Source organism: Oncorhynchus keta, chromosome 3 (assembly GCF_023373465.1).
Source record: "Oncorhynchus keta strain PuntledgeMale-10-30-2019 chromosome 3, Oket_V2, whole genome shotgun sequence".
NCBI lineage: Eukaryota > Metazoa > Chordata > Actinopteri > Salmoniformes > Salmonidae > Oncorhynchus > Oncorhynchus keta.
The window spans coordinates 12,702,639-13,272,757 of NC_068423.1; the positions used below are offsets into that span (position 1 = coordinate 12,702,639).

Here is a 570,119-nt window from a genome sequence, read left to right on the forward strand (position 1 = left end):
TCTTAAAAACTATCTACTTTGGTTTAGATACAAACATCATGAAACCTATACCACAAATGTATTTAACTTTGTGAAAATACATTTTTTGGACCTAACTTCCTTACCAATTTTCCCAAGTGGTTTCTTCTTCACAGACCCTAAATATTTGGTCACATTATACATTTTGTGTATGGTTTCCTAGAAACAAGGGGTGGCTCAACTAGCCCTTTGGCACCCATTCACCCCTACTGTTTACTGTCTAAGGTGTTTTTAAAATTCTGTAAGCAAAGATGACAAAGATAATGCTTGGGGACATTTAATATTTGTTATTGTACACAGGAAACACACACAAAAAAACATGAGGTAAAAAACAAGTTACCCCTATAGAGCTCCAGGTTCTTTTATTTCTTCTGAAAGAAATGCATACAGTCCCTGGTTATTTAATCCTATGCCCCTCTTAAAAAGGGGGAAACACCATAGAGCCGGTTTCAAAACACATCAATATCTATGTTGATAGTTTCTTGAATCAAACACTAAACCGTTTTATGTTTGATACGGGGAGAAATGTCTGGGGGAGAAATGTCGTCTTTGAAGGTGGTTTTTATATGGGTAGGAGAAATAAATACATATTGCTTGGGTTACCATCAAGCACACTTTGACAATGCTATGCAGCAGCCTTCTGACTTCTCTCTATAGCCATCCTCTCAAGGCGCTCTGTGTAGAACCCGTTGAAATCCAACCTATGGAATCAAATTCAAAGCCGTTTTTACTAGGATTGTAACTATCTTAGAATATCCATTCAAGCAACTATCTATAGACCAGGAGTTTCCCCACTCCGGTCCTGGAGAGCTGCGGGGTACGCAAGTTTTTGTTCCAGCCCGGCACTAACACACCCATTTCCAATAACCAACTTCTCACAGTGTTCAGTCTGGACCTTGATCAGTTGAATCAGGTGTGTAGGTGCTGGGCAGCAACAAAAGTGTGCGTAGCCAGTATCTCCCCAGTACCAGAGATAGACCTGTGCAGTAGTATACCCACCGGTAGATGATGTTAATCATGCTGTGCTCACAGTCGTTGGTGCTGTAGACGCTGAGCTTGTCCAGCAGGTCCAGGAGCAGTGTGCTGAAGTTGCTGTCAAACTTGCTGATGGTGGCTTCGAAGCACGAGTCTGACTGCAGGGCGTCCATGTGCTCCGCTAGGAACTGATGACGGGGAACAACGACATACAGTTGAAGTCGGAAGTTTACATACACCTTTGCCAAATACATTTAAACTCAGTTTTTCACAATTCCTGACATTTAATCCTAGTAAAAATGCCCTGTCTTAGGTCAGTTAGGATCACCACTTTATTTTATGGATGTGAAATGTCAATAATAGTAGAGAATTATTTATTTCAGCTTTTATTTCTTTCATCACATTCCCAGTGGGTCAGAAGTTTAAATACACTCAATTAGTATTTGGTAGCATTGCCATTAAATTGTTTAATTTTGGTCAAACGGTTTAGGTAGCCTTCCACAAGCTTCCCACAACAAGTTGGGTGAATTTTGGCCGATTCCTCCTGACAGAGCTGGTGTAACTGAGTCAGGTTTGTAGGCCTCCTTGCTCACACACGCATTTTCAGTTCTGCCCACAAATGTATAGGATTGAGGTCAGGGCTTTGTGATGTCCACTCAAATACCTTGACTTTGTTGTCCTTAATCCATTTTGCCACAACTTTGGAAGTATGCTTGGGGTCATTGTCCATTTGGAAAACCCATTTGTGACCAAGCTTTAACTTTCTGACCAAGGTCTTGAGATGTTGCTTCAATATATCCACATAATTTTCCTTCCCCATGATGCCATTTATTTTGTGAAATGCACCAGTCCCTCCTGCAGCAAAGCACCCCCACAACATGATGCTGCCTCCCCCATGCTTCACGGTTGGACACCTACACCACCCGATGTCACAGGAAGGCCAAAAAGATCAAGGACAACAACCACAGAGCCACTGCCTGTTCACCCCGCTATCATCCAGAAGGCGAGGTCAGTACAGGTGCATCAAAGCTGGGACCAAGGGACTGAAAAACAGCTTCTATCTCAAGACCATCAAACTGTTAAACAGCCATCACTAACATTGAGTAGCTGCTGCCAACATACTGACTCAAAATCTCTAGCCACTTTAATAATTAAAAATTGATGTAATAAATGTATCACTAGTCACTTTAAACAATGCCACTTTATATAATGTTTACATACCCTACACAACTCATCTCATATGTATAAACTGTACTCTATACCATCTACTGCACCTTGCCTACGCCGTTCGGCCACCGCTCATCCACAGATTTATATTTACCTATTCTTATTCATTCCTTTACACTTGTGTGTATATGGTAGTTGTTGTGAAATTGTTACTTGTTAGATATTACTGCACGATCGGAACTAGAAGCACAAGCATTTCGCTACACTTACATTAACATCTGCTAACCATGTGTATGTGACCAATAAAATTTGAAAGCCTCCCCCTTTTTCCTCCAAATATAACGATGGTCACTATGGCCAAACAGTTCTATTATTGTTTCATCAGACCAGAGGACATTTCTCCAAAAAGTACCATCTTTGTCCCCATGTGCAGTTACAAACCGTAGTCTGGCTTTTTTTATGGCGGTTTTTGAGCAGTGGCTTCTTCCTTGCTAAGCGGCCTTTCAGGTTATGTCGATATAGGACTCGTTTTACGGTGGATATAGATACTTTTGTACCCGTTTCCTCCAGCATCTTCACAAGGTCCTTTGCTATTGTTCTGGGATTGATTTGCTCGAGGAGACAGAACGCGTCACCTTCCTGAGCTTTATAACGTTTGCGTGGTCCCATGATGTTTATACTTGGTTACTATTGTTTGTACAGATGAACGTGGTACCTTCAGGCATTTGGAAATTGCTCCCAATGATGAACCAAACTTGTGGAGGTCTACAAGTTTTTTTCTGAGGTCTTGGCTGATTTTTATTTTCCCATGATGTCAAGCAAAGAGGCACTGAGTTTGAAGGTAGGCCTTGAAATGCATCCAAGGGTACACCTCCAATTGACTCAAATGATGTCAATTAGCCTATCAGAAGCTTCTAAGCCATGACATTTTCCGGAATTGTCCAAGCTGTTTAAAGACACAGTCGACTTTGTGTATGTAAACTTCTAACCCACTGGAATTGTGTTACAGTGAATTGTAAGTGAAATAATCTGTCTGTAAACAATTGTTGCAAAAATGACTTGTGTCATGCACAAAGTAGATGTCCTAACCGACTTGCCTAAACTATGGTTTGTTAACAAGAAATGTGTGGAGTGTATGTAAACTTCCGACTTCATCTGTAGGTAAAGACATTTTCTGATTGGGATACAGAAATGTTATATCTGATAGATTGCACTTGAGACAGAATACAAAACATTCTTTGGCATCTTTACGATACTATTGTATTTGGTTGTTGTTCTATGTAACATAACCCAGCTAAAACCCATGTCATACTTTGACGTTTTACCTTTGAAAGCCATGCTTCAAGTTGTCTATAGCAGTGAGTATCTGCTGCAGATGAGTGAGTATGTGTGTAGTTACCTTGGAGGTGAGCCTCTTCTTCTCTTGCTCCACGGTGCGTTCGCTCTGGGTGGGAGGACCCTCCATGGTGCCGTGCTCCAGAGACAGGCGGTTCATCTCCCGGTCCAGCTTCATGCTCTGGGTGAAACGCTACACCAGGAAATAGACACACATTTAATAAGGATCAGCAATGAGAGACACTGTATAGTCACACTGGGGGGGGGGTATTAGGCTACATATCACCATACTTCTAATGTGCATGAGTTGCATGTATTTGTATTTAATTTAAATGTAATACCATTACGTGTAAGCTACAACAAGATGCCTTGACATTCCCAGTTTTTGTAGTTTGCGTTCCACATCCACTAACCTGCATGCAGTTGGTGAACATGACACACACGGACATGAGCTTGGAGAAGATCTTGAGCAGCTCTGGGTTGGTCAGCATGCAGTCCTTCAGGCAGTTGTCCAGGAAGCTGGTGTGATGACAGAGCACGTCATCTATGTTGGAGGCCTGAGAGAGACAAGATGGACTATATTAGGGCATTCCTGGTCAATGCAGGGCGGGGCATGGTTATGACAGTGTGCACTAAACTGCATCATGCAGTTATTAGGAGCATATTAAATTAATGTAATATTGAAAATGAGGACTGGGAAAAAAACGCAACAATCTTAGGTCAAAGCAAAGAAAATGCTTGTGGCTGACATTGGTAATGGATGCCAATCTACTACACTAGGCACAGAACAATTACGCCACAAGTAGCTATAGGCTGATACACGATAGCACTGAATGCTATCAAGGTGAGCCTTGGTTACTTTCCACGCACAGATTTCAGGTTGTTCTCCATGATATGCCAGGTGGGCTCCATGACTTCAAACATCATGTAGTACTGGATGTTCTGGACAAAGTTCAGCATGCGCTGTCTCAGGGCAAACGCTGCTGCAAACCTTCAGGGAGGAGGAAACCAGATAGCTCATATTAGAACTTGCTATTAGGAAGTTGGCACTAAGAGGAACAAACAAGGAAGTTAAGTCAACTGACCACTTAGCTCTGTGCAAGGCGTACTGCTTGGCTGTTTTGTTGCTGATCCACACGTTGCACAACAGCCTCTCGACATGTTTGCAGTAAAAAATGTGACGGAATAGCATCTGGTATCTCGTAAGCGCTTTCCTAGAAAAATACAAACTCTGAATCAGACAGAACACATGGTTATAGTATTGGCATTTAGCATGCCCTGGGGGGGGGTCAATAGATTGAGAAAAGCTACATTAGGGTAGAAAAGTATATATATTTTTTATTTTAATCCCATCTTCCAAGTGAGCTTTTTTTTAGCCTTCATTTAATCAGGAAGTCATACCGAGGTCAGGAGACCTGGCCTTGGATATAGCCCCAGTGTACCGACCTGTTGATGATAAGTGACAGCGGCCACTTGACGATGTAGTCGAAGGAGAAGGCCTCCAGGCCGCTGAGGGCCACCTCGGTGGGGTCGGCATTGATGATGGCCTTCTCCTGCTTGGTCTCGATGGCCAGCACCCGCAGCAGTTGGGTGATCACGTCATGTGGCATCAGGTCAATCTGGGAAACCGGACCAGAGGGTGAGTGGAAGTGTGACGCCCCTCCCAAAACAGCCACATTACATACCAGTTGTTTAACTTAAGTCTTTTATATGTATATCCTATAGATCGCAATTTCCCCTCTCCCAAAAAAAACACTTTTGTGTCGTCAGCGAACTTGATGGTTGAGTTGGAGATGTGCATGGCCGGGCAGTCATGGGTGAACAGGGAGTACAGGAGGGGGCTGAACACGCACCCCTGTGGGGCCCCTGTTGAAGATCAACGTGGCGGAGGTGTTGTTGTCTCCCACTTTGCTCAGATATCATATTAAAAACATTTCTCTCCACTATGGCAAAATGTGTAGAATTGCAGAAAATGTACTCTAAAGATGCTTCTGGCATCCACATGACTGCATGTGTGGTTATGGATGTGGGTACGCAGACCCATGAGCCACTGCGGCCCCTCATGATGAGTTCAGATTTTTGGTGGCCCCCACCTCCATCAAAGTTGCCCATCCCTGCTATACAATTGTGATTCTGACCCTCAGCAATTGTCTATTACTGTGCTAGAGTGCAGCTATAAGAAATAGTTGAATGCAGTGAACAGCAATGGACACACCATTTGAATAACAAGATAATAAATGACTTTAGATTCACCTCAAAGTAGTCAATAGTGCCCCCAGCTGCTGTAAGCAAATGTTAATATGCTCAGACATATTTTGGGAAGGTTACACGAGCCTATTCATCATAATGCATGCATGCATTAAAATCATACCGTGTAGTATGCATTTAGGTCATGATGCTTGAACTAAACCCATTTACAAAACTGAAACTGAATGAATAAGGTAACCACTAGATGGTGCTGCTGTTATCAAGATAGTATCAATTCCAGACTGGTACTCGTCTAGGATATTTAATCAATAAGGTCAGAGGGGTTTGATATATGGCCAACATACCACGGCTAAGAGCTGTTCTTGGTCACGACGCAATGCAGAGTGCCTGGAGACAGCGGTCTAAGGCACTGTATCTCAGTGAGGCGCCACTACAGACACCCTGGTTTGAATCCAGGCCTTTTCACAACCGGCCGTGATTGGGAGTCCCATAGGACGGCACACAATTGGCCCAGCGTCATCCGGGTTTGGCCGGTGAGGCCGTCATTGTAAATAAGAATGTCTTCTTAACTGACTTGCCTAGTTAAATAAAGATTACATTTAAAATAAATAAAAACCCGGTTTATAATTACCTTCAGGTCATCTTTGAATGGGTCTGTGTTAGCAGTACTCATCCTCAGAGCCAGCTCTAGCAAGGCCTCCAGTCTGGGAGGGACAATGTCATCCACTGGCTTTTTCAGCTCCTCTTCTGTCAGATCCATGAAATGGACAAAGAAATCTCCCTTGTCCATTAAGAAGTAGTGCTTGATTGACCTAGGAAGAATACATATTTTAGCATACAACTGAACAACAACCTCTCCCTCAATGTGAGCAAGACAAAGGAGATGATCGTGGACTATAGGAAAAGGAGGGCCGAACAGGCCTCCATTAACATCGAAGGGGCTGAAGTGGAGCGGGTCGAGAGTTTCAAGTTCCTTGGTGACCACATCACCAACGAACATTCATGGTCCAAACACACCAAGACAGTTGTGACGAGGGTATGACAACACCCTTTCCCCTTCGGGAGACTGAAAAGATTTGGCATGGGTCCCCAGATCCTCAAAAAGATCTACAGATGCACCATCGAAGAGCATCCTGACCAGTTGCATCACCGCCTGGTATGGCAACTGCTCGGGATCTGACCGTAAGGCGCTACAGAGGGTCGTGTGTACGGCCCAGAACATCACTGGGGCCAAGCTTCCTGCCATCCAGGACCTATATACTAGGCGGTGTCAGAGGAAGGACAAAAAAAATTTGTCAAAGACTCCAGTCACCCAAGTCATAGACTGTTCTCTCTGCTACCGCACGGGAAGCTGTACCGGAACGCCAAGTCTAGGTCCAAAAGGCTCTCTAACAGCGTCTACCTCCAAGCCATAAGATTGCTGAACAATTAATCAAATAGCCACTCAGACTATTTACATTGACGCTCCCCTTTGCTTTTATATTGCTGCTACTCGTTGTCTATTAGCTATGCATAGTCACTTTACAAATGACCTTGACTAACCTGTACCCCCGCACATTGACTCTGTACCGGTAACCCCTGTATATAGCCTTGTTATTGTTATGTATTTTACTTGTTACTTTCATTTTTTTTTTTTTTTAATTACTTTAGTTTATTTCGTAAATATGTTCTTAACTCTATTTCTTGAACTGCATTGTTGCATGTGACAAAAACAATTTTAATTTGAGCATACCAAATCAGAAATACCCTATCAAACTTGAATGATCTATATATGGTTGTGCTGTTGTTGTTTACCTAAGGCGTGCGACCAGCTCCTTCTCCTCCATCAGGAAGTCTAGAAGGACCTTGCTGGCGTAGTAGTATGATTTTTCTATCTGCTCCACGTAGGCTCTCTCCTTGAGAGTGTAGAGGATCTCCTTAGCATCGGGACAAGTCACGTCCCGGCCACACTCTCTCACCACGTTGAGGTACTTCCCTATAGAATAGGATGAGAAGAAGAAAAAGACAGACACAAAAACTCCACTACAAATGATCAGGACCTTGATACTCCTTGTTTTCTACACTATAAGAAAACACAGTGAATTGCACTGGCCATGGTCAGGATGCACTAAAAGGGTGACCTGAGCAAATCTGATGCGAACAGTATGATGCGTCTTACCTGTACTTAAAATTTTGTCTGCCATTTTCTGAAGAAAGGATGGAATTCTGTGCTGTACGATGGTGTACCGCTGATCCCAATACTTGTCGTTGTAGTCCTCCTGGATCTTCTCTTTCTGTAGCTCGTGCTCTTCAACCATGAACTCACTATGAAGACAAAATAAATCACAAAAAACATGAACAAAACAAACTAATTATGTAAAAATCTAAAATTGCCTTAACTCATGTCCAAGTCTGTGACATAATAGAAAAGTACCTATTTGATTAAATGGTAGAAATTAAGAAATGTGGGAAATTAGTTGCGCAAAAAAATAAAAATAAACGATACCTGTAAGGGTCCTTGATGATGCCTCTATAGATCCATTTCTCCAGTATCTCAAAGTAAGGGACACTAGCTGCTTTCGTGAGGTATAGGCACAGTTCCTGGGCTTGACTGTCTCCAGTGTAGTTGAAGGTACGATCGTGAAGGAGGCTCAACGTCGACCCACCCATGCAGTCTCCTTTGTCCACTGAGGAGGCTTTCAGAAGCAGAACATGCAACCCACTGATTATCTTTTTCTTTTTTACTAGGGGAACTTTTTACTTTGGGCAGTCTGCAACAACATACCACACACGACCATCTCATCCTTAGACCACTGGACAAGACAATATCGACATAACACCTCTGACAGATCTATCTAAAAAGCAATAACACAATTGAACGTCCAAAAGTGCAATGCAGATATAGCTACCAACGAACCAGAATATATATGACTGTGTGTATATATGATTGTGTGTATATATGTATGAAATGGAATCAAGAAATTCTACAAATGAACTTTTAACAAGGCACACCTGTTAATTGAAATGCATTCCAGGTGACTACCTCATGAAGCTGGTTGAGAGAATGCCAAGCGTGTGCAAAGCTGTCATCAAGGCAAAGGGTGGCTACTTTGAAGAAACTAAAATCTAAAATATATTTTGATTTGTTTAACACTTTTTAGTTACTACATGATTCCATGCGTTATTTCAAGAACTGCAATGCTGCTGGGTTTTTCATGCTCAACAGTTTCCCCTGTGTATAAAGAATGGTCCATCACCCAAAGGACATTCTGCCAACTTGACAAAACTGTAGGAAGCATTGGAGTCAACACAGGCCAGCATCCCTGTGGAACGCTTTCGACACCTAGAGTCCATGCCCAGACAAATTGAGTCTGTTCTGAGGGCAAACGGGACAGGTGCAACTCAATATTAGGATGGTGTTCCCTAATGTTTGGTATACTCCGTTTATATATACAATGTATTGTATTGTATGATCATAACAGCTTTACCAATGGAGGCTAGGATCTCCATGGTCCTCATTGTAGGCTGGATATAGAACCAGAGCTTCTGCAGGGAGAGCATGCCCTGCCTGTGGAGGTGCTCCAGCTGGGTCACCAGGATCAGGTACTCCTTCATCAGGGTCCTCATGGCCGCCGTCAGGGCGTGGTTCACCTGGCCGTACTCAAAGGACGACTTCTCCTCAGTGAAGCTGCCAGACATAAACACAGCAAAAATGTTATACCAGACAAAACACAAACAAATTGTTTGACAATGCAAGCCACGTGATACATCCCCAGATGGTGTAAGGATCACAACTTGAGTCCCGCAGAAACAAGACAACGTTAAGTATCTAGACTGAGTGTACAAATCATTAGGAACACCGGCTCTTTCCATGACAGACTGACCAGGTGAATCCAGGTGAAAGCTATGATCCCTTACCGATGCCACTTGTTAAATCCACTTCAAAATCACTGTAGATGAAGGGGAGGAGACAGGTTAAAGAAGGCTTTTTAATCCTTGAGAGGGTGGTAGTAGGTGCCAGTCGCACCAGTTTGTGTCAAGAACTGCAACACTGCTGGGTTTTTCACACTCAACAGTTTCCTGTGTGTATCAAGAATGCTTCACCACCCAAAGGACATCCAGCCAACTTGACACAACTGTGGGAAGCATTAGTCAACATGGGCCAGCATCCCTGTGGAATGCTTTTGACACCTTATAGAGTCCGTGCCCTGATGAATTGAGGCTGTTCCGAGTGCAAAGGGGGGGTGTAATTCAATATTAGGAAAGGCCTTAATGTTTTGTACACTCAGTGTATATTTCCTTGTTAAAGTTCACTCACCGTGTTATAGTGGAGTAGTATGAGGCGACTGGTAGTATCCTGTTGACCAGCTCCTTGATGGACATGTCAAGGCTGGGGTCAATGATGAAGGAGCGGTTCTGCCTCCCGAGGACAGGCTGGGCTGTGATGTCTCTGCCATCCACACCGATCAGCACAAACAACAGATCATCAACCAAAGCCTGCTCCTGGGCTGGCAGGGGCATTGTACCTGATCATAAAACACCAAAGAGATTTTAGGTACATTTTCACACATTTCCTTATTGCATTCACTACATAAAAATGAGCAGTCGCTGCCTTCAGAAAGTATTCACACCCCTTGACTTTTTTCCACATTTTGTTATCTTGCAGCCTGAATTTAAAAAGGATTAAATAGAGATTTTGTGTCACTGGCCTACACACAATACCCCATAATGTCAAAGTGGAATGTTGTTTTTAGAAATTGTTACAAATGTATTAAAAACAAATAGCTGAAATGTGTTAAGGCAAACCTATATAAGTTTAGGAGTAAAAATGGATTAAAACAAGTCATATAAAAAGTTGCATTGGATCACTCTTTGTGCAATAGTGTTTAACATGATTTTTGAATGACTACCTCATCTCCGTACCATACACACAGAGATGAAAAAAAAACTGACATTGAATATCTCTATGAGCATGGTGAAGTTATTAATTACACTTTGGATGGTGTCTCAATACACCCAGTCACTACAAAGATATAGGCATCCTTCCTAACTCAGTTGCCGTTGAGGAAGGAAACCGCTCAGGGATTTCACCATGAGACCAATGGTGACTTTAAAACTGTTACAGAGTTTATGGCTCTGATAGGAGATTACTGAGGATGGATCCACAACATTGTAGTTACTCCGCAATACTAACCTAATTGACAGCGTGAAAATAAGGAAGCCTGTACAGAATACAAATATTCCAAAACTTGAATCCTGTTTGCAACAAGGCACTAAAGTAATACTCCCAAAAAATGTAGCAAAGCAATTCACTTTATGTCCTGAATATAAGTGTTATGTTTGGGGAAAATCCTATACAACACATTACTGAGTACCACCCCATATTTTCAAGCAGAGTAGTTGCTGCATTATGTTATGGGTAAGCTTCTAATTGTTAAGGACGGGGGAGTTTGAGGATAAAAAAGAAATGGAATGGAGCTAAGCACAGGCAATATCTTAGAAGAAAACCTGATTCCGTCTGCTTTCCACCAGACACTGGGAGATGAATTCACCTTTCAGCAGGAAAATGACCTAAAACACAAGGCCAATTATACACTGGAGTTGCTTACCAAGAAGACAGTGGCCAAGTTACAGCTTTGACTGAAATCTGCTATAAAAACCTATGGCAAGACATGAAAATGGTTGTCAAGCAATGATCAATTTGACAGAGCTTGAATTTGTAAAATAATAAATGTGCAAATATTGTACAATCCAGGTGTGCAAAGCTCTTAGAGACTTACCCAGAAAGACTCACAGCTGTAATCGCTGCCACAGGTGATTCTAACATGTATTGACTCAGGGGTGTGAATACTTATGTAAATTTGATATTTCTGTATTTAATTTTCAATAAATTAGCAAACATTTCTAAAAACCATTTTCCCTTTGTCATTTTGGGGTATTGTGTGTAGATAGGTGAGAAACATAATACATTTTATCAATTTAGAATTCCAGCTGTAAAAACAAAATGTGGAATAAGTCAGGGGTAATGAATACTTTCTGAAGGCACTGCATGCACAAACATCATGAAATCTATCAAAATGTGTCAAAGTCAGACATATGAAGAACATTCATACCAACAGCCACTGCTGGGTCTCCTCCTGCTGGTGTGGCACCGGTGATGAAGTCCCCAATCAGAGCAGGCCGGTCATACACCCAGTTTGGAAACACTGGGTTGGGCTGAGTGGGGTTCTTTTTGTTGTGTCTGTCCCTCAGCATCTTTCGTGTGACTTCAGCCGACTGTACAGATTGAGGACAAGTAGTAGAACTTACAGATGTATTCAACTTTAGCCTTTTTCAAAACTATTTGGTCCGGCCCACTTGAAGTAGTCATACGCGGTGGGCCAGGAGTTTTTTCTGACTACATGACTTCACCAGGAAAAACTCCAGACCCTACTTTACAACTATGTAACAGACTATAAAAAGGGCCAGAAAATATCCTGTCCCTAATTATAAGTAACCTTTAAAATGATATGAGTACACACCTGGGGCACGTTGGAGCTGGCAGTGACATTTCCCAGCTTCTTGCGCAGCTCTTCCAGTTCCTGCATTGACATCTTGGTGCTGGTTGGAGGGATAGCAAAGGTTGTGCTTGTACTTGATGTCACATTACCAGTTGCTTCAGACCTTTCTTTGGCATTCTGTTGCAGACATTGGAGCGTCTGGAATATATTAAAACATAACACATTGTTATTGGGACATAATACTGTACTTTAAATTAAACAGTGTAGGAATTGTCAGCATCTGAGTAACATATGCAAAATGATTACCTCTTTGTCCTCGCTAAGCTTTGATAGGAGGTAGACCAGTGGGTCCAGGTTGCGGACATTTTTTGACTTGAGCTCATCATATTTCCTTAGGAAGTCCTCTGGCGTCTTTGAATACTCTACTATTTTGACCTGAGAATGAAAGTTGAATTAGTCAAGGCTATTGGTAGAAAGAGCATAAACCTTTACAAAATTGGCCAATAATTTCCCCATCAATCACCTTTGCACTGTGTGCAGACACTGTTGTGGTGACATATGGTGTCCTGTTCTTCTGCAGTAAATCAATATACACTTCTGCTCCATCACCTCCTCGCACATGAAGCAGACTGAGCAGCTCATTGACGTCATGATGTATCCGAAACTCACTCATGGCTAAGGCTGTTGAAATGAGAAAGGTCAATAACTAAGTAATCCATCCTCTGTCAAATTCAACTAACAGTTTATCAGATTAATAATGACATGATGGCAGTTAAAAGTTAAAGCATGCAAATGTATAAATGAATGTGGCTGATTGCTATCTATCAATATGTCCCTCCCCTCCACCCTCGTATTGATGTTGCAGCTTCTCTGGCTACATAGGGACACAACTGATGATGCTTTAGATTCTAGTGGCTGCCCTTTCTGGCTTTAGTATAACTAATTGAGCTGGCTAGACCACATAGCTTGCTAGCTAGTTAACCTTTCCCCGAGAACATTATTCAACTATTTCCTTAATTAGCTAGTTATGAAGCTAGCTTTGAAGGTCTTCAAATTAACCCAATTTGGTCGAGCTAGATAGCTTACTAACTAGCCAACCACTTTTAGCAAGCACGTTAGCTAAACTACTACAGTAGGGTCTGAAAATAGAGCTTGCTAGCGAACATTTTAGCTACCTGGTTAGCTATATAAACTGAATCTTGAAATGTATTATCTGGAAACACTTAGCGAGTAAAGGATGATTAAAAACATGAACAATTGATAGCACATTACCTGAAGCCTCTGTTGACTAACAAGCAGTTACCGCCAACTGTCTGGCAACACAACATGTACTGTTTCAGATCTTTCATAATAAATGTTTTTAGATTAAAATAATTTAATAAAGTGCTTAATATAAGGAGACTTACAACATCAACAGAGAACACATTTTTCATTTAAATACTAACTACAGTATGACTGAAAATAACATTTATATTTAAACAATGAACTCTTATTTTGGAGGGGGAAAACGACATAGCGGAAGTATACAGTAATGACGTTCCAACCCGGAAGAATTGTCCTCTGATTAACGTTTGAATAAACAAGAATGGCCAATTTGTTGTAGGAAAACATTGCAAGCGATGTTGCTAAAAAATATCGTATATTTCAACTAAGAAATATAGATGTCTTGTAAGGCATGGACATTAACGAATGTGTGTAACAACGCCCTAATGTCAGCCACCTTGTTGGATAAAAAGAACCCCGTTGTGTTCACGAATCGGTAAGAATTATTGTTACCCTGCAGTGTGGTTGTTTTTGACGAAGGAAATATGGCTGAATTGCACGTTGTGGAGCAGAGTGGTACTAGCACTATAGAACAAACCGAGCACCGTGATGTCCGAGGCTCTGTTCGGCTGGCTTCGTCCAGTCTCATGGTTCCGCCGCGGAGTAGCTTGCCCACCAGTCCCGGAGTATCGAGTACTAGCAGAGTAGTGTTTGGGTTTCCAATGAGAAGCAACCCCAGTTCCCCGTCAGAGCCAGCAGAGAAACCCGGATCCCGCTGGGTTCGCCTCAATGTTGGTGGAACCTGCTTTGTCACAACCAAACAGACATTGTGCAGGGACCCCAAATCGTTCCTGTACCGATTGTGTCAAGAAGATCCGGATTTGGACTCTGATAAGGTAACATAATCTATCATAACCGTTATATCATAAATCAAGGTGCATCAATGTAGCATTCATAATGCATTGCCACTGTGAAGATCATGCATGAGATTACACCCATCACCTTAAGCTAAAATATTTGAACATTGTAACAGTCAAAGTATACTGCTCAGCCATTTGATAGTAATGTATGATTTGATCTGCATGTGAAGAAGCACCAGAAAAACATTTCTGACACTAATGGCAGGCATACAATGGGCTTTTTTTTCAAACTTGTATAAATATCTTAGGATGAGACCGGTGCATACCTGATTGACAGAGATCCCACATACTTTGGCCCCATTCTGAATTACCTGCGGCATGGGAAACTGATCATGGACAAGAACCTAGCAGAAGAAGGTAAGACTGTCCAAATAATAGTTTAAAACAATTGTCAAATACAATCCCGATCACACACCGTGCTTTTATTTAGAAGCAATGGGATTCTGCAGATGTGTGATACAGGCCCTTTCCTTATGAGTATCATGCGACTAAACTATTGGTTGCCTGTCTCAGGTGTCCTTGAGGAGGCGGAGTTCTACAATATTGCGTCATTGGTGAGGCTGGTAAAGGAGAGGATACGGGACAACGAGAACAGGACATCTCAGGTATGCCAGGGAAAGGCAGACGGGATGAATGGAAAAGGCCTTAGTCTGGGATGGATGATGGCATTGATGCTGTGAAACAACACATGCTAAACCAAACCCTAACATTTCAGAGTATGAATGTGTTTACAAGTCTGTGTTTGTGTGTATACTGGCACACACACACCACTCACTGTTCCAAAGCAAAACACCTACCTGCCAATGAACCCTAATGTGCTCTGGTAGACACATGTCACTGTGTGGAAACAGGGGCTTTTATTGTAGTATCTGTTTTTCTCTCAGGGCCCAGTGAAACATGTGTACCGGGTGCTGCAGTGCCAAGAGGAGGAGCTCACCCAGATGGTGTCCACCATGTCAGACGGCTGGAAGTTTGAGCAGGTGGGCCTAGTAGTCGTCATGTAACACTTGTCTTTAAATCCATAGGTCGTGGGTGTTAAATCTGGTAATGTCCATACCTTTTTCCAGTGCCTTAAAATGTTCTTGTGAAGTTGACTTTTTAAGCTAATTTACGATCTCGCTCACCCTTTCCCCATCTCCCCTCACAGCTCATAAGCATCGGCTCGTCCTACAACTATGGCAACGAGGACCAGGCTGAATTCCTGTGTGTGGTTTCCCGGGAGCTCAACAACTCCACTAACGGCATTGTCATCGAGCCCACTGAGAAGGCTAAGGTGAGATCAGCTGCTGAGAGTGTCTGTGAGTCATGTGTTAGGCATGAAGTCAGAAGATTCTCACGTGTAGGGATAGTTCACTGCGACATCAAAGTTTGTCAGGCATTTTCAGACTTCAAAAATGGTGTAATGTATAGATGAGGCCTCGTCCCACGTCATCGGTTGTGTAGATTGAGCATCGCTGTTTTTTTTAACCCTAAGTTAATGGAAATGATAGGCACTGAATATTTTGAAATCAGCCGGTGCCTAATCTCGGAAACCCAGAGCTAAAATATTGCGTAATTACGTCAGATGCTCGATCGAGTTCGAAAAAGATACTAGAAAGAGGAGCGGAAGCAGAACAGTAGCTCCATCACCCTCTGCCTGCTATTTATGGGCAAGTTTATGTGCCAATTGTCCCCTCCCCTTCTTAAAAAGAAAACAAATGCAAACCTCTGTGAGATTGTGATTTTTTTTTTTCCCCCGAATGATCAGTGACAGAAAAATCTGTGCAGGGTCGTTCGATGTCCTTTCAGCAAGCCACGACACCCGTCATCTCAGAGATTGTTCTGAAACAGATAAGATGAGCATTGCAGAAACATTATTTTGTTGCAATATAATTTGATATCGGAGGAATTGCACCCAAATTGGCAAATTTTTATTTATTTATATAATATTAAATTAATGATAGTATCTAATTTGGACCAAACTTTTTCTTTCTAACAATGAGTAAGACACGAGGAATCCAACAAGTTGTCAAAAGCCATCCACAGACCACCCACATCCCACGCCAATCCCACCCCAACAAGTATATACTATAGTATCAGTTCTCTGTTTGACAAGTAGTATGATGCTACGGCTCAGAGTATTCTTTCTTCATCCTATATAATGTATTCTCCGTGAATTTGTTGATGTTTCTTTCCCCTGTTCAGAGCGATGTGTGATTTAAGTTGTTTATGTCCCATCCTACATCATGATATTAGGTGTTCTGAACACTAGATGGTGCTGTTCCTGCTATTAGGTTATTGTTAAAGGGATAGTTCACCCAAATTACAAATTGGTTTTCTTACCCTGTACGCAGTCTATGGATCAGGTATGACAGCAACCTATGCTTTGGTTTGCAGGTGACGCACACTCACTCACACAATAGACACACATAAGCTGACACACACACACACACACACACACACACACACACACACACACACACACACACACACACACACACAGAGTCAATGCTGCTGTCACATGTTATAGAGACATTGAACCACTGGACTCTTCCTGTTACACACTCAGGTTCTAATTCTCAGAGTAAAACACAGCGGACACTATGACAGCTCAAACCAAGTTTATTCTTCCCAGAGGATCAATACAGCTGCATTCGAAGATGACATATTCACACAAGCACTGATATTTAAGACTTCCTCCTGAGTCTCCTACACATCTGAACCGCCAATGCATCTCTGTTGCGAGACAGAACCTTAGTGATATCTGTTCTTCCTCACTTCATCTGACCTGACCTCTGCCCCAAAGTGCTCACTCCTCCCCAAATCACGGCTGTCATGGTGCCTGGTACCAGACTGTATCTCTTGTCCTCCCAGAGGATCCTTCCCATAGGATCCCTGATGGCTAACAATAACATATCCTGACATAATGTAAACGTTATACATTACCCTCTCTCCTTCAGTGACACAAGTATATTTCATATTCTCAGAACCCAACAACACTGTGTATTAAAATACTGTATCCCCAACATGGCTCATTCTAATATTTCTACTACTGTAAATTGTATTTTATTTACAGTGTTTATACACCCCACATGTTTATATACTGAATTCTTGCGATAGCTCACTCTCATATATCTACGGCAATGCATATCATTCTTAGTATATCTTGTGTAAATTCTCCCGGTATACATATGTATAGATTGCATCTTGATTTTACTACTACAATGCTATTTGGGTGATTAATTGGATTTGTCCCGCCGTTCTCGATTTGTTATTTATTTTATATATACACTACATGACCAAAAGTATGTGGACACCTGCTTGTCCACATACTTTTCATTCCAATTTCATTCTCATTCCAAAATCATGTGCATTAATATGGAGTTGGTCCCCCTTTTGCTGCTGTAACAGCTTCCACTCTTCTGGGAGGGTTTTCCACTATGTTAGAACATTGCTGCAGGGACTAATGTCGGGCACTGATGTTGTCAGATTAGGCCTGGCACTCAGTTGGTGTTCCAAATTCATCCCAAAGTTGTTCGATTGGGTTGACGTCAGGGCTCTGTGCAGGCCAGTCAAGTTCTTCCATACCGATCTCAACAATCCCTTTTTGTATGGATCTCGCTTTTTGCACGGGGGCATTCTCATGCTGAAACAGGAAAGGGCTTCCCCAAACTATTGCCACAAAGTTGGAAGCACAGACTTGTCTAGGATGGGCCTCCTGAGTGACTCAGTGGTCACTCGGTGCAAGCTGTGTCACTAGAGATCCTGGTTCAAGTCCAGGCTCTGTCGCAGCTGGCCGCGACCGAGAGACCCATGGGGGGTGCACAATTGGCCCAGCGTCGTCCGGATTAGGGGAGAGTTTGGCCAGCAGGGATATTCTTGTCCCATTGCGCTCCAGCGACTCCTGTGGTGGGCCGGGCGCAGTGCCTGCTGACACGGTCGCTAGGTGTACGGCGTTTCCTCCGATACATTGGTGCGGATGGGTTAAGCGGGTGTTGTTGAAGAAGCAGTGCGGTTTGGCTGGGTTGTGTTTCAGAGGACACACGGCTCTCGACCTTTGCATCTCCCGAGTCCGTACGGGAGTTGCAGCGACGGGAGAGTCCGTACGGGAGTTGCAGCGACGGGAGAGTCCGTACGGGAGTTGCAGCGACGGGAGAGTCCGTACGGGAGTTGCAGCGACGGGAGAGTCCGTACGGGAGTTGCAGCGACAAGACTGTAACTACCACTTGGATCCCACGAAATTGGGGAGAAAAAAATAACAAACAATCGTCTAGAATGGCATTGTATGCTGTAGCATTAAGATTTCCCTTCACTGGAACTAAGAAGCCTAGCCCAAACTAGAGGTCGACCGATTATGATTTTAACGCCGATGCCGATATCGATTATTGGAGGACCAAAAAAACAGATACCGATTAATCGGACAATATTTTTATTCATTTGTAATAATGACAATTGCAACAATACTGAATGAACACTTATTTTAACTTAATATAATTAATCAATAAAATGAATTTAGCCTCAAATAAATAATGAAACATATTCAATTTAGTTTAAATAATGCAAAAACAAAGTGTTGGAGAGGAAAGTAAAAGTGCAATATGTGCCATGTAAGAAAGATAACGTTTAAGTTCCTTGCTCAGAACATGAGAACATATGAAAGCTGGTGGTTACTTTTAACATGAGTCTTCAATATTCCCAGGTAGGAAGTTTTAGGTTGTAGTTATTATAGGAATCATAGGACTATTTCTCTCTATACCATTTGTATTTCATTAACCTTTGACTATTGGATGTTCTTCTAGGCACTTTTTTAATTTTTTTAAATTTTATTTCACCTTTATTTAACCAGGTAGGCTAGTTGAGAACAAGTTCTCATTTGCAACTGCGACCTGGCCAAGATAAAGCATAGCAGTGTGAACAGACAACACAGAGTTACACATGGAGTAAGCAATTAGCAAGTCAATAACACAGTAAAAAAAAAAAAAAAATGGGCAGTCTATATACAATGTGTGCAAAAGGCATGAGGAGGTAGGCGAATAATACAATTTTGCAGATTAACACTGGAGTGATAAATGATCAGATGGGCATGTACAGGTAGAGATATTGGTGTGCAAAAGAGCAGAAAAGTAAATAAATAAAAACAGTATAAAAACAGTATGGGAATGAGGTAGGTGAAAAAGGGTGAGCTATTTACCTATAGACTATGTACAGCTGCAGCGATCGGTTAGCTGCTCGGATAGCTGATGTTTGAAGTTGGTGAGGGAGATAAAAGTCTCCAACTTCAGCGATTTTTGCAATTGGTTCCAGTCACAGGCAGCAGAGTACTGGAACGAAAGGCGGCCAAATGAGGTGTTGGCTTTAGGGATGATCAGTGAGATACATCTGCTGGAGCGCGTGCTACGGATGGGTGTTGCCATCGTGACCAGTGAACTGAGATAAGGCGGAGCTTTACCTAGCATGGACTTGTAGATGACCTGGAGCCAGTGGGTCTGGCGACGAATATGTAGTGAGGGCCAGCCGACTAGAGCATACAAGTCGCAGTGGTGGGTGGTATAAGGTGCTTTAGTGACAAAACGGATGGCACTGTGATAGACTGCATCCAGTTTGCTGAGTAGAGTGTTGGAAGCCATTTTGTAGATGACATCGCCGAAGTCGAGGATCGGTAGGATAGTCAGTTTTACTAGGGTAAGCTTGGCAGCGTGAGTGAAGGAGGCTTTGTTGCGGAATAGAAAGCCGACTCTGGATTTGATTTTTGATTGGAGATGTTTGATGTGAGTCTGGAAGGAGAGTTTGCAGTCTAGCCAGACACCTAGGTACTTATAGATGTCCACATATTCAAGGTTGGAACCATCCAGGGTGGTGATGCTAGTCGGGCATGCGGGTGCAGGCAGCGATCGGTTGAAAAGCATGCATTTGGTTTTACTCGCGTTTAAGAGCAGTTGGAGGCCACGGAAGGAGTGCTGTATGGCATTGAAGCTCGTTTGGAGGTTTGATAGCACAGTGTCCAATGACGGGCCGAAAGTATATAGAATGGTGTCGTCTGCGTAGAGGTGGATCAGGGAATCGCCCGCAGCAAGAGCAACATCATTGATATATACAGAGAAAAGAGTCGGCCCGAGAATTGAACCCTGTGGCACCCCCATAGAGACTGCCAGAGGACCGGACAGCATGCCCTCAGATTTGACACACTGAACTCTGTCTGCAAAGTAATTGGTGAACCAGGCAAGGCAGTCATCCGAAAAACCGAGGCTGTTGAGTCTGCCGATAAGAATTTGGTGATTGACAGAGTCGAAAGCCTTGGCGAGGTCGATGAAGACGGCTGCACAGTACTGTCTTTTATCGATGGCGGTTATGATATCATTTAGTACCTTGAGTGTGGCTGAGGTGCACCCATGACCGGCTCGGAAACCAGATTGCACAGCGGAGAAGGTACGGTGGGATTCGAGATGGTCAGTGACCTGTTTGTTGACTTGGCTTTCGAAGACCTTAGATAGGCAGGGCAGGATGGATATAGGTCTATAGCAATTTGGGTCCAGGGTGTCTCCCCCTTTGAAGAGGGGGATGACTGCGGCAGCTTTCCAATCCTTGGGGATCTCAGACGATATGAAAGAGAGGTTGAACAGGCTGGTAATAGGGGTTGCGACAATGGCGGCAGATAGTTTCAGAAATAGCGGGTCCAGATTGTCAAGCCCAGCTGATTTGTACGGGTCCAGGTTTTGCAGCTCTTTCAGAACATCTGCTATCTGGATTTGGGTAAAGGAGAACCTGGAGAGGCTTGGGTGAGGAACTACGGGGGGCGGAGCTGTTGGCCGAGGTTGGAGTAGCCAGGCGGAAGGCATGGCCAGCCGTTGAGAAGTGCTTATTGAAGTTTTCGATAATCATGGCTTTATCGGTGGAGACCGTGTTTCCTAGCCTCAGTGCAGTGGGCAGCTGGGAGGAGGTGCTCTTGTTCTCCATGGACTTCACAGTGTCCCAGAACTTTTGGAGTTGGAGCTACAGGATGCAAACTTCTGCCTGAAGAAGCTGGCCTTAGCTTTCCTGACTGACTGCGTGTATTGGTTCCTGACTTCCCTGAACAGTTGCATATCACGGGGGCTATTCGATGCTATTGCAGTCCGCCACAGGATGTTTTTGTGCTGGTCGAGGGCAGTCAGGTCTGGAATGAACCAAGGGCTGTATCTGTTTTTGGTTCTGCATTTTTTGAACGGAGCATGCTTATCTAAAATGGTGAGGAAGTTACTTTTAAAGAATGACCAGGCATCCTCAATCCTCTTTAGTATTGCCAGTGTAACAGTATAGCTTCCGTCCCTCTCCTCGCTCCTACCTGGGCTCGAACCAGGAACACATCGACAGCCAGCCTCGACGCAGCATTACCCATCGCTCCACAAAAGCCGCAGCCCTTGCATGGGAAAGGGGAACAACCACTCCAAGTCTCAGTAAGTGACGTTTGAAACGCTATTAGCGTGCACCCCGCTAACTAGCTAGCCATTTCACATCGGTTACACCAGCCTAATCTCGGGAGTTGATAGGCTTGAAGTCATAAACAGCTCAATGCTTGAAGCATTGCGAAGTGCTGCTGGCAAAACGCACAAAAGTGCTGTTAGAATGAATGCTTACAAGCCTGCTCTGCCTATCACCGCTCAGACTGCTCTATCATATCATAGTCTTAATTATAATATACAGAAATACGAGCCTTAAATCATTAATATGGTCGAATCCGGAAACTAACATCTCGAAAACAAAATGTTTATTCTTTCAGTGAAATACGGAACCGTTCTGTATTTTATCTAATGGGTGGCATCCATAAGTCTAAATATTCCTGTTACATTGCACAACCTTCAATGTTATGTCATAATTACGTACAATTCTGGCAAATTAGGCGGCCCAAACTGTTGCATATACACTGACTCTGCGTGCAATGAACGTAAGAGAAGTGACACAATTTCACCTGGTTAATATTGCCTGCTAACCTGGATTTCTTTTAGCTAAATATGCAGGTTTAAAAATATATACTTCTGTGTATTGATTTTAAGAAAGGCATTGATGATTATGGTTAGGTACATATTGGAGCAACTAGATAAACTAGTAATGGACACGCTAGATAAACTAGTAATATCATCAACCATGTGTAGTTAACTAGTGATTATGATTGTTTTTTGTGAGATAAGTTTAATGCTAGCTAGCAACTTACCTTGGCTTACTGCAAGGCAGGCTCCTCGTGGAGTGCAATGTAATCAGGTGGTTAGAGTGTTGGACTAATTAACTGTAAGGTTGCAGGTTGAATCCTCCGAGCTGACAAGGTAAAAATCTGTCGTTCTGCCCCTGAACAAGGCAGTTGTTCAGTTCACTGTTCCTCGGCCGTCATTGAAAATAAGAATGTGTTCTTAAATGACTTGCCTAGTTAAATAAAGGTGTAAAAAAAAAAATACGATTTCCATTTGTTATGAAAACTTGAAATCGGCCATTCCGATTAATCGGTCGACCTCTAGCCCAAACCATGAAAAACAACCCCAGACCATTATTCCTCCTCCACCAAACTTTACAGTTGGCACTATGCATTCAGGCAGGTAGTGTTCTCCTGGCATCTGCCAAACCCAGATTCATCTGTCAGACTGCCAGCTGGTGATGATTTCCACTGCTCCAGAGTCTAATGGCAGCGAGCTTTACCCCAGTCCAGCTGTCGCATGGCATTGCGCATCGTGAATTTAGGATTGAGTGTGGCTGCTCGGCCATGGAAACCCACTTCATGAAGCTCCAGATGAACAGTTACTGATGTTGCAGTTTGGAACTCAGTAGTGAGTGTTGCAACCGAGGACAGATGAATTTATACGTGCTACTTGCTTCGGCAGTCCCAGTCTGTGAGCTTGTTGGCCTACCACTTCACAGCTGAGCCGTTGTTGCTCCTAGACATTTCCATTTCATAATAACAGAACATACAATTGACTGGGACAACTCTAGAAGGGCAGAAATGTCATGAACTGATGTGTTGGAAAGGTGGCATCCTATGATGGTGCCACATTGAAAGTCACTGAGCTCTTCAGTAAGGCCATTTTACTTACACTGTTTGTCTATGGAGATTGCATGGTTGTGCGCTCGATTTTATACACCTGTCAGCAACGGGTGTAGATGAAATAGCCGAATCCACTAATTTGAAGGAATGTCCACATACTTTTGTGTATATATACAGTACCAGTCAAACGTTTCAACACACCTACTCATTCAAGACTTTTTCTTCATTTGTACTATTTTCTACAGTGTAGAATAATAATGAAGACATCAAAACTATGTCTTCACTAGTGGAGCACCTGATAACATATTTTTATTAGGATCTGTTTCACTGTTTGAAGGATCTGCATTTGTAAGTGCCATTGCATTGAGCACAGCCATTACACTTGTAGTTTGCATTCGGTAACACGAGCATTCGTGAGGTATTTGAAAAAACAGATTCTGCTTCGGCCCATTCAGTGCTTTCAGGGTGTGTTCACGTCATAGTGACACAACTGCAGATAATACTTCAATGTACAGTACCAGTCAAACATTTGGACACACCTACTCAATCAAGGGTTTTTCTTTATTTGTACTATTTTCTACATTGTAGAATACTAGTGAAGACATCACAACTATGAAATAACACATTTGGAATCCTGTAGCAATCAAAAAAAGTGTTAAACAAATCTAAATCATATTTGAGATTCTTCAAAGTAGCCACCCTTTGCCTTGATGACAGCTTTGCACACTCTTGGCATTCTGTCAACCAGCTTCATGAGGAATGCTTTTCCAACAGTCTTGAAGGAGTTCCTATATATGTTGGCTGCTTTTCCTTCACTCTGCAGTCCAACTCATCCCAAACCATCTCAATTGGGTTAAGGTCGGGTGGTTGTGGAGGCCAGGTCATCTGATGCAGCACTCCATCACCCTCCTTCCTGGTCAAATAGCCCTTGCACAGCCTGGAGGTGTGTTGGGTCATTGTCCTGTTGAAAAACAAATGATAGTCCCACTAAGCGCAAACCAGATGGGATGGCGTATTGCTGCAGAATGCTGTGGTAGCCATGCTGGTTAAGTGTGCCTTGAATTCAAAATAAATCACTGACAGTGTCACCAGCAAAGCACCATCACACCTCCTTATCCATGCTTCACGGTTGGAACCACACATGCAGAGATCATTCGTTCACCTACTCTGCATCTCCCAAAGAGATGTGGTTGTTGGAACCAAAAATCTCAAATTTGGACTGATCAGACCAAAGGACAAATTTCCACCAGTCTAATGTCCATTGCTTGTGTTTCTTGGCCCAAGCAAGTCTCTTCTTATTGGTGTCCTTTAGTAATGGTTTCTTTGCAGCGATTCGACCATGAAGGACTGATTCACATAGTTTCCACTGAACAGTTGATGCTGAGATGTGTCTGTTACTTGTACTCTGAAGCATTTATTTTGGCTGCAATTTCTATGGCTGGTAACTCTAAAAATCGAATCTAATTTTATTTGTCACATACCCATGGTTAGCAGATGTTAATGCGAGTGTAACGAAATGCGTGTGCTTCTAGCTCCGACAGTGCAATAATATCTAACAATAATATCTAACAGTAATATCTAACAAGTAATCTAACAATTCCCCAACAACTACCTAATACACACAAATCTAAAGGGGTGAATGAGACTATGTACATATAAGTGTATGGTGTAATAGATTATATAAAATACAGTATATACATGTGATATGAGTAATATAAGATATGTAAACATTATTAAAGTGGCATTATTTAGAGTGGCATTGTACAAAGTGACTAGTGATCCATTTATTAAAGTGGCCAGAGATTGGGTCTCAATGTAGGCAGCAGCCTCCCTGAGTTTGTGATTGCTGTTTAGCAGTCTGATGGCCTTGAAGATAGAAGCTTTTTTTCATTCTCGGCCCCAGCTTTGATATACCTGTACTGACCTTGCCTTCTGGACGGTAGTGATGTGAACAGGCAGTGGCTCAGGTGGTTGATGTCCTTGATGATCTTCCTGTGACATTGGGTGCTGTAGGTGTCATGGAGGGCAGGTAGTTTTCCCCTGTTGATGCGTTGTGCAGACCGCACCACCCTCTGGAGAGCCTTGCAGTTGTAGGCTGTGCAGTTGCCGTACCAGGCTGGGATACAACCTGACAGGATGGTCTCGATTGTGCATCTGTAAAAGTTTGTCAGGGTTTTGTGTGACAAGCCTCCTGAGGTTAAAGAGACGCTGTTGCGCCTTCTTCACCACACTGTCTGTGTAAGTGGACCATTTCAGTTTGTCCGTGATGTGTACGTCGAGGAACTTAAAGCTGTCCACCTTCTCCACTGCTGTCCCTTCGAAGTGGCTAGGGGGCTGCTCCCTCTGCTGTTTCCTGAAGTCCATGATCATCTCCTTTGTTTTGTTGACGTTGAGTGAGAGGTTGTTTTCCTGACACTACACCTGCGCTCACCTTCTCCCTGTAGGCTGTCTCGTTGTTGATAATCAAGCCCACTACTGGTGTGTTGTCTGCAAACTTGATGATTGAGTTGGAGGCGTGCATGGCCACTCAGTCATGGGTGAACAGGGAGTACAGGATGAATGAACTTATCCTCTGCAGCAGAGGAAACACTAGGTCTTCCTTTACTATGGTGGTCCTCATGAGAGCCAGTTTCACTTCATTTCACTTCACCAATTTGGCCTATTTTGTGTGTGTCCATTACATGAAATCCAAATAAAAATCCATTTAAATTACAGGTTGTAATGCAACAAAATATGAAAAACGCCAAGGGGGATACTTTTGCAATCTTCTGTATACCAACCCTGCCTTGTCACAACACAACCGATTGTCTCAAACGCATTAAGAAAGATAAATTCCACAAATTAAGTTTTAACAAGGCACTCCTGTTAATTGAAATGCATTCCAGGTGACTACCTCATGAAGCTGGTTGAGAAAATTACAAGTGTGCAAAGCTGTCGTCAAGGCCAAGGGTGGCTACTTTGAAGAATCTAAAATATTTTTGGGTTCGTTTAATACTTTTTATGGTTACTACATGATTCCATATGTGTTATTTCATATTTTTGATGTCTTCACTATTATTCTACAATGTAGAAAATAGTAAAAAAAAATAAAGAATAACCCTTGAATGAGTAGGTGTGTCCAAACTTATATATATATTTGTAGTTGTTTGAGATTTTATTGCATTGTTAGTAGCTAGTAATATAAGCATTTCGCTTCACCCACTACAACACATGCTAAACTGTGTACGCAACCAATACATTTTGGTTTGATTTAGATTTTTGTTTCCCTTTACACTGTTTGAAATACTAACCTTTTTTTCCTAGGTAAACAAAACCAAAACATATGTAATTTGGGTGAACTATCTCTTTAACAATGGGGAGGGAGGGATTCTTTTAAAAAATTATCACCTAATAGGAGGAACAACACCATCTAGTGGTCAGAACCTGGTCATATCAGGATGTAGGATGGGGCATAAACCCAACAACTTCAATGACTAATTTCTCAGAACATGGTACAAAAATATCACCATATTCACTAAGAATACATTACACAAGATTAACAAACAATACTCAGAGCCGCAGCTCCATACTACTTGTCAAACTGATACTGTATACTCATTGTCGGGGTCAGATTGGCGTGAGGTGTATGGGGGTCTGCGGGTTGCTTTACACCATTTTCTTGGATTCCTCATGTCTACCCCAATGTAGGAAAAACGTTCGGTTTAAATCTGATGTTAGGTACTATATTTAATTTGATATGATTCCTATAAATTTAAAATGGCCAATTTTGGGTGCAAACAATTGGCTTAATTTCTCAGAGATCAAACACGTTTTTGTCTTTGAACAGACTATAAGACTGTAAAAACACCAGCAACTCAGCTCCAAGTGATTATAATTTGGGAAGGCTGTTCCAAAGTATTCCCAAGCATAAGAGAGAGAGATGCGATCGTATACAAATGTAAGCAAGGTTTGAAATAGTTTTATTTAAATATTATATATGTTTGGACTTCTTGTGATCAATTTGCTGTCAACAACATATTTGTCCTCATGATCCGGCCCCCTGACCATCCTCTCAAGAAAGAATCAGCCAGCGGATGAATCTAGTTGATGATCCCTGATCTAGATGGATGCCTTTTCTCTCCTTACAGATCCTCCAGGAGAGAGGTTCACGGATGTAATGAGACTCCCAGGCCTGAGCTCACCCTGCTCAGCTCATGTGACATTTCCTGATGTCCCCTGCACCACCTCAGTCACGGTCCAAACCTTCACCTGTTTCACCTCCCCCTCCTCTGGGTGTGCCTTTCCACAGTGGGCGGTTCCCATCCCCCTCCCCTACAGTGCTGCAACATAACCCCATCGTCATTTCTTATTCTCAGTTATATTCATGAACATTTTGAGGGATTCTGAAGAGATGGCAATAGAGTATTATTAAATGCAATACCTGTTGTCATAAATTGGCTTTTGAAGAATCAGGTTTTGCCCCTGATCATAATCCTCGTCTTGTCTATAGTACCTCCACACAGAGCTAAATCATTGTCACCTTCCACATTCAGGTGATCACACAGTTAGTGGGGAGCCCTTTCCTTATCTGTCCGGCTATGTCGATTTGGCGGAAATCTGTGATAATCTCCTCAGGACTTTCAAAGGACGAAAAAAAAAAAAGGAAAAAAAGGAAAACAAAAAATCTACTGACTGTGACCCGCCCCACCTACAACCTTGAATATCCACCATCTCCACAGCTGGAGCTCCAAGACAGTTCATAGTCGATTTAGAGGCTGAAGGCGGAGAGGTGGGGCTAAGGACAGTGAAGCCACCAGAATCTTCTACAGCCCTCAAATTCAAATTTGGACCTCAATCTGGACCCCCCCATTCTTCCCCCTCTAATCAGGGACAGATTTCAACTTGGGACACGAGGTGGGTGCGATTTTAATTATCAGGTAGAACAGAAAACCAGCAGTAGTATGGACCTTGTAGGGTAAGATTTGAATACCCCTGTTCTACAGCATCTCTTTTGGTCATCTTGTGCAGTCAGTCCTCACACAAACTCTTTCATAATAAAACTAGAGGATAGTGGGGAGGAACAGACCTTTGTCTAACAGAGGCTCCACCCCACACCGTGGTTCATCAGTGACTTTCACTGCTGAGTGCTGAGCATCCATCACACTGAGCATCCATTTTTCTTTTTGGCTCGGGTCAAAGTCCTTTGTCACCGGGAGGGCACATCTTTTTTTTTTTTGCAGCCGTGCTAGTGATGTTTCAGTGCAAAAGAAAACACACAACTTAAAAGACTAAACCACACACATGTACACAATTGTCAGGCATGTGAGGAATATAAATCTATATATAATGAAATTATATGGAGAAAATGAATGCAAATGATTAATATTTGTCGTATTTTTGTGCAGTATGGTGAGTTTATTCCATTGGGGGAGGACATATCACTCCTCTCTGTGTTTCCCCCATTGACAAAGGTGTACGTCTGTGTATGCAGTGCCTCTCTGCTATACGTCAATGATTGGAAATATGATCAACGACCCAGAGTTTTTCAATGACACAACTTCTAAGTACATTTTTCTGTTCCTTTATAACCCTTTCAAACGATCCTTATTTCTCGCAGCTCTGTGTTCTCTTTGCATATCTTACAATTGTAATCGGAGATAAGAGACGGGTTACTGAAAAGCTGTGATGGCATGTGTCCAGTACAGTGTGCCTGTTGGACCTGTGATCATCTGTAATCTGCCTAGCCTTGTTTCATTTTCATGCCAATTATCACTCACTGTGCATTTGCCTGCTACACACCTTGGCGTATGTTCAGTTAACAGCTTTGCTTTACATTTTGCAGTATGCACTGTTTTGTAACTATAGAGTATGTGGAAATTAATATTTGAAATGCATACTCTGGAATTGTTTATAGAGTAGGTATACCCATAGGAACATTGGGTATTGAAATTGCCGCATGGATGGGACATTTCAGCTTTTTGAGTTGTAACGTTGGTGGAAAATAAGGAGATTATACTTTGTTTCTCAACCAGTGTTACATCTCTCTGTGCCAACCAGCAGTGATGGGTACAAGCTTGTCTGGAGTATACTTCTCTTATACGCATATCATTGTCCCAGGAGTAAATCCTGGTATTACCCCTATTTGTACTACATTCTGTCAATTTGACTGTGTACTTAAAATAAGTACCCCGTAGGTGATCAATGTCACATAATCTGTACACCTTTTTCCTGTGTATAGTGAATATTTGGTGCAATTATGTTATAGCGGCATGTGTAAGAATGTGTTCAACTTAAAAACCACACCCCAAAATAATTACCTGTGCTGTCGTTATGCTCCTTGACTTTTTTTTTTTGTGTGACTTTTTTTTCCCCCTTGGAGTGTATGTTGTGCAATTCTACTACTAAACTGGGACAAAACTGCAGTCACGCACAGACTGTGCTGCTGGAAGAATGACTGACTCTCTGATAGAGGCTATTTTTCTGCTCTTTTGGCCTTTTTCAAAGCCCCTGGGGGTTGTTCTCTTTGTCTGTCTGTGTCCAGTGTTGTGCCTTTTGACCTGTGTTGTGCACAGTTGTTGCCCCCCCCCCCCCCCTCTGGCTTTTGAGGCTCCTCTCGCATTGGAAATGAAACGCTACGAGGCACCGAGGGACCCGTGTGGCGTGGTTCCTCTGTTGGTTCGATCTCCTGTTATTAATCGGTGAGAGAAGCTCCTGGAATAGACCTTGACCGAGTCTATTCTTCCGTCATGACTAGGTCCTGTTTGTTTACGTACAGTGCAGATTATCAGGCTTAACTCCTTTTTCTTTTGTGCCAATACTTTTTAACCAAGCCCCCCTCTGTTGACCCCTGTTGACCCCTGTACATTAGCTCCTGAACCATTTCTGTTAGTTTGTCGCTGTATTCCTTTGTTTTCTTTCCTGTCATAAATGTGCGTAGACTGTAGGTGCAGTTGGCCTTGTAAGTTTACCCCACAACCAGCTGAGAGGCAGAGAACAGGAGACAGTGGTTGTAGTTGTGATTTTATCTCAGTAAAAGGGTCCTTCCACCAAGTCGGTGCCTTTTGAGATGTGTAACTTGGTGAAACAATAACATTTGATTTCACCTCATTTTTACATTCTGTCATAAAGAGCCCGTTTTCTCATCTTTAATTGTTTTTTAATGCCTATATTAAGTGCCAAATAAAGTAACAGGGTTGACGATTTCATCTTAAATCAGCCATAACTCCACTTGTGACAGGGGAAATTGAAAGTTGTGTGCAACAGGGAGGGGCAATTGGAACGCAAGCTTCACAAAAAACATAATTGTTAAAACACTTCTAACCTGTGTATCTATGGTAACTCAGTTTTCCACAACAAAACACCAGGAAATGCAGAGTAGAAACATCTGACCTGATTTTTACACAATGATTTGACTATTTGATGTTCAATGTTTCTTTTGAAAAAAACATATTTAGAAAAGGAATAGTTCCACCATATCAAAATGAGATCAGTTTACATAACAGGCTTGAATTTAAAATTTATTTTTCTTAAAATGAATCACTAATCATATGAAATAATAAACTTCAGAAATTGATTTGTCAAAGCAACAAAATAACTAGGGCTTTACAATGATGGTGAAAACTTGGATCTTCCTGGAAGTCAGAAGGTGCATGGTTGGACATGTCCATTGCTGAATTCTGCCTGAAGTCTTTATTCATATTTTCTAAAATATTGAATTCTCCATGTGGTCTATATTAAAGGGCACATCAGGCATTTAAAATTCAATATTGGTTGGTGCACAATTTCACTTAAAATATCAAAAGGCACTCATTTTGTGGAACGAACCAAAAGCCAACGGTGCACTTTTCTTTCGGGAAAATGGCAAGACATGTTTATTTGGCTTTCTCTCTTGAATTGCATGTTTAAGGCAACTTATGCTGTCTGTTTTGATCCCATGACAATTACACTGACAGAACTTTTTGTTGATGTATGCATTCACTTTGAAGCACTTATTTTTCACTCCAGTGAACCCACATTTCTCCTTTGACATTTACTTGTTTCCTTTTATACAGACTGGTTCATCCAATTTAGAAATTGAACTTTGTGCTTGGATACAAACGATCATTGCAAAAAAAAAAAAAGTATTTTCCCCTATCACTGCACTATTCCGATATTTGTGCTATTTGAACAAATCTGCAAAAACACATTCGGTGTACTAGAGAATACGATGTTGTGTACTGGAGTTTGTCGGACATCTGTGTTAGTGCAAACTGTATATGGCGCATGGTTGGAAAGCAGAGGGAGGCATGGCTGTAGTAGGTGTACATTTCTTGTGTGGAACAGTGAGTCGGCAACTAGAAGTATTCTCTAATCATGTTTTGTTTCTGTTGTTTTTGTGTCATGTCAATTTAACAGTTGCTAAAAAAAACTAATAACTAGTTTAAAGTTAACCTCACTAAATTAACAGACTCTTTTGTCTATTGAAAACTGAACACGTCTGCAGACCACAACCTTGGATTTAGTATTGACTCAAACTACAAGTCCACACGCAAAATGAAGAGGCTCATTTTAATCCGGGCTCCTTCTACCATAGTTAATCTGTAACATCTGCATGTGTTTATACGCATACATACTTGTACACACATTTCAGATGTACTGAAAACTTAAAATATTTTGAGTGTATTAATTTATCAACAATATTCATGTCATGTGACTATTGTCAATGGAGACTGTGGAGAACTATTTTGAAGCTGAAACAACATTTTGTCTGATTTTCCTTTCCCTTTTATTTATTTTATATTTTGGAATTTTGTCTACCAATGCCGTTTCTTTTCAATTGAATAATTTTAACAAAATCCAGTCTGGTTTTTAATTATAAAATGTGACTCTGTGTTTCAAAATGTGTGTGCAACTTGTTTTTGTACAGCTGTTTAAGGTGTGTGTGTGTGTGTGTGTGAAAGTGGATTTAAAGGTCTTATACCACCTCAAATATTATATTTCATAATTTTAGAAAAGTGAACAAATCCACAAATGTATATACTTTCTGATTTAGCCTATTATTGGGTCTCCATCCCAAATAGCTGCATGTTTCAGTATCAAACTTCACACGTAAACCAAGAGATTAGCCTTTACAGTAGCCTGAGGCTGCTGCAACCTGGTGTCAGAGCATTTCCTATTATTATGTACGTAAATCAGAGACACTCCATTTAGTATGTTACATTTCGTATGGTATGTATTCATTTGTGGTTGTCCGTCGCCCATTTTGTAAGATATGTTACGAATGTAAAATGTACTATCCACCTCATTTTCGAACACTTTTAAAACATGGAAGCCAAACGCATAAACTATGGATACAACTTACTCCATGCTCACGCATTATCATATGCAGGTCACTAGAAATCCCTACATTAGCATGATTCTGTTTGCCGATACATACTGACTAAATACACCATTTCACTGTCCTGTTATTGTCCCTGGACCATGTAGGCTAAACTACAGAGAAAATCCCCCATAACTGATCCAAATGGTTGCCCAATCAGGCAGGCTAGATGCAGTTATTTCTAAATGAATATGCATTCAAAATGCCAGGCTTTTGATCAATTATTCAAATGACATAGGCTATTAACTGCAGTTTACAGCCTAGACTAGAGTTGTGCACTCACTTGAAAACAAAATGTTTCATTACATTGTGTTGTTGTAGGATACCTTTCTTGTCCCTAAAAAAACTGAAACAATAGGGTAGCTTTTCGAGCTGCATACCTGGGTACTGGGAGGAAGCGCGCTCAGCTTCGGGACTGTACATATTGTAGGCTACGATTTCATTATTTGATCTTTTTTTTCTTTTTTTTTCGCTGTGTAAATTGAATGGATATCGTCACTAGATTATTAAGCCTAACATTGAGTTTATGAATTATGGGCTAATATGCATACGTTTCTAATTTAGGTTATAGTCTACATCTCAAGCCTGTCTGACTTTGTTCTGTTGCACAATTGTGCACCTGGCCTCCGCAACCTGGGCTTTTCCTCTTAAATCTCAAGAGTCTCAAAGCCAAACTACAAAAACTGGTTGTAAACTTATTTCAATTCATTTTCTTTAGCCTACTAATAGCCTATTGGAGGATGGATGCACGCTTGCTTGTGCATGCTAAATGTAAGATGGGCAGGGAGTTGGAAAGGAGAAGCCCATATTTTCCTATAGCAGTCTTATCTTAATACCGGGCTACATCCTGATAAAGTGGCCTGCTAATGTACCTTTCTGGACATTCTAAACAGTCGAGAATAGACCCAAACTGATCCAAATGGTTGCATAATCAGACCTAGGTTGTAGGCCTCAGCAGTTACTTCAGCATGAAACAAAACAGGACTTTTGGGCAGATATTAAAATTAGGCTGTAAACTGCAGTGATGTATGCTATGGTCAAATAATTGTGTACTCACAATTGCACTATGTTAGCCCTGTTATAATAATTGTCAAAAACGTAGGCCTCGAGGCCAAAGCAATAGTGGGGCTTTGTGAGCCCGGGGACCACAGAGCGCAGCAGAATGCACTACAGATCTACCATTACAACATGTGTTAATTATTATTTTTTGCACTTTTGACAGGTAAATATTTATCCTAAAACTCATTCTGAAACGAATATTTAGCTAAGGAATGGCCTAATATGTAGCTAATATTTAGCTTCGTACTTTTAGCTACACATCACTTGTATTCTAGCTGTTCCCGTGCACGGCAGGCTATAGGCTACACAAGGCTCTCTGCAATAGACCATTCCTATAGGCTAGAAAAGCTATAGAACAGTAATTTTTCTCATTTTTTATACTAGGCCTAATAGCCTATTCAGGGAAAGAAGCACAGGACATACAAAGAGATGAGCAAAGTGAAAAAGGAGACCCAAAGGAATTGGGAAAATGGAAGCCACTTGCAAACCACTTGAGCAGCGAGGCAATGACATGCTGTAAAATAATTTCTACATTTAAATAAGAGTTACTATATCATTTTTTATTGGGCCTACATGTACAGTACCGTACCAGTCAAAAGTTTGGACACACCTACACATTCTAGGGTTTTTCTATATTTTTACTATTTTCTACATTGTAGAATAATAGTGAAGACATCAAAACTATGAAATAACACATGAAATCATGTAGTAACCAAAAATGTGTTAAACAAATAAAATAAATTATATTTGAGATTATTCAAAGTAGCCACCCCTTGCCTTGATGACAGCTTTGCACACTCTTGGCATTCTCTTTTTTTGATACCCTTCCCCAGATCTGTTCCTTCAACACAATCCTGTCTCTGAGCTCTATGGACAATTCCTTCGACCTCATGGCTTGGTTTTTGCTCTGACATGAACTGTCAACTGTGGGACATTGTATAGACCGGTGTGTGCCTTTCCATATTATGTCCAATCAATTGGATTTACCACAGGTGGACTCCAATCAAGTTGTAGAAACAGGATGCAACTGAGTTCAATTTCGAGTCTCATCGCAAAGGGTCTGAATACTTATGTAAATAAGGTATCTGTTTTTTTTATAAATGTGCAAACTTTTCTAAAAACCTGTTTTCGATTTGTCATTATGGGTTATTGTATGTAGATTGATGAGGGGAAAAATGTATTTAATCCATTTTAGAATAAGGCTGTATTGGGGCCTCCCGAGTGGCGCAGCAGTCTAAGGCATCACCACAGACCCAGGGTCGATCCCAGGCTGTGTCACATCCGGCCGTGGTCAGGAGTCCCATAGGGTGGCGCACAATTGGCCCAGCGTTGTCCGGGTTAGGGGAGGGTTTGTATACTTTTCATCCAAGTTCTACTTTTGACTCATCTGTCCATAGAACATTCTTCCAAGCTAGTATCCAGGCGCTTCCAGGTGCTTTTTGGAAAACTTGAGTCAACTTTTTTGATGAGATGGGTCCCATTATGTCTGGCAAAAACCAAACACTGCATTCCACAGTAAGAACCTCATAGTAATGAGGAACCATGAATTCTGCTCTGTATCAGAGAATTCTACAGGAGAATGTCAAATCAAATTTTATTAGTCCCATGCACCGAATACAACCGGTGTAGACCTTACAGTGAAATGCTTACTTACGAGCCCCTAACCAACCATGCAGTTTTTAAAAAATTAACAAATATGAGTAAGAATAACAAATAAAAGTAACTAGTAATTAACAATAGCGAGACTATACACAGAGTCAATGTGCGGGGGCACCAGTTAGTTGAGGTAATATGTACACGTAGGTAGAGTTATTAAAGTGACTATTGTTAGATTAATTTAGTTCTTGTGTTCATTAACCAATTCAATTAAAACACTCTGTCCGTTTCTAAGAATTTGTAAGATTCATATTTGCATAAAATGGACAGAGACCAGTCTCAAAATGAATCAAAAGCGTTTATTCCCGAGAGCTCTGGTCATAATACCATGTACATTGGTTTATATACCTCACATTTTGTTATAAATGTCTCTCTTCCTCTCAGATACAATGGCAATATAATTCACAAGCCTTCTCACATTGTCTGCCACCTGTTAAACAATCTACTACAAGCCCAAGGTCTCTCCCCTCCCTGGGTGAGGACAGAATGTCCAGTAAGGAACACAGTATTCCAGCCGGTCTGACGGTTGCTCCATCAGTTTCTAACAAGGAACAGAAAGTTACAAATTTTTTAAAATTGGTGCTATGGAAGTCAAATGCAAAATGTTCTAACAGTATTTCCGATTGCATTCTTAACTCACCATCAGATACTTTCAATGTGGGGCTATAAGTCAATTGCAAATTAGTCAACTTAATTTCTCTCATCTTACCACCACTAATGAGGTGGGTGTGCTTGATGCAAGTCACATCAGCGCTTCTCAAAGTCGGGAGGAAATTTAAAAAATATATATATTTGCTAGCTAACTAGAGACGTTAGCTAACTAGCTAAGTTAGTTAGCTAAACAACTATCCGTAGCCATACCTATGACAAAAAAATAGAATAGCTTTTACAATAGATCTTTTGTATCTCGATTGAAAAAACCTCTTCTCTTTTTAGACATAGATATTTCTAGCTATTAAACAGTAAATTACAATGTGCCACCACTTGGTTTACCAGCAAACGTTAGCACATGACTGGAGTTGGCTAGTTAGTTAGCCTGGCGCCAGCTAACATTATGTGCCACGCCTCAGATTTGTAACTTGTTAGCTAGTAACATCAGCAACTGTAAATCACTTCACTAACTAGCTATGTAACATAATTGACAATGGTTGACAATGGTTGACATTGGTTATGATTGACTGTGGATGCATTTCAATCTCACAAAATTATACGCATGACGCAAAATAGGTTTTGAATCCTATGTAAATAACAATTATAAACTGGGTGGTTCGAGCCCTGAATGCTGATTGGCTGACAAAAGTTATTTTTACTGCTCTAATTATGTTGGTAACCAGTTTATAATAGCAATAAGGCACCTCGGGGGGTTGTGGTATTTGGCCAATATACCACGGCTAAGGTTTGTATCCAGGCACTCCACGTTGCATAGCGCATAAGAACAACCTTTTGACGTGGTATATTGGCCATATACCACAAACCTTATTGCTAGATGTTCTTTACCATTCGGCTATCAGATTTGGCCGAAATCTCCTTATAGGACACATCACTGCACTCTGTACTCCTCTGTAAACTGGTCATCTCTGTATACCTGTCGCAAGACCCACTGGTTGATGCTTATTTATAAAACCCTCTTAGGCCTCACTCCCCCCTACCTGAGATATCTACTGCAGCCCTCATCCTCCACATACAACACCCGTTCTGCCAGTCACTTTCTGTTAAAGGTCCCCAAAGCACAGACATCCCTATTTTCATTTCGCTGCAGCTAGCAACTGGAACGAGCTGCAACAAACACTCAAACTGGTCAGTTTTATCTCAATCTCTTCATTCAAAGACTCAATCATGGACACTTACTGACAGTTGCGGCTGCTTTGCATAATGTATTGTTGTCTCTACCTTCTTGCCCTTTGTGCTGTTGTCTGTGCCCAATAATGTTTTTACTATGCTTTGTGTTGCTACCATCTTGTCATGTTGTGTTGCTACCTTGCTATGTTGTTGTCTTTACGTAGTATTGTGTTGTCTCGTCGTGATGTGTGTTTTGTCCTATATTTTTATTTGATTTATTTTGAATCCCAGCCCCTGTCCATGCAGGAGGCCTTTTGGTAGGCCGCCATTGGAAATAAGAATTTGTTCTTAACTGACTTGACTAGTTAAATAAAAAGTAAATATATATATATTTTTTTAAATAACTAAGTTTACAAGCAAGCAGTGAAGAGAAACAAAAATAGATGGTTTTAATATAAAAATATTTGCCTGAGCATGCCTGATAGTATCTACCTACAGTCATGTCTGTCTGCCTACCTACCTAGACTAATTTGTACAGTACTTGCACTGTGCAAAGGTTGAGCGTTATGCCATATTTCTTTCTATTAGGCTAGATATTGTTGTAAATGTCATCTCTGTGCCTGTGCACATGCATGCATGTTCAACTAGTCTACCCTCATGTTAATGTTATGCTAGGTTCAACTGTTGTTCAAACTGTACAAGTTTGACCAATCAAACTTGCCTGGCGGCAATTTCATCATGACCACCAGTTCTCTTAGCTACAGATTGTTACACCATATGATGTGATTTAACCAAAGATTTTTGGTATCCATTACTGGGAGTTACAGGATAGGTATTGTTTGGTGTAGCACATAGAATTTTCGACCAACATTAGTGATGCCATCTCGGTTCCCAATGCAAAAACCCTGTGCTACACAGGAGCACGAGTACAGGACATCACAAGGCTGCTTCCGCCTGTTATACCGCAGGTGCCGGGAGCTGGCGCCGTCATAGTCTATGTGGGGTCAAACGACATCAGGAGGGCTAGCTTGGAACATCTGAAAATGGATTTTAAATAACAGATTTTTGCATTAAAAGACTCCAAAAAACAGCTAATCATTTCAGGTCCAGTACCATATTTGGGCTGCGGGTGTGAAAGATTCAGCAGTCTACTGGCATTACACATCTGGCTAAAATATTACTGTAGTTCTGCTGGAATCACTTTTATAGATAACTTTGACACCTTCTGGAAACAGAAGATACTCTACAGGAATGACGGAGTCTATCCAAATCATCTTGGCTCCTTGACACGCATTTCAAGGCTGCTTTAAAACAATGACTTATCAATGACCCAAGACCAGCTCAGTTAATCCCTACCATTGTGACAATGAGTCGTCATAATGCTGTATCAAATATACATTATCCTAGGGGCGTTGGCAGACACAATGTATGTCCCTCTAACTGCCCTGAATACCTCTGTTGATCCTACAGCTATTGTATGCGGTAATCTTGTGCCTATGAACCAGTTATACTGTTAGCACTGAGGCGGTGTGCTAAAAATATCCCACATTAACATATGCAGCTTGAGAAACAAGGTCGATGAAGTCAATAACTTGCTTCTAACAGATGACATTCATATTATCTCTGAAACTCACTTAGATAATACATTTGATGATACAGTGGTAGCAATACATGGTTATTACATCTACCAAAAAGACAGAAATGCTAACGGTGTTGCGGCATATATTTAGAACCACATTCCTGTAAAGCTTCGAGAAAATCTCATGTTAAATACTGTTGAAGTAATATGGCTACAGGTTCATCTGCCTCACCTTAAGCCCATGCTTGTGGTAAGCTGCTATAAAACATCAAGTGCTAACAGTCAGTGTCTGGATAATATGTGTGAAATGCTTGATAATGTACACTACCGTTCAAAACTTTGGGCTCACTTAGAAATGTCCTTGTTTTATAAAAGAAAAGCATTTTTCAGAAATACAGTGTAGACATTGTTAATGTTGTAAATGACTATTGTAGCTGGAAACTGCAGACTTTTTTAATGGAATATCTACATAGGTGTACAGAGGTCCATTATCAGCAACCATCACTCCTGTATTCCAGTGTCACGTCGTGTTAGCTAATCCAGGTTTATCATTTAAAAAAGGCTAATTGATCATTAGAAACCCCTTCTGCAATTATGTTAATGTAGTGGGTCTTATATGTACCACAGGAGAACCAAGAAATGAAGAGCGACACCACGGCTGTCTTTTAGGCTTTTATGTTGATCTGCAATAGTATTGTTAAAAGACAGGACAGGAACACATCAATCTCCAATGCACCATCTGACAAGTTGTTCTTTATCTCTGTGTTTTCTCGGACTCACACAATCACACTCATACATAAAGCCATAATGTATACTATAAAATAATAACCAGTCCTTAATACAAATAATGTAGAATCTTAATTCTTAGACAATAGAACCATACCTGCAATAGTATTGTGAAAAGACAGGACAGGAACACAAGTCCCCCTTCTATCTGAACTTGGAATATTCCTGTTCGCGGGCTTTGGCCACTGACCCTCAACCTGGTTGTTCTGCGTTGTGTACTATTCTAATAATTTGAAGTTTGATGGAATAATCATTTTAACTCTACTACATTCACCCCTTATTCATTTCAGCAAACTTTAAGACATAAGGTAAGAGTTCTTCATCTACAGGGGTAACCTTGGCCAAGAGTCGTCCAGAAGGACAGGTAGAAATATGCCCATATACATACAACCTATGACCCCCTAATAAAGTATTTCTCATTTCCTTAATCTATCCTCTGGCCTCCGTTTCACTAGGGTACTGTCACTTCAACAAAAGTTGATAGGGCTTGAATCAGGGCAGCTAGATGCTCTCTTTTGTCCGGCTCAGCAATCACTTGACTCGTTGACTCTAAAAGTCTTCTGACAGGCTTCACAACTCTTCCAGTTGGAGTTCTCAAAGTGCCTTCACTGGATCTCAGGACTGTATCAGTGAACTCAGACGTTTGGCTGTTTCTGTGCTCTACCTCTCTCTGGTTACTCATTCTCTTCTTAGTAGATATTATGCATCCAGAGCCACTGACTGATGAACTTCAACTGCGAATGCCATCTCGACTGCTCACTGACGTTGCTTTTCTACTTGTGTCATCTTCAGAAGGATCACTTGAATCATCACCAGGCATCCTTGAGGAGCTTCCTGTGCTTGAGTTAGCTGCTTGTCCGGAGATCATGTCCTTCCCTGGGCCATGAGGATCAGCTTGTCTCATGTTTACTAACATCTTCCAGTCCCAAATATGTTTGAGTTTCAGGTTCCGTGGGCCCCTCAGGGTTCTGGCGCTCAAGAATCCAGACAGCAGTCCTTCTATCCTCTGAATCCTCATCCACATCGAATACCCGTCTTTCGTCGTCTGTGTTTATGTCCTCCTCTGAAGCAGTACAGGCAACTCTCGAAATCTCGCCTGTCTGTCCCACCGGCAGGAAGTTCACTGGCAGTATGAAGTTTCGATGAACTACCTTACTCTTCTTTGTAGTAGTATCTTCGACTCTGTAGATGTGCACAGACGGGTCTTTCCATGTGATCACATAGACTGTTGAATCCCACAAGTCGGCAAGTTTACCTTTTCCTCTTTCCTTTCGGTTTGCCAAGAGAACTCGGTCTCCAATCTCCAGGGCAGTACCTTTCACTCTCTTGTTATACTGCCTTGCTTGCTTTTTCTGAGCTTCAGTGGTGTTGGCCTGAGCGATCCTGGCAGCCTCTTGCAGGTCCTTTTGGAACGAGTAAACATACTCGTCATGAGTCAACACGTTTTCATTTTTCAAGGTACTTCTAAACATGATGTCCACTGGCAGCCGTGGAATTCGGCCCGAACATCAGGAAGAACGGTGCGAATCCTGTCATTTTGTGTGTGGTACAGTTGTACGAGAAGGTGAGTGTCTGTATCATCTGGGGCCGTCTTTCTATTGCTATCGCTGGCAACGATCGGACCATGTTACCGAGCGTGCAGTTGAATCTTTCCATCTGACCGTTGCCCATAGGATGATATGGAGTGGTATGGGACTTTTTGACTTCTGACACTTGTAGCAATTCTGCGATTAAGTGACTCTCAAAGTTTGGTCCTTTGTCAGAGTGTATCCGCTAGGGAAACCCATAGACACAGAAGAACTGGTTCCATAACTTCTGGGCAACCACCTTTGCTGTCTGGTTCGGGCAAGGAAACGCATGTCCCAGCTTCGTAAAATGATCTGTGATGACGAGTACAGTCTATGCACACCAGTTCCAACGCTGTGCTGGTCTGTATAGATTCCAATGGTGCCCTAGCCTCTGGCTCCATTGTCTTGCCAACCACACAGCTCTTACAGTAGGAAATATACTTCCTCACTTCCCCTTCCATTCCAGTCCAGAAGAACCTTTGACGTACCAAATGGAGTGTTCTAGTCATGGGTTCCCCTCAGAATGATGGCTTTAAGGGAATCTGGCACCACCAGCTGGTACCTCTTCTTGACAACTCTGTCCTTAGATCTTCGGTAGAGGATCTCATCCTTGATTTTGAGTTTATCCCAATGCTTCAGCATTCTCAACACTTGGGCAGTCTCGTGAGCCCTCTCTCTCCGGAGGTCTCCTCCTCCTCTCAACAAAGTACGCCACTCGGGCCAGCACCTGATCCGCCTTCTGTTTTCTCAAATCAAATCAAATTTTATTTGTCACATACACAGGGTTAGCAGATGTTAATGCGAGTGTAGCCAAATGCTTGTGCTTCTAGTTCCGACAATGCAGTAATAACCAACAAGTAATCTAACTAACAATTCCAAAACTACTGTCTTATACACAGTGTAACGGGATAAAGAATATGTACATAAAGATATATGAATGAGTGATGGTACAGAGCAGCATAGGCAAGATACAGTAGATGGTATCGAGTACAGTATATACATATGAGATGAGTATGTAAACAAAGTGGCATAGTTAAAGTGGCTAGTGATACATGAATTACATAAGGATGCAGTAGATGATATAGAGTACAGTATATACGTATGCATATGAGATTAATAATGTAGGGTATGTAACATTATATTAGGTAGCATTGTTTAAAGTGGCTAGTGATATATTTTACATAATTTCCCATCAATTCCCATTATTAAAGTGGCTGGAGTTGAGTCAGTGTCAGTGTGTTGGCAGCAGCCACTCAATGTTAGTGGTGGCTGTTTAACAGTCTGATGGCCTTGAGATAGAAGCTGTTTTTCAGTCTCTCGGTCCCAGCTTTGATGCACCTGTACTGACCTCGCCTTCTGGATGATAGCGGGGTGAACAGGCAGTGGCTCGGGTGGTTGTTGTTCTTGATGATCTTTATGGCCTTCTTGTAACATCGGGTGGTGTAGGTGTCCTGGAGGGTAGGTAGTTTGCCTCCGGTGATGCGTTGTGCAGACCTCACTACCCTCTGGAGAGCCTTACGGTTGTGGGCGGAGCAGTTGCCGTACCAGGCGGTGATACAGCCCGCCAGGATGCTCTCGATTGTGCATCTGTAGAAGTTTGTGAGTGCTTTTGGTGACAAGCCGAATTTCTTCAGCCTCCTGAGGTTGAAGAGGCGCTGCTGCGCCTTCTTCACGATGCTGTCTGTGTGAGTGGACCAATTCAGTTTGTCTGTGATGTGTATGCCGAGGAACTTAAAACTTACTACCCTCTCCACTACTGTTCCATCGATGTGGATAGGGGGGTGTTCCCTCTGCTGTTTCCTGAAGTCCACAATCATCTCCTTAGTTTTGTTGACGTTGAGTGTGAGGTTATTTTCCTGACACCACACTCCGAGGGCCCTCACCTCCTCCCTGTAGGCCGTCTCGTCGTTGTTGGTAATCAAGCCTACCACTGTTGTGTCGTCCGCAAACTTGATGATTGAGTTGGAGGCGTGCGTGGCCACGCAGTCGTGGGTGAACAGGGAGTACATGAGAGGGCTCAGAACGCACCCTTGTGGGGCCCCAGTGTTGAGGATCAGCGGGGTGGAGATGTTGTTGCCTACCCTCACCACCTGGGGGGCGGCCCGTCAGGAGGTCCAGTACCCAGTTGCACAGGGCGGGGTCGAGACCCAGGATCTCGAGCTTGATGACGAGCTTGGAGGGTACTATGGTGTTGAATGCCGAGCATTCGGTGTTGAATTGAGATTCTACTTTGTCTCTATACTGACGCTTAGCTTGTTTGATAGCCTTGCGGAGGGAATAGCTGCACTGTTTGTATTCGGTCATGTTACCAGTCACCTTGCCCTGATTAAAAGCAGTGGTTCGCGCTTTCAGTTTCACGCGAATGCTGCCATCAATCCACGGTTTCTGGTTAGGGAATGTTTTAACCGTTGCTATGGGAACGACATCTTCAACGCACGTTCTAATGAACTCGCACACCGAATCAGCGTATTCGTCAATGTTGTTATCTGACGCAATACGAAACATATCCCAGTCCACGTGATGGAAGCAGTCTTGGAGTGTGGAATCAGCTTGGTCGGACCAGCGTTGGACAGACCTCAGCGTGGGAGCTTCTTGTTTTAGTTTCTGTCTGTAGGCAGGGATCAACAAAATGGAGTCGTGGTCAGCTTTTCCGAAAGGAGGGCGGGGCAGGGCCTTATATGCGTCGCGGAAGTTAGAGTAACAATGATCCAAGGTTTTTCCACCCCTGGTTGCGCAATCGATATGCTGATAAAATTTAGGGAGTCTTGTTTTCAGATTAGCCTTGTTAAAATCCCCAGCTACAATGAATGCAGCCTCCGGATAAATGGATTCCAGTTTGCAAAGAGTCAAATAAAGTTCGTTCAGAGCCATCGATGTGTCTGCTTGGGGGGGAATATATACGGCTGTGATTATAATCGAAGAGAATTCTCTTGGTAGATAATGCGGTCGACATTTGATTGTGAGGAATTCTGAACAGAAGGATTTGAGTTCCTGTATGTTTCTTTGATCACACCATGTCTCGTTAGCCATAAGGCATACGCCCCCACCCCTCTTCTTACCAGAAAGATGTTTGTTTCTGTCGGCGCGATGCGTGGAGAAACCCGCTGGCTGCACCGCCTCCGATAGCGTCTCTCCAGTGAGCCATGTTTCTGTGAAGCAAAGAACGTTACAGTCTCTGATGTCCCTCTGGAATGCTACCCTTGCTCGGATTTCATCAACCTTGTTGTCAAGAGACTGGACATTGGCGAGAAGAATGCTAGGGAGTGGTGCACGATGTGCCCGTCTCCGGAGTCTGACCAGAAGACCGCCTCTATTCCCTCTTTTACAGAGTCGTTTTTGGGGTCGCCGCATGGGATCCATTCCCTTGTCCTGGTTGAAAGGCAGAACACAAGATCCGCTTTGCGAAAATCATATTCTTGGTCGTACTGATGGTGAGTTGACGCTGATCTTATATTCAGTAGTTCTTCTCGACTGTATGTAATGAAACCTAAGATGACCTGGGGTACTAATGTAAGAAATAACACGTAAAAAAAAAAAAAACCTGCATAGTTTCCTAGGAACGCGAGGCGGCAGAAGAGGTTTGCGCACTGGCACACTCGCATCCCACTCCAGACAGGATTCCAAAACTCCTTTCACTCATTCAGAAGAGACTTGAGCCAGGATCTCACCACCTTGGAAATTGACTGACAGTTTGAATGCATCCTGGATGGACTCTGAATTCACAAACTCTGGGAACTCACTTGCCTTCCTAGCTCCAACGAACGGCTGTCGACTAAGCAGGTCTGCTGGGACATTCTGGGGCCCGGGGGATGTAATTCAAGTCAAAGGGGGACAGTTTAGAGACCCACCGTTGCTCACAGGCGTCTAGCTTTGGTTTTGTCATTTATATATGTCAGGGGGTTGTTATCTGTCAGGACTGTGAATCTATTCCCCTTCAGCCAATGGGTGAACTTATCACACACAGCCCACTTAAGAGCGAAGAATTCTAATCTGTGTGCTGGGTAACGGGACTGGGACCTCAGCAGAGTCTTGCTTGCAAAGGCTACTGGTCTGGGCCTACTCTCACCCTGAAATGTCTGGCTAAGTACTGCACCTAAGCCATCCATTGATGTATCTGTTGATAGGAGAAACGGTCTGCTAAAGTCTGGGTGAGCCAGCACGGCTGTTTGGGAGACTGCAACTTTTAGCTTCTACAGCGCCTCCCCACATTCAGTAGTCCAGTCTTCAGGTTTGACATTTTAGCTCCCAGCCATGAGGTTTTCTTTTTTCTCCTTTCCGCTTACTTTTCTGTCCTGCAATCAGACGAAACAGTGGTTTGGCTAAACCTGAGAAACTCACAATGAAGTGGGAATAATAGTTTGCCATACCAAGAAATGATCTGACCTTGGTGGGGGAAGGTGTTTTCCCATCATTTCCCGTCGGGTCAGCTGTTGTGATGTCGTTGATTGCAGACACTTTTCCTGGGTCGGTTGCAATGCCCTCTGCCGTGACGATATGGCCTAAAAACTTGACAGATTTTCTGAGGAGGTAACATTTTTTTTGAGCTAGCTTCAGGTTGTGTTCCTTAAGGTGGGAGAACACAATTTCAAGACGGTCCAGGGCTTCCTGCTCACTCTTCCTGAAAACCAGGAGATCATCCAAGTAGCACAGGAGGGACAATTAGTTCTGGTCGCCAAAGATCGGGGTCATCATTCTGGCAAATGTTGCTGGGCTGTTCCATAACCCCTGAGCCATTCTGTTGTACTCAAATAAACCTGTGGGTATTGTGCACGCTGTGTTCTTGCGGTCATCTTCATGTATGGAGATGTTGTAGAATCCCAAAGTCAAATCCATAGCACTGAAGAAGCAGTTCCCTCCCAAAGCAGCGAGAGCATCGGCTTGATGGGGCAATGGGTATGCATCTTTCTCTGTCCTCTGGTTCAACCATCTGAAATCTGTGCAAATTCTCAACTCTCCTGACGGCTTCCAAACCAGGACAAGGAGGGAGGCCCTCTCATTACTGGACTTTCGGATGATGCCCTGCTCCTCCATTTCCTCCGTCTGCCTCAGTTTCTGGTAGTCGGATGGAGAGACCCTCCTGTACGGCAGCCTGAAAGGCTTTGAGTCAGATAAGGTGGATGACATTCTTCGCTTCTACACAGTCAAGTCGGTCCCTGGAGAAGATGCCTTCATACTGAGCAATAAGGTCCACTAGTTTTCCTTTCCACATATCAGACACTTCACAGGACTTCTGTTAAGCCCAACTGTTCCAACTTTTGTAGATACCCCTTTGACCTTTTTCCACTAACTGAACAATCTTCCCCAGCTTGGGTGACATTCTGAAGAGCTGACTGGACCTTACTGGGGATCTCAGCATGGCTGGAAGAGAGCTCTCTTCTAGGGCTAGACATGGGTGCACATCAGCCAACTTGGTGTTATGGCGGAGAACAATAGGGTGGTCCAACATGTTGATCACTTTCATGGGGACCCACTTGTTACCCCTCAAAGGAGGGGTTGCGTCCTACTAGGACATTTCTTGGTGCAGATCGTGCTGTAGTGGCCTCCTACAGGCCTGACTACATTACTACCAACTGATAGCGGCACCTTTTCTTTCAGTTTTCCCCAGACCAAATGTTCATGTTGAGGCATGAGAGTCACATTCTACTTGAGCATTACAGTTCCCACTTTGTCTGGTATTTTGTCACCGTGCCAGCGGTTCACGTTGGCTAGCATGCTGAGTAAAAGTCTGTGTGAATCTCCTTTGGCAGGTTTGGAGAGGCTGTCCCAATTCCACTTTGTTTTCTTAACAAATCTGTCGTTCTGCCCCTGAACAGGCAGTTAACCCACTGTTCCTAGGCCGTCATTGAAAATAAGAATTTGTTCATAACTGACTTGCCTAGTGTGACTGAGTTAACTGACTTGCCTAGTTAAATAAAGGTAAAATAAATCAAATAAAAAATTAAGCTACTGTAGCTGCCTATCTAACATCAACAGGCAGCACCAGTAGCACAACAATTAAAAATAGACACCAAAAGTAAAGTTCCTGGTGATCATAGCGATCATAGCCTTCTGTCTGAACTTGGAATATTCCTGTTCGCGGGCTTTGGCCACTGACCCTCAACCTGGTTGTTCTGTTCTACATTGTGGACTATTCCAATTAGTTTAATGGAATAACCATTTTAACTCCACTACATTAACACAACTGAAAACTGTTGTCCTGATTAAAGAAGCAATATCTGTAGCATCAGTACTTGTGGGTTTGATTACAGGCTCAAAATGGCCAGAAACAAAGAACTTTCTTCTCAAACTCATCAGTCTATGTACTACTCCCTTCACAGAACAGCACCAAGAGTCCCCGACTGTATTTACAATGAAGGCCAAACCCAGATGTTGGGCCAACTGTGCACCACCTTATGCGACTCCCAATCACAGCCGGTTGTGATACAGCCTGGATTTGAACCAAGTTGTCTATAGTTACATAGACCGCCGTGCCACTCGGGAGCCCATTAAGAAAATGACTGTAAAAATGGTTAAATCCCCTTGGTGCAAGCAGTAGACTCCGTTTTTTTTTTTAAACAGGCAAAAATACACCTTATGGAACAACAGGGACTGTGAAGAGACACACAAAGGTACACATGCACACATTGTGATATTGTTGTATGGTGGTATTAAACATTTTGTATTGTAGATATGTAATGGTGTAAATTATATGATGTACTGTTTTATTTGTAATGTAAGCGCTTTAATATGTTTGGACCCCAGGAAGAGTAGCTGCTGCCTTGGCAACAGCTAATGGGGATCCCTAATAAATACAAATACACTCCCTAATAAATACAAATACACTCCAACCCAAATCCATCACACCTGATTCTAATAATTAGCTAAATCAAATCAAATTGTATTTATATAGCCCTTCGTACATCAGCTGATATCTCAAAGTGCTGTACAGAAACCCAGCCTAAAACCCCAAACAGCAAGCAATGCAGGTGTAGAAGCACGGTGGCTAGGAAAAACTCCCTAGAAAGGCCAAAACCTAGGAAGAAACCTAGAGAGGAACCAGGCTATGTGGGGTGGCCAGTCCTCTTCTGGCTGTGCCGGGTGGAGATGTTCAAATGTTCATAAATGACCAGCATGGTCGAATAATAATAAGGCAGAACAGTCAGGTGGACAGCAAGGAGTCATCATGTCAGGTAGTCCTGGGACACGGTCCTAGGGCTCAGGTCCTCCGAGAGAGAGAATGAAAGAGAGAGTTAGAGAGAGCATATGTGGGGTGGCCAGTCCTCTTCTGGCTGTGCCGGGTGGAGATTATAACAGAACATGGCCAAGATGTTCAAATGTTCATAAATGACCAGCATGGTCGAATAATAGTAAGGCAGAACAGTTTAAACTGGAGCAGCAGCATGGCCAGGTGGACTGGGGACAGCAAGGAGTCATCATGTCAGGTAGTCCTGGGGCATGGTCCTAGGGCTCAGGTCCTCCGAGAGATTCACACAGGACACCGAATAGGACAGGGGAAATACTCCAGATATAACAAACTGACCCTAGCCCCCCGACACAAACTACTGCAGCATAAATACTGGAGGCTGAGACAGGAGGGGTTAGGAGACACTGTGGCCCCATCCGAGGACACCCCCGGACAGGGCCAAACAGGAAGGATATAACCCCACCCACTTTGCCAAAGCACAGCCCCCACACCACTAGAGGGATATCTTCAACCACCAACTTACCATCCTGGTTAGCTGGTTGATAAACTAAACCAGGTTAGTTACAACTGGGGTTGGAGAGAACCTACAGGAGGGAGGCGCTCCAGGTACATGGTCTTAAACTGAGCTACATGGGCACCATTTTCACAGGCAGCCCAATTCTGATATTTGTTCCACTATTTGGTATTTCTTTCAGAACTGATCTAGACCAATTAGTGAAAATATATCAGAATTAGCCTGCCTGTGTACACTCAGCCATAGTCCTGGTACACTGATGCTTTTGAGACCACATTAGGCTACACGACAGATTGGTCTGGATTAACAGTAGCCTACCAATGGCCAAAAATGTGAGTGTCCGTAATGTAATTTGTGATAAACATCCATCAACGCTCCTACGTCATGTCTCTTCCCACCCATAACACGATATGTTTGCTCCATGGCAGGGGCTAGGATTTACAGCTGGCTTGTTTATGATGTGGTAGAGAGGGTAAAAAATATTCGAAACGGAGTAGGCTAATGGTCGTCAGATATAATGAGTAGCTGCAAAAGGTAAGAAAATTGTGCTAACGTGTTAGTGTAAACAAGCTTTTCTAGCAATGTGATGGTCTACTGAAAACAAGTGATCTTGCCTGTTATGTCAGTGTTTTTATTTTGAGACTGGATTTAAATTAAATGTAACCTATGTATTTTGACGTCAAGTATTTGAGCCATGACGATGATCTTCAACAATAATAAGAGAGTAAACTATAGGGCAGGCAAACTGTTTTCTCACCGTCGTAGCCTATTATTGTCGACGAGTTATCTCGAGCGTTGTCGTGCTGTTGCTGTACATAGATTCAAAGGAGCCGCTCTAGTAATTAGGAGTTCGGATGGATCGACGTCTGTCTTTCTTGGCCCGGATATCTCCCACAGTTCCTAATATCAAATACATTGACATTCCGCGTGAGTAGGCTACTAGAGTGCCAAAGCGATTACAACGTATGACAACCAAATGTTACTGAACATGGAATTGGATTTTGCCGCCCAAATTGCATACACTGTACTTGTCTGCCGTCTTTGAAGAGTGGCTCACACACTGAGGCGTTCACATGGGATAAACTACAGCTAAATTACGTGCATCTCATTATGTCATTAATGTGCGCTTAAATGCGAATTAGAGGCTATGTTTGGACATCTTAAAGCCTAATTGCACTCATAATTCGAACGTGTCCCCTACGAAAAAAGATAGCAGTCAGAGTGCAGTATACCAGCAGTCAGAGTGCAGTATACCAGCAGTCAGAGTGCAGTATACCAGCAGTCAGAGTGCAGTATACCAGCAGTCAGAGTGCAGTATACCAGCAGTCAGAGTGCAGTATACCAGCAGTCAGAGTGCAGTATACCAGCAGTCAGAGTGCAGTATACCAGCAGTCAGAGTGCAGTATACCAGCAGTCAGAGTGCAGTATACCAGCAGTCAGAGTGCAGTATACCAGCAGTCAGAGTGCAGTATACCAGCAGTCACTGCATCCAAAATACCACTGTTGACTGCAGTTAAATGCATTTTTACTGCAGTTTCACAACTGCAATCTTCTTTTTTTGTAAGGAATACCACTAAACTAACAGATTACAGCCAGAAATCTAAACTGGAAAAGGTCTTGCACAGTAGGCCATTCATTTGATTTTTTTTTTACTTCATCAAGCACATGCAGATATGTGCCATATGCTATTCCCTTCCCCCTTCATTAACAGACACCAATAGTGGAAATCGGCCCTTACCTTCATGCATACAGAATCACACTAAACCTAGGAAAAGTTAGAATTGTCCTATAGATGAAGTGACAGCTGGATAGTTTTTGTCACAAGCTATGCAAATTGTGTGTCTAAAGCTTTGATACAAACAAGACTACACAACATAGCCAGAGGACAAATCGGGTTGCTCATGTTTTTTTCCCCATCTATTAACAGGCATGTTCATTGCTGAGGAGACTGTGAGATGGAATATATTAGTGAGTGTCATTCACCATGGCAAACTACTGTACTACTAGGGCATTTCCATAGCATCTGAGCAGAGGATGAACCTGAGGAAAGGCAGCAAGGTGGCAGGGGACTGTGACAGCCTCCAGATGGAGAGCAAGACACCTGAGCAGACGCATAACATCGGGCAGAAGAATGGAGAGATCATGGACTCTGAAGAGGTGGAGAATGGCAAGTCTGAACCCATAGTTCCTGTGGCCATGGATGGGTCCGTCACTGCACCTGATGGGGGTTGGTGTTGGGTGGTGTTGGTGTCCACCATCCTGGTGCAAGCCCTGACTTTGGGCTTCTCCTCCTGCATAGGCATTTTCTACACGGACATACAGACAGAGTTCCAGGCCAGCAACCAAGAGACTTCCTGGGTGCCTTCAATAATGACATCAGTGCATCATGCTGGAGGTATGGTAGTAGAGTCACATCCTAGTTTCCATAGATTTCCATAGATTCACATTTTGATTTTAAGTAGGACTTTTTCAGGGTTCTTTTTGCAGTTACACATTCAACTCTTGAAGCAGATTGTCTAACCCACTCAGCCTGTCATGATCATTCACTGTGTACACATTTGATTTACAGTGCCGAGGTTTGCAGTCCAATAATGACTGGTCAGATCAGACAGACACAAAAAGCATAGAAAAGGTGTACATTATGAGAGTCAACACATCCCCTGTTTGTTTATTTGATAAGTGGGATTTCAGGGGATGGTCTCTCACCCTTACACACACACACTAACGCTGTGTAGCGCCACATGAGCTGCCTTCCTTTGGTCAGCCACTCACAGGGGGTCTATTTCTGTTTGGGTTTCAAGCCCTAAACATCTGGGAAAGTTGTGTATGTCCACTGCCTTTGCGCAACAACAAAGAAATCACCAGAACTGAATTAAGATGAGCCAAAAGATAAACTGAGCAATGTGTGGCGTGAATCAATGCAATGAAAAACTGAATATAGACAAGGAGCCAATGAGACATGGTTGTCTTTAATGTTGAGTCTGGTGCACCCACTGCAATGACTGCTTCCACAGATTTCCTTCTAGTAAGCATAACAATGGGATAGGCTAAAATAAGAAGTGGGTGTGTGTGGGGCGGGATCTCGCAGAGCATTGACCCTTCTGTTTTCACTCAACAGCAGATCCTAGCAGTGAAACACAACCCAAACGTTGTTTGACTTACTCGAAGTCATTGTATCTCTTTAGAGTTGTGCTTGGGGTCCCATCTGGTGCAAAAGGCCCTGCACAAACCACCAGTTTGTTGAAGATAAAGATAGCCATAGAGGGCAGTTATGGTAAGATTGTTGGATTAGGGAAATTCCCTTGTACCTAAGGCTCTAAGTTTTACTGTACTTTCTTTGAGGTCTTTGTGTGTTTAACCAATAGCACGTCTCCTCCTTTAGGTCCATTCTGCAGTGTAATGGTGGAGAGGTTTGGTTGCCGGACGACGGTGATGGTGGGTGGGGTCCTGAGTGGTCTTGGAATGGCGGCCAGTTCATATTTACCCACACCATCACTGAGCTCTACGTCACAGCTGGGGTTATTACAGGTCACTAACCTCCTAAAAAAAATTGAATCACTCCACAAAGCAGTTAACCCCTAACAACAGATCTAGAATTAGATAACCCTACATCCCAATCTTTACCATCTTTATTTTTAGGGAAGGTAAAAGAAAATCACACCCTGTATTAGTGGTTAGGGGCAACCTCTACCTTCTCCCATGCATTCAGCCATGTGCCTTATTCATTGTCTTCTCCTTTGACAGGACTTGGATTCTGCTTCAGCTTCCAGCCCGCAGTGACTATTCTTGGGCAGTATTTTGTGCGGCGGTGGGCTTTCGCCAACGCAATGTCGTCCACGGGCACTGCCCTGGGCCTGTGCACCCTGCCCCTCCTGGGAAACTACCTCCACACTGAGCTGGGCTGGCGGGGGAGCTTTCTGGTTCTGGGGGCCGTCCTGCTCAACTGCTGTGTGTGTGGAGCTGTGATGAGGCCTCTGTGGAGCCACAGACTGATGAACCACGGGCCTCTTCAGCCGGAGGAGGAGAAGCCAAAGGGGAGTATGAGGGCATTGTGGGGTGGCCTGAATGCCGCCTTGCACCATCACATGGCCTTTGACCTCTTATGTAACAACCTGCGTTACCGCGTTTTCTCTGTGGGCATCACTTGGATGATGCTTGGCTTCTTGGTGCCGCTGATCTACCTTGTGCCCTACGCCATGGCTCTCGACATGGAGCAGAGCCGGGCCGCCCTTCTCCTCTCCATTCTGGGTATCGTCAACATCATGGTGCGGCCGTCCATTGGCCTGCTCTTCAGTCTGCCCTGGTTCAATGGGCGCTACATCTACGTGTTCTCTGCTGCTGTGCTGATGAACGGACTGAGTAATTGTATCTGCTGTATTGATGCCAGCTTCCATGTGCTGCTGGTGTACGTGCTGACCTATGGCCTGTCCATGAGCGTGGTGGGCTCACTGATATTCACTGTCCTCATGGATATGTTGGATATGAGTCGCTTCCCCGCTGCCCTGGGCCTGCTCGCCATCATGGAGAGTGTCACGCTACTGATCGGGCCCCCGCTTGCAGGTACCGAACTCCCTGAGGTGTGTGTGTGTGTGTGTGTGTGTGTGTGTGTGTGTGTGTGTGTGTGTGTGTGTGTGTGTGTGTGTGTGTGTGTGTGTGTGTGTGTGTGTGTGTGTGTGTGTGTGTGTGTGTGTGTGTGTGTGTGTGTGTGTGTGTGTGTGTGTGTGTGTGCGTGTGCGCCTCCCCTACATGAGAACCAGGCGAGGAGATGTCCTATTCAATGATGAACACATTCATCAAGTAAGTGTTGTAGTGTAACTTGAAGTAGTGCTAGGCTTAACACAGGCTGTGGTCAGAGGCAAGGAGCATATCCTGTTGCTTGGATTCCACGGACATCCAACCAATCATGTGTGTGTGCTCATGCCTGTTTGTGCATGTTTCAGGGGGTCTTAAAGACAAACTTGAATAAGAATGGAATTTTCAGCTCCCTCTTTCCTGGGGAGGGGGCATTCCAGCTCAAATGTCAGGTATGCAACCTACTTCTGTCTGACTGCTTATGTAGTTGGTTGTGTTTCACTGTGCAATGGTAGAATCAAAGACGGCATAGTATGGAACTGCTTTTCCAATAGAAATCCCAGATCACACTTGCAGGCAATGTCATGGCGACTTTGGCCAGCTAAGCTCGTGCATAAACACATCATTGGATCTAACGATCATCTTGCGCCGAACTGTGCATGTGCAGGCTGTCAAAATCAAAGGCACACCTTCGATATAGTTGTTTATGACAAAAATGGAAACGTGTCACTTTCACCAGGTTGGAGTAATAACATGTTCAACTGCTTAAGGCATTGGCTCTAGTCTAGGTTGTGCCTTTTACAAAATGAACAACTAAGGAAGAATGTTTCACTTCTCTCATTGAGTTCTCAAACCCCAGTCTGGTCTGCTTTACAAGCGTTTCCGGAAGTCATACGATGTTGCGCCTCTGGGTTTAAGAAGTTCAGGGGAAATACTCTGTTATTGTTGCAGTTATTCCCTTATGTCATCATGAACTGTCTGTCATGCACTGCTGGGGCTTTACTCATGCTGATTGGCTCCTGATATTGTTGTTTATGTTGTTGTTACAGGAATCCTGGTGGACAGAACTGGGGAGTATTTTTATGTCTTCCTCGCCTGCAGTGCGACTGTTGCCTCATCGGCTGTATTCCTCATGGTGTCTTTCTACTGCCTGGCCAGAAAGGTGCTAAAGGGGCAGCAGGTGCCACCGCAGGTCTCCCCACCAAAGCCTGCCAGTGTTCACAATGTGGTCCCCCAGTGCCAGTACAGCAGTGTGCCCACCAAGGGGGACAAAGACAAGGCCTCAGACTCTGAGACTGGGGATGTCAGCTGCCTGTGAACAGCGTCATTGTCCAAACACATACCCCAAACTCACAGATGTATATTTCCTATGATTTTGTGATTGTATACCCTGTGCTGCTGATCTTACAGTACAAGTGTATGATAATTGATATGATATCCCAATCTGTTAGGATCTGACACTCCAATTATAGTATACACACTCTTGCCTCTTGACTGTTATACTCAACTCTTCGGTTGAGTATTTCATCCAATGGGTTCATGCTAGGAGTGGATTATTCATTGCTATTACAGTCTGCACTGTTTATGCGGACTAATACTGTTATTGGTGATCGAATACAGTACTTTTTCACACATTCCACAAACCTGTGCCTTTCCCCCTCACACCCTGTTACACATTCATCAATATCAAGTTGTTCAAGAAGACATACCTTGGGAATCCTTCGCCACCCTTCAACAACCAAGATTGTGAAAAAAAACAGATGTGCCTTGTACATGCAATCAATCAAAATAAACATTGAATATCTGTAGGCCTATTAAATGTCATATATATATATATATATACTACACCAGAAGAAACCTCAACTGAATGATGAGTACTGTAGGCCTACAAGTTTATTAAGATGGATATCATTGACTGACTCAAGTTCTTTATCCCAAGAAGTCTTGGATTTTTTGGGGGGCCTAAACATTTCTTTATGATACTGTTCATGTCTTGTTCTTATGTTCATTGTGTAACAGAGTTACAGAACGATCAGTAGCTTACTGGTATGACTGAGAATGTCTTGTGTAAAAGTGCAGGAGTTACGAGGACATGGGTGCTATTCCTTGTCAAAGACTGAAGCAAGTACTGTAGGTGTTAGAGATTTGTTACTTCTCAACCTGCTCGTTTTTCAGGTATCATCAAGAAAAGATTACTCTAAGGAACATAGTCACATACAGTAGCAGTCAAAAGTTTGGCCACACCTTTCTCATTCCAGGGTATTTATTTGAACAATTTTATACATTGTAGAATAATAGTGAAGACATCAAATCTATGAAATAACACACGTGCCATTTTGGGGGGGATGGCAGGTAGCCTAGTGTTTAGAGCGTTGGGCTAGTAACTGAAAGGTTGCTGGATCGAATCCCTGAGCTGACAAGGTAAAAATCTGTTGTTCTACCCCTGAATAAGGCAGTTAACCCACTGTTCCCCGGTAGGCCGTCATTGTAAATAAGAATTTGTAATTAACTGCCTAGTTAAAAATGTTTAAAGTAACCAAAAAAGTGTTAAACAAATCAAAATATATTTGAGATTTGACAATGACAGCTTGGCATTCTCTCAACCAGCTTCATGAGGTAGTTACCTGGAATGCATTTCAATTAACAGGTGTGCCTTGTTAAAAGGTAATTTGTGGAATGTCTTACCTTCTTAATGCGTTTGAGCCAATCAGTTGTGCTGTGACAAGGTAGGGGTGGTATACAGAACATAGCCCTATTTGGTAAAAGACCAAGTCCATATTATGACAAGAACAGCTCAAATAAGCTAAATCAAATGACAGTCCATCATTACTTTAAGACATGAAGGTTAGTCAATACGAAACATTTCAAGAACTTTGAAAGTTTCATCAGGTGCAGTCGCAAAAACCATCAAGCGCTATGATGAAACTGGCTCTCATGAGGACCGTCACAGGAAAGGAAGACCAAGAATTACCTCTGCTGCAGAGGATAAATTGATTAGTTACCAGCCTCAGAAATTGAAAGCCTCAGTAAATTCTTCACTGAGTTCAATTTTAAATGTTTTATTTAACCTTTATTTAACTACAGTAGGCAAGTCAGTTAAGAACAAATTGTTAATTACAATGATGGCCTATTAACAGACACATCTCAACTAGAGGTCGAACGATTATGATTTTTCAGCGCCGATACTGATACCAATTATTGGAGGACCAAAAAAAAACGATACTGATTAATCGGCCAATTTTTTTATTAATTTGTAATAATGACAATTACAACAATACTGAATGAACACTTATTTTAAATAAAAAACAATTTAGCCTCAAATAAATAATTTAACATGTTAAATTTGGTTTAAAACAAAGTTTTGGAGAAGAAAGTAAAAGTGCAATATGTGCCGTGTAAGAAAGCTAACGTTTAAGTTCCTTGCTCAGAACATAAGAACATATGAAAGCTGGTGGTTCCTTTTAACATAAGTCTTCAATATTCCCAGGTAAGAAGTTTTAGGTTGTAGTTATTATAGGAATCATAGGACTATTTCTCTCTATACCATTTGTATTTCATTAACCTTTGACTATTGGACGTTCTTATAGGCACTTTAGTATTGCCAGTGGAACAGTATAGCTTCCGTCCCTCTCCTCGCTCCTACCTGGGCTCGAACCAGGAACACAACAACAACAGCCAGCCTCGAAGCAGCGTTACCCATTGCTCCACAAAAGCCGTTGCAAAGCAAGGGGAACAACCACTCCAAGTCTCAGAGCGAGTGATGTTTGAAACGCTATTAGCGCGCACCCCGCTAACTAGCTAGCCATTTGACATCGGTTACACAAGCCTATTCTTGGGAGTTGATAGGCTTGAAGTCATAAACAGCTGCTGGCAAATGCACAAAAGTGCTGTTTGAATTAATGCTTACGAGCCTGCTGGTGCCTACCATCCCTCAGTCAGACTGCTCTATCAAATCATAGACTTAGTTATAACATGATAACACACAGAAATAAGAGCCTTGGGTCATTAATATGGTCGAATCCGGGATACTATCATCTCGAAAACAAGATGTTTATTCTTTCAATGAAATACGGAACCATGACTTATTTTTTCTAACTGGTGGCATCCATTAGTCTAAATATTCCTGTTACATTTCACAACCTTTAATATTATGTCATAATTACATACAATTCTGGCAAATTAGGCAGCCCAAACTGTTGCATATACACTGACTCTGCGTGCAATGAACGCAAGAGAAGTGACACAATTTCACCTAGTGAATATTGCCTGCTAACCTGGATTTCTTTTAGCTAAATATGCAGGTTTAAAAATATATACTTCTGTGTATTGATTTTAAGAAAGGCATTGATGTTTATGGTTAGGTACACATTGGAGAAACGATATGCACCGCATCGATTATATGCAACGCAGGACACGCTAGATAAACTAGTAATATCATCAACCATGTGTAGTTAACTAGTGATTATGATTGATTGATTGTTTTTTATAAGATAAGTTTAATGCTAGCTAGCAACTTACCTTGGCTTACTGCATTCGCGTAACAAGCAGTCTACTCGTGGAGTGCAATGAGAGGCAGGTGGTTAGAGCGTTGGACTAGTTAATTGTAAGGTTGCAAGATTGAATCCCCCGAGCTGACAAGGTAAAAATCTATCGTTCTGCCCCTGAACGAGGCAGTTAACCCATCGTTCCTAGGCCGTCATTGAAAATAAGAATGTGTTCTTAACTGACTTTCCTAGTTAAATATAGATTAAATAAAGGTGTAATTTTTTTAAAATAATCGGACAAATCGGTGCCCAAAAATACCGATTGTCGACCTCTAATCTCAACATCCACTGTTCAGAGGAGACTGCGTGAATCAGGGCTTCATGGTCGAATTTCTGCAACGAAACTACTACTAAAGGACACCAATAAGAAGAGACTTGCTTGGGCCAAGAAACACAAGCAATGGGGGTTAGACCAGTGGAAATCTGTCCTTTGGTCTGATGAGTCCATATTTATGATTTTTGGTTCCAACCGCTGTGTTTCTACATCTACACTTGCTTGCTGTTTGGGGTTTTAGGCTGGGTTTCTGTACAGCACTTTGAGATATCAGCTGATGTACGAAGGGCTATATAAATACATTTGATTTGATTTGTGTCTTTGTGAGATGCAGAGTAGGGGAACAGATTATCTCTGCATGTGTGGTTCCCACCGTGAAGCACGGAGGAGGAGGTGTGTTGGTGTGGGGGTGTTTTGCTGATGATACTGCCAGTGATTTATTTAGAATTCAAGGCACACTTAACCACCATGGTTACCACAGCATTCTGCAGCGATACGCCATCCCATCTGGTTTGAGCTTAGTGGGACTATCATTTGTTTTTCAACAGGATAATGACCCAACACTCCAGGCTGTGTAAGGGCATTTTGGCCAAGAAGGAGTGTGATGGAGTGCTGTATCAGATGTCCTCACCTTCACAATCACCTGACCTCAACCCAATTGAGATGGTTTGGGAGAAGTTCAGTGCTCAGCATATGTTGAACTCCTTCAAGACTGTTGGAAAAGCATTCCAGGTGAAGCTGGTTGAGAGAATGCCAAGTTTGTGCAAAGCTGTCATCAAGGCAAAGGGTGACTACTTTGAAGAATATCAAATGTAACATAGATTTTGATTTGTTGAAGACTTTTTTGGTGTTATATCATAGTTTTAATTTTTTTTTTTTATCTTTGAATGAGTAGGTGTGTCCAAACTTTTGACTGGTACTGTATGTGGCAATATACTTTTTAGGTTATGGCATTTCTAACACACTGGCCCATTTATTAACTTGAGGCCCCCATTATTGGCCAAATAATTATAATTTTGCGCAAAAAAAATACAACTTAGAAAGCCCACTAGGCAAAAATTGGACCAACCAATCTGCTATTTTCCAGAAATGCCAGATGGCCAGTCTGCCCCTGGCTATAGCTCCCTTGTCATGGAACGATTCATAGGTATTTTTATAGAAAGGGCTATTGTGTCTTGCGCTGGGGCGAAATAGTTATTTATTTCATTTTATACCAATCATTATTTATATAAAATAATTGTGGAAATGATAAATGTCACTTTAAAAAAACACAAGTAAAAAAAAAGAGCAAATAAGCTGTCGTTCGAGGTCAGAAAGGTAGGCTATCCCTTAATGTTCTGAGAACGGAGTGTTCCAATTTGATACATGTTGTCAAAGTATGACATGATGTGGCGGCAGTGTAGTGTTGCCTGCCAGTTCAAACTGAAAATAAGGCGGAATAGTTTTTCAGCTGAACTCAACAGGAGAATCTCAATTGTATTTCCTTGATTCCTCGCGTCCTCTCCTCGCTTCTTCTCAAAACCTATTGGATGAAAATATCAGAGGTCCCGCCCCCCTGACATTGTCTTCCAAAGGATTTTGAGAAGGAGTCGATGAGAGAGGACGCGAGGTGTTCGAATTTGAGAATTGTACTAAGGAAAAGCGAATGATATTCTCCCAAAGCTAAATATTTGTATTTACATTATTTTAAATGTACTTTTCAAGTTGTCCGTTACAAAGCAATAGTAAAATGTTGTTGACAGAGAGGCTCGCTCACAGAGACCTTGTTGTTCCGGTGGTCAGTAGAAAGTGAAAGTAAAAGTATCCAAGTACCTTACCTTACTTGGTAACGTTAACCTGCTGCACGAAAACAATCAATCACATGTATTTATAAAGCCACTTTTACATCAGCCAGCAAAGACGATGGTAAGAATATTGTTAGCTTTTCTAAGAAAGTAGAGTTATGCAGGTCGATTGTCAATGTGGATGATAGACTACCAAATACGTTTTCTGACTTCATATGACTAAACTAGCTGTCTATTGCACTACAGTCTCCATAGATTTTATGATGGGCATGCCATGGGCCCTATCTTTTTCTGAAACTCCCGGTCTTCCATGTATGCATTATACTATATTATAAACTGGGTGGTTGGAGGTTTACTTTGCGTTGTGCTTAAGAACAGCCCTTAGCCGTGTTATATTGGCCATATACCACACCCCCTCGAGCCTTATTGCTTAATTGTATTACTATACACATTTTATACTATACATTCAGAAATATATACTGCCCATGTGTTTTGTGCGCTCATTATGGATATTCATATCATGCATGTAAAGGCTATAGTTACATTAATAATGAGCATCATATCGACATACCTGTTTATTTTATTTTCTTTCCAGGATAAGCACAATTGAGATACTGCTGTAACTCTATCTATTGGCCATGGCTCATTTAAAAACATATGGGCTGGTCCTTCTCTATGACCTAGTGCTGTGGGGGGCACTGTGGACAGGGTTAGTGCTACTTGAGTTCTCCAGTAGTGGAGGACTGGTGGGGTTATGGGCCTTTGGAGCCCTAAGGGGGGCATTGCACCACTCAATCACCCTGGTGCTTTCTGAAAGAAAGCCACAGCCAGTGCTGAGGAGATGGGTGGCAGTGCTCTGCCTCTTACCTCCTGTGTTTGAAAGTGGACGTATGGTCATGGTGCCGGCATCGACTGCCGACGACCTGGGTCTGGTGCCTGGCCCAAGCATGGTGGTCTTGGCCCTGGTATCCTCCACTGTGGCCTGCCTGGCATGGGAGCAGGGCTTCCCTGATGATGGAGGGAACCAAGGGAAGGAGAAGAAGAAGAAACAGGAGGCCAGGGCACAGTTGATGAGGGTGGTGCGATACTGCAAACCAGACACCCTCTACCTGGCTGCAGCCTTCCTCTTCCTCAGCATGGCTGTCATCTGTGAGTATAGCGTTGTGTAAAAGTCATTTCAAATGTGCATACCAAGCACATGCGTTTGTTTGTATTCTGTTATCAATTGTTTTCAAGGAATTTGTTGAGCTAGTTATTTTTGAGCTATAATTAATCTTACTTAGGCCAACCTTTCCAGTGAGCCGTTTTTGATCGAGCCAATCTTGTTGTTGCAGGTGAGACGTTTATCCCTTACTACCAGGGGAAGGTCATTGATACACTGAGTGGTCAGTACCAGCACAACAGCTTCATGTACGCCATTGGAGGCATGGGACTCGTCTCACTAGGAAGGTACACAGGTTTCGCTTCCTCTTTTAGTTTCTCCACTTTTTCCTTTGGTTGTTTCCTCTCCTCTGTGTTTTGATTTATCTGTGGATAGACAGAGAGAAGAATGATAGACCCTTCTGTGATTGTTGATTGACCTGTCTGTGACTGTTCTGTGGCCTCAGTGCTCTGTGCTCAGGCCTGCGAGGGGGCTTGTTCATGTGTAGCCTGTCCAGACTCAACAAGAGGATGAGACACATGCTGTTCCACAACCTGGTACAACAGGACATACCCTTCTTTGAGGAGAACAAACCAGGTGAGATGATGTACACAGGAACATCCCACTGGGTGAACCAACGTGGAATTGACGTCTGTGCCCAGTGGGATGGGTATTATATCATAGAGATAATAGAATGATAGCACATATTGTCATGCCATGTCCTATCGCTTGTTTTGGTGGCATGTGATGTGATCTCTATCCTTACTCACAGACGATTCTGGTATAAATTTGACAGCTCTACCACCATTATAGTCCAATTGATTTAGGAATGATGTCCTTTCTCCCACAGGAAGCCTTGTCTCACGCCTCGGCTATGATGTGGACAAGATGGGACGCTCTGTGGCTCTGAACAGTAATGTGCTGGTGCGCAGCCTGGTGAAGACGGCTGGTATGCTGTTCCTGATGCTGGGCCTGTCCTGGCAGCTCACCCTGCTCACCATGGTGGAGATGCCCCTCCTCACCCTGCTGCAGACCAAATATAACACATACAACCAGGTAACAACACCCAAACACCTACACCATTATACGTCCAGATAGACAAAAAAACGATTGTGTTTGGGGAAATAAAGATAGACATGGTTTTAAAAAGGTAGAGGTAATATTTCAATCAGTACAGAAATTTGTAGGTGGCTTAACTTACCCTGTCCCGTGACTCAACTTACCCCAAAGTTGTGCCAAGAGACCATTTTTTTCAGGACAAGCGATGTTTTCAAACCTATAATGTTTACATGAATTCTGATTATTTCCAGGGACACACAACATCCTAAAATATATGTAGATATATTTTTAGAAAGAATACTATATTTCCCTTGACGGAGTGATACTGGCTGAACTTACCCCATTCTACCCTACCTACAGCTAGAACAACACCCAAACACCCATGCAGCTATAACTCTGACAGCAATGTAGACTAAATAAAGACCAAGTGTAGAAAAGTAATGGGATTATTGACTAGTTAGTGATTGATGCTTGTAGAATTATGATTGATTGATTAATTGACTGACTGACTGCTACCACCCAACAGGAGTTCATTAAGCAGCTGCAGGACTGCCAGGCCCAGATCAAGGAGCTGGCATCCCAGGCCATTGGGGCGGTGAGAACGGTTCGCAGCTTCAGAGCTGAGGAGAAGGAGCTAGATAGGTACAACCAAGCACTGGAGAGGATGTACAAGGTCCAGGAGCACAAGGGCATCATCAGTGCCATCCATCTTTTACTGAGAAGGGTAAAAATTCAACTAATGATAACTCTAGGATGTTTGAGACACCTGGGTGCTGTAAATAACATGGAGATGTAGTCTATCCCACATGATGTGTCTGTTCCTCCCTACATCCCTACACACTGAAGACCTTTAACTCGTATACAGTACTCTATATACGTGACATGTTCCTGTATCCAATACCCTCTTTTCTCTGTCTGACCAGGTGGTGACAGTGGGCCTAAAGGTGGCCATGCTGTTCCTGTGTCGGAGGCTCATCTCGGCTGGCCAGCTGAGCATTGGCAGTGTGCTGGCTTTTGTCCTCTTCCAGAAAGACATGGTGACCAATATGAAGGTGAGTAAGCAAATAAACCACCAGCAGGCGGTTGAATTCTCAGGTCATTGTTCTGGAATACCTGATGTGAAACTGACTGAAATGTTTTCTTTGTTGTTGTCAGCAACTTGTGTATGTCTTTGGAGACATGCTGTGCACTGTCGGGGCGGCAGCCAAGGTGTTCACATTTCTGGACAAAAAGCCAGACCAGAAAGAAGCAGGAGAGCTGGCTCCTGCAAAGCTTCAGGGGAAACTTGCTTTCCACCATGTCAGCTTCTACTATCCCTCACGCCAAAATACACCCGCACTGAAGGTAAGCATCCATTCACAGGATATGAGCTGTTATGAAAGATTGTATCAATATTCAAAAAAAGCGTAATAGCCCTGCTATTTTCATGGATTTACCGATACCATTACATCTTTTAATAGGGAGACTTGTCTTTGAACCAGCACCTTTTTTTAAATGTAACTATTGAAATATACAGTGCATTCTGAAAATATTCAGACTTCTCCCACATTTTGTTATGTTACAGCCTTATTCTAAAATGGATTAAATTGTTTTTTTCCCCTCATCAATCTACACACAATACCCCATAATGACAAAGCAAAAACAGGTTTTTAGAAATGTTTGCAAATGTATATAAACCCCCTGTAATGCCCCGGGTGTCGTGGGTGTGGAGTCAAACGCAGGAGACAGAGAGTGCAATGCTGTGCGTCTTTAATAGCACCAACGCACCACAGGGTGCTCACAATAGTAACGTTCCCAAACACAGGGAATGAAAATGTACAACGGAAAAAATCACGACCAGGCACTAACACATACCTCTACAACAGAGCCGAAGGTTACACTGAAATAATCCCGCACAACAACCAGGCGGGCCGGCTGTCTAATAAAGACAAACTAATTATACATAAACAGGTGCTACCAATAAACATACAAGACAATCAGTGGCAGCTAATAGGCCGGTGACGACGACCGCCGAGCGCCACCCGCCCGGGAAGGGGAACCACCCTCGGTCGGACTCGTGACACCCCCCCTGCAAATATTACATTTACATAAGTATTCAGACCATTTACTCAGTACTTTGTTGAAGCACCTTTGGCAGCGATTACAGCCTCGAGTCCTCATGGGTTTGACGTTACAAGCTTGGTACGCCTGTATTTTGGGTGTTTCTCCCATTCTTCTCTGCAGATCCTCTCGAGCTCTGTCAGGTTGAATGGGGAGAGTCACTGCACAGCTATTTTCAGGTCTCTCCAGAGATGTTCGAATGGGTTCAAGTCCGGGCTCTGGCTGGGCCACTCAAGGACATTGAGACTTGTCCCGAAGCCACATCTGCCCTGTCCTGTTGGAAGGTGAACCTTCGCCCCAGTCTGAGGTCCTGAGCACTCTGGAGCAGGTTTTCATCAAGGATCTCTCTGTCCTTTGCTCTGTTCATCTTTCCCTCGATCCTGACTAGTCTCCCAGTCCCTGCCGCTGAAAAAACAGTATGATGCTGCCACAACCATGCTTCACCGTATGGATGGTGCCAGGTTTCCTCCAGATGCGATGCTTGGCATTCTGGCCAAATGGTTCAATCTTGATTTCACCAGACCAGAGAATCTTGTTTCTCATGGTCTGAGAGTCCTTTAGGTGTCTTTTGGCAAACTGCAAGCGGGCTGTCATGTGCCTTTTACTGGCCACTGTACCATAAAGGCCTGATTGGTGGAGTGCCAGCAGAGATGGTTGTCCTTCTGGAAGGTTTTCCCATCTCCACAGAGGAACTCTGGAGCTCTGTCAGAGTGACCATCGGATTCTTGGTCACCTCCGTGACCAAAGCCCTTCTCCCCCAAATGCTCAGTTTGGCTGGGTGTCCAGCTCTAGGAAGAGTATTGGTGGTTCCAAACTTCTTCCATTTAGGAATGATGGAGGCCACTGTGTTCCTTGGGGACCTTCAATGCTGCGGAAATGTTTTGGTACTCTTCCCCAGATCATTGCCTTGGCACAATCCTGTCTCTGAGCTCTACGGACAATTCCTTTGACCTCATGGCTTGGTTTTTGCTCTGACATGCACTGTCAACTGCTTATATAAACAGGTGTGTGCCTTTCCAAATCATGTCCAATCAATTGAATTTACCACTGGTGGACTCCAATGAAGTTGTAGAAACATCTCAAGGATGATCAATGGAAACAGGATGTACCTGAGCTCAATTTTGAGTCTCATAGCAAAGGGTCTGAATACTTATATGAATAAGGTATTTCTGTTTTTTACTTTTTATACATTTGCAAAAAGTTATTACCTGTTTTTTATTTCTCATTATGTGGTATTATTTGTAGCTTGATGAGGATTTTTAAAAAATGTAATCAATTTTAGAATACATCTGTAAAGTAACAAAATGTTGAAAAGGTTGTACATTGTACATTATGTCTGTTGGCCAAGCACTTACAGTGCTGTCAGAAAGTATTCAGACCCCTTGAACTTTTCCACATTTTGTTGTGTTACAGCCTGAATTTATAATGGCTTAAATTGAGATTGTATATCACTGGCCTACACACAATACCCCATAATGTGAAAATTTAATTATGTTTTTAGACATTTTTGAAAAGCTGAAATGTCTTGCTAAGTAATCAAACCCTTTGTTATGGCAAGCCTAAAACATGGGCTTAATAAAGACCATAACAAGTTGCATTGGACTTACTGTGTGTGCAATAATAGTGTTTTTATTTATTTTTGTTGTTACTCCAAAATACTAACCTAATTAACAGAGTGAAAAGAAGGAAGCCTGCACAGAATACAACTATTCCAAAACATGCATTCTGTAACAAAGAAATTAACTTTATGCCCAAAACAAAACATCACTGAGTACTACTCTTCATATTTTCTAGCATGGTGGTGGCTGCATCATGCTATGGGTATTCTTGTCATCGGCAAAGACTAGGAAGTTTTTTATAATAAAAATAAACGGAATAGAGCTGAGCACAGTCAAAATCCTAGAGGGAAAACTGGTTCAGTCTGCTTTCCAACAGACACTGGGAGACAAATTCACCTTTCAGCAGGACAATAACCTAGAACACAAGGCCAAATATACTGGAGTTGCTTCCCAAGACAACATTTAACGTTCCTGAGTGGTCTAGTTACACTTCTGACTTAAATCGGCTTGTAAATCTATGGCAAGACTTGAAAATGGCTGTCTATCAATGATCAACAACCAACTTGAGTTTGAAGAATTCAAAAAAGAATCATGTGCAAATATTGCACAATACAGGTGTGCAAAGCTCTTAGAGACTTACCCAGAAAGCTGTAATCGCTGCCAAAGGTGATTCTAACATGTATTGACTCAGGGGGTTGAATACTTATATAATCAAGATATATTCATGTTTTCTTTTCTTTTTTTACAAATGTTCAGATTTTTCTTCCACCTTTTAATATTTTGCGTAGAACGTTAGCAAAAAAATGACACAATTAAATCTATTTTAATCCCACTTTGTAACACAACAAAATGTGGAAAATGTCAAGGGGTGTCATTACTTTCTGAAGGCACTCTATTATCTTCCTGCCATGCTTGCCTGTACCTGCAATCATTTCCAGTATATCGTTGGTTAAATGTCTCTAACCATCTATCTGCCAGGCTGTGAGTCTGGAACTGCATCCGGGGAAGATGACAGCGCTCGTGGGGCCCTCTGGTGGCGGGAAGAGCTCCTGCGTCAGCCTGCTGGCGAGGTTGTATGAGCCCAAGGAGGGCCAGGTGCTGTTGGATGGACAGCCCCTGCACTGCTACCAGCACCAGTACCTGCATCAGAAGGTACAGACAGGAAACCCGCCATGACCAATAATGTGCTGTAGTACTTTAGCTCGTTGATAGGGCTCTGCTTTCCATAATCCTTTATACGTGTGTGAACAACCGTTATGCAAACTAGGACTGTTCAGCTCACTCCCTCTTTATTTGATTTAACCTTTATTTAACCAGGAAGGGCTCATTGAGATTAAAATCTCTTTTTCAAGAGCGCCCTGGCCAAGATAGGTAGCACCAAGTCATTACAAAAAAATTGACATGAAACATGAAAAACTACAAGTAATCTAGTAAAAACCATTGAATTCACAAGAGTATAAAACAGCAAATTAAAAAAATTGACAGGTAAGGGAATCAGCCTCAAAATCCTTCATCAGTGATTTAAAGACACAAATCGGGACATGTTCTTCCATTTTAAAAGTATTTTGTAAGGTGTTCCAAGACGATGGCGCAGAGTACATAAAAGCCCTTTTACCAAATTCAGTTTGGACATTTGGAACACTTAGCAGGATAAAGTCAAGTGAACGAAGAGAGTACCCACCACATTTCTGAACAATAAAAATGCACAAATAAAAAATTAATAAACCCAAAATGGCTTTGTAAATAAAAGTATACCAGTGACTGAGCCTACGAGTGACTAGAGAAGGCCAGCCAACCCTGGTATACAAAGTGCAGTAAGGTTTTGCAGTTTAAAATCAATTTCAAAGTGCCATGGTAAAGAGTGTCAATTGATCTCAAACACTGAGCGGAAGCATTCATATATAAAATATCCCCATAGTCTAGTAAAGGCATAAATGTAGCCTCCTTCTGGCTTCAAAAGAAAAACAGGCCTTATTCCTAAAATAAAATCCCAATTTCAGATTCATTTTTTTGTAAGCTGTTGAATATGCAATTTAAAAGAGAGGCCGTCATCAATTAAAATTCCAATATATTTATATGAGGTTACAACCTCAATCTCCTTGCCCTGACAGGTAGTAATAGGTGAAATGTTCAGAGGTCTATTTCTTGCATTAGAAAACACCATTAGTTTAGTTTTCTCAGTATTGAGGATAAGCTTCAATTGACACAAGGTATGTTGAACAGTATAAAAAGCAGTTTGCAAGTTTGAAAGCTTTTGTAAGAGACGAAGCACAACAGTAAATAACAGTATCATCAGCATAAAAATGAAGTTGTGGATTTTGGACATTTTTGTCTAAATAATTTATATAAATAGTGAATAAGAGAGGACCAAGTACAGAGCTTTGGGGCACACCATTCAAGACAGACAATTTAACGGACATAAGCCCGTCAAATTGAGTGCACTGAGTTCTATCAGACAGATAGTTATCAAACCATGCAACTGCATGCTCCGAAAGACCTACACTCGACAATCTCTGCCTTAGTATAGCATGATCAACTGCTGTTTTTTGTCAAGGGCTTCAGTGATATCATTTAAAACCTTCATGGCTGCTGTAATTGTGATATGCTTCTTCCTGAAGCCCGATTGGTACATTGATAAAATAGAGTTAGTAAATAAAAACTATTTTAGCTGTTCACTCACAAGGGTTTGAAATCAGCTGCCAGATTTAAAAAGCAGGGATCCAAAAGATCAGGACCTGCAGGCTTTCTCTGATCTAAGGATTTCAGGGCTTTATGTACCACCTGCACTGAGAATGGCAAAAAGCTAAAAGTTTGACCAGCTCTCACTGGTTCATCCACACAGGGTTGTACAGAGACAGAGGACACTGAATCAAACAGCCTACCAGATGATACAAAGTGCTATTGAAACAATTCAGCATTTCAAACACATGACGGTAATTCATTAACATTACTGTTACCAGACATAGACTTAATAGCCTTCCAAAACTTTCTAGGGTCATTCAGGTTATCAGTGGTAACAGACATAAAATATTCAGACTTGGCCTTCCTGAGAAGAAAATAACACTTGTTTCGTGTCATATAGACATACCATATGACTTGTTCAATTGTTTTTAAACCAAACATCCCCAATGATTATCTCTCTTTGAGGTAAGATGGCCCTGGTGTCCCAGGAACCAGTGCTCTTCTCTGGATCTATCAGACACAACATAGAGTATGGCCTTGTGGGATGCACCCTGGAGAAGGTGAAAGAGGCTGCGAAGAGCGCCAACATCCACGACTTTATTTGTACGCTGGAACAGGGCTACAACACAGGTAGATAGTCATGGGTCATCTTGTGGCCATTGTATTGACAATATTCATCAGATTTATTAATTGACAAGCATTGCATTTTCTGTAGAGGGGCTGTTCTGCCTTCATAAAAGCCTGCCAAAAAGACTAACAAAGTTAGCATGTAAGGTGTAAGTAAGACTGGAACAACCGGTTGTACAATGCTTGAGGGAGAAATCTGCTGTGTGTCGTATTGTGAGTTACAGGCCTATCTGTCTGTGTAGCTACCAGCTGGCCTAGCACTAATGTCCTGTGTATCTCTCAGATGTAGGTGAGTGTGGCGGGCAGCTGTCTTCTGGACAGAAGCAGTGCATCGCCATAGCCAGAGCTCTGGTTCGAGAGCCACAGGTCCTAATTCTGGACGAGGCAACCAGCGGCATGGACATCAACACACAGCATGCGGTACACATTCAAGACCTCTATAGCACAACAATATTACAAGATTTTCATGTCTAACGTAAAACATAGAACTAAACCAACTGCAAAATGAACCTGTCTAACTACAACAGACTACAGACTGAATCTTTTTTAGGAGTCAGAATTGGACTTTGTAGGAACAACTCTGGGTCCTAGGTATAGCCTATAACCAGGACCCAATATTGTCATAGAAACTAAATCTAATAGCTTCAGTAACATGATGTCAATAGGGTTCTTAATGCTCTCTCCCAGGTGCAGGGCGTCCTGGCAGGTTCAGTGGGCCTGACAGTGTTGGTGGTGGCCCACCGGCTGCAGACTGTGGAGAAGGCTGACCACATCATCTTCATGGAGGGCGGGGAGGTGGTTGAGCAGGGCACACACCAGGAGCTCATGGCTAGCAAGGGGCGCTACCGTCGGCTCAAAGAGAAACTCTTTGAGGACTGATTAGGAATCACACAGCTGTCGGAGAGAGAGACAGAGAGACCCACACAGAATACTTCCATTTATGAAAAGTGAAAATGTTTATTGAACTGCACACTCTATCATGAGGCATGTTTCCATAGACACAGGTTTATTCGACAAAAGCAATGTCGCAAAAAATAATCTTTGTTGGTCTGACGTCATTACGTAATCGACACAACTACATGGTTGTTAAAAAACGACCAACTAAGCATATCCAAAATTAACCGTGTGTATCTATGGTTAAATGGATACGCGCCCTAAGCAGGCAATTGTCGCATCTATTCTCTATTCAAACTTTCTAAATGTCGACAACAACAAAAGAATCACCGGGCAAGTTAATAGAAACATAGCTAATGAAACTCAATGATCAGACCTGAATATGACGCATGTTAATAGTTTTTTTTACTGCAAGAAATCCGCATATATCTATTTTCCTTGCTTTGATTTACAATCAAATAAAAATTTGATGTTTTTTTCAGTGGCACTGAAATGTTAAAATTAAAGAACAAGTTTGTGAACACTAAAAATTAGTTTAAAAAATGTATATATATATATATAATAAACATCTTTGAAAATGAGTGCAAAGGTGATCCGTGTGCGGTTCTTTCAATCAATATCTGAATGTAAACAACTAAGAAGGATAATCATTTAGATTGCATAAATGTATTTTTCTTATGTCATCCATAATATTGAATTAATGCACAGCGATAGAGGAACTGCAAAAGGATAAGTGTGCTAGCTGTTTTCAGAGTAAAATCTACAGTATGTGAATATCTGATGTTATCTGACCCATCGCTCCAGCTAGCTAGCTTTTGCCAGGTTAGTTATAAATAAGGGCCACCAGCAAGTAATGTAAGTTAGCTGCCTTCAATGCTTGTTGGCTTTACTGGCAGACAAGAGAAGGGGCTTATATTAAAAGGCTAAATCTAGCTAGCAACAGTGGGGACCTATCATTTACACGTCATTCACATATATAGATTATTTAGAATTTTTTGGGGCTTGCCTGTTTTGCATGTTATTTTGGCATGAGTACGTGTCACATATCAGTTTGCAAACAATGTAAAAAAATATATATAATTGAGTTAATAAAGCTGCATACAAACATGGTCGCTTTTTTGTTTTCTTGAGTAAGGCAGCTCCAGAATGCAGGTGTTTCAGCCTAACTCAATGCTTTCTGTGGTGGTGAGGCAAGCCAGCAGAAAATACAGAGCGCTGCGGCGTGATTGGTTCAGTGTTCTGTCACTCATGGGGACACTACGTCACTGCCAAGTCCAAGGGTTGAGTTCTAAAATTCTAGCCCCTTGGGTGCTGCCATAGAGTTACATTAGAAGTGCCCATCCAAGAAGGCTCAAGGTTATTGGCCACAGATAAAATGACGTCAAATCACATTATATCAACAGTAGCTTTGATTGGACTGAAAAATCTTAGCTAGCAGTCATCATCATGAATCAAGTCGACAATCTACTGGCAAATACTGTTTAATCCTTGTCATATGAAGAGAAATTGTAGATCAAGCGTATCGGTTCTCATCGGGCATTGGACATTACACACCAAGTTGGAAATTGCAAATTCAACAATGAGTGGTTTGGAAGGAATCATTGGCTAAATGCAAGCATTGCAAAGCAATCATTAGCCTGCTATTCAGTGGAGTGGCTGTGTGGTCCCAAGTCTAAGATTAAGGGTCTCTTTTCCTAGTTGAAAATTATAAACATTCAACACTGGCCACGCTCAAAGCAACTGTTAACTTGGAACTGAAAAGTACAGTGCAATTAATGTATTGTTTAGTGGCTTTGCTGGCATGCATCCCACTTTTTTTTGTTGCCCAACCAAGATTGACATGCTAAAAATCACCACTGGCTAGCAATCATACCAAACAGGTGTATGTGCCTGTCTGTACACTGTACAATGATCATTCAAGGCTATCCAGCCCCAGCTGACATACATTTTGACCATCACCACCTCTCTGCCATCAGGTGAGTAGGAATTTATTATCAACAATTGTCTATATGGTGTACGTAGCTAGCTATAGGTGGTCATTCCCACCTAATAATGGCAGAGATTAAAGGAATTAAGATTGAAAAATATAACGATCTATATTCAATTATTCTCAATGGTAATTAGTGAGTAAATCTGTGGGCATACTGCATATGGCCACCACTAAACCTGCACCACTGGGTGAAATTGAAGCTGGCAGTGTTGACAGTGACACTACACATATAGGTAGGCACATCGCTTCTGCCATTTCCATGCCTGTGTATATATTAGGGCCCTCAAACTACACTCTGGACCTTGAAGCCAGTTCCACTGCCTTTTTCTATCGTTCCCCTCTAATCATTGGACTGGTTTAGGTGGGTGCTATTAATTATCAGGTAGAATGGAAAACCAGCAGGAAGCGAGACGGTGAATGGTGGTTAGAAGAGCGCGCTTGTTTCACATGGAAAAACGTTTCGGTAGCTTTTGATAAAGAAGAACATCGAGACGAAGCAGCTGCTTTATAAGTGGGGTGCACTGGTGAGCGCTACATCCCGAGGGGTTCATGCCGATTGTGACAGCCGGTTAAATGGCGTCCCTTGAGAAAGCAAGAGCAAGATGTATGTCAGGAGAAGTGCAGCATTATAAGGAGAAGTATCCTTGGAATACCTAGGAGGAATGGAGGGGGAAAGACAGGCAGAGGAGGTCTAAGAGAGAGGGAGGAAGAGGGTGAGCTTGAGGCTTGAGGGGATTCAAAATGGTGGGAAGAGGGAGGTGGTTTGTTAATTAACAATGGTAGAAAATGTAAGCAAAGTGAGCTGAAAACAGGTGGAGAAATGGAAGTGAATGAGGTCGAAATATTAGAGGTGGTAGAGGTGTGGTGAAGTTCTCAGAGCCCGAGGCTTGCACCAAGGGTCAGGATAAAGTTGAGTCTGACAGTAGGGGGGAAGTTTTTGGAAAAAGTGGACCCTTGCCTTTTGGCTGATCCATTTGTGGTTTCAGGGTGGGTGAAAACAGAGTTGGGTGCTGTAGAATTGGTGAGGGTAACCAGAAGTGGTCTTGTGATAATTGTTTAAGTTTCTGCTGGTCAGAGGGAGAAAGCGCTCAGTGTTAAATTAATGGGGGCAAGAAATGTGAATTGTGGGTAGCAGTAAAAGTTTACCAACTGAAGGGGAAGATTCCTGGTGTTTGATGCTTGTCGTTTGGTGCGAGGCAGACATGGTGATATGAGTGGTGAAACAGAGTAGTCTGTTCTTCCGAGTTTTGAGTCTTTGCCCGACAAAGTGATGTTAGGATATTTAAGTTATCCTGTACGAGCTTTAGTGCTAAATACATCATGTTGTTACAGGTGTCAAGCTTATTATGGGCATGTGGCAGCAGCGTGTAGGAAGGAGAGGTGTGAGAAGGGCATGGGACAAAGGAATGTGTGGCATTGGGGGAAAGTAGTGGTATGTGTTAATTGTATTGATGCCCATGGGGCTGTGGATCAGAAATGTCACATGCGAGAGAAGCAGGTTGAGGTTTCCAGGGTTAGGAGTGCAGAAGTTGTCATTTGCTGAGGCAGGGAAGAAAGTAGAGGAAGGGGGAGGGATCCTGAGAGGAGTGGTGTGAGTAGTAGATCTGTACCAGTACAGAGAGATAGGCCAACAAGTGATATGTTTCCGTAAGATTGTATTTTTAGCATTTGTAGCAATGGTTACTTCAGGGATGGAAGGAAAGCTGCAGAGAGATATTTGGGTGTGTGAGACTTGACATCAGGGGAGTTACAGTGTCCCATCCTGTCAGATTGTTGGCCTGAGGTAGGACTAAATAGATTGGATGCAGAATTACAGTCCCTTACACATCTTCAGTGGAGAAGAACATCCATAGACACAGAGCTGCTGCAGCAGATATACCACTTCCTACAGGTAACACACACAGGAATGGATGAGTACACAAACGGTCATCATTTTTGCATAGAAAGGTTTCGTCTGCACCGATAATCTTATGAGATACATTTGTGTATGTGTGAGGTAAGCGTGCAGAGTGAATGTTTCCCATTGTGCTCTGTTAGAGGGTATGTATCTGAAGGCGCTAACCTGTGTGTGGGAGGTGAGTATGCAGACTGTCATACCTTCTGTCCTTTTTGAAGGGGTTAGTGTGTGAGGGCTCTAACATGCTGCTTCTGACGCTGCTCCCTCTGAGGAAGAACGTCCTGAAAAACATGGCCTTCCTTTCACCAGGACACACACTTCTCAACCTCTACATACTGTATGGGAGTGTGTGTGTGTGTGTCGTTTTAGTCTGCCCTACTCATAATACTCATGGAAGTGTGTTTAGTTGAGCGATAAGTTACCCGTTTGTGAGCGGACCAAGTAATTGGGCGTCACTAAAGCGGAAAGGTGGAATAAACGAGTCAGGAGTAGGTTCTTGATTGAACACAGTTCTCTATTGAGGGCATTTGGTCAACAAACACTCCAACATAAATCAATACAAATCTCCCAAGGAAAAAACATAACTTCTCCAGATCAAACAGGAACACAATAAGATTATCTTTAAACTACAACAAAAGTCACAGGATTGTCACCGTCTTAGTGGTTCTTCATGGATAGCTCCTCTCTCTCGGTGGCCATCTTCCAGAGATAGTTTTCCCCCTTCTCTGCAGGTTCCATACTCTCTCTTATAGGGGAAGGAGAATATGTCATTAGTACCGTCAGCTGTGCTTAATTGCCTCTGGTTACCTTGTCTCCCATGCCTTGTTGGGCTACTATCCGTGAGCCCAGCCTGCCCTCTAGTGGTCCTTCCACATGTTCTACGAAGTTGATGTGTGTTCTCAGTTGTTTGATTTAATCTTGTTCCCAGACACTTCCGACCAAGAACCCTGGTGGGCCAACACGTCAAGCTGTGGTCAGAGGGAGCTGGGGTGCAGACATCAGATGGTGGTGTTTGGGGTGGAGAGGACGGTGGACTCAGTGGATGACATCCCAGCCACTTGGCAGTGTTGGCACTGTTTACTTCCTGCCTGACGAATAAGAGGACATAACTTCTCCTTATACAATTAATCAAGCAAAATTATATATATTTTTTTTACATCAGCAGGTGTCACAAAGTGTTTTTACAGTAAGCCGGCCTGCACCAGGGGAACCCTGCTTCTGCCATCTCTTTCTACATGTGTGATGTCATATCATGTTCCTGTTTAGGCACCAGATCAGCCAAATGCAGGTGTGTTCTCCCTTCAACATGAGGCTCCTGTGCTCACTCCCCAAATACACACCGACACACACCTACACAGGAACGAACACACACTATTAGGAATGTTCCCCTATTTAAATGTTGTGTGTGTCAGAGTTGAGGGACAATAAGCCAGTGTTTGAGAAGAGGGATCTGGTGTGTGAGGAGGACATGCAGATGCACTCCAAGTTTCCCTACACTCTACCATTACTCCCTACTCTTACATAGCCCCTTCTTAAACCAAGTTTCCCTAAGTTTCCAACACGGCCTGACGTGTGTGTTACAGGAGGAGTTGAAGGCGGAACATGTCTTGTACCTGCGACAGCACCAGGAGCTCCGTGCCACGATGGCCGACTTCTTGCAGTTCCTGTTTCAACAAAGAACCGAACAATGTCTTCATGTTCGCCAGCAAGGACTTCTCTCCCTTCGCCTCCTGTCGACCCCTGGGGGGCACCTTCAACACCTCATTATCTTGAGGGCACACACTGTGGCTGCATCTCAATAGTCTGGTAGCTTCCTCCCACAGGCACTATAGTGAGGACAATACTCTTCTGGTTAGCACTTGACATTAGTATGTACAGAGGCCCTCAATCATCAAATATGAATGCTTTTGTGGATATTTTGTATTTTATTTTGTGGGACTGTTTTTGTTTATATGAGCTGCACTGAAATAAATTTCAATCAACTGTTGATATGGCAACCGCAAGAGTTAGTTATGTCAGTTGGTGTGAATAAAATAATACATTATATGTTTGTATGTTTTCCATTATTTTTCTGTTAAGAACTTTATCCTTGAGTGTGATAACGTCAGTAACTACTGCTCTGCTGTGATCACCCCATAAATGTGTAAGAACAAAGGTATAAATGAAAGTCATGTTATGTCTATATGATCTGGTTAGAAATGGAACACTTTGCTGAGCCTACTTTCAACTGGGCTTGACCAAATTAATCAGGACAACATGGTTTGGATTTCCTTTCAACTTTAACACCTAGTTCTAATTCAACCACAAAGGACTGAAGACAATGAGCCTGTCTTGGGGGGGAGAGCTGAAAAAGTTAAGGGCTTGTTGCTGCCTTATGCTCCACAGGGAGCAAAGTACTATACTTTCTTTAGTCCTTGTCTCTAATGCTGATAAGCCTGTGTGTAACACATGTCCTGTTGGTTGTGGAAGGACTATCGGCTAAATGAAATGCAAATGACAAAAGATTACAGTGGGACCTACCCACTGCTTGCAGTGTGGCAGTCAGAGATCAGCCACCTCTGCATACAAGCGCAGGAAAACGTGTCCTTCAGAACCTGCCGCTGAAGGATTTGCAGGTGGAGCGTGGTCAGCTGCTGCACAGAGGCCACCACTGCAGGAAGGGAGTCAGCTGCAAGAACCATTTTATCTTGCTATAAACCCTCTCTAGGGAAAAGGCCTCTTCCTCCCTGCAGCTTAAAATAGATTGAAAGAAAAATTGAGATGCAGGGCAACATCTCCTGAATGCCATGTCCTTGTAAATCAAGAAAGCAGTAATTTACTGCCACACATCAGCTTGGCAGCAAACTAAACCCAATTTCTCACACAACCCTCACTTCTTACATCTAAGCTCCATTGCCTTATCCACATACCAACATATTTGTATTGACACAATCCAGTCTAGACCATAGATATGACATTATTTATTGACCATAGGGGCTTATTTGCAGATAAATATTTTCTTTATATAACATGCATACCTACAATAACCCTACTCTTTAAGAACCCATAGCTGGGGAAGTGGTTGGGCGGGTTCACATGCCAGTGGGCATGCACATTACACCTCTGTAGCCCACTGCTACTGCCGAAAGATCGCAAGCAGGTTAGCCTGAGACATACATTAGCTAGTTATATATGTGTTGCCATGAGGAGGCACTGCAAGGGTCTTGGTAGTGGAGAGGGTACTGGCAAGGGCAGGCTTACTATATCTACTTTCAAGCTGTGTCCCTTGGCTACTGCATGTGATGCACTACTTACCCTGTGGTAGAACCACCAACACACAACTCACAAAGTAGGGATACAAATCTGTTGTACAGTGGAGAGACATTTATTTTGGAAATGATACTCACTTTTGCAGCACAAGACATGCTATGAATAAGATTGACTAGGGATAGCAGGAAGAGGATATGTGGTAGTATGAAGTTGGATGTAGGAGTGTTGAACATGTCCTACATGTACTGTATCTCTTAAACTTGCTGACTTCAAATGGTTATCTTAACATGGCTTACTTTTTGGTGTACTATATTATTATTTCGCAGCAAAATGAATACCCAATCACTTGGCAGAGGTGATTGGGTATTTAATAATACAGTAAACTACAATGATGGTCCATTTCAAGAGGTCCCGGGATACCTTGTAAACACAACAGAGATACTTGCTGCTAGTTAGTGCTGCCATGTGTTTTAGTGGCAACTCTGTTTTATTTTACAGTGCCTTGCGAAAGTATTCGGCCCCCTTGAACTTTGCGACCTTTTGCCACATTTCAGGCTTCAAACATAAAGATATAAAACTGTATTTTTTGTGAAGAATCAACAGCAAGTGGGACACAATCATGAAGTGGAACGACATTTATTGGATATTTCAAACTTTCTTAACAAATCAAAAACTGAAAAATTGGGCGTGCAAAATTATTCAGCCCCCTTAAGTTAATACTTTGTAGCGCCATCTTTTGCTGCGATTACAGCTGTAAGTCGCTTGGGGTATGTCACTATCAGTTTTGCACTTCGAGAGACTGAAATTTTTTCCCATTCCTCCTTGCAAAACAGCTCGAGCTCAGTGAGGTTGGATGGAGAGCATTTGTGAACAGCAGTTTTCAGTTCTTTCCACAGATTCTCGATTGGATTCAGGTCTGGACTTTGACTTGGCCATTCTAACACCTGGATATGTTTATTTTTGAACCATTCCATTGTAGATTTTGCTTTATGTTTTGGATCATTGTCTTGTTGGAAGACAAATCTCCGTCCCAGTCTCAGGTCTTTTGCAGACTCCATCAGGTTTTCTTCCAGAATGGTCCTGTATTTGGCTCCATCCATCTTCCCATCAATTTTAACCATCTTCCCTGTCCCTGCTGAAGAAAAGCAGGCCCAAACCATGATGCTGCCACCACCATGTTTGACAGTGGGGATTGTGTGTTGCTGTGTTGCTTTTACACCAAACACGTTTTGCATTGTTGCCAAAAAGTTCAATTTTGGTTTCATCTGACCAGAGCACCTTCTTCCACATGTTTGGTATGTCTCCCAGGTGGCTTGTGGCAACACTTTTTATGGATATCTTTAAGAAAGGCTTTATTCTTGCCACTCTTCCATAAAGGCCAGATTTGTGCAATATACGACTATGGACAGAGTGTCCCACTGTAGATCTCTGCAGTTCATCCAGAGTGATCATGGGCCTTGGCTGCATCTCTGATCAGTCTTCTCCTTGTATGAGCTGAAAGTTTAAAGGGACGGCCAGGTCTTGGTAGATTTTCAGTGGTCTGATACTCCTTCCATTTCAATATTATCGCTTGCACAGTGCTCCTTGGGATGTTTAAGGCTTGGGAAATCTTTTTGTATCCAAATCCGGCTTTAAACTTCTTCACAAGAGTATCTCAGACCTGCCTGGTGTGTTCCTTGTTCTTCATGATGCTCTCTGCACTTTTAACAGACCTCTGAGACTATCACAGTGCAGGTGCATTTATACGGAGACTTGATTTTATTTTACTAGGCAGTTAAGAACAAATTCTTATTTTCAATGACGGCCTAGGAACAGTGGGTTAACTGCCTGTTCAGGGGCAGAACGACAGATTTGTACCTTGTCAGCTCGGGGATTTGAACTTGCAACCTTTCGGTTACGAGTCCAACGCTCTAGGCTACGCTGCCGCCCCACAGGCGGATTGTATTTATCATCATTAGTCATTTAGGTCAACATTGGATCATTCAGAGATCCTCACTGAACTTCTGGAGAGAGTTTGCTGCACTGAAAGTAAAGGGGCTGAATAATTTTGCATGCCCAATTTTTCAGTTTTTGATTTGTTAAAAAAGTTTGAAATATCCAATAAATGTCGTTCCACTTCATGATTGTGTCCCACTTGTTGATTCTTCACCACTTGTTGATTCTTCACAAAAAAATACAGTTTTATATCTTTATGTTTGAAGCCTGAAATGTGGCAAAAGGTCGCAAAGTTCATGGGGGGCCGAATACTTTCGCAAGGCACTGTATATACTGTATATGTTTTTTAAATTGTATTTCTGTGATATACAAGTAAAACAGCTCCATCAGTGGAGACACCTCAGAGGAGGAAAGGGAGGACCATCCTCCTCATTGAATTTCATAACAATAAAAATAGTGAAACATTAAAAGTTGTCCTTTTTAGATTAAACTTTACAAAATATATTCACATGTCCCCAAATAATTGATTAAAACACATTGTTTTGCAATGAAGGTCTACAGTAGCCTCAACTACACTCTGTAGGGTAGCACCACTGTGTAGCCGGAGGACAGCTAGTTTCCGTCTCCCTCTGGGTACAATGACTTCTATACAAAACCTAGGAGGCTCATGCTTCTCACCCCCTTCCATAGACTTAAACAGTAATTATGACAACTTCCGGAGGACGTCCTCCAACCTATCAGAGCTCTTGCAGCAGGAACTGACATGTTATCCACCCAATCAAAGGATCAGATAATGAATCTCGTACTGAAAGTATAAGCCACAGCGAGCTAGCACTGCATTGCATAAAATCTGGTGAGTAGTTGACTCACAGAAAGACAGTAGTTGAACAGTTAACAAATACATTTCTTTAAAATGAAGGAGAAGCAAGAGAGAACGCTAGCTATATTTTGTTGTATTCTTTTCACTTTCACATAGCTCGCAAATGCAGCTAATGTTAGCCTACTCAAACACCCGGCTCAAACAGAGAGGGATACTGTGTTAGCTAACTGGCTCTGGCTATCCAACACAGAAATGCTTCTAAGTCAAGGTAAGCCTTTGGTTTTATTAATTTATTGCCACTGGGGCCCGCCGGTGTAAATGCTAAACTGCTTGCTGACTGTACACTGTACTGCATGATTGTAGCGGGTTTACAAACATGTTAGTTCTAGTAGTTATGTTGACTATGATGTTAGCTAATAAAGAGACAACAATGTAGGCTGTGTGTAGCGGTTAGCGGTTATGATATGAAGGTTTGGCTTGGAAAGGTTTTTTCACCTAGTCACAGTTGATGCACAAGGGAAGGTCCACAAGCGAAGGGAAAAGGTGAGAAGAGGAGAGCGCTTAGATACGATACAATGATCATGCTTTTTATATGTGGCTGCTATGAAAGTGAAATGTGTTTGCATGAAATCAGGGGTGTATTCATTTAGGCGATTCTGTTCCAAATGTTTCTTAAACAGAAGCAAACAGAAAGAAACAGGGATAAACGTACCTGAATTTGTCCAATAGAAACTCTCATATGCAACTGTTGGACTAATGATTACACCCTAGATAATCTAGATGCAAGCAAGAGTGTGCAAGGCGGTATTGAATGTCTGCCACCTTGATTACTCAAATGTTTCTCTCGACCTGTGCACCTATGTTGTAAACTTTAATTCATAGGCTAGGTTGTAGCAACCTCATGATGGGTATCGGGAACATTTGAGTATCATGCAGTAGCCTAAACCCATTGACGTTACATTGAGCTGGGTGAATGGAATATGAATGATAGTCATCCAATATGCTGTAACACAATTAAGGCCATGCTCCGAAAAATAATAATCGCCCTCCCTCATCTTAAACGTCACCGACCGCCACTGACCTCCATACACTAACACCAATGTGTAAAACATTTTAGACAGTTTACAGAACCAAGACCTACATTTCACTTAAGACATTAACAATTAACAACAAGGTGCCCAGGACAGACAAGCAAATAGGTCAACTTCTGAGACAGAGAGACACAGAGAGAGAGAGAGAGAGAGAGAGAGAGAGAGAGAGAGAGAGAGTACGTGAAGGGGTTGAATTGATCAATTGGAGATGAGATTCAGATGGGCTATTAATGTATTTCAGACTTTAATGAATGCAGCTGTTTGATGGGTTGTTGACATTGTGATTTGTTCAGTTCAGGTTTAGACGATTAAAAGATGCATTGTGGTCTGACTGTGATCTGCCTGAAAACCTCCGGAGGTAGTCACGTGGTAGTCAGACATGCAAGTGTAGACAGATCTGGACAGTGAAGCCAATTAAATCATCATTATCCCTCGCCTTCTAAAATCATTGACAGGTGGCACCATTGACTTATGGCATCAATATAAATATTATTTTGAAATAATAGCAGTCAAATAATTTGCTGTAACCCTGCAATGACACAGGAATTGAAAGTGGTGGCTGGCTGGTTGGCTGCACTGCAAGAATGTTTGACCTGACTATTTTTTTCTTGATGTGATGTTGTTTGACTTGAACTTGTTTGTTTTGTTAATATGTTAAATGTTTGTTTATATTTATTTATTTATTTATGTTTATATTTTACAACAAAAACATTTAGTTATTAGTAAATGCATTTGAGTTATGTAAATTGATGAATCATTGACCATCTTTGCCAGCTGTCCGATTGAATTAATTGATATGTGTTGGGAGTCAGCGGGAGTCTGGTGGGAGGAGCTATAGGAGGACGGGCTTATTGTAATGGCTGAAATGGAATAAATGGTAGGAAGTCAAACATGTGGTTTCCATATGTTTGATACCATTCCATACATTCCATTCCAGCCATTTACAATCAATCACATTTATTTATAAAGCCCTTTTTACATCAGCCGATGTCACAAAGTGCTATACAGAAACCCAGCCTAAAACCTCAAACAGCAAGCAATGCAGATGTAGAAGCACGGTGGCTAGGAAGAACTCCCTAGAAAGGCAGAACAATGAGCCCCTCCTCCTATAGCGCCTCCCACCAGCCTCCACTGTTGGGAGTATACATGAGTATACCAAGTAAATCAGGGCAGAAAAGTTATCCAAACAATACCACTACTTTCATTTGTAACTTTATTCTTACAAATGTATGGGGTGATCACATCAGAGCAAAAGCAAAGCAGCAGGATAGAGTTCTTACTAGAAATGTTAATGGGAGAGCCCATCTGCACTCGGCTGTCCAGGTGTCTAAAGAGGAACAGGATATGACATCACACAGGGAGAACGAGATGGCAGAAGCAGTGGTGCCCTGTATGTCCCAGGTTCCCCTGGTGTAGGCCGGGTTACTGTAAAATCCCTTTGTTACAACTGCTGATGTAAAAAAATATATATATAATTTTGCTTGATTGATTGAATAAGTAGAAGTGATGTGTGGAAGTGTCTGGGAACAAGATTAAATCAAACACAACAGAGAACCCACATCAACTTCAATGAACAGGTAACACACTCTTATCTCTAACAAAAACACACGTTTGAAAGGAAAGGGGTACAACTAAACCTAGTCAGTTGTACAACTAAATCCATTCAAATTAAATGTGTCTTCCGCATTTAACCCCTTTTATGAGTAGGGCAGACTAAAACAACTGACACACACATACGCAAGCACACACAGGGACACATGTGGAGGTTGAGAAGTGTATGTCCTGGTGAAAGGAGAGGAAGGTTCAGATTCACTGCTCTGATAAAACCAAGATGGAACTCTTTGGCCTCAATGCCAAGTGTCTGGAGGAAACCTGGCACCATCCCTACGGTAAAGCATGGAGGTGGCAGTATCATTCTGTGGGGATGTTTTCAGCGGCAGGGACTGGGAGACTAGTCAGGATCGAGGGAAAGATGAACAGAGAGATTCTTGATGAAGACCTGCTCCTTGATGAAGACAACTCTAAGCACACAGCCAAGACAAGGCAGGAGTGGCTTCGGGACAAGTCTCTGAATGTCCTTGAGTGGCCCAGCCAGAGCCCGGACTTGAACCCGATCGAACATCTCTGGAGAGACCTGAAAATAGTGGTGCAGTGACGCTCCCCATCCAAGTGGACAGAGTTTGAGAGGATCTGCAGAGAAGAATGGTAGAAACTCCCCAAATACAGGTGTGCAAAGCTTGTATCGTCATACCCAAGAAAACATGAGGCTGTAATCGCTGCCAAAGATGCTTAAAAAAAGTACTGAGTAAAAGGTCTGAATACTTTTATGTGATATTTCAGTTAAATTTTTAAAAATAAATTTGCAAACATTTCTAAAAACCTGTTCTGGCTTCATCATTGTGGGGTATTTTGTATAGATTGAGGAAAAAACAAAGAATCAGGCTGTAACGTAACAAAATGTGGGTCAAGGGGTCTGAATACTTTCCGAATGCTGTGATCGTATATAAATAATAAGAATTGATTGGGTTTACGGCTCCCGAGTGATGCAGCAGTCTAAGGCACTGCATCTCAGTGCTAGAGGCGTCACTACAGACTCTGGTTCGATTCCAGGCTGTATCACAACCGGCCGTGATTGGGAGTCACATAGGGCGGTGCACAATTGGCCCAGTGTCATCTGTAAATAATCATTTATTTTTAACTGAGTTGCCTCGTTAAATGAATGTTAAATAAATATAGCACTTTACTAATTGAGGCACTCAAAGCACTTTACTTACTCACCTCATCCACCATCAATGTGTAGCACCCACCTTGTTGATGCACAGCGACAATTGTTGTGCCAGAACTCTCATCACACATCAGCTATCAGGTGGAGAGGTGAGGAGTGATATATGGCAATTAGGAATGAGGGGGATGAATAGGTGGCCATGATAGAATGTGGCCAGGTTGGGAATTTAGCCATGACACCGGGGTGAACACCCCTAATCCTACAATAAACGGCATGGGATTTTGAATGACCACAGAGAGTCAGGACACCCGTTTTAACGTACCAACCCGAAAGACGGCACCCTACGCAGGACAATGTTGTCAAGGTTTAAAAATGATTATGTTGTATTATATCTGTTTAAGCTTCTTGCGGTCAGTTTGCAGTCAAATTATTTGATTTATTATTATGTTCAATACTTGAAGTACCATCTGCGTGAATGCAGCTTTCTCAAGCTTCTGTTATTCCAAAACACTCCATTTTACAACTGCCTTTTTGTATAATGTTAATATTATTGTTTTAAACTAGGCAAGTCAGTTCATCTTATTTACAATGACGACCTACCCCGGCCATATCCGGACGACGCTGGGGCAATTATGCATTGCCAAATGGAACTACCAATCACGGCCGGATGTAATACAGACTAGATTTTTGCTTGTATCCTTATTCCTTTTATTGTACTTAGTCTGTGTGGTGCCGTTTTTTTGGGTTGTCTATGTAACTCCTGTTAAAAGAATAACATTATAATACAAATATAATTAAAAAAGAACACAGCTAGCACACATCCTGTTGCAGTCCCTCCTCTAAGTAATTAAGTATTGTGGATGACATAACAAACATTCATTCATGCAGTCGAAATTATTATCCCTCGTAGTTGTTTAAATTCGGATCAAACGTGTTAACTGAAAAAACATTTGTATGGGTGTTTTCAAGCCCAAAAAGCTTGCTTGCTACACCAAAGAAAGCAAAGAATAGAAACCGGTTACACCATGTACATTTGTGTCACCTGCAGGTCAGTGAAGCTTAACACACAACCCGGGAACAAAGTTCATCTGCTGTAATTTATGTAACAAAATCTGTCATCTCAACATACGGGTGTATTATACTGTTATTTTAAGGCGATATTATCTATGGCTGGAAGGAATTCCAAACCGACCAATCAGTGTCAAACAACATGCATTTTCTACATCTTTTAGGGTAGATTGGTGCAATGGGACTTGTTATACTACTGAAGGAATTGTCTTAACTCGATGGCGCATCACCAGGGTCAGCTTTAACTGCAGTCTATCGTTTGGTTTTTAATATTGTATAAACATATTTTTTAAAGGATTTCTTAGATAATGTTTTCGAGGATTGCATTTGGCTCTCAGCCTCTTCGGTCGAATGTATTTTTTTCCAAGCCAGTAAAACTTTTGCAAAAACCAAGGACAACTTTTCCTTCACAAGGCAGTTGGTGAGTAAAAATGAAGAGAACATGTTCATCCGTGACTCGTGATCAGTATTGTTATAGGCCTATGCGAAAATTGGTAACATCGTGGGAAATAAACTCTAAATAGATTGCCACTACTTGTTACAATACATGTTATCATTCAGTGTTCCAGTTGTTTGGGAAAAACAACCCCTATATGCAACTGTGCAAAAAGATTGATGTCACTTTTCATACGTAAACGGTTACCAAATTTGACCCAGTGAGTGTATAAAAACTGAATAATGCGTTTGATTTATTCTCTGGAGACACCAAAGATATTTGAGCTGCAGAAGTTTCAAGAATCCTCCCAACCCCAAATCGAGTGACTGTAAACCTGTGTGGTCTATTGCACAATCGCAGATAATTAATTATTGTCGACTTTGTTACATGTGTATCTCCTAACTTCCAATATTTTCTCTTTGCTCTTTCATTTTAAATGGTTATTCAAGAATAGGGTGTAGATTAACCTTGGTTGCTATTGGATATGGTGGGGCATTTCCTCAGGCTAGCTCAGAAATAATATTTTAAGCAGATCTCAAAATGAAAGTATCATGTTTCAGTTGAGGGTGTTACCTCGTTCGGAAAGCATTCAGAACCCTGGACTTTTTCTACATTTTGTTACGTTACAGCCTTATTCTAAAAGTGATTAAATCGTTTTTTCCCTATATCAATTTACACACAATACCCCTAAACTGTCTGCGTGATAAGATGACTGTAAACAGGGCTTTGTCATTAGCACGTGACATCACAGCCAATCGTGCTTCATACTGTAGGCGTTGGCCGAGAGTAGCACTGAAGGGGGAATCCACAGCCTGAATTGTATGCTCTAAGCCTAGGCACATCCATACAGGTGGAATGGGCATCAATACCAAAGGTATTGATGTGAGAAGCCAGTCTCAACTGACACAGTAACAGACTATGTGTGAGGAGAGGTCCTGAGAACAGAGTGGCACGCGGCTCTGAATCTCACTCCGGCAACAGCTGCGGAGTCTCCCCTAGCCTGGGTGGGAGCTGCATGAACTGTCAAGTATAGACACGGCCTAAATATCTAGCCTAACCAATTAATTTATTCTCCCTCTCTGTCCATTGTGTTGAATGTGCACCTCTCCCTCCCTTGCCCTAGACTCCTATTCACCCTCCCTGTCCTCATCGGTCTCACATCCTAATCATTTAACTCATTTACTTGGACTACTTTTCACTACTATAGGCCCCATTTTGACACTCCATATGACACTATCTCAAACGATGTCCTACTCAAACTGTTTCCATGGCTCCCATATTTTTTTCCGAAAATCCTCTTATGAATATCACCCTTTATTGAATTCCATTTTAATCTAAAGGCTGTGTACGAACTCCAGTTTGTTAGACTTTTAAACCCCGGACCATATCAGATCTGTAACTTCAGCTCTCTCTCTATTTTCCCACCTAGTGCAGTCCATGTGGACAGTCCACCCACTATCCCCACACTTACCACCAGCTATGCCCACGGCACCTCCTCCAAGTCTCTACTCTTCAGTACGGTTGGTGGGAGCCTCCAGGCTTCAGCTGAACGCTTTCCAGACCGGGAGGCTGTAGTGTTCCTACAGGACGGGGTCAGGAAGACCTTCTCACAGCTCCAGCAGGATGTGAGTGGTGTCTACTTCCTATTTTCTACTAATCCTATGCCAAACAGATTAGGGGTACACAAGGGCTCTTTCTGTAGTGTGTGAAAGACTTCAAATCCTTGATTCCTCAACTCCTTGCCTCTATCTCAAAGCTCATTGAAGGAGGAGATCCAAGGCGAGAGAGTTAAGGAATCAAGGATTTTGAGGCTTGCACACTTTTCAGACCGAGCCAAGACACGTGTCCTCTCGCCCCCTTCAAAAGGAATTGTAACATCTAGTTGAAACAGCATGTTCTACGCCCATTTAAGGGAAACCCTATGGAGGCAGATATATAAAAAAGCAAAGTGTGTCATTGTTTGCAATATGAATACAGTAACACATAAGTACACAAAATGGCTTCTCGCTGGTCTATGTACTCTCATCCATACCTACACATGCAGTCAGAGCTGGCCCTAGCCTTTTGGGTGCCCTACGTGACATTTTGTTAGACTTGCTGTCATTCTCATTTATATTTGTTGTCACTTATTAAGCATCCTAAGTATTTCATATTTTTTGGTCCACTTAACCTGTTGCGACGAGCCATCCCGGATACGGGATCGTGAAATGAAATGAAATCAATATGCTAGCTCTCAAGCTTAGATTTTTGTTAACAACACTGTCATCTCAGATTTTCAAAATATGCTTCTCAACCATTGCAAAACAAGCATTTGTGTAACACTATTGATAGCTCGTTTAGCATTTAGCGTAGCATTTATCGTTAGCATTCAGCAGGCAACATTTTCACAAAAACCAGAAAAACATTCAAATAAAATAATTTACCTTTGAAGAACAGATGTTTTCAATGAGGAGACTCTCAGTTAGATAGCAAATGTTCAGTTTTTTCAAAAATATTATTTGTTTAGGACAAATCGCTCCGTTTTCTGCGTCACGTTTAGCTACGAAAGAAACCTGTATCCAGGATTGTGTAAATCTATCCGCAAGCTCATTAGCATAACGCAACGTTAACTATTCATGAAAATCGCAAATGAAATTAAATAAATATATTTGCTCTCAAGCTTAGCCTTTTGTTAACAACATTGTCATCTCAGATTTTCAAAAATATGCTTCTCAACCATTGCAAAACAAGCATTTGTGTAACACTATTGATAGCCTAGCATAGTATTATGCCTGACATTCAGCAAGCAACATTTTCACAAAAAACAGAAAAACATTCAAATAAAATAATTTACCTTTGAAGAACTTTGAAGAACTTCAGATGTTTTCAATGAGGAGACTCAGTTAGATTGCAAATGTTCAGTTTTTACAAAAAGATTATTTGTGTTGACAAATCGCTCCGTTTTCTCCATCACGTTTGGGTAAGAAAAAAAAAACTAAAATTAAGTCATTAAAACGCTAACTTTTTTCCAAATTAACTCCATAATATCGACAGAAACATGGCAAACCGATGTTTAGAATCAATCCTCAAGGTGTTTTTCACATATCTATCGACGATAAATCCATCGTGGCAGTTGACTTTCTCTTCTGAAGAAATGGAATGCACATGGACCTAGAGATTACGCAATAATTTCGACACAGGACACCGGGCGGACCCCTGGTAAATGTAGTCTCTTATGGTCAATCTTCCAATGATATGCCTACAAATACGTCACAATGCTGCAGACATCTTGGACGAACGGCAGAGAGCATAAGCTCGTTCACGGCACATTCACAGCCATATAAGGAGACGATACGTTTTTTTAATCCAATAATGACGCCCCCATAGGTTGAAGAGGTTAAAGGATTGCTGTATATCATGAGTTATTTTTCTTATTGCCTTTGTCGTTTTTGTACCCAATTAATTTTATATCCTGAGATTTTAGAGTAGTCCTAAAATATTTTTATCGAAGGGGGCATAGAGTTTTCAATATTAGTCAGGTATATCAGGAGATCATCTGTGTTGCAGGAATTTAATTCCTCTGTTTTAATTCCCAATTAAAATTAAACACTCTGTCAATTCATAAGAATTTGTAAGATCCTTATTTTATAGAGATCGACAGAGCCCGGTCTGAAGGTCAAATAGCAGCCTTTATTCACGAGAGTACTGAACACGATACAGTTTACCACAGGTTATAAACTGAAAATGACGTCATTAGTTTCAGCACCAACCCGTGCCATCTCCGTTCCAGTACAAAGGCTGTATCTCAAGCCTTTCCACCTCGTCTCCCTACCAATTTAATATAATTTATGGCTGAGCCAAGGTTTTCCGGTGTAGATAAGCATTCTAGCCAGTCTGAAGATTTAGTTCGTTCATTTCTACCCAGGAACAGACCGTCATTGTTCTAATCCTTGATTCATTCACAAACATTATATTCAGTACTAAGATTAAGAAAGACAATTCATACATATACAGTAACATAATAGTATTCTGATTAGTCAGTCCTGATTGAAATGTATACATAATTAGTCATCATTGATAAAAATTCCCTTAACAATCTGCAAAGAAGTTTAGTTTATATTAATGTTTACCATGATACCTGTTACGTTTGGGTCCTGTCTAATTCTTTCTGTAAGCGGTTCAGTTGACAGTGCAAACAGGACGGGGGAGAGGGGACATCCTTGTCTTGTGCCCTGCCCCTTTTCAAAAGGAATTGAATCAGATAATGTATTATTTGGTAAATTCTTGCTTTAGGACATTTATATAATGTTTGTATAACATTTATTATTTCAGCTGGAAAGTTTTGAATAGAAAGGCAATCCAAGATTGTCAAAATCCTTTTCGGAATCAATAGCCATTATTGACAAATCTCTATATTTTTTAAAACTTTTGCCAAGTAGGTAATTATCATTCTCTTAAGGCATCCCAAATTATATTGGTGATCGGCAATGATCCGATATCATTATATCATGAATGTTTGAATCTAGTAAATTGTTGAGTACATTCAATTCTTGAATAGCTTTTGTTACTTTGAGAATTTTTTTTATAATCTTTTGTAGTTAGGAATAGTAATCTTCAGGTGTCCTAGTAAATATTTGGAGGCTCCCTGAATGTGCCTTTTTTATTACAACGTCTGTCAATCTTATCTAAAGTAGAATTTAGGTTACCTGCTAAAATAATAGTTCCTGTCTGGATTTGATCTAATATACCGTAATTTCCGGACTATAAGCCGTTACTTTGAACCTTGTGGTTTATATGACGCGGCTAATTTATTGATTTTTCCCGCTTTCACAAGATTCATGCCGCCAAAAAACTGAGCACCGTCACATAATGTGACGTAAATCGAGCACGCTAAAACTTCCCATCATTCTGATTACGGTAGTAATTTTGTCACCTTCATCATGGCAAAGACACGGAGAAATGCATATGATGCAGCTTTCAAGTTGAAGGCGATCGATCTGGCTGTTGGAAAAGGAAATAGAGCTGCTGCACGGGAGCTTGGCCTTAAAGAGTCGATGATAAGACGTTGGAAAGCAGTGTGAGGAACTGACTCAGTGCAAAAAGACAACAGCTTTCAGAGGGAAGAAAAGCAGATGGCCCAAAGTATTTGCAGCCACTCGACATCAGTGTAAATCGTGCATTTAAGGTGGCGCTCCTTGTTCAGTGGGAGGCTTGGATGACAAGTGGGGAGAAATCCTTCACTAAAACCAAATCAAATTTTATTTGTCACATACACATGGTTAGCAGATGTTAATGCAAGTGTAGCGAAATGCTTGTGCTTCTAGTTCCGACAATGCAGTGATAACCAACAAGTAATCTAACTAACAATTCCAAAACTACTGTCTTATACACGGTGTAAGAGGATAAATAATATGTACATAAGGATATATGAATGAGTGATGGTACAGGGCAGCATACAGTAGATGGTATCGAGTACAGTATATACATATGAGATGAGTATGTAGACAAAGTAAACAAAGTGGCATAGTTAAAGTGGCTAGTGATACATGTATTACATAAGGATGCAGTCGATGATATAGAGTACAGTATATACGTATGCATATGAGATGAATAATGTAGGGTAAGTAACATTATATAAGGTAGCATTGTTTAAAGTGGCTAGTGATATATTTACATCAATTCCCATTATTAAAGTGGCTGGAGTTGGGTCAGTGTCAATGTCAGTGTGTTGGCAGCAGCCACTCAATGTTAGTGGTGGCTGTTTAACAGTCTGATGGCCTTGAGATAGAAGCTGTTTTTCAGTCTCTCGGTCCCAGCTTTGATGCACCTGTACTGACCTCGCCTTCTGGATGATAGCGGGGTGAACAGGCAGTGGCTCGGGTGGTTGATGTCCTTGATGATCTTTATGGCCTTCCTGTAACATCGGGTGGTGTAGGTGTCCTGGAGGGCAGGTAGTTTGCCCCCGGTGATGCGTTGTGCAGACCTCACTACCCTCTGGAGAGCCTTACGGTTGAGGGCGGAGCAGTGGCCGTACCAGGCGGTGATACAGCCCGCCAGGATGCTTTCGATTGTGCATCTGTAGAAGTTTGTGAGTGCTTTTGGTGACAAGCCAAATTTCTTCAGCCTCCTGAGGTTGAAGAGGCGCTGCTGCGCCTTCTTCACGATGCTGTCAGTGTGAGTGGACCAATTCAGTTTGTCTGTGATGTGTATGCCGAGGAACTTAACTTGCTACCCTCTCCACTACTGTTCCATCGATGTGGATAGGGGGGTGTTCCCTATGCTGTTTCCTGAAGTCCACAATCATCTCCTTAGTTTTGTTGAAGTTGAGTGTGAGGTTATTTTCCTGACACCACACTCCGAGGGCCCTCACCTCCTCCCTGTAGGCCGTCTCGTTGTTGGTAATCAAGCCTACCACTGTTGTGTCGTCCGCAAACTTGATGATTGAGTTGGAGGCGTGCGTGGCCATGCAGTCGTGGGTGAACAGGGAGTACAGGAGAGGGCTCAGAACGCACCCTTGTGGGGCCCCCGTGTTGAGGATCAGCGGGGAGGAGATGTTGTTGCCTACCCTCACCACCTGGGGGGCGGCCCTTCAGGAAGTCCAGTACCCAGTTGCACAGGGCGGGGTCGAAACGGGCCGCATGCGAAGAGCAACTTATGGTCAAGTCTGCCAGTGGGTCCTGACAGCGTGGAGCATTGTCAAAAAATCCACTATCATCAACGGGTTTCGAAAGGCTGGACTGCTGCGTGTTGAAGGGGCAGCATGAGCTCAGCGGGGTATTTGACTCCGGATGAAAGTGACAAGAGCGACAATGAAAACGATCCAACATCGGATGAAGCAATTCTGAGGCTATTCAACTCCGACACCGAAGGAGATGGCTTCAGTGGTTTCAGTGCACAGGAGGAGGAAGATGGTGACCAATGACTTTCTTGGTAGGCCACTGTTTAATTTTTGTTACAAGCCGTGTTTCATTTAAAGGCTGTGTAAAGTTCATTTGTTTCAATGTACCTGTAGGCACCTGCGGCTTATTTATGTACAAAATACATATTTTTTTAATCATTCAGTGGGTGCGGTTTATATTCAGGTGCGCTTAATAGTCCAGCAATTACGGTAGCTTGAATTTATCTAAAAACACCAGATGTGCCCCTGGTGGGATATACAATAAAAGCAATGTATATTTTTCCCCATGCAAGGTACTGTACAATTCAAAATGAGAAAATATGCTGAGATATAAGGGGAAATGGTGTATTCTTATTTATCAGGATGCTTACAGTTTTGTTGTTGCTACAGTAGGTAGCAGAATATGCCTCCAACCCAATTCCTATTTAAATATTACATTTCTCCTTTATTTAAGTGTAACTCTTGCAAGAACCACATCTGCTGACAATCTCTAAGTGTTTGAGAATCATATAAAAAAACATTATGGAGCCCGTGCACCTTCCATGTGATAAGCTTGGCCAACAAAATCCAATTTATCACCAACCCCCATCCTTGCATCTTTTCCCTGTCTTATCTTCTCAGGCAAATTTACACTCCTCTTTACATCTACTTACTCATAATATATAATAATAATAATATATGCCATTTAGCGGACGCTTTTATCCAAAGCGACTTACAGTCATGTGTGCATACATTCTACGTATGGGTGGTCCCGGGAATTGAACCCACTACCCTGGCGTTACAAGCGCCATGCTCTACCAACTGAGCTACAGAAGGACCACTCATCCATTCTCCTTCATTCACACACAACATACCCTATGCCTCCGAAGATCCGTGGGGGATGATGTAGTGCACACACAATGTACTTTTTCTCTTAATTTTTCATGTACCGAATAAATATGGACTTTTTCAACTCTACTGTTGCGATAAAGAGCAAATGTGCCTATTCTGGTCTTTTTTTCCCATCCCTATTTTAAACAGTTCACCCAAATTACAAAAGAATACAAACATTTTGTATTAATCTTAAAAGCAGTCTATGGACAAGCAGACTGCAATCTATGATTTGGCTATGCACTGTCATCAACCATTAATATTTCCTGTGGAGAGCTTTTGTGTAGTGGTAACACTCCCCGGCATGTCCTATACAACATTTCACCTGAGAACAGGTGATCTCTGCTTTCAACCTTCCAACTGTTTCTAGCATTTACCTGTCTCCTTAAATCATTTAATTACTGTCTGAATAAAGTGTCAAACCACCTAAAAAATAATATAGCATACTTTAAATTTCATTCCCCCAAAATTTCAAAGTAACAATGTCGTCCAATTTTTAGGGTTCATTTGATGTTCAATACGCCTGACCTGTGGTTTTTATTTTGAAAAGTTCCACCCTGGTCATAGGCCTGAGCCATGTCAAAATGCATAGAATTGCAGGAAATTAGCTTTTTAAACAGTAAAATAAATATCCCATCCAGGGTTTGTGCCAGGTGGGAATGAAATTCACATAGGAAATCTCACTCCAAGCTTTCTTCAAAAGCTGGCAGCCCTAATGTATTGTTTTCTCTTTATTCAACCCACCTGCCACACACCAGCCCTACATACACACAATATTTAAACCCGACTGCCACGCTGCAGGTTGAGTCAATCTGCGGATCACTAATCCGCGGGCCTACGAAAGGGCGGCCGCCAGTTGCCCATCACTGTGGGTCAGAATCACACAGTTTCACAGATACTGTACATTATCAGTGGACCCTCGGCTCAGTCTGGGTTCAAACTTTATTCATAACATTCAGTACTGGCAGGCATTTGATACTGGCAGTTCAACAGGTCAAAGATGGGAACACCGGTACTTATTTGCAACAGATAATTGTAGACTAAGTGAAAAACTACTTATTTAAATATGGTACTTAAACATATTGTCACACCCGGATCTTTCACCTGTATTTGTGATTGTCTCCACCCCCCCAGGTGTCGCCCACCTTCCCCATTTATCCCCTGTGTATTTATACCTTTGTTCTGTTTGTCTGTTGCCAGTTTGTCAAGTCAACCAGCGTTTTTGTTATCAGCTCCTGCTTTTCCCAGTCTCTCTTTTTCTCGCCCTCCTGGTTTTGACCCTTGCCTGTCCAGACCCTGAGCTATCCTGCCGACCTGTACTTCTGCCTACCCAGAGCCTGCCTGTCATCCGGTACCGTTGCCCCACCTCTGGTTTACAGAACCCTGCCTGCCTTGACCTGTCTTATTGCCCCACCTCTGGTTTACAGAACCCTGCCTGCCTTGACCTGTCTTATTGCCCCACCTCTGGTTTACAGAACCCTGCCTGCCTTGACCTGTCTTATTGCCCCACCTCTGGTTTACAGAACCCTGCCTGCCTTGACCTGTCTTATTGCCCCACCTCTGGTTTACAGAACCCTGCCTGCCTTGACCTGTCTTATTGCCCCACCTCTGGTTTACAGAACCCTGCCTGCCTTGACCTGTCTTATTGCCCCACCTCTGGTTTACAGAAACCCTGCCTGCCTTGACCTGTCTTATTGCCCCACCTCTGGTTTACAGAACCCTGCCTGCCTTGACCTGTCTTATTGCCCCACCTCTGGTTTACAGAACCCTGCCTGCCTTGACCTGTCTTATTGCCCCACCTCTGGTTTACAGAACCCTGCCTGCCTTGACCTGTCTTATTGCCCCACCTCTGGTTTACAGAACCCTGCCTGCCTTGCCCTGTCTTATTGCCCCACCTCTGGTTTACAGAAACCCTGCCTGCCTTGACCTGTCTTATTGCCCCACCTCTGGTTTACAGAAACCCTGCCTGCCTTGACCTGTCTTATTGCCCCACCTCTGGTTTACAGAACCCTGCCTGCCTTGACCTGTCTTATTGCCCCACCTCTGGTTTACAGAACCCTGCCTGCCTTGACCTGTCTTATTGCCCCACCTCTGGTTTACAGAACCCTGCCTGCCTTGACCTGTCTTATTGCCCCACCTCTGGTTTACAGAACCCTGCCTGCCTTGACCTGTCTTATTGCCCCACCTTTGGTTTACAGAACCCTGCCTGTCTTGACCTGTCTTATTGCCCCTGCTGCATTATTAAACCATTGTTAATTTGACTTGTCTGCATCTGGGTCTTATCTTCATACCTGATACATACATGGTTAACTCCCGTTTCCATTCCACAAAGGGAATGCATCTACGATCATGTTTAGTACATATCAATCCATATCAACAGTTTATCAAATACATGGAAATAATGAATCAAATCATTTTCCATTACACAAGGGGTTGCACAAAAGGGAACATCAGGTTGATTGGACGTCAATACATCTGCTGTCTCTCCCCTCTTGTTCAGTTGGAAACAGCATTGCACAAGTTCGCAAACGCAGCGCTGATATCACACACAGAGCCAAAACAAATACGAGGAGGAGATTTAGCCCAAAACAAATTTAGGGGTTGATTTGATAAATTCATCACTATTTACTGTGGCACATGATGCTCTTTTGTTCTGTAGATTTTAAAAATGAATCTGTTACTTCATTGACATAAACGCAGCAAAAAAAGAAATGTCCCCTTTTCAGAATCCTGTCTTTCAAAGATAATTAGTAAAAATCCAAATAACCAAACAGATCTTCATTGTAAAGGGTTTAAACACGGTTTCCCATGCTTGTTCAATGAACCATAAACAATTAATCAACATGCACTTGTGGAACGGTCGTTAAAACACTAACAGCTTATAGACGGTAGGCAATTAAGGTCACAGTTATGAAAACCTTGGACACTGAAGAGGCCTTTCTACTGACTCTGGAAAAACACAAAAAGAAAGATTCCCAGGGTCCCTGCTCATCTGCATGAATGTGCCTTAGGCATGCTGCAAGGAGGCATGAGGACTGCAGATGTGGCCAGGGCAATAAATTGCAATGTCCTTACTCTGAGACGCCTAAGACAGCGCTACAGGGAGACAGGACGGACAGCTGATCGTCCTCGCAGTGGCAGACCACGTGTAACAACTCCTGCACAGGATCAGTATATCCAAAAATCACACCAGCGGGACAGTTACAGGATGGCAACAACCACTGCCCGAGTTACACCAGGAACGCACAATCCCTCCATCAGTGCTCAGACTGTCTGCAATAGGCTGAGAGAGGCTGGACTGAGGGCTTGTAGGCCTGTTGTAAAGGCAGGTCCTCACCAGACATCACCGGCAACAATGTTGCCTATGGTCACAAACCCATTGTCGCTGGACCAGACAGGACTGGCAGAAAGTGCTCTTTACTGATGAGTCGCGGTTTTGTCTCACCAAGGGTGATGGTCGGATTTGCGTTTATCGTCGAAGGAATGAGAGTTACACTGAGGCCTATACTCTGGAGCGGGATCGATTTGGAGGTGGAGGGTCTGTCATGGTCTGGGGCGGTGTGTCACCGCATCATCGGACTGAGCTTGTCATTGCAGGCAATCTCCACGCTGTTTGTTACAGGGAACACATCCTCCTCCCTGATGTGGTACCCTTCCTGCAGGCTCATCCTGACATGACCCTCCAGCATGACAATGCCACCAGCCATACTGCTCGTTCTGTGCGTGATTTCCTGCAAGACAGGAATGCCAGTGTTCTGCCATGGCCAGCGAAGAGCCCGAATCTCAATCCCATTGAGCATGTCTGGGACCTGTTGGATCGGAGGGTGAGGGCTAGGGCCATTCCCCCCCCAGAAATGTCCGGCAACTTGCAGGTGCCTTGGTGGAAGAGGGGGGTAACATCTCACAGCAAGAACGGGCAAATCTGGTGCAGTCCATGAGGAGGAGATGCACTGCAGTACTTAGTATCTGGTGTGGCGACCAGCTGCATTGACTGTTACTTTTGATTTTGACCCCCCCCCCTCTTGTTCAGGGACACATTATTCAATTTCTGTTAGTCACATGTCTGTGGAACTTGTTCAGTTTATGTATCAGTTGTTGAATCTTGTTATGTTCACATGTTAAGTTTGCTGAAAATCAACACAGTTGACAGTGAGCGGACATTTTTTGTTGTCTTAAGCAGTTGTGGCTATTTAACAAGACCCCAATGGTTGGAAGAACGCAGTGAGCTGTGTTGGAGGCAAAGTCTAACCTGGTGTGATCTCCAGGTTATGAAATCATTAAACTAAGTTCAAATGTGACCAATGACACCAAACGTATTAACAGTATTTGTCCTGGGACTACGGTAACCAGGCAGTAGCTGGTATCTGATTAGAAAGTGATTTCTACGGTACTTACCTGCTGTGGATACAGCTACCCATGATATGACTGGGCATAGCGTGGATAGAGTTCAGATAGCCAAACCTTGACTTTTGAAGTTAAACATTCATTCGGCGATAAAGAATTGTCACGTGTTTGGGTAACAACCAGCTGTGTCGCTCACTCAGTTTGGTTTAGATTCTATTGATAGTCATAGTAATCAATAATGTATTTCTGCAGTTTTTTAAAATGCGGTTCTGATTAATTCAATGTTGAAATGTGCACTACAAAATACCCCTTTAGATATGTTTTACCTTATCTCTTGCTACTGTTTTACTCAACTGTCTTTCTCAATTCCCCTGTCTCTTTCAGCAATGCTGCTGTGAATCGCTTTCTAGCGTCCAGCTATGCATTGATTACCATTACTTCTTTGTGCTGACGGTGCTCCATTATGGCTCAGGTGGACCAGGCTGCTGCAGGCCTCCTGGCACTGGGACTGAAGAGGGGGGACCGACTGGGCATGTGGGGACCCAACACATATGAGTGGGTCCTGTTCCAGTTTGCCTCAGCCAAGGCTGGCATCATACTGGTGAGCTCTGACACTGGTGGCATGGAGGAGGAATATTAACAGGGGAAAGAGGTTTTTCAACCTCAATTGTGAAGTCAAGTACATTAAAGCGGCCGTTTTCATTAGTTATGCTTTGTCTTCTGACAGGTGTCTGTGAACCCAGCCTATCAGGTGCAGGAGTTGGAGTTTGCTTTGAGGAAGGTGGGTCACTTGAGTTGCCACGTCATGTTTTGTTCCATGAAAGTTGCACTGGGTGTGACACTATTAAGTACGGTGCAGAGATTATTGCTAGTTAAACAGTTTATAATGAGGATAAAGGCAATGATGTTGATGACGTTCATTGGTGGTAATAACAGTGTGTTCATTGGTGGTAATGATGTAGTTTCCTGCTTTGGTCCAGGTTGGATGCAATGCCATTGTGTGCCCGACCCAGTTTAAGACTCAGAAGTACTGTGACATGCTCAGGCAGATCTGTCCAGAGATGGACACTGCTATCCCAGGATCGGTCAAGAGTGCCAGGTATGACCACCCTGTTTTCATACACAATCACAACTCTTCTTTTGACAAAATAACACAATTTCAGTTACACTGAATGATGATCAAATTACAATGGGTTGTGTTCTGGTGGGTGCAAAGCACTGAATATTGCAGATAGAAAAAAAGTCTACAGCTCAGACGATTCTCTGATCTATTCTACATGACTGAGAAGCATGGCTGTCTGTTCTACATGTTTTTCTAGAGCTTTTTGAGGTCGGGTTTTTTTTCCGGAGAAAAAAACAACATTAAATGCAATACACATTTTGTGGGTTGAATGCTGTAAGAACACAGAGTAAAACAATTAAGGAAAGTCCCATGATGGAGGTGACTTGCCATAACTGCTTTTCACTTATTAACCATCATTTATTCACATTACTTTACCAAAATATTTCAGTTGTTGTGTATATTTGTTTCATTTGATGACTTTATTATTTCATTCCAAGTCATCTTCTCAATAGAGCTCTATATGCTGTCTGGCAAAATCACTAGTCATTCTTCAAAGTAAATAAGGCATACTTTTATGACTGCTAAATACCAACTCTCAAACACTTAGATCAGGAATGGGCAACTAGCGCCCCCACTTTTGAAGGCCTTCGGATCAATAAAAAATGTAATACTAATATGTATATATCTTTTTTGGGGGGAAACTCTGTCGTCTCACCTTACTGTTAGAATAGTCACTGATAGTCAGTCAATTAGCCCATGTCAGCAAAACATTTTTAGATTGCTTTGTTTAGTGGCCAGATATCTGAACTTACTATCATGGTTGAATTACTGGCCGGGGGGCCCCCACTGATTGACAGATGTTTTTTAAGTCTCACTCATATCATATAAAAAAACTGCAAACATTTCTTCTCTGCCCCATGGCAAAATGTGTAGAATTGAAGCAAATTTCCTTTAAAACTTCAATTTTCTCTACCACCGAATGTCAAAATGTGCACCACCATCAAAGTTGCCCATCCCTGACTTAGATCTTGTATTTTCCAGTAGAGATACCACTAGATCGCACATTCTTCTCTTTTACGTAGCAGTTGTAAAAATAAAAAAACACAGAGCGAAAAAGTTTGTGCGCAATGAATTATGGTCATTGTAGTTCATTTCCACATTATCTGCACTCAACTAAGTAGAATATTGGCCTGTTGGAAACTACAACTTCCTACTATATCGCACAGTTGGGGCTTGATATGATTTATCTTTACAGAAACTGTGTAATGTGCTTATTAAACTCACAGAAAAAAATACAAACCGATTTCAGTCAATTAGTTGTTTAAAAATAACTGAAATGTCAGATAATCGCTCAGCTTTAGTTACATTGCACCCCACTGAGCTCACACGATTATCTGTTCTATTCTACATAATGTATTTCTATCTGAATGTTTTGTTACGTGTGACCCTCCCTCCTCAGACTCCCTGACCTCCACACAGTGATAGTGACAGACAGCCGGCAGCCGGGGATGTACCACCTAGAGGACGTGATGCAGGCAGGGAGCAGCCAGCACATGCAGCAGCTGGAGGAGCTGCAGAAGAAACTGTCCTTCGACGACCCCATCAATATTCAGTTCACATCGGTACTTTTAGTAAACTGTATAGAATCTCACTCTCTATTCTTCCCATTTGATCCTGTGCTCACAGTTTGTCTTTACATGGTCATGGTGTCCAACAACTCTATAATGTGAATTCATGTTAAATCCTCTGTTGACAGGGATCTGAATCATAATACTCAACAGTATTTAGTCGTGATGCATGTCCCCTGTGCATGTCCCAGTTGACCTATTCAAGTGCATTTGCGAATATGCATTGCTTTGTGCCCACTATTTCTCTGACGTACTTGTTTGTCTGATGTCAGGGTACGACGGGGAACCCCAAAGGTGCCACCCTCTCCCACCACAACATCGTCAACAATGCCTACTGCATTGGCATGCGACTTGGATATGACTGGAGGGTGGGTGCCCTGCCTACACACACATATGATTCCAGACAATGAGTTAGTTAGGCTGCGTTTAGACAGGCAGCCCAATTCAGATTTTTTTTCCCCCACTAATTGGTCTTTTGACCAATCACATCAGATACTTTCACATCAGATCTTTTTCAGAGCTGATCTGATTGGTCAGAAGACCGATTAGTGAAAGAAAAAAACAGAATTTGGCTGCCTGTCTAAACATAGCCATAGAGTCACTAGGGTAGTCTTTAATCCATGTCCCCTCAGTCTCAGGTACGCGTATGCCTGCCTGTGCCCATGTACCACTGCTTCGGCTCGGTGGGTGGTGGCATTGTCATGGCCACGCATGGCATCACGTTGGTCTCTCCCTCCACCGGGTACGACGGACGTGCCAACCTGGCAGCTATGGAGAGTGAAAGGTATGGCAGAAATAACTAAGTCCTGGTGGTAAACATGCATTCAGTGTTATTGAGGACATTTCTGGGACAGTAAACTGTGGTGTAGGTTGTGTGCTTTGCGCCTCGATCAAGTGTATCCACTTTTCCACCCCCTCCCTCCACCAGGTGTACCTTTGTCTATGGCACTCCTACTATGTACATCGACATGCTGGGCCAGCCTGACTTGGCCAAGTTTGACTTGTCGTCAGTGGAGGGAGGTGAGAGACCATGTTTTTAACCCCGCTCATTTGTTTCTGTTCTAATCATATTCTGGAAATCGGCTGGATTGAAGATGAGTTAGGATGGCCATTGATTGGGATGAAATCCTGCATACTCGGGGGTCCTATAGGACCGTTATTGAGACATCTTTATATTGGTTATATCAAAGGACCGTTATTGAGACATCTTTATATTGGTTATATCAAATGTACTGTATCTTAGATGTGTTTATTTATGCATTTTAGGCATCATGGCTGGTTCCCCGTGTCCACCTGAAATAGTGAAGAAGGTCATTTCTACCATGGGCATTAAGGAGTTCGTAGTGAGTAATGTTTTCTGAATTAAGTTAATTGATTAATTAAAGTTAGCTAAATGATTACTGAATATAATTTAGGCCTGAGTCAGTCCCTGGTTAGAGGTGGAGGCTCAAAACCAGCTGTGGGGTAACCCTTCAGGACCTTCACTGCTGGGTACAGTTAATATATTTTTTTCGTTAGAGGGAGACATTTTCATACGAGAACGCCCTTCCAGATTCATTATTGCAGAGTTGTGTGCCGACCTTTACTCCTAGCGAGTTACAGGATGGGCATGCGTTTGTTTCAGCCCAGCACTAACTCACATGCTTTTGCTAATAAGCTACACATCCAGACTTGGATTAGTTGAAGCAGGTGTGCTAGTGTTGGGCTGGGACAAACCCCCAAACTCTAGCTCCCTGGGAGTAAGGTTGGCCGCTCCTATGACATTATCTCTCTGTTAATATGTTAGCACAGAGTAGCTGAAAATGGAATCAGGACAGACAAGGTTACATATTTATTTCTTAGATGTCCCCCCAAAATATGATGTTCAATATACATTTAAAAAAATGCTGAAGTCAAATATTAAGAGTTATGAAAGGGAAAGGGGGGTACCTACATGCTCCCAGAGTTTGGGAAGTCTTCAATGCCTATAGATAATCCATTGATTTAGCAGTAGAAAGTATCTTGTTTTCAATGTAAATCAATTACTTTAAATGAAATGTCACACAGTGTAAGCATTGCCACAGCAGTGGGAGTGGGGGGTGGAAAAGGCTAAATATTTAGTATATTATATTATTTAGTCAAAGACTCAGACATGACACCTCTGCTACCTATTCTCTAATCCGTTTTGAACTGTACAACATGTCCTCCTGTGATAACAGACCTAAAGGCACTGCAAACACTTCCAACCTTCATTCATGTAAGCATGATTATTTTTTTTGTATCTCTGGGGAGATTGAATACATACAAAGGACAGTCTTTAAACGAAAGATACCGCTGGAGAACTGGACTCCTCTCTTTGTCATCTCTGACTATGTTCCTTTTCAACTTGCCGTTGCTCCATTATCTCATAAACCCGTTCAGAAAAAGTCCTTAGCCGCCTGCGCTGTGTTGTGTCACTTACCTTTGGTCAGAGTTTTGAGAGGAGTCGGGTCAAGTCACAATATGTCAAGGTCCGTTTTACGGTCACAGTCCTTTCTGGATGTTGTTTTCTCAGTCTGACAGAATTTCTCATGGGAGAAGCGAGACATGACCAACCGAGTGAACCACATTAAATAAAGGGAGACCTGGCCTGGAACATTCCATTTGGAAGGTTGTTAGGGGGGGCTTGGGGGATGATGCAGGCCGTTGCTGTGGCAGCAGGTGATGGGGTCCTGAGAGGTGAGTGTGTAAAGCTGGCTTTAGGGAGAGCGAGAGTAGGAGAGTCAACATGGCTGCTCGTCTGAATGTTGGTTGTGGGATGCATGATATTTGGCAGATAGTGAGATGGACGGTCTTTAAGTAGCAGTTAGCGTTGCTTTCTTTCTCTGCACACGTACCGAGCCTGTCACCTGGACAGGCCTTTCCCCTCAGGCAGCGTCTCCTGTGGAAAGACACAAACATCAGCAGCCAAGTCAAACAGTCTGCCCTCCTATTGTTCAACGCCATGACCGGGACACACTGTTCTTTTCTGGACAGGACCCCAAGGCCAAGATGGAAAATAACAGCCAGAGGACAGAAGACAGAGTTCTGAGGGAAAAGAAGGATATCAAGATAGGCCGGTCCAAACCCATCCCCTGACCTTAAGCGCTATTGTTTCAATCCAATGTCATGTGTGTGCCAAGTCCCCAAACACACAAATACAATCCTTTGTAAGAATTCAAACCAGAAGGGGACCAACAAAAATGTGAAAATATGTATCACAATCGAAACCCTTTGTCAAGCTGTTCTTGGGTAAATGCATATGACTGCAACATCTCAAGTCTGATACTGAGAAACTCTTTAAGCTTGCTGAGCTCAGCTCATAAGTTCACTTGACTGAGGTTTCAACTTGCCTATTTACGGACTAGTTTTGTATTTCGCCGAGTCCTCGTCAGTCAGGTTACCTGTGTTTTAATGGCGTGTGCCCTTCTTGGCTCTCTTTGTCTTAACTGTGCAGTCGCTGAAGGCAGAGCTGTCCCTGATCTGCTTTCCTCTCTGTGAGGACGGAGCGGCACAGAGCGCATCAGGGCGCTGGCGGCTAGAATCCATCCACCTAGTGGAGGGAAACCGAGAGAATCAGACATACAGGGTCTTGGAAGTTCTCTCTCGCGGTTTGGATAATATGTTTGCTAATCAAGGTTTTAGAATGTTGAAATGTATTCATGGATTCCGTTTAGTGTGCATATCAAATAGACAACTGTCTGTGTGTGGTTTTCTACCTCTATTGTGTCAGTTCAAGGTAAGATTTCCTACTGTATGTGTGTGTGTGTAAAGGTGAGGTCATTACTTACTTGCGCAGAGGGCCTAGCGTGCAGGTGCAGCTCCAGGGGTTGTTGGCGAGCGTGAGGTTGGTGATGCTGGTGAACTCCAGGCTCTTGGGCAGGGACTTGAGCTTGTTGTTGTCCAAGTGCAGAGACTTGATGGCCGTCATGCCGTTGAACGCCCCGTCAGAAAACTACAGGCAGACAGATATAAGACACAGTACAGGAGGCTTTTCAGTTTCATCAGAAGAGGTAGACTTTGACGAGAGATATTTAAACCATAATGTCATGACCAAGAATAGTCTCGTCCTTCAAATCCAAAAGTAGTTCATTACAAGTATAAAAGCTTCATGTGACTGATTGAAATCACTGAATTCAACTATTGAAACCCTGAACTCAACAATAAAGTAGATCTCTCCTTTCTCACATGGCAGGGAAGGCATTCCTGGTGCTGTAAATGGATGTAGAATTTGCAGTTAGACCTCATCCTTAATATCTGTCATAGGGCAGACAGCAATGCTTGGTAGAGGGAATTGTTTTTTTTTTTCTCCAGCAATGTCACTCTGTCTGACATGAAAGCCTCCACTCATAACTGGTTCCTGTACCGTTGCTTATGTAAACTGGACTGTCTCACCTCTCCCTTCTCCCAAACTTCATACGCATTTTCTGAGGCTGCTAAAAACTCCACAGAGGTGCAAGATGAGCTGATGTTCACCCTGTTATGTTTCAGCGTGAATAATTGGGTAATATTTGGTTGAGACGTTGATCAATGGGATTACAACCTATATTCACATTCAAGTGTTATCACTGTACTTTAAATCATCTAAGAGCACAACCAAATGCCAATGGAAAAACAATGTCTGGGTTTTGGTTTAGTTGTCACCCAAACGTGTATCGCTACGCTTTCAACCATTTTTAAAAGCACCAAATGGGAATACAATGTCAAGATTGATTTGTTGTGTAAATAAATAAAATATCTATCACTGTGCTTCATTAACTGGCTTGCAATTGAGATGACATAAAAAGTACATGGCGCAAGTGATCAATGATGTTCAAGATTCTGCACAGAGTATTACAGCAATGGTGAGGATCTCCACAGACTTGTGATTACCTATTCATGCTATCTTGAACAGTCACGCTTTATATGATTACATATAAAACAAATGTATAGTTACAGTAACCTTAATATGGCCATGGAGGTGTTACTCATTTTAAGGTTGAATGCTACATTAGTTTGTAAGATAACTTTAGGCTATTTACTGTATTACAAAAGTAATATTGAATTGTGTTTGGTTGACAACGCAACCAAATATCAACATTTTAACATTTACATTACATTTAAGTCATTTAGCAGACGCTCTTATCCAGAGCGACTTACAAATTGGTGCATACACCTTATGACAACCAGTGGAACAGCCACTTGCATCTAAATCTTGTTGGGGGGGAAAAGGATTACCTACCCTTTTACCCTATCCTAGGTATTCCTTGAAAGATGGGGTTTCAGGTGTCTTGGAAGGTGGTGATTGAGTGTTTGGAGGGAGTTTGTTCCACCATTGGGGGCCAGAACTGTAACAGTTTTGACTGGGCTGAGAACTGCTCAGTGGTAGGGAACAGCAGGCCAGAGGTGGATGAACCAGTGCCCTTGTTTGGGTGTAGGGCCTGAAATCAGAGCCAGGAGGTTTTGAGGGCACGTTCCCCTCACAGCTCCGTGAGCACCATGGTCTTGGCGGATGCGAGCTTCAACTGGAAGCCAGTGGAGAGAGCGGAGGAGCGGGGTGACGTGGAGAGAACTTGGGAAGGTTGAACACCAGACGGGCTGCAGCATTCTGGATGAGTTGTGGGTTTAATGGCACAGGCAGGGAGCCCAGCCAACAGCGAGTTGCAGTAATCAAGACGGGAGATGACAAGTGCCTGGATTGGACCTGCGCCGCTTCCTGTGTGAGGCAGGGTCAGGTCCCGGATGTTTAGAGCATGAACCTACAGGAACGGGACACCGCCTTGATGTTAGTTGAGAATTTCAGGGTGTTGTCCAGATCATGACCAAGGTTCAGCGCTCTGGGAGGAGGATTCACAATGGAGTTGTCACCGTGTGGCAGATCATTACGGGCAGTTTCCCCGGGAGGAAGAGGAGCTCCGTCTTGCTGAGGTTCAGCTTGAGGTGGTGATCCGTCATCCACAATGATATGTCTGCCAGACATGCAGAGATGCGATTCGCCACCTGGTCATCAGAAGGGGGAAAGGAGAAGATTAATTGTGTGCGTCTGCATAGCAATGATAGGAGAGACCATGTGAGGTTATGACAGAGCCAAGTGACTTGGTGTATAGCGAGAATAAACAGGGCCTAGAACAGAGCCCTGGGGACACCAGTGGTGATTTGAGCCGTGGTTGACAGGTTTTTGCCACGCCACCTGGTAGGAGCGACCTGTCAGGTAGGACGCTAAATGCGTGGGCCGCGCCGGAGATGCCCAACTCGGACAGGGTGGAAGGAGGATCTGATGGTTCACTGGTTCTAAAGCATAGGTCTAGAAGGATGAGAGCAGAGGAGAGAGAGTTAGCTTTAGCAGTGCGGAGCGCCTCCGTGATACAGAGAAGAGCAGTCTCAGTTGAATGACTAGTCTTGAAACCTGACTGATTTGGATCAAGAAGGTCATTCTGAGAGAGATAGCGGTAGAGCTGGCCAAGGACGGCACGCTCAAGAGGAGATTTAAAAGGAGATATAGGCATATCTACTTCCTGGATGGGCTTAATCATATTCTTTAACTTGTATTTTTGGTTGAGTTGGAGACATGAATTCAACATATCATTTGTTAACTTGTCTACAAAAATACCTGTCCTTTTCAATCAACCAGAGCTTGGAACCCTAGGCTTATTGTATTGTTTATTTTTAGTTGAATTCTGGGTTGAATTGAAACAATAGTTGTTGACTTTGTAAATGCTATGTAGGCCCAAATAGCATCATTGATGATATGAGTGAAAGTATGGTCACATTTAATTTGTTCTGTTAAACCTACCCTTTTGGAATGACTGATAGCATGAGTGAGATCTTAACAATCATTCTCTCATTGGTAATAGTCAGTGACAAATATCATAGCTAAGCAGGGCTTAGTTAAAAAACCTTGGATGGGAGACCAACAGGTAGCAGTAGATAGATCAGTTCTCCAGTAGGAGGTGCTGCCCAGCCTGTTTTTTTTAGATAGTGGATATAAATGTTGAAGATTTGACGTTGTTTAAGGTATAATTTTAGGGGAATTTGTACAGGGTTTGTCTATGTTGAAATTTGGTTAACATGATGACATAATCCTGTGGTTGATATTTGACTCTCAAAACAACCGTTTTTCTAAGTCCAATGTATTTTCCACATCACAAAATGTTGACAAATGACTTTGAAAGAACGTTGACTCAACCCGTTTGTCCGGTGGGTTGGCTCTTAGCCTCTTAACAGGGAGAGGAGGTTCCGGGGGCAGCCGTGAGAGGAGGGTGTGCTTTTGCAGCATGTTATGTAAGACTATAAGAGATGAGGCTGTTGATTGAGGTGTCTTTTGGAAATTTCCACTGCAGAAGGGCGCAAGTGCCAAGGTGGAGGCTTCTGATAATTTGCAGCAATGGAAGATGGATGACTTCCAGCGTTGCCAGGTTGTTTTTGCTCTCTTTTTAGTCTCTCTCTCTGAGCCACTTCTCTGCCAAGAACGCATGCAAGGGCCCAATTGTCCATTCACCTAAGCAAGCTAAAAATACCTGTCCTTCATGGGCTACGGAACACCCTCTATTTACCTGTCTCCTAACCCTTACTGACCTGTTGGCAGGAGCCTCCTGCCAAGGGGAAAAAACACACCGAAAATTCTAGAATTTGGCTGGTACAGTACATGCTTGGATACGGGCTAGCAAACAAAAACACCCTAAAAATACCCACGTTTGACTGGAAAATTGCTTTTTACTCTCCCCCACCATGTGCCCCCCAAAACCTTGCCATCTCACACTGCTTTCCCCTCACTTTCACTGGTACAGTCTGCCTGAGAGATGCTTGTTATTTTACCATTTCCCCTGTGGAATCTCTCCATACTGTATTATGGTTTGAAAAACTCAAATATTGGATTAACATTGAGTTTGGAATGAATGGGCAGCAGCAAGCTAACCCCTCAATCAGTATATGTGATAAGTGCCTCGAAGCCAGCCTTTCCCATCTCTCCACTCAGGCCTTGACTGGGGTTCATTCAACCTTGTTACCTCTTACATTGTTACGCTACGCGTTACTAGGTGTAGGATCGATGATTATCTCTAGACAGGAAACCATTTCCTGTGCTCTCTGGACTGTGTCTGCTGTTGTTCCCTGAACTATATAGCCTTGGAGTGTCTGTATGACAGTTCAAAACTCCTTCCCCACCAAAGGATGGAAGCTAGCCAGATCTTAAAAACCTCGTCGGGCTGCACCATTTGAGTGTAATGAGGCGGTCACCCACCTCACACCAACCTGAACCTCAGGAATGATCAAGACCTGCGTCAACGCCGCCCACTCACTGCATGGTCAAGGATATCTCGGGCTATGCTTCAGGAACCCTTGTATGATGGTGTGTCTGGGTTTACAGTACTGTACGAGCTGAAGCTGAAACTGAAGAGTGTGATGCTTACTAGGTGATGTCACTTGGCCACCTGACATTGTTTGAAATCTCCCAATTAGGACGGCATGTATGTGTCGCCCATATCTCCTTAATATAAACAGCAGGGACCGGATCCCTCCGCCAACTCCACTTCTTGTCCTCACCAAGCTAAATTGGACATGAATCCAATCTTCAGCGCCAACAGTCCACCAACCAACTACAGTTATATATGGGAATGGAGCAACATAAGACTAGAATACCACTCCTCTCTCCCACTGTGCAATCCTCCTGACCTACACACTTTCAGGGGAAGAGATCTCTTTGTACCACACCATAGGGCGAGCAGAGCAATCAGGGCTAAAACACAGGCTAAAACCACAGGCAACTGTTTTGCCGACAAACAGCCCGAGACAGAGATCCCGCTGGTCTCAGCACGTGCATCCTGACCCAAAGCCTGTGTGACCCATTTTCTTCCCATATGGGTGGATAAGTCATAAGGATCTTATTAGGTTACAGTTAGAGCGATCCAGAGAAAGTGCACAATGTCTATACATCACACACACAGTACCAGTCAAAAGTTTGGATATACCTACTCATTCAGGTTTTTATTTTTTTATTTCTACATTGTAGAATAATAGTGAAGACATCAAAACTATGAAATAACACATATGGAATTATGTAGTAACCAAAAAAGTGTTAAACAAATCAAAATATATTTTATATTACATATTCTTGACAGCTTTGCACACTCTTGGCATTCTCTCAACCAGCTTCATGAGGTAGTCACCTGGAATGCATTTCAATTAACAGGTGTGCCTTAAAATTACATTTGTGGAATTTATTTCCTTCTTAATGCATTTCAGACAATCCGTTGTTGTGACAAGGTAGGGGTGGTAAAAGACCAAGTCCATATTACGATAATCCATCATTTCTTTAAGGTGAGTCAATTCGGAAAATTTCAAGACCTTTGAAAGTTCCTTCAAGTGCAGTCGCAAAAGCATAAAGCGCTATAATGAAACAGGCTCTTATGAGAACTGCGACAGGAAAGGAAGAACCAGAGGTACCTCTGCTGCAGAGGATAAGTTCATTAGTTACCTGCCTCAGAAATTGCAGCCCAAATAAATGCTTCAGAGTTCCAGTAACAGACGCATCTCAACATCAACTGTTCAGAGGAGACTGCATGAATTTCTGTGAAGAAACCACTACTTAAGAACACCAATAATAAGAAGAGACCTGCTTGAGCCAAGAAACACGAGCAATGGACATTAGACTGGTGGAAATCTGTCCAAATTTGAGATTTTTAGTTCCAACCGCTGTGTATTTGTAAGACGCAGAGTAGGTGAATGGGTGATCTCTGCATGTGTGGTTGCCATTGTGAAGCATGGAGGTGTGGGGGTGCTTTGCTGGTGGTCTGTGATTTATTTAGAATTCATGGCTCACACAGCATCCTGCAGCAATACGCCATCCATTCTGGTTTGGGCTTAGTGGGACTATCATTTGTTTGTCAACAGGACAATGACCCAACACACTTCCAGGCTGTGTAAGGGCTATTTGACCAAGGAGAGTGATGGAGTGCTGCATCAGATGACCTGGCCTCCACAATCAGCTGACCTAAACCTAATTGAGATGGTTTGGGATGAGTTGGATGCGGAGTGAAGGAAAAGCAGCCAACAAGTGCTCAGCACATGTGGGAACTCCTTCAAGACTGTTGGAAAAGCATTCCTCAAATATAAAATATATTTTTATTTTGTTTAACATGTTTTTGTTACTACATGATTTCATGTGTTATGATATCTTCACTATTATTCTACAATGTAGAAAATAGTACAAATAGAGAAAAACCCTTGAATGGGTAGGTGTCCAAACTTTTTTGACTGATACTGTGCGTTTAAAAAAAAAATATATATATATATATATATATATACTTCAATGCTCGTCCTAATATTTCTATATTTGTTAATTCCATTCTTTTACTTTTAGATCTGTGATTATTGTTAGATATTACTGCACTGTTGGAGCTAGGAACACAAGCATTTCGCTACACCCGCAATAACATCTGCTAAGTATGTACGCAACCAATAAAATTTGATTTTGAGTATTCCACTCTCGTAAATTTGAACTGTCAGTGATCATATGATGAATGGTAGCAATCTACAAAACCACCTCACATTATTATCTGCCCTCAGGCTACAGTACGCAACCACAGAACTGGGAAAAGAGAACCTGGAAAAGAGGGAGTTGGCCGGTGGCAAGCCAGACTGTGCAGATGAAATATGGCAAGCCAGAACCAAAACAAACAAACAACGAGCCTCCCTAATCCACAGGGTTGCTAGAGTAGACAAGAATACAAAATATGTATACTTACTGAAGCTTGCTCTGTCTCCTGAATGGCTAACTGCGTCAAATAAATGAGATTCGGGTTGCATGAAATGGATCTGTTGTAAATGTTCAATATTCTAAGGCTTGAAATGAATTGTTATCTACTCTTGTCATAGTAGACTTATTTACCACATCTATGCTGTTATTGCCTTGCCGTTCTCTTAAAGTTTCAATCCCCGCTTAATTCTTCCCAACTCAATAAGCACTTTGCACCCACAAAAAGGACCCACACCCACCCCACAAACAATCTGAGAGACCAACCTTCTCCAGCCCCATGCCGTCCAGGTGCAGCTTCTCCATGTAGCGTCCGAAGCTCTGGAAGGCGTTGTCAGGGATGCTTCTCAGGGGGTTCTTGGCCAGGCTCAGTTCCTCCACCACTCTCAGCTTGCTCATGGCCAGACTGGGGTAAGTGGACAGCCTGTTCCTGTCAAGGTGCAGGATTGCCAGGTTCTCTACTTCGTCCAGAGAGCCCGGCTGCAGCGAGCTCATCTCATTGCCACTCATGTGCAGCCAGCGCAGGTCCTTGGCTCCGGCGAAGGTGCCTGGTTTGATGTCGCGCAGCTTGTTATCGTTGAGCTGCAGGATGAACAGGTTGATCATGGGCGAGAAGATGCCCTTGGGTAGGTCGCTGATGCGGTTGCCGTCCAGGTAGAGGTAGGTGAGCTCGGTGAGGTCCTCGAAGGCACCCGGCTTGATGCTGGTGATCTCATTGTTGGACAGGTAGAGGTAGATGAGCTTCTTGAGCCCCTTGAAGGCCTGTCCGCCGATCTCGCGGAGCTGGCAGTGCTGCATGTGCAACGAGATGAGACCCTTGCTGCTGGCGAAGGAGCCGGTGGGCAGGCTGCCCAGGTTGTTCCTCTGCAGATTGAGCAGACGGGTGGCCTCTGACACCTGTGGAATATTCTTTAGCCCCACATTGTCACAGATGACGTGCTGCAGGTCCCCGTGGCAGTGACACAGGGCCGGGCACTGGCTGGGAGCGCCCCATACCACCGGGCCAAGGACCAGCAGGTATGGCCAGACCGAGAGGAAGCTCACACACCGCATGCTGACGCTGCTACTCTAGACTTGTCTGTCCACCGTATCGGTCTTCTGCCTCTTCCTGAGAGCTTCTTCTCACTGCTTGGCAGGTACTCAAAGCTAGAAAAAGTCCTCCAGAAAGTCTCAGGGCGAGAGAGAGAGAGAGAGAGAGAGAGAGAGAGGATTCAGAGAGGGAAGGCAAGAGGTGAGCTGATGTGAGAGAGTGAGTGTGCGACTGAGAGAAAAGGGGGCAGTGCAAAAAATATTCACTTGGGGCTTTGAGAGGAGGACGGCACGGCGCTGAACAGAACACAGCACTATTTATAACATTTATTTGAGGAAAAATCTGAGGAGGGCTCACCAAGGTGTTACGTGGAGACTGCTGCAAGAGGAAGTCAAGTGTCTCTGAGAGTTTAACTCTGCACACACAGTTCGGGATCTTCCACTGACCATAGGGGAATTTAGTTGAGCTCCCTAACTTCTGGTTAAAATGTCTAAAAAGCTTCCAGATCTTCTGCATGAGACATTTAATCAAACGTTTTTTGTGCAACTTTCAGTTGCTTGTTATGTTTAGCAGGCAAAGGATCTCTAGGTCATTTTAGTTATATAAGCAGAAAAATGGTGTAAACATTGCACTCAAGAAGGGCAAAATGTGCTTCCAAATCATAGTGTCTTGGTGGATCAAGCACACTTTTGACTGCCAATATAGCAATGGTCTGTATACCTGTACAGGTTACCTGGATTTGTGTTGGGTAGATAAGAGGCCCTCCACAGGCCGTGGCCATTGTCAGTCATTTCTAAAATAGTTGCCTGAGTGTTGTCGGGCGGTAGGTAAGAGATTTAAGGTTCCATTATTTAGGGTTCCAGACGTCTCTATTGTTTTTCAGTCTGCAGTCAGAGGAAAAGGAGCTCCTTTGTGGCTGTTTTATAACCCATAATCGTCACCAGATGGTTGGCAAGTGGCGGGACTCCTTTTCAAGTCCAAAAAATGTGAAATGATCCCTCTTCACCTCACTAAAAGAGGGTTTCAAATGCCCAGTTTCATTCCTGTGTGCATATTTTCTACTATTTTGAAAAGGAGTAGGGTGTTACAATGGTGTTTGTGGTCACTCTCACTTTCCAAATAGAGGAGAGGTTGTGTCTGGCTGAATTGAGTTTCAGCAGATAGTGTATGTTTAGAAATCACAATATTTTTCATTAGCTTTCACTCAGAGTTGTGTGAGGCCCTGAGTGGGCCTGAAACCAACCAGATGTGAGACCTTGGTCTCGAGAGCTGATCCATTGGCTACTTGAAATTGACCAGGAGCATGAGGGGAAAGAGACAGGAAGGGATGGAGGGAGAGAGAGAGCGAAGTTGTTCACTTCAGCCCTTGGGCTTGCTGGCTTAGCTCCTATGACGCTTTGGCCTCAGAAGGGTGTGTTTATGAGTCCGATGGACACTCTCATGATAAGTGGAATCTCGAGTTTACTTAACAAATCTAGCATTTTATCGGGAACGTCTTTCTCCTGGCTGCCCAGGCGAACATTCTCCCCATCCCCAAACGGCTCCTTCAATGCCTTTCTGTTCACCAGTGATGACCCTACTCTGCCACTCTATCACTACTGGACTTGGCCCTCAGAAGGATGTGCTTGTGGCAGCAGATGAATCGTCTCGCGAGCGCTTCAGAGGATGAAACCATTGCTGACTCCATTGGTCCTGCTATTCAAAGTCTTATCCTTCATTTCACTCAACTTACAACTTCTGCCGACGACCCAGTTGAAATTTGTCAATTTAAAAACGGTAATCAAGAAAAGGTTATCAAGAGGACTCCCTGGTCAGTGAAAGGCCACAGCAGGGCAGATGTATGGGGCGAGGTTTACAGAGGGGAAAGGGGGCAGGCACCATCCTACTGCACAGGTGTGCCAGTTGTCAGGGGGGCACCACATACCTCACTGAGCTCCCATGCCCTGGCTTGCCTGCTGACTCACCCCCTGCCCCTCGCTGACTCAGCTGGTCCTGGCCTTGGAACTGTGAAGTCACGCTGGCGTCCGGTACTGACAGGAAACTGTCCACCAGACAGTGGGCCCAGTGCATCAAAGCTGGGACCGAGAGACTGAAAAACAGCTTCCATCTCAAGGCCATCAGACATCACTAACATTGAGTGGCTGCTGACAACACAGACTAAAATCTCGAGCCACTTTAATAAAAATTGGAAGTAATAAATGTATCACTAGCCACTTTAAACAATGCCACTTTATATAATGTTTGCATACCCTACATTACTCATCTCGTATGTATAAACTGTACTCTATACCATCTACTGCATCTTGCCTACGCCGTTCGGCCATCGCTCCTTCATATATTTATGTACATATTCTTATTCATCCCTTTACATTTGTGTGTATATGGTAGTTGTTGTGAAATTGTTACTTGTTAGATATTACTGCACGGTCGGAACTAGAAGCACAAGCATTTCGCTGCTCTCGCATTAACATCTGCTAACCATGTGTATGTGACAAATATGATTTGGTAGACAGACTGACAGACTTTTCCATGCCCCCTCAGTCACCTTCTCCGACTACCTCTGCAAATGACACAGGGTTGTAGAAGGTCAAGAATAGCACTGTGGTGATACTGTATGTTTTAATTGAACAGTGTGTGGTTTCACTTTGGGTTGACAGATTGCCTATGGAACCACAGAGAACAGCCCTGTGTCATTCTGTGGCTTCCCAACAGACAATTTGGAGAGGAAGTCAGAGACTGTTGGGTGCATTGCCAGTCACATAGAGGTACGTCTCATCCACCTGAGTCATTTATGCGCATATGTTTTAATGTCTTTACTTCTATTATACTATAAGTATATTTGTCTGTTAAAAGGATACTTCGGGATTTTGGCAATGAAGCCCTGTATCTACTTCCCCAGAGTCAGATGAACTCTTGGATACCATTTTTATCTCTGCTTGCAGTTTGAAGTAAGTTGATAACGAGCCCTAGTGCAATTGCTAACTAACATTAGAACAATGACTGGAAGTCTATCTGTTACCATAGACTTCCACTCATTGGGCTAACACTAGTTAGCGTTGGCTCGCAAAACGACCTCTAACCTCCTTCATACTGAACGCAGAGACATAAAAATGGCATCCACAAGTTCACCTGACTTTCCATTCCCCAAAATCCTGAACTGTCCCTTTTTAAGCATGACATGTCTTATCCACATAGGCAGAACTGCTGGGAGCATTGATTTGTATTATCGTAATGGTAACTGACTGCAGTAGAGTCGCACTCTATTGTGCTCATCACTGCTGTTCCTTAGGCTAAGGTAGTTGACCCTGGCTCTGGTCAGCTCGTGCCTCTCGGGATATCAGGAGAGCTGATGATCAGGGGCTACTGTGTAATGCTGGAGTACTGGGGGGATGTCGCCAAGACAGACGAGTGCATTGCCAAAGACCGCTGGTATAAGACTGGGTGAGTGGACAGGTCTGGTCCCATACACCTCCCCAAAACGCTGATGTCTCAACTTTGACTTATGCGTCATACATGTGTCCTTATACCCATATGCAGTGACATCGCCAGCCTGGACAAGTATGGCTACTGTCGCATCGAGGGTCGAATCAAGGACATGATCATCCGAGGAGGGGAGAACATATACCCAGCTGAGATTGAGCAGTTCTTACACACCCACCCTAAAGTCCAGGAGGCACAGGTGAATTCTCAATCCGTTTGTTTATATATGCTTGAACAGAAGCAGAAGGATCGTTTTCTAGGGAAATGACTGCTAATGTTGTTTCTTTCTCGCTCTCCATCAGGTGATTGGAATAAAGGATGAGCGTATGGGAGAGGAGGTGTGTGCCTGCCTCAAGCTGAAGGCGGGACAGGATTGCAGTGCAGAGGACATTAAAGCTTACTGCAAGGGAAAGGTGAGAGATTGAATGAAAGAAAGGTTCTGCCACATCCTGCTGTGGCTAGCCTAAATCCTTGAAATGTACTGTTATTCTGTTTCTTCTTTCCCCTCAGATTGCTCATTTCAAGATCCCACGCTATGTAACATTTGTGAATGACTATCCGCTCACAGTTTCAGGAAAGGTAATCTCTCAAACCATATACTCTTACTCAAAGCTAAGCTGACATGCCCCATAATGTATGTTTCTACATGAACGCTGACCAACATTTTGTTTTGTATTTGTTTATACAATTCTGAAGACATAATCAGGAAGCCTAAGTAATTGTCAGAGACAAATTAGTTTTGAACAGTCCATTGCATAAACTGTATGTTCCTCGTGGTCCTCAGTCTCGCTCAAGACACTTCAAAACCATTTAGAAATGGAGAGTCATTTGAGTAGCCCAGTCCCCCTCTGTCTCTAGACAGAAGGAAACGGAGCTATTAAGCAGTCTGCACGCAGCAGTCCTGCTAAACACATTCAGAGGGCGTTATGTTGGAGGGAGTCACGAACCACCACGGCTGTCTGGTCGATCTGAGAAACCACCCTGACATAAAACACTGTATTTAATACAAAGACTTATTCTCTCCTTTTTAAATTCCTCTTTCAGATCCAGAAGACCAAACTGCGTGTGCAGACAGAGAAGTTTCTGGGACTGTAAGGAGAGAAAGTCAGGCTAGACATGGTGGCTCATATCTTCCGACGCATGGCATATGTTTTCGCTCCACTCTGCCAAAGCACCTGCTGAAATCAGTCATTATGGCTGAATTTATACAGGCAGCCCAATTCTTATCTTTTATCCACTAATATATTTTTTTAAAGAGCTAATGTGAAAAGATCTCATGTGATTGGTCAAAAGACCAATAATTGGAAAATATATCTAAATTGGGCAGCCTAAGGGCTGAAGATCCACTTTACAGAGCGATTGACAATTAAAGGCAATGTTCCCGCAGTCACGGAGGCTGCATTCACAGTAAACACAGAAATGACCTTTCAATTTTAAACGTGGATCTTCCGCGATATGGATTGAATGCAGCCTTAAGTGCCATCATTTGTGCCTTGTTTAGTGCAAACCTTTTTGCAGAATCCATTGGACTAATGCTATGTTTTAGCAGGCACAGTTTAACAGGAAAGCGAAGCCATGTATAGCAGTCAGCTAAACACTGACAGCCAAATGATTTTACTGTATTTCTAGGACCGATCATGTAATTGTGACAGCCTTGAAACCACCTCATCAATCTATGACTCGGAGCTCTATTCAGTCTGTAAAATTGAAGCGTTACAGATTCCGCGATTTATCAAATCTAAAAGGTAATTTCCAATTGAGCCGACATCTGCAGGGTTTAACGCTGAAGAGGGAACGTTGCCTTTACATTTCAGTGAAGCTGTACTTCGGCGACGCAGATCGAATAGCGTCCTTATATTACAGCTGCCTATATGTCAAAATAAAAATCATGTACCTTACCATTAAAAGTTGGGCGTAGGTGTCTGTGTTTTTGTTGGGAGGACAGAAGCCGTTAGCTTTTCCATTGATCTCAGTGGCAGGTGGATGGCTGTTAAGCCTTTGGAAAGCCTCTCAAACACACCTATAGAAGCATGCAGACACACAGCTGGATAAGATTTCCACTCAGGTTTTGTTTTTCCAGGATACCTATCCTCTGCACCCAACACTTGTCTGAGCCAGGTATGCAGTATTTCTGGATGAGAAACCCAGACGCTGCCCTGCCAGAGGGCCAAGAAGATCAGATGCAGCCTACTTGAGACCTGCTAGTCAAATACTTGAATGCCAAATGGAAAATACAGTGGCAAGAAAAAGTATGTGAACCTTTCGGAATTACCTGGATTTCTGCATAAATTGGTTATAAAATCTGATCTTCATCTAAGTCACAACAATAGACAGTCTGCTTAAACTAATAACACATGTGTCTTTATTGAACACACCATGTAAACATTCAGTGTAAGGTGGAAAAAGTATGTGAACCCTTGGATTTAATAACTGGTTGACCCTCCTTTGGCAATAAACCAAACGTTTTCTGTAGTTGCGGATCAGACCTGAACAACGTTCAGGAGGAATTTTGGACCATTCATTTTTACAAAAACTGTTTCAGTTCAGCAATATTCTTAGGATGTCTGGTGTGAACCGCTCGAGGTCATGCCACAGCATTTCAAAATCAGGTTGAGGTCAGGACTGACTGGGCCACTCCAGAAGGTGTATTTTTTTCTGTTGAAGCCATTCTGTTGTTGATTTACTTCTGGGTTTTTGGTCGTTGTCCTGTTGCATCACCCAACTTCTGTTGAGCTTCAATTGTCTAGCTGTATCTGAATCCTGGCTTAGGAAGACCACCAAAAACCTTAATCTCCATTCCTAACTATAACATTTTCTGACAAGATAGAACTGCCAAAGGGGGCGGTGTTGCAATTTACTGCAAAGATAACCTGCAGAGTTCTGTCTTACTATCCAGATCGGTACCCAAACAATGAGCTTCTACTTCTAAAAATGTACCTTTCCAGAAACAAGTCTCTCACCGTTGCCGCTTGCTATAGACCACCATCTGCCTCCAGCTGTGCTCTGGACACCATATGTGATTTGATTGCCCCCCATTTATCTTCTGAGCTCGTGCTGCTAGGTGACCTAAACTGGGACATGCTTAACACCCCGGACATCCTACAATCTAAGCTTGATGCCCTCAATCTCACACAATTTATCAATGAACCGAACCTACCAGATATAACCCCAAATCCGTAAACACGTGCACCCTCATAGATATCATCCTAACTAACTCACCCTCCAAATACACCTCTGCTGTTTTCAACAAAGATCTCAGCGATCACTGCCTGCATCCGTAATGGGTCTGCGAGCAAACGACCACCCCTCATCACTGTCAAACTCTCCCAAAAACACTTCTGCGAGCAGGCCTTTCTAATCGACCTGGCCGGGTGATCCTGGAACGACATTGACCTTATACTGACACTAGAGGATGACTGGTTATTCTTTAAAAGTGCCTTCCTCACCATCTTAAATAGGCATGCCACATTCAAAAAAATGTAGAACCAGGAATAGATATAGCCCTTGGTTCACTCCAGACCTGTCTGCCCTTGACCAGCACAAAAACATCTTGTGGCGTTCTGCATTAGCATCGCATGATATGCAACTTTTCAGGGAAGTTAGGAACCAATATACACAGGCAGTTAGAAAAGCCAAGGCTAGCTTTTTTAAACAGAAATTTGCATCCTGCAGTACAAACTCAAAGTTCTGGGACACTGTAAAGTCCATAGAGAATAAGAGCACCTCATCCCAGCTACCCACTGCTCTGAGGCTAGGAAACACTGTTACAACCGACAAATCCACTATAATTGAGAATTTCAATAAGCATTTCTCTACGGCTGGCCGTGCTTTCCACCTGGCTACCCCTACCCCGGTCAACTGCCCGGCACCCTCCACAGCAACCCACCCAAGTCCCCACCATTTCTCCTTCACCCATATCCAGATAGCTGATGTTCTGAAAGTGCTACAAAATCTGGACCCCTACAAATAGCCGGGCTAGACAATCTGGACCCTCTCTTAAATTATCTGCCGAAATTATTGCAACCCATATTATTAGCCTGTTCAACCTCTTTCGTATCGTCTGAGATTCCCAAAGATTGGAAAGCTGCCGCGGTCATCCCCCTCTTCAAAGGGGGAGACACTCTAGACCCAAACTGCTACAGACCTATATCTATTCTACCCTGCAGCTTTTAAGGTCTTCGAAAGCCAAGTTAACAAACAGATTACTGACCATTTTGAATCGCACCGTACTTTCTCCGCTATGCAATCTGGTTTCCGAGCTGGTCATGGGTGCACCTCAGCCACGCTCAAGGTCCTTAACGATATCATAACCGCCATCGATAAGAGACATTACTGTGCAGCTGTATTCATCGACCTGGCCAAGGCTTTCGACTCTGTCAATCACCACATTCTTATTGGCACACTCAACAGCCTTGGTTTCTCAAATGATTGCCTCGCCTGGTTCACCAACTACTTCTCTGATAGAGCTTAGTGTGTCAAATCGGAGGGACCGTTGTCCAGACCTCTGGCAGTCTCTATGGGGGTGCCACAGGGTTCAATTCTCAGGCTGACTCTTCTCTGTATACATCAATGATGTCGCTCTTGCTGCTGGTGATTCTCTAATCCACCTCTACGCAGACGACACCATTCTGTATACTTCTGGCCCTTCTTTGGACACTGTGTTAACTAACCTCCAGACGAGCTTCAATGCCACACAACTCTCCTTCCGTGGCCTCCAACTGCTCTTAAACGCAAATAAAACTTAATGCATGCTATTCAACCAATCATTGCCCGCACCTGCCCGCCCATCCAGCATCACTACTCTGGATGGCTCTGACTTAGAATACGTGGATAACTACAAATACTTAGGTGTCTGGCTAGACTGTAAACTCTCCTTCCAGATTCACATTAAGCATCTCCAATCAAAAATGTAATCTAGAATGGGCTTCCTATTTCGAAACAAAGCTTTCTTCACTCATGCTGCCAAACATACCCTCGTAAAACTGTCCATCCTACCGATCCTTGACTTCGGCGATGTCATCTATAAAATAGCCTTCAACACTCTACTCAGCAAAATGGATGTAGTCTATCACAGTGCCATCCGTTTTGTCACCAAAGCCCCATATACTACCCACCACTGCGACCTGTACGCTCTCGTTGGCTGGCCCTCGCTTCATACTCGTCGCCAAACCCACTGGCTACAGGTTATCTACAAGTCTCTGCTAGGTAAAGCCCCGCCCTATCTCAGCTCGCTGGTCACCATAGCAGCACCCACTCGTAACACATGCTCCAGCAGGTATATCTCACTGGTCACCCCCAAAGCCAATTCCTCCTTTGGTCGCCATTCCTTCCAGTTCTCTGTGGCCGCTGACTGGAACGAACTGCAAAAATCACTGAAGCTGGAGATTCCCATCTCCCTCACTAGCTTTAAGAACCAGCTGTCAGAGCAGCTCACAGATCACTGCACCTGTTCATAGATGGGCTGTCTACCTCATTCCCATACTGTATTTATTTATTTATTTAGCTCCTTTTGCACCACAGTATCTCTACTTGCACATCCATCTTTTGCACATCTACCATTCCAGTGTTTAATTGCCATATTGTAATTACTTCGCCACCATGGCCTATTTATTGCCTTAACTCCCTTATTTGACCTTATCTGCACTCACTGTATATAGACTTCATTTTCTTTTTTTTCTACTGTATTATTGACTATGTTTTGTTAAGTCCATGTTTAACTCTGTTGTATGTGTCGAACTGCTATGCTTTATCTTGGCCAGGTCGGAGTTGCAAATGAGAATTTGTTCTCAACTAGCTTACCTGGTTCAATAAAGGTGAAATATAAAATAAAATATTAAATTGGCGGACAGCCTTACATTCTCCTGCAAAATGTCTTGATAAACTTGAATTCATTTTTCCGTCGATGATAGTAAGCTGTTCAGGCCCTGAGGCAGCAAAGCAGCCCCAAACCATGATGCTCCCTCCACCATACTTTACAGTTGGAATGAGGTTTTGATGTTGGTGTGCTGTGCCTTTTTCTCCACAGTGTTGTGTGTCCCTGCCAAACAACTCAACTTTAGTTTAATCTGTCCACAGAATATTTTGCCAGAAGCACTTCAGACGTGCAGCAATGGTTTTTTTGGACAGCTGTGGCTTCTTCCGTGGTGTCCTCCCATGAACACCATTCATGTTTAGTGTTTTATGTATCGTAGACTTGTCAGAGATGTTAGCATGTTCCAGAGATTTCTGTAAGTCTTTAGCTGACACTCTAGGATTCTTCTTAACCTCATTGAGCATTCTGTGCTGTGCTCTTGCAGTCATCTTTGCAGGACAGCCACTCCAAGGGGAGAGTAGCAACAGTGCTGAACTTTCTCCATTTATAGACAATTTGTCTTACCGTGGACTGATGAACATCAAGGCTTTTAGAGATACTTTTGTAACCCTTTCCAGCTTTATGCAAGTCAACAATTCTTAATCTGCGGTATCCTGAGATCTCTTATTCAATCCATGGTTCACATCAGGTAATGCTTCTTGTGAATAGCAAACAAGTTGTGCGTGTTTTTATAGAGCAAGGCAGCTCTAACCAACATCTCCAATCTCGTCTCCTTGATTAGACTCCAGGTTAGCTGACTCCAATTTAGCTTTTGGAGAAGTCATTAGCCTACACATACTTTTTCCAACCTACACTGAATGTTAAATGATGTATTCAATATAGACAAAAATACAATAACTTGTGTTAGTTTAATCACACTCTCTATTGTTGTGACTAAGATGATCAAATTTTATGACTAATTTATGCAGAAATCCAGGTAATGCCAGATTTCACATACTTTTTCTTGCCACTGTACTTTAATTGGGACCATGGGTGCATCTAAGGAATGCATTGAATTTAATGAAAAATAGAGTTTACTGAATGCAGAGACTTTAATTGGGACCATATGTCAAGATGTCACTGGATAGCATAGTAATGGGTCGCAGACATGACTGCAGGAGATTTGGCGGAATACGCCTGAGCAAGGCACTGCACAGAATCACTGATCTCCGAATCCCAATGTATTCCAACTCAAGATTAGCTATGCTACTGATCCTCTGGAATGTGAATGACCAGCCCAACGCCATGTTTTTCTCCACCACAGCTGGGATGTGGCCCACCAGACCAAACCAGATTCCATCCTTGTAACGCTGCAGCATCTGTGATATTGAAAGAACCCCCACGTTCCAGAGGGATTTGGAGATCAGTGATTCTTTGCAGTGACTTTCTCTTGCCAATCCCTTTTAATGTGCTGAGTAACTTCAGTCAAAGGGGACATAAGAGCTTATGTCATCTCTAAATCGGCAATAACTAACTGGGATGAAGTGAGTTGACAGAGTCAACTGAGTCTTAAGTCCATACTGTCAATAGCTAAGAGCAACCGAGCCAGTTAACATCACATCGTTCAACAGCTAAGCATAGCAGTGGTGTTGTCTCCCTCATGTGGCACTGAAGTGTAAAGCAATTTTAAATTGGAAAGTATGTTTGTTACAAAGTCCTCCATCGCGAGTCATTGTGCACTCCTACACAGTGTACAAAACACTAAGAACACCTTCCTAATATTGAGTTCAGGTGTTTTTCCCTCAGAACAGCCTCAATTCGTCAGGGCATGAACTCTACAAGGTGTTGAAAGCTTTCCACAGGGATGCTGGCCCATGTTGACTCATTCTTCCCACAGTTGTGTCAAGTTGGCTGGATATCCTTTGGGTGGTAGATCATTCTTGATACACACAGGAAACGGTTGAGTGTGAATCGATCAGCGTTGCCGTTCTTGACACAAACCGGTGCACCTGGCATCTATTACCATAACTCATTCAAAGCCACTTAAATATTTTGCCTTGCCCATTCACCCTCAATGGCACAAAATCCATGTCTCAATTGTCTCAAGGATTAAAAATCATTCTTTAACCCGTCTCCTCCCCTTCATCTACACTGACTGAAGTGGACTTAACAATTGACATCAATAAGGGATATTAGCTTTCACCTGGTCAGTCTATGCCATGGAAAGAGCAGGTGTTCTTAATGTTTTGTACACTCGGTGTATGTGATTCTCTGTTAATTTCTCAGAGATCAGACATCAGATCTAGCGATCATGTCTCCAGACTAGCCTAGTCCTTAGGCAAGGGGATCCCCAGTGCTGTAGGATGGTGTCCCTGCATCTGTGCCTCTGCCCTGGCCACCTGCTCCTCAGTGCAGCAGTCCTGGAGGAACACAGAGGCCAGGTTATGCAGGCGTGGGCTCTGGGAAATGGAAAAACGCAGCATGCACTGTAGCACTGCGGTGTCGGTGGTTTGGGTGCGTGATGCAGCGGTGGTGAGATTCATGAGTGTGGTGATGGCAGATAGCACTGTCTCCTCCCGGCGGCTGGACAGGCATCCCGTAACCAAGGGGATTGCTTCGCTCTGCAGGATCTGGTCACGGCATTCCCGATCCATACTCAGGTTACATAGACCCCCTGGGAATGCACAGAAGCACTCCATGATGGAGAGATTCTCCTTTTGAACATCTGGATTTAAGTTACTGTATGTATATACTGTATGTATCATTTATACATGATCTTATGTATTTCACAACTAGTGTCCCTTGTGCCATACTCACCTATCCCAAACTCCACAAAGTTCTCATTTTCCTCTGTGAGCATGTCCAAGAAGAGATCAGTAACCTGAAGGGTTCTCAGGTCCTCCAGGTTCCTCGGATCATAGGCGAAGTTGGCCAAGTTGGCCAGCACTTGCTCTTTCGCCTCTAGAAGAAATGGACAATTTGATAGTCATGTTAGCTAATGCCAACCACATGGTCAAATAAGGCTCAATTAGTTATATATGGTGTAGTAAGATTTAGCTAGAATATAATCAAACAGGAGGTCTATCATCCACCAAATCATTACCATGGCTTCTGCATTCTAAAACATTAGCTACACCAATGTCTACACATTATATTAACCATGATATAGCCTACTCTACTGCATTAGCTAGCAACGTACCATCACTGTCGGTGTCCTGAAACTCAGTGACAAGCGTCTGCAGGTATTCAAACCGATCAGATCCCGTCGCAGAATGTCCTTTTCCCGACATGTGTTCACTTCGTCACAGTTACTATGAATAAACCATCGACTGATATATTTACAATGACGAACGTTCACTCAAGATAAATAAAGTAATAATCTTCACATTTTAATACCAGTGTTGTTGCCGGATGTTTGGACAGCATTGGTCCGTCCTCGAATTGTTGCCCCACCAGGACACGGTCCTTAGTGTAGTTGGTTCCTACTAAATGGCTTTCTAGGAGGAGGATATTCCTGCAGTTTTACTTTATTTGTGAATGCGTGACAACTGTGTACACTTGTATATTTTATCATCTAAATAGTTTATTTAAATTCTCACAAAATGCATTAGATTTAACCAACGTGTTTTGTAATGATGGGAGGGGTGATCCGGCGGAAGTCGTTGTACGTGCATCTTTTGTGTTCTTGGAGAGGTCACGGTACAGTTGTTGCAAAATACTAGTGAAATAAGAATATTTTGACGGACAACAGTTATTCATTTTGCAAAATTTCGGACAAGTCTAGTGGTGGTTGTTGTCTACCATGAAGCAACATCAACTGTCTGCCGTAAAGCGCCTTACAAAACCCATTTTATTTGGAACATTAATCGTGGGACTGGCCACTGCTTTCTTCAACAGGTGATCCCCCTTTCATTAAATGTTTCTAGCTAGCTATGTAGCTGTATTCTGTCTGGTAAAGGGCAATCAATGACCCATTAACTATAGACGGTCTATAATTGCTCTTCACTTAGTAGCCTGTCTGTGTTGTCCTATTTACAGGGAAATACTACATTAATGTCAATTCTGAATTCATCCTAAAAACGTAATTCAATGACACAATTTAATTTACTGACTGCCCATTGTTGTTAGGTGGTTGAACATGTCTTTGGACCCCTAACTAGTGCTTAATGGTGTACTGCCAATAGTGAGTGTGTAATAATAATCTAGTGAAACGCGAGCCCAATAATGGACTAAAGGAGCCTTATAATAGTCCAAGGACATTACATGTTCTGTTTAGATGAGCCAATTCACCTCCAAACGTGAATCCTAATTAACGTGAATTGATTCTCAATTGTGGTATGATTACAGAAACATAAAGCCCTCTACTTTGAAATCACACCAAAAAATTAACGAATGCAAAATATACAGTTACTACAGTTTAAGGATTGGACCATTTCTTTTTTCCATTTTCGCCTAAAACGACATCCCCAAATCTAACCTCCTGTAGCTCAGGACCTGAAGCAAGGATATACATATTCTTGATACCATTTGAAAGAAAACACTGAAGTTTTTGGAAATGTGAAATTAATGTAGGAGAATAACACATTCGATCTAGTAAAAGATAATACAAAACAAAAAAAAGCATGCTTTTTTTTGTTGTTCCATCATCTGAAATGCAAGAGAAAGTCCAAAGTATTATTCCAGTTAAGGTGCAATTTAGATTTTGGCCACTATGTGGCAGCAGTGTATGTGCAACGTTTTAGACTTGTCCAATGAACCATTGCATTTCTGTTCAAAATGTTGTATCAAGTCTGCCCAAATGTGCCTAATTAGTTTAAAACATTTAAGTTCATAATTGTGCACTCTCCTCAAATAGCATGGTATTCTTTCACTGCAATAGCTACTGTAAATTGGACAGATTAACAAGAATAAGTTTTCTGCCCATATTAGATATGTCTATGTCCTGGGAAATGTTCTTGTTACTTACAACCTCATGCTAATCACATTAGTGCATGTTAGCTCAACCTCAACCGACATTGTATTGGTCACATAAACATATTTTGCAGTGTTATTGTGGGTGTAGCGAAATGCTTATGTTCCTAGCTCCAACAGTGCAGTAATACCTAACAATACACGCAATTCCAAAAAAGATTAAAGGAATTAAGAGAGAGAAAATGACTTCAACGAGCAATGTCCAGGAATATAAAGGTATGAGGTAGTGAAAACCCATTATGGACAGTATATGCATAGAAAAGGTGTACAACAAAAATCACTGAAGCTGGAGATGCATATCTCCCTAACTAACTTCAAGCAGCTCACAGATCATTGCACCTGTAAATAGCCCATCCAACTACCTCATCCTCATATTATTTATTTTTTACTCCTTTGCATCCCAGTATCTCTACTTGCACATTCATCTTCTGCACACCTATCACTCCAGTGTTAATAGCTAAATAGTAATTACTTTGCCACTACAGCCTATTTATTGCCTTACATCCCTAATCTTACCTCATTTGCACACACTGTATATAGATTTTTTTATATTGTGTTATTGACTGTATGTTTGTTTATTCCATGTGTAACTCTGTATTGTTGCTTGTGTCGCACTGCTTTGCTTTATCTTGGCCAGGTCGCAGTTGTAAATGAGAACTTGTTCTCAACTGGCCTACCTGGTGAATAAACAAGCAGTGGAGGCTGCTGAGGGGAGAACGGCTCATAAATGGCAGGAACGGAGCAAATGGAATGGCATCAAGCACCTGGAAACCATGTGTTTGATACCATTCCACTCCAGCCATTACCCCAAGCCCCTTCTCCCCAATGAAGGTGCCACCAACCGCCAAGTATTGGCGTCCTTCCGTTTACACACAGGTGTTGAGAGAAGCAGATGGCCAATTAGCACAGGTAGACAGACCTATCTATGTCTTCTATCTGTTTTTTGTAAACAAGCTCTGTAACATGGAAATACGACCGTTTGGGAACCCTACCTCAGCTTTCAATTTCTAGGCGACATTCTGCCCTATCCCTACAGTTCTCAGCCATTCGCTTCGCCAACCTCGTGTGAACTACAATTCTGACACTGTGTTTTAATGTTTACAAACGCAATGATCACCGCTTGCAATATGGCTTTTGAAACATATGGCCTTATATTTCATCAGCGAGAAAGAATCATTCAAACAAAAAAAACTCACTGTAGCAGTTTACAGATCCATACACTTAGGGATGCCTACATTCGACGAAACTACACTTCCGCTACATGCTAGATAGCTAATTAGCACAGGTGGTCACCCCTTGTCTTCCTTAAACAAGCACCGTAACATGGAGATATAGCCCTGTCAAGGTGTACATCAATTTAACCTTTACATTTTTTTCAAAATAATTGATTGCTCAAAGCAGTTAGGCCTCGATTCTGAGCCGAGTTAAGCATGCATAAATGGAAAGTAATTTCCTTTTATGCACTTCTCTATATGCGTATTCAGACCTTTAACTTAAACACGAGAATAGCATGCTATTTGTTCGGGGTGGAGATCTAAGAAATGAAGGTGTGGTGGTGTGTCTACGGATTTAGGGATCCCGAGTGGCGCAGCGGTCTAAGGCACTATGTCAGTGCTTGAGGCGTCACTACAGACCCAGTGTCGTCCGGGTTTGGATGGTGTAGGCCGTCATTGTAAATAATAATTTGTTCATAACTGACTTTCCTAGTTAAATGAAAAAATAAGTCATTTTCTGACCTTTACTTAATTCCATCACCTGCCGATTCCAAGTGGAAAAAGCATCGACTTTCTTTTTTCCGAAAGAAAAAACAACAGCATTCTCCATGCACTGTAATTTTTTTTATCAATAAGATTAGCTCTATTGATAAGAGCTAAGTAAATCAGTAATCAGTTTTTAAAAGGCGATTGTAAATACACATAGCAATGGTTTTAGATTATTTTTTCCATATGATCCTGGAGACGAATGTGAAGCAAACTGAAAATAATATCAACATGACATGAATTGCAGCCCCTTTTCCACACTAACACAGGTAATAAATAGCTGTGCCGTTATTATGTGCACTTTAGTGTTAGTTTTCAAGTGGTAGCTTACATTTTGCATCATTCCATTCCGTCGTTTACCTTTCTTTCTTCCGTCACGTCTGTGTAAATTGTTCCTGAGGGTCGCTAGCATTAGTGGATCGATCAGATTAGGCTAACGTTGTGCAATCATTTGGGACCTGTAGCCTATTTGAATTCTTATGGAACTCAGACCACACATAGCAGGTTAAACCTGGAACTTAGTGCACTGTTCACAACGACTGGACCATTGTCATACAGTTCCATGATTAGTGAGAATTAGGGTAGATTTATAGGACTATTGTTCAACCCCCATTGTACACCTTTTTTTCCCCACCTTCCAATATTTTATGGATTGAACTTGTCATATTCAACTTTCAGGATAAATCAAACCACTGTATTTGTTTATTCATCAATAGTGATTGTGCCTAAAGGCTCTCAAACTGTATTTTTAAAATGATTCATATATACCTTTCCTAACCCTAACATTTGCCTAAATAATCTACAAAATCAGAGTTTTTTAAAAATCTACCTGTTGGTGTTGAAATGGAGCTGAAGATGCATAGAGGGATTTCTTTCATTGATTCCTATTTTCTGAACCGGTTCTCTTGATGTCTTCTAGTCTGTCATCAAAATTCGAATTAAAAAGGTACACCGTAATTAAAGGGATGGCTTAAAATAAATGTACCGAAAACCCTATTGAATGAAAACTCCACAAGAAAATCGATTGGCCAGCAAGTGGGAGGGTTTTCAGCTGCTGAATTACATTTATTCAGCATTACGCAACTTCACAAGGTAAGTCTGAATACTAACTACTGAGAAGTACATAGGAAAGGAGTGAGCAAGAAAGGTGTAATTTCCTAAGTCGGAAATTGGGCCCTTAGTGTCTATGAATGGAGTACCAAAACGCCATAAAAAGGTGTGTAGTAATTGAAATGATTTCTTGGTGATATGAAAGATACTTTCCTTATGTTTCCAAAACTTCACCATAAGCAATGCATGTTCACGTTCAGACCGAGGGTCGGGACTCTTAACAGAAGTCCCCACTGGCAGAAATCAATAGGCGTTAAAGGCAGTTGGCGTCTATGAATGTGTTCGTGAAAAGCATGAATGCACACACAAGAAGTTAGTAGAGGTGCTGACTAACGGCGAGTAAAACTATAGGCTATAAAAAAAAGTCACACTATATAAGCTCCCAGTAATTTATTGGGTCAACCACCAGCGTTTCGGCATCACACTGCCTTCTGTGATGATGAAAGGTTGGTTTACCCAATAAATTATTAGGCGCATATATAGCGTGCTACTTTATTTGTGTGTGTGTGTAATTACATTGTATACCTTCTACAGACACCGATTCTTTGAGGACCTAGCAGAGATGAGGGCTCAGGAGCGTGCTAAGAATGATGCCAAGCTAATGGAGGTGCTGGAGATGAGGAAGAGGCAGATGGAGGAGTTAGCAGAGAAGAAGAAGCCATGATGAACCTCGACCCACTGGGCACAACAGACACTGAGCTGGACAGACCGAATGACAGCATCCCTTTGGTGGGGTTGCTGAGGGTTGTACAATACATGCCATTTTCAGTGAGGGAATCATTTAGCAAACAAATAGACAGGACAGAGAATAAGTAATGTCACGACAAGAGCATCATTCATGTTCAGGTTTTCATCGTGGTTAATCATTCATCTAACTTAATGTTTTCGTGGAGCTCTAAATTGTCCAATGAGATGTCCATGAAGAGGTCCTCTTCTTGTCAAAGAAAGAACTGAAAGGCAATAAGGTGTTTGGGGTGTGGGTACACTTTTTGGTTTGCTGCTGCAACTTCACTACAATGTAATATTTGTTTAAAGAGCGGAGCATCACATTTTTGTCCCATGATGATAATTGGGTACAGCTGTGAAGAAGCCTACAGTAGTCATCATTAATTGTACAGCAAATCATGATGTTTAATCAGAATAGATTATCCACTTGTTAGTGGGTACCACGGAGAGGGAATTCAACATCCGAAATGTATGATTGCTGGATTTAAATAAAACAAAACATGAGGGCAATGGTGGTAAATGTTATCTTTACCTCTACCAATAAGAATTATGAAATTACGGCCTAATCTAGAATGGAAACCATTACTTTGGTGTAGTTTTTGTATAATTTTGTTCAATTTGCAAGTACAATTTATCCACCAGGGGGCAGTGGTGACTCAATGTTCAGCTGCGTTATCCTTAGTCTTGTTCTTAGGGCATCACTGTTTCGAGGGCTATGACGCTAAAAACTCACCAGAAGTGGGCGGGTGGAAAGGACGTGACCGGCAGAGCAGTGACTATGCTAGCAGGATAGTCCACATCTTTGTTGATAGCGAAATGGTGTTAACATAAGTGGATGAATTGGTCTAATTTAGCATGTATGGTAAAGCCTCAACCCGTAGCTACCTCTTCCAATTGAGCTAGAAAAAAAAGTGAATACTGACGTTTGTATTATTTTGTGTGATTACAGCGCCAGCGATAAAACGGCAAAATAGACACGTACTAATTGAGTGAGGCGTCAAAGCAGACAACCCGCCCGCCCGGCTTCGGTTGGGTTATTATAATTTTATTCAACGGTGGGTCAAATCCTGAATGCTGATTGGTTAAAACAACATTCCAGCTGGTGTCTATTCAACAATTTGCCACCAGCAAAGTCTGACGTTAAAATGCCTATTTACGCAATCCACTGGCTCATCAGCCCAGCCAGGCAATTTATAAACTTAATCTCCACTATAAAAAGCATCTAGGCTGGGTTTCTGTACAGCACTTTGAGATATCAGCTGATGTACGAAGGGCTAGATAAATACATTTGATTTGATCTAGACATCTCACATTTAATTTAGACTAACATTTCGTTTTCAACAGCAGAGGTTTGTATAAACCTTGCCGTCTGTCTCTCCAACATTTACAACATTTGATCTCCTGCTGTCCTGTACTAGTACTGAACGTGTCAGGACGAGACAGACAGGCAGGCAGCGTTTCTCAGCCAGTCGAACTCATGAATCAGCTGGCATCATTTTTATGGATATATATACAAAAACAAATGTCAATTGAAAAAAGGTCAAACGAAACGCAGCTAATTTGCAGTCTTTCCAGCTTCAGTTTGAAGTGATTGATTGTGTTGCTGTAGCTGTGTTGTTGGCTAGCTCAGAACAACAGTGTCCTGACAAGTGAGATCATTTTCTACGCCAGGGTAAATCGCACCTCATTGTTATGGTTGTATCCAAATAAATGTCACTAGAAAACAGCTTAAACAAATACAAATTCAGCTACTTTGCTGTTATTCTGGCTGCACTTTTTGACATGACTAAGTTTGCCGTAGTTGGCTAGCTAGCAAGCAAGGGTTAAGAACGTTGCAAGCCAGTATGGCAATAGAACATTAAGAACGAACAACTTCGTCTCGTGCCTAACACCCTTGCCAATACATCCTCCAAACACTGGCATTATCACTTAACTAAACAATGGATTCTCAAATATATCATACAAACGCCTTGCCCGTGGTGAGTTTAGGCCTTGAATGTGACATGTTGGATGAAGGCAGAGGGCAGAGTTTACGCTCAATGGAGTTTTCGTTATTCAAGTTTGAGCTTTTTCTCAATGATTCTTTCCTTGATTCCTTACACCGTCTCTCCTCACCTCGTAAAACTGCATTGGAGGTCAGAGGGGGGGGACATTCTCCAATAGGTTTGAGAAGGAGACTGAGAGGATATGAGAAATCACGGATTAGAACTAGAGAGGAAGAGGCGAAGCGAGAGCAATTTCTCCAATAGGGTCCAGCTGTGACATCATCCCTCAGGGTTTATACTGCCACCTGGGTCTTTGCAACAGGCAGCGTTTTTGTTTGCTCACTAAGCAGTTTTTTATGGAGGGATCAAAGAGAGAGCACAAAAGGAAAAGCTCTCTCTTGGTGAGGACTCCCCATCTGAGTGAGTCAAACCACACCTAATCCTCGAACTGCCCAGCAGACGAGCAGCCCCAAGAGAGAGTCACCCCCCCCCCCACCCCCATCACTGAACAGACCCAGGTTCCACAACTGCACTGATCCTCCATTGTTGAGTGAGATATATTCACAAAGATGGAGAGAGTAATTGTGGAGCTCAGAGCGAGTCCACTCTCACCCCCCCCACAAGACCCGGAGGGCTGAAGGTGGAGATAGACGAGAGAGCTTGCTGCACCCCAGACTGAGATGAGAGAACTTGAGGAGAGAGAGGAACACATGGCACAGCTAACAGCACTGAAGGAGTAAGTGAGAAAGTTGAGGTGTGACTCCCTCAGAGAATCCAGCAGAACAGTCCACCTCAGACCTGGACCACAACCTCAATACCACGATGGGACAGACAACACAAGACCCACCAACCCAACAGACGCCACCCCTCCCTAACAGCCCTCCAGTCAACTCCTACACATCCACGAGGACACACAAAAGCCAGAGGTTGTGCTTCTCATTGATTCAAATGGGAAACACATTCAAGAGAATAATCCCCCCCCAACGGTGCAGTAATGTCTAACAAGTAATCTAACAAATCCTAACAATTCCCCAACAACTACCTAATACACACAAATCTAAAGGGGTGAATGAGAATATGTACATGTAAGTATATGGATGTGTGAAGGCAAAGGTGCAATATATGGTATAAAAAACAGTATATACATGTGATGAGTATTGTAAGATATGTAAACATTTTTAAAGTGGCATTATTTAGAGTGGCATTGTATAAAGTGACTAGTGATCCATTTATTAAAGTGGCCAGTGATTGGGTCTCAATGTAGGCAGCAGCCTCTCTGAGTTAGTGATTGCTGTTTAGCAGTATAATGGCCTTGAGATAGAAGCTGTTTTTCAGTCTATCGGTCCCAGCTTTGAAGCACCTGTACTGACCTTGCCTTCTGGATGGTAGCAGTGTGAACAGGCAGGGTGGTTGATGTCCTTGATCTTTTTGGCCTTCCTGTGACAGGTGTCATGGAGGGCAGGTAGTTTTCCCCCGGTGATGTGTTGTGCAGACAGCACCACCCTCTGGAGAGCCTTGCGGTTTAGGTTCAGCCCGACAGGATGCTCTCGATTGTGCAGCTGTTAAAGTTTGTCAGGGTTTTGGGTGACAAGCCAAATTTCTTCAGCCTCCTGAGGTTAAAGAGGCGCTGTTGCGCCTGTGTGGGTGGACCAGTTCAGTTTGTTTGTGATGTGTACGCAGAGGAACTTAAAACTTTCCACCTTCTCCACTGCTGTCCCTTCAATGTGGATAGGGGGCTGCTCCCTCTGCTGTTTCTTGAAGTCCATGATCATCTCCTTTGTTTTGTTGACATTGAGTGAGAGGTTGTTTTCCTGACACCACACTCCGAGTGCCCTCACCCCCCTGTAGGCTGTCTTGTCGTTGTTGGTAATCAAGCCCACTACTGTTGTGTTATCTGCAAACTTGATGATTGAGTTTGAAGTGTGAATGGCCACGCAGTTGTGGGTGAACCGGGAGTACAGGAGGGGTCTGAGTACACACCCTTGTGGGGCCGCAGTGTTGAGGGTCAGCCAATTGGAGATGTTGTTTCCTACCTTCACCACCTGGGGGCTGACCGTCAAAGTCCAGAACCAACTTGCACAGGGCGGGATTGAGACCCGGGGCCTCCAGTTTGATGAGCTTGGAGGGTACTACGGTGTTGAATGCTGAGCTGTAGTCAATGAACAGCATTCTTACATAGGTATTCCTTTTGTCCAGATGGGATAAGACATCGTGATGGCGCTTGCGTCGTCTGTGGACCTGTTGGGGCGCTAGTCATTTAGTTCAGTTATCTTTGCCTTCTTGGGAGCAAGAACAATGGTAGCCATCTTGAAGCATGTGGGGACAATAGACTGGGATAGGGAGCGATTGAATATGTCTGTAAACACACCAGCTGGTCTGCGCATGCTCTGAGGACGCGGCTAGGGCTGACATCTGGGCCAGCAGCCTTGCGAGGGTTAACACGTTTAAATGTTTTACTCACATCAGCCACGGAGAAGGGGGGGGGGTGGAGTCCTTATTTGCAGGCGGTGACGGTGTACTGTATTATCCTCAAAGCAGGCAAGGAAGGTGTTTAGTTTGTCTGGAAGCGTGACGTCGGTGTCCGTCACGTGGCTGGTTTTCTTTTTGGAGTCCGTGATTTCCTGCAGACCCTGCCACATACGTCTTGTGTCTGAGCCGTTGAATTGCTACTCCACTTTGTCCCTGTACTGGAATTTTGCTTGTTTGATTGCCTTGCGGAGGGAATAACTACACTGTTTATATTCAGTCATATTCCCAGACCTCTTTCCATGGTTAAATGCGGTGCATCGCGCTTCCAGTTTTGCGCGAATGCCGCCATCCATCCACAGTTTCTGGTTAGGGTAGGTTTTAATAGTCACAGTGGGTACACCATCTCCAATGCACTTCTTTATAAACACACTCATCGAATCAGCGTATAGGTCGATGGTGTTCTGAGGTTGACAGGAACATATTCCAGTCCATGTGATCAAAACAATTTTGAAGTGTGGCTTCCGATTGGTCTTACCAGCATTGAATGGATCTCGTCACTGGTACATCCTGTTTGAGTTTCTGCCTATAAGACAGTATTTTCAATATGGCGTCGTGGTCGGACTTTCCTGAAGGGAGAGAGGTGGAGGGCTTTGTATGCATCGCGGAAGTTAGAGTAGCAGTGGTCGAGGATATTGCCCATGCGCGTAGCACAATCAATATGCTGGTAGAACTTAGGTAGCCTTGTTCTCAAATTTGCTTTGTTAAAATCCCCAGCTACAATAAATGCAGCCTCAGGATATATGGTTTCCAGTTTGCATATAGTCCAGTGAAGTTCCTTGATGGCCATCTTGGTGTCTGCATGAGGAGGAATGTACACAGCTGTGACTATAACTGACGAGAATTCTCTTGTTAGGTAAAATGGCCGGCATTTGATTGTTTGGAATTCTAGGTTGGGTGAGCAGAAGGACTTGCGTTCCTGTATGTTCTTATGATTACACCATGAGTCGTCAATCATGATGCATACACCCCCGCCCTTCCTCTTCTCAGAGACATGTTTATCTCTGTCGGTGCGATGCATGGAGAAGCCCTGTGGCTGAACCGATTCCGACAACATATCCCAAGAGAGACATGTTTCCGTGAAACAGAGAATGTTACAATCTCTGATGTCTCTCTGGAAGGAGACCCTTGCTCGAATTATGTCTACTTTGTCAAGAGACTGGACATTGGATAGTAGTATACTCGGGAGTGGTGGGCGATGTGCACGTCTATGGAGCCTGACCACGTGGCCGGGTCCACAGGGTGGTGGTCCGAACAGAGGATCCATTTCGGGAAAGTCGTATTCCTGGTCGTAATGTTGGTAAGTTGACGTTGCTCTTATATCCAATAGTTCTTCCCGGCTGTATGTGATAAGACTTAAGATTTCCTGGGGTAACAATATAAGAAAACAAAATACTGCATAGTTTCCTAAGAACTTGAAGTGAGGCGACCATGTCTGTCGGCACCATCATTCATCAATAGGCATGCCCTGGAGCTGTTGTCAAAGGACAGACTAGGTTCCCAGCCACATCATAATTCACATGAGCACAAATTACCTGAGGGCCCAGCAGTAAAGGGAGGCCACAGCAGGAAAGGGAGTGATTGAAAAAGCTTCTTACACTTTCCACAAGTGGTCATCTCCACCCTGCTATCCTGAAAATACTAACACCTGTGAGAATGCTATTCACTGACTACAGCTCAGCGTTAAACACAACGCTGAGCTGTGGTGCCCTCAAAGCTCAACACTAAGCTAAGGACCCTGGGACTAAACACCTCCCTCTGCAACTGGATCCTGGACTTCCTTATGGATCACCCACAGGTGGTAAGGGTAGGTAACAACACATCCGGCACGCTGATCCTCAACACAGGGGCCCCTCGGGTGCGTGCTCAGTCCCCTCCTGTACTTCCTGTTCACTCATGACTGCATGACCAGGCACCACTCCAAGACCATCATCAAGTTTGCCAATGACACAACAGTGGTAGGCCTGATCACCAACAAAGAAGAGACAGCCTATAGGGAGAAGGTCAGAGAGCTGGCCGTGTGGTGCCAGGACAACAACCTCTCTCTAAACGTGATCAAGACAAAGGAGATGATTGTGGACTAGAGGAAATGAGGACAGAGTACGCCCCATTCTCATCTACGGGTCTGCAGTGGAGCAGGTTGAGAGCTTCAAGTTCCTTGGTGTCCACACACAGTCCAAACACAGTAAGACAGTTGTGAAGAGAGCATGAAAAAGCCTATTCCCCTCAGGAGACAGAAGATTTTGCATGGGTCCTCAGATCCTCAAAAGGTTCTACAGTTGCACCATTGACATCACTGCCTGGTATGGCAACTGCTACAGAGGGTAGTGTGTACGGCTCAGTGTATCACTGGGGCCAAGCTTCCTGCCATCAAGGACCTCTGTACCAGGCAGTGTCAGAGGAAGGCTCTAACAATTGTCAAAGACTCCAGCCACCCTAGTCAGACTGTTCTCTCTGCTACCGCACGGCAAGCGGTACCAGAGCGCCAAGTCTAGGTTCAAAAGGCTTCTTAACAGCTTCAACCCCCAAGCCATAAGACTCCTGAACAGCTAATCAAAGGGCTACCCAGACACCTCTTTTATGCTGCTGCTACTCTGTTTATTTTCTATGCATAGTCACTTTAACTCTACCTACGTACATGTACATATTCCTCAATTACCTTGACAAACCGGTGCAGCCGCACATTGACTATAGCCTCGATATTGTTATTTTATGCTGTTTAATTATTTGTTACATTTTTTTTCTATTTTTTACTTAACTCATTTTTTTTCTTAACTTCTTAAAGCATTGTTCGTTAAGGGCTTGTTAGTAAGTATTTCACTGTAAGGTCTACTGCACCTGTTGTATTCGGCGCATGTAACAAATATAATTGATTGATTTGATTTACAGCGAGTGAATGCAAGCATTTCCAGCATTTCCACCTGGCCTGCCACTCCACCCTGGACTTGAACAGCCTTTACGACCAGGTCCACCTCTACAATGCAGCAGTCCCAATTTTTGCCACATCCCTGAAGGATGTCACCCTCAACCGCAGCCCCAGCACCTCACCAGGAGTAACAGACCAGCGAGACACCGCACCCAGACCAGCGAGACACCCCACCCAGACACCCCACCCAGACCTGAGAGACTCCCTCCCGAAGGACTTGCACCGGGAGAACCCACGCCAAAAGGACCTACATTCAGACCACAGCATCACCAGCCACATCCCCACCCCCACATCCCACACCCCACTAAAAACCCTGGCCACACCCTATATAGGCCACCCAACACACCCCGTGCCCCTGCAGAAAGGACCTCAACATGACTGCTGCACATATGCCCAGGCCGTGAGCAGAGCAACAGGCCCAACCCCCACTAATACACCTGCCCAAGCCCAATCCTGCAACCTAAGAGATATGAATCAGATGCTTAACATGCTCTGCTCACACCTACTGTAATGGTCCGAGCCTAAACCACACAAAAACAACACTAGACACTATGGAACACAGAGCTTTTACTATCTCATCCTGGAATATCATCTGCCTTTGGCCTAAAGAGCAGGAACACAGACTTCAAAGAAGTTTGAAATACAGACATTAACATCCACCAAACTACCAGGTGTGAAACAGGGAAGAGACTCAGGGGGTATACTAATTTGTTATTGAGCAGACCTAACCCACTCTATTAGTCAAAACTGGAACATTTGACATCCGTCTAGAAATTAATAATGAAATTATCTCAATAGAGAAAAATGTCCTCATGTGTGCTACCTATATCCCCCGAATAGAATCCCCATACTTTAATGATGACAGCTTCTCCATCCTTGAGGGGAGAACAACCATTTCCGGGCCCAGGGACATGTACTAGTCTGTGGCGACCTAAATGCCAGAACTGGACAAGAACCTGACACTCTTAGCACACGGGGACAAACACCTACCTGGAGGAGACAGCAATCCCTCCCAAATATGCCCACCTAGACACAACTATGACAAAACAACCAAGAAAAATGTGTCACAACTCCTATCGCACGCTAGGTCTGTACATAGTCAATGGTAGGCTCCAAGGGGACTCTTATGGTAGGTACGCCTACAGCTCATTCCAGGGCAGTAGTACTGTAGATTACTGACCTTAACCCAGTCTCTCAGAGCGTTCACAGTCAGCCCACTGACAGCCCTATCAGATCAAAGCAAAATCACAGTCTACTTGAACAGAGCAATACTCAAATGTTTTGATTTGATAGGGAAGCTGAGAGGTCAAATATACTGTTTGGGTTTTCTACTGGCAAGTTTACACCTTCACTATTTTATTTTATTTAACCTTTATTTAACTAGGCTGGGCGGGCCATGGTAGGCGGGCCAGCGATGGTTACCTCCCGGCACCATCGCTGGCTCCATCACCCAAAGGCTGACATTGGCCCAGGGGTTGATGACATTCTGGAGAAGACCGATAAGGTTCGTAGGGACCGGGAGACCCAGAGACGGTACCAAAGCAGACGGACCATCGCCACCCACCTACACCCGAACAACGCTGGGGTCCCTCTCTCCTGCCCCATCTCCTTGTGCTAAGGGATGCCAGCGGGGAGAGGCACAGCTTGCGATGAAGCAACAGCCTGTTTTTTTCCACACGGGTCTTTCCCATTTTTTTTAATTACCGAGAGGTACTGGGTAATTTATCCCTTATCGGGTTCCTATTCCTCCAAGCGGGTCATGACATAAGCTCTCCCAGGGCATCGAACCCCTGCTCTGTGGCCTTGTTGGCTTGGCTGAGCTTATGGCTTCCCTTTGTGACATGCATGATGGTGTCAACCATCACCGCCGTAGGGACGTGCCTGGGGGACCCAGGAGTTCAGGGTGCCAGAGGAGAGGCAGGTCCCGGCAGGACCCATAACACACCCTTCCCCAGCCTTGTCCTCTTATCCCGGTCTCAAAAGGGCAAAGTGGGGTACTCACAATGTTCAAAGGGTACTGCAATTCCAGTGTTGGCCACCGTCCTTCAGGGCCCTTTGTGTCACCACGGTGGCCGACCCCCTGAAGAAAACCCTGCATCTGGAGTTCATCTCACTCCTGGACAAGGGTGCCATCTGCTTGAGACATCAGAACAGCGAGGTGGGTTCTACTCCACTTATTTTGTGGTCCCAAAAAGAGATGGCGGGTTTCGACTGATTCTGGACCTTCGCAACCTCAATGGATACTTGAAGGTACTGAGGTTCCACATGCTGTCCCAAGCCCGTGTGTTGCAGGCCGTGACACTGGACCTGAGGAATGCGTACTTCCATGTTCCTGTTCACCCAGCTCATTTGCAGTACCTCCGATGTTTGCTTTCAAGGGACGGCTTATGAATTCATGGTTCTTCCCTTTGGCCTCTCCTTGACACCCCGCACTTTCACAAAGTGCTTGGACGCTGTCCTGGCCCATATTGTACCCCGTCCAGGACCCTGGTCCTGTCAGACAGAGACATGCTCCTGACCCACATCGGTGGGCTGGGTATTGGACTTGGTCCTCATGAGAGCACACCTGCCCATCAGAAGGGTTCAGGCGATCTGATCTTGCCTCGACCACTTTCAGCAGGGGTGGGTGGTATCCGCCTTGACCTGCCAACGCCTGTTGGGCTTGCTGACGGCGGCCTTGATGCTGATTTCCCCTGGGCCTGCTCCATCTCCGGCCTCTTCAGCGGTGGTTCAATTCCCACCGGCTGCACACGAAGCGCCAACATCACCGCCAGCGGCTGGTGACCGCACAGTGCGATTGGGCGTGCAAAATTATTCAGCCCCCTTAAGTTAATACTTTGTAGCGCCACCTTTTGCAGCTGTAAGTCGCTTGGGATATGTCTCTATCAGTTTTGCACATCGAGAGACTGACATTTTTTCCCATTCCTCCTTGCAAAACAGCTTGAGCTCAGTGAGGTTGGATGGAGAGCATTTGTGAACAGCAGTTTTTAGTTCTTTCCACAGATTCTCGATTGGATTCAGGTCTGGACTTTGACTTGGCCATTCTAACACCTGGATATGTTTATTTTTTAACCATTCCATTGTAGATTTTGCTTAATGTTTTGGATCATTGTCTTGTTGGAAGACAAATCTCCGTCCCAGTCTCAGGTCTTTTGCAGACTCCATCAGGTTCTTCCAGAATGGTCCTGTATTTGGCTCCATCCATCTTCCCATCAATTTTAACCATCTTCCCTGTCCCTGCTGAAGAAAAGCAGGCCCAAACCATGATGCTGCCACCACCATGTTTGACAGTGGGGATGGTGTGTTCAGGGTGATGAGATGTGTTGCTTTTACGCCAAACATATCGTTTTGCATTGTTACCAAAAAGTTCAATGTTGGTTTCATCTGATCAGAGCACCTTCTTCCACATGTTTGGTGTGTCTCCCAGGTGGCTTGTGGCAAACTTTAAACGACACTTTTTATCGATATCTTTAAGAAATGGCTTTCTTCTTGCCACTCTTCCATAAAGGCCAGATGTGCGCAATATACGACTGATTGTTGTCCTATGGACAGAGTCTCCCACCTCAGCTGTAGATCTCTGCAGTTCATCCAGAGTGATCATTGGCCTCTTGGCTGCATCTCTGATCAGTCTTCTCCTTGTATGAGCTGAAAGTTTAGAGGGACGGCCAGGTCTTGGTAGATTTGCAGTGGTCTGATACTCCTTCCATTTCAATATTATCGCTTGCACAGTGCTCCTTGGGATGTTTAAAGCTTGGGAAATATTTTTGTATCCAAATCCGGCTTTAAACTTCTTCACAACAGTATCTCGGACCTGCCTGGTGTGTTCCTTGTTCTTCATGATGCTCTCTGCGCTTTTAACGGACCTCTGAGACTATCACAGTGCAGGTGCATTTATACGGAGACTTGATTACACACAGGTGGATTGTATTTATCATCATTAGTCATTTAGGTCAACATTGGATCATTCAGAGATCCTCACTGAACTTCTGGAGAGAGTTTGCTGCACTGAAAGTAAAGGGGCTGAATAATTTTGCACACCCAATTTTTCAGTTTTTGATTTGTTAAAGAAGTTTGAAATATCCAATAAATGTCGTTCCACTTCATGATTGTGTCCCACTTGTTGTTGATTCTTCACAAAAAAATAGTTTTATATCTTTATGTTTGAAGCCTGAAATGTGGCAAAAGGTTGCAAAGTTCAAGGGGGCCGAATACTTTCGCAAGGCACTGTATCTGCCTGCCATGTGAGGTGAATGGACAGGCCTGTGGGGCGCCATCCCTTGGTCTCCAGGTTTGTGAAGGGGGTTCGTTGCCTGCGTCCAGCTAGGACCTGTTAAATGGCGAGCTGGAATCTGGATGTGGTCTTGGCAGCTTTGGCAAAACCGCCTTTTGGAGTCTGCCTCCCTGAAACACCGCTCTATGAAGGTGGTTTTCTTGGTGGTGATTACTTCCAAGAAGAGGGTGGGTGAACTCCATGCTTTTTCGGTAAGTTCTGAGTGCTACTGGGTGGACCCTGGTGGGAGGAGTATATCTCTGTCCCAACCCTTCATTCCTCCTGAAGGTTCTGCTGTGCCCTGTGCTCTTTGTCTGCTATGGTGAGAGAGTCCTGGGGGCTGGGCTATGAAAGCAAATTCTCTCTCTCTGGATCGTGGACATGATTATGACAGCATACCGCCTGGCTGGGAAGCCAGTGCTGGGATCTGTGGTGGCACATTCAACACGAGGTGTGGCTGCGTCCTGAGCACTACTGAGATATGTGATATATCACTGATATTTTCCGCGGCCAGCTGGGCTTCCTCTTGCATCTTTACTACTGGATAAATGTGGCACCTCCCTCTGCGGTTGGTTCAGCAGTCCTGGGTGTCACCTCCCCTTCCGGGGACTGTGCTGGGACCACCCTTGCATATTGACGGCCCCTGCATTTTGGTCCCGCACTGGGACTTTGCCGCTGGCTGGCCCCTGCATTTTGGTCCCGCACTGGGACTTTCCCGCTGGCTGGCCAGGTCTCTCTAGCACCGACTAATCTGGTACAATCAAATGTAGACCGCATTATCTTCCAAGAGAATTCTCTTCGATTATAATCACAGCCGTATATATCCCCCCCCAAGCAGACACATCGATGGCTCTGAACGAACTTTATTTAACTCTTTGCAAACTGGAAACCATTTATCCGGAGGCTGCATTCATTGTAGCTGGGGATTTTAACAAAGCTAATCTTAAAACAAGACTCCCTAAATTTTATCAGCATATCGATTGTACAACCAGGGGTGGTAAAACCTTGGATCATTTTTACTCTAACTTCCGCAACGCATATAAGGCCCTGCCCCGTCCCCCGTTCGGAAAAGCTGACCACGACTCCATTTTGCTGATCCCTGCCTACAGGCAGAAACTAAAACAAGAGGCTCCCACGCTGAGGTCTGTCCAACGCTGGTCAGACCAAGCTGACTCCACACTCCAAGACTGCTTCCATCACGTGGACTGGGACATGTTTCGTATTGCGTCAGATAAAAATATTGACGAATACGCTGATTCGGTGTGCGAGTTCATTAGAACGTGCGTCGAAGATGTTGTTCCCATAGCAACGATAAAAACATTCCCTAACCAGAAACCGTGGATTGATGGCAGCATTCGCGTGAAACTGAAAGCGCGAACCACTGCTTTTAATCAGGGCAAGGTGTCTGGTAACATGTCCGAATATAAACAATGCAGCTATTCCCTCCGCAAGGCTATTAAACAAGCTAAGCGTCAGTACAGAGACAAAGTGGAATCTCAATTCAATGGCTCAGACACAAGAGGCATGTGGCAGGGTCTACAGTCAATCACAGACTACAAGAAGAAACCCAGCCCAGTCACGGACCAGGATGTCTTGCTCCCAGGCAGACTAAATAACTTTTTTGCCCGCTTTGAGGACAATACAGTGCCACTGACACGGCCTGCAACGAAAACATGCGGTCTCTCCTTCACTGCAGCCGAGGTGAGTAAGACATTTAAACGTGTTAACCCTCGCAAGGCTGCAGGCCCAGACGGCATCCCCAGCCGCGCCCTCAGAGCATGCGCAGACCAGCTGGCCGGTGTGTTTACGGACATATTCAATCAATCCCTATACCAGTCTGCTGTTCCCACATGCTTCAAGAGGGCCACCATTGTTCCTGTTCCCAAGAAAGCGAAGGTAACTGAGCTAAATGACTACTGCCCCGTAGCACTCACTTCCGTCATCATGAAGTGCTTTGAGAGACTAGTCAAGGACCATATCACCTCCACCCTACCTGACCCTAGACCCACTCCAATTTGCTTACCGCCCAAATAGGTCCACAGACGATGCAATCTCAACCACACTGCACACTGCCCTAACCCACCTGGACAAGAGGAATACCTATGTGAGAATGCTGTTCATCGACTACAGCTCGGCATTCAACACCATAGTACCCTCCAAGCTCGTCATCAAGCTCGAGACCCTGGGTCTCGACCCCGCCCTGTGCAACTGGGTACTGGACTTCCTGACGGGCCGCCCCCAGGTGGTGAGGGTAGGCAACAACATCTCCTCCCCGCTGATCCTAAACACGGGGGCCCCACAAGGGTGCGTTCTGAGCCCTCTCCTGTACTCCCTGTTCACCCACGACTGCGTGGCCACGCACGCCTCCAACTCAATCATCAAGTTTGCGGACGACACAACAGTGGTAGGCTTGATTACCAACAACGAGACGGCCTACAGGGAGGAGGTGAGGGCCCTCGGAGTGTGGTGTCAGGAAAATAACCTCACACTCAACGTCAACAAAACTAAGGAGATGATTGTGGACTTCAGGAAAGAGCAGAGGGAACACCCCCCTATCCACATCGATGGAACAGTAGTGGAGAGGGTAGCAAGTTTTAAGTTCCTCGGCATACACATCACAGACAAACGGAATTGGTCCACTCACACTGACAGCGTCGTGAAGAAGGCGCAGCAGCGCCTCTTCAACATCAGGAGGCTGAAGAAATTTGGCTTGTCACCAAAAGCACTCACAAACTTCTACAGATGCACAATTGAGAGCATCCTGGCGGGCTGTATCACCGCCTGGTACGGCAACTGCTCCGCCCTCAACCGTAAGGCTCTCCAGAGGGTAGTGAGGTCTGCACAACGCATCACCGGGGGCAAACTACCTGCCCTCCAGGACACCTACACCACCCGATGTTACAGGAAGGCCATAAAGATCATCAAGGACATCAACCACCCGAACCACTGCCTGTTCACCCCGCTATCATCCAGAAGGTGAGGTCAGTACAGGTGCATCAAAGCTGGGACCGAGAGACTGAAAAACAGCTTCTATCTCAAGGCCATCAGACTGTTAAACAGCCACCACTAACATTGAGTGGCTGCTGCCAACACACTGTCATTGACACTGACCCAACTCCAGCCACTTTAATAATGGGAATTGATGGGAAATTATGTAAATATATCACTAGCCACTTTAACTATGCCACTTTGTTTACTTTGTCTACATACTCATCTCATATGTATATACTGTACTCGATACCATCTACTGTATGCTGCTCTGTACCATCACTCATTCATATATCCTTATGTACATATTCCTTATCCCCTTACACTGTGTATAAGACAGTAGTTTTGGAATTGTTAGTTAGATTACTTGTTGGTTATCACTGCATTGTCGGAACTAGAAGCACAAGCATTTCGCTACACTCGCATTAACATCTGCTAACCATGTGTATGTGACAAATAAAATTGGATTTGATTTGATTTTACAGGTATATCAATATATTGGACCGATCCAATATAGTGAAACATAACGAAGGTTACGTATGTGAGCTATATGGATCACGCCAATCCTCTACCGTGCTAGAGGCACTTAAAAAATGATGTAGAGAACGTGTGTCATGGCCATGGGGTCTATATATAGGGGCGGACCCCAGCTGTGACACAGGTGTACACGGGAGTAAATCTGTAAATCCTCACCTCGGATGTATCCCTCCGGAGGGGAGTGATACCAATATATTGGAGTGATCCATATTGCTCACATAACCATGGTTACATACACAACCTTGGTTTCCCATGCCAATAAAGCCCTTTGAATTGTGTTGAATTTGGTCAACAGAAAATGGAATGACTTATTAGCTTGTTTGATTGAATAGAAGTTTCGTAATGCTTAGGACGTTATGAGTGTGATATAAGTAGGACACGTGACATCCTGGAAACTTAGCTAAAAAAACGCTTTATATAGGAGTTGTGCCAGTCGTTCACACACGTATCTGCTCTCTTATTGGCTGTGGTCCCATCTGATCTTGCCTCTGCCCAACTGCCTTCCATTTTATTTCACAGTCAGGGCGGTCCAAGGGGCCAGAGTTCCAGTCCAGAGGCACAGTTTCAACTGTTACTACAGTTTTGCTTCGGTACAGCAGTTTAACTGACGACCGGCCCAGAAAAACTATTTCCGTACACTGACACAAAGAAGTCAGATTTGAAAATTCCTAATAAGACACTTAAGTCATCACCTTTGTGCACAAAACGTTCATTGAATTATTAAAATAATTTTCACTCAGGCTGACTTTTTTTTTCTCACTCACAGCAGAAAGTTGAACATTTTATCAGTTTCTAAACCCAGAGGCAACAGAGACTTCCAAAGGGCTTGCGAAGCAGGCCAGGGGTTTGATAAATAAATAGAAGTGAAAGATTATTCCTTAGCTGTTCATTTTCACAATCTAAAGGCACAACCTAGCTTCGAGACAATGAGCATGGTTAATATGATTGTGGATAGTATGATTAATATACATTTGTTTAAAATGTTTACATGCATCGCAAAGAACAATTTCCCTAATAATCCTGTTTACATGGACATATCTGAAATCATGCTACTGATGGCACTCTGAAATATTTAACGAGTATTCAGACCCCTCCAGCGACACATTTTCAAAAAATTGACTAGCGACAAATCAAGCGACCTTTTCTGGTGTTAGAGACTTTTGGAGACTGACGTGAAAGCGTGTATCGTTCTTACTCTTCTCAACGAGCAGCGGGTGCTGCGGTGAGCCCATCCCCTATCCCATCCCCCATCACAAAGCACTCACAGGTGGCCCATTCCTCGCGCAGCTGCAGTCAGAGCAGGAGATGTTCACCCCTCCACATCCAGACTGCAAATGAATCGCACATGCGGGAAGCCGCCGCTTTTGTGAACCCGCCCTGAGTTACATTCAGGGAAGGATGTAAATGTTCTTTGTCAAAAATAAATCACTGCATTTGACTCACACAGCCTCAGTCACTTACTCACCTTGTCCACTGTGTGTACCTCTCTGTGGCATAAGCTAAACATCTAGCTGGCTTGCTCATCATGTCTCAGTCTAAACTGTACACTCAAAAATACAGACAGGAGTGGGAATCAAACCCTGAATTCAAAGGCTGGTTGAAGCTGTTTATTGGAGATGATACACGGGATACTGCATGTATTGTAAGGCTGATTTCTACACCACACTTTGATGTAAAAAAAAAAAAAAACACATGACAACTCAAAAACATACTCAAAAGGCAACGCCTTATAACACTTTCACCAAAAACAAGCTGTCATTTATAGTTTAAAAAATTGACTGCAAAAAAGTTTGAGGCCACCATGGCATTTAGCTATCGCTGAACACTTCCATGCTGGTATGTGATCACATTGAAGAAGCATGTAGAGCTGCTTTCTCAGACTCCACTGCTGCTGCCCACTTCAAAACGCACAGGACAAAGTGCACAGAAATTATGGTGTTCTAGCACCATACTTTCTGAAAAAGTTGATTGCAGATGTGGGTGACCAGCATTTCAGCCGCCTCCTCGACGAGTCCACCAATGTAAGTGTTTCTAAGTACCTGGGGGTTGTGATAAGGTACTTTAGTGATACCAAGCAGACAATTGCATCAACATTTCTGGGGTTTGTTGAGTTGGAGGGAGATGCCAAATCTATAGCCGTGCTGTTGTGTCTTTCCTCGAGAAGTGTTGTCCTAAAAAAGAGAAACTCCTGGGGATAGGGACTGACAATGCCTCTGTTATGACGGGGATTAACAATGGGGTCCATAAAGTGCTGAAGGAGTATGGCCACTCTCTGCAGCTTGCTCATTTGTAGTTCAAAACATATGTAGGGCGTTTTTTTTACTCACTTTATGTCTCTCCCACGACGTAATTCCTCTCCTACAGCGTCCATCACAATTACATGCACATGGCCAATTATACAAATTATGTGATGACATCATTTGGCGACTTTTAGGACAGCCAATAGCTACTTTCCTTACTGAGGAGTTGGCAACACTGGGAGGGAGTAGTGTAACGACCCTGGCTTTATAAGCGCGGATATCGACTCTGCCGCTTGAGCATGCTTTTGCAGGGTTCGAGTCCTGCTCCATGCCTGTTTCATTACAATACATTCCCTCGCGCTAACCCCGGGATAGCCCGCTAATATGACCCCTAATATGGAAGAAAATGTATTGAGTGCAATTCGATCTACAGTATATCTACACCATGATATGAAACGTTGATTTGAACATTCTGACCAAATAGTGGGTCAGGCGGCGCCCCACCACTGTCTGATTCATATCGCTTGATTTCTGATGATAGTTGATATAATCAACAACTGATTGCAAATGTATCGGGTGCACCAAAAATGGAGGCTGGCTTGGCTGGTGCTTGCACATGAGCAGATCAAATACACACAGCTGGAATGCTGATTGAGGTGTTTACATGTCCTAATACTTCAAAATATTGCTCAGAAAACCAGGTGTTTTAATCAGTGTGTGCTTACTTCGATTTTGACCTTAACCCAGTTATGATGAACAGAGTACGGTGTTTCCATGACTATTACATAATCTGCCTGCCATCAGTTTAATATCAAATTACTACTGCGCACATACATGTACATAATGTCTTTAAGTAGTTGAACATGTTATTACTCCAAACTCGTGAAAGTGACAAACTGACACGTTTTCATTTGTGTCAAAAACAACTTTATATCTGAGTGCCTTTGATTTGACGGCCTGCACATGCGTAGTTCGGGCGCGAGACTACTGTTAGACCCGATTTTTTAAATATATTTTTTTATTGACAAATCAATACAGAAACTACTTGGGGGAAACACAAGTATATATAAATAATATACAAAGGACAATTGGGCTAGTGGGTACAAGATCACATTGCACAAGGACCTAAGGGACATACAATTCTAAGTGTAACAGCTTTTTTGTTAGCAGAGTATTTGTCTTAAAATAGTTACATTTATTTTTGTAAGGTATGAAAATGTGGTGTTTTGATTGTAAATTTGCATTCGTGAATATGAAATTTAGCCAAAAGAATGAAATTACATAGATATAAGTTGAAACAATTTTATCATAGGTAATGAATCCAAGCAGTACATCTCCACATAATAGTGTAAAATCTTCATAAATGTGTTCAATTATAAATCTACTGATGTCTTGCCACAGTTTCCTTACATGAATACAATGCCAAAAAAAGATGCAACACCGTTTCTGGGTGGTCATTACAATTTGAGTTTGTTTTTTAAAAACCTTATCATATAGTGGTTGGCAGGATAATATTATGAATAATTTTAAAGGAAACTTCCTTAATTTTGTTAACAAGTAGGCATGTGTAGGTATGACTTATTTCTGCGCATGAGCTTAGCTAGCCAACGTCACCATGACATCACCTTCAAGCGTGATCTGGGATTTCTATTGGAGAAGCAGTTTCTGCCCATCTTCATACTGTACTTTCTTTGATTTTAAACTCATCCAATGTCTGCCATGTGTTTCGGATGTGGTGATGTCGTTTGCTGCTCCCTGAAAGTGCGCATCTGATGTTGGTCCTTATAAACCAGATGCAACCTGGATATACTGTCCATGAATCAGCGTAGCTAACGTGAGTATATTACCTGGTCATGGCTAGAAGGAATCCAGCTTTTGTATATACGTTTTTTATAAAAAATAAAAGCATTTTAGCTACCCATAACCCTTTTCCTAACCTTTAACTAATTATCCCAACCTGCCACGTAAGTTCTACTCATACCCTGACTACGGCGCTGGCATCGCGTGCATGAGCATTACAAAATAAATTCAGAAATCTATATTATTCAATTATTGCAGCCACACTCACTGTGCCATCGACTAAAATAGAAGTCAGTTCTATTTCTGACGCAGATTGTGCTGCAAGTCCTGCCTCTCCCATCTCCTTATTGGTTTATAGAAGCAGGTACCCACATGCCATCTCCTCATTGGTTATACCCACGTGGGTGACTGAAAGATGAACTAGGTCAATGGCGGTAAGGCACCTAATTTATGAAAGTTGCCAATCGCAATATAAAGTCAAGAGAAGAAAAGGCCTGGAAGGAGGAGATATGACTAGAAATGATTAGGTTGACCGTTTTATGTGTGGATAAATTGGTGGAGTATAGGACCTTGTGCATTTCAGGTAAAATAACAACTCAATGTTTATATCCCAGGACAAATTAGCTAGCAACAGCAAGCTAGCTAAATAGGACAAATTAGCTAGCACGTGCAAACTAGCTAGCTAAATTGCCATAAATGTGTAATGCTTTTCGAACTGTCCCCAAATTAATATAATTGGTTCAGAGTTTTTGATATTTTAACCTGCGTGTCGTGATCGCGTTTGGTGTGGGGGGACAAAATACATTTATGCATGATGGGGCAAGCGCACAGCCGGTTTGGGTTCCATGTAACTTGCTACGAAACAAATCTGACGTTAATTTGACAAAAGCTTGATCCCTTCTAGCCACGACTAATGAACACCCTCTATTTGATTAAATCCAACATTGTAGCCTACTGGGTACAGAGAGCGTAACATAGGTTGCTAAATTCTCTGTTTCGAATCCAGCCGTTTAATTTCACAATTATTGCCTAAATTTAACCAAATCACTACTGAAACCTTAACTAATTAGGATGACTCGCCTAAATTTAACCAATCCCATTCATTGCTGCCCTCAACTAGATCCAAGGAGAACACTAATATACAACCTGGTATGAGGCTAGAGTTGAATTGCTAAATTTGCATTGTGGACTACTTTAAGTTAAAAACAATAAGAAGAATGGCTTTATATTTATTTATTCTCTCAACATTTTAAGACAACGGATCCTACATCATGATATGACTAATTGATGTATAATCACATCCTATATATTTGAACACATCATGCCATAAAATTAATGAAATAAATTAACAAAACATACAAACAGGCAATATTGCACTTGAATAAAACTGATAGAATAATGTGAAAATACAAGGAAAATATTTGCACTGGATAAAGTGCTCTTAACTTACAATATAGGTTGCTAACACAGGGTTGTGTGATATTTTAAATACAATAAGATACCAGTGAAAATTCAAACACCAAAAATGAAAGACTTGGAGTTAAAATCCAAAAATGGAATACTGGCAAAAGTGGTCTAAAACACCATGACAGCACCACTCAAGTGGACATCTATAAATAATGATCAATATGACCAATACCGTGCACGTTCTCATACGGTTAAACTGAGCTGAGACTAAGTAGCCCAGAACACTCAACGCGAAGACACAGAGGATTTTCCTTCACCATCCCTTTTGAACAGGTCTAAACTAATGCATTTTAATTGGAACACATTACATGAATAAAAACAAAACTAACATTAAATTCTTCAGATGGCTACGAAGTTAAACTCAAGGTCAGAAAGGCATAGGAGGTCGACAAAAGAGATTTAAACCACCTTTAGTGACGGACAATAAGTCAGCTTGTTAGGAGCAGGTCCACGTGGTGAAGGACCGTTCTAGGCTATTAAACACATCTACACATGTGTGCCAGCTGCCAATCCATTAACCCTAGTTTCCATTTATAAGAAATGTCAAATAAGGGGTGGAGAGTTAGAGGAGAGAGGGCCTATGCATTGTCTGAGGCAATGCTGCTAGATGAATGTGTTACAGTAATCCAGACATCTTAATTCTTCTGTAGACTCTGGCAAATCGATATTCTTTCACTTGCTACACCATCTCTGATAAATCATAACAGTTCAATAAAATTACAGTAACATGTATATTGGAAACCCTCACTGTATCACACTTTCAATTGCATAATGTGTTTTTTCTGTCTAAAGATTTGAAAAATGACTGCAGAGAGGATAGGATCCTACATAGATACCGTCTCTTTGGATGCACCTCTTTGGATGTCTGTGTAGAGTGGGCTATATGTACAAGCAGTAAACAATTAGCAAGTACATATAAAATGTGAGCCACATGTACAGTAGGACCAAAGCACAAGCACTAAAGGGCCAGAATTACACAGACAGCCTGTGAATATGCAGTGGCTGCAAAGAGGGGCCAGTATTACAGTATGTGAAAAGTGTTTAATAGTGCTAGCCATTTTCAAGTGCGTTCTCTTGTTTGAAGTCATCACAATGCTTTCTGTTTAAGGATATAGCCTTGTCCATTGGCAGGGTGTGTGTGTGGGGGATTAAATTGGGGTGTGGTGTCTGTCACTGTCACATGATGAGAGGCAGGAGGCCAGGGAGGGAGGGAGCAGGGGGTACTGTGATGGCTGTCAGAGTGCCAGGATCCAGGCCGTTCACCGCCCTGCTGTAAACACAAAACAACATGGATTAGTCTGGTCGACTGAGGGTTAGGCAGCATCTCACTTGCTGGTCCTTACAAAATTAACCTTGCTGGATTCATATTATAAGGTGGTAAAACCATAGAACACATCAAATCTGCCTTATAATTACCTAGGTATTACATGGCATTTTAAATAATGTGAGTTGTATTACTGGGCTAGGCCTAAGCAAATTAATTCTAATGGGGGAGTGTTAGATGTAAGACTACAAATAAAATGTAGCCCTTTTGGTGGAGTAGATAAACTGGAGTATCACTTTACAGTGGTACCCTGGTGCCTACAGCTCTACTAGACTGCCAGACAATGGGGCCATTTTAATTAAGGCAAACTCTGTCACTCCACAAGCAGGCACACTTTCCAGTGGCCAATGGATCCCAGTGCCAGTGCAGGGTTGAACCAGTGACCAGTGGTCGATGGATCCCAGTGACAGCGCAGGGTTGAACCAGTGACCTGAGCCCCAGCAGGTTACCTCACTCTGTCCTCATTATCCTACTATCAGTTGGCCCTGGCACGGTCACACACAGGGCTTCGGGCACGTGCAGACAAAAATGAAACTTGATGTATTTTTAGATTCTGTTATGGTTTAGACTGTGCCAAATCGTTTATAAAGTATGTGATTGGAAGATCACTGACTTCAAAGGCTCTAAAAGTCCTCTCAGCCAGTTTGCCCCTCCCTGCACAAATGTAAAATACCTAGGAGTTTGTTCAACTTACACCGAACAAAAATATAAACGCAACATATAAAGTGTTGGTCCCATGTTTCATAAACTCAAATAAAAGATCCCAGAAATGTTCCATAAGCACAAAAAGCTTATTTCTCTAAAATGTTATGCACAAATGTGTTTATATTCCTGTTAGTGAGAATTTCTCCTTTACCAAGATAATCCATCCACCTGACAGGTGTGGCATATCAAGAATCTGATTAAACAGCACTACAGGTGCACCTTGTGCTGGGGACAATAAAAGGTCACTATAAAATGTGCAATTTTGTAACACAATGCCACAGATGTCTCAAGTTTTGAGGGAGTGTGCAGTTGGCATGCTGACTGCAGGAATGTCCACCAGAGCTGTTGCCAGATAATTTAATGTTAATTTCTCTACCAAAAGCCGACTCCAACATCATTTTAGAGTATTTGGCAGTATGGCCAACAGGCCTCACAACCACATGTAACCACGCCAGCCCAGGACCAGCACATCCAGATTTTTCACCTGCAGGATTTTTTGAGACCAGCCACCTGGACAGTTTATGAAACTATGGAGTATTTCAGTCCTGTAATAAAGCCCTTTTGTGGGGAAAAACTCATTCTGATTAGCTTGGCCTGGCCCACCTGGCTGCGCCGCTGCCCAGTCAGTGAAATCCATAGATTAGGGCCTAATCCATTTATTTCAATTGACTGATTTCCTTATATTAACTTTAACTCAGTAAAATCATTGACATTTTTGCATGATGCGTTCAAATTTTTGTTCAGTATGGTTAGGACCATGGCAAACAAAGTCAATTCTAAGCTACTGTTATTTTGTAGTACATACTCCACTTCAAACTCGTGTCCTATTAACAGGCTATGTCTCTGAATAGTAAGGCACAGTGTTGGCAGTGTGTGCTCTCTTGTAAAGAGAGATTTATAATCCACTCCTCCCTGCGGTGAAACCCAAACTGTGCCTTGTAACCATGTCTTGCTCAGCATGCTCAGCCAGCCTCATATCAATAGTTCCTCACACAGCAGAAACGCAACACCATGACACTACAACCTTGCCAAATAGTCACACCACTTCTATATGGGACATCTAGTAGTATGTATACCTTGAAATACAACCTCAACAAGGAACAACAGAAGGACAGCACCGGCTACATAAGAACAGTGAAAGATAACTTTTGACTTTGCACTTTAGAATCAGCTGCAAAACTGTGGTGCCTTGTTCACATGCAGTAGTTTGTAGTTAATTGACAATGTGAGCACAAAAATCGAAGTACTGTACCATAACCAACCCTTCCATTGCACTACATGCTTTCTCCTGGGTCATTAAACACACCTCAGAGAATCTCCCCCAATATGATGATTGATCCAAATTGAATGACACTATATTGAAAGCTACCAACTCACACCAGCAAACAGACAGGCATATTAATCACATGTGGATATATCAGCATAGTGTTAAGAAAGCAGGGGAATGAATGTACCACTACCCAAAGCAGTTATCTAGCCCCACGGTGAGGGAGTCTACCTCAGCACTAGATGGGAAAGGGAGGGAGGCTTGTTAATCAAACAGCATGCAGGTGACTGACTAACTTCCCCACACATCATCAGCATCGGAGGAGGAAGACCATTACCCAGAAGTAATGCAGGGAATATGACCCTCTCTCTCCTGCTGGGGAAAAACACAAGGGTCTGAGAGGCCTCATCGACATCTATAACTCCTCAAAATCATCATCAACACACCTCCATAGACTCCCAACACTAGACAAGCATTTCAAATACACATTTCTACAGTCAAATTTATCAACGTTAAGAAATCTAACTGAAACAAAACGGTCTTAGGAGTGACACTGCTTAACACAGCAAACAATAATCATAAAAATGACAAATGCATAAGGCCTAAATCCAAATAAAGACAATTTGACATTATGAAACGTTGTTGTCCTTTGCCAAGTTTCTTTCTCAGAAAATCGAAGCTTTCATTTCCTGTTCATCACCAATGAGTAATGTGTGGCTCACTGAGGGTGAAGTGGAAGCGGGCTTCGACTTACGTTTTGTCGTAGTACGACGATGTCATGTGGAGGGTATGGGAGAACTTGGCTGTGTTGCCGTTGATCACGTTCCCGTTTTCCGTGATGGCATAAGACTTTCTGGCTTTTTGGTCCTTGGCAAAGTTCCTGCAGGCTGCCAGCTTAGACTCCAGAGCCTGAGACAGACATAAAGAATGCAAAAAGATAAGAGGCCTTCCACTATTAGCGAGATGACAATATGGTATAAGACAAGGGGTGTTTCTCAAAATGCATACTACCGGGCTCCGAGCATGCAAATTGGAGCACGGGAGGGTCGGCGTATGAGTCCAAATCAAAGTATGCGAAATGGAGCACGGAGGGCATTTCTCTATTTTAAAGCATGCATCGATGCAATCTTCAAAAGGAAAGTATGAAAATAAATATGACGCAACCACATAAGAAATGACGCAAATTTTCTCAATCAATAGCGGCCATTATTTGAGCTGAAGTGAGAGAAAATACACTGACTTCAGAATGAAAATGTTGCCTATTCACATCTCATATTTTGCTTGACGACAACATTTTATCTTGATACGTTAACAAATACATGCTATGTTAATTTAGGCATGGTTACCTGCTGACAATCCCACTATAGAGTGCGAAGGTCACAAGCCCATAGTAAGTTAGAGCTAACTAGCTAGCTACTACTGTTAGCTAAACAGATAGCCACAAAGAATTGTTAGCTAGCTACCCACAAATAATTTACATCTACCTTGGATAATATTTGTTTTAGGTCATTTTTGCCACTTATACTATCTGGTGAGCTACATTATTACAATTCACATATAATTAGCTGACAGTTATAAAGTTAAATGTTTGCTTTGTGTATATATTGTTTTGTTTCTGCCATTGTCTTGGTTCGAAGAAGGAAGGTTCAGTGAATGGGTAAGTACATAGTAAGTCATAGTAAGGTTAACTGGCTAGGCACGAATAATTGTTAGCTAGCTAGCTACCCACAAAGAATTGACATCTACTGTACCTTGCATAACATTAGTTTTAAGTTATTTTTTCCTGTTTAGCTGGCTAGCTAGCTAGATTACAACGATTCACGTATCTAGCTTATAATTATTAAGTAAAACGTTTGCTTTGTCTATTTCTTGTTTTGTCTCTATTGTTGCCATTGTCCTGGCTGGAAGAAGGTTCAGTGAATGGGGAGATACAGCGTGAGGTAATACAGTAGGGGGAGTGCGAGTGCTTCTCAAATGTAATGTTTTATGCGTTCTCCACACTAGTCCTCACAAGAACGTACTCAAGAGAACATCCTCGGAGAATGCACTTGGAGCATGAGAGTGTGGAGCACGGTAGTATGCATAATGAGAAACACCAACAGTCTTAGGGTACCAGGGCATACGGTGGAATAGTGATGTGTACAAATGGAAAAAATGTATGTCTCACCCCTACTTTCCGAAGCAGGTCACCTACGATGTTGAGTGCTGATATTCTGGCAGAGGGAGTTAGTGAGTTACCAAGGCCGTTTGACAACTCTGGGGGGAAATAAATACAAGAAGATAAATACATACAGTAATCTGCACATAAAAAAAAGGTTAGGCAACATATTAAGGTGTTGGGGTCAGAGCAAAAGGGTACCTGTTGGGTTGGCGAAGGCGTTGTCCAGACTATTGGTGAGCGGCGTTGCTGGGAGAGACAGTGAGGCCTGGACAGAGGAATCCATCTTGTCGTTGTCCTCCTGGGTGGGTGAGGAGGGTGCTGACATCCTGGTCAAGTCCGTATTTCGCTCTCGGACGGCGAGCTCTTGTCGTAGGTCTGACAGACAAGCAGACAGACATAATATTTAACTCTAAAACAGACCATATTGAGACCAGACATTCAAATTGAGGATAATGCTGATATAGTCTCTCCCAACAATAATTTGCAGCTGTAAGCAATGCTGTGAGAACATGGGTTCTATTAATTTCACAGAGAACAGCTCATTTTCTAATGAGTGAAGGCAGGCAGGGGTTTGAGTAAAAATGGATCAATAAGCACCTCTGGCCTCATCTTTTAATCTCTGTACTGAGACCAGGAGGGACTCTTTCTCATCAAGCTCGCTCTCCAGAAAGGCATTCCTCTCGATGGCCTGGTTCAGACGCTGCTCAAAATCCTCCAGGGACACAATTGTAGCCCTGCAGAAGGAAATAAAGGAGAATACATTTAATTTGTGGGACTTTCTTTTTATACAGTTTACTCTTTGTTAGTCAGCAACTCTACCAAAAATGTTAGGTGTGAGTCAGCTCATAAGTTTTACTAGAAAATGAACGTTTAGTGACAAACAAATGTCCTGATTCCTCCAAGTAATCTACATTGATGTGTGACAGTGCTGACCTGAATCCAATTCAATTCCATTTACAGCAATCAGACCCAATTTGGAAAGTGTTTTAATTGGAATGGATATTTGCCATCTGTCTGATCACTCCCAATGAAGAGCACAGTGGGCAATTAACTAGGAAACACACAACAAGCACCTCATCCTCCATCATTGATCAGCACCTCTCTGCATGGGGTTAATGTATGGGTTTGTTTTCTGAAAGATGGTCAGAGGATGACTACCTTTGCTTATATTGTTAGATTAGTACTACTGTTAGATATTGCCCTTTTCCTCGAAAATGAACATAACCCTGAAGTACACAGTAAATATCAAATTATGAGCTCATCTTCTAATGTTGTATCCAGTATGTGTCTGTTAGATACTGTGTAGTGGTCTGGTCTCTTTGCAGACCTCTTGGCTCTTTCCAGGTCGTCGTTGGACTGCTCCAGCTCCCGGACGTATTTGTGGAGCTGCTCCTTGATGCCCCGGGTCTGACCCAGGTCACCCTCCAGCATGTTGATCTGCTTGTAGCTTTGGGCATACTGCTGCTCCAGTTTCTCCTGCAAGGAGGATGGAGAGATTAGGAGAGAGAAGAGAAAGAGGGATACCTAGTCAGTTGTACAACTGAATGCATTCAATTGAAATGTCTCTTCCGCATTCAACCCAACCCCTCTGGGGGTTGGTAAAGGACGTTAAAGCTTCCAATGGTGTTTTACTTACTAAAAGATTTCCCTAACACTACACAGTCACATGCACCCAAGGAGGGAACCGCCGAGTTAACCTACATTCTGTCATCTATTTTTCAGAGCACTCCGATGTGCTCCAGCGTTCTCAGGCTATGGGATGATGATGTGACCCATGTCTCCCCCATCTCTCTGGTGACCAGCTCAATAGATGGGACTGGGTCTGCCTGCCTGCCTGTCTGACCTATATCTTCTGGATACATCACGTCTGAATCAATTAACCTCTAACCTCGACCAGACAAGCCCTGCTTTGTCCTGAAATGCCGTTTTATATGAACTACATGTGCATACTACACTGACTACATCAAAACACATTCTAGCCTATGTCAAGTAAATATGTCATAACAAGGCGTTAAACAAGGTGTCACAGACAGTCTAAATGTAGCGCATACTGCACAACATGAATGCATCTAAGATTCTTTACTCTGGCGTCAAAATGAGAACTAGTTGCTGTGGTATTTTCCATAAACAAAGGCATGAAAGCAAGAAACATTTTTTAACTGCCTGGAATAACCACCATACAGTCGGATAAAAGCAGAACAGATGACATTCTTAACACGTTCTTATCTCACCATCACCGGTGCCGTGATTCACTGACTCGCACGGCAGGAGTCGTAATGTGAACATGGACGCAGAACCACGCTCATCCTAGAGCGCAAATTAACATGCTGATGCATTATGTATGAGAATTAGGGATTGGCAATAGAAATGATTTCACTATTCGAATAGCATGACATTTTTTCAGATACTCCCCCAAAATTGACTTGACCATGAAGTTGAATTGCTAATATTCTTCTCCAGAAATGAGTCCATGTTGGCAAAAAGTTGTATTTTTAGGGCTGGCTCTTTCACCAACCAACATGACTCATATTTTCAGACTGGTGTGCTAATTTAGCAATGATTATTCTGCTGTAGCCTAACAGATGTAGTAGCATAGTTAAAGCAGGTAGGCTATAGATGGGGAAGCCCTTGCTTTAGCCATCTGCATTTGTTTAGGCTACCCCAATAGGCTAATTCATAAGCTAGATCACAAAATTCTAAGTGTTCAGAATATTGGCTTCCATAATGATACCACTGTGCCTTAAAGTCAAATATATATCAGCACTGTTACTGTATAAAACACGTGGTCACCTCTCCATCTGGAGAGCTGGGTGTGCAGGCTTTTGATCCAGCACAACCGAGTCCGCTTAACAAGGTCCCTTTGAGCAGTTGATTTGTAGAATCTGGCGAGTGGGGCTGGAACAAAAGTCTACACACCTAGTAGCTCCCCTGATGTGTTACAACATTAGCCTACAACCAAAAAGTCTAATAAAATAATTCCCTCATTAAGTGAATAAGATATCAAATCGCTATACTTTGCAGCAAGGTAGCTAAGCAGGAGGGCTCTAGACAGACTTTTTCAAGTGCCAAGACATGAAAGTCATCTAACATGTTCAGGAAAAAAATGTCTATTTCATCTAACATGTTTAGGGAATGTATGATGGATATTTTGATGTGCAACATGTCATAATAGGATCCAGAATAATCAGATTTTTTATTTTTATTAATTTGCCAGCATGCTTTTTGTGCATATTAGTCCAGGCAATGTGCTACATAAATTTACCAATTGAGGAAGTGGGAACTCAAAACACATTAGACACATTGCTAACTCTAAATATGATATTGTTGATAGGCTGTTTCTCGTAGTAGTGATCAGAGCAAAAATGGGAAAGAGTTCCTTGTCTTTCTGACTGATATGAAAGAGACTTCGCATTTAGATCACACATTAATTTCGGACTAAGAACCCCCTACTTTACTGTTGACCATGCCTGATTTTACTTAATATCATGTACGCTGGGATAGTCACAGATACATGCTATAACAACTTGCCTCGTCTCTGGACAGCACTAAAGGACAAGCCATGATGATACAAACTTCAAATAGTCATCAATAATTTATTATGTCAAGGATATGGAGTTTTTCATAAGTTGTCAAAAGAAGAGCAGCATACTTTTTCAGCATGAACGCTGAAGGAGCCTCGTAAAAATGATCTTACCAACTCATGGTTGTAATATTCAAATTCACAGGGAACTCAAATTCACAGGGTTTTGTAAATTTGTAAATGTAACATTCCAAGCACAGAAAAAAATGAATTCAGTCCTTTAAGTGCATTCATTGCGTTCATCTTGGTACCTTGAGTGAGTCCACCTCGTTCTTGAGCCTGCTGTTCTCAGAGAGCAGGTCTCTCATGCGGTGCTCAGCCTGCCCCAGCTGGGTTTCCAGCTCTGCCTCCAGCTCTCTGCTGCCCTCCTGAAACTCCAGCAGCTCCTCCTGAGCCTCCTGGCAACTGACAGGGCAGACACCACCGGAGAGGACATGGTTAGTAAACCATTGTTATTTTACAGTCCATTGGTATTTACTTAGAAATTAGAAGGACCCAAGAGTGTATCTGAGAGTTATAAATAAAAAGCACACAATTGTGTTGCAGCCTAATGTGATGAATGGTATATTATCCTTGATCTTCTTTATTCATCTAAAAACATACAAAACCCTCATTGCGTCGGTGCTTAAACATACACAAATGTATTAAGGCAATTTAAAAACGGTGGAAATTGAAAGTGCAGATCATGTTACACTGCTTAACAAAACCCACACAGGAGTTGTACTGTTACACTGCTTTAAAAAAGTGCAATATGAAGAAATCGCTCTGCCATTTTCCAAAATTCTAATAGTTCACCTAATTTCAGTTTGTGACAAAACAAGCAGTCAATCCATCTAAAACGATGTGAAATACATGACCAAAAGTATGTGAACACCTGCTCGTCAAACATCTCATTCCAAAATCATTGACATTAATATGGAGTTGATCCCCCTATATAACAAACACCACTCTTCTGGGAAGGCTTTCCACTAGATGCTGGAACATTGCTGCAGGGACTTTCTTCCATTCAGCCACATGAGCATTATTGAGGTTGGGCACTGATGTTGGGCAATAAGGCCTGGCTCGCAGTCTGCATTCCAATTCATACCAAAGGTGTTTGACGGGATTAAGGTCAGGGCTCTGTGCAGGCCAGTCAAGTTCTTCCACACTGAACTCGACAAACCATTTCTGTATGGGCCTTGCTTTGTGCACGGGGGCATTGTCATACGGAAACAGGAGAGGGCCTTCCCCAGACTGTTGCCACAAAGTTGGAAAAACAGAATTGTCTAGAATGTCATTGTATGCTGTAGCGTTAAGATTCCCCTTCACTGGAACTAAGGGGCCTAGCCCAAACCATCAAAACAACAACCCCAGACCATTATTCCTCCACTACCAAACTTTACAGTTGGCGCTATGTGTTGGGGCAGGTAGTGTTCTCCTGGCATGTGCTAAACTCAAGATTATTCCGTAGAACTGCCAGATGGTGACGTGTGATTCATCACGCCAGAGAACGCGTTTGACCTGCTCCAGAGTCCAATGGCGGAAACCTTTACACCACTCCAGCCGACGCTTGGCATTGCACATGGTGATCTTAGGCTTGTGTGTGGTTGCTCGGCCATGGAAACTCAATAGTGAGTGTCGCAACCGAGGACAGACGATTTGTACACGCTTCAAATCACCCGGTGATGCATTGGGCAGACCACACCACCTTCTGGAGAGCCCTGCAGTTGCGGGTGGTGCAGTTGCCGTACCAGATGGTGATACAGCCCAACAGGATGCTCTCAGTTGTGCATGTGTAAAGGTTTGTGAGGGTTTTAGGGGCCAAGACAAATTTCTTCAGCCTCCTGAGTTTGAAGAGGCGCTGTTGCGCCTTCTTCACCTTCACCACACTGTGTGTGTGTGTGGACCATTTCAGATCGTCAGTGAAGCTTTCCACTTTCTCCACTGCAGTGCCGTCGATGTGGATAGGGGTGTGCTCCCTCTGCTGTTTCCTGAAGTCCACGATCAGCTCCTTTGTTTTGTTGACTTTGAGTGAGAGGTTATTTTCCTGGCACCACTCTCAGGGCTCTCACCTCCTCCCTGTGGGTTGTCTCGTCATTGTTGGTAATCAGAGCCTACTTCTGTTGTGCCGTCTGCAAACTTGATGATTGAGTTGGAGTCGTGCATGGCCACGCAATCATGGCTGAGCAGGAGGGGGCTGAGCAAGCACCCTTGTGGGGCCCCTGTGTTGAGGATCAGCAAAGTAGAGGTGTTGTTTCCTACCTTCACCACCTGGGGGCTGCCCATCAGGGAGTCCAGGACCCAGTTGCACAGGGCAGGGTTCAGACCCAGGGCCCCGAGCCTAATGATGAGCACGGAGGGTACTATGGTGTTAAATGCTGAGCTATAGTCGATGAACAGCATTCTTATATTAGGTATTCCTCTTGTCCAGATGGGATAGGGCAGTGTGCAGTGCGATGGCAACTGCATCGTCTGTGACTCTATTGGGGCGGTAAGCAAATTGAAGTGGGTCTTGGGTGGCCGGTAAGGTGGAGGTGATATGGTCCTTGACTAGTCTCTCAAAGCACTTCATGATGACAGAGGTGAGTGCTACAGGGCGATAGTAATTTAGTTTAGTTACCTTTGCTTTCTTGGGTACAGGAACAATGGTGACCATCTTGAAGCATGTGGGGATAACACACTGGGATAGGGAGAGATTGAATATGTCCGTAACCACTCCAGCCAGCTGGTCTGCGCATGCTCTGCCGCCACGGCTAGGCTTGCGAGGGTTAACATGCTTAGATGTCTTACTCACGTCGGCCACGGAGAGCCCACAGTCCTTGGTAGAGGACCGCGTCACGGGCACTGTGTTATCCTCAAAGTGGGCAAAGGTGTTTAGCTTGCCAGGAAACAAGACGCCGGTGCCCGCGACATGGCTGGTTTCCCTTTGTAGTCCGTGATTTTCTGTAGACCCTGACACATAAGTCTCGTGTCTGAGCCGTTGAATTGCGACTCCACTTTGTCTCTCTACTGACATTTTGCCTGTTTGATTGCCTTACGGAGGGAATAACTACACTGTTTGTCTTCAGCCATATTTCCAGTCACCTTGCCATGGTTAAATGCGGTGGTTCGCACTTTCAGTTTCGCGCAAATGCTGCCATCTATCCACGGTTTCGGTAGGTTAATAGTCACAGTGGGTACAACATCTCCTATACACTTCCTGATGAACTCAGTCACCGTATCTGTGTATTCGTCGATGTTATTCTCAGAGGCTACCCGGAACATATCCCAATCCTCGTGATCAAAAAAAACCTTGAAGCATGGATTCTGATTGGTCAGACCAGAGTTAAATAGACCTTAAACAGGAAGTACCTGTGCTGAGTAGACTTGAGCTGCAACTGATTTCCAAAAACGATTGACAATTCTACCAATCTTGTTACAACGACAAAATTAAACATGTTTACAAAAAATTTTATTTTCACATAGTTTTATTTCATACGGTTAATCATAGGGATTAGTGGTTTGGATTATCCCTTTAACAAAGCCCAATGGTTCAACCCAGAAGTCTAACTCAAACAATGTTTAAAAAGGGTTAGCAGTCCAAAACAGTGTTATGGTGGGACTCGTTTCGGTTAACAAAGCCCACACAGGACTTATGCCTCACTATTGTTTGTTTCTTCTGTGTTTTCATATTTGTTTTATGTATTCATGTGTGAGCTGTGCCAAGATATTCCTCTTGTAGGACAATAAACGTGATTCTGATTCAGTTACACTGAACTCACTTGACCCAGCTAATCAAAATAACCCTTTGACTTCCCCTCATTGTTTGATAACACATCTCGTCACTAGTCCACCCTGGCCTCTCCATACGGAAACAGACTGTCTGTTGCTCAGAGCACCAGTAGATATCCTATAAATAACCAGGAGGTTGGGTTGTTTACAGTGGGTATGTGACCAGGGCAGAGCATGTTTTGTGTAGCTCAAACCATTCAGACGTTTCTGTAAAAAGACCCGGCCCCTTACAGGATCAGCCCTCATCTCACAAACCCCACTCCAGCTCAGTTCCCGTTAATTAAAAACGTGCCGGCGTTACGGTTGGACTTGTTGGGCTAACAAAGCTCACATGGGATTTGTACTGTTACACAGCTTAACAGTGTTTCGGGGGGGTGAGTGTGGTTATATAAGTATGTATCTGGCGCCCGCTACAGCCATAGATATACACACAGCTGCTCTAAAAATGTCAGTGTCCGGAGGCCATTGGAATGGCACGCTACAGGCATGTGACAGGCGGGACAGGGTGGAAGGGGAGCCTGGCGGGACAGGGTGGAAGGGGAGCCTGGAGCCACGAAAGCCATCAAACAGAACTCACTGTCCTTCTATGGTGTGTCCTGTGTTGTGACCCTGGGGGCAGTGGTGATTTTGAAGGGGAAAGCCCACTTCCACCATATGTGGTTTATTCCAAACTCAGCAGCACCCTCGTGGCCTTTAAACAGCTTAAGGCAGATGTCCCTATCGAATATCCTTGAGCTGCCAGGGAACACGACCATCCTCCTCACTTTACTACCCAAAATGTTTTTGCAACAGTTTTGGGGGAATCCTCAAGCAAGAGCATCTATTGTTGATACTAAGGAAGAATATCGTACAACTGCTTCACTACCAAATTCATGACAAATTCATCAGAAACACATTTAAATTGAGCAATACAAAGGGAAATGGATTTGAGGTGATGTATCCTCAATAGGTACGCAAAGGTAGAAATATGCAATATCCTTCTTTTGCATATTTGGGTATTATTCAACACACTGGCTATTATTCTCTTGAGCTCTGCCTCCAAACAAGATCACATTTGGTTGGTCTGGACCAGACCAAATCTGAACCAATCATAGAGGTCTATGTTTCACAAGTTAGGACATCACAGTACAGCCCAGTAGAGCAGAGTACAGCGGAGTACAGTACAGCAGATATTTTCAGTACAGTGTACTCTACTCTAGTGTGCTCTACTGTACTGAACTATACAGTACTCTACTTTTCTTTACTGTTCTGTACTCTACCTGGGGTTGCGTTAAGAGTTCAGAAATCAGCATTTTCAAAGCACAGACCTTCACCTGCTTTTTATATTGAAAGTCAGTGTTTTTCTGCTTGAATAGAGTGATTAGGGGCATGCAACTATAGTTTCCGTCACAGAAAATACATTAGTGCAAAACATTTGGCAGAAATGGCTTCATTTTCATCAGATGACAACAAAAGTGCAACACTATTTGGCTAAAAACACACCAGTAAATAATACAATGAAAAAGCAAGTTTATTTTTGGTAAAACAATGCATGGCCATCATATTTCTAATGTTTACCATAGAAAGAATGTAGCCAGCTACATTTCCTAATGCTTTGCATGAAGTTAATCTTGCATTTTATCAGAGAAAAGTAGGGTAGGCTACACCGAGAAAAGACAAGTAGCTACACATCAGTCAGAGCACTGTCTGCTGATAGAATGCCTGTTTGTGAATTCTCATCCGAATGGAAAAGTGCAACTGAAGCACAAAATGAGTCTGATGCCGAGAAGATATTATAATAAGAAGCATTTTAAAATCAGCGTTCACAAAACACAGCAAGATAATTCTCATACATTTTTGCTTTTTATCCAGTGAGAAATTTATAATTCTGCATTAACGTGACCCCTGACTCTACTGTACTGTTTTATACTGTGCTCTACTGTACTGTCCAAACTTGTGTAACATAAACATCTATGACTGGTTCAGATTTGGTCTGGCCAGGGCAGACAGACCAAATTTGAACTACTTTTCAACCTCACTGGACATTCGGTGCCGGTCAATGCTCAATGGGTAAATGGAATGAGGGTAGGTGGTAGGTGTCAGTAAGAGCCAGAAGAAGTGACATTAAGAGAGAAGAGCAGAGGGAGAGCGAGAGAGATCGAGAGAAGCAGGGGGAGAGAGAAAAGGAGAGGGAGAATGAGAGGTTGTCCAGACTGTTTACACTCTTGCTTTGATCACCAGATGACAGAACAAGAAAGAAAACAGTTGAGTTGAACATAACAGTATACCACTGGAAGGGAGGAAAGTAGCAGGTGACCCAACTGTGGTTTGTGACTACGATTTCCCATTGTAGCCAATTAAATTCCGATTATAACATAATTATGAGTTTTAATCACTTTATAATTCATAAACAAACGTGATATCAGTAAAAACACTAACTAATTGGTAGGTCTACCTTTACTTGTTACTTCTGTGAACTTTGAAAATATCTTAAAGATGCAATTCTGTTTCCAAAAACCCACAAGGCAATGTTTCTTACAGAAGGTAAATCATTTCTTCAAACCTAAATATAAGTGTTGATATTAGTTGGGAGGGGTCTTTACTTCAACATTACTGTGCTTTCTAATAACTTTTAAGGTTTTTTCTGACAGATGTTGTCTAAGACAATGTGTTGTTGTTTGTGTCGCACTGCTTTGCTTTATCTTGGCCAGGGCGCCCACAGTTATAAATGAGAACTTGTTCTCAACTAGCCTACCTGGATAAATAAAGGTGAAATAAAAAATAAAAAGACCCTCTTTTCCATCTGTTTGAACAGAAATCAAAGCCTTTGCTTATTCCTAATTGGTAGGATGGGAAAATGGTTGAAAAATATATATGCCTTAAAATACATATGCCTAAAAATAGACTTTTAGCTTTCATTTTACACCCAACGTGGCATGTTCCTATAAACTTCACATGTTGGTGCTCATGGGTCCTTTAACATGGAAATTCCCCTTAAATAACTGGTTGTAGTTTCCCCCTAGTGCTGGGTGTGTCTGTGGTCCACTGCGATCTTATCAGCAGTCTTATTTCAAACAGCAGTAGGCCTATGCTGTGTGATGAGGATGTTCATTGAGAGAAATAGACCAGAGATAATTCCATTACAGAGAGCAGAGTGACGTCTGCTGCTCACTGCCAGTCTCTCACAGATGAGAAAAGATAAATCTAACACCGCTATTACGTAATCCCATTCAGTAGACTACATTAGAATAGAGAGACATACTAGGGCTTCTGTTTTTAATGTGAAACCAGATCTGTGCCTTTGGAAGTATACAGGAGCATTGAAGGTCTTATAAGGTCTTACCATAAAGGACTTTCACAGGTGAAACTGGATCTATTATTCATTACAGCTCTTTAAAATGACAGCATGATGAAAGCCATTTGAGGTCCATGTAACAAGTCTGGCTGGGGAATTTCCTTTCAGAAGTATTCATGATTTTAAAGTACAGGTACAGGTAGTGTTACTCTGATCCCACACACACAGTGTAACCACAGGATTCAAAAATCATACTGTAACACCTCGGAGTTTCTTGTGTGAGTTCAAGTAAAAGTTACGCCTGATTATGACCATAGTGTAACACAAAAGGCATAATTTGTGCATATCTTACTTTTTCTTGTACTTGAGGGAAAGAGCCTTCCAGAAGTTAATCTCCTCGTCTTTCGAGGAGAATTTTGGAATCATATCAGTGTCCATGGTATACATGTAGATCTGAAAAATCAACAGAAACAAGTTCTATTACACAATTGCACATGGTAAAACAATCAATCATATGTATCAGTATCACTGTTGGGTCACAAAAGTTGAGTGGCAAACAACCACCATAGCAAATATGATACAGCGGGGCAAAAAAAGATGAGAGAGGCCTGTAATTTTCATCATAGGTACACTTCAACTATGACAGACAAAATGAGAAAGAAAATCCAGAAAATCACATTGTAGGATTTTTTATGAATTTATTTGCAAGTTATGGTGGAAAATAAGTATTTGGTCACCTACAAACCAGCCAGATTTCTGGCTCTCACAGACCTGTAACTTATTCTTTAAAAGGCTCCTCTGTCCTCCACTCGTTACCTGTATTAATGGCACATGTTTAACAGTATAAACAGCACAGTATAAAAGACACCTGTGCACAACCTCAAACAGTCACACTACAAACTCCACTATGGCCAAGACCAAAGAGCTGTCAAAGGACACCAGAAACAAAATTATAGACCTGCACCAGGCTGGGAAGACTGAATCTCCAATAGGTAAGCAGCTTGGTTTGAAGAAATCAACTGTGGGAGCAATTATTAGGAAATGGAAGACATACAAGACCACTGATAATCTCCCTCAATCTGGGGTTCCACGCAAGATCTCACCCCGTGGGGTCAAAATGATCACAAGAACGGTGAGCAAAAATCCCCCCAAACAACACACGGGGGGACCTAGTGAATGACCTGCAGAGAGCTGGGACCAAAGTAACAAAGCCTACCATCAGCAAGGGCATTGAAGATGAAACGTGGCTGGGTCTTTCAGCATGACAATGATCCCAAACACACCGCCCGGGCAACGAAGGAGTGGCTTCGTAAGAAGCATTTCAAGGTCCTGGAGTGGCCTAGCCAGTCTCCAGATCTCAACCCCATAGAAAATCTTTGGAGGGAGTTGAAAGTCCGTGTTGCCCAGCAACAGCCCCAAAACATCACTGCTCTAGAGGAGATCTGCATGGAGGAATGGGCCAAAATACCAGCAACAGTGTGTGAAAACCTTGTGAAGACTTACAGAAAACATTTGACCTTTGTCATTGCCAACAAAGGGTATATAACAAAGTATTGAGATAAACTGTTGTTATTGACCAAATACTTATTTTCCACCATAATTTGCAAATAAATTCATAAAAAATCCTACAATGTGATTTTTTGGATTTTTTTTTTCTCATTTGGTTTGTCATAGTTGAAGTGTACCTATGATGAAAATTTACAGGCCTCTCATCTTTTTAAGTGGGAGAACTTACACAATTGGTGGCTGACTAAATACTTTTGCCCCACTGTACATTAGATATTTTGCCAAGAAGGACATAGAATAGGACCAGAGTAGAGTACACAGAGTATCCATCAGTGACACGGAGGACATTTTTCATTAGACACACTTGACAAAGTGACCTGCAGTATCCTGTTCTGTCCTTTTCAATCAATACAATTACAGCATCCTCTCAAGCTTTCTCTGTACAGTTGTAGTCGAGTGCCATATTGTGTTTATGCGTAATGGTTGAGTGCCCTCTCTTCTGTATCGAGTTACAAGACACATAACTGATTGGAATGATGACCAACTCCGCAATTCAACTCATCCAGTAATAATTTATTATGCACTGTGTGCCAAAGCCATAGAACCTCTCTTCTGAAGAGAGGTTGGTGTACAAAACCGAAAGTAAGAGGCAAAAACGAAACTTAAGAATGGGAAGCTTAGAAATAGAGCACATATAACCGCCTCTTCTTGCTTCCAATGAGAATGACAGATCATTAACTCACATTTGTGTGTGAATTTGGTCATTTTCCTCCAGCACAGAAAGGAAGGGATTTAACAACAACGCAGATTTGAGTTTCCTGGAATTAGCCTAGACTTTGTGACATGATTTCAAAAAAGAGATGTGTTATATCATTGAGATCTGCGATGTCAACTGCTGTTGCACTAATAAGTCCAAGATAACTCTCGCCATTCAATGTAAAAATAAGCATAAAAGCCAATTAGTACATTTGAGCATGTTCAATTATGACTAGCTTAATGTTCTGCAGGACCATGGAGAACAACTCATTATTGCAAGTTCCTTGGTGTGTTATTCTTACTATGTAGAAAAGTCCACAGCTACTGCTCCATAAAGGAAATATATGCAGTGAATAGTGATGATAAAAGTGAAATAGGTGGCAGTATAAAATGAGACACTCATTTCCCTGGGGTAGAAGTATGACTAGAAGTCCCATTCATCACAGTTACTCCATAATTAGAGTTAAGGGAATGGAGGTGAGGCTCTGCATATTAAACCAGCCCGGAGCCCTGAGCCAAGGCCATGGGGAGGGGGGCAGACTGCTGTATAACAGACTGTTGCTATATTGCTTCCAATCAAATGTCAGCGCTATGGGTTGATACAGGCCTAATGACTCACGGAGTAAGTTTATGTGGGCACTGTAGAATAATCTGATAAAAGGCTGCAAGTGAATATCAATTTAAATAATTTTAATAAATAAGCGTTTTTGGTGGGTGCTTATATTGGTCCCATATCCCAACCTTCCCTGAGACACCATCACAGAGTGAGGTCATGGCAAAGTCACGGCAAGGGTCGGCCATTATCAACAGCAAACCAGCAATTTGGTTTGAGTGCCTTGTTCAAGGGCACATTGACAGATTTTTTTCACCTTGTCAGCTCTGGGATTCAAACTAGCAACCTTTTGGTTACTGGCCCAACGCTCTAACTGCTAGGCTACCTGCCACCTTTGATATCAGTTGCCTAGGATGCAAGAGCCTAGCACCTAGATCACACCGACACCAGAAGTACATTCATTTCCAATGTTACACTGTGTTTGTCTCGCAGCATTCAGTTGCAGAGGCAGTTGCAGTACATTCTGTGTGGTGCATATGTTGGATTTATTGAACGTATACGTAAAACTGTTTGAATATACAAATTTGACAGAAATGGTAGCAGAAGGTGAATGTTGAACTTTTGTTGTACACATATCCAGATGATGCTGCATACCATTTTGCGCAATGACGCTAAATCGGTGTGATCGAGGCGTAAGTGTACTGTAGTAGGTCAAATGAACATGTGGAATCTAGATTGGGATTTTAAATAGATTCTACTCACTTTCAATTCTGCAACGAATGTGGGGTTTTGACGAACGTAAACAATGGTCAACACAGGAAGTAGCCTAGGTACAGTGTCTTCAGAAAGTATTCCTACCCCTTACAGCCTGAATTCAAAATGGATTAAATATATTTTTCCCCCTCACCCATTTACACAAAATACACAATGACAAAGTAAATTTTTAAAAAAACATTTAGCTCATAAAATCCAGAAATATCAAATTTACACAAGCATTCATGCCCCTGATTCAACCCTTTGTTGAAAGACCTTTGGCAGCGATTACAGCGGTGAGTCTTTCTGGGTAAGTCTCGAAGAGCTTTGCACACCTGGATTGTACAACATTTGCCCAATATTCTTTTCAATACTCTTCAAGCTCTATCAAATTGTTTGTTGATCATTGCAAGACAACCATTTTCAGGTCTTGCCATAGATTTTTAAGTACATTTAAGTCAAAACTAACTCGCCCTCTCAGGAACATTCACAGTCTTCAAATCTACTCGTGTAGATTTGGCCTTGTGTTTTTTAAGTTATTTATTGTCCTCCTGAAAGGGGAATTCAGACAATCAGGTTTTCCTCTAAGATTTTCCCTGGGCTTATCTCCATTCCATTTATTTAACTCTTGAAAAACTCCCTAGTCCTTAACGATTACAAGCACACCCATAACATGATGCAGCCACCACTGTGCTTGAAAGCATGGAGAGCTGTACTCCGTAGTGTGTTGTATATAACATGAGACTTCAATATTCCAAGGTAAGAGGTTTTAGGTTGTAGTTAATATAGTATTTATAGGACTATTTCTCTCTATACCATTTGTATTTCATTAACCGTTGACTATTGGATGTTCTTATAGGCACTTTAGTATTGCCAGTGTAACAGTATAGCTTCCGTCCCTCTCCTCACCCCTACCTGGGCTCGAACCAGGAACACATTGACAACAGCCACACTCGAAGCAGCGTTACCCATCGCTCCACAAAAGCCGTGGCCCTTGCAGAGCAAGGGGATTAACTACTCCAAGTCTCAGAGCGGGTGACGTTTGATTCGCTATTAGTGCACACCCCACGAAAGTGCTGTTTGAATGAATGCTTACGAGCCTACTGCTGCCTACCATCGCTCAGTCAGACTGCTCTATCAAATATCAAATCATAGACTTAATTATAACATAATAACACACAGAAAAACGAGCCTTTGGTCATTAATATGGTCGAATCCGGAAACTATCATTTAGAAAACAAAACTTTATTATTTCAGTGAAATACGGAACCGTTCGGTATTTTATCTAACAGGTGGCATCCCTAAGTCTAAATATTCTTGTTACATTGTACAACCTTCAATGTTATGTCATATTTACGTAAAATTCTGGCAAATTAGTTCGCAATGAACCAGGCTGCCCAAACTGTTGCATATACCCTGACTCTGCGTGCAATGAACACAAGAGAAGTGACACCATTTCACCTGGTTAATATCGCTTGCTAACCTGGATTTCTTTTAGCTAAATACGCAGGTTTAAAATATATATATATATACTTCTGGGTATTGATTTTAGGAAAGGCATTGGTTTTTATGGTTAGGTACAGTCGTGCAACGATTTCGCAAATGCGCTTTTGTTAAATCATCCCCCAGCGTTGCATCGATTATATGCAACGCAGGACACGCTAGGTAAACTGGTAATATCATCAACCATGTGTAGTTAACTAGTAATTATGATTGATTGTTTTTTATAAGATAAGTTTAATGCTAGCTAGCAACTTACCTTGGCTTCTACTGCATTCGCTTAACAGGCAGGCTCCTCGTGGAGTGCAATGAGAGGCAGGTGGTTAGTGTTGGACGAGTTAACCGTAAGGTTGCAAGATTGAATCCCTGAGCTGACAAGGTAAAAATCTGTCGTTCTGCCCCTGAACAAGGCAGTTAACCCACCGTTCCTAGGCCGTCATTGAAAATAAGAATGTGTTCTTAACCGACTTGCCTACTTAAATGTGTAAAAAAATATATAATAAAATAAAAATTGGCAAAATCGGCACCCAAAAATACAGATTTCTGATTGTTATGAACACTTGAAATCGGCCCTAATTAAATCCGCCATTCCAATTAATCGGTCGACCTCTAGTCAATACTTTCTGAAGGCACTGTATCTCTCAGCAGCAGAGAGGAATTTCTAGCACATGGATACCAGTGTGCTGACAATCATTGACAATTGCAAAATATAGTTTCACAGTGGGTGTGTCACATTACATATCTGCAAAGAAAGTTGAGAGTGTATCTGGGCAAATAACTTCGACATAAACGTTGGGTTTTACAGGTACGAGCTCAGTCAATACTATTATATTTTTTAGGGCAAATACAAAGCAAAAGTAGTTTTTTTTTTACCAACAATTCCATCAGATCCTTAACTTTAAGCCCCAGCTGTCAGAGCAGCTCACAGATCACTGGACCTGTACATAGCCCATCTGTAAATAGCCCATCCAACTACCTCATCCCCATAATGTTATTTATTTTGCTCCTTTGCACCAAAGTATCTCTACTTGCACACTCATCTTCTGTACATCTATCACTCCAGTGTTTAATTATTTACCTCCCTTATCCTACCTAATTTGCACACACTGACCTTTATTGTATTATTGACTGTATGTTTGTTTATTTATTCCATGTGTAACTCTGTGTTGTTTGTGTCGCACTGCATTGCTTTATCCAGGTCACAGGTCACAGCTGTACATGAGAACTTGTTCTCAACTAGCCTAACTGGATTTTTTTGAAGACAAAGCAAATGGCTACGTGATCTGCAAAAAAAGTCCCTAACACTGACCTTCTGCCCTGCGATTAATACAAGTGGGCAACTAAGTGTTAAGTAGGGGCAATTACAGATTTTTCACTTTAAAATGTATACCGCCCCCCAAAATATTTGATTTCCAAATTTAATAAACCATATGCACATGGGCTATTTTTAACAATTTCCACAGAACATTTTACAGGAAGAACTGTGCAGATATAAAGTTTGGTTACAGAATAAAACAGATTTTTACCATAATTCAGTTTTCCAGTAAATGTTTTGCACTGCGTAAACTGTTCAAAGTAGTCATTGTGCATAGAGTTGTATGGTTAGTTAAACATTGAAATCAATAGTTGTTGTTTGGCATACATTTTAAAGTGAAAAAAATCAGTCTCAGCATAGTTCTGTAACCATGGAATTTCCCATAGACTACCACTCAAGAAAAGAGTGAGAAGTAGCCTAGCTAAATAGACAGATGGACAATACTTATGTTGTGCAGTACAGTTAGTGGCATTGATAAAAACCTTGGGAACCAATGTTGCTGACTGACTGACCTTTGCTCTGGCATCAAGTTACATTGAATGTAGTGACATAAAATACTATTCATGGCCACAAAGGACTGAGAGACTGAGTCAGACAGTCTTGAGCGAGGCAGTAAAACAGCTTAATTTTCTGTACAGAAATCATACAAGGATGAACAGAATACTGCAGTGGAGGATGAACAGAATACTGCAGTGGAGGATGAACAGAATACTGCAATGGAGGATGAACAGAATACTGCAATGGAGGATGAACAGAATACTGCAATGGAGGATGAACAGAATACTGCAATGGAGGATGAACAGAATACTGCAATGGAGGATGAACAGAATACTGCAATGGAGGATGAACAGAATACTGCAATGGAGGATGAACAGAATACTGCAATGGAGGATGAACAGAATACTGCAATGGAGGATGAACAGAATACTGCAATGGAGGATGAACAGAATACTGCAATGGAGGATGAACAGAATACTGCAATGGAGGATGAACAGAATACTGCAATGGAGGATGAACAGAATACTGCAATGGAGGATGAACAGAATACTGCAATGGAGGATGAACAGAATACTGCAGTGGATTGCCAACTTGCCATGTAGTCTAGCTTGTTCTGTGATTTACTTAAAGTCCACTACTCATTCTAGTATTAAAGTGGAACTGAAACACTCAAATCAACCTACAACATTCTTTTACATGTCAAGTATGGTAACCTTGAACATGTTAAGAAAATGCTTTTAGAACATAATGTTAAACATTTGAGTGCCTAGCACAAGCTTAGAGAGATGTGGCTGCAGCCATACTGATACAATGTCATGGAAAGTTCAGCACACGTACTTCACTCACCGCTTTTTGATCAAAACTGATCGAGAAGTGAATAAACTGAAAGCTAAAACTACCCATTTGAGATGGAACAACAATGAAATGCTAATAATCATGTTAACAAGCCGGTATGGTGTGGTAAAAATATCCACTTGCATGCGTTTGAACTTATTCAGCTGTAGGCTACAATAAAGCTATTTTTACATGGGCAGGGGCATCGGATCTACCGTCACCCGACATTAGTAAGCGAGCTAAATTAATGATGTCCACAATAACAAAGTAGTTAGCTAACATTGAATAAGCCTGTATAGTCCAATCAAAAACCCACTAGCATATGTTTTTGTGTTCTTTCAGCAAGCAAAGTCTGTGTTAACCTCTGAGCGTCGATTGACGCACAAGTGCAACAAGTCCTATATCAACATAACCTGAAAGGCTGCTCAGCAAGGAAGAAGCCACTGCTCCAAAATCGCCATAAAAAAAAGCCAGACTACTGTTTGCAACTGCACACGGGGACAAAGATTGTACTTTTTGGAGAAATGTCCTTTGGTCTGATGAAACAAAAAAATAACTGTTTGGCCATAATCACCATCGTTATGTTTGGAGGAAAAAGGGGAAGACTTGCAAGCCGAAGAACACCATCTCAAGCGCGAAGCACGGGGGTGGCAACATGTTGTGGGGGTGCTTTGTTGCTGCAGGAGGGACTAGTGCAGATGGCATTGTGAGGAAGGAAAATTATGTGGATATATTGAACCAACATCTCAAGACATCAGTCATGAAGTTAAAGCTTGGTCGCAAATGGGTCTTCCAAATGGACAATGACCCCAAGCATACTTCCAAAGTTGTGGCAAAATGGCTTAAGGACAACAAAGTCAAAGTGGCCATCACAAAGCCCTGACCTCAATCCTATAGAAAAATAGTGAGCCGAACTGAAAAAGCGTTTGCGAGCAAGGAGGCCCACAAAACACCAGCTCTGTCAGGAGGAATGGGCCAAAATTCAACCAACTTATTGTGGGAAGCTTGTGGAAGGCTCCCCAAAACATTTCACCCAAGTTAAACAATTTAAAGGCAATGCTACCAAATACTAATTGAATGTATGTAAACTTCTCACTCACTGGGAATGTGATGAAAGAAATAAAAGCTGAAATAAATCTTCCTCTACTATTATTCTGACATTTACATTCTTAAAATAAAGTGGTGATCCTAACTGACCTAAGACAGGGAATTTTCACTCTGATTAAATGTCAGGAATTGTGTAAAAACTGAGTTTAAATGTTTTTGGCTAAGGTGTATGTAAACTTCCGAATTCAACTGTATGTAGCATCCAAACGGTTTGAACAACAAACTATTATGACCACTATGAAAAGGGGAGACTCTCACGAACATGGTGTTCTTGGGACTCGTCTGAAGGAAGTTTTTTTTTTTAACAAAACGGAAGTATGAATATATTTTATTTAACCCCTTTTTGAGTAGGGACAAAACAAATATATATATATATATTAGCGGTCGACCAATTAATCGGAATGGCCGATTAATTAGGGCCGATTTCAAGTTTTCATAATAATCAGAAATTGGTATTTTTGGACACCGATTGACGATTTTATTTACTTATTATTATTTTTTGTTTTTACACCTTTATTTAACTAGGCAAGTCAGTTCTTATTTTCAATGACGGCCTAGGAACGGTGGGTTAACTGCCTTCTTCAGGGGCAGAACGACAGATTTTTACCTTGTCAACTCTGGATTTCAATCTTGCAACCTTACAGTTAACTAGTCCAATGCTCTAACCACCTGCTTCTCATTGCACTCCACGAGGAGCCTGTTACACGAATGCAGTGAGAAGCCAGGCTAAGTTGCTAGCTAGCATTAAACTTATCTTCATAAAAAAACAAAGGTAATTCAAATAAATTCAAATTCAACCTAGCTAATTTCCGATTAATACAATTTTTTTGGACTACAGAGGTAGCAAAACTGTACTCCAAATCTATGATACTCCCCCACTTATACTGCTTGACTAGTTGGGCCCAAGCTTGCTGTAAAACATTAAGACCTATTTAGTCTGTCTACAAACAGGCTCTCAAAGTGCTTGATAGGAAGCCCAATAGCCATCATCACTGTTACATCCTCAGAAAGCATGAGCTCCTGAGTTGGGAAAATCTTGTGCAATACACAGATGCATGTCTTGTATTCAAGATCCTAAATGGCCTGGCTCCCCCTCCACTCAGTATTTTTGTTAAACAGAAAACCCAAACATATGGCAGCAGATCCACAAGGTCTGCCATGAGAGGTGACTGTATAGTTCCCTTAAGGAAAAGCACCTTTAGTAAATCCATTTCTCTGTGAGCTTCCCATGTCTGGAATACACTGCCATCAGACACACATAACTGCACCACATATCACACTTTCACAAAATGCTTGAAGACATGGCTAAGATTTGTGAACATGGTCCCAAGCTGTGTGTTGCCGCTTTCTATGTCTGTAAGGTGTGGAAACACTGTTGCTTTTATGAAATTTGTCTTGCTGCTTTTTGTTCTCTCTTGCTTGTCCTATGTTGCTATTGTCTATATTGTAATTGTTTTTAATAACCTTCCCAGGGACTGCGGTTGAAAATTAGCCGGCTGGCTAAAACCAGCACTTTTACTGAAACGTTGATTAATGTGCACTGTCCCTGTAAAAAATAAAATAAACTCAAACTCACAGTACCAGTCAAAAGTTTGGACACACCTACTCATTTAAGGGTTTTCCCTTATTTTGTACTATTTTCTTCATTGTAGAATAATAGTGAAGACATCAAAATGAAATAACACATATGGAATCATGTAGCAACCAAAAAATAAGAGTGTTAAACAAATCAAAATATTTTATATTTGAGAATAATGCATTTGAGCCAATAAGTTGTGTTGTGACAAAGTAGGGTTGGTATCCAGAAGATAGCCCTATTTGGTAAAAGACCAAGTCCATATTATGGCAAGAACAGCTCAAATAAGCAAAGAGAAACAACAGTCCATCATTACTTTAAGACATGAAAGTCAGTTCGAATTATTTCAAGAACTTTGAAAGTTTCTTCAAGTGCAGTCGCAAAAACCATCAAGCGCTATGACTCTGATGAGGACCGCCACAGGAAAGTGTCCATTTCATCTTGTCCAACTGTGTATGTAGCATTTCATGTAAACCCTGTTTATTGTCTGCATCGAAGTAACAGTCCTTGTACCTAGCATCGAGCATGGTGGCAACACAGTAGAGGCTCTGAGAGAACGCCAGCGAATCGCTTGTTCACAGCCTCGCATACTTTTGTAAGTTTTAACCCCACGGTCTGTGTCGGCAGTTTAGTTGAGCAGGCATTTCAATGCCATGACAGAGGGCAGACACAGTTGATTAGCTTATTTCTCAAGTCAGTTGTTCGAACGGCGTGTTCAAGTTTCAAACATGTTCTCAAATGCCATTGAAATGGAAGCAGTGGTATAAGAACCAGCACATTCTTGAGCATGCAATATGGCTTTCCTAAGCATGAAATCCTCTTCAACCCACTGTGCTGTCAGACTCAGCATGCTCATGGTGCCGACATCGTTGGTCCAAATGTCAGTCTTGAAGCTAATAGCAGTGGACGCCCATAGCAAGTATCTCAGATGTACGTTTCAATAATACTGTGCAACTCCGGTAGGGCAACATCTGAAAAATAGTGTGTACCGGGGCTCGACCAGTCAGCAAAAGCCAACATCATCCACGACAGAGGACGGTTGATTGTCAAGGGCAATGAATTCCATTATCTTGGCATTAATGGATTTCGCCTTTGAGTTGTCTTGCTGAAATGTTCTTACTCTTTCAAATGACTGCTCGAGTTGTTGGAAGTGTGCGCTTTGTATTTTTTTGCTTTTGTTCTGTGTAGCGCTGTATTTTTCATGGCGTCATTACGTCATCTGCTTACGTTATATAGGTATGAACGTCAGCTTTGACATCGGTTTTGCACAGGCGTTAAACCAGACATTGGTCCTATGCTGATGTTGGCATTTTTAGCTTTTATCGGCCGTTTCCGATATGCTCACCGATATATTGTCCATCCCTACAAAACATGGTACAAACATTATTGGGCACTGACAACAGCACAAAGGGCAAGAAGGTAGAGACAACAATACATCACGCGAAACAGCCACAACTGTGAATTTGTGGTCGAATTGCTGCAAAAGGACACAAATAATAAGAAGAGACTTGCTTGGGCCAAGAAACACGAGCAATGGACATTAGGCTGGTGGAAATCTGTCCTTTGGTCTGATGAGTCCAAATTTGAGATCTTTGGTTCCAAACGTTGTGTCTTTGTGAGATGCAGAGTATGTGAACAGATGATCTCTGTATCTGTAATTCCCACTGTGAAGCATGGGGGAGGTGTGATGATGTGGGGATGCGTTGCTGGTGACACTGTCTGTGATTTATTTAGAATTCAAGGCACACTTAACATGGCTACCACAGCATTCTGCAGCGATACGCCACCCCATCTAGTTTGCGCTTAGTGGGACTATCATTTGTTTTTCAACACAACAAGGACCCAACACACCTCCAGGCGGTGTAAGGGCTATTTGGCCTAGAAGGAGATTGATGGAGCGCTGCATCAGATGACCTGGCCTCCACAATCACCCGACCTCAACCCAATTGAGATTGTTTGGGATGTGTTGGACTGCAGAGTGAAGGAAAAGGAGCCAACAAGTGCTCAGCATAAAAAACTGGAAAAGCATTCCAGGTGAAGCTGGTGGGTTAACTGCCTTGTTCAGGGGCAGAACGAACGACAGATTTTTACCTTGTCAGCTCGGGGGATTCAATCTTGCAACCTTACAGTTAACTAGTCCAACGCTCTAACCACCTGATTACATTGCACTCCACGAGGAGCCTGCCTTGCAGTAAAGCCAATGTAAGTTGCTAGCTAGCATTAAACTTATCTTATAAAAAACAATCAATCATAATCACTAGTTAACTACACATGGTTAATGATATTACTAGTTTATCTAGCATGTCCTGCGTTGCATATAATCGATAAGGTGCGTATTCGCGAAAAAGGACTGTCGTTGCTCCAATGTGTACCTAACCATAAACATCAATGCCTTTCTTAAAATCAATACACAGAAGTATATATTTTTAAACCTGTATATTTAACTAAAATAAATCCAGGTTAGCAGGCAATATTAACCAGGTGAAATTGTGTCACTTCTCTTGCGTTCATTGCACGCAGAGTCAGTGTATATGCAACAGTTTGGGCCGCCTAATTTGCCAGATTTTTACGTAATTATGACATAACATTGAAGGTTGTGCAATGTAACAGGAATATTTAGACTTATGGATGCCACCCGTTAGATAAAAATACGTAACAGTTTCGTATTTCACTGAAAGAATAAACGTCTTGTTTTCGAGATGATTGGTTTCGACCATATTAATGACCTAAGGCTCATATTTCTGTGTGTTATTATGTTATAACTAAGTCTATGATTTGATAGAGCACACTGAACGGTGGTAGGCACCAGCAGGCTCGTAAGCATTCATTCAAACAGCACTTTCGTGCGTTTTGCCAGCAGCTCTTTGTTGTGCTTCAAGCATTGCGCTGTTTATGACTTCAAGCCTATCAACTCCTGAGATTAGGCTGGTGTAACCGATGTGAAATGGCTAGCTAGTTAGTGTTTCAAACGTCACTCGCTCTGAGACTTGGAGTGGTTGTTCCCCTTGCCCTGCATGGGTAACGCTGCTTTCAGGGTGGCTGTTGTCGATGTGTTCCTGGTTCGAGCCCAGCTAGGAGCGAGGAGAGGGACGGAAGCTATACTGTTACACTGGCAATACTAAAGTGCCTATAAGAACATCCAATAGTCAAAAGGTTAATGAAATACAAATGGTATAGAGAGAAATAGTCCTGTGATTCCGATAATAACTACAACCTAAAACTTCTTACCTGGGAATATTGAAGACTCATGTTAAAAGGAACCACCAGCTTTCATATGTTCTCATGTTCTGAGCAAGGAACTTAAACGTTAGCTTTCTTACATGGCACATATTGCACTTTTACTTTCTTCTCCAACACTTTGTTTTTGCATGATTTAAACCAAATTGAACATGTTTCATTATTTATTTGAGGCTAAATTGATTTGATTGATGTATTATATTAAGTTAAAATAAGTGTTCATTCAGTATTGTTGTAATTGTCATTATTACAAATACATTTTATTTATTTATTTAATTTTTAAATCATCCGATTAAATCGGTACCGGCTTTTTTTGGTCCTCCAATAATCGGTATCGGCATTGAAAAATCATAAATCGGTCGACCTCTAGTCTTCGCTATTATTCTAACAGCAAACAAGCTTAATAAACTAACTGCATGGTAATACTTACAATAATAAAGTAACTTTTGAAGGCAGCTCGTGTACACTAGGCATAAAATGGTATTCAATATTGTTTGCAGTGAGGGACTTCAGATGTGCCAAACCTAGGAGAGGCTAGCTAGATGGCTGGGTTAGAAAAATCTGTCTAGAAAAATGAGTCTGCAGTCAATGCAAGCTAGCTATGTGTTTGTTCAGAAGAGTTAGCTACAGACATGTAGGGTTGTTAATAACAGAGACTTACCAAATGATGCTGCCAAGATCCATAGTAAAATCCTGTACCGTATCAAGCGGTTCTGCTAACGTCACTAGCTAACAAAATATTAATCAATGATAGCTGAGCTTACTGTGGTTCTTTGACTAGCTGGCTAACTACATTATATATTTTTTTTATCAATTTATCATTAATGCCATGTTACCTGGTTAGTCTATCAGATTAGCCTTCCAAAAAGGAACTTATTTTCATATTTTTTTAATTGAACCCATTTTTTAAATTAAAATATTCTCAATGAGGCTACTAACATGCATTGTCACCGTGCATTGTCATCGTGCATAGTCAGATTATCAATTTTCAAACGTTTAACTGAATTTTTTAGCAGGGTGGCAGGTAGCCTCGAGATTAGAGCATTGGGTCAGTAACCGAAAGGGTGCTGGTTTGAATACCGAAGCCAACAAAGTAAAACAAATTAGCTTTCGCTGTCCACTTGTGCAAGGCACTTCTAAATTTGGGCTACTTCTAAATTGCATTGAAGTTGCCATGGCATTTCTCTTTAAAATAAAATCTATAAATGTCACTGTTACCTGCTGCTGCTACTGACTAACAGGCAGTGAGGCAGGCTGTTACTGAGTGAGTGATGAGGAGGACCAGAGGGGTGTGTGTGTTGAGCGGAGTGAGTGAGAGGAGAGCAACGCCAGCACTTGCGCACGCCATGACAAGTGATATAAGAACAACGAACAGCACCAGCTAGCTACATACTTCTCCCTCATGTCGTAGAGAGAAACAGTAAAGGCATCTTTTTGTAGGCACTAACTCCGCCATGGTTCATTGAACAAAGCCTATGGGGAAAGTGAATGCCATTTTTGTAGGGTTTTCGGTTAAACACCACAAGTAAGGTCTGTGGAAAACTTGTTTTGTTCTATGAGATAATCTTCATCAGCTAACGCAACTTTTGTCAACTTTGAAGCATTTATTCAATGAAAAAAAAGCACAAAGGCTTCATAATTCATAAAGGTCATGTTAACTGACTGCGATTATAGAACAAAACATATAAATTAGTTAATCTCAGACCTTATTTTCAGCTTTTACTCCAAAACCCTATTATTGTCCATAGGGATAGCTGAATGAACCAGAGGTCACTCATATCTAGTTTTTAGGACTAGATTTTTCCTCTTGTTGCTAGTTTTAAAGCCTTGTGGGTAGGTTTTGAGTTGCAATTGCCCTGCAAATTTTAACTAGACCTGGCAACCCTGCACGCATTGCCTGACAAGATTTCCATTATACTGAAAGGAGAAATTCTCCTCATTGGCAAAAATGACATCACAAAATGTGGTGCAGAATAATAGTAAATAATTGGCTATATGGTGAATGAAGTTATAGCACTCATATGTTGTTGTAACGTAGCTATCAAACTTAACTACTATGATTGAGTATTTCTAGCCAAGTTTCCGTGAATATCATCCTTGCTTGAGGGTCTTCAGCTTTCAAGCCTGGCCCCTTGGCCCTCAAACTAAGAGATTATAAACTATCGTTATCTAAATATCTATCGCAAATCATGTAACTCGGGCACTATTGCCATTTAGCTTACTGTCATTAGTTACAAGATACGCTTAAATTAACTGTCAAAACCAAACTGTCAGCTGTCAAACATGGGTGGCCGCTCAGCTCGGGTACACCGGGCGTCGCTTGGCTAGCTATCGACGCGTTAGCTAGCTACCGACACCCATCAATTCGAAGGAATTGTATTTTCATGCATTTTGCTCAAATAAAGACAATGATATATCGCGTCAACGTTATACACAATTTGATAAGTACATGTCGCGATGTACCTGAACATTTCCATTCGATGTTTCGCCCCCTTTCGATGGTTTTCAGTCCACCGTAGTCGTCCCTCCTGGTAGCTCTGTGCTTGGAGGAAACTGTTGATGCTGTGACTCACGCGCAGCCTACACAAGGGCAAGACACGCACGTGATGAGCAGAGCAAGCGCATCGAAATTGGTGGACCTTTGTTTTAGCGTCATCTGGTGGTTTAAAGCGGCAATGTACGTTTTCAATTATACGTTCAATTATACGCTTACTGTATTTGACTGAGAATGTACAAAAAAAAACATTTGCCTGCCTATCTCGAACCAGGATCGTATTGTTGTTGAGTGGTGAATGAATTGGTAGATTTTTGGGTGCGATCTAGTCATACTCTACTATTCTTGAATAACATTCTGGGGGGAAACATTTAGCTCACTTATTAACTGGACACGTCTGTTTATTATATACTTTATTTTTACGGCTTTACTAGAAGCTAAGTCACCTGTCAGCTCACAAACAGGTGCATAACTTGAGTCTTTCCCTGCTCCCCCCTCATTCCAGTTCCCACATTTGTTGCTTAGTAACACTTCCAAACATCCATTGTCAGTAATGGCTTCCAGGTCGCACGAAGTTGATATTGCGCCCTTTACCATCTGGAACTCAGCCTTTGAAGACAGAATGTCGCTGCTTGCAAAGCTGGAAGAGTCCCACAGGGCCGTTAGAAAGGTTTGTGCTGGCACTTTGTGCTGCAGTGCTAGAAAAATAAACTTCTCAGTGCATGAAATGGGTGATCTCCATGCCAACTCATAACACCAGAGTTGTGATCCGTAGCCCTTGGCCTATAGATTGAGTGGTGTGAACATGTGTTTATTATTAGATATCTCTGTGATATGTCTGTGTGCCTGCAATAACAATGCAAGTCATTTTTTAACAAGCAAACCTGGAATACTCCCTGTACCCTGTGTGTTGAAACTGCCACTGTGGTGTTTATGGTGTGGCCTGGTTATGTGGCCCTCTTTCACATTCAAATGAGGCCCTATTTCATATTCAAATGAGACCTTCTACTACAAGAGGAGAATGTTTCGTTGTCATGGAGACTTATCCCCTTCAACTGGCAATCCAGAGAGTAAATAAGGTACCCAAGCATAGGCGGGTAGTATCGTGGAATGTACTGTAGGAGCGGTGGGTGGGGTGACTGTGGTGTGTGTGTGTGCGTGCGTGCGTGTGTGTGTGTGTGTGTGTGTGTGTGTGTGTGTGTGTGTGTGTGTGTGTGTGTGTGTGTGTGTGTGTGTGTGTGTGTGTGTGTGTGGCCGAGGAGGACCTGCCTTCTCCCTCATTCTAATACGTATCAGCATCCTCTTACAAATAGGGCTGGGTCTGTTATCAGCGGATCTGTTGGCAGTCTTGCGCACTGCAGCTGAGCGCAGAAGGATTGGCTTTATTGCACTAGGGGGAACAGTAGGTATCCAGGATATACCAGGCAAGTGGTAAACACAAAGGGAGGGCTATCTGCTGCTGCTGCCCCAGTCAGTACTTGACTGAGAGAGAGACAGACGGAGAGAGAAAGAGAGAAGAAATGGAGACATCCAGCCAGCTACTAAGTTTTGACCAAAAGAAGGAGGAAGATGTTGGGACTAGCTTGTTTCACTGCCATATGAAGCAAAGGATGCTTTTTAATCCTCAAGAGGAGATGGTTTGTGTAGTTCACTGTCTGGGAGGGCTAAAGGAGCAATATTCAAGAGTCAAGTTCAATGCTTTACTTATCTAAGAGTCCACATTGTTTGCAATGTACTGCAATGTAAACGATATGATTTGAACAGCTTGTACTGTATAAAGAGTGTCCTGGAAGGATAGGCTGTTTTATGGCAGGGCCGGCTCCAGCTATAAGCGACATAAGTGGTCGCTTATGTCTTTGATTGATTGTTTGTGTGATTTGTCAGTGGGTCGCTGGTTTGTTTTCATTATTATTTTATTTGTATTTTTTATGTATCGTTTATTTATTCAGTCGAGACAAAATAACATACGCACACAACCGAAGAGCAACACATCTGTTTACTTATCACTATCCCAACCAAACCCACCTCATCCAGAGTTAGGTAGGCTTGTAGCCTTAACTATTTAAGTAGGGCCAATAGGCCTGCTATTTGTCTATTCTTGATACCTGTTCTCTCACTCATCAGATAGCTTAATACCCTTCTTCTCTGTCTCTCCAGAAGTTCCTGTTACACCGGTTGATAGTCGTCGCCAGCCTCCCCCAGCAACTCGCAGACAGGAAAGACCTGGGAGGTCAGCCAAACATTACTGTCGAACACATTTAAGAGCTATTGTGCATTCCAGGGCGGATTACAAGGCATCACTATTTCACTGATAGAGGTCCTTCCTGTACACTGACTCAGGTTTCTCTTTCTCCTACGGAGCATGGTTTTGTTTCTAGCTGATAGGTCAAATCAAAATCATTGTTCAAAATGCTTTCCAGTCACTTTAACTCTACCTACATGTACATATTACCTCGACTAACCGGTGCCCTCGCACATTGACTCTGTCGCGGTACCCCCTGTATATAGCCTTGCTTGTTATTTTACTGCTGCTGTTTAATTATAGGACTTTAATTTTCTATTTTTTACTTAGCACTTTTTTTTCTTAACTTCTTTAAGCATTGTTGGTTAAAGGGCTTGTAAGTAAGCATTTCACTGTAAGGTCTGCACCTGTTGTATTCGGCGCATGTGACAAATAACATTTGATTTGATCACGTGTTTATGAACGTATGATGTTGGGACACACTTCCTCTACAAATACTCTTCACAGAAAAAGTTACTTTACTTTAGGATGCTCCTTAGTTGGGGTTATTTGAACAAGTTTTTTGTTATGGGCCACTTTCTGACTGACACACCTAGGTCTGTGAGTGAGAAGGAAGGACATGATGGTGTGACCCTTATAGAATATAATGGATGCAATAAAGCTTATTCATGCAAACCAAGGCGTTTCCAGCAGTGAGATACCTCACTCGGTTATCAGTGAACCGGGGTTATGCAAGTTACCGTACATTCTTTCTCCTTTGGTTGGACAGTACACTACGAAGAACTGAACCAGCGCTTGCAGAGGTATTACCAAGGAGATGCTATCACAGGCCTGCTTTTGCTGTACCCAACCTGCATGCTTCATGTCATTGAGGTAAACAAGATTAACCAGTAACACCTATTAATGAAACCCATATAACATATACAAATCTGTCAAAATCCCCCGTCAATGCAGCGACAAGGCACTAGTCTCAGCCAATCACTTTAATAAGAGGTGAACCTTCATTGCCCATCTTTCTATTGATTAGCATAAAGGATATGGTATTTCCATTAATGACCATGCTCTTTGTTTCTCTGCTAGTCCTCCAGCGAGGTTCTCGTGTCTCTGCTGCAGGATCTGAGGGACATGCAGGAACGGCCACACTGGTAGTGTATCTTACCATGCTGATTTGAATCAATATATCATAGTTTGATCTCATCTGCTACTAAGTTCCGAGGGTTATGCACAGTGGTGTAAAGTACTTAAGTTAAAATACTTTAAAGTACTACTGAAGTTGTTTTTTGTGGAAACTGTACTTTACTATTTAACTTGTACTTTTACTCCACTACATTCCTAAAGAAAATAATGTACTTTCTACACCATACATTTTCCCTGACACCCAAAAGTACTCTTTACATTTTTAATGCTTAGGAATTGTTCAATTCACACTCTTAAAGAAAATAAAAAATATCCTGGTCATCCCTACTGCATCTGATCTGGCGGACTCACTAAACCCAAATGCTTTGTTTGTCAATTATGTCTGAATGTTGAAGTGGGCCCCTGGCTATCCGTAAACTAAAAAAACAAGAAGATCTTGCCGCCTGGTTTGCTTAATATAATACATTTGAAATGATTTGTACTTTTATTTTTGATACTTATGTATATTTTAGAAATTACATTTACTTTTGATACTGAAGTATATTTAAAACCAAATACTTTTAGACTTTTACTCAAGTAGTATTTTACTGGGTGACTTTCACTTTTACTTGAGTCCTTTTCTATTAAGGTATCTTTATTTTTACTCAAGTATGAGAATTGGGTACTTTTTCCACCACGGGTCAAGCATGTGCATTCCAGCCAAAGTCAATATAGCTTGACTAAAAACCCAGCCATAAACATTGCTTGACATGCTGTCTTGATGTTGTCATGGTCCCTATCATCGTCATGCAGTGTCCTGATCGAGGCGCCCAGGGTCCTGGTGATGTCACATGACCTTCCCAGCAGGTTGTTCCAGCAGTGGAGCTACAAGGTGCTGAATGTGCCGGCCAGGGTGGGTGGGATGCTGAGTAGAGACGGGCCAGAGAGGGAGGAGGAAGAAGACACCGACACACTGGTCAGCACCGCCCTGTCTATGCTGCTCAAGCTGGGGAATCACCTCCTCAAAGCCACCAAGGTGTGTCATCATTAGCATCGGTTAGACTACAGAGACTTATCAAATCCTGGGCTCATTTAAAGGAAGATCCACCTGCTATTTTTGAATTAAATTAGTCCTACTCTAGATACCATAAGTGGAATCTCTCATTTCTGACAGACCATTCTTTTTGGTGCCTCTATCATCTCTCTATGTATTTGTACAGGGGTCAAAGATGCCTCTGGGCTCTGTTCTGGATGAAGTACCAGAGATGATAGTCCCCCAGGATATTCTGGTTCAGCTCCTGTCCAGAGGAGACCTTCTGAGCCCCCAGCAGTACCTGCAGGCCTACCACACCCCTCTCCACATCCTCATGGACTCTGGTGAGCAGGACTTGAATCACTCATCAACAGGGTTGGGGTTAACTCCATTTCAGTTTAGTCAATTTGAGAAGTGAATTGAAGTTCCAGTACATTAATTAATTGAACAAATTGTCTGTGAAAATCAATGGTTCTCAGATTTTTATATAGTTCACGTTAACTGATAACTTTGGTACCAAAACATTGCCACATGCTGTATGTTCTGTGATTTGTTTAAAGGGCACGTGTTTGGAAGCAGTCAGCTAACTACAGTTTAGTGTTTGGCCAAAAGGTCAAAGGTATGGGTGTGTCAGCATGTCAAATGAAACCAATGCATGTGGTTTGAACCCAGAGAATAACATTGCATGCATCATCTCAAATTGGATCTGCATGACTTTGAATGGATTGTATCTCCCTGAATGAAGGATATTTTGATTCCGGCACAGTATATTCCTTTGTACGCAAGGGATCTTGAGGTGTTGATGTGCATTTGAATCGTATTCCTTGTCTTTGTCTCGTGTTCTTGTCCTTGACAAAGGCCTCTGCATGTAGGCTTTGATATAGGGATTTATTTTGTGGGCACTGTCAGTTAGGATGATTCACATGTTTGATATTATTTCCACAGAGCGTACTTGGCCTCCACCCGAGCAACTTCGATGTGAATTCTGACTTCTGATGTGATACAACTAGACATTTGAATGTGCTTCCTACTCAATCTGTTTTCAGGGTTCATATGCCTGGTTATTTGTATGTGTTATTGAGAACTGCCATTCATCTGGACTGTGTGACACATTCAACTCTAAATAATTGTCCTTGCTCCACAAATGGATACTACATAACAAGATACATTGTTTGATACTGTAGTGTTAAAATACACAGGGACTGCAGGGTAGGTTTGGTTGTATATTGCAAATATTTCATAAATATTTTACTGGATGTGAACTGGTATTGGAAGTATTTTCTTTCCTGTGTATATACTGTCACACCCACGCCATACTCACAATAAGGCATGATTAAATACACATTTAAAAAAAAAACATTTTTTAATAGTTTCAACATTCTGATGAGCATTGTTTTTGATCTTACAGGACATGTCCACAGTAGTTGTTCCACTCTGTGACTGGGAGGGAGTATGTCCCCTCTCTTTATTTTAGTGTCCCCAATGTCACTGCAGTTTGACATAGTACTGTAGAGCCTTTATATCTAAAAGCAATGTCTCTGGAGCATCAATCTTCCATTTTATTTTGACCCCCTTGTGTTAATTTATTACTTGAACATAAACTATGCAAAAATATTAATTAAAAGGTACTTTCTTACCAAACACTAGCTGCATGCACCACAGTGTCATAACTTACACATGTTCAGAGGCAAACCAGGTGTGTTTTATCCCACATTTATTCAGGCTTGGCTGATTGGCCAACCAAAAAAGGTGTATCTTTGTTTTGCCTAATATGAAGCAGGAGGGTTTTTTCATCTGATGGATAAGGGGATTGATGTATGCCTATATAAGGCTATCCTCAGAGAATAACTCAATGTTTGCAGACAAAAAGAAATACACTGCCAGTCATCCATTCAGTTTCACTGTCATTCTGTTCCTGACTCATTAGGCAAAAAAAGCTAGAAGTTAGATGCTATATTGTCTCCGAGTTGTATTAAGTCATTAAGTTTGGCAATTATTAAGCCATGCTTCTAGATGTACAGTACTTCATATATTTATGTGACTCTGCTTGGTGAATAGTTGATTGACTGGATGAAAAGTTGGAGCTCAACAAAAATGCAAAACAGGAACTGTGGACTGATAAACTGATAGGGCAGAACTGAATAATTCTACCTGCATTGCAAGGCCCTTTTTTTTCACATATAAAAATAAATATGACAAGCACAGGTAAATAGGACCAAAGGTAAGACAAATTTCACAAGCATGATGACAAAGCATGCTGCTGATTTTCACACGTGGGACAATGTCTACTCATAACCCCCAAGCCTATTCACATCACTACCAAACATCTGTCCATCCTGTTAAAACTACATCCACAACACAGAGAATTCCCCCTAAAAACAACCTGAGGCAAACAGTCCAAATAGTCACCAGTACATTCCACCTATTCATTTAAAAAAGGCCTTTTCTCTTACAGTAACTCAACAGACATGCTTAGAAAAACTGTAACAGTGGAAATAGTTTGAGGAATCTCTCTTACCAACAACTGCCCTTGGTACACAGGATTTCTGCTTTTAATAAAGTTGTGTGTTCAATAAATATGTACAAACCATCACTTCAGAAAAAGAAGACAACCCCTTTTACAGAACAGCAACAGAACAGCACATTATCACCACAGACAGAAGTCCAGATAGACACATAACTGAACATTCACTTCAACATCCAAATTGTAAGAACAGCCTTCAAAAATGTTAATGCAATTTTGTCTATTTTATAATTTTTTGAATCCTCAAAATCATATTCCATGGTTGGCATTTGTTGCAAGTAATGATACAAAAGACAAAAGCAATAAAACATCAATATAAACTGTAAAAAACTTCAAATCATTTTAAAGAGAGTGGGACCCCCTTCATCTTTGAGGTTTCTCTGTTTCTGTGTTCACAAATACTGTAATTGCACTTTCTTTTATCATTTTGAACATCAACAGTTTTCTTCTGGAATTGTCTACTCAGCATTGCGTTGAACTATATTGCTTTCAGGGGAGGATATTTGTCTTCTACACCGGGGAATATACTCTGTACTGTAAGGTTGGAATAACTAGGTTGACTCAACTGTTTTTTGCCTCGAGGGATGGTGGTCCCCTTCTAACTTACCTATTGACAATCACAAATACATCCCTCACAATAGCTCTACTGGTCAGGCTGTCGACTAGTGGAAACACACAGTGACGCAGCACTTTCCATTCAGACATACTGTATTGTTAAGCTCCCGGCTGATGACTCTGCACTAACAATCCTAGAAAATAGATTTAACCTTTAATCTATGTCCGTGTCATGTGGTACTATTTAAAGCTTGCGGCTGATAACCGTGCAAAGCTTTACTGCATTTCGTTAAATGTGAATCTGGCAATGTTGTGGTCAGGACCAGAACAACACGGACATGTCAATACATAAATACTTTCAGTCAATATTTATATTTTTTCTTATCTTAATATATATTTGATCCTCTCCCCCTGTTTTATATACACACACATATACAGAGGCGTCAGTATTTACAATAGTGTTGTGATGGATAAAATATATAGCACTTGAACATAAGTGCATGACAGGGCAGCGTTTGTTGTGGCTTCCAGGCAATAATCAGTGTTATGGATGGAACATTTCTAAGGAGATAAAGTCATAGGTCTGTATAGGTCATGGGCGGGCGCCTCACCTTTGAACCCCAACACCGGATAAACCGATTGGACCAATGGTCTTTTGTGCTGTGGATGTCAATCCAACTCCTCTGCACCGTAATCATCGGTATACAGTAAATACTTTCATCACAATAAGAAATACTTCACATTCCTCATTGTGAAAGTATTGTTTTTTTTATTGTGTGTTGGGGGGACTGAAACAGAAACCTCTGTATAATTTCAATGAGAGCCTATTCTCATTCGCTGCATGATAGAATATAAACACATATTCTAGCACCAGAAGAAATGTACCTATATTCCGGATTACACCCACACACACAGGCACAGAACTGCACCCATATACACACTCACTCTCAGAAGAGTTTCCAATATTTGCTTTCAAACAGCTGAGCCGGCTCCCCAGTGACAGGCTCTTGCCAGAGAAGTCTCAGGGTGTTCATTAACAGAGTTACAGAGACCACAGAGAGGAGGTATACAGACAAAGGGTGTTAATTTGAGCCAGTTTGCTACAGCAGGAAAAAAGTCCTGCAGCAACAGGAAATGTCAATTATTATGTGGATTATAACTAATGGATGTTTTTGTAGGGGTTGATCCATTTTTCGTAAGGGAAAATCAAGTCTGAAATTTCAAAGTGGAAATGACAAACTTCAGAAGCCTTTTAATACCTCAAATACACTTCAAGTTAAAGGCATTCCTACAGAACAGTTCTCCTGCAACAGGGTGATCAAATTAAGATCCTACATCTGTAAAGTCCACTCGTACTCACTATTCAGTAATCCATTTATAAGTATTCTGTTTATTCTGTGTCTATGCTCTATTCCCTCTACTACAACATAGACATGCAGATTTCTCCCACTGAGCTCCAAGCCTCTCCTATGATAATGTACAGTCAAGTACATGCTAGACTATATCATATCTGTATACTGTATTTATAGTTCTATATACAGTAGAATATCTGTATCTCTATGGTTTAATTCTTATTTTATATGACTCATATAATAACTCCTGTATCTCTATTAACATCATATACTCTGAAATGTACAGTATAAACCGTCATTTTAAATAGTTTTAAACAGCCAAATGTAATCTTAAACCCCTCTTTGAAGAATGTGATTGCGAATTCAAGCTCAAACTGGTCTTGCAGTACCATTATATTTTCACTCACAGACTATGGCAGAACTCGCCACTCAATGATGCAGCACATTTCCAAACACATCACACAATTCACAAACACACACACACACGTTCAGCCAGGACGGAACAAGGGGTTGCCAGAATGCCAGTGAACTCAAGAGTACAAGAATGGGTTTAGGCGTCAAAAAGGAATGCTATAGCCTTGGTGACAGGGAGAGGAAATCAGAGATGTCCTGTCCCCTTCCTTTCCTACTGCACTCACAAGAGGAGAACCCATTGCACCAAGCCACTTGTTTTCATGTCTTGTAAGTTAAAGGCAATATTGCAAATGACTCAAATAAGGCAAAAATAAAAGATGTATAAACAAAATTGTTTTAAATAAATCCTTAAAAATGAATGCCCCCCAGATAGAATCAATGGAATCTAGTCAACATAAAAACCTAGCATTCGGTCCCTTTCTCTGAATCAAAAGTTTCAACCCCCATTGTCTCAGTCGGAAACCCTCTGGATATGGATATAGGTATTTTCTGTATTCATGTCTATTACATTTTTTGGAGAAGGACTTTGATTTACAGGGCTGAGCGTGGTACTTGGTCTCTATGGGTGGAGGTGAGGTCTGGAGTGAGTCCCCATTGGGTCAAAGGTCAGAGAACGGGTCCTGGAGACGGGTTGGAATAGTAAGGGCTGGGCTTGGAAACTTGTGATGTCATAGTATCGTGCTCTCAGACTCTTCCTCTGACTCGGCCTTAGGGGTTGGCCGGACCACCGCCACTGAGTTCCTGTAGGGGGCCATCTTGGGCTCATCAAAGATGCCATCCAGTTCTACATTAATGATGGGGATATCCAGGTTGCAGAAAGAGTCTGGCCAGCCAAAGATCGACACGAGATGAGAAGAGACAAGAGAGAAGAAAATAAGAGAGAGACAGAGATAATAACTGTTAGTGGTTGCTTAGAAAAGGCCATTCTAGACAAGATTAAGTCAATGCTGAATGGTGTGTTATACACAGCAGAGAGGTCAGCATAGGCCCGAGCTATTGTTTTACACACACATCCTCAAAAACGATCCGTGTTTCTAGAGAATTACTGACAGATAAGAGGCAGGTCAGTAAGTAATGTAACTCCAGCTTTTCTAGCAGACATAGTGGTTCGGGTAGGTTTGTAAATGCTGAAAATTGCATGCGAAGAGACAATTCCCCAACAGTATCCAGTGCAGTCACCACAAACATTTATCCTTGTCATTACTTTGTCTTTGAACTCACAGTCATGTGAGAATGATGACATCCATAGTGTAACACTGAAATGGATAACAACCAGTGACTGGGGAACAGAAAGTGGAATAAATCTAGAACAGCAGTGGGTGTGGCATAAGGTGGGAGGGGGGTACTGTGCAGTGTGTGAGCAAAGGGGCAGCTGGCCCCGGACAGGACAGAGGTGGGATGTGGCATGGTTTCAGGGAAAAAACAGTAAAGAAAGCTTCTTGGGATAGCAAAATTACGCCAATCTTCTGTGTGAAGTGGAGTCAGTGGACGGTCTTTCAGACACATCCACAAGCCATGCATCGCGCCAGTCTCAGCCACCATGCAAAGGCCAACAAAATGGGTTAGTGGTGGACTGAACACAGCAGAGATATATAGCTCTATACATATGAGAAGTCATGTATACAGGTATATATACACAGCAGAGGAGGCTGGTGGGAGGAGCTATAGGAGGACAGGCTCATTGTAATGGTTGGAATGGAATCAATGGAATGGCACCAAACACATCAAACACATGGAAACAATATGTTGGACTCTGTTCCATTGGTTCCATTCCAGCCAATACAATGAGCCTATACACCTATAGCTCCTCCCATCAGCCTCCTCTGATATACAGAAAGCTGGAGCCATGCAGCTCCACAGTGAGCCAGAATGGCGGACGGTTGGTTGTTTGGAGGGATGGGAGGGTGAGGCTTTAGTACAGTACTGGAACTCCTGCTTACCCTAAAAGGCCCTCTCACATTTAGCCCATATTGAACCACTCGCCTCATACCGCTGTAGGCACACAATAATAGGAGTCGAAAAATATTTATAAAATGGAAGAACAAGATAAGAGATTAAAATATTTTTTACCTTCTTACCTTTTTTTGTGTGAGTTCCCCACAGTTTAACACAGATGAAAGGGTTAAAAGTATTATCAGTTTAACAAACTACACAAAATAATTCCATTTGCAGAAACCATATTAATACACTGGCAGGCACACTGGAGAGTGAGATATTCCACCTATACCAGAGAAGAGAGTGTATGGGCGGGCTCCTAGTGTGTTGAAACTCCATTGAAGCGTTTACCTGTGGACATGCTCTCTCCAGGAGACAATCCATCCAGAAGGCCGCCACCGTGCTCAAGAGGTTGGGGGCTGGAGCCAGGGGTGCTGGGGGGCTGCGGCGGGGGTAGGCTGGGCCTCTGCCGAGGAGGCTTGGGAGTGGGCCTAGTCTTGGTGAGGGTGCCGGCTAGCGAGGGAGGGGAGGAGAGAGAGGGGGTGGCGGTCTGGGCCTGTCCCGGGGAGCCGATGGTGGCGTAGCCCTGGGGGTAGCTGAAGCCGTACAGGGAGGGGGTACTAGGAGGGGTGGGGGACAGGCTGACTGGAGACGGCTGACCTGTAGACTGGTCCGACATTCCCCCAGACTGAGAGTAGGGTTTAGGTGGGATGGGGGCCAGCTTCTTAGCTGTGGAGAGAGCAGCAACACAGATTTTAATTGAGAGGTGACAAGCCAAGACAAAACAATCTGTCTGCTTTGTGCACAGCATGGTCACACACACACACACACACACACACACACACACACACACACACACACACACACACACACACACACACACACACACACCTTCCATCAGTACCTCTTCTCAGTGTGTGAGGGCTATGGTCAGAAGAGTGCTGTGACAGCCCACCAGAGAGTGCCGTTCCCTGGAAGCCCTTCTGTCCAATCACTGGAGACAGCTCATTGTTCTTCAGAGTACTGGGGAAGACAAAGGGATATGAACAACAATATGTAATCTTCATAACATCTTCTTCAGGTCGTGTGTGTGTTTGTGTTCACTACCTGTCAGTTTGAGGGTAGATGGCCTCAATCTCCCACATGTAGAAATGAAAATCCCTGTCGTTCAATGTCAGATAATCTGAGTGACCACTGACAACTTTCACTACTGCAAATGTACTACTAGCTATATGGCAGTGTAGATAAAGCCCCCCCAAAAAATCCAAGCCCAAAGCCAGTAGGTTTAATGGATTTTTTTTCTTGCCTTTTATGGCACTATGCAGACAGAATGCCAATGGGTAGAGAGCTTGAAGGTCAAAACCTAACCAGTTCATAATAGGATGTGAGTAACAGCTCTCCCAGCTCCAAATCCCACCGCCCACTGACAGCAGATGAGGATGGGTGATCGGGACTGGAGAGATTTGAAGTTAGGGTGGAGCTATGCAAATGAGGCATCCCTAACAGCTGTTGATGTAAAAGACCCCATTCCGATGAAGGCCAATGATCGGATAGGAATCATGCCAGCCCATCCATATTTTTCACTTAGTCACTCTTTGTCCAATTCATATTCAGAAACATAACTAGTCAACTACCATCCAAGGCCAACTGGGCCCTTTAAAATTAACGGCCACTATATTCTGCTATCTCTGAGAGTTTTCAATATTCTTTGTTGCTTGGCAACATCCTCCAGAATTTCCTGGCAACATGGAAAGTTATGGATTCCATAAAATAAGGAGAGTTTGGTACTAGAATGATCCAATAGAAAAGTTCCATGATGGGAGGAATATCCCTTTGAAACATGAAATTGAGGACAAAAACGAGAAAATGAACCAAATGTATAAAACAGGATGTTGGCACTTTCTCACTCTCCCCTTTGTTTCCTAATGTCCCTCTCTCATTTTGCCATTATGAGCCACTCAGGCCTGTGTGTGTTACGGAGACTGAGTTTGTGTCCATCTGGCCAGGGCGATGTGACGTAGTATTTACCTAGTCAGCTTGGCTCCTCTCTCTCGGCTACAGGCACAGGCGGCCCACGGAGGAGGTGCGGACAGGGGAGGTTAGAGGTGTGGGGACCGAGGGACGGGTCGTGTCGGGTTAGCACGAGGGGGGTTTTGATGTAGAGAGGGGAGACGTTGGTTTCTAACGGTGGGGGCGCATGCGGAGCTTCGGCCAGGGAGCTCTGTTTGGGGAGGTGCAGGGAGCAGGGCTTGGGGTTAGAGTTTATATCAAGCTGCTGGGGGGAGGGAGAGGGACACGAAGAGGGGGGCAGTGGGGGAGGGCTGTAGCAAGACCAGCGGGGGGGAGGTGGGGGCGACGGCCCAGGGGGCACGGACTCTGGACCGGGGGCGACAGGGCGCGCACACTGCGGTGCTCGGGGGTAGAAATGGTGAAGAGGCGGGTAGCAAGAGGAGGAAGAGGGGTAAGGGGGAGGGGGCCTCTCCTCTTCCGGGGAAGGGTAGGCATAACAGGAGTCCAACGCGTCATCGGAGCTGCAATGATACAAATTTTTATGATTTCACAGGGAATTTAATTGTTCTAAGTCAGGGAGAGGCCAATATTGTCACGTTCTTGTAGTGGAATGAAAAGTGTTGTATGAAAAAGAATATGTGAACAAGTCCAGTGGGCCATTCTGTCATATTTGTGAGCACTCAATAACCACTGCAGTTCATGTAGTGTGAAGGAGAACAAGTACGGGTTTTTGTATCTGGGAAGGTATTAGTCAACCAAAGTTGAACAGAGTCGCAATAAGAAGGGGAGGGGAGAGGTCTAAGGAGAACGCAAGTGAAAAATGTCAAAGAAAAGAGCAAATGAAAAACCTTCATTCAGGCCAGCATTCAGCATTCATTTACTAGTTTTGAAACTAGTAAACTGTTTGACAAATACAAGTAAGAACTCTATTTGCAATCTTACATGAGCAGTGTTAATGAAACCTGTTCTGATGGATGGAAATGAAAAACATGTACATGCTGCATTGGCAAGCTACTTTTGAGATGAGGTACGCATTTTCACAATTTTATGGGTAATGGATAAAAAAACAACTCTCTGGTACAACCTGGATATGAAACAAAACCAAGCACAAAAAGAACTTCAAGGGTTCTAGAAACTCTGAAGATCAGACTAAAGGACAACAACAACAACCAAAACAACATCACACGAGGTCACGAGGTCAAACCAAGTTTGAGAACACATGCAACAGATGTGAGGGGCTTCGGTTCACAGAAAGATGAAGATGATGCGTGGGAAAGAGAATTAGAAGACGTCAACAGACTGAAAAAGTACAACAACGCCGTGTCGGGGTCAGTTTCAGGACGCGAGGAGTGTGGGAAATGGACAGCCTTACCTGGCACGGTCACTGCTAGCGGGAGGAAGGGTTGGGGAGGGGGACGCAGAGATCTCCCCCTGCTCAGGTATGAGAGCGTCTGAGGGCGGGAGGGGGGGCTGTACACCTAGGGGCGTGGAGGAGCTTTTACGCGCTGACGACGAGCCCCTGCGTGACACCCAAGAAGTGTCCATCACCCTGACCCCCATGCTGCAGTGGGACAGAGACGCACAGCCAATCAAAGACAGTGCTCAGGGGTCAGAGGTCAGCTCAGGGAGCCTTATCCTGTAGTCCTCACGATTGTCAGCACAGTCTTTACTGTACTATATGAAGTAGAAACACTAGGGAAAGGAAACCTTTGTAATAATGTGTCACAGTGAGGGTGCATGTATGGTTGGTCTCTGTGTGACAAACAACTGTTTGCACCTGTTATTGTCGTTTGTACTTGTCAAGCAATCAGAGGAGTACATCTGACACCAGACATCGCAAAAAATGCATTTGAAGTCAACAAACCACACAGTGTGAGAACATTGTTCACACGGGAACTTATTTGGCAGCGCTGTCTGTCAGCAGCACTCTGTAAGGAGCATTGAACTATACGATTAGAAGTGTGTCCGGACGAGAGAAGAATTGTGACTGGAGTACTGTCAGACAAATGATGACAGAGAGAGGCATTCTCTCCACAGGCAGTTCAGACAAGGGTGAACAGAGAGTTACAGGCAGGAGGAAGAGTAAGTACAGTACCTTTGAATTTTCCTAACGCTGCTTGGTAGGACAAAAACATCACATAAAGGGTAAGGATCATGAGAAACTCCATTAACTGATTTACAGCAACACTAAATCAAAGCAACTGCGGGAGCAGTCGGTAAGGGGTTGGATCCAAGATGGAGAAGCAGCAGGTCGAGCCTTCAGGTTTGGATACAGAGGGTTGTGGGGGATGGAAGTCATGCTGAGAGTAATGAGGAGAGGGATTTGAGGGGTGAAGATGGTCCTTCCCAAAAGAGCTCCAAGCATGTCCTACCGGTGAGCCAATTATCACTTAGTTTAGAGCTAATTAGGGCAACATTTCCCCACGGACATAAAAATACCCCAAAATAACACCAAAATATAGGAAGTAACTTGCAGCAGTGGTTAATGTACTCATTTACTATAAAAAAAGAGCAAGTACAACTATGGATAGTTAAAGGCTACATAGTATTCAGATATTTTTTCAATCAATGACAATCGCAATCACAAAGACACGGTCAAGGACATGGCATGACACATCACCCATAGTGCTTTGGAGAAAGGCCCCGAATGAATGAAGACCATAACATAGGTATCAACCTGCCTTCATGGTCTTGAATATGGACACAAAAGAAAAGGAATCAAAGCTGGGAATGCTACTTCCTCATTGGTCTCAGCTTGTACTAAGGAGCAGAATGCTCCTTGACCTGATCCTGCTCTATCTGAAGGGGTGGGTGTTTCTAATGAGAGCAGAGCTCTATTTATTGGTCCCTATGCAGTCCTGGACATGTTTAATTAGCTGGGATTATTGTGTGGTTCCAGAGCTGAGGGGCTCAGACGGTCTGCTCTGCTGACAGAGACCGATAAGACAGAGAGGTCATTTGAAGAGAGAGAGTGAGAACATGATTGACTTGAAACTAATCCTCCACAGAGCACAAGAACTGCTTACAGCACCACTCATCACCACGGACCAACCTCTTTCTGAGCTCCCTGCTGTCTGACTGCCTCTCTCTTACAGTGCACATCTCTCACTCACTAGTTATCTCTCTCTCTCACCTGAGATGAAGAAGAATTCTGTGATATTCTCTCCGCCATTCTCATACCCAGACAAAACTTTTTACTTAGCTCACTTAAAAAGGTTATACAGCCTTGTATGATCTTATGAAGAAAAACTATTCACATAGAAATATGACATTATGCCATTTCTACGGCACAGATATGGGTTCAAATACATGCTTATTTTAAGTATGTGTATTTGAAATACTTATTTTCTGTGTATTTGAGTATTTTCAAATAATTTGACAGAACCAACTACTTCTACTTGAAGTATTTAAGAGTATTTGTCACGAATCTCTCCGGGAACTTTCATTACGCACACCTTTCGTTCCCTTGAGGATTGCGCAGATGATTACGGGTCTTGTTGTGTGCGTTAATCATTGTGCGTATGTGTATTTATACAAGGTACTCCTCGCTCTTTTGTTTGGGTTTCTACCCTGTGTTTTGTTTACGTGTTTGTTTGGTCTTCGTACCTGTGCCTTTACACAGCACGGCATAATTTGGGGCTTAATAAAAAACTATTATGCATTCCTGCACCTGTCTCCCGAATCATTTATACCAGCGTAACAATATTTTCAAAACAAAATCCTATAAATATTATTTGAAATTATTTTCAAATACTTGCTTCCAAATACATTTCAAATATCCCTAGGACCAAACAAACCTGGGTTCAAATGCATGGGCGTATTTAAATGTTTGTTTAAAAAAAAAACTTTTCTGTGTATTTGACTATTTTCAAATACATAGCACTACTTTCCAAGTTAATTTTCAAATACATTTGCAAATATTCAACTACTTCTCAAAATACTTACTTGAAATGTATGTGAAAATTATTGAAAAACCTTAAATAGTATTTAAATCCAGATCTGCTATGCCATACATCTTCACAAAACACAAAAATGCATTGCTAGTCAACCAAGCCATTACCCATTTCTCATGCAAATCCTTTATTCTGAACTGTGCTGTAATAACCAATAATATCAATAATAATATTTGATGCCCAATCCCACTGGGCACAGATGTCAATTCAATGTCTATTCCACGTTGGTTCAACGTAATTTAATTGAAATGTAGTGGACACAAGTTGATTCAACCAGTGTGTGCTCAGTGGGATGGTTCATGTTCCAGAAAATAGTTTTCAGTGAGGACAAGGAGGGAAGACAAGCAGTTAGGTAGTTGACTACAGAGACAGAGAGGATTTGACAGAGATGTGGAGGGTAAGACAGGGTAAGATATGGTAAGATAGGGTAAGATACGGGGCAACGAGAGTTGGATCTTCTTACCCATCCTTCTTATAGAACTCCAGCATCATATTATCGGTGGCCACACTGAGTGGGCGTCGGCTCTGATCATTGTGCTTGCGGTCTGAATGGTCTATATCCGGAGATGGCATGGAACTGTAGTTGGCGTTGTGATTGGTGTGGACTGGGCTGCCATAGTTTCCTGTGACATTAAACTCAATCTCTGAGAGAGAGGAAAGAGATAGGTGAGGGGATTATGTTTGTGACAATTCACATGTATCCTGTTACAAGTACTGACCCTTAAAATTGTGAATAATGTCTCCTAAGGTCGGTGACCGACTGACATACAGTGTCTGTGAGAGCAGACGCTCGGCTCCACTTGCTCCCTTACAGAGGCTGATACAAGGATATTAAAGCAACGGCATTAACCCCTAATGGATGAGCGAGGTGGTTGTGCCTGATAGAGGCTGAACAGACACTGTGTTTCCCTCACCTCCAGGGAAGAACCAGTCAGCGTGCTGGATGATGGGCTCAATGATGCCTACGATCTGCAGGGACACAGTGGTCATCATCTCTGTAATGTTCCTGGAGGGAGAGAGAGGACAGAGATATTAAGGAGATAGTTTAGTGTGATGGAGAGGGATAACGCTGTACTGGAAATGACTCACTTGAACATTGAGATATGAGCATTATTTCATTTGGACAGTTTTCTGTATGTTCATGATGTTAGAGAATTGACTGTTAAAATGGCGATAAAAGTCTAGAGATATGAAGGTTAAAGATACATGGAAATGACTACGGACTATTTTTCTCTTTAAGTCGCAACCAATGACCAGGCATTGCTTTTAAAAGGTATTTTGTGGTAGAGAGAGGTTAAGTCCTACCCTTCCTGTGTTGTCCACAGCAGGTTGGGGCCTAAGACAATTGCAATATTCCCAGGGGTCATTTTATTTTCGTCCTGGTAGTCATCCAATTTGGCGAGGAACTTGACTAAATACCTGAAAGAGAACAAATAAACAGTGAACTAACTACACATGTATATTTTCAACTAACTATACATAGTCATTCAGGTACTGTATACCGCATTGGATGACAAATCTCTGAAACACAGAGATTGGGGTTTTCTTGCTCATCCTAAAATGAACAGGTTGCTCAGACAGAACCCGAGGCAGCTCTTTTTGACAGGTGTTTCGCAAAAAGAAAAAAAAAGAAGACAACCTAAAGATAATCCTATTTGTGAGATTCAATGAAGACACTGACATGCACTGCAGTCTGTCAGCCTTTTGATTCTATTTCACCTTTCTTTCACTGCCCCAATCCCACTTCTCCTTTTGATATAAAAAAGAAAAAATAATAAAAAACTCAGTACTGGCTGCTTGAAAGCTATGATTCCTCGGTTAAATGCCTCTGCTGATGTGAAAAGAGCAGTGAGGGATAAAAACGGCGAAAGGTGAAGGAAACTGAAATAATTGAATGGTCAGGCAAGTCCAGGAAAGACCAGAGTAAAGTGGATGCGGGACAGAAGAGAGAGAAAGAGCGAAACAGAGATGGCGGCTCACTTGAAGTTGTTGCCGTTGGCCAGGGGTAGTTTCTCGCAGGCTGTGAGGAGGGCTTGGAGTCTCTTGTCTTGGTCTTGAATGCTGCCAGACGAACCACAAAAGAACATCTCAGTGTACAAGAGAAACCCCATTTCCAATGATCTCATCCTTTTAAAGTGATTTTAAAAAATGACCAGCATGGCGTACGAATCCAACACAATGAATAAACATCAACTAATGCCGGCATCATTCTAAGCAGATACTGACTTGGAAGCTTGAATCCATTCGTCGTAAAGTTCAAAGGTCATCAGTGGCTCAGGGAGTTCCCGTAGGTAGGATTTCAAAGCACCTGTCGGGATGAGACAAGTGGAGGGTGAGTGAAAGAAAGAGGGATAAAGCGAGAGGACTGGGGGGTGCTAAAAATGAGAGGGAGAGATAAAATAAGAAGGTAAGAAGGATTATACAGTTACTGTTTAGGCCTAAAGACAGCGGAGCCAAAAGATAAAACACTGCCAGACACAGGAATAAGGAGAAATAGGGGGAAGCAGAGAGTGTGTATGTCTCTACTGTAACTATTTCTGATGTGTTGTATGGGATTGATGAACCAGGAAGTCCTAGTATCCCTCGCATTTTGACAGTGCGGAGGAAACCACAACAGCTGTGCCACTCTTCTGTGTGTATATATATACAGTGAGGCAAAAAAAGTATTTAGTCAGCCACCAATTGTGCAAGTACTCACACTTAAAAAGATGAGAGAGGCCCGTAATTTTCATCATAGGTACACTTCAACTATGGCGGATAAAAAGAGAGAAAAAAATCCAGAAAATCACTTTGTAGGATTTTTAATGAATTTATTTGCAAATTATGGTGGAAAATAAGTATTTGGTCACCTACAAACAAGCAAGATTTCTGGCTCTCACAGACCTGTAACTTCTTCTTTAAGAGGCTCCTCTGTCCTCCACTCGTTACCTGTATTAATGGCACCTGTTTGAACTTGTTATCAATATAAAAGACACCTGTCCACAACCTCAAACAGTCACACTCCAAACTCCACTATGGCCAAGACCAAAGAGCTGTCAAAGGACACCAGAAACAAAATTGTAGACCTGCACCAGGCTGGGAAGACTGAATCTGCAATAGGTAAGCAGCTTGGTTTGAAGAAATCAACTGTGGGAGCAATTATTGGGAAATCGAAGACATACAAGACCACTGATAATCTTCTTCGATCTGGGGCTCCACGCAAGATCTCACCCTGTGGGGTCAATATGATCACAAGAACGGTAAGCAAAAATCCCAGAACCACACGGGGGGACCTAGTGAATGACCCGCAGAGCTGGGACCAAAGTAACAAAGCCTACCATCAGTAACACACTACGCCGCCAGGGACTCAAATCCTGCAGTGCCAGACGTGTCCCCCTGCTTAGGCCAGTACATGTCCAGGCCTGTCTGAAGTTGCTAGAGAGCATTTGGATGATCCAGAAGAAGATTGGGAGAATGTCATATGGTCAGATGAAACCAAAATAGAACTTTTTGGTAAAAACTCAACTCGTCGTGTTTGGAGGACAAAGAATGCTGAGTTGCATCCAAAGAACACCATACCTACTGTGAAGCATGGGGGTGGAAACATCATGCTTTTGGGGCTGTTTTTCTGCAAAGGGACCAGGACGACTGATCCGTGTAAAGGAAAGAATGAATGAGGCCATGTATCGTGAGATTTTGAGTGAAAACCTCCTTCCATCAGCAAGGGCATTGAAGATGAAATGTGGCTGGGTCTTTCAGCATGACAATGATCCCAAACACACCGCCCGGGCAACGAAGGAGTGGCTTGGTAAGAAGCATTTCAAGGTCCTGGAGTGGCCTAGCCAGTCTCCAGATCTCAACCCCATAGAAAATCTTTGGAGGGAGTTGAAAGTCCGTGTTGCCCAGCAACAGCCCCAAAACATCACTGCTCTAGAGGAGATCTGCATGAAGGAATGGGCCAAAATACCAGCAACAGTGTGTGAAAACCTTGTGAAGACTTACAGAAAACGTTTGACCTCTGTCATTGCCAACAAATGTATATAACAAAGTATTGAGATAAACTTTTGTTATTGACCAAATACTTATTTTCCACCATAATTTGCAAATAAATTCATTAAAAATCTTACAATGTGAGTTTTTTTTCTCATTTTGTCTGTCATAGTTGAAGTGTAACTATGATGATAATTACAGGCCTCTCATCTTTTTAAGTGGGAGAACTTGCACAATTGGTGGCTGACTAAATACTTTTTTGCCCCACTGTATGTGTGCAGGCACGCCTGTGTGTGTATCTATTTGCACTACTAGATAATCACATTCAACGCGGAGCAGTTTGAATCCCTCCAGGGAGCATCTTTAATTAGCTGTGTTGACTTGATTCTGATGTGTTTGGACTGGGTGACGTGAATCCACCTTGACACTACTCTAACCTCAGGAGAGGGTCGCAAATTAGCTTTCCTTTTGGTGCAGCCTCTGCGTATCAGCCTGTTCAACATGGAATCATTAGACATAAACATGGAAGAGGATTCAGAGATAATTATTTTCCAAGGCTCACTCAGGTTTCTATTCACATGCTCTTATATTCAGATTCTGGCACAGCCAGGACCATAACAAGGCTATGTATAAGACCTAAGTTGTTCGTAGGTTGACAGGGAGCCCTTGATAACCCAGACAGACTAGGGGAAGGTTTCTGGACGATCTCCGTGACCATAACACTTGGCATGGTAACAGGTGCAGAGTGATAGGGAGAGGGGTGTTGGGGGGTTACCAATTCACCTGCGATGGCGTGAGGGTCTACAGAATACTCCTGAACGTCCATCACCCCACAGTCGAGAGACGCCTTGAGCTTCTTCAGTTTGGACGCAGACGGCGCTACTCTGAACAGGCCCTGGAATGGGACAGGAACACCGGATAGGCTAATCAGTACATTGGCACTTGGTAACAGGAAAACATAGCGATAGGGTGGAATACACACCGACCTCTTCCTGCATGCCACACTCCAGCAGCATGGTGACACAGGCTTCAATAGGAAAGGCAATGTCCCGTCCGCTGAGGGCTAGGTGCTCCTCTAAGGGTTTCCCATAGCACGGCTTCTCCACCCAGGTCTCTGTCAACCCCGACACACACACACACAGCACCAAGTTTACACAGTCAGCAGGTTAATCAGGTTATTACTAAGGCATGACATTACCTCAAATACACTAGAGCCTCTGTGCAGCCACTGTTGACTTTAACTTACTTGATATACGCCCTTGGTTCCTATAATGATGGATATGTCAAAAGGAAACTAATAGCATACAGTAGCTATGAATATCAGGGTTGGGTTCAGTTCCATTTCAACTACAGCAATTCAGGGAGTTAATAGAAATTCCATTCATGAATTGAAACGTCTTCACTTCATAAATAAAAAATAATTTAAAAAATAATCTTCAGAACTGACTGAATTGAAATGGAATTGACACAAACCCTGATGAATATATTAAAGATGTGCACCAATGCTCCTACTGCAGGGTTGAAGTTGGAAAGAGATGGTATAATACTGTATGTGTGTAATAATGAGTGAGGGCTGGGTGGGCGCTGGGCAGACAGACTCACCCTGGTGGGCTTTAATCTGAGGCAGAATGTTCTGGAGGAGCTCTAACGACTTCCTGTGGTACTGTGCCTGCACCTCTATCAACTAGAGACAGAGAGAGATGGCGAGGGAGAGGGAGGGAGGGAGTGAGAGAGGGAGGGTGGGAGAGAGATGGAGAGAGAGAGGGAGGGAGAGAGAGATGGAGAGGGAGAGAGAGCGAGAGAGGGAGGGAGGGAGATGGAGAGGGAGAGAGGAGAGAGAGATGGCGAGGGAGAGGGAGGGAGGGAGAGAGAGAGAGAGAGAGCGAGAGAGGGAGGGAGGGAGAGAGAGCGAGAGAGGGAGGGAGATGGAGAGAGGGAGGGAGGAGAGAGAGAGAGAGAGAGAGAGAGAGAGAGAGAGAGGGAGAGAGAGAGAGAGAGAGAGAGGAGAGGGAGGGAGGGAGAGAGAGAGATGGAGAGAGAGGGAGGGAGAGAGAGATGGAGAGGGAGGGAGATGGGAGAGGGAGGGAGATGGAGAGAGGAGAGAGGGAGGGAGATGGAGAGAGGAGAGAGGGAGGGAGAGAGAGAGAGATGGAGAGAGAGAGAGAGAGAGAGAAGGAGAGAGAGAGAGAGAGATGGAGAGAGAGAGAGAGAGATGGAGAGAGATTAGTGTATGTTCAAGCTGTACTTCAATGAAGACATACAGTGGTGAGGGTGATTAGAGATTAGAGTACTTACTGCCTGAAAGTAGCTTGCATAGTCGATTTCTTTGGCCACAAAATTGTACATGTCTGCTGATAATTGATCCTGGAAAAATACAAAAGCTTAACTTCAGAAAACAAACAGAGATTTCAGAGAAAACAACTTGAGGCAAGTGAGAAAGAGGATGTGAGCGAGAAAAAAGGAGATGTAGACTGACTCGACAGATCTCCATTCGATTGGCTGCCTCTTCCATCTCTTCCCTGAGGTGCTCGCCCTTGGCCCCTGGCTGCACGTTGCTGGACATACCCGATTTGGAGGACTGGTGGAACCTGATGGATGGAGGGAGAAACGGGGGGGATTTAACATCCTATGCAAACATATAGACACCCGCTGCGTCCCAATTATCTATCCTATGTCCTAAGTGTGTACTTGTTGACTTCTGTGTCTGTCTGTCTGTCTGTCTGTCTGTCTGTCTGTCTGCCTGTCTGTCTGTCTGTCTGTCCGTCTGTCTGTCTGTCTGTCTGTCTGTCTGCCTGCCTGCCTGCCTGCCTGCCTGCCTGCCTGCCCGTCCATCCGTCTGTCTGTCTGTTCGTCCGTCTGTCTGTCTGCCTTCCTCTCTCTCACTCTCTTGTCCATGGTAGAGGTGGAGAACGTAGCCATGCCTAGATCCTCACTGTACAGTACGGGCAATCCAACAATGACATTCGCGTGAAACGCTGTAACGAGATCCGTTCACAGGGAGTTGAGTTTCTTCCTGTCTGGACACACAGCAAAATCACGCACCATTTTCACACACACAGAGACACCTTGAAACACACACACACACAGACTCAGGCAGCGTCAGTGAGCAGCTCTTACCTTGTGCGTGCCGAATCCATGTCCAGAACCAGTTTTGCTAATTGTTTCCTTTGTTTCTGGATGTTGGGGATTTCCACCTGAGGGAAATCACATCACAATAAAACAAAGACTCTTTACTCTGGTTTGTTCTGTAGTGTGAGAGATTGGACGGAGACAGACACTGCAATGTCAGAGGCGCTTTACTTGCCTGTTAACTGATCATCATTTTATCAATTACAATAATTCTGTTCTCCAGCTTGTGCAATAGCTTTGCAGGTGTGGTAAATTTGAGGTGGTGTACTCTCTCTGACCGTGGTAAAGATCATGGTTGCTCTGGTCTACTGTACCTCGGCTAGTTCGTACAGGGGGTCCACCACGTCTCTGTCAATGGTGAACTCAAACAGGATGAGCTCTTGAGCCATCTTCTCCTGTGTCTCGCCACACAGTTTTAGCATCTTCCTGCAACCGGCCAATGAGAGGCCAGAGAAAGCGCCACATAGCCAATCAGAACTCAAACCAGAACAAGCCCTTGTGTCACTTCAAATCATTGCCGTATGTGCTATCATAATAATGCATAAAAAGTGTCATATGCTATTGAAATGAGCTGATGGCTGATCGTTTACTCTGCTGTCGATCATGGATCATCGCTCTTTAATACGTCCTGTGACAGATGTGGCAGATGATCAATCGGTAATTAAGGAGATCACTGTGTGTGTGTGGATTACTGTTTGTGTGTGAGTGTGCATGCGCGTCCTCACCCCAATAGTGAGTCGTCGCCCAACACTGCAGCTCCCTCCACCAGGCATTGCGCTAGCGTTGTAAGGGGCAGCTTTTTCTACACAGGAAATAGAACAGGAGAACATGTAACACTCCCCTGGAAATGTATAATCTCAATGTCAGCATTATACAAGAAGGAACAGGGAAAATACAGGCAGACAGTCAGACTTACCGAGGGCGATCTGACAGACCTTTTCTCCACATCCACCCCCTGTTGGCCCTGCAGACAGGCAGTCAGCTTCTTGTGGGTGCTGTGGGACACCTGTTTGACCAGCTCCAGCCGCTTCTCCACCTGATGGACAGACCGAAGGACAGGGTTCACTGATTTGGGTTTCTCTCATCATACACACGAACACCCAAACACACACACACACACACACACACACACACACACACACACACACACACACACACACACACACACACACACACACACACACACACACACACACACACACACACACACACACACACACACACACACACACACACACACATAATCTGAATGCAATAAGTACATCCTGTAAGTTCTCTCTTTAACAGTTAAGTGTTCCCTACACTCATGAGAAACCAATCCAGTGGAACCGATGTCGCCTATATTGACGATTTCATTCATCTAAAGGTATTACACAGATGTGGGATCGTAATTCGAGACAGTTTGCTACAGCAAGACAATAATCCTGCAGCAACAGGAAACGTGAATTATAATGTGGTTGATAATTAATATACATTTTTGTAAGTTTATATATTTTTCGTAAGGGAACATCAATTCAGAAATTTCAAGGTGGAAATTACAAACGTTTTAAACCTCAAATACACTACACATTTAAAATGTAAAATCCTGCAATAGGGTGATCAAATTAAGATCCTACATCTGTAGCCTGTAGTCTGGCTCACTCAGTAAATCAGAGGGGAGGTTCAGCCTTTGTCTCTAATTAAAGAGGTTCCATTTTGGAGCTGATTAACTTTGCCTTCGGTAATTCGACACCCATTTCACACAAAACATACTCTGTTTTAGGGTTAGAGTTTCACATTCAGAAAAGAGGTATGTACAGTGCATCCGGAAAGTATCCAGACCCCTTCCCTTTTTCCACATTTTGTTACATTACAGCCTTATTCTAAAATTGATTAAATGAATTTGTTTCCTCATCAATCTACACACCATACCCCATAACAACAATGTGAAAACAGCTTTTTAAATATTTAAGAAAAAAGTATTTACATAAGTATTGAGACAATTTGCTATGAGACTCGAAATTGAGCTCAGGTGCATCCTGTTTCCATCGATCACCCTTGATATGTTTCTACAACTTGATTGGGGTCCACCTGTGGTAAATTCAATTGATTGGACATGATTTGGAAAGCCACACACCTGTCTATATAAGGTCCCACAGCTGACAGTGCATGTCAGAGAAGAAAAAAAATCCTAGAGCTCCGAGACAGGATTGTGTCGAGGCACAGATCTGGGGAAGGGTATCAAAACGTTTCTGCAGCCTTGAAGGTCCCCAAAGAACACAGTGGCCTCCATCATTCTTAAATGGAAGAAGTTTGGAACCACCAAGACTTCCAGAGTTGGCCGCCTGGCCAAACTGAGCAATCGGGGAAGAAGGGCCTTGGTCAGGGAGGTGACCAAGAACACGATGGTCACACTGACAGAGCTCCAGTATTCCTCTGTGGCGATGGGAGAGCATTCCAGAAGGACAACCATTTCTGCAGCACTCCACCAATCAGGCCTTTATGGTAGAGCGGCCAGACAGAAGAGGCACATGACAGCCCGCTTGGAGTTTTCCAAAAGGCGCCTAAAGGACTCTCAGACCATAAGAAACAAGATGATCTGGTCTGATGAAACCAAGATTGAACTCTTTGGCCTGAATGCAAAGCGTCACGTCTGACACCATCTCTACGGTGAAGCATGGTGGTGGCAGCATCATGCTGTGGGGATGTTTTTCAGCGACAGGAACTGGGAGACTGGTCAGGATCGAGGGAAAGATAAACAGAGTAAAGTACAGTAAAGTACGGAGTAAAGTACAGAGAGATCCTTGATGAAAACCTGCTCCAGAGCGCTCAGACTGGAGGCGAAGGTTCACCTTCCAACAGGACAACAATCTGCAGAGAATAATGGGAGAAACTCCCCAAATACAGTTGTGCCAAGCTTATAGCGTCATGCCCAAGAAGACTCGAGGCTGTAATCGCTGCCAAAGGTGCTTCAACATAGTCCTGAGTAAAGGGTCTGAATAGTTATGTAAGTGTAATATTTCAGTTTTTTAATACATTTGCAAAACTTTTTAAAAACCTGTTTTTGCTTTGTCATTGTGGGTTATTGTATGTCGATTGATGAATAAAAAAATGGATTTAACCGATTTTAGAATAAGGCTGCAACCTAACAAAATGTGGGAAAGGTCAAGGGGTCTGAAGACTTTCCGAAAGCACTGTATATATACTTGCAGTTCACAGACACATAACAAACAGGCATATTCTGTAGGCCTATATTAGGCCTTTATACGCACGCACGCACGCACGCACGCACGCACGCACGCACGCACACACACACACACACACTAACAAAACCTCCCTTTGACTCTTACCTGTAGCAGGTCTTCACTTAATACTTCAGTTTTTTCAGCTCTGCAATGAAGAAGAAGAGGAAAGGCGATTAGGGTGGAGTGGGGAATTAGGGGATACATTCTCTAACAAGTTACCGTGGGAATGGGAAATGTATGCACATACCGCTGAATCAACGTTATTACATCACAGAGTGCAGTTCCATGCGGATGACTCATTTCCCTGATGATTCCTTGACCTAGCCATGTAACAGGAATGTTTACTTTACTGTTCTCAGAGTGCTGAGAGAGAGAAAACATAACGCTCTTCTGAGTAACAACTCAGACTGCCTTATAGACCAAACAAGGCCCAGCTCTTTTTGGGACGCTTATGGTGTGTAGCGAATCACCCCACTCCCTCATCGCTCAATGTCACAGAATATTGCTCAATACTGTACAACAAACATTGGTTTTCTGTAACTTCTTTTTAGCTGTGTTGTCATTTTATCAGTTACTTTTGGATAATGGAGAATGATTCTGCTTTAGATCATCACTAAGGTGAACAAACTCACTCATGAGAACTCACTCGTGGTCATAACCTCATTTTCCAGAAAATACTGGGGAAATGCTGCATCACCTTCAACTTTGAGTCACGTAAGTAGGAACACATGGGTTTCTCATGGGTTTCTTTCCATTATGCTTTGAAACAGTGTTTACTGTGGGTCATAAATCATTGCTACTTCTCCGTGTTCTGTTTCTCCATCTTCCCTTCTAAGAAGCATTGCAGGAGGCCTTGGAGAACTGCTGAGTCATTTGGCTGTCTCTATTGTGGGATCTTTCTGCCTGGTCTCATCTATGCTTGTCGGTGCCATGGCAAAAATATGCGGATTTGCTAGGGGATCCGTGTGTGTCCTGTTGGAACATGGAGGGTTGGGGTGGGTTTGATCTGGTAGGGGACCCGTGTGTGTCCTGTTGGAACATGGAGGGTTGGGGTGGGTTTGATCTGGTAGGGGACCCGTGTGTGTCCTGATGGAGCATGGGGGTTGGGGTGGGTTTGATTTGGTAGGGGATCCGTGTGTGTCCTGATGGAGCATGGAGGGTTGGGGTGGGTTTGATCTGATAGGGGATCCGTGTGTGTTCTGTTGGAACATGGGGGGTTGGGGTGGGTTTGATCTGGTAGGGGATCCGTGTGTGTTCTGTTGGAACATGGGGGTTGGGGTGGGTTTGATCTGGTAGGAGATCCGTGTGTGTTCTGTTGGAACATGGGGGTTGGGGTGGGTTTGATCTGGTAGGAGATCCGGGGTGTTCTGTTGGAACATGGGGGTTGGGGTGGGTTTGATCTGGTAGGGGATCCGTGTGTGTTCTGTTGGAACATGGAGGGTTGGGGTGGGTTTGATCTGGTAGGGGACCCATGTGTGTTCTGTTGGAACATGGGGGTTGGGGTGGGTTTGATCTGGTAGGAGATCCATGTGTGTTCTGTTGGAATATGGGGGTTGGGGTGGGTTTGATCTGGTAGGGGATCCGTGTGTGTCCTGATGGAGCATGGGGGTTGGGGTGGGTTTGATTTGGTAGGGGATCCGTGTGTGTTCTGTTGGAACATGGAGGGTTGGGGTGGGTTTGATCTGGTAGGGGATCCGTGTGTGTTCTGTTGGAACATGGGGGTTGGGGTGGGTTTGATCTGGTAGGAGATCCGTGTGTGTTCTGTTGGAACATGGGGGTTGGGGTGGGTTTGATCTGGTAGGGGATCCGTGTGTGTTTTGCCCTCTACTTGTTCTGTCTGTATTATCTGTATAATAAAAAAAGCCAAATTAAACAACTTTTGAGAAATAAAAAAATGACATGTTTGTACACACATGGTGTACACACTCAATCACTCACGCACTCACTCACTCACTCACTCATCACTCACTCACCTCACTCACTCACTCACTCACTCACTCACTCATCACTCACTCACCTCACTCACTCACTCAAAACTGCATTTTTTAAAACTGTGCTTAAAACTGTGCATAAGGGAAGGTGTGGACAAGGCACTTCCATTGCCTGAGATTACCCTCGCTGTCTACACATAAGCACCTGCAGCGGGTAAGACAGGTAGCGGGATGGCAGAGGAGGCTGGTGGGTGGAGATATAGGAGGACAGGCTCATCAATGGAACAGTACCAAACACATCAAACATATGGAAACTGGAAACACGTTTTTTTATTTTTTATGTTTTTGTTTTTTTACCTTTATTTAACTAGGCAAGTCAGTTAAGAACACATTCTTATTTTCAATGACGGCCTAGGAACGGTGGGTTAACTGCCTCGTTCAGGGGCAGATTTTCACCTTGTCAGCTCTTGGGACCCAATCTTGCAACCTTACAGTTAACGAGTCCAACGCAATAACGACCTGCATCTCTCTCGTGGCACTCCACAAGGAGACTGCTTGTTACACAAATGCAGTAAGCCAAGGTAAGTTGCTAGCTAGCATTAAACTTATCTTATAAAAAACAATCAATCATAATCCATAGTTAACTACACATGGTTGATGATATTACTGGACATTATCTAGCGTGTCCTGCGTTGCATATAATCTGACTGAGCATACAAGCATACAAGTATCTGACTGAGCGGTGGTAGGCAGAAGCAGGCGTGTAAACATTCATTCAAACAGCACTTTCGTGCGTTTTGCCAGCAGCTCTTCGTTGTGCGTCAAGCATTGCGCTGTTTATGACTTCAAGTCTTTCAACTACCGAGATGAGGCTGGTGTAACCGAAGGGAAATGGCTAGCTAGTTAGCACGCGCTAATAGCGTTTCAAACGTCACTCGCTCTGAGCCTTATAGTAGTTGTTCCCCTTGCTCTGCATGGGTAACGCTGCTTCGATGGTGGCTGTTGTCGTTGTGTTCCTGGTTCGAGCCCAGGGAGGAGCGAGGAGAGGTACGGAAGCTATACTGTTACACTGGCAATACTAAAGTGCCTATAAGAACATCCTATAGTCAAAGGTTAATGAAATACAAATGGTGTAGAGGGAAATAGTCCTATAATTCCTATAATAAGTACAACCTAAAACTTCTTACCTGGGAATATTGAAGACTCATGTTAAAAGGAACCACCAGCTTTCATATGTTCTCATGTTCTGAGCAAGGAACTGAAACGTTAGCTTTCGTACATAGCACATATTGCACTTTTACTTTCTTCTCCAACACTTTGTTTTTGCATTATTTAAACCAAATTGAACATGTTTCATTGTTTACTTGAGGCTAAATTGATTTTATTGATGTATTATATTAAGTTAAAATAAGTGTTCATTCAGTATTGTTGTAATTGTCATTATTACAAAAATCGGGCGATTAATCGGCATCGGCTTTTTTGGTCCTCCGATAATCGGTATCGGCTTTGAAAAATCATAATCGGTCGACCTCTAATGGAAACCACGCGTTTGACATTTAATTTATGCCATTCCAGCCATTCCAACAAACCTGTCCTCCTATAGCTCCTACCACCAGCCCCCTCTGCGGGACCGACAGGTTGTAGGACAGGTCAGCTCATTGCTAGGAAATGAGAGCCACTTGAGTCCATCTAGTTTGGATCTTTACCACTGCTTACTCCTGTCCACAACAGTGTAGCAGCAGAGTCCTCTGGAACATGAAAGTAAACACTAGTAACATGGCAGTAGTGTTGGTCTTACAGATATCATTCAGGTAAAGACTAAACAATACCAAATCACAGTTCACTCTAGTTCACTAACCCAGACCTCTTCCAATAAGCACTCCACCCTCACTCAAACAAACAGACCTCTCCCTTATTTATTATAGTCTTACTGAGCATTGCTTTTCATTCTCTTCTACATGTCCCCAGAGTGGGGGACGAAACATGAGCACACTGACTGGTTTCGGGCAATGACAGAAACAAGAGATTGACTATCTAGAAGAAGTAAAAGTCGTAACAAGGTTTCCGTAGGTGAACCTGCGGAAGGATCATTAACGGGTTGCCAGCCGCCGGCATAGGGCTGAGCTCCGGAAACCAAACTCTGCTGTGGGTTGGGTAGAGGGGGCTCACGCCTCCCGCATCTCTCTTCTCTCGGCGAGGGTGTCATCGGTCCTAGCCCGCTTCCCCGCATGTCCTTTTTGCCTGGGTTGCGCCCGACTGGCTCCACCCCCTTTCCCCGTTAGCCACGGCCACATGACGCACCTATGGGCGGGTGAGTCGGCCGCTACCGAAGGGGACTGGGGGTGTCCGGTGAACCGGGACTTGAAATTGAATTGAATTGAGAGAGCGTCAGCGGGAATGGGGAAGGGACAAGAATGAGACCTGACTGTCAGGTCCTTTCACTATCTCACACCTATTCCCTCACTTCCACCGCCTCTCACACCTCCTCTATTCTCGCTCTCTCTATCCGTGTCCTGACAGGAATAGAACTGAATAGGAGAGAACAGGCAGAGAGAGAAAGGGCCCTGTATGTCTGCGGACAGAGCAGTTGCAGCTCATAATGAGGGTAATGCAGACAAGCCAAGCATAGATCTAGAGCTGATGGATGGGACAACTGCTCAGACTCCTAGTCAGTATCCAGTTATTTTTGCTCACCTAAGGCAGCGGTTCTATATCTCAGGCTCCTTCTATTCTCGGCTCGCGAGGCCCAGTGTATTGATCTGATGAATAATGAGGAATAACAGGAGTGGCTGGAGTGGAGACTTATTTTTTCCATCTTCAGCAGCCTCTCTGTGCTGAGAGTAGCAGTGTGTGGTTCCCTATGTCTTCTGCTGTAGCTACTGCAGTACACACTTCAGCACTTAGCAAATGTAGCTGTGCATTAGCGGGGGAAGGTGTGTAGGGGTGGGGTGAGTTTGTAAATGCGTGTGCATGTGAATGTGTGTGTGAAGAGTACATTACAGTACAGTGTTAACAGTATTACAGTATTCTCCATTTGTAAACAATCATATCAATCATTTGTGTACTTCTTCCTGGATGTAAATCTGAGGGCATAACCGTTACCAAATGTATACGGCTGTGGCGGGCCCCTCTATTCTTGGATTCAAATCCTGAGCCATTAGCAGGACTGGAGAGAACTGTGAATGAGATTTACTCCAGCATTTGAATTCTCCCATGAGGCAATGACTCACTCATACAAACACAGGCGTGGTTCAATGAGAGGATTACGAATCAGTGAATTCTTGCGACTGGGCACATTGGAACACTCTCTCTCTCTTATGTGCGCACACACGCACACACACACATGCACATACACGCACGCACACACACACACACACACACACACACACACACACACACACACACACACACACACACACACACACACACACACACACACACACACACACACACACACACACACACACACACAGAGTAATTTCCCAGGCCGGGTCTGAGGCTGGTCTGACCGTCTGCCTGGCTCGACTGTATGATCGATCACAGCTACGAAGAGAGAACACCTGCTACAGCCTCACACACAGACACAAAGACACACACCCATTTCTCGTCCTCTCTTTTTAGAGGCTGCATGATGAATGATGGGCTAGACTAGAGAAATGCCATGAATCAGCACTCTCTCACAAATTTGAAATGACAACAGAGCGAGTATGGCCTATTTTACATTTTACATGCCTTGCGCATATGAAGAAATGTTGGTTGTTTGAACTGTTATGCCATCAATAACCACCAGGAGGCATGGTTCCATGACATGTCACACCAGTCCCGACAGTAGGCATATGACTTGGAGTTCATGACCCCCTCCTCATCCAATGAACCAGTAGGCTACATGACATAAAGAATGTGTATCAATGGAATGAAGATAACATATTTATCATTGCAAACGCCTATGAAGTTCTTTCAAGCCATATTACCACACCCTGCACAGAGGATGTACAGTTGCAGCCAAATATATTGGCACCCTTGTACTTTTCTTCAATAGTTCCCTATTTCTTCTGAAATAAGTTGAAAAAAAACTAAAAACATTTGGGTCACCACACCTTGCAATTGGATTTTCAACATTAGAGAACAAATGTCATTATTGTGAACTTAAGTTTAAGTTTAAAAATAATAATTTAGAAAATAAAGACAAATGGCATGGACAAAATTATTGGCACCTCAGAGCAAGTACTTGGTGGCACAGCCTTTGGCCAAGATAAATGCCTTCAATGGGTTTGCTGCTCCTTTCTACTATTCAACGGCTGTCTTCAGCTCTCGCCAGAGGTTATGGATGGGAATTCAGATCTGGACTCTTTGCTAACCACTCCAGAACAGTCCAGCATTTATTCTTGAATCATTCCAGGCTTCTTTTGATGTGTGTTTGGGTTGTTGTCCTGCTGGAAGTCCCACAACTTTCAACAGAGACCGGGTTGAACATTGCACTCCAAAACACCTCGATAATCTTCGGATTTCATGATGTCTTGCACACATTCAAGGCCTCCAGAAACCAGAGACAGCGCAACCCCACAGCATTATTGAACATCCCCATGTTTGATTGCAGGAGGGGATGTCCTTTTCTTTAAATGGTTCATTTGGTCTTTGGTAAGCATAGGATGACTCCACTGCTGAAGGAGACACAACAAAGCCTGATTGAACTTCTAAAAATAAAACGAAACAAACCTAAATCCCGGGGCAAATTTTCTGTAGACCAATGAGACAAAATGAGAGCTCTTTGGCTAAACAGATCATCGCTGTGTTTCTGATGACCAAATGAAGAATTTAATAAAACGAACACCCTCCCTACAATCAAAGATGGGGGAGATTTGATCATGCTGTGGGGTTGATTTGCTGTCTCTGGTACTGAATGCTCTGGTACTGAATGCTCTGGTACTGAATGTGTGCAAGATGTGCAAAATGTTCAACCCAGTGTCCAAAAACGGGCTCTCCATTGAAGGTTGCTGGTGTTCCAGCAGGACGACAATCCCAAACACACATTAAAAAAAAGCCCTCAAGAATGGTTCAAGAAGAGATGCTGAACTGTTCTGGAGTGGCCAGATCTGAATTACATCCAAAACCAAAGGTGAGATCTGAAAACAGCAGTTGATGGAGGGTACCCCTACAACATTGATTCATTTAGAGCAGTTAGCTGCTTAAAGGTGGGCCACATTGCCAGTAGAAAGTTGCAGCAAGCTCATTGTTACAAGAAGAGTTTGTCTGCAGTTATCTTGGCTGTTCAACCAAGTACTCACTCAGGGGTGGCAATACTTGTGTCCATGCCAGTTGTCTTTATTTTCTAAGTACAATTGTAAACCGAAGTTCCCAAAACTGAAATTGGTTCCCTAATGCTGACAACCCAATTACAAGGTGTGGTGACCAGAAATCATTACTTTCAGTCTACAAGCAAACGACTGCATATGAGAAATAGGAGTTGAGTTATCCCGACACACATGAACCCTCTCTCAGGCTATGCAACATCCGCTGTGTGATGTGAGGTTAAGCTTTTGTTACAGTGAATGCCTGATGAGGCTCTCTGCCAGTCAGAAGCCATTTCCCATCTAATGTTTCCAACAGACAGATCATGCAACACACACACACAAAGATTCACAGAGGAAAATAAAACAAGGCTAACATTTCCTTCTGTAGGCCAAACACTACTTGAAATGTGTTAAGAAAATAGACATAACTCTAGCTAGCCGACAGTACATGCACACACTCACACAGCACAGAGGGATAGAGAGGCTGAGAAATGCAACACCGCCTCCTCAGAGCAGCAGATCCCACATGGCAGCTGCTGTGCTATCATCTGAGCTCTAGCTCTCTCTGTAGACATGTTTTTAATTCCCCAGCACATATTTGGCCAGCCAACACACACACACACACACACACACACACACACACACACACACACACACACACACACACACACACACACACACACACACACACACACACACACACACACACACACACACACACACACACACACACACACACACACACAGTGATATCCTTAATGAGTGTTACAGTACCAACACTTCTGCTACAGATACAGCCAACTGACCATTTCAGACGGAGACAGTAGTAGACAGTAGTAGGTTGGGTAGATTACATATGGAAGTAGCCAGTAACTTAGGCTAATATAACTATTTCATTTGTAAGAATATCAGGACTGTATTCTTTAGAGTTCATCAACAAGAAAAAGAGAGTCAGCCTAGTCTTGGCCATATAGGCTTATGTACTGGTCCTTTTTCTCTGCATGCTGCACAGTTACAGTGCTGCCTCGGGGCGTCAATCAGCTAGATCTGCATGCTGCACAGTTACAGTGCTGCCTCGGGGTGTCAGTCAGCTAGATCTGTATACTGCACAGTTACAGTGCTGCCTCGGGGAGTCAGTCAGCTAGATCTGCATACTGCACAGTTACAGTGCTGCTTCGGGGCGTCAGTCAGCTAGATCTGCATACTGCACAGTTACAGTGCTGCCTCGGGGTGTCAGTCAGCTAGATCTGTATACTGCACAGTTACAGTGCTGCCTCGGGGAGTCAGTCAGCTAGATCTGCATACTGCACAGTTACAGTGCTGCTTCGGGGCGTCAGTCAGCTAGATCTGCATACTGCACAGTTACAGTGCTGCCTCGGGGTGTCAGTCAACTAGATCTGCATACTGCACAGTTACAGTGCTGCTTCGGGGCGTCAGTCAGCTAGATCTGCATACTGCACAGTTACAGTGCTGCCTCGGTGCGTCAGTCAGCTAGATCTGCATACGGTACATTACAGCAGTCAGGGACTAGCAGCAAACACTGAACACTGCAGCAATTTCTGACATCACTGCTGGAATTCCCTATGGAAGAGAGAGAGAGAGAGGCACCCTAACCAACTCCTGGCATGGGTCCCTGTCCCTCCTCCATTCCTCGTCTAGGCTAAAACGGCCCTTCACACACACACACACACACACACACACACACACACACACACACACACACACACACACACACACACACACACACACACACACACACACACACACACACACACACACACTCACACTTCAAATACTTTATTTGAATCCACTGACCAAATTGACATTAAAAACGGATCCAAACATTTCAAAGGTCCCTCCCTGTATGCATGGCACTAAAGGGCACATAAAGCAACTCCTTCTCCAAACAGTTAGGCTGCCCATGACAGCTGAAACAGAGCAGTACCTACACAACTGCTTTGCCCTACTTTTTGTCAGGCCCACAATCTGGAAGCCAGGCACTGCAAGCCTGTGTATGCGGCCGAGACTGCTAAATATCAACACTACCAGCCTGCACCTCCACCCCAGGCTGTCCAATCTTGCCACGAGGGGCTGGTATTTAAGAAGCTTGTCGGCAAAGGCCTGCTCCATGTAGCCGTCAAATGAGCAGCCCACTTCCAAAATGAGCACCTCCCCTGGCCTGCCCCCAAAACAACAACATCAGGGCGTATTTGGCACATAGGAAAACACATGATCATCAACATCAAACCGGCTTCCTCTTACACAAGAATGTTTATGGATGTGTGCTGTTGGTGAGATGACCTGTCTCACATCGCTGGCTATCACTTTGACAAGGCAGTTATGTCTAGCAATGTACACATTCTTGTATGAACAGCAACCATTCACAATATGGGCAACAGACTCCATTACATTTGACCCATGCAGAATACAAAATGGGTCATGGTTTGCAGACTACCAGAGTGCTAGGTTATATTTTGTTGGTGGAACCTCGCCAATGGCAGAATTCTGGAACATGGAATGGGAGACAGAATGGTCAGCACAGTCCAGAGCAATGAGTTTCCCCTGCAGCCTCAGTTTTCAGCTACATCCGTCTGATACCAAGGAGTGTTGTCCTCGATGTAGGATGAGATGTTCCTCGATGTAGGATGACAGAAGCCTCCACAACAACACAGGGGTCTGCCACTACTACATCAGAGGCAGTCACGGGTTCAGTTTGCATATCAGTCCGTGTCCATTTGAGCTCCACTTCAGTGCAGTTGCACAGGCCGTTGAGGTCCGGCCAGTCTGACCAGACTCCAAAGCCTGCAGCACGCCCCAATTTCCCATTGGCCTCCCTGGCCCAGGAAGTTGTCCTCGGTGTCCGTGGCCTGTGGGACCAGAATGAGGGAGCCTCTGGTTAACCCCTTAACTGTCACATCGTCACTGTTGAGCATGTTCAACAGGTGAGTCAGTCTGGTAGCAGTGTAAATCCACACAACATTCGGGACGCCCAAACCCCCCTCTCTGGCTCAGGAAGACAACGTCACGTGTGGTGCGGTGTGTTGAAGCAGAGCCACTTTCTCACCACCTGCACAGTTTTGTTATTCATCTCCCCCAGAACTTTCTGTGGGAGAGGCACACTTGCAAGCAGATGTTGAATATTTGCTAGCGCCAACTCTCTCACAGCCTCTAGCTTCATGACCATAGGCAGAGGGGACATGTCAATCATTTCAAGCCTGGTTGAATACTCATGGACAAGCTCCTCAACTTGTTCCCCCCCCCCCAGTCACCAGCAACATTAAACTTATGTTACATTAGCAACACACACACCACACACACACACACACACACACACACACACACACACACACACACACACACACACACACACACACACACACACACACACACACACACACACACACACACTCGCACGCACACACAATGTCTACTCTCACCAAAGGATTCATTAACCTGCCTTGTACTTCAACTCAATCAGCCCCTCCATCCAGACATACACCTCTTCCTGTCTGAAACCTGAGTGTCAACATGGACACAATCAAGGACCAAGGACTGTCCTATCATTGGCTACTGTGGCTAAAGACTAATGATCCTGATGATGCTGTAAGTTAGCCGTTTGTGCAGTGCATCCCTATGGGAGGATGCTAAAAGCTAAATAGCATCTCTTAGTTAACTAACTAAAGCTTGCTAGCGTGATGTCGGGATCCCATCAAAATCACTAGTTAAAGCATCGCTTTCCTGAGCATTATTAGGGACCTGTCAGCTATGAATGGGTGCTAAATCCCTTATTAACGCTGTTAAGTGCCGGCAGCGCTACGGCAGTACGGTATGTGGGCGGGAGATCAAGCCTGGTTGTCTGTATTGCTATAAACTCTATAAGCAGATAAGCACTATGGTGGGATTTATGGTACCATGTGTGTGTGTAGGATACGGTAGGTACAGTAGGTATGGGATGGGAGGTAGGGCTCAAGTTCCCATAATTCCATTTCCCTATGTGGTCCCTGTTTAGCCAGGCGCTCCTCTAACCCAATGACTAATGGAGCAGGGTTAGGAGAGTGACAGAATCCACTGAGAAACTGAGATTTAACCAGACACTCTTTCACATTAATAACCTGGTTGGTCGAAAGGTGAACAGTTGAAGAAGAAAAAAACTCAGGCTGCCACATCACAATATCAAATTTAGAGACCGTTTCCAACAATTTACTGGACAAATGTATTGCAGTGATCCTCAAACGAAAATGATAATCTAAATAGTAGGATATTATTGGCACTCTCCAAAAACAACCTTTTTTCCTCCGGATTCATGGAGGCATCGCATGGTCTGACGTCACAAGCCACGTGTTTCATGACATCGTGGCACGGCTTAACCAATCGCAGCCGTGTTTGAGAAGAGTCACGTTGGGACAAATAAAAAGGCTCTTCATCACACCATTCAATTACACACTGGGTTTCCCCCCCCCACACCTGCGTGATACAGGCACACAGTACACCAATCAATAAAGCAGTAATCATGTCATGCGTGCTCCCTGTGGCTTGAACAAACAGCAGGAAATGACTAAGGAGTGTTATTAGAGACAGACAGGCGTGCATTTGTTCATGCCTCACACACTGGTAAATGTAACTGTCAATGTTACCATGCTGTAGAATTCTAGCCTGGGTACCAGTCTGTTTAGCTAACATGGAATGTTAGCTAAACTGGTACCCAAGCTAGTAGATTTCTGTTTCCCCTTGTAACTCTGTTCCTTACATTAAAGTACAGTCTATTGGGGAGGGCCATTGATTCAAGGACACAAGAGTGCACCAAGAGAATTCTTCCAAGTGAATTTAGATTACACACCATACTTCACTCTGCAGCATCGGAGGTGGGATGTGGGCAGGGTTGCAAGGTCTAGATAAAATGTCCAGGCCAATGACCACTCAAAATCCGCCCAACAACGCCTTAAAACTAGCCACATTTTTTTGGGGTGCAGCAAGACAGGAATTGCCAAATGTATCCAATGGGTGTCTCTGTATAAGCTAGCTATTGCTACTCAATTGTGAAACATTTTACAGATGCACAATTGAGAGCATCCAGTCGGGCTGTATCACCGCTTGGTACGGCAACTGCACCCCCCGTAACCGCATCACCGGGGGCAAACTACCTGCCCGCCAGGACTCCTAGAGCACCCGATGTCACAGGAAGGCTAAAAAGATCATCAAAGACAACTCCTACTCGAGCCACTGCCTGTTCACCCCGCTATCAACCAGAATGCGAGGTCATTACAGGTGCATCAAAGCTGAGACAGAGAGACTGAAAAACCGCTTCAATCTCGTGTCCAACAGACTGTTAAATAGCCATCACTAGCACATAGAGGCGGCTGCTTATATACGCAGACTTGAAATCACTGGCCACTTTAATAAATGGAACACTAGTCACTTTAATAATGTTTACATATCTTGCATTACTGATCTCGTATGTATATACTGTATTCTATACTATTCTACTGTATCTTAATTTATGCCGTTCTAACATTGTTCGTCCATATATTTATATATTCTTAATTACATTCCTTTACTTAGATTTGTGTGTATTGCGTATATGTTGTGAAATTGTTATATATTACTTGTCGGAGCTAGAAACACAAGCATTTCGCTACATCCGCAATAACATCTGCTAAACACGTATATGTGACCAATACAATTTGATTTGATTTGATTGTTATCACATCACTTTTCATGCCATGGCGGCCACAGTGCAATTTAGAAGTAGCCCAAAAACCCACAACCCGCGACCAATACATTTTCACACGCAATATAGTTTTCAAAGTAGCCCAATTTTGCGGGACAAAAGCAGACATGGCAACCCTGGATGTGGGGAATGGGTTGCCATGGTAACAACCGTTCCACAGCGGGGTCGGGGAAAGTGGCAATGTCGTCTGATGATGCATGCAGCTTTGGAGTAAACAGGAGTGATTTCACTAATGGGGAAACACGGTGGTGAGAGAGCTAGATGGAGGCCAAGCTTTCATTTGTCACCAACTACTGAGCTGAGATCTGTCACACACATACACACATGGATACAGAACAAACACCTCTTCAGTGCTTTCAAGGTCATGTGGTGCAATGTGTGTGTGTGAGAGGGAGAAATACAAAAATCTTCATCGAGTCTTCAAACCAAAAAAATACAAAAATCTTCAAACCCGTTCAGGGTGTTTTTGTATGCTGAAATCAGGATATATGTATGTGAACTCAGCAAAAGAAGAAACGTCCCTTTTTCAGGACCCTGTCTTTCAAAGATATTTTGAAAAATCCAAATAACTTCACAGATCTTCATTGTAAAGGGTTTTAACACTGTTTCCCATGCTTGTTCAATGAACCATAAACAATTAATGAACACTTAGGACACTAAAGAGGTCTTTCTACTGATTGAAAAACACCAAAAGAAAGCTGCCCAGGGTCCCAGCTCATCTGTGTGAGCGTACCTTAGGCATGCTGCAAGGAGGTATGAGGACTGCAGATGTGGCCAGGGCAATAAATTGCAATGTCCGTACTGTGAGACGCCTAAGACAGTGCTACAGGGAGACAGGACGGACAGCTGATCGTCCTCGCAGTGGCAGACCACATGTAACAACACCTGCACAGGATCGGTACATCCAAACATCATACCTGCGGGACAAGTATAGGATGGCAACAACAACTGCCCGAGTTGCACCAGGAACGCACAATCCCTCCATCAGTGCTCAGACTGTCCGCAATAGGCTGAGAGAGGTTGGACTAAGGGCTTGTAGGCCTGTTGTAAGGCAGGTTCTCACCAGACATTACCGGCAACAACGTTGCCTAAGAGCACAAACCCACTGTCGCTGGACCAGACAGGACTGGCAAAAAGTGCTCTTCACTGATGAGTCGCGGTTTTGTCTCACCAGGGGTGATGGTCGGATTCACGTTTATCGTCGAAGGAATGAGAGTGACACCGAGGCCTGTACTCTGGAGCGGGATCGATTTGGAGGTGGAGGATTCGTCATGGTCTGGGGCGGTGTGTCACAGCATCATCGGACTGAGCTTGTTGTCATTGCAGGCAAACTCAACGCTGTGCGTTACCGGGAAGACAACCTCCTCCCTCATGTGGTATCCTTCCTGCAGGCTCATCCTGACATGACCCTCCAGCATGACAATGCCACCAGCCATACTGCTCGTTCTGTGCGTGATTTCCTGCAAGACATGAATGTCAGTGTTCTGCCATGGCCAGTGAAGAGCCTGGATCTCAATCCCATTGAGCACGTCTGGGACCTGTTGGATCGGAGGGTGAGGGCTAGGGTCATTCCCCCCAGAAATGTCCGGGAATTTGCCAGTGCCTTGGTGGAAGAGAAGGGCAACATCTCACAGCAACAACTGGCAAATCTGGTGCAGGCCATGAGGAGATGCACTGCAGTACTTAATGCAGCTGGTGGCTACACCAGATACTGACTGTTACTTTTGATTTTGTCGCCCCCCTTTGTTCAGGGACACATTATTCCATTTCTGTTAGTCACATGTATCACAGCTGGCTGAAGGACTGGACCAAGGTGCAGCATGGTAAGCGTACATTTTCTTTATTTAAAAATGAAGCCGAGAAAACAAAGACTGAGGGACTGCGCCTCTGGACTGAGGGGCTGCGCCTCTGGACTAAGGGGCTGCGCTTCTGGACTGAGGGGTTGCGGATCTGGCAGCTCCGGACAGGAGGACGGTTCTGGCAGCTCCGGACAGGAGGGAGGCTCTGGCAGCTCCGGACAGGAGGGAGGCTCTGGCAGCTCCGGACAGGAGGGAGCACCTGGAGGGAGGAGACGGAGAGACAGCCTGGTGCGTGGGGCTGCCACCAGAGGCCTGGTGCGTAGTGGAGGCACTGGATACACAGGGCCGTGGAGGCGCACTGGCGGTCTCGAGCGCAGAGCTGGCCCCACCCATTCTGGCTGGATGCCAGCTTCCCCCCGTCAAATGCGGGATGCTGGCACCAAGCATACCGGCCTGTGAATACTCCGCCTCGGTACCGTGCCCATCACCCCTTAGCACGGGGCCTGACCAGTCCCATGCTCTCCACAGTAAGCACGGGGAGTTGACTCAGGTCTGCTTCCTGACTCTGCCACACTCCCCGTGTACCCCCCCTAAAGAGTTTTTGGGGCTGCCTCTCGGGCTTCCTTGCCAGCCGTGTTCGCACATACCGCTGGTTCCTCTCTCCGGCTGCCTCTGCTCTCCTAGCTGCCTCCACCTGTTCCCATGGAAGGCGAACCCTTCCCGCCAGGATCTCCTCCATGTGTAGACTCCCTTGCCATCCAAAACGTCCTCCCATGTCCAGGAGTCCACCTTACCATGCTGCTTGGTCCGTTGGTGGTGGGAAGTTCTGTCACGGCTGGCTGAAGGACTGGACCAAGGTGCAGCATGGTAAGCGTACATTTTCTTTATTTAAAAATGACGCCGACAAAACAAAGAACAAAACCAAACCATGAAGCTTTGGGCTATGTGCCCTGAACAAAGACAAAGTTAACTTCCCACAAAACAGGTGGGGGAAAAGGGTACCTAAGTATGGTTCTCAATCAGAGACAATGATAGACAGCTGTCCCTGATTGAGAACCATACCAGGCCAAGACATAGAAATACAAAACATAGAAAAAAGGACATAGAATGCCCACCCCAGGGCGTGACAACATGTCTGTGGAACTTGTTCAATTTATGTCTCAGTTGTTGAATCTTGTTATGTTTATACAAATACTTACACATGTTAAGTTTGCTGCAAATAAACGCAGTTGACAGTGAGGGGACGTTTGTTTTTTTTGCTGAATTTATGTATGTATGTATGTATGTATGTATGTATGTATGTATGTATGTATGTATGTATGTATGTATGTATGTATGTGTGTGTGTGTGTGTGTGTGTGTGTGTGTGTGTGTGTGTGTGTGTGTGTGTGTGTGTGTGTGTGTGTGTGTGTGTGTGTGTGTGTGTGTGTGTGTGTGTGTGTGTGTGTGTGTGTGTGTGTGTGTGTGTGTGCAGTGTCCCTGTATGTTTGTGAAGACTTACATGCAGTGTGTTCGTGCAAATCTCATATGAGTGGATAAATAAACATATACATAAACTGAGAGACTCTGAAAATCTTTGGTGCCCCCAAACCTGCTCCATAAGCATTGTAAACCAGAACCCCATTCTGATCAGTGGTTCATACCAACAGTTATATCACACTAATATACTGTATTCTCCCCATGCTGGACAACACATGGTCCGTTGTGGGAATGACATCACATCCAAATGCACCTGCTGCCTAGTAAACAGATAACTCAGTCTGAGGGACTCAAGGCTAGAGACGCCAGACGTGTTCCAAAACCTTGAGAAACACAAGCGGCACTCATAGTCAAGCCAAAAGTAAAACCTCTTGTGTTAACGGAAAGATGAGTAACATATGAAAAGGCTTTCTCCACTCTCCAAGGGGTTGCCATTTTACAAAAAGCACGAACATCCATGTTTCTACTTAAAACAATGAAAGTGGTTTACCTACAGTAAGTCTCTATTATGGTCCAAACATTAGCAACACCAGACCCATGAGGAGACATGGGCAACAAAGGGTTTAGGAAGTAGCTCTTGTAGCATCAATATTTCAACAGGGATAAAACATAGCAGAGTCCCCAGAGCGTACCGGTGGGTATGTTTGGTACTGTGTAGCTGGTAGAGGGCAGAGTGTAACGTGTGTGTGTGTGTGTGTGTGTGTGTGTGTGTGTGTGTGTGTGTGTGTGTGTGTGTGTGTGTGTGTGTGTGTGTGTGTGTGTGTGTGTGTGTGTGTGTGTGTGTGTGTGTGTGTGTGTGAGAGAGAGAGAGCGAGCGAGATCATCACAGCAGACTGTCTGTAACACACACACACACATTGCACCCATGCAACATAGGCTTGCTGCCTTCTGTCTGCCCCTGTACTTACCACTTCTGCACTGCTTCACACGACCCTGCTGAACCCAGACACGGCTGACTCCTACTTACACAAGAGACGCCTCAGGCCATCCTCAGACATCTGATATGGTGGGCCTTTATGTTTCTGTCTTCACATAGTGTCTAAACAACACTGATTGTCATTTCTTGACACCACTGGCATTGGATTAGCTAGGAAGGCAGCTACCATTGAGACTGAGAAAGTATTTTTAGGGGGATACCTAGTCAGTTGTACAACTGAACGCCTTCAACTGAAATGTGTCTTCCGCATTTAACCCAACCCCTATGAATCAGACAGGTGCGGGGGGGGGCTGCCATAATTGACATCCACCTCTTCGACGCCCGGGGTGACTTTGGGTTAACTGCCTTTCTCAGGGGCAGAACGACACATTTTTACCTTGTCAGCTCGGGAATTCGATCCAGGAACCTTTCGGTTGCTCTAACCACGAGGCTAGTATTACCCCTACAACAGTTTTATTTGTGAGGACAGGATTTGGAGTAAAATTAGCTAATTATACTGCTACCAAATAGTATTTTAAAGAATCTTTTGAAGAAAATAGAGAATTACTACCATAAAAATCCTGTAACCAGGCAACAGATTGGGCTATTAACTACAGTATGTCAATATGTTTAATAATCTGGGAATCCTTTCCCAGAGTAGTAAACATCTGGTCCTCGGACTGTTTTGCATCCTACAACACCAATGGTTTATCGGCCAGTTTGGACAGATTCTTTACTACTCAATTCTCACTCCCCAATCAGGCCTGAGCCAGAGCCAACGGTGGTGTTCTGGAGAGTCACATATTTGGCAAACAGATCTATGCTCTTTACTCTCTGTTTCTCTCTCACTCTCCTCCCCTCTATCCTACAACATGTCACTCTCTATTTCTCTCCTGATCCATCTATCTCACATTCCCTCTCTTTTCTCTCCTTTCCTTAGCCTTTTCTTTCTCTCTCACCCCTATTTATGTCTCTCCATCATTCTCTCTCTCTATACTCCCCTGTTTCTTCAACTTTACCCCTGGTGTAGTGATGTGTAGTGTAGTGTTGTGTTGACGGAGAGAGCTCTGGCACCCGGTGTGGGGACAGTTATTTGGACTGGTCGTAGCTCAGACACTGCCAAGATCTCATACTGAACAATTAGAGACTGAGGAAAGTGAATGACTAATAGCTGTCCCGGGAACAGAGAGGAGAAACGTGAGAGGAGATGAGCACCCTAAAAACCCTTCCCAAGTTCCAAGAGTTTCCTGCGGACAGGCGGACAGGCTTGAAATGAAGGAAGATTTCTCATCTTGTGCTGTTTCTAGGGGAGGGTTCTTATTTGATGTTCTCCTGAGAATGATAACGAGGGACCGAGAAATCTGTTGCAGGCCGCTGGAGGTGTGGGACACCGGTCACAGTACACTGACTATGTCTCAGAGGCCTGGTGTGGCCTTATCTAGTGCCAGTGGGGAGGGAGTGGCAGTCGTCAATGTTGGACTGGTGTCTGAAGTCATGTCATCATTGCGTCATCAGCTGTATTCTCTCACAAAGTGGCATCGTACTGACGTCACTCACAGAGTTCCTTTACATTGCGTCGGTATCGTCCTGATATTTATACCTGTATATTTCTTAATTCCATTATTTCACTTTTACTTTTACATTTGTGCATTGTTGTGTATTGTTAGATATTACTGCACTATTGGAGCTAAGAACACAAGCATTTCGCTACACCTGCAATAACATCTGCTCAATATGTGGATGTGACCAATACAATTGATTGGGTTTGATTTGTCGTCTGATTTGAATGACACACTACTGACAGATTAGCAGTGACGCATTTGCAAGGCGCTCTGCTCCAGCAAGCTTCTGTAATCTGCCAGGCTGTTGGCTGTAACTCACCCACCTGCAGCTCAGGTCAGACAGGTTGGTACTATAGCTGCAGGGGTAATTCCCACACTACCAGGCTCTGTGGTTAGGGAGGAGTTAGTACATTGAGCTAAGATCCATAGGCTATAGACCAGCACTGAACTAAGACTCCCAAGAAACCCTAACCTAGCCTAACTCCCCATACATGTAAAATGTAAGTGATTTGCTTATTTTTGCATTTTATAAAAGTAAATTGTATTTTCAAAATGGTGTATATACTGTATTTGTTATCCCACTAAAGGAAAAAGAGCACATCTGAGAACTGTCACTCAGGACAAGTCCCTCCTCTTTATCACTTTAATAACCTCTTAAAGCCCATCGAACCACTTCCAGACATTATGTCCCAATACAATCCCAGCAATAAGAGTTATTAGGGATGTGTTTTACCAGAATAAAGTAGCGTAAGTTACCGTTGGATACAACTCTCATCTGTGCTATAGGAAGGCTACATGCTGATCAGGGCTTACATTTACATTTAGTTAGTTAGTCAGCAATCATTTTGGTAGTTTTGCTTGAAACAATCACTATACAGTTGAAGTTAGAAATTTACATACACTTAGGTTGGAGTCATTAAAACTCATTTTTCAACCACTCCACAAATTTCTTGTTAACAAACTATAGTTTTGGCAAGTCGGTTAGGACATCGCCCCCCATCTAGCTTCAGAGTTTGTTCTGTTAGGTGATCTAAACTGGGATATGCTTAACACCCCAGCAGTCCTACAATCTAAGTTAGATGCCCTGAATCTCACACAAATCATCAAGGAACCCACCAGGTACAACCCTAAATCTGTAAACAAGGGCACCCTCATAGACGTTATCCTGACCAACTGGCCCTCCAAATACACCTCAGCTGTCTTCAATCAGGATGTCAGCAATCACTGCCTCATTGCCTGTATCCGCTACGGGCCCGCAGTCAAACGACCACCCCTCATCACTGTCAAACGCTCCCTAAAACACTTCTGCGAGCAGGCCTTTCTAATCGACCTGGCCCGGGTATCCTGGAAGGATATTGACCTCATCCCGTCAGTTGAGGATGCCTGGTCATTCTTTAAAAGTAACTTCCTCATCATCTTAGATAAGCATGCTCCGTTCAAAAAAAGCAGAACTAAGAAGAGATATAGCCCTTGGTTCACTCCAGACCTGACTGCCCTCGACCAGCACAAAAACATCATGTGGCGGACTGCAATAGCATCGAATAGTCCCCGCGATATGCAACTGTTCAGTGAAGTCAGGTACCAATACACGCAGTCAGTCAGGAAAGCAGAAGGCCAGCCTTTTCAAGCAGAAATTTGCATCCTGTAGCTCTAACTCCAAAAAGTTCTGGGACACTGTAAAGTCCATGGAGAACAAGAGCACCTCCTCCCAGCTGCCCACTGCACTGAGGCTAGGTAACACGGTCACCACTGATAAAACCATGATAAGCGAAATCTTCAACAAGCATTTCTCAACGGCTGGCCATGCCTTCCTCCTGGCTACTCCAACCTCGGCCAATAGCTCGTACTTCTGGTCCTTCCTTGGACACTGTGCTATCTAACCTCCAAACGAGCTTCAATGCCATACAACACTCCTTCCGTGGCCTCCAACTGCTCTTAAACGCTAGTAAAACCAAATGCATGCTTTTCAACCGTTTGCTGCCTGCACCCGCACGCCCGACTAGCATCACCACCCTGGATGGTTCCGACCTAGAATATGTGGACATCTATAAGTACCTAGGTGTCTGGCTAGACTGTAAACTCTCCTTCCAGACTCATATCAAACATCTCCAATCTAAAATCAAATCTAGAGTCGGCTTTCTATTCCGCAACAAAGCCTCCTTCACTCACGCCGCCAAACTTATCCTAGTAAAACTGACAATCCTACCGATCCTCGACTTTGGCGATGTCATCTACAAAATAGCTTCCAATACTCTACTCAGCAAACTGGATGCAGTTTATCACAGTGCCATCCATTTTGTTACTAAAGCACCTTATACCACCCACCACTGCGACCTGTATGCTCTAGTCGGCTGGTCCTCGCTACATATTCGTCGCCAGACCCACTGGCTCCAGATCATCTACAAGTCCATGCTAGGTAAAGCTCCACCTTATCTCAGTTTACTGGTCACGATGGCAATACCCACCCGTAGCACGTGCTCCAGCAGGTGTATCTCACTGACCCACTGGGAATGTGATGAAAGAAATAAAAGCTGAAATAAATCATTCTACTATTATTCTGACATTTCACATTCTTAAAATAAAGTGGTGATCCTAACTGACCTAAGACAGGGAATTTTTACTATGATTAAATGTCAGGAATTGTGAAAAACTGAGTTTAAATGTATTTGGCTAAGGTGTATGTAAACTTCTGATTTCAACTGTATATGGTAATTTTTAAACATACATGGTTAAGTTAATAGTTTTATATTGAGGTCAGCAATCACTTTCACTACCTGCACTGCATGGTCCAAGTAGGAGAAGAAGAGAAGCCCATTCAATTATGAGACAAAGTTGTGCTATTTATATATTCATACTTTTAAGAGATAAATATTGATACATTACTAGCTCAAACACTTAATCTGCTAAAATGACAAGTGGATGTTGGTGATTTCAGATCAAAAGTGTTTGGGTGCCTACATACACCATAGACATATACAATTTCACACAAACACACACACACCACACACACACGCACGCACGCAAACACACACACACACGCACGGGCACACACAGAAGTCAGCTCTGACTGGCCCAGCTCATGCGCCCCGTCAGCAGATTTGAATTGAGAATGGAAAATGAATGTGCTTATGTAACAAATGCTAGTGCATCGAATCGTATCGCATTGAACCGAATCGCATCGATCCGTTCCTCTCATCAAACCGAGTCGCACAGAATCGTTTCAAACTAAAAAAGTATTGTTCCTGCATCATATCGGAGCCCATGCATCTAGATACGTATCGAATCGTATTGAAAGGGAAAGATATACATCCCTAAGAGTTATGATTGTCACCGTGGTAACAGAAAGACACAGTTTCCAGTTCTCAAACACACGTACATGCACAACTCCCCTCCAGTGGTCTATAAATCATAGAGTCACACCACAGGAAGAAGGACGCTGGAGGCTGGAGAGTCTGTTCTGATCCCCAGACTGTTACTCAAACACACAACACTTACAGCTCCCATTCCTGGAGAAATACTCTTCCTGCTAGTGAATGACAATCAAACATGTGAACATTATACTGCTTAAAATATTATTATCTAATCAATAGTATTGTGAAACAGGTAGGTAGAGTGAGCTTGGCCGAGGTTGGAAATTAAACCGACAAGGTTCTGGATGGGAGACCTGCACACTATCAACGGATCCAAGAAAGCTAGCTCCATTAGCAGAGTCGATATCCGTGGCTATAAACACAGGGTTGCTAAGTAAAGCCTAGGTAAATGAAGACTATACAGGGAGGTGGATGAGAAGGAAGCTGTAACCAACCATTCTAAACAGAGGATTACTCCCTCCATCAATATCACTCCTCCACAGAAGGGCTTTGTTTTCATCCACAGATGGAAGGATACAACCCCACTGTAATCTATAGCCTTTTAAAAAAGCTGTCTGATTTTCCCACACACACACACACACACGCCGGCGCGCGCGCAAACAATCTCAAACACACACGGACACATTCAAGCATGCACACATAAACACAAAGAATGCACAGAATTGCACACAACAACATACGCAAAGACACACACACACGCACATATACAAGCCCTCATTATAATGTACTGTGATTAGCACGGTGTAAACAAGTGAGCTCTGGCAAAGGAAGCTACAGTAGGCCTACCATACAAAAATATGCTGGACACACACACAATGAGCATTAACAGATAGCTAGGAGGGCTGCACACATTATGTTCCGAATGTGGGATCAGATGGATAATGGTATACAGCTGTCTATCCTGGGAGTTTATCTATTCTTACTCAGCAAGTTTGTGTGTATGTGTGTGTGTGTGTGAGGGGGGTGCAGATTTTTTTTTCAGATCAGCTCTGAAAAAGATCTGATGTGAAAAGATTCCCAAAAGTCCCCACAGGGATAGTAAACCAAGGAAAACAAGTCCCCACAGGGATAGTAAAACAAGGAACACAAGTCCCCACAGGGATAGTAAAACAAGTAAAACAAGTCCCCACAGGGATAGTAAAACAAGGAAAACAAGTCCCCACAGGGATAGTAAAACAAGGAAAACAAGTCCCCACAGTGATAGTAAAACAAGGAAAACAAGTCCCCACAGGGATAGTAAAACAAGGAAAACAAGTCCCCACAGGGATAGTAAAACAAGGAAAACAAGTTCCCACAGGGATAGTAAAACAAGGAAAACAAGTCCCCAGGGATAGTAAAACAAGGGATAGTAAACCAAGGAAAACAAGTCCCCACAGGGATAGTAAAACCAAGGAAAACAAGTCCCCACAGGGATAGTAAAACCAAGGAAAACAAGTCCCCACAGGGATAGTAAAACAAGGATTACAAGTCCCCACAGGGATAGTAAACCAAGGAAAACAAGTCCCCACAGGGATAGTAAAACAAGGAAAACAAGTCCCCACAGGGATAGTAAAACAAGGAAAACAAGTCCCCACAGGGATAGTAAAACAAGGAAAACAAGTCCCAAGGGTAAAACAAGGAACACAGGGATAGTAAAACAAGGAAAACAAGTCCCCACAGGGATAGTAAAGGGATAGTAAAACAAGGAAAACAAGTCCCCACAGGGATAGTAAAACAAGGAAAACAAGTCCCCACAGGGATAGTAAAACAAGGAAAACAAGTCCCCACAGGGATAGTAAAACAAGGAAAACAAGTCCCCACAGGGATAGTAAAACAAGGAAAACAAGTCCCCACAGGGATAGTAAAACAAGGAAAACAAGTCCCCACAGGGATAGTAAAACAAGGAAAACAAGTCCCCACAGGGATAGTAAAACAAGGAAAACAAGTCCCCACAGGGATAGTAAAACAAGGAAAACAAGTCCCCACAGGGATAGTAAAACAAGGAAAACAAGTCCCCACAGGGATAGTAAAACAAGTCCCCACAGGGATAGTAAAACAAGGAAAACAAGTCCCCACAGGGATAGTAAAACAAGGAAAACAAGTCCCCACAGGGATAGTAAAACAAGGAAAACAAGTCCCCACAGGGATAGTAAACCAAGGAAAACAAGTCCCCACAGTGATAGTAAAAAACAAGGGATAGTAAAACAAGTCCCCACAGGGATAGTAAAACAAGGAAAACAAGTCCCCACAGGGATAGTAAAACAAGTCCCCACAGGGATTAAAACAAGGAAAACAAGTCCCCACAGGGATAGTAAAACAAGGAAAACAAGTCCCCACAGGGATAGTAAAACAAGGAAAACAAGTCCCCACAGGGGATAGTAAAACATTTAGCAGACGCTTTTATCCAAAGCGACTTACAGTCATGTGTGCATACATTCTACATGGGTGGATAGAATCGAACCCAAACAAGGATGCTCTACCAACTGAGCTACAGAAGGACAGAGGATAGTAAAACAAGTCCCACAGGGATAGTAAAACAAGGAAAACAAGTCCCCACAGGGATAGTAAAACAAGGAAAACAAGTCCCCACAGGGATAGTAAACCAAGGAAACAAGTCCCCACAGGGATAGTAAAACAAGGATTACAAGTCCCCACAGGGATAGTAAAACAAGGAAAACAAGTCCCCACAGGGATAGTAAAACAAGGAAAACAAGTCCCCACAGGGATAGTAAAACAAGGAAAACAAGTCCCCACAGGGATAGTAAAACAAGGAAAACAAGTCCCTACAGGGATAGTAAAACAAGGAAAATGTACCACGTCCCCATGAGGACAAAGGATATTTTAAACATAGGGGTTAGGTTTAGGATTACAATTAGGGTAAGGGTTTAGTGGTTAGGTTAAGAAGTTAGGTTTAGGTTCAGGGTTTAGGGTTTAGGGTTACAGGTCAATGTTAGCGGTAGGGTTAAGGTAGGGGTTCATTTTAGCATTAGGGGTTAGGGAAAATATGATTTTGAATGGAAATACATTTTCGGTCTCCATGAGGATAGAATAACAAAATGTGTGCGTGTATGTGTGTATGTGTGTGTGTGTCTGTAGTCTATACATGGCTACAGTCTTCCTATCAGACAGCTTGGATCCTCATTGAGGTGGGGGGAATACCTCAAGGAGGGACAACACAGCCAGCAGGGGCTGCGAGGTTCCGAGGAATGTGCACTCTGATTGTAAAACAGTAATAGAAAAAGCGCTGGCTGGCGAGAGACACAGAGGATGTGTTTACTATAGATGTTCTATACAACGTAACTTAAACCAATTAAAACACATAGAACCAACCAGCGTCATGGTGGCAAGAAAGGAGCAACAACTTACTGTACTCTTTCCTACAGGTGTTTCTGTTTACCAAGGCACTTTCAACAGGCAAAAAGTGACCACATCGTGACAAGTGAGAATGAGGCCCTCTGTTTAAAGGCCTCCCGAGAAACAGCCTGGAAAAACAGCCAGGCAAAACAGCCAGACAACATTGTTAGGAAGGGAATGCGGTCTAACATCCTATGATAACATAGCCGACACAGAGATAACATGGCCGCTGTAGTAAATGACGGACAAGACAACGACCACTAACACAGACAAGACACAAAACCAGATCATTTAAGACTTCAAAAATACGTGTGTTCAGCTCCTACCTACACTCCGAAGAAGGCTGCTGAGCCAAAACATGTGTAAGCTATCCCTTGTGCTGTGAAAAAGACGTACAAATTAGAATGTATTTTGTGTGCAGCCCTATAATATTGTGTGTGTAGCTTTACTCACACATCAGTTTACGTTACACTGTATTCATATAGCAGATGCTCTTATCCAGAGCGACTTATAGGAGAATTTAGGGTTACGTGCCTTGCTCAAGGGCACAGACAGCTTTTTCACCTAGTCGACTCGAAGATTCAAACCAGCGACCTTTCGGGCTACTGACCCAACGCTCTTAACAGCAAATCAGAAAAATCACAGAAAATCACATTGTATGATTTTTAAGTAATTAATTTGCATTTTATTGCATGACATAAGTATTTGATACATCAGAAAAGCAGAACTTAATATTTGGTACAGAAACCTTTGTTTGCAATTACAGAGATCATACGTTTCCTGTAGTTCTTGACCAGGTTTGCACACACTGCAGCAGGGATTTTGGCCCACTCCTCCATACAGACCTTCTCCAGATCCTTCAGGTTTTGAGGCTGTCACTGGGCAATATGGACTTTCAGCTCCCTCCAAAGATTTTCTATTGGGTTCAGGTCTGGAGACTGGCTAGGCCACTCCAGGACCTTGAGATGCTTCTTACGGAGCCACTCCTTATTTGCCCTGGCTGTGTGTTTCGGTTTGTTGCGTGCTGGAAGACCCAGCCACGACCCATCTTCAATACTCTTACTGAGGGAAGGAGGTTGTTGGCCAAGATCTCGCGATACATGGCCCCATCCATCCTCCCCTCAATACGGTGCAGTCGTCCTGTCCCCTTTGCAGAAAAGCATCCCCAAAGAATGATGTTTCCACCTCCATGCTTCACAGTTGGTGGAGTTTAGACCAAAAAGCTCTATTTTTTTCTCATCAGACCACATGACTTTCTCCCATTCCTCCTCTGGATCATCCAGATGGTCATTGGCAAACTTCAGACGGGCCTGGACATGCGCTGGCTTGAGCAAGGGGACCTTGAATGCGCTGCAGGATTTTAATCCATGACGGTGTAGTGTGTTACTAATGGTTTTCTTTGAGACTGTGGTCCCAGCTCTCTTCAGGTCATTGACCAGGTCCTGCCGTGTAGTTCTGGGCTGATCCCTCACCTTCCTCATGATCATTGATGCCCCACGAAGTGAGATCTTGCATGGAGCCCCAGACCGAGGGTGATTGACCGTCATCTTGAACTTCTTCCTTTTTCTAATAATTGCGCCTTGTTGCCTTCTCACCAAGCTGCTTGCCTATTGTCCTGTAGCCCATCCCAGCCTTGTGCAGGTCTACAATTTTATTCCTGATGTCCTTACACAGCTCTCTGGTCTTGGCCATTGTGGAGAGGTTGGAGTCTGTTTGATTGAGTGTGTGAACAGGTGTCTTTTATACAGGTAACGAGTTCAAACAGGTGCAGTTAATAAAGGTAATGAGTGGAGAACAGGAGGGCTTCTTAAAGAAAAACTAACAGGTCTGTGAGAGCCGGAATTCTTACTGGTTGGTAGGTGATCAAATACTTATGTCATGCAATAAAATGCAAACTAACTACTTAAAAATCATACAATGTGATTTTCTGGATTTTTATTTTAGATTCCGTCTATCACAGTTGAAGTGTACCTATGATAAAAATTACAGATCTCTACATGCTTTGTAAGGAAAACCTGCAAAATCGGCAGTGTATCAAATATTTGTTCTCCCCACTGTACATGACTCACACTGAGAAAACACACTGCCTCATGATGAATATACTTGAGCAGTAGACTGACACATACAAATCACAAGTGTTGTGAAATGTGCCATTATGTAAAAATAACACTCACGTACACACACACACACACACACACACACACACACACACACACACACACACACACACACACACACACACACACACACACACACACACACACACACACACACACACACACACACACACACACACACACACACACACAGCAACCCACAACCCACAAATTCCTCCTTGCTGCTGCACAGCTCCAGACTGCAGATGAAGAGAGAGAAGGTCCTCTGGGTTCTTTTGTACCTGTTATATCGCAAGCATCTCAGACACACAAAGTTCGAATTAAAGCACAGCAGAACCATGAAAACAGTAGTCTTTGCTGCTCTACTCCGGCTGCCTTCGAGGCCTCTCCCTCATTCCGACCCACATTCCATCCTATCACGCTGAAATATTCATTGTGTCACTAGTAATCATGATGACTTTCTGCCTTCTTAATAGCATAGGAAAGCAGTGGCTATTGTTGTGGTAGCATCTGGAATGGCACCCTATCCCCTAAATATAGTTCCACAGGGTTCTAGTCAAACGTAGTGCACTTTATAGGGAATAGGATGCCATTTCGGAGGCATACTGTGTCTTTATCGGATCAGATCACACTGAATTCCCGGTTATCTCATCATGTAATTGTTTTGTAAAAGATTACTCAGGCATCTTATTTTGAGAAAGGTTGCTAACGTACCCGAAATATCAACAATAAACATGCTTAGGGAATCGTGTGTGCAGGAGTCTTTTACAATGACCCTCTTAGACTGTGGTTAGACAGAGAGCCCAATTCAGAAATGTTTTTCTCACTAATTGGTATTTTTTTCAAGATCAGCTCTGATGTGAAAGATCTAAGATCCCCAGAAGTCCCCACAAGGAGAGTAAAAAAAAAAAAAATCTCCCTAGTGGGGACATTTACCACGTCCCCATGAGGACAAAAGCTATTTTAAGCTTAGGGGTTATGTTTAGGATTGCAACTAGGGTTAGGGTTAGAATTAAAAAAATAAAAAACATCTGAATTGGGCTCCCTGTCTAAACACAGCCTATGTGTTGCTAGATGTTGTTCCTTGTCATTCCCTCTCCCAGAGCACTATAATATACCATTTACAATCTGGAAATGTAAGCCAGCTCATCGAAGGAACAACAATAGCTTAATATCGGGATTGATCTTCCCCCGATTATACCTTGGGATATCATTCAGTAACATACACAACGAGCCAGTAGGAGGCCGTGGGTAGAGCCGTGAGTGATTTCGTAGATCTCGGCTTCAGGCCAAATGTATTCTACTGTCGGTAATATGCCTCATCTCCTCTACTGTTCTGGATGTGTGTTTTCTTTCCTTCTCAAAATGTCAGCGGTGACTTCATGCGCATACTAAGGCTCTCCGACTGGGCACCAGATGCTTGGGCTGAAAGGCAGCCCTCGGGCCCTTGAGCGAAGCCCAGCGAATCCCTATCCTCTCATTGGTCTTCAAACACACATTCTCTACAGCTCTGGAATGACATGAGAGAGACCGGGAGAGATGTGCTGGGAATACAGGATAGCTCACATGGCTAGGACATGGCTTTGCAATTCAGCAAAAATATAGCACTGATAGTGAGGATTGTTGTCACAGGGGTGTTTACAGTCCGAAGGTGAAGCCTTTGAAGGGTAACACGCCTTACTTAGTAAGTCTGGTTCACCACATGCATTAGGAGGAGCACCTGCTAAGGAACATATGTTGCCTGATTCTCAACTGAAAATTAGGCAGGAAGCTACTGAGAAATGATAACCAACAATAACATAGCATGTTGTGGTGATACACTCTTGGGAAAAAAAGGGTTCTAAAATGGTTATTTGGCTGTCCTCATATGAAAACCCTTCTTGGTTCCAGGTAAATCCGTTTTTGGTTCCTGGTAGAACCATTTCAGGTTCCATGTAGAACCCTCTGTGGAAAGGGTTCTACATGGAAACCAAACCGGTTCTACTTGGAACCAAAAGGGTCCCCAAAGGGTTCTCCTATGGGGACAGCCGAAGAACCCTTTTAGGTTCAATATAGCACCTTTTTTCTTTCTCGAAGAATGTAAAAAAGTAAGAGAAACAGTGTCTACTTCAAGGAAGGAGCAGCAGGCTTCTTTGTCTCAGTTAGTTTTGTAAGCTATAGTTAGACTGTGCATGAGACTTCATACGAGCAAGTACACATGGAGCACAGTATACATACATATTTATTTGTCTAGTGCACTGTAGATAAATCGTTCTTTGCCATGCTGCACAGTTGACATTTTTCAGCATCAGAGCCGGCTTTTGCATTGGCTCTGCATAGCGAAGAAAATCCATTCTAAGTCATTACTCTAGCCAGGGAGGTCTAGCCATGAGTCATCAGTTTCACCCCTGCCTACAAAACATCCTGCACTTGCTCCTTCACTGAGAAGGATACATACTAAGAAGGATTAGTAAGACAGTCAGTGACAAATATACAGTAACACGACCATCTAGCATATTCTAGCATCTAGCATCTTCTAACAAGTGTTAAGATTTATGAGCTTGGTTGATTATATGGCCGGCGTATGTTGCGGACATATATGACATGCACAGAGACATAGAATCATATGACATGATTGATTTGGTAGGCACAACTGGGACCTGTGGTCCGGTCTGTGGAGTAATATTGAGGCTCCTGAAAGTGAAGACAGGTTGTGGAGTTGGAGTCAACGTGAGAAATCAGGTCACCAAAACAGAGAAACCCACTTAGCAGGTCGGGAAAACTGGGTCAAAGCTTTGTTAAGTACGCCAGAATAGCTGCAAGTAGCTAACACACACACGCACACACACTCACTCACACGTACACAAACACACACACACACGCTTGACATATAGAGGTGCCTCAAGAAGACAGCTCGCAGCCTAAAAGCTGACAATAGATGGGCGAAAAAGAATACTGAGAGACAGGATAGTGCTCTTCACAAACTGAACAGGTTTCTTCAGTGGGAGCAAAATGTCTGCAGCACAAATCAAGGAAAGGCTAATCCTTAACCCTGTCAATCCCGAGACCCCAGCCAAAATAGCCTAAAAATGAAGTGTTTCGACATTTTATTTTCAGGACAACCAGGGCTACAAGTAGAACACAAATTGATGTAAACAGTTGCATCCATGGGTTTTATTGATAAATGTCAACAACAACAAAGAGAAGGTCCACCAAAGCAAAAAACCTGATAAAAATGCATTTATATGAAATGAATGCTGTACGTACAGAAATGGTTTGCTCAGCGGGAAATTAATATCCAACTAGGCAGTGACAACTGAGTGGACAGTATATGAATAGATAAGGTGTGTACAGCAGTAGTTATATAGGATGAGCCTGGACTAGAATACAGTATATACATATGAAGTGTGTAAAACTGTGTGTAAACATGATTAAAGTGACCCGTGTTCAATTACTCTACGTACATTGGGCAGCAGTCTCTAAGGTGCAGGGTAAAGTACTGGGTTGTAGCCAGCTAGTAACAGTGACTAAGATCAGGGCAGGGTACTGGATAATAACCTAAAACACAATGCCAAATATACACTGGAGCTGCTTACCAAGATGACATTGAATGTTCCTGAGCAGAGTATGTGAGCGGAGTTGAGCGGGATTTTGCTCATCGCTTGTGGAGTGGTGCTCCGGGGATCCACGTCCTTTCCAACCACTCTGCTAAAAACCGTTCCCTGATCCCAGAAAAAATAACTGCTGCTTCAAATTCGCTCCATTCATTAAAATCACAATTTAACCAACACCCATCTATTTTTGTGACTGCCTGGACCTACCATTTGGTTTTGAAGTTTTGAAACCAATCCATATGGATTTGAATGAAAAGTATTTGAATAAACATGAAAAGGTGAATATAAGAAGCACTCGTCATTTTAAATAGGCTATATGTCATATTACACAGCATATAAACACTCGATTAAATACAAATTAAACAAAACATTTGGCTCAGTCTACAGTGCATTTGAATTCATTTTTAGAAACATGAGTTTGGCCAGAGTCTGTGGCTTCAGGCTCATGCGATGGTGCCTGGAGAGCAGGCCAGCAGCCGAGAATATCCTCTCCAGCTTGCAGAGCCACTGGGGATGCTAAACACCCTTTTGGCCACTCTTTCCAGGCTGGGCAGAGATGCAGAGTTGTTTTTTTTAACGTTTTTTATAGGTAGGCCTAAAGGTTTTTAGGCAAAATAACCCAAACAAAACAGAAAGCTCCTTGAAAGTGGGATTAATGAACAACATTTTTAAGAGATCTGATTTTTAGTTAATAAATACTTTACTACAATGGCGCAGTTATCTTCCCACGTCCTTCCTTTCTTTTAGCATGTGCACGTAGTAAGTACCTCATCATGCTTTCGGGATAAGTGTCTTTTCAGATTCCACATTGACAATTGAGTTGTGGACACTACATCACTGCATTCTCTCTCTTGTTCTTGGTCCTCATCTTTGTACGCCATCTTGATTTTGCACCTGTGTGTTTTATTAGTTCCTTTATGAAAATATTTAGCCAACTCCATGACAATAGCTAAAGCAAGGGGCTATAGCAGCACACAAGTAGACTACAAATGCATGCTGGGTATGCCCTGAGCTCATGAAGTGAGCAGTACTGAAGCGAAATTGGAGCAGGCGAGAAGCCCGAAGCTCCAGCCTTTAGGAATCTTGCTCTTCGCTCCAGTCAAATTGGTCCCGCTCCGCTCCTCGCTCCAGCTCCGCTCACATACTCTGTTCCTGTCACACCCTGATCTGTTTCACCTGTCTTTGTGATTGTCTCCACCCCCCCTCCAGGTGTCTCCCATCTTCCCCATTATCCCCTGTGTACTTATACCTGTGTTTTCTGTTTGTCTGTTGCCAGTTTTCAAGTCAACCAGCGTTTTGTGTCTCGGCTCCTGTTTTTTCCAGTCTCTCTTTCCTCGCCCGCCTGGTTTTGACCCTTGCCTGTCCTGGCCCGCCTGCCTGACCACTCTGCCTACCCCTGACCCTGAGCCTGCCTGCTGCCCGGTACCGTTGCCCCACCTCTGGATTACCGACCTCTGCTTTACCCTGACCCTGAGCCTGCCTGCTGCCCGGTACCGTTGCCCCACCTCTGGATTACCGACCTCTGCCTTACCCTGACCCTGAACCTGCCTGCTGCCCGGTACCGTTGCCCCACCTCTGGATTACCGACCTCTGCCTTACCCTGACCCTGAGCCCTGCCGTTGCCCCACCTCTGGATTCCTGCCTTACCCTGACCCTGAACCTGCCTGCTGCCCGGTGTTGCCCCACCTCTGGATTACCGACCTCTGCCTTACCCTGACCCTGAACCTGCCTGCTGCCCCCTGACCTCTGAGCCTGACCCTGAGCCTGCCCCGTACTGTTGCCCCACCTCTGGATTACCGACCTCTGCCACCTGACCCTGGTTTACCTGCCCCACCTCTGGTTTACTGACCCCTACCTGCCTTGACCTGTCTATTGCCTGCCCCTGTTGGAATATTACACTACTGTTTATTCGATGTGGTCTGCATCTGGGTCTTACTTTCATACCTGTCTGACAAAATCACTAGTCTGTAGTTCTTCAAAGTAGATCAGGCATACTTTATGACTGCTGAATACCAACTGAATACCACCTATCAATGGTAGAAATATCTCTATATCTATTTTCAGGTAGAGATATCTCGTTAAGCAACAGCTGCTCTCTATATCCCCTCACGATCGCGCATTTTTATGTCTCTTCCTTAGCAGGCATAGAGAAACACCGACAAGTAGATGTGCAATGGATAACGGTAATTGTATTTATTTACTATGTTTTATGCGCTCAACTATGTAGAATATTGGCCTGTTAGAAATTACAACTCCCTACTACATCACACAGTTCAGGCTTGATCTGATTTACCTCTTGAGAAACTGTGCAATGTGCGCTTGGAGCTCACAGAAAACAAACGAATGAAATGTAATTCAAATAATTGAACCGACATCTGTCAATTATTTGTTTAAAACCATAAAATTACAGACATTTCGGTAAATCGCTCAGTGATATTCACTGCCATAAAACCAGTGCGGACACAGAGGAAATGGCCTGTATCAATGTCCTACCAGCTATGCAGAGATCAATGAGCCAGTGATTTAGCTGGCAGAGATCAGCACTGCACTGAGTTATTCACACACGCGCACAACCCACACACACAACAGGAGGCACGTGAGAGTGCATGCTGCCCACTTCCTGGTGTGAGACATTTGTCATTCCTGAACGAGGGTGTTGGCGTGTTTGTATGAAGGAGCTGCCTGACGAAGTCCTACAGGCCAGCCTCGCTGTGGGCTAACCTTTCCAGGTTTCGTCATTCATTCAAGCCATTCGATACGGTGCCATTTGATGCATTGCTGTTGGTATGTTTAATGTTTGTTCCTCACCTTAGGGTGCAAAGACATCCTTTCAAATCAAATCTTATTTGTCACATGCGCCGAACACAACAGGTGTAGACATGACAGTGAAATGCTTACTTACAACCCCTTAACCAACAATGCATTACAAAGTATTAACAAAAATAAGTGTTAGGTAAAAAATAGATAAGTAAAAAATTGAAAATGAAAGTAACAAACAATTAAAGAGCAGCAGTAAAATAACATCAGCGAGGCTATATTACAGGGGGTACCGGTACAGAGTCAATGTGCGCGGGCACCGGTTAGTCGAGGTAATTGAGGTAGAGTTAAAGTGACATTTGATTAGCTGTTCAGGAGTCTTATGACTTGGGGGTAGAAGCTGTTTAGAAGACTTTTGGACCTAGACTTAGCGCTCCGGTACCGCTTGCCATGCGATAGCAGAGAGAATAGTCTATGACTAGGGTGGCTGGAGTCTTTGACCATTTTTAGGGCCTTCCTCTGACACTGCCTGGTATAGAGGTCCTGGATGGCAGGAAGCTTGGCCCCAGTGATGTACTGGGCCATACACACTACCCTCTGTAGTGCCTTGCGGTCGGAGGCCGAGCAATTGCCATACCAGGCAGTGATGCAACCAGTCAAGATGCTCTCGATTGTGCAGCTGTATAACCTTTTGAGGATCTGAGGACCCATGCCAAATCTTCTCAGTCTCCTGAGGGGAAATACGCTTTGTCGTGCCCTCTTCACAACTGTCTTGGTGTGTTTGGACCATGATAGTTTGTTGGTGATGTGGACACCAAGGAAATTGAAGCTCTCAACCTGCTCGACTACAGCCCCGTCGATGAGAATGGGGGCATGCTCTGTCCTCCTTTTCCTGTAGTCCACAATCATCTCCTTTGCCTTGATCACGTTGAGGGAGTGGTTGTTGTCCTGGCACCACACGGCCAGGTCTCTGACCTCCCCCTATAGGCTGTCTAATCGTTGTCGGTGATCAGGCCTACCACTGTTGTGTCGTCAGCAAACTTGATGTTGGCGTTGTGCCTGGCCATGCGGTCATGAGTGAACAGGGAGTACAGGAGAGGACTGAGCACGCACCCCTGAGGGGCCCCAGGGTCGAGGATCAGCGTGGCGGATGTGTTGTTACTTACCCTTACCACCTGGGGGCGGCCGACAGGAAGTCCAGAATCCAGTTGCAGAGGGAAGTGTTTATTCCCAGGTTCCTTCGCTTATTGATGAGCTATGAGGACACTATGGTGTTGAACGCTGAGCTGTAGTCAATGAATAGCATTCTCACATAGGAGTTCCTTTTGTCCAGATGGGAAAGGGCAGTGTTGAGTGCAATAGAGATTCCATCATCTGTGGATATGTTGGGGGGGTATGCAAATTTGAGTGGGTCTAGGGTTTCTGGGATAATGGTGTTGATGTGAGCCATGACCAGCCTTTCAAAGCACTTCATGTCTACAGACGTGAGTGCTACGATCTGCTTGAAACATGTTGATCTTACAGACTCAGTCAGGGACAGGTTGAAAATGTCAGTGAAGACACTTGCCAGCATGCTCGGAGTACATGTCCTGGTAATCTGTCTGGCCCTGCGACCTTGTGAATGTTGACCTGTTTAAAGTTCTTACTCACATCGGCTACGGAGAGCATGATCACACAGTCGTCCGGAACAGCTGATGCTCTCATGCAAGTTTCAGTGTTACTTGCCTCGAAGCGAGCATAGAAGTAATTTAGCACATCTGGTAGGCTCGTGTCACTGGGCAGCTCATGGCTGTGCTTCCCTTTGTAGTCTGTAATAGTTTGCGAGCTCTGCCACATCCAACGATTGTTGGAGCTGGTGTAGTACGATTCAATCTTAGTCCTGTATTGACGCTTTTCCTGTTTGATGGTTCGTTGGAGGGCACAACAGGATTTCTTACAAGCTTCCGGGTTAGAGTCCCGCTCCTTGAAACCGGCAGCTCTACCCTTTAGCTCAGTGCGGATGTTGCCTGTAATCCATGGTTTCTGGTTAGGGTATGTAGGTACAGTCACTGTGGGGATGACATCACGAATGCACTTATTGATGAAGCCAGTGACTGATTTGGTGTACTCCTCAATGCCATCGGAAGACTCTTGGAACATATTCTAGTCTGTGCTAGCAAAACAGTCCTGTAGCTTAGCATCTGCTTCATCTGACCACTTTCTTATTGACCGAGTCACTGGTGCTTCCTGCTTTAGTTTTTGCTTGTAAGCAGGAAATTGCCAAAAGGAGGACGAGGGAGAACTTTGTGTGTGGAGTAAAAGGTGGTCTAGAGTTTATTTCCCTTTCGTTGCACATTTAACATGCTGGTAGAAATGAGGTAAAACGGATTTAAGTTTTCCTGCATTCAAGTCCCCAGCTCTAGGAGTGCCGCCTCTGGATGAGCATTTTCCTGTTTATTTACGGCTTACAGCTCATTGAGTGCGGTCTTAGTGTCATCATCAGTTTGTGGTGGTAAAGACAGCTACGAAGAATATAGATGAAAACTCTCTTGGTAAATAGTGTGGTCGACAGCTTATCTTGAGATACTCTACCTCAGGCGAGCAAAACCTTAAGACTTTTTTTAGATTTTGTGCACCAGCTGTTGTTTACAAATATACATAGACCGCTGTTCTATCCTGCAAAAAAGCTTAAAACCATCTGTATGTTATTCATGTCATGGTTCAGCCACGACTCGGTGAAACATAAGATATTACAGTTTTTAATGTCCCATCGATAGGATATACGTGCTCATAGCTCGTCTATTTTATTATCCAATGATTGTACATTGGCTAATAGGACCGATGGTAAAGGCAGATTACCCACTCATCATTGGATCCTTACAAGGCACCCAGACCTTCGTCCCTGATATCTCTGTCTCTTTTTCCTGTGAATGACGAGGATGAGGGCCTTGTCTGGCATCTGAAGTAAATCCTTCCCGTCCGACTCGTTAAAGAAAAAGTATTCCTCCGGTACGGGGTGAGTAATCGCTGTCCTGATATCTAGAAGCTATTTTCGGGTCATAAGACAGGGTGGCAGAAACATATACAAAATAAGTTACAAACAATGCGAAAAAACACACACAATAGCACAATTGGTTAGGGGATCGTAAAACGGTAGCCATCTCTTCCGGCGCCATTATCACCAGGGCCTTGTCTATCACATAAAGCGGTAACAGGTAAGCTGTGTTAGTGAAAGAGTTCAATCTCCCCCTCCACCAACATTTACCTCTATCAGATCTGAAACCGCTCACAGCGGGAGGCTACAAAGAGCCACACTTCTCCTAAAAAGCTGTTGAATATGGCTTGAACGAAGCCAGAATCTGGGCTAACATTGCCCCTGGTGTGCACTGGCTCATTATCACTTTATAAGCATTGGCATCTTCGTCTTTCATCAAAGATTTTCATCTCTGAGTTATGATTGGTGCTGTGCGAGGCTTCTAGACAAACATGGAAACTTTTTTTGTAGAGAGAGAGAGAGAGAGAAAGAGGGCAACTGAAGTCCATGAGTTAAAATGAGGTTGCTCCTTGTCAGTGCATGGAACATGAACAATTCACAAACCCAGAGGGAGGCTGGGAGGGCTTACCAAAGTCACATCGATCTCTCTCGGGTTACCTGTCCGTAAGAGCACACCTGTTTATTCGTGAGAATGTGAGAGGGTGTGTAGGGGCGGGTAGTGTGCCCTGTTTGACTGTCTTGTGTGTCTGTGTCACCTACTGCATTTCTCCTCCAATACAGGCGGTTTCTATCACAGGAAAGTTGTTACCATAGTGCACTCAGAGAGTCACAGACAGTATGTACCTAAGGTTCTTCAGAAGTGGTGATACTGTATAAAAGGACCAATTCATCATCTTCACTATCCTGTTTTGATGGAGGATTTAGTGAATGGAGTTTGCCAACGAGTTTCGTTAAAGACTCAAATTGGAACTCTACTTTGTGTGGGGCACTATAATGCTGACAAGGACAAGATGGGGTTATTTTAGTATACGACTTTTATTCAAAAAATGAGCGAAGAGAAATAAAGGAAAAGTTTTATCTATCCAGACAGTGGAGTCTGAGAGGATGCCGGTGGCCTAGTTTTCAGTGTCTCCACGTCCAATATAATAGCGTTAAAATCCAAAAAGGAGGAGTCCATTTGCATTTTTCTTAAAAGGGGCACATAGCTCTGCTCATGCAGCGCTGTCCAATTATGTTACTTTATTATGAAGAAGTACTTTGTGTTGGAAAACTGAGCTCAGTTAGAGCATTAGCCACGATGCTGTTCTTTACAAGGTGTGTGGGGATAAGGAGATTTGAGGCCCCTGCCAGGAAGGGACATCTCTGATTTCAGCAGGAGCTAGCTCACAATGTTTTCTATCTCTGCACAGCAAGACAAAGCTGAGAGTCCAGTCCTGCACATTTCTCACCTCAATGCAATTCCAGCATTATTCAATTGAAATTCTGCATTGATTTCAATGATTCAATTATAAAACAGAGGTTTAAAACCGAGCTCTTTCCAAGGTCCATAACAGCATCTTTCACACAGAGACAATAGCCATTGTGTTGTTCAAAGGATATCCTATAATGAAAAACATGATCTGGGGGGGTTGGAAAGCTTATAACATCTACTCTCTGAAAATGATGAAAAAATACTAAGTATGTGAAATGGCTAGCTAGTTAGCGGTGGTGCGCGCTAATAGCGTTTCGATCGGTGACGTCACTCGCTCTGAGACCTTGAAGTAGTTGTTCCCCTTGCTCTGCAAGGGCAGAGGCTTTTGTGGAGCGATGGGTAACGATGCTTCGTGGGTGTCAGTTATTGAGGTGTGCAGAGGGTCCCTGGTTTGAGCTCAGGTTGGGGCGAGGAGAGGGACGGAAGCAATACTGTTACACTCATAGATTATGATTTTCCCCAGCTGATATTGTTGATGTTGTTAAAATATGCTTAATATCTGTGCTCAGGAATGCAACACATTTACATCACTGCCGTGGCCTCCTGCGTGAATAAATCAACCGTTGCCATGGTATTCCTGTGTGGAAATGAGAGCGTGTGGGCCGGGGCCTATTAAAGTGATATGACGGAAACTAGCAACTCAAGGGGTTAATGCTGCGCCGAGGAGAGACATACGCTACAGAGCAGGATGCAGGAAATGAAGGAGAGAGTTTTTCAGCTCTCTGCCCTTTTCCCTTCAGGCATCCCCGTTCTCGCTCTCTCTTTCTCTCTCTCTCTCTCTCTCTCCTATGCCAGTCCAGTCCTCACCTTTCCTCTGTCGACCTACCCAGTACCCCAAAGCTACCCTCCTTGGTTGGCATGGCAGCTCCACTGAGACCTGAGCCCCAGAGGTTTGACTTGCCATTAAAGTTTAACAGGCAGGTTAAACAGGTAGGCGGAATGATCAATCAAAGGTAGGCGGAATGATCTTAGTGGTTATTTAGAAATGTATAACACATGCACACACACGCACGCACGCACACACACACACACACACACACACACACACACACACACACACACACACACACACACACACACACACACACACACACACACACACACACACACACACACGCACACACACACACACACACACACACACACACACACACACACACACGCACACGCACACGCACACGCACACACACACACACACACACACACACACACACACACACACACACACACACACTGTAATGAAAGGGGGCTTTTTGTATTATTAGATTACCAACATTTCATTGAATCAATTATGAGGTCTCGTCATCATCTTCAAATCAGATTTGCCTTAGCTGAACTGACTTTCCCTTTACCAGTGTCGGAGGTGGAATTGTGTTACGGCCCATATTGACTTTGGACGAATTCGCACGATGAAATCGCACAAAGCCATTCATTTTCAGTGGAAGGTGATGCGAGCATGGGCGAAGGAGCGTGAACAGGGCCAATCGAAGCTCACAATTGCCTCCAGCACCGACTGGATTGGCTTTGATACCTAGCACTACCGAGCATGCTGTCGGCTTGTTAGAACCGACAAGACAGGCGAAGCATCGCTGTCTGTCAATCACGGCCAGCAAGAGCCTTCAAATCCACAAGCTGCTCCCGGCATTATACCTAAAGTGGACATTACCATTGGCTGCACGGAGTCTCATTTAGAATTCATCTGCAGACGTGTTTACAAATTCGAACACTGTGATGCAATCTACACCAAGATTAGATTGATAGAAATCCTCATTATTTTGTTTAGTGATTTTCCATTTGAGTGTCATTATTTCTATATACAGATGTAGGATCTCAATTTGATCACTCTTTTGTTGCTGAGAATATTCCTGCGCCGCAGGAAATAGAGATGAGCTTTGTGATTTACATAAATTCACTGAAAACCCACACAAAACACTTGGTTATATTAACAGTATTGCACTTTTCATGTTGCCTACTTTTGGCCAGATAATAGCCTAACCACCGATCACAAGACGTTAAAATCCTGTTGCTGGAGGATTATTTTGCTGTTACAATATAGGTCAAATTAAGATCCTACATCTGGAGCCTCCACTTTCTTGTTCTGAACTTCTAACACGAGTGGGACGGGAGCGGTTTCATGACAATGACCACACGAGCAGCCGCTCACCGATTTGACAGCTCGAACGCAGTTACACCTCCGACACAGCCAAAACACCAGCTATGCGGGCGTCAGGCTATTATGGCTTAACAATTGATCTGACTGAATCTAGGCTTTAATTGATCCTTTATACAGGTGACCCAATTGTACAAGAGATCTGTGACTCCCCAGAGATGTCTGTAACACCCCCATATGCCCCATGTCTGGCAGACATATCAGTGTGGATGACGGATCACCACCTCAAGCTGAACCTCAGCAAGACGGAGCTCCTCTTCCTCCCGGGGAAGGACTGCCCGTTCCATGATCTCGCCATCACGGTTGACAACTCCATTGTGTCCTCCTCCCAGAGCGCTAAGAACCTTGGCGTGATCCTGGACAACACCCTGTCGTTCTCAACTAACATCAAGGCGGTGTCCCGTTCCTGTAGGTTCATGCTCTACAACATCCGCAGAGTACGACCCTGCCTCACACAGGAAGCGGCGCAGGTCCTAATCCAGGCACTTGTCATCTCCCGTCTTGATTACTGCAACTCGCTGTTGGCTGGGCTCCCTGCCTGTGCCATTAAACCCTACAACTCATCCAGAACGCCGCAGCCCGTCTGGTGTTCAACCTTCCCAAGTTCTCTCACGTCACCCCGCTCCTCCGCTCTCTCCACTGGCTTCCAGTTGAAGCTCGCATCCGCTACAAGACCATGGTGCTTGCCTACGGAGCTGTGAGGGGAACGGCACCTCAGTACCTCCAGGCTCTGATCAGGCCCTACACCCAAACAAGGGCACTGCGTTCATCCACCTCTGGCCTGCTCGCCTCCCTACCACTGAGGAAGTTCCCGCTCAGCCCAGTCAAAACTGTTCGCTGCTCTGGCCCCCAATGGTGGAACAAACTCCCTCACGGCGCAGGACAGCGGAGTCAATCACCACCTTCCGGAGACACCTGAAACCCCACCTCTTCAAGGAATACCTAGGATAGGGTAAGTAATCCTTCTCACCCCCCCCCCCCTAAAAAGATTTAGATGCACTATTGTAAAGTGGCTGTTCCACTGGATGTCATAAGGTGTATGCACCAATTTGTAAGTCGCTCTGGACAAGAGCGTCTGCTAAATGACTTAAATGTAAATGTAAATGTAATATGCAATAGTCTCAACACAATCTGTCTCGGTCACAATGGTGCACCAAATATAAAAGCCCTGTAAAAGGAAAAAGAAACCAACAACTATCCACCTGGGCAGCCAACCCCACTAGACAATTTCTGAGAAGATTAGCCTCAGCCAATGTCACTCCACAGGGTTAGTAGTGTGCCAGCCAAAGGCCACCATTACAACGAATGAAAAACAGCCTCGGAGGACGGATATGTGGAGGGAAAGGAGCATGAAAGAAGAAAAATGTTGCCCTATAGAATGTGGGGAATGATTCGAGCTCTCCCTGAGAGGAGCATCGAGCTAATGTGAACATAATGAGGACGGTCCCTCGCTTTCCTTCTCTCTCTTCCATCAGTCTCATCGTCCTTTATTCCTCACTGTTACACTGCTTCACGGGGAGCGCGGTGGATCTTTAACCATGCAAGCGCCATTGGCTTATGATAATGTTTATGAACTACAATGGAATAAGAACGAAGAGGACTGACACTGTGATTACTCATAAAACCTCATTATATGAGTAACTGCTTTGTTATTGCATAGTATTGAGTTGAGCATTTTTGTTGTTATTACACAAATGTAATAAGGACCATTCCTTACTATCTACTGTAACAATATGTTGTTACTATAGTAATTACAATACTACTGAATTACAATAAGAACAACTTAATGTAAAGTGTTACCTTCGACTAATCTAATAACAGAGAAGAGTGAAAACACTAATGGTGCTTTTCCATTGAGACAGGTGTCAGCCCCTGTAGATGGAAACAGGAAAGTCTGACCCGTTTGGGTAAAACACTAGGGTAAATCCTCAATAGGGGCGGCAGGTAGCCGAGTGGTTAGAGCGTTGGGCCAGTAACCGAAAGGTTTCTAGATCGCATCCCCCAGCTGACGAGGTAAAAAGCTGTTGTTCTGCCTCTGAACAAGGCAGTTAACCCAATGTTCCTAGACCGCCATTGTAAATAAGAATTTGTTCTGACTTGCCTAGTGAAATAAAAAAAAATAGAAATGTGGCATAACAGGAACGAGAGGTTCCGTCAGTGCTTTTGAAATGTTTACTCACTGAATTCTCTAATCATCCCTGATTAATGGCCAATGTAACCAATTATATGTGGTGACGACAGGAGGACTATGATGTGATGTATATTCTCTGGAACCTTGTCTGACAGCTCTCGCAGCAATCGACACTTCAGTGTAGAGAATGTGACAACTCTGAGTTAGACGTCAACGTACTGGAAAGGAGATGTGGTCACTGAGTGAGATTCATACATACTCCCAATCCCAACAGGCAACAATTAGCCTAGCGTATATCATTACAACACCGAAATCTCAGCTAGAGCCCTGGGATTGATACTCAACCCAACTAATTTCCTGTCTAGCTGAGACCAGGTCTTTTCGTTCATGTTGACGAAATACTCATGTTTCAGAGTCGGAGGGTTTTATGTGTGTAGAGTAATTTTAGTGAGTGTGTTCACAGAGAAAGTCTGTTTGTTTTCATGCCAGGTGGGATCTCAATCTGTTTTTGTAATGTTGAAATTCAATCACAGAGTTTGGCATGGCGTGAGGCGGGCATGCAGGAAAGGTGTGGCGGGTTGTGATGCCACTCATGGGCATTGCCAGAGTAGGGAACACCTGGCTCTTAATGACCTGGGTTGCCCCGGTGATGGAAGAATATACAATGCTGTAATTCCCATTGGCCCCCTCTCTGACTCACTCGACATCATTGGTTCCTTCCCCTCCCTGCCTCCCCTCCCTCTGGACAACTCTTTGAGGATATATATATATTTTTTTAACCTTTATTTAACTAGGGAAGTCAGTTAAGAACAAATTCTTATTTTCAATGACGGCCTAGGAACAGTGGGTTAACTGCCTGTTCAGGGGCAGAACGACAGATTTGTACCTTGTCAGCTCGGGGATTTGAACTTGCAACCTTTCGGTTACTAGTACAACACTCTAACCACTAGGCTACCCTGCCGCCCCACAGCTACACAGCTGCATCGTTCTGATAAACGCTCACTTTCCTTGCCCCTTGACTGCGAGAGACATGGAATCTGATCAAAGTACGAGCCAAAACTGAATCCAAGATGGCGTAGCAGTAAGTTGTCCTGTGGTATCGTCTCTCTGTAAATATCTGTAAATATAGTCTCTTTTTCGTTTTAGATATTTTTCTTCGCATATCTTTAAAAACATTTTGCTAAACCTAAGCTTCCAAATACTCTCCTGCAATCCGCCTCACCCAATGTAGCTACTTTTCCTAAAGTATTTATATTTACTTCAGAACCGGAACCCCTCAACTGAAGCTAGCCAGCAAACCACCAGCTATGCTAGCGGTCATCAGCTAACCTTTAGCTCGGAAAGCTCTCGCCAGTTCGAACAACGCGACGCTAACCAGAGCATAACGGACCTATTTATCTTTTTATCCCCGGATTCCCTCCGCAAACGGAATTTTTTTTTCAGCTGGATCTTCACAACTAGCTATCGAGCTAAACCGCAACCCTGGTTGATTACTCCTGGCTAGCGTTTCCACCCACGTAGCTTGAAGCTAGCCCGGCCAGAGCTCCTGTGTTCCTAGCATACTCCTGGGCTTCTATACCCGGATCCACGACCGGTCTATCGATGTCACTGCATGAAGAGGAATAAACAGACTCACCCCATCGCGACGTCCTCCAAAGGCTAACTCTCTAGCCCTCGCTATCTCCTTGCTTGCTAATTCGGCATGCTAACTGCTAGCTTGTTTAGCCCAGGTCCGCTAACTACTACCTTGTTTACCCCGGCCTGCTAATCTGTTAGCTTGTTAGCACAGGCCTGCTAACCGTTTGCATCGCAGTGGCCCATATGTACTTTCTATCTCTTCCCGATTTTTTAAATTAGTTTATAACTTCCGGAAACCTGCCTCACCCAATGTGATACGGAATCGCTATTATTTTTAATTTTTAGAACACACTCAAGAACCTCCAGAAGCTAACCAGCTAACTAGCTACAAGCTATTTAGTCATTGTTAGTTTTTTTTTTTACCTGGATAACACTCGCCAGTCCAGCCCCCCTGCCCCATCCACCGCTGCCCCTGGACTCTGATCACTTGGCTACATAGCTGATGCACGCTGGACTGTCCATTAATCACGGTACTCCATTCTGCTTGTTTGTTTTATCTGTCGGCCCCGTTGCCTTGTCAATGCCATTTTACCTGCTGTTGTTATGCTAGCTGATTAGCTGTTGTCTCACCCACTGTTTTCGCTAGCTTTCCCAATTCAACACCTGTGATTACTGCATGCCTCGCTGTATGTCTCTCTCAAATGTCAATATGCCTTGTATACTGTTGCTCAGGTTAGTTGTCATTGTTTTAGTTCACAATGGAGCCCCTAGTCCCACTCCTCATACCCCTGATACCTCCTTTGTCCCACCTCCCACATATGCGGTGACCTCACCCATTACAACCAGCATGTCCAGAGATAAAACCTCTCTCATCATCACCCAGTGCCTGGGCTTACCTCCGCCGTACCCGCACCCCACCATACCCCTGTCTGCGCATTATGCCCTGAATATATTCTACCATGCCCAGAAACCTGCTCGTCTTATTCTCTGTCCCCAACGCTCTAGGCGACCAGTTTTGATAGCCTTTAGCCGCACCCTCATACTACTCCTTCTCTGTTCCGCGGGTGATGTGGAGGTAAGCCCAGGCCCTGCATGTCCCCAGGCACCCTCATTTGTTGACTTCTGTGATCGTAAAAAGCCTTGGTTTCATGCATGTCAACATCAGAAGCCTCCTCCCTAAGTTTGTTTTACTCACTGCTTTAGCACACTCTGCTAACCCTGATGTCCTTGCCGTGTCTGAATCCTGGCTCAGGAAGGCCACCAAAAATTCAGAGATTTCCATACCCAACTATAACATCTTCCGTCAAGATAGAACTGCCAAAGGGGGAGGAGTTGCAGTCTACTGCAGAGATAGCCTGCAAAGTAATGTCATACTTTCCAGGTCCATACCCAAACAGTTCGAACTACTAATTCTGAAAATTACTCTCTCCAGAAACAAGTCTCTCACTGTTGCCGCCTGCTTACCGACCCCCCTCAGCTCCCAGCTGTGCCCTGGACACCATTTGTGAATTGATTGCCCCCCATCTAGCTTCTGAGTTTGTTCTGTTAGGTGACCTAAACTGTGAAGTCCATGGAGAACAAGAGCACCTCCTCCCAGCTGCCCACTGCACTGAGGCTAGGGAACACGGTCACCACCGACAAATCCATGATTATCGAAAACTTCAACAAGCATTTCTCAACGGCTGGCCATGCGTTCCGCCTGGCTACTCCTACCTCGGCCAACAGCTCCTGCCCCCCCGCAGCTCCTCGCCCAAGCCTCTCCAGTTTCTCCTTTACCCAAATCCAGATAACAGATGTTCTGAAAGAGCTGCAAAACCTGGACCCGTATAAATCAGCTGCGCTTGACAATCTGGACCCTCTATTTCTGAAACTATCCGCCGCCATTGTCGCAACCCCTATTACCAGCCTGTTCAACCGCTCTTTCATATCGTCTGAGATCCCCAAGGATTGGAAAGCTGCTGCAGTCATCCCCCTCTTCAAAGGGGGAGACACCCTGGACCCAAACTGTTACAGACCTATATCCATTCTGCCCTGCCTATCTAAGGTCTTTGAAAGCCAAGTCAACAAACAGGTCACTGACCATCTCGAATCCCACCGTACCTTCTCCGCTATGCAATCTGGTTTCCGAGCCGGTCACGGGTGCACCTCAGCCACACTCAAGGTACTAAACGACATCATAACCGCCATCGATAAAAGACAGTACTGTGCAGCCGTCTTCATCGACCTTGCCAAGGCTTTCGACTCTGTCAATCACCAGATTCTTATCGGCAGACTCAGTAGCCTCGGTTTTTCGGATGACTGCCTTGCCTGGTTCACCAATTACTTTGCAGACAGAGTTCAGTGTGTCAAATCGGAGGGCATGCTGTCCGGTCCTCTGGAAGTCTCTATGGGGGTGCCACAGGGTTCAATTCTCGGGCCGACTCTTTTCTCTGTATATATCAATGATGTTGGTCTTGCTGCGGGCGATTCCCTGATCCACCTCTACGCAGACGACACCATTCTATATACTTTCGGCCCGTCATTGGACACTGTGCTATCTAACCTCCAAACAAGCTTCAATGCCATACAACACTCCTTCCGTGGCCTCCAACTGCTCTTAAACGCTAGTAAAACCAAGTGCATGCTTTTCAACCGATCGCTGCCTGCACCCGCATGCCCGACTAGCATCACCACACTGGATGGTTCCGACCTTGAATATGTGGACAACTATAAGTACCTAGGTGTCTGGCTAGACGGCAAACTCTCCTTCCAGACCCATATCAAACATCTCCAATCGAAAATCAAATCAAGAGTCTGCTTTCTATTCCGCAACAAAGCCTCCTTCACTCACGCTGCCAAGCTTACCCTAGTAAAACTGACTATCCTACCGATCCTCGACTTCGGCGATGTCATCTACAAAATTGCTTCCAACACTCTACTCAGCAAACTGGATGCAGTTTATCACAGTGCCATCCGTTTTGTCACTAAAGCACCTTATACTACACACCACTGCGACTTGTATGCTCTAGTCGGCTGGCCCTCGCTACATATTCGTCGCCAGACCCACTGGCTCCAGGTCATCTACAAGGCCATGCTAGGTAAAGCTCCGCCTTATCTCAGTTCACTGGTCACGATGGCTACACCCATCCGTAGCACGCGCTCCAGCAGGTGTATCTCACTGATCATCCCTAAAGCCAACACCTCATTCGGCCGCCTTTTGTTCCAGTACTCTGCTGCCTGTGACTGGAATGAATTGCAAAAATCGCTGAAGTTGGAGACTTTTATCTCCCTCACCAACTTCAAACATCAGCTATCTGAGCAGCTAACCGATCGCTGCAGCTGTACATAACCTATTGGTAAATAGCCCACCCATTTTCACCTACCTCATCCCCACAGTTTTTATTTATTTACTTTTCTGCTCTTTTGCACACCAACACCTGTACATGATCATTTATCACTCCAGTGTTAATCTGCAATATTGTAATTATTTGCCTACCTCCTCATGCCTTTTGCACACATTGTAAATAGACTCCCCTTTTTTTCTACTGTGTTATTGACTTGTTAATTGTTTACTCCATGTGTAACTCTGTGTTGTCTGTTCACACTGCTTTGCTTTATCTTGGCCAGGTCACAGTTGCAAATGAGAACTTGTTCTCAACTAGCCTACCTGGTTAAATAAAGGTGAAATAAAAAATAAAATAAAATAAAAAATGACCAAAAAGGCTGCCATTTAGGAGCTAATGTTTCTGTCATCGTGGATAAACGCAGGCCAAACCGCTAGGAGAAAAACACTGTCCAGACAGGAGGCTTCCTCCAGTCCACCTCTTATCCTCTGATCTAGAAGATGCTGTCATCGGGTAGAGCGGAGAACGGTTGGGTGTGGCGTCTGCATGGTCTGCATGGTCCTAAGGGGATCCAACTCACACTCCAGTGGCTGCAGCAACACTTGTCTGCAGACAGCAATGTCTCTGACTGAGATTCTCCCAAGGTTAAAGAGAGAAGAGGGCGGATGATGTCCCACAGGAACATTCTGAGAAGCCCTCACAATCTATCTGTCTCAGTCAGATGACTTTTGACTGAGACTCTAAAATCTAAAACATCTAAACCTCTAAAACCAATGATATTTCAGTAGAGGCCTATAGGTACTGTTAGGGCCCTGAGCATTTCCTGACCAGGAAAAAGAATCAGGGTCCTACCCCTAACTACTGGGCCACTTCCAATTCATTCAGAAGGTCCTGTTTGATCATGATCAGTGGCACGCACAGAAAACAAGATTGTTTCATCTCTCAGAGGCACATCTGCACCACCATATCTGGAGAGCCCCCCTCCACAGAAGGATAGACTGCAGGGAAAGAGGAGTGATGCCAGAGTGACATGACAAAGTGGAGGGAATGAGGAAGAGAAAAAATGGAAAGGTAAATGGATGAGTGGAGCAAGTAGAGAGAGATGCATAGGGAGAAAAGAGATGGAACGTGTGTGTGTATGCTATTGGGGGAGAGATGCGGTGTGTGGGTGTGTGTGTGTTCAGCTCTTCCCAGCCCCCTCTGGCAGCTTCCTAGCGCCTTTCATTTTCTTCTAATTACAGTGTAGCCCAGAGATAGCGCCCAGCCCTAATTGCTTGCAGGAATCTGTCATTATTACTACACTATCGCCATGATTAACAAACACACACACATTCATCGAGTGTGAAGAAGGTGATGGTGTTGGTTGTTCTCACCCCCTGTGCCTCAAAGCCTCTCAACACCTCGGTGAGGTGCAACACTTCACACTATAAAGGTAATGTCACACCTGTCAGCTCCCATTAACTGGTCCACTACTGAATCCCCTGTAGCAATACAGCACTCAATTCATCTGGTTTTAGACCTTAAGAGTTGCGTTAGCTTCCCCGAGATAATGCCTCGACTTTAGCTCAAAGGGCTAACACAATATTGTAGAGTGCAAATTACGGTCAAACCTACATGATTTATTTTGACTTGTACAAAAAAAAAATCTCATTGTATTAGGCAGCTGAGACACAATACTGATTATGTTCCAAGTAAAGGACAATCAATTCATAAGCCCAGTTGTGAAAATTACCATACATATTTACATTTATATTTTTGTCACTTAGCAGACTCTCTTATCCAGAGCAACTTACAGTTAGTGCTAAAACAGCCTCCAGGCATCCCTACTCTGACAGCCTCCACTCTTCTGCGAAGGCTTTCCACGAGATGTTGGAACATTGCTGCGGGGACTTGCTTCCATTCAGCCACAAGAGCATTAGTGAGGTCGGGCACTGATGTTAAGCGATTAGGCCTGGCTCACAGTCTGCGTTCAAATTCATCCCAAAGGTGTTCGATGGGTTGAGGTCAGGACTTTATGCAGGCCAGTCAAGTTCTTCCACACCGATCTCGACAAACCATTTCTGTATGGACCTCGCTTTGTGCACGCTGGCATTGTCATGCAGAAACAGGAAAAGGCCTTCCCCAAGCTGTTGCCATAAAGTTGGAAGCACAGAATCGTCTAGAATGTTATTGTATGCTGTAGCGTTAAGATTTCCCTTCACTGGAACTAAGGGGCCTAGCCCGAACCATGAAAAACAGTTCCAGACCATTATTCCTCCACCACCAAACTTTGCACTGTGCATTCAGGCAGGTAGCATTCACCCAGATTAGTCCGTCGGACTGCCAGATGGTAAAACGTGATTCATCACTCCAGAGAACGCGTTTCCACTGCTCCAGAGTCCAATGACGGTGAGCTTTACACCACTCCAGCTGACGCTTGGCATTGCGCATGGTGATCTTACGCTTGTGTGCGGCTACTCGGCCATGGAAACCCATTTCATGAAGCTCCTGATGAAGAGTTATTGTGCTGACATTACTTCCAGAGGCAGTTTGGAACTCAGTAGTGAGTTTTGTAACCGAGGACAGACGATTTTTACGCGCTACATGCTTAAGCACTCGGCGGTTCCATCCTGTGAGCTTGTGTGGCCTACCACTTCGCAGCTCAGCCATTGTTGCTCCTTAACATTTTCACTTCACAATAACAGCACTCCGTGACACAGAGTGATCCGTCTTGAAGCCTTTTTTAAAATATAAAAAGGGCAAATTAAGTCATACAATCAAAATCTTAACACACGTGAGTGACCTGTATTGAAGCCTGACTGGATAGGGTCAAGAAGACTGTTCTGAGAGAGGTAACGAGAGTGTTGATCAGAGACAACACGCTCAAGTGTTTTGGAAAGAAAAGAAAGAAGGGATTACAGGTCTATAGTTTTTGACGTCAGATGAGTCAAGTGTTGGTTTCATGAGGAGGGGAGCGACTCTGGCCATTTTGAAGTCAGAGGGGACACAGCCAGTGGTCAGGGATGAGTTGATGATGGAAGTGAGGAATGGGAGAAGGTCTCCAGAGATGGTCTGGAGAATGGAGGAGGGGATGTGGTCGAGCGGGCAGGTAGTCGGGCGATCAGAGGACTAGTCGCAGGATTTCATCTGGAGAGAGGTGGGAGAAACAGATCAAGAGGTAGGGTAGTTCTGTGTGAGTGGGACCAGAGGACTCAATAGGCTGAGTGAATGGGGAGCGGATGTCGTCAAACCTCTTTTCAAAGTGAAGAAGGTGGAAAAGAGTTTCCTAGGGTTAGATGCAGAATCTGAAAATACACTGCACTGTAGAATCAAGTCCACTACGCGTACAATGTTTGACAAATGTGTTTCATTGTCTTTGAACTGAAGGGTCCAGCAATCAGGGAGGATGAAAAAACAGACCAGGATCACACCTATGGAGTAATTTCTCCTCATCCGAAACATGTAGAACGATACTCTCATTAAGACCCAGCAGTTGGGTGGCGGTGGTCTTCAATCCAAGACGAAGCTAATGGTTGTGAGGGTTGGCGGTCAAGAAAACAATGCCTCTCATTTGTATACAAGGACACGGAAGTGCCGGCCATGGGGACATCCATGCAGATGTATATGAGGTCAGGGATTGACAGGGGATTCCAGACTGGATTTAGAATCCCTGGGGAATTCTATACTGTTGACAGACACAGTCAAGTGCTACACGCCAGCCCTTGTGTCAGCATGTAGGAAACGCTGATTCAACATTGAGGAAAAACTCAGCTCTGAGATGAACCACAACCGTTGCCCCTGGTAAGAAATGAACTGGTTTGATAGTAAATGTTCAGAGAAATAGGTCATAGAGACATAGGCTTACTGTGAGTACAGCAGCTCGAGGGAGAAACTCTGGATCTGTCTTCAATGAGACCTCAGACAACTTGGGGATTCCACATGCAATGTTTGGAAGCCATGTCCCATCATTCTCTTCCCTGTCATGTGTGTCACTGACTCTGCATGCTGCCACAAGGTATGTAATGTCACCTATCTTCACACAAGGAATTGAACAGGGTTCACCATCTCCAGTGTGGCACTCAAACTTCCAGGACCAAGGCCCAGAGACAAGCCAAGTATAGTTTGTTGTTAGTCATTGAACGACCCCGTCCATCAATCAAATAGTCCAGACACGGCTATACATCATACCCTGCCTTAGTTTTGACAGGGAAATAGTGAAAGCATAACATGGATACTACGAAATTGAAGACATTAGTAGCCTGCCTGGCTTTTTCCCTGAGAAAAACATGCAATGTCTTTAATCATCAGTCATAGCAGGGCAGAATGACCGTCAGTCAGTAATGGTAAGGCCATAAATTTATGGAGGCAAATAATGTTCCAGGGTCTGACAGTCTAAACAAATCATAAAGTAACAAAAAAATAAACAATGTCCCAGACTGTTTCTGAGGATAAGGAATGCATTTTCTCAAATCCCCATTCACTGGAAAACATTTCCGAAAAAAACGTTCAGTCCCCACATCCTTTCACTTCCTTTGCTGACCCAGCAGTTTGACTGACGCAAAATAAGAAAAATCCCTGTTTTCGAGATGAAATCATCCTTTCCTAAAGAGATAGCTTTCCTCTACTTCCAGCTAACATAACAGTTTCCCCTATTCACGACCTCACCTCTCACAGAAAGTCCAATCAACACAAAAACCGTGACTGAGAAGATAGCTCAAAATCAACAGCAGAATAGTGATCCAGCCAGATGGATAAAAACACTCCTCTTCATGACTTTGCCTCCCTCACCACAGCCAAGACAGACCATCACACATTTTCACACAGACACACATTTCTATAACACACCCTTACACAGGACTAATAATGGAGGTTCAGGGTTTGCAAATCCTCGTTACTGGGTGAAACCTTTCTATCATGTTCACCATGCTAAAATAGAACAACATATCATTGAAAAGGCCTTTGCTTTAGCACATGTTCTACCTATAGCCTACTGAGTCAGGAAGTGAAAGCCAAGTATAGTGCCGGCGGCTGCCAAGGTCACAGAGACATCCCCATTTACGTACATGGATCCCCAGCAGTCAGGAGCCATGCTGGAGCCGCTGCCCTCTAAATATGACTAATTGCCCCTGCTGTTCCACTTCTTAGGATACAGGTTATAACTCATTACTGGGGTGTTACGCCCCAGTGAGCTAGTGCTCCATGCAGCAGTGCCAGCTCACTAGGAAGACAGGGAAACACACAAACACACACATATACACTTCTGCATGCATGCACACATACACACACCCTTGTGCATGCATGCATGCACACACATGCGCACACACACACACACACACGCATTCCCAGACACACACAGCTGGCTCGGACAACACGTTGATGCCATCACAAGCGTGCAGTGCTATAAACACACCCCACCTGGCTGTACCCACAGGGCAGGGGTACAGCATGCACACTTTGAATCTCTTACGAAGATACTAAATGAGATAGCAACACTTCCTCTGCTTCTCGTGAGGCACACATAAGACTCTTCTGTCTAGCAGCAAGACAAATCTAATCTAGCTCCGGATTGCATTCCATGGTCAAAAGGGAATCCTCCCAAGGCTTTAAATAGTGACTCATCCTTTCTAAATGCCCTGATGATACTGGTTGGAGGATATGATCCAATACCCCTCCTGAGTTCCAGTAATGACTTATAACCAGCCATTAAACTGCTTTCATCACAGTTTCCTATTACCTCTGCCTGCCAAGTCCACTCTGTTGAGAGGTAATACCTTTTGCATTGATGGACACCTATATCATTGTCCGACTGACTGACTCAGCGAAGGGAAAGTCAGCAGGCGAGGCTATATGGACGGTGTGACATAGAAAATCCTGTAGGTGTGTGCCAGCGTCATCCGTTAACATCATGTCAGACCCAGGCATGAAAAACAAACTGGTTGTAAACATACTTAAACCCCCGCAAGGATGTATCGGAGTCAAATTGAGATGAACCTGGGAACTGAAACAGGTTAATCTGGTTGTGGCGCATAAATCATCGCCATTGTGTTTAATCTGACTTGCAGGTTCTGTTTGCCAATTTTCATTACCTGAAGAATAAGGAGTTGAGTTTAAACAAACACAACATTGATTCTGCATTGGGTTATGCAACAGTGACAGAAAAAAGCTTTTCAGTCAAGCGACAAAGACACACTGTTGACATGAGTTTGACTTTTAGTTACCGTATGAGGTTGAGTGGTACAAATAAAAGAAAGAGAAAAAAATATAAAACCAGATTACTGAGGGAATGGAGCTAAAATCTCACCTCTTTTCTGGTCTCCCGTTCTCTCCTACTGTATCCCTGTCACAGTTCAATTTGGCCCCAGAGTATATGCGTGGCCTTCACCCCACTGACATAAAAACCACTAGTGCTCTTGGCTCTGCTGTTGCCATAGTATCTGAGACACAGATTTTGTATTTCACTGATTTTTTGTATTTATTTAACCTTTATTTAACTAGGCAAGTCAGTTAAGAACAAATTCTTATTTTACAATGACGGCCTACCCTGTCCAAACCCTCCCCTAACCCGAACCACACTGGGCCAATTGTGCACCACCCTATGAGACTCTCAATCACGGCCGGTTGTGATACAGCCTGGGACCGAACTAGGGTCTGTAGTGACGCCTCTAGCGCTGAGATGCAATGTCTTAGGCCGCTGCGCCACTCGGGAGCCCATAAACATTCAAATTAGGAGAGAACACCAGTTCAGACTATATGATATGCAGGCCTTCTGTCCATAGAGTACATGCAAATATAGAACAGGGCATCAAACCTGTGTCTACACTCTTAGAAAAAAGGGTTGCAAAGGGGTTCTTCAGCTGACCCATAAGAGAACACTTTTTGGTTCCTGGTAGAACACTTTTTGGTTTCAGGTTGAACCCTTATGGGTTCCATGTAGAACCCTCTGTGGAAAGGGTTCTTTGTTGAACCCAAAAGGGTTCTTCAAAGGGTTCTACGGGGACAGATGATGAACCTGTTTAGGTTCTAGATAGTACCTTTTCTTCTAAGAGTGTACCAAGGGCGTTTCTAGGATTTGAGGCCATCAGGGGCTTAGCCAAAATCCAGAAGTGGAACCCTAATAGGGGGGTCCCGGGGTATCCTCCCCCGGAAGAAGAACATTTGAATTTCAACAGCTAAATGCATCAATCTGGTACACTTTGAGATGAATATGTAAAGATTGTATCACAAAAAAAAATACATAAAATAATAATTAATATGTAGAGGAACCATCCCTTTAAAATAGGGCTTGAAGAAAGCCCTGCAGAGGGGGATGAAGAAAGCCCTGCAGAGGGGGATGTTTTTGTGTTGATGGTATAATAATTCATTTCTACAAGTCACAAAACCTTCAAGACAAATCTAAAGGTGGTTGAGGCTGACTAGTTGTAGACACTTGTCATCTTACAATACATACAGTAGGCATGATCTTTTGCATTTATGAGCTATTGAGAGTCCCTTTGCCATCTCTGACCAGAGGATTGTGCACACTACTAAAATGACAAAATCATTTAGGGAACAGGCATTTCAATATAGCCTATTCTCGTTTTTATTACTTAAAATCAACATGTACATGGCATAGTAAACTTACACACAGCTCTGACACACACACTTACCCCACCAGACATGCAGCCAGGGGTCTTTACACAGTCCCCAAATCCAGAACAAATTCAAGAAAACATAAAGTATTATATAGAGCCATGTTTGCAGGGAACTCCCTTCTATCTCAGATTGCTCAAGTGAACTACAAACCTGTTTAAAAAAAATAAAAATAGATAAAGAAACACCTCAAGGCACAACGCTTCTCCCCTGTTTGACCCAGTTATTATGTGTGTATGTACTGATATGTAGGCTATGTGTGATGTTTACATTTGATGTCGTTCTGTCCTTGAGCTGTTCTTTTTTATTCATGTTCTGTATTACGTCATGTTTCCTGTTTTGTGTTGGACCCCAGGAAGAGTAGCTGCTGCTTTTGCCACAGCTAATGGGGACCCTAATAAAATACCAAACACCAGATAAGCAGTTACACCTGAAATATTAGGAAGAAGTGGAATAATAAAAGAAGTATGAGGAATAACAGTAGCCTCCTGTCAATTCTGATAAGCATACAAATGATCCTATTATATGATAGCCCATCATAAGAAATAGAAATGGTTCCACTGACTTAACATAAAAACAGAAAATATCCTGAAGACAACATGGTATAGCCTAAATCTACCCGGGACACACTACGCAAATGACGTGTATTTATTTTTGTTCCACTCCCTGTGGAGAGGAAATGTTACCAGGTTGTTAGCTGTCCAGTTACCAGGTTGTTAGCTAATAAGGTAACACGACGGAACAAACATATTTGTTATTGAACAAATAAGTTCATTAGCAGTCCATGAGTAGCCTAGTTTTAAAAGGGCCCAGGACATGGTTTGTTTATCAAATGGTTCCTGCAAATTTGCGTTAGAAAACCCCCCCTAGTAGCTCTGGTAAAATGGATCATATCTTTTCAATGGTTTGGGCTAAAGACAAGGTTTTCAGTAGATGAATGGTGAATTATGGCATAATGTCTAGTGTGTAAGTGATGCACTGTTATGGGAACTCATATCAGACATAGAGCCTGCAATCAAGGTTTGGAACCGGTTAAGGGAACAGAACCGAAAACCAGAATATAACTAAATTATTTGAGGAACAGGACCCGAACCGAAAATGAAAGTGATATATACTGTTCTGGAACAAAACCATATAAAAGCATGGGAACCGGTTAATAACGTTATTTTACATTACGGACATTTTTTTCCAGTCCCACAAAAATTGCAACAAAGCGCCTATGCAAAGCCCTCACTCTGTCACTCAGATTTTTTTCTGGTGGTGCTCTGCACACACAAGCTAGCTAGCTAACGTTTGCTCTGGTCCAACGTTAAACCAACTCGGAAGTTCAAAGACATTCAAAGTTCCTCCATAGAAGCCACTCCTCTGTAGGTATAATTCTGTGGGACTAATTCAGATAATGAATATCATAACAAGATGCTGAGCACTTCAAGGCAAGCTTCCTCCATCCTCTCTCCTCAAAATGCCAGTTGCATCTAGCACCCTACACTCTGACTGGTATGTGTGTTTGTCTTTCATTATCATTAAACCAAAATCAAACCAAAATACAAAATATTTTCTCTCTAATTCTCTCTTTCTCTCTCTCGGAGGACCTGAGCCCTAGGACCATGCCTCAGGACTACCTGACATGATGACTCCTTGCTGTCCCCAGTCCACCTGGCCGTGCTGCTGCTCCAGTTTCAACTGTTCTGCCTTATTATTATTGGACCATGCTGGTCATTTATGAACATTTTAACATCTTGGCCATGTTCTGTTATAATCTCCACCCGGCACAGCCAGAAGAGGACTGGCCACCCCACATAGCCTGGTTCCTCTCTAGGTTTCTTCCTAGGTTTTGGCCTTTCTAGGGAGTTTTTCCGAGCCACCGTGCTTCTACACCTGCATTGCTTGCTGTTTAGGGTTTTAGAAATCACTTAATCACTCCACAGCAATCTGCTCTACTCGCACTGACTAGTGAAATAATGTAATGTTGAGGTAATGTAAAAAGAGAAAAAGTGTATTTCAGAGGTTTAAAAAGGAACGGAAATGAACGATATAAAACAGTATTTTTTTTGGTTTAAACCAGTTCAGAACTTTATTTTGCTGGTCAGAACAGTGGAAAATATATATATATATTGCTTCTGTTCAGGATGAAAGATTGGAAAATAACTTTGGCTCCAGCCCCTGCATCAAAAGACCATCAAAAGGTTCAGGGCTGGACCAAAAACATTCGGGGCTGCAGTCCTGGAAGCCCAGGCCTAATGACGCCACTGGAGTGTACTGTGACTGTGGGCTTCATGATTTCCTAATGCAATGCAATTTTGACGTATTTTATCTTAATATGGTGGATAATACTCTTTAATGTAGTGAATAAATGGGTTTATTACCCAGGAGTAGCGGTGCAACATTGTTTTTTTGCATCAAGACTCTCCCTTTGATTGGCGAATAGGCTAGCCAACATGAGATTTGTCTGGATTGGACCTTTAAATTGCATAGGCTATGCACCAGGCCTATGCTATTTAATCACAGTAAAGCATATAATAATTTGCGATGTCCAAGAGTGCAGCATCAGCTTGGAATGGTGATGGTACCCAAGCAGTCACATTATTATTTCTCACCCTCCCCGATTGTGCGCGCGCTACCACTGTTAGGCTACATAAATTACGGTCATATTAGGCATAAAGAAAAACTAAAACATATTGCATACAGATCATCTGCCATATGAAAGCTGTAACTTCACATAAGATTAATTCAATCATTTTCGACCGAAATGTCGGATGGAGCATAATGGCAGCCTATTCTGCCACATCGAAGTCCTTACAAGATTGCAGAACTGAATGGGTTTCTCAATACATTTGTCCTTACCTGCCCACTGTTTGGTTGGCGAGCTGTCGCATTCGATTGAATTGCTTCTTCATCTTGTATTTTCTGCGTTAATACCGATGGATAGAGCGACTCCACATATCTCATTGACAAACAGTCCGGGTCTCCAACGAGAATAACGAGACAGTCCACCCTTTAACAATCCGAATGTCCATAGCTATAAGGAAGGCATCGCTAATAAAGAGGTATATGTGAGATACTTTTCAACGCATTGTATGGTCCCTGTCACCAAGTCAGTCCACTGCTCAGAGATGCTATACCAATTTCTCCCCGGGCGAGTGACAGCTCACGACACGACGCTGCGCACTAGCGCAGTATGGGGAATGTAGTTTTACCAACCAAACGTTAAGCCTACAACGAGACCATAGCTGTATTTCAGTGGTTCCCAACCTTTTTCGGTTACTGTTCCACCAACTGAATTTTTCTCTGCCCGAAGTACCCCCAAGTTCCTCCTCATGTGCATTTTTTACCAGTATAGTCTCATGACTCTTCTCAAGTACCCCATGTGGATAGGCCAAGTACCCCCCTAGTACCCCTAGTTGGGAACCACTGTTTGATATGATACCGTGTTCAAAACAAGGTGAATCTGTTTATTTCAACCTGACAAAAACAGATGTAGCGTATGCCCTTTGTCCCTTGTTCAATTTTAAAAGTGATTCCAGTGCTCTATTGCAGCGGTTCCCAAACTGTTATGTTCCGGGGGGCCACCAAATCACTGCCCAAAGCTCTTGAGGACCACCAGTTGCAGAACATTCAAATAAAATATCTAGTCAATTTTAGCAGTGAATGTAACAAATTAAAGGCCTATTTGCATTGTAAAAAGACATCTGACGTTGATTATAATACCATTAACCACTAATAACACAAATAATACGACTAACTGTTACTATGTTTGAAAGAAGAAGAATTGCAGAGCACCTGCGGTAGGCTACTCACGTTTTTAAAATGTTTTTTTTATTTAACTAGGCAAGACAGTTAAGAACAGATTCTTATTTACAATGACGGCCTAGGAACAGTGGGTTAACTGTATTGTTCAGGGGCAGAATGACATCATTTTACTTGGTCAACTCAGGGATTTAATCTAGCAACCTTTCGGTTACTGGCCCAATGCTCTAACCACTAGACTACCTGCCACCCCGTTACTTAGTTGAAAACCACTGCTCTATAAGTTACATTGAAAAACAAGAATTGAGTGGGATTGTAATGTTTGTATAGGCCAAGGTCCACTACCTACAGACCCAAAATGCCAAAATAAATATTTTGTATTTCATTATGGGCAATGCAACCTACTTACAATGTTAGGTGAAATATGCATCTGAAACACCATATCAGACAATGTCTGAGTAACCTGGTTTGATACCTGTAGGGTCAGTCACACACGTACCCTGGCACATGTCCCGAGAATGTCAGGCCTACATGTTAGGCCTACATTGACCAATTTGGTTTGTTGATAGTATAATAAAGTATTCTGATAGTATAACTAGTTTAGGCAGGCCTACTCAGTGGAAAACTTTGATTCTGTGGTTTAGTAAGGCAAACAGCATCATCTTGTGGCTATGAAAGCAGTGTATCCTACCACACACAGATTTCTTTATGAATTTAATTGACATAATTAGTGCTTAGCAATTGGCTGCAAAAGTCAGTGATAGCTTTTTACAGCAGCACATTCTGTTCCCAAAACAAAATTTCCAAGGGAATATGCTGTCATCAAAGAAATAACTTTGGGTGCTATTCAGTAATTATTAGGCTACCATATCTGGGAACTTCCTCAGTACATGCATTATATTTCAAAACATTACTACACTGAGAACGTATGTTTAAATTGACAAGTGATGTTGTGTTCTCTTAACCTAGAAATTCAAATTTCGGTTTTAATTGAATCTGATCTGGATGATCACAGTGTATTGTGTATTGTATCTATACCTTCCATCCTCTCCCTTTGTAGATTTGGAGGCCTCCTCGTAGATTGACCAAATTCAAATGAATTCAGTTTAACACCAAGGAATATTTCACTTGCTGTAAGGTCTGGATTTCCATATTCTGAAGACATTTTGAAAGATTGAAGCATCTGAAATAGATAGTGGGATGCATATGTTCTTCTTATAGACACGTTATAGCACGTGTTCCAATACGTTTTTTGACCAGAGACCCCATTTTGATATCAACATTTTTTCCCCCTACCGTGTAAAACAGTTATGTATTCAGCAGCAAAAGTTAACTTTTCTAATTTAGGGCTATGACAGTCTATTACATTTGTTGAGAGTATTTCAATCTGAAGGAAGTATGGTTTGAAGTGCCTGAAATGCATCAGAAAGGTATTGGGAAGTTCAGAAGATCATCAGGCAATAATTGTGCATGATGTAGAAAATAACATCATGATGATGTTTGTTTCCCCCCCAGTCTGATTTAGTGCTTGGTCTTGTCCACTTTGTTCTAATGAATCCTGAGCTTGTGGGCATTGTAGAAGGAAACAGAAGACATCTATGTGTTCCCGGGAGTCTTATCTTTCAGGAATGGGGTCATAAAGTTAGAGTCACATTCGTAGGAAGAAAACAGAAACTGCTCTGTTTATTACAACCGCATTTAGCTGTTAGCGAAGGTTACTGACATACTCGCAGTTCTATGAACCAAGCGCAATTTTCTTTTTTCAGCGTTTCTACGACGACCCCATTTTCAAATCAGGCAACCTCATATGGGGTTGTGACCCCTAGTTTGGGAAATGCTGCATTATAGTCACCTACAATTTAATTGATCCGTTTGAAGGATCATTATGATCATATCAAGTCAATAACAATTTCACAATAGGTAATGGACTTTTGTTGTGGGGGTACAAAAAAAATAAAATGAAGCACAAACTAATTATAAATGTGACCATGTTTAATAGCAGCAGAGGGCAAAATGAACCAGCGTATCTAATTAACAGTCAAACAAAGAAAAAAGCTCCAGGACGGTAGGTGGCGTAGCTCAATGTGTTCTAATGTGGGCTGTCTTTCTCTCGAACATCCTGAAGGGGAGACTAGTTTAGCCGTTTAGATTACGTGTTGAATGACACAAGCACGAAAGTTATTTTTGTGTATGTTTTATTGCTCATTTGTTCCAATTTTTCTTCACCTTGATATAGGATATCGTAGTCATATATTCGTTAGCTAATACATTGCATTTGGACTGAGAAGAAATGCGGGACCGAACCAAGGAACTGGGCAATGTGAGTTTCAAGCTAACTTCTACTAACCAATACCAATTCATTTAGCAATTTGTCAATTTGCAAGGGAAGGTTTAATGCAGATTTGTTAGCTATTTCAGGGTATTCTTTATCTGGTAGCTAGTTATTAGTGCTAGCTACATTGCTTTTTAATCGGCGAACTTTGCTAAAGTTAACGTACTTGTTAACCTGGCTAGGCTAGCAAGCATAGCTGAAATAGTCTACACCCCAAGGATAGGCCAGTGGCTAGAAGTGTATTAAAAGTTCAATGCCGCACTCATGGGTTGCATGTTGGATTTACATGGCAATGATGTGCAAAAGAGCTCGCTAGCTCGTAGTCCTAAAAAACGGAAATAAATTACCTATGGTTCGTTCAGCCATTCCTATGGGGGAACTTTATTTATTGTTTTTTTAAAAGGTATTTTTCTTAACTGCATTGTTGAATAAGGGCTTGTAGTAAAGTAAGCATTTCACTGTAAGGTCTACTACACCTGTTGTATTCGGCGCATGTGACAAATAGAATTTGATTTGAAATTCAAGGGAAAAGTTGGGACATTGGGATGAACGCCGAAAATAAGGTCTGAGGTTAACACCGGTTTAGAAGATCTTATACGTTTTGTTCTATGATATCATTCAGTTAACATGACCTTTATGAAATATGAAGCCTTTATGTGGTTGTTTTAATTACATAAATACTTCCAAATGCACAGTAAGTGACGTTAACTGATGATTATCTCATAACAAAACTATAAGTTCTCCTAAACCTGTTTACCACAGACCTTTTTTTCTGCGTTTATCAACATAAAACCCCCACAAAAAAAAACACATTTCCCCATAGGCGTTGGCCAACGAGCCATGACGGAGTTAGTGCCTACAAAATGTTGAGGATTGTGTCCATTCTTTCCCCCTCTTGCTCTTCCTCACACACCAGACTGCCGAGGTGTCAGACGAGGATGAAGAGGGCAGGGCACTTATGATCAAACCAGGGACTTCTACAGTGAGGGAGGAGAAGGAGAATGATGCATTTTTCAAGAAGGTGAAATCATGCAACCTAATTCAACAGTCAAGCCATCTGTTTGCATTTTACAATGACTTGCTGTCAGTTTCAAGTTGTGTTGTTCTGCAGTACTTTTCTCTTGGCTTGTGGATGCCAAGCACAGGAACAGTTTATGGTGTCAACATGAAATTACTGTGCCAATGTGATCTGGCAAGTTATAATCTGAAATACTGTCAAGTTACAACCAGCAGCTTTTCTGTATGCACAATTGACATCTTATGCAAAAACATAAGATGACGCAGAATATGTCTCCTGGCCTGTTCTCAAGTGCCCCAAACAACGGAAATCACTGATTTAGCTCATCTTACGTTAACCAGCCTGTTTATACTTTCATATCAGGTCCAAGAGATTCGAGAGGGACTGGAGACGCTTAAAAAGGTGGTTTCTGACCTTGAGAACAAACAGAAGACCGTGTTGGGCGTGGCACTGCCAGAGGACGGTCAGTAGATCAACACTAACACATTGACGTTAGTGCTAATATGCTGTATGTAAATATATGCTATGGTGGTACTGTTAGGAGTTATGATATGCATATAATGTGTAATGCGAGCTGAAGCCTAATTAATCACTGCACCTCCATGTCTTGTCAAAGGATCACATTCCACTAAGAAATGTCTCTGTTTTTATAGTTTTTGGTGATAAAGCAGTTGTGCTAATTATATGATTAGGTGCCATTATTCCCCTCAGGCTGCGTATTCTGAGGGATTAGTTACTCTGCCTGTTGACAGTTACTGAAGGTGATGTCGTAAGGTTTCTTTCTGGTTCAGGCATGAAAAGGGAACTCCAAACCCTTCGGGAACAGATCAAAACAATGGCAATGCAGATCCATAAGAAACTGAAGAGTGAGTATTCTTAACTGAAGTGACATGATCAGCTATTGACTATTGATCGCAGGTGTTTCGGTGCCCCCAGCGGATACACCTGAATACAGAAATATCAGACCCATTGTTTAGTTTTCTTTCACAGTCATTGAACCCAAGAAAGGAGAAGATGATGGGAAATACATCCCCATAAACCTAAGGATGCAGAGAGCCCAAGTGAGGCTTCTAATTTCTGAAAAAATTAATTGATTTTCAGTCATATAGTTTTACTGTAGGCTGCCATTTAAATGAACACTTTCCCCATCCCTCTACCTCCTTTTTCTCTCTCCAGCATGGCGTCTTGTCTCGGGAGTTTGTGGAGTTGATGGGCCACTGTAACACCATCCAGGCTTCCTACAGAGATCGCAACGTGGAGAGGATACAGAGGCAGCTCAGAATCAGTGAGTCTACATCTATTACTGTCACTGTGTGGCTGTTCAGAAAGGGGAATCGTAAGTGATTTCAACACCATGGATTTTTGTCTTCTGAATTCAAGACTGCAATGCAGAAGTTTACCCACAAAGGTGATTTCGTATGAAAATTAAATATACCCAAAAGCAGCAACTGATAAAGTTATTATATCCCTCTAGCTGGCACCAATGTAACAGATGAAGAGTTGGATGTTATGCTTGAAAGTGGACAGACTGATGTTTTCACACAGAATGTGAGTATGACTGACTGACAGATTCACTGACTGACTGAAACTAACCACAATTAATGAACTAATCTGGAAACCACCTGCTGGCAATCACACAAGTGTTTTCTTCCTCTTTATGTTGGGTAGTATTCTATGACTTTTCTCTTACTCAATCAGGCTCTGTGTTTAGCTGAATAACAAAAAAAACATACAGTGCATTTGGAAAGTATTCAGACCCCTTGACCTTTTCCACATTTTGTTATGTTACAGCCTTATTCTAAAATGGATTAAAAAAGAAAAATCACACACAATACACTATAATGACAAAGCAAAAATGGGTTTTTAGAAATATTTGAACATTTATTTAAATTACAAAACAGAAATACCTTATTTACATAAGTATTCAGACCCTTTGCTATGAGACTCTAAATTGATCTCCGGTGCATCGTTTCCATTGATCATCCTTAATGTTTTTACAACTTGATGGGAGTCCACCTGTGGTAAATTCAATTGCTTGGACATGATTTGGAAAGGCACACACCTGTCTATGTAAGGTCCCACAGTTGACCGTGCATGTCAGAGCAAAAACCAAGCCATGAGGTCAAAGGAATTGTCTGTAGATCACAGATCTGGGGAAGGCTACCAACAAAATTCTGCAGCATTGAAGGTCCGCTAGAACAGTGGCCACCATCATTCTTAAATGGAAAATGTTTGGAACCACCAAGACTCTTCCTAGAGCTGACCACCCGGTCAAACTGAGAAGGGCCTTGGTCAAGAACCCGATGTTCACTCTGGAAGAGCTCCAGAGTTCCTCTGTGGAGATGTGAGAACCTTCTAGAAGGACAACAATCTCTGCAGCACTCTACCAATCAAGACTGTTATGGTAGTGGCCAGACAGAAGACACTCTTCAGTAAAAGGAACATGACCGCCTGAGTGGAACTTGCCAAAAGGCACCTAAAGGACTCTCAGACCATGAGAAACAAGATTATCTGGTCTGATGAAACCAAGATTGTACACTTGGCCTGAATGCCAAGCGTCACGTCTGGAGGAAACCTGGCACCATCCCTACGATTAACCATGGTGGCGGCAGCATCATGCTGTGGGGATGATTTTCAGCGGCAGGGACTGGGAGACTAGTCAGGATCAAGGGAAAGATGAACGGAGCAAAGTACAGAGACAGCCTTGATGAAAACCTGCTCAGGACCTCAGACTGAGGCGAAGGACCTTCCAACAGGAGAACGACCCTAAGCACACAGCCAAGACCATGCAGGAGTGGCTTTGGGATAAATCTCTGAATGTCCTTGAGTAGCCAGGACTTGAACCTGGTCAAACATCTCTGGAGAGACCTGAAAATAGATGTGCAGCAACGCTCCCCATCCAACCTGACAGAGCTTGAGAGGATCTGCAGAGAAGAATGGGAGAAACTCTCTAAATACCGGTGTGCCAAGCTTGTAGTGTCATACCCAAGAAGACTCGAGGCTGTAATCGCTGCCAAAGGTGCTTCAACAAAGTACTGAGTAAAGGGTCTGAATACTTGTGAATGTGATATTTCATACATTTGCAAAAATGTCTACTCCTGTTTTTGCTTTGTCCTTATGGGGTATTGTGTGTAGATGAGGAAAAAACCATTTAATCAATTTTAGAATAAGGCTGTAAAGTGACAATGAGGAAAAGGTCAAGGGGTCTGAATACTTTCCGAATGCACTGTATGTAAGCGGTAATGTCTGGGACGACGACAAATGTTTCTACATTCTTTTGGGAGTAAAATGATGACAGATTTGTTTTGTTTAAGACACTCTTGATGGCTTGCACTGGACTACAGGTGTGAATTTGGTAAGCACTCATTGAGTTGCCTGTGCTGTACAGGACATCCTTAGACATCTGTAACCTGTATAGTCGCCATAGCTGTGACAGAGAACCCCACATAAATGGAACCCTTTTGGCCCCCACTTGCTTTTAGAAGATTGACAACTTTAGCTGTTTCAGTTCAACTGTAGTTCTCTTTTGCTGGATGTGTTTTTATGAGCAGTTAAATATAAATGTGTTGTCATTTCTCAGACATCATCTGTGCAACTTTTTTTTTGTTGGTCAGGCTCAACCTGATTTTGTAACATTTACACTCTTCCTCTCTGTAGATCCTGATCGATGCTAAAGCCACTAAGCAGGCGCTGAATGAAATTGAGTCCCGGCATGACGAGATCCTCAAACTGGAAAGGAGCATCAGGGATCTGCATGACATGTTCCAGTACCTGGCCATGGAGGTGGAGGCTCAGGTAAGACTGTCACCCCCAGGAGGACAGACTGGAGCCATAATATTTTTCCCACACAAGTGTGTACACTTGTTCACTCCCTGTGAAAAGCACATTTTCATGAAATGGGCTTTGAGAAAGTTGGTTGGTGGAAACCTTAGTGAGGTGTGTGCTGAATTGACAAACTGTTGTGCAGGGGGAGATGGTCAACCGCATTGAAGCCAACGTCCTCAACTCAACTGATTATGTGCAGAAGGCAGTGGTGGAGACCGAAAAAGCTGCCACCTACCAAAACAAAGCACGCAAGGTAGGAATTAATTGAAGGTTGTACGGCTAATTATTGGTCAGGTTAGCTAATGATACTTGATACTACCCCTCTCTCCCGCTACAGAAGAAGATATGGATCGCGTTATGCTGTGCCATTCTCTTCCTCATTTTAGCCATCTCATTGGCGATCACCTTCTCCTGAGATCCAGACACGTGAGTTCACTCTTGACGTGCACACGAGATTTGCAAAATTTGCCATTTCATATGAATATCAAATCAACGTGTTCATTTACTGCAAATACAAAGCTTGGAAGTATTGGTTGATTAGTAATCAATACCTACTTTTTATTTTTCAGTGTCGTCTTCCCCTAACCCACTCTCCTGCCCTGAGACCTTGGAAAAAAGACATGTCCTGATATCACTGAACTTTTGACTAACACCACTCTCATAGACAGACACAAACAATCATAGTCTCTCATGTTAACTGCCCCACTCTCAGCAAAAGGCAATGCTGAAGGCTTTTTGGCCCCCCTCTGTGGTGCCCTTTTCCATTTAGGATGCCATTGAAGAAATGTGTGGACAACTCATTACTCAACGTGCTGGACCCCTATGTATCCACAAGCACGGAAGAATGCAGTATTGGAACTGGCACTGATCAGATTTACTCAGGAAAACCCATGGCTACGGTGGTTATTTTACAAAGTGAAATAAACTTAGGGCTTGTTTTTAAATGCAGATAGAATATAATTGTATATCGCCAATGTTCTTATTTGTTGAGTAATTAAGACATGTAGTTTTATAAACCTTTTGAGATGTCTGAACTGGCTTCCATGTTGCCCCTGAAATTGATCTCTCTCATTAAGACGATGTCTGATCACTACAATGAATGGCCCACTCCCATGTTGTCCTATTTACATCAGTATTTATTTATAGTTTGAATATTGTTGTGGAAGCTGCTATTTTAATAGTCTTGCCACAGCAACAATCAATGGGAATCCTTATGGTGCCTTTTTCCGTATGTGCTGACAGACAGCGCCACAAGAACAATGTACTACCTTATTTTGTAAAGAAGGGATGGAAACTGCTGTAATTATTCAATGCTTCCACCATTTTTATTTTTTACAAACAGTTAAGATCTTAGCCTTATTGATCTGTGCTGACATCACAAAAACGGGTCAGAAGTCTGTGTGTGACTCTGGATGGCCAGAGAGCTAGCAACAATGACAAGGTGCCATGTGAGGAATAGGTGCTTGTTCAAGTCTTGTTTTGATGTCCATGCTGACCAACTTGTGTATATATAAAAACAATTTTAATGATTTGAGTTAGGAAATCAGTGAATTTAAATAAATGCATTTCACATAACTGGGAATACCCATACCATAACCCCAGCACATGGTGCACAGATTACTAACAGGTATGTAACAAATGTGCACAACATTTCAGAGAACTAAGCTTTTTGTGCATATGGATCATTTGCTGGTGTCTTTATTTTCAACTCATGAAATATGGGACCAACACGTTGCATGGCTGTTTAATTTTGTATAGAACTTTCAGCTCATTTTAATGCATTGTTCAAATAAAGTTGCCGACTGTGCTTGTATGGGTTTACTGTTGCCCAGACTCAAGTTTGTGTGCCTCTTTTCTGCTACAATGTTCGGAGAGAAATGGTACGATCCCCAGAATTACCTGGATAATCGCAAGAGGGACATCTTGCATTGTAAAATCCAGTACTGTATAGAATGTCAAAAGCGATAAGAAAGAAATGGCACCTACTGAGATGTGTATAATACAAGTGTCATGCAAACACATTTACACTTTATTTTGCAGGTGGTCTTATAAAAAAGGTTAGACAACCAAACACCCAATACATTTTTGGTCTTTTATTCAACTGTCATTTTGTCTTTCAAGTAAAACAATGTGGAATTACAAGGGAACAAAGGAATGTAACAAATTAAAGGGACAAATCAAGACCATCACCATATTCCACCCATTCACTCAAACATCACCCTGCCCACAAACTGCTTTCACAAACGCAAATCCTCAAAAGTTAATTGACAATTTACAGAGCCATCTGCACCATTTTAAGTCCTTACATGAAAGAGGAGCAATGAAATGATAGAAATTCAGATTTAAAAAAATAATTTGGTAGCACTGGTGCATAGGGTGCTTTTCTCGTGATTTACAGAAAGCATATCCTTTTTTAGTGACAAATGACAACTCAGTAAGTTCCACACCCCAACGTCAAGTACTTTACAAAGCATACTGTTCTCCGTTCACCCACTCGGCCTAATAGGCACTGTTTTTTTATTCACACTGATTCAATACCCTTTTAGTATAAACGACATGAAATGTTGACCATAATATCGTACTTTGGAAAAGGTGAGTTAAATCAAGGTTCTGCTCCCGTTTCTTTCTGCATTGCCAGTGAGTAAAATCATTTGCATCTTCGAGATGCATAACAAGCTTGAGAGAGACAGCCATATTTGGAGTTTGTGTGAGGTACCAGGAACGTAGTAGTAATTTGATTGAAATTTATGTAAAATACTACACCACAATGCAGTCAGATGCAAAGGAAAAATGCAGGCTGGATTTAAAAAGTCAGATGGACAGAAAATGACAAGATACAGAGGCCCAAGCAAAGAGTAGCTCCAGCATAGTGCAGCAAAGATCACATTTACAGATCTGCTCTCTTCCTGGAAGAAACCATAAAATATCCAGAACTTATCAACAGAGGTCAGAACAGCTGACAAAATGTCCAGAACCCAAAAAGTCTAAAACCTTCAAACGTACGATACAAGTGTCACTCAAAATATTATTTTGAATGTCGCATGAATGATTCCCACCGATAACCCTGGCAGAGGATAAAATCTGCATATTGGGCGCAATCTATTCCTCTCTCGAACACATACATCTCCTAGTATTCCAGTCTTTTTAAATGTTTTACAGTACATAGTGTGAACTAACAAATAACTCACTCGCACCCACCTCGTCCCAAAGTCCCCAGTGTGCAGTCAAGCCACTGTCTGTATGAAGTGACACCTTCAGGACTACAACACCTCACTTCTGGAAGGGCTCTACCATGATGGCACCTTTCTCTCTGCAAACAGTCGGGCATCTCTAAGCCTTTCCCCAGTTGATGATGGCTGAACTGGAGAGGAGACCAGCTCTAATGTGGGGTGGGGGAGAGGGCCCAAGAGGGAGGGAGGTCACTGACCTGCACAACACATAGTTCTGCTCTGGCCTCCGTCAGTGTAGACAAAGCAGCAACTTTAGAGGCCATTTCCCCTCCATTTCCCAGTCAGAATCCCTCACTCCCTCTCCCAGTTTAAAAAATATATATTGTTATTCCATCATGTCTTGTTGTGTTGGGCAGAGGAAGACCGGGAAGAGCGGGTGTTGGCTGCCGGTGTGCGGGCCTGAGCTGCTGCCATAGCCGCCACGCTGCGCAGCACCCTGTCCGGGGTGCTCTCTCCCGAACCAGCGTTCCCTTCCTGTGAAAGCCTCTCCCGCTTCTGGGCATGCCTCTCCTTTCTTTCCTTCCGGGTCTCCCTCCCCCAGCCTTCTCCTTCCTTCCTGTGGCTGCGCCTCCTGCCCCTCTCGGTGCTGCGTTCACGTTCGCTGCTGGAGGATGGTGCTCGCGAGCTGTTGAGCCTGGGCCCGGTGCTCTGGGAGCTGAGGCTGTGGGTGCGCTGGCTGCTGTTGCTGCTGCTCCGGCTACTCCCTCCACCATCGCTACTCACGCTGCTGCAGGCGCTGTGGCCCCTGGACGAGCGAGTCTCCCTCTCGCACCCCTCTTCCTTCTCCTCCGAGGGCTTCTTTTTTTCTTTTTCACTCTCCTCCTTCTTGCTCCCCCTCTTGTTGTCTGTCTCCAGGGGTGGGACGAGGGCGCCAGGGCACTGGCGGGTGGAGCGGGCGGCGGTGCGGCTAGACTTGGTGGGGGTCATCTTGCTGATTCCTGCTTTGTTGTTGCAGTTTGTTTGCGGAGTGGCTGGTGCACTTTTAGATTTGGACTTGTGGTTCTTGTCAGAGGAAGCGGGAGAAATGACATTCTGCCCAGCAGCCTTAGCCGCAGGGTCTTTCCTGCTGCCAGGGGTGTCGACCCTGCCTCGCATGGCAAGGAGTTTGGCTGCAGCGTTCAAGGCTGAACATCTCTTTCCCAGGACCTCTGGCTGGGGAGGGGTAGAGGGCACGCTGTTAGACTGGGGTTTACTCTCCGAGGTGGGAAGAGGACCAGAGGATTTCCGAGTGACTCTCACAGAGGATGTCTCGCTGCTAGACTCCCCAGTACCGGTGTTGTTGGACACAGTCCTGCCCTCCCATTCAGAGCTCCTGGCGGGTCTTCTTCTCCGCCTGTTACCCTCTCCATCCCCCTCTTTCTCCTGCCAGCTCTGGGATGAGCGGGTGAGGCGCTCTTTCCTGGTTTCACAGGGGTCCGAGTCTGAAGAAGAGGACCTGGACTGCCTCCTCCGAGTGGCGTTGGTGGACTCTTTCTCAGTCTTCCCCTCTCCCTTCTCTGGGTCAGACAGAACCTCTCCTCGCCTCCTCTTGGCAGGTGCTCTCTTCTCTGCACTCTTCTTGTATTGGGCTGACCGGGTGGGATTGGATGTGGAGCACACTGAGGAAGGAGAAGAGGAGCGCACCGACTCCTGACTGCTCTGGCGACTGAGAGGCCTCTTCTTGCTGGCGGCTTTGTCATCTCCGGCACTCTCCTCTATCTTCTGCTTATCTGTTTCCTCTGGCCGAGGAGCCACTGGAGTCTCTGGGTCAGCGAGAGAGGGAGTGGAAAGGACAGTGTCTTTGGCTTCAGGAGAATTCTCCACTTTCCTCTTTTTCGGTTGAGAGTCACTAATCTCCTCTTCTCCATCCTCTGCCTTTTTGTCCACTTTAACTGCCTGGGTCTCCACCTCCATGTCTATTATGTTCTCTGAATCTGGATTCTGGGCAGGATTCTGGGCAGGATTCTGGGCAGTCTCCACAGCCTGGTTCTCTGTGGCAGCCACAGCAGTGGAGTTGCTGGAGAGGGTAGATGTAATAGGAATTTGGGCCAGGGGCAGGACTAATGTTGAACTTGGAGTGGGGGCTGGGGTGGATATCTGGGTGACGATTTTGTTGGTAGTGGAGTTATGTACTTGGGAACGGGTGGGGGTTGGGGTAGAGATTGGGGTAGGAGTTGATGTGATGGTTGTGGCAGCGGCTACAGTAGCAGTGGTGACAGTTCTGGGTGGGGGCAGTGTAGAATTGGTGACAGTTCTTGGTGGGGGCGGTGTAGAGGTGGTGACAGTTCTGGGTGTGGTTGGTGTAGAGGTGGTGACAGTTCTTGGTGGGGGCGGTGTAGAGGTGGTGACAGTTCTGGGTGTGGGCGGTGTAGCGGTGGTGACAGTTCTGGGTGTGGGCGGTGTAGCGGTGGTGACAGTTCTGGGTGTGGGCGGTGTAGAGGTGGTGACAGTTCTGGGTGGGGGCGGTGTAGAGGTGGTGACAGTTCTGGGTGGGAGCGGTGTAGCGGTGGTGACACTTGTGTATGGGGGCAGTGTAGCGGTGGTGACACTTGTGTATGGGGGCAGTGTAGCGGTGGTGACACTTGTGGTAGGGGCTGGTGTAACGGTGGTGACAGTTGTGGTAGGGGCTGGTGTAACGGTGGTGACAGTTGTGGTAGGGGCTGGTGTAACGGTGGTGACAGTTGTGGTAGGGGCTGGTGTAACGGTGGTGACAGTTGTGGTAGGGGCTGGTGTAACGGTGGTGACAGTTGTGGTAGGGGCTGGTGTAACGGTGGTGACAGTTGTGGTAGGGGCTGGTGTAACGGTGGTGACAGTTGTGGTAGGGGCTGGTGTAACGGTGGTGACAGTTGTGGTAGGGGCTGGTGTAACGGTGGTGACAGTTGTGGTAGGGGCTGGTGTAACGGTGGTGACAGTTGTGGTAGGGGCTGGTGTAGAGGTTAGTGTGGTGGTTGGTGTAGGGGCTGGTGTGGGGGTTGTGATGGTGATTTTGGTAGAAGTTGGTATGGAGGTTGTTGCAGTGATGGTGGCGGTTCGGGCTTGTGTGACGGTGGTGACGATTATACTTGGGCCTGGTGTGGAAATGGTGGTCAGATTTGCAATTGAGGTTGTGGTGAGTTTTCTAAGTGTTGGTACATGGGTTGCAACAATTGTGGTAGGGCACGGAGTAGGGGTTTGTTTGACATTTGTGAGTGTTGGTGTAGGGGCTGGAGTGGGGGTGATGGTTGGAGTAGAGACTGATGTGGCCATTTTGGAGATTTGAGCTGGTGTAGGGATAGTGATTTGGCCAAGGGGAGGAGTGGAGATCTTGTTGGGGGTAGGGGTGACAATTTGTGTGGTAGTTGTGGAGATTGGTGGAGAAGTGGAGACTCTAGGTCTTGAGGTGAGGAATTGGGCAAGGGTTGAGGTGAGGACTGCAGTTGGAATTCGAATGAGGCCAGAGGTTGACCTTGAGGTAGGGCTAAAGGGCGGCCTCGATGTGGATACTGTGGGTAAGCTTAGGGTGGAAACTGTGGATGAGCTTGAAGCAGGAACAGATATTGAGTTTAAGGCGGGGACTGTGGGTGAGCTTGTGGCAGGGACTAAAATTGAAACCGGGGTGGAGATGGTTGCTGAGCTTGAGGTGGAGACAGAGATTGGAATTGGGATTGGAACTCGAGTTCGGCTTGGCGCAGGAATATCGGTTGTGGTAAGGATTTGAGCTGGGCTTAGTTCCAGAATAGAAGTTGGGGTTGTGGTAAGGACCTCAGTCTTAGTGTTTGGTTTTAATGTTGCGGTAGAGTCCTCAGCTTTGGTAGACAGAGAGTCTTGGCTGGTGCAGATAGCAGAGGCGGTCACAGTTTGAGGCTCAGTGGGGGCAGATGGGAGTAGTGGTTCTGTGTTAACAGCCTCAGACAGGGAACCAGGTTGGCTGGTGGTGCTGGAGTTTGAGTTATGTCCTGCACCCACAGCATTCTTTACAGTTGTCGAGTCCTTGCGGGGACGACCCCGCTTGCGTTTTGGGGAGAGAGCGGGGCTCCCCTCACTTGCTGAGGTGGGCTGGGGAGGAGATACATGCTCTGGCTGGGATACCGCCAACCTGAGGGGAGTTTTGGGGGGTCGGCCCCTCTTTCGTTTCACTGGTGGGGTCGAGTTAGCATTATTAGCGGGTGAGGACACGTTGCCGTCTTTTCCTGGCTGATTGTCCATTTTCCTGTGGTAGTTCCCTCCCCTCCCTCGGCCCAGCTCTCCTAACTGCGCCGCCACGCGAGACTCGCTCTCCAGCCGCTGCCGCACCGGCAGGTTCCTCAGCACCGGCATGTCAGGGGATTGGTGGGGCGGGGAGTAAGGGAGGTAGCTTCTGGCAGGATAGGTGTGTGTTGAGGGGGATTCTTGGTCCTCTGTGAGTTTGGTGGTCGTTGAGTATTTTGAAGCAGTCCCTTTCTCTTCGGGTGTCAGGCTGGTTTTGTCAGGGGTTTGGGAGTCTCTGCTTGGCTCGTCTGAGACTCGGCCCGACTCAGCGTTCTCTGTCTCCTCTGATGAGCCTCCTCCTGTCCCGCTGCCTCTCCTCCTCCTCTTCCTGGGCTCCTTGTCCTCCACCACCGTCACCAGGCGACCAGGGAGCTTCCGCAGGACCTTGGCCGACGGGGAATGTTCCGGAAGGCCTAGCAGGACCTCCCCGTCAGCCGACTGGCGCTTGCGTGGCGACCGGGAGAGAGGGCACACAGAGTTGGGAGACAGGGACTCCTGGTCCCTAATGTCATAGTCCCTGGCCTGGGCAGAGTATGACTGGTGGTCCACTGGACACGTGGACTCTGAGGTGATACACACTGCCCTCTCCCTGCTGGGTGACCAGGTGTGTGAGTCCCCTGGTAGTGTCAGTGATTTCCCAGCTAGAGGACTGGTGGCAGTGGAAGGCACTGAGCTGGAATGGGACTGGGATCCGAGAGGTGGCGCTGCCGACCCGGATTTGAGGCTGGAGTCTCTAGAAGGAGAGGCCGGGGTTGTGGATGCAGGTTTGGCAGATTCCTTTGATGAGGAGGGTTGGGCCCTGGGGTGCTCTGTGCGGGACGGTGTGGTGGTATTGTCTTTGGTCCCCCCTCGTCCTCTCAGAGCTGAGCGGAGCCTTTCAGGCACTTCTCTGGGGGTGGGGGAATCAGACTCTGGCTCTGGGGAAGTGGGCGGTGGGGAGGCCGTGGCTCCTCGGAGCCTACCGCTGATTCTGGTGGAGGGGGCGCCTTTCTCTTTGTGTCTGCGTGGGCGACGGCCCGACCCGGGCGGCGAGGGCTCCTCCGCTGGCTGTGATGCGAAGTCCTCGTCGTCATTGTCCGAGGAGCCTGCATGCAGCTTCAGGCCCTCCTCCTTGGCCTGGTCCAGCCCCTTCCTGGCAGCCTCCACCTGCTCCTTTAAACACAGAGCAGAGAGATGGGCTTTTTATTTGAACCCAGGTCTCTAATAGGGTGAACCATTTAAACATGGACACATGGCACGCTCTCCTAAATGCACTGAGAAATATCAATCTAACCTCTGCTTGCTTTAACTCCTCCTTGCACACATCCTCCAGTGAAGCCTCCAGGAAATTCATAGCATAGCGCTCTATAGGAGTGAGCTGAGAAACGAGGGGGAAAAAAGATAGGTTTGGCAAAAAAGCTGAAAATAGTCAAACAACACAGATGGAATAGCCAAAAAAAACAGGGATATTGAACAACAATCACCTGCTCCACAAGAGCCGCTATCTCCTGCTCGGCCTTGGAGAGCTCCTCCTCTTCCGGGTCCCTCCCTTCGCCAGCCTCGTCCAATGGGATGGCCTCGTTGAACTCTGCCAGTTCAGCTACCTGCTCTGCTTTGGCTTGGGAGGCAGCGACGATGTCCTCCTCGTCCTCGGCACGACAAAGGGCCTGTGGCAGAGAGATAATTCATTTTTGGGAACAGTGCCACCTGGAGTAGAGATTGATGTGTCTTGCTGACTTGTACAATTCCTAAAACAGTCATTTGACCTCAAATAATCTTGTTTATTTTATCAAAATAAAGCTTGTTTGTATGGAGTCAGTGCTGGTCCAAACACTCAGCTGCTGGTTTCTGGTTGTCTTCTAGACTCCTGCTGTTGTATGGTGTGGTATAAACAGGTGTCTATGGTCTGAGAGACACCTGCTCTGAACACACCAGTTAAACTCAACTACATACTGTTATTACCAGTGTTTTGGGTGTGACTGACCTGCTCCAGGATGGTGGTGCTCTGTTTGTTGCCCGTCTCTTCCTCCTCTGGCTGGGGCACAGACGGCTCTGGGGTCACCTCCTTCTTCTCCCCCTCATTCACGTCAAACAGCTCCCTGATGGTTTGCTGAGATGAGAGAGGGGAGCGTAGTTTGTCTTGAATTGCCCTCGATTCAGAGTGAATGGACGACGTCACAGAGTGTTATATCGGCGGAGACGTACCTGTTTGAAGAAAGCGGTGGTGAAGTTGCCTCCTTCTATGGCCATGTCTCCCAGCATTCTTTTCTGGTTGGCCTTCTTCAGGATGTTCTCCTCCACTGTGCGCTCACTGATCAGCCTGGGGGGGTTGGGGTGGGGGGGGGGGGGGGGGTGGAGAATAGTCACACCAGATGCTCAACAGACTAGCTAACATAGTGGCAGAGTAGTAATCACTGGCTCTATGCCTACCACATTAATATCTTCAAAGTAGAGGTATGCACACTGTTCATGCTACTTCCGGAGACTTTCAGATCCTGCCTGTGTCCAATCTAAAGGAAACTAAAAACCGACCGTTGTGCTGAGACGATTTGACTTAGAGGGAGTTAAGTGAGTTAAGCTTGGTTCAACAGCCTAAGAGGCAGGGGAGGGTTTCACGGTGTACCTGTAGATGTGGACGTCGCGGGTCTGTCCGATGCGGTGGCAGCGGTCCTGGGCCTGGGCGTCCATGGTAGGGTTCCAGTCACTGTCGTAGAACACCACCGTGTCGGCGCCCGTCAGGTTCACCCCCACGCCGCCGCTGCGCGTGGACAGGATGAAGCAGAAGATGCGGCGGTCCGCGTTGAAGCGATCCATCAGGGACTGAGGGAGAGGAGGACAACAGTCAGCATCCTTTATCAGTTTCAGAACAATATTGATCTCCGGGTCAATTCCGTTCAGCTCAGCCAATAAAATCGCAAATGTCCAAAATATATTACATGGAAATGGAATTGACCCCCAACTGAGTTGCTGAAGTCCAACACAACAACAGTATCCCATAAAGCTCAGGTCTAGTCACGGCGCCCCTCACTTGTCTCTGCTCGACGCGGGTGCTGCCGTCCAGGCGGAGGTAGATGTGACCGTGGTAGTTGAGGAACTGCTCCAGCACGTCCAGCATGCGGGTCATTTGGGTGAAGATGAGAACGCGATGTTGGCCCTCCTTCAGCCGACGCAGCAGGGTGTGGAGCGTCTGCAGCTTACCTACACACACACACCAAAGTGTTATCATTCAAAGGCTCATACCGTTTCTCCTCATTTTAAAAATACCTCTCGGTCTTCAACTGAAGGACACGCTGCTCTGGAAAACTGAATGTGACCCTGACCCAGTGACCCTAGAGACAGACTGTCCCCCGTATCATCGCTGAAGTAACAGCACTTCCACTCAAGTTTATTTTCATGTCATGGCCTTTGCAAACACATAGCCAAACGGATTGAGGTGTCAGAGTTAAAATTCCTCAGCCAATGCCGAGGTAAAACAAGACAAGTTTCTGAGGAACACACAGTTGTGTTGTCTGAGTGGGGACTCACCGCAGTCGTACTGGATGAGCCTCAGGTCAGGGAAGTGGGTCCTCATGTTGCACTGGATGCGGTGCAGACTGCGTGTGAGCGGGGCCACCTGGGAGGAGAGCAGCGAGGTGAACACGGCCTGCTGGTGGCTCAGAGACGGAGGGGGGTGGCAGCTGTGCATGGTGATGGCTGGAGCCTCCACCGGCGGGATCACGAACGTAAACCTGAAGGTTAGGAAATAGGGTCCGATTAGAAATGGTCATATTTACCCTTCATCAATCCCTGGGGCATCACAAGAAAGATAAACAGAAAGTGCTTGAAAACTGACAACCGATTCAACTCATGAAGGGCTTGGTGATTAGTGTGGTGATTTGTTAAAATCAGGTGTGTTAGTGCAGGGATAAAACTAAAAATGTGGACTGTCTCGTGGTTCCAGACAGTGGACAGCAGCAGTCAGCGTGTTACCGTTCGATCACATCTTTGAGCAGCTGCAGCCTGTCCTCGGTGGTGTGGATGCCCTCCCTCAGGGCGCAGCTCTGGTCCCAGTAGTCCGTAGTGCTGTGGGACTGGGCGAACAGGCAGGCGGCGTGACCCGAGCGACCCCACTGACCCAGGGCCCTGGGGGCCGGAGCAGGGCAGGAGCCCGGGAGGAAGGTGAGGAAGTCCAGTACCTCATGGCCAAACACGGGCTTGGCGCTGCAGTGTAGGTCGTTGATCCGGATGATCTGGGCCAGGCGGCTGTCTCGCTGCTTCTTGAGGCTGTCTGCCAGCCATGACTGGCAGGGGCAAAGGGACAGTTTGTCAGTTGATAGGACAACAACAGTTAAAGGGACATGACAGGAGTCAATTTAAGAATGTTGCTGTGGGCTGATAACTGACAGAACAAAAAAAAGGTACTACTGTGGGATATACGCAACCTCATAATTTCATACACGGTGATTGAAACAAGTCACAAACAAAAGAAAAGAGATTTGTAAATGAAAGCAGATGTAGCTAGTACCATGTAGAAGGGGGAGCGAGGAGGTGGGCGAGGTTGTGCCCGGGGTCGAGGGGGGACAAATCCACCCACATGGGACCCTGATTTAGGAACGGCTGATTTGGTGTCGCTGCTCTCCTCACACGTCAATGTAGAATTCACACGCGCTAGAGAGGATAATTTACTTGTTTAATACAGGGATTGTAAATACAGAATCATAAAATAATTATTTGCATTCATCTCTTCACCTTTCTGTTCTGTGCTGGTTTCTGCTGGTCCCGTTACTACCTTAAGCACTGGGCGGGGGGGCTGGGACTGACTGAGGGCTGAGGTCGGATTACGGGGGGGGGCAGGGGTTCGAGGGGGGGCTGGGGTACAGGTTCTAATTGTGACTGAGGTAGGGGTTCTAGGTGGGGCCAGGGTGTATTGAGCAGTGGTGGGCCCGGGGTGGCGATGGGCCGTTTGCTGGGGGGCAGGAGTTCTCACGGCAGTATTGGCATGATGGTGCATGGAGGTTGACGCCTGGGGGGCTACGCGAGGAGAAGGGGGCACTGCCAGGGTGGGTACACCCCCTCCTTCCTTGCTCGACTGGCGTACCACGATTTTCACAATCCCAGAGCTGGTCACCACGGAGGAGGGCACTGGAAAGGAAAGGCAGGTAAGAACACAACCGTCACTGAACCAGGGCAAAAGACCACGAACAAAGATCAGTGGCCATAGTCTTAGAAAGGGGATGCTGCTGTACCTTGAGAAGAATTGCAAGGCAGCTGGATTCCCGAGGGTACAGGAGAGGTGGGGACAGCGTGGGTATTGGCTGAACTGAAAACTGCTACTTGGGCTGGCTGGCTGATGAGGTGGTGCTGCCCTCCGCTGGTCACCAGATGCATGACGTTACCTGCGGAGCCCACAGTAAGAGCCACACCATTTAGACACCCCTGTCAGTGCAGGATAGATACTGTACCCCTGACTTAAATAGAACACCAATATGGCTGTCTATATCAGCACGTTCTATAGTTTAATGATATAAGCCATTCTGATAATATACACTGAGTGTACAAAATATTAAGAACACCTTCCTAATGTTGAGTTGTACCCCTTTTGCCCTCAGAACAACCTCAATTCGTCAGGATATGGACTCTACAAGGTGTTGAAAGCGTTCCACAGGGATGCTGGCCCATGTTGACTCCAACGCTTCCCACAGTTGTGTCAAGTTGGCTGGATGTCCTTTGGGTAGTGGACCATTCTTGATACACACGGGAAACTGTTGAGCATGAAAAACCCAGCAGCTTTGAAGTTCTTGACACAAACCGGTGCGCCTGGCACCTACTACCATACCCTGTTCAAAAGCACTTAAATCTTTTGTCTTGACCATTTACCCTCTGAATGGCACACATACACAATCCACGTCTCAAAGCTTAAAATGTCATACTTTAAACTGTTTCCTCCCCTTCATCTCTAGTAATTGAAGTGGATTTAACAAGTGACAATAAGGGATCTTAGCTTCACCTGGTCAGTCTGTCATGGAAAGAGCAGGTGTTCATAATGTTCTGTACACTCTGTGAATCTCCATGTAGTGTAGTTAGTGCTGGGATCTGACCTGACCTTGTACTGGGCGTGGAGGTGCCATGGGAACCTGGTGGAGCTGGGTCCCAGACAGGGTGAGCTTGTTGCCCTGCAGCTGGAAGGTGACAGGCTTACTGCCTTGGCACGATGACACAGGACGCCCAGCCAATGAGGCCAGTTGGGCGATACTCACTACCTCCCCAGCTGAGATAGAGAGAAAAATGGTAGATATTAAAATGTAGATGAGTCATTTCACCAGTAGAGATAAAAATAAAATAAAAATATGAATTTACAGTCTAATACATTTTCAGTTTGTTCTTATGCACTGTTCATGCACATTCGTTGCCCGACAGAGAGTGTGTTTGTGAGAATGGCAGGTACTCACAGGGAAGCCGGGCCTGCATGTCTGGGCTGAGCAAAACTCGTTGGGTCAAAACGTTGCTGGGAGGAGGGGTGAGATGGGTGGCGGGGTTGCAGGAGGTGGTGGGTGGGCGTACGGCCAGGACTGGCATTGGGGAGCCGGACCTCATGACAGAGGGGCCACTGGGGTGCAAAGGCGGGCGAGGAGGGGCTGTGGGTGCCACTGAACACACTGCTGAGGGTTCATGAAACAAGGGAAGAAACTATTACATTATGTCTGTTTGTGTAGAATCGTTTGTCTGGCTGAGTAGAGGTTTCCACAAGAAATGTTTAACGGCATTCAAGGTTAAAGGAAAAGTCAAACGCGATATATTTTGGTATATTTTTTTTATTAGTCCACTTGATAGTCCCAGAATGTTTTGCACGTCGGCAGTAAAGTTAACACTATGCTTCTTTAAAGTCCTATATCTTGAAACCTTAACTGCTGACATGCAAAACATTCTGGGACTGTATCAGTGGACTAATGAAATAAAATATAGTTGGAGTAGAATTTTCCTTTAAAGCTGCAACATGCTACTTTTTGGGCTTGCCCCCCAAAAAATGCACATAGAAATGTAAGTTATAGATCTGTCACGCTCAGAAGCGGTAGAGATCGGTTTCTATGTGCGCCATTTCTATGCTTCCCGTTAAGTTTCGCTTTTGCGTCTTTTACTTTCGGTTTCGTACACCAGCTTCAAACAGCTGAAAATACAATACGTTTGGATATGGAAAATATATTTCACAGCGGTGTAGATGGTACAATGTTTCTCTACACAACACCTGCTTGATTTTGTCACAAACTGAAATTAGGCAAACTATTTGAATTTTAGCAACCAGGATCTAAGATCAGACCATTACAAAAACACTTGGATCATGTGTTTGATTTTTTCCCATGTAAATTTAGCAACTACTCAAGCAGTATTTACAGTGCATTCAGACAGTTCAGACCCCTTGACTTTCCACTTTCTTATGTGACAGACTTATTCTAAAATGGATTAAATACAATTTTAAAAAATCCTCAATTTACACAAAATAACCCATAATGACAGAAAGAACAGGTTCTTAGAAATGTATAAAAAAAAAAACAGAAATACCTTATTTACATAAGTATTCAGACCCTTTGCTATAAGACCCAAAACTAAGCTCAAGTTTCCATTGATCATTCTTAAGATGTTTCTATAAGTTGATTGGAGTCTACCTGTGGGAAATTAAATTGATTGGATATGATTTGGAAAGGCACACACCTGTCTATGGTCCCTAAAGGCACCTAAAGACTCTCAGAACATGAGAAACAAGATTCTCTGGTCTGATGAAACCAAGATTGAACTCTTTGGCCTGAATGCCAAACATCACATCTGGAGGAAATCTGGCACCATCCCTATGGTGAAGCATGGTGGTGGCAGCATCATACTATGGGGATTTTTTTCAGAGAATAAATGGATGAAACTCCCCAAATACAGGTGTGCCACGCTTGTAGTGTCATACCCAAGACCTCGAAGCTGTAATCGCTACCAAAGGTGCTTTAACAGAGTACTGAGTAAAAGGTCTGAATACTAACACTACCAGCCAAAAGATTGGACACGTCTACTCATTCAAGGGTTTGTTTTATTTGTACTATTTTCTACATTGTAGAATAATAGTGAAGACAAACTATGAAACAACACATATGGAATCATGTAGTAACCAAAAAAGAAAAGAAAAAAAAGTGTTGAACAAATCAACATTTATTTTATATTTGAGATTCTTCAAAGTAGCCACCCTTCGCCTTGATGACAGCTTTGCACACTCTTGGCATTCTCTCAATCAGATTAAACTGGAATGCTTTCTCAACAGTGTTGAAGGAGTTCTCACATATGCTGAGCACTTGTTGGCTGCTTTTCCTTCACTCTGCATCCAACTCATCCCAAACCATCTCAATAGGGTTGAGATCGGGTGATTGTGGAGGCGTGGTCATCTGATGCAGCGCTCCATCACTCTCATTCTTGGTCAAATAGCTCTTATACATCTTGGAGGTGTGTTGGGTCATTGTTCTGTTGAAAAACAAATTATAGTCCCTCTAAGCCCAAACCAGATGGGAATGCATTTCGCTGCAGAATGCTGTGGTAGCCATGCTGGTTAAGTGTGCCTTGAATTCTAAATAAATCACAGACAGTGTCACAAGCAAAGCACCGCCACAGCACCTCCTCCATGTTTCAACGTGGGAACGAAACATGCGGAGAACATCTGTTCACTTGTGTCTCTTATGGAATCAAAAAGCTCAAATTTGGATTCATCAGACCAAAAGGACAGATTTCGACCGGTCTAATGTCCATTGCTCGTGTTTCTTGACAAAAGCAAATCTCTTCTTATTGGTGTCCTTTAGTAGTGGTTTCTCTGCAGCAATTCAACCATGAAGGCCTGATTCACAGAATCTCCTCTGAACAGTTGATGTTGAGATGCGTCTGTTACTTTAACTCAGTGAAGCATTTATTTGGGCTGCATTTTCTGAGGCTGGTAACTAATGAACTTATCCTCTGCAGCAGAGGTAACTCTGGGTCTTCCATTCCTGTGGCAGTCCTCATGAGAGTTTCATCATAGCGCTTGATGGTTTTGTGACTGAAAGTTTCTTCAAGTGCAATGTTCTTGAAATGTTCCAGATTGACTGACCTTCATGTCTTGGAGTAATGATGGACTTTACTTATTTGAGCTGTTCTTGCCATAATATGGACTTGGTCTTTTACCAAACAGGGCTATCTTCTGTATACCAACCCTACCTTGTCACAAGAACTGATTGGCTCAAATGCATTAAGGAAAGAAATCCCACACATTAACTCAAGGCACACCTGTAAATTTAACGGCATTCCAGGTGACTACCTCATGGAGAGAGAATGCCAAGAGTGTGCAAAGCACTCAAGGCAAAGGGTGGCTACTTTGAAGAACATCACATATATTTTGATTTGTTTAACACTTTTTGGTTACTACATGATTCCATATGTGTTATTTCATAGTTGTGATGTCTTCACTATTATTCTACAATGTAGAAAATAGTAAAAAATAAAGAAAATCCCTTGAATGACTAGGTGTGTCCAAACTTTTGACTGGTAATGTATGTAACTGTGATATTTCAGTGTTTAATTCTTTAGAAATGAGCAAAAATGGCAAAACTGTTTTATTTTGTCGTTATGGGGTACTGTGTGTAGATTGAGGGGAAAAAATGATTTAATCCATTTTAGAATAAGGCTGTAACGTAACATTTGGAAAAAGTCAAGGGGTCTGAATATTTTCCAAATGCACTGTACTATTTAGTACTAACTTTGTTGGACTGGCAGTGTAGGGGTTGGCGTCACATCCTGGATGAGAGGGGTCCTTGAGGCCTGAGCAGCAGGGGTGACAGGGCAGGTGGGTCGGGGTTTGTTCACCACCAGCACCGTGCGACCATCAGCCTTAGGTAAGGGCTGGAACATCCTGTTGACCTTCATGCGAACGGGTTTGGGACGGGGAGGGGGGTCGGGAGACTCCATGACCTCCTGGATCAGCTGACGGGTGACCTTCCTGGAAGGCAGAAACACGTCGGCCTGGTACCTAGACACGTTGGCCTCCAGACCCACCAGGTCGAACATGGACAGGTCGCAGCGCTGGGGACGGAGGAGGAGGGGTAAGGTTATGGACGTTTAGATAAGTACAAATGCATTTAAATTAGACTGCACAGCTCCAGTGACACACCCCATCCCCAGGGGGCAGTGGGAGCAGTAACCTTGAATGGGGAGACGTCCATGGCTCGTTGTACCAGGGAGGCAGTGTGGAAGACGATAGGCTTGGTGATGAAGGGGGAGTGAATGGGCCGAGGGTCAAACAGGTTGGGGTGGTTACACACTTTACGGAGCTGCATCAAGATGTTGATCACAGACATGAAGTGACCACTAGCCAGCGTTTCCCGGGTCCTGAGAGAAATAGAAAGGGTGAAAAGGGGTTTCCTTTACAATATTAACTAGTAGATGATGATCTAAGCAAACCTGCAGTAGAAGCTGACAACATCATAGTGATGTAATAACATTCTGACAATGAAGAATAAGAATATACAGGTAAAAAGCATATTACTGGCAGAATTTCAAACCAATGAGCCCTCCTGCAATGCATCATTTGCTTCCAGTAACCCCCTATAGATACTTACGAGGCCTGTGCCATGAAGTCATCGTAGAGGAAGCGCTGCCTCTTGGACAAACGGCAGCGCACCACATGCTCATATTTCTTAGGCATCTGCTTCTCCACATCCACCTTGATTCTCCTCAACAGAAACGGTCTGAGCACCTAGAAGGAAAAACAGAAAGTGGTGATATGTCAGGTTAGGGAGCAGAATGTCGTTGACAACATCTCAACGTGCATTAACAGTTCATTTGGACCCCCCTACATACTCTGACCAATCCACACCCCCTTGCCCAAGTGCGCGTCCCCTCCATCTATCGCAGCCCGAGTCCTTACCTTATGTAACCTCTTGACCAGGCCCTCGTTGTATTCCTGGCTACCCTCGATCATACCGGTGAGGGGGTTGGAGAACCACTCCTTGAACTCTCGGTGGGACTGGAAGACGTGGGGCATGAGGAAGTGCATCAGGGACCACAGCTCCATCAGGCTGTTCTGCAGCGGGGTGCCTGTCAGCAGCAGGCGCCTCTGACTGGGTCCAGAGAGAACGTTAAAATGACACTTGGTTGGGATTTAAGTTTATTATATTCTAAGTGGACGAAGAACTTTCAGCTTAAGTTGTCGTAATTTGGACTGATATTGGTTCAGGAAGATTGCAGAGAAATGGGAGCACGTCATTTAAAGGACTTTAGAAAAGCGCTATAAAAATCTTTTATTATTACTATTCATAAAATGAGGATTAGGATGTTCACTGGCAACACATACTGGCCGTCTATAAACATTCCCTTCCCTTAGTGCGGACCTGTTGAAGTTGAGCAGGCTCTGCCAGCGCTGGGACTTGAAGTTCTTGATGTTCTGGGCCTCGTCCAGGATGAGGTAGCGCCAGGACTTGCGTCGGAAGGCCTGGTGGTCCTGCAGCACCAGCTTGTAGGAGGTGATGCACACGTGGAAAGCGTTGGGCTTGGTCCAACCCTGAGTAGAGAAACGAGAGAGAGGACTTTTTTCATTAGCTTTTTGAAACACTGACACTTCAGAGGGCCAGGGCTTTTATCCACTTCAGAATGCAAGGCTGACTTTTTGTTCAGTTGGAATGAGGAAGCACCAGAAAAGAGATGAGGCAGCACCAGGGAAGATTCATTTGGAACACGAAAAGGAAAAGAGAGCGCCAAAGAAACACCGGGGAGGCAGGAGTTTACGGCAGACACAGACAACCGGCATGGGTGGAACTAGGGCTGGGTGATACATCAAATTCATTTCATTAATTAGAATGTGTGTTTTTGCGTGATATTCCAAATGCCTGTTTTCCAATCAAGGTTTTGTTATTTTTTCGTTTTAGAGTTTATGTCCACTTGTTGTCATGTTGTATTTTTAAGCTCTCCTTTTACACCAGAGATCTGCATATAATGACGAGATGCACTTCTTCACACTAACAATGGGAGTCGTTGTCCCAAAGGCTAGAGGACAGTCAACAAGCTTAGGTCCAAAATAAGCCCATAGAAACGCATTGGCCTTATTTTGACATTTGAGCAAGAGTGATACCTCTCACTTCACCTCTTCGGTTTACACACACCTCTCACTTCACCTCTTCGGTTTACACACACCTCTCACTTCACCTCTTCGGTTTACACACACACACACACACACACACACGCTATAAGAAGTTAGTGCATTAAGCATAGTTCTAGTTCAATTTGTAACAAAAACGGTTTTCTTCATAGACTTGAAAGCCAGAAAAGTGATTATTGTAACAACAACAAAAAATAGCAAGTTATTTTTATTATTTTATCAAAATAGTTTATTAGTGGGTCTTATGGTTGTGGAAGGCTTATATTTAGCCTAGGTATAACTTCACTAGCCCTTAATTATTCAGATCATTGCTGTCTGTTGAAATGTGTGTATTTTACCCGTAATTGCACAACAACACTTATTTAGAAAATAAACATCACAAAAAAAACTATATGATTTTTAGGCCATATCGCCCGGCCATAGATGGTACAAGCTGGAGGACTGCCCAGAACAAAGTGCGATGGAGAGCGGTCCTCATGAGGAGCGATTTGTGCTGAGTTAGTAACAATTTGATGATTTGTATCCATTTACAAGGGGATTTGGTGATTGTTGGTAGTGGTTTACCTGTCTCTTGAGTTTCCTCTCCTTCTGACTGCCGTAGTAAGTGAGGATTTTGAATCCGGGACACCAGCGCTTCAGCTCCATCTCCCAATTCAGCATCACACTGGTTGGCACGATGATCAGATGGGGCCCCCAGTTACCTGAACAACCAACTTGATTAAGTATCCGATATCCAGGCTGTGTGCACATCTTCTATTGTCCTGGTAAAACGTCAGTGTATGAATGGACGAAAGCACTGTAATGAATGACTCGATGTCTTACTCTTTTCACAGGCGAGGTGAGCCAGCAGGGCGATGGTCTGGATGGTCTTCCCAAGGCCCATCTCGTCAGCCAGGATGCCGTTGAGCTTCTTCTCGTACATGGTGACCAGCCAGTCCAGGCCGATGTGCTGGTACTCACGCAGCTGGCCCACCAGCAGGAAGGGAATGGGAGTTTTGACCTATTGACGAAGAACAAACAAAAAAATGACACAAATAAAGAGATGCAGACTAGTTACATTTCACTGCATCGTGGTGGAATCCTAGCCACCCAATCCAGCGGAGGCTGGTGTCGCTTTATAAGTGGAGGACAGGCTTATTGGAAGGGGATGAATGGAAAAGTATCAACCTCCCCCTTAAGCCATCAACAAGCTTATAGCAAAGGATCCTTGATTCATGTTTGATCATCTGGCCAGTGTCGGAAGGCATGGGTTACCCACCTTGGTTGTGGCCAGGGTATAGCCTTTGGGCTGGAGGCTCTCTGCAGTAGCAGCAATGTGGCTGATCTCCTTCTTGGGCCGCGGGCCGCTTGGCAGAGGGGGGCTGTGGTCCCCCTCCTTGAGCAGGATCTCCATCCCCTCACCGCACTCATCTTCTTCACTGTCCTCTTCCTCAATGTCACTGACCTCGTCCTCTTCACTGTCCTCGTCATCTGGCGAGAGGTTCATTGAGAAGAGGGGTAACGCAGTGAGGGTGGTATAATCAGCACAAAACGCACATGCGTTTGACATGAAGTAAAAGCACTTGAAAATGTTGATTTTTGGTTTGTTGGTCCATCTACAGTGAGAAGCTTCCCAGAGCTTTCGCAAGGTCAGAGAAAAGATGTTCCAACATTGCTTGTGTGTGTGGGCAGTACCTGATGAGGTGGTGTTGCTCTCCACATCACTTTCTTCTTCCTCGCTCTCCTCTTCCTCGTCTCCAGAATTTTCCGACTCCTCTGTGCTGGCAGGAGAGGCGGACGCTGAGGGCTCCTCGAAATCAGAGGCATACGCTCCTTTGTACTTCTCCAGCAGCTCCTCCACAGTCATGTCACCTGGCAGGGGAACGGGAAGAAAATAACATTTAGAGCAGTCTTAAATAACAGATGTTACAGACAGGGATATAGCAGTTACTTGGGGCTTGAATGACAACAGCTTAAAAACAACTACGCAGCACATTGGAGTCAATATCTGTGCAGCAGATAGACGTTTTAGTAGTGTGGGTGGTAACCTTCTTTAGCCAAGTCATCAAGCTCTCCTGCGTGATCAGCTTCCCCCTCCACTACCTCCTGGGCTGCGATGGTGTCCTCCTCATCTTCAGCTGAGCACCACAGACAGGGACAAATAATTACACCAATGATCACAGCCAAGTTATCCATTGAACAATGCACAACTACAATGGTATTACTAGGGCCTCACCATCCTCTTCGTTGGCTGTGAACTCTTCGTCTTCCCCCACTGTTGTTGACGAATTGTCTGAGCACTCCTCTTCCGAGGCCTGGGGGAAGGAACAAAAGTCAGTCTCCACCGAATAACAACATTTACAGTATGATCAATGAAGTTGTAATGTGCACCAACATATACAAAGGAAGGACATAGGAGTGCGGTATGAGTGAGGGGCTTTGCCAGTGGTACCCACCTGTGAATGAGGCCGTTTGAGGGTGCTGAGCAACTCTGCCAAGGACATGGTCCCCTCCTGTCTCAGCAGCTCCATCTCCCTCCTCTGAGTCTCGGCATCATTGCCGTCCTGTGCCTCCTCCACATCGATGGTCTCCTCGTCATCTTCCTCCTCGCCACACGGAGGCTCAAAGTCTCGGTCTGCAGACGGGGGGGAAGAGAGACAGAGGAAAGTTAAAACCGGTCTGTTAAGGCATCTGGAAGCCGTGCAGGATTCGGTACCAGGATAAGTTTCGCTTCCATTAAGGCAGGCCAGGTCTGATGATTGGAATGTCAATGCACTTTAGAGAAGCATAATTGCATAATTTCTGGCGAGAAAAAAATGGCAGGAGATGAGACTGGCCTCTTGTCAAGACAGCGCTTTCTCTAGTAGTTGAGCAGCCCTTGCACTGAAGTCACTGTTGACCTCCCAATGGCTTCCTGCACAAACAGCAATTTGTCAGCAGCCTAACCCAACAGCCACAGCCAGTCTGGTCACTGGACTGACATCACTGAGCCTGACAGTTGCTAATGGAGACTAAAATACAGGAGCACTAACGTACACCGTAGCAACAATCTACAGAATAAGCTTTGGACTAATATTTGCAATTGATTGCATTTAAATAGCACGTTTAACAAGGTCTCAAAGCAACGCACCCACCAACAATGTGTAGCACCAACTGGTGGCAAACAGCAGGTATTTTACACCAGGATGCACTACATACAACACATCAGCTGATCTAAGAGCTGTGGCCACAACAACCTCCTTATGTTGTAAATTACAGGTAGGCAAAGACTAGCGATTCTGAATTGGAGCAATCTGGATTCACAAGAAACAATTAGCAAAGAAACAGTCCTCACCATCCTCATCCACAGCAAGTGGAAGGGATTTTTTGGGTGGTGAAGGTGCAGTTTCACTGTTCCCAGCCGGTGCAGTTTCCAGGGCCTGACTTAGGAGGTCTGAGTATTTCTCTGTCTGGCCCACGATGAAGTCCAGCTGGAGGTCCAGGGCCTTCTTCCTCTTCTCCTCTAACCGGGACTGCTGCTTGTACTGCACCACCTTCTCAACACTGCCCCAGAAGGCCCGGACCTCCTTGGCTACGTTGGAGGCGACTCGTCTGATTTTGGCGTGCTCGTCCCGCTTGGCCTTCTCCTCCTTCTGCCTTAGCTCCTCGTGGTGTCGCATCACCATCCGCACCACCTGCAGAAACATACATATCTTTTTGAGTTCCTTTAAACTTTTTGAACCTAACCTGAAATCATGATGGCAGTTAAAGGAGATATTCACCCATTTTGAATGTTATACCGTTTCTGTGCATCTCTGAGCGGTGTTCTATCGATTCCTGGGGCCACTTCATGTTTTCATTTGTATCTGAACTATTGCCGTTGAAGCAGGCAGAAATACAGCCGGTATTTTTTACTCAAACCACACGCGGGCCGGATTGGACCCTCTCGCTTTTACACCCCTGCTTTAAGCCATCAGTAGGTAATACCAATCTCTCTGCATTATGGATTCCACTTTGGATAGGTGCCAAGCGATGTGAAATGAAAATGATCTATGGGAGCCTCTGACCTTCCTGGCGACCCCTCTCTTCCACCTTCTCTCCTGGGCAAAGTCAGCAGAGAGCCACTGCATCTCCTCACACAGGTAGTCCCAGTGCACCTTGGGCCGGAGCGGCTCTGTCAGACGGGTCAGTCGCTTTATAGACCAGAAGCCTTCTCTCTTCAACGCTAGGGTCCTGCCCTCTATCTCAGCTTCCTACAACAACACAACATAGTTCACATACGGAAGCAAAGAAATAAAGTTTCTCGTCTAGACAGTTGTTTATTTCATATTTTATTTTTTATATTAAATAAATAAAAAACCATTCAGTTGACATTTAGGACCAAAGGTCAGAAGGATGAGCAGGAGAACGCTGACTCACGTGTTTGGCCAGTTCGGCCATGTCGGCGTGACGCTCCATGCGGGGTCGATAGGGAGTGACCGGGTCCGATGGGGAGGAACCGCCCAGGCCCATAGAGGGCGGGGAGAGGAACCTACCCCGGGGACCTCGGAGAGCGAGGGGAGTAGTGCTGGGAGTCCAGTCACTAGAGGAAGATGGGCTTGGAGAGGGGGGTGAAGAACAGGGCGAGAAGGGAGACGAACTTGGAGTGACCCTGTCTGCTATCCACTGGCGTACCTGGAGATGAGAAGGTAACGAGGACTTTTGAGCAGGACCATAACAAGACTGTGCCTACAGGAACAGAGGCCAAAACATGCATAAAGATCACAGAAAAATCTGTCTCAACACGATGTTGTACATCAAGCTGTCAACAATTGTCTTTGAAATCACATGCGGCACTGAAGACAAAACAAACAGATGAATATTCTGTAGCCTACACCCGTTCAAACTGTGCAGTGTGTGCGCCAACTTCCATCTCAGGTGAAAAGTATCAGCTGAACGATGGTTCAGTGATCATTCTGCAAGTGTGATCCTATCGGAGTGTCTGATACCCACCGCTTACCTTTGAGAAAAGGGCCTTTCTGTCTGGCCTGCTCTGTCTCTGCTCATGCTGGAAAACACACATGGCTTAACATGCGGCCAACTTTAAATCACTCGGGCAAAACACTGCATAATGACAGATCATTTCATGCAACAAATGGAGAAACAATTTAGAGAACCGAGAATGAAATGCTATCATTTGAAAACATGCTGAAAACATGCTGAAAATTAACGTCTTAAATAAAAGCATTGAATTACGACTGCGTGTTCATTTTTCATCACTTGAAAAAAAAAGTATCATGCTCAAAAACTAATCTGAATGATAAACGTATGACTTGTTGCTTTGCACTTTCAACAGGATTTCATGGAATTGCCTCATTCAAATATAATCGCAGCACAAACTGAGCCAGCTACATTTTCCTACATTTAACTAACCATAGCATATTAATTATAGGGCAAACACGGTCAACCAAGCCAAGCTCCAAATTCTTCAAACTGAAAAGGGAGTTTATTATATAGCCGAATTAAATGTTTCAAAATTGCATATCAACACATTACACCTTCATTAAACAATGAAAATATGCATAATAAACAAGTAAACATAACAGTAGAAAAATGTTATTGTGTGCCGCTGGCAGAGCAATAATTTTTATGCGAAAATAATTGTCTCTGCGATATAATTGCTGACTTGGCAGAACATCTTAAGGAAACAGCTAGGCCTACATGGAAAGCCATTTTGGGGCATACCTTGGTCTCTGCCGGGCTGTGGGTGACCATGCTCCTGCGGCCAGGCTTGGCCTCCACTGCCAGGTCAGCCTCCCCATCACTGCTCTCCTCCTTGGCGCTGCTGATCCCTGGGCCCTTCACACCAGCTAGCCGTGGCCGGATAACGGGGAGCGGTCCAGACTGGCTCCCATCACAGGAGGAACTGGAGAGACTACTCCTCATCACATTGCCTGATGTTGAGGGCAACGTGGGGTCAGAGAGGTGCTTGGAAGGTGTGTTGCCAATGGTGGGAGGGTTTAGGGTTTGGGAAACTGTCACTGCTTTCCCCATGGAAGTTTTGATCGAAGTTAATGCCCCTCTGTCAGATTTGCATGGCGTGGGACCAGAGGGAGGGAGCAGACGGGGCTGGGATGGGGTGTTTGTAGAGGGAATTGCTGCTGTGGGTTCTCTCTTGACGGAGGGCTCTGTCTGGCCTCTATGAATGCAGAGAGCCACAGGCTCCTGCACAGAGACTGCGGCTGCCACAGCTTTAGGAGGGCACTCTACCACAGGCGCAGTGTCTGAGCCAGAGCTGGGGCTTCTAGCACTAGGAAGTGTCAAGCTGTTGCTTTGCTGCACGCACAACCCCAACAATAAGGAGGGTGGATGTTTGAGGAGAGGGGTGTCCCCACGCTTTAATAGGAGGAGCTTTGGGTCGATGATGCCAGAGGAGAGCGCAGACCGGGAAGACTCCGGTTTGACCTCGATTGTTGATGTCACATTAACAGCACCATCAACATCCTGCTGGGTATGCACTGGGGTTTCTGTCAGAGTTGGACAGGGCTGTGGATTTTCAGGACCTTCATGAGAAGAAACACAGGACTCTGGTTCTGTAGTACTTTGTAAGGTAACTCCTGGTACCACTTTAAGAGGACAATTCTGCCCTTTACTCTCGGTAATTGGCGAGGAGAGGACCTCAATACTGTGTTGACTGGTTGACTGTACAACAACCTCTGTTAATTCTTCCATTGGGGAGACAAGATAAGACTTACTGGTCGTTGACCCTACTTCAGTTTCACCTGGCAGCTTTTGGGTGTCACTCAGATGGGTGGTTGGGGAAACGCTCACCCCTCTATGGTCTGAGACAGCTGTGCTGGTCTCCATACAAGGTGCTGTAGCTTGTGTACAAGTGTCCGCCTGTCCAACTGTTGTATCTGATCCTGGGACAGTTATGACTAAATCAACCTCACTTGAATCTTCCACCACAGCAGCGTCCACTTCAGTAGTTGTGTTTTCCGGTTCTAAATTATATCTTTCATCAGTCATCTCTACATCTTGTGTGGACAGACTAGGAATAAAGTCATTTGAACAGACCTCCATTTCTGAGAGACCGTGATCTGATGAAAGGGGGCCTTGTTGGATAATGGCTTGATCATTGTCATTACCCGTTTGAGGGGGAGATGGCAGGTGTATGTCTTGTCCCTCACTGGCTGTACAATTCTCAGAGTGTTCAATGAGTGGGTTGAATAAGTTTACTTCATAGCTTGGGGAGAGAGACAGTCTCTCTCCAACAACTTCTGTTGCAATCTCCTCCTCTGCAAAGCTATAAATCTCAAATTCTCCAGCAGCCAGTTGGGACATTTCGATATCCGAATGGGTCCCTTCAATAAACAACTTTGTTTCTCCAGAAGAAAGTTCAGAGTTTAATTCAATAACATCATGTTCTTCCGGGAGGATACACTGATTAACCTGCACCTCCTCAGACAACTCCAGGCTGGTCTCTCCTCCAAGCATCACAGCTCCTTGAGTGTCAGTTGAGAGGACATGCGCAGACACCAGTGGAGTCTCCATCCTTGTTACGTTCTCAGGATTAGACATCTGAACTTCAACAGATTGTTCTGTCTGCATTGAGTCTAGTTCTAAACTGAGGAGGTGGTGGACATGAGGGGTTGCTGCTGTTCTTGACGTCTCGTGTAGAAAAGAGCTTTGTGACTGGATTGTAAGGTTGGCTGAGGGCTCGGCCATTTCAGTCTCCTCCTCTGCCCCGTTAGCCTCAATCTGTTCCTTCGGTTGAGGTGGACTTTTTTCGTTATCGCTCTCACTCTGCCGGTCAGTTGAGTAGCTTGGGGTGGAATTTCCACTGCCAGGAGGCGTGTAGGGTACAAGTCCAGAGTATTTAGCTCCTGGCTGTGGGGTCCCGGATACGTCATTTGGTGGGGCTGGGAGTAGCATGTGTGTGTGTGAACTCCCAAGTGTGACATGTCCACTCTCAGATGGTTCTGTAGGTATTTCAGGTTCTTGTGGTCCCTGCTCCACAGCATTAGCTCCCGGCATCTCTCCTTTGTCATCATTCGAGTTCTGCATGGTGATTTTAGGTTCTGTGGAGATGTCGGTTTGTTTCCTCTCACAGTTGTCAGTGATGGGCTGCTCAGACTTTTGAAGAATGCCTGCTTGCTCTTTGACCTCAGACAGAGGTCTGTGGCTGGCCTGAGTCGCCTGGGTAGGCAGAGTTGTTTGAGGCTGCTCCATCCCTCTGTCTTCTTTGTGGTCTGGGACTTTATCTTTATTTGGGCTGAGGGGAAGAGGGGAGGCCGTTGAGAAGGATTCAGAGGAAAGGTTTCTAGCTGGGTGTTCCCTGCTAAGTTCCTCCATTCCAGTCTCTTGTTTATATTCCAATTTCTCTGTCCCTGGGAGGGGCTGTCGATGTTCTGTCCCACTGACGACCACCATTCCACCTGCACCTCCCTGCTGCAGAGCCTGGTCCTGACCTGGTCCAGCAGCGCACGTCTGTCTGTCTGTGTGGCTGCGGTTATCAGTTTGTGACCCGTAATGCAAATCTTGCTCTGTTCCTTCCGTCTGTATGTCAGAGAATCTGTCTGAGTGAGACTCTGTAGAGACACTAGGATCCTTGGGGTGCGATGGGCCCAATCCTCCTTGGACAACCTCAGCACCACTATCCGACATAGCCCCTTCTTCACGGCTGTCCTTAGTTTTGCCGTTGGGGTGACTCTCTGTGGGCGAGTTCTTTTCACTGACGTGTACGCGTCTTTCTGGCTGTGACGTGGCCGTGTTATCCAGTGGTGGCAGGGGCGCAGCAGGGACTGGATGCAGGGCATGCTGGGATGACCCAGCCACATAATGCTCAGCCTGGGGGTTGCCACCCAGCACAGCCGGAGGGGTGCACTGTTGCACCACCTCCTCCCCAGAGCTTCCTCCCTCTGTGCAGCTCTGGCTACACACTGTACCTGGAAGAAGAGCGAGGAAGTTGTCAGTTGACGTAGATAAGTACAGTACATGTATTCACAGAGAAATTGTTTAATCATTTGTCAAACTGAATCAGTGTCTCTGGTTAAAGAATGACTACCTGTCTGTGGTGTGGGACACAGATCTTCAGTGCTTTCCTCTTCCAGGATGCTGATCAAGGTCCGGTCCACATATTCTGAGGAAAAATACAAGTGTTTAGAAGGTAACCTCAAAGAGTCCAATTATCTATTCCACTGTTCTCTGGTCTACAATAAAATGTTCCATACCATCATAGAACCACACATTATGGTTCAACTCTGGTTTCAGGCGTTTCTCTGAAGAATTGCATAAGTGTACAGTACTGGCCAATGGCAATTAATGAAATTGGCAACATAGTTAGGCCTACACTGTAAACTATTCATGAATCAAACATATTATATGGGGCGGTGGTTTTTTGTATGAGTCAAAGTTCACAACGTAACGTTATAATGTTCCAACAGAATTGAGCAGATAGGTTTCGATTTAGCGACATGGCATTATCAACATATGCACGCGCTCTGGTTTTAATGTCTATGATTTTGACACACGGGCCTCCAGCCATTGAATTGACAGTGTAGCTACACTGTTGCAAATGCAATTCATTGCTGGGTCTACTAATCTGGACATGGCATGCGCAGTGGTAACATTCATTTGTGTTCTTATAGCAGTGACACTTTTCGTGCGCTCTTCAGATAGTATCATTTCAATAATTTGATTAGCTAGTTCGCCAGTTAATGTAAGGTAGCAACAATAGTACTTAGCTAGCTAACTAGCAAGCAACAATAGTACCGAGCTAGCATGCTTGCTAGTTGACTATACAGCTTTATCTATATGAGAGTTGTTGGCCCAAATACCGATGCATTCAACTAGGCGCGCACGCGCCCCCATCCCACCCGAAGTTATGTAATGGTCTGGGCCTTTATAAATGCATTTGTTATTTGCTTGCCGCGAAAAAGGTTTTAAAACGCCGAATTAAACCCCACTTCCCCATGCACTACTGAGGGGGACAATTACTCGTGACGTCATTGCGCGGGGTCAAATAACCACAAAACTAAACCTTGACATCATACATTTATATAATGAATTAATAGAAATAATTTACATCAACATTAAAATAATTACAAAATAAATTGTTGCTGCAATGTTCCTTGCTAAAATTTTGCAACGATTACGAGGGGGATCAAGGGGGTTCGAGTGACCCCACACAGTCCAAGACGTGAAGTAACGTCTAACGGCGTGGCTAGCTGGTGGCAGTTCTTGCTAAATCCTTTTGCACCGCAGCAAAACGGACTGGTATAAGGCAAATTCCATGCCAAAGCCACTGTTTGGCCATGATGTTAGGTAGGTTACGTTACATGTTCTGGATGCAGGTGAAGTATACAGGGAAATGAATTAACAACTTTATAATTGCGTCATCAACGACATGTGTTGTATCTATGCTGCAGTGGAGCATGCATACAATAACTTTGGTAATTCTCAATTTCATAGATTGTCAGAAGTAGCGGAATCCTGTGTTCCGCCGCGAACAAGCCCCCTTAGTGTCCCCCCACTACTTCCTCCATAGCCCCCCCTTCTCATGGCCGCCATCTTAAGTTCCCACCTACCTGAAATTTCCGAGCCGTTTTCTTTTACTAAATTCTTATTGAAGGAGTCGTCATCCGGATAAAATCTTACTCAATCCGTGATGATAGTATTCCAAACTGTCTCTCGGTACCCAACGAGGTACGACTAGGTCCGTGGGAAGAAGTTAAAATACGGACCGAAAGAGAGCGGGTTCGGCTCGCCGAATCTAGCATTTGCGGGGAGGAGACTTTAGACGCAGCGAAATGGTGGAGAACGGCTGCTGACAACGTGAAGTATTATCTCGCGAGAAGTTGCCAGGCACGCCACTGCAATTTTTTGGGACAAGTAGTTGGAAGACAGTGCGTGGATTGCTTTAGTTGAAATTGTAGCAAATCCCATGATAATTTAGGGGTTCATGTTTTGTTTCTATTCTCTGGTTGGAATTTATATTATTTTCATTCAATGTACTCCACTAGGATTTCATTCATTTATCTGGTTATTGCAAATGTTTATTCTATTTCCATAGAAAAGTACCCAATTCCCCTACACCTTTCTGTAATGTATTTGTGGTTTCTACAAACCCAAATGGACTCAATGCAAAATAAGTAACATTATAAACCTTACAAATCGAAATAGCATGCATTACTAGATACTGGTAGATAAAAGCTTTCATTGTAAATCATAACAGGGCTTTGAATGTGACAATAAGCAAATCACCATTGTCAAATCAAGAATCTATTTGACAAGAAATATGAATTACCATTACTTGCTTGGTGGTCACAAAACACTTTAGCCATTTACAATTGTACAGATGGGTCAGGATGCTGAAATTGGACTAGGTGCTTGCCTACCATTGTCTCTACTGAAGGTGTTAGTGCTGGGCTGGAACAAATTCCTGCTCTCCAAGGTTGGCGTTGGAGCTCCACGCTGTATGCGCTCTTCAAATAAACCTAAATTCTGGAAAGCACAAAAGGTGCACAAAAATGTCAGAGTACATAAAGATGTGCTCAGTCATCCCTTTGCAGTTTCTGAACTCTGACATCTATTAAGACACCAAGACAACCAAATCAAATAAAAGACCCACAATCAAGTAACCAACAGTTATTTTAATAATTCATCTTTGTGGACTATAGGGGAAGGGGTTTGAAAGGTATAAAATGGTCTTATTAAAATAAAATCGACCCAAATGTCTTTTCCTTCTCTCAGTATACCCTTAGTCCAGTCCTGTGTACCGATTCTTTTTTAAAGCCTCCTGTCCCATTCTTCCATGTATATAAATTATCTTTGTTCATGGAGCATCAACGTGAAAATGACTTGCCGGCAGGCATTCATAGTCCAAAATGTGATGTGACACCAACACAAACCTCCCTCAGTGTATTCATCATATATTCAAAGATCTGATCCACGAAGAAGCCAGAGGTTGTTATGGTTGTCTTACTCACGTTTACAAGCATTTCCTTTTTCTGTCAAACTGTTAATGCCTGATGTGGAACAACTTGAAATTGTTACTGAAAGGGGAGTGCATTAGTGATACCTGAAACAATGACAAATAACAGTGAATATATTTATTATCATTATAGAAGATAAAATGTTAACAATAATAATTACAAAGGCAATTTCACTAGACTACTATATTAGGGTCCTGCTCATATGTCAAATCAGAAGAGAAATATTGTCCACCGTGTCGGCACAGTATACATCAGTCTTTCTTTCGATTAAATACAAGAGGTGGAGCCAAGGATCTTAGATCACAGAGGAGTGGTGAGGAGAAGAGGTACAGAAGCATACGGTTCTTTATAGATTTAGAATCTTCAAAAGTTTCATCAATAATCTAGTCTTTTCACAATTACAGAGGACAAAAAAAATAAAAATTATACTGTGCTACCATAATTATTTTGCTCATCCAAAAAACATCCCAACGTTTTATTTATGCAAAGGGATTTATATATCCCCATGAGTTGGAACAAGAGAAGGATGAACGATTCATGTGTACAAAATGTGCACATCTCTCAGAGCTCATCTTATCACACATGAAAAAGCTTGCTTGAAACCTGATCATATTCAATTGGGAAAGCGTTCTCTCTGCCTCTTTGTACAGCTACCATTATTGTATTCATCATATGGACAAAGAACCTTAAAATAATAAAACACTAGGAAGCACAGAAACCATGTACCTTAAAATTGCACTGATTGAACCATTGTGAATGTGCTGTCGCCTCCATACAAGTCTCCTCATATCTCTTCCCTATCTTCAAACCCAGCAACACCCTTTGGGGGGCTCATTGGTCGAGATCAGAGATGGGCAACTCTAGACATCAGGGGCCTGATTGGTGTCACACTTTTGCCCCAGCTAACACACCTGACTTAATTACCAACTAATCATGATCTTCAGTTTATAATCAAATTCATTTGAATCAGCTGAGTTTGCCCAGGGATGGGGGAAAAAGTGTGACACCACTCCAGCCCCCGAGGACTGGAGTTGCCCATCTCTGGTCTTACAGCCTTAGTGAGTTGTGTGTTTCAGGAAGCAGAGTGAGAGCAGCAAAGTAATCCTGACGTTTCCCTTTGACTCCTCCGGTGTGTCCCTGTACTATCTGGACTCGCTGTCTTTGTGAGAGTACATGGCCAAGTCCCCGGGCCCACCCAGTCTGCGGGTCGGGGTGGAAGACCTGCTGGTCACAGATGGAATGAGCGGAGGGGGGGCTCCTACGGACAGTGCCCCCACCAGGCCAGCAGGGGTCTTGGTCAGGATGCCATTGGGCACGTGGTGCGCGTGTAGAGGCCCCAGGCGCGAGTAAAGGCCGGGGTGGTGGGACGAGTGGGTGGAAACTCCAGGCTGGTGGAGGTGTGAGTGGGAGAGCATCCCAGCGTGCAGCTGCTCCAGATGGGCAGAGTGAGAACCCGGTGGCAGGTGGGAACCCGAGAGGTGCGGGTGAGAATGCATCCCAAAGTAGCGTGCCCTTTCAAAGTCTTCCCTCAGGATCTGGGCACGCTGCTGCTCATCCATGAGCCCGCCACCTTGGGGACCCAGCTGGGGAGGGCGGTCAAAGTTGTGGGCCATCAGGCCAAACTCCTGGCGGGCCGAGGAGGCGGAGGAGGTAGGAGGGTGGTGGTGAGGGTTGTTTGCAGCCACCGCTGCTGCCATCGCAGCCGCCCTCTCGGCCTCCAAGAAGCGCTGAGCGTGCTGGTTCTGGAGCAGGCGGGCCAGGTGGGGGTCGGAGCGCAGCGCCAGGTGGGGGTCTGAACGCAGAGCCATGGCCTCCCGGCGTTGCTGCTGCTGCTGTTGGGCGGCCAGCTCCCTCCATGGATCCCATGGGAAGCTGTGGGGGTGCTGGCCATGCCCCTGGGGCAGGCCGTGAGGATGGGTGGAGAACCTCTCTCCCCCTGGACCCACTACTATCCCGCCAGCCCCTTGTGTGCTCCCTAGGTAGGCCTCAATGGCGGCCTGTGCTCGGGAGCGCTCCAGGATGGAGAGGTGATGGTGAGGGTTGTGCGGGGTGGGAGGAGGCAGGGGCAAGCTGGGTGTGGGAGTCATAGAGCGAGAAGAGGGGGTGGCGGAGCGGTGGTGGTGAGGGCGGCTGTTGGGCCGATCGTAGTTGTGGCTGGGGTGCAGGGAAGGCGGCAGGGAGATTGGCACGGGCTCCGGTTCTTCCTTCCGCTCCTCCTTGACCTTGACCGGGGGGAAGAGGGGTGGAGGCTTGGGCAACGGGGTGGTGGTTCGGTCAGGCTTCTTGCCCTGGGACAGAGAGGTGACTGTGGCTGAGGATAAGGCAGGGGGGCCTCCCTCTCTTTGTGAGGAGTGGGGGAGTTCATTATGTAGTCCGTGCTGCGCTGGGGGCTGCTGACGGGGGTACAGATCCAAAGGCGAGGGGGCACCGGGTCCCGAGGGTGGGGGAGTCGTCAGCACGGAGGAAGAAGAGGAGCGAGGCCTGTCTCTGTCTGCTGCAGCTGCTAAGGACGAAGGGCCTGGTGGAAGTGGCCTGGAGGAGAGCGGTCGCTTGTCCCCGTCTCGGTCCCTGCTGTGGCCTCGTGTCAGATCCTCAGTGAGACCGCTGGGGCCTCCAAGGGGGCCCCCATGTCCGTTGATGTGGGAGACAGGGGTGCTGCTGCGATGCTGCTGGAGCTTGAGGGCCGGGGAGACCGGAGACATCCGCACAGGTTGACGACCATATAGCATATTGTCTCTGAAAAAGAGGATCGAAGTTGATTGATAAGTGGTTGCGGGGAGAGATATACCAATTAAGCACTCAAATCAAAAACAGCATTAAAAATGTGTTGAGTAACGTGAACTGAATCAGACAGAAAACTACTATAGAAAGATAAGTTCAAACAACATATTTAGGAACTAGGTTGATGAAATATGTTTGAGTGAGGCCGTTGTCCCTCACCGGTCTTTCTCGTCTTTGATGTGAATAATCTCTCTCCTCTCCATGTCCTTCCCCTGGTCCCGCTCATCCCTCTTCTCACTCCCCTTGGCCCAGCTGGGGCCGGCGAATGGGGGAGGCCCACTGTGCAGCCGGTTCCATGGGTCATGAGGGTTGGGTAAGCTCCCGACCGCAGGTGGGTCCTTGTGGCCAAACACTGAGCTGTTAGCTAGAGACGGAAAGACGTTGGATTAATGTTAGTGATTTCAGTAGACAGTACAAATTATTATCCAAGGATTAAGGACAAATGATTGTTCCTTTTTGAGGAAGAGAAATGGTGACTCACCCAGCGTAGGGCTGCCCAGTCCCCCGAAGGCACCAGAGCCCAGGGCTCCGAGAGGTGCAAACGGAGGTGAGCGGCCGTAAGGGTCTGCAACACATGCGCATATAAACATCAGGACTGAAGCGGACACAAACCTTAGAGCATCAAACCTCTGGCAATACTCACTATTAGTGTTCAGACTCACTGGAGCACAATCTACTTTAGTCGCATGTTCTAAAGTCACTATGCTTAAATTGATTATCTAGGCTAATACGGTGTATCAGAGACCTGTGAATATGCTAAACAAAGCAGTTTCTTGAGACAGTATCAAAATAAGAATTGTTTACCAAGGGTGCAAGTGGCACAGATGCGACCTTTGAAGCAGTCTCTTACCTAAGTGTGCAGTTGGGGTGAGGAAAGAGGAGTGGGGCGTTGATGGTGGGATGAAAGGAGATGATGGATTGACTCCACCTGAGGGAAAAGGGGGCACACACCAAAATGTCAAATAATATGCACACCTCTACATAATACTTTAAAAAGGGTCCTCAGTCATTCTGAAAAGTACTTTCTCTCTCATATCTAAGCAAGAAGTTTGAAAAGACAGGCTGAGTGGGCGAGGAGCTTATATTCATGAGCTCGCCTTGACTGACAGCTCTTTGAAACGCCCATGCCAAGCAACTTGGATGCAGTGAGAAATGTTGCAGTAAAATCCTCTCAAGCGAATTTGGTGACACAGAAAGCAACTCGGTGAAATTGCATCAATTCTATCATAACAAAAAATATACATCTCCCGTTTGGCATGTCTCTTGTGACGCATTTCTCAGCAGCACTGATGGATGTGTTGACAACTGCGTCTGCATTTTTAACAACCCCCTCCTTTTGTTCAATGCTATCTGAAGACCTAGCTAGCCAGTAAGTAGCTAACACCAGACATAGATGAAAGGGGAAACACAAGTATCTTTGCCATCAATGAATAGAGTAAACTTTTAATTACATTTGCTAGCACCGTACAGTGACATTTTGGCACCAGTAGAGTAGTTATCTAGCTATATAAACCAAGTCCCTCTGCAAACACGCCTTCTCCGATGTTGGTTACAAGGCGGTACTTACTTAAACTAGGTACGTGAATATCATGTTATCATTGGTGTATTAAAATGAGAGTTCAGGTGATGTCCCTTAAATAACGATTCAAAGTGTTTGACATGGGGGAGCGAACCCGTAACTTTATCAATGTAGACGCAACAGTCATTTTTCACACGTCGGTCATCATACTGGTTTCCTTCAAATATCATCCCATTTCATGAAGAACATGATTGACTGTGTTCATGACCTTTAAACATTGCACACATCAGATGTCAAATTTGATAAATCCACTATTCATAATAAAAACTATAAACAATTTACTAACTATTTGCAATGCCAGGGAATCTTTTCTCTTTTCCTGTGGTTTTTGAACAGCCCATAGCTCTCTCTATGGTGCAAACAACTACTGCCCCTTTTCTTCAAACATATCTGGCAAGACCACAAAAGCACCCACCAGCAGCTGTGAAGAGGCTGGCAGGTCGGTTCAGGTCGTGGGCAGATGGAAGGCCACCTCCGAGGGGCCCCAGAGGGCCCAGACCCCCGGCCCCTGGAAGACGAGCCAGCAGCTCGTTACGGAAGTCCAACTTGTGAGGATCTGCCTGCATCAGCTGAGAAAGAGGGGAGTGGTGGTTAGTCAATGCAATGGCCATAGCATATTTCAAATGAGATGAGGGCAGTGGAAGGTAGGCCCCTAAATGGCAGGTAATCAAAGAAAGAAAACAAGTCGGTGGGCAGTATGACCCAGAAAACTTTAGAGAACTATTTACAGATAATACATATAAATAAGAGCAGATTAGAATATTGTTTACAGATCAGCAATTGCAAATAGCTTTTTCAATAAACATGGACAACTAAACCAATATTGTTACGATTTTTTTATATTGACATCTGATAAGAATGTTTGAGTGGTCGAATTTCCCCGAAAAACTTTCTAATACAGACTGGATCCGAATGAAGTCAAATAATAAACATTTTAAAAAGTGTGAAATGTTTCACAAGTCATTACCTTCACCTTCTTCTGATGGCTCAGAATCATCCATGCCACACGTACATGCATTGCACACCACTTCCCTGGTTTCTGTGTATTCAAAAACACATGATTGACTGTGATCCTGTTTAGCTTGCATTAAGACTTAAGGCCTTTGCACAGAGTCAGATGCAATGGTGTTAATGTCTGCCGTATGAAATGTTTGTCTGGCATAGCATGAACGTGAGTATGGTGGAAGAAGTAGTTAAGTAAGGCAAACAGCATTAATAAACAAATTATAGGCCAGTTTCTTTTTCCTAGACAAAAAAAAAAAAGTTACAAATATCAGAATCCTTCTAATTCCAAAATGAGTAATGAGAGTTTCACCGTAGGTGTGCCAAAAGTCAGAGAAGAAGTCAGACTTGGTGTGCAAGGGCGTTTAGTCGAATAGTTTTGAATCTGACCAAGAGTTAGTAGGAACACCAACAGAACAGTGACAGTGTCATAACACTTTTAAAAAATGTATTCAAGGGCTGATAAAGCAGCCGACTTTTCTTACATTACTGACTTTCAACGATGTCCCAAATGGATCAGTTAGCTATAAAAAATAAATTAAAAAAGGAGTAGTAAAACCATGTTTGTTAAAGGCCCAATGCAGCCGGTATTATAACAATATCAAATCATTTCTGGGTAACAATTAAGTACCTTGCTGTGATTTTAATTGAAAACAATGGTCAAAAAGAAACAAGTAGCTTCTTAGCAAAGAGCAATTCCTCGAGCAAGAATTTTGCTATGGCTGTCTGGGAGTGGTCTGAGTGAGAAAACAGATCATTAGCTGTCATTGGCAGAAGTTTGGAACTCATTCTTATTGCTCTATTAACTAAGTTACCGCACGGTGATGTCATCATGAAAGGCTAAAATGCCATTCAAACCAAACAGGCAGAAATTTCAGGCGGTCTTTTCAAACAGCTCTTGCTCTTTTAGTGTATTATAATAATTTAATGAAATCGTTCCAACCTCAGTGTGGAAATATATATAAAACACAGGAAAATAATTTGACTGCATTGGACTGTTAATTTGACTGCACTGGACCCTCTATCCAACTGTTTGCTAATTGTTGTCCACTTTTTCCTGCATTGACTACTAGGCCCAAGTCTTCGCACATAATGCCTTTATACTCACGCGTATCGTCTAGCAACTCAATCCTATACTACAAGCTTCCATTGTAACCATTGCCATGATATATTCTATAATGTCATAGTTATACGGAGCATCTTACCCTGGGGTCTTTGGGCTGCAGGTGGTGAGGCACACCCCCCAGTCGAGCGGTCATCTCAGGACTCGTTCTCTGGGGGGCAAGAGGCTGTATCAAAACACAGCAAATGGTTCTTCATCTAGACAACAACATATAATCCATTGACTTGTAAAAGGACAATCTCTCAGGGAAATGTAGCGAAAGCTCCACTCACCTTAGGCTGGAAGGCTCCTTGCAAAGAGCTGAAGGGCCCAGTGGGAGGAAGCACAGGCTGGATGCCTGGCGCTGAGGGAGCAGGGTACTGTGGGAAGAACTACACCAGCCACACATACACAGAGAGACTGGTTAAAACGACACTCCTCAGACCCCTACCACGTTCATCTCAACATCCACCTCAAATGTATAAACACACCAATTCTGGAGCATGTAAACAAACTCACAGTGTTTCTATAGAGCCCCTCCATCTTGCCATACTTCTCAAACTAAAAGATGAATACAAAAAGTGGTAAGTTACATGCCAACACTGGCATTTCAAGGCAGAAGCTGCTCAATGAAACCCAATGTGTCATCTCTTACCAGGTGCTGAGGCGGTGGTGCGGTGGTGTTGGGGTGCAGGAAGGGGGTGAAGTGTTGGTGTGTATGTGTGTGCTGGTGCTGGTGGTTGTGCTGGTGGAATTGGAAGGCCAGTGGCTGGACGCTGGCCTGGGAGGAACGGCCTGAGGAGCCCGAACTGGAGCTGGCCCCCGACGGACCTCCGGGAGTAGAGCGGCCTGGCCCGCCACCGTTACTCTCAGCCCCAGGGACGCTGCGGCGGCCCTCGCGGTCCTGTGAAGCCAGGAAGTGAGAGTTCAGGCCCTGGCGCAGCAGGTCTTGTTCTGCAATGAGGGAACAGACAGATCAGAATTAAGTTATTATTAAATCAGAAACATAGAACTAATTTTGCTACACTGTAACATTAGGCTGTCCGTGTACCCATATGAAGCTAAGAGCAGCCCTGATTGGTAAATAAAACCCAAACATTTGCAATTATGGTTGACGATCTGACAGGCTGTGGGGTGAAAAAAATAGCACTACACATTGGTGCCAACTGTACACTACCTGCTCCTGAGTGGGACGTGAGGAGAGGAGGTGGAGGGGGAAGCCCAGGGGAGGAGGTGAACAGGGAGCCGGAACGCGAAGGGGGGCGTAGAGATCCTGACGACCCTGGACCTCTCAGGAGGGACATCGATAAACCGGTAGAGGGAGTTGGGGGTCGCATAGACGACAATGAAGAAGCAGCAGAAGAGGACTGGGGTTTGACTGAGGTACCGTTCCTAAGGAGAGTGAAAACAAGTTTAGACAAAAAAAATAAAAAAAGTAGAAAATGCGTGTTTGCTTCAGCTGTCCAAAAAGTTGTGGTAGTGGAAGTAGTTGTTTTTACTGCCGAAGTAATAGTGCAAACTGCTAGGCAGACCTGGTAGTACCAGTGACTGACCTGTTGTTGATGCCCATGCTGTAGATGGATGGGTGTCGCCCGGGGAAGGTGAGGAAGGGCTTGTGTTTGGAGCGCGGCGGGCTGGGGTCGTGGTGGGGGTGGTGGTGAAGGCCGTTGCTGCTGCCGCCGTTGAGCTGGCCGGGCCGTGTGACCGTGGCCGGGGAGAGGGACGGCAGGCAGGAGAAGGAGGTAGACAGGGGCTCGGGGTAAGGCGGCTCCAGGCTCCTCTCCTGGCTGCGCTCCAGGCCAGAGACACGTGGGGTGACCGCCAGCCGCGAGAGGCCACAGCGGCCTGGTAGTGGTAGTAGAGGGCAGCCTTTGCCCATAGAAGAGGCAACGCTCACAGGGATAGGCTCCATAACTAAAGGGCGAGAAAAAAAACATTGCATAATTTCAAATGAGTGTATACTTTGTTTCACCCCAATGGTCCTAATGTGGAATCAGTACCCTTACCGATATCATGGACAGTAATGGTTTGAGAAGATTCCATTTGAAAGATACACACACATTACCAGGCAACTCCTTTTTTCAATATTTACAATTTAGGTCAGCTATGCTGGCCAATGGAGTCCCTTCGGAAACCCACCTACCGAAATATCCAATAATGGAATTTATAAATAAATTCTCTGGACTCTCGAAAAGACTGATTGCTAGAATATATAAACAACTTTTTGGAACAATAATATTCTGAGCTAGTCATTAAAAAAAAGAGTATGGTCCACAGATCTAATTGAATCTGAACCACCCTTAGAATATGGAAGAACTTGACAAAATGCATGAATTCAAATATTCAATGCCTCCATCTATTACGTTACATAACAATGACGGTTTCTTGAATCTCTCAATCAGAGAAGAATACTGCTAGCAGGCAGCACTGCCGCAAAAAAGAAGATGTTGGCTCAGATGGAAACCACATCACTCCCTCCCATTTAACCTGTGAACACAGTTACTATTAGAAGTTAAAACAGAATTATCATTAGTGAGAATGAATGATAATAGTCAAGGAACAATTGAGGCCTGGGCAAATATACTTCACTCTAAAGAACAATCTCAGCTAAAGCCCAACACCTTCAAACCAATTATATAGATTTATATAGACTATTGTTACTTTCTTTGCTTTCAGGCCCACGGGGAAGCGGTGGTACGGGGGAAGGGAATATAAGTGGAGAAACGGGGGATGGATAGGTGGAGAAATAAGCAATCCTGGTTTTTGGGTGGATTGGTAAGGGGTGGGAGGCATGGTTTCTGGGTGGGAGTAGAGGATGCGGGGAGGTGGCATGGGTTCTTTGTATGCATTCATTTGATTGTTTTTGTACCTGCAACCCTCCTCTGAAAAAAGAAAATGACAAAACTGAATAAAAAAATACATCAATGAGTGCACACTGAAAACAAGTCACCAAATGACAAGAGCATATTTATAAAGCAAAGGCATACAGCTATGGGAATGAGAGAACAGCATTTTACCTTTCCTGGTACTGACAGTGAACATTGGCTCCATGTCATTGTCAGAGGCCTAGGGGGATGAGAGGAAAAACACAGTAGGTAAATCTAAACCTAACAATAGGCAGGAACAATAGTGCAACTCCAAAAATGAATCTTCATTTTGTGTGGTTTGATTCAAGCAGTACCTTACCTTATCTGCTGACTCGCTCTCTGTGTCACACTAAAAGAAAAACATTTTTTTTTAAATTGCTACATTTAGATGTTCCACAACATTTGAAAAACGCAGCTGTATCCTATGGACAGCTTAAGTACTGTATCAATAGAAGTATAAAGAAACTTACGATGTAGCCAGTCTCCAAGAAGAGGATGCTCCCAACCTAAAAAAAAATATAATAGTTAATATGTAAAATATTTGGTATTCAGCTTCAACATAAATGTTGGCCCAAGCCTTAGGCAAAGCAGGTGGGACATTACAGGTTAGGCAGGATCTGTATCCTGAGATAGTTCAGACATCAAAGCCTTTCCAGAATCAATTTGTACTTCTTCTGCAACTCCCAGCCTAGTAGTTTTGAGGAGGTCCCTTGGTTTCAACTTTGCAGATGGTTTTATTGAGTTGCTATTCTTGCCTTCACATTCTTTGACTATGACTTTTTCAGGACTAAACACCCTTGAATTTCCAAATTATACTGTGTAGGCTAACCGTTCCCTAGGTTGGGATGCATAACACCTGAAAATCCAGTGTCAAAGAGCAGTCATACTCTAAATATAGTTTCCCCATCGACAGGGTATTTAGCAACTTGAAATAATCTTCATGTCTGTCTGACCTGGAGTTAATACATCCCCATCGTTCCATTTGAAGCTCGGCCGACACGTTGCTATAAGTTGTCACTATTAAGTGTTACTCAGCCAGTGCTCCTACTAGCCCTGTAGGTCATTAAATGTTTTGAATTCACTTCAGTCTGAATATTTACATTTACATTTACATTGAGATGAACAGGCCAGCTAGTTCCCAAAAACAAGAGACAAATGGGTCGCAATAGCATGGCAACCATACCGCCGGTGTGCTGCTTACCTTAACCTCTGTCTTTCTTCTCTTCTTTCTATTCCTATTACAACAGCTGCGGGAGAAGCTGGGTAGGGCCCCTTCCTCTGGCTCTGAGACGAGCCCTCTGCCATTCTCCTTTGGGCCCCTCTTTCTCTTGCTCCCCCTCCCCATGAGCATGGCGGCACGTTGGTTAGGCTTCATGGAGCAGTCCATCTTGATAGAAGATACATCGCAGTGTTAAACAAGCGGTACAAAACTGTTACAAGCTGATCAAACCGGACACCTGCGTGCGCATGTTGATTTTGTACCCCCACACCAGACACGATCAGGATACGCAGGTTGAAATATCAAAACAAACTGAACCAATTATATTAATTTGGGGACAGGTTGAAAAGCATTAAACATTTATGGCAACTTAGCTAGCTTGCTGTTGCTAGCTAATTTGTTCTGGTATATAAACATTGGGTTGTTATTGTATCTGAAATGCACAAGGTCCTCTACTCTGACAATTAATCCATAGATGAGAAAGGAATTCGGTTAAACGTTTTGTCACCTTCCTTGGGCTTCTTTTTTACTTCTTTGGACTTTATATGGCGGTTGGCAACCAACTTAACAGTGCATTACTACAACCGACTGGAGTGAGGACGTCAGTTCATCTTTCAAATCACACACGTGGGTATATGCTCCTAAACACCAATGAGGAGATTGCTCGTGGGTATATGCTCTTAAAAACCATTGTGGAGATAGGAGAGAACGGACTTGCAGCGCGTTGAGCGTCACAAATAGAAACCATTTCTATTTTAGTGCCTGGCCACGCAGACGCTCGCTGAGGCGCACAAACAGTGTGGGTGCAATGATTGATGTATGTGTACACTTATTTTGCAAAGCACGTGAGTGGTGTGGTCAGCATGTTAGGTTTACTGAAACAATGACAACGATTTGATTGACTTCCTAGTATTTCGCACAAGTTTTAAGCAGCTCATGTCTTGATAGCCACCAAGGAAGGACATTCTTGCCATCGACATTTAAAAAAACTAAAAAACTAAAAAAACTAAAGAGGAAGCCTCGACTGAGAAATTAATAGCATAGTCAGTGATGACTTGCCCGGACACGATTTCAGATGGTTTACAATGATATTGCATGTTTGAGCAACTCAGTTTTGAAGGTTGTCTAAAGTATGGATACTAGATTGCTGCCATTCAACTGCCCCCAGAGCATGCTACACTACATGACCAAAAGTATGTGGACACCTGCTCATCAAACATCTTATTCCAAAATCATCGTCATTAATATGCCCCCAACCCCCTATGCTGCTATAACAGGCTCCACTCTTCTGGGAAGGCTTTCTACTCAATGTTGGAACATTGCTGCAGGGACTTGCTTCCATTCAGCCACAAGAACATTAGTGAGGTCAGGCACTGATGTTGGGTGATTAGGCCTGGCTCGCAGTTTGGAATTCCAATTCATACCAAAGGTGTTCAATGGGATTGAGGTCAGGGCTCTGTGCAGGACACGCAATTTCTCCCACACCGATCTCGACAAACCATTTCTGTATGGACCTTGTTTTGTGCACGTTGTCATTGTCATGCTGAAACAGGAAATGGCCTTCCCCAAACTGTTGCCACAAAGTTGGAAGCACAGACTCATCTAGAATGTCATGCTGTAGCATCAAGATGCCCTTTCACTGGAACTAAGGAGCCTAGACCAAACCATGAAAAACAGCCCCAGACCATTATTCCTTCTCCGCCAAACTTTACAGTTGGCACTACGCATTCGGGTAGGTAGCATTCTCCTGGCATCCGCCAAACCCAGATTTGTCCCTTCGGACTGCCGGATGGCGAAACGTGATTCATCACTCCAGCCGACACTTGGCATTGCTCATGGTGAACTTAGGCTTGTGTGCAGCTGCTCGGCCACAGAAACCCATTTCATGAAGCTATTGACAAACAGTTCTTGTGCTGACGTTGCTTCCAGAGTCAGTTTGTAACTGTAACTGAGTGTTGCAACTGATATTGCATGGCTGTGTGCTCCATTTTATACACCTGTCAGCAACAGGTGTGGCAGAAATAGCTGAATCCACTAATTTTAATGGGTGTCCACATACTTTAGTATATATAGTGTATATCAAATACGTATCCTGAAATACTAGATTGTGTGGGGTTTAAACTCAAGAGAAGAACGAGACTAGTTATTGTTGGTCTAATTTCAAGCAGATTCCTAAACCTTAGTATAACCTAGGCTATTTGTATTTACATAGGGTGCTTAGTGTACACAAATAATTAAGGTTGTTAAGACACATTAGAGAAGATCATTGTATCCAATGGCTTTCATTGTGGTTGTTGATTGGATTGCTCAAAGTGTAAATTACCTCAATTGTAAGAAGTTCAATGCACAACTGATTCACACCTGGAGGGGGTGTTAACCTAACTAGTGACCAAGTAAAGACAAAGAGATAAAGGGAGGACAATCCACCTCTGTGGAGACCATTGTGTGCCTCCAAAAACTGTTGATGTGTGTTAGTTTGATTTATTCCAGGACCAAATGTTATTTACATGAGGTTGAAGTCTATCATATCTGAGTATTGTGTTCAGGGTAAGATTGTGTTCACATAAGGAAATACAGAGACTTACCTCCAGGGCCTCAATGCTGATGAAGCTGGCAATTGAGAAGCCATCGATGACGTCCTCCTCGCAGGACACCGAAACTCGCTTCCTCCGTCGAGGAGGCCTGTGTCTGGGGCTGGTTCGAGATTCTTTACCTCCAGGACCTAGTACAGATCCTGATCCACAAAGCTCCCTTTCCGAGCCCGAGGAGGGCGATGTGGCCCGTTGCACAGCGAGGTCTACTCTTCTCCTGCGCCGCTCTCTGTCTCGTTGAGAACGGGAGCGTCGGCTGTGTCTGAACACACTACTTCGAATCGGACCTTCCATGTCAAAAAAACAGCACCAGTCCCAGTCTGACCGAAGGCACTTGAAAAATCCTGCACTGTGGCACTTTCCTTTAGACCCAAAAGAAACACCAACACAGGCCCACAACGGAGCCCCTGTTTAAAATGGCGTTAATAGTAGTCTATTATTTAGCGTCTTTTGCGGACAGGATGGCATCTGTGCTTTTCTCTCGGCGAACTTTGACTGTCATGTCAATGCACGAAGATGCTATCTTTATTTCCAGAATTGTTGGTATTACTGTTCAGCAGGAGTAACCCCAGGAAGCTATTGTCAAGACATGGCTGATTCTAAATCTCAAAAGCTAGCTGGCAAGACAAAAACCAAATATGCGTATGTAAACAAAATCACTAACTCTAGCTAACCAACTTGCGTAGTTAGCCGTTTTTCCCCAAAAACGTGTGTTTTATAGCAATGTTACGTTTACTGATGTAATACAGAAATGTGAAGCATACCCATCTCGTTCCAATTAAAATTTCGGCAAGAGCTGACAAATGAGCTCGCTAAAATCGCTCATTAGCCAATGATAGCTTAACAGCTAACGAGCTAAACGGACAATAGCTCGATAGATAGCTACCTGCCACAGAAAATAACTAGAGTAGGATATGTGTTGCTAGTTTAAAGCATATCACTGTTTATCCAACTAATTTAGCGCAGCCACACTAAGTAGCTAGACAGTTAACTGTTTTTGTAGCAATACATGAGAATTATATCCACTTGCTAGCTGCTAGCTAGGCTAATGCTACATAGATACATGTTTAAGTGCTTTATTATGCTAACCTTGGGTAGCTAATTAGCATGTGTATTGCAAACTCAATGTAGCTAATTATCACGGAGTAGGCAACGTTACTTGAGTAAAACGCATTCTTTAAAAACCGTCAAATATTGATTAGTACAAAATCCATAACTACTATGCAGCAGCTGGGAGTAAAGCAAGCTAACATTTTCCAGTCTGACGATGGGCCCCGATACGAATGGTTGAATTATCGTGTAAGACCTAACTAATCCACAAAAATGGTTTTGTTTACACCAAGACTGAAGTTATATGGCGACTGTTTGGCCACCCACCATCCGTGTGTTATCGATGTGTCTCTTCCTACACCCATTTGTTATCGCATAAGTCATTAAAGACGAAATTATTCAAGGCCCTATTGAAGCCTCGATCTGGAGTTCCATTGATAAGGGTGTCGACCAAACCCCTGGCAGAACAACTCCGTCAGCGGCCCACACAATAATGCACTGTGTAGGGGGAAGTTATTTGCCGACGTTTCCGGTCGAACCAAATCTACGCTGACCACAGTCTTCAAATACACACAAAATAGCACGATTCTCCAACGACGTATTATATTTTTAAACAAATAGGATATTAAGATTTAGGCGATTACTACCCTTGTCAGAAGTGCATTGTGTGCTTCAGCGAGTCCTCTTCTTCAATCTGGGTAGTTGGGAAATTGATACCACTGCAAGTACCTTGCTGCCACCAGGTGGACATAGTTGGTCTGAACATGTCAGGGTCTGTTATCAGATTTGTTAAACCAAATGCATTTCAAACGTTACACTTTATGGATTTAACGTTAAGTCGTTAATTTACCACCTATTGAGTTCACTCTAAATGGTTATATAATAAAGTCATTGGTCTGTGTCTGTGATTATCGCACGAAGAACATGAACGCCATGATTTCTTGGTACGCTCGATTTGCAAGACACCGTGCCACGAAATTATTAATAAACATATCAATAAAGAGGTAATACTGCCAGTCTGTTTATTGACTGTCTCAACCAAGTGTGTTTATTTTGTGTTATACTTACTACCCAGCAGTGAATATTAGTAATTTAACGACTTAAGTGGACACTGCCTAACCGGGACAGAAAAGGAAAAAGTCTCCCTTCAAAACAAACGAACCAGTAGCATTTATGACTCAAAAATCTTTATTACGTCACATCCTGCTCGGATAGAAGTGGAGGTATCTTTATGCGGAAGTATGTGAAAGAAAACAAATAGGTAGACTATTCCCGAATTAAAACCTTCGAAGACCTCTCAAACAGTATTTTCATTTGCAATTGTCATTATCGTGACATAAACAGCCACACGAAAGACCTCATACACGGTAAGCTAACATGGAATAACTTAGCATGTGACCAACACATTTAATTTGTTACTATGACTCAACTTCTTAGCTTCTAGCAGCTAATGTTAGCTAGATTGCTAGCTACTAAACGAGCAAGGAAACAAGCATTATAGTTTAAACAAAGAAAGTACTCTGGTTTAAACGTCTACTCACCAGAGTAACGTAATCAGTCGATTTATATGCCAGTTAAATTATACTCCGATCAATAACCTCAAAGCACAATTTCACAACTTTAACCTAATTTTCATTATCTACTGCAGAATAACAATGTCTACATATGTGAAAACGGCGCATTTCTCTTGGGAAAAATAAATAAGTTCTACCAGTTGACATTGAAAGTTACAACATTATTTTCAAAGACTATTGCCCTGTTCAAAACAACTGGTAACTCGGATATGAGGTCAAATCATGACGTCAGTGGTCTTCAGGTCGGAAAGTCGGAGCTCTAGAAAGAGGCCCGAGTTGGATAACCGTTCAAATAGATTTTCCCAATCGGAGCTCGTTTTTTTCCCGAGTTCCCAGTTGTTTTGAACGCAGCAATAAAAGCACCAAATGAGATTCGTGGTGACATGTGGAGCAAGAAAATATCCTCCCAATGGCTAGAAACTAGGTAAAATCATGACCACAGCGATCTTCAGGTCGGAAAGTTGGAGCTCTTGAAAGATGTCCCGTTCAAACAACTCGGAAATCTCCTACTTCAGTGCGTTCAAGAGAAGTGGAAACTCAAGGGAGAAATCGAATTTCCCTACTGGGAAAAAATAGTTTTGAACGGTCATCCAAGTTGGAAACTTGGGCATCTTATTAGAGCTTTCACTTAACGACCTGAAAATCACCGACGTCATGATTTGACCTGCTTAATATTTTCGTATATATTTTTTGAGTTCCCAGTTGTCTTGAAAGCACTTAATTCTACCATGTCACAGAGAAGCTTTTAAGGCCTTACTTTTTTAACCGCAGATCATAAAAACGGGCCATTTTTAAAATGTGTTTAATTTAATTAAAGGTTAACTAGGCAAGTCAGTTAAGACCAATTTGTTATTTACAGTGACGGCCTTACCGGGGAACAGTGGGTTAACTGCCTTGCTTAGGTGCAGAACGACAGATTTTTACTTTGTCAACTCGGGGATTCGATCCAGCAACCTTTCGGTTACCTGCCACCCATTTACACATATGTAGACACTGGCATGGTGCTAGAGGTGATGAATATGAGGTTGAAAAGTGGCGGAATTGTCCTTTAATCTTGAATGTTAAAAAGCAGTTAAATCAGGGTCCAGCTATCTAGCTACAGTAAATGTATATAATCTACATTAGCTATAAACAAGAAGTTGTTTAGTTGCAAACAAAACGTATGCATAAAACATATCTAAAATGTGTGCCTCTTCAGGGAAAAAACTGGCACATTGTAAGTAATAATGACTGACGAGAGAGTTAGATTTGGATTGTTTGTATTTCCTGTTTTTGTTTCTTAGATGGAGTTCTTGTTTGGGAAGAGGAAGACCCCGGAGGAGATGTTGAGGCAAAACCAGAGGGCACTGACTCGGGCCATGAGAGATCTGGACAGAGAGCGACAAAGACTGGAGCAGCAGGAGAAGAAAATCATAGCTGACATTAAGAAAATGGCCAAACAGGGACAGATGGTGAGAGAATAAGGAGGGCAAAGATAAGATGCTGTGAAGGTGAAAAGTCTTGATGCTTAAAAAAATTAAAAATATTCTCACTCCTCTGTTACCATTTACAGGATGCTGTGAAGATCATGGCAAAGGACTTGGTTCGTACAAGGCACTATGTGAAGAAATTCATTATGATGAAGGCAAATATCCAAGCAGTCAGCCTGAAGATCCAGACTCTAAAGTCAAACAACAGCATGGCACAAGCAATGAAAGGTGTTACCAAAGCAATGGCTACCATGAACAGACAGGTGATCATTTCATTGTATCATTTGATTTATTCCTGTTGAACACAATCCAATTCTGTTTAAGATAACTTGCCAGTAGAACTGTAAAACACTATTAATAACCCAAAATGTCTGTAGTCATTCTTGTTACCAGTGAATTTTGCCAATACATTCTATTGGCTTACATCATATGTTCACTTCCCCTACACAGATGAAGTTGCCACAGATTCAGAAGATCATGATGGAGTTTGAACGACAGAGTGAGATCATGGACATGAAGGAGGAGATGATGAATGATGCCATAGACGATGCCATGGGTGATGAGGATGATGAAGAAGAGAGGTAGGGGGTTCATGACGCAAATCTCCGGCCAAATCATTTAAATCTCAAAACCAAAGCCAGTACTGCCTCAATTTGAATACACATTGTGATTTGTGATTGTCATATTTTTTGGCATACTTATGTTAGCTGGTAAATCTATGGAAACACTAATTCTCTCACTGTTTTATTTAGTGATGCTGTTGTGTCCCAAGTGTTGGACGAGCTGGGTCTCAATCTCTCTGACGAACTCTCAAGTAAGGAACACAGTCAAGTTATTGCGCTTGCAGTTAGTCAAATTTACAACTGCATTCAGTAAAATGTTGTAGTAGTGATAAAGCTGGATGTCTCTTCATCAAGATTCCTATGAATACTGATTGATTTGATTTCCTTCCTGTTCATTTAGATCTGCCATCCACGGGTGGTAGCCTCTCCGTAGCAGGTGGGAAGAAAGCTGAACCCCAGCCAGCCCTGGCAGATGCAGATGCTGACCTTGAGGAGAGACTGAATAACCTCAGGAGAGACTGAGTGGAAAAACTGGCACGCAACAGCACTTTGGCAGCCTGGCGTTTAATACAGATACACATGTACTCAGCAACTCAAAACTCTGTACATACATTTATTTGGGTAACAGAAGTGGAGGAACACTGGAGGTTTTCAGTGAGAACTCTGTTATGGTATATAAGCTTTTTTGTTGCAGGTATTATTTTTTCGCTTGCCGTATGTTATCTTTAATCAATGACGGATCAGAATCATTATCCATACAATTGTTCTCTTAAAAATATGAAGCATTCTCTTTAGGGGGTATATTTTAATGCCGTTTAAATACACCCAGAGGCATGCATTACACTCCTTGGGTAAATTGAACACTATATTCACTTTAAAATCATTAGACTATCCTATTAAAGTAAACATTTAGTATATTTGATGTACAAGTATCATTACATTTGTACATAATGTCAACTTTTAGTGGTGTGCAGGCATACAGTACACATTGCCAGATAACATTAACATGATTTAGTAATGGTTTTACTGTTTGTTACTTGCTTGCTTTTTATTTACTTGGTGACTTTGAATAACATAAGGATTCAGAGGTTTCAACAATACCATTATCGTAACGTCCTTTGTGAGTTAAATGGTTTCAACAAAAATACTTAAGTGGGGTCAAATATGTCTATTGTTTGGCAAATTTTTCTCCATTTCAAATGTCCAAAAAGGGGCACTCACTTGATGGTGCCTGGTAACACTTTAATAGCCTTTTTTATCCTAGGACTGTAGTCATTGAGTTGTCATGATAATCAATGTAATATTTATCGAAAGGGTGATGGAAGGTGTGGTGGTTTGTATAATAAATTCCTATTTTGCCTTTATTCAATAAACTTTTTTTTTTACATTTGACAGTAAGGGGTCTGTCTTCAATACCGAAAAATGTGCTAATTTAGATTCCCTAACCCCCATGACTACATTTGGCTAACAAGGTCAATCTCATTTATGTCGTGGTAATACACTAAACTCCCACGGTTTAACCTTGCATATAGGTTTTTTAACCAGTAGATTCACACAACTGCTGCCTTGTTTCATGGTGTGTAACATTTACGCTTACATGCCCATTATGTTCAAACTCAATTATGTCAACAGCATACCACCCTGCATACCACTGCTGGCTTGCTTCTGAAGCTAAGCAGGGTTGTTCCTGGATGGGAGACCAGATGCTGCTAGAAGTGGTGTTGGAAGGCCAGTATGAGGCACTCTTTCCTCTGGTCTAATTAAAAACATATCCCAAATTCCCCAGGGCAGTGATTGGGGACACTGCCCTGTGTAGGGTGCCGTCTTTCGAATGGGACGTTAAACGCGGGTGTCCTGACTCTCGAGGTCATGAAAGATCCCACGGCACTCAAAACCATCACGGTCACCTAATAATCCCCAGTTTACAATTGGCTCATTAATCCTCCTCTCCCCTGTAACTATTCCCCAGGTCGTTGCTGCAAATGAGAACGTGTTCTCAGTCAATTTACCTGGTAAAACTGGATAAATAAAATTATACTATTGGGGAAACCTGAGTTCTCTCCTCATGGATATGGCCTACCATTATCCATTTCAGAACTCGTCAATCTACGAAAGAGAATGGAAGACTAAACTCAATTTTTATTTTTATTCCAAAACAAACTTATGTAAATTATTTTGTCAACATACAATCAATTATCATAGAACAATATTGAATGTACTCAACACAAATATTTAAATAATACAAAAATAAGCCATGTATTTCATATTTACAACATTTGTTCCTGAAAGCTATGTACAGAAGAACAATTTCGCATTATTTCAAAACCAGCCTGTATTGTGTGGTCTGTAGCGTCGGAGAGCCAGGAAGCCATCGAGCCAAAAGTAAAAATGTTGACGCGATAACATGACAGAACACAAGCCTAACATCGCCAGGTGCTCGATGCCAATATCGTTAGATATAGCTAGCATTTAAGAGAAGGAAAATAACCAGATTTAAGTTTGAGCACTCTAGCTGATTAGGCTACTCTAATGCCAACCCATGTTTTCCAAACTGATATCCATCTCAATTGTCTACTGCAATTTGTGATGTCATGATGGAAAAAACATCCTAAAATTAAAAACACGAGCACATTCCTCACAGAGAATGTTCTAGAAACAAGGCAGTTGTCTAAACAAAGCAGTGCTTTATGAATAATGCAGCCAGAGTCATGCTTTCGAAATTAAATCAGATATTACTCTTCTCGGAATTGTACTCAGCGGAAATGTTTCATTTACAGATCTACCATGCTGATAGTTGATATCGCTTGGAAGAGTTGTCACCTCAAAAAAGACCATGCAGACTCGCATGATAAGCATACTGTAGAAGACCCATGGTACCTCAAATTAATTTGACTTTTTTCTGCCAAGAAGTACACATTTAAACAACCAACTTCTCTTCATGATGCAAAGTATGGTCTATCATTTTAGCATCAGAAGAGGACATTTCTCATATTTACTGCATTTGTAATTAAACATACATGCAGAGTGAGGATCAAACATATATCCACACTTTAGTGCACAATAATAAAACCTTTCGCTTGAAGCGGTGTCCACACAAGGAAATATTATTACAGTTAATACACAGACAGGGAAAATAGTTCAGTTTCAATCTAAGCAAAACACCGAGCATGTAAATGCCAATGGAGCTTCCAGCATACAGGGTTAGTTGTAGCAATGTGCATATTGTACAATTCAAGCACTGACATTCAGTCAAATCGGAAAATATCACTTCTCTTACCCTTTAGATCACAGTCCCCAAGTTAAGTCAGGTTGACAACTATGTAGCAATGTAGTAATAATCAAAAGTTACACATTTTAGTGATGATGCAGTAATTAAGTATTACATTACACCGAATTCCAAAACATTTGGGAAATGTTTGTGCTCCCCAGGTTTGCTTCACAGAACATGCTTATTACTAAATAGTTACTTACTACAGACATTAAGTAACAGTTGTGTTTTACCTTATAATCACGAAGTTGTTAGTAGGGGGTCTGTTATCTAAGGGGGGGGGCAGCATTTAATTCCTTTTGAGTAGATTGGGCACCAAATTTACCATAGCTAACCAATTTGGTAGCCATTTTCTTTATCTCCAGCAGCTCCGTCTCCAGGCCAGCTGGCAAGTAACCACACGGGAAGACAGTGGTTTACTTTTCCACAGACTACTGAGAGGTGCCTGCTACACCACTGACGGCCTAAACCCACAAAATGAAACTTTTCACATCTGGGAAAGGAAGGGTGCGCTCTCTCTCTTGCATGACACACGCAGATACCACCTCACTTCCGACAGGTCCGGTGTGGTGTGTGTTTCTTGGGCACCTCAATGCGGCAGCGGCTTCGCTCGTCAAGCCAAGGCAGGTCAAAGTTCCTACAGAGGAAGACACATTTCAGCAATTGAAAAGTTGCCTGGAGAAATCAGGGAAAGGGGAAGGTCACCGGGAAAATAGGACCCCTGTAACTTGAAAAGCATTTCACATTGGGTTATCATTCAATTGGCACATCATGTGTAAATTGTTTTCAGCATGCAGACATGTTAATAATAATATTAATGACTGTTGGAATGGACAAATGTATAACATTTCTTATCTAGGAAAGTGCATTATTGTTTTTTTTGTCTTTGTGAATTTTCTTTAAAGGATTAGCAAAACTACTGGTATTTAAATATCCAGTGTAAATATTTACCCCTTCAGATTCTATGTTAAGTCCCTCATCACGTCTTCAAAATGGCATTAGTAATCATTCATGAGACCCTTTTTGAATTTACACCAGTGTGCATTCATATTAACCTGTTTTTGTAAATCATCTTCTTTAAGAACAGAGGAAAGAATAGGCAAGAAAATTATTGACTTTGAGACGAGTGTTTTGGGTGACAAATGTTCAGTTTACTTAACTTAAAAGACATACTTATGGGGAAGAATAAATACTTGCATTTTGATGAAAGGTCTTTCTGTGAAACTCGCCCTGCCCCGCCACCTGCACCATGGTACCATCTTGAAAAATAAATTATGCATAGTAATGGATGAACTCAAGCTAGTGGGCGTAATGATTTACATTCTTAACTTATCCCCTAACTCACTGTACAAAGAAATGTCCAGCGAAAAGCCGTACAGAAAAGTGAACCTATAGGAAAATGGCAAAACCTGATAACAAAAAAAAGACAAACAAATAACATCTCTGCATATGAATAGTACATCACAACCTATATCCTTTGCATGAAAAATACATCTATGCATCTGTGTGTGTTTGGACCAGATGCTTGGAAAAGGGTGCCATGATAAGATGATTCCGGCATGTTGAACTGAAACTACAACAAGTGTTGCAGAGAGAGAGAGCGAGAGAGAGAGCGAGAGAGAAAGGGAGAGAGAGAGAACTACTGGTGGTGGAAATCATAAATACAAAGACTTACTGTTGAGTGAGCTTCGGCAATGGCCGGCCAAAGGCCACCACAGGCAGGAAAGGGGTGATGATTATGGACTCGACTAGAGAAGGGAAAGAAAAGGAATCAAGAGTGTCTGCGCGCAATGAAAACATCGCTCGGAAAACTTTTGCAACTAAATTAACAGTATTAAAGGTGATGCAACTTCACGGTTCTGAGAAGAATACAACATGTTTACACAGCAGATGAAGTGGCCAGTCATACCATCTTCAGTGTCCGGGTAAAACGACGAGACCTCTGGCTCACTTTCCTGGATCCCCTTCTTCTTGTTCATGCGCTGCTGCAGACGCTGAAACATGCGCTGCTCGCGGATACGCTGAATGTCCCATCTACAAAAAACAGGACAGTTACGGAGGGAAGATGAGAGCGCAAGGAAAGGATGAAAACGCTGGTGGCTCAATGAAGTAAATCAAGATTGAATTACACAAAAACAAACACAAAAGGAGCCTTAGTGTGTGAGGATAAAGATGGTTCATGAGGCATTGAGAGTAACTTCAAAGTCGTAAAACCCATTTGTACCTTTTTCTCCTCTTCTCATCCAACTCCAGCTTTGCATGGCGCTTCAAAAAGACACTGTCGTCCAACATCTTGGTATAATAACACAAAAACATGGTTGATGTGGTTAAGGACCATTTGCATGGACAAATGACGAGGTGAATATTGTGTGGTATTACTTTATTTTTTACTTTATCTCTATACAATTCTGTAATTGTATAGCCTGTCCTCTCTCACCTCTGGGATGACACTGGCATCTTCCTCATCCAAGGGCTCCATAATGTTTTCCCTCCAAGAGGGGACTGGAAGACAGAACAGTGTATACAGTGGCAAGAAAATGTATGCATTTTCCTTGTCTATATTGAATACATAATTTAAACATTCACAGTGTAGGTCAAAAAAGTATGTCAACCCCTAAGCTAATGACTTCTCCAAAAGCTAATTGGAGTCAGGGGTCAGCTAACCTGGAGTCCAATCAATAAGACAAGATTGGAAATGTTGGTTAGAGCTGCCTTGCCCCTATACATTTTTTTTTTTTTTTTCATTCACAAGAAGCATTGCCTGATGTGAACCATGCCACGAACAAAATATATCAGAATACCTAAGATTAAGAATTCTTGACTTGCATAAAGCTGGAAAGAGTTACAAAAGTATCTCTAAAAGCCTTGATGTTCATCAGTCCACGGTAAGACAAATTGTCTATAAATGGAGAAAGTTCAGCACTGTTGCTACTCTCCATAGGAGTGGCCGTCCTGCAAAGATGACTGCAAGAGCACAGCACAGAATGCTCAATGAGTTTAAGAAGAATCCTAGAGTGTCAGCTAAAGACCCACAGAAAACTCTGGAACATGCTAACATCTCTGTTGACGAGTCTACGATACGTGAAACACTAAACAAGAATGGTTTTCATGGGAAGACACCACTGCTGTCCAACAAAAACAATTGCTGCATGTCTGAAGTTCCATAAAAGAGCACCTGGATGTTCCACACCGCTTCTGGCAAAATATTCTGTGGACAGATTAAACTAAAGTTGAGTTGTTTGGAAGGAACACCCAAGGCCATCTGTCCGCAAATTGAAGCTCAACAGAAGTTGGTTGATGCAACAGGACACCGAAGCAAATCAACAACAGAATGGCTTCAACAGAAGAAAATACACCTTCTGGAGTGGCCCAGTCAGTCCTCACCTCAACCCGATTTAAAATGTTGTGGCATGACCTTGAGAGCGGTTCACACCAGACATCCTAAGAATATTGCTTAACTGAAACAGTTTTGTAAAGATGAATGGTCCAAAATTCCTCCTGACCGTTGTTCAGGTCTGATCCGCAACTGCAGAAAACGTTTGGTTGAGTTTGTTGCCAAAGGAGAGTCAACTAGTTATTAAATCCAAGGGTTCACATACTTTTCCACCCTACACTGAATGTTTACACAGTGTGTTCAATAAAGACATGAAAACGTATAATTGTTTGTGTGTTATTAGTTTAAGCTGACTGTGTTTGTCTATTGTCGTGACCTAGATGAAGATCAGATCAAATTTGATAACCAATTTATGCAGAAATCCAGGTATTTCTAAAGGGTTCACATACTATTCTGTAAGAGACATAAGCCTAATTATTACTTGGATTCTACTTTATTCTTCTTCATTTGTGAAGCAATACTACACAGCTTTAAACTTAGAACTGAACAACTGGCTTGTGTGGTGGGTCTACTCACTGGCCACAACCTCCTCTTTCTTTGGGGATGGGGATGGCTCACGCTGGGGGGAGGGGGGAGGCTGATGCCAACGACACAGGTACATCTCAGTAGTCGACATGAAAGGGAGCTCCTCCATCCGAGCGGTGAGATCCGGGTCCTCATTGCTCGATTGCAGAGTACCCCCCTCTACCGCTGACCGACCAAACCCGGTCTTCTCCGGGGTCTCTTTATTGTGCAGCTCCCTCTGATGGGGAGAGCCAGCTCCACACTCTGACTTAGAGGGGGCGAACTTGGAGCCTTTGCCCCCTCGTGACTTCTGGATTTTGGAGTCCAGGAAGCAAAATTTCCTGCATGGGCAGAGCAGAGAGATTAGTGAATGAAAGAGAGTTTGACTGAGAAGTGAATGCAGAGTAGTATTGGGATGTTACCTTTTGAGACCTTTGTCTCCTCGGCTGAAGGGGAGTGACCTAGGGGTCGGAGTCTGGGGGCTGTCACCCACTTCTAGATCCCACAGGTCCTCTTTATCTGGGGTCCAGGGCTTTAGCGGCTGAAATAGGCGCTTATCACGTGGGTCTTTCCTCGTCAGCTGCAAACGGCGCTCCATACGCTCAATACGCGCCAGCAACTGTGTATGCAGACATGTTTTTATAAATGATTTGGTTCTAAAGAAATGACAGACTTAATGTCATCTAAAAACAATTAGACACTTCCAGATACCGTGCATACCGTCTCCTTGTCCGCTTTCAGCTCATCTATCTCCTTGTCCTTGGACTGCAGCTGTTGTTGCTGTTGTTCAATCAAGTCCAGCTGAAGCAGGAGAATCTGCTGGAGGCAGGTGGCCTGTGTGTGGGGGTTAGCAGGGGTTTTCCTGATGTTCCTCCACTTGCCCTCTGTGCTGAGCTCAATGGATGCAGTGTTGACAACTCCTCCAGGGGAGACCCCTCTGGTGCTCTCATCAGTACCAGCATCCTCAGAGTTATTGTTTGAAACCAACTCTGTATTATCCATACGGTCACTCAGAATGAGTTTACCTTTAATTGGGATTCCCTCACCCCCCATTTGTCTGACGGAAGATGACAGCACCCCTGTGCTTCCCCAATTGTCGCCTTGAACCAGTGCCCCTTCCGCTTTATTTTGAGCAGCCACTGGGGTCCGAATGATGTAATTCTGGTCTAGGAGCTTTGTTTTGCTGAGGAGCTCCCCTCCAGTCTTGTGGATTGCCCCATGTACGTCATGGACATCAATGACAAAGTCACAGGATTCTCTCTTGATGGTTATGGAATTCACGACGTTTGCAGTTCCCACTTGTGATTTGTCAAAGTCAAGTTTCTCTGTGTCCAGCTTAAATCCTGCATTAGCAAACAAAGTTGATCTCATAGTCATGGCTAATAAAACGCAGGTGTTATTGAACTAACATGACAGAATAACTGCTTGTCTTGCAAAGCAGTCAAGTGTCATTGGAGTCTATTTTCTGTTTCATTGAGCCTGGATCAGACTTCGTCCTGTAACAGAAAGAAGTGTTTATCAGTATTGAAACTAACATAACAGTTAACGGGTCTAAATAACAGACGAAAAATGCTAGCTAGCTACGCTGGGCACCATGTTGCTCCATCACTGGCAACCTCGACACTAGCTACAACTGACTGACGCATAAAATACTGCACTGCGTCTGACTGCTGAGCTTCATTTTTACCAGTTGGACATCTAAAAACATTCACAATTTTAGCTAGCTAACTTACTAACTGTACGGGACAAACAAGGTAACAAAAACTCTCCCAGCATCTAGTTAGCATTTAGCTAGCTAACTAGCTTGCTACGTATGGTCTATTATTTTACAATCGGATAAAAATATAGTTTGCACACCCTCATGGTCCTGCAGGAAGGTTTGGTAGTTAGCCAATTATATTGCAAGCCACGAGGACGCGCGGGGATATCGTTTGGCTAGAATGGCTCGTGCTTTAACAAGTGATAGCACTTCGACATTTCCTCCATTTTGGTCCTGCACGCATTGATGAAAAACATTATAGTACAGACCCCTTTCTGTGTTTGCAAACATTGCCGCACGAGGGCGATAAGCGCAAATTGGTGGGAAAACAGGGGGGAGTTCTTATAGAACGCCAGCAAAAAAAGCATCTATTTACATGTTGCATATGAGTGCATTTCACACTTATTTTGGATTTTAAGGCTCGTATTAAATGTCCTGCTTAATATAATGTGTTGGTCATCATCAGAAATTGAGCGCATTATACTTCAAAAAACAACAACACTTCAACCAATAAAATGGCTCTTCAGCTAGCCTTTGCTACAGCCTAGCAATGAGCGTTAGCATTCTAGCTAACAACTGCTGCATCCAAAATAGTTATTTTGCCAAGATCATAACCAAATATAATCTTAGCGACTGTTCAAGCAAGAATCAAAACACAATTGTAAGAGTATGAGAAGCCAAAAAAGCTATTTTGTTTAGAAGTAATAAATCTAGACTGTTGAACGGGTGCAGATTGACATGGCTTTCTTACAGCCGCGCACATCTTTGCGTGACGTCACTGTGTCGCGTACTGGAAAAGGGTCGTAAGCACAGACTCGCTTCATGCGATAGGGATGTAGAGGACCTATGTAACACACCCTACTGAAAATAAGTTATCTTAGTTTCAAATAGCATGGTATTTTGTGTTATCCTTAATTTTTGAACGTCAGTTGGTTAATGTTCCAATTTTGCAGACTTTTTATTGCGCATGCGTAATTACGCCAAATGTTTATGTTTTGGGAAGAATGAAGTTGCAGAAAAGCTTCAGTAGGGAGCATTGAGCTGGAAATGCTTAATAAAAGACACAACCTCGGCCACTTGTCCTCTTAATAGCTTGGGGGAATCCACGTCGCCATCTTGGTGAACGGTCCAAATGATTAGCCAAGCAAGGGAAGTTTGCAACGTAAACCCACGTTTGTAGTCGGCTTTGCGAGTGTACAATTATGTTCACTTCGAGGCCTGATACTACCATAATTCAATTCGCGACGATTGTACTTCCATTAAGAAAAGTCAGCGAAACTTAAACATCAATGGAAAAATCAACATACAACTGTAAGTAAAAATGAATGCAAATAAGTGAAATTGTGCTACGAATGAAGATGACGGCACAAACACGTCTCGTAAAAAGTTAATGTTTGGTTATCTTTTGGTAGAAAATTCCTTCAGAAGTTCCAGCTAGGCAGGCTAATATTTGCTACCTATCATACAGTAGGTGTAAATTAAATTGTTTAATATTAGTAGACAGGCCCACAATTGACTGTAGCACAAAGCGCCCACCAGTTACAGGTGGATGAAAACAATCATGGGATGAAGGAGGGAATTTCCAGCCAAGGGTGGTCCATTTAAAAATAATTACTCCCTCACCCTGTTAAGTGTATACTCATCTGACGTCATGACACGCCATCAGAAGTGTCCACTTAATTTGAGGCCTGAGGGGATAGGGTGGGTCTTAAATGACTACTCCCTCCTTTCAAAGAGCGCGTCCTCGCGTTAGCTTGCGACTTCTACGTCTTACAGGAACGCGCTCACCGGCCAAGCACACGCAATGTCCGATCCCACTTCTGACACCAGTGCAATGGAGCAGCAGGGCTCGAACCCTCTATCCCGATGTCCAGCGCGCTATCGACTGAAAAGCAAAAGCAAAAAAAGAGCAGCAGTCGAACTCAGCACTCATAAACCCAGTGTCGTTACAATATGTATGATAGCTAGACAATTAATTAGCCAACTGTTAGCCTGTCCAGATGGAACTTTCGAAGGAAAATGTTTTCTACAACTTCCAAAAGCTAACCAAACAAGAACATTTACCAGACGGGTTTGTGCATTAGTACAATTTAATTTATTTACATGCGTTTTTACTTAAAATTGTATGTTGACCCCATATTGACGTTTAAGTTTTGGCTGGCTTAGCGGATGGACAAAACAGCGCAAATTGAATTATGGGGCCTTTCAAGCACAGAAGTGAACATAATTGTACACTCGCTAACGTCATTAAAGCCGAGGGGCTTAAATTGCACATTTCCCTTACTTTGGTATTCATTTGGACCGACGACAAATATGTCCGTGGAGATTCCCCCAAGGGCATAAGGTGAGGGTGTTGTCTTTCATGAGTTTGAAAAGCATAGTGTCTGCAGGTCTTAGCTCCTCCCTTTTACTTGATTTATGAATCCCTGTCACCTGGATTGACTTGATTGAAAGGACAAACCTGTGGACACTTGGCCCTCCATGGAACGATTTTGACACCCCTGATATATACTGAACATAAATATCAACGCAACATTCAACAATTTCAAAGATTTTACTGAGTTACAATTCATATGAGGAAATCGGTCAATTGAAGTTCTTTAGTCCCTAATCTACGGGTTTCACATGACGACTGGGATACATACAGTACTAGTCAAATGTTTGGACACCTACTCATTCCTGGGTTTTTCTATTTTTACTATTTTCTATATTATCAAATTTGATGACCAATTTATGCAGAAATCCAATCCAACACATGGAATCATGTACTTTTTGTGGGCACCAAAAAAGTGTTAAATAAAAATATTTTATTTTGAGATTCCTTAAAGTAGCACACTCTTGTCATTCTTTCTTAGAGGTAGTCACCTGGAATGCTTTTAAATTAACAGGTGTGCCTTGTTAATTTGTGGAATTTGAGCCAATCAGTTGGGTTGTGACAAGGTAGGAGTGGTATACAGAAGATATAACTATTTGGTAAAATACCAAATCCATATTATGGCAAGAACAACTCAAATAAGTCAAGTCCATCATTACTTAAAGACATGAGGGTCAGTCAATTTGAAACATTTCAAGAACTTTGAAAGTTTCTTCAAGTGCAGTCACACAAACCATCAAGCGCTATAAAACTGGCTCTCATGAGGACTGCCACAGGAAAGGAAGACCCAGCGTTACCTCTGCTGCAGAGGATAAATTCATTACAGTTAACTGATCCTCAGATTGCAGCCCAAATAAATGCTTCACAGAGTTCAAGTAACAGACGCATGTCAACATCAACTGTTCAGTGGAAACTGTCAATCAGGCCTTCATGGTCGAATTGCTGCAAAGAAACCGCCGCTAAAGGACACCAATAAGAAGAGACTTGCCTGGGCCAAGAAACATGAGCAAAGGACATTAGACCGGTGGACATCTGTCCACCGGTCTGATGAGTCCAAATTTGAGATTTTTGGTTCCAACCGCAATGTCTTTGTGAGACGCAGAGTAGGTGAACGGATGATCTCCGCATTTGTGGTTCCCACAGTGGAGCATGGAGGAGGAGATGGTGTGGGGGTGCTTTGCTTGTGACACTGATTTATTTAGAATTTAAGGCACACTTAACACATTCTGCAGTGATACTCCATCCCATCTGGTTTGCGCTTAGTGGGACTATCATTTGTTTTCCAACAGGACAATGACCCAACACACCTCAAGGCTGTGTAAGGGCTATTTTACCAGGAAGGGGAATGATGGAGTGCTGCATCAGATGACCTGGCCTCCACAATCACTTGACCTCAACCCAATTGAGATGGTTTGGGATGAGTTGGACCACAGAGTGAAGGAAAAGCTGCATTTGTGGGAACTTCAAGACTTTCGGAAAAGCATTACAGGTGAAGCTGTTGGAGAGAATGCCATGAGTGTGCAAAGCTGTCATCAAGGCAAAGGGTGGCTACTTTCAAGAATCTCAAATATAAAATATATTTAGATGTAACTTTTTTGGTTACTACATGATTCCATGTGTCATTTCATAGTTTGTCTTCACTATTATTATACAATGTAGAAAATAGCACACAAAAAAAAACAGTAAGTAGGTGTCCAAACTTTTGACTGGTACAGTGTCTCTTGGTCACAGATACCTTTAAAAGAAATGGGCCTCAGGATCTCGTCATGGTATTTCTGTGCGTTCAAATTTCCATAGATAAAATGAAATTGTGTTTGTTGTCCGGAACCCTTTCCTGCCCATACCATAACGGAAGTTACGAATGTAGCTATGGTTCTACGAATACCGTCAGTACAGTTGAAAGTACAGTTTAAGTCAGAAGTTTACGTACACCTTAGCCAAATACATTTAAGTTAGTTTTTCACAATTCCTAACATTTAATCCTAGTAAAAATTCCCTGTCTTAGGTCAGTTAGGATCACCACTTTATTTTAAAAATGTGAAATGTCAGAATAATAGTAGAAGGAATGATTTCATCTTTTATTTCTTTCATCACATTCCCAGTGGGTCAGAAGTTTACATACACTCATTTAGTATTTGGGTAGCATTACCTTTAAATTGTTTAACTTGGGTCAAACGTTTCGGGTAGCCTTCCACAATAAATTGGGTGAATTTTGGCCCATTCCTCCTGACTGAGTCAGGTTTGTAGGCCTCCTTGCTCGCACACTCTTTTTTTCAGTTATGCCCACAGATTGTCTATACGATTGAGGTCAGGGCTTTGTGATGGCCACTCCAGTACCTTGAATTTGTTGTCCTTAAGCCATTTTGCCACAACTTTGGAAGTATGCTTGTCATTGTCCATTTGATTGACCCATTTGCGACCAAGATTTAACTTCCTGACTGATGTCTTGAGATGTTGTTTCAATATATCCACATAGTTTTCCTTCCACATGATGAGGTCTATTTTGTAAAGTTCACCAATCCCTCCTGCAGCAAAGCACCCCCACAACATGATGCTGCCACCTTCGTGCTTCATTTTTGTTTCATCAGACCAGAGGACATTTCTCCAAAAAGTACATTCTTTGTCCTCATGTGCAGTTGCAAACCGTAGTCTGGCTTTTTTATGGCGGTTTTGGAGCAGTGGCTTCTTCCTTGCTGAACGGCCTTTCAGGTTATGTCGATAAAGGACTCGTTTTACTGTGGATATAGATACTTTTGTACCGGTTTCCTCCAGCATCTTCACAAGGTCCTTTGCTGTTGTTCTGAGATTGATTTGCACTTTTTGCACCATAGTACATAAATCTCTAGGAGACAGAACTCGTCTCCTTCCTGAGCAGTATAAGGGCTGCATGGTCCCATGGTGTTTATACTTGCGTGCTATTGTTTGTACAGATGAGCATGGTACCTTCAGGCATTTGGAAATTGCTCGCAAGGATGAACAAGACTTGTGGAGGTTTACAATTTTTTTTCTGAGGTCTTGGCTGATTTCTTTTGATTTTCCCTTGATGTCAAGCAAAGAGACACTGAGTTTGAAGGTAGGCCTTGAAATACATCCAGAGGTACACCTCCAATTGACTCAAATTATGTCAATTAGCCTATCAGAAGCTTCTAAAGCCATGACATCATTTTCTGGAATTTTCAAAGCTGTTTAAAGGCACAGTCAACTTCGTGTATGTAAACTTCTGACCCACTGGAATTGTGATACAGTGAATTATAAGTGAAATAATCTGTCTGTAAACAATTGTTGGAAAAATTACTTGTGTCATGCACAAAGTAGATGTCCTAACCGACTTTCCAAAACTATAGTTTGTTAACAAGAAATTTGTGGAGTGGTTGAAAAACGAGTTTTAATGACTCCAACCTAAGTGTAAAAAATAACACAATTATTGAGTTAATAAAGCCGCATACAAACATGGTCTCTTTTTTGCTTTCTTGAGAAAGGCAGCTCCAAAATGCAGGTTTTTCAGCCTAGCTCAGTGCTTTCTGTGGGTGGGACAGCCAGTGGAAAATACGGAGCGAAGGGGTTGGTAATGTTCTGTAGTTGCGCTGTGATTGGCTCAGTGTTCTTTCACTCATGGGAAACTATGTCACCACAAAATCTACGGGAGAGCTCAAGAGTTCAAGCCCCTTTGGTGTAGCCATAGAGTTACATTAGAAGTGCCCATCCAAGAAGGCTCAAGATCATAGGCCACAGATAAAATTATGTCAAATCACTTTATATCTACATTAGCTTTGATTTGACCGATCATGTCAACATCATACTTTCAACATCTTAACTAGTGAGCTAGCAGTTATCATCATGAATCAAGTCTACTGGCAAATTTTTGAAGAGAAATTATAGGTAAAACTTATCGGTGCTCATCGACCATTGGACATAAACATTACACAACAAGTTGTAAATCGCAAGTTCAACAATAAGTGGTTTGGAAGGAATCAGTGGCTAACTGCAAGCATTGCAAAGCAATCACTAGCGAGCTATTCAGTGGAGTTGATGTGTGATCCAAGTCTGGGCTTAAAGATCTCTTTTCCAAAGAATAAACATATACAATTGGCCATGCTGTCAATCCAACATGACTTCTGCTGCTTTCAAAACAACTGGAAACTCTGAACTGGGAAATATCAGACTTCAGTGAGTTCAAGACAACTGGGAACTTTGAAAAAAATGACCTCCGACTGGGAAAATACATTTTGAACTGTCATCCAACCTGGCATTCCAAATCGGGAACTCTGCGTTCTTTCTAGAGCTCCGACCTGAAGGTTACTAACGTCATGATTAAACCCTGTTTTTTTTATTTTCTTGAAAGCACCATAAATCCAGAGAATTCCAGATTTTAATGACAAAGTTTGAAGACAAAATTTTCCCATGAAGGACCGCCGCGCCACCTTCCTTTTCAAGTGAGCACAGCACAACAAGATGAGTCCAAAAATGTGTTGTTTATTGCTGCATAAATTATGTACTATGCCAGGGAGATATGTATACTAAGTGTATGTTGTGTAGTAAGCTGTCCGTAGCCCATGAGCCTTACCCTAAAAATTTGGTCCCCTTTCCCCTCATAATTTGGCCTACTGTTCTGACTTGGTGGTGCAAATGTAGCCTATAGCCTGTTTCAGAGAAATGTCATCATTGAATATTGTAAGAGCTTTCATTGTCTGCTTACAGTGGTCTCCAAAATTACTGGCACCCCTGACTGCCAATGCACAAGCAATACTTAAAAAAATATAAACAATATAATAATAGAGATAAACTCAAAATACCAACATGTGACAAATACTGTACTTTATTAATGTTTCAATGGAACCAACCAAAATAATTTATTGATTTAATTAAAAATCAATGTCCTCCAAATCAAGGTTTCACAATTCATGGCACCCTTAAAGATTATTGTAAATAACATCTACCGAAATTAAACCACAATATGCCCCCTTTATTTATCGCACGGTTCTGACTTGGTGTACAGGGAGAATACTGTAAGAACGGTCTACGTTCTGAATTCTGTCGCTGTACATTTCAAAAGTGCTGAACAAATAGGTATATTGACTATGTCCATCATAGCTCAATCATTAATGTCTTAACCGAAATTATGTATTGTCGTGACTTAAATGTAATGTAATGTCGTCCCCGTATGCCATCATTTGTACATCTCAGTAGAAACCACATTTGTTTAAGCAAGAAAACCATATCAGCTATGGTTTTTAAAAAGGCAGTAAATGAGGCTGAATTTTAAAAAAATCTGCCAGACAAGGCTCCGCTGATAGCCAGGTGTAACAGTGGTAAGGTGTTGGAACTGCTGTTGGGACTTTGTTGTTGGGACAGCTTTATGTAGGCCCTAACAGTTAGTGGGCACCGTTTGTCACCCTTATAGTCCAATTAATGCATTGTTTAGGGTTGTGTTGTGTTATGTAGTGGATTTGCTGGGATGTGTCTAAAAGCATTTTTTTGAGTTTGCCACACCAAGATTCACATGCTAAAATCACCACTGGTCAGGTGATTCTCTTCCATCACCAATATGTCACACCTGTGTGCTCTTTATCCTGTACTCATAAACATTTCCATGTTTTTGCTTTTAGGGATGAATACGAGGGCTTAGTTGACGTTCGGCCGGCAAGGTAGAGACGACGGGGATGTGTTGGTGTTTTCTGCTTTCTCTGTGATGCATATTATTTACATATATTTTTCTTTCTGCATTGTTAGGAAGTAAGTAAGTAAGCATTTCACTATTAGTTTACACCTGTTGTTTACAAAGTATGTGACAAATACAATTTCATTTGATAGGTGGGTTTAGCCTTGTCACTCCTTCAGCAACCGAAAATGACCATGATGAATAAAAAACAAACAGTAACAGCATTAGCATATTTACCATTACACCATCGTTCATATGTAAGACAAATCATGTTTTCCGATCTAAAGGACCATTTTAGATTTAAATTTAGCTACACGTAACCCAAAACAGGTTACAGCATTGAAAACATTCACCTTTTACTTCATTCCCTTATCTTCTAGTGTGACCATTAAGCTGTTCACGTCTCAATTGTTTCCCATCTAGCACCATTCAGATTAGCCTAATAGCCCAGAAAGGTTTACACTGATCATATTAAGGGTAGTTACCTCCAATCTAGGGAACAATTTTAAACATCCTATTATTTTACTCAGTTTTGAATTTATTAGAAAGCTTGCTTATCGGAAGTATGTGTATATTATTGCACTAATGTAGTGGAACTAAGGTGTTATTCATGTTGATATGCCAGTGTTGCCACAAATCACCTCTGAGAAACTGTATAAAAGGACCAATGTCTTGTATCAATTCACAAAAAGCCTGCATCTCTCACTGAAGAATATCCATTCACAAGGTAAGATAGTTTTCAAAATATACCCTTCCAGTATTCTGTTGTTCCAACTATACATTTCTACTTAATACATGCATTCTTGTGTCTAGCTTACTGTATGTGTAATACATTTACAGAAATATAACAGTTATTTAGAAATATAAAGGAACCCCTGTATTGTAAGTGTAAGACATTCTCCACAATTGCAGGTTTTTTTCTCTTCTTGACTTTCTCTGCCTCTCGCTTCTCTCCTCGTTTAGTTTTGTCACCATGAAGGTAGCTTTGTTTTCACTGGTGGTTCTCTGCGTGGCTGGGATGCTGCGTGCTGAAGTCCTGTCCCAGTCTGACAAGAACAGGTAAGATTCCCATCCTGCGTTTGAGATGTCTGATCATATTTAATTTTGATGTTGAGTCCCCTGCATTATCAAATATGTCCATTCCTCTCGCATGTTTGTGTTCATGTCTGCTTGTTAGTCTCACAGAAAATGGACAGGGTTTGGGGAGAAGATACGCAGAGTCAACCATCGCCAGTGACATGAGCAAAATCATGGACTCCATGGTGCAGAAGAATTTTGTCAACTTCCTGCTCAACCAGAGAGAGAAAAAGAGCATGTAAGTCAAATTGGCTTTGAAATTACTATAATTGCTATAGTTCAGAACTTGAGATATGCAGAAGCTGAATCGGAGAGATGTGCAGAAACTGAGAGCAAATTCAGCCAATGGCAATTATAATAATAAAATAAAACTGTCATAGGTCTAATGTCACTCCAGAGGAAGATCCAGAGGCTCGCCTGTACTACAATCTCCTGAAAAAGCTTGCACTGTGCATTCGCAGCAAGGGACAGATCCATGTGAGTTCATTCTGTGAACTACTTTAATATAGTAAATTGTAGTAAATATAGTAAATTGTTGCCAAATTATTGGTTATGTCAATATTGTTTTTATTATAATATTTTCACACTTTTCCTCCCTACAAACGAACACAGTGATGTTTTGAAGAATATCAACAAATGATCAACATTGGTGGGAGAGTAATGCAAAGAGAAGTCAACAAAAACATGACAATTTGGAGGAAAATGTATGCTATCTATTTTTGTGTACACAATATATATTGTAAAGTTAGAAATATGAATCCAGCATGTCTGAACTGTTTCATAAATAATTGTTAAGGGGAAATAAAATAGCTTGAATTAAAAAACAAAAATTGGCCTCGCTGAGTTGTTAATTGCATCTAGCATTTTGCATGAGATAAACATTTCACAAAAGTAAAATCTTGAATTGCAATATTTTCACAAATGTTCACATTTTTCACAAATGTCACACCTTAAAGAGTCCTACTGGTCATATTGAAAGAATAACAAGGTCCTTTGCGTATCTAGAGAGGAGGCTTCATATACAGGGCATTCGGAAAGTATTCAGACCCCTTGACTTTTCCCACATTTTCTTACGTTTACAGCCTTATTCCAAAATTGGTTTAATTATTTTTTCCCCTCATCAATCTACACAAACATATTACATTTTTGCAAATGTATTAAAAATAAAACAGAAATACTTGATTTACATAAATATTCAGACCCTTTGCTATGAGACTTGTTTCCATTGATCATCCTTAAGATGTTTCTACAACTTGATTGGAGTCCACCTGTGGCAAATTCAATTGATTGGAAATTATTTGGAAAGGCACACAACTGTCTATATAAGGTTCCACAGTTCACAGTGCATGTCAGAGTATAAACTTAGTAGAAATTTGGAACCACCAAGACTCTTCCTAGAGTTGGCCGGCCGACTAAACTGAGCAATCGGGGGGACGGCCTTGGTCAGGAAGGTGACTAAGACCCCAATGGTCCCTCTGACAGAGCTCCAGAGTTCCTCAGTGGAGATGGGAGAAACTTCCAGAATGACAACCATCTCTGCAGCACTCCACCAATCAGGCCTTTATGGTAGAGTGGCCAGACGGAAGCCACTGCTCAGTAAAAGGCAGATGACAGCCCGCTTGGAGTTTGCCAAAAGGCAAGGACTCTGTCATAAATCTAGGTTTCTTGAAGGTGAGAGATGTTGAGGAATGAGTAGATTCAGTTGTAAGTGTACATTTAGGAACACATTACTATCCTTTCTTGAATATATTCACAAATGGATCTAAGGGCCCTAAAACAGGAAAGATAGGTGCAGCTTTTAGTGTTCCTGAGTTTAAGGTGGCAGGGACAAAAAGAGCAACAAATAATTTATCTGTTTACACAATGGAGTTGTTGGCCATACTATTGGCTACAAAGTGGGTGGAGGAGGTGAGGCCAGACAGTGGTAATTTGCTCTAACTCCTGTGCAGCACTGATCAGCCTAAATGTATCTGTGTCTCAGAGCAGACCAGATGTATTGTATGAGGTTTTTTAGTGCTTGTGTAGGGTGAAGCAGATGTATTGGTGATGTTCCTCTGGTTACCAGCTCATGTGGAAGTTAAGGGGAATGAGGAGGTGGATGTTATCACCAAGTAGGCTCTTAAGAACAGTGGTTAAAAACAAATGGCAAGAGTTGTGGAACAGGGAGAGAAACGGAAGACACCTTTATAAGATACATGAAAAGTTGGGGGCAGGGAGGTCCTCAGGCCAAGAGAGAAGGGAGGAAAGTGTAATCAGAAGGCTGAGACACACAAGGCTCAATAGTACCATGAAATTGGTGGGGAAATCCAAATGGGAGGTGTCCTGTGTGGCTCAGTTGGTAGAGCATGGTACTTGCAATTCCTGGGTTGTAGGTTCAATTCCCATGGGGGACAAGTATGAAAGTGTATGCACTTACGCCTTCAGCATCTCTGGTTCACAGTCGAGTTGGTGGCAGAAGAAGTATCTTGCCGAGGCAGTAGGTGGCAGTACCATATTTGATGGCATTGCCTCTCGTCAAACTTAGGAGGAAGTTACTTCCGGGTTCCTAAACTAAGCAAATAGACCTTGCTAGCTCTCAAGTTTCGTGAAATGAGTCGATTTCAAAGTTGTGTGCATAGAAATTATTATTGAATAAGAACGGAATGCTGAGAGCTATCATATGGCTGCAATAGGCTAAAAGCACCTCGCGACCTCAAATTAATTTGACCGTGCAACTGGAAACTACCTAGCTAGCTAACGTTAGTTGGCAAGCATAACAATAGCGGTGTCAACTTTTTCATAGCTAGCTAGTCCTTTTTTTCACATCAACAAGATGCATAGGAGAGGAGTAGGTGCGGGAGCTATCGCCAAAAAGAAGCTTGCAGAGGTAAGGTTGTCTAGATGAATGGGCCCATCTACAAAATGTAAACAATGAATCCAAGGCATTTCAGAAATTCAACCATCTTATCCAAAACACTCTTATTTTTTTGTAGGCCAAATATAAAGAGAGGGGGACAGTGTTAGCTGAGGATCAAATTGTTCAGGTAAGCTCAATAATATTATAATAATATGCCATTTAGCAGACACTTTCATCTAAAGCGATGTAGTCATGCGTGCATACATTTTACTTACGGGTGGTCCCTGGAATCAACCCACTATCCTGGCGTTGCAATCAATCAAACAATCAAATTGATTTTATAAAGCCCAGTTTACACCAGTAAGTGTCACAAAGTGTTATACAGACACCCATCCTTAAACCCCAAAGAGCAAGCAATGCAGATGTAGAAGCACAAAAACGTCCAACGAATGCCTCGACCATGTTGTACATTTTAGCTAAGGAAAAACTCCCGAGTGAGGAGGGAACTAAGGAAGAAACATAGAGGGGAACCGGGTCCTCTTCTGGCTGTGCAGGGTGGAGATTATAAGAGTACGGCCATTTAGGCAAGATGTATAAATGTTCATATGTGACTGGTAGGGTCAGATAACAACCACAGTGGTTATAGAGGGTGCAGAAGCAGAACACTTCAGGAGTAAATGTCAGTTGGGTTTTCATCGTCAAGCAGCGCCATACTCTACCAACTGAGTTTATGTGTGGGTGTGCAAGTGTGTCTTCATTGGAATGTTATTCAATCCATGTAGCTAGTCAAGGTGTTGCCGCTGTGGAAATATCTAAAACATCATGGTCTTTCAGATGTCAAAACAGCTGGAGACCTTCAAATCTAACCTTGAGGAATTTGCCAGCAAGCACAAACAAGAGATTCGTAAGAGTTCCCAGTTCCGGGTCCAGTTTCAGGAGATGTGTGCCACCATTGGAGTTGACCCACTTGCCTGTGAGAATCACAACTGTGTCTGTTTAAAATAGAAGTTGTTTTTGCCCTACAATAAAAGCCCATTAAAATGTCCTTTACTCCTTTTTTATGCATGTTGTTACGCATATGTTGTATTTATTTAAGGAATTGAAATGCAACCAATTAAGTGTTTTCTGTGTCATTGACAGCTGGAAAAGGCTTTTGGTCTGAGATGCTTGGTGTGGGTGACTTCTATTACGAGCTGGGTGTGCAGATCATTGAAGTATGCCTGGCACTGAAACACAGAAATGGAGGTGAGGCTTCTTTGGAACATAATCAAAGTCATAGCAAGTCATGCGTTTTGAAATGTGCCGTTCATTGGTGTTCCATCTCTGTGTTTTAGGACTTATTACCCTGGATGAACTCCATCACAGAGTGTTGAAGGGAAGGGGGAAATTTGCTCAGGATGTGAGCCAGTGAGTACTATCTGACAAATATCAGAAATTATATAATAAATTCTATCCTAAGTAATGCAGAAAGTCCACATTTATCATCATATTTAATATTAGAGAGTATCTCATGTCAAATGCTGTTGAAGTAATGTGGCTACAGGTTCACTTGCCTCACCTAAACCCTATTCTTGTGCGAAGTGGCTATAGACCACCAAGTGCTAACAGTCAGTATTTGGATAATATGTGTGAATTGCTTGATAATGTATATGATATGAACAGAGTGGTTTATTTTCTGGGTGACCTAAATATTGACTGGCTTTCATCAAGCTGTCCACTCAAGAGAACTTGAAACTGTAACTAGTGCCTGCAACCTGATTCAGGTTATCAGTCAACCTGCCAGTGTATTTACAAGCAGAACAAGAACTAAATCATACACTTGTATTGAACACATCTTTACTAATGCTTCTTGAAATCTGATCTAAAGCAGTTTCCACACCTATCAGATGTAGTGATCATAATAGTCATAGCTAGGAAAACCAACGTTTCAAAGACTGGACCTAAAATAGTGTATAAGCGATCAAGAGGTTATGCAATTATTCTTATGTTGAAGATGTGAAAAATATGTGTTGGTCTAATGTGTGTAATGAGGAACATCCTGATGCTGCACTTTAAGCATTTATGAAATTGCTTCTTCCGGTTACTGACATGCATGCGACAATAAATAAACGTACTGTTAAAACTGCCAAATCCCCATGGATAGATGGTTCATTTAAAAACGGTATGTCTGAGAGACAATTCATTTGCTCAACCCTAAACCTCATCAATCGATTATTGAATAGTGTGGCTATTGAGCAAGTTAAGGAGACGAGCTATCACGGTCAAAATATATTCGTGCATTTGGAAAGTTACGTTGCTTATTCTAAAATAGCTAGCTACTAACTTGCCTCATTGCTAGAACTCCTGTACGGACTCTGGGAGAGAAGAAGGTTGAAAATCATCTGATACACAACCCAACCTAGCCGCACTGCTTCTTAACACAGCGTGCATCCAACCCGGAAGCCAGCCGCACCAATGTGTCGGAGGAAACATCGTGAACCTGGCACTGCACCCGGCCCGCCACAGGAGTCGCTGGTGCGTGATGAGACAAGGATTATCCCTACCGGCCAAGCCCTCCCGAACCTAGACAACGCTAGGCCAATTGTCACGGCCGGTTACGACAGAACCTGGGCGTGAACCCAGAATCTCTGGTAGCACACTGGCTCTGCAGTACAGCGCCCTTAACCACTGTGCCACCCGGGAGGCATTCATCATCCATCTACACACAGTACTACTACAAAACAAAAACAGATTTTTAGAAATTGTTGCAAATGTATTTTAAAAAAAAACATTTACATTAATATTCAGACACGTTATCAGTACTTTGTTGAAGCACCTTTGGCAGCGATTACAGCCTTGAGTCTTCTTGGGTATGACGCTACATGACATAACTTGGCACACCTGCATTTGGAGAGTTTCTCCCATTCTTGTCTGCAGATCCTCTGTCAGGTTGAATGAGGGAGAGTCACTGCACAGCTATTTTCAGGTCACTCTGAGCGCTCTGGAGGTTTTCATCAATGATTTCTCTACTTTGTTCCATTCATATTTCCCTCAATCCTGACTAATCTCCCAGTCCCTGCTGCTGAAAAACAACCATAGAGCATGATGCTGCCACCACCATGCTTCATCGTAGGGATGGTGCTAGGTTTCCCCCAGATGTGACGCTTGGCATTCAGGTCATAGAGTTCAATCTTGGTTTTATCAGACCTGAGAATCTTGTTTATCATGGTCTGAGAGTTCTTTAGGTGCCTTTTGGCAAACTCCAAGTTGGTTGTCATGTGCCTTTTACTGAGGAGTGGCTTCCGTCTGGACACTCTTCCATAAAGACCCGATTGTAGGAGTGCTGCAGAGATGGTTGTCCTTCTGGAAGTTTCAGAAAAGAGGAACTAGAGCTCCGTCAGAGGGACCATCGGGTTGTTGGTCACCTCCCTGACCAAGGTCCTTCTCCCCCGATTGCTCAGTTTGGCCGGGCGGCCAGCTCTAAGAAGAGTCTTGGTGGTTCCAAACTTCTTCCATTTAGGAATGATGGAGGCCGTTGTGTTCTTTGGGACCTTCAATGCTGCAGACATTTTTTGGTACGCTTCCCCAGATCTGTGTCTCGACACAATCCTGTTTCGGAGCTCTACGGACAATTCTTTCGACCTCATCGCTTGGCTTGGTCAGCTGTGGAACCTTATATAGACAGGTGTGTGGCTTTCCAAATCATGTCCAATCAATTTCATTTAGCACAGGTGGACTCCAATCAAGCTGGAGAAACATCTCAAGGATGATCAATGGAAACAGGATGTACCTGAGCTCAATTTCGCGTCTCATAGCAAAGGGTCTGAATACTTATGTAAATAAGGTATTTCTGTTTTTTATTTTTAATACATTTGCACACAAAAAAATGCTTTCTCATTATGGGGTATTGGGTTTAGATTGATGAGGGGGGGAACAATTGAGTCAATTTTAGAATAAGGCTGTAATGTAACAAAAAGTCAAGGGGCCTGAATACTTTCCGAATGCTATGGTTACTTAATTGGGAAGAGGTCTGGACATGATAAAGCATTGCTCAGCTTTCTTGATATCCCAGTCAACCAGACAGGTTCTACAGGCCCTAGTTTTGATGCACTTGGACTACTGTGCAGTTGTGTGGTCAGTTGCAGCAAAGAATTACATAGGCAAATTGCAGTTGATCTAAAATAGGTCAGCATATATTAATTTCTCTTAGATGTACATGGAGGGAAAGTGTCAGTAGCATGCATGTCAGTCTCTCCTGGCTCAAAGTTGAGGAGAGATCGACTGCATCACTATTAGTTTTTGTGCACCGTGTTGAAGGTACCGAACTGTCTGTTCAAGCAGTTCGCAGACAGTTCGGGCACTCCTCGGTACAACACTAGACATGTAACCAGAGGACTTCACTGTCCCCAGGTCCAGAATAGAGGCTGAGGGGAAACACAGTATTAAATAGAGCCATGACTAAATTGAACTCTGCCACCCCAGGTAACTCAAGCCAGCAAATAAACAATATAAAAACTAAGTTAAAGAACACCATACGGGGACATTTTTCTGCATTTTGTATTGTATTTTGCATTGTATTATGTATTTTATGATGTATGTTATACCTGGTTGGGATTGGACTTTGATATGTGGTTGACTCACCTGGCTGTGGGTCGCTCTGTATGGGAGTATCTGCTGAATGGCTAAATTGAAATGTAAATTTAGTGCCATGTATATTATATATTTGATTTGTTTTCCTGTTTGGACTCCTGGAAGAGTAGCCTCTGCCTCCCCAGCAGCTAATTGGGGATCCCAATAAATACTAAATACAATAATGTAAACATATTGATATTTATCAACTTTAGTGGACTTTCATTATGAAGTTGAAATTGTATCTCTATTCTCCACTCCAGAGATGACTTGGTGCGGGCCATAAAGAAGCTGAAAGTCATGGGGAATGGCTTTGGGATGATTCCTGTTGGAGGCTCTTACCTCGTGCAGTCAGTGCCAGCAGAGCTCAACATGGACCACACTGTGGTACTTCAGCTGGCTGAGGTAAATCCTTCATTTCACCTCTTGAGTCTGTATTGTGTGGCTGCCTCATCAGTAATTATGCTAAATGTCAAAAATGTCTCAGAATACTGATTGTGAGATTAAAGAGGGGCGCTGTTTGTTTTTTCTTGTGAGCAGTTGCCAACATCATGCTTGGATCCAGAACATGCTGCTGATACTTTTGCTGAGTCATTTAGAGGAATGCAAATATGGTGCCAGGTGTCATGAATATTTGTTTTTCTGCCAATTTGCAGAAGAAGGGCTACGTTTCAGTGAGTGAGATCAGAGAGAGTCTTAAGTGGGAGCGAGAGCGAGCCTGTCATGTGCTGGTAAGTCGCCTACAGAGGAAATGCAAAGAAAAGCTGCCAAGAATTTAGGAGAATATTTTACAGAACAAAATGTTTACAAGAAAATTAGGAGTGACAAAGCACCATAGAACCATGGTTCTTGATTTGATTTAGCTTACCACCATCCTAACATACACACTCCTTGTTGTCCTAGGATCACCTATTGAAAGAGGGCTTGGCGTGGTTGGATTCCCAAGCTTCTAGAGAGCCACAGTATTGGCTGCCAGCCCTCTTTTCTGAGCTGACTTCCCGTGATGTCACACCTGAGGAGGCCAATCAGATAACGCCTTAAGAAAGATAGGATTTTTGGTACGTGGGATGTCTCGGTAACTTCTTGAAGAACAATGTGTGCCTGTTGGGGAAAGTCCTGAATTGAAATGGGGTGTATTTAACTTTTTAAAGGGTAGGTACCAATTATGTATATAAATCATTGGTAGGTACACATGATATTGTTTCCCTTCAGCAATTGTGGAGATGAAAACTAGGTTACAAATGTTGTTTTCTGTGGCAGTTGTCAATCATGGATTTGTTTTTTTTTTTTTTTTTTTTATGTCATTATATTCAATTTCCTTCTATTAAAACATTTTAGGATTTCTTGGCATATTGCAGTTTGTGCTACAAAAACATTTCACACAACTGTGAAGATAACTTTATTTGTTGCTTGAACATCCCACATGAATCTCATTTCAACCCTTACATTATCAGAGAGCATCATTTGACCATTAGTCATTTGACTTTATTATGCAACACATCATTTACATTTTAGCGGCAGGTTAAAAGGGACTATAGTGAAGTTAGCCAAAGTAAACATACAGTAGTTCAGAAGAGATAATAGCAGTAGAGTAAACCTAGGAAACTATTAAATAGCAGATCCATACAGTCCTATCCATCAGCGATGGAGGCAAATTAAGAATAAACAGTCAACCCTAACCCTCAAAGTGTCTAAAACAACATGATCAATTCAGGCAAATTAAGAATAAACAGTCAACCCTAACCCTCAAAGTGTCTAAAACAACATGATCAATTCAGGCAAATTAAGAATAAACAGTCAACCCTAACCCTCAAAGTGTCTAAAACAACATGATCAATTCAGGCAAATTAAGAATAAACAGTCAACCCTAACCCTCAAAGTGTCTAAAACAACATGATCAATTCAGGCAAATTAAGAATAAACAGTCAACCCTAACCCTCAAAGTGTCTAAAACAACATGATCAATTCAGGCAAATTAAGAATCAAAAACAAATTAAGAATAAACAGTCAACCTAACCCTCAAAGTGTCTAGATCAATTCAGGCAAATTAAGAATAAACAGTCAACCCTAACCCTCAAAGTGTCTAAAACAACATGATCAATTCAGGCAAATTAAGAATAAACAGTCAACCCTAACCCTCAAAGTGTCTAAAACAACATGATCAATTCAGGCAAATTAAGAATAAACAGTCAACCCTAACCCTCAAAGTGTCTAAAACAACATGATCAATTCAGGCAAATTAAGAATAAACAGTCAACCCTAACCCTCAAAGTGTCTAAAACAACATGATCAATTCAGGCAAATTAAGAATAAACAGTCAACCCTAACCATCAAAGTGTCTAAAACAACATGATCAATTCAGGCAAATTAAGAATAAACAGTCAACCCTAACCATCAAAGTGTCTAAAACAACATGATCAATTCAGGCAAATTCAATTTGATACAGATTTCCCAGTCATTAAATTCACAACACTTAACGTTACCAGGTTCGATAACATTGACAGTAATAAACAGGGGCCTTTAAATGTTTGTCTTACAATGTCGTGGATAGGTTGTTAGCCTGTATTTATTTATCCCCCCCCCCCCACATAAATATAATTAGTAGCGTATCAGCTTTCTTTAACGAGTAGTCAACTTTCTGGGTCGTGAGGATGTGGCTTCCCTACACCTCATGGCTGTAGACGTGTTCCTCATACTTGGTCTGCTCCATTCCGTCACAGATGAGGGTGCAAAAGGGGCACACTCTGTGACTGTCCTCGTGCAGCTCCAGCTCATTCGGGGTGATGCCAGGGAAGCACTCATGGCAGTGACGACACGTCAAGGACAACTATGGGACAGACACGGGTCATAAGTGGTAATAATGTCGGATCTAGACTGGATAGTTAACTGTACTCTAGCACAAACATTATAGAGCATTATGAAACCAACTCTTTGATCCCAAACCACTAGTGTATGTTGTTGCAAGCATAATCTGCCGTATAACCATGTATATCATAGGAATGACTTAACATACCTCTTCCGCGTTTGTCGCAGGGCCTGCAAACAGAATCGTATGTCAGCCATAGTTGAACCTGTTTTGTTATTTTCCAAGAAGCCGTGTCCGTGAGGCACAAGTGGCGTTCATGTCTCATTTGAGAATATTTAGGTGAGGCTTTCCAACAGCTGGAATATTGGGAATACCTGGGGTCTCATAAGGGTTCCCAAAGTGGAGAGAGGCAGCCAGTGTATCTTGCTGCTGCTCCTCAGTGGGGGTGGGGTCAGTTGAAGAGCCATAAGGGTTGGGATGCTGCATGGACACTGGAGCAGCCTGGATGTCAGCAAACTCCTTGCGAAGTCTCTCAACATTTCTTTTGAGATCCTGACAGATCGAATACAGTGGCAAAACCCCAATGTAAGCAGACGTCCCTAATTGTAAATAATTAAATGACTAGTAAGGAGTATCAACATTCACAGCAATCACCTGATTTTCTCTGGCCAACTCCTCTTTCTCTACTTTAGCAATCTCTGCCATGCTTTCTTTCTCCTCAACGACTCTGTGGAACTCTAAAAGTTGCATCTGAGGGGAGAGAACAGGGAACTTGTGATCAGACAAGGGAATACGTTTAGTGCGTTTTATATTCATTTGCTCTCGCAGGTGAACTACTTTCCCAGAACAAACAACACCTTGGTAAGAAAAACAATGATATCGCTGACCCTGTCTGTGGATCGAAATAGCGTCAAAGATATTCTCTAAGCACCTCTAGTTTTCTGCTTTTCTGCTCTGCCTGTGTAGCCCTCATGACTTCGAGATTCGTGCACTCATTGACCTTCACCAGTTCCCCCTCTGCTTGCTCTGCACGTCTGCGTGTGTTGTTGGAAGCCTGCAGTTCCTGGTGCAACTGTGTCTGAGCCTCCTGCAGCTGACCAAGAAGAGCTTGGTATTGCACCTGACGGTGCACAAGAAGACGACAGTATTACATTTCACAATGGCGTGTACAGGAAGGACATAGTTCTTTTAGCAACTTGTTCCAACCTTCAAATCACTGTCCACCATCTCCTGCTGTGGCTGGTGCCCCTGCTCTGACAGGCTTCTGTGTAAGGCCTTGTTCTCCATCTTCAAGTCATCCAGATCAAGGGTGAGACCACGCAGCTCCACAGAAAGCTTCGCCTTCTCTTTCTCACTGCTCTGGAGATCCACCTGGAAAGGGTCAACATGAGGTTCTGTGATTGACAGGATTTTTTCACATCAAAGAAAGCACTAAATTAATTGGCCAACAGGTCTTTTAAAGAGTGTATGTGTGTTACAGGCATTCATTTACATCAATTACTCTGCTGAGTGTGCTGACCTGTAGAAGCTGAATGTGATCCTTCAGTCTGTAAGACTCCTGCTCAGAATCTCTGAGCCTTGGGCTCAGCCTGTTGACACAGAAACGGGGGCATAAGGAACAGCATTGTTACACAAGTGTAAAATATATATATATATAAACTCAGCAAAAAAAGAGACGTCCCTTTTTCAGGACCCTGTCTGTGGAACGGTCGTTAAGACACTAATAGCTTACAGACGGTAGGCAATTAAGGTCACAGTTATGAAAACTTAGGACACTAAAGAGGCCTTTCTACTGACTCTGGAAAAACACCAAAAGAAAGTTGCCCACGGTCCCTGCTCATCTTCGTGAACGTGCCTTAGGCATGCTGCAAGGAGGCATGAGGACTGCAGATGTGGCCAGGGCAATAAATTGCTATGTCCGTACTGTGAGACGCCTAAGACAGTGCTACAGGGAGACAGGACGGACAGCTGATCGTCCTCGCAGTGGCAGACCACATTTAACAACACCTGCAGTACAGGATGGCAACAACAAATGCCCGAGTTACACCAGGAACGCACAATCCCTCCATCAGTGCTCACTGTCCGCAATAGACTGAGGGCTTGTAGGCCTGTTGTAAGGCAGGTCCTCACCAGACATCACCGGCAACAACGCCGCCTATGGGCACAAACCCACGTTGCTGGACCAGACAGGACTGGCAAAAAGTGATCTTCACTGACAAGTCGCGGTTTTGGTCGGATTCGCGTTTATCGTCGAAGGAATGAGCGTTACACCGAGGCCTGTACTCTAAAGCGGGATCGATTTGGAGGTGGATGGTCCATGGGGCGGTGTGTCACAGCATCATCGGACTGAGCTTGTTGTCATTGCAGGCAATCTCAACGCTGTGCGTTACAGGGAAGACATCCTCCTCCCTCATGTGGTACCCTTCCTGCAGGCTCATCCTGACACGAACCTCCAGCATGACAATGCCACCAACCATACTGCTCGTTCTGTGCGTGATTTCCTGCAAGACAGAAATGTCGGTGTTCTGCAATGGCCATCGAAGAGCCCAGATCTCAATCCCATTGACCACGTCTGGGACCTGTTGGATCGGAGGGTGAGGGTGAGAGCCATTCCCCCCAGTCCGGAAACGTGCAGGTGCCTTGGTGGAAGAGTGGAGTAACATCTCACAGCAAGAGCTGGAAAATTTGGTGGGGTCCATGAGGAGGAGATGCACTGCAGTAGTTAATGCAGCTGGTGGCCACACCAGATACTTTTGATTTTGACCCCTTCCCTTTGTTCAGGGACAAATTATTCAATTTCTGTTAGTCACATGTCTGTGAAACTTGTTAAGTTTATGTCTCGGTTGTTGAATCTTATGTTCATACAAATATTTACACATGTTAAGTTTGCTGAAAATAAACACAGTTGACAGTGAGAGGACGTTTCTTTTTTTGCTGAGTTTATATATAGACAGGATGATGATATGATATGACTGGAAAGGTGTTGTACTAGAAAGATATGTCCACTGAATGGATTGCTCAAGACAAGTACTCACTGTGCAATCTCCACACTTTGAACCTCAACCTTTTCTTTCAACTCCTCTTGCTCCTTCTTCAGCTGTTTGATCTTGCTCAATGCTCGTTCATATTTCTCACAAATAGGAGTCAGAGACTGCAGGCATTTGTGAAGAGAAATAGCACGTTTAAAGTGATTCAGACTTTGTCCCTTTTAAGCCAATTTTTGCAAAGGCAGTTTGCTTAATATTTTCTGTAGTGCAAACACTCCAAAGGAACTCAGACCCCTCAAAATATCCCCCGAAGTGAACCGAACTGAGACCATCTCGAGAGGTGGTCTGACTTCGGTTCGCTTAAATTCTACAGGCCGGTTCTTTTTTTTAGACCAATGTGAATACAAAGCTCCCCAGGTTCGCTTGTCGTTATTCCTGCACCACACACCACACTACTTTATTAAAGAGGACTATACAGTGCCTTCAGAAAGTATTCAGACCCCTCGACTTTTTCCACATTTTGATAGGTTCAGCCTTATTCTAAAATGTATTCAATCTACACACGATACCCCATAGTGTCAAAGCAAAAACTGGTTTGTAGGGGGAAAAAAACGGAAATATCACATTTACATAAGTATTCAGACCCTTTACTCAATACTTTGTTGAAACCCATTTGGCTGCGATTACAGCCTTGATTCTTCTTGGATATGATGCTACAAGCTTGACACATCAGTATGTGTGGAGTTTCTCTCATTCTTCTCTGCAGATCCTCTCAAGCTTCTTCAGGTTGGATGGGTAGCGTTGGTGCACAGCTATTTTCAGGTCTCTCCAGAGATGTTTGACAGGGTGTAAGTCCGGGCTCTGGCTGAGCCACTCAAGGACATTGAGACTTGTCCCGAAGCCACTCCTGCCTTGTCTTGGCTGTGTGCTTAGGGTTGTTGTCCAGTTGAAAGGTGAACCTTCGCCCCAGTCTGAGGTCCTGAGTGCTCTGGAGCAGGTTTTCATCAAGCATCTCTCTCTACTTTGTACCCTTTCCCAGATCTGTGCCTCGACACAATCCTGTCTCAGAGCTCTATGAACAATTCCTTTGACCTCGTGGCTTGGTTTTTGCTCTGACATGCACTGTCAACTGTGGGACCTTATATAGACAGGTTTGTGCCTTTCCAAATCATGTCCAATCAATTCAATTTACCACAGGTGGACTCCAATCAAGTTGTAGAAACATCTCAAGGATGATTAATGGAAACAGGATGCACCTGAGCTCAATTTCGAGTATCATAGAAAAGGGTCTGAATACTTATGTAAATAAGGTATTTCTGTTTTTGTTTTTTTATACATTTGCATTTTTGCTTTGTCATTATGGGGTATTGTGTGTAGATTGGGGGAAATTAATGTATTTAATCCATTTTAGAATAAGGCTGTAACGTAACAAAATGTGGAAAAAGTCAAGGGGTCTGAATACTTTCTGAAGGTCCTGTATGTGAAAACACCCTTCGATACATAACAAGGAGACAGAGAAAGTGTGGGGGAAAAAAAAGAGTAGAAGAGGCATTGAAAAATATTGATGGTATACAAACAGCCTGTCACATGTATTGACACGTTCACCAAATGTTTTTTAATGAATTGGGGCCAGAGACTGCAGCCTTTCATGGAAAGAAACTGTTAGAAACAAGACTAAATGTACTCCGTAGTAGTTCTTTGGTAGGCCCAAATGGGAAATTGGTTTGCGACAGTTACCTCCTGTCCTGTGTGTGATTCATCCATTGATTTGTCCTTCTGTGTCAGTTCTTCATGCTCTCTAGCATTCTGTTGCTGTTGCTCCAGTTTGCTCACTACCTGTGCAAGTTCCTCTTTAGATTCCTACAGGAATAATATATAATCAATCACCCTCTCAGCCTGATTAGGGGCTAGAAGTAAAACTGCTGGTGGAAAGAAAAGACTTTCAAACAAACCTTGAGGCGGTCAATCTCTTGCTGTTGCTCCTTTAGGGCACGTGTCAGAGTCTCATTTTGCTCTTTCAGTTGCCCCAACTCCATGGCCATCTCCTCTTTCTCCCTCTCACTTTGCACCACCTGTTCCTAGATTCAGAAATGCTCAAATCAAGTCCATAACCTCTACTGGTTATGGATATGGAACACTAGTCACTTTAATAATGTTTACATACTGCTTTACCCATCTCATATCTATATAGTGTATTCTATTCTACTGTATTTTAGTCAATGCCACTCCGACTTTGCTCATCCTAATATTTATATACTTCTCTATTCCATTATTTTCCTTTTAGATGTGTGTATTGCTGTGAACTGTTAGATACTACTGCCCTGTTGGAGCTAGGAACACAAGCATTTAGTTAGATACTACTGCCCTGTTGGAGCTTGGAACACAAGCATTTAGTTAGATACTACTGCCCTGTTGGAGCTAGGAACACTAGCATTTAGTTAGATACTACTGCCCTGTTGGAGCTTGGAACACAAGCATTTAGTTAGATACTACTGCCCTGTTGGAGCTAGGAACACTAGCATTTAGTTAGATACTACTGCCCTGTTGGAGCTAGGAACACTAGCATTTAGTTAGATACTACTGCCCTGTTGGAGCTAGGAACACTAGCATTTAGTTAGATACTACTGCCCTGTTGGAGCTAGGAACACAAGCATTTCACTACACCTGCAATAACATCTGATAAATAGGTGTATGTGACCAATACACTTTGATTTGATTACTGTGTTTGGAATGTTCCATCTATTCATCAAGTATAGTTCCACCAGTTATGTTGAAAAGCATTTATGTTTCAGTATGGAAAGAGTTTCTTAGTTGTCAGATGATTTGTGTTGTAGACACAAAATTCACCAAATATTACCTCCTGTCCTTTGCGTGAGTCTTCCATTGATTTAGCTTTCTGTGTCAGTTGTTCATGCTCTCTTGACTTCTGCTGCTGCTTCTCCAGGTTCCCGTCTGCCCTGTATAGCTCCTCGTTAGACAACTGCAGAGATAATGTTACAATTCCATTCTCACACATGACTCGTGGCTAGAAATTAGCAGATGTAACGACCATCTTGAAAACAAACCTTGAGGCAATCAATCTCTTGCTGTTGCTCCTTCAGGACTCCTCTCAAAATCTCATTTTGCTCTTTCAGTTGCCCCAACTCCATGACCATCTCTTCTTTTTCCCTCTCACGTTGCTCTACCTTTTCCTAGATTCAGAAATGCACATCATGTACATACATACGGATAATTCTAGCTAAAATGTTCTTGTGAGGGACATCATCTCCTTGACCTTTCACTAAGCAAGCCAAACAAAAAGTTCTGCATTTTTAAGTATTTCAAGCATGGTCTTTAAAACACAATCAATTCAACGTTTACTGTTAGGTATGGTCGATTGCGTTGTACCTGTGTTGTGATGACCAAGAGGTCATTTTCCAGGCTGCCGTCTGTGCTTTGTTCCCCTGAGGTTTTAAAGCAGAAGGGGGTGCTGGCTCCTCTCACTTGGCCGTTGCTATCAATATAGCAGAACTGATAGAACTCTGCATCATCCTTTGGCAAGTAGTATGCTATCAGAATGACAACATCGTTGTCAGTGCCAGCATAATATTGATCACTTGAGTGTCAAATAAATGTAATTTGTATCTAAAATTAAGAAATTAACATGGGCCTATAACGAATCCACCTAAAATCCACCAAAAACAAATCCACCTAAATTGATCACGATCATTCATATCAAAGTTCATGTCAGTTGAAAAGTTTGAGGATAAAATGCACACATGGTCTTACCACTAAAAAGCACTTGTTTTTTGTTTGCATCCTGTTTTATCAGATCCAATGATGGTTCTATCCACACAAATGTGTAATAATCCTTTGTGGTGCTCCAGCCCACCTGCACAAAATCAGTTATAACACAATCAGCACAACATCAGTTATAACACAATCAGCACAACATCAGTTATAACACAATCATGACTGACTGACAACTGGGAGGCATTCCAGACTGTGGATGTCTATTGTTAAATATATTAGGTTATTATTTCCTTTGTGGAAATACAATCCATATCATAATCTCTGATGAACCAGACCAATCATGAATATTCATGACAAAATATCTATAATCTCACCTTGAATATCCCCACCCAGTCTCTGGGGTTCTGTTGAATGGCTGCTGTCAGAGTGTAGCTGCAAGTCACGGCAATATTTGGCACGTAGGAGTGGGGGATTTCCTGAAATACAACCTGGGAAAAGGTTGTTGACAATTCCATGTTGGCTGCACTTTCGACGCTCTCCATTGTGACCTCTGAAATTGAGAATATAGCAAAATGGAAACAAGTAGGCCCCAAATGCGCATAAAAAAACTAACAGGATGTACAACTCGAATAAAACACAATTTATCTTCTCAATTGAACGCCGTATATGTATCTAATCTGGCAGCATACGTTGTGGATGGTTCGTATGTTAATTAGAAGGCCAAACATTTTATATCACATACAAATTGCATACAATGTTGCGTTCGCAAAACTAAGTTTCACTTTCATTTTACATTTTTGTGAAACGTATCGCCTATTTTTCACACTTGACAATCACATTTAACATACCCATAAATGTTTTTGGACGACTTTTGGACGTCAATTTGATTGACAAATGTATACTTCTAACCCAATAACTTATTAGAGGGTGATTTATTATGTTTGATCAAGCTACAATAAAACACTGGAGAGAAAAATAATATGAAAGTGAACACAATTCTGTCACTATTAAGATCAATGTGTTATACGGTTTAGCTAAAAAAAGAATGACAAATGGTTGAACTTACATGGAGTTTGGACTGCCAACTGCAACTGCCAGTTCAACTCAGCAGTGTCGCAACTCGGACAGCAACAAGAAGTACTTACTGTCCCAAGGTTTAATTTCCAGCAGAGAGGAAGAGGTTAGAGGAGAGGGATAACAGGGCTAAAATCTATCTTCTCCAACAGGTGGCGTCGTTTCGTTTTTTTCGCTCAACAAGCGAGGAGCTTTTGTATGGAGGTCAATGAGAGAGTGTCGAATTTGGTTAACACAAAAATGTGCTGGCTTATTTTCTGTGTGGCTTATTTGATCAAATAGAAGTATCATAATGATGAGATTGTTACGAGTGTACGGATATAAATAGGACACCTGACATCCCGGGAACTTTGAGAAAACACATATCGGAGTTGTGGCTGGTCGTTACTACTTACCCCAGCCACAAAGTCATAAAGCCCATTTCTACAATGTATCTTCTTAAAATGTGATTTTAAACCTAACCTTAACCACACTGATAACCTTAAATGAACACCAAAAATCCGATTTTTGTTTTCATAAACTTTTTTATGATAACCTATAGCCAATTTAGACTTTGTGGCTGTGGTAACTTGTGGAAACCCTTGTGCCTGCTGTTCGCACACGTACATGTTTATACTTTCCCTTTCACCTAGATCAGTGTTTGCCAGTACATGCATTTGTTGTGGCCCATGACAAGCACACCTGATTCTACTTGTCAACTAATCATCAATCCTTTGACAAGTTCAATCATTTTTTTTTGTACTTGGATTCATCAGAAATGTGTGCTGCTGTTGAGGGTACTCGAGGACCGGAGTTGGGAAACACTGATCTAGACAGTTGGGGAGATTTCACAATAAGAAATTGGATTATAGCCTCTGCCCTCTGGAAAGTTGGATATTGACCTGTCCCCATTATTAAAGGGTTGATCTTATGTTGTGACTGTGGATATTGCTGATGTCAATGATTGGCATTGCACTAGTCAATAAAGTGTAACGGATGTGAAACAGCTAGCTTAGTTAGCGCTAAAAAGCGTTTCAATCGGTGACGTGACTTGCTCTGAGACCTTGAAGTAGTGGTTCCCCTTGCTTTACAAGGGCCGCTGCTTTTGTGGAGCGATGGGTAACGATGCTTCGAGGGTGACTGTTATTGATGTGTGCAGAGGGTCCCTGGTTCGCGCCCGGGTATGGGCGAGGGGACGGTCTGTTACATTGATATTGATGCTGTTGGTCAATTGATACTTGGTCAATCTGGTGTGATTGAAGGTGCAAGTATTCCTCCTTCCATTGGCAAACAATAGCAGATGAAACAAGGGCCATAGAGGATAGAGCATAGAGGACCAATGGAAATCTAGAACTTTGCTATAGCAGAAGCAGACACCAAATCAAGTAAAATAAAATTGTATTTGTCACATGTGCCAAACACAACAGGTGTTACAGTGAAATACTTACTTACAAGCCTTTAACCAACAATGCAGTTTTAAGAAAAATATGTGTTAAGTAACATCTAATTAAAGAGCAGCAGTCAAATAACAGTAGCGAGGCTATATACAGGGGGTACCAGTACACAGTCAATGTGCGGGGGCACCGGTTAGTCGAGTAATTGAGGTAATATGTACATGTAGGTAAGAGTTAAAGTGACTATGCATAGATAATAACCAGAGAGTAGCAGCAGCGTAAAAGGGGGGGGCAATGCAAATAGTCTGGGTAGTGTGGCAGACCAGGGGGACGTTTACACAGATCAGACACGGACAGAGTATGATTAGCTCGGTTTCAAGGGTGTTTATTTAAATAATAAATCAAAAAGAAAAAGAAAATGTCTCCCCCATGAGATCCTCTGCGGGATACTGTCTTCTCGGTTCCGGCTGTATCCTGTCGGGCACAAAAACTGAACTCCCTACTCATACCTCTGCAAACGTCCCCAACTATACTGGAGTCCTTTCTGGTTGGGGTATGTACGTACGGTCACTGTGGGGATGACATCATCAATGCACTTATTGATGAAGCCAGTGACTGATGTGGTGTACTCAATGCCATCGGAAGAATCCCGAAACATATTCCAGTCTGTGCTCGCAAAACAATCCTGTAGTTTAGCATCTGCGTCATCGAACCACTTCTTTCTTGACCAAGTAACTGATGCCTCCTGCTTCAGTGTTTGCTTGTAAGCAGGAATCAGAAGGATAGAATTATGGTCAGATTTGCCAAATGGAGGGCGAGTGAGAGCTACAGTGCCTTGCGAAAGTATTCGGCCCCCTTGAACTTTGCGACCTTTTGCCACATTTCAGGCTTCAAACATAAAGATATAAAACTATATTTTTTTGTGAAGAATCAACAACAAGTGGGACACAATCATGAAGTGGAACAACATTTATTGGATATTTCAAACTTTTTTAACAAATCAAAAACTGATAAAAATTGGGCGTGCAACATTATTCAGCCCCCTTAAGTTAATACTTTGTAGCGCCACCTTTTGCTGCGAATACAGCTGTAAGTCGCTCGGGGTATGTCTCTATCAGTTTTGCACATCGAGAGACTGAAATTTTTTTCCCATTCCTCCTTGCAAAACAGCTCGAGCTCAGTGAGGTTGGATGGAGAGCATTTGTGAACAGCAGTTTTCAGTTCTTTCCACAGATTCTCGATTGGATTCAGGTCTGGACTTTGACTTGGCCATTCTAACACCTGGATATGTTTATTTTTGAACCATTCCATTGTAGATTTTGCTTTATGCTTTGGATCATTGTCTTGTTGGAAGACAAATCTCCGTCCCATCTCAGGTCTTTTGCAGACTCCATCAGGTTTTCTTCCAGAATGGTCCTGTATTTGGCTCCATCCATCTTCCCATCAATTTTAACCATCTTCCCTGTCCCTGCTGAGGAAAAGCAGGCCCAAACCATGATGCTGCCACCACCATGTTTGACAGTGGGGACGGTGTGTTCAGGGTGATGAGCTGTGTTGCTTTTACGCCAAACATAACGTTTTGCATTGTTGCCAAAAAGTTCAATTTTGGTTTCATCTGACCAGAGCACCTTCTTCCACATGTTTGGTGTGTCTCCCAGGTGGCTTGTGGCAAACTTTAAACTACACTTTTTATGGATATCTTTAAGAAATGGCTTTCTTCTTGACACACTTCCATAAAGGCCAGATTTTTGCAATATACGACTGATTGTTGTCCTATGGACAGAGTCTCCCACCTCAGCTGTAGATCTCTGCAGTTCATCCAGAGTGATCATGGGCCTCTTGGCTGCATCTCTGATCAGTCTTCTCCTTGTATGAGCTGAAAGTTTAGAGGGGCGGCCAGGTCTTGGTAGATTTGCAGTGGTCTGATACTCCTTCCATTTCAATATTATCGCTTGCACAGTGCTCCTTGGGATGTTTAAAGCTTGGGAAATATTTTTGTATCCAAATCCAGCTTTAAACTTCTTCACAACAGTATCTCGGACCTGCCTGGTGTGTTCCTTGTTCTTCATGATGCTCTCTGCACTTTTAACGGACCTCTGAGACTATCACAGTGCAGGTGCATTTATACGGAGACTTGATTACACACAGGTGGATTGTATTTATCATCATTAGTCATTTAGGTCAACATTGGATCATTCAGAGATCCTCACTGAACTTCTGGAGAGAGTTTGCTGCACTGAAAGTAAAGGGGCTGAATAATTCTGCACGCCCAATTTTTCAGTTTTTGATTTGTTAAAAAAGTTTGAAATATCCAATAAATGTCGTTCCACTTCATGATTGTGTCCCACTTGTTGTTGATTCTTCACAAAAAAATACAGTTTTATATCTTTATGTTTGAAGCCTGAAATGTGGCAAAAGGTCGCAAAGTTCAAGGGGCACTGTATGTACTGTGTATGTACTATGTATGTACTGTGCACTGTGTGTGGAGTATAGATGGTCTAGAGTTTTGTTTTTCTCTGGTTCATATTTAACATGCTGGTAGAAATTAGGTAAAATGGATTTAAGCTTCCCTGCATTAAAGTCCCCGGGCGACTAAGAGCGCTGCCTCGATTAAAAAAAAGTTCTCATTTGCAACTGCGACCTGGCCAAGATAAAGCATAGCAATTTGACACAGAACAACACAGAGTTACACATGGAATAAACAAAACATACAGTCAATAATACAGTAGAAAAAAAGAAAACAAAAAAGTATATATACAGTGAGTGCAAATGAGGTAAGATAAGGGAGTTAAGTCAATAAATAGGCCATGGTGGCGAAGTAATTACAATATAGCAATTAAACACTGGAATGGTAAATGTGCAGAAGATGAATGTGCAAGTAGAGATACTGGGGTGCAAAGGAGCAAGATTAATAAATAAATACAGTATGGGGATGAGGTAGATAAATGGGCTGTTTATAGATGGGCTATGTACAGGTGCAGTGATCTGTGAGCTGCTCTGACAGCTTGTGCTTAAAGCTAGTGAGGGAGATATGAGTCTCCAGCATCAGATTTTTGCAGTTCGTTCCAGTCATTGGCAGCAGGGAACTGGAAGGAAAGGCGACCAAAGGAGGAATTGGCTTTGGGGGTGACCATTGAGGTATACCTGCTGGAGCGCGTGCTACAAGTGGGTGCTGCTATGGTGACCAGTGAGCTGAGATAAGGCGGGGCTTTACCTAGCAGAGACTTGTAGATAACCTGTAGCCAGTGGGTTTGGTGACGTGTATGAAGCGAGGGCCAATCAACGAGAGCATACAGGTCGCAGTGGTGGGTTGTGTATGGGGCTTTGGTGACAAAACGGATGGCACTGTGATAGACTGCATCCAGTTTGTTGAGTAGAGTGTTGGAGGCTATTTTATAGATTGCATTGCCGAAGTCGAGGATCGGTAGGATGGTCAGTTTTACGAGGGTATGTTTGCAGCATGAGTGAAGGATGCTTTGTTGCGATATAGGAAGGCGATTCTAGATTTAATTTTGGATTGGAGATGCTTAATGTGAGTCTGGAAGGAGAGTTTACAGTCGAACCAGACACCTAGGTATTTGTAGTTGCCACGGAAGGAGAGTTGTATGGCATTTCAGCTCGTCTGGAGGTTATTTAACACAGTGTCCAAAGAGGGGCCAGAGGTATACAGAATGGTGTCGTCTGCGTAGAGGTGGATCAGAGAATCACCAGCAGCAAGAGCGACATCATTGATGTATACAGAGAAGAGAGTCGGCCCGAAAATTTAACCCTGTGGCACCCCCATAGAGACTGCCAGAGGTCCGGACAACAGGCCGTCCGATTTGACACACTGAACTCTATCAGAGAAGTAGTTGGTAAACCAGGCGAGGCAATCATTTGAGAAACCAAGGCTGTCAAGTCTGCCAATAAGAATGTGGTGATTGACAGAGTCGAAAGCCTTGGCCTGGTCGTTGAATATGGCTGCACAGTAATGTCTCTTATCGATGGCGGTTATGATGTCGTTTAGGACCTTGACCGTGGCTGAGGTGCACCCATGACCAGCTCTGAAACCAGATTGCATAGCGGAGAAGGTACGGTGGGATTCGAAATGGTCGGTAATCTGTTTGTTAACTTGGCTTTCGAAGACCTTAGAAAGACAGGGTAGGATAGATATAGGTCTGTAGCAGTTTGGGTATAGAGTGTCACCCCCTTTGAAGACGGGGATGACCGCGGCAGCTTTCCAATCTTTGGGAATCTCAGACGATACGAAAGAGAGGTTGAACAGGCTAGTAATAGGGGTTGCAACAATTTCGGCAGATCATTTTAGAAAGAGAGGGTCCAGATTGTCTAGCCCGGCTGATTTATAGGGGTCCAGATTTTGCAACTATTTCAGAACATCAGCTATCTGGATTTGGGTGAAGGAGAAATGGTGGGGGCTTTGGCGGGTTGCTGTGGAGTGTGCCGGGCAGTTGACCGGGGTAGGAGTAACCATGTGGATAGCATGGCCAGCCGTAGAGAAATGCTTATTGAACTTCTCAATTATAGTGGATTTATCCATGGTAACAGTGTTTCCTAGCCTCAGAGCAGTGGCCCGCTGGGAGGAGGTGCTCTTATTCTCCATGGACTTTATAGCGTCCCAGAACCTTTTTGAGTTCGTACTACAGGATGCACATTTCTGTTTGAAAAAGCTAGCCTTAGCTTTCTAACTGCCTGTGTATATTTGTTCCTAACTTTCCTGAAAAGTTGCATATCACAGGGGCTATTCGATGCTGATGCATAACGCCACAGGATGTTTTTGTGCTGGTCAAGGGCAGACAGGTCTGGAGTCAACCAAGGACTATATCTATTCCTAGTTCTACATTTTTTGAATGGGGCATACTTATTTAAGATGGTGAGGAAGGCACTTTTAAAGAATAACCAGACATCCTCTATTGACGGGGTGAGGTCAATGTCATTCCAGGATCACCCGGCCAGGTCAATTAGAAAGGCCTGCTCGCAGAAGTGTTTCAGGGAGTGTTTGACAGTGATGAGGGGTGGTCGTTTGGTCGCAGACCCATTATGGATGCAGGCAATTAGGCAGTGATCACTGAGATCTTGATTTTTTTAAAGTCAGAGGTGTATTTGGAGGGGGTGTTAGCTAGGATGATATCTAAATCCGTGTTTATGGATTTGGGGTTGTACCTGGTAGGTTCATTGATAATTTATGTGAGATTGAGGGCATCAAGCTTAGATTGTAGGATGGCCGGGGTGTTAAACATGTCCTAGTTTAGGTCACCTAGTAGCACAAGCTCAGAAGATAGATGGAGGGCAATCAATTCACATATGGTGTTGAGGGCACAGCTGGGGGCAGAGGGTGGTCTATAGCGAGCGGCAACAGTGAGAGACTTGTTTCTGGAAAGGTGAATTTTTAGAAGTAGAAGCTTGAATTGTTTGGGTACAGACCTGGATAGTAAGACAGAACTCTGCAGGCTATCTTTGCAGTAGATTACAACGCCGCCCCCTTTGGCAGTTTTATCCTGGCGGGAAATGTTATAGTTAGGGATGGAGATTTCAGGGTTTTTGGTGGTTTTCCGAAGCCAGGATTCAGACACGGCTAAGACATCCGGGTTGGCAGAGTGTGCTAAAGCAGTGAGTAAAACAAACTTAGGGAGTAGGCTTCTAATGTTAACATGCATGAAACCAAGGTTTTTACGGTTACAGAAGTTAACAAATGAGAGCACCTGGGGAGTGGGAGTGGAGCTAGGCACTTCTGGGCCTGGATTAACCTTTACATCACCAGAGGAACAGAGGAGAAGTAGGATAAGGGTACGGCTGAAGGCTATACGAACTGGCTGCCTAGCACGTTCGGAACAGAGAGTAAAAGGAGCAGGTTTCTGGGACTGATAGCATAGATTCAAGGCATAGTGTACAGACAAAGGTAAGGTAGGATGTAAGTACATTGGAGGTAAACCTAGGCATTGAGTAATGATGAGAGAGATATAGTCTCTAGAGAATTTAAACCAGGTGATTACATCGCATATGTAGGAGGTGTAACAACATGGTTGGTTGAGGTATATTGAGCAGGGCTAGAGGCTCTACAGTGAAATAAGACAGTAATCACTAACCAGTTCAGTAATGGACGAGGCATATTGATATTAGAGAGAAGCATGCGTAGTCAAGTGAACATATGGGTCCAGTGAGTGGTTGGGCTGGCTGGGGACACGGCGATTCAGACACTTAGCAGGCCGGTGTTAACAAGCTAGCAGTTAGTAGGCCGGGGCTAACTGTTATGTTTGTTCCTTATATAATGACAAACTGGGGCATAGGTTTTACTACTTTTAATGAACATATACTTCAGCTAGAAAACTCCATGTTTAGCCATGCAAGGCATTCTTCAACCATCTGTCTCCCGCATAGCCTGCTGGGTAACGTAGTCTAAATGTTATTAACACATGACAAAACATCTTCTCTCCTTTAAAAGAAAACTACTTTTCTATGTAACTACACATGTCACATCACATTTGTTTACTCAACCTGCATAACAAGCAATTTTCAATAACACACATTTCTTTCCCCAAAAATTGTTCCTTAAAAATAAAATACAAATTTCAACTAAATATAGTCTCTAGTCTCTACAATACTCTATTGTGGCTCTATTTCCTTTCACAATAACAAAACATTCAGTCCAGGTGCCCCTTGTTTGACATTTTTTAGCAATTCTTCATAAGCCTTTCAGGGGCTCTGACAGTCATTTTTGGTTGTTCTGCTGAAGTGCTTCCTGAAACAGTTGGACAGCGTTCATTGTCAGTCGGGGTGTTCTGACTGAATTGTCCATTTCTAAAGGCATTTAACGCTTTAGCAGTATCGTCATGATGATCCTCAGTCCCTTGAGTGAATGGCTGCAGCCTTAGATCCACTCTGTTTCGTCTCAGTTGTGATCCATGCTCCGTTTGGATCTCATAGGATCGCGGTGCAACTTCTCTCTGCACACACCCTTGCTGCATCCAGGTTCCTGTAGTGATGTCTCGGAGTCGTACATGATCTCCAGGTTTCAGTTCAGGTAAGTGTCTTGCACTTTTGTCGTGTCGCTGTTTTTGTTTGTCTTTCTGTTTTTCCTTTGCGAGTTTGACTTTGTGAGCACCTCTGGGTGTTAGCAAGTCCTCATGGATGGGTAGGTTGGTTCTGAGGCAATGTCCCATCAACATTTGTGCAGGTGAAAGTCCGTTCTGCAGCGGTGTGCTACGGTAGAGCATCAGATTTTTTAGGAAATCCTCCTTTCCATCGTGTGCCTTTTTCATCAGACCTTTGACAATTTTGACTGAACTCTTTGCTAAGCCGTTGGACCTTGGGGAGTTGGGGCTGGAGGTGTTGTGTCGGAATCCCCAGTCATTAGCAAACGATCGGAATTCGGAACTTGAGAACTGCAGGCCATTGTCCGAGTACAGTTCAGAGGCAACCCCATGTCTTGCAAAGACTGTTTTCAGGTGATTACAGCTTTGCTGGAGGTAGTTGGCAGTGTTGATACTTCAGGGTAGTTTGAGTAGTAGTCGGTAACAACAATGTGACTTTTGCCATTGCAGTCAAAAAGTTCAACCCCAACTTTGTAGTAGGGTCTTTGGTACTGGATGAGGCATTAGCGGCTCTGCTTGCTGAAGCAGTGGTCTGGATGATTTCCTGGTTCATTCTTGGCCAGTACATTACTTATCTTGCTCGTCGTTTGCATTTTTCCTCACCCAAGTGGCCCTTGTGTGTTTTCTGTAGCATTTCTCTGCGTAGTGTCATGGGAATGACAATCTTGTTACCTTTGAACACCATGTCATCCACAACGGTGAGCTCTGCTCTGCACATCCAGTAATCCTGTATTCTTCTTGGACCGTTGTTGTTCTGTGCAGGCCATCCTATCAGTGTTGTTTCTTTCAACTCTGTCATTCTTTGGTCAGCTGTGGTCTCTTTTTTGATCTGCTCCATTCTCTCAGAAGACGCAGGAAGTAATGTTACTATCATGTCGACGTAGGCCTGAATCGCAGTGTTTTTCTGTGTGTCGAAGCTCTCCTTCTTGTTGACTGCTTGAGAAAGAGTGTTGGCGGCGAACATGAACTTTCCCGGGGTATAGATCATCTTCACATCATACTTTTGCAGTCTGATCAAAATTCTCTGGATTCTCATTGGACAGTCATTCAGTGCCTTAGACATGATTGACACCAATGGTTTGTGGTCGGTTTCTACTTCGAAGTCTCGTCCGTAGACGTATTGGTGAAACCTTTCGCAAGCGTATGTGCTTGCCAGTAGTTCTTTCTCTACTTGTGCATACCTTGTCTCTGCGCCTGTCAAGTCTCTGGACGCATAAGCGATGGGTTGCCATGTGTCATCATGCTGTTGCAGAAGAACTGCTCCCAGGCCAAACTTTGAACGTTTTCCTCAGTGCAAATGGAACTTTTCTGCATGCATGCACAATTGGAGTAATTTTGTCATCAGTACATATTTTGTGTTCTCCTGGTAAACATCCAAGACACTCAAACACATCCTCATACTCAGCCAGTATTGATTCTTGGTCATTTTCAGTCTGTGATGTCACGACATACACTCTTTTCAACAAATTGAGCTTTCACATGCATTGATTCCTAGAATAGGCTGTACACTCTTTTCCAAAATCAGCAGCTGTGCTCTGAACTGTTTTCCTTTGTGCTGTAAAGTTACTATGCAGCTACCTTTGACTGGTACGTTCTCCCCAGTATAACCAGTAACCTTAATTTTCACGGGTGTACTCTTTGCTCTTCACCTTCAGTGTTTTGTAGTCATCCAGCGATAACAGGTTTACCTGTGCTCCAGTATCAAGCTTGAATGGTATTATAGTTTAATTCACCTTCAATGGCACAATCCATTCAGCATTTACTGCATTGCATATTTCCACAGAATCAACAAATAATTATTCCATCTCCTCGACTGTGTGAACCTTTTTCTTTGTAGCCTCAGCTTTGCAGCATTTTGAGAAAATATTATTTTTCCCACAGTTGTTACATGATTTGCTATATGCAGGGCATTTTGTTTGGCTTGTGGATAAATCCACATTTCCCACATGTAGTGTTTTGATTTCTCTCTTTTGCTTGTTTTTGTTTTGTAAGGCGTTGTGTGTTGCTCCTCTCCTTTTATTGCACTGAAGTCTCATCCCTGCACAGCTCTTTAGCTTGTGCTCTGGTGGTTTCAGCTGCTCGAGACATATTCACTGCTTTATCCAAAGTTAAATCTTGCTCACTCAGCAATCTCTCCTTGAGTCCATTATCAAGTATGCCACAGACTATCCTGTCTTTCACTAGTGAGTCTTTCAGATTTTCAAGTTCACACGTTTTGCTCAGTGTGTTCAGCTCAACCAAATACTGGTCAAAACTGACTCCCTGTTTCTGATCACGAAAGAAAAACTTGTATCTCTCAAACGTGACGTTCTGGCTTGGTACAAAGTAATCCTCAAATTTAGCCATAAGCACAGTCAATGTCAAGTTTGCATCGTCTTGCTGAAAGCTTTTGTAAATGTCCAATGCATCTTCTGCAATAACATGCAGAAAAATGGAAGCTTTCAATTTGTCATCATCTTCCCCTGCACCACTGGCTGCTAGGTAGATATTGAATCTCTGCTTGAAACGTTTCCAATTGTCAGCTAAATTGCCTGTTAACTGCATAGGAGTAGGAGGACTAAGCCTATCCATGACGGAGAACAAGAACAGTGTCAATTTCTCTATGTTGCTCATCAACTTGCTTGTCAACAGATTCCAATGCAGCCTCGCTCTCGCTGCTGTCACTCTCGCTGCTGCAGCTCGTTGTCCTCGCTCTTGCAAGCTAGCATCTTCGACTACTCACGTCACTTGACTTGTGGTAGAATGTTCCATTTGTGGCGCGGATATTTGCAGAGTTACTCCTTTTTTTCTATCCCCTTTTTCTCCCCAATTTCGTGGTATCCAATTGTTTTTAGTAGCTACTATCTTGTCTCATCGCTACAACTCCCGTACGGGCTCGGGAGAGACGAAGGTTGAAAAGTCATGTGTCCTCCGATGCACAACCCAACCAAGCCGCACTGCTTCTTAACACAGAGCACATCCAACCCGGAAGCCAGCCGCACCAATGTGCCGGAGGAAACACCGTGCACCTGGCAACCTTGGTTAGCGCGCACTACGCCCGGCCCGCCACAGGGGTCGCTGGTGCGCAATGAGACAAGGACATCCCTACCGGCCAATCCCTCCCTAACCCGGATAACACTAAGTCAATTGTGACTTCCCGGTCGCGGCCGGTTACGACAGAGCCTGGGCGCGAACCCAGAGTCTCTGATGGCACAGCTGGCGCTGCAGTACAGCGCCCTTAACTACTGCGCCACCCAGGAGGCCCGTTACTCCTTTCTTTACTCTGTCTCGTCATAGCGACTACCAATCTGACACCATGTTATGTTTGTTCCTTATATAATGACAAACAGAATAATGAACATGTACATCAGCTAGAAAACTCCATGTTTAGCCATGCAAGGCATTCTTCAACCATCAGTCTCCCGCATAGCCTGCTGGGTAACGTAGTCTAAATGTTATTAACACATAACAACACACTAACAAGCTAGCAGTTAGCTGACCGGGGCTAGCAGCTAGCAGTTAACAGACCGAGTTAGCAAGCAAGCTAGCAGTTAGCAGACCGGGGCTAGCAAGTTAACAGAAGGGCCTTTGGGGGACATCGCAATGGAGGTAAGTCTGTTTTTGCCTCTTCGTGCGGTGACGTCGATAGACCAGTCGTGGATAAGTAGGGTTCCAAGTAGCTCTAGGTAGCTAGCAGGCCGCGGTTAACAGAATGGGCCTTCAGCGGACGTGGCGCCTGAGGGGCCTGTTGGAATCCTCTGGAAGATTATGTCGGTATTCCAGTCGTAGAAGATCGGCGGGGTTCCGTGCCACGTACCGGCAGTAGACGGGGTCTGGATATTGTAGCCCAGGAGTGGGCTTTGGTGGTAGCCCAGGAGCCCTAGCCAGGCTAGCTCCAGGCTAATTGGTCCAGATGAAAATGTTCAGAGTTTGCGGTTGGAATCCGGGGATATGTAGAGAGAAAAAAAATAGGTCCATTATGCTCTGGTTTGAGTCACGTTTTACGAACTAGCGAGAGCTTTCCGAGCTTAAGGTTAGCTGATGACCGGTAGCAGTGGTTTCCTGACTGATAGCTGGTAGGTAGTTAGCTGGTTAGCTTCAGTTGAGGGATTCCTGATGCGAAGTAAATAGAAATACTTTTGGAGAAAAAAAAACAGATTCACGCCACATTGTCTGAGGCGGGTTGCAGAAGAGTATTTAGGAGTTGAGGTTTAGGAAAATATTTTTAAAAGATATGCAAAGAAAAAGATGTATACAAGGGACACGACAGGACAAAGACGTCTGACTGCTACGCCATCTTGGATCTCCAGGTGACACACTGGTGCTGCTATTCCTGTAACACTAGCCCGCTGCTCTCCTTCTTCTTCCCTGGTTTAGTGTACAAAAGGAGATAACCTGCTGAGCGCTCTATCAGAGAGGTGTCAGTGTGACTTGTGTGTAGCCTAGTTGAACAGACAGCAGCTCCCCAATGTATTGCCCAGCTTAAAACACACTATGCATAACCCTAACCTTTCTGACATTAGCCAAGGTAGTGTAGTATTAGGCACAGAATGGAGCATTGAAATGCTCTATGCACCTGTTGAAGGCCGGGTTTGGCTTTTGGCTCTTTTTCTTTCATTGCTCTGATCCATATTGCATTTTCTGAAGGATTTATTATTATGATTGTTTGTTGATTTTGAGGTTGATGTTTCCGGGTTAAATTGAATTCTGCCCCATTTTATTTGATCAAGGCCTTGTTCTGTGCTCCTTCATTGAAAGATACCGCAGATCTGTATGTAATGACGAGATGCCAAGTTTAGATCCAAAATAAGCCCATAGAATCACACTAGGCTTATTTTGAACAGATTTTTGGCAATAGTGAAACCTTTTGCTTCGTCTTTTCATCTCTGAAGATACTCTGTGCACCCTGGTGGGTAGGCTACATACCACCTGTTTCCTATTTTGAAAATGTTTCACACTATACTGAAGAATAGTGCTCAGATCATACAATAATTTTCTTGTGTTACATTTTCTCAGCATCCTGAACCTCAGTATAATCTTCCAAAAGTATTGAGTGTCAGTGAACTGAACGTCAGTATCAACCTCGCCTCTAGATGGCGCAAACTGACATACATCCTTTTTCAAACCTCTCCTCGGGGACCCCTAGAGGTTTTATAATTGTGTTGTAGCCCTGAACTAGCAAATCTAATTCAAGTAGTCAAGGGCTTGATGATTCCTCGTTGAATAGTTGAAATACATGTTGAATAGTTCAAATTTATGAAATGGCTGGGAGTCTCTGAGGAGAGGTTTGAAAAAGGCTGCTCTAACCTACAAAAGCTTCTGCGTCACCATTCACCATTTGTCTGCTGTTTATAAATATCAGGGGCGCAACTTTCACTGGGACGGGTGGACGGGGGACATGTCCCCTCCACTTTCTGAAATTGCATTTTTGTCCCCACCAGTTTTAGCATTGGAATGCGATACAAAACGAGGCAACGGTATGCTTTAGGACAATGCCGACGCCTCCGAACGGTCGGGTAGGCTGTTTGGAGTGTTTATCCGACCGGATAAAAAAAGATAAAAACATGATATGCCCCCCCCCACTTCTAAAACCAAAGTTGCACCCCTGATAAATATAGTGGCTTTTGCAAAGATGTAACTCACAATATCTTGATAAGCTGCATGAGGACCTTGTCAAAGCTGGCAGGATTTCTACCCTTCTCTGATTGGCTGATTATGGAGCAGCTTTCCGTTTCATTCTGTAGCTTCAGGAGATGGATGAAGCACCTGATTTTAATCTATTTTCGCCTAATAAAGTGAACATTTTGTTAGGGATATGTACATAATAACGATACACTGACTTCATCATGACTGACCATACCTTGAATGTGGAATACCAAGCGATCTAAAACGGCTCAAAAGCAGGGTCAAATCTGTCCATGACTCAAGGAGAACCTCAAAGGCTGATGTGTTTCCCTGGTGCAGAGGTCATCAGTTAGTACAGTGGTATTTCACATTTTTCAACAGGGCCCCCATTTTTTCGTGACCCCACTCCAAATCCAATGGCACAACCTTAATCAACAAATAACCTTCGTTTAATTACATGTTCATCTCTCATCAAAATTAAGAGAACCAATATATACATTTACTCAATCAAATGTTGGATTTTTCAAATGACCTTTAAAAAAATATTGTTTATTGTCCAATACAATAATCTGTAGAATACTCTTATTTTTTTTTTTTTTAGGTACAAACCCCCACTAGGCGTTGCTGAGAGCCCGTTGGCTGTCGAACGAACAATGGGCTGCGTGATTGGACGAAACTACAGCCTGTTTGTGTAGGAGGAACTTCAGCGCAGAAGAACAGGACGTCGGGAATGTTTTTAAACAATATTGACACCGTGTGCCTGCCACACTAACACATATTGTGCGGAACGAAAAGTAGAAGGTAAGCTTTACTATTTCATTTTGACAGTGTATGGTTTGCCATTTTCGGGTGAGTGAGAACATGTTTGAGACTCAGGTGTTGATACCTACTTGCTGTCAGTCAGCGAGCGTTCTGTTACCATAGCAATGCCATGCGCTATCCAGCCAAGAAGCTAACTAGCATAGCAGCAGGGAAGTCAAGTTAATACAGTGGGTTTATATTTTGAACTCACCATTTGCAATGCCAATTATTCAGTTACTTTTCTAAAAAAGGTTCTTGTTGGCTCAGTAGGGAATGGATAAACTGTAATGTGTGAAATAACATTTGCAGCTTGTGAGGGAGGGTATGTTAGGAGTAAGAAGAAAGCAAGTGTTAACATAGCAGAGACTCGGTCAGTGTGTGTGTGTGTGTGTGTGTGTGTGCGCGCGCTAGTTAGGAGATGACTGATACCTATTAGTTACCATGACAACAAGGAAACATAAGGTAAAGTGACCCCCACACAGATCAAATTACCTCCTAGGCTTTAATCTTTGTATGCTGGGGGGCTAGTTGTAACTCATATTTGGTTAGAATAAAACAAATATAGCTATGAAAGATAAACTGAGCATGCTGTTGATAGAGCAGAAATTCTTTATAAATCCACAGGTTAGGGTAACATAGACCAGAGCATCCCTTTGAACAACTACGGTTCAGTTCAGATTATCTGTAGTGCAGATTTCTCCATGGTCATTGCAAAGCATTCATCTTTACTAATGTGCACTATAGCGAGTGGTTTCAGCACAGATTTGAATTTCTCCCAGTGTCAAAGCACTTGTCTAATTACCTTGAACAAATATGAGGGATTAACCCTCTACTTCCACAATGTGATCTCCTGCTCATAATTTTCTCTCTGTCAGGTGTTTTTCCCTAGTTTCTTATTAGCCACCTGACCCTCTGGCCCTGCTATTAGGATGTAAGTCAATCTGAGTAGGGCCACCCATGGGCTCATAGTACAAATGTGCTCTTTTTGTTCAGGATTAGAACCAGACCAGAGGTGGATATGTGGCTTTCTGAGCTGCCTTCTGTTGGGAACGACCACATCTTGCTGGGCCCCTGAAACTGAGGGGCCACGACCAACAAACAGAGTGGGTGAGTTGGACAGGTGGAGGGCATCGTCTAGCATTTCCACCCGCCTTAAATGCACAGCACAGGTTTGTGTACCTTAAAAAAAGTATATATATATGTATGTGAGAGTGCTGTTCATTGACTACAGCTCAGCGTTAAACTCCATGGTCCCCTCCAAGCTCATCACCAAGCTCGGGACCCTGGAACTGAACACCTCCCTCTGCAAATGGATCCTGTTCCTCGGTGTCCACATCACTAAAGACTTAACATGATCCACACACATGGGCTGCACACTCGTGAAGAGGGCACAACAGTGCCTCTTCTCCCTCAGGAGGCTGAAGAGATTTGGCATAGGCCCTTAGGTCCCAAAGAGGTTCTACAGCTGCACCATCGAGAGCATCTTGACTGGTTGCATCACTGCTTGGAAAGCAACTGCACCGCCCTCGAACACAAAGCTCTACAGAGGGTGTTGAGGACGGCCCAGTACATCGCTGGGGCTGAGCTCCCTTCCATCCTGTACCTCGATATCAGGCGGCGTTAGAGGAAGGCCCGAAAAATTGTGAAAGACTTCAGCCACCCAAGCCATAGACTGTTCTCTCTGCTACCGTCCGGCAAGTGGTACCGGGGCAACGTTTCTCGGACCAACAGGCTCCGAGACGGCTTCTATCAACAAGCAATAAGACTGTTGTTTAGAAAATCAAATGATTACCCGGACTATATGCGCTAACTCTATTTTGCACTGACTCTATGCACACTCACAAGACTCTATCCACACACACACACACACACACACACACACACACACACACACTTACATACGGACTCACACAACGCAAACACACACTTACGTACAAACACAGTCAACACACACACACACTTTCACACATGTACACATTCTCTCATCATACAGTGCATTTGTAAATTATTCAGACCCCTTCCCTTTTCCCACATTTTGTTACGTTACAGCCTTATTCTAAAATGTATTAAATAAAAATGTTCCCTCAGCAATCTACACACAATACCCCATAATGATAAAGCGAAAAACAGTTTTTTTAGACATTTTTGCAAATGTATTTAAACGAACAGATACCGTAATTATTCAGACCCTTTGCTATGAGACTCAAAATTGATATCAGGTGCATCCTTTTTCCATTGAACATCCTTGAGATGTTTCTACAACTAGATTGGAGTCCACCTATGGTAAATTCAATTGATTGGACATGATTTGGAAAGGCACACACCTGTCTATATAAGGTCCCACATTTGACAGTGCATGTCAGAGCAAAAACCAAGCCATGAGTTCCAAAGACTAGTCCATAGAGCTCTGAGACTGGATTGTTATAAGGCACAGATCTGGGAAAGTGTACCAAAAAATGTCTACAGCATTAAAAGTCCCCAAGAACACAGTGGCCTCCATCATTCTTAAATGGAAGAAGTTTGAAACCAACAAGGCTCTCCGCCAGGCCAAACTGAGCAATCGGGGGAGAAGGGCCTTGGTCAGGGAGGTGACCAAGAACCCGATGGTCACTCTTGACAGAGCTCCAGAGTTCATCTGTGGAGATGGGAGAACCTCTATGGTAGAGTGGCCAGACAGAAGCCACTCCACAGTAAAAGGCACATGACAGCCGGCTTGGAGTTTGCCAAAATGCACCTAAAGGACTCTCAGACCATGAGAAACGAGGTTCTCTGGTCTGATGAAACCAAGACTGAACTCCTTGGCCTGAATGCCAAGCGTCACGTGTGGAAGAATCCTGGCACCATCCCTATGGGGAAGCATGGTTGTGGCAGCGTCATGCTGTGGGGTTGTTTTTCAGTGGCAGGGACTGGGAGACTAGTCTAGATTGAGGGAAAGATGAACGGCGCAAAGAACGGAGAGATCCTTGATGAAAACCTGCTGCAGAGCGCTCAGGACCTCGGACTGGGGCAAAGGTTCACCTTCCAACAGGAAAACAACCCAAAGCACACAGCCAAGACAATGCAGGAGTGGCATCGAGACAAGTCCTTGAGTGGCCAAGCCAGAGCCCGGACTTGAACCCTATCGAACATAGCTGTGCAGCGACGCTCCCCATGCAACCTGACAGAGCTTGAGAGGATCTGCAGAGAAAAATGGGAGAAACTCCCTAAATACAGGTGTGTCAAGCTTGTAGCGGTCATACCAAAGAAGACTCAAGGCTGTAATTGCTGCCAAAAGTGCTTCAACAAAGTACTGAGTTAAGGGTCTGAATATTTATGTAAATGTGATATTTTTTTTTTTTTAAGAACCTGTTTTTGCTTTGTCACTATGTGGTATTGTGTGTAGATTGATGAGGGGGAAAACTATTTAATAAGGCTGTAACGTAACAAAATGTGGAAACGGTCAAGGGGTCTGAATACTTTCCGAATGCATATGTATATGCTGCTGCTACTTAGTTTTTAGAAATCTAATTATTATCAATCCTGATGCCTCGTCACTTTACCCAGGCCTACATGTACATACATAACTACCTCATACCCCTTCACATTGATGTGGTATTGGTTCACCTTGTATATAGCTTCATTCTTGTGTTTTTATTTTCTTATTTTACCTCTGTGTTGTCAGGAAAGAGCTTGGTAGTAAGCATTTCACTGTAACTATTCGGCGCATGTGACAAATAAAATGTGATAATGAGGGAAAATGCAGTGAGCATTGATCAGAGAAAAACATGCAAAGTCAGGTCAGTGGTTGACTGAATTGTTGATTTTGAGTTGTTTTCAGAAGTTTTTGACCATGACTTCATAACTTTTGCATGAAATAATTACTTTGTTTTTCCATCTTGAGGGTAGAGATTAGTGAATTGAAAATGAGTTATTAGAAAGTAATAGACCAATATCGTTCTTTGACTAGAATTTACATCTGATTTACTAGAAAAAATATGCTTGAGAACACAGAACTGCTAGGCCTATTTTAAAGACTATATTTATGCAATTGTTGTTTTTTTGGATAGGTCCTAAAGAGAGATCCTATGAGAGTGCTGTTGTAACAGTATACCTGTAGAGGTCACTGGGCCGTCTCGGCCAAGCTCAATTACAGGAGTTCAGGGCCAGGTTTATCCAGATCACTGGCTCAGAATACTGTTACCCAGCACCAGAAGAGGCTGGTGGGAGGAGCTATAGGTGGATGGTCTGATTATAATGGCTGGAATGGAATTAATGGAACGGAGTCAAACATGTTGTTTTCATGTGTTGTATGTGTTTGGTACCATTCCATCGATTCCATTCCAGCCATTACAATTAGCCCATCCTCCTATAGCTCCTCCCGCTAGCAGCCTATGTCCAGCACCCAGGCCTCCCGCAGCCTGACAGGGATGTCCCTCCTCACCCTCCCCTGGGCCCTGTCCAGCACTTACCCTTATCATTACCAGCAATTAGCCTAGTCTCACCTAGGCTTCACCTTAGGGATGTGAGATCGGAGAGAGAACCCCTCAGTGATGGTCAGGGCACACAAGGACACTTCAAGGGGATTTAGGCTAAGTTACTGTCTGAGGAGTCTTTTTTCCAAACGGAGTGATCCGTCTGAACTCAGTTGCAAACTTGATTCGCTGCCCAATAACTCTTGAATGACCCTCTGCTATGGATGGAATGTTGACAGGCCGAGTACCTGCCTGAGAAGAGAAATGGAAATAGAAACATGATTCCCTGTGTACATAACAACCTGGATTCTGATCCAGTTGATTGTTTTTCAGGGTGGGGTACTTGAATCCACATCAAAACACAATTATGTAAATGTATGTGAGTTGCTTAGATGTAGGTTGGAAAACAGAATGTATTTTAATTTGTATTAATTGATGCTTGATAACTCAAGTTAATTAACTAGTGTTACTGATATGTAAGCATCTTTTTATTCCTCTTTGTGTATCTTCTTCAGGATGGACCTGCGAGTAGAGAGCCCTGACAAAGACTCTGAAGATGATGCCTTCAAGTGTGGACCTGAGGGAAGAGAGGAGGGCGAGGGCTGGGGGAGCGATAGTCAACCCGAGGCCTGCACCCCTACTCCTCCATCCGCTGGCAAGAGGAAGAAGAAAAGGAAAAAGAGGTACTTAAAGTTAAAATATGTAACTGTATGGATGTACGTACTGGTGCTTTGATGCTTCAACTTCCCCAGAATGCTGGGAGAGGCAAAAGTTATTGGGGAAGGATGATTACAACCTTGCAGCAAGGCACGTCTGTCCCCCTCTCTCTGTTTCTTCTCTCCCAGATGACTGTGGATCAATATCGTCAACTGCAAATATGAAAGTGGTGAGTTATTCTGCATATACCAATGTGTGAAATTACATCAATTTTTCCATTATTAAAGTGGCTGGAGTTGAGTCAGTATGTTGGCAGCAGCCACTCAATTTTAGTGATGGCTGTTTAACAGTCTGATGGCCTTGAGATAGAAGCTGTTTTTCAGTCTCTCGGTCCCCGCTTTGATGCACCTGTACTGACTTCACCTTCTGGATGATAGCGGGGTGAACAGGCAGTGGCTCGGGTGGTTGTTGTCCTTGATGATCTTTTTGGCCTTCCTGTGACATCGGGCGGTGGAGGTGTAGGCAGGTAGTTTGCACCCGGTGATGCGTTGTGCGGACCTCACTACCCTCTGGAGAGCCTTCCGGTTATGGGCGGAGCAGCTGCCGTACCAGGCTCTGTTACAGCCCGACAGGATGCTCTCGATTGTGCATCTGTAAACGTTTGTGAGTGTTTTTGGTGACAAGCCGAATTTCTTCAGCATCCTGAGGTTGAAGAGGCGCTGCTGCGCCTTCTTCACAACGCTGTCTGTGTGGGTGGACCAATTCAGTTTGTCTGTGATGTGTACGCCGATGAACTTAAAACTCTCTACCTTCTCCACTACTGTCCTGTCGATGTGGATAGGGGGCTGCTCCCTCTGCTGTTTCCTGAAGTCCACGATCATCTCCTTTGTTTTGTTGACATTGAGTGTGAGGTTATTTTCCTGACACCACACTCCGAGGGCCCTCACCTCCTCCCTGTAGGGCGTCTCGTCGTTGTTGGTAATCAAGCCTACCACTGTAGTGTCGTCTGCAAACTTGATGATTGAGTTGGAGGCGTGCATGGCCACGCAGTCGTAGGTGAACAGGGAGTACAGGAGAGGACTGAGAACGCACCCTTGTGGGGACCCAGTGTTGAGGATCAGCGGGGTGGAGATGTTGTTACCTACCCTCACCATCTGGGTGCGGCCCGTCAGGAAGTCCAGGACCCAGTTGCACAGGGCGGGTCGAGACCCAGGATCTCGAGCTTAATGACGAGTTGGAGGGTACTATGGTGTTAAATGCTGAGCTGTAATCGATGAACAGCATTCTTACATAGGTATTCCTCTTGTCCAGATCGGTTAGGGCAGTGTGATGGCGATTGCGTCGTCTGTGGACCTATTGGAGTGGGTCTAGGGTGTCAGGTAGGGTGGGGGTGATATGGTCCTTGACTAGTCTCTCAAAGCACTTCATGATGACGGAAGTGAGTGCTACAGGGCGGTATTAATTTAACTCAGTTGGCTTTCTTGGGAACAGGAACAATGGTGGCCCTCTTGAAGCAGGTGGGGACAGCAGACTGGGATAAGGATTGATTGAATATGTCTGTAAACACACCAGCCAGCTGGTCTGCGCATGCTCTGAGGACGCGGCCGGGGATGCCGTCTGGGCCTGCAGCCTTGCGAAGGTTAACACGTTTAAATGTTTTATTCACATTGGCTACAGTGAAGGAGAGCCCGCAGGTTTTGGTATCGGGCTGTGTCAGTGGCACTGTATTGTCCTCAAAGCGAGCAAAAAGTTGTTTAGTCTGTCTGGGAGCAAGGCATCGTGATCTGCGACGGGGATGGTTTTTCTTTTGTACTCTGTGATTGACAGTAGTCCCTGCCACATACCTCTCGTGTCTGAGTCGTTGAATTGCGACTTTGTCTCTGTACTGACGCTTAGCTTGTTTGATTGCCTTGCGGAGGGAATAGCTACACTGTTTGTATTCGGTCATGTTTCCGGTCACCTTGCTCTCATTAAAAGCAGTGGTTCGCGCGTTCAGTTTTGCGCGAATGCTGCCATCAATCCACGGTTTCTGGTTGGGGAATGTTTTAATAGATGCTGTGTGTACAACATCACTGATGCACTTGTTAATAAACTCGCACACCGAATCAGCGTATTCGTCAATGTTGTTGTTCGTCGCAATGCGGAACATATCCCAGTCCACGTGATCGAAGCAATCTTGAAGCGTGGAATCCGATTGGTCGGACCAGCGTTGAACAGACCTCAGTGCTGGTGCTTCCTGTTTTAGTTTCTGTCTATAGGCTGGGAGCAACAAAATGGAGTCGTGGTCAGCTTTTCCGAAGGGAGGGCGGGGGAGGGCCTTATATGCGCCGCGGAATCGATATGCTGATAGAATATGGGGAGCCTTGTTTTCAGATTAGCCTTGGTAAAATCCCCAGCTACAATAAATGCAGCCTCAGGATATGTGGTTTCCAGTTTACATAGAGTCCAATGAAATTCTTTCAGGGCCGTCGATGTGTCTGCTTGGGGGGGAATATACACGACTGTGATTATGATCGAAGAGAATTCTCTTGGTAGATAATGCGGTCGGCATTTGATTGTGAGGAATTCTAAGTCAGGTGAGCAAAAGGACTTGAGTTCCTGTATGTTGTTATGATCACACCACGTCTCGTTAATCATATGGCATACAACCCCGCCCTTCTTCTTTCCAGAGAGATACTTGTTTCTGTGGCGCAATGCGTGAAGAAACCAGGTGGCTGTACCGACTCAGATAGCGTGTCTCGAGTGAGCCATGTTTCCGTGAAACAAAGAACGTTACGGTCTCGGATGTCTCTCTGGAATGCTATCCTTGCTCGATTTTCGTCTACCTTGTTGTTAAGAGACTGGACATTGGCGTGTAGTATGCTCGGGAGCGGTGCACGATGTGCCCGTCTTCAGAGCCTGACCAGATTACCGCTCCGTCTGTCCCTTCTACGGCGCCGTTGTTTTGGGTCGCCAGCTGGGATCCGATCCATTGTCCTGGGTGGTAGGCCAAACAGAGGATCCGCTTCGGGAAAGTCGTGTTCCTCACGACTGTATGTAATAAAACCTAAGATTACCTGGGTAATAATGTAAGAAATAACACATAAAAAACAAAATACTGCATAGTTTCCTTGGAACGCGAAGCGAGGCGGCCATCTCTATCGGCGCCGGAAGTAGTCAAAGGTCACCCATGTCACTTGCTTTGTTACCCCCATGTTGGGATAATCTGAGAACATCCATTTATTTCCTCACAGTCCTACAGTTTTGCTACTTAGTCTTGTCAAATACATTTGAAGCACAGACATACACTGAGTATAGCATACATTAGGAACACCTTCTTAATATTGAGTTGTACCCTCTTTTGCCATCAGAACAGCCTCAATTTGTCAGGGTAGGGACTCTACAAAATGTCGAAAGCGTTCCACAGGGATGCTGGCCCATGTTGACTCCAATGCTTCACACAGTTGTGTCAAGTTGGCTGGAAGTCCTTTGGGTGGTGGACCATTCTTGATACACACGGGAAACTGTTGACTGTGAAAAACCCAGCAGCGTTGCAGTTCTTGTCACAAACCCGTGCACCAGACACCTACTACCATATCCTGTTCAAAGGCACTTAAATCTTTTGTCTTGCCCATTCACCCTCTAAATGGCACACATACACAATCCATGTCTCTTCTTTAACCTGTTTCCTCCCCTTCATCTACACTGATTTGATGTGGATTTAACAAGTTACATCAATGAGGGATCATGGCTTTCTCCTGGATTCACCTGGTCAGTCTATGTCATGAAAAGAGCAGGGGTTCCTTAATGTTTTGTATACTTAGTGTAGATTAATATTTGTCATCTAATAGGAAGTCTTTCTTCCTCACCCTGTCAGTGCGACGTGCTGCTCGCAGATATGGCCTTTGGGAAGCAGTGGAGGGCGAGGACTGGACTCTCTTCTGGACAGACTGCTCTGTCTCACTGGACAGAGTTATGGACATGAAGCGCTACCAGGTACTCAACATCTCCCAAGTGCACTTCTCTCCTCATAGAGTTCTGAAAAGGTTCCTCTGCCCCTGTTGATTTGCCACATTCAATGCTATGTGTCTGCTGTACCCTTACAGAAAATCAACCATTTTCCAGGGATGAGTGAGATTTGTAGAAAGGATCTTCTGGCTCGAAACATGAACCGCATGCTAAAGCTCTTCCCCAAAGACTACAATATCTTTCCCCGAACATGGTGCCTACCAGCAGAGTGAGTTCTCATTGTCAATGTGCTTAAGAGTCTCGTTATTCAAAACGCATACAGTACCAGTCAAAAGTTTGGACACACCTACTCATTCCAGGATTTTTCTTTATTTTTACTATTTTCTACATTGTAGAATAATGGTGAAGACATCAAAACTATGAAATAACACATATGGAATCATGTGTTAACCAAAAAAAGTGTTAAACAAATCTAAATATATTTGAGATTCTTGAAAGTAGCAATCCTTTGCCTTGATGATAGCTTTGCACACTCTTTGCATTCTCTCAACCAGCTTCATGCGGTAGTCACCTGGAATGCATTTCAATGAACAGGTGTGCCTTGTTAAAAGTTCATTTGTGGAATTTCTTTCTTTCTTAATGTGTTTGACCCCAATTACTTGTCTTGTGACAAGGTAGGGATGGCACACAGAAGATAGCCCTATATTGTAAAATACCAAGTCAATATTATGGCAAGAACTGCTCAAATAAGCAAAGAGAAAAGGCAGTCCATCATAACTTTAAGACATGAAGGTCAGTCAATCTGGAAAATGTCAAGAACTTTGAAAGTTTCTTCAAGTGCAGTTGCAAAAACCATCAAGCGCTATAATTAAACTGGTCTCATGAGGACCACCACAGGAATGGAAGTCCCAGAGTTATCTCTGCTGCAGAGGATAAGTTCATTAGTTAGCTGCACCTCAGCTTGCAGCCCAAATAAATGCTTCACAGAGTTCAAGTAACAAACGCATCTCAACATCAACTGTTCAGAGGAGTCTGTGTGAATCAGGCCTTCATGGTCGAATTACTGCAAAGAAACCAATACTAAAGGACACAAATAAGAATAAAAGACTTGCTTGGGCCAAGAAACACGAGCACTGGACATTAGACCGGTGGAAATGTGTTGTTTGGTCTGATGAGTCCAATTGTGAGATTTTTGGTTCCAACCGCCTTGTCTTTGTGAGATGCAGAGTAGGTGTACGGATGACCTCCGCGTGTGTGTTTCCCACTGTGAAGCATAGAGGAGGAGGTATGATGGTGTGGAGGTGCTTTGCTGGTGACACTGTCTGTGATTTATTTAGAATTCAAGGCACACTTAACCAGCATAGCTACCACAGCATTCTGCAGCGATACGCCATCCCATCTGGTTTGTGCTTAGTGGGACTATCATTTGTTTTTCAACAGGACAATGATCCAAAACACACCTCCAGGCTATATAAGGGCTATTTGACCAAGAAGGAGAGTGATGGAGTGCTGCATCAGATGACCTGGCCTCCACAATCACCCAACCTCAACCCAATTGATGGTTTGGGATGAGTTGGACCGCAGAGTGAATGAAAAGCAGCCAGCAAGTGCTCAGCATATGTGATGGGCGGCAGGTAGCCTAGTTGTTAGAGTGTTGTGCCAGTAACCGAAAGGTTGCTAGATCGACTCCCCGAGCTGCCAAGGTAAAAATCTGTCATTCTGCCCCTGAACAAGGCAGTTAACCCACTGTTCCTAGGCCTTCATTGTAAATAAGAATTTGTTCTTAACTGACTTGCCTAGTTAAAAGTTAAATCAAATGGGGCCAAGCTTCCTGTCATCCAGGACCTCTTTACCAGGCGGTGTCAGAGGAAGGCCCTAAAAATGGTCAAAGACTCCAGTCATAGGCCCCTTTTACACCACTGCTACTCTCTGTTAACATCTATGCATAGTCACTTTATTAACTACATTGTTGGTTAGGGGCTCGTGAGTATGCATTTCACTGTATTCGGCGCATGTGACTAATACAATTTCATTTGACTTGAAGCTGTCATCAAGGTAAAGGGTGGCTACTTTGAAGAATCTAAAATATATTTAGATTTTTTAAACACTTTAAACACTTTTTTTGTTTACTACATGATTCCATATGTGTTATTTCATAGTTTTAATGTCTTCAATATTATTCTACAATGTAGAAAATAGTACAAATAAAGTCAAACCCTGGAATGAGTAGGTGTGTCCAAACTTTTGACTGGTACTGTAAATGATCAGGAGAGTAATCAATTGAGAACGGAAGTGTTTTTTTGTATCTCTGCAGTTATAGTGACTTCCAAGCTTACACCAGGTCCAAGAAACACAAGACTTACATCTGTAAGCCAGACTCCGGTTGCCAAGGGCGAGGCATCTTACTCACCAAGTCCAGCAAAGACATTCGGCCGGGGGAACACATGATCTGCCAGGTGTATGTCTCCCGGGTGAGACTCACTCCCTTCTCAGAGAGGGATCCTTCTAGACTTTTGTACATATTGTGCAATATTCTGCGCAATCAATTCAACTCGTAGTTCAACTGAGGTTGCAGGATGGCAGTTGCAATAAATGTGATACCTTATTATGTGACAGTATTTATGGGACCAATCAGAGAGAAGAGTTATGACAATGTCATTATGAAAGGACCAATCAGAGAGCAGGGCTATGACAATGTTATTACGAAGGGACTAATAATGCCAAACGTCCTCTCCCCCAGCCATTCGTTATTGACGGCTTCAAGTTTGACCTGCGTATCTATGTGCTGGTGACCTCCTGTGACCCCTTCCGCATCTTCCTGTACAACGAGGGGTTGGCTCGCTTCTGCACTACCCAATACAACGAGCCCAGCAATGGCAACGTGGTAAAGTGGACAACACAGATACTCCGTTAACACTTCTAATGCCAACTGTTACGCAGTATTACACACTTCTTATTGTCCTATCTCGCCCTGTTCTTTGACAGTTAATTGATAGTTGTGGTGTTGGTTGTGTCGTTGATGCTCTGAAGCATTCTAGATAATCATTTATAATGGGGGAATCGCATCTTTACAGTATTCACATGTTTATTCCAGAATGATAGCATATTTTCTACGGTGTCCTTTCTGATCCCTTATTTTACCTTTACACATCCCCGGGCTCTCCCTCACAAACTTTATATTTGTACAAGGATGATGTTTGCATGCATCTGACCAACTATGCCATCAACAAGCACAGTGAGAACTTTGTCCGTGATGATGACACTGGCAGCAAACGGTAAGCGGGTGTTTGTTTACTTCAAAAACCTCTCGAGTTGACCTTTAGCTTTGTTTGTTTGTATAATTCATCTCATGATGCAACGCTTGCATCTCAGTTCCCTCCTCCCTGTCGTTCCAGGAAGCTGTCCACTTTGAACAAGCACCTGGAGGCCATGTGTTACGACACAGAGAAGATGTGGTTGGACATTGAGGACGTGATTATTAAGACGCTCATCTCTGCCCACCCCATCCTCAAACACAACTACCACACCTGTTTCCCCAACCACGCGGCCGGCAGCGCCTGCTTTGAGATCCTTGGCTTTGATGTACTACTGGACCATCGACTCAGGCCCTGGCTGCTGGAGGTGAGGCCTTCTTAAAGAATCAGGATGATGTATTGATTTGGCTCCGGTTCAGTGTTTGTTGAGCTAAGAAATGTGTTATTCTAATCTACTACACTCTCATCATGCAGTGTCCAATAGGCATTTCGCTAGCAACTTATAATAATTGAATTATTAAAGCTAGATAGCAAACAAGGAATATTCATGATGTTCAATTATGTTCGCATTAACATATGGGCGTGTTTATTAAAGGGATACTTGGGGATTTTGACAATGGGTCTTTTTATCTATTTTCCCAGATTCAGATGAGCTCGTAGATACAATTTTTATGTCTCTGTGTCCAGTATGAAGGAAGTTAGAGGTAGTTTCACGAGCCAATGCTAACTAGCGTTAGTACAATTAATGGGAGTGTAGCATCCTAGTAGAGACCCATAAACTTACTCATTGCGCTAACGCTAGTTAGCAATTGCGCTAGCATTATTAAGTTAGGAGGTAGATAACGTTCCTCATACCAAAATCCTGAAGTATCCCTTTAATGTTTGTGCAGGTGAACCACTCCCCCAGTTTCACTACTGATTCGCGTTTGGACCGGGAGGTGAAGGATAGCCTGCTGTATGACACCCTGGTCCTTATAAACCTGGGTGCCTGTGACCGCCGTAAGATAACTGAGGAGGAGAAGCGCAGGGTGAAGGAGAGGCTGCAGCAGAACCGCTCCAGAGAGGCTAGGTATAGTCAGGACCATGTGATGGATAGGAAGACAATGCGGAACTTTTATTTCAGTAGGCTTGTATGATGAGTTTGACCATGTAACAATAATCTATGATGGGTCATTTTTATTATAAATCAGCATTGTTATAGACATGTAACAAACAAAGTGAGTGTACAAAACATTAAGAATACTTTCCATGACATAGACTGACCAGGTGAATCCAGGTGAAAGCTATGATCCCTTATTGATGTCCCTTGTTAAATCCACTTCAGTCAGTGTAGATGAAGGGGAGGAGACAGGTTAAAGAATAATTTTTAAGCCTTGAGACAACTGAGACATGGGCAAGACTAAAGATGTAAGTGACTTCGAACAGGCTGTGGTAGTAGGTGCCAGGCGCACTGGCTTGAGTGTGTCAAGAACTGCATCGCTGCTGGTTTTTCACGCTCAACAGTTTCCTGTGTGTATCAAGAATGGTCCAACACCCAAAGGACATCCAGCCAACTTGACACAGCTGTGGGAAGCATTGGAGTCAACATGAGCCAGCATCCCTGTGTAACGCTTTCGACACCTTGTAGAGTCCATGCTTAGACGAATTGAGGCTGTTCTGAGGGCAGAAGGGGGGTTGCAACACAATATTAGGAAGGTGTTCTTAATGTTTGGTACATTCAGTGTATATTGAGTGTATGCATTCATTCAGTTGTGGTCATTTTTGTGTTGTCAGGAGTGAGGAACTGCGTCAGTCCCAGGCAGCCAGTGTAGAGCAGATGCGGAGGTATGAAGCCAAACACCTGGGTGGCTTCCGTGGGATCTACCCCCGCGAGGGCGGAGAGAAGTATGAGAAGTACTTCAAACACAGCAGCTCCCTGTTTCAGGAGACTGCCGCCTCTAAGGCCAGGGAGGAGTGTGCCAGGTAGAAACTATCACCCAAACACTCACACACATACGCACGCACAGGCTTCTTGACAATAGCATGAAAACATTCAACAGAAAATAGAAAATCGTTGTACCTTTTAAATTAAATGTTTTCATTGTTTCATGTACAACTTGTTTGTGTGTGACTGTGTGTGACTGTCCACTCAGGCAGCAGCTGCAGGAGCTGCGTCTGAAGCAGGAGCAGAAGGAGAGGGAGCAGAAGGGGAGCCGTAGACGAGACTTGCAGGGGGAGTCTGCAGGAGAGAGGGCCAAACCACACAGAGTACAAGTCCGTCAGACCAATTCCCAACAGGTTACTGTGAGTCACATCACCCTGACCTTCAGTTTTATGTAACATTTTACCTAAGGTTTTGAATGTATTATTGACTACAGAATCTATCAGTCAACAACCATAAAGAGTCCAAAGTCTTGTCGTATCATTGGGGGTGGCAATCTTAGTGGACTTGAAGTTGCAGGGCCTTTCAGTAGCCACAAGGGGGAGCCAAATATCTTCTCCACTGAACACCTTATATATATGTCCAGCTACCAAACTATATAATGGCCATTTATCATATTTACATAAACATAGTAAATAGTAATACATCTGCATTCTCTGTGAGAGCTTCCCATGTCTGGAATACACTGCCATCAGACACACATAACTGCACCACATATCACACGTTCACAAAATGCTTGAAGACATGGCTAAAGGTCAATCAGATTTGTGAACATGGTCCCTAGCTGTGTGTTGCCGCTTTCCATGTTGTCTGTTGTCTGTAGCTTGTGAGGTGTGGAAACACTTTGTTGCTTTTATGCTTTTTGTCTTGCTGCTTTTTGTTCTATGTTGCTCTGTCTGTATGCTACGTCTTGCTTGTCCTATGTTGCTCTGTCTGTATGCTATGTCTTGCTTGTCCTATGTTGCTATGTCTTGCTTGTTCTATGTTGCTATTGTCTATATTGTAATTGTTTTTAATAACCTGCCCAGGGACTGCGGTTGAAAATTAGCCGGCTGGCTAAAACCTTCACTTTTACTGAAACGTTGATTAATGTGCACTGTCCCAGTAAAAATAAAAAATAAACTCAAACTCAAACTCATCTCAATGAAAACTGAAGAATGATTATACACTGTGATTAACTTATTCCTTACTGTATGGTGTGAATTGTGGTTGTCCAGCTCCTGACCATGCCCCTCCTGCCTACTGCTACCAACGGTTCCCCTACGGTGCAGGACCTCTCTGATGAGGAGGTGGAGAGGGTGAGTGGACTGCTCCAACGGGAGAGTCTACTGAGGGACCTCGGGGTGGTGGACCAGATCTATAAGCTGTTGCAGGGGAGAGGCCAGTCCATGCCTAATGGCATTACACCCCCCCGCGAGCAGAATGAGCTGCCCCTACACAGACATGAACGAGCCAATAAGGTAAGGCTACACCTCCATAGTCACTCACTGGTCTGTTTAGTAAGTTCTGTTTATTGTTTCCCTAGCAAGGAAATGTGTCCTCTATATTTTTCCTAATATGGGATAAAGAGCTCGCCAGCTTGTAGTCATAAAAAACAGAAATGAGTTATCTCTGGTTCGTTCAAGCATTCTTATGGGGGAAAATAATGAGGTTTTGGGATAAACACTGAAATAATATCAGAGATTAACACAGATTTAGGAGATCTTATACATTTTGTTCTGTGAGATAATATCAAATAAAATTGTATTTGTCACATGTGCCGAATAGAACTGGTGTAGACCTTACAGTGAAGTGCTTACTTGAAAGCCCTTAACCAACAATGCAGTTTTTCAGAAACATACCTAAAAAAATTAAATAAAAGTAACATAATTACAGAGAGGCAGTAAAATAACAATAGGGAGGCTATATACAGGGGGGTACTGGTACAGAGTCAATGTGCAAGGGCACCGGTTAGTCAAGGTAATTGAGGTAATATATACATGTGGGTAGTGACTTATGCATAGATAATAACTAAGTGATGTTAGCTGATGCAGATTATCTCATAGAACAAAATGTATAGGATCTCCTAAGTCTGTGTTTACTACAGACCTTATTTTCGGCATTTTATCCAAAAAACATTATTTCTCCATAGGCTTTGTTTAACCAATGAGTTATGGTGGAGTTAGTGCCTACAAAAATACACCATTACTCTTGCTCTCTATGGTCACTGCATTGTCTCAAACATTACTCCATTTGTAATGAGATGTTTAAGTCTGTCCTATGTGATGTCTTGCCAGTTGGACTCCCTGACTGAGTTCTCCTGGAGAACGAAGCGTCACTGTACTGTGATCCAACACCAGTTGCCTCCAGGGGCCAAGCCCTGCCGTCAGTACGTCCATTCCCAGCTGCTGCAGCAGCGCTGGCGCTGGCCCAGTCTGGACAGGGGGCCCACTCATACTGAGTCTGCCTGCCTTCAATACTACACCCCAGAGGACCACGTCCTAGAGACGGTCCGCCGGGCGCCAGGGGACCTGAGGAGGACCAACAGTGCCCAGCGTATCCCATGGACAAGTGAGCACACCCACAGCACCTCACTTTATTGTGTCATTACTGTACCGCCACTGATCTTGGGCATTGTACTTCTGGATAATTGGATGGCATAGTATTAATTTTCTCTACCTCTCTCTCTTTTTCTCTCTCTCTTTGACTCTTAGTCAATGGTGCTCGCCAGGGCAGTATGAGCTCGTCTTATGCAGAGTCCAAGGCCCGGGCCACAGTGTCAAACATCTCCCAGCTCACGCCTGGACGGCTTCACTGCACCCCCATGTCCTCCGACCCCAAGGCCCTCCAGAGCCTGTTTGTCATCTCCACCCCAGCCCTACTGATCCAGAGGCCCGAGTTCCCCCACCCCATCCGCAAACCCTTGCGCAAAGTCCCCCAGCACGGACAAGGGCGCTAGGGAGCAGGGACGTTTACCAGTTCAGCCATAGTGCCATAAACCACGAGCGGGGCAGAGTGAACAAGCTTTCCTGGCAAAACTGTACACAAGTTGTCCCCGAAATCCTCTCCCTATACTGTGTACATTTCTTCACTTTTACATTATCAAAATGAAATTCATTTCTACATTAGCACTGAGCTACTGAGAATTAATTGAAGAGAAATGAAGAATAGATAAATGGAATAGGTCTTATTGTGAAAATATTGAAGCAATGGTGCCTATCGTGACTTAGGTATTGTGTGGTACTTGGTAGGAAGACGTGTCATCTCATATGTCTACGCAAACCTGTGGCTTTTACAGAATTGAATGTAAGTGAATACTATCTGTGTCTTATCAAATATCTTGGGTTGTTAAATATCACTATAACCACTGAGCCAATGGTGAAAACATGTTTTATTTTAAATAATTCTGGAAATCTGGATGTTTTACTCAGTAATGTGAAGGGAAGATGTGACCATGTAGGCATATAGCAAATTTGTATGACTTTGATGTTGATGACTTTGCTATTATGCTTTGTTATCATATTGATTTTTGTTTAGCTTAGCAGGAAATTCTAATTTTGCAATGGGAACCATAATCAATCATGTGTGCCAAACCTTAGAAGAAAAGCTCAGGATACTGAAATGACCACCAAGCTGGACTAACAAATACTGCTCACATTTCACTGACTTTAATTGCAAATTTACCCACAGTATTTTCATATGGTTATTTTAGATTTGGGATGGGGTGTACATTTACTTATTGACCATTATTTTATTTGAGTTGGTGAGAAATATAGACAAATGCCTTCAGAAATTATATGCGTTGATCATTGCTCATGTAGAAATGAGGATATTTGTTCAATTCAGGATTATATTGAAAAAAGTACTAGGCATATTATCAATATACACTCCATATGAATAATCAAATAGTTTCCTAATTTATGTAAATTATTTGGAAATCTTAGATTTGCACATTTGGAGGCTTACAAATTATGAGTGAAATCTTTGGAAATGCAAACTAATATTTCATCAATGAAAATGTAAGTATATTTTCTTTAATGATCTTGATTGATTTTATTTCATCAAGCTCATAAACATTGTCGGCCTACTACTGTATTTAAATCGTAATTCGATATGTCGATGTGTTTACATTTTACCTCAATAATTATTTGGAAAAGTAGGCTTTAATTACAATCGAAATCATTTAACGATATATTTTTCGATTGGAATATGTAGGCCTTTGTAGAGTTTCGATGCAAGTGATCTCAAGTCTATGAGTCTATGATCTCAAGACCTATGAGCTGTTGCTATCGTTGTCATAACAATAGTTTCAGTTACATAGTTAAATTACACAGGTTAGTTATAGTTTTATATAACTTTCAACACACTTTATCACAATATTTACATTTCAATAAAAGCACATTCGTTTTATTGTATTCTACAAACACAATAACTCAAGGCCCGTATATACGAATAATGATTGATTTGTAATCGCCAAAATAAAGTAGCCTTTACTTTTCACGCTGAAACAGGCTGCTGATGATGAACAACATCTTATTATTGACGTGTTTGAATGCCAATTAAAAATATAGGTTATCAGTTTGTTGTTAGAAATTAATCCTAAAATGTAAACTGTGTTCTTGTCTATTCGATCCAATGAACTAGCCTGTGCATCAATGTTCTCTAGTATTTCAGCTAATAGCTAGCTCTTCACAGTTTAATATTTGTATCAGGTTGACGTAAATTCAACGTCTATTCCACACTGGTTCAAAATGACGTGTAAAAAACGTTGATTCAATCAATGTGTGCCCAGTGGGTTCCCTCGTCTCCCTATCACCCCCTCCCTCTGTTGGTTTCTCACACTTTGCATTCAAGCGCGCAATGCTTTGTCTGTTGTCTGGAGATTTTCGTTTGGAGACATCATCGTATCCAAAACAAGGCAGGATATACCCTGTGAAGCTATAATCCATATAGTCTGCCCGATCATTCATGGACTTCAGAGAGGTAGGCGATTGAAATGACATGGAAACGTTGGTCTTCACCGAGGAAAGTCATGCCTAAACTTAAAAAACCTTGCGTTTATTCCATAAAGTGTAATATATGCTAGTAGTCTGACTTAAATAAGATTTTAAACATCACAGTTGAAAATTAGCTCTTATTTCGTTAATGCTCTATTCTCAAAAAACAGCAACAGCGAGTCCTGGAATTCCGATTATGGGCTGGCACATGATTTGGGAAGCACATCCTCTGTATCATACGGATACGGTGCCGGTGGCACCATCCAGCAGCCACATCCCACGCAGTTGACGGTATTATACAATGGCACATCGTTGTTCAAAACCGCTCACCAACACCAACTAAATCCGTGCGTATTATCGCTGCCAATGGGCAACTTGTATCATGCCCACGATGTGATACAGAGACCACCAACCTTTTACGCATCCCATAATACGGATTGTATCCAGTACAGTGATTATCATTTGAAATCCACCGGGGTTGCAAATGATTCCGTGTGCGCAGAACAGTGCTCCTCTCTACCGGACCTCTTTCCCTGGATGAAACCACAAGGTTGTGACCCTGAAAACACCTAATTTGAGAATTTGGTTGACCTCGGAGATATGTGAGACCCCCCCCCATTTATGATGTGAGAAAGGTTTCTGCTTTGCCTGATTTTATTTTTTTATTTTTAGGTGTGTGTGTGTTTTCTCTAACGTTTTGGTACGTGGTAGCCTCTGTGTAGGCCTATTGCGTCAATGTTAATCTAAATGTACAGCCCAGCAGCGTGACTAAAATGTTTTGTCTCAGCAGTTACCGGACCGAGAAGAGGTAGACAGGCAGACAGTCGCTTCCAGACTCTGGAACTTGAGAAGGAGTTCTTATTCAACTCTTACTTGACCCGCAAACGCAAGGTTGAAGTGTCGCACGCTCTGGCACTCACCGAGCTGCAGATTAAAATCTGGTTTCAGAACAGACGCATGAAATGGAAGAAGGAGAACAAGAAGGACACATTTCCAATAAACAGGCCGGATCAGAATGAAATCAAGAAACAGAGCAAAGAAATGTACAAGAATATTCAGACGTCAGATGAGGAGGGTAAAGGTTAATCCTAGACTTGGTGATGGGATGCCACAGAGTGATAACAAATGTGTTAATTATACATTGCATTTCGAATAAAAAAAATCAACAACAGTGAAATCTATTGTGTTAGTTGATAATTCATTATCAAATTAAATTATATGAAACTTGATAACACGTGCGCAAAATAGTTTTTACGCACCATTGTACGCATCATTCCAATTAGAGGTTTGTGCATGTGAATCACTTCTGCAGAATAGTCTGAACAGGTATTTATGTTGTTAGAATGTATAATATGTAATTTAGTGCAGTAAGGTAGCACAGCTGCCACACTTTCTGCCACTAATAATAATGATTCATCATTAGATGGCATTCCGAGTGGCGCAGCGGTCTAAGGCACTGCATCTCAGTGCTAGAGGCGTCACTACAGAACCTTTGGTTCGATTCCAGGCTTGTATCACAACCGGCCGTCATTGGTAGTCCCATAGGGCAGCGCACAATTGGCCCAGCGTCGTCCGGGTTAGGGTTTGACCGGGGTAGGCCGTCATTGTAAATAATAATTTGTTCTTAACTGACTTTCCTAGTTAAATAAAGGATCAATAAAATTAAAAAAGCTGGGACAAAATCCTAACTTAATTCAGATGTGCAGAGAACTTTTGCGTAAACCTCCAATGGGCATGTTTTATGCAAAGAGAGTAACGTGCACATATCGAGTCCCTGTCATTTTAATTGGCAGTTTTGTATCTGTGCTGTCAATGTTGTGGCTCGAGCTGTTGTCAGGCCTTGGCTGTGAAGGCTGCTACTTGATGTAAACTGTAAATAAAATGTAACCTTTAAAAATCGAAGCCTCTCCTTTATTGTGAAACATATAGGCCTACCTAATAGTGTAATTGTTCGGACCTTTGTTTGCTGAAATCCATACTTTTTTAATAAAACGTTAATCAAATACAACCACCAACCGTTTTTTAAATAGATTCAATTGGCACATGCGCATTTGCTGAGTTGCCATAGAGCAACAGTAACGAGGAAACAGTCGGTGGTTGTATTTGATTAACGTTTAATTAAAAAGTATATGTTTCAGAAAACGAAGAAAGGCATACAACAACAGATGACAAACAGGTACACAGTAAGCGTGAAAGAATTAACATTTCATTTAAAAAAACGAATCCTTGCTCAACTCTGTGGAGGAGTTAAGCTGGCTAACAACCGAGATCACATATTGCAGGTCTGTATCCAGTTTCCTCGGTGTTAATATCGACATTTTGAATAGCCTATACAGTTTGGTACTAGCATAACAAATTCAAAAGATCTAAAGATATTATAGGAAAAAATATTTGTTTTACTATGTCGGGTAACTGATATTTTGTACACCGTCATTCAGTCTAATATAAATAAGCCTGGCTGAATTCATGCCAATTGTATATTCATTGGGCCTAGATTTGTAAAAAAGTGTCTGAGGCAAATACATTGTAGTTAATGAAAACTATAATATATCAAAATGCTTCATGTTAGTTTATTGTTGATAGGTTGTTAGCATTTTTTTAGCCTACAATACAATGTTCCAACGTAGGCCTATAGAACTACTTAAAGGTCACATTCATCCAAAGTAGAATAATTTCAAACTGTATTTGACAACCTCCAAGTCTACATAATATTTACGAATTTTATAGAAAATACTTGTAAAAAACAAAATGTCCGTTTATTGTCGTGGAGGTTTAGGCCTATTGGTCTTACTAATGAAAAACATAACTGAATTAATATCAATAAAAAAACATGCAAGTTTCCTAGAATATGTTCGGTTTAGACCACTCCTGTTTTGGATAGATTAGGTCGACTTTTCTCTGTGCGACCTTTTGCAGAAGGAATTGGTTTGCATTGGGGGGTTTTATGGTTTTATTGCATCTATAAACGTCGGAAATCCTTTTGTCAATGAAATTAAATTTAACAGGGCACCATGCAAACAGTTGCTTTGGCTATGTAACGGAACATTTTTCCATACATTTTATATAAATATTTGACCTTATGATTATATACATGCCTGATGACCACTGGGCACAGACGTCAGTTCAAACTCTATTACATGTTGTCTTAAAATAATTTCAGTGAAATGACGTGGAAACAACGTTGATTCAACCAGCGTGTGCCCAGTGGGTGTTTTCATATAGGGATATCTTTGGTCTATATATCTTAACATACAACGAGAGTAAAATCTTAAAATGGGCAGTTCAGTAGGCTATTGCAAAACTATAGGCTAATTACATGGATCCCTATCATATTTTGCTCGCATTTGTTTGAAAATCTGTGCTAATTAAATGAAGGTAGGCCTATAGGCTATCTAAGGGATTCTTTATTCATAAAGGGTTCACGGTTGATTATGTGGATATATAACTAGTTTAACTTAACTACATTACTAAATGTAATGCAAATGTAGACTAGGCCTTAAATAATTATCCGTTTACATAGTCTACCTATAGGCTTTTATCAATAATTTAAGTCAATTTATAATAACTATCCTATAAGACCATGTCAATTGTAACCAAACATGTTTTACATAATGCTGTATGCTATTGTGTGGAACTACAATATGGTCAAACGTTTCCGCTTTTTTGAAGCCTAATATTCAACTGATAAGGAATTATCATCAAATGCTGTAAATAGGATACCGGACTGAAATATTATAGACCTAGCCATTTCGCTTAAAAGACAACGTAGCTTTAAAAAAAAGCCCAAAATGCTTTCCCATCTTTGAAAGAAAAAGATGGCGATGAAGAAAAAAATGCCTTCTATTGAAGCATTCCTGAAAAAATGCTATAAATTAGAGCCTGCTAATGAAAATGTACAACTTTATGATGGAACTTTACGATTGTCTGGGTTCTGGGATTGGCTGAGGTTGGTCATGTGGACTCTGGACAGGGAACTTTTTCCCCCTTTGAGGTTATATTGCAGCTGTCTGTTTTCGACCGCTCATTCAGTAACACCTTCGTTTTCTTGGCTCTTGTATAAGCTACACTTGAATTCTGGTAGAAATGTGTTCTGTATCTACGGAGCTCCACCAACTGAGAGATAGACTCAATGAGGAATCTCTCATCCAATGTTAGCCTATGCTAATGTGGCTATCTCTGAATTGCACCGTCAAAGAAGACTCAATATTCGCAAGGACAATGGAATAGTTTATTTTTTATTTTTCACAGAGGGAATCGTTTAGTTATTGCTACTTACCGTATGCAATATACCAAATTAACAGTAATGGAAGACGTAAAAAGAACCGTGATAATCACATCCGGAAAACCCACATGCGAAATGATGAATTATCAACAAAAGGTAGGTCGTCAAATCTCAATGTCCTATATCGCAACAATCATACTTGAAGCCTGTCTTATAAGGTTTTTAAAATTATAAAATGTTGAGTAGGTCATGAGGTGCAAATTGTTAGATAAAAACCGTTACAAATGTAACATTGGTAGGATACAAAATGGCTAGTGTCCTAAAGTGTACAAGCATTGTATCGATTTGCAATACCATAGTGTGTTAGTGGCAAGATGGCAGCAGTATCTTTGGCGGGTGACTGTGGCCTAAAAGCATTTAGTATTTTGACGAAGGTTTCAGATAAATAGGTAGGCCTATGATTGTGGAAGCTGCCACAATCATGAGCGCACACTGAAAATCAGACAACCCAAAATATTTAGATTTCCATGATGTACAGTGTTTTTAAAAACATTTTTTATTGTGTGTAGCCCTCGTTTGTATTTCCTTTGAGCTAGCTGTAATGCTAAGTAGATATGCAACAATTGACTCATAACCAAAATGTTTTATGGTTCATTTAAAGAGTAAAATTGAGACATGATGTAAGCGATGTTCTCAATGGTCCAATGAAATTCTTCAGAATCCACTTTCCAATCATCTGCACTATTCGACGTCGTCATCATCATCAACATTATTGTCAAGCCTCAATCAATTAATTGATCAACTGTATGTTATTCACTCCATTTACACAGCAGTATGCTGGCACATTTTCTTTACAACCTGATCTCGTGTATTTCTCTTTGACTCCATCTAGTGGCGACAATAAGCCTACATTTGGACACCGAATTCTTGAGACAGAAGCTTTCAGAATGACGTATTGGTACAAATTATGTATTTTTTCTTTCGTTTTTTCTTTTCAAATTAAACTAAAGCAAACTAAAAATGTATTTTGCACAAACGCTATTGACGTTGAATAACTGTCATTCTGTATACAGACAAGTCGTAGGATACTTAGCTAAAATGTTTGATTAGTTGTGGAAACATAATTTTGTTGAAGGAAGTCTACACAGACTATTAAGTATCAAGTTTTAACTAATACAAAATGATTTTGTTGAAATGTCATATTACAGTTTTTACAGTTGAAAGAAAATAATATTGATTGAAAAAAGGAAATACGTCCTGTTGTAAAGAAAATGGCGTTGTTTATTTATTCAAATGTATGGAACTTTTTAGTCCAACAAAATAACGCTAATAGCATAATAAATATTAAATAATATTATTCAACTCAATAATATGGGTCTACTGATATAAGAAGCAGTCACTATAATATCAGACTAGATTCGATAATGACAATGTTTTATATTCGTGTAAATATATTTATTTGATAATATTCAAAAACAATTCTTTATTTTAGTGGTTAATAATAAAACATGCTGCATGTAATGTGGTCTACTTAGGCCTACAGGTTCCCGAAACATGAACCTCAATCTTTTAGTGATGAATGTTGAAACCAATGTGTAATATCCTCTGCATTGGCCTTGGTCAGTTAGAAAATCATTTTGCCTTTTGTGAGTTGATTTGTCAGTGTAGACGTCTTGGTCGTGTTTTACTTTAAAAAGTAAATCCGGCCAGTGTGGGAATACCTAGAAAACATAACGAACACGTTAACTTATACATGAACGAATGATGAAACATAAATGATGTCAAACAGCTTAAAATAACAGCTGCATGAAAGTAGAAATTCAGCTGGATCAATTGAATAGGCCCACTTTTGATTGTGCAACTAGCCTACATCTAGTAATCAATACTTTACATTTGTGGGTAATTGAAAGAACCCCAACGAACAACAACATTATTCTTCTTAAGTCAGTTTGATAAAATGGGAAATTGAACAGTGACTATTTCATGCAAACTCTGTGTGTGTGTGTGTGTGTGTGTGTGTGTGTGTGTGTGTGTGTGTGTGTGTGTGTGTGTGTGTGTGTGTGTGTGTGTGTGTGTGTGTGTATAGAGGGTAGGGTGGTGTTGCCAGCATTATGTATTTATATCGTTTGTTTGCAACGAAATTAAGAACGAAAAGGAAATGCTTCAATGTTGAATGAATCAGAGGGCGCAAGCTCATTTGATATGTGGAAAGACTGCGCGAGAAGCCTGGGCGCTTCGTTTCGAGTCACTGGGGACCCCTGTGCGCAACAAGAGCCCCCCCATGAGAGCAATATTGCAACCAGACGCTCGCGATTGGCCGGACGTTGATCAGATGGTACAGTTCCCTTCTGCCCTATTGAGTGGCACCTCGCAAGCCCCCTTCAGCTAAAACCAAATCTCCGATAAAGTAATGGCAAAACCACTTGGACTATAAAACATTACAAATCATATTCATCGGAACATATTTGTCTATCCAATGAGTTCCTATTTTGTCAACTCAACTTTTCCTGCTTCTCTGTCCGGAGGACAGGAGTCTCTCCTCGCTCAGATACCTTTATATTCCTCCGGATATACTGACCCTTTAAGACACTTTTCCAACGCTACATATGGAGCTGCCAATATGCAAGAGAAGGTATACCCAACCTCATATTACCAGCAAACCACTGGTATCTACGGTCGCCCCAGCACCAGCGCTCCCTGCGACTATACAGCTGCCACTTTTTACAGTGACCGCTCGTGCGCTTTCGCAAATCGAGAGGAGCAGCCACTCTTTTTAACTCAGGACCAGCGCAAGTCAGAGTGCCTCGAGCAGAATGTAAACATAACCACTGCTGTGGACGACAAGTCTTCTCTGCTTTATCCGTGGATGCAAAGGATGAATTCTTGCACCGCCGGTCAGTGAAACCTTTACTTTTGATTTTTAACGTTTTAACGTGTTTTATTGTTAATTTATTGAAAGGGGGTGTACAGTCAGCATGTTTGCCTATCAATCAGATGACTACTGTAACAGTGTTGCCTGGCATTGTAGCTTATAAGTAACTATTGCTTTGAAATTAAGACGGGGAAAAAGAGGAATAATTTTACAAGTCGTTGTGTGAACACATGCATGATGATTTGATGACTGATATGTATTGCATTTTATCGCCGAGAACGTGATTGACATAAAATATATTAAGAGATAAACTTGTTTTGTATAGGAAACGCGTTTAACTGTCAAAATACAGTGGGCTATCATGTGAATAAAATTGATAATTTCAACTAGGCTATGCTATTTTTAAGGTTTTACTAATGTAGGCTATTTTACATGTGTGTGTATATAGGCTAATTTATTACATCCATAATAGTGAATGTAGCAATAGTCTATAAAAGCGATGATAGTGTAAAGGTATCCATCCATTCCATGTCTTTGTTTCTTACATAATTGCTGGATTTGGTTTGCTATTCTTTGTTTGTAGGGACATTGGGCAGCAGTGGACGCAGGGGCCGTCAGACCTATACTCGATACCAGACTCTTGAGCTCGAGAAAGAGTTCCATTTCAATAGGTATCTCACCAGGCGTCGTCGAATCGAGATTTCGCATGCTCTGTGTCTCACTGAACGTCAGATAAAGATTTGGTTCCAGAATCGCAGAATGAAGTGGAAAAAGGAGAACAAAGTTATGAATCCTTCGAAACCCAGCGATGAAGAGGAGGAAAAACAGACGGATTAAAAGACACTAGAGTAAAAAAGCTACACAAGCCATCCTATAACTGTTGTACCATGAATTGAGAGATGTTTAATTATTGTTGGTTGTTGTTTTTCATAAAATGGCTGCATAGGCCTACACATGTTTGTGAAAATATGTAAATAGGCCTACTAGATAAATATATTTGCACGATGAAATAACGTCTGTTGGTTAGAAACAGGTTAAAAACAACTGAAGCTGGCTAGCCTATTCTTATTTGATTGTGTTTGTATTTTTTGTTTTGTCAATATTGTTGCTTGAAAGTAAAGGGTTTACCACATCCACAAAGTCAAAATTGGCTATATCGTAAAAATTCATGAAAACATAAATGTGGTCTTAATTTAAGGTTAGGTAGTGTGGTTAAGGTTAGAAGTGTGGTAAAGGTATAAATTCACATTTTAGGAAAATCAATTGCAGAAATAGGCGGGGTTTATGACTTTGTGGTTGTGGTAACTGGTGACGATCGTGAAATAGACCTACACTCGCACATACTGGTTTCCTGGAGCGGCGTTGGAGAAGTGCAAAAACAAGCCTAATAATTAAATATTTTTGCTTCAAAAATATTTTTTTTATGGCCCCATTATCGATACAAGAGATGCTTTGGCCTAATAGCCTACCATATTGCGTGTTGTATTTAGTTTGTTTTAGGCTTTTACATCGCTTTGTCATATTCAACTGGATAATGTTTTCACAAGTTGTTTATTGTGCACTTGCCATCTGGATGTCGTGTGCAATATTATGTAAGACATGTTTTTGTTGTCTTTTGTAAATGCAAATAAAGCGTTGGTAATTTCTGTAAAAAAATCATAGAAAGTTTTCTTGTTTTACTGATGTGAAGGCAATAGTCTTATAATAGTTATTATTATTACTATGTCCTGTAAAATTGACCTAGTTGAGCAAACCAGACACTTAAATAGGCAAGTCTCTCTTTAATGATTACAAATCCCTATAGTGTATTAGGCCTACTATAATATATATTTTTGTTAAACTTTTTTATACTGGGATACCTGTCTGAGATACCTATTGGTAAAATAGTTTAGCCTACTTTTGTGTCCTAGAACAGTCAATGTTAAAAAAAAAAAGAACAATGAAAAAAAGTATTGAGCACCCTCTCTGACAGTTACCTCCACTGCCGGTAGATGACGCTGTCTGCCTACATGGATCTCAGGGCGCAATGGGGAGGCACCATTGACTCGAGCATAACGACCATCATTTCGTCATCATTTGTAACCACAGAGCATGAATTACCTCTTGAAGTCATCAGTGAGAATTTACGACTGGTCAACAAATGCACGTGATTCCCGAGCGCTCTCCCATATTTGGCCGCATACCTGGCAAAGTACAGTAGGCTTCATTGCTATAATTCATGATTACATCATAAATCGTGAAGCAGAGGATTATAGCGACAAAGATCTACAAATTGAGCCTTTAAAAACAAGCAAATGAGCTCTTACTTTGTTAACTCGTTTTCAGGGCGCTATCCGAATGGCTCCGACTATCAGTTACTAAATTATGGGACTAACGGCACTGTGAACGGTACGTTCAGGGACCCTGGCACCATGCACTCTGGGTCTTTCGGATGCAACTACAATGGCATGGACCTAACCGTAAATCGCCCCGACACTGGTAGCCACTTCGCGGCTGTTGGAGAGGATACCCGTGGTTTTCCGTCCACTGGCCCCGATGCCCGGTACAGATTGCCGACCTGCTCGCTTTCGTCTCCAGATCCCCTTCCTTGCGCCAACCGCGAGTCTTTGGATCTAAAAAGCCCCTCTCCTCCACCTGACCGGAGCACGACCTCGATCGCCAACAATAATCTCAACAAAGGCAACAACAGTCATTTTACAGAGATAGAGGATACCAGCGTTGTCTCTGAGACCGAGGATGGCGCGCACACAAGCAGTACCAGCAGCATGGCTGCCCGGGCACAACAACTACAACAGGAGTCCAATAACGCAACCTCCACGACAATCTCAAACGATTGCCAAACGCCGCAAATATTCCCATGGATGCGGAAACTGCACATTAACCATGGTACATACATAGCCTACTTTTACTGTGTTTTGTGGTGGTCTTGCTTTGGAGTGAATTGCATGCTCGCTGATGTGCTTTTCTATAGTCCAAATTTGTAGCGTCATAAATATGTCAAGTGTTGCATGAACTCCGTAAGGATGGTAGGATATGGCCACGGATTTGCTTTTATGATATTGTCCAGTGCAATATACTTCTTAGTGGAAGATAAAACAATAATTGTTAGCCTATTAAAGTATATTTTAATTGTAATAAAGATTAACCTAAAGAAACATTGTTTAAATGTTGGAGAATTGGTGGGTATTTATGTTTAGGCTATAGCTGAATGCAAGTTCTATTTCTGTTAATGTAGGATAGTTGTGCGACAATCCGTGCATGGCACGCGCCCGCATGCAGCCTATTCAACACCCAGAATTGCTTAATATTTCACATGTGCTGTTAAACATGTTTCCTTTTCAAATGTTTAAAATCCTATTTCCACCATCTGTTGTCCACTTCTAATTTGGATGTTTCATGCAATTTAGAAATGGCTGGACCAGATGGGAAAAGGGCCCGAACAGCGTATACCCGCTACCAGACGCTAGAGCTGGAGAAAGAATTTCACTTCAATAGATACCTAACCCGGAGGAGGAGAATAGAGATAGCCCACACGTTGTGCCTCACGGAACGACAAATAAAAATCTGGTTTCAGAATCGAAGGATGAAATGGAAGAAAGACAATAAACTGAAAAGCATGAGCCTGGTTACAGGAGGTAGCGCGTTCCATAACTGAGCTCGAACTGCAAGTGATACGGGGGACATCCGGAGTACTGTAAACTACAGCGCAGCACCTTTCAGCATGTTGTTGTGATTTTAGACGAAAAAATAATATGTGGTCTTTAACAGACGTTTAGTTTGACGTTGTGTTACGGTAGCTGTAGTTATCTCTGGAACTAGAAAAAGGTTAGACTCATTGTCTAAGGGTAGTATAAAGTCATGTGCTCTGTTTTATCTCTTGAATGTTGTCATGTTTCACGTGAGCTGTTAGCCTATATTGTGTCATTTCTAAACATTCTAACAGGTGTAAAGTGTACAGTAGTCTATGTTTCCAAAACATAAGCTGCTCTTCATTGAATGTAAACCTATAGATGATGGGATCATTCAAAGCGCTTCAGTGTACGTTTATAATGCTGTATTTATGCTTGATTATCGTGGTCAGCGCAGTACGTTTTCCAGGTTTAAAAATACAGGTAAATCTGTTATGTAGCCTATGACACGTTGTGCACAAATATATCCAATTGTAATTGTTTAGAACTAAGTACTTATTAAGTTGCATAAATGTATTGAACCTTTTCAATGTGATCAATTTGTATAGTGGACAGGAAGGGAGTGGTATTCTGTGGATTATACGCCTACAGTGATGATAAAGATTTTGCCAATTAAGCTTTTTGTATTTCTATGTGAATCTATAGATTTGGAAATAAAGTTTCTCTCCATCGCTTGATATATTTGAAGCATAGTAATTGCAATTAATTAACCTCTTCTTCATTTAAAGTTAATTAATTAGGCCTACACATGTTTTAATGCACTATTCTATAGACACACGTAGGCTATAACACTGGTGAACGTAAACCCTTCATGGCATTTTGGACATTTTGTATCAACAATTTAGGCTTACTTAACCTTGCCACACGATTAAACAAATTAACTTTATAAACAACATGTTCCTATAGATTTTGTACTGTTTTACATTGCTATAAAATAACACGAATAATTTCCATAGAAGTTTTCATGCTTATCATTGGCTTAAGAATACTTTTTTTGTATAGGCCTATGACGTGAATTACATTTGAGGCAGGTTGTTGCTGATTTAAATATTTGCATTGTTTTCGTCCAAGCTATATTGTTTTAACCATGCACCTATAAAGTGCCCACCATCATGTCAAGGTTATTAGATTCATTATTGGTTCCTGCTGCCATTATTTACCAGAAAAACAAACTCTAAACCTTTTAAACTTACCCTCTTATTGCCTTCTTTGGGTTGAGTCGCACTTCTGTTTGCTTGTATTTAGTTATTCGTTTCCCCATCAAATGTCCCATCATGTAGGCTATCTTACAGGTACATGGCTCGAATTCACTAAATGCCTCCGTACCGTAGAACATATAATCCCTTCACTGACTCTGAAAGGTCACGTGGGGTCCATAAAGTTAGTTTTATGGTTTTGGGGAGTAGACAATGTACTATATAATTCACATTCTTGAATGAAAGTGACGGTTTAACTGCTGCGAAGGGATTAGAAAGGGTTGTGGACTGTACAGCACTAGTCTGGGCAGTGGCGATATCAGGATAGAAAGTTCATATCAGAAATGCAGTGATACATTTAAATAAGTGTTCCACTGTCTATGATTATAAACCAAACATATCTTATTCATGTTGGAATTAGCCTATTTTGAGAATCCATGGATTGCAATCGACTTATCTATAAACACCAGCAAATAAGAATTCATTCAGGCAGAAGAAATTCTGCCTCTACACGAACAGGACACAAACTAATTCAATTTCTGCAATGACTGCATTGAACCTCGTGTATTCAGTGTCATAGGTGCTGGTATGAGAAGGGCAGTTGGATAATGCATGTCTCTGGCCTATAGACTCAAGTCAGAAAACTGACAAAAACTTGAAGTGAAATTCAAGTCTGGATCCAAAAATTAGACCGTCTTGATAAAAGCGTGGCCTAAGGTAAAGCACGAACTTGAACAGGGTTTTGTGTGTCCCATCAATCTCCAAGATACGCCGTTGAACAGTGCGTCTCTCTCCAAGGGCAGGATAGGTGAATCCACTGTAAACGTTGGGAATCAGACCTTAGTCGATTTGAATAAATTATCCTGGATATATGGAGGTCTAATCATATAAATATTAGTCTTAATAATTCCACACTGAACAAAAATATAAACGCAACATGTAAAGTATTGGTCCCGTGTTTCATGAGCTGAAATAAAATATCCCAGAAATGTTCTGTATGCACAAAAAGCTTATTTCTTTAAAATGTTGTGCACAAATTTGTTTTCGTGAGCATTTCCCCATTTGCCAAGATAATCCATCCACCTGACAGGTGTGGCATATCAAGAAGCTTGTTCTGCTGGCCACTTTAAAAGGCCACTCTAAAATGTTTGTTTTTTTGTCACACAACACAATGAAATGCCACAGTCTCAAGTTTTGAGGGAGGTGCAATTGGCATGCTGACTGCAGAGCTGTTGCCGGAGAATTGAATGTTAATTTCTCTAGCATAAGCCGCCTCCAACATAATTTTAGATAATTTAGCAGTACATCCAACTAGCCTCACAACCGCAGACAATGTATATAGCGTCGGTGTGGGCAAGCGGTTTGCTGATGTCAATGTTGTGAACAGAGTGCCCCATGGTGGCGGTGAGGTTATGCAATGGGCAGGCATAAACCAGCAACAATGAACACAATTGCATTTTCTCGGTGGCAGTTTGAATGCACAGAAATAGCGTGACGAGATCCTGAGGCCCATTTTGAGGCTTTTTTGTATCTGTATTCCCAGTCATGTGAAATCCATCGATTAGTCCCCAATTCATGAATTACAATTGACTGATTTCCTTATTTGAACCAAAATTCAGTAAAATCTTAGAAATTGTTACATGTTGCGTTTTTATATTTTTGTTCAGTATATAAACGCATCAAACACTGATCCTGATTGTGTAGGCCTGTATGTCAAACTTGGAATTACGACCAATTTTGTATGTTATATTATAATAACATGTTGCTATTGTGTGTTTGTAGCCTATGTTAATGGTTCATGTCTTTGCGTAGTTGCGTGGTGATATCCAATCAAATTAGGCCAATATGAAAACACTGGTTTTGACATCTTTCGTCAATAGCTGTCATTTATTCATCTAAAATGTACCTAAATGCAATAAAAAATCCCGATGTCTCAAACTTTTTTTTGCTTAAATCATTTTATATATTTAAAAAATATATATGCTAAAGAACACACACCAATGTTTTCTATTGGGTTGAAACAATTGCACTATTCATAACTGTTAAATAGCCATTTAACCAGGATAATAAGTATTGCATATTGATAGGGGTAATCTGTGCACGGATCTCATCAATAATTCATAGACCGGGATCATCGCGAGGTCACGAGACGAGAGCCACAGATGCTGAGGATCTAACCTACAATAGCAATAGGCCTGTTTCTCTGGCATCGTCAACATCCTTGAAATCCATAGTCCTACACGAACGAAAAAGACAATCTGAATAATTGTTTTAATTTGTGCTTTTGGAAGCATAAATGGTAGACTATGGAATTGTATCTTGTGTTGGTTATTCTGTATGGATGGATTAATGCGTAAAATACGTTAGTGTTTTGTTTAAGAATTGTCTGTGTCGTTTTACATTTCTAGGCCTACTTATTATTTATATTCGATACAATTGCATGGAGATTGACACATTTATTAGTGCGTAGGCCTTTTTGTTGAGCAGTTGGGAATAAAGTTTTATATTGAAAAAGCATTGATAGATTAACAGGCTATTTGTTCTTTATCTGAAATCTTGTTTTACAACAGTCGACAGAAATATTTTAATATGCGTGGATAGATGGCATAATAATCGTGCCTCACAAAGTGGCCTTAAAGTAAATCTTAAAATATGCGATTGGAGCATAGGCCAATGCTTATTCAGTGACGTGGTGTAACGCCACCTGCACACCAGCAGAGCCCGCTTCAGACCGGCTTCACTGTTGCCCCGCTCAATCGATCATCTAACTATAGGCCTATGACTATGTTATAGCCTACACACAAAACAATAGGCTACTTACTGTATGTCCAATGGATAACATGTATGACGTCTAGACTACTCAAATATTTTAGCAAAGTTGTAAATTAAGCATAGTGTAAAAAAAAGGCTCAAACTTTAGAAAGTCTGTGGTTATATGACAATGCCTGGCCTATATTTCCAATGAGAGGAGATAAAACAAAATTTCTCCCATTATCTCACTTTCTCGAGTACCCTAACATGTAAAAACATTCTGGAACAAAATAATGTATTTATTTGGAATTATGTTTTAATTCGGGGTGTAGGCCTAGCCTACCCACTGTTTGCTATTTAACTGTAAATCACTATACATGTCATTGCTCCCTCTGCGCTCAGAATTATCAGCTCCAATAACTCACAGGAGCCTGGTTCCTATATATATTGGGCCCCTGCTCCCTTTTTGGTAGGAGTAGGCCTATATTACTCAATATCATCGAACAAGTCAGAAATTGTTCATGTGTGTGGTCTTGAGGAAGGGGTGAAACGCAGGTCACCGCTTCTAACAAATATTAAAATGCCATGCGATTCGTGAGGCGCGGTGTCTATCAAAGGCTGTATGTCCAAAGACAACATTAATCAGAAAGCTCGTGTCCACCTCGTATGTGTTTTGGGATCTGGATTTTTCGAATGACGTAGCTCCAGCAGGCCATGTTTTTTAAACCCGGAGAGAGACAAGTTACAGTTGAAGTCGGAAGTTTACATACACTTTGTTGGAGTCATTAAAACTCGTTTTTCCACCACTCCACACATTTTTTTGTTAACAAACTATAGTTTTGGCAAGTCTACAAGTCCAAATCTACTTTGTGCATGACACAAGTCATTTTTCCAACAATTGTTTACAGACAGATTATTTCACTTACAATTCACTGTATCACAATTCCAGTGGTTCAGAAGTTTGCATACACTAAGATGACTGTGCCTTTAAACAGTTTGGAAAATTCCAGAAAAGTATGTCATGGCTTTAGAAGCTTCTGATAGGCTAATTGACATAATTTGAGTCAATTGGAGGTTTACCTGTGGATGTATTTCAAGGCCTACCTTCAAACTCAGTGCCTCTTTGATTGACCAGGGTTCGAGTTCTGCTAGTTCTTTCACCTCAGTTGATCAACATCTACATAGCCTATTAGCTAGCTTAAACAGTTGTAATGTTATACGCCTGATTTGATTTGATTTGAACGGGGGAAATATGAGAAATGACACTGACACAGCCTCAGCGACTGTTCAGTCAGTTGTCATAATGAATTGTATAAAACCATCAACTCTTTACATAGATAACTCTTTTCTCAAATTCCATAGTGCTCACGTTTGTATTCCTAGGCATTACTCATGAAGCTCCACACAGGCGTCAATGGAGCACACAGATGATCCTATGTATTATCGCATTCACATTCATTTTTAGAATGTTACTTACAATTTTGTATTAATATCAGTGAGTGATGGGTGATGGGTAAAACTGTAAACTCCAGTGGACGATCGATATAAGACTGCATTGTTTGCTTTTTGATTAGACAATATAGGCCTATAGGGAAAATAGGCCATGTGGAGATGTTCATATTGATATATATATATATTTGTTCACAACTTGTTTCATAAGTTTTAACAAGTTGGAAACCACTTTACTAAACTCTCTCTGCCTGCTTGCTTGCTTGTTTCCGGTATCTTGCGGTATCTCTGCTTCTTCCTACATGCATTGCAGCCTGCCTCAGCCTCACGACATCACTGGTTGTCTCAGTATAGCCTATTCTCTGTAAAGCAACGTTATTATTATCCTGCTGAGGTATGCTCCGTTTAACGTTAGTTTCTTACTTCATCCTTCTATTTGGGATAAAGTAGCCCAATACAGAGCCTGCAATTTAAGTATCTGCGATAGCTAGCCACCCGACCGACCTACTGTCTTTATAAGAGACTATTTACCAGTTGTGTACTCACTCTTTGAAATACGGTTTTTGTTTGTTTTGGGGGATGTCTGTAGACACGGCAGGAGTCTCGGGACGGTTTTAAAATGGCCTTTTGTCCGGCATCTCGCAAACACACTACACAGGGTCTCTAGTTACCTACTTGAGCCGACTCCGAGCTGGTGTGGTTAGATTTACATCTCAGGCCCTGGGCATGTGCACGAGAGGGCGGAGTTAGCCGTTGAGAGAGTGGTGAATGTAATGCTAAAAAGGCCAATCCGGGAGGCAAATCCAGGAGACGCAGGCGAACATTACGAACAAACCACTGTTCATGATTCCACTCGTTCGCAAAGATGCAGGCGCGATTTGAACTCCGTCAGATCAAGAATATAAGCCTTCTGAGCTTTGATCAACGCTGGGAGCAATATTTAGATGTTGACCCGTTTATATGTTTTATTATGTACAAATATATATATATATATATTCCCCAAATTACAGAGAACACAAGTATAAACGCAACATGAAACAATTTCAAAATATCATAGCAGATCCTGCAGGTAAAGAAGCCTGATGATGTGGAGGTCCTGGGGGCTGGCGTGTTACATGTGGTCAGTGGTTGTGAGGCCTGTTGGACATACTGCCAAATTCTTTAAAACTATTTTGGAAGATAAATGAACATCAGTTCTCTGGCAACAGCTCTGGTGGACATTCCTGCAGTCAGCATGCCAATTGCACGCTCCCTCAAAACTTGAGACATTTGTGGCATTGTTTTGTGTGACAAAACAGAACATTTTTATGTGGCCTTTTATTGTCCCCAGCAATAATCCGCTTCTTGACATGCCACACCTATCAGGTGGATGGAATATCTTGGCAAATGAGAAATGCTCACGAACAGGAATGTAAACAAATTTGTGCACAACAAAGGAGAGAGATGTGCGTGCATATGGAACATTTCTGGGATATTTTTTTCACCTTATGGGACCAACACTTTACATGTTGTGTTTGTAATTATTTTACACTGAACAGAAATATAGAGGTTAAGACACTTTATGTTTGTGTTTCCTTTATTTAGGCAATTACATGTACGTATATCATGCTAATTAGAATCGTTTGGTCCACCTTGACATAATTCCAGTGAAGACCAATAAGATTGGAAATAAAACAAATAGCCTAAACGTGGTTCTCTTGCATCTAGCACACAACAAATGCTTAAACAAGACATTTAGGATTTCGTTGGTATTGATTTAGGCGCCACTGAAGAATACCTGTAATCTATTCCCCCCATACCCCACTGAAGGTGCAGGCTGAAATGAAAATCATGGGCTTTGGAGCCACTGTGCAACAGTAGCCTATATTGAGAGATTGGAATTAACATGCAATTCTTTATTTACCATCAACAGAGCCTACTGACCTTTTTGACAGAGAGAGCCTAATGTTGGACTAGATGTGTGCCAAACCTAGTTTATAAACATTCTGTCATTATGCCTTTTTTAATTATTATTTAATCGTGTTGCTGTAATACACAAACGGTCAAGATCAAAATAGTTATTTTTATTACCCCAGGATCACTACTTTGAATATAATCCTTATTATTATTATATTATTATAATCCATACTATTTGGCTAGCAATGACCGCGAGTCCGTCTAAAGATGAACAGCAATGACATGGGGCGAGCTAAGGTTTACATTGTTCGGGGAGGTAGCCCTACCCACTCAGCATCAAGTGCCCAGTCTATAGACAGCCCCATGTTACTACTGACGATAGCCTTCCGTCTGGAATTCATTTCGCTGACATATCCATCATGTCTCCTTTGAAAACTATAATGCGCAAAACTAGCTGCTGGCGAATACCGAGTGCTAACCTTTACGCCCGAGTTTTGTCTTTTGGATAATAAGATACGTTTTTAGAGAACCTCGGTAAGTGCCACTGTTGCTCCTTACTTCCAGTTTTCAAACATATATCTATTGTTATAACGAAATGCACGTCTCATGTATTTTAATGCAACTGATGGGTAAGCCATGAGGTGTTATATCTATTCTAAAAAGCGTTATTATATGAAAGCTTTCCAACTTATGACAGGGCTCTCCAACCCAGTTCCTGGAGAGCTACCGTACTGTAGGTTTTGGCTCCAATCATAATAGCGCACCTGATTCTAATAATTAGCTGTTTGATCAGCTGAATCGGGTTGGTTACAACTGGGTTGGATTGAAAACATACAGGAGGATAGCTCTCCAGGAACAGGGTTGGAGAGCCCTGGCCTATACGATATTGATTGACTGGGCTAGTCCAAACTGGGCTAGTGCAGACCACATTTGATTAAAAGTGTAAGGAAGTTGGATAAGATGTTATTTTTCATGGTATTAAATATTATCAAAGAGGATGGTGTACCAAACCCATGGTGAGACATGCTTTTTGAACGTAGTTCTTTATATTTATACTACTTGTACTTTTTACGCACACATTCACACCCACACGGTTAGGGATGGATCAATACTTTGACGAGGCAGTGTGTTTTTGTTCAAGTCTGAATGCTAGAATGTTTACTGTGTGTTGTCCTAAATTTCGTCATGCTGTCCATGAGGCCTGAAATTAATATTTGGGTCTGAAACTGCCTATATCCCCATGCATTTTAAAAATGATTTTCGCTGTTGTAGACTAAACTCAGAGGGTGTGTTAACTTATTTGCCTTACCTAAATTGATTTAGGGTAGTTAATTGCTGGCGTAAATATGTCTCTTATAGACTAGAATCAGTTGTTTGAACATTTGTAAATCTTGTTTATTGTATTTATGCGCCTGTTATCAATTGCCGTTGCATGAGATCAGCAGGAGGCCTTGCCGTTTTTAATAATAATTTGCCTTGTAGCAATCTGAACTAATCCATGAGTTTAGATTCTAGCCGACCAACCATTTTATGACAGAGAAATAAACGGCTCCATTCGACGTTTCAGTATAGGCCTAAGATGTGGGCATCGTTCAGGATAACATGTATTTCTTAATTCTTTAATACACTTTTGTTTTGCTATACAGTTTATCTATAGAGGACCAGACCGTCTGCCAAAGAAATCAGAGTTCTTATCTTCGTTCTCAAAGACAGCACTACAGTGCAAATCAAAAACGATATGGGTAGGTTTGACTTTATATTTGCAGCACCGTGCAAATAATACAACACAAAGTTGCATTGCTCTGAAGCCAGTTCCCACATCATAGGTCAGAGTAGCCTGGTGAGCAACCATCCATGTCACGTGATTCATTAACAAATTGAGGAAGAGGTTGCAGAGTAGATGCATGCATTCATCAGGCCAACCACTGTAGTGAATTGCCCGCTGATGTACAATGTATCTTCTTAAAGTCTACATGGCTGGAATGAAGAAGATCCTGCAAATGTATTGTAAGTATATGGATAACATTTTGGAGAATCTGATTTTGTATTAATCAGGCTATGTGAATGACGTTGCAGGAAATGTATGGTCCAATTCAAGAAATGTTACAACAAGCATGAAACATTATATTGTTTGATTTTCTTTATTGAAGTTTCAATATGCGAGAGATCCATGGGCTAGACTATCTATCTCTTTTTAATTGATTTCGATGGTTTAGGTGATGTATACATTTCATCCTACATTATCTTCCTCTCTTTCCTGTCTGCCAATCGTTCCATTTTGATTTATAGCCTAATGATATGTGAGCCAATGTCAGAGACAGCTGCCATTGTGTTTCTGGAATACTCTTGTTTTGTTTTTGTATGTGCATTACTCTACAGATCCACAAGTGATACGATTAATCGGTGCTCTTAATTGTCTTTCTCCATCCTTCATCTGGGCTGAGCAGACCGATATAAAGACTTTCTGCCTGGAGGTCTCGGGTTACATCAACTTGGCAATTACAGAGCCTTAACGTTTCATTTTAAGCCAGAGAACCTTGAAATAAATCATTGTCTAATCTCGACGCCACATATTCATGCATCATTTCGAATTGATCATCGTTCCCCCAGGATAGGAGCTTTTTATGGAATATGATTTGAAACGATTATTATAGTATTTTCATGACAGTGTATATGGCAGGAATTTGTCTTGAGATTCGAAGAATAGGCACACATATATATTTGATCACTGAAAGATTATATAGCTAGGCTATAGGCAGACATCCTATAAATGTATAATGACAATGTAAATCGAAAAAGTGGGAAATGTATGGTATCCATTTGCTAGCTAAATTCAACAAATCCATGTGCATGGTCTGAACCGGTCACGGCTAAATTACCTCGGCTAAATTTCGTTAGATTGGCAGTCCTGACGTCTTTGATCAAAAGACTGGTCAATGTTTAGATTATTTTGTGTTGTAGCCTAATTACTTTCGTGTAGTTAAACATTAGCTATCCTGCCTGGGGTATTAACTATTGTCCCTAATGAATGAATCGAGGGGATTGAGTATTTTCAATTAAAAGGTTAACATCAAAGATCAAAGCACCGCCACAGTCCCAATGGGTATCGATCCACTAACAACAATCCTATAGCGGCATGTTTGATCCTCACCTCCAGTAGGCTCAATGTCTAACCTGTACAGCCAAGAGGCAGATGGTTCTCCAAAGAAACTGACGTATTGTGGGTCCATAGCCTTTTGAGCACTAATATGCTGGAATATTAATTTATCTATCCAAAACTGAATATGAGTGTTGGGTTGGTGTGTTTTGAGTGTTGGGTTGGTGTGTTTTGTCCTGATGTGTGCAAAATAGTTAACTTTTCGATATGGTTGTCTGCCAGTTTAGACAACCGCATAATCCTGACATTTTAAATTCATATTATCATGGAAATACATTCTATTGATAGCCAGTCACACTCAACACGAACTTTTTGGCAAATTTCACATTGACATACATTATTCATGCAGGGGTCATGCAATAGTATGCAAAGTCATAAAGTCACCAAATCAAAATCATAACCCCATTTTGACAATTTAGTTTGGCATAGTTCAATTGGTGCGTTTTGATTTCCTTTCTTTTAAGACACCAATGCCATTCCACATTTTGGCTACTACTCTCAAATTGTTATTTGTTTTCTGTTTCTCCAAACACTGGTCTCTTGATTTTTATATTTGTATTGTTGGTAAAAATCTGGCATATAACAACATCCAGTGAGATAGGCCTACTCAAAGTATAGACTGGGCTATGTTAGCTCTATGGCTATGCCATAGAGAAAAGTTGGGGCCTCAGGTCAGTTCATTAATGCAGATTGCTCTCGTGTGAATCAAATCGATCAAAGGCCACCAGCCCCGTCCCACCATATCTGCAATTACCATTTTCGTTGTGGAAAGGCTATCCTAAACACACATTTTAAAATAGGCTGCTATAACTGCAGACAGCCCCTTACAAAGCATCATGGAGTAATGTATCCACATGTATTTATCTCATAATTTACGGACTGAGGTCATGGTTTTCGGTGAATAGTGTTTTCAAATTGGCGATGTGGCCAGAATTCTTCTTCGCTGTCTAGTCAGCTGCGCAAAGGCTACCCATGTTCTCGTTCGACCTCTTCCATGCTGTGGGCGACTCCCAATGAGCTAATAGCAAGCCTATCATTGGAACTGGATTATAATACTCCTCGGTGTTTTTGAAAGGAGAGACCTCTCGTTATTGATTCTGGATGTGAAATTAATCATATCTAGTCAGTATTCGTGGGGTCTACGTTATACGCTAAGGTAAGCCGGGCTGGTGAATGGTCGGCTATTTTCTTTGTGATTTATGACCATATGACTCGTGCGCGGTTCAAGCAGAGTTCATAAAGCTGTACGGTATGCCTCCATACCATCCAACATTCGTTTTCTCTTAAACTATTTAATCATCTTCTGTTTTTACTTTTTTGGTTGCTTTTAAAGGCATACTCAGCATAATCGTTATAATGAATTTAGAGACCTTGAATATTTTGTTCATGTTGAAGATAACAATGGAAATGTAAGGAAACGTGATCAGACATATACAATTATAGGCTACCATTAACGGTTAGGTTTATCTGATATTGAATAAAGAAATTGGCTGTTTTCCCCCCCCCCTACATTGGGCTTTATGTAGGAGACTTGACACAGTTACCTTGGTTTTGTTGGCTAAATCTCTATCGACAGTTGTATATTATAATAATGTTATCATTAGCCTATGTGTCTTTAATTAGTTGTATTTATTTAGGCTAGTAATTTAACATGTAGAGCTATTTATTTTTTCTACAGGCCTCAAGCATTCTAGCATTAAATTCTTGAAAATATAAAAATCATGTCTTCCCTTTATGGAATTCAAATTGCATTGTTTGCATTCTTATTTGTTTCAGCCCATTGACGCGTCTGCAAAAGTAGGCCTATGTTGAATAACACTACTGGACTAAAAACTGGTGACTTGTTTCTCAACAAACAATTACTTGTTTTAGGGATGAGAAGGGAAAAGTAGATATTAGAGAGTATCGTTTAGTCTGACATTGCCTCTGTAAGCAGGTTGAAAGGCTCCTATTCACGTCATGATGCTATTGAGTTGATAAGATGGATTCATACTGTCACCTCCCTTCTGTGTTTTTTCATAACCTTTCAGAACAGCAACCAAGAGGTCATTGGAAGGAAATTGTCACGTGACTTCTGGGTGCCAATGTTCCTTCAGAAGGTCAAAAGGGCCCCAGTAGCTGATGAGACATTTCTTGACAATGCAGAGAAATACCTACCAAGACGCCCTAGCAATATTTGGAGAGTCCCCATACCAAGGTGCCAGTGGATTTGGATACAATCATGACGCACCAGCCCACCAACCCTTGGCCTACCTGGAGAGCCAGGTCAACTTGAAGGAGTTGGATTGCTCATCGCAGTCAAATGGCAACAGCAAATCACAGCACCCAAAAGAGATTGACCCTAACTCAAATTCTACCTTCACCAAAAGCATATTTCCGTGGATGAAGAAGACAATTCAGAACTGTATAAAGAAGAACGGAGACAATCCCTTAGAAGTTAATGGTGTGTATTCAAATGCCTAGCCCAATAAATAGTTGGACAGTAAAATTCCCATTTAGGTCTACAAATAATACTGTTTTAAGATGGATAAATCCTAATTGTATTATATGATTACGACCAATGGGCGTTGGCTAATTGCATTTCCAGTTTCGAATGAAGCTCACATGTTAATGTAATGTAATATAGCCTAATGTTAAGATTTTGTTTAGGTATTGTATTCAATTTATGAATGAGGTTACATTTCATTTTCTCTCGGCAGAACTATTTGGTGACGAGGAAAGCCCAACAACTGCAGTCTCCAAAAGGGCGCGCACCGCATACACAAGCGCCCAGTTGGTTGAGCTCGAGAAGGAGTTCCACTTCAATCGTTATCTTTGCCGCCCCAGGCGCGTGGAGATGGCTAGCCAACTCAGTCTAAAGGAGAGGCAGATCAAGATTTGGTTTCAAAATCGGAGAATGAAGTGCAAGAAAGATGGAAAGTTTAAAGGACTGTGCTCCTCTTTAGGTAGTCCTGGAACTCTTACCGATCTAGGTTATTTTAATGCAATGGGGGAGGATTATGACACTGTTTCCCCGCCATCTTTAAAGCATCAACAAAACAATTATGTCAGTGCATCAGTCTACCCAAACTCAATGAAAGGGCAACAGAAATATGCCACAACCCCAGAATATGCTCCTTGCAGTATGCAGGACAATGATAGTAGTTTTTCCATTCATTATGCTCAAGCTGACCCTGTTCATGTTGATGTGAACTTGCCATTCACTGCATGCGGGATAAGTAATCAGTGTAATCAGACTGCACAGATGACGTCAAGCCAACACCATCCTAAACCTACACTATATGATCCAAACACAACATACATATTGGGGCATCATTCTTCTCAAGAATGAATCAAGCAAGCTCCTAGACTGACTCATTTATAGCATATGTAGTCAAAATGTCACTTGACCATAATCAGATCCTTAGTGGACCGAATCCAAAGTTCAGGCCTGCACACATAAATTTTTTTTTTATAATTGCGCAAAAGGCCAATTATTCGCTGTATACAAATGCATGCAAATAGTGTTGAGTCATTACAGCAGAGTTACTAATATTTTACTCGAAAAGAGCAGCTTTAACTATTTTGGGAATTAAGCGACTGATTGTGACCACTAGAGTCGGATGTAAAACACAGAGTTAATTCGACTAGAGTGTTTATAAGTATTGCTAGAGTCAATGTGATGCCATCCACAGATCAGCACCTGCATAGGCTATTCGTTCCTGTTGGACAGCTCTGTTTTTCTATTTTGATTTCTTATCCACATAGGATAAACCTGAAATTATTTAAATATATGAAACCACCGGATAATGTAAAACATCGAATTTAAATCATTATCAAGCAAAAACTTTTCTCACTTATGTTTTTGTACAAGACTTGACATTATGCAAGTCATGACCCAACTGTATGCATTGGAATATTACAAACATATTTATTACAATGTTATTTATATGTTATTTATTAATTAAATTTAATACATTTTGTTATTTTTTATCATAGGGCTTAGTGTTTACAGACAGACTCTTATGCTTCAGGGACAGTTGAATCAATGTTCCTCAAAATGTAATTTCATTGTGAAATCCTTTTGGACACACGTTGAAATGCATGTGTAGGCTATGCTGACGAATAATTTCTGTATTATTGTTGAATAAATGCATTTGTTGTTCAGACTTTCTGCAGAACAGTTTTTTTTTTACACATCTTGTTATCAAAAAGAGCTTGCTCTACCTCTATATAGTTTAAAGGTGTCTAGTTAGAGTAAAATACATACCAAATATATTAAAATATGTCAAATGAAATAGGCCACATTAGGTATAGTCTGGTAAAGTGTATACGCAATAATACATTGTTAAAAGTCCATAAAGGCACAATGATTTAGGCTGTTCTTTGTTCTCTCTCGAGCAAATTGGAGAACTAGCTGTCAAGCGTTTAGAGGAGCAGAAGATTGATCGTCGCATTAATTTCAAGACTCCTCTGTAAAATTAGCTCTCAGACGGAAGAACACGCCGAGCTAATCAAGTAATTCACATGAGCTGCTTTACTTATACACATTGGGCAACATAATTCTCATAGAGAACGCCTGGTATTATACACCAATCGTATATCCTCTTGTTAACTGGATGAATGGCAATGGAAACATTTCAGTTCACTAAACTTACTTACTCTTATAATACTGTTAAAAAAGCACAGCCAAAATACTATTTCGATCACATAGACCATCCAAATCAACTGTTTGCCTCAAACTCTACATTTTCGAGAGACAAAATTGAAATAATTTCAAAATCTTTCACTTTTTCAGACTATCATTCTCCCTCAGTCTGACCAGAAGGTCCTTGCAGAAGTGGTGTGACGTGTTTCTGTTCTTATCAGATTGATGGGCGAGTTTGACTGAAGCATTTGTCATGTAAATGTGAGACGTTTGATGGACGATCCTGACCTGACAAACTGCTATAGGTCCCAATTGCCATTGGCGTAAAGTGAGTCACATGGTCTGTCACTAAGGTGATATGAGCGTGGTAGGCAGTTTTACAGATTTGACATACTACCTAGAGGTTGTAGGGCACAGGGAAGAGCAATTAAGGTGGACTGACCCGTCTTCATAAATTTTGCCATAACAATACAGGATGAACTCTTACTTAGATTATACCATTTGTAACAGGGGGACTAACATATTCAATGCCAATGCCGGACACCACAATTTAAACCATGGATACAGGTCCTCCTTATCTTCCAATTCATGCTCAACAAGTGATAGTTTTGTGTCCGATGGGCGGTTAGTTGGTGGTTCTTCGGTGCACCAGACTTCGAGCCACCCTCTCCACCAGCCCCAGCTACATCATATAGATCTCCAGTTTGGCTCAACGGGAAACTCGGTGTATGGCTCGCCAACAGGGCCCAACTTGGATTATGGACCTCATCAATACGCTCTAATTCATGAACAAGAACGAGGTTTCATTCAGTCGCCTGGGATTCCTGTGTCAGCCATTGGAACGAACATGCCCCCCCTGGCCGAAGGGAACAGTGAGCCCCTGGCCGAAGGGAACAGTGAGCCAGGGTCTGCACCAAGCAGCCAGTATCTGCACTTTTGCAGTGGAGAACAGGGGCAACCAGAATACTTGGAGAGTATTTACTCGAGATTAGTTCCTTTCCAATATAGTGATAAGGATTCGGATGATTTCAATGCAGATTTAACTTCAAAAACTTTCGACTGGATGAAAGTTAAGAGGAATCCCCCTAAAACAGGTTTGTTAGCTCCTGGGACAGGGTCATAAATAACACTGTCATGACAAAGGCTAATTTATAGACAACATTACAATATATATATATATATATATATATATATATATATATATGAGGAATTTATAGAGACACTGCCTAATCAATGTTTGTGCTTTGCATATTAGTGCGTAAAATGTGCCTTGGTGCGTAAAATAAATGATCAAATACAGAATGTGTTTGCTTGGCCGCTCACAATCATCACATAATCATAATACACTTTATTCCTGTTTTTATTCCTTCATTTAAAATGCAATTTATTCCATCAGTTCCTTCATTCATTCATTAACTTTTACAGTTTCAGAGTATGGAGTCCCCGGTCAACAGAATGTAATCCGTACCAACTTCAACACAAAGCAGCTGACAGAGCTCGAGAAGGAGTTCCATTTCAACAAGTACCTGACCAGGGCCCGGCGAGTGGAAGTTGCCGCTATTCTCGAGCTCAACGAAACTCAAGTGAAAATTTGGTTCCAAAACCGCAGGATGAAGCAGAAAAAGCGTGAGAAAGCAGGAACCGTCTTTCGAAACACAGCAGTACCGGCAAATGATTTGGGAGAGATCACCTCATCTCCTGATGTGTCGCCAAGCTCGAAGACCGCATAAAGCAATCGTTTTACAAATAACATTTGAATTACCGCACTCATGGTGCTGCACTTTACTTGTCACATGTTCAAGGATACTGCAGGTTTACAGGGTTTAGGTGCACTAATTTCTGCAAACAATTTAGTTTCATGTTTGCACTATTTACGGGTATTTTCTACAAATACATTTAGATAATTATGTGAGAACTTAGAAATAAAATGTTTGTTTTGAAAAGTCGGTATTTGTGCTGATTTGTAAATTTTGTGTGTGAATGAAATGTTCCCATACAGTAGGCTATAAAGTATTTATTGAATGTGACAATAAGGATATGTTGTAAGAAAATCTAAATCTTTGGAACTAATTGAATTCTTCTTCGATGTTCTTTCTACGCAAATAGTATTTTGGAAGTCAACATTGTTTAACTGTTGTTGAAACTGTTTTAAATCTGCCTACTCATGAAATTAGGAATCAGATGGGAAAATATGTCATTTTCATTGAAATGCAATTCATATTGACAATCACATATGGCTGATTTCTATATAATAGTTTTTACAAAATTAAACTTTAACAAATATATCATGTTCTGTCTTTCATTGCTGTTGAGTTTTATCCATTCTTTCCCTTTGCATAATGTGACATGAGGAGTCTTTCACCACACATGGGGTGGCTACCAATGACCTCTTCACCTCAGAATACCCCCAGGCTTTCTAAACATGACAACAAACTCCAGGGTGCCAGGTTTCACACTAGATTTGTTACCCAAATTCAATTTGGCTCTGCACAAATGCCATGCCCTGAGATCCACAAACAATTGGTACAGGTTCCCACTTACACTTGCCACTTTCTCTTCTGATTGCTATAATAGTTCATTAGAAAAGTAATAGGATAATCTACCACCACTAGAGCTACATTTTTAGTTGAACCTTGTATGTTGCCCTCAGCTCTTCCTTAAAGCTGGCAGGGGCTTGACAACCCTGTTTCATCTCCTGGTGTTATAGGCAGGCTCAATATTTGCACTGAGTGTTAGGTTTGCACAGTTCCTGCCCCAGAGGCACTGGCCTGTCAGTGCCCTCTCCCCCAAAGCTGAGGTTCATTCAAAGTTCACCCACAAATGGATTCACAAAGGCCTCTAGTCAATCTGTCAGGACACCAGAATGGCTTTGACGAGTCAACTGAAGGTCTCCCTCTCTTCCTTTTCTTTGCTTTTAATATTCAAGGCTAAAAAGCGGCAGGGGATATTTTTTCATCTACATATTGTATGGCTTATTAGACAATTGTAGTGTCATCATAGTTCCTTACATTTTTTTTACCATGAATTATTAACAAAGAGGGAACTGGTGCTAGATGATGATCATTCCATTAAAAGACCTATCTGCCTCATTGCCTCCTGCCACAACCCATGTGGTCCTCTCCTCCCTCGTTGTCTCTTTTTGAAGCTGACTCCATTTGCCCAATTAGACTTTTTGAAACAAACAGTCATCAGGCAAGCCATGATGATTTGAAATACATCTGAATGAGCTTTTATGTTCTCTTCTAGAAATTGGCGTCAATAATTGATAGATTTTCAACCAATCATCGTTTCACTTTAAACTTTACACTGAGCGTCACCAAAGAGAATATGTCAGGTTAGTTGCCATGTATCTTTTCTCTACCCTGACAGTCACAATGGGGCCTTGGGAGGTGATGGTGGTAGATATAGTGACGGCTGACAGGTCCAACAAAAACAGGGAAGGGACTAAGTGCAGGACTTGAACCCAGAGGTGTGATTCCTGTCCTCTCGCTTGGTAATACCTCAGACCTCCCGCCGGGGCTCTCCACCTGCGTCACAGCCAGCAATGGAGGAGCCAGCACCATGGAGACAGATGTTCAACCAGGGAGATGGAGGATGGTTTTTCACCAGCCTGTCAGTGTGGCACTACAGCTCTAACTGGAGAACGTAAAACAAGCAGGGCCAGGGATTTAACATGCAATAAACACAGAGATGCAAAAGGCAGAAACGCAGGCAGAGAATACTACTAGGCACAATGGTAATGGCGTAAGCTATAGCATGAATGCCAGCTGAAACACAAAGAGCGATAATACATAGCAACAAGTCAACATTTAGTCATATTTTTTTTAACATCGTTATCTCTTCACTGTAACATTTTCTGACACCAAAGAGATGAATAGTGAGCCCCATGCTGGTTGCAGTTGTTGCGAGTTCTTTTACAAGTTGAATGCCTGGCTCACTTCCTTGGTCTCTGGTTCCACTGTGGCACGTCACACTGCAGGGACACCAAGCTTCAAGGCACGGACAGCAGGCTTCAAGGCAGGGACAGCAGGCTTCAAAGGATCTGAACTGGATACAGTATTCATGGGTTAGGGGGTTGGGGATTGGGGAGTTCAGGGGCAGCACAGAGAGATCCCTTTTGTTGATTATCGAGGCAGAAATCAGGGTGGTATCCTAAACATTTTAGAACCAGGATAAAAGCATCTTACAGGTGTTCAGCAGGCCTCAAAGATAATGACACATGTCCCGCTTTCCGCGTGATTTCTTTGTTGTGACAGTGGTTCATTTGAGCCAAGGTAAGTGTCTCCAAAAATCACCCCCTCCTTGGGAGGCTCATTCATATCTGCATCCCCAAGCCAACTTGCAGGCCAACCCCTCATGAGTGCTCCAGCAACTGCATCCATTCTCTACCCTATATGCAGGCTAACCAGGAGGGACAAGTGGCTGGGCCAGGGTTAACGTCTTGATACTTTCTGGAATTGCCTCCAGGATCCAAATGGCCACCCTAATAGTTTGCCACTGTGTGCCTGTCAGTTCACCATGGCTGTTTGGCGTAAGAAAAACAGGAACGGGAGAAAAGCAGAGTAACGAAGCAGCGCTATGGAAATAATGAGGGGTGGTGAAACGGGACGATTGTAACCATGGCAGGTCGAGTAGAATAAGGCTAAAATGCTGTCACAGAACATCCACCCTCATTCGGCTGCAGGGCCTCTTTCCATTCATTTAAAAAAAACAGTTGTATTGTTCCAAATGGAGACAGCAGAACTCAATCAGTGTTGCGTCACATGGTTCAAAGCGGGCCAATTCGATGCTGCCAGGAGTTTGAGAAATGAGAGGTGACAGTTCATTTTCCCAGTGACAGTCTGTCGGTCTCGCTTGCTGGTTCCCCAGTCAATTTCCAGTGTGCAGTGAAGGCGGAGTGTTGGCTGAGATAGACAGCCAACCCCCTTCTCCACCACTCTCTCCCATCGACCTCGCTGTGCTTTGTGTTCCAATTAACTGGACAGCAGTGGGTAAAATCACTGGGGAAGCCAGAAAAAAAGTCATATTACAACCTATGTGTTGTGATAATTGTGTTGTTTGCTCTATAACCTGTTAGTTCATATGCCTTGAGACCGTGATAAATAGGCCTAAGGCTGAGTCAATGAGATGACACAGTGGCTGAATAAATTCAACCACACCTGTGTTTCATCACAAAACTGGAAAGCATCCTCTGTCAAGTGAGGTCCACAAAGCATTCTGCATGTAACAAACAGTTACATGACCTACAGCATGTTCAACCAAGTTAATGTTTCCGACTAAACAACTATTGATTTAGAACCACATAGAGTTACTGCAAGTCGCAAAGAAAACGGGAGCTGCCTCCACTATTCCAGCACCATTTAGACTTCAACATTTCAACATCATCAAATCACCTATGCTTAGTCTAACACAGTGACAACTAAAATATACCAAAAACAATTTAGCCCAATCAACTTAAGATACATATGATGTGGCTGTCCATGGTTCTGATTTCTGTGTGTATGTGTGTGTTTGTTCGTGCATGTGCGTTTGTGCAAGTAGAAAAAACATGTTGACTCACGCCAATGCCATCCTCCTCTCTTTCATGTTGAAGAAACAATCTATCACTCTATCATAAATTACACACTTACATTTTGTATGGTCCTAGGCTAACTGACTAAAAAGCTGGCTTGCTAGCCTAACTTCCTTTAATGGGAAACTTTAGTTAAGTTAACATTAGCCTTCTACATTTAGCAACATATTGAACATACATCTTCTCAGAATCGCCATTATAATCATTGGCCAGTACAGAGAATTAAGTAAAACCACAAGTCCAAATCCCTATCTCCATCCATAGCTAATTTAGGAAAGGGACAATTTTAGCTAGCTAGCCTCCGGAAGACTACAACACATCGAGATTCACAACAAGTTTCTGTCAGTGACGTACACTATCGATGTGATGGGAGTGAAGCCAAATCCAAACTGGCTTCCCTTGACACTTTTTTTGGGTGCACCAGGACCAATCACTGTTGAGCTCACTCAGTTTAGCTCAACACTGATTGACTATTATTTGAAACTTTTATTATCAAGGGAGCCCAAACGCACGCTGGCTTCCATTGCATTCAATGCTATGGGTGGCAACAATGTCATACTCTTTATGAGCAGTCAGCGTCAGATATATGGCCTACACATACAGAGACAGAGGAGCGCTGTTTCGCTCGCTCGGATGCCTTCTCTGGTGAGATACATCCAGCCTCTTGCGAATTGAAGGTAAATTATGAAACCCAGAGATATGAAAGATAAATGATTTAATATGTTTTTTTTGTTGGTCAATTTTTTGGGGGGGGGTCTGGCTTCCCTTGGGGTCCATGAATACATGCCTCTGCTGGACAGAGAGAAGCGGTGACATGCAGGATCAGAAGCAGCTCCACACTCCTTGTGTCCTTCCAGTCTCTCAATCCACGATCCATACCCCTGGGCAAAATGTTGATTTTATTTTACTAGAGGGTGGAAATAGGGCAGATTCGTCTTTTTCACACTGTCTCAAGGGACAATGTCTGAACAGTGAAAATGTTTACAGTTGTTATGTATATCAGAGATAGGGAATTGTTCCGTAAAAGACAACATTGTCCAGCCCAGCACACACTGTAGTGAATCAAGTTATGCAAAGACAGCTACACCATGGTTTTGAATATGGTTTGGCTTGATTTTCTTCTGTCTTAATTGATTAGAGTGACTCAAGCCTATACTTTTCTCAGTCAATACCTAACTGACCGACTGAATGCACAAGGTTCTCTACAATAGATCTAGCATAAGCGCTACACCTGACTCTGGTGCTCTTCATCTCACGTCACATCTTACTACCTTCCAAGACCAACCCACAGCCCTCCCCTCTCTCTCATATATTTGAGCAAAGGGTGGAAGGGGAATACAATGATTCCCAAGGGAAATCCCTAAAGCAAACTACCTCTTTTCACCCTCTTCTAAAATGTAAACATTTGCAGACTCTTAAGAATTAACCCAAACGTCCTTTCAATAGTGCTTTTACATAAGTCGTGAAGTGTTTTAAGCAGACGAAGACCTTTAAGCAAATGGCCATGTTGATGGTCAAACTGTTCATGTCTCCTCAACTAGTTAGGTCCATTTGACCACTGCGTTTCGAAGAGGTAGTAAAACCATCATACACACAATACTATTTGTCCTTTTGCCCTTATGCATTGGTGCCTGCCTGCCTATCTTGAGAAAGTATGTATTGAGAGTGAAGTGGTGGGAGTGGATATACACACACTCTAGATACCCTCAGGTTTCTCCTGACTCTCTCTCTCCTGGCTCTATCAGATCAGAGACAGTCCCTCCCCACTGTCCCTCCCTTCTGTCCCTCCCCCACTGCAATGGAAATGGAAAGGAATGCACAGATAAAGAAGCCTGGCACTGGAGATGAGAGGGTAGAAGACAGGGGGAGAGAATGCTAAAGGGGTTTCTTGAGGAGATGAGAGGTGGTCGTGACAGTGTTGGTAGTGGGAGATCATAGCAGGTTCCCCTCAGCAGCCCAGGGTTGCGTTTGATACAGGGCTTTTGTCACTCTTTCAGCGCTGCATTGTTGGGTGGTGTAATCCCTGCTGGATTACAAAGGGCCTGTCCTTTCATATGTGTGAGCCCAGCAGGCAGGTGGTGGAGGAAGGAAGGCTGGTTCCTCTAGCCCTCATAGGAGCATGGCTGGGGGGACAGTGGAACACGGGTCAAAGGGACAATTACATCACTGGAATTCCTCTCCCTCTGACCTCATCTGATTTCCTGTGTAAAGGCTACAGGGTTAATGGGATATCAAGCTGAAATACTACTATACAGGATCTTTGTGGAAAAATGAACAGTGTGTAGTCATATTTGTAGTTGAAACATACTCAAAATAAATGTAATTATGAGAAGATTAAAACAGTTTTCAATGTGTACTGTGTATCACATTTGTTGATGTATCACATGGTTCATTAGGTTAGCTGGTTATGAAAAGAGAGTTAACTGAGTGTGCTGATCATTCATTTCCTGTGGGCCTCAGAGAGCACACCAGAACAGACCATAGTTATAATCCTAATGACAGGTCAAAGAGAGATGAATGGGCAGAGGTCAACAGACAGACATGGAACTGTGGCAAAAGCCTTTCATTTTCATCCCATTTAGATTCAATGATTTATTTGTTGAAGCAAAAATGCAAATTCTCTCTCAGCAGACCCATAGCAATCATGTTAGTTAAATTGATTGGTGGTGAATGCGTAATCAACACATTTTAAATGGGATAATATCTCAATAAGATTTTTTTTCATCCTTAGAATAAAATCATATTTAAGCAATAAAGCCAGAGGGGGTGAGGTATATGGCCAATAGGGGCGGCAGGTAGCCTAGTGGTTAGGGCGTTAGGCCAGTAACTGAAAGGTTAAAAAAAAGTTGTGAGATCGAATCCCCGAGCTGACAAGGTAAACATCCATCATTCTGCTTCTGAACAAGCAGTTATACACTGTTCCTAAGCCATCATTGTAAATAAGAATTTGTTCTTAACTGACTTGTCTAGTTAATAAAACATACCACGGTTAAAGGCTGTTCTTACGCACAATGCAATGCGGAGTGCCTGGATTTAACCGTGGTATATTGGCCATATACCCCAAACCCTTGTGGTATTATAAACTGGTTACCAATGTAATTAGAACAATAAAAAATAAAAAATTCTCATACCAGTGGTATATTGTCTGATATATAATGGCTTTTCAGGGCTCAAACCAGGATTATAATTGTTAATAAATACATTTTGCTCATGTGCATAACTATAGATAAATCTGACGGGAGATTTGCGTGATGAAAGTTGAAATTTGACATTTCTCAAGAAACAATTGGACAAACTAAAAAATGTGATGTTCGGCTATTTTCTGGCAATTGTGCCATTATTATGTGCAAGATTTTAAGACTACAAACCGTTATAAATGGCCATTTGCGAGATTGACTTGTCATTTCAATGGGCATAGATGAGACTAAAAATCTGGGTTTATGATATAGCCCATGATAGGCCTACATCTTATTTCAGTAGCCTATAGGCAAGATGTAAACAGAACGATTTAGCAGCTTGCTTAGTTCAAATTTACAGACTAATTTATTCAACATGAATGCCAGGCCATTTCAAGGTAAGAAGTGCTTGTGTTTCCCAATAGCCTGCTGGAATGGGCTACTGAGGATGGGGTCATAATTTCAATCACTAAATTAAATATGAATTATATGTTCACTACAAAATTCTTCCTTGAGAAATACACTACATGACCAAAAGTATGTGGACACCTGCTCGTTGAACATCTTATTCCAAAATCATGGTCATTAATATGGAGTTGGTCCCCCCTTTGCTGCAATAACAGCCTCCACTCTTCTGGGAAGGCTTTCCACTAGATGTTGAAACATTGCTGCGGGGACTTACTTCCATTCAGCCACAAGAGCATTAGTGAGGTCGAGCACTGATGTTGGGCAATTAGGCCTAGTTTGCAGTCAGCGTTCCAATTCATCCCAAAGGTGTTTTATGGGGTTGAGGTCAAGGCTCTGTGCAGGCCTGTCAAGGTCTTCCACACTGATCTCGACAAACCATTTCTGTATGGACCTCGCTTTGTGCATGGGGGCTTTGTCATGCTGAAACAGGAAAGGGCCTTCCCTAAACTGTTGCCACAAAGTTAGAAGCACAGAATAATCTAGAATGTCATTGTACACTGTAGCGTTAAGATTTCCTTTCACTAGAACTAGCCCGAATCATGAAAAACAGCAGAATCCTGAAAAACAGCCTACAGTTGGCACTATGCATTGGGGCAGGTAGTATTTTCCTGGCATCTGACAAACCCAGATTTGTCCGTCAGATCGCCAGATGGTGAAGTGTGATTCATCACTCCAGAGAACACGTTTCCACTGCTCCAGAGTCTAATAGCAGGGAGCTTTACACCACTCCAGCCAACGCTTGGCATTGCGCATGATGATCTTAGGCTTGTGTGCGGCTGCTCAGACCTAGAAACCCATTTCATGAAGGTCCCCACGAACAGTTATTGTACTGACGTTGCTTCCAGAGGCAGTTTGGATCTCGGTAGTGAATGTTGCAACCAAGGACAGCCAAATTTTACACGCTTCAGCACATGGCATTCCCGTTCTGTGAGCTTGTGTGGCCTACCACTTTGTGGCTGAGCCTTTGTTGCTCCTAGACATTTACACTTCACAATAACAGCACTTACAGTTGACCGGGGCAGCTTTAGCAGGGCATACATTTGACGATAGAGCTTTGATAACTTCCAACTAACTAAACATGGCCATTAATAATTGCATAATAACACAAGGCTACAACAACAATAAACTGAAGTTATTTATTAAATCTGTTTGCCAGCTCCAGGTAGGCTACACAAGTGGAACAAATTGATTTGCAATGACTCCAGTGATATGGTCATTTCAACATATTTATTGTATCAAATGATAGCCTACAATGGCATGTACATTAATAGGCAACTTCTTCTTTTTTAACTAGGCAAGTCAATTAATTAAGGACAAATTCTTATTATACAATGCCACTTACTAGTAAAGTCCCCCAGGCCAAACCATTCCTTAACCCGGACGACCTAGGGCCAATTGTGCACCGGCCTATGGGACTGTGATACAGCCTGGGATCGAACCCGGGTCTGTAGTGACGCCTCTAGACCGCTGCGCCACTCGGGAGGCCAACAGATGCAAATGATGGCCAACAGATGCAAATGTATCATTATCCACATTTAATGTCAGTATCATTGAGACTTTTCCTCATAACAGAAGCACATGAGGAGTTCCAATAACTTCCATTTCAAATTTCCACTCACGCAGCCACCGAACCCCATAACTGATCATGCATAAAACACTTTTCCATAAGCAGTCGACATTAGAATGGAGTTTAGACCACCTCCGTGCGAATTTATCTAATGCGCTCTAGTGCGCCCAAAGTCGTTTTCCAGTGCTTTGTCGCCGTTATTTGTTGATGCGCATCAGTTCTAGCGTGTTGATACGTTTTATGGAAAAAGGGTTGAAAATAGGTGTCTCCATAATGACCATCTAAATATCCTGCCTACAACTGGTTAATAAAAAGTTCACAAGACGTGCGCGCGTGCTGCTCTGTCTCCTCTCACTCACGTGACTCAGTCAATAGTGGACTCTTGCTGTGTTAAATGCTATTCGGAACTTCCTAGTTCCGGAAATCGGAAATTTCCGACTTGATGAATCGTTGAACGCGGCACGTGTATAACTACAACCATTTAGCAGCTTCGACGTTTCAGAATTTCCTAGTTCTGACTAGCACATAAACGCAACATAAACTGCGTGCGGCAGTGCCCTCCCCACCACTCAATCACGCAGTAACAGTGTGCCTCACTGCCTGATAGTCATTAGCAGCAGGTCACAGTGAAATATTATACACTTATTTTTTTTAAAGAGAAATGTCATGGCGGCCGCTGTGCAATTTTAAAGTAGACCAAAAACCTGCAACCGATACATTTTCACACGTGACATCGTTTTCAAAGTAGGCCGAATCTGGAAAATTACGAACATGACAACCCTGAGTGATAGGAAGACAAACTGTTTTCGAATACTCATACTAACCGCAGTAACCGTATTATTTGTGACGTGAATTGAGTATTTAGTATGTAGTATATACTTATTAAGTATGTATTAGTATACAGTATGTTAGTATTGGTATTCGAACACAGCTAGAGTTTCTAAACCCATAGACGCAACATTGCATAAAATCAATTAGAGAAATGAAAAATTATTCCTTAGCTGTTAATTTTCTCGAAATCTAAAGGCACAACGTTTCTTAAGTAGTTGAACATGTTATAACTCCAATTTCTGAAAGTGACAAACTGACACGTTTTCATTTTCGTCAACAACAACTTTATATCGAAGTGCCTTTGATTTGACGGCCTGCGCAGTTCAGCGAGAGACGACTGTTCGACGTGTTTTTTAATATATATTTTTCTCTGTTTAGACGTGTTCCTGCGCATGAGTTTAGCTAATCAACGTCGCCATGATATTGCCTACAAGCGTGATCGTACTGTCTTTGGTAGCAAGCACAAACACCTCCACCCAATCAGTCTACAATACTGCACGCCACCCTTCGTTACTATGACAACCAGCGTATCCATGTTAGCGAGTTACTGGTGGCTGAACACACACTCGATTTGGTAACTTCTAACTTTCAGTTTGGACAGTCAGTATCCCAAAATGAATGTGAAAAACAAACCTGAATTGAGCATTATGCCCTGCAGTGTGAACAAAGGCTTTATTCATACTAGAAGTTGGATGCATACAGGGACTTTGAACAAACTGATGTGACGAGGCGATATAGACCTAACAACTGAATAACATCACTCAGAGGAAGAAGCATTTAGTCACATCATGCTCCGCCCCATTTTTGCAATTCTTATTTTGCATTAGATGCATGCACGGAAATAGTTTTTGTCACAAAGTGTACAGGTGTTGCATGAGTGTATTAGTATAGTGTGTGAGTATCCACATGCTTTCATTTCAAGCAGGGAACTGTTACAATATGACAGGAGTCCGGTCTACACAGATTCCATAACTTTTCAAAAAGTATAGTTTTGATAGACTTTATCAACATTTGTCTGTAAATTCCTCTGGCACTTTGATGGAAGGATGGGGACAGTCTCTGAAGAAGTTAGGAGGCTTTTGAATGGTAATGTTATATATATTTCTATTGATTTTAAGCAGTATGATTTAATGTAAGAATATTATCATAAGGATGGAATAGAAAATCATATACTGTGTGATTTTCGATATATTTGTCTTTCTTATAGCTAGAATCATTGTAAGAGGACATATTGTATAACTTTACTGCTATATGTAGGCCTACTGATAGATTTGAATTGCTTCAACTTAAAATGCCAATAAGACACTGCACATGTCTGTTAACATTATTATAATGTGCTACAGAATTCAGTGATTTATGTTCAAAGTGATCAAACCATCTGGACTTGTTACTATGCTTTTATCTACAGTGGCTCTGTGAATAACTGCATGTGCCTTACTGTATTTCATATTCTATCGTCTTTATGACAAGATAATATTACAGATTTTTAGTTAGTTCCTTATGGATATTCCTCATAGATTGCCATCTGATTCACACTGTAGAGTAACTGTCAATGTTTGCAAACATGAACACTGGCATCTGCCGTATTTGCATGTACTACTAAGCAACCTGACTTGGCCCTTTGACAAATATTTGCATATGTCAACGCCTTAATGTGATAATAAGGGGTGGAAAAAGTACTAAATTAATATACTTGAGTAAAGTAAAGATACCATAATAGAAAAAGACTCAAGTAAAAGTAAAACTCGCCCAGTAAAGTACTACATGAGTAAAAGTCTAAAAGTATCTGGTTTTAAAAGTACTTAAGTACAGTAGTGGAAAAAGTACTCAATTGTAATACTTAAGTAAAATTAAAATGTATACATCAAACTCTTTATATTAAGCAAACCAGTAAAGTACAGATACCCAATAAACTACTGTAGTACTTTAAAGTATTTTTTACTTAAGTACTTTCACCACTGGTAATATTACAATTATAGGAAACAAAGAAATCTAAACAAGCGCTGTAGTTCAACTTGTTTTTCCTGGTCCAGCATGAAAGATAACATTGTTTCTGATATGCTTGTGACTTGGAATACAGTTTGTGATTTACATGTCAAGGTGGAAATTGTAATGGAAAATATCATAGTATCATAGTATGGCTTGAGGCCACTTAAAATTATGTGCATTTTTGTAAGAGTTCATGCTCCGGGTAATGAATGACAAAATATCCTAAATGGCCACTTAGTAAATCATAATATATTTTATATGACATCTTCTCAGGATTGAGGTGTACAGGTATATCTTTTTTCTTCCACTTATTAGATGCGTGACTTGCCTGCCTTGTCTTTCAGACTGTGAGCTGTTTGTATCAGATATCCTACAGGATGAGAACCTCAGTAAACACGCCAGGGAAACACGGGACGTCTTGCTTAATAACTTCAGGGTGATCTACTCCAGGTACGTAAGGCCTACCAGACTGTTCCTCCTAGTTGGCCTCTTTACCTCCCTATGCACACACACAATAATGAAACAACCTGTGTCACTCAAATTTTACATTAGATGTTCACATTTCCTGAAGCTTTTTTGATGATGGAAAGAAGTGTTAACAATTAGATTTTAGAAACGTGTTATTGAAGGGAAAATATGTATGAAAGTAAGCACATGAGAAGAAAGGAATAGTCTCTGCATCAGAGATGTCTCCACCGGAAGCCTTTCACTGCTTTTCACTCTGTGCATGGTGAAGGTTGTACTTATTTGCGAGAGGTTGTGTGTGTCCTGTGGTCTGAGAGGCAGGAAACCAAAGTAGGGTGTTTGGTGTCATTGACGGAAGTGTAAGCACCTGAAGAACCTTATAACCTAATTTGCAGTCTAAATTTAACTAATCCCCACTTTTATTTTGCAGAAATCCTCAGGCGTTTCCCTTCAGATGTAAGTGACTGCATATTTTACACCATAAAATGGTTGAATCGTTACTTGGGATACAACTATTTTGTGTGCCATTGACATACATTTGTGCAGCTAACACATTTGGCCATATCAGGGCATTTCCTGTGTGCTGTTGAAAGTCCTCCCTCTGGCCTCCCGATCCTGATGTAGTGTTCTTACCCACCTAGCTGAGTCCAGACAGGAGGACAGTTCAGATGACAACCAGAGCTCCAGTCTGGGCCGCTCGGCCCCCTCAGAAGACCTGTCAGTGGCCTCTGACTACCAGGACGAGGGCTCTCCCGACTGTGAGTAAAGGCTTGGTTCTGTGTGTGTGTGCTGTGTGCGTGTGTGAGTGTGTGTGTCTCAATGCAACGTGCTTATGTGCTAAGCATGTCTGAGGGTGTTTGCGACATTATATTTGGGGTTTGTAAGTGGAACATAGGGACTCCTACTGTGCGTTTAACCAGAAAGATATCAGCACATAGAAGGGGTGTCAAGTAACAGCTTGCCCTCTAGTGGTTGGGTCTGCTGAATGAATGGAGTGTTGGTGGGAATACTAAGGGTGAGGATGTTTTTTTTTTTTTTACACAGACCTGATAGGTGACCTAGAGCTCTCTCTAGTGGTGAGAGTAGTCTGGAGCCCTCAGTGAATACGTTCTGTGTGTATCGGGTAGGAGGCATAGGCCCTAGTCAGTTTCTCTTAGATCAGCCCACACAGAGTGTTCTCTGTAGCTCGAGGCTAATTAGCTGATTGATTAACCCTAACCCTGGTCTCCTCTCCCGATTCAGTTTGAAATACAACACTGTACCTGAGGGGCCATGTGTGTTCCATCTCTCTCCCTTTATCTGTCTGGCTCTCTGTCTTCCATTCTCTCTCTTCTCTCTCTATTCCTCTCTCTTTCACTATCTCTGGTTCTATGAGACATGGTAGTACTTGACTGGTTGTTCAGAAGTGACACAATGACTCACCTAGAGCCTTGGGTGTCCCATGCTCTCAGTGGGTGTCATGCGATGATGATGATGATGGGCATTCCTACAAATAACTTCTCCTCTTTGTGAATTTAGCATGTTGCAATATCTATTTTCAAAGGTCTGTTTGACTGTGCTTTTTCCTCATTGGTTGTACACCGTTGCTTCCTGAACTAACTGTCTGCACCAAAGGGCAGCTGGAGTTCTTAGTTCACTGTCTGTTCACTAGCCAGAGTAAATTACAGATATGGCTTTACCCGCTTGGCAGGGCAGTCCATTTTACAGGAAGAGGGTGTGTGTGAAAATAATGAAATGATGAGCCAATAGAATCATTTTAGATTTTAGGAAGAAAATGTATTAATGGTTTAATGACAGAAGCTGGATATGCATGACTGATTTTAGGAGTACTGCCGTTCTAGTCACCCATTCTAGTCTAGTCACAAATGCCTAAAGGAGGTCAACTTTTGCCTCAGTAACAATCCCAACTTTTTCTACTTAGCCTTATGATATCAAACAAGATAACCTTTATCCTAAAACAATTGAACAAATGTACAATGATTGAAAGAATATCAAAAGTAAGAATAGGAAAATATTGATGATATCGGTTCAGTTCCTGTTCACCTATGTAGAGGAGAACCATGACAGTTGGTATTTGACTTGGGAGTTGACTGCCTCAACTTCTCTGCTCCCTAACCTGTGTTGAAAAAGTGTGATCAATCCAGGTAGGAAACATAACACCTACTGTTATTTCACTAAATGGCCTGGCCTGTTTTCTCCATGGCCCAGTTCTTCAAAAGGTCTCTATCTGGATTTCACCAATTGGATAGGATTAAATGCATAGAAATAGAACGAATAGAACGGACAAGTCATTGACTTGAATGGGGAGTCCCGTTCTATTCGGTATATTTCCATACATTTAATCCTTACCGATAGCCGAAATCCAGATAGATAACTTTTGAAAAGCTGGGTCCAGTGGACTGGCTGACACCACATTTGTAATGGCTGACAGGAACAGATGGATCCTCCATTGTTTTCCTCTGTGTCTGCATGGTAATGTGAACTGTGTTTGACCCATCGACTGCACGGTTGACCTGACCGTGCCTGCAGCCTCACCCCAGCCCCAGTCTGGTTGACAACAGCCCCCATCACCACCCAGCACTCCCCCAGTGTGAGGAGGACTTGCAAAGTGGAGGGAGGGAGGGAAGCAGTAGATGGGGGTCGAAGTGCTATGAGCCTTGGCATGCCGTTTTGCAGGGTCAAGTTTACAATCTGTCTTAAAAGAAGTATAGGGATGGTGTGTTTGTTTTGTGGCCATTGGGTGGTAGCCGAGGCGATGACAGTATTGCAGGAGCATTGTATCAGGAGCAGTCAGAGTTTTTAACATTTATTTTTTATATATCAACGTTTTTGTGGTCATAAGGATTGTTTTCATACATTGTTAACTCCCATATTTGTTCAGGTGTGGAGAAAAGGTCTCGATTATTAATTTAGTAATAAAACATCTAACGTCGATTCACAGTGCACATATTTGTTGTTGAAAGCAGACATGACCAGTTCAAGCGGAAACCAACTCCATCTCTCAAATTGGTATCTCACCAGATGATTAGTGTCTGTTTGTTGATCCATTTGATGGGTATGATTTATGGACAAACACGTCTGAGTGGTGAGAAAGATATGTTTGTTAGAAACAGGGGAAGGCAGAGGTACTGTGTGGTATCAGAGAATACAGGTGGCGTTGGGCCCTTGTGTCTGCTGCTGACTGTGACAGATATCAGAGACAATGGGCAGCAGGCTCCAGCTCTGCCAGTGCCAACACTATTTCCTGCACCAATTACATCCAACAGGAAAAAGGCCAAGATAACCATTTTAGTTCAGTTGTATCTAATTTTTCTTCAATTGGGTCATTAGCGTATCAATCTAGAATGTTCATTTCCAAAGAGTGTGCCGGCATAAAATTGTTTGAGTTTTTGATTGGTCCAATTTAGTGCAGAGAGAGTTCAACAGGTGTACTTTCAATTATATTCTAACTATGCTATTGAGAACAAAATGACATTAAAGAACATAAAAAAAGAGAGGTTCGTGGGTTGTATATCTAGAGATGTTCCTGACCCAGTCAAAGCTGTAACACAGAACAGAAATAAATCATGATATGTGGGGCTGTAGCAAGACCTTGAATGGCCTCTGTATAGTTTGTGGTTTTAGTGGAGGAAGCTGTTGTACCTCAGATCCAGATATTTTTTTATTTTAGCTGGTACTTTGCTGAATTTCATACAGTACTCAGCACTTCGGTGAGAAACAGACCCTGAATTCTCCCTGTACAGGAAGTGGCCATGCTACCTATCCACTGAGTGAACTTCTGACCCCTGGCTTCTTAGCTGGTCGACCTGTCAAACTTCCAAACCTGTCTTGAGCAGGGCTGGGTAAACTGGTGGCCCACGGGAACTCAGTCGGGGTCTCAACTTACTGTGGAGAGTTAGAATAGTAGAAAACACAAGGTGCAATTTCGAAATTCGATTGGGCATAAGCAGTTTTTCTCTGGTTATGCCAGTCACTGACAGCCAAAATGTTTTGGATTGGTTAATTAGACTAGCGGCCAGCTATCTAAACATGGCTAGGGCCGGCTCTGACTGCATGTGTGGTTATGGATGTGGGTACGCAGACCCGTGAACCATTGCGGCCCCTAATGATGTGTTCAGACTTTTGGTGGCCCCCACCTCCATCAAAGTTGCCCATCCCTGGTCTAGAGTAACCCTGTCTAGAATATTGATCTGGCTGCCCATGGAAACTCCATAGATCTACGTTTCTTTGACTTGGAAATACCCACCCTTCAGAAAACAGAGCTGCTGGGAGATTAATTTTCCAGTGTTCATTGGTGCACTTGCAGGACGCACATAACGTGTTAATGACCACATTTTTTCCCCCCTTTCTCTTTCACTCTCTCCTTTTCCCTCACTCTCCTCCTCTGCTGTAGTCGTTGAGAAACACATTACAAGACTGGAACAGGCTCGCCATCATGCTGGCCCAGCCATCGGGGTTCAAAGGTTCACGCTGTTCCCCCGGGGCTACTGTGCTGCTGCAGATGCTAGTCGTTTCTTTCTCTGCTCCTTTTCTCCATCTTCGCTCTCCCTCTGCACCCTCTCTCCCTGTTTAGACGATTAATCTCCAACTCTCTCTCTCGCTCCCGCACTCATGCTGCCTAGCAAGAGGAGATGACTGCTTGAAGGGGGGATTTTGACTGTCTAACTGAGGGGCATCCATCACTCACGTCTCCTCGCCCCCACTCCAAGCGTTGCCATGTTGTTTTCTGTCTCCTCCTGTAAAAATCTATTTTGTTTCAGCTTTCTCCTTAACTTCCCTTGTTTAATTGTTTTTCTTAATTAGAGAACCTCTCCCCTCTGGTGTAAGTATTTGGTAAAACACACAGTGAAAACAGGCATTGAGAATATCGATGTGTAACAGTCCACCCATTCTCGAACAAAACACCAACCCGCGGCGTAATTTAAATGTTCTACTTCATATTCATCATCTCTAGCACCACCCCAACATAAACATATGTGAAAATGTCGCGTTCCTATGTTTTGTAGTAAAAAATATAAGGTTAGGGTTAGGAATTCATTCCGAGTGGTTAAATTAAGGATTAAAATTTGGGAAAAGCGGCACTAGGATTGGAAACGCGACCTTCGGAGCTGGAGCTGGAGCCTGCGGTTTAAACGCCCGTTAACCATACCGATCCACAACGCACTAGCAACTCTCCTAGACGTAATAGGCGCTCACATTGCCCGTAATGGACAGTATAGCGTTCACATTTTGCCAGGTCGAAATGTAATCTAGTATCTGCATAATTGGCCCTTCCTGGCGTATTCCATAAGAAAATGGGCTGGTAACAGTCTACATAGACAGCATGCAGAGTGGGAAGCCCAGGCTGGGTGGTTCTAATCTCCCTCTTAGCTGTCAATGTCACAGACAAATAGTAAAACTATCAGATGCACTGGGTTCACCCAGAGGTTAGCCTTCCCAGGTACCTCTTGCATTCACTCCCGTGCCTCTCTCTCCTGCCTTGCAAATTAGAATTTGATTTTGCTCTCCACCGGAATCTATTTCTGGAGATGAATGAAGTTTCGATGCTAAGCCAAGGTGGCCCCGCTGATTTCTTAGGGAAATAAATGGAGATTGGAGAGACGTGTTGGCCTATACAGACAGTGACACAACAGCTCCCAACACCTCTGGGATTCCTTTGTTTAATTGTGGCTGTAATGTAGCAATTTGAAGTCATTAACATGCCCGTGTGGAGTTATTTGAGGATGCTGAGGAAGAAGCATCCCTCTTATTCACCAGGGATACCTCTGGATCACCAGGGATACCTCTGGATCACCAGGGATACCTCTGGATCACCAGGGATACCTCTGGACCATCAGGGATACCTCTGGATCACCAGGGATACCTCTGGATCACCAGGGATACCTCTGGACCATCAGGGATACCTCTGGACCATCAGGGATACCTCTGGATCACCAGGGATACCTCTGGATCACCAGGGATACCTCTGGACCATCAGGGATACCTCTGGACCATCAGGGATACCTCTGGATCACCAGGGATACCTCTGGACCATCAGGGATACCTCTGGATCACCAGGGATACCTCTGGATCACCAGGGATACCTCTGGACCATCAGGGATACCTCTGGACCATCAGGGATACCTCTGGATCACCAGGGATAGCTCTGGACCACCAGGGATACCTCTGGATCACCAGGGATACCTCTGGACCACCAGGGATACCTCTGGATCACCAGGGATACCTCTGGATCACCAGGGATACCTCTGGACCATCAGGGATACCTCTGGACCATCAGGGATACCTCTGGATCACCAGGGATACCTCTGGACCATCAGGGATACCTCTGGATCACCAGGGATACCTCTGGATCACCAGGGATACCTCTGGACCATCAGGGATACCTCTGGACCATCAGAGATACCTCTGGATCACCAGGGATACCTCTGGATCACCAGGGATACCTCTGGACCATCAGGGATACCTCTGGACCATCAGGGATACCTCTGGACCATCAGGGATACCTCTGGATCACCAGGGATACCTCTGGATCACCAGGGATACCTCTGGATCATCAGGGATACCTCTGGACCATCAGGGATACCTCTGGATCACCAGGGATACCTCTGGACCACCAGGGATACCTCTGGACCACCAGGGATACCTCTGGATCACCAGGGATACCTCTGGAGAGCAAATCGCACTGTGTGTGCCAGGGTGACAGTGTTGCCTCTGTGTGGAACCATGTGCCTGTGAGCAGAGTGTTTATTTACAATGGAAATGATCTCCAATGATTTATTGTAGCCTGTATTGTAACTTACCCTTATCTCAGGGAAATTATATGTGATTACTCTGTGCATGTGGAAAAGAACACACCTGATCCTGGAACAACACAGTGATAATATTAGATTGTTCTACTGATAATAGTCATGAGAGGATTCATCCTGAGTTTGTGAGTTTGTCTTAATGCAGACCCGTCTGTCTGTCTTCTAAAGGACAGATAAGGCTTTGGGTCAGTAATCGAAAGGTTGCTAGTTCGAATCCCCGAGCAGACTAGGTGAAAAATCTGCCAGTGTGCATAGAATTGCTGAGGATAAGAGAAAAGATTACTTAAATGGGTATGTCAAATATTTTATTTCAATTCAGTGTAAAATAGGCCTATGTGGATAGATTTAACTGTCAACATTATATTTCCATGATGTTGATACATTTTTTTAAACCTTTATTTAACTAGGCAAGTCAGTGAAGAACACATTCTTATTTACAATGACGGCCTAGGAAAAGTGGGTTTGTTCCTTGTTCAATGATTTAGGGGCAGAACGACAGATGTTTACCTTGGGGATCTTACCTTTCGATCTAGCAACTGGCCCAACGCTCCAAACCACTAGGCTACCTGCCGCCCCATAGGTTAAATGTATTTAAAAATCATGTTTTTGGGGGGTAAAACCCCCCACTAATCAGCAAGCACACCACAATGCTAAAATAATGGACTGAATCTAATAAAATAGCCAGGCTTATTCTATACAAACAGCAGCTTTTTGATTTGCTTTTTGTCTCTACACTAATATTCTAAATGATGTTTATTGTTTTGTTGTGTTTATTGTTCTCATAAATGATCAGTTATGTTACCATTAATGATACATTGATTAAAAAAATCAAATGCCTTCGTTGTTTATTCAGTGAAGCCTATATTATGTCTAAGAAATATTAATATTCTATAATCCATACACATTTTCTGGAGCCTATTATAATGTACAAATAATCAACCAAAAGGCAGCATAGTATTTGAATCACATTTGTTTTATTTCGTTCCGTTGAAAACTGATTTTATATTAGAACATGCTCAAATACCATATAGGCTACTTCTTAAAATGTGGTCTGTCAACTTTACGAACCCATCGCATTCCGTTTCAGCTATGTGAAAATAATTATTGTGTAGGCTATCATTTACATGTTTCTGACAGCAGACACATGTTCATTTTCTTTAATTTAAATGAAAATTTCCTTCGGCAAATGCTATAAATATTATTTTCTAATTCTGAATTCATACAGTATTTGCCTACTACAACATTCTACTTACAAAGTGACATGTTAGATTCGTGATTCAGATAGCAGCAGCCCATTCATTTTGTTATGAATTATGCTGTTGATTTTAATCAATAGGTCTAAATTTGAGGTCAAAATGTTCTTGTTGGCAAAAATAAGACATTGATGGAAATGTGTTTAAGACATACTCTTGTTTATTTGCTATTTATTTATTGCAGAACCATGTATAGTATCTTCCATCAGTTTATTCTTGATTCTCATCAAATGAAATCTATTGGTACATTATAATGGTTAATAATTATCAATGTTTCCCCACAAAATTAGGAATCACTGAGATTGTCATTAGACAAATGACATGATCAAGGACACATTAACGTTCTAGACCTTTCCCTCCCATATTGGCTGGCTGATAAATCTTAATTTAGATTTGTATGTTTAAAAAAAACGATATTCTTTAATATTTTCAGAGAAAAGCATTGTATTGCATTTTAAAGCTGTGATCGTAAGCTATATTTTAAATATAAAACCACTCATTTAATTTAATAGCCTATATCAAAATATACAATTAGTGTGGCAATGAATTATTATCTTATCCAAATATGGATTTATTTTACATTTTTTAGATACAATTCTACATTAATCCCATGTTTTGTTTGTTTGGATTTTTTTACAACTATTTTTCAGCTACCCACAATGTTCAAACAAAACAATAGCACTTTGTCTACAGAGAACTTTCTGGCAACTGCAAGTATGTAAGGAATCCATCTCAATCCCTATTTTAGTTTTTATTCCCACTCTATGCTGACCTAGACTTGTACATCTTCACCCAATGCTCCTTCATTGACTTGCCACTATCACCAGTGTTTTATCACAAACAGACAAGCTCTCCTTTTGGCTGTGCTCCTCTGTTGTTGCGGTCTATATCCCCACTGTAGTTTTTTCCAAGTGTCAGTGAGGCAGCTGAAAGCCATTCCCTGTGATTTGAGGATTCTTATATCTGCAGTTAAGTATTTGAATAGTGGTTGTTAATCTATGCGAGGGAATTTAGGGCGCTGCAGTCACTCCTTATTGCTACCCAGGGGGAACCCGATGTCACATCGTAATATTTCTCCCTCTGGCCCCGGCCTGAACACTGGCATGGGGAATGTGAAAGCACCAAAGCCTGGCAGGACTGACATAATATTATTACCCTGCAGAGAGACACACAAAGACAAGCGATCTGCTCCCACTCAGAGCCACTGGGAGGAGGAATCTTCATACAGAGGCGAAGATTTTCGTCCTTGCTTTGCATTATTCGACCTCTCGTTGCCGTCACAGTACAGATACATGACATACATTCCGTTTACATAAAAAAACATGGCCCTCTACTAATGTAATGTATGCTTTTGCTCAGATGCGTGCATTACAAGATGAATTCTATATGCTTTACGTATCGATGAGTGAAATTATAATCAGATCACTGGTTGGAGAAGGGGGCAGGGAGGACATTTGGTCTTTAACCTCAGAGCCTCTCTGTCTCTCTCCTACTCCCTCCTGACGGTGTCCTTGTGGAGGGATGCACACACAGGGAAGGAGGAGGCTCTCGTGTAATGAGGAGAAATGTCTCCATTTAGCCTGGTCTGTGTGCAGATGGAGCTCTGGGCGGGGTGAGGGTGCACTTAGTAGACCCTTTTTCCTAATCAAGGACAGCGTCGGAAGGGATCGCAGTCACACTCGCTGTGTCTCCCAAAGCCGCATTCCTCCCTCCTACACCAGCCCCCCTAGCCCTGGTGGGGGTGGGCTGCCTGTGCCTTCTTGTTCACCTCATCACCAGGGTTCACACGGAGGTCAGGTCTTGGCCCCGTTGTATCTCCGCTCCAACACAATGCAGTATCTCCCACAGCAAAAGACACAGGGGAAGAGGCTGGCGCCAGGGATCCAAGGACGGAACTGAGAAGAAACAGTATGGTTCCTACCCAATCTGTAAAGAGGTGTGTCATCAATTCACCTGCTCTACTAACCCACCTGGACCAGCTTGGACCGGTCTGGTACACACCCATTTTGGCTCACCTAAAAGCGAACAGGAAAAAGTCCTCTCCTGTTGGCAGCTGTGTAAGGCATGGCCCTCCAGGTAATGATGAGTAATTTAACCCAGGCTAATGTTGACACCTACTCAGGGTGGTTTCAGATTGAGCTGACAAACTGAGCCTGGGCAGCACCCTGCACACCAGGCAAGCCTACCTCCAGACTTTCATGTGACTCAATGTAAATCTTCCTGTCTGTTGTAGCATTGCCCTCACCACATGTGATCTCGCTTCCTCTGCCTACACCCTGTCATTAGCAATGCTTCATGCAGATGGGTAATGTTATTTTTTATTTTTTTACAAATGAAAGAAAAATTGCGAAATAAGTGGGAACATCAAAAACCCTACATTTTGGTGTGATTCTCCTCATCCTGCAGCAACAAAAGCCTCTTTAAATCATGTATTATTTTCCCAACATATTTGTTGCGTTATAGCTGTAATAGATATAAAATGTTAGTCCTCCCACCTACCATTTGCCTTCATTTTGATTCACTATAAAGCCAGCCTCTGATTGACTTGCAGCATAACTAAAGTGGATTTTAATGGGCGACTACATTAACTCTTTCTGGTCATTATCACATAAATCAAGCGTTTCTTGCTGGATCAACTGCTGAGCTCGTAGCATCATGCTGAGACTGAGGGGGGGAATAACCAAATGAGAGAGAGTGGCCATGACACTGCTAAGGCAGCTCACATGCATCCTATATCACGTTGGTTTAGGGGTTAACATGGGATTTTTGGAGGTGTGTATAGCTGTGTTATTAATAACAATATAAATTATGTGAATGACACTAATTAAAACAGAAAATAATGAAAATGAAGTAGATGCATAGAGCTGAATAATTGATAATGCAATCTACGGTTGATAGAAGAACAGCCTCTATCTGGAATTTTGGTGATGCCTTCATAAGCTTTCAGTTTGGATAAAATATCATCTCGTTGCTTCTTTATGTGTTCGTCTGTTAAGAAAAATCATAATTTAAACATGTTGGATTCTGTATTTAGGGTTTATGTGAATCATACATGTTTTTAATCAGTCTTATTAACATTTGACTCAAACCAAGAGTAGATACATTGTTATAGTTGTTGATAAGTATTTTCATAAGATGAGGGGTATTGCTTGCTGTTTGCCAATCAGCATATGTCATACAGAGGGGTGGGATCAAAACCCCAGCCCCTTAACTGTTGGCAAATTTGGTCCTCGATCTGTAACTCTGTCTCGAAATGCTGTCTATCACTAGCAGATCCATATTGCCAAGTAAAATTCTATGTGTAAATGTACTTGGTTGAATAAAGCTGATTCTGATTCTTACAAGTAATTCCCTGACCGTTCCGATATCTTTGAAACCCAGTATGAAACACATGCTTTATACCATGAGGCCTGGTCAAAGAGCTCTCTTCGGTCAAGCCGTAGCTGTGTTGTTTACTGATTCATGCAGATCTAACAGTCCCGTCCCTGTGTTGACTTTATATATCTCCTTGACTATTAACTGGGCATGACCTTTGAAATAAATGAAGATGGAAGGAAGTAGACAGATGAAAGGTGCCGTGACCGGGAAGCAGGCCTAGATAAATGAACAGAGCACTGGATGGATGAGGCGGGGGAAGCCTAATGACGGGCCTTTTGTTATGATGGACTCAATCAGGTTCTCTTTGACAAAACAGTCTGTAGCGGCTTAGCACCAGACGCTGACACGTGTCAGTCATCCACAAAGCAGGGTGACTTATGAGAGTGTGTTACTGTCACGAGGTGTCTGGGGCCTCACTCTGAGCTGTGACCGCCTCATATTTCAGTAGGACCTGCGAGGTACAGCGGACAGTGAAAGGTTACCTTGTGACACGTTGTCTTACGACATGACTCTCTAATGGTTCTTATATGGCATAACGTTCAGATATCACTTTGATTCCATTGCACTCTGGACCAGATTAATTTGCCTACACTAAAACGACAGGAGCAGATAGGCACGGACATTTTGGTTAGGGGAGAATTTCAGCTCTACCAGTGCAGTCTCCAGGCTACCAGCTCTCTCTCCTCCTCTCTCGTGTTTTGGGTTTTATAATAAACGAGAGAGAGGCTCCCCTTGGCTAAACATATACTTTGTTTGGACAAGAAGACACAGTTGTGGCGCGGCGTGTTTGGTTTTGTTCTTAGGATGTCAAGGTCTGGTTCAAAGGGGATGGATTCCAGGCCTCTTTCCCTGTCATCAGTGGTCTGAATGAAAGGTCACCCAGACTAGTATAAATGGGTTTTAAACGGCTTCTGCACTCCAAACCAAAGGAGGCCACGTGTTCCCCCATCCTCCCTCCTTGGTAACTAGGTCGAAGAAAGATGAATTGAGAATCAGGATTGAGCTTTGTTTTGCCATGTTCAGGAGGACAGGCACCTTGGTTGAATTCCAGTCAACTGTGGAATCCTACATGTAATCCTAAAGTGAGACAAGGAATGGCCATTTAAGATGTAGTGGATGTTTAAATGCCCTTAATTTACACTGCTACACTTGTGACATGGTACGACTCTCTGTAGCACATTTGTTAGATCCCGGGTCAGTTAATAGCACACACCTAAAGGCCTCTGAGGTGCATAGTCAATGTATGACTGAAGCTCCAGGCCAGGGAGCCATACAGAGACCCATACTGGTCATTCCCCGTATCTGCTGCATTGCTCATCTGCAGCACAACAGCAATAGCAGCAGAAATGCTGTAAATGTATTGATCCCAGTTTCCCCAAAGCTGCAGTGGTGTATTTGATTCCGGGCCTGCCGCAGTGTGGCCTGTTACTACTCTCTGGGCAGGAGAGAACCATCTTCAACATGGAGCCCATGACAAATACCCATGACAAATATCCATGACAAATACAGAATTCGCTCAAAACTGAAGGCGCAATCCACTGTATTTAACCATGGAAATAGGTCTGGGAATATGGCTGAATATAAACAGTGTAATTATTCCCTTCGCAAGGTAATCAAACAAGTGAAATGCCAGTACAGGGACAAGTTGGAGTAGCAATTCAACGGCTCAGACACAAGACGTATGTGGCAGGGTCTACAGGAAATCATGGACTACAAAAAGAAAACCAGCCACGTCACGGACACCGACGCCACGCTTCCAGACAAACTAAACATATTCTTTGCCTGCTTTGAGGATAATACGGTGCCACCGTCGCAGCCCGCTAACAAGGACTGCACCACCCCTTCTCCGTGGCTGACGTCAGTAAAACATTTAAACGTGTTAACTCTCACAAGGCTGCTGGCCCAGACGGCATCCCTAGCCGCATCCTCAGAGCATGCACAGACAAGCTAGGTGGTGTGTTTACGGACATATTCAATTGCTCCCTATCCCAGTCTGTTGTCCCCACATGCTTCAAGATGGCTACCATTGATCCTGTGCCCAAGAAGGGAAAGATAACTGAACTGAATGTCTACCGCCCGTAGCACTCACTTCTGTCATCATAAAGGGCTTTGAGAGACTAGTCAAGAATCATATCACCTCCACCTTACCTGTCACCCTAGACCCACTTCAGTTTGCATACCGCCCCAACAGGTCCACAGACGACACAATCGCCACCACACTGCACACTGCCCTGTTCCATCTGGACAAAAGGAATACCTATGTAAGAATGCTGTTCATTGACTACAGCTCAGCATTCAACACCATAGTACCTTCCAAGCTCATCATCAAGCTGGAGGCCCTGGGTCTCAACCCCGCCCTGTGCAACTGGTTCCTGGACTTTCTGATGGGCCTCCCCCAGGTGGGTAAGGTAGGAAACAACATCTCCACTTCACTGACCCTCAACACTGGGGCCCCACAATGGTGCGTGCTCAGCCCCCTCCTGTACTCCCTGTTCACCCACGACTGCGTGGCCATGCACGCCTCCAACTCAATCATCAAGTTTGCAGATGACACAACAGTGATTATCAACAATGACGAGACAGCCTACAGGGAGGAGGTGAGGGCACTCTGAGTGAGGTGTCAGGAAAACAACCTCCCACTCGACATCAAAGGAGATGATCATGGACTTCAGAAAACAGCAGAGGGAGCACCCCCATCCACATTGACGGGACAGCAGTGGAGAAGGTGGAAAGTTTTAAGTTCCTCGGCGTACAAATCACAGACGAACTGAAATGGTCCACCCACACAGACAATGTGGTGAAGAAGGCGCAACAGCGTCTCTTCAACCTCAGGAGGCTGAAGAAATTTGGCTTGTCACCCAAAACGCTGACAAACCTTTACAGATGCACAATCGAGAGCATCCTGTCGTGCTGTATCACAGCCTGGTACGGCAACTGCACCGCCCTCAACCGCAAGGCTCTCCAGACGGTGGTGCGGTCTGCACAATGCATCACCAGGGGCAATCTACCTGCCCCCCATGACACCTACACCACCCGATGTAACAGGAAGGCCCAAAAGATCATCAAGGACAAGAACCACCCGAGCCACTACCTGTTCACACCGCTACCATCTAGAAGGTGAGGTCAGTACAGGTGCATCAAAGCTGGGACCGAGAGACTGAAAAACAGCTTCTATCTCAAGACCATCAGACTGCTAAACAGCAATCACTAACTCGGAGAGGCTGCTGCCTACATTGAGACCCAATCACTGGCCACTTTAATAAATGGATCACTAGTCACTTTGTACAATGCCACTCTAAATAATGCCACTTTAATAATGTTTACATATCTTACATTACTCATATCACATGTATATACTGTATTTTATACCGCTCAGCCATCGCTCATCCATATACTTACATGTACATATTCTCATTCACCCCTTTAGATTTGTGTGTATTAGGTAGTTGTTGAGGAATTGTTAGATTACTTGTTCTATATTACTGTACTGTCGGAACTAGAAGTACAAGCATTTCGCTACACTCGCAATAAAATCTGCTAACCAGGTGTATGTGACCAATAACATTTGATTTGATGATTTTGTTTACATCCTACTTTGTGATCTTCCACAGACTTTGAGGAGATCCAAATGGTGGCAGCCCAGGATCTCAGCAACATCTTGAAACAAGGCTACCTGGAGAAGAAACGACAAGGTCGTAAGATTACGGAGTCAGATATGTCACGTTGAGGGCTCATTCAAATGCTTGTTTTCATTCTGTTTTCCATGCAGATCACAGCTTCTTCAGCTTAGAATGGCAAAAGCGATGGTGTGTCCTCAAAAACACAATATTCTACTACTTTGGGAGTGACAAAGGTTGGTTTGAACCGCTCACATCACACTAAGGCACATTTGGGTGAGGAGATTGAGTTAACACGGTTCTTCCTTCAGACAAGCAGCAGAAGGGCGCCTTCTATATCAAGGGTTACAGTGCAGAGATGGTGGCCAACCTACGTAAAGACTCCAAGAAAAAAGCCTGCTTTGAGCTGAGTTCCCCTGGCCGACACTCCTTCCAGGTGGGTGTGCAGTACAAAAGCAATACAAGGGACTCCTCACAGTGATGTTTCGTAGCATACCAGTCTTACCTAACGATCATGTTGTATGATGGTGGCTATCCTCCCCAGTTCACTGCTAGCAGTGTGCGAGAAGCCAGGGAATGGGTGGACCAGATCAACTTTGTCCTGAAAGGTATGTCAACATATTTCCAAATCTATTTCAAAGACACAGTAGTAGAAAAGGATATAGTGATGGTTGTGTACGTTTTCTTGTCCTCTGTTAGATTGGTATTGCCTCACTGACTTTTTGGCCTGAAAGGGCAGGAAATAAACCATTTATATCCATTCCCAACTATATCCATCCCCAAACTGACCAACCAGACGCCTCCCGAACCTCCTCATCCACCACATCACAAGGAATTCATGTCACGCAGGCCACACCCCCAACCGATTTCCCCCTTACGGGAAATGTATTGGTAGACGTTCTGGTTATCCTCGAGCGGCATTGATTTTTTTCCCTGGCCAATGGTGTATCACAGAGGACCCGATACCCTGTGTTGCAGTGCCCAGTCGCCAGCAATCACAGCGCTGAGAAAGGCAGGCTGCACCGGCTGCTCTGAAATGGGCTGACTTGCGGGAAGTAACAGACACCACATCATTTGTCTTGTCCACTTTTACTACTATACAAGACTCAGATATACAGGGAGTTTTTCTTCCTGTTTGCTGTTGGTTTATGCTGGGTGAATTTGAGATTGCTCACTTCCTTTCCCCCCCGGCTGGTCATCAAAGGTGTCCACAAATGTCCATCAGAATGACTAGATATTTCACAGATCTTTTGAAAATACAATAAAATGGGGAAGTTGGATGCCATCTACTACTCTGGGTCCTATGGGTACTCAAGGGGATGTGACTCATACTGTGCTCTGCACAGAGATTCTGCTCATTATTTATGCCGTGTCTGTGTTCTATGCAGATTTGAGTTCCAGCTTTATCCCCTTTGAGGATGAGACCTATGATGACATTGAGGGGGTGACGGGGGTGGCCAGCCGTCCCCCTTGGCCCGCCCCCTTCCCGGTCCTGCCCCAGCAGGTCAAAGCCTCTCTCAGTAGCCAGGAGGAAGGGAAGCCCAGCCAGTGGGAAGAACAGGAAGAGGATGATATCTACGAGGTGCTCCCAGGTATGAGAACAGACACAGACACACGTTCCCATAACCCCGTGGAGGTGTATCACTATCACTGTAACTCAAAGACTAATTACACATTATAAATCATGTTATCCTAATAAGAGGTGTCAGAGGTGTGGCTGTTGTTATAGAGGAAGTACAGGACTGTCCCACAGGCAGGTGGGTGGCTAAATGGGTCCCGAGAACGACCAAAGGGGGTGACTTCTCCGTGTCATCATCCATACCTCTATTTGAGATACAACAAGGTTATGTTTCCCCTTTGCTGAAATCATTGGTAGGAGAGAAATATGACTTGCCAATTGTCTTTTCACAAACGAAAGCCATCTGGGATGGGTACAGAGTAGACCCTGGCCACAGATGGTGTAACAAATGACAGTTTTTCTTCACTTTCTCACCCTGTCACCAATAAATCTCTCTCCCCTTCTTTGGTTGCTCTCAGATTTTCTTAAAAGGCACTGGAGGGCCAAGGGAGGTGGTGGGAAGACAGGCTGTACCCTACATCTCCACAACACAGAAAGTGTATTATTTTGTTTCACGAATGTTTTTTAAAATGTCCCGCCTCTTTTGTTTTCATTCTGTTTTCCAGAGGATGACATTCCAGGATCCATTGAGGAGATTAGTGAGAAGAGCACGAAACCAGGTTTGAATCCCACTCACAGCATTCACTGACCAGCAAAATAGGAAAAAGTTTTAAAACATTAAAAAAAAAACATTTTGGATGACCCTTCAAAGATCTGTATCAACTTTTCCTCTTTCACAAAGCCATCTTTGTCAGAATTTGCCAGCTGTTTATGTTAATACAAGATAGATGAGGGCAAGAAGGACATATGATATCAGCAAGCTGCTGTTCTATAGAGGAGGTATGTAGGTGTGTCTTTCAGATAAATATAGTTATTGATAGTACTCACTATTCAAGTTATTCAAAGTGTTTTGATATTTAGACTTTCGATTCAAGTGTAATATTTTAGGTAACAGCATTGTGTGTTTTTGCTCAGTGTGGTCCATAGACTATGCCAATTACTACCAGGGCTTGTGGGACTGTGAGGCAGACGAGACTGATGAGCTGGCCTTCCAAAGAGGTGACCTCATCTACATCGTCAGTAAGGTCAGCATCAACAAGGCCAGTCACAGTTCCTTCATGCACTTCATCAACATGCTATATACAGGTAATTGCCCAAATAATGGAAACACTTGAGTAAACAAGGGATAGAAAGTATATTGAAAGCAGATGCTTCCACACAGGTGTGGTTTCTGAGTTAAACCATGCTTAGGGTTATGTATAAAAATGCTGGGCTGGCCATTATTTTGCCTACTATGGCCATGCTCCCATAGGAAAACAATATCCCCATCGAAAGGGCATGAGAGGTCACTGAATGTTTTGATGAGCATAAAAATGATGTAAACCATATGCCATGGCCATCTCAGTCACCAGATCTCAACCCATTTGAACACTTATGGGATATTCTGAAGCGTTTGCAGAGACAGTGTTTTCCGCCACCATCCACAAAACACCAAATTATGGAATTTCTTGTGCAAGAATGGCGTTGCTTCGCTCCATTAGACTTCCAGAAACTTGTAGAATCCATGCCAAGGTGCCTTATTAAGACAATTCATGGTGTTTCCTTTATTTTGGTAGTTACGTGTAGATTCTATTCTATTCTATACAATTCTGTTTTATTCTATTCTAATCAATGCTATTCTATTCCGACCCCTCAATTGTCTATCCTTGAGCCACTGGGGGAGAAATGCCCATCAGATCTTCTATAATGGGATTGGGGTTCATTACTGAGTCTGTATCTGTATCATGAGGGTTAATTGAGAGAGCAGCCATGCAAAACCCCTGCTGTGTTGAACACAAACTGCAGGTGAAGCATCCTCCATCTCAGCTCTTTTCCCTCAATCTATTTCCCTGTGTTTTATGGCCATTGTGTAGAAACATGCAGTATATCTACGTGTTACAGCCACTCTACTGGAAATCAATGTGTTGCAATTTGGGCATTGCCGCCCTCTAAGCTTTTCAGGACCTTGTTTGCAGATTGAAGCAGTATTGGAAGGCTTGGATTTGTGTGTCATCATATATCCTGTTTTTTACAGTATGCATAAGCGGTACTATTTGACATGTTGTAGAAAGAGTTAAGGATCATTTCCAGTCTTCCAGTGGAATAGTTAATTAACTCTTAGTTGAACAAGGTGGTCTCCTCTGCAGTGTCAGATTAAGAAGTTTCTTTAACAAACCTAACACAATGGTACATCTAGGACAGGGGGTGTGTCTGAAATATTTGTTGCTATATTCATAGCTGGCGATGGAGCGAAAGGGCTGGGTTTTGATGAAAAAATACATTTTAGGTGTGAGGAGGGCTTGGCCACGCACTGGCCAATCGACGTGTGTCATGACTTAATACCGCATGCTGCTGTCTCAAGTTCTGGAGGTTATTGACGGTCTTTGCGTTGTCATCATCACCAATTCTGCTGGGGGCACAGAAATATTCTAAAACCAGTACATTGTGGATTGATACTACAGTTTATTAAATAGCATAGGCTACAGTAACAAGTAATAGTAAGAGTTTTTAAAAAAACATCCAGTTTTTGCTCAAAATGTTTGGAGTGTTGGCAGTCAACGTTGTAATTGGCTTCAACGGGTATAAGCCTACAGGTCTTTACACATCGCACTTCTCCTCAAATAAAAATACTAGGCTCTTGTAAATGGTACTGTATGTGTGAGGCATGTTCTCAATAAGCAAGATATAGCCTAGGCCAACAGTTGATATGGCATTATATAACTGAATCATTTAAACATGTTTGGAGCAGCCCGCCTTTGGTAACCAGATGAGAGGTGCTCTATGGAAATGGGGATGGATATTTGAACAAGAGAAATGAAATTAAATGGATAAAATAATGTACAATAGGCTACAACAAAAAAGGGGATGTCAGCTCAATGTTTTTCTGCTCCCAAACTTAATCTTTTAAAGGCCCAGTGCAGTCAAAATTATATTTTTACTTTGTTTTGTATGCTATTGTACAACAGGTGATGAAACTAACACTGTAAAAGTGTGAGAGAAAAAAATGGATCAGTGTTTTTTCCTGATAGTTGCTGGTTGAAAATACAACTTACACAGGATCTTCTAATCAGCCTCATTTGCATGGGCTGGAGTTTCAGCTTGCCTGGTGGCATCGCCAGGCTGTTAATTGGTTAATTAGACCAATAATAAAGATAGTTCCAAACCTTTATGCCAATAAGAGCCAGTATGAAGTTTTCCCTCCCCACTCAGACCACTCCCAGACAGTCCTAGCAAAATTCTTCCTTGAGAAATACACTACATTACCAAAAGTATGTGCACCTGCTCATCGAACATCTCATACCAAAATCATGAGCATTAATATGGAGTTAGTCCCCCCTGTGCTGTTTTAACATCCTACACTCTTCTGGGAAAGTGTTCCACTAGATGTTGGAACATTGCTGCCGGGACTTGCTTCCATTCAGCTACAAAATAATCGTTGAGGTCAGGCACTAATGTTGGGTGATTAGGCCTGACTCGCAGTCGGTGTTCCAGTTCATCCCAAAGGTGTTCGATAGGGTTGAGGTTAGAGCTCTGTGTAGGCCAGCCAAGTTCTCCCACACTGATCTCGACAAACCATTTCTGTATGGACCTCGCTTTGTGCACGTGGGCATTGTCATGCGGAAACAGAAAAGGGCCTTCCCCAAACTGTTGCCACAAAGTTGGAAGCACAGAATCGTCTACAATGTCATTGTATGCTATAGCGTTAACATTTCCTTTCACTGGAACTAAGGGGCCTAGCCTGAACCATGAAAAACAGCCCCAGACCATTATTTCTCCCCCACCAAACTTTATAGTTGGCACTATAAATTGGGGCAGGTAGCGTTCTCCTGGCATCAGGCAAAACCCAGATTTGTCCGTCGGACTGCCAGATGGTGACGCGTGATTCATCACTCCATAGAACACGTTTCCACTGCTCCAGAGTCCAATGGCGGCGAGCTTTACACCACTTCAGCCGACGCTTGGCATTGCGCATGGTGATCTTAGGCTTGTGTGCGGCTGCTCATCCATGGAAACCCATTTCATGAAGCTCCGGGCGAATGTTGCTGACGTTGCTAGTGGGTGTTGCTACAGAGGATAGACCATTTTTAACCACTTCAGCACTCCACGGTCCTGTTCTGTGAGCTTGTGTGGCCTACCACTTTGCGGCTGACCCGTTGTTTCTCAATAACAGCACTAACATTTGACCTGGGTGGCTGTAGCAGGGCAGAAATTTGACGAACTGACTTGTTGGAAAGGTGGCATCCTATAACGGTGCCACGTGGACTGTCACTGAGCTCTTCAGTAAGGCCATTCTCTTGCCAATGTTTGTCTATGGAGAATGCATGGCTGTATGCTTGATTTTATACACCTGTCAGCAACGGTGTGGCTGAAACAGCCAAATCCACTAATTTGAAAGGGGTCCACAAACTTTTGCATATATATATATACATAGAGTGTCGTGTTTTTTTGCTAAAAAGCTATTTTTGTCCATTTTAATGGAAAACTATTACCCCAAAATGATGTGATATTGACATAAACATGTCTGCATTGGGCCTTTAATAAAGCTTTGGTGATTTATTTCAAAGCAGTCTCAGGAGCCAAAGCCTTTATCGATAGGTATGGCTTCTAGTAGGCCTACTTGGTGAATGCATTGGGCAGGACAAAAAAAACAGCCTTCATTGAGGGGAGGCTATGCTTGATTTTTCAACAAATGATGCGAAATGGAAAAAAATGAATATATATTTACGAGGGTTACAAAAAGCACATCTCCTCTCTTTTTCCATGAGCATATGGGCACTGTGCGTCACGGGTAGATAGGTAGCACTTCCGCAGGACAAAATCCTTACCATAACCAACATGTTACCTCTAAGATCAGCCTTTGTTTGGTCTTAAATATCCCCACCAACACTTCCTGAAATTGACACTTTTTAAGCACACACCTCAGGTATTGCCACCCCTCCCACCTCAGCGCAAGCGAGCTGATATATGACAGGTAAACTACCAATCCTGGTGCAAGGGTTGTAAAATAGCAGAGCGCCGGCTTTAACAGGTTGAAATTGCTAACAAGCGTGGTTTAACACCAGCCAAAAATAGAGCCCTATGGGTACTAGTTTATAAGCGAATGTCAAAACAATCCATTACATTTTTCATAGAAGAAGAATAAAGCCACCTGCTATGAATCTATTGGAGGTGTATCAGGAAGAGGTTACCAGAGTTCTACAGTATTACCTTTCGGTGTAGGTGTTGGGTTACCTACCTTTCACTGTAACAGACCAACTCTTGGTTGGTTGTAGCTGTACTGTCTGGTACACAGCTTTAGTGACACAGATTACTCTTGTTTTGTCAAGCTTTTCCCCTTAGTCTTCATAATAACACGATAGTCTACAGAGCATTATAACAGTCCCTTGATGGATTAAAAGTGAGAGCCTCATTGTAATTAATTTAGAGGCAATTCCTTCCTCTCTGTTTCTGAATGGAAGGTTTTGGTTTAGTGTGACATGAGTCCACTCGTGCCCCATTCAGTGTCATAACCTTGTATCATATTTCCCTCATGAATGACATTAATGACATGATTAGGACACTACATGGCAATCGTGTGTTTTAATGAGCCTTATGGGAGGGGAATCCCTGTTCCCTCTGGTTCAACAGTGGAGCAGACTATTTAGTTGAACGGGGGTTTCCCTGACCTCGAGGAATGAAATACAGGCCCTTGGCTGCAGCTCAAGCCTTGCTCTAACTGGGAAACACAGACATAAAATGGCCATATAAAACTAAGGCCCATAAATTCTCCTGAACCGAGGCTTAGGGTGCTGGGGGGAGGCTGAGTGTATGGGCTCTATGTCAACACTGACCATAATTACAAGGTAGAAAGGACACGCTCTAAGTGCTAAATCAATGGTGCTAACAAACTGTTATTTTTAAGCTGCGATTTGATTGACTACCGGAGTGCAGACCAGGCTAGGGGCTAGCCACAGGCACTGTGTTGTATGGCTGTGAACTGAGTAGAACATGACGATTATACAAAGAGCCCACATCAATCATTATTGATCTAGCGAGAACTTACTGTAAAGAGGTGCATTTTCTGTGTGTGAGGAGAGAGTGAGAGAGTGTGTGTGTGTGTGTGTGTGTGTGTGTGTGTGTGTGTGTGTGTGTGTGTGTGTGTGTGTGTGTGTGTGTGTGTGTGTGTGTGTGTGTGTGTGTGTGTGTGTGTGTGTGTGTGTGTGTGTGTGTGTGTGTGTCAGTGGGAAAGTAAATATATGAGTAAAGCCACAACTCGTATTCATTCCATTCATTTTACTAGATTAATCTGGCAGAGTCTGCCGCTGGGTTCACGGATGATGAACTTGGTTCCCAGTCTCCCGTCCACAAAGAAACACATAGCAACTATCTTGTCTTTGCACTGGACTTTTATTGCTGAGAGCTTACACTGTCTTCTATAGCTTTTGGCTTTGCAATGACATTTTAGAGTGTGGGATTTTTGTTGTTGTTATAGATTCTCCTGATAAAGATCCATACTATTTTACGCTTTACCATTTTTATATCATTTTTGGATATACTATACTAACTACTGGATAGAGCCTACTTATTCATATGAAAATGCGAACTGTTTTGAGTTCTCATTACGAAGAACTGACAGGTTGGGCCTGTTTATTGTACATGTACAATATATCATGAATTTGCAGACAAAATGTCTGCAATTAGTAAATCTTTGCTCTCCTAACATCCGTATTGCTTATATTGACTCCTAAGCATGTTTCTCACTACTCCATTGGGTTGTCCTGCATTCCAGGACTATAATTTATGTAGCTAGCTGGAATCAGAAGACAGCTCCACAGGTCAGCTGCCACATTCCGGTATTCCCAGAGGCACTCTTGTAGAATGGCAGGGTTGGAGTGGGGAGAGATTTACGATGTAAACCCATCCAGGCTCCTTTAAACTTTAGCAAACACTGCAATCTCTCTCTCTCTCTCTCTCTCTCTCTCTCTCTCTCTCTCTCTCTCTCTCTCTCTCTCTATCTATCTATCTATCTATCTATCTATCTATCTATCTATCTATCTATCTATCTATCTATCTATCTATCTATCTACCCCTCTCTCTGATCTCTCTTCCCCACTCTGCTCTGTCCACCCGGGGAGTGCACCTCACAAGCAGAGAGAGAGCTAGGGGGCAGGAGAGAGGCCCTCATTGTCGCCAACCAAGGAGGGCCTATAGCAGCACCTAGATCTTCTGCACTCATTCTGTCAGACCTGGGCCCTGACAGTAAATCTCAGTAAGAAAAAAATAATGGTGTTCCAAAAAAGGTCCAGTTGCCAGGACCACAAATACAAATTCCATCTAGACACCGTTGCCCTAGAGCACACAAAAAAACTATACATATCTCGGCCTAAACATCAGCACCACAGGTAACTTCCACAAAGCTGTGAACAATCTGAGAGACAAGGCAAGAAGGGCTTTCTATGCCATCAAAAGGAACATAAAATTCAACATACCAATTAGGATCTGGCTAAAAATACTTGAATCCGTTATAGAACCCATTGCACTTTATGGTTGTGTTGTCTGGGGTCCGCTCACCAACCAATAATTCACAAAATGGGACAAACACCAAATTGAGACTCTGCATGCAGAATTCTGCAAAAATATCCTCAGTGTACAATGTAAAACACCAAATAATGCATGCAGAGCAGAATTAGGCCGATACCCGCTAATTATCAAAATCCAGAAAAGAGCTGTTACATTCTACAACCACCTAAAAGGAAGTGATTCCCAAACCTTCCATAACAAAGCCATCACCTACAGAGAAATTAACCAGGAGAAGAGCCCCTAAGCAAGCTGGTCCTGAGGCTCTGTTCACAAACACACCCCACAGAGCCCCAGGAAAGCAACACAATTAGACCCAACCAAATCATGAGAAAACAAAAAGATAATTACTTGACACATTGGAAGGAATTGACAAAAAACAGAGCAAACTAGAACGCTATTTGGCCCTAAAACAGAGAATACACAGTGGCAGAATACCTGACCACTATGACTGACCCAAAATTAAGGAAATCTTTGACTATGTACAGACTCAGTGAGCATAGCCTTGCTATTGAGAAAGGCCGCCAAAGGCAGACCTGGCTGTCAAGAGAAGACAGGCTATGTGCACACTTCCTAACCTCCTGCCAAATGTATGACCATATTAGAGACACATATTTCCCTCAGATTACACAGACCCACAAAGAATTCTAAAACAAAGCCAATGTTGATAAACTGCCATATCTATTGGGTGAAATACCATAGTGTGCCATCACAGCAGCAAGATTTGTGACCTGTTGCCACAAGAAAAGGGCAACCAGTGAAGAACAAACACCATTGTAAATACAACCTATATTTATGTTTATATATTTTTCCTTTTGTACTTTTAACTATTTGCACATCATTACAAGACTGTATATATACATAATATGACATTTGGAATGCCTTTATTATTTTTGGAACTTTTGTAAGTGTAATGTTTACAGTTAATTGTTTATTATCTATTTCACTTGCATTGGCAATGTTAACATATGTTCCCTATGCCAACAAAGCCCATAAATTGAAATTAGAGAGCAAGAGAGAGAGAAACTGTTCCATGCCGGCCTCCTCCAGTCTTCAATGGCTCGTTAGCGCCATCAAGAACATGGACACTGGGGACATCTAGTGGCTGACTTTAGTGCGAAACTAACTGATAATACTGAGAACGTTTCACAGTTGACAACACACACACACTCTTGAGACTGATTTACGCTAGTAGGCTATGTTCCACTCTTAAATCAACATGAACTTTACCCTAAGTAAATGGCTATCAATTATGTTGAAGTTTGCATCTAGAGGAAAAAAAACACAAACACAATTTAGAATTGATTAAGTTAATTAAAAGCCCTTATTAATGCAATTAAAGCAGAACTAACTGATTTGATTATTCTCATTACATCTATCTTGTTGTAAATTTAGAGAAAATTAATCAAATCAAATTGTATTTGTCACATGCGCCGAATACAACAGGTGTAGACCGTACAGTGAAATGCTTACTTACAAGCTCTTAACTAACATTGCAGTTTTAAGAAAAATACCTAAAAAAAATAAAGAAATAAAAGTAACAAATAATTAAAGAGCAGCAGTAAAATAACAATAGCAAGGCTATACACATGGAATTGTAGCCTACCTAAGTTATATTCCTCTGTATTACATTTTATTTGATTCGTGTACGGAATATGGGAGTATCTTATTTCCATAGGGCCATATTCTCATATCCTCAACTGCCTCAAACCCATGGCAACCCCAGTTGGCCCATTGCCCGTAGGTCCCACCATGTGAATGTGGTGGAAGAAAAGGGAGAGGGAGGAAAAACAATCAGATGGAAAAGTCAAGCAAGAAAGACACAAAGGAAGAACCTTTTATCCCTTTGTGTGACCTTATATATAATTTTCTCTGTCACACATCCCTTTAAATTCCCTCGCTGCTTTTGTGGCTATAGACAGGGAAAGACGTCTTATTTTACCACCCAAAGTAGCAGGGGGAGAGAGAGCAGAGTCTGGGGTTTGGGGTCACGTAGGAGGCAGCGGTCATCTACCGGTCAACTACAGTAAGGTCATTATTCAGGCCCAGCCAATAGCCCAGAACTGTGCCTGAGCAACCCCTATCCATTCTGCCTAATTATTATAAATGAGGGGCGGCGTAAACAGCTATCATTACAGACACTCAGTGGCATACACAAATCCACTTTAAATTGCTATTAAGTTAAAGAGCCATCCTGTAATCCCAAAACGGCTTTAGAAGAGAAGCGGCTTGTTTATTTTTTAAATTATTTTTGATTTGCTCCTTCATATTTTAGACGGCTCTGATGCGCAGTCATCTCCCGACTTTGAATCCCTCGCACTGATTAAATTACTAGATTGCCTGTTTATTACAGGGATCAAAACATTTTGAAGATTTTTTACAAATAAATCACCAACTCTAAAAAACAATGTGTCCAAATCTCTAAACAGGCATTGCTGGAATTTATTTTGAATATTCATATTTATCAAAATAAGTATATTTTTCCCCAAAAAAAAGTTCGGATACGTGTGTGTACAACAATATTTCCAGAACACGTAAGGAAGTCCAGTCCACCTGTGTGAGCAAAATTCTTCGACTCGATATGGTGTTGAATATATCAGGAGCTGATGTTTGTTTGACGTGTCTGTTTCTTTGTTAGGGTGGCTAGTGGAGAGAGACGCAGTACTGCAGTGTGTGCCTCATGACTTCCCTTGTGGATGAGAGCGAAACAGAGAGAGGGAGAGGGAGCTAGAGAGAGAAAGAAGGGAGGGAGATGGAGGGTGGCGGTGAGGAGGGAGAGATTGTAACACCCAGGCGGCGGGTTCAGCGGCAGGGCAATGAGAGACTTCCTGTGCTCCATCACGCCCAAGGCCTGCTCCAGTCAGCTGGTAGCGGAGTGCAGATGCCTCATGTGTCAGTCTTATTAGCAATCCTCCTGCGTACGTGTGTGAATGTCTGTTTGCTTGCGCGTCCGTGTCTATGTGTTGTTTATACATCAAGATAAATAGTAAAAAGGCAGAATATGACTATGGAGCGTGAGCAGAACCTGATGTTCTACCAAAGGATTGAATGCATAGCTCGAGGAGGAGTTAGGGAATAGGGTAATGTAGCTGTCACGGTGACCTGGCAGGCATACAAAGTGCTCCTTCTCCTGCATGAGAGACAGTCAAACCAACCTTCTCCCTCTTCAGGCATCGTTAGCAGTCAATCTGTCCTCCTGCCACCATTAGCCAGACCCTTGAGTGGTAAATAAACGATGCTGCTGGTGTACTGCAGGTGTTGTCATGGCAACTTGCTCACTCCCTCTCTTTCTTAGCTCTGCCCACGTTCATTTGCTCCCTCTCGGTGAAGGAGTCAAAGGGAGGTCAACGAGTCAACGCACCGCCACAATATGGCGCTGTTTTGTCCTCCCTCACCTCCTCCCAACACACAGTAGCTGATAAGATACACATTCAGGGCACTCAAACACGGGCAGACTTAGCGATTTGGAGGCCCCAGGCAGAGTCTGAGCCCGATCCAACATCACAGAAATGTAAGCCCGAACCGGAAAAAAATAGAGATTTCTACAAAAATAGGCCTGTTGATGGTGTTGAGAACAATGCCACAGAGGCGGGCGGCAGCGGAGCGAGGAGAACATGAAACAGCCCTTGTCTTGGAAAAGTGAGGAGGCAAACTCAATATTGGAATAATTAGAATAAAGTAGGCTAATGCAATTGAAAGCATGTATCAAATTGTTGCGTATAGGCCAACTGAAACTCCCAAAGTCATATCCAATCATTATACTAAAATGGAGGTAATACCCGTGTGTGGTCAACCAGATGAAAATGTCAGCACTGTTTTGAGTGGCAAAGCGCCGTCGACTGCTTTGAGACAAGCGTGGGGAACTCGTCTTGATAAGTCAATTAGTGTCAGATTTGAGTTTTCCCTGAATGTCTGTTTGCATATTTGGTTAGCCTACAATTACCATGGGAAAATGTTAGCTAATGTTGAAGTGTTGTCTCTATTCTGTTATATATAATGATCAGAACATTCTGCTAGCATGTTATGTAAGTTTAACAAGTGGATTTTGCTATTCATTCGCGTTGTAGCCTGGCCTACTCCCGATTTGTCTGATAATCAATGTGATTTTGTTTCACTGAATCTCAGTCTGTATATTCGCTTAACTGCTCTCTGGCTGGGCAAATAAGTGGAGGTGGTAGTTAATTTATTTGTTTGCTCATCTATCACCGATCAGAAACATTTAGCATGCAATAATTCATGTAATAATAATTATTGTAGCCGAAATCAATTGTATTATTTTGCTCATGACTGAGGTATAGGCTATAGTAAGGCTTTATATAATCAACTGCCGAGCTGTGAGAGTCCTGTTTTATCTAGCTTAACCAGACGAGGCTGGTGGGAGGAGCTATAGGAGGACAGCTCATTGTAATGGCTGTATTGGAGTCAATGGTACGGAGTCAAACACGTTGTTTCCATTTGTTTGATGTGTTTTGTACCATTCCATTGATTCCATCTGTCCTCCTGTAGCTCCTCCCATCAGCCTCCTCTAATCTTAATGTAACTTACTTCAACATATCATTCATGTCATTCATAGGCAGCTGTTATGAGATAAAAAAAATACATATATTTTGTTACTAGTATTTTGGGGGTTTATTATGCCCAGTTCATGAGGCCCCTGATGATGTGAGGCCTGAGGGAAATTCCTCTTCTGCCTAATGGTAAGTACACCACTGCACAGAAAACATCATGAAGGGCCTCTTGATTATTTTAAAATTGAAGAACAATGTCTTGGTATGGAAATGGCATGGCACCCTTGGTGCCCACAGAAAGGTGTTATCCATAATACTGTATTTTCTCCTGAGAATTAAAGATCATTCTATCCAAAATTCAGGTACGCATTACACCAAATGAAAGGGGGGGAATCTGTAGGAGGTAGGAGAGATTGAAGTTAGGGCATTGTCATAAGAATACATTTAGTCCCTGTGCTTCTCTCTATACGAGACCTCCCCTTCCAGCAGGCGTACTCTGGATGAACCCGTAGTAAGCAGCGAAGAAGATGGAGTTGGCACGCTTGACAGACCTTCGCTGCCATTGGAACACTGGCGATGTAGCTGTTGTATTAAAATGGCGGCGCCGATAATCAAAAAGAGCTTTCTCAGGGAGGACGTTGGACTGTCTGGCTGCACAGATGGGCCGGGGAGATGGATACAACTTTCTGTCACTGGGGTTGGAGGAATGGATCTGTGACAGCCCCGTGGGAGAGAAACTGTTTCGTTCCTACTCTCTGATGCCCCAATCTGTCTGTTTCTCTCCTTTTATAGATTACTATTCAAGCTAGATTTCCACAATAAAACTTGTTTTTATGACTTCAGGTATTAGGGCCATGTTTTAGAAATGCACACATGTAATAGAACATGTACCTTCCCAGAAGAAAATGTGTATATTTGCTTCAGTTGTCTTAAAATCAGCAAGCACATTAATTAGCCATTGTGAGTGGAGTACTCCACCTTCAATTAACCTGTCATTCCGTTGAATCAGGGCTCTGTGTGGGCGAGCAGACAGAATGAAAATGTTCTCTCTGTTCGCCACATCTGGATGGATAACCAGCTTATCATAGCTAAATTCACTTGCTCTAAGAACATGTCAGGCCTGGGCCATCACTCTGCTCAGTGAGCTCTAACTGGTCTATACATCATCTCTGTCCAGCCACCGGACATTAGGAGTAGGTCTGTTTCTCATTCTTTTGGCTCTGTAGTGAGGTGTCAGAGCTCTGTATTAGAGGATGTGGGATCTATCACAGCAGTGCCCAGAGAGACAGCCAGGAGAGGGGGCAAAGATTTGACAAACATGCATTATAAATGTAAACCCCATACAAATGGACTGATCGATATAAGCTAGCCTTGGGGTTTCAGATGCTGTACCCCAATAAGGACAACACAAGGTAGCAAGGGCCATTTTGAGGCAATGCTAAATACTGTTATAAATCTATGATGACACAGGGAGAATCACATTTGCATACTCCTCACGTTCTCTCCTCAAAACCCATTGGAGGAGAAGTTCAGAGGGAAAGGACCTCCTGGCTTTCTCCTCCAGTGGATTTTGAGGAGGCGGTGAGGAAAGGAGAGAGGACGCAAGGAGAATGCAATTGAGATTCTCCTATGGTATACTGTGCATCGTTGTGCTTGTTCCTCCTCCTCACCCTGCTTGTGTCGCTCTGTTCCAGGAGTATAACATCAATGGCTGGTGGGTCGGAGAGCTAAACGGAACCGTCGGTATTGTCCCTAAAGACTTCCTCCATCCTGCCTACATCCTCTGAGCTCCCAAGAGGTACTGGAGCACTCTCATATTGTTACGATTACAGACTGATATAATGGGCTAATGTACCTTACAGGCCTCCTGACACCCATTGAGATAACCATTGAAATAGCAGGAGAGGTGTATATTCACAGCGGTGGACTGGCCATTTAAGACATCTGGTGGCTGAAAGTAGAACTGCAATTACTGCATAGACCCAAGGTGTGTCACTTTATCAGCAATGCTTAATTATAGCATCATTGACATAATTGAATTGGGAAATATGACTCCTTATTAACTATACGCCAGATAAAACATACAGTATCATACTGCACTACTACAGGAAATATGTTATTTGACCCTGCTGGTCATCTATAAACATTTGAACATCTTGGCCATGTTCTGTTATAATCTCCACCCGGCACAGCCAGGAGAGGACTGGCTCACAGCCTGGTTCCTCTCTAGGTTTTTTCCTAGGTTCTGGCCTTTCTAGGGAGTTTTTCCTGGCCACCGTGCTTCTACACCTGCATTGCTTGCAGTTTTGGGTTTTAAGCTGGGTTTCTGTACAGCACTTTGAGATATCAGCCGATGTAAGAAGGGCTTTATAAATACATTTGATTTGACTATGTTTCTCTCTGACAGTTTCTCTTTGTATTGTGCCTTACTTCCACAGTTGAGTGATGTGACTGACTACATTCTCAATCCCCAACACCGAACACTTCGAGATTGATGACAGATTGACCTTTTTTATTATTTTGTAATATAGCGTTATGCTGTTAGTGTCATTGTTGTTGTATGTTTTTGTAAAGATATGCTTCATTTCCATGCATAAATTACATTACCATGGTTCTTCTGAGGCATTTGGTGTATACATCAAATTCTGGATAATGCTGACGTCACAAAAAGGTTTCCTCTGTTCAATTGTTTCCAATGAACTGGTGCCTTCAACAGCCTTGTGTCTGAGGCTACAGTGCTTCTTATTTTGATGCTGACTTCAAATATGTAGGCCACAAGGGGTCAGGCATGCTCCCTGGTGCGATTTAGTTATTTTTCAATGAAGTGTTTGAAATTGTAATACCTGATCATTTGCAATAAGAAAACATATTTATTTTTTTATTTGAGCCTGTAAAAATATTGTTAGATATTTAAATTCCACAATATGATGTACATAAGAACTTGTTTGACTGTGCATATGAAGGTCTATGGCAATATAAATGTCTGGAAACGAAAGAAACACCTATTTTGGCGAGGTGCTGGCTAATATAAATGTCTAAATGTCATGCACTAAAATACTCAGATGCAAAGTACAGGTGGGGGAAAACTACAGTGCCCTCCACTGATATTGGCACCCTTGGTAAATATGAGCAAAACTGGCTGTGAAAGGAATGTCTTTGTTTATCCTCTTGGTCTTTCATTCAAAATATTCACAAAAATCTAACCTTTAATTAAAGTAAAATAATTGAAAATAAGAAAATAAATTCATAAAACATATTTTTCTAAAATATATGTGTGCCTCAATTATTGGAACCCCTTCATTCAATAATTTGTGCAACCTCCATTTGACAAGATAACTGCTCTGAGTCTTCTCCTATAATGCATAATGAGGTTGGAGAACACATGTTAAGGGATCAGAATCTCTCCAGATCCTTCAGATTCCGTGGTCCATGCTTGTGGACCCTCTTCAGCTGACACGGCAAGGTTTTCTATGGGGTTTAGGTTGTGGATTGGGATGGCCATGGCAAAACCTTGATTCTGTGGTCAGTGAACCTTTTTTGTGTTGATTTTGAGGTGTGCTTTGGATCGTTGTCCTGCAGGATGATCCAACCACGGCCCAGTTTAAGCTTTCTAGCAGAGGCAGTCAGGTTTTGATTTAATATTCTTTACATTTAACCTTTATTTAACTAGGTAAGTCAGTTAAGAACAAATTCTTATTTTACAATGATGGCTTACCCCAGCCAAAACCTCCCCTAGCACAGATGACACTGGGCCAATTGTGCGCCGCCCTATGGGACTCCCGATCATGGCCGGTTGGGATACAGCCCGGGATCTGTTGTGACGCCTCTAGCAAACTGTAGGTGCTTGGGTTTGTTTGATCACAGCAAATGCCTTTTTTCTATGGCAACCATCCCAAACAACTTGTGGTTATGTAGGTGGTGATCGTGGTTTTGGAGAATTTCTGACCCCAAGACCCAACTAACGTCTACAATTCTCCAGCTGTGATCCTTGGAGATTTTTTGGCCACTCGAACCATCCTCCTCACTGTGTTTGGGGTCAATATAGACATGCGTCCTCTTCCAGGCCGATTGTTAACATCTCTAGTTGCTTTAAACTTCAGTTAGATTTTACTCATAAGAATTTCTAGGGGTGCCAATAATCGTGACACGTTTCAGAGTAAAATATTTAATTTATTTAAATAATTTTACTTAAGATTTTTGTGAATATTTTGAAAGGCAGACATTTTTTCACAGCCTGTTTTGCTCATATTTACCAAGGGTGCCAATATTAGTGGAGGGCACTAACATTTTATTTCCCAAAAATTATATTCCACAGAAATATTGTCATCAATAGGTGCATTCCTAGTTTATTTTTGACTATTTTTAGGTAGGTATATTGCCCTTGTACATCCTTGTATGAACTACCTCAGTGGAAAAAAAACTCTGGTAATCATCTACATAACATAAAAGGGGTACTTCAAACAACTGCTATGCCACTTAAATAAACGAATGCACTGTTAAAAGGCTGAATATCAGAACAAACATCCCCAACATTGCAAAACACTGTACAGTGTGTTTTGGACTTTTACCATTGAAGACAATTAGACCATAACATTGAAACCAGTAGAACTGCTGTAGTCTGATGGTTTGCTTTTTCAACAGGGATGTTCTAACTAATCCAGACCTTTTCTGAAGGGAATAACCACACACACGGTTCATTTCCTGGACACAGATTAAGCCGAAGAGAAGGACAAACTGAAGGACTGGCTTGAATTGGGAGGATGATCATGAGCAAAAGCTTTTGGTTTACTTCCCAAAGTTGCAAAGAAAATGTTGCGATCCATTTAATAAACAAACACAGGAGACTAGCCAAACTGATGACATGGTGTGGCAGTCAGGAACAGCGACTTTACATAATATGAAAAAGCAATACTACAAGGCGCAGCTTCATGTCAGACATAGCGAACTGATACTGTATACTGGTTATTGGGGTGGGATTGGTGTAGTGTGGGGGGATCCATGGGTGGATTTGGATCACATCTTACTCATTTGTCAGGAAGAATGATGGTTCAAATAGGATGTTAGGTACTGTATTTATTTCTCAGAGATCAAATTATATTTCCACAGAATAATGTTTCTGGAATGAAACCTGTTTCAGCACAATTCTTGTGCTTTTAGGTGGAACGACACTCATCCTCGTTTGTTCAAGCTGAACCCAGAAACCCGCCCCACAACAGCAACACAGAATGGCTAAGGGAACGCATGCAGGATGACACTTTCCCCCCCCAGAACTTATGAATAAAACACAGTCAAAGTTGATTTCATGATAAGTTGCAAGTGTCTTGAGTAACATTCACCCACACCAAACTCAAGTAATCACGTTTAAACAGCATCACAGTTCTGGATCACACAGCATTCAGAAGGCATGTGAATTATTTGCCACATTAATGCCATTGGGGCAACACAGCTGGTTGAGTTAGACTAATTCCCTCTCCGACTTTGACACCATTGGTCCGCTGAGCATTGGGTACCTCAGGTGTTATTTCTTCATGTGAGGGATCTTGGTTAGTTTCGGGCTTTATAATGTCTGTTGTTGATGACTTCTTCTGCTTCTGTGTGGTCTGATTTGTGATGTCCCTTCTCAGGAGCTGACTCCATGTAGCCATTTGTCTCGTGTCCTTGTTGTCACTCTCCTTATTACTCCCATCGGATGTTGTAGTCTCCCCATTCCCAAGACTCTCCCCGTCCTCTCCATTAATTTCCTCGTCACTATCAACCTCTTCTGTTGTGTCCAGCTGATTATCTACTTGTTGAATGTCCAAGGGAGTCTTCCCTTGGGTTGCCTCATCGCCACTTTCCACCTCAAGATGAGTCATCGATTTCTACCTTTTGTGTTGAGTCATCAACACTTTCCACCTCTAGGCTGATCTCTACGTGGGAATTGATCTCATCCGTGTGTCCTTGGCTGTCCAGCTCAATGGCTGTTACTGTGTCTTTGTCACTGTCCCCTTCAGAGGTTGTTTCTTGAGCTTCTTCCGCAGGGTTAAGGTCCTCTAGAACGGTCTCCCTTAGGCCATCTTGAGGGGTTTCCTCATGGATGTCTAGCTCTGGGCTACTCTGTTTGGGAGGGATTGTCTGTGTAGTCGTGTCTGTATGGGTCTCCTCAATGACCCTCTCATTCTTCACCTCCGTTACACACTCCTCCTCCAAGCCGGTGTACTTTTCAGAGTGCGCTTCCACAAGTGTCTGCTGTTGACAATCCCCTTGGTGGTGGATCACCTCACACCACCTTTCTGGGGTAGAGTCTTCATGGCCTTCCCACTTATAGATAGTCTCCACTGGGCTGTGTGTCTCCAGGGCGGCCTCTACATGGACGACATCGTGGTCCTCTTGGGTGACCTCTGAGGAAGGGTTCTCACCCAGCTTGAACTCTACAGCGTCTATGTCATGGGGGTCAGCTAGGAACTTCTCGGTCCGTAGGCCCTCTGGCTCACTGGAGGTGAGGTTCACAGGGGTGCAGGGCTCTTCACGTCGCAGGGTAGGTAGATGAGGAACAGGGCTGTGGGGAACGAGAAGGCCATGAAGTAACAACACTCAACATGACCTTTATACCGACATGTAAAACCTGAAATGCAAGTCTGGGTAACGAATTGACGCCAAGACTGATTTTTCACTTTAAAATGTACAGTGGGGCAAAAAAGTATTTAGTCAGCCACCAATTGTACATGTTCTCCCACATAAAAAGATGAGAGGCCTGTAATTTTCATCATAGGTACACTTCAACTATGACAGAAAAAACGAGGGGGAAAAAATCCAGAAATTAACATTGTATGATTTTTAATGAATTTGCAAATTATGATGGAAAATAAGTATTTGGTCAATAACAAAAGTTTCTCAATACTTTGTTATATACCCTTTGTTGGCAATGACAGAGGTCAAACGTTTTCTGTAAGTCTTCACAAGGTTTTCACACACTGTTGCTGGTATTTTGGCCCATTCCTTCATGCAGATCTCCTCTAGAACAGTGATGTTTTGGGGCTGTTGCTGGGCAACACGGACTTTCAACTCCCTCCAAAGATTTTCTATGGGGTTGAGTTCTGGAGACTGGCTAGGCCACTCCAGGACCTTGAAATGCTTCTTACGAAGCCACTCCTTCGTTGCCCGGGCGGTGTGTTTGGGATCATTGTCATGCTGAAAGAACCAGCCACATTTCATCCCCACATTTCATGCCCTTGCTGATGGAAGGAGGTTTTCACTCAAAATCTCACGATACTGGCCCCATTCATTCTTTCCTTTACACAGATCAGTCATCCTGGTCCCTTTGCAGAAAAACAGCCCCAAAACATGATGTTTCCACCCCCATGCTTCACAGTAGGTATGGTGTTCTTTGGATGCAACTCAGCATTCTTTGTCCTCCAAACACAACCAGTTGAGTTTTTACCAAAAAGTTATATTTTGGTTTCATCTGACAATATGACATTCTCCCAATCTTCTTCTGGATCATCCAAATGCTCTCTAGCAAACTTCAGACGGGCCTGGATATGTACTGGCTTAAGCAGGGGGACACGTCTGGCACTGCAGGATTTGAGTCCCTGGCGGCGTAGTGTGTTACTGATGGTAGGCTTTGTTACTTTGGTCCCAGCTCTCTGCAGGTCATTCATTAGGTCCCCCCGTGTGGTTCTGGGATTTTTGCTCACCGTTCTTGTGATAATTTTGACCCCACGGGGTGAGATATTGCGTGGAGCCCCAGATCGAGGGAGTTTATCAGTGGTCTTGTATGACTTCCATTTTCTAATAATTGCTCCCACAGTTGATTTCTTCAAACCAAGCTGCTTACCTATTGCAGATTCAGTCTTCCCAGCCTGGTGCAGGTTTACAATTTTGTTTCTGATGTCCTTTGACAGCTCTTTGGTCTTGGCCATAGTGGAGTTTGGAGTGTGACTGTTTGAGGTTGTGGACAGGTCTCTTTTATACTGATAACAAGTTCAAACAGGTGCCATTAATACAGGTAACGAGTGGAGGACGGAGGAGCCTCTTAAAGAAGAAGTTACAGGTCTGTGAGAGCCAGAAATCTTGCTTGTTTGTAGGTGACCAAATACTTATTTTCCACCATAATTTGCAAATAAATTCATTAAAAATCCTACAATGTGATTTTCTGGATTTTCTCTCACATTTTGTCTGTCATAGTTGAAGTGTACCTATGATGAAAATTACAGGCCTCTCATGTTTTTAAGTGGGAGAACTTGCACAATTGGTGGCTGACTAAATACTTTTTTTGCCCCACTATGTAAATAAAAAAATACAATGATTGTAAAGTTAAACAAACCATAAAACTCTATGCACAAGGACTACTTAACAATTTCCACAAAAAGCCCTTTACTTGAAGCAGTGCAGATGCAAAGATTGGTAACAGAATGATGGCACAAACAGCACAAACCACCATTCTGTTACCAAACATTGCATCTGCCGGGATTCAAGCCAATCAGCCCTTTTCGGCTAGGCACCATAAAGGCAATATTACCGCGGTCGCGGAGATCGCATTCAAAGTGAACGCTGCAGATGTTGGCTCAATCGGAAATGAGTTATGCGGACTGGATTGAATACGGGCCTAAACCACTGTTTACTGAACACACTCAAGTCTATTCGGGAGCACACCAGGAGTTTGAACTCAAAACTACAACTCATTTGTGTCTGTGTGGACAGTTGTGCTATTTGATCTATTGACACTCCAGTCTTACCTGTCCATGGACTCATAAGGAACTGGAGTAAGACTCGGGTCCTGGGCTGAGTCCTCTTCTGGAACCCGGCCCTCATTGGATGAGCCGTAGGTGAGGATGGCCTCTGTCACAGTGTAGGGGGTGTGGCCCTGCACACAGTCCAAGATGTGACCAACCGGCAGTTGGGTTTGCAGGAAGAGGTGGAGCTGGCTATCTGACAGACATACTGTCATGCTACACACTCTGAAGAAAGACAAACAACGTACGCCAATGTCATGCTCAATGTTGGGGTCTCATTTTATCTGATTAGTCATGTTTTTTTTTTAAAGTTTCCTTTGTGCTCATTTCAGGTATGACAATATAATGACCAATAGAGGGAACAACCAAGCACTATAATTGAAATGGTGAAGTCGTAGCTAATTATTAACTTAGGAGAGAAACTGACTTGTCCAGAAAGGACTGCAGGCCTTTCCTCCTCTTCTCCAGGAAGTCCTCACCACTAGAGGAGAAGAAGGGCTTGCTGGGCAGGTCTGGGACAGGTCTATAGGACAGAGAATAACCCAAAGTGCGCAGAACAGGACAACTTCACATTAAAAGTTTCAAATTATTATTTTTTCTACAAAAAAAGGAGGAGTTAAGCCATGCACATTGGGGGACATTGCTATGACTTACACCAAGCCAGTGTTCTTCTGCATCCTCTTCTTGAGCCAGACAAACTCACTGTAGCGACGGCGCACACATGACGTCTTGGCCGTGAAAGCCTTGCTGTTGGTCTGTGAGTAAAAACAGAGGGTGCACCATAATGTCATGTGGATACAGACAATACCAATGGGAGATATGGACAAAAAGTCACATTTTGCACGATAGCAATAAATAAAACTTTTTTACTTTCCATTAGCGGCAGGGCTCTAGACTGACTTTTTCCAGTACCAAGTAAGACATGAAAGAATTTAGCTATTTATCTAACATGTTCAGGGAACATCGATGGATGTTTTGATGTGCAACATGTCAAAATAGGATTCAGAATGAGCTGATTTATTTTAGGCTCTTTACAGATCAATATGCCTGCATATTTTTGGGGCATATTGGTCTAGGATATATGCGACATACTTCACCCACCTGAGGAAGCGGGAACTCAAAACACATGAGCTAGATTGCTAACTAAATATGACATTGGTGCTGGATAGCCATTTAATTGATCGAACAGTAATTGTAATGTCCTACAAAAATGTTCATCTCCATTACATACTCTGCCAAGTGATGGTATTTCCTCAATATTGAGAGTAACAATATGTTTATACTCACAGAAAGGTGAGACTTGTATCTTTAGCAGTAAATGTTTTTTTTAAAGTGTTTTGCCTCAATTATATTTTTAAAATGCTTCTCAACTTCCATTTGTATGTGCTTATCAGAATGCATCTCTCCTTTCACTTCGTGCACAAAGGGGGGGGGAGGGAGTGAGAGCCAGCAGCGATACCAGGACAGGCCAGATATTTTCTTTGCAGGAAGTAGGTTAATGCACATTACTGTTGACTTAGCCTCATTGAGAACCAGGCTTCCCAACTTGGAAAGCTTGGTGAAGTCAATGGCACAAAGTATCAAGAAGACTGTGTCAATCAGTGAAGCCTCGCAACACGTCAAACCAATCAACTGCCTTGCTTGGGCAGAAAGTGTTCAAGTGTTCAAGCCATACAGTCATTGGTTCAAGCAGAGGAGTTGTAAATGCCTTCAACTTCATTTTGTCTATAGAGCACACCTCTCGCAAAACAGAATTACGTTTTTCCTCAAGGTTTTCTTCCATTTTCTGCAATGTTGCAATCTTGCACACGCACCAACTCTGCAAAATGTGTCCTACCTGGTCGGAAAACAGTGACGAGCACGCAGCACTGCTTCTACAGGCATGTGGGGGAAGGGTTATTTAAATGGAACATTCAATATAAATTCCAGGAGACAATTATAGCCGCTTCGGCTAATGCAAAATTCTCCTGACCTTCAAAGTAGGGGTGAATGAGGTATGGCTAAGCGAGACTACTGTTGACCAAATAATGGTAAACAAAATTGCTTCGGTAAGAGGGTAATGTCTGTGTCAGTAATTTTAGCTTTATCGTCCCAGCTCTAGCCCAACCACCTTTGTCCCTAGTATTGATAACTATTTGGAAAACAAAATTGACATTTACACTGAGTATACAAAACATTAAGAACACCCGCTCTTTCCATGACAGACTGACCAGGTGAATCCACTTCAAATCGGTGTAGATAAAGTGGAGGAGACCGGTTAAAGAAGGATTTTTAAGCTTTGAGACACGGATAGTGTACGTGTGCCATTCAGATGGTGAATGGACAAGGCAAAACATTGAAATGCCTTTGAACGGGTTATGGTAGTAGGTTCCAGGAGCACCGGTTTGACTGAAGAACTGCAACACGGATGGGTTTTTCACACTCAACAGTTTCCAGTGTGTGTCAAGAAAAGGTCCAGCACCCAAATGACATACAAACAACTCGGAAACAACTGTGGGAAGCATTGGCATCAACACGGGCTAGCATCTCTGTGGAACGCTTGACACCTTGTAGAGTCCATGCCCCGACGAATTGAGGCTGTTCTAAAGGCAAAGCGGGGTGGAAAATCTGAAGTGTCAGCCAGTCTTGCCGCAGAACGAGACACAGTCTGCTTCAGAGAAGCCATTTAGTCTTGAGCCATAATCAATTACCCATTGAACTGATGGCTTCTCATTGATAACATTCCGCTCTAGAAAATATTAACATCTATCTTAGGACTTATTCTGCTTTTATCAGGTAGTGCTTAGACGATAACATCCCCACAGTCACTGTGCGTTCTTACCCAAACCAAAAGCCTTACATTAACGGTGACCTCCACGCTATGGCAAAGGCTGGAAAGACTGCTACCACTGATGGTTTCTCATTAGCTAGGTTTCCATCCAATTAGCGACAGATTTATGCAAATATTCAAAAAATGCACATAAAATATGCATAAAAACAAAGTCCACTATTTTCCCACCAGAGGTGTGTTTCCATCAAATGTCCTTGTTGCAGGTATAAGGCTATGCGAGACGCCGTAGTGCACATAAAATTCCATGTACCGAATTTAAAAAAGACATGTTAGGGCCTACAGAGTGACGCAGTGGTCTAAGACACTGCATCGCTGTGCTATTAGAGATCCTGGTTAGAGTCCAGGCTCTGTCGCAGCCGGCCGTGACACCCATGGGGCGGCGGTGTCCGGGTTAGGGGAGGGTTTGGCCGGCCAGGATGTCCTTGTCCCATCGCGCTCTAGCGTCTCCTGTGGTGGGCCGGGCGCATGCACGCTGACACGTTCGCCAGTGTGTCCTCCGACACTTTGGTGCGGGTGACTTCCGGGTTAAGGGGACATCCTGTCAAGAAGCAGTGCGGCTTGGTTGGGTCATGTTTCGGAGGACACACGGCTCTCGACCTTCGCCCCACCCGAGTCCGTACGGGAACTGCAGCGATGGGGCAAGACTAACTACCAATTGGATAACACGAAACTGGGGACAAGGGGTAATTTAAAAATAAATAAGATATTGTTTATTTAAAAAAATATATTAAAAAAACTTGTTAACTAGTTAAACTTCATTCAACTATGTAAACTGGAAACCACATATCATGAGGCTGCATTTATTGTAGCTGGGGATTTTAACAAGGCTAATCTGAAAACAAGTTCAGATGACACAATCGCCACCACACTGCACTAAACCATCTGGACAAGAGAAATACCTATGTAAGAATGCTGTTGGGTCCCTGGGTCTCGACCTGGCCCTGTGCAACTGGGTCCTGGACTTCCTGACGGGCCATCCCACAGGTGGTGAGGGTAGGTAACAACATCTCCACCCAGCTGATCCTCAACACTGGGTCCCCACAAGGGTGCGTGCTCAGCCCTCCCCTGTACTCCCTGTTCACCCACTGCGTGGCCATGCAAGCCTCCAACTCAATCATCAAGTTTGCAGACGACACTACAGTGGTAGGCTTGATTACAAACAACGACAAGACGGCCTACAGGGAGGATGTGAAGGCCCTCGGAGTGTGGTGTCAGGAAATTAACCCCACACTCAATGTCAACAAAACAAAGGAGATGCTAGTGGACTTCAGGAAACAGCAGAGGGAGCAGCCCCCTATCTACATTGATGGGACAGCAGTGTAGATAGGGGAAGTTAAGTTAAGTTCCTCTGCGTACACATCACGGACAAACTGAAATGGTCCACCCACACAGACAGCGTGGTGAAGAAAGCGCAGCAGCGCCTCTTCAACCTCAGGAGGCAGAAGAAATTCAACTTGTCACCAAAAACACTCAAACTTGTACAGATGCACAATCGAGAGCATCCTGTCGTGCTGTATGACCGCCTGGCACGGCAGCTGCTCCGCCCACAACCGTAAGGCTCTCCAGAGGGTAGTGAGGTCTTCACAACGCATCACCGGGTGCAAACTACCTGTCCTCCAGGACACCTACACCACCCGATGTCACAGGAAGGCCAAAAAGATCATCAAGGACAACAACCACCCGAGCCACTGCCTGTTAACCCCGCTATCATCCAGAAGGTGAGGTCAGTACAGGTGCATCAAAGCGGGGCCCGAGAGACTGAAAAACAACTTCTATCTCAAGGCCATCAGACTGTTAAACAGCCATCACTAACATTGAGTGGCTGCTGCCAACATACTGACTAAACTCCAGCCACTTTAATAATGGAAAAATTGATGTAATAAATGTATCACCAGCAACGCCACTATATATAATATTTACATTACTCATCTCATATGTATATACACTGTACTCTATACCATCTACTGCATCTTGCCTATGCCGTTCAGCCATCACTCATTTATTTATTTCTATGTACATATTCGTATTAATTCCTTACACCTGTGTGTGTATAAGGTAGTTGTTGTGAAATTGTTAAATTACTTGTTAGATATTACTGCATGGTCGGAACTAGAAGCACAAGCATTTCCCTACACTCGCGTTAACATCTGCTAAACGTGTGTATGTGACAAATAAAATTGGATTTGATCCAGGCTAATAACGACTAGACATTTTTTACATTAGCATGTTCTTACATGGATTTAGATATATTTACTCAAACCTACTGGCCCAAACAGAATTTCTAATGGCCCGGACATGAGTTCTTTTATAAATGCATTTATTTTGGGACATTGCAAAATATGACCTTCTCATTAAAGAAAGGATAAATATATTGTTTCGGATGATAATAAAAACATGTTTTCTTTAGTTACTTTTTCCTCAACTTGTTTCTCTAACTTTATAGCAAGTCAAGCTAGCTTGGTGATGAGTTGACTAGTTGAATCAAAAAGGTCAAAAATAAAGATATGCACCCCTTTGGTTCCCCAGGACCAGGATAGAGAAATGCTACATTGGGGTTCTGAAGCTGACATCCTCTACCATTGCATATCAACTTCAATTTCTGTAAATCAGTGCTGTGATTCTCACTCCATCCTGCCAGCAATGGGTTGGGTCAACCCGTTCAGCACTGCAACTGTACTGCCACTGTAGCGCAAGTCCACCTCTCAAAGTTTGCATATCATCACCTTCTCATTTAACTTCAACGTTTTTATTTTATTTTACCTTTATTTAACTAGGCAAGTCAGTTAAGAACAAATTCTTATTTTCAATGACGGCTTAGGAACAGTGGGTTAACTGCCTGTTCAGGGGCAGAACGACAGATTTGTACCTTGTCAGCTCAGGGGTTTGAACTTCCTTCCAGTTACTAGTCCAACGCTCTAACCACTAGGCTACCCTGCCGCCTATTGCCATACACGACTTCACTGCTGTTGATTCCCTGTGTCTCTCGCTCTACCATTTTTCTATTTGTTAATTACCATGACGTGCGGAGCGCTTTATATCCAAGGCAAATCATTTGAAAGACTCATATCTCCTCCTACTAAACACAAAAAGCATTGTTGCATTAGATGTTTGTTTAATTTTCCCTTTATGATGTTGATGAGCAGGGCCTGTGGTAGTTAGTGGTAACTGCACCTTGATTTTACACTGAACAAAAATATAAACATGACATGTAAAGTGTTGGTCCCATGTTTCATGAGTTAAAATAAAAGACTCACAAAATTTTCCATACACACAAAAACCTTATTTTTCTCAAATTGTGTGTATTGTGAGCATTTCTCCATTGACATACATTTACATTTAAGTCATTTAGCAAACGCTCTTATCCAGAGCGACTTACAAATTGGTGCATTCACCTTATGACATCCAGTAGAATAATAGTCACTTTACAATAGTTAGTCTAAATCTTAAAGGGGGTGAGAAGGATTACTTATCCTATCCTAGGTATTCCTTAAAGAGGTGGGGTTTCAGGTGTCTCCGGAAGGTGGTGATTGACTCCGCTGTCCTGGCGTCGTGAGGGAGTTTGTTCCACCATTGGGGGGCCAGAGCAGCGAACAGTTTTGACTGGGCTGAGCGGGAACTGTACTTCCTCAGTGGTAGGGAGGCGAGCAGGCCAGAGGTGGATGAACGCAGTGCCCTTGTTTGACAAGATAATCCATCCACCTGACAGGTGTAGCATATCAAGAAGCTGATTAAACAGCATGATCATTACACAGGTGGACCTTGTGCTGGGGACCATAAAAGGCCACTCTAAAATGGGAAGTTGTGTCACACAACACAATGCCACAGATGTCAAGTTGAGGGAGCATGCAATTAGCATGATGACCGGAGCTGTTGCCAGAGTATTTAATGTTGATTTCTCTACCATAAGTAGCCTTCAACATAATTTTAGAGAATTTGGCATTACGTCCAAACGGGCTCACAACCGCAGACCACATGTAACCACGGCAGCCCAGGACCACCCTATCTGGCTTCTTCACCTGCGGGATTGCCTGTGACCTGACTGCAGGTTGGTGTCGTGACCAACTTCAGTGTGCAAATGCTCACCTTCAATGGACACTGGCACGCTGGAGAAGTGTGCTCTTTTTGGATGAATCCCGGTTTTAACTGTACCGGGCAAATTGCAGACAACGTGTATGGCTTTGTGTGGGTGAGCGGTTTGCTTGTAAACAGAGTGCCCCATGGTGGCTGTGAGATTGTGGTACAGATTTATTTAAATGGACTCTTATCCTTATATGAACTGAAACTCGTTAAAATTGTAGAAATTGTTGTGTTTATATTTGGGTTCTGTGTAATTTAGCAAAATAAAATGATTTTAAAAAGTTTTCAGTAAGGGATGATGAACTTTTTGAAAAAATCTCTGTCATTTAATCGTTGTCGCACCTAGTGCGTTCCTACCCGAACGAAAAGCCTTGGATTAACGGTGACATCCGCACTATGCTAAAGGCTAGAGTTACCGCTTTTCAAGGATGGTACACAGATGCAGACAAGTAGTCCCGCTACAACCTTTGCTGAGTCATCAAACACACCTGCCTCTTTTTTCCACCGCTTCCTCTTTTGAGTCCAGGGATTAGGGCCTGGTCCGGAGTAAGCAGATTGTCTAGAGCTGCCAACTCAAGTAGAAATGTTCATCCAAATTGAGGTTAATAACGGCTGTTTTGATGTCCAGAATCTGTTTCGGTCGTAGGAAAATATGGCGGAGACATTATGTAAAAACCAAAAGTTAAAACCAGCATAAAAAAAAGCGGATCAATAACTTAAGTTGCTCGGGTGTCCACATCACTGAGGACTTAACATGGTCCACACTCACAATGCGGGCACAACAGCGCCTCTTCTCCCTCAGGCTGAATAGGTTTAAATATGCGATTGGTACTCCTTGTATATAGCTGATGTTCTTGTGCGTTTTCTTTTCTTTTACAAGACCTTCCACAATGATGCAAAGTTAAGGAAAAGAAAAACACAAGAATGTCAGCTATATACAGTGGGGCAAAAAAGTATTAAGTCACCCACCAATTGTGCAAGTTCTCCCACTTAAAAAGATGAGAGGCCTGTAATTTCCACCATAATTTGCAAATAAATCCATTAAAAATCCTACAATGTGATTTTCTGGATTTTTTCCCCTCATTTTTCTGTCACAGTTGAAGTGTACCTATGATGAAAATTACAGGCCTCATTTTTAAGTAGGAGAACTTGCACAATTGGTGGCTGACTAAATACTATTTTGCCCCACTGTACAAGGCGTACCAATAGCATATCAACGTGCAGTAATATGTGGTAATTGAGGTAAGTAGGCAGGCAGGGGTAAAGTATCTAGGCATCAGGTTACAGAATAATAGAAGTAAAAAGTAGCGACTGCGTGTATGTGAGTACGTGTAGAGACCTTGCCAGGCGGTCGTAGAGAGAACAGTCCATGGCTTGGGTGGCTGAAGTCTGGCAATTCCTTGTAAGAGAGCTTGTAAGTAAACATTTCACCTGTTGTATTCGACACATTTAAAACATGTTCTGCATTATGTCCTTCTGATGACTGAATCAAGCACATAGGCTAATGTCAGGAAGGGACAAGGACAGTACAGATTAAGAACTTGAACTGCAGGATTCCATTGTGTTTACAGAGAACAAGGTCAACACTAGATTGTCAAGCAATTTGAATAAAGCCGTCCAATGTTAAAAGGTAGACTCAGCAAAATAACCTTGCCACGAGCAGCAGCGCAGATATTGAGATGAGCGAGATGTAAGACTTCGCTCTCACAGTCACACAGTATCTGCGCATGTGCACAGGTTTGCTTCATGCTGTTACAGCGTGGTAGCCAGTGCACCAAAACAGCGGAGAAGTTGAGACTCGCACTTCAACGCTCTTCGTTTTTGCGGAAATTGACCCACTGCGGTTTACTTTCTGCATCGATATCATGTCGCCGAGTCTACTTTTAAGCATCCAGTTTCTCCAGCTAGCCAGCGCAAAATGTTGTTATGGGTTCGAGAATAAGTCTACATCAAAATAGCTTGATGCTGGTTTAGCTATTCATCACCATGAGTCAAACATCATGGCGAGAGCAAAGTGAATTGCAGAGATTAACAAAAGGCACATGATAGTTGTAGAATTCATAACAAACATGTTTACCTCTGAGAACTTCTGTAAAGCATATTCAGTATATTCATAGTGTAATTTTTGTAGTTGATCATAGTGTTTTTTAGTATTTAGAAATATAACTTTGATGTAGTGGGAAACGTCATGTGAATTGAAAATAATTTGGCCTTGAGCTGGGCCTCTAGTGCCGAAATGATAAGCAGCCAGCAGCAAATCACATTTGTGCAGTGCCTGAAGAGGATAATGGACAGCTATGGAAAATTACCAGTTATTATGTGGGAGTCATGTGCTGGCTGGAAAGTATATATAGAACTTCCTGTAACATTCATATTTTAGTGCATTTTCTTATGACACTTCTGGTTTATAAACATTTGAAAGTCAGAAGTTTTGTCTCTGGTTCTGTTAAAAGGACAATGATTAGGAATAGAGTACAAGATTTATCCTTCATTCAACTCCAGCATTCTAACCCACAGGCCATCCACTTTAGTGACATGTAGGTTAATTTGGTGATAGGAGTAGTAATTTGTTTTTCCTGGTCCTGACTCATCTATGATAAATGCACATCATGAGTAAATTATTATTATTACTTCGGATCTACAGCTCTAATAAGGACTTACGCACTCATTGAGACAACTGCTTCTTTGTCAAGTTTAGACAGTGAATGGACACTCACATGTAGGAATATCTTGAAATCTACGTATGAATTCCAAGACCCGTCATTCTGAACCCGAGGATCTTGGACCCGCACAGCAACAAACTCCTGCAGAGACAAACAAAAGACTGCTTTCACTAACAGAGGCAGCTGCAGGCAGTTTGTGTAGCTAAATTGGTTAATCAACAGCTTGCAAAGCTAGGAGGAAGTGATACAACATGGTGTTGATGGTTCCATGTCATGGGGACAATCTCAATTGAAAATCATCGGGTCTCTCCTCGCCTCCTTTTCAAAACCCATTGGAGGATTTAGGTCAGAGGGGTGGGACATTTAGATTTCTCATCAATGGATTTAGATAAGGAGGCGAGGACAGGACGTGAGGAGTATGCAATTGAGATTCTCCCATGATTGCGCGACACAACTGTGTATCCTTTTTTCACCCAACAGTTTTGTTTACCAGAGCATACAGTGGAGAAAAGTGTCAGAGTAAATGGGGAGAGAATGAGGGTAACTTACATCTTCTTCGTGATTCTTAATCATCATTCAGAGTATATGTTAATCCATTGAAGAACAATCTGTGTAAAAAAATAAATTTAATAAAGTATGTTTTTAGTTCCACCTCTAAAAAAAAACTATATATCGGCAGATATATCGGTGACTTTGCTGCCTCCGTAAAAGAGGTATTGGAATCGGATGCAAAAATCTAATTTCGGTCGGGCTCTAATTTACATATTTTCGTGATTCTTAATAATTGTTCCGTAGGCTACGCTGCACATGATACATCTGCCAAACAAAGAAGGAACCACAAAATGCAAGAATCAACGAGTCAGCATAGGTGGAAACTGCCAATGCTTCTCTTCCACAGGTGGCACCTCTCAAGTCTCACTAAAGCACTCAGTCACATGAGGACAACGGTTCAGGGCCACAATAATCTTTGTGAAAAAGGTACGCATCGATATCTCAAATGCTGTTAGTATTTTGCTTCTCTTTGCTGTTAGCCATGGGAACAGAAGATTGGGGAGGAATTCCTTCACTTGCCATTTGCCCTCAAGATAACCCCCCCCTCCTCGTCTTGATAGCACAGAGACGCAATAGGTTTAACTCCACCAACCACTCCTGTGTAAAAAAAAAAAAAAGTATTTGACTGTAGGCACGTTGTAAAAATAAATGTTGATACAATTCAAAAAAGTCACTGACACTAACGTTTGTTTACCCACACTTCCTAGCTAGACTAACTATGTTTTGGAATGACAACTTGGGCTAGGCTAGCTAGTAACGTTCATATGAAGTCAGTACATTTGTAACGTCTTCTTAAAAATGTGTTTTGAAAGAGCCACAAATAATTAGCTAGCTAACAGTAGCAATTCAGAGTTGAGCGCTTCGACCGATATTTAGAAACACTAATTCTACAAGTGTCGAATTACAACCAATACAAAGATCTGCGGAACTCGGCGCAGTTTCGACGAAATTTTAATTCACTAAAATCATGCCTTGGCATCAATTGAGACGCAATTTCCGTTTCCGGGCAAACTCAAACCCTTTAAATAAATAAATAAATAAAAACAGTCGCCATTTCCCTTCATGATAAATGTTACAGCACCGACATTTTTGACTTTATTAGCTAAAATATTATGGACAGGAGGAAATCATACACATTTAGTAGAAAATGTTGTATTAAAATGGAACATGTTCGAACGGGAGCGGACATATACCGCGTTGGTACACTCACTGACCAGATCGGCCGACTAGCTAATCTCTAAATCATCTGAGACACCTACATGAGATAATTTTGGTTACATTGGGAAATCCACACAATGTAGAATCGATGCACGTGTACAAAGAATTTTTGAGATCGGAGACGAAGGGGGCGGACACGATATTTAGCTTACACAAGCTCATATTTGATTGATAATAAACTAAACACATTTATAAGAAATTATAACCCATATTATTTTGCTAATCATATACACATTTGAAAACAGACACTGTTTTTCCTCTTGAAATACTCGTTTTGAGGTGAGTTGCATTCTATTCTTGCTAGTCTTCGCTACCTGCACGTTTGTGTTGGGAAATAATGTAATTATAGCTAGCTGCAGCGAGTATCTTGCCACCTACAGAACGATAAGAATGCATTTCTATATACATTGCGCTTTGTTGGGTTAACTAGCTAGCTAACACATTCAGAATGTGCATGCTAGCGATGCTTTTGTTTTCTATTGAAACCAATATGGAGGAAAGTGGCGTGTGTAACTAGTACTCGAGAGCTCGTCTGAATCGGGGATGAACCGTGGCTCTGTAAATAACAGGGAACACGAGTAGCTAGACCACTAGCTCAGTTTTCAAACGATATTAAAAAAAATATTTTGCTAACTGATTATTTGTACTCTGGTCAAGCATGATGCCGTATCACCACAGAGTTTCTAAACGATTTTTGGTTCACCTCGTATTGTAGCCAGTGTTGCCAACAATTATTCAGTTGGGGCGGTAGGTAGCCTAGTGGTTAGAGCGTTGGTCCAGTAACCGAAAGGTTGCAGATCGAATCCCCGAGCTGACAAGGTTAAAATCTGTCGTTCTGCCACTGTTCATAGGCCGTCATTGTAAATATGAATTTGTTCTTGTTCTCTTTAACTTGTCTAGTTAAATAAAAAATAAAATAAATAAAATATTTATCAGTAAGAATCTGTATTGGCTCCTTGCCTTGTCGCTAGAGGACCGTTTCCACGACAACGTCACAGCACCAATTTGCCTTGCTGCGGTACAGCTGATTTTTTTTCCCGTGTAGCGTTTTTGTCGCCTTTCCCGCCGCACACCTCCTCCCCTTGTGATTCTATGCCTGTGTGTGCGCTGTTACTGTGATTTCTGTTCCACAGACAACTTCTCCCACTCTCGTTTGCGGCATAATTGTTGGGGAAAATTCGCTTAAAGCTATCAAAACTCCCCAAAGGCTATCTGAAAGGTAGCTGCATTTTGTCGCTCGACTCTTTTACCAATAGAAGTCGCCGAAGGTATCTGAAAACTCACCAAAATAGAGCGACTAAGTCGGCTAAATAAGCCCCTAGAAGGGTTTTGACTAAATTGAACACAGCTTTTGCCAGATTTGACTTTTCGTAATAGGTTAGGTGAACGTATGCAGCAAGTTAGAATAATTAACGTAGCAGGTTAGGATAATTAAGTTAGGGTTAGTTAAAATACCCAAAAAGCTGTATGCCTTCTAGTTTAGGACCCCCTAGTGAGCGTAGTTTTTCCTCATGTAGTAAAATGACAAACAACGTAAAGGGAATAATAGCGCCATCACCGGTTGGCCTACTCATATTGTAAGTGGTTACTTGCCCTCCAGTTGTTGCACAGGTTGAAGGAAGTGTTTAAACTATATATCTCCTATATGATGGCCCCAGTAATTTTGCGAGCTACCGCAACATCTGTGGTCAATTGAGCCCAACAAAAAAATTGTAGCTGCCCAAGGCCACCCCTGTCCATATTCTTGTGCTTCTCTCCAGCACTGTACTCATTTGCTATTAGAAATTTGCATACGGGTACTCTTGATGCACATCCATTTTCAGTATCTACAAAAATAAACAACTTACTGTGACATTTAGGCATAGTATACCTGTAAATACCATTCACTCCCCAAAGTTCTCACATTTTTTTGCCCAACTACATCAAGGGCCCATGTTAGAGCCCTGTAAAACATGGTATAGACATGTAGACATTCATGAATCACTTTCTCTCCAATGCTATTTTAAAAAAAAAATCCTGTCTACCTTGTTGATTCCTGACCCCCATCGCCCCTACTCTTGACGTTGACCAGGAACCAACTGCTGGTCCCACGGTCTACCTGATGAGTATGAGCGAGTCTACAGAACCTTCTAATGATGCTCCCACTCTCACTGAAGGTCTTATAACATTTTTCAAATATACAAGCCATTTCTCTGTTTTGTCTGTGTAAGGGGTAAAGGGAGTAGATGTTTTTGCAAAAGTCAAGCTGCTATTTCTACTAACAAATCTTCTTCTGCAGCAGTGGGTAAACATAGGCGTTTATCATTTATGTGTGGCACTCCGTGATGTTGTGAGTTTCCCATCTACCTCTGTGTTTCACTGAATTACAGTATATCATTTCAAAAGGTGATGCTACCTCTCACAAGACGCCATAGAGCTTAGCATCTGTAGGCTTTAAAGGGGCAATCTGCAGTTGCTACATACGTTTTTGGACTTATAAAGGAATGCTATACAGTCATGACTGAAGTTATTGGCACCCATGGGCACACACACATGAGCAAAAAATACTATCAAATAAATAATACAAATACTGAGCTATATTGTATGCAACAAAAAAAGGGAACAATTTATACTAGTACAATTATTCAGAAATTGATTTAACGAGTCATTAAAAAAAAGGGTTATTTTCTGGTGTGTGCCTGGCCAAAGAGCTCTATTTTCAAAAGGCTCAGTGCTGTTATACTCACAATGGGAGGATGCCAGAGTATTGAAAACGGGTGGTAATAACTTTGACGTATCTTTTTAGATTTGTTTTATTACTTGTCAAACAAAATCTCCTCTGAGCAAGTGTATTAGTATAAAATAATTGAGCATACAATATAGCTCAGTATTTGTATTATTTATTTTAGTATTTTTTGCACATCTTTATCAAGGGTGTCAATAATTTAGGTCATGATCTGACTGTATACCCGTTGATTCTTAAAGAAAATAACTTATAAATGCCTCATTAACTTAAATTGTCTTACCACCTCAGAACCCAAACTATAAGCTTGTTTTACTCCAATGTTTGTAAACATTGTAAATGTTATTAAACACATCAACATGCTTAACTATACTTTTCATATCTTGGTTGGTCAGTCCTTGTAGTATATGCATTTGAGAGTGGTTACATTTCTCCAGGCACATCCCTTAGCTTTTTTTTTAACCAAAACAGAGGCGGAGAATTCGCTTTGTTATTGTTTCAACTGCGGATTACCCCTTTAGTGAAAAGTTCAGTATAAGTGTCACCTCAACAGAGTGGCCGTTTTCTGGAGCCGTGATTTGCTGCTCCTGCACCCACAGCCCACATTACCCCTGCACCTGCAGACAACATTTCCCCTGCACCTGCAGACAACATTTCCCCTGCACCTGCAGACATCAATCCCCCTGCACCTGCAGACATCAATGCACCTGCAGACATCAATCCCCCTGCACCTGCAGACATCAATCCCCCTGCACCTGCAGACATCAATCCCTCTGCACCTGCAGACATCAATCCCCCTGCAGCTGCAGACATCATTCCCCCTGCACCCACAGCCCCCACCCAGTCTCAGGTGACGATGACAACGGCGGCTGAGAAGAAGGCAGAGGATGTGGTGCCCGTGGAGGAAGAGGAGGAGGAAGAAGAATATGTGGTGGAAAAGGTCTTGAATCGAAGAGTAGTGAAAGGAAGAGTGGAGTACCTTCTCAAGTGGAAAGGCTTTTCGGAGTGAGTTTCCACAATATCCCTAGTGTGTGGATTGCTTGTATTGACCAATCAAAACACCACTTTCCCTCCAATGCCGTTTTCGGGCTTGATTAACACCTGCCTGTGTGTTTATTCAGTGACGACAACACATGGGAACCAGAGGATAATTTGGATTGCCCCGACCTGATTGCACAGTTTCTGCAGAAACAGAAATCGGCCCATGAGTCTGTGGGTAAGAGGAAGTCTGCAGAGACTAGTGTGGAAGGAGAGGAAAGTCGACCCAAGAAGAGAAAAGATGACGTAAGTCCTAAAGACCGACGCATGTACACAGATGCAATCATTTGTCTTTGCTCTGTCACATTGATTGACTGCGATTCACTGTGTTTTAGCCAGAGAAACTAAGGGGCTTCGCTCGAGGTTTGGATCCAGAAAGGATTATTGGTGCCACTGACTCCACTGGAGAACTCATGTTCCTCATGAAATGGTTTGTATAGCCTTTAATCGCCCTATTCATTTGAATTTATTTGAACCTTTATTTATACTGCTTACTAGACCTAATCATGGAGCAGTAGCATGTCCTGTTGTGCATACTGTCTACCTGTCAATTCCCAAACAGCGTAGATCAGCATACATTTCAAGCTAGTCCATGCTGGTCTGATGCTGGTCAAACTGGTCTGACCAGCATGGACTAGCTCAGGAATAGGCAACTAGGGTGGTGCAGTGGTTAAGGGCGCTGTACTGCGCTGTACTGCAGCGCCAGCTGTGCCACCAGAGTCCCAGGCTCTGTCGTAACCGGCCGCGACCGGGAGGTCCATGGGGCGACGCACAATTGGCCTAGCGTTGCCCGGGTTAGGGAGGGCTTGGTCGGTAGGGGTGTCCTTGTCTCATCGCGCACCAGCGACTCTTGTGACGGGCTGGGCGCAGTGTGTGCTAGCCAAGGTGGCCAGATGCACGGTGTTTCCTCCTGCGCATTGGTGCGGCTGCGTTCCGGGTTGGATGCACACTGTGTTAAGAAGCAGTGTGGCTTGGTTGGGTTGTGTATCGGAGGACGCATGACTTTCAACCTTCGTCTCTCCCGAGCCCGTAGCGATGAGACAAGATAGTAGCTACTACAACAATTGGATACCACGAAATTGGGGAGAAAAAGGGGTAAAATAAAAAAATTCAAAAAGATTAAGCCGTTGGTCGATTTTTTTATTTTTTTAATTTTTTTTTAGGAGAACCTAATCATTTGTAAACTGCAAATTTACCACAACTGAGCCCAAATCCAATCATCCATACCTTGATTACATTGAGACACAATCATCTCTTTTTTTCTTTTCTCGTGGGAATACTTGGGAATAGATTTCTTAAATGAAACACATTTTTAGCCAAATTCCTGGTGATTTTAGTAATTTCTGACTAAACCAAAAACCCTTAACATTTACCGTAACCATTTTAAATTTCAACTTCAAATGGGGTGACTTTCCAAGGATCCCGTATAACCTTTTTTAGAATTTAAAAGCTCAGCAAAGTTCAAATTGGAATACAATGTCAGATATCTTGTTTATTTATAGAACAGATTAATGTGATATCACCATGCAGGATTCATCTAACAGCAGAACCAAATGACCTGGATAACAGTTGCGATTACATTAAAAGTAAAAAACGTAAGTGATCAATGCTGTTCAAGATTCTCCACTGATTATTACAGAAATTGTGAAGATCTCCACAGACCTGCTATTACCTATGCATGCTATCTTGAACATTCATGCTTTATATGATTACATAGGAAGAAATGTACAGTGCATTTGGAAAGTATTAAGACCCTTGACTTTTTCCTTATTTTGTTACATTACAGCCTTTTCTAAAATATATATTTTTTAAATTCCCTTTCAATCTACACACCATATCCCATAATGACGAAGCAAAAACAGACTTAGACAATTAAAACAAGGAAATATCACATTTACATAAGTATTCAGACCCTTTACTCAATACTTTGTTGAAGCACCTTTGGCAGCGATTACACCCTCGTCTTCTTGGGTATGACGCTACAAGCTTGGCACACCTGTATTTGGGGAGTTTCTCCCATTCTCTGCAGGTTGGATGGGGAGCGTTGCTACACAGCTATTTTCAGGTCTCTCCAGAGATGTTTGATTGGGTTCAAGTCCAGGCTCTGGCTGGGCCACTCAAGGACATTCAGAGACTTGTCCCGAAGCCACTCCTGCCTTGTCTTGGCTGTGTGCTTATGGTCGTTGTCCTGTTAGAAGGTGAACCTTCGCCCCAGTCTGAGGTCCTGAGTGCTCTGGAGCAGGTTTTCATCAAGGATCTCTCTGTACTTTACTCTGTTCATCTTTCCCTCGATCCTGACTAGTCTCCCAGTCCCTGCCGCTGAAAAACATCCCACAGCATGATGCTGCCACCACCATGCTTCACCGTAGGGATGGTGCCAGGGTTCCTTCAGACGTGACGCTTGGCATTCCGGCCAAAGAGTTCAATCTTGGTTTCATCAGACCAGAGAAGCTTGTTTCTCATGGTCTGAGAGACCTTTAGGTGACTTTGGGCAAACTCCAAGTGGGCTGTCATGTTCCTTTTACTGAGGAGTGGCTTCTGTCTGGCCACTCTACCATAAATGCCTGATTGGTGGAGTGCTGCAGAGATGGTTGTCCTTCTGGAACATTCTCCCAACTCCACAGAGGAACTCTAGAGCTCTGTCAGAGTGACCATCAGGTTCTTGGTCACCTCCCTGACCAAGGCCCTTCTCCCCCGATTGCTCAGTTTGGCCGGGTGGCCAGATCTAGGAAGAGTCTTGGTGGTTCCAAACTTCTTCTATTTCAGAATGATGGAGGCCACTGTGTTCTTGGGGACCTTCAATGCTGCAGAAAGGTTTTGGTCCCCCAGATCTGTGCCTTGACACAATCCTGTCTTAGCGCTCTACGGACAATTCCTTCAACATCATGGCTTGGTTTTTGCTCTGACATGCACTGTCAACTGTGTGACCTTATAAATAGACAGGTGTGTGCCTTTCCAAATCATGTCCAATCAATTTAATTTACCACAGGTGGACTCCAATCAAGTTGTAGAAACATCTGGTAGGCCTACCACAACAGTGGCCTGATCACAGACAACGACAAGACAGTCTATAGGGAGGTCAGAGACCTGGTCGTGTGGTGCCAGAATAACATCCTATCCCTCAACATAGCCAAGACTAAGGAGATGATTGTGTACTACAGGAAAAGGAGCACCGAGCACTTCCCCATTCTCATCAACGGGGCTGTAGTGGAGCAGGTTGAGAGCTTCAAGTTCCTCGGTGTCCACATCAACAACAAACTAAAATGGTCCACCACACCAAGACAGTCGTGAAGAGGGCACGACAAAGCGTATTTCCCCTCAGGAATCTAAAAATATTTGACATGGGTTCTGAGATCCTCAAAAGGTTCTACAGCTGCAACATTAAGAGCATCCTGACTGGTTGCATCACTTTCTGGTACGGCAATTGCTCGCAAGGCACTACAGAGGGTAGTGCGTACGGCCCAGTACATCACTGGGGCTAAGCTGCCTGCCATCCAGGACCTCTACACCAGGCGGTGTCAGAGGAAGGCCCTAAAAATTGTCAGAGACCCCAGCTACCCCAGTCATAGACTGTTCTCTTTGCGACCGCATGGCAAGCGGTACCGGAGTGCCAAGTCTAGGCCAAAAAGGCTTCTCAACAGTTTTTACCCCCAAGCCATAAGACTCCTGAACAGGTAATCAAATGGTTACCTGGACTATTTGAATTGTGTGCCACACCCAAACCCTCTTTTTACGCTGCTGCTACTCTCTGTTTATCATATGCATAGTCACTTTAACTATACATTCATGTACATACTACCTCAATTGGGCCGACCGACCAGTGCTCCCGCACATTGGCTAACCGGGCTATCTGCATTGTGTCCCACCATCCGCCAACCCCTCTTTTACGCTACTGCTACTCTCTGTTCACCATATATGCATAGTCACTTTAACCATATCTACATGTACATACTACATCAATCAGCCTGACTAACCGGTGTCTGTATGTGTCCTCGCTACTTCTATAGCCTCGCTACTGTATGTAGCCTGTCTTTTTACTGTTTTATTTCTTTACTTACCTATTGTTCACCTAACACCTTTTTTTCTGCACTATTGGTTAGAGCCTGTAAGTAAGCATTCAACTGTAAGGTTGTATTCAGCGCATGTGACAAATAAACTTTGATTTGATCTCAAGGATGCTCAATTTTGAGTCTCATTGCAAAGGGTCTGAATACCTATGTAAAAAAGGTATTTCTGTTTATTTGTAAAGAAAAAAAGTGCCATTTTTTTATTGAATCCATTTTAGAACAAGGCTGTAACGTAACAAAATGTAGAAAAAGTCAAGGGGTCTGAATACTTTACGAATGCACTGTATAATTACAGTAATCTCATTGTGAGCATGATATTTACTGTATTACAAAAATGTATATTGAATTGTTTGGTTGACAACACAGTCAAATATCAACATTTAGAGGAGGCTTAATCCCAGTTTTTAACTTTTTTATTTTTGGTTTAGTCGGAGACATGAATCCAATATATAATTTAACTTGTCGACAAGTTAATAGGCTGTTTATTGTATTTCAATAATAATAATAATAATTGACATGTTGGATTCACGTCTCCATCTCAACCAAAAATCAAAGTCATAGGATTAAATCAAACTTTAAAAGCACTTTAAATAACGTTTGATTTGATTTAGTCCTTGTATTTTCCATGTAGATTCCACATCACAATAAATTGTCAAATTACATTGAAACAACATTAGTTCGACCAGCTGGTGCCCAGTGGGATGTCTTAAATAATTAAGCACTTTGATGCTGGTTTTTGCTAGTCACCAGCATCAAAGTGTCCAAAACCCAACAAAGGCTGGTCACCAGCATGTGCTGGTCTATGCTGTTTTTTTTCAGCAGGGTATGCATCAATGAAAACTACAATAATCCATTGCTTTCATCTCCCCATTCCCTGTATCCTGACCTACAGATGCGGTCAAATATATTTTACATTTTGAAATTTAACCTTTATTTAACAAAGCAAGTCAGTTAAGAAATTCTTATTTACAATGACGGCCTACCCCGACCAAACCTGGACGACGCTGGGCCAATTGTGCGATGCCCTATGGGACTCCCAATCATGGCCGGATGTGATATTGTTACCCTTGCACTTTGCAATGGAACTTTTTACTTGCAATTTAACACATGCAAGCTAAATTAATGAGAATCATTGCCTCCAACCTAGTTGGAATAATTTAGTCCAGGACATTTGAAGTGAAATCTAAATTTAATTTTAAAAATGTCTTGGTCCTGGGGGAGCACGTGATGCCGCGGAGCTGAGCAGACGTTGACAAACCGAGCTCTTCAAAGTTATTCTATTTTTACCTAAATAACAACGTTGAAACAATATTCTAACATCGGCTGATAAATTGTCAAGTACTTACCTTCCCAAAGAGCCATGGACCTCCGACCGAGAGGCAAGAAGGACGACCAAAACGTTGTTGATTCCCAAGATAACGATAACGCTACAGCTAGCAAGATTAGCATTAGCCCTCATAACTCAGACGACAGTTCCAGACTGTTGCTCTCAGCAGCCTCTTGCGAGCCTGCAGACATGCTGGCTACTGTCCTCCGGGAAATTCAGGATGGTAACAGAGGTCTTTCTCTGAAAATTGATAAGAAATCGGCTGAACTCCATTCTTCCATTGACGACCTGAAATCCTCCATGAATGATCTCCTTTTGAGAACGACTGAGGCAGAGTTGCGCATTAGCACAGTTGAAGATACCATCGCTAGACCCGACCAGGTCTTGATACAACAGCAAAAGGACAATGCCTACCTCAAAAACAAGGTAGATCAGATGGAGAACCAGAGTAGACGTAGTAATATCCGTGTGGTGGGATTGAAAGAGGACAGCGAGGGCCGTGACCCGGTCCGTTTCTTCACTCAATGGATCCCGGAGGTCCTAGGCATAATCAACTTCACCAAGCCGCTGGAAATCGAACGCGCCCACAGAACATCAGCGCCAAAACCCCGGCCAGATGAGCCCCCACGAGCTGTCCTGATCAGGTTCCTCCGTTTCCAAGACAGAGAGAAGATACTGCAACTCGCAAGAGCCAAAGGGGACATCACCATCGATGGAAAGAGGGTCAGCCTTTTCCCAGATATGAGCGTGGATCTCGCCAGACGCCGCAAGCAGTTCAGACCTGCCGCCAAAGCACTGAAGGAGAAGAACATCACCGGCTACCTCATCCACCCTGCGCAGATGAAAGTTCAGTACAAAGGCCGAAGCCATCTCTTCAACACACCGGGAGAAGTGCACACTTTTCTCAAAGAACTGAGCAACGTCTGAGTCTGAGCCAGGACGGTCTCTCTGGGGGATCAAATTCAGTTCGTTTGTTTTCTCTTATCCGGATTGAACTGCTGGTATCTCCCGGTCACTATAATTGATTTGTACATTTTCAACTAACCATATCTTCCCGGGTGAGTTCTATTACATTTACAGGAGAGTATATTTTGGTTTAGTCCATATCTACTGGGCGAAGCAATAAGTGGTTTTAGGCCCACTGCTTTCCCCCTCATTTATGTTAATCTTCCGAAAAGAGACTCAAGCATCCCTTACCGTGGGCAGTAAATATTCAGCCATAAATATCTATTCACAACGTTTGTTTTCAATTTAGAGAGCTCGCAGGTTTTAGTTTACGCCAAGGTTTAGCTAGTAAGAGCAAGATGGAAAGCGGGCAGCAACGTATCTCTACAAGTGTATTCATGATTGATTGTTGGGATTGTTGTTTTAGTCTGATAATCGGGGTGGGTGGGATTTTTATTTTATTTTTCTTCCTTTTTTCTATGTTTATTGTTTCCTTCCTAAAGAGACACACAGGTCACTTTTGTGCTCAAACCAAAGTTGAAACATTTCCTAATTATCTGCATATGATAGATTTCTATTCAGTTACATATTTGAAACCCAACCTATGCTTAATAAACTAAAATATGTCACATTCAACGTAAAAGGTCTTAACGGCCCGATTAAAAGGAAAAGAGTCTGTACATACCTTAAGAAATTAAAGGCCGACATTGTGTTTTTACAAGAAACACATCTTACAGCCAGTGAACACAAGAAATTGAAGTGGGAATGGGTAGGACAAGTTTTTGCATCCTCTTTTAACCCCAAAGCAAGAGGAACTGCAATTTTGATAAGTAGACACATCCCCTTCTGCGTCAACAACACCATCTCTGATCCCTCTGGCAGGTTTGTTTTGGTGCAGGGGCATATGTTTTCAGAGTCTTGGATCCTATTGAATATTTATGCTCCTAACTTCGATGACCATATGTTTATTTAGAATGTCTTCCTTCAGGTTGCTCAAGCACCACCAGGATGGCTACTGGTTGGAGATTTAAATTTTTGCTTAGATACAGTTCTTAATATATAATAATAATATAATAATATATGCCATTTAGCTGACGCTTTTATCCAAAGCGACTTACAGTCATGTGTGCATACATTCTACGTATGGGTGGTCCCGGAATCGAACCCACTACCCTGGCGTTACAAGCGCCATGCTCTACCAACTGAGCCACAGAAGGACCTTCTTGATAGGTCTTCTGATAAACCCTCACTTCTTACCAAAGCCGGCAAGCTCACCATGTCATTCATGAAAGATCTCAATTTACTAGACATCTGGAGACAGTTGCACCCACAGGATAGGGACTACTCTTTTTATTCACACCCACACAAGACACACACACGCATAGATAACGTTTTACTTTCGACACAACTGTTTCATAGAGTGTTAGATGTCGAGTATCTCCCCAGATTGCTTAGTGACCATTCTCCTCTGGTATTATCAATCTCCATTCCTACCAAGGTAAATGGAGCATATAGATGGAGACTAAATTCTACACTCCTAAAGCAACTTGAATTTTGTGCATTCATCAAAGAGCAGATCAATATTTTTACTTGGACAAACAAACCCTATGCTCCTGACAGCTTCATTCTTTGGGACACATTGAAGGCCTACCTGAGGGGACAGATTATTTCCTATACTAAAGGGCTGAAGAAAAAACACGGTGCGGAACTGAGTGCCCTTAAATCTGAAATCTCCGAGCTAAAGAACCTACCAAAGAGGCCCGACTAAAGATCTATACAGGCTTTTGGTAAATAAAAAACTTAAATATAATATTCTGAACACATATCAAGCTGAGAGGGCCATCACTAAATCAAAACAGCGTTATTATGAGCTTGGAGAGAAAGCTCACAAAGTATTGGCATGGCAACTGAGAGCAGAGGAAAGTAAGAGGACAATTAATTCCATAGAAACTCTTACTAATGAGATATCTTTCGACCCTACTGAAATTAACAATACTTTTAAGAAATACTATGAAGACCTCTACACTTCCCAATCAAGCGATGATCTATCAGAGATCGACTCCTTTCTCTCCTCTCTCAACCTCCCATGCTTGTCAGGGGAAGACAGCGAGCGCCTGAGTGAACACTTCTCAGTTCCTGAATTGTTGGAGGCCATTAAATTCTTACCTTCTCATAAATCTCCTGGGGAGGATGGCTTCCCTCCAGAGTTCTATAAAGAATTTAGGGAGCTGTTGGTCCCCTACCTTATGGAGGTACTTAAAAAAAGCCAGAGAAGACAACTGCTTTCCAGAGTCCTTCTCTCAAGCAGTGATTACTGTAATCCACAAGAAAGGGAAAAACCCGCTAAAGTGCGCCTCCTATAGACCAATCTCTCTCCTTAACACAGATTGTAAACTGGTCACCAAGATGCCATCTAAGAGACTGGAGTCATGTCTTCCCCTGTTGGTCAACCCAGATCAGACTGGCTTCATAATTAATAGATTGTCCTCCAATAATCTCAGAAGGTTCTTTGATATAATTCACCTTGCTAACAAAAACAAAATACCTAGTGTCGCAGTCTCCCTCGACGCTGAAAAGGCCTTTGATAGGGTTGAATGGCCATACCTCTTTCGCGTCTTGGAAAAGTTTGGTTTAGGTACCGTGTTTGTAAATTTGATAAAATCACTCTACAAATCTCCTAAAGCTAAGATTGCTACCAATGGGATTACTTCCTCCTCTTTCCCTCTTTATAGGGGGAACAGACAAGGTTGCCCAATTAGCCCCCACCTCTTTGCCCTCTCCATCGAACCGTTGGCTGAGGCAATTAGAACGTGCCCTGACATACATGGCTTTGAGGTGGGCCCCCATACCCATAAATTATCACTCTTTGCGGACGACCTTATCTTATTTGTAACAAACCCAGAACACTTCCTCTCTCACTTGCAGATCCTACTACAGTGTTATAGTTCTTTCTCTGGATATAAGGTCAATTTTGATAAAAGCGAAATCTTACTGTTGTCTGTCTTTGACCATCATACCATCAAGCACAAGTTTCCTTTTAGATGGTCTCCTATGGGCTTCACATATTTGGGCATAATGGTGGATGGTAATCTGAACAACCTCTATAAACTCAATCTGGCCAGTTTGTTGCAAAAGGTGGAGGTTGACCTTTGTAAATGGATGGATTTACCTCTCACTCTACTGGGTAGAATCAATGTAATTAAAATGAATGTCCTGCCCAGGTTTCTATATCTGTTTCAATCTCTCCCTATCCCTGTTCCCGCAGCATTTTTTTCCTCTCTCGACAAGCTGACCAGACGGTTTATCTGGCACGGCAAAACCCCTAGGGTTGGCCTGGATAAACTGACCCTTGATTACAGTCAAGGGGGCTTAAACCTCCCCAATTTTAGAGTGTACTACTGGGCTGCACGGTCTATGTTTCTGGCTCAGAGGTTTGACAATGGTCCCTCTCCCTCATGGTTGAACATTGAAAAGCTTGAGGTAAATGATGACACTGGGGCAGATTTGTTTTACAAATGGGACAGAAAATCTATAAAAACCATCACAGACAACCCTTTAATCATACATTCTGTCCTGGCATGGTGCAAACTGCATGAGCTGTTCGGACGAGGGGGATTCCTTTCCCTAAAAAACCCCTATGTTTTTTATGGAACAATAGATTGATCCCTATGTTTTCCAGAATAGTAATTATTATTTTAGACCATGGTCTGATAAGGGGATCACTCTTCTGGAACATTGTTACGGGAGGGAGTTCTTATGTCTTTTGATCAGCTGAAACAGAAATACCACTTGCCTAACAGGGACTTCTTTAGCTACCTACAACTACAAAACTGTATTAGGGTGACTCTCAAGGGACAATGGAACCTACCTAAGATGTCACCTATTGAACAACTCTGCCACGCAGACCAACCACTGTTCAAGACCATTTCCCATGTTTACAATGCTCTTATGTCAGGACTAACACTGCCTGGTCTAGATAAACCCCGACTTAGATGGGAAAAAGATCTGGGTATTGATCTTGATGAGGATCTATGGAGTGACCTGTGCAGGGATGGGGTTACATCCACATTGAACTCCAGATACAGACTGATCCAGTTTAATTTCCTCCATCAGCTCTATATCACCCCATCTAGACTGCACAAGTTCAACCCAGATATCTCCTCCCTATGTTTTAGATGTGGCTCAGATGAAGGAACATTCCTCCATTCCACTTGGCAGTGTTCAAAACTACATGGTTTCTGGCAGGGGGTATGCGATACCATATCCTCAATTCACGGGGTTGCATTCCCTTTAGACCCGGAGGTCTGTCTACTGGGTAACTTTACTAACACCAATCTTAGGCAAAGCCATACTATAAAGCTAACAGAAATATTGCTAGCGATTGCCAAGAAATGTATTGCCTTGAAATGGAAATTGGATTCCTCCCTGCCAGTTGCAATGTGGCTATCGGAAGTTAATATTTGTATCGCTTTGGAGAAAATCACTTACTGCTTGAGGAATAAGTTAAAGGCGTTTTACAGAATTTGGCAACCTTTTATTGATTATATGGAGAATCTCCCCCCACATCTCATTGATTGAATCTATATATAATCCTCACATAATGTTTCACACTTAACGTATAATATGAAGCCTACGGCAGGTGATCCAATGTCTCGTTATTTATTTATTTTTGTTAATATAATTATAATTATTTTTTTGTTTTTTTGACGCTCGTCTGTCACTGTCACTTTGTCCTATCGTTGTCTAATATCTTTTCACTTTTGTTTTGAATGTTCTTAATTGGAAAATGCAAAAATAAAATATATATATATTTTTTTAAATGTCTTGGTCCTGTGCAGTTGTAAATCAAACAAATACACATGTAAACACATTTTTTTTCAACTTATTTTAGAACAAACAATCATACAATGGTGCCAATATATTTGACCGCATCTGTATGCTTCATGGCGTCACTACAATCCCTGAACTAGCCACAACCTTCCACTTAAGTTCTCATCCAACTCATGGTTCTTTCCACACGGCCTGTTCTTGTAGGAAAAACTCTGATGAAGCAGACCTGGTACCCGCTAAGGAGGCAAACGTGAAGTGTCCACAGGTGGTCATATCCTTCTACGAGGAGCGGCTTACGTGGCACTCTTACCCCACCGAGGAGAAGGAGGACGACAAGAACTAGCCGTTTGGTGTCAAGCTGGTTCTGAAGACTATAGAGGTAGTGCAAGGGCATATGGGTTCCAGGCAGAGGGTCTGAAAAAGCAAGATAGCATTTGGACTCCCTTTTGGCTTAATATCACCCATCAGGTTAAACTCTTATCTGGATATGATCAGTCAATACAGGCTATGGGTTATCTTGAGGAAACACAACCCTGGAAGAAATATATAATGCAGTGTTAATTTTTAAAGATTCACTTCAGTGATGGTTTATTTGGATACTACAAGATCATTTTCACACTGCACCCTTGATTAAGAGGTCCAGACCTTTTTGCTATGACATTACTGTATAGGCTGGTGGAGATGTTATCATTCATAGTGTTGTAAACAAGAGAACAGTGCCATTTTGTCTTTTAACGTAAATGTTTTGTAGCGTTTAGTGCAAAACGATGTTAATCTGTGCTCATTTTGTGACGGTTTTATTCGTGTATTAAGGTGACTTGTTGAAAACCATATCTTTTTACTTTGCTCATTCGTCCATATTATCATTCTAACATTTTCATAAACAGAACTTGCTTGTCTGTTTTTGGAGAATAAACAACTTTTTTTTGTTACAGTTGTCTCAGTATCATTCTGACAAAACTACAAGTTTGTGTAAATAGTTGGATAGCTACATTTAGAAAGGCTTGATGTATTCATCTTCACAAAGTATACTTATGGACACATTTCACCCTGTTATTAATAACGCAAATGATGCACAGTCAGATGAAAATAAAAACACTTTATTAAATCAATAAAATAACAATCCCAGATTGCCAGCAAATATTTTAAAGTAAACCAAAGAAACTGCACAACCAAACCCAAAGCAGGGGTGAGAAGGCTGTGCAAAACACACAAAACTACAGAAATAATGACAAAACATGAAACATTTAAATATTTACAGAACAAACAAATGCAGTGCGCTAAGAGTAGTAATAACTTAGTGGGTTTAGCATTGTGTTGCAATGCAGGTGAACGTTGCATGTCTGAATATGTCAAACGTTTTCTCAAGTGCAAGAACTAACAACTTAACAGCCGTCTCATTTCTTTTCATTTAAATTTTGAGACGCCCCAAATGTATTTCCTGCTAAAAGTATTAGTACTGCATGAAACATTTGATTCAAAGCAATGTATTTTACTTGGCTCCCCTCTCAGGTTAGTGATGACAAGAACAATGAAAGTTATGGGAATGAATAAGAACATAGGTCATCCTCATCATTGCAGCAACTTAGTTCTTTTCCCCCCTTTACTGTAGATCTGGGGCTCTCAAATGTACTCAAATTCTCTTTAAACAGCCATCTCTGCCGCATTAAATGGAATACTAATCATCTTTTTGTTGTTAGGGGTACATGCTAAAACACAATTTTTGACCCTAATAAAACACAAGCTCAGATAATAGCACTTCTAACATAATGAAAACAGTCCAATAACCTTTGTTTGTAAAACCAACAAATGTATAAAATGTGCTTGTGAAACAAAGGCATTCGAAAACAAGGTGCTCACTTCACACATTCTTCTTGTCAGTTCGATTCAATTGATTGACTTCTCTAACGACACAAATGAATGACCCGTAAACTATTGCAGCTGACAACTAGGCTATTCATCAACTGAATCTTGTCCATTGCTTCAGATCACTATCAAATAGAATGACAACAACATCCCCAAGTTACTCTTTCAAAGACTACCACTCTGTAATTACTGGACAGACAAACTGCTTATCTCTGTCACCTTACAAGAAAACCAACCAACCAACTTAATGTTAATGACAGTAAAGATGGGTGCATATGATTAGTAATTAACAGGCGAAACTTCCACAGGGCTGCAGTTCATGCAGTAGTTCCTGCAAAAAATGGCCTATCACAAATCAATATTGTGAGTTTCCCTGTCCTGCAACGTGGTTTACAGGCACAACACACGGTGTGTGATGCAATTAGGGCAGGGAGTAGACCTAAGATGATATCAAGCAAGACCTCTAACCTATCTTATTCTGGAGAGTATGAGAAATTGTGGAAAACTAAAACAAAATGACCAGAAGAGCTCATCCTTAAACCTGTGGCAGAGGGATAGCCAGAGACACGGCACGATGCATACAGCCAAGCCTTAGAAGGACAAATTACAGTGCTATGTATAGATATACAGAAGCTGTTACATTTGTTATGCAGTGTGTGCCTTCTTCCTCAGTGTCCCATCTCCTACACCCATCATGCTCCACCATCATGGCTAGCCCAAGAATACTCTCCAAGCCTCTCTTTTTGTTGTGTTCCAGTGTCCTAGTTATGTCAAAGAGACTCAAAGTCAATGACATTGGTCAATCAAAAACGGTGGTGTTTGTAATACAAACATTTTGAATGAGTGCAGTGTCAAGACTACCTAGACATTTGCCTAGAAAACAAGTGAAGTGAACCATACAAATTTGGTTATTATCGGCGGTATAAGATAATGGTATCCCAGATGATGGACTTGCTTTTTATCTCAAGTTTTGCTTGCTTTTTCTCTCAAGTTTCTCTTGGCTTTCCTCTTCTACTTACTCCAGAAACACTCCACCAATCGCGTCAAGGCCCAAGCAAGAAATCTGGTTTAACAATCTGTTCGACGCTGACTAACAATGGGCTGGAATTTACACCCCATTTCATGTTGACTAAATGTTTGTTTTTCTTCAACTCCACTTGATACCAGTCCCTTCACAACATGATTTATCAACTTCCTCTTCACTGGGCTGGTGCCATAGGATCCAGAGAATCCTTTCAACCCCTTATTTTCCTTGTTTATTCCTTTTCCCCCACCGAAACAATAAATCCAGTACTCAAATGAAGAACTGCTTCAAAGTCGTTTTCCAGAGACAACGCAGGAACCAAAAAAGAAAAGGGAAAAAAAACCTAATGCAGGAAGAGTAGTCAACAATGCTATGTTTCTCTTCACAAGAATCTTCTTAAAGAAAAAAAGACCTCTTGCGTCTGCAGAAATCGTTCTTAGTGATTTTAGCAAAATGAAAGAAAGGGCAGCAGCTTCCTCCTCACTTCTTTTTGTCCTTTTGTTTCTTGTCGGGCTTACGGGTCTGCTGATCTGTCATGTTGCGGGGCATGATCAGAACGCTGCCGTCGGCGCTGTACTGGAGTGAGTACTCGCTGGGGGGGTAGGGCCGGCCCTCCTCATCCCGAAGCTGGGTGAACACTTCCTGGTAGAGGCTTTGCACTTTCTGCTTCATCTGACGGATGGAGCGAATAAACTCCATCTTCTCCTTCAGAAGTCGCGCCTTGTCACGACGCATGTCGTGCACCCCTTGCTCCAGGTTGATGATGGTATCCAGCTTGCGCTTCCGACAGTTCTGGGCTGCCATCTTGTTCTTGCCACGTCTACGTATGTCGCGAACGAGAGCCAGTTGGGCCTCGCTCAGGTGGTGCTTGGACAGAAGCTCGTTGAACTCCTCTACAGGCAGATTGATGATCTTCTCATTTGAGAAGGGGATCTTCATGGCCCGAGCCCGGCGCTCGTCGCGACTCGACTGTTTGTCCAGGAAGTCCTGTTGGGGCTGAAGCTTCGACTGCTTCTCGCGGCCCATTTTCTTGCCAGTGGGAATCGGTAGCTCTGGGTGTTCATCTAACAAGGAAGACAGTGGTAAATTGTAAGTGTGATTGTGGTTGATGTTGTCAAGCTGAGGGAGCCCATGGAACTGGGAAGGGTCTTGATAGCTCATGCGGCAGAGCTTGTTGAATTCGGGTTGGTAGCCCCCCACAGCACCTTCTTCTGGTTCCACGGTGACTGACTCAGAGTCAGTGCTGTATCCCACAGCCCCTTCCTCTGAGAAGGTGGCAGAGGTGGAGGAGGAGGCGGCAGAGGAGCAGGAGGTCTCAGAGCTGCTCGGGGAGACCGGGCTGTGACTGGAGTCCAGGGAGAGGCCTGAGTCTGAGTCGAGTTCATCCTCCAACTGAGAGGCCTGGGCCTGGCTGAAGCCCTCCTCCATCGCCAGGTCCAGCAGGCTGATCTCATCCAGCATAGACTCCTCCAGCAGACTGCTGAAGGGGTCAGGCAACACTGGGGTCGAAGTGATGTTGTTGGTGCTGTTTAGAGGCGGTGGGAGAAAGAGTCCAGTCAGGTTGGTGGCTCCGAATGTAGAGTTGACGCTGGAGGAGTTTGAGCTGGAGGACATTCTAAGCAAGGGAGGGCGTGGGGTGCCAGTGCCATCAATCTCTGGGTTGAAAAGTGTGGGAAAATCCTGACTGCAGCTAGGGAGGGAGGCCTGGTGAAGGCTGACATCTTGGTGGATAAGGGTGGAGGAACGAGTAAGTCCAAAGCTTTCAACCGAGCCTGACTCAGTTGTGCTGCCACTGGTATTGGCACTGTTGGAAGTAGTGCTGAGGAAGGAGTTCTCAGAGGTGTTGTTAACCTCCATTTCCTTCAAAGAGGAAAAACCTGGTTAGAGAACATCTAATAACAAAAATATATATTTATTGGGAGAACCAGTTGTGATTAAAGCACAAGTACAAACCTGTAGTTCCATGATGGCCATGATGTCTTGCCACTGCTGCTCCAGGTCCAACTGGGGCACAGGCTGGGGCAACGGGGGAGGCAGTGGCAGCCCCTGAGATGTGGATGGAGCTTCTTCATTGGCCACTGCAAGCTCAGCAGTGACTACAGGGGCTACGAACTGATAAGATGTTTACCTTTAAAATTATCTCACAAACATGTTGAGATTATAATAGACCATAAAGGCAATCTACCTTTTGTAATATCATGGTTTGTTTAACTTAATTTAAATGAAGACATTTCTGTCTCCTGAGACAACTTGCAAATGTCTTTACCTCAGGAGATTCTTCTCCGAAAGGGAAGGTGGCCTCAAGCAGCCTCAGGCATTCCTGCAGAGACAGTGAGGTCTGAGAGCCAAGGCTTGTGAGCTGAGGGGGAGGGGCAGACAGCACAGAGGTCACTCCCTTAACTATCAACTGCAGTGGACACAGGATCATGAAACACAATCTGTGCCCTTAGCTACCTGCTCTGGTATGCTTTCCCCTGTCTCTCCATCCACAGGCTGAGCCTCTTGAAGGTTCACTCCATTCCTCCAGCTCTCCTGTGCCTCTGTCCCTTCCTTCTTCTCCTCTGGGCTGGGCTTCTCCGCCTCGCTCTCCTTCTGGCGGCTGCTGTAGTTGAACACTTCCCGTCCTGCACCAAGGTCGATATCCTGTCGCCACAGGATGTCAATCAAATCAATGTCCTGAAAAAGACATGTCAGATGAAAAAGATGTCAGGACTACAAAGAAAAGAGCCCTCTTGATTGAGTTGTACACCATCTTGTCTTACACAACTTAATTTTAAATCAAAAGCACGTCAAGGAGAGAGAACTACTTGACTGTGGTGCAATTGCCAAAAGATGGCTTCAGCTGTGATATGGTTGGCTTTACATGATATTTTCATCCTCAGATAGGTCAACACGTGGCGATATACATAAGATTTAAACTTCAGATCATGTAACTTGAAGCTAAGCCCACTGATTCAACTGTAGCCACTTAATTACCATAAAAGCATGTGATTCCACTCCAGTGGGAGACTCTGTTCATTCTAGAGCTTTAACAATGGCTTAGTGTTTGGCCCAAAACCACACTGCGTCTTGAGTGGTGGTCCTGTGACTATTAGGGGAAAGAATGATTCTAATGTAGGAAAAATTACATTATAATAATGCAGATTACACAATGCCAGAAAAAACTTCCATTTGATTACAATTGTGTTTTATCAAGGTTCAGACATACAATGGGTCTCTGACAGCTAAATACAGTAAACTCCTAGTAATATATCCCTGTACATTACGATAGACGTGCCATGCCTCAGCTTGCCCTAGTCTTGTGATCCTGAGTAGAGGTGAGATCATTGCATGCTTTCTTACCTCTTTGGTGAGGTCAGCGTTGCCCTCCCTGTTGCCCTGCTCCTGGCTGTCCTCGGGGGCCACAGCTCCCAGGGTTCGGTCCCCTCCACTCAGATTGTAGGTGGACTCAGGCGCTCCGCCGCCCCCCCTCATGACCGGGGCTTCGGAGTTGTTCACGTCCTCCAGGCCGGTCCCATTGTCCAGGGTGATGCTGGGGCTGGGCTGGCTGGCGGCGGACACCACAGTCTCAGGGTCGCGGTGCACCAGCCACGTGCTCAGTTCTGGACTGGGCACTGACAGGCGATCTAGCTGGCGCACCTGGTTCAGCAGCCGGCGGGTGGTAAAGAACTGGTCGAGGTCCACACTCTTGGGATGGATGCCATACCCGTCCAGCGTGTTGCGGAGGTTGTGGAACTGCGTCTGGGTGTAGGCCGAGCTGGGGCCTAGGATGATCTCTCGCAGTGGGGGCAGTTGATTGCTCAGGTAGGTGTCCAGGTCCACCCGCACCCCAATGAGACTCAGGAGGATGGTGAACTGAATCAGGCCCTCTGTGAAGTACTTTTTCAGGTAAAGCATTTCTTTACAAAGGAACAAAAAGTGAAAGTAAAAAAAATAAGTAAAAAATAAATAGAAACAGAAAAATTGAGTTCCACAATAGTTGATATTGAGATTGACTGATAAAGAATGAAAGTATGAAAATTGCAGATATGACAGAAGTGAAGAGCGACTTTTGGTGTTTGCTTATGATGTGAATAGAATGTAGAGGGTTTCTGTGGTCTTGTATGGGAGTCCAATATCAGTCAAAGGCTGAACTGTTTTCTAGGTCAGGTTTTGGACTTCCCCATTAGTAAGTCCTCCCATATCTGCACAGAGAGAGAAAGAGAGAGAGAGATCAAGGACAAATTAAACATCCTTTTCTAGGTGTTGATGCCTTTTAAATGTAATGACAAGATCAAAAAAATATATGAACTTGTTGAGTAAATAAGTTTAGGTCAATCTGAGCCTGTGTTCTACCATCAAATTTCACTTAGTCACAGAAAAAAAGATTACATTACATAATGTCAAAATAATATGTCATAACAGCTGCAGAATGCATCAAACATTGTTTAGGCCAAATGAAATGTGAGTATGGCCTTATAAGTTGAAACAAACAGGCTTGTCAGCCACACATGATTTAAGATGACCAAATTCACTGATAAAACCAACATGAATTGCCAAATAAAATGCACACTGAACTCATAACCATAAACCAATCATATGCACTGCCAGTGCAGAGGCAATAAATGAGATAACAAAAAGTCTCACATTCCACATATTTCTATGGGAGAGAACAATTAGAACCCTACTTCTTAGCAGCAAACCATTACATCTTCACTTTCTATAGCAGTGGTTTTTCCTCCGGGGGACCTCACACCTGATTCCAGATGTCAACTAATCATAAAACCCTTGACTATGTAAATCAGGGGAGCTAGTTCATGACTACAACTAAATTGTGAACTGGGGTCCTCACGGAAAGGTTTAATGGCCACTGTCTCTAGAGGACACACTGCACCTCAACCCCAATTTAAGATGAAGACCAAATAGACAAGCCAACCTGACAATGCAGAACAACTGAAATGGATCACCAAGGCCAGTGCAGGAATAGATAGTTGTGAAGGTGAAAGAGGGAGGGTCTCTTGGGTTCTCCTCCAGTAGCTACGCTTCCTGACACCCATCCCCCAGCGGTCTCCCTCTCACCCATCCCTTGCAGTCTCCCTCTCATCCATTTTATTTTTCAAGATCTCCAGTTTACCGATGTATACAAAATAACATTAAATTAATACCAATAAAAACGATGCATCAGTTTATACATCAATAGTGTTTAAAAGTAGGCAACCTAACAAAATCATAGCTAGCATCCAACGGTATTTATCGTCCAGACTCCAGTGGGAAGTGTTGATAGCGCTCACTTCCGCTATCAAGCAACCTCCCTAGCAACAAGTGGCGCAGTGACAACAGACAGGCTGGTGAACCATTAACAAAACAAGGGCACAAGCACAACATGGGATCCTCACAAATGTTTGCCAATGGGAAAAGATTGGGGCGGGATGTTGATGTGACAGCAACGGGGAAAGATAAATTGCTAAAATGTAACGTTAGTTAGCTAGCTAACGTAACGGTTACAATGTATTTTAAACAATGTTTTGTATTGCCACTCAAATAAATGTAGACACAAGAAGCAGATAATCCATCTGCTAACTTTAAGTCGCTTGTCAAAAAACACAAGCACAATTAGCTACAAGCTAACGCAATCTAACGTTCTGTAGCTAGCTAACAAAGCTAGTTGGCTAGCTAGCTAAAACCTATTTCATACTTACGCGTGAAGATTTTATACATTTGCCTGTATGCCCACAAGTCGGCCAACGTCTATAACCATTATCTGAATCCAGAGGAGTTCTCTCATATGTGTTATAAGCATTACCCAAAGTCATTATCCACCCTTTCCCCCCATTGAATGGCCCACCATGACTTGCAATATTTCCAATTTTCTAGCTAGCAGCAGCACGTCTGACGCCAAAACAAGGCTTCCCACAGAGCATGCGTAGAATATTCTAGGGCGCATGTTTTCATCACAGCAGTGAAAATCACCGAATTTAATCCCTGGCTTCACAAATCAGTTATTAACTTTAGTTAGACTGAAAAAAAGTCAACTTCATGTCATATTATAGATTTAAAATAGAAATCGAATACAACAATCAGCCCTTTCTATACAATTAATCTATTTTTGTGGGCTAAACGTCAAATTCGTTTCAGAAATAGAATGGGGCCAGGCCTATTAATTATATAATAATTCACACAGAAAGTGAACAACTGGTTTCACAATTATGCATAGGATATTATGCCTGTGTAACAGCATGTGTTTTATATCATGTTTGTTTCTTTACATTTTTATTTTACTTTCTATTATTTTCATCCTCTTATTTTAATCCCCAAACTGCTGGATGATCCAGGAGATAAGAGATACAACTTCCAACATAACTTCTTAAGAATGACTGATAAATCGCTCAGAAATATATAACTTTTCATTGAAACTTATCATTTTTGTAGTTGAGGCTTCACATGCACTTCAAGTCATAGGCTCATTTTTTACAATTAACCTTTATTTAACTCCGCAAATTAGTTATGAACAAATTCTTATTTACAATGACAGCCTAGGAACAGTGGGTTAACTGCCTTGTTCAGAGGCAGAACGATAAAGCTACCTGACACCCCTCACAGTCATAGCTCATTTATTACACGTTATATCACAGATTTTCCCACAGAGACCATGCCATAGGGACAAAATCTTGTGTGAGCTTTTGTGTGTAGCTTTCGTGTTCCTATAATTTGTGTTAATAATACCATGGTATATCTGGCATAGGGTAGGTTTACCCCTAGAAATAGAATTAAGGTTTTCCATTATCTGAATCAAAAGCACTATTTATTTGTCAAGTACATTTACACACAACTCAGATTTTTACTTGGTGATATTTGTATGTTGCTGCTTGTGGTAGACAACATTTAGAGACATACTACAGACAGCGGAATTTAAACAAAGTCTACGTACTACTAGGTAGATTGAGCACAGAGCTATAAGAGAATGAACAGTCATCATGATTCTGTCAGTAACTCCTACTGTCCCCCGTGAGAATCAAACCAACAACCCTGGCGATGCAAGCGCCCTGCTCTACCAACTGAGCCAGACGTGACCACAGATGTGGTAATGCAATATAGATGACGTCTGTAGCGTGTTTGACTATGATTGTTTTTAATGAGGGAAAAAAAATCAGCATTTTGTATTATTGTATCATTGTGGAGTGACACGTAAATACATGTTTCTAACTCTACTGTCTTTATGTCTTTACAGTGTCTGCCATGTATCCTGCTCTCGTGTCCAACTATCACTCTGAGTCTGAGGCAGTCAGTGCATAACGCAACTTTGTAGTATCACGGCTCAGGAAAAGACCCAGATACAGACAGTTTTGAAGTAACAAAAGTTTATTACAGAAACAGGGGGGCAGGCAAACGACAGGTCAAGGGCAGGCAGAGGCCAGTAATCCAGGGTGGTGTGACAAGGTACAGAACGGCAGGCAGGCTCAGGGTCAGGGCAACAGAATGGTCAAAAACCGGGATAGCTAGAAAACAGGAACTACAGTAGAGCAAGACAGGAACACGAGTAAAACACTGGAAGGCCAGACGAAACAAAACGAACTGGCAACAAACAAACAGAGAACACAGGTATACGTACACTGGGGATAATGTGGAAGATGGCAACACTTGGAGGGGGGTGGAGATAAGCACAAAGACAGATGAAACAGATCAGGGTTTGACAGGTAAGGGTTAACCCAACAGCGAGGTAGTGGAACAGGAAGAGCAGTCCAGGACTGTCCAAGTTGGTTGACTAACCTAATCTTCATCTCCACACCATCTCCAATTTATGAAGTTTATTGGGATAATTCATACTTTCATAGGTTTTGTAACTCAAAGAGACCTCCAGTTAATTTCCACAGAGACAAAATCGGTATTTGAGTAAAGGATAATGGATTTTTGTGAATGATCATGATGGATGGATGCTACCAGATCACAAGAGAGCACATTTAAGCAGGCAAAACATCCACTGTTAACTTAAAAAAAAAAATGTTTTTACAATTTATTAAAAGTTTAATTAAGATTGGATTGATACATATCCAGGATGTGGACAAAAAGTTGTTAAAAAATATAATTTTTATCACAGTTATCAACTTCAATTTGGCTTGCAGACATTGCTCAAATGCATCATGATGTGTCATTAAATCTATTTTTGGAGAGCATACATGCTCTTTGTATTTTGTGGCACATACAGTAAAGCCATTGTAATACACTATGAATACATATTTCTCTTAGTCTTTTCTGTGAATGTAATGGTCTTTTTCTAAACTATCAATCAACCAGTATTTCAAAGAATGCATCTTCTTTTCAAGAAAATATGTTTACGAACTATCAATTTGTAGCAAATTAACTGAAACTGTGACGAATTTCTCAGTTACATCACCACACAAGCATATCATCTCTCAACAAAAGTATTGCTTTGACTGTTTAATGCAATGCATACATGCATCAAAAAAAGTATGCTTTGATAGTGTCAATAATTATAATAGAAAGAAAAAGGAATGAAAATACTCTTCCAATTCTTATTGGTAAAATTAAAAGTAATTTTCTGATTATCATCACCCAAAGTGACGTATTAGGTAGCAAAAGGTACAGTGTAACTTTGAGAGGGATACAAATCATTATCGAATCATTCATTCACGGCTACAACTTAACAGTGCCACGTTACGCCTCCGTGTATAAAATCCTCACTCCCTCTCTCTGTTTTGGCATCAAAGGGGATGTCTTCGCACGATGGTTCTGGAGTAGAAGAAAGACAGCAAGCGTCCCATCCTGCGTTACCCTCTTCCGTGTACCCAGGACACTTTCACTTATCAGCCTTCCCCAATATTTTGAACACGTGCAGTATGCTGGGCACAGTTTTTCTGCAAGGCAGTTAATGGAATAGAAATATGAGAAGGAAATCAAAGGCGAAACGAGTCCTTGACTACGAAAGTGAAGAAGATGAAGACGGGGCTCAAAAAGTAGATGTAAGCTTTGTAAGAGTAGCCTATTGTCATAAAATGTTTTGATCTTAAAATATTAACAACTGTGCTGTGAGTTTGAATAAACGTGTTTTAACTTTATCATGCCATAACTGTCTAACAGCATGGGGCGCAGAAAAGAAGAAAACAGATGCATCTTGATAAAGAGACAGTCGAAGAAAATTCTTTATCCTCAGCCGGCTTCCAGAAGTGGATACGGGTTTGTTACTTATACAGTTACATACTGTATATCTTGAAACATGTCTATTCTATAATAAATGCACCACCATGTATGGCAAATGTTGCTGTTAGCTGTGATTTGACCAATGGACACTAGGCTTTGGGTGCAAGCATGGAGAACAATGGGGTAAAACACGGTACTAAATGAACTGCTTCTCCATTGAACAAAAGGCGGCTCTTTTTTGGACTGAGTGTAGTGTGCATTTATATGTTTTGTTACTTTATGTCACAACTTCAAAGTAGTCTTTTTTTAATGTTTTCCTGTTATAACAGGTATCTCATGAAATAGGCTTTGAAAGTTACTTGTCAATGTCTTATTTCAGAGAAAGTTCGTAATGGTAATAAAATAGTTAAAACTTTGGATGATTGTATACAAACTTTGAAATCCTATTTTTTTCACAGGCTTTTGAGCTGGGCAGTCCTAACTTGTATCACCTGAGGGACAGCAATTCCAATACAGAGGTAAGCCTATACACACACAACCCACTCTTTCTGTACAGGTGTGGACAATTTATGATGTGATGTTATCTTGAACATTCCTTCCAATATCCAACATCCAATTCTGATTTTGCCTTGTCATGGCAGGAGTCAGAGTTTCTGCAGTCATACTCAAAGATGAAACTCATTCCTATGGTGATTTGCATGCAAAGAGAGATGGAAAGCTTGAAAGACCAAATTCAGTGCCTTACAGGTGAGGGGATTAAAATGAATGAATGAAATCCTCTTGAAACTTTACACATTTGATCCAGAGTGAAGTTAAATGTTTAGGACATTTTGTGTGGATGACTCGACAGCTTGTGGAGAGCTGTCCAGAAACCTCAAAGCCCTGATAGAAAAGACCCAGAGGTGGTCTAATGAGGACAGCAAGACATCTGTCCAAGCGTCACGTCCTAGCCTAACTGTAGGACTTGTCAGTGGAGATGCCATGACCCCAGATTTACTGGCCTGCCCAACTGGGATGAATGGGCAGTGGGAGAAACAGGGGGCCTTACCCCAGAAACTACACAGGCACCATAGGGATGGACTCTTCACCGAGGTACAGATAAACCACTACACTGATTTTTGGTCATGTTCAAGAGGCACGAAATGGGATAAAACATTTAAATAAATGGATGAGGTTCTACCACAAATAACACTTATTTTCATTTTCCTGTTGGAATATTTGGTGTAAAAAAAAAAAAACTTGACCTACACCCACACCCTGCCTCTTTTGAACTGGTTGTCAGTCCCCAAGTCTTACATATACACATCTTATTATGTCCTCAGTTCATTACCCCAGAGTTGTTGGAACGGTGCAACACTGGCACTACAGCTCAGAAACTGACCAATGACCTGTTGCGAGGGCTGTATGAGAGGGACTGCCTAGCATCCCACTCCATCTCAGGGCTGGTGTACCACAAGAGGTCTCAGACCAAACCTGCGCTCCCTACTGAGGAGGTCCAGGCCATACTGAGTAAGCAGTCTTTCCCTCAACATACCTTATTGGGAGACATAATAAAGACAGCACAGAACACTGAGGTTCAGTGCAAAATGCATTATTAGGCTAATGTTTATTTGATTATTGTTTGAAAAAGATAGTTGGAATGTCTTAAATAAATATCTACAATCGTTGTAGCCTTTGGTTTTGACTTGCATAATAACTGTATTGTCAATGTTTCCTAACTGTTCCTGACCTAGTTTTCTAACCTTCAACCACCTCTATGAATTGACGTACATGAGAGAAAAAATATGTGTTATGCACAACTGTAATCATTTCTGTTTAAGGGAGTTCCGCACGCAAATGTACATTTCATGTGACTATTTCCACAGGGACAGTTCAGTATTTTTTTCCTGGAAAGACAGATGTGGAAATTAAAGGATACATCCGGCAGAAACTGCAGAACGAGGCGAAGAGGCTGAGGAAGAAGCCTCCACTGTTGGGTAATATGGATTCCAGCTTTGACCTCCCCTGCCCCAGAACGTAGTGTTAACATGGATTTTGTCGAGGATCAAAGGTGAAATATCTGATTATGGATAATTGACAAATGCATGGAGGTAATATTTAACTTTTTTTTGTTTTTTTACTTCAATGAACCATGTTCGACTGCTGACGTTTGTGAGAGGTTGAGATTTGAATAGGTGATCAACTTGCATTCACACTGGCCTCTGGTTGCTGTCGATCTAGATAAAGCATAATACTGTAGCATATGTGAACTTTATGTCCCGATTATAAATAAATGCCAATTGTTTTTGAATTTTGTATTTTTAAGATAGTCATTTGCAAAACATTGGACCTTGCAAAATCAATGCTGAACGAGTGTTAGCACATTCTCAATGCCTTTGAAAATGAACTGTATGATGAGCCCCATGATGAGTTAGGGTTGTTGTTTTTTTGCAATGACAACCTGATAGTTGATTGGATTGAACAAAATATATCTGGAAATGTGCAGTTTTTCCATGATCCTGCATTATCAATAAAATACATAAGAAAATATATTTACTATATTTTAAAGAGGGTATGTATGTGTACAGACAATGGTGATCAATGACCAAGGAAGAGTGACAACAGCAGGGGACACTGACCCAGTTGCCTTGGCACCCCTAGTCTTTTGGGCTACAGAGGCCCAACATCTGTCCACTCCACTGCTAGAATTATCAGTATGCTTATAATAGATTCAAATCAAATCATATGTTATTTGTCACATGCTAAGTAAACAACAGATGTAGACTAACAGTGAAATGCTTATGGGCCCTTCCCAACAATGCAGAGAGAAAGAAAATATAAACAATAGAAAAGTCATAACACGTAATTATAAAGGTAATAATATACACAGGATAACTTTGCTATATACACGGGGTACCAGTAAATCAAATCTAATTTTATTAGTCACATGCACCGAATACAACAGGTACACCTTACACCTTACAGTGAAATGCTTACTTACGAGCCCCTAAGCAACAATGCAGTTAAAAAAAAAACATAAGAAGAAGAAATAAAAGTAACAAGTCATTAAAGAGCAGCAGTAAAATAACAATAGCGAGATGTGCAGGGTCACCAGTTAGTTGAGGTTATATGTACATGTAGGTGGAGTTATTAAAGTGACAATGCATAGATGATAACAGAGAGTAGCAGCGCTGTGAAAGGGGAGGTGGGGGCAATGCAAATAGTCTGGGTAGCCATTTGATGAGGTGTTTTTATGGCTTGGGGTAAAAGCTGTTTAGAAGCCACTTGGACCTAGACTTGGCTCTCCGGTACCGCTTGCCGTGCGGTAGCAGAGAGAACAGTCTATGACTAGGGTGGCTGGACTCTTTGACAAATTTTAGAGCCTTCCTCTGACACCGCCTAGTATAGAGGTCCTGGATGGCAGGAAGCTTGGCCCTAGTAAGGTACTGGTCCGCTCGTACTATATCCTCTGTAGTGCATTGCGGACGGAGGCCGAGCGGATGCCATACCAGGCAGCGATGCAACCATTTGTCTCGAAGGTGCAGCTGTATAACCTTTTGAGGATCTGAGGACCCATGCCAAATCTTTTCAGTCTTCTGAGGGGGAATAGGTTTTGTCGTGCCCTCTTCACGGTTTGTAAGATGGCACCGGAGAAGAAGGCAAATGTTTTACTTGCCCCCAACCGATTGTGTTTTTTTGTTTGTTTATTTGCGTTGTTTGTAACTTGTTTTTTTTAAAACTTATTTTGTACATTGTGACGGCCCCGAATTTTCTGAACCGTCTCAGTGCAGCTCCTTCCAATAGGGCGCTTTCCCTTTAATTCCCAATTAAATAGCCAGCATCAGCTGCGCAAAAGTGGGGTTGTGATGGAGACGTGAATGAGGATGTGTTCAACCCTCAGTTCCGAAGCTTCTCTATTCCGTTTGTTTTGTTGCCGTTAAACGTGTGTTTTGTAGCCTAATAGAGTTTACCCAGGATCGGATCCACTCTTTGCGTCCGTGGACTACACCTCTCCATTCTTCGTGGCCTTTCTCCGCTGGAGATCTATTGGCTGATTGGATTGTCTGACTGACCGACTGACTACCACCTTTTTGTATACAGTATTTAATTTGTTTTGATGTGATGTATACTGTGATTTATGTAGTTAGTTGTAGTTGAGGACTTAAGAGTAAGAGTTGATACGCTTTAAAGTTCTGTGGTAAAATTGTTATATTGATTGTATGATTAATACTGGGTTTACGCTACACTGAATGAACGGACAAACATTGCGTGACAGAAGTCACTTGAGTTCCCTGAACTCTACCGGGCAGGACTCTTTTTAGGCCCGAGGTACAGGACATTTCTGGAGGAACCAGAACTCATTGTGTTATATTATTATATGTGTGTGTGTAAACATTGTTGTTGCTAATACAACCCACGCAAAAGAATATAGTTGTTTTGAAGTTCTTTCCAATGTTTTAAGGGTTTATGAAAAGTTTATTTCCATCCTCACTTTTACATAAGTCCTTTGTATTGGTGTAGACTTGACGGACCAGATGGGACTCATTCCCACCCAAACTAAAAGGAGAAACTAATATTTTCTCTGGTAGGCACAACCTACCTGGCACCCCTATAAATAATAACCTCAAGTCAAAACCGTTACAACATGATGTTGCCGCTACCGTCTCTTATGACCGAAAATAACTTCTGGACATCAGGACTGCGATTACTCAACACGGACTGGCAAAATCCTTTTTCCCCTTTTAACGAGTCTGACGAGGCCAACGCAAATTCTATACTGCTTTCTCAGGAACAGCCCAGATCCCGTGATTTGCGTGAAGAGGTGGAGAAAAAGGGGCCTGAGGGCCGGCTGCCTTCTGAGAATTTGTAGGCGATCGAATAAACCCCAACTTCCTTCCATTCTGCTAGCAATCTTGCAATCTTTGGACAATAATATAGATGACCTACGCGGAAGATTAAACTACCAACGGGACATTCAAAACTGTAATATCTTATGCTTTACGGAGATGTGGCTGAACGACGACACTATCAACAGACTGCTAGCTGGTTATACGCTGCACCGGCAGGATAGAACAGCGGCTTCTGGTAGACAAGGGGCGGCGGACTATGTATTTTCGTAAATAGCAGCTGGTGCACGATATCTAAGGAAGTCTCGAGCTATTGCTCACCTGAGGTAGAGTATCTCATGATAAACTGTAGACCACACTACCTACCTAGAGAGTTTATCTGTATTTTTCGTAGCTGTTTTACATACCACCACCATCAGAGGCTGTCACTAAGACAACATTGAATGAGCTGTATTCTGCCACAGGCGAACAAGAAAACGCTTACCCAGAGGCGACACTCTTAGTAGCCGGGGACTTTAATGCAGGCAAACTTAAATCCGTTTAACCAAATTTCTATCAGCATGTTAAATGTGCAACCAGGGGGGAAAAAACTCTGGACCACCTTTACTCCACACACAGAGACACATACAAAGCTCTCCCTTGCCCTCCATTTGGAAAATCTGACCATAATTCTATCCTCCTGATTCCTGCTTACAAACAAACATTAAAACAGGAAGCACCAGTGACTAGATCAATAAAAAAGTGGTCAGATGAAGCAGATGCTAAACTACAGGACTGTTTTGCTAGCACAGACTGGAATATGTTACAGGATTATTCCAATGGCATTGAGGAGTACACCACATCAGTCATTGGCTTCATCGATTATGCCATCCCCACAGTGACCGTATGTACATACCCCAACCAGAAGCCATGGATTACAGGCAACATCCGCACTGAGCTAAAGGCTAGAGCTGCCGCTTTCAATGAGTGGGACTCTAACCCGGAAGCTTATAAGAAATCCCGCTATGCCCTCCGACGAACCATCGAACAGGCAAAGTGTCAATAAAGGACAAAGATCAAATCGAACTACACCGGCTCGTCGGATGTGGCAGGGATTGCAAACCATTACAGACTACAAAGGGAAGCACAGCCGAGAGCTGCCCAGTGACACGAGCCTACCAGATGAGCTAAACAACTTCTATGCTCGCTTCGAGGCAAATAACACTGAAACATGCATGAGAGCACCAGCTGTTCTGGAAGACTGTGTGATCGCGCTCTCCGCAGCCGATGTGATTAAGACCTTTAAACCGGTCAACATTGGCAAGGCCGCAGGGCCAAACGGATTACCAGGATGTGTACTGCGGGCATGCGCTGACCAACAGGCAAGTCTCTTCAATTACATTTTAAACCTCTCCCAGTCAGAGTCTGTAATACCAACATGTTTTAAGTAGACAACCATAGTGCCTGTGCCCAAGAACGCTAAGGTAACCTGCCTAAACAACTACCGACCCGTAGCACTCACTTCTGTAGCCATGAAGTGCTTCGAAAGGCTGGTCACATCAACACCATTATCCCAGAATCCCTAGACCCACTCCAATTTGGATACCGCCCCAACAGATGATGCAATCTCTATTGCACTCCACACTGCCCTTTCCCACCTGGACAAAAGGAACACCTATGTGAGAATGCTATTCATTCACTGCAGCTCAGCGTTCAACACCATAGTGCCACCATCAATAAGCTAAGGACCCTGGGACTAAACACCTCCCTCTGCAACTGGATTCTGGACTTCCTGACGGGCCGCCCCCAAGTGGTAAGTGCCACGCTGATCCTCAACACAGGGGCCCTCAGGGGTGCATACTCAGTCCCCTCCTGTACTCATTGTTCACTCATGACTGCACGGCCAGGCACAACTCCAACACCAGCGTTAAGTTTGCAGATGACACAACAGTGGTAGGCCTGACCACCGACAACGACGAGAGCCTATAGGGAGGAGGTAAGAGACCTGGCCGTGTGGTGCCAGGACAACAACCTCTCCCTCAATGTGATCAAGACAAAGGAGATGATTGTGGACTACAGGAAAAAGAGGACTGAGCACACCCCCCTTCTCATCGACGGGGCTGTAGTGGAGCAGGTTGAGAGCTTCAAGTTCCTTGGTGTCCACATCAACAACAAACTAACATGGTACTGTCTTGGTGTGCAGGGACCGAGTCGGTGTGCTGGGGTATGAGGAAACTGAGGTATGTACATATAACTAGGAATAAAGTAACTAGGCAACAGGATAGATAATAAACAGTAGCAGCAGCGTATGTGACGAGTCAAAAAAAGCTTGTGTGAAAAGGGCCAATGCAGATGGCCAAATAGCTACATGGTCTAACTATGCTGAACAAAGATAGTAGGCAGGGAGCTTGACCCGTGATGTAATGGGCAGCACACACTACCCTCTGTAGTGCCTTGCGGTCGGATGCCAAGCAGTTGCCTTACCAAGTGGTGATGCAGTCAGTCAATATGTCTCAATGGTACAGCTGTAGATGCCAAATATTGCCAAATCTTTTCAGCCTCCAGAGGAGGAAGAGGCGTTGTCGTGCCCTCTTCACAACTGTGTTGGTGTGTGTGGATCATGATAGATCTTCAGTGAACTTGAAGCGATCGTCCCGCTCCACTACAGCCCTGTCGTTTCGAATGGGGGCGTGCTCAACCCTCCGTTTCCTGTAGTACATGATCAGCTCCTTTGTCTTTCTGACATTGAGGTTGTTGTCCTGGCACCACACTGCCAGGTATTTGACCTCCTCCCTATAGGCTGTTTCATTGTTGTCTGTGACCAGGCCTACCACCGTTGTGTCGTAAGCAAACTTAATGGGGTTGGAGTCGTGCATGGCCACGTGGAGGATATGTTATTTCCTACCGGCATCACCTGCGGGCGGCCCGTCAGGAAGTCCAGCATCCAGTTGCAGCGGGAGGTGTGCAGTCCCAGGGTCCTTAACATTGTTGTGGAGGCTGATTTAAAATGGATTTCTATAAAATAATCATACTTGACTAACTAACTAATGAGAAACTTTAACATATTTCCTTGAAATTGAGATATTGTTCTAATGTGGGATTGGTTTGATAAATGTTACATTCTCGTCTCCATTGGATTTTTCTGGGGAACTGTACACACTGCTTACCACCACCATCTAGGGTATTTGCATGACAATAACATGCATCGATATTGGGATACAGTGCAGATCATTTCAACAATACTGACTCAGCCTCAGCGTTATCCATAAGTGGTGTTCATTGTCTGTGTGATATCAAAAGAAACCCATCTAAGGACATCTACCCTCCTCTCCCTCCCCTTTATCCATCTGTTGAGATTCAATGATACTGGCCATTAGCCTCTCAATCTTGCGATCGTCATGAGTTTTGGGAGTGTGATTATGCAGCTAGCTGCCCAGGGGTGAAAAGGAGATCACAACATGTTAGAATCTTAGGTTGCATTAACAAAGAGCTCAAGGAGAAAGCTGAGGTTTAGATCAAGAATTGTGTAACAGTAGGGGGAGTTGACATTGTGCATCTCATTCAAGTGCAGAATGTGTATACTCCAGAGTGTTCTTATTTCTGTTTCACATCTACTATCTATCTTGCCTAGCAACATTAGGAGCGGTTTAAAAACAGGTACAACAATGTCAGTATATTATTTGAAGAGTTGTTTACAGCAGATAATGAAAAAAGTATTCATAACAACACACCTTTACATCAAATCAAACTATTTTTTTCCTAGGGAGCGATGGCGATTACACAAATCTGGGTGAACTACAACAGCTACACATTGACTCCCATGAGGTTGACAGGCCGGTTGTTGTAGCGTTTTGAAATGTCCGCTTCGATCTGTAAAACACAACACAAGTCACAGGTCAGGTGGGTCCCACACTTGCCCGTCGTCATTGTAATCTACCAGACAGAGACATACGAGAGAGAGACAGATGGACAGTACCAGTTTGTGGAGTTGGTGGGTGCGCTGAGCCAGGAGGTCGATGCGGGGCTCCAGGGTGGCCTGCTCTTCCAGAGCTTCCTGTCTCTTCTCAGCCAGTGTGGCCCGCTTCAGCACGAGGATGTCTGCCTGCTTCAGCTTCTGCCTCAGGACCTCCGAGACACGCTCCACGTACCTGGGACACACACACCGCCTCAGCATGGGGAGTTCCCCTGAATACCCTTTACAAGGAACAAGCTAATGGCAATACTGGTTGTTGTGAAGGCCTGAGAAGATGATAGAGATTACTTTTTTATTTATCCGTTATTTTACCAGGTAAATTGACTGAGAACACGTTCTCATGTGCAGCAGCGACCTGGGGAATAGTTACAGGGGAGAGGAGGGGGATGAATGAGCCAATTGTAAACTGGGGATTATTAGGTGACCGTGATGGTTTGAAGGCCAGATTGGGAATTTAGCCAGGACACCGGGGTTAACACCCCTACTCTTACAATATGTGCCATGGGATCTTTAATGACCTCAGAGTCAGGACACCCGTTTAACACCCGTTTAACGGGGCGGCCTAGTGGTTAGAGCATTGGACTAGTAACCGAAAGGTTGCAAGTTCAAATCCCCGAGCTGACAAGGTACAAAATCTGTCGTTCTGCCCCTGAACAGGCAGTTAACCCACTGTTCCTAGGCCGTCATTGAAAATAAGAATTTGTTCTTAACTGACTTGCCTAGTAAAATAAATAAAAAATTTAAGTCCCATCCGAAAGACGGCCCCCTACACAGGCCAATCACTGGCATTGGGATATTGTTTTAGACCAGTGCCTCCTACTGGCCCTCCAACACCACTTCCAGCAGAATCTGGTCTCCCATCCAGGAACTGACCAGGACCAACCCTGCTTAGCTTCAGAAGCAAGCCAGCTATGCTGCTGGTAAAGCAGGGTGGTATGCTGCTGGTAAAGCAGGGTGGTATGCTACTGATGAAGCTGACAGTTGTAGTGTTGTGGCGAAGACTCACCGTGGCGAGGCCTGGATCATGAAGAGGTGCTGCATCCGTAGGTTGGTCAGCCGTTCCAGCAGGTGGCGCACCTCAGCCAGCATCTCCTGGATGCGCTGGCAGGTCTGACCCTGGATGATGGAGGGGGCCAGCTGGAACTGACACATGGCCACCACATTGCCCTCCTCTCCCATCTCACTCTGCCGCTGGGTCAGGAATACCTCCAACTGCCCAACACACAACCACACTGGCTCAGTCTGCGCTCTCATCTCCAGTCAGTAAACAATGGTGCGCTAAGACCAACTCGCCATGTACATTGCAATCTTAAAACGGAAAAAGGTAATACTACGCACTTCAATACCACGCATAATCTGATAAATGCACAATTACAGTGAGACTGGCTTGTCAAAATCTTTCAATAGAGTTGTGCATTAGAGCCGATGGTTACCTACCTCCATCAGCTCGTCGATGTACTGGCTGCGGGTCTGTGGGGTCTCCAATATTGACAGAGCATCCTCCCCCCTGGCCACACCCTCAGGACCTGGTCACACGGCCATAGTTTACGGTCACATTTCACATTCTTAATGTGCTGCTACCATGCAGAAGATACATTGCGCAGTAGAATTGATGAAACTTTTTTTTTTGTCTACAGCTACAGTTATAAAAAGGTAAGAATACTCACAGTCCGTGCCCATATCTAAGATCTCAATTTCTATAGGGGTTTCACTCTCTCCCCAATCAATGACACCTGCATCTGTGCCCTATGGAGGGAAAAAACACATGGCGAGATAAAAGGCATCTTATGTGCCTCGAGCCACAAAGAGGATTAGAAAGTAAGTAAGAAAATAGAAAATAAGATTCATGGCAAACACTAAAATGTTCATACAGAAATGTATGAAGAACAAAATGTATGTACTCTTACCTCAGAGCCAGGCTCCAGGCTGATGCCCCAGTCCACTCCTCCATCCTCCACCGTGATCACATCTTGTGTCCCTTCTGCCCCTGTCCCACACCCCAGGTCACCCCAGTCAATCTGAATGGACATAGTGATACAGACACCGTCAGCATGACGTCTTACTATAACGATGAATTGTGTGTGAATTTAAAGTTAAGAGGATATTTTCAAATGCCCTAAAAGTATTTCACACTAGTTTCAAGATGCAGCCCGGACACTGTCATCTTTTAGACCAACTTATAATGATAGAGAGTGTGTAAGATCAACAAACCGTTTCCTCTGTGACCGTATCAGGGGGCGCCTCCTCCATTACAGGCCTCTCGATGACCGCTGGTGCTTTTCCAGTTCGCCACTCATAGAACGTGGGGTTACCTCTCTTTTGGGCGAAAGTCAGCATGGGCAGCACTGGCTCATCCCTGTGGCAGGACGACACACTCTTACTCAACAACTGATGCCATTCAAAAAGACGTGCCCAGCCAGGCCCAGTGTTTTCCACAGAACCTAGAAGGGATTTCACACTCACCAGTCACAGAGAAAGTTTGTGAAGGCTGTGTAAAGTTGGATTTGCTCCTCTAGCCTGGCTGTGTCCCTCCCCACTTCCACAAGAGTCGTTGGTAGATCCTTCACCAGAGCCTGTAGCTCCCGAGCCACATTTTCCCCCTGGGAGAGAAATAAATTGTGTCAGCCAGGCACAGGGAAAGTATACCATTTTAAATACAGAATATCACACTGTACCCTTGCCTTGAGTTATGGATCAGTGTACCTATGCATCAGCGTAACACATATGCATATGCTGTACCTCTGTTTATACCACATGCATACCACAGCGTTTCACTATGTCCTCACCATGATGCCGTACTGCTTGCAGCCTGCGTAGAAGCGCTCCCTCAGGTCCGCGGCAGAGCTTTGGCACTCAGTCTCTCTCCGGCTCAACTCCTGCTGAAGCTGCTGGGCCTTGGCTACCTGCCTCCTCAGGGCCGGACCCTCATAGCTCACAGTGCGGCTCAACAAGCTGGCCACCTCCGCTGCGTCACACAACGGGGAAGAGTCAATACTCAGTCACACTCAGTCTATATTCAAATCTTAGTTCATACATCCATCAGTGTTTCTCTATCCCAGTCTTGAGCATGGACCCACAGGGTACTGAGGCTTTATTCCAACCCAGTTTTACGAGAAAAATATTTAAAAAATCCACTAAACTACAAATGATTCAACCCTTGAATAGCTGAAAAGCCTGCACACCCTGTGGATCCCCACGACCAGGATAGAGGGCCACTATTTCATCACACACTTACCCAAGTAAACATTGTCTGCCTCATAGATGAGCCCACTATTTCATCTCATACTTACCCAAGTAAACATTGTCTGCCTCATAGAGGGACACTATTTCTTGCCAGTCCTGCAGCAACAAAACAGAGAACACTGGTTTGTAGATGGCTACTTGGGGGATAAACGATGACAAAAACAACTGTCAGACATTGTATGTCACTTCACCTTCATCCTCTGAGAGGAGTATCTGCCAAATATGTTTTTGGAAGAGGCCTCTGTCCCCCTCAGGATGTCCACTATCCTCAAGCAGTGGAAGTAGTGGATGTCTGCAATAACAAAGGACAGCACTATTATATATTGGTATGTCAATGGCAAGTACCAGACATCTGCGTTTATCTGAATAGTCGCTGTGGAGCAGTCAGGAGAGCGAGGGACTTACAGGACCCTGAGAGAAGCTCCTTGATCTCCTCGTTCTCTGGCATGTCCTGCATCGCAGCGTTGATCTTCTCCCGGATGCTCATTACAGCACTCTGCCATTTCAGACTGCAGTGTCGTCGGTCCACCAGCCAGTCTACAGGGGATAGCTGGTTAATGTACCGCTGCAGAAACCCAAAGACTCGTAGAAAAATGTCCCATTCATTACTATATCCAATCTTACCTAAAAGCTTACTAGTCTGAATGTCAATAGGAAGATTTTGAAGATTCTGTTGAGAAGATGAGGTTAAATGTTAGCCTAATAACGTTACTTGAACAGCTGCATTTAAGAAAGGGGAATTGTAGCTCCTACATTTTCACGTGAACAGTGGCAGCCATAGGAAAGGTCAAAGTTAAAATCTAGATATAAACAACCGCATATGGATGGGAAGGAGTGCTTTTGACAATCTGTGAGCATTTACAGCCAACTAGATGCGTTAGCTTGTTATCAATATATGGATAGATATATATAGTAGCGGGTTCGTGTAAATTACTGACACTACCGTGCACGAATTAATCTGCGAGGACAAGATCATGGAGAGCAATTCATCAAAATATTTACTGGTCGACAGTTCAGCAGAAGTAACTAGAGACCATGCAGGCCAAGCTGAACAGTCTTCAAACCATTGTTCTGAAGAAAAACAACATATATTCATACATGTACCTCCATCGCCTCTTCAACTGTTCATGGAATTGTTGGATTTTTATTATTCTTGGCACATTGCAGTTATATTTCTGCGACTTCTTCAAGTTAATCCGCTATTCTAATATTTACACCCAAAACGACACGTTACCAGACGAAGGACCAATAGAAAAACGTGATGGTAGGAAAGCGAACTTTCATAAACCAATGGAATTGTACCATACTTAGGACGGATTCTAATAGGTACATATTTTAGTTCCGGATTGGATGACGTCTACCAACAGAGGGCGTTGTACCCTCAGGTCTAATTTATGTCTTGAGCTGATATTAATCAGAGCTCAATCATGGGCTCAATGCAGGATTTTGGAATGAAACAATTAATTTATTATTTAATAGCCTACCAGCATTGATGAATCTACCCAAACATGATCTACATTACCAAGTGGCCTAGATATGGTCATAGTTTACTGTAAGCAAATATTTCCCAAGTCATGTTGAATGTTATTCAAACTTGCAAAGCAGGCCTGGGAATGAATTCCTTGTCTGTGATTTCCCCTCTGACTTTGAGCAATGGTGACACATTGTATTTCTCCTCTGTGGACAGGCTATTAATTCAAAAGTTGAATGAACATGTATTTTTGTTGAGGTCTTTTCAACTGTCAATAAGAGTGTTCCTAATTGAGTCTTTGAATGAAGAGATGGAGATAAAAGGGTCCAGTTTGAGTGTTTTTTGCAGCTCGTTCCAGGCGCTAGCTGCAGCGAACTGAAAAGAGGAGCGACCCAGGGATGGAAACTGGAAAAACATTGTTGCAAACATAAGTATATCAATGATCCAATCACATTAGTGAATACAAATTATTACCACGTCACTTGTCAGTGTTTTGTTTCAGCATATTATTCCAATGAAACTATAGCCATGAGAAAACATGGCTTAGGCCAATTAAAACAAGTTGTTTCCACTCCATTCCACTTGGAAACAGATCCAGTTTTGCGGTAAGAGAGGGGTTGTAATAGTGCATTCATTAACCAACTGGGAAGCTGCACACCTCTCAAGTTCACTGTAAAACCCCGCTGAGCACAGACGTCAATTCAACATCTATTCCACATTACATCGAAATGACGTGGAAACAGCATTGATTCAACCAGTGTGTGCCCAGTGGGACAGTAACTTAACAGTACTCTTGAAAGGGGTTGGGCATTCTGACAACAAGTCCCCTTCAAATCGCATGGTTGTTACATTTACTTGCTTGTATTTGGCTGTCTTTTGTGTGTGTGTGTGTGTCAGAGGAGGCTGGTTGGAGGAGCTATAGGAGGACGGGCCCATTGTAATGGCTGTAATGGAATAAATGGAACGGTATCAAGCACATCAAACAAATGGAAACCACGTTTGACTCCGTTCCATTGATTCCATTCCAGCCATTACAATGAGCCCGTCCTCCTATAGCTGCTCCCACCAGCCTCCACTGGTGTGTTTGTGTGTGTGCGTGAGCAAGAGAGAAAGAGCGAGAGCAAGAGAGAGAGACTGCACCTGTGACAGAACACCTGAGTGTCAACATAAGGAGGACTGAGAAACTGAGTGAATGTGAAAAGAGAACAGGAAGAGAAAGAGAGAATAATAAAGTATAAGAAATTAATGCAGAACCTCTAACTAGGAGAGCACTAAGATATGGTTGGACATTTTCACATCTGAAATCCACTCCCTCTCCAGGACAGAGACCAATTCTCCATCAACAAGGTAAGCATTACATTCATGCACACTGTACATCCATCAAGGGACCATTATTTCTCGTAGGAATGTTTATAATTGGAATGTCAATGTGCTACTTGTGTTATGTTTATGTTTTTAGAGGATGTGTTTTAGCCTTTATGTATTTTACAGTTTCTTATTGTGTGCATTTCACTATATGTAATACAATTCTAAATATCCTGATACAGTACATTTGCTTACATTTTACATTTCCGTGGCATCAAGTTGATAGTGTCTAATTAAACTCCCCAAAAATCAAACAAGGGTGGGAAACAAAAATGCCAAATCAACTGGGTACAAGCCATGTGCCAGCCCTTCTGACAGAGCAAAAATAATGATTCAAATTGTCCAGATATGTCACAACTGATAAACATGAAATATGAAGAGACACGAGGGCCACAGCTATGTGAGAAATCAGTGTGCCCTCCGAGCATCCTTCCCAACCTCTATGTTATAGGTCAACAGTGAACCTTAGTTTGGTTACCAGTATTTTTAGCTAACATTCCACTCCTTGCCACTCCTGTCATTTGCCAAAGACATAGGCCAGTCTCTTTGGCAAATGATAGGAGTGACAAGGAGTGGAATGCAATAACTGAACAGAGATGGCAACCAGGCTAAGGAAACCTGGCAGCCAAAGTGAAACCCAAGACTGATGCAACATTCCAGCTCTGTGTTCAAGGAAGCTCAGGCACACAGTACAGTAGACGTCCTTGGACCCACCTTTCAGAAGCTCAAACAATGTATCATCAAGGCTTTGTACTCAATTAGTGATTTCTCAGTGTTCAGCGTGAACATGCTGTTCCTTCACTGTGATATTTGAAGCTTCGCAGAACACAGAGTAACTTATTAAACAGGACCTACTGAGAACCCCAAATTAGTCATATGAGTTCTCTTTGTAAAGGTCAAATCAACGATGGCAGAGAGATGGTAGAATAATGGTCAAAGTTATCAATCTAACCTGGTTAAACTATTTCAGGTAACACTTGCCATTAGCTAGAGTCCCTAGTTGCTACATCCATACTTGGACTTATATTCTTCAAGAATCAATGGGTATAATATCATTAATTTATAATTTATAAATGCCTTGTGAGCTTAGTTCAACTGTCATACTCCATCAGAACACAAAATGTTTTTTTAATCTAAGGTTTGTAAACCTCATAAATGTAAACAAACACTGAATAGCTTGAAAACATGGTTAAAACTATAATTTTTTTGTTCTCGCATCCAAACTCTGTCTATGAATTTGAGAGTGGTTACATTCTCCAGGCCCATCCCTCAGCTTTTTACCTAAACAAAGGCGGGGTAACCACCTTTTTCAACCGCAGATTCTAGCTTTAAGGTACCATTTCTGAAACATTTATATATATTGAAAATAAAGGGTTAATAATCAGTTAATTGACTATTTACAACCCCTATAAATCATCATGTCATAGTTAGTCAGGAAGTTGGCAGGGAACAGGAGTCCAGCACTGAGCCAGGAGGGTAACTGCACCTTTTTAGAGACATTACAAAGACATAAAACCTCATCTTGGGGAGCAACCGCATCTGCTTATTGGGTGTCTGTGACTCTGTAAACAACCAGGTCACAAATAAGTGCAATTAGAAAATGCAAATGAACTCAAAGAGTAAAATTAGTTCGGAACAAGGATTGCATCAAAGAAATTACACAATTACTTTGAACATGACAGTGACAAAGTGAAGTTACTATGAGCCGACCCAGATTGTTATGTCTTCTTATTTCTGCCAATGCCAAGTGCTTCAGATAAGAAAGTGATGTAATTCACATGTACATTTACATGGGTGTGATATCAAACCCACAGCAAGCTGTACTGTCAAGACTGCTGGAGTAAACGTCATGCTATGGGGTTGGGCAAACTAAGGGCAATGAAAATTAATCTGTTACTTGTTGCATTTAAATCATAAATTGTGGACTACAGCCATATCAGAATAGATATGGGCATTTTAAGCAAATAAACATGTTCTATAGAGAGTGTTCCCACAGAACCAACCCAACTTATTGCTTTATTTTTCGACTATGATAGACTGTAACAAGAACGTTTCTGTGGCATTCACTTGCTTGGTTGCCCGGAAACATGGCATTGTCTCATTCTTGCCATCTCCATTGTATGTTGCACCAAACAACTCAAGGAAACCTGAATATAACCTGCTTTAATGCTATTAATGTTAGATAACATGATACATCTATTAACCCCATAACTTATCACAATGTGGTATACCCAAAATAGCTCACATTTAAAAAAGTATTTGTGGTATGCCTGTAATCTTACAACACCAAGCTAAAATGATCATCAGAAAAGGGTGAGTCTATTACTACTGGTGTTTCAACTGGAACGGATGTTGGCTAAAAGGTTGCCAGGTGACTGAGCTGGGGCACACCTCATACTGACAGTGGATAACAAAGCATCACAATACCTGGGCTCAATATGTGTGCTCTTGTAATTGCTACTTGTTTGCATTTATGCACCCATTGGTTTGCATTGGTTTGTGTCACGCAAATCCAAAATGGAAAAGGATGCAGTTTGCAGGGGCGCAACTTTGGTTTTAGAAGTGGGGGGGACATAATTATACATACATACATATATATATATATTTTTTTAAATATATTTTTTTATCAAGTTGGATAAACTCTCCAAACAGCTTACATGACCACTCGGAGGCGTCCACATGGTCCTAAAGCATACAGTTGCCTTGTTTTGTATCACATTTCAATGATAAATCTGGGCGGGCGGGCGGGCGGGCGGGGGGGACAGAAATGCAGTGAAAGTTGCGCCCCTGGCAGTTTGTATTGAGTTGGTGTCGTATCTAGAGTGGATTCAGGAAACAAGTTGCTTTCTCATCGGCCGAAAGGTTTTTTCTGAGTTGATATCAGATCACATGGAAGAGACACGAGATCCTCTCACTGTGTCGGTTAATTTATTAGCTGAGAGCCTGTATCAGATGTCAGATGAGTCATCTCCTTGATTAGTCTTTATCGATGTGATAGATACTGCTAACAAGGGCTCCCGAGTGGCACAGTGGTCTAAGGCACTGCATCTCAGTGCTAGAGGCGTCACTACAGACCCTGGTTTGATTACAGGCTGTATCACAACCAGCTGTGATTGGGAGTCCCATAGGGCGGCACACAATTGGCCAAGCTTCGTCCGGGTTAGGGTTTGGCCGGGATAGGCCGGGATAGGCCGTCATTGTAAATAAGAATATGTTCTTAACTGGCTTGCCAGGTTAAATAAAAAAACAAGGGAGTGAACAATTTACAGCATGAATCCGCTGGTAAATACACACTCATAAGATAAGTACACAGAATATAGACACAGAAAGTAAACCAGCCAACCTGGAAAATGTGATGGAAAGCATTTGCCTTCACATAGGGGAGAAAGGCCAGGACTGGAAATGTTTGTATTTTGGTTATCAGTAAAACAATTCTGAGAGCAGGCTCAACTTGCCCGACTGCCATGAATCACATACATTTTCTGTCTTTCACGTAAACATCTTAAACAATGGGGAGGAATTAGATAAGTTTTAGGCTAATGGAATTCTTGGTTGTTTTCACTTTTCCTTTTTTAAGCCCCATGGGGCCACCTCAAAGCAGGCTCAGTTCACTTGTCCCAGGCAACAGTGAAACCCTCAATGTCAATTCCCTGCTTAAAACGTTTTCTTTATATTCAGTCAATATGGCCAAAATCTATCATTACCTCAAAAATGTCAACTTTGACTGCATTTACACTTGACCCGTAATTCCAATGTCTCTTCCATTGTTCCCACAAGCAAAGGTGGAGGCCAATGACATTACATCTTCCTTGACATTTTCAGTTGTCTTAAAAACACTATTTTGCTTCCAAAAAATGTTTCCCCATTAAGTGTGTGACTGTGTGTACATTACTGTATGTATACTTGTGTTTTTCAACAGGAAAAGTTCACAAGTGTTACAGCTGGAGTGTGTTTTTAACTCTCAAGATAAAAGTTGATAATTGTCAGCTAATGAATGCTATTATATTAAAGGTCTGGATCATTTTCACTTTTTTGCCCTGGAATGTAAGGAATGAGTCAATTTAGTCAGGCAATCAACTACAAGAAACATGTCACCATTGTCACAAGATCCCCCACCCTGCTTGTGTCTCTTGAACTTCAACTTGAAACCTCTTACTGTGTAACTCTCACAAAAACCCACGTTACTGATTGACATAACCGGGTGCCCTTTTCCTCACTAGGTCAATCCCCCCTCCAGTCTCTGTTTGTGCCATGGCTGACCCTAGCTGGTGGAAGCTGACCTTCTCACCTACGAAGTCTGAGGCAAAGGTTCTGTACGAGATCCCTCAAGAGTATGGTAATAATAATAAGGAACATCACAACAGCCCTCAGCTCCCCACAGACCCAATGGACAACCAATTCAGTGCCAGACTGGAGAAGATAGTGGATAAGTCGGCCACTAAAGGTCGCCATGTTAAGGTGTCCCACTCTGGTCGCTTCAAGGAGAAGAAGAAGATCCGTGCCACACTGGCTGAGAACCCCATGCTGTTCTCTGAACACAGTCTCAGGGATGAGAACCACAGGGCAGAGAAATAGCACATAACCAGGTGCATGCTTTTTAGGCTCTTTTTTTAGTCATGCATTACAGACAGCCACACCATTCACGACACCAACACATCCATAATCTTATTGGTACAACACATATCCACTCCCAAGATGGGCTCCACACCTAAAGTACACAGATAATACTGTAACCAACTGAATTATCATGCACATCCACATAAACAACACTGTTCAAGGTTCATTGATGCAAACATATTAGAATGGATGGTATTTTTCACCAGCTCATTCCTGAGCTCACTGCACTTGGACAACACTGAACATTTCCAAGAATATGGCAATATGTTGCCTGTGTCTTTACAAGGACTCATGACCAGTAACCTGGAGGGAATTTTTTCACTGTAGTATAAGAGAAATAAATTATGGAAAATGTTTAGCTGCAAAAATTAATCTGTTATAAATGTTAGTTCCACATATTTTGTATATTTAATGACCTGTAATGATATGAAGTAGTCTAGTTTACGACATAGTGATGTAAGAATGTGTAAACTGGGCCCTCCATCAGGGATTTATCGTCCAGTTTGTCACTTCATCGGAGTCCAGTTGGTGGCGAGGCTTGGGCAAATGGAGTCAGAAAGGAGATGTGAGGGATACATGGTATTGAAGTGATCACAGAAAAGGGCATGTCTACCCATAAGAACAAGTCAGAGTATAATGTGATCCAGTGATTATTTTATTTATATACAGTTCTGTGTCATCTGACACGCTAAAAAGATCTGCATGAAATAAAGTTGATTGAAAAACATCAAAATGTCAGTCAAGGTGTATGGCAACATACTTAGTGGTAGGTCAAATGTAGCTTTTTTTTATTTTACCGTTTTCTCCCCAATTGTGTGGTATTCAATTGTTTTTAGTAGCTACTATCTTGTCTTGTCGCTACAACTCCCGTACGGGCTCGGGAGAGACGAAGGTTGAAAGTCATGCGTCCTCCGATACACAACCCAACCAAGCCGCACTGCTTCTTAACACAGCGCGCATCCAACCCGGAAGCCAGCCGCACCAATGTGTCAGAGGAAACACCGTGCACCTGGCAACCTTGGTTAGCGCGCACTGCACCCGGCCCGCCACAGGAGTCGCTGGTGCGCGATGAGACAAGGATATCCCTACCGGCCAACCCCTCCCTAACCCGGGGTGACGCTAGGCCAATTGTGCGTCGCCCCACGGACCTCCTGGTCGCGGCCGGTTACGACAGAGCCTGGGCGCGAACCCAGAGTCTCTGATGGCACAGCTGGCGCTGCAGTACAGCGCCCTTAACCACTAACACCGACACCTTTTGGCCAGAAAAAGCACGGAGTACTCACTTGCAGATTAAAACATTTTCACATCCATTCAGTCGATCACAAGTCGGATGTGCCATTTCAACTGTCGCGAACGCAGAGGTCGTCACACACCAAGAAAATCAAGTGTGTTAACAACCAAGCTCATTCTCAGACATGACTGACTTTATACACTGAATTACCTTGGCACAACTGAACTTGTGACAACTCTTCTAATCTTAATTGACCTATATTAAAAAGGCAGTTTGAGCCACAGACATGACAATCAATCCATAACAAATTCAATACAGGGACTACAGCCTAATAAGCTATCTGTATTACATGACAGAGAAACTGCTGTGGATTTGGGCCTTCAGAAGACATATTAGCTGTTAGACAGAACATGTCATCCAATACAGTGGAACTCTGGTACAAATGTTAAATAACAGATAGACAGTACAGAAGATTGCACTTTTTATAAGTACAGAGTTTCCGGGGTTGTGGAGGTCGAGGAAATGCATTTTCATTGGATAACCGGTTAACTGTCAATAATTATCTAACATTGACTACTGTACGAGACAGACTTTGCACATCAAGCATCAAGGAATGTAAAGTACGCCATACAGCATATTGAGATTCGTGAAGCCTTGCGTCACAGGTTACATGCTAGACCGTATAGTCACATCACGTTGATCATTTCCCATTGTTGTCCTGGAGACAACAGGCAATCAGGCCTCCTAACAATCCAGAGGGGAATATATATATATATAAATATAATCACTCCTTTGTTATTAAACAAGAACAATTGGAGAAAACAAGCCATAATTAGCTTTTTTAAAGACACACATATATAGCACGTAGTTATTCAACATCATTTGGTTCATCACTCATGTCATTTGGTTGACGATGATATCATGAGTGAGTTGTACTCTAGGCCCAATCTCCAGCCTCGCCTTTAGTCCATTTCCCCTAATGTAACCGACCTCATGGGGATAGCCTCTGGTAGACCCAGCCTGCCTCAGCATTATGTTCATACTCTTCTAGAACACTCTCTCCATTTTTCAGCCTCGTGAAGACGATGCGGTCATGTAGCCTGTTGGTCTGACCCTGCCAGAACTCTATCAAGTAAGGCTTGACGATATAGCCTCCCCTGTTGGAAGATAGAGGGACAATGTGCAAAAACATGAACAGGCTTACGTGATAGATCATCTCTCGTGGATAGCATCTGACCAAATTTCTCCGATTTTAATTCTGGGTTAACTGAGATTACATGATAGACAACTTAGTGCACCGCTTTGGTGATTTAATATACTAACCAGTAGTCGGGCATGGGGACATCTGTGTCCTTGTACTTTTCCTTCAGCTCTGCATTTTTCTGTCTCAGGTACTGCAGAGTGAAATAAAACCGGCAGATTTCACATATTTTCATTAATTTCCCTCATTTTGGCAATAAGTCCCAACGGTGGATCTCTATAATACATTGGTGGTCCTCACATTTCTGTCAGGGACTGCAGTGCTTTGTCTGCTCACAACGGCCCCGATCTGGCTACTCTTGGGCCGGGAGTGGAAGTAGTCACAGGAGCTCTGGTAGGGGATTCTCTCCACGTTGCCCTCGATACGGACCTGCACACACACACACTCAAGTGAGCGCCAACTAACAGTACAGCAAATTCAGTGTCATCCTACATTAGTTAAAGGGAAATTCCACCACTTTTCAACCCCATATTCGTTACCTCCAGCACCAGCCGAGTGTCTACATGAGAAACCGGCACATTTCTAAGATGTGTGGTTAAAAAGACAAGAAATATTTAAAAATAACACTTCTCTGTGACATTATGGGCTAGGATTAACCTGCAATGAGTTTCTAGCCAAAGGGAGGGTCTTTTATTTCTCTCCACATCACCACACATCTCATAGAGTTTAAAAATCACTGTTTTTAAAAATGTTTTACATTTTGATGATGTCATCAGAACTTTTGTTTTTTTTTGTTTTACCAAACATAGAAATGTGCCCGTCTTCACATATGTAGACACTGGTATTGTGCTGGAGATAATGAAATTAGGTTGAAGTGATGGAATTGCCCTTTAATTCGTTCAAAAACCAAATCATAACATATTCATCATACCAAATCAATGGGTTAACAAGTATGCTACATTTTAAGAGGTAAAATGAAGCACATACCTGCCTGTTGATAGGCTCCCAGTAAAAGCACAGACATGCATAAGGGTTGCTCTCCTACAGGAAGAGATATGAAAATATCAGATGTAAAAATCGGAAAACAGAAGTAGTACGACATAATCTAGTGGTGCAGGTGCACAGGACGTCACGCTGTTTACTTAGCAAGTATCACTTCCCCCTGAATCGGCTCACACAGAGGCTCGAACCCAGGACCTCTGCCTTGCTAGCATGCACGACCTCAATAAGCGTCTTACCAGTTGGCGTCACGTGAAAAGCTAGCTAATCACTGGCGCAAGTGGGGACACTTCAGGCTGAGGAGTAAGTTTCGCACATCCATGTGCTACACATGCACTTGAGAGGAAAGGGAGGAAGATGCCTGCCTAGTGACAGTAGTAGGCACTAACCAGCTCACCACCTTTCCGGCTCTCGTAGTTGGTAAAGAACCGGAAGCCTTCTTCACTGTAGCCTTTTAACAAGACCATTCGAGCAGATGGACGTCCATCTCTTTATGAAGAAACAGACAGATTGATAGAAAATGTGTTACAATCTAGCTTAAGAAGCAAGCATTGTGCTTGAGGGACTACTTATGGGGGTACTCACCTGGTGGATGTGGCGATGCACATTGCATTGGGCTCTCCGATTTCAGGACACTTTGTGGCTTGATCAAACCAATCTCCAAACTGCTTGATGGGGTCCAGAGAAACAAGATGATTCTCTTCAAAGCACTAAAACAAGTTAAGATAGAGGCTTTTACATCATCAAAATGCACATTACATTGAAGTCATAAGCATTTAGGGAACTCAACGTGCTCAACGGCCCATGTTTATTATGACATCTTCACTGAAGTTCTGATCACTCCAATTGCTGGGGTGTAGGCTACGCAGTGAGATGAAACGTCAAAACGTAGTAGATGATTAATATAATATGACTAGAGGTGCCACAAACCTCTGTTCTAAATGACTACACTATCTATCTGTTCTACAACACGCTCTGTCATGTTGCAACCACCTGATTGGGCCCATGATATATAATAGGGGCCCTTATGTTCCCTTTGCCAGTGGAGGAGCTGTTTGGGGGAGAGAAGCCCCTTCATAAGATCACAAGACGCTGGACATAAGCGAAGTGAGCAGATTGAACGTATGACTAAAGTACATTGAATACTTGATGCAATGAAAATGTTGGGGTCGTCAACGTAATTTACATTACAAAACAGGTCATTAATACACAATTGAAACAATGCAAGCACGCTGGGTAGACATTGTTGTGCCTCTGGAATATGCATGTGTTTGCACCTGCCATTGACATCTTTATAGCCATTCACCAAATTAGAACGGCGAGGTAGCTTGTGTCATAGCCAAAAAGCTAAGGACTCAAACTCGTCAATTCTCACCTCTTCGTCTCCTTTGTATTTTTTTCGCATGTCACTGAGATCCATGTCTGTAGAATCACTGGTAGATTTCGTGCAAAGTGACTGATAAAATAAGGCTCGACAGCAAGCTATCAAAGAAACCTGGGGATTAAAGTATTTACCTACTTCCCTGATATTCTTCAACGTATTGCAACCGAGTATGCGCCTCATGCTTTTACAACAAACACGCTGACGCAATCACGCTCGCTGTTTTACGTAAAATATTATGCAAAAATTCGCTCAAAGACGTTTTAATATATTGTCAAGATAATCGAGTGACCGCTCTAACAATGGAATTACATGTCTTCAAATATGTCAGGTGGGAGAAGGCTAGATCAGGTGGGACCATTCGAGCCAACGAGAGAGCAGATATGCGTGTGAACAACAGGACTTGCGTTCAATTGAATGGAAATGGCGCTGTACTGAACGTCCAGATGAAAAACGGGGAGAGGTTGAGTTGTTGTTTTAGAACGCTGTCATCATGGCCACTCCCCTTTAATTACGTCCTCATTGCTTCAAGCCACACCCACCAAACAGGAGCATACAGAAGGACAGAGGCCTCTAGTGGCCAAAATGACGTTTTAGCATGCGCAGCGCCATTGAATGACTTCCACCATTTTAAAGTAGTCACCTGGGGTTGTAACCACTATGGGTTCTAGCCACAACGGCCCTGTACAAACGGTCACAGACGCTATAATGACACAGAATGTCTAAATGGAGCAAACGTACCTCAAAGTATGTTCAAAAACGTTTTGAGGAAATGTGTCGTTCAGTACAAACCGTTCCGCAAAGTAGCAAATATTCAAGCGATCTGAATGCACAACTCCGATATAAAGTAGTTTTTTAACGAAATGCCACTTGCGTTCACTTATACCACTGCATTCTTAACCACATAGCCACTACTAACGTCTATTCGATCAAATAAGCTTTAAATAGCAATTACATATTTTATTGACCAAATTCGACACGCTCATTGAAAATTCCTTTACTTCGTGGTCTTATTTTCGTGGCGGAGTCAACCCTGTTGCTTCGCCTCTTTCTCTGTTATTATTATTATTATTTTTACTTTATCGATAAATACAAATGAAAATCAATCGGAATATTTTACACTGTCTTCGCATTTATCCGTAATTTCACAGATAGTACGACTTCAAAGGCATACATGTTCAATTTAATGCAAAATGTAAGATGATCTTAACAACTGCCGCGTTCAAAACAACTGGGATCGGAAATCTCCGACTTCAGTCCGTTCATGACAACTGGGAACCTGGGGGAAACAAACGATATCCGTATGGGAAAAATCTACCCAGAATTCTGAAGTCTGAAACTTGGGCATCTGTCTCTTGAGCTCCGACTTTCCGACATGAAGATCACTGACTTCATGTTTTTTACGTGTTCATTGTTGTCTTGTGGTTCTTTTAATTGTTTTGATCGCGGCATTGAAAGTGCTGAACTACCGACACTACTTTCCGCGTTCAGAACAACTGGGAACTCGGAAATCTCCGACTTCAGTGCGTTCAAAACAACTGGGACTAGCTCTGACTGGGAAAACTCCATTTGAGTTGTCAAGTAACTCGGGGCATTTCTAGAGCTCCGACCTGAAGATGAAGACGTCATGATTTGACCTCGTATGTTTTTCCGAGTTCCCAGTTGTTTTGAACGTAGGAACTGTAATCGGTGTCTGACGTATGATGCACGCCCCCCATTCCAACGCTTCCTGACAAAGATGGCGGCGACCTTGTGCGGCAGGCTTTTACCAAAACAGGGTAACGTACCTCGCTTTTGTAAAAGCGTTATAAATACAGCTACATGTCAAGTCATGTTGGAGCACGAGCCCATGTTCTCGGTTGTAGTACACAGCTAACTTTGAATATGACTAAAATTAGGGCTAACTCAGTCACTTCCTAGAGCGCTAGGCTTCATTAGTTAGCTACATTGTAAGTTGCTCCATTGTAGCAAGTAGTACATTACTACATTAGAATAAGCTAGTTACATTGTAGCAATTGCATGGCTACATTGTAACAAGCAGAACATTGCAACAACAGCAGCAGCCATTCAACATACACCAGGACTCAAACCTTGCAACTTCATGCTTTTGCTCTTGGGTGAAAGGCTATAAGAGAGCTTGATGTACAGAATGATCTGTACACTATACGTGCAAATCTGTTGCATAGCCCTGCTGCAATACATCCTATCTTTGATGTCAAACCTGAGCTAAGACCATCATTGTGCAAGGATAGTCACATTGACAGAAAGATGGGTTGTAAAAGACTGGTTGTATTGAATCACTTACACATTATACTGTATTATTGGAATGTATGCACACACAAGTTAACTGCATTGCATGGAATAAAATAATTATCAGGTTTTAATGTCTGCATAGAAACATGTATTATTTTCAGTCCTTCTTTATAAACCCATTATTAATGTAACGTGTGTCTACAGGATGGCTTCCCCTGACACAGAGTGTCCGGCATGGCTCTAAGGCAGTCACGCGTCACAGGAAGCCCATGCACATCCTCAAACAGAAGCTGATGGCTATCACAGAATACATTCCACCCAAACCTGCAGCTCCCCCCGGGGCTCTGACCCCCCGTGTCAAACCAGTTCAGGAGGTCAGTGAAGTCCAGTGCATGTGTTTATAACTCGAAAACAAGCACAAGCAACCCGTCAATGTCAGTGTGTGTACTGGAGCTGTTTTTTCAGAAACACATGTATATTTGTTTAGTGCTGAAAGGAGAGCTCCTCCACCCAGCAGCCGGAAAGGAATAGTAGTGGTGTGAGCTGGCTTGGTATCGAGATGATGGCTGATTTATGAATACTGCTTTATTCACAGGAAAGTGGCCTGGTGTTGCTCTTGAAGAAGGATTTGCAGACCATGTTCCAGGACTGTAAGATGATCGCTGTGATCCAAAACAACGCCACCAATTCAGAGGACATGCTGCTTCTCAAGCACAGGCTCCACAAGCATGGCATCAAAATCAAGTTTATCCCCAACCAGGTCATATTGTAACTATGATGCAAATTGTATCGCCTATTGCATTTTGAAAGATGTTAATGATGTTTTTTAAAATCTTGTTTAACCACAGGTGATGAGGTCCTACCTGGCAGACAGCCCTTACATTAACATGGGGCCTCTATTCATCGGCCAGACAGTTCTATTTGTTAGTAAAGAGCCAAAGGTGAAGGAAATGCTTTTGAGTTTGAGGACCAGCCCCCAGATGGTATTATTGGGTAAGTAAATACTTTTTCAATGCAATCTGGTGGTCCCACTCTCAGTATAGCAAAATGTTATTCCCTGACTTCAGTAAAGCTACTATCATACAAGCAATTGTGTAATCCCTTACTTCTCCTCCCACTGTTTCAGGGGCCTGTATAGAGAAGATATTGCTGAGTCGGCAGGGGGTGTTGAACTATGCCAAGCTGCCGTCAGTGACCTTGGTCCAGGGAGAGCTGGTGAGTGGCCTGACCATGCTGACCTCGCAGACAGCCTCAATGTTGCAGCGCCACCCCGCCCACCTCTCATTGATACTCCAGCAGTACCTCAAACAGCAGGCTCCCGCAGGCAGTACCAACGGGACCCCAGGGGAGAGCCCCCCCAAGGCAGAGGAGACTGCTTAGGTCTAGACGATTCACACCCGCGGGGGAGGGGAAGGGGAAGGATGTCGGCAGCACTATGGCTACTGGGAGGTCATGTCTGCAGATTTAAGGTCTGCCTCTGACCTGGAGGTCATACAATGTACAGTACAACATGAACCGCTACAACACCTCTTGAGAGCAACTCTTGGAGAAAACGTGTTTTTGTTCCTTTTGTTCATTATTTTGATTACTACTCATGTTCTGTTCTAAGGCCTCTTTGACCATATCAAAAATAAATGATGTTTAAAATATTGTATTAGCCAATGGCAAGTGTTTTGTTATTGATTTCAAGTGATTGGTCCAAAAAGCTCAAAGTAAATGGACCAACCTTCTTGGTTGAGGAAATCCTCTGCATTGATCCTTTTTGAATATTTGAATATGTGGGTAGACATTTGTAAAAGTCAGTGCCAATAGTCATGCATGCTCCAATAGTTATGAGAATCATACGAGACAAAAATAAACACAAGTGGTCTTGGAGATCCTGATAAAGGCTAATCTGGGGATTACCACATGTTAATCTGGGTCAGTTAGTCTATTACAACTGCTATTCTGAGTTTGTGGGAGGGAAACTACCATATTCATCTCAGTTCAATATCAGTATGTCAGAGGGCAAGCCCTACAATAATAGTATTATTACTACTAACCCACAGGGTTGTGTGTGACATATTGTTTTTTGTTTGATTTAACTATAGATCTTCTCATGATGTCAAAACATTGGATCATGTGTATTCTTTGTGTCAGAAGAACATTGACGAGTCTTTATTTAAATGATTGTAAACATGCAGTTATCCAATGGCGATATAGAGACAGACAGGCCTAGGTGCACCCTCAGTTGTCGGGCCTACATGTCTAGCAGCAAACATCCAATGAGCACATGTAATTCCTTAGGCTAATGCGGATAATTCCCTGGCCATATTGCGCAGTGGCACAGCTATCCGTGGATTTGGGTGATGCGTTTGACTCATTACACGTGCACAGCGAAGCAGACATTGGCAGTTTCTACAATACTTTTTGACGGCGTGTCTTGTTTTTCCGCACGTGTGTTGAGAAAGACATGGTCCCGCAATCGGGTAAAGCTGTGTGATTTGTCAAACAAATGGGAAATCACGAGGTTTGTCGGACATTTCAAAATATATTTATTACCGCGATGAGAGTGGTCACACATGAACTTCAGGTAAGCTCGCAGAGTGAATATTTTCGTTTGATGAATGTGTAGTTGAAGAGATGACTGTTCAGGAACGGGAAATGTCCAAGGATATGGATGCAATTTCAACATGCCCACTCCAACCAACTAAACAAACAACCACATAACCAAAACAAACTACATTAGTTATTGGGTTTACCTTTTTCAAAATGTTGCTAATTGGCAAGTAATGCAATATCAGATCATTGTAGATTTGGCTATTATAGAATACATGTTTTTGACACTTTCTTAAGCACATAATTCATTGGACTAGGCCCCTATGTCTAAATGTTTGTTTTATTTTTATGAAATAGATACTAGTTTAAGGTAATTCTCAAATTAACATGTGTCATGCTCAAAATGGTTTGTTTAGTTCAGGACATGAGTCAACTTGTGTGGTACAGTCATTTCATAATGGGCTTTCGATAAGAGCCTCCTTGCCCCAATATAACCATTGTGATGGGGCCCAAGGTTATGCCTTTTTTTGCATTGAGCTTTCTTGAGAATAACACGTAGTTTGTATGTAACCACATAGCAAGTTTACTCACCTGCTGGTTTATGACTAACAACCTGTCTGTGGTTTACTCGTGCACACTGTAAATGCGTCAGTCACCTCATATCCTTGTTGTGCTGGAAAATAATATTGTATGGCGAGCCCTGTAATATGCACAGACTTCTCATATCTCTTCAGTACCCTTATACTTATCAGTTGGAGGCAGGATCAACCTCCTCTGTGCACTGCCCACAGAATCTCACCGGGGGAAACTTCAGAGAATTTAGAGCAATGTTGAGTAGAGAGATGACACCATTTCCCATTTGATGCAATGACTGCAGTCTGGCCTCTTTTTGGCAGATGTAAATCCTGTCAATAGTGGTCACCCTTAAACGTAATATAAGATTACATTTGGTCACACTAGCAATGTTGCCTAGAATAACCTGCGTTGACTGCCACAGCAAAGGTCAAGGACCAGGGCCTAAACATCAACATATATCCACATAGCATTCACAATTCAATGGGTTGATTGCCCACTTCAATATGCCAAGCAGGCCCATATACAGAGCATGATGTGGAGGGTTTACACTGTAGTTGGCGACTATAGATAATTCTGTATTTTTCTGCGTTGAGTAAGTAAGCAAGCAAGCTTGAAGCTTGGTTCGCAGCAAATCCTATTATCCTGTTTCTGCCACACGCTTCCCTGACGGAGGTCAGAGAGGCTTCCCTCTCTACCTCTGTCCTCAACCATCACCCCTTTATTTAATACCAAGCAAAGCCTGCATGGATGCACATGGATACATCCGTGAGCTCAAAACACTTGTCTTGGAACACAGGGGTGCAACTTTTACATTCTGAAATTGCATTTTTTTGTCTTCCCCAGTTTTATCATTGGAATGCGATACAAAACGAGGCAACTGTGTGCTTTGGGAACATGCTGACGCCTCTGGGCGGGTAGACTGTTTGGAGCGTTTTCCTCATGGATAAAAAATAACATGTCTCCTCCACTTCTAAAACCCGAAGTTGCGCCCCCTGATGGAACCTATAATGTATTCAAGTCATACACATGATCTGTTGTGTTTTCAATGGCTGTAGATGTAAGTGTTGCATAGGCCTAGCACTCCCACACCCAGGCCTCAAACCTTTTCTGTTGTCACCGCCAGATCTTCAGTGTTCTCTGCCTTGTGATCTCATTACTGCATGTTCAGGAGAGGTCTTACTAAAAAAGGTTAAGCCAATTAGAAGGGAGGTTAGTAATCTTCTCCTCAGATTCCCAGTCTGTTGGAGTGAGAACAACCCTATCACCCTACAGGTAATGGCCTCTGATGTCTTCCTTTACATTGAAATGGAAAAATGTGTAAATTACACTGGATGGAAAATCTGACATTGATATTAAATGGCTCAGTATCACAAATACATGTTGCGGAAGGGTGAGAGGAATCTTGGGTTCTATCACAAGCCCCTGTGCAAACCTTTGCCAAGAGCTAGATGTGCTTTTAATCTTTTTGAAATAACACCTGCCCAGAAGTTATGAATACAGGCCTCATAGGACCTCCGACAAGAGATTTGTCAACCTAAGGTTGTCCACTCTTCAGACCCTTAATTTCAGCTAACAATTGACAAGTTTAATAATTTAGAATATGCAACTTATTCAAAGGAAGCCTCAACCTTGCACAGCCTCATTCAACAGCAGTTTATACATGTTGACAGGAGGAAACATGTTTGCAAAGAGTAGCCATCTATATTTGTATTCTTTCATGTGTTTCTTTCTCAGACCCATACTTCTGAGATGACTGGGAGTTTGTAGAGGAACAGTCTTATTGAAAAATCTACCAATAACACAAGGGAGGGAAGGCTGACATTATCATTTAAAAATGGATTCATTTCAAAATCCGTACGGGTCCACGCTCAACCGCAGCCAATCTCTGATGAGTGGCCTGGAGAAGACTCCTCCCACGTTGAACAAACCCACCCACTCTCGGAGCAGTAGCACCGCCTCCTCCCGTCACTCTCGGGTGAGTACGGTATGTCTCTTCCACCAAGAGAGAGTCACAATGACAAAGAATCAACATCAACACATTCAGTTAACAATAAGCACAACCAAAAATGATGTTCTGTACATAATAGGTAAGGAGTTTTAAAGTCATTCTGCACCTGTTTTTAAATATCAAATATCCAAACAAAACATCCAACTGTGTGTTAACATCCCACAAATAACAATGTCTCCAGATGGGTGCTGATGTGTTTGTTATGGTGTTGGTTTACCCTCAGAACATTAAAGACTGGGAGGTGATGGATGACCTTCAGGTGGAAATAATGTCTGGTGACAACTCCCAGGACCTGACCATCCCAGGCATCTGTGAAGGATACCTCCTCAAGAGGAGGAAATGGCCCCTGAAAGGCTGGCACAAGGTCAGCAAACTGCCCGTTAATCCAATCCACCAGTGTGTTTGGTCACTATTTTGGAAATGATTTCACATTAGTTTAATTAGAAATTAGTTTAATTCATGTGTTTTTGATCCTACTTTCAGAGGTACTTTGTGTTGGAAACGGGGATCTTACGATATTCCAAAACCCAACAAGATGTAAGTGTACATTCACTATATTATGTATTTTAGTTAAATGATAAACTCAGCATTAATAATATAATGGGAAGCACTTTCTATTTTAAAGATCACAAGGGGAAAGCTTCATGGTTCATTAGATGTCGGCCTTGCAGTCATGTCTATCAACAAGAAATCCAATCGTATCGATTTGGATGCAGGAGATGTTCTATATCATATGAAGGTATGCCCAGTCCCTTTCACTTACGTAAGTAACTTAGTAAACAAAGTTCAATGTTGTCCAAGGTTGAATTGGAGAACGGTTGGATTAGGTTTTTGGGATTCGTTTTTAGAGGCCTGTAGTAATACAAATGAACTTGGCGCCACTCTTCCCATTCTTTCCTCTCCTAGGCCAATAGTCATGACTTGTTCTACATCTGGGTGGCCAAGCTGAGTGCCCATCGCATGTTCAAGAAGAATGAGGCTGCTCAAGTGCACAATGGCTTTTTCCAGGCCTTGTCCCAGGGCACCAGTGTGCCTGGACTAGCACAGAGGAACGGCATGCAGGACGTGGTGAGTCCTCTCGCTCTGTACAGGTCCAGTCTCTGTTCATGCTTTATAGTCTTGTATTGACTTGTCAGTGTCTGTCTCCCTCTCTCGTCTGTATACCAGTCTTCCTACCAACACTACCATAGCACTGCAGACTCTTACGTGGGTGAGATAGCTGCACCAACACCGTCCGAGTTTCCCTCTGTCAACCCGGGGGTGAATGGGAAGGTGTCAGCCTGGTTACAACAGACTCGTGACCCAGACAGCTGTGCTCAAGGTACTGCACTCGTATACAAAGTAAACCCAAAATGCTTTAGGGCTGCCAAAGTTTTATTTTTTGTTGCACTCACGTAAATCGCCTAGCTTCTAATTGTCATAAATGGCGCTTCATGGACAACCATGGTTATCTCAAGGCCATCAGACTGTTAAACCGCCATCACTAACATTGAGTGGCTGCTGCCAACATACTGACTCAAATCTCTAGCCACTTTAATAATAAGATATTGGATGTAATACATGTATCACTAGTCACTTTAAACAATGCCACGTTATATAATGTTTACATACCCTACATTACTCATATGTGTATATACTGTACTCTATACCATCTACTGCATCTTACCGATGGCCGTTCGGGCTCATCCATATATTTATATGTCTATATTCTTATTCATTCCTTTACACTTGTGTGTATAAGGTAGTTGTTGTGAAATTGTTAAATTACTTGTTAGATATTACTGCATGGTCGGAACTAGAAGCACAAGCATTTCCCTACACTCGCGTTAACATCTGCTAAACGTGTGTATGTGATTTGATGAGATCTACGAATGTTTCGCTCCAGGTCTTAACTCCCCAGTAGAACTGTTCTGGGATCTTCCCTAAGAGTCTCTGTTTTTTAATTTTTTTAAATTTTCTTCAGAGCTGAACCGTTGTCAGTTGGAACTGTCTGAGCTGAACCGACTGGTCCGGAGGCTGCAGTTGCTGGAGGGGGGCCAGCAGGCCTTCACCGACGGCGAGCTGCAGCGCATCATCAGCATGCAGGTGAGATGAAGCAACACTACGGCCCAGCTCCAAACCAACCCTTCCTAGTATAGGTTTAGCAGTGTGTTAATGGTTCCACTCCAGCCATCGCATTGGCTAGGATCAAATATCAACACTTATCCAGTTGTTTCAGGTCTACACATTTTCCTAGCGGTAAGGGGTGACTTTTCCTAGGGGCAAGTGAACATGGAGTTGCAGGACAAGGGTGTGAGACATGCTTGAATTAAGTAATGTAATGAGATAAATGGCTCATGTATGTTTTATTTATTTATTTATTTTTATTCCACCAAGAATCTCTCTCTTGAGAAACCCAAGAAGTCCAGGTCTTGCAAGATATGGGGTCACTCGCGCACAATGTCAAGGGTAGAGGCCCTTGGAATGGTAAGACAGGTTAGTAACATACATTTTCTTTTTTACCTGTGGTTCTTAGATTAAATGTGCAGGTGATTTAAACTGACTTTATACAATTTTGAGTCATGGATATTTGTTCCAGTGCATTTCCCCGTTGATTTGGCACTAATGTTCACATATTTTTTTTAAACTAAAATTCCAAAAGTTGATTGTGTACCACTAACCAACCTGTAAAGAGTATGTGTTGGTTTTGAGTATTAGCTAACCCAATCATCTGATAACTTTTAGGCTTCCTTTTAATCCAAAATCTTTTCGTGGGATTACTAAATCAGTGAGTCAACACCAGGAAACAAGGCAGACTGCCAAAGCAAGGAACACCTAGCTAGTCTAATTGATCTCTTCCATGTTGTCTAGACAGTCACACAGACACAGGGGTAAAAACAAATGTACAATGGAAAGTAAGGTCAAATCAGATTTAGATTCAGAGACTGAGCAAACCAAATGTTTTTTTTTACAATTACAGACTGCTATCAGATTGAATGGAAGTTGTAGCTGTGATACATATGTTTGAGAAATAAGACTTTGGTTAATTCCTTGTAGGACATACATGCTCCTACAGTAGAATTGAACACTAGCGGGCCTCCTGAGTGGCGCAGTGGTCTAAGGGGTTCGAATCCCAAGCTGTGTCATTACTGGCTGTGACTGGTAGTCCCTTAGGGTGGCGGACAATTGGCCTTGTGTCATCCGAGTTTGGCCGGGGGGGTGGAGGGTTTGGCCAGGGGGGGGGCTTTACTTGGCTCATCACGCTCTAGCAACTCCTTTGTGGCGGGCCGGGCCCCTGCAGGCTGTCTTTGGTTGTCAGTTGAGCAGTGTTTCCTCTGATACATTGGTGCAGCTGTCTTCTGGGTTAAGTGAGTGGGTGCGGCTTGGCGGGTCATATTTTGGAGGACACACGACACAACCTTCGGCTCTCCGGAGCCCGTTAGGGAGTTGCAGCGCTGAGACAAAATCGCGGAGAAAAAGGGGTTAATGTTTCACGAAATAAAAAATTTAACAATAGCTTTTAATCTTCCATAGTATCTATATTGCATGGCTTGTACACAGTTCTTATTAATTTTCCTTCTACATACAAACATATTTGACATCTCACTAATGTGGGGAATCTGTGACTGGCAAATAATTATCAGACAAATAGAAAATGGTTGTTCAGTTTGTTCTACTTGTTCATTCTCCAACGTTCCTCCATTTTGTAGCTGTCCTCTAGTCACCTGAACAGCTCGTCCCAACTGGGTGCGTCTGTCCCCTCCCTTCAAGACTATGTCCCCGCCGTCCCAGACTATGTCTACTCCCAGCTGTCCCCTCCCACCAACACCTCCCCAGAAGGCAGGAAGATCCAGCAGGACATCTGTAGCGTGTCCCAAAGAGGTCAGAGTCAAAACACACATGTACTCACACATGTTCTGTGCATTCATTACTACTAATGCTAAATGTGAATTTCTTTATTTTCCTGTTACTGTCAGTACACGCGTCCCTCAAGTCTGTGCATGATGCCTTGGCCCAGGAGCGTCAGAGACTGCAGGATACCTACCACCAATCAACCACACTAGCTGAGGTGAGGGTATATGCCTCCATGGAGACAGGCTTGGTTTACGAAATGTGTGTGTTTATTTGTGTGCGGGTGCTTTTCCTCACCGACTGTCTTCTTGGCTGTCTTTCTCATGGTGTTTTATTGTTGTCACTCTTCCTCTCTTTAGACTGTATCTGGGAACGAGTCCCGTCACACGCCATCGGTGACAGACTCTGCAGCTGAGTATTTTGATGCGAGTGACGGTGTCCTGAATGGGAGCTTCTCTGAGTCCGAGTCTGGTCTGAGTGAAGGGACAACCAGCAACTCTGAACCTGAGGAAGGACATGGTGAACACACATACACACCCTCTGTAACCAGTTAGCAAATAGCATTTTTTAAAAATTGATTGAAACTGATCTCTCTCCCCCACAGCTTCAGCTACTCGTGAGTACCGTGCCAGCATCTCTAAGACTCCCAACTGTGTCGTGCCCAAAAATACGGGCCGCCGTACCACCCTGGCCGCCCACTGCCCGGACAACGCCCAGGTGGGCCTGATGCAGATCCTCTATAACAACATAGGCAAGGACCTGTCCCGTGTCTCCATGCCTGCTGCTCTCAACGAGCCCATCAATCTGATGCAAAGACTGTGTGAGGAGCTTGAGTACTCTGAGTTGCTGGACACTGCCAACAACACACAAGACCCCTACCAGAGGATGGTGAGGATTCTTAAATGTCTTCAAATGTTGTAACTCAAAGGATGTAAGGCTTTAAGAGCCACCTTAAACACGGAATGGAGAAGTGCTCAAGTTAGCAGCATCTGGACACCTCACTAAACTATGATAAAAAGTTTCCGTTGTGTCAAAGGTATATGCTAGAATACAGTATGCACAGAGCCTCACGGTTTAAATGAAACCACGTAACGACAGCTATACTAGTGATTCGCAGTATGTTAGATTAGAAGACCGAAGGTGTTTCTCTGGTCTTGTGCAGGTCTACGTAGGTGCCTTTGCCATCTCTGGCTATGCTACCGCTCACTACCGCAACCGCTACAAGCCCTTCAACCCACTCCTGGGGGAGACCTATGAATGTCTGAGAGAGGACAAGGGCTTCCGCTACATCAGTGAGCAGGTAGGAGGACTGAATCTTCTCTCACATTCCTCAGCAGGCCAGGTCAGACTAGTTCTGTCGTGTTCAGAATAGACCGTTCTTGTCTTTCATCAGGTCTGCCACCACCCCCCCATCTCTGCGTGTCACGCAGACTCAGATAACTTCTCCTTCTGGCAGGGTGAGCTTTACTGATCTATAACTGAGTTAAACCTTCATTCTAGTCTGCTAGTGTTAGCAAGTGTCTTGATATTTTAGTTTTTTTTAACCATTTCTAAACATTTAGAAACTATCTGAAACTTTGATCATTAATGTGTTTCTCATGAAGCACAACATTATTTGTGTCACCTAAACAGACCAGCGGTGGAAGAATAAGTTCTGGGGGAAGTCACTGGAGATCATGCCAACAGGGATGGTGAATGTCACTCTCCCGAGGTGAGAGTCTGCTGCTGGTGGCCATTTCTTTACTATCTGTTCCCTCGAACTGTTAGAAATGAACATCACTCTTTTAGGTTTGGGGACCACTATGAGTGGAACAAAGTGGTGACCTGCATCCATAATGTCCTGAGCCAGCAGCGCTACCTGGAGCACTATGGGGAGGTCATCATCCGTAACCTCAACGGCAACGCGTGCACCTGTAAGATCACCTTCGTTAAGTCCCGCTATTGGGGGTCGGACACCAACAAGAATGAAGTGCAGGGCACCGTGCTCGACCAGACTGGGAGTGTTATCCACCGGTTTGGGGGGCTGTGGCATGAGGGCATCTTCTGTGACACCTTGCCCACTCCACAGTGTATCTGGAAGCCAAGTGAGTATCCCACCCACCCAAGGAAAATAGTCTGAAAAGTTCAAAACGGAGAATTCTTGTATCAAAAAAGCCTACAAACCCTAAAGGTTTTTTTATTTTTTTTAACTGTTTAGCGATATGCTATCTAAAGACGTTGTGGTTTGAGGCTGTGGTTACATTAGCTGTAGCTGACTTCAGTGGTCTATTTCACTGTACAGATTCCCAGCCCAAGGACTACTACCTGTACTACGGCTTCTCAAGCTTCACACTAGAGCTGAACGAGCTCACCCCAGGCCTGAAGCCTCTTCTGCCCCCCACAGACTCACGCCTTCGTCCTGACCAGAGGTGAGTGGTGCCACCATGGGTCGGGCTTGATTAGGAAATGGAAAACCACCATTTTACAAATATATATTTTTTATATTAACAGGCCCATGACGTTTTCCTGTTTTTAGGTGACACGACCAGGAAAAACTCTGGGACTTTCTCGTAGATATGATGGATTCGATGAATAGGTGTGTTTTTGATGATTGTTCTTTTATTTTCCTCAGGATGCTGGAGGATGGGAGGGTGGATGACTGTGACAAGTTTAAAGAAGAAGTGGAAGACATGCAGAGGGAGCGGAGGAAACAACTGGCTAAGAAAGGACAGGAGCACACGCCACGCTTCTTTAAGTAAGTCCCTTTCCTTTTAGTCTTCAGTGGTACTTGTATATCTAGGATCATACCCCCAAATCTTTTTTTTTTTTTTAAACCAAACTTCAATTGTGATATATACAGTAAGATCATATCGGACTCCACTGGTTTAATACTAGGTATGCTTTCTGTAATTGAATCGTTTTCCGTCTTTAGGAAAGCCATGGATTCCTCTGGGAGGGATGTGTGGCTGACCAATGGAACCTATTGGAAAGTCCGAGAGAACCCGGGCTTTGCTAACACACACAACCTGGAACTATGGTGAATAAAACAGACCGACTGGGGCCATTTGGTGGAATTGGTGAAGGCATCGATGAACCGTCCTGAGGCCCCACCTTCCATCATTGCCATCTGATTTGCACTCCCTCCCTGGCTGCTTCATGGGAAACCTCTGGGGAAAGTCTGGAAATGACTTGGATCCACTGAAACGTCAAGATGAAAATAGTTCCCAGAATGTGTAACGTCACCTGTTCTGCCACCTGGAAAGGATAAATAGACTTTTCTCTCATACTCGTATTTAGTCCATTGCAATGTATTTATGGTCATTCCCCATTTGTGTACATTTATGTTATCTTGTCAAGATGTATTTGCTGTCTAGAGGGCTGGAAGTGTGAGGTTAATTTGCTCAGGTCAAGACATTTACTGTGACTATTCTTCAGATATTGTAAAGGTAGAAAAATGTGTATTTAATACTCCCGGAGCTGTCTCCTAACTCAATCTTCATCAATTGTCATCACTCAATTTTCACACGTCTCTCTAAGTCATCTATGCATGATTTGTGGATCCTAAATTAGGATTACGCCCATTTATGAATTATTGTTGAATCATATTTATTTCAGTGGCATTGGTGTGTTCAAACATTCCTTTCTCCTACCTGAGTGTTTTAGTAAGTCAAACAATTTGACATGGGAATGTAACCTACAACAGTCTGTCATTTAGGGTGCACATAAATTACTTTTTATAATGTAAGTTGTATTTTTGATTAGATTTCTAGTGAACAATAATAATGCTGTTACTTGTGATTTAACATATTGCTCTTGAAAGGGGTTACCAAGGCAACTGGTTGCATAATGAGTCTGTGTTAATAAAGTATATTTTATGATTGAGTATAATTAAATTATAATCAAGCTAGACTTAATATCAACATGTCTAATATACAGTACAATGGGTATGTGGGTATTATTCTGTTTATAATCTTGAGGTTGTCTTTTTTTATTTTATTTTTTACATTGGTTTGAGATTCAATTTAAACAGTTGTGATTATGAAATGTTAATTCATGAATAAAACACAGTAAAAGACAATTAAAGCCACCTTTTAATAAATTAAACATTTTTTGTCCTTCAATGTTTTCTGCTAATCGAGTCTTTATTACATTAGAATAAAGTGAAGACAATATTTAAAAAAATCTTAATTTAGTACAATATTTTGCATTTCTCTACTGTATTCCTGGATCATCAGAATCTATTTATCCTTTACAGCCTCCTCGGACCTATTGAGTTAATCACTGATTTATACACCTTTACGATAATTTAAGGACCGGTCATTTCACAGACTGAAGGCAAGGTGCCCTACCCCGGAGACAAACAGTCCACATTAAACACAAATTAACATGTTTCACTATCCAACTGTTGGATGGAGAATTTGACCTTTCAAGTCTACTCCATCCTTATCCTCTGAGCTTTTTAAGTCAAGACGGGACGACATTTCCCATTCACAACTTAATTCTAATAAAAGGATGGCAATGAATCATGGGTTATGGATTGTTTCTAGAAGATTTCTATTGGCAGGAGTTTGTTTTGTTTATTGTAAGGAGATGTACACCAGGAGGCCGTCCTGAGGAGTCTACACCACATACAGACAGAATGATCTATATCTCTCAACTCACTAGCAGTCATGTTAATGCAGGTCACAGTGCCAGACAGCGTCACATACAAAATCATGTAACGCAAGATACAGAGTAAAACATTTCTGCACATTTTCCAAGCATTTGATCAAATCAATGTTTTTCATTTGCTCTTGCAATACTGAACACTATAAATAAAACATTAAATCACATCTCATTTTAATTGCACTTAAATAACAATGGATTTTCCACCCCTTAACAAACAACTGTAATAATGAAGTCCCCTTTTTCATTCATTTGAACTGCTTAAGGGTAAAAATAAACTTTTCAGGAAGAGACTCATGTTAGCAATATATTTCTATAGTGTCCAGCATAAGATCAACTCTACATAAGAAAACATCTACAGCTAGACTTTTTCAATTCCATTTGATTCCCTTTCCCCTTTTTGTAGTACATGAAGTCAGTCCAATGACCTTTACTGTGCTGTGGCATTATTGCATTATGATGGTGTCACAGCAAAGTCACATTATGCTAAGCTCTGTTTAGGGAAGGTGTCTTTCTGTTTGCGAACATATTTCATTTACAAGAGTTCTGCAATACCACATTGTCTTCTCCATCCTATTGCTCCAGTTTTATGTCAGAGAATCACTGATTTCTTCCGCCTTCCAATAGGAAAACCAGCTTCTCTGTTTGTTTGTAGAAAGGCAGTTTAGCCTGACACAAAATGGCAGAATTTCCCTTTGAAAGTTGGCATCTGTACAATTCATGAATGAATAATATAAAAACACTTTGAGGAGGTAAACAAAACGAACATCCAGTATATGTAAGTAGGATAAAAAATGTTGTTTTTAAAAATATCTTACATGAAGTATATTCAATCATAGCCAGTAGGGCTGACTGTAGACACACAGACCCATTGTCTTTTTTTAAAGTGGATTTGTTTTGGTCACCTTCCAGTGTGAGTGAGTGACTGTGTTTGTGAGTCATGTTATCATGGCTGGCCTGTCGCTTAATAAGTGACAGGCCATGTGTCTTCTGACTGTACTCTGTGTACGATATACCGTATACATAAGTGCAATAAATAATGAGGCCTTGCCTTGATTATATTCCTGTCCTTTCTTATGGCCTCGCAATTGGAGCACACACACCCAGCAATATGTGGTTTTAGACCACCAGTATCCCAGTGTCCTCTGAGTGAGAGGCTGCCTGTCACCCCCAGAGTCACCCCCAGAGACTTCCTCTATGTAAAAACCATATACTCTGCTGGTAATGATTTCTGTTGTGTGTTGTCTGACTGGCTCACGTTTGAATTCATCGCCTTTGTTGTTGCCTCAGATTGTCTGTGAGATATGCTGATTTCCATTGTGTTGTGAGTCTTTGGATTGGCTGCTAAGGCTGTGTTGTTCTAAATGACAGACCTGATGTAGGCGACAGTAGGTCACAGGAAGACTGGCCCGTCAGCCTTGATGCTAATTAGCCTTGATCCTTCAGGTCATGTGCTCGCTAAGCTCCCCTCACCTCTAACACCTGACGCTGGCCTCTGCTCTCGCCTGCACGTTCCCCATCAGCCTGCAGTTCTTCTCTGCTGTCACAAGGGGGAGTTCCAAACTCCTCAGACAGAGGATGAGACAGAAATTATTCCGTTTTGTTATTAGCATACAACCAGTCGTGTCTGCGTCTCAGTACATTGGGTCATGTGACCGCGAGCATATACTAAAAGTGGAGCTGGAGAATAGTGTGTGTATGTGTGAGAGAGAGCGTGTGTCTGTGTGTGAGCATGTGTGTGTGTGAAAGAGAGTGTGTGTCTGTGTGTGAGTGTGATGGGGGAAGACTGGACAGTCCCTGCAGGGGTCTGTCAGCAGGTGTGCAGACGTCTTATTTTTGAATCCCCAAACGTTAAAAAGACTTAAGTCAAAGGTCTGTGTGTCTGTATGTTTCTAGGGCAGTGTCTGTGGACCCAGTCATATTGCCTTTGCACTTTGGCCCTCGCACACATTAACAGTCATGTTCAAAGTGTTCCTGCCTGACCTTAGGAGGTCCTTGTCCTCAAACACGTAACCAAAACACAACCTTAGAGAAGCCTCCCTTTTGGGCTGTCGAGAGGTCCAGTCTGTCTGTATGTGTCAAAATGGCTGAGGTGCCATTTACCAGGCCCTTCTGTGATGTTGGCGTTCTGTGGCCAATGGAGCTTCAGTCCAGCGCCATTACATGACTTCATGGGACAGGCAGAGAGACACGGCCATGTGGGAGATACCAAAGCACAAAGAGGACAGGAGGGGGACACTAGGAGAGGGTATTTACGTGGTGGGTGGGGCGGCTTCAGTGGGTATAAAAGCCGTAGTAGCCGGCATCACTACTGCAGTCCTTTTCACAGACCTCCACGCTGCGGGTGGGCGGCGAGTTCTCCGTGCTGGAAGCGTAGGGTGACACTCGTCGCTTCTTGCCCTCTGCCCCGCTCTCGAACAGGCCGGAGTCAGCCGAGTCCACCGATTTGACCGAGGGGGGTTCCAGCCAGGGGTCCTCCCCCCCCACCCCCGCCTCCTTGGGCTTGTCCTGCAGTGAAGGTGGGGGGCGGAGCGGCTCCAGTAGGGACGGGGGGTGGAGCCTTGGGTGACCTGGAGAGGTAGAGGACACAGGCCTGAACCAGCCTAGACTGGGGCCGACTTTACTGGAACAGGGATGGTTGAGGTACTGAGGGGAGGGCCGGCCGGTGCTCCAGGCTGCCGAGGAGGCTCCTGAGACGGATACGCTGGCCGTGGCGAACGGGCTGTCCTCGTAGTAGCTCAGCGTGTGGTGGGCCGACGTCTGCAGGGGGAAGGGCTTGTAGAAGCTGTTGCTGGAGAAGTCACCCTCATAGGAGTTGAAGTCCAGCCGGTTGGAGGTGACACTCTGCTGGGGGGAACGGTACCAGCGGCTGTGGGGGCTGGCTGAGGGGTCTTTGGTCTGATGGCCCATGGCTGCCATGTGCTCCCGGCTGTAGAAGCGGTTCTGGGGCAGGGGGTTCATGTACTGGTCCATCAGGTACCCCTGGGTATAGCAGGTACCTGCCAAAAGCTGCTGGCCCTCGGTGGGAGAGGGGGTGACGCGGTCCGAGTCAGGTGGTGCGTACAGCCTAGGCAGGGGAACGGGGAGGAACAGGGGAGGGGGCGCAACACAAGAAGACGTGTTACTTCCTGGCAAAACATGTGTCACATCAAATGTCTCTTAACCATCTAGCAGGTCTTTCACACCTCCTCATATCAACACATCTTTGTGAGATAGAAATACATTGGCCTATTAGGGTTAGCAATTGTATATTTATTAGTTGGATATATCCAGTGTTGATATGGTAGGACTGAGTACGTGTGTGAGCACTGTGCCTCAGCGTCCGCTTGTACAGACATAGAGCTGGTTTAAAATGTCAAACGTTCTCATTCAAGACTACAGATGTTTTTGAGGGATTTTGTTTTCTCTTTATTCATTTGGTTATTTTCTGGCATACTCACGCGTCATAATTGTCCCGGAAACCTTTCGCAAAGGGGTTATGGTCTATTTTTAGCTGGGTGATCTGTGTAAGAAATAGCAGGAGACAGGATGGGAGAGGGGACAAGGATAGGATAGACAGATCGTTGAGGAGAGAGAGTGTGAGAGCTTAGACGCATAGGAAAAAGAGAGGGGGAGAGAGAGTGGGAGAGAGAGGCGGAGAGGGAGTGGGAGAGAGAGTGGGAGAGAGAGAAAGAGATATCACTGACTGCATGAAATGACTAATGAGGGTTACACACAGTTTATTGTCTTATCGTGGGAAAGTCTTGAGTACACTTCTATTCCTAATTACATTATAAACGTCTATGGCAGTGGTCAATCTTTTCTGAGTCAAGATCACTTTCTGAGTCAAAATGCATGCCGAGATCTACCACGTTTTTTGTTAACATGACTTAAAAAGCCTATGCAACATTAACCAATTAAAGACAGTACTGTACCAGTGAGGTATGTGCAGTAAGCAATAGGCCCAATACATTATCCCCGCATACTGGCTTTGCTTGAATTGACCTGCCAATGAATTGTTGTTCGGGACATTTAAAAATATATATATTTCAAAATTTGAGGTAGGCTATAAGATCACACCGGTAATAGATCCATTGTTGTATTACTTGTGAGGCACAGCTGAGTGAACATACATTTAAATAATTAGCTTTTTATTTTACTGGGCTGATGGTGCCTGCATCTGATGGTCAGTCTCAGAGGAGGGAGAGAGCAACACCTCTCAACATCCCTCCGCTCTCCCTTTCCTCCACTGACACTGACCAAAAAGGGACACCGTCTTCCAGCTGATGGCGAAAAATCGAGTCGCATCGCATTGCTTCTGCCTCATGCACAAATTCAGGTTGTTACTCCTATGAACAGAGAAATGTTCCTTGATATTAAAAAAGACCCAAGCCGCTATAGATACACTTTCCTACTCATTCATTACTGCTACACTGCTTGTTGCAGAGCTGAGTGGAAATAGGAAGAACACACATTTTATGGATTAATACAGTGTTGAATACAAAGTGTTGACAGAGCTGAGTAAGAACTTAAACATGAACTCACTCATATAAACAGCAGCTCTTTGCTGTATTCGTTGACAGTCTCTCTCTAGTCATGGTTTTAAATGTTTGAAATCTCACAGTATCAATTTTGCCATAGCTTTCTTTTATGCCTGCTACGTTACTGCAGACTCGGTCATCTGAGCAATCTGATTGGCCAGCGGAGGCATAGTGCACTTGATTTCCTCTCCAGGCCCACCGGGAAGGCAGAATTTGTACCTTCAGACACATAAAATGGCAACAGTTTGCCAACCCGGGCACAGGGCAGCTGAATTGACTGTACCTACCACCAACAACCCGATAATAATAAATAAAAAAATAGGAACACAAGCCCTTAACGTTGTTTTTTTTTACAGAAATGTTTGGCGATCGACTAGAAATGCCTTGGAGATCGACAAGTCGATCGCGATCGACCGGTTGGTGACCCCTGGTGTATGGTATGCTAAGGAAAAGGGCTAGTCAAATGAGCTGTTGAGGTCGGGCGAGGTGACTCACGTCTGCGTTCTGATAGGCTGTGACGGCGATGAATTGGGTCTCTGGGAAGACGAAGGTCTGGGCCTTGGCGGTGAGGAAGAGGTCCTCAGAACCATCCTCCTTCACTTCGACGATGTGCAACCGTGGCTGGTACTTATGAAGTGACTGCAGAACGATCATCTAAGAGGGAAAAAGCACCGGAGAGTTAGTCCTAGAAGGGCATTAACGACCATGAACAAAAACAATGAAAAGTACCACCAATGGAAAATCTCATTTGGATCTGATGACATCTTTAAATGAGTTTCTGAGGCATATCTGCCCCACGTTACCTGGCCCACGTTGTTGGCACTGCCCTTGTTGTTGGTGAGCTTGAGCTTGCCAAATGATACCTCCTGCCTCATCCAGTGAGCCCCTGTGTTGGGAGAGTCTGGGTGCATATACATCCTGTTGCCTATTGGAAAGAATTAGAAACAATGTTAATGAAGCTTTCGTGAAGCCCTTTACAAGTCTACCTCGGCCTACATGATTGCTTCACAAATCGTTTACAAGCAAATGCCATACTAAACAATCAGAGCTCCATTTAACATTAGCAAAACGACCTACTGACATGTTACTAAAGAATCATAGCTACCACAACAATGTTACCACGGCTACCACGGCACTGTAATTAGTCAGGAGCCACACAGCCACAATACATGTTAGTGTATGACCCAGGTTGACCTATTTCAATGACTGCAGTGCTGTACGGCGGGTTGAAATTGTCATCGTTCACAAAACAATGTAGCTGCCTTAGGTTGAGTCTCTTGGTGATTTCACTCACACTGGGTAAATTGAAACGAATGGGGTAGAGTGAGAGGGATGATTAGCCACTGAGGAAAAGACTGAATCCATGTTCCATTCAATCGATAAGCATGGTTATAAATGTTAAGGTCACGTTGATGCTCTAACTCTCAATGCTACTCTGGAGGGATCCTTTGGTTTCACTCATTGTACCATTGTATGTCATTGATTGGAACAGTATGGATGACAGAGAGTGTGGTGTGGCAATACATATTTAAGATATTTTAACATTTAAGTCATGTAGCAGATGCTCTTATCCAAAGCGACTTACAATAGCAATTTGGGTAAAGTGCCTTGCTCAAGGGCAGATTTTTCACCTAGTCTGTTCAGGGATTAGAACCAGCGACCTTTCGGGTTGCTGGTCCAACGTTGGCCGAAACGTTCTCAACCGCTAGGTAATCATACCTGGCATGTTACCCTCTGCTTTGCCACACTGGACCCACTTGCCTCCCTGGTACCTCCAGTGGTGCTGGTCGGATAGGACCACGTCCACATACACATTGTAGTGGGCTGACGGGTCCAGAACGCTGATGTTGAAACTCAGGAAGGGGAACATCCTCCTAGAGTAGAAGAGAGGAGAAAAAGGTCATCAGAACATGAGAGAAGAGGTGGATAGATATAGTTGATTAAAATACACTGAGACTGTAGCGTTTTCTTATAGAGCCAGATTGAATTTAAGTAACACAAAAATGATGCGTTATTGCTCTTTATAAAAGCCGTATTATGAGTGGTGTTATTGTTTTACAACCATTATTCCAATGTGGATATATACACACAATTGAAGTAAAAATATATGAATGCAATGAACATTTCCTGACTTGACAGCTTTACAACACTACCATCACAATGTCAAAATCTACTTTTAGCTACACATTGTACTGTAATCGGAAGCAATCATAAGGCATCTTTGTCAGAAACAACAGCGAGCCAAGATAAAGAAGGGACATCTGGGTTTACATATCCGAAGGTGTAGTGTGCGTTTTTTTTTGTGTGCGGTTAGAGGGCTGAGGGACAGAGTGAGGTGGGGGGGTATGAGTGTAGTGGAGGTAAAAATGTAATATGACCGTTAATAAAAGATGGACCAGAAAGCAGCGTCTGATTGCTGCAGCTTTACTTTGGTGAACGGATTTTGAGCACCGGGGCCGTGAAGTTAACGGGGAGGTCAGCCTGTCCCCAGGCAATAAAGTAGGGGAATGCTGGCAAAAGTTTGGCCAAACACACACACACACATACCTATTGTACAGTACACACACACACACACACACACACACACACACACACACACACACACACACACACACACACACACACACACACACACACACACACACACACACACACACACACACACACACACACACACACACACGCGTGTACGGGAGCACGTACATAACACAACCACAGGATTGCTTTCTGCTGGAGTGGATTCTCCCGAATACATTATATAACCCCTTGCCCTCAGGCGCCCTGCCATATATACTATATATACACCTATCAGTTTACACTGGGTTGTATATTCCTTCATTATGATACTGCAAGTTGCTGCTGTATTTGGTCCGTTGTTTTTACACTCCGTAGTACCTGAGGCTACAGCGCTGCCAATACAATACATTCGTTGAGATAGTATGCTTCAGTGACGGATAGATACTTGATCAGATAAGGCTTTGACCATTCATTTGCGGTGGTTCTAAGTTCTAGAAGCTGTGCTAAAAAGACACTTCCTTTACAGATACTCTCATCGCCACCAACCAGCCAACTCAGGAAATGACTATTATCCATTGCAGTCCATTTGGAGACAGGTTTTAAAATGTAGCATGAGCTAGAAACAGCATAGAACAATGCAACCTGACAACCTGCTCAGTGTGTCAATGCGTTTGTACTGTGTCCCTATCCAAATAAAATAAACTATGGCGAGAAAAATAATGCAATTTCACAACAAAATGAATAATTAATACTGCAGGCGCTGACTTTTCAGAGGGTGAAATGTTGGTCTCTTTAAGCCATGGTAAAGTATTTAGTCCTACAATACTATAGCAGAGATTGAGGGTAGAGAGATGCTCTGCCTCTTTATACATTGACAGTCCCGTCTGCCTCGGTATGATAGAAGGGGCATTACCTTTTCCACTTGGTGTGAGCCTATAAATTCAGCTCATTTAAATTCAGTCTATTCCACCCTCAAGCTGTTTCAGCATTAAGCAGTGTAAAACAAGTGAGGTGTATAAAGAGATATTTGTTTTTGGGGGAAACTGTGTGTGTGTGCGTGTGTGTGTGCGTGTGTGTGTGCGTGTGTGCGTGTGTGTGTGTGTGTGTGTGTGTGTGTGTGTGTGTGTGTGTGTGTGTGTGTGTGTGTGTGTGTGTGTGTGTGTGTGTGTGTGTGTGTGTGGACAGAGGGAATTCACTCTGGAGGGTAACTCCTACACCATTGGGGGGGGGGGTGTATGTAAGTATGTGCGTATGTGTATATGTGTGTGTGTGTGTGTACTGTGTGTATCTCACAGATTTCAGTGCCACAGTCATTTAGTCAAGTCAACCTGTACTCTGCTGATACAAAACAGAGTTTCCTCTTCAATGACCACGTTTCCATCCACAGTTATTTTGCGAGAAAAGTCATACCGTACACAAATAAATCACGACAGCTCTGATATATATTTTTTTAAAGCCAACAGATCATTTTTAGGTTCGACATGGTTATTGGAGGAATGGCGGAGGAAACGCCTTTAAGAGCAAATATTGATATAACAACCATCAAATCGAAGTAAACTTGGAGTCACGTGATGATGTGTAGTGTGGTCCTCCCACTACAACTCGGGGAAACAATGCCGTTTACAGATGAAATACATGATGATTAACTTCACACAGGGTGGTGAAAGTGCACAGTGATCTTGATGCTCCTTTCCAATAAATATCGAGGGTCTCGCTCTTATCCTTAACAATCTCATCATGTTGACTCGACTACCCGCACAGCATACCCACACTGTACCTGCGAGCTGTTAGTAGGCATATTTGCTATTTAACGCAACGGTTTGTGTAGAGATGAAAATGCAATCAAAACACATTGAACATTCGATTTTTATTCGGTTCATGATAACTTAAGTGAAAATGTCAATTTTGTCTACACTACGTCATCACGTACTGGTTTTCATCTGTGACAAGTCAGTTTGGTGGAAACCACTGGTGGTAAAATGAGCATATTTTATTTATGCGGATCTGAGAATATTCACATGAAAATCTGTTGACAATTGGATGAAAACCTAGCAATTGTTATAGAATACGTTTTGTTTGCGTTTGTTCTGCATGCTTCTGTGACAAGATGGAAGCGGTTGTCATATACTGTGTCTGAAGGAGATAATGTGCTCACTGATTTCATTGACAAAACTCACAAGACCTTACACACATCATATACCCTTTGTACAAAATCTAATTAGGTGATGCCATATTTTCCTTCCACAGTAAACCGCTACACTGTTGGATAGCAGTCTGGCTACGTGCATTATGGGCAGCCTGGTGCAACAATCAATCACAGTTCTTGGTGAAATCCAAGTATTGTGGCAGCTCCTTAGCTGCTAACGAATAACAGGCGATAGGTTTCTCCATCCAGGTCTGTGTTTAAAGGTCCAGTGCAGTCAAAATTCTGTTTTCCCTGTGTTTTGTATTATATTGTACAACAGCTGATGAAACTAACATTGCAAAAGTGTGAACATGTTTTATCAGTATGATTTCCTCATAGTTGCTGGTTGAAAATACAACCTATACGGGTCCTGCTAATCAGCAGAGTTGCATGGGCGGCAGTTGCGGCTTTCGCGTCAATCTGATTTATAGAGAGATTTGCAAAACTCTCTGCCAATGTCAGCTAATTTTCAGTTTTCCCCTCCCCACTCAGACCACTCTCAGACAGTCCTAGCTAAATTTATACTTTAGAAATAGTTGTTTTCTTAATGGAAATCTATTACAGTAAGGTGCTTAATTGTTACACAGAAATGATTTGATATTGAAAAAAACCAAACAGCTGCATTGGGCCTTTAATATAAGTGAAAACAGAAACTGGCGGCAGGCTGTTTGAGTCATGAGCAGAACCCCACTAAACCCTGCGCCATGAGATTAACAGAAAACAAGAACACTGAAAGTTGACATTTTCCTTCACTTGTATTATCAGACTTATTTAAAGTGAGGCCTTTTATCAGAAATCAGAACTTGTCGAGGGGAAACCAACGACGGAGCCTCAGACATGTGGAGGAGGTTTCGGGGTTTTCGTTATTGAGAGTGCAGGCTGAGGTCTGGAAACTTCCCCGGCAGAGGTTGAAGGGCAAAGAGGCTGACTGAGATGGGACAACGACAGAATGGCATAGCCATGCCATGATTCAATGTCCAGTGACTCCTGCACTAGTGTCTAGGACTGTAGGCGAAACCTGTCTGGTATGACAGAGCAGTGTCCATTCTGAGTAAATCCTCGTATTTACGTCATATGTAGTCATAGCTGTACCTGTAGTACTTGCCAGACTGCCACTCATTTCAAATGTGGGTGAAGTTAACAAACAAAATGTCAATGACAAAAATGGGATTGTCGTTGAAATGGGGTAGAGAGAAAGAGAGAGCACACAGTCAAGGAAAAACGGGATAGAGGGAAAGAGAGAGAAAGAAGGAGAGAGAAAAAGGAGGGGTTGTCCTGAGGATGTGAAGCAGAAGCTGGAGAGTGACTGGATATTCACCGGGGAGAAGACTTTGATGCTTGAGCGCACCCACTGATTCAACAGGACAGGAGTTCAGGTCCAGTTTGTGTCACCACACAAGTACACTTGATCAACTCTGATGAAAACATGCCAGTCTACAGCTGCTGCTGGACACAAGCAGAGTTTCACACTATTTATAGGCATCTATTCTCTGTCCACTGTATCAATGTGCAGTATAGATAACCTCTCTGTACATAGAAAACAGTGCAGGTGCAACAATTGGAATATATAGTCAGATGATGTTATTTGATACACATTGAAGATATGATTGATGATACAGGATACTGTTGGCATTGGATGAATCAGTAAAGCAGTAGACTTCAAATGTTGGCTGCACAGTAATTAAAATACACTGAATATATGCAAACATATTATTGCTGCAACCATGAACCTCAAATCAAACCCACTGGGACAAAAACTGATTGAATCAACATTGTTGCCACGTCACGTAAATCCAATGACATGGTGATTTGTTTGGTTGATTTCAACTCAACCAAATGTAAATGAAAAACTAAATGTTGAACATGACATGTGTGCCTAGAGGGACGGTTTTTATGAGTGGACGCCACCATGCTGTACATGCTCCATATTCTCCACATCCGCGAAGAACCTAAACATCAGAGCATACAGGAAGTACTTGGGTTAGTTCTTTCTGAAGAGTCTGCATTAGACGTTTCTGCAAGACATTGCATCCTCTATCTATGCACTCACCAACAGCTGTACAGGATGTGACAAGTCATTTAAAAATCCTAAGACACTAAAACCTTGAAATAGTCCTACTTCTGCTTCACAAGAGAGAGAGAGCGAGAGGGGAGAGAGAGGAGGAGGGGGGGGGTTTATCCTTTGCCAAGATAATACATCCATATCAAGAAGCTGATTAAACAGCATGATCATTACACAGATGCACTTTGTGCTGGGGACAATAAAAGACCAATCTAAATTGTGCAGTTTGTCACACAATGCCACAAAACACAACTTTTTTTGAGGGAGTGTGCAATTGGCATGCTGACAGCAGGAATGTCCAACAGAGCTGTTGCCAGAGAATGTAATGCTAATTGCTCTACCAAGAGCCGCCTCCAACATCATTTGAGAGAATTTGGCAGTACGGGGTGCTGAGGAGTATTTGTAATAAAGCTCTTTTGTCTGGAAAAACAAATTCTGATTGGCTGGGCCTGGCTCCCCAGTGGGTGTCCTGGCTCCTAAGGGGTGGGCCTACCCATGGCTGTGCCCTGCCCAGTCATGTGAAATCCATAGATAAGGGCCTAATGAATTTATTTAAATTGACTGATTTCCTTCTATGAACTGTAACCCAGTTAAATCTTTGAAATTGTTGCATGTTGCATTTTTATTTTTGTTTAGTAGATGCATTAATTACCCAGACACAGACTAGGTTGCACTTGATGTTTACAACCACTAATTGCTATCTCTACAAATGCTAATGTGCATTTTTATTCAATGCCAGCTTTCAGGAACACCTCTTGACAGCTACAGTAAATAAAACAGCCCTCTGACACTTTCCGCTACACTTTCTGCTACAGTTTCAAAAGCCAACTCCATGTACTGGAGCTGTAAAAATGATAATACAAACAATGGATTTATATAATACTTTTATAGGACCAAAGATGCTTAAAACCAATCAACAAACAAACTCTACTTCATCCTTCACCCTCATACTCTACTTCCGACATGTTCATTATTCGTTTCTAGATAGTTTATACATGGGTAATAAACAGTTATAACTCAATGGTTTAATTGTGATTGATTGATCCTAAATATATATATTTTTTAACGTTGAAATGTTTTTTGTAACATATTAAGTGAGAAATATACCCTTGATGTGTTTCTCACAACATGAACAAGATTCAATGAACCAGAAACAGACTCTGAGCAGGTAACCATGAATCCTGTGTCTCAAGTTAGCTCAAAACTCTTCCTCTGAAGGAGGCTGTGTACACTGTAAGAACGCACTGAATCCTTCTAAGAACACATCATGCTAAAGATCAATAACAGTTCGAAACAGAATCGAATTAGAGAACATTAAAGATTTAAACAATGTAAAAATCCAGAAGGCACACAACAACATAATGGTTGTCTTTTTCTTTACAAGATGCCTTCTTTTACAAGAGATGTTTCTGAAACGTTAACAATGGCTGAACGCAGTTGTCGCTATAAAAAAATGCATGTCCTGGTCAAATTTCGAATCACGTATAACCATCATTTGACATCGTCTCCTTAGTTATGTTGCTATCAGCAATCTTAGTGCACGGCAGACCACTATCAAAATATAGAAACCTCTCATCAACAGATAAGGTTTCATTGAGGTTACTGTTGCCACTGCCATGAGTCAAACAGAGATTCAGTGGTGGAGGAGATGGATGGGCCAAGCCAATGTTAAACGAATTGGTCTTGTCTTAGAGGAAAACTTGAAAAGAACAGGAGAACTAGGGCCCCTGGCACAGGCATAGGGATCGCTGGACATTTCAAAGGCCAGACTTGTTCTTCTGAGGGAATGGGATCCTCACTCGCTGTACTCTTACTGTATCCGAGAAGAGGTGAGGGTGAAGAAGGGAAAAAAACACACCTTGCCTTCGAAGCTTGAACATCAAAGGTGCCTTGCACCACTGTTCTGTGTATGACCATCTGAAGCCTGGCTGGTGCTCGGTCTGCAATTCACCCCCACCTCTCTCTCTCTCTCTCTCTCTCTCTCTCTCTCTCTCTCTCTCTCTCTCTCTCTCTCTCTCTCTCTCTCTCTCTCTCTCTCTCTCTCTCTCTCTCTCGGCTTTACAGAAGTTCCATTGGAACAGATGAGCATCCCGTATGTGTGTGTGTGTGTGTGTGTGTGTGTGTGTGTGTGTGTGTGTGTGTGTGTGTGTGTGTGTGTGTGTGCGTGTGCGCGTGTGCGCGTGTGCGTGTGTGTGTGTGGGGGGCATTATGTGTATTTTAAGAGATGTATTAATTACTATAATTACATGAGCTGGGATGACCATGACCAGACTGTCATTTTCCACAGGGTTATGTGCCAGAAGATGTTATGTCAAAAACTGACACACACACACACACACACACACACACACACACACACACACACACACACACACACACACACACACACACACACACACACACACACACACACACACACACACACACACACTGCCTGCCCAACAAATAATTCATTTGGCCCTAAATTAATTTTTGATACATGGCCATACATTTCCAAAGTCCCAGAGGACAGTGCAAGAATACAGCAAGGATTAAAATGCGCCAGTGTCCAGGACTTCTTGAAGTCGCGAACAAGACCGTCACACAAAAATTCACAAATGCATACATAAGATGCGCAGCTGTAGTCCTAAGGCCAGGTCTTAGAATTCGCTTATACTTGAAGAGCTCTCTGCAGCAGAACTTTCTCGGTGACAGGAGAATACAATGTAATGGACAGACTGGAAAGAAGTGGAATTTTTGACTCTCATAGATGTTCATTTCATTTTTAAGAAAGAGCGAGAGATGACACCGTGACACAGTTTAGCCTATAAAGGGTGAACATAAGTAACTGGACAAATTCTGGGTATACAACATGTGAATATGAAAAGTAGCCTATGAAAATACTGTACATGTTATTTAAAAAAAAAATAGTAGACTTTTCATTGATCAATGCTGTTTTGTGCACGCTGTTGTGATTGATGTTCATATATTTTAGAATAATCACATTTTTACGACAAACACAGGTAGCCTAATAACACATTTATGACACAATTGTTTGTATCTTAAAAATATTCATCCAAATTATGTATTTACATGGTAGTAAATACAGTGGTAACTGGAAGGGCAAGCATGTAATTCATTTAAAATACCAATGTCCTATTATATGACAGCGCACTTGGTATTTTGACAGATCAGAATCACGAGAAACCGATGGCCTGAAACCTTATGTCAGATGGATGTGTCGCATATTAGTAAATTAATCATCATCGACATGACTGGATCTTAATGCTCGGTGACCTATGCGACAGTGCCTCCAGCAATGTCTTCCCCTTGTGTTCGTTGCTGGGTGGGTTGGGAGCCAGTGGTTTATGCCACCGTCGTGATACCCTCTGCACGCACTTCAGGAGGTCAGGCTGAAGTGTCATTATGTTTTCCAGCAAACAATACTTCTCTGATATTGTGGTTAGTATTTATGCTTGTCATCATAACACATTTGACTCAAACCGACGCATGAGAACTTGGATTGCTTGGCCTATTATTTTCATGATTAGTTACACAAGTTAAATTAATTACGATTTAACGGTAAAATGACATTTAAATACGCAAAGGAAAACTAGAAAAATATGATGTGAGAAGCTCTTAATGCTGGAGTTAGTTTATTTGAAGTTTAGCCTAAATATCATGCAGTTTTCATCTTAGTAAAATTGCTCTATAGATTTTCAGCGAGTTTAACACTCATTTCATATCTAATACATAGTTTTTGAGCACTTTGTTAGTCTGTATAGCTTATCGATACCCTCAAGCCCTGTCTGGATTCATTCGTATTGCCCTAATTCATTTGCGCGTGACAGACTCGGCTTTGGCAGTTTGGCACAAATTGAAACTTCATAATAAGGTCATCATTAGCAAATACCTTGTTTAGGAATGATTTCGATGATAACAAGCGCAAGGCAATAAAGGAACTTTCCCCTCACCAATGATTTGCCCACGAGCGCTCATACCTGTCCTTGGCACCTGTCAACAACGTTCAGCGCGCGCCTACATACCTATGATACAAATCGTGCTACTTTGTCATTTTGTGGCTAAATAAGATGTAGGTTTATAAATAGGCAATACGTTTCCCTCTGACGGAATTTGCATTTCTACTCACCGCCCCTGTTTCGTTATGATCATTTCGGTTTGGTATTTGTGGAACTTCGCCCACAGAGGATAGTTGTTGAGGAGAGCCTGCGTCTTTCCGCACACCTGTAGCCCAGGTAATGGGTAGAGTGGCGCGCGATAGTACCCATGTTGAACGGGTGCGGGATAACTCTCCGCAGAGGCAGGGTAAACTTCTTTGCTAGTTGTCGAGAAACCTTCGCTTCCCGTTGGTAAATAAGTCTGTCCCGTTCCGTTTCTAGTCGGCGACCTGACACTGCTGAAATGGCAGCTATTGTGGGGAGTTGGTGAGTAAAACCTCCCGGGTTGCGCTCCGAATCCGGCCACAGTTTGGTCTGCGTGGTACGGCAGTGCCGATCCGTCCTGTCCGTTTTGAATTGAGTCTTGGTAATATAATCTGGTGTCCTGAATTCCCATTTTAAAATCCACGGAATTCTTGCTGCGTTGAAGATGATTGTTGATATCGGTGTCTTTTCCGAAAGTTTGCGTATCAGTCCCATTCAACATACTGAGGTAAAGATTGCCACCTATGCCGCCCATTTGCAGCCCCAGTCTCAGTGTATGTGCAATGTCATAGGTTCACCGTGCCCCTGTTTCACGTCCAGTGAATTGAAAGCGCCTTTACGGATTGTGAGATAAATGCACAAACTGAAACATTTCGTCCACCTACCGATGTTTTTTCTCTCACTCGAGCTAAGTACAATTGACTAAAGTTCCTATACCAATAAGTCTATCGACTTCTGGAAAACGCAACTTACATTTAAATATTCCAACAAATTGGCAATCATTTAAAATAACCTACTATTTATTCAAATAAACTGGCTAATTATTTTATATTTGGTCTTCGAATGTCTTGTCTTCTTTTTACAAGAGTCCCTACCAGTATCTCCAACACATGCCCAGGTTCATAAACTATGATATATACATTTTGCGACTGGTAATTGGTTGGAGGTGGGTTTGATGTCGAAGCGAGACGTGATAGGTTTCCATTTCGCAAGAACCCTCCCTGTTCCCTGAGGACTTGCTCATGCGCATATTCTAACTAGGCAGACAAGAAGATAAACAATTTGTAACACTTTCTGAAATGGTTATGAGTGCAACAGTTTCTCACATTACTTCAGGTCGTGAACACATTTTGAGGGAATATAAATAATAACGTGCACGAATCGGTTACTGGAATTGCATGTTATCCAAATAAATTCATTATTTTATTTCAGTGGCAGGTATATGAAAGTAGGCAATGAAAATACTATATTCAAAATGATAATGATAATAACAACATGAACAATATTATTATGATTACTTAGTGGTAAACTACTACAATTCTACTACAGGCCTAATATCCTAACGATAAAGTATAGCCTACTTGGAATACAGCATACGGAGAAATTAGACAGATAATAAACATATATACAATGTATACAATTAAGAACACCTTCCTAATATTGAGTTGCAGCCCACGCTCCCTTTTTTTTGCCCTCAGAACATCCTCAATTCGTGGGGGCATGTGAAAGCATTCCACAAGGATGCTGGCTCGTGTTGACTCCAATGGTTCTCACGATTGTGTCAAATTGGCTGGATGAACTTGGTGGACCATTCTCGATACACACAGGAAACTGTTGAGCGTGAAAAAAAACCCATCAGAGTTTGCTTTAAGTGTATTTAACAAGTGACATCAATAAGGGATCATAGCTTCCACATGGATTCACCTGGTCAGTCTATGTCATGGAAAGAGAAGGTGTTCCTAATGCTTTGAACACTCAGTGTAGGTTTATTGCTAATCAGATGTAAAGGATTCATATAGCTTGATAAAACGAACTGTTGTGATTCTATTATTTGATAGCCTATTCCCTAATTTTGACCCACAATCTGTTGCCCTTTTGGTTTAAAAACAAACAAACAAACAAAAACAAGTTAATGGTTAGTCTTTCGTTTTATTCATAACCTTTTGATTGTACAAGATTCAAATGTGTGGCCTTTGTATTTCCATAATTCAAATGTTGTAATAACAAGCGTTTACAGCGTGCACAGGCGTGCGCAATTACGTTCAGGATCACACTGACACCAGACTCTATGATGAATATTTTCTCAACTGTGTCTGAGTTTATCCATTTTCTTACCAACATACAACATTCCGATGAAACACAATTTTTTTGTCAGCATTTTAGTCATCATCTCGAGGGAGGGAGAATTCATACAAGCTTCCGCACACCCACAAGGTTTTGATTTCATGTAGAAAAAGTGCCTATTAGGGTAACAAAACCAGTGTGAAGGATTCAACGTAAACGATACCGTTTCAGAGTTTTGAATGTCGAAAAAAAAATAATTTCCAATATGATAGTGCATTACTATTTACTCAGTCATGTTTCTTAAATCTAGCAAATAAGGGCTTGTGGAGGAATATATTTGCAGTAATCTAATACCAGTCATTGTCACCCATCATTGTGCGATTAATTGAAATGAACCTGCACATGATCAGTTGTTGATTGCTTAAAACGGGAAATGTCAAATTTGAATTCTATCTCTGACTTTGAAATCTTTAACAGTTTCCTTTTTGAACCTAAATTGGTCAAATATGTGATATTTTCTGTAAAATGGGCCACATAAACACATTGATTTCACAAGGAATCAAGTAAATATCATAACTTAGTGGATTCCATAAAGAGTTATTTCTAATCATTCTGGGAAAACAATGTGATATCACTGCTACAGTACATGTTAGCTCAGTAACAGTGTACAATACTGTACTAGAAAAGTGTAGAAGATGAAATAGAGCCGTTATTGACTGAGATTGTCTGTGACTGACTCCTCCAGCAACAGACTCAGCACTTCACAACTGTCCCAGTGTGTTCCGAGAACACAGGCACTTCCTTCAATTCTGCTCGGAGAGGAGATCTCTATGATAAACACAGATGAAACAGATAACACACACACACACACACACACACACACACACACACACACACACACACACACACACACACACACACACACACACACACACACACACACACACACACACACACACACACACACACACACACACACACACACACACACACACACACACACACACACACACACACACACACACACACACACAAATACACAGAATTCTCCACAGTACAGGTATTACACAGTTCTCCCCCTCCACACTTTCATTGCTCTCATGTCAGCTTCCTGTATCTCTCCTAGTAAGGTGAGCTCACAAGGACATGCCATTGAAGTCATCGATGTTGACACGAATGGCGAGAGGGCCACAGTTTGAGAGACACGGCGGCCAGGCCACCCAGGCGTACGCATGAGCCTCCGGGACAGAGGACGCCGTTTCTCCTTCCCTGCTCTAAGGCCAACC

The 570,119-nt window shown here is 43.0% G+C and overlaps 36 protein-coding genes, 4 long non-coding RNA genes and 1 other non-coding gene across 82 annotated transcripts; 24 read left to right on the forward strand and 17 right to left on the reverse strand.

Moving 5' to 3' along the window:
* Positions 1–279: 279 nt before the first annotated feature.
* Positions 280–13,611, reverse strand: LOC118366644 (gamma-tubulin complex component 2-like). Its single transcript, XM_035749245.2, has 18 exons — positions 13,455–13,611; positions 12,706–12,863; positions 12,489–12,617; positions 12,204–12,380; positions 11,796–11,958; positions 10,001–10,208; positions 9,171–9,370; positions 8,189–8,378; positions 7,862–8,007; positions 7,498–7,678; positions 6,335–6,515; positions 4,942–5,114; positions 4,581–4,709; positions 4,366–4,486; positions 3,909–4,052; positions 3,560–3,688; positions 1,018–1,181; positions 280–719 (listed from the first exon to the last, which is right to left on the reverse strand). Exons 2-18 carry the CDS (start codon positions 12,853–12,855, stop codon positions 644–646), a joined length of 2,661 nt encoding a protein of 886 aa, XP_035605138.1. The 5' UTR covers positions 12,856–12,863; positions 13,455–13,611; the 3' UTR covers positions 280–643.
* A 106-nt stretch (positions 13,612–13,717) lies between these two features.
* On the forward strand, positions 13,718–55,179 carry kctd2 (potassium channel tetramerization domain containing 2). Of its 2 annotated transcripts, none has more exons than XM_035749258.2 (6): positions 13,718–14,341; positions 14,614–14,722; positions 14,879–14,970; positions 15,250–15,345; positions 15,513–15,638; positions 54,434–55,179. In XM_035749258.2, exons 1-6 carry the CDS (start codon positions 13,991–13,993, stop codon positions 54,551–54,553), a joined length of 894 nt encoding a protein of 297 aa, XP_035605151.1. In that variant the 5' UTR covers positions 13,718–13,990; the 3' UTR covers positions 54,554–55,179. The 2 variants fall into 2 exon arrangements, with proteins under 2 accessions (XP_035605151.1, XP_035605159.1); XM_035749266.2 differs by lacking the exon at positions 54,434–55,179 and adding an exon at positions 27,479–30,175 and having other exon boundaries at positions 13,720–14,341.
* LOC127913527 (monocarboxylate transporter 1-like) lies at positions 50,264–52,056 on the forward strand. Its single transcript, XM_052485723.1, has 2 exons — positions 50,264–51,207; positions 51,998–52,056. Exons 1-2 carry the CDS (start codon positions 50,847–50,849, stop codon positions 52,054–52,056), a joined length of 420 nt encoding a protein of 139 aa, XP_052341683.1. The 5' UTR covers positions 50,264–50,846.
* Positions 51,941–54,420, forward strand: LOC118363197 (monocarboxylate transporter 6). Its single transcript, XM_052489935.1, is given in 4 exon segments — positions 51,941–52,086; positions 52,195–52,289; positions 52,292–52,340; positions 52,557–54,420. Coding segments are annotated over 3 exon segments (1,164 nt in total). The 5' UTR covers positions 51,941–52,086; positions 52,195–52,211; the 3' UTR covers positions 53,594–54,420.
* Positions 55,180–59,780: 4,601 nt separating the features above from the next.
* On the forward strand, positions 59,781–70,629 carry tap2t (transporter associated with antigen processing, subunit type t, teleost specific). The gene is made up of 12 exons (XM_035749275.2): positions 59,781–60,107; positions 60,582–61,135; positions 61,321–61,435; positions 61,594–61,724; positions 61,978–62,183; positions 62,713–62,910; positions 63,110–63,238; positions 63,342–63,530; positions 66,824–66,997; positions 68,998–69,157; positions 69,438–69,574; positions 69,842–70,629. Exons 2-12 carry the CDS (start codon positions 60,625–60,627, stop codon positions 70,031–70,033), a joined length of 2,142 nt encoding a protein of 713 aa, XP_035605168.1. The 5' UTR covers positions 59,781–60,107; positions 60,582–60,624; the 3' UTR covers positions 70,034–70,629.
* An 858-nt stretch (positions 70,630–71,487) lies between these two features.
* Positions 71,488–75,980, forward strand: LOC118369240 (uncharacterized). Its single transcript, XR_004822524.2, has 3 exons — positions 71,488–72,024; positions 74,864–75,223; positions 75,519–75,980. It is a non-coding gene; the product is annotated as an uncharacterized LOC118369240 (long non-coding RNA).
* Positions 75,981–83,976: 7,996 nt separating this feature from the next.
* Positions 83,977–117,184, forward strand: acsf2 (acyl-CoA synthetase family member 2). 3 transcript variants are annotated; one of them, XM_035749303.2, is made up of 16 exons: positions 83,977–84,119; positions 86,689–86,884; positions 97,823–97,951; positions 98,078–98,131; positions 98,331–98,449; positions 99,873–100,035; positions 100,314–100,409; positions 100,674–100,825; positions 100,970–101,061; positions 101,308–101,384; positions 114,455–114,562; positions 115,087–115,238; positions 115,335–115,476; positions 115,580–115,690; positions 115,788–115,856; positions 116,322–117,184. In XM_035749303.2, the coding sequence occupies exons 1-16, from the start codon at positions 84,109–84,111 to the stop codon at positions 116,370–116,372; spliced, it is 1,722 nt and encodes a 573-aa protein (XP_035605196.1). In that variant the 5' UTR covers positions 83,977–84,108; the 3' UTR covers positions 116,373–117,184. The 3 variants fall into 3 exon arrangements, with proteins under 3 accessions (XP_035605196.1, XP_035605187.1, XP_035605181.1); XM_035749294.2 differs by lacking the exon at positions 83,977–84,119 and adding an exon at positions 84,535–84,803; XM_035749288.2 differs by lacking the exon at positions 83,977–84,119 and adding an exon at positions 84,815–85,244.
* On the reverse strand, positions 94,300–95,751 carry LOC127914331 (uncharacterized). Its single transcript, XR_008088054.1, has 3 exons — positions 94,983–95,751; positions 94,693–94,836; positions 94,300–94,643 (listed from the first exon to the last, which is right to left on the reverse strand). It is a non-coding gene; the product is annotated as an uncharacterized LOC127914331 (long non-coding RNA).
* LOC118366709 (chondroadherin) lies at positions 102,561–112,131 on the reverse strand. Its single transcript, XM_035749312.2, has 4 exons — positions 111,035–112,131; positions 103,830–103,993; positions 103,443–103,591; positions 102,561–102,940 (listed from the first exon to the last, which is right to left on the reverse strand). Exons 1-3 carry the CDS (start codon positions 111,818–111,820, stop codon positions 103,450–103,452), a joined length of 1,092 nt encoding a protein of 363 aa, XP_035605205.1. The 5' UTR covers positions 111,821–112,131; the 3' UTR covers positions 102,561–102,940; positions 103,443–103,449.
* Positions 117,185–122,161: 4,977 nt separating the features above from the next.
* armc7 (armadillo repeat containing 7) lies at positions 122,162–146,151 on the reverse strand. 2 transcript variants are annotated; one of them, XM_035749339.2, is made up of 4 exons: positions 146,133–146,151; positions 124,268–124,379; positions 123,886–124,029; positions 122,162–123,742 (listed from the first exon to the last, which is right to left on the reverse strand). In XM_035749339.2, exons 2-4 carry the CDS (start codon positions 124,356–124,358, stop codon positions 123,396–123,398), a joined length of 582 nt encoding a protein of 193 aa, XP_035605232.1. In that variant the 5' UTR covers positions 124,359–124,379; positions 146,133–146,151; the 3' UTR covers positions 122,162–123,395. The 2 variants fall into 2 exon arrangements, with proteins under 2 accessions (XP_035605232.1, XP_035605223.1); XM_035749330.2 differs by lacking the exon at positions 146,133–146,151 and adding an exon at positions 124,465–124,581.
* On the forward strand, positions 124,608–130,145 carry LOC118366733 (uncharacterized). The gene is made up of 2 exons (XR_004822024.2): positions 124,608–124,965; positions 129,444–130,145. It is a non-coding gene; the product is annotated as an uncharacterized LOC118366733 (long non-coding RNA).
* A 308-nt stretch (positions 146,152–146,459) lies between the features above and the next one.
* Positions 146,460–147,330, reverse strand: LOC118366738 (uncharacterized). The gene is made up of 2 exons (XR_004822026.2): positions 147,195–147,330; positions 146,460–146,906 (listed from the first exon to the last, which is right to left on the reverse strand). It is a non-coding gene; the product is annotated as an uncharacterized LOC118366738 (long non-coding RNA).
* Positions 147,331–150,120: 2,790 nt separating this feature from the next.
* Positions 150,121–182,702, reverse strand: ndel1a (nudE neurodevelopment protein 1-like 1a). 7 transcript variants are annotated; one of them, XM_035749419.2, is made up of 10 exons: positions 182,534–182,702; positions 166,788–166,888; positions 159,663–159,816; positions 157,159–157,307; positions 156,429–156,565; positions 156,030–156,206; positions 155,838–155,926; positions 154,425–154,579; positions 154,008–154,042; positions 150,121–151,641 (listed from the first exon to the last, which is right to left on the reverse strand). In XM_035749419.2, the coding sequence occupies exons 2-10, from the start codon at positions 166,880–166,882 to the stop codon at positions 151,634–151,636; spliced, it is 999 nt and encodes a 332-aa protein (XP_035605312.1). In that variant the 5' UTR covers positions 166,883–166,888; positions 182,534–182,702; the 3' UTR covers positions 150,121–151,633. The 7 variants fall into 7 exon arrangements, with proteins under 7 accessions (XP_035605312.1, XP_035605303.1, XP_035605272.1 ...); XM_035749410.2 differs by having other exon boundaries at positions 150,121–151,644; XM_035749379.2 differs by having other exon boundaries at positions 153,902–154,042.
* Positions 182,703–183,048: 346 nt separating this feature from the next.
* Positions 183,049–188,217, forward strand: LOC118366772 (testis-expressed protein 47). Of its 4 annotated transcripts, XM_052490033.1 has the most exons (8): positions 183,973–184,249; positions 184,722–184,794; positions 185,576–185,679; positions 185,887–185,951; positions 186,736–186,958; positions 187,143–187,299; positions 187,516–187,574; positions 187,901–188,217. In XM_052490033.1, the coding sequence occupies exons 1-7, from the start codon at positions 184,085–184,087 to the stop codon at positions 187,551–187,553; spliced, it is 825 nt and encodes a 274-aa protein (XP_052345993.1). In that variant the 5' UTR covers positions 183,973–184,084; the 3' UTR covers positions 187,554–187,574; positions 187,901–188,217. The 4 variants fall into 4 exon arrangements, with proteins under 4 accessions (XP_035605333.1, XP_052345993.1, XP_052345989.1 ...); XM_035749440.1 differs by lacking the exons at positions 183,973–184,249; positions 187,516–187,574 and adding an exon at positions 183,049–183,234; XM_052490029.1 differs by lacking the exon at positions 187,516–187,574.
* A 435-nt stretch (positions 188,218–188,652) lies between these two features.
* LOC118363339 (rho GTPase-activating protein 44-like) lies at positions 188,653–268,297 on the reverse strand. Of its 3 annotated transcripts, XM_052490009.1 has the most exons (22): positions 267,996–268,297; positions 210,126–210,165; positions 207,713–207,832; positions 207,522–207,598; positions 207,111–207,222; positions 206,785–206,861; positions 206,144–206,255; positions 205,963–206,031; positions 205,270–205,351; positions 204,654–204,781; positions 204,451–204,562; positions 201,925–202,006; positions 201,679–201,759; positions 201,004–201,117; positions 200,613–200,704; positions 200,162–200,342; positions 197,841–197,861; positions 197,118–197,306; positions 194,640–194,758; positions 194,087–194,464; positions 193,741–193,792; positions 192,478–192,623 (listed from the first exon to the last, which is right to left on the reverse strand). In XM_052490009.1, exons 1-21 carry the CDS (start codon positions 268,046–268,048, stop codon positions 193,785–193,787), a joined length of 2,247 nt encoding a protein of 748 aa, XP_052345969.1. In that variant the 5' UTR covers positions 268,049–268,297; the 3' UTR covers positions 192,478–192,623; positions 193,741–193,784. The 3 variants fall into 3 exon arrangements, with proteins under 3 accessions (XP_052345961.1, XP_052345978.1, XP_052345969.1); XM_052490001.1 differs by lacking the exon at positions 193,741–193,792 and having other exon boundaries at positions 188,653–192,623; XM_052490018.1 differs by lacking the exons at positions 193,741–193,792; positions 197,118–197,306; positions 197,841–197,861 and having other exon boundaries at positions 188,653–192,623; positions 267,996–268,295.
* Positions 268,298–270,981: 2,684 nt separating this feature from the next.
* LOC118366810 (syntaxin-4-like) lies at positions 270,982–277,892 on the forward strand. Its single transcript, XM_035749522.2, has 11 exons — positions 270,982–271,218; positions 272,147–272,251; positions 272,612–272,711; positions 273,040–273,114; positions 273,239–273,309; positions 273,425–273,533; positions 273,723–273,796; positions 275,906–276,043; positions 276,216–276,326; positions 276,411–276,499; positions 276,643–277,892. Exons 1-10 carry the CDS (start codon positions 271,189–271,191, stop codon positions 276,486–276,488), a joined length of 891 nt encoding a protein of 296 aa, XP_035605415.1. The 5' UTR covers positions 270,982–271,188; the 3' UTR covers positions 276,489–276,499; positions 276,643–277,892.
* A 259-nt stretch (positions 277,893–278,151) lies between these two features.
* LOC118366789 (helicase SRCAP-like) lies at positions 278,152–306,364 on the reverse strand. Of its 4 annotated transcripts, none has more exons than XM_035749489.2 (33): positions 306,142–306,364; positions 304,620–304,694; positions 301,298–304,500; positions 300,573–300,620; positions 299,993–300,247; positions 299,641–299,826; positions 298,929–299,268; positions 298,051–298,229; positions 297,831–297,909; positions 297,643–297,732; positions 297,290–297,466; positions 296,874–297,085; positions 296,438–296,615; positions 296,180–296,316; positions 294,852–295,021; positions 294,389–294,581; positions 294,081–294,217; positions 293,664–293,850; positions 293,223–293,544; positions 289,917–290,123; positions 289,571–289,735; positions 288,714–288,863; positions 288,217–288,609; positions 287,993–288,135; positions 287,458–287,768; positions 287,014–287,216; positions 286,517–286,686; positions 286,112–286,308; positions 285,694–285,808; positions 285,473–285,598; positions 284,973–285,155; positions 284,783–284,866; positions 278,152–284,661 (listed from the first exon to the last, which is right to left on the reverse strand). In XM_035749489.2, the coding sequence occupies exons 3-33, from the start codon at positions 304,217–304,219 to the stop codon at positions 279,637–279,639; spliced, it is 13,284 nt and encodes a 4,427-aa protein (XP_035605382.2). In that variant the 5' UTR covers positions 304,220–304,500; positions 304,620–304,694; positions 306,142–306,364; the 3' UTR covers positions 278,152–279,636. The 4 variants fall into 4 exon arrangements, with proteins under 4 accessions (XP_035605382.2, XP_035605364.2, XP_035605372.2 ...); XM_035749471.2 differs by having other exon boundaries at positions 289,917–290,126; XM_035749479.2 differs by lacking the exon at positions 306,142–306,364 and adding an exon at positions 304,786–305,011 and having other exon boundaries at positions 289,917–290,126.
* On the reverse strand, positions 285,344–285,423 carry LOC118369469 (small nucleolar RNA SNORA11). Its single transcript, XR_004822611.1, has one exon. It is a non-coding gene; the product is annotated as a small nucleolar RNA SNORA11 (small nucleolar RNA).
* An 827-nt stretch (positions 306,365–307,191) lies between the features above and the next one.
* On the reverse strand, positions 307,192–322,835 carry LOC118366815 (autism susceptibility gene 2 protein-like). Of its 4 annotated transcripts, none has more exons than XM_035749546.2 (18): positions 320,684–322,835; positions 318,081–318,266; positions 317,350–317,385; positions 317,199–317,228; positions 317,030–317,078; positions 315,566–315,926; positions 315,190–315,404; positions 314,668–314,966; positions 314,532–314,573; positions 314,306–314,404; positions 314,116–314,184; positions 313,396–313,434; positions 312,876–312,947; positions 312,324–312,477; positions 311,180–311,257; positions 310,811–310,894; positions 310,489–310,693; positions 307,192–310,284 (listed from the first exon to the last, which is right to left on the reverse strand). In XM_035749546.2, exons 1-18 carry the CDS (start codon positions 320,981–320,983, stop codon positions 308,691–308,693), a joined length of 3,912 nt encoding a protein of 1,303 aa, XP_035605439.1. In that variant the 5' UTR covers positions 320,984–322,835; the 3' UTR covers positions 307,192–308,690. The 4 variants fall into 4 exon arrangements, with proteins under 4 accessions (XP_035605439.1, XP_035605429.1, XP_035605458.1 ...); XM_035749536.2 differs by having other exon boundaries at positions 314,116–314,199; XM_035749565.2 differs by lacking the exon at positions 313,396–313,434.
* A 111-nt stretch (positions 322,836–322,946) lies between these two features.
* Positions 322,947–326,737, forward strand: LOC118366855 (charged multivesicular body protein 2a-like). Its single transcript, XM_035749625.2, has 6 exons — positions 322,947–323,106; positions 324,597–324,764; positions 324,866–325,045; positions 325,233–325,363; positions 325,535–325,596; positions 325,746–326,737. The coding sequence occupies exons 2-6, from the start codon at positions 324,597–324,599 to the stop codon at positions 325,865–325,867; spliced, it is 663 nt and encodes a 220-aa protein (XP_035605518.1). The 5' UTR covers positions 322,947–323,106; the 3' UTR covers positions 325,868–326,737.
* A 740-nt stretch (positions 326,738–327,477) lies between these two features.
* On the reverse strand, positions 327,478–337,056 carry LOC118366830 (male-specific lethal 1-like 1). Of its 5 annotated transcripts, XM_035749610.2 has the most exons (10): positions 334,369–335,055; positions 333,232–334,007; positions 332,934–333,130; positions 332,524–332,852; positions 331,051–331,115; positions 330,838–330,905; positions 330,523–330,647; positions 330,289–330,361; positions 329,811–329,872; positions 327,478–329,250 (listed from the first exon to the last, which is right to left on the reverse strand). In XM_035749610.2, coding segments are annotated over exons 2-10 (1,578 nt in total). In that variant the 5' UTR covers positions 333,889–334,007; positions 334,369–335,055; the 3' UTR covers positions 327,478–329,248. The 5 variants fall into 5 exon arrangements, with proteins under 5 accessions (XP_035605503.1, XP_035605494.1, XP_035605479.1 ...); XM_035749601.2 differs by lacking the exon at positions 329,811–329,872 and having other exon boundaries at positions 334,369–335,060; XM_035749586.2 differs by lacking the exons at positions 327,478–329,250; positions 334,369–335,055 and adding an exon at positions 336,555–337,056 and having other exon boundaries at positions 329,257–329,872.
* Positions 337,057–341,386: 4,330 nt separating this feature from the next.
* On the forward strand, positions 341,387–344,210 carry gip (gastric inhibitory polypeptide). The gene is made up of 5 exons (XM_035749639.2): positions 341,387–343,030; positions 343,267–343,362; positions 343,481–343,618; positions 343,761–343,857; positions 343,993–344,210. The coding sequence occupies exons 2-5, from the start codon at positions 343,277–343,279 to the stop codon at positions 343,993–343,995; spliced, it is 324 nt and encodes a 107-aa protein (XP_035605532.1). The 5' UTR covers positions 341,387–343,030; positions 343,267–343,276; the 3' UTR covers positions 343,996–344,210.
* A 1,687-nt stretch (positions 344,211–345,897) lies between these two features.
* On the forward strand, positions 345,898–352,174 carry snf8 (SNF8 subunit of ESCRT-II). Its single transcript, XM_035749671.2, has 8 exons — positions 345,898–346,246; positions 346,353–346,403; positions 347,051–347,189; positions 347,357–347,461; positions 347,551–347,623; positions 351,088–351,229; positions 351,481–351,555; positions 351,728–352,174. Exons 1-8 carry the CDS (start codon positions 346,193–346,195, stop codon positions 351,863–351,865), a joined length of 777 nt encoding a protein of 258 aa, XP_035605564.1. The 5' UTR covers positions 345,898–346,192; the 3' UTR covers positions 351,866–352,174.
* Positions 352,175–352,910: 736 nt separating this feature from the next.
* LOC118366864 (calcium-binding and coiled-coil domain-containing protein 2-like) lies at positions 352,911–361,582 on the reverse strand. Its single transcript, XM_052490156.1, has 16 exons — positions 361,416–361,582; positions 360,724–360,899; positions 360,386–360,488; positions 360,005–360,165; positions 359,683–359,808; positions 359,475–359,597; positions 358,570–358,695; positions 358,355–358,477; positions 356,666–356,781; positions 355,150–355,219; positions 354,837–355,001; positions 354,562–354,750; positions 354,285–354,380; positions 354,005–354,182; positions 353,838–353,860; positions 352,911–353,651 (listed from the first exon to the last, which is right to left on the reverse strand). The coding sequence occupies exons 2-16, from the start codon at positions 360,889–360,891 to the stop codon at positions 353,487–353,489; spliced, it is 1,932 nt and encodes a 643-aa protein (XP_052346116.1). The 5' UTR covers positions 360,892–360,899; positions 361,416–361,582; the 3' UTR covers positions 352,911–353,486.
* Positions 353,544–395,011, forward strand: ttll6 (tubulin tyrosine ligase-like family, member 6). 3 transcript variants are annotated; one of them, XM_052490151.1, is made up of 17 exons: positions 353,544–353,678; positions 376,090–376,289; positions 377,283–377,396; positions 381,256–381,422; positions 381,588–381,626; positions 385,254–385,372; positions 385,483–385,613; positions 387,639–387,816; positions 388,086–388,229; positions 388,535–388,620; positions 388,741–388,966; positions 389,490–389,668; positions 390,373–390,561; positions 390,732–390,882; positions 391,738–391,980; positions 392,797–393,070; positions 393,214–395,011. In XM_052490151.1, exons 4-17 carry the CDS (start codon positions 381,257–381,259, stop codon positions 393,456–393,458), a joined length of 2,370 nt encoding a protein of 789 aa, XP_052346111.1. In that variant the 5' UTR covers positions 353,544–353,678; positions 376,090–376,289; positions 377,283–377,396; position 381,256; the 3' UTR covers positions 393,459–395,011. The 3 variants fall into 3 exon arrangements, with proteins under 3 accessions (XP_052346111.1, XP_035605593.1, XP_035605585.1); XM_035749700.2 differs by lacking the exons at positions 353,544–353,678; positions 376,090–376,289; positions 377,283–377,396 and having other exon boundaries at positions 381,277–381,423; positions 381,586–381,626; XM_035749692.1 differs by lacking the exons at positions 353,544–353,678; positions 376,090–376,289; positions 377,283–377,396; positions 381,256–381,422 and having other exon boundaries at positions 381,586–381,626; positions 387,660–387,816.
* Positions 395,012–395,467: 456 nt separating this feature from the next.
* On the forward strand, positions 395,468–396,807 carry LOC118363347 (homeobox protein Hox-B8-like). Its single transcript, XM_035744090.1, has 3 exons — positions 395,468–395,482; positions 395,620–396,046; positions 396,284–396,807. Exons 1-3 carry the CDS (start codon positions 395,468–395,470, stop codon positions 396,580–396,582), a joined length of 741 nt encoding a protein of 246 aa, XP_035599983.1. The 3' UTR covers positions 396,583–396,807.
* Positions 396,808–401,861: 5,054 nt separating this feature from the next.
* On the forward strand, positions 401,862–404,227 carry LOC118366920 (homeobox protein Hox-B6b-like). The gene is made up of 2 exons (XM_035749765.2): positions 401,862–402,612; positions 403,174–404,227. The coding sequence occupies exons 1-2, from the start codon at positions 402,195–402,197 to the stop codon at positions 403,425–403,427; spliced, it is 672 nt and encodes a 223-aa protein (XP_035605658.1). The 5' UTR covers positions 401,862–402,194; the 3' UTR covers positions 403,428–404,227.
* A 508-nt stretch (positions 404,228–404,735) lies between these two features.
* Positions 404,736–406,956, forward strand: LOC118366913 (homeobox protein Hox-B5b-like). Its single transcript, XM_035749752.2, has 2 exons — positions 404,736–405,476; positions 405,998–406,956. The coding sequence occupies exons 1-2, from the start codon at positions 404,885–404,887 to the stop codon at positions 406,243–406,245; spliced, it is 840 nt and encodes a 279-aa protein (XP_035605645.1). The 5' UTR covers positions 404,736–404,884; the 3' UTR covers positions 406,246–406,956.
* A 7,468-nt stretch (positions 406,957–414,424) lies between these two features.
* Positions 414,425–420,839, forward strand: LOC118366892 (homeobox protein Hox-B3a-like). Its single transcript, XM_035749709.2, has 4 exons — positions 414,425–414,587; positions 415,218–415,313; positions 418,759–419,171; positions 419,428–420,839. Exons 3-4 carry the CDS (start codon positions 418,850–418,852, stop codon positions 420,057–420,059), a joined length of 954 nt encoding a protein of 317 aa, XP_035605602.1. The 5' UTR covers positions 414,425–414,587; positions 415,218–415,313; positions 418,759–418,849; the 3' UTR covers positions 420,060–420,839.
* Positions 420,840–421,006: 167 nt separating this feature from the next.
* On the forward strand, positions 421,007–423,580 carry LOC118366904 (homeobox protein Hox-B1b-like). The gene is made up of 2 exons (XM_035749740.2): positions 421,007–422,449; positions 422,781–423,580. The coding sequence occupies exons 1-2, from the start codon at positions 421,831–421,833 to the stop codon at positions 423,083–423,085; spliced, it is 924 nt and encodes a 307-aa protein (XP_035605633.1). The 5' UTR covers positions 421,007–421,830; the 3' UTR covers positions 423,086–423,580.
* A 10,239-nt stretch (positions 423,581–433,819) lies between these two features.
* LOC118366967 (src kinase-associated phosphoprotein 1-like) lies at positions 433,820–469,502 on the forward strand. Of its 7 annotated transcripts, XR_008088212.1 has the most exons (14): positions 433,820–434,055; positions 435,303–435,408; positions 435,854–435,879; positions 436,065–436,181; positions 450,472–450,552; positions 450,630–450,713; positions 450,789–450,913; positions 451,022–451,085; positions 451,866–452,069; positions 452,662–452,715; positions 453,071–453,195; positions 465,894–465,997; positions 468,841–469,263; positions 469,357–469,502. XR_008088212.1 is itself a non-coding variant. In XM_035749853.2 (13 exons), the coding sequence occupies exons 1-12, from the start codon at positions 434,016–434,018 to the stop codon at positions 465,984–465,986; spliced, it is 1,119 nt and encodes a 372-aa protein (XP_035605746.1). In that variant the 5' UTR covers positions 433,820–434,015; the 3' UTR covers positions 465,987–465,997; positions 468,841–469,502. The 7 variants fall into 7 exon arrangements, 6 of the variants coding, with proteins under 6 accessions (XP_035605746.1, XP_035605759.1, XP_035605777.1 ...); XM_035749853.2 differs by having other exon boundaries at positions 468,841–469,502; XM_035749866.2 differs by lacking the exon at positions 468,841–469,263.
* LOC118366942 (uncharacterized) lies at positions 469,255–485,528 on the reverse strand. Of its 4 annotated transcripts, none has more exons than XM_035749817.2 (8): positions 483,813–483,977; positions 483,555–483,632; positions 483,033–483,091; positions 482,538–482,624; positions 473,568–473,668; positions 473,341–473,436; positions 472,917–473,138; positions 469,255–470,737 (listed from the first exon to the last, which is right to left on the reverse strand). In XM_035749817.2, the coding sequence occupies exons 3-8, from the start codon at positions 483,057–483,059 to the stop codon at positions 470,041–470,043; spliced, it is 1,230 nt and encodes a 409-aa protein (XP_035605710.1). In that variant the 5' UTR covers positions 483,060–483,091; positions 483,555–483,632; positions 483,813–483,977; the 3' UTR covers positions 469,255–470,040. The 4 variants fall into 4 exon arrangements, with proteins under 4 accessions (XP_035605710.1, XP_035605702.1, XP_035605726.1 ...); XM_035749809.2 differs by having other exon boundaries at positions 483,720–483,972; XM_035749833.2 differs by lacking the exons at positions 483,555–483,632; positions 483,813–483,977 and adding an exon at positions 485,214–485,528.
* On the forward strand, positions 484,174–500,114 carry cbx1b (chromobox homolog 1b (HP1 beta homolog Drosophila)). 2 transcript variants are annotated; one of them, XM_035749926.2, is made up of 6 exons: positions 484,174–484,532; positions 486,325–486,409; positions 487,575–487,980; positions 488,097–488,259; positions 488,349–488,443; positions 499,387–500,114. In XM_035749926.2, exons 2-6 carry the CDS (start codon positions 486,355–486,357, stop codon positions 499,523–499,525), a joined length of 858 nt encoding a protein of 285 aa, XP_035605819.1. In that variant the 5' UTR covers positions 484,174–484,532; positions 486,325–486,354; the 3' UTR covers positions 499,526–500,114. The 2 variants fall into 2 exon arrangements, with proteins under 2 accessions (XP_035605819.1, XP_035605828.1); XM_035749935.2 differs by lacking the exon at positions 486,325–486,409 and having other exon boundaries at positions 487,529–487,980.
* Positions 500,115–500,261: 147 nt separating this feature from the next.
* On the reverse strand, positions 500,262–507,968 carry nfe2l1b (nfe2 like bZIP transcription factor 1b). 3 transcript variants are annotated; one of them, XM_035749798.2, is made up of 6 exons: positions 507,751–507,968; positions 505,415–506,256; positions 504,527–504,748; positions 504,339–504,392; positions 504,026–504,184; positions 500,262–503,932 (listed from the first exon to the last, which is right to left on the reverse strand). In XM_035749798.2, exons 2-6 carry the CDS (start codon positions 505,967–505,969, stop codon positions 502,553–502,555), a joined length of 2,370 nt encoding a protein of 789 aa, XP_035605691.1. In that variant the 5' UTR covers positions 505,970–506,256; positions 507,751–507,968; the 3' UTR covers positions 500,262–502,552. The 3 variants fall into 3 exon arrangements, with proteins under 3 accessions (XP_035605691.1, XP_035605673.1, XP_035605681.1); XM_035749780.2 differs by having other exon boundaries at positions 504,339–504,431; positions 507,751–507,967; XM_035749788.2 differs by lacking the exon at positions 507,751–507,968 and adding an exon at positions 506,988–507,338 and having other exon boundaries at positions 504,339–504,431.
* Positions 507,969–510,736: 2,768 nt separating this feature from the next.
* Positions 510,737–514,089, forward strand: si:ch211-194k22.8 (uncharacterized). 2 transcript variants are annotated; one of them, XM_035749907.2, is made up of 7 exons: positions 510,737–511,038; positions 511,148–511,243; positions 511,666–511,725; positions 511,849–511,954; positions 512,058–512,299; positions 512,530–512,716; positions 513,073–514,089. In XM_035749907.2, the coding sequence occupies exons 1-7, from the start codon at positions 510,952–510,954 to the stop codon at positions 513,225–513,227; spliced, it is 933 nt and encodes a 310-aa protein (XP_035605800.1). In that variant the 5' UTR covers positions 510,737–510,951; the 3' UTR covers positions 513,228–514,089. The 2 variants fall into 2 exon arrangements, with proteins under 2 accessions (XP_035605800.1, XP_035605809.1); XM_035749916.2 differs by having other exon boundaries at positions 510,742–511,029.
* Positions 514,090–519,664: 5,575 nt separating this feature from the next.
* cdk5rap3 (CDK5 regulatory subunit associated protein 3) lies at positions 519,665–524,478 on the reverse strand. Its single transcript, XM_035749948.2, has 14 exons — positions 524,333–524,478; positions 523,853–523,898; positions 523,634–523,765; positions 523,420–523,520; positions 523,276–523,324; positions 522,772–522,950; positions 522,449–522,585; positions 522,197–522,341; positions 521,893–522,003; positions 521,653–521,731; positions 521,423–521,511; positions 520,992–521,197; positions 519,989–520,160; positions 519,665–519,882 (listed from the first exon to the last, which is right to left on the reverse strand). Exons 1-14 carry the CDS (start codon positions 524,336–524,338, stop codon positions 519,817–519,819), a joined length of 1,518 nt encoding a protein of 505 aa, XP_035605841.1. The 5' UTR covers positions 524,339–524,478; the 3' UTR covers positions 519,665–519,816.
* Positions 524,479–525,789: 1,311 nt separating this feature from the next.
* On the forward strand, positions 525,790–531,035 carry prr15lb (proline rich 15 like b). The gene is made up of 2 exons (XM_035749961.2): positions 525,790–526,046; positions 530,285–531,035. The coding sequence occupies exon 2, from the start codon at positions 530,316–530,318 to the stop codon at positions 530,637–530,639; it is 324 nt and encodes a 107-aa protein (XP_035605854.1). The 5' UTR covers positions 525,790–526,046; positions 530,285–530,315; the 3' UTR covers positions 530,640–531,035.
* Positions 531,036–531,315: 280 nt separating this feature from the next.
* On the reverse strand, positions 531,316–535,993 carry LOC118367030 (pyridoxine-5'-phosphate oxidase-like). Its single transcript, XM_035749991.2, has 7 exons — positions 535,488–535,993; positions 534,698–534,822; positions 534,502–534,601; positions 534,101–534,154; positions 533,414–533,542; positions 533,236–533,306; positions 531,316–533,069 (listed from the first exon to the last, which is right to left on the reverse strand). Exons 1-7 carry the CDS (start codon positions 535,674–535,676, stop codon positions 532,904–532,906), a joined length of 834 nt encoding a protein of 277 aa, XP_035605884.1. The 5' UTR covers positions 535,677–535,993; the 3' UTR covers positions 531,316–532,903.
* A 661-nt stretch (positions 535,994–536,654) lies between these two features.
* mrpl10 (mitochondrial ribosomal protein L10) lies at positions 536,655–539,398 on the forward strand. The gene is made up of 5 exons (XM_035749977.2): positions 536,655–537,271; positions 537,951–538,120; positions 538,342–538,506; positions 538,595–538,739; positions 538,873–539,398. The coding sequence occupies exons 1-5, from the start codon at positions 537,136–537,138 to the stop codon at positions 539,124–539,126; spliced, it is 870 nt and encodes a 289-aa protein (XP_035605870.1). The 5' UTR covers positions 536,655–537,135; the 3' UTR covers positions 539,127–539,398.
* A 565-nt stretch (positions 539,399–539,963) lies between these two features.
* Positions 539,964–550,799, forward strand: osbpl7 (oxysterol binding protein-like 7). 2 transcript variants are annotated; one of them, XM_035750013.2, is made up of 20 exons: positions 539,964–540,318; positions 542,595–542,835; positions 543,092–543,232; positions 543,352–543,405; positions 543,494–543,607; positions 543,775–543,936; positions 544,036–544,189; positions 544,832–544,953; positions 545,245–545,334; positions 546,558–546,729; positions 546,825–546,916; positions 547,059–547,218; positions 547,304–547,587; positions 547,862–547,999; positions 548,093–548,156; positions 548,332–548,410; positions 548,488–548,783; positions 548,981–549,107; positions 549,311–549,433; positions 549,611–550,799. In XM_035750013.2, exons 2-20 carry the CDS (start codon positions 542,695–542,697, stop codon positions 549,717–549,719), a joined length of 2,622 nt encoding a protein of 873 aa, XP_035605906.1. In that variant the 5' UTR covers positions 539,964–540,318; positions 542,595–542,694; the 3' UTR covers positions 549,720–550,799. The 2 variants fall into 2 exon arrangements, with proteins under 2 accessions (XP_035605906.1, XP_035605897.1); XM_035750004.2 differs by having other exon boundaries at positions 539,965–540,318; positions 545,245–545,343.
* tbx21 (T-box transcription factor 21) lies at positions 550,752–567,666 on the reverse strand. Its single transcript, XM_035750026.2, has 6 exons — positions 566,757–567,666; positions 557,583–557,737; positions 556,667–556,788; positions 556,359–556,517; positions 554,784–554,845; positions 550,752–554,410 (listed from the first exon to the last, which is right to left on the reverse strand). Exons 1-6 carry the CDS (start codon positions 567,302–567,304, stop codon positions 553,618–553,620), a joined length of 1,839 nt encoding a protein of 612 aa, XP_035605919.1. The 5' UTR covers positions 567,305–567,666; the 3' UTR covers positions 550,752–553,617.
* Between the last annotated feature and the right edge of the window lie 2,453 nt (positions 567,667–570,119).

What these genes read in the sequence shown, in the direction of transcription:
- LOC118366815 (XM_035749536.2), bottom strand. Translation starts at nt 320,983, where the DNA reads ATGGAAGGTCCGATTCGAAGTAGTGTGTTCAGACACAGCCGACGCTCC. An exon ending in GAAGAAAGACAGAGGTTAAG is followed by an intron (nt 317,386 to 318,080) that starts GTAAGCAGCACA and finishes ATTTTTTTTTAG; the next exon opens with GTTGGGAGCATCCTCTTCTT. An exon ending in TGCAGCCCAAAGACCCCAGG is followed by an intron (nt 313,435 to 314,115) that starts GTAAGATGCTCC and finishes TATTTTTTATAG; the next exon opens with CTAACTGATCCATTTGGGAC.
- LOC118366855 (XM_035749625.2), top strand. Translation starts at nt 324,597, where the DNA reads ATGGAGTTCTTGTTTGGGAAGAGGAAGACCCCGGAGGAGATGTTGAGG. An exon ending in TGGCTACCATGAACAGACAG is followed by an intron (nt 325,046 to 325,232) that starts GTGATCATTTCA and finishes TCCCCTACACAG; the next exon opens with ATGAAGTTGCCACAGATTCA. An exon ending in TCTCTCTGACGAACTCTCAA is followed by an intron (nt 325,597 to 325,745) that starts GTAAGGAACACA and finishes CTGTTCATTTAG; the next exon opens with ATCTGCCATCCACGGGTGGT.
- LOC118366709 (XM_035749312.2), bottom strand. Translation starts at nt 111,820, where the DNA reads ATGCGGTGTGTGAGCTTCCTCTCGGTCTGGCCATACCTGCTGGTCCTT. An exon ending in ACGGCATGGGGCTGGAGAAG is followed by an intron (nt 103,994 to 111,034) that starts GTTGGTCTCTCA and finishes GTCTGCCTGTAG; the next exon opens with TTTTCTGACGGGGCGTTCAA. An exon ending in ACGCTAGGCCCTCTGCGCAA is followed by an intron (nt 103,592 to 103,829) that starts GTAAGTAATGAC and finishes TCCCTCCACTAG; the next exon opens with GTGGATGGATTCTAGCCGCC.
- ttll6 (XM_052490151.1), top strand. Translation starts at nt 381,257, where the DNA reads ATGGACCTGCGAGTAGAGAGCCCTGACAAAGACTCTGAAGATGATGCC. An exon ending in CAACTGCAAATATGAAAGTG is followed by an intron (nt 381,627 to 385,253) that starts GTGAGTTATTCT and finishes TCACCCTGTCAG; the next exon opens with TGCGACGTGCTGCTCGCAGA. An exon ending in AGCCCAGCAATGGCAACGTG is followed by an intron (nt 388,230 to 388,534) that starts GTAAAGTGGACA and finishes TATTTGTACAAG; the next exon opens with GATGATGTTTGCATGCATCT.
- LOC118366830 (XM_035749586.2), bottom strand. Translation starts at nt 333,888, where the DNA reads ATGACTATGAGATCAACTTTGTTTGCTAATGCAGGATTTAAGCTGGAC. An exon ending in GAAAGAGGAGGTTGTGGCCA is followed by an intron (nt 331,116 to 332,523) that starts GTGAGTAGACCC and finishes TCTGTCTTCCAG; the next exon opens with TCCCCTCTTGGAGGGAAAAC. An exon ending in TTGCCGAAGCTCACTCAACA is followed by an intron (nt 329,873 to 330,288) that starts GTAAGTCTTTGT and finishes TTATTTTTCAAG; the next exon opens with ATGGTACCATGGTGCAGGTG.
- si:ch211-194k22.8 (XM_035749907.2), top strand. Translation starts at nt 510,952, where the DNA reads ATGAGAAGGAAATCAAAGGCGAAACGAGTCCTTGACTACGAAAGTGAA. An exon ending in GCTTCCAGAAGTGGATACGG is followed by an intron (nt 511,244 to 511,665) that starts GTTTGTTACTTA and finishes TTTTTTTCACAG; the next exon opens with GCTTTTGAGCTGGGCAGTCC. An exon ending in GGGATGGACTCTTCACCGAG is followed by an intron (nt 512,300 to 512,529) that starts GTACAGATAAAC and finishes TTATGTCCTCAG; the next exon opens with TTCATTACCCCAGAGTTGTT.
- prr15lb (XM_035749961.2), top strand. Translation starts at nt 530,316, where the DNA reads ATGGCTGACCCTAGCTGGTGGAAGCTGACCTTCTCACCTACGAAGTCT.
- mrpl10 (XM_035749977.2), top strand. Translation starts at nt 537,136, where the DNA reads ATGTTTTTCCGAGTTCCCAGTTGTTTTGAACGTAGGAACTGTAATCGG. An exon ending in GTGTCAAACCAGTTCAGGAG is followed by an intron (nt 538,121 to 538,341) that starts GTCAGTGAAGTC and finishes CTTTATTCACAG; the next exon opens with GAAAGTGGCCTGGTGTTGCT. An exon ending in TCAAGTTTATCCCCAACCAG is followed by an intron (nt 538,507 to 538,594) that starts GTCATATTGTAA and finishes GTTTAACCACAG; the next exon opens with GTGATGAGGTCCTACCTGGC.
- cbx1b (XM_035749926.2), top strand. Translation starts at nt 486,355, where the DNA reads ATGAGTATGAGCGAGTCTACAGAACCTTCTAATGATGCTCCCACTCTC. An exon ending in TGCTCCCACTCTCACTGAAG is followed by an intron (nt 486,410 to 487,574) that starts GTCTTATAACAT and finishes CTGCACCCACAG; the next exon opens with CCCACATTACCCCTGCACCT. An exon ending in AAGTGGAAAGGCTTTTCGGA is followed by an intron (nt 487,981 to 488,096) that starts GTGAGTTTCCAC and finishes GTGTTTATTCAG; the next exon opens with TGACGACAACACATGGGAAC.
- kctd2 (XM_035749258.2), top strand. Translation starts at nt 13,991, where the DNA reads ATGGCTGAATTGCACGTTGTGGAGCAGAGTGGTACTAGCACTATAGAA. An exon ending in ACGAGAACAGGACATCTCAG is followed by an intron (nt 14,971 to 15,249) that starts GTATGCCAGGGA and finishes TTTTTCTCTCAG; the next exon opens with GGCCCAGTGAAACATGTGTA. An exon ending in ACGGCTGGAAGTTTGAGCAG is followed by an intron (nt 15,346 to 15,512) that starts GTGGGCCTAGTA and finishes CTCCCCTCACAG; the next exon opens with CTCATAAGCATCGGCTCGTC.
- nfe2l1b (XM_035749780.2), bottom strand. Translation starts at nt 505,969, where the DNA reads ATGCTTTACCTGAAAAAGTACTTCACAGAGGGCCTGATTCAGTTCACC. An exon ending in ACGCTGACCTCACCAAAGAG is followed by an intron (nt 504,749 to 505,414) that starts GTAAGAAAGCAT and finishes TGTCTTTTTCAG; the next exon opens with GACATTGATTTGATTGACAT. An exon ending in GGGAAAGCATACCAGAGCAG is followed by an intron (nt 504,432 to 504,526) that starts GTAGCTAAGGGC and finishes CCTCCCCCTCAG; the next exon opens with CTCACAAGCCTTGGCTCTCA.
- ndel1a (XM_035749370.2), bottom strand. Translation starts at nt 166,882, where the DNA reads ATGTATACCATGGACACTGATATGATTCCAAAATTCTCCTCGAAAGAC. An exon ending in GACCTGGAAAGAGCCAAGAG is followed by an intron (nt 156,566 to 157,158) that starts GTCTGCAAAGAG and finishes TTCCTTCTGCAG; the next exon opens with GGCTACAATTGTGTCCCTGG. An exon ending in ATTAAAAGATGAGGCCAGAG is followed by an intron (nt 156,207 to 156,428) that starts GTGCTTATTGAT and finishes CTTGTCTGTCAG; the next exon opens with ACCTACGACAAGAGCTCGCC.
- tbx21 (XM_035750026.2), bottom strand. Translation starts at nt 567,304, where the DNA reads ATGGGCGGCATAGGTGGCAATCTTTACCTCAGTATGTTGAATGGGACT. An exon ending in AGCAGAGGGTAACATGCCAG is followed by an intron (nt 556,789 to 557,582) that starts GTATGATTACCT and finishes TCTTTCCAATAG; the next exon opens with GCAACAGGATGTATATGCAC. An exon ending in CAGCCTATCAGAACGCAGAC is followed by an intron (nt 554,846 to 556,358) that starts GTGAGTCACCTC and finishes TTTCTTACACAG; the next exon opens with ATCACCCAGCTAAAAATAGA.
- LOC118366920 (XM_035749765.2), top strand. Translation starts at nt 402,195, where the DNA reads ATGAGTTCCTATTTTGTCAACTCAACTTTTCCTGCTTCTCTGTCCGGA. An exon ending in GATGAATTCTTGCACCGCCG is followed by an intron (nt 402,613 to 403,173) that starts GTCAGTGAAACC and finishes CTTTGTTTGTAG; the next exon opens with GGACATTGGGCAGCAGTGGA.
- LOC118367030 (XM_035749991.2), bottom strand. Translation starts at nt 535,676, where the DNA reads ATGAGGCGCATACTCGGTTGCAATACGTTGAAGAATATCAGGGAAGTA. An exon ending in AATACAAAGGAGACGAAGAG is followed by an intron (nt 534,823 to 535,487) that starts GTGAGAATTGAC and finishes AACTTGTTTTAG; the next exon opens with TGCTTTGAAGAGAATCATCT. An exon ending in GTCCCCATGCCCGACTACTG is followed by an intron (nt 533,070 to 533,235) that starts GTTAGTATATTA and finishes ATCTTCCAACAG; the next exon opens with GGGAGGCTATATCGTCAAGC.
- LOC127913527 (XM_052485723.1), top strand. Translation starts at nt 50,847, where the DNA reads ATGAACCTGAGGAAAGGCAGCAAGGTGGCAGGGGACTGTGACAGCCTC. An exon ending in ATCAGTGCATCATGCTGGAG is followed by an intron (nt 51,208 to 51,997) that starts GTATGGTAGTAG and finishes GTATCTCTTTAG; the next exon opens with AGTTGTGCTTGGGGTCCCAT.
- LOC118363347 (XM_035744090.1), top strand. An exon ending in TCCCTGGATGAAACCACAAG is followed by an intron (nt 396,047 to 396,283) that starts GTTGTGACCCTG and finishes GTTTTGTCTCAG; the next exon opens with CAGTTACCGGACCGAGAAGA.
- LOC118366644 (XM_035749245.2), bottom strand. Translation starts at nt 12,855, where the DNA reads ATGAGTGAGTTTCGGATACATCATGACGTCAATGAGCTGCTCAGTCTG. An exon ending in CCAGCTCCAACGTGCCCCAG is followed by an intron (nt 11,959 to 12,203) that starts GTGTGTACTCAT and finishes CAATCTGTACAG; the next exon opens with TCGGCTGAAGTCACACGAAA. An exon ending in ATCATCAAGGACCCTTACAG is followed by an intron (nt 8,008 to 8,188) that starts GTATCGTTTATT and finishes TTGTCTTCATAG; the next exon opens with TGAGTTCATGGTTGAAGAGC.
- LOC118363339 (XM_052490001.1), bottom strand. Translation starts at nt 268,048, where the DNA reads ATGAAGAAGCAATTCAATCGAATGCGACAGCTCGCCAACCAAACAGTG. An exon ending in ATCGAATGGAGATCTGTCGA is followed by an intron (nt 206,032 to 206,143) that starts GTCAGTCTACAT and finishes GTATTTTTCCAG; the next exon opens with GATCAATTATCAGCAGACAT. An exon ending in TCAGATTAAAGCCCACCAGG is followed by an intron (nt 204,782 to 205,269) that starts GTGAGTCTGTCT and finishes CGGGGTTGACAG; the next exon opens with AGACCTGGGTGGAGAAGCCG.
- LOC118366810 (XM_035749522.2), top strand. Translation starts at nt 271,189, where the DNA reads ATGCGGGACCGAACCAAGGAACTGGGCAAT. An exon ending in CGTGGCACTGCCAGAGGACG is followed by an intron (nt 272,712 to 273,039) that starts GTCAGTAGATCA and finishes TTTCTGGTTCAG; the next exon opens with GCATGAAAAGGGAACTCCAA. An exon ending in GATCCATAAGAAACTGAAGA is followed by an intron (nt 273,115 to 273,238) that starts GTGAGTATTCTT and finishes TTTCTTTCACAG; the next exon opens with TCATTGAACCCAAGAAAGGA.
- LOC118366772 (XM_052490029.1), top strand. Translation starts at nt 184,085, where the DNA reads ATGGAGACATCCAGCCAGCTACTAAGTTTTGACCAAAAGAAGGAGGAA. An exon ending in AGACAGGAAAGACCTGGGAG is followed by an intron (nt 184,795 to 185,575) that starts GTCAGCCAAACA and finishes TTGGTTGGACAG; the next exon opens with TACACTACGAAGAACTGAAC. An exon ending in ACCTCCTCAAAGCCACCAAG is followed by an intron (nt 186,959 to 187,142) that starts GTGTGTCATCAT and finishes GTATTTGTACAG; the next exon opens with GGGTCAAAGATGCCTCTGGG.
- acsf2 (XM_035749288.2), top strand. Translation starts at nt 85,132, where the DNA reads ATGTTTTCGAGGATTGCATTTGGCTCTCAGCCTCTTCGGTCGAATGTA. An exon ending in GCAGCTATGGAGAGTGAAAG is followed by an intron (nt 100,826 to 100,969) that starts GTATGGCAGAAA and finishes TCCCTCCACCAG; the next exon opens with GTGTACCTTTGTCTATGGCA. An exon ending in CTTGTCGTCAGTGGAGGGAG is followed by an intron (nt 101,062 to 101,307) that starts GTGAGAGACCAT and finishes TATGCATTTTAG; the next exon opens with GCATCATGGCTGGTTCCCCG.
- snf8 (XM_035749671.2), top strand. Translation starts at nt 346,193, where the DNA reads ATGCATAGGAGAGGAGTAGGTGCGGGAGCTATCGCCAAAAAGAAGCTT. An exon ending in CCAAAAAGAAGCTTGCAGAG is followed by an intron (nt 346,247 to 346,352) that starts GTAAGGTTGTCT and finishes ATTTTTTTGTAG; the next exon opens with GCCAAATATAAAGAGAGGGG. An exon ending in TTTGCTCAGGATGTGAGCCA is followed by an intron (nt 347,624 to 351,087) that starts GTGAGTACTATC and finishes TCTCCACTCCAG; the next exon opens with AGATGACTTGGTGCGGGCCA.
- LOC118366864 (XM_052490156.1), bottom strand. Translation starts at nt 360,891, where the DNA reads ATGGAGAGCGTCGAAAGTGCAGCCAACATGGAATTGTCAACAACCTTT. An exon ending in AAAACAAGTGCTTTTTAGTG is followed by an intron (nt 360,166 to 360,385) that starts GTAAGACCATGT and finishes TCATTCTGATAG; the next exon opens with CATACTACTTGCCAAAGGAT. An exon ending in AAGAGATTGACCGCCTCAAG is followed by an intron (nt 358,478 to 358,569) that starts GTTTGTTTGAAA and finishes TTATTCCTGTAG; the next exon opens with GAATCTAAAGAGGAACTTGC.
- tap2t (XM_035749275.2), top strand. Translation starts at nt 60,625, where the DNA reads ATGGCTCATTTAAAAACATATGGGCTGGTCCTTCTCTATGACCTAGTG. An exon ending in GGACTCGTCTCACTAGGAAG is followed by an intron (nt 61,436 to 61,593) that starts GTACACAGGTTT and finishes CTGTGGCCTCAG; the next exon opens with TGCTCTGTGCTCAGGCCTGC. An exon ending in ACATGGTGACCAATATGAAG is followed by an intron (nt 63,239 to 63,341) that starts GTGAGTAAGCAA and finishes TGTTGTTGTCAG; the next exon opens with CAACTTGTGTATGTCTTTGG.
- osbpl7 (XM_035750004.2), top strand. Translation starts at nt 542,695, where the DNA reads ATGGATTCATTTCAAAATCCGTACGGGTCCACGCTCAACCGCAGCCAA. An exon ending in ATTCCAAAACCCAACAAGAT is followed by an intron (nt 543,406 to 543,493) that starts GTAAGTGTACAT and finishes TCTATTTTAAAG; the next exon opens with ATCACAAGGGGAAAGCTTCA. An exon ending in ATGTTCTATATCATATGAAG is followed by an intron (nt 543,608 to 543,774) that starts GTATGCCCAGTC and finishes TTCCTCTCCTAG; the next exon opens with GCCAATAGTCATGACTTGTT.
- gip (XM_035749639.2), top strand. Translation starts at nt 343,277, where the DNA reads ATGAAGGTAGCTTTGTTTTCACTGGTGGTTCTCTGCGTGGCTGGGATG. An exon ending in TCCCAGTCTGACAAGAACAG is followed by an intron (nt 343,363 to 343,480) that starts GTAAGATTCCCA and finishes TCTGCTTGTTAG; the next exon opens with TCTCACAGAAAATGGACAGG. An exon ending in CAGAGAGAGAAAAAGAGCAT is followed by an intron (nt 343,619 to 343,760) that starts GTAAGTCAAATT and finishes AAACTGTCATAG; the next exon opens with GTCTAATGTCACTCCAGAGG.
- LOC118366942 (XM_035749833.2), bottom strand. Translation starts at nt 483,059, where the DNA reads ATGATGATTAAGAATCACGAAGAAGAT. An exon ending in CAGAAGAACACTGGCTTGGT is followed by an intron (nt 473,437 to 473,567) that starts GTAAGTCATAGC and finishes TCTGTCCTATAG; the next exon opens with ACCTGTCCCAGACCTGCCCA. An exon ending in CTGCAGTCCTTTCTGGACAA is followed by an intron (nt 473,139 to 473,340) that starts GTCAGTTTCTCT and finishes GTCTTTCTTCAG; the next exon opens with AGTGTGTAGCATGACAGTAT.
- armc7 (XM_035749339.2), bottom strand. Translation starts at nt 124,358, where the DNA reads ATGTCGGGAAAAGGACATTCTGCGACGGGATCTGATCGGTTTGAATAC. An exon ending in TCAGGACACCGACAGTGATG is followed by an intron (nt 124,030 to 124,267) that starts GTACGTTGCTAG and finishes CATTTCTTCTAG; the next exon opens with AGGCGAAAGAGCAAGTGCTG. An exon ending in CTTTGTGGAGTTTGGGATAG is followed by an intron (nt 123,743 to 123,885) that starts GTGAGTATGGCA and finishes GTGCATTCCCAG; the next exon opens with GGGGTCTATGTAACCTGAGT.
- LOC118366892 (XM_035749709.2), top strand. Translation starts at nt 418,850, where the DNA reads ATGAGACATTTCTTGACAATGCAGAGAAATACCTACCAAGACGCCCTA. An exon ending in CAATCCCTTAGAAGTTAATG is followed by an intron (nt 419,172 to 419,427) that starts GTGTGTATTCAA and finishes TTCTCTCGGCAG; the next exon opens with AACTATTTGGTGACGAGGAA.
- LOC118366904 (XM_035749740.2), top strand. Translation starts at nt 421,831, where the DNA reads ATGAACTCTTACTTAGATTATACCATTTGTAACAGGGGGACTAACATA. An exon ending in GAGGAATCCCCCTAAAACAG is followed by an intron (nt 422,450 to 422,780) that starts GTTTGTTAGCTC and finishes TAACTTTTACAG; the next exon opens with TTTCAGAGTATGGAGTCCCC.
- LOC118366967 (XM_035749853.2), top strand. Translation starts at nt 434,016, where the DNA reads ATGGGGACAGTCTCTGAAGAAGTTAGGAGGCTTTTGAATG. An exon ending in TTCAGGGTGATCTACTCCAG is followed by an intron (nt 435,409 to 435,853) that starts GTACGTAAGGCC and finishes TTTATTTTGCAG; the next exon opens with AAATCCTCAGGCGTTTCCCT. An exon ending in TATCTACGAGGTGCTCCCAG is followed by an intron (nt 452,070 to 452,661) that starts GTATGAGAACAG and finishes TCTGTTTTCCAG; the next exon opens with AGGATGACATTCCAGGATCC.
- LOC118366789 (XM_035749471.2), bottom strand. Translation starts at nt 304,219, where the DNA reads ATGTCGGATAGTGGTGCTGAGGTTGTCCAAGGAGGATTGGGCCCATCG. An exon ending in AGAGGAAACTCAAGAGACAG is followed by an intron (nt 295,022 to 296,179) that starts GTAAACCACTAC and finishes TTCTCTACTCAG; the next exon opens with GGTTGGACCAAGCCCAACGC. An exon ending in CCCGCGTCGAGCAGAGACAA is followed by an intron (nt 286,309 to 286,516) that starts GTGAGGGGCGCC and finishes CCTCTCCCTCAG; the next exon opens with TCCCTGATGGATCGCTTCAA.
- cdk5rap3 (XM_035749948.2), bottom strand. An exon ending in ACTCCTCTCAGAGGATGAAG is followed by an intron (nt 523,325 to 523,419) that starts GTGAAGTGACAT and finishes TTGTTGCTGCAG; the next exon opens with GACTGGCAAGAAATAGTGTC. An exon ending in CCCACCAACTCCACAAACTG is followed by an intron (nt 519,883 to 519,988) that starts GTACTGTCCATC and finishes TGTGTTTTACAG; the next exon opens with ATCGAAGCGGACATTTCAAA.
- LOC118366913 (XM_035749752.2), top strand. Translation starts at nt 404,885, where the DNA reads ATGAGCTCTTACTTTGTTAACTCGTTTTCAGGGCGCTATCCGAATGGC. An exon ending in GAAACTGCACATTAACCATG is followed by an intron (nt 405,477 to 405,997) that starts GTACATACATAG and finishes CATGCAATTTAG; the next exon opens with AAATGGCTGGACCAGATGGG.